This window comes from Microcaecilia unicolor, chromosome 5 (assembly GCF_901765095.1).
Source record: "Microcaecilia unicolor chromosome 5, aMicUni1.1, whole genome shotgun sequence".
Taxonomy (NCBI): Eukaryota; Metazoa; Chordata; class Amphibia; order Gymnophiona; family Siphonopidae; genus Microcaecilia; species Microcaecilia unicolor.
This window is the reverse complement of record NC_044035.1, coordinates 262,568,272-263,144,987: the sequence shown is the minus strand read 5'-3', so window position 1 is coordinate 263,144,987 and position 576,716 is coordinate 262,568,272. Positions and strand designations below refer to the sequence as shown.

At 44.9% G+C, this 576,716-nt stretch overlaps 6 protein-coding genes across 13 annotated transcripts; 3 read left to right on the top strand and 3 right to left on the bottom strand.

Annotated features, from left to right (window-relative positions):
* Nucleotides 1-25,468: 25,468 nt before the first annotated feature.
* On the bottom strand, nt 25,469-119,163 carry PCNP (PEST proteolytic signal containing nuclear protein). The gene is made up of 5 exons (XM_030204149.1): nt 119,062-119,163; nt 77,220-77,431; nt 61,657-61,731; nt 48,987-49,042; nt 25,469-26,539 (listed from the first exon to the last, which is right to left on the bottom strand). Exons 1-5 carry the CDS (start codon nt 119,111-119,113, stop codon nt 26,413-26,415), a joined length of 522 nt encoding a protein of 173 aa, XP_030060009.1. The 5' UTR covers nt 119,114-119,163; the 3' UTR covers nt 25,469-26,412.
* Nucleotides 119,164-174,082: 54,919 nt separating this feature from the next.
* Nucleotides 174,083-178,958, bottom strand: TRMT10C (tRNA methyltransferase 10C, mitochondrial RNase P subunit). Of its 4 annotated transcripts, none has more exons than XM_030205109.1 (2): nt 178,515-178,958; nt 174,083-175,697 (listed from the first exon to the last, which is right to left on the bottom strand). In XM_030205109.1, exon 2 carries the CDS (start codon nt 175,662-175,664, stop codon nt 174,372-174,374), a length of 1,293 nt encoding a protein of 430 aa, XP_030060969.1. In that variant the 5' UTR covers nt 175,665-175,697; nt 178,515-178,958; the 3' UTR covers nt 174,083-174,371. The 4 variants fall into 4 exon arrangements, with proteins under 4 accessions (XP_030060969.1, XP_030060970.1, XP_030060971.1 ...); XM_030205110.1 differs by having other exon boundaries at nt 174,083-175,698; nt 178,617-178,958; XM_030205111.1 differs by having other exon boundaries at nt 174,083-175,698; nt 178,691-178,958.
* A 219-nt stretch (nt 178,959-179,177) lies between these two features.
* Nucleotides 179,178-199,755, top strand: TXNL4B (thioredoxin like 4B). 2 transcript variants are annotated; one of them, XM_030204147.1, is made up of 4 exons: nt 179,178-179,280; nt 196,976-197,150; nt 198,014-198,165; nt 198,742-199,755. In XM_030204147.1, the coding sequence occupies exons 2-4, from the start codon at nt 197,019-197,021 to the stop codon at nt 198,905-198,907; spliced, it is 450 nt and encodes a 149-aa protein (XP_030060007.1). In that variant the 5' UTR covers nt 179,178-179,280; nt 196,976-197,018; the 3' UTR covers nt 198,908-199,755. The 2 variants fall into 2 exon arrangements, with proteins under 2 accessions (XP_030060007.1, XP_030060008.1); XM_030204148.1 differs by lacking the exon at nt 196,976-197,150.
* Nucleotides 199,064-217,555, bottom strand: LOC115470695 (putative protein FAM172B). 4 transcript variants are annotated; one of them, XM_030204145.1, is made up of 3 exons: nt 217,472-217,555; nt 202,939-203,003; nt 199,064-201,007 (listed from the first exon to the last, which is right to left on the bottom strand). In XM_030204145.1, the coding sequence occupies exon 3, from the start codon at nt 200,999-201,001 to the stop codon at nt 199,931-199,933; it is 1,071 nt and encodes a 356-aa protein (XP_030060005.1). In that variant the 5' UTR covers nt 201,002-201,007; nt 202,939-203,003; nt 217,472-217,555; the 3' UTR covers nt 199,064-199,930. The 4 variants fall into 4 exon arrangements, with proteins under 4 accessions (XP_030060005.1, XP_030060003.1, XP_030060006.1 ...); XM_030204143.1 differs by lacking the exon at nt 217,472-217,555 and adding an exon at nt 216,242-216,969; XM_030204146.1 differs by lacking the exon at nt 202,939-203,003 and having other exon boundaries at nt 217,472-217,506.
* Nucleotides 217,541-448,550, top strand: SENP7 (SUMO specific peptidase 7). The gene is made up of 22 exons (XM_030204142.1): nt 217,541-217,693; nt 226,434-226,527; nt 227,452-227,553; nt 234,693-234,817; nt 248,123-248,241; nt 291,470-291,639; nt 295,912-296,233; nt 301,010-301,188; nt 321,185-321,331; nt 341,839-341,872; nt 348,049-348,231; nt 355,620-355,867; nt 376,929-377,062; nt 382,257-382,373; nt 419,456-419,578; nt 421,366-421,458; nt 425,242-425,453; nt 428,786-428,835; nt 429,247-429,290; nt 441,381-441,449; nt 444,301-444,451; nt 447,662-448,550. The coding sequence occupies exons 2-22, from the start codon at nt 226,468-226,470 to the stop codon at nt 447,797-447,799; spliced, it is 2,820 nt and encodes a 939-aa protein (XP_030060002.1). The 5' UTR covers nt 217,541-217,693; nt 226,434-226,467; the 3' UTR covers nt 447,800-448,550.
* Nucleotides 448,551-484,970: 36,420 nt separating this feature from the next.
* Nucleotides 484,971-553,764, top strand: IMPG2 (interphotoreceptor matrix proteoglycan 2). Its single transcript, XM_030205039.1, is given in 18 exon segments — nt 484,971-484,978; nt 488,341-488,477; nt 495,202-495,368; nt 498,165-498,196; nt 503,264-503,292; nt 517,236-517,327; nt 518,478-518,636; nt 521,139-521,197; nt 526,771-527,024; nt 528,867-528,952; nt 532,329-532,590; nt 535,438-537,065; nt 540,687-540,906; nt 543,582-543,792; nt 547,051-547,183; nt 547,186-547,239; nt 552,742-552,821; nt 553,659-553,764. Coding segments are annotated over 18 exon segments (3,657 nt in total). The 3' UTR covers nt 553,705-553,764.
* Nucleotides 553,765-576,716: the final 22,952 nt, after the last annotated feature.

The window sequence follows — 576,716 nt, the reverse complement described above, 5'->3', positions numbered from 1 at the left end:
CAGAGCCCAGTGAACAAGTTTTAAAAGTTTACTGCTCACAGTAGGTAGATTCACTTCTTCTCTAAGTGAAACTAAAAGAGGGCATGCACTTTTTTTTTATAACAGCTTTAACATAAAACATGTACCACCTGCTGGCCAAACTAGAGAAATGCACTTCAAGAGTTAAAGGTAATTTTACAGGTTTAAAAACACACAGTTTCTTCACAGAAGGTTTCTGAATCAGTTTAGTAGGACTAAAGAAAATAAAATTATCATGTAAAACATAATTTCTCTTTCCTCATAGTCCATATCAGACCAATCCAGAACAAGTGGGATGTAGCAAAGCAGTTTCCCCAACTAGGGTGGGAGTTCAAGTCTTTGGTTGAATAAAGCAGAACCCAAGGGGAGAAGACTCAAGAAAAAAAAGATCCAAAGGAGCTGGAAAGCAAATAATAAAAAAGTAGAAGATAACACAAGGAATGATAGTCTAACCTCAAGTACCACAGAGGAACCAGGGAAAAAATGTTTTTAAAAAGCCTCCCACAGTAACAGAGGAAAACGAAAACTCTGAAACAGCTGAGCTATAAACAATTGTAGAATAGCACAGGAGACAACTAAGCTCCTTATGACCTCCTACCAAGAACATGGAACACGTTACAGAGCAAAACAAACAAAATGCAGAGGTAGAAAAGGAACAGACAGACTGCTGTCTTGAGAAGGGAAGGAAGGAACCAGCAAATCTGGAGAAGGAGCATGACTCTGTGCTGAAGCTACAGAGAGACCATCCCTTCTCAAACATACAGGATATTAGCAGAGAAAGAAGTGAGGGGGAAACACACTTCAGTCCAAGAGAACAAGATAGCTGAATTACAGACAAAGAGAAGACTGCAAGAATGGAAAATTAGTGAATTGAAAGCACAACTGAGTATAAACAGGCAAAGGACGTAGGGGAGCAATGAAGTAAAATAGTCAGTGTGTTTTTTTTCTAGAAAGAAAAGGTGCCGTTACTCAAATGAAAGGTCACCCTTCAGGGGTGGGGTGATCAATGAGGGACCCACCCCACAATAGCCAGGCCCCCTGCAACCAATCACAGAATCTATGCCAAGGCATAATTGGTATGTAGAGCCTGAATTCTTTCATTAAAACTTGGGGACCATGGCTCAATTTTAGCAGACAATGGAAAAGGTGTTAGTACTCAGTACCCTCAAGTACCCCTCAAAAAAGCCCGAAAATAATAATATAGTGACCGCAGATAAAGACCTGAATGGTCCATCTAGTCTGCCCAACTGTCACTCTCATGATCAATTAATGATCAAACAATGAATGTGATGTAAAATATTTGATCATGGTCTTTCTCTGGTGTTTCTTGGACGTTGACTATAGAAGTCCTCCCAGCCCTGTCCTTACATTCCAACTACTGGAGTTGTTGTCAAAGCCCGCTCCAGCCTGTCTTGTAATTTGTGGGACTATAAAAGTCTGCCCAGCACTGTAATTGCTGTCAAAGCCCTTTCCAACCCACCCTAAACCAGATTGCCATATATGGGGCACAGACTGTTATAAGTCTGATAAGTCTGCCCAGCACAAGCGCTAGCTCATTGCAGCCAGAGATGCTATCTAAGCATCACTCAATATATCCACACATTCAGCCATTTAAGTTTACTTTTGTTGTTGTTGTTGTTGTTGTTGCTGTTGTGTGTGTTTTGTTTTAAATACTATCCATTTTCTAATTAGAGATCCTCTGTATTCATCCCACACCTTGGACTTCGATGAAAATCAGACTAGTTAATTCCATAATTAGCTCCTCAGGTGGGCAGAAAAGTCCTTCACCCAGATAAATTACTGCTGCCTATTCCAGAATCAGAAAACCCTGATCAGAGAGATATTATATGGAGTTTCAAGAGTGGCTGCTCAGAAGCACCCACAAGTGCATTCGAGAATATGCTTACAGAATCTTCCAAAGTCATATAGAAACAGACTGAACTGAGAGAAAATGACACAGGACACAACACAAAATATCTGGAAGAGAACCTAAAATGCTAGAGCTTATACACCGATCTCACCTCACGATTGAAACCACCGCAGAATCTATAACTACCCACCTCGAAATAGCCTCAATCAGAATTCACCATAAAACCCTGATCGACCACCTAAATTGCATCCTATTCTATAGACCACCATGTAACTGGAACGAAAGCCAAACGGACTTTATGGATTTCGTTTCAAATATATGTGTATCCAACTCCAATACACTAGTACTAGGAGACATTAACCTTCACCTTGAAGACCCAAGCTCAACCAACGCATGAGAATGCAAGGACTTCCTTCAGTCATGTGACCTTGCATGGCCACACATGCAAACAACCCACGTGAAGGGTCATACACTAGACCTCATCTCATACAAACTATCCACTGAGAGAGGCCAGATAGACCCAACTACCTTCTGGCAATAGATTTACAAAGACGACTGGATAGCACAAACGGAATCCATATCTTACCTCTCAGAATGGGACAAAAGTTGCAGACACATACTAGACGAAATAGCACCATTACAAACAACAACCTCACACAGACACAACTCAATACCATAGTTCAACAAAGAACTGAAAAAACTAAAAACACAATCCAGGAAACTGGAACGCGCATGGAAAAAAAAAGACAAACACACACTCAACGCATGGAAACAACTACAAAGAAAATACAAATACACAATAAGACAAACCAAAAGATCATACTATAAAACAAAAATTGGGCCGGACTACAAAAACACAAAGAAAATATATAACCTTGTGAACAAACTACTAGACACCACGCCAGTCACCTCAACCAACACCGACATCCCGTCTGCTGAAAACCTTGCTAAATATTTCAATGAAAAAATCGTAAACCTACGCAAAACTCTACATCAGAAGAACACGGACATAGAAAACTTCATAAATGTTCTAGACCCAACCCCTGGCGAATACCCTGCTGACCGAATATGGTCAAACTTCGCCCTCCTCAGCACCAACACAGTTACTCAGGCGATCAAAAAATACTCCAACAGCCACTGTCAACTGGACACCTGCCCCAGCTACCTACTACAATCCACCCCTCACCGTTTCATAACAGATCTCACTTCCCACTTAAACTTCATGCTCCAACAGGGTAAATACCCTGAAGAAAAAGGCAACATCCTGCTCACCCCAATACCAAAAGACACCAAGAAAAAGACAAAGGACATTACCAACTACCGCCCAGTAGCATCTATCCCATTAATAGTCAAACTAATGGAAGGACTGGTGACCAAACAACTCAATCACTACATAAACAAATTCAATATATTACACGAGTCACAATCAGGGTTTCGACCCCTACACAGCACTGAAATAGTACTACTCATTCTCCTAACCAGGTTCAAGCAGGAAATAGCAGTAGGTAAGAGCATTCTCCTCCTCCAATTTGACATGTCAAGTGCGTTCGACATGGTTAACCATAACATACTGCTAAGAATCCTAGAATATTTCGGAAGCAGTGGGAATACTCTCAATTGGACATCAAGTGAAATAAAAAACAAACATATCGTCACCGTGGAAACCAGAATACGGAGTACCACAAGGACCACCACTATCACCGATCCTATTCAACCTCATGATGAACCCACTAGCCAAGACCTTATCCACCCAAGGCCTTAACCCATTTATCTATGCTGATGATGTTACATTATACATCCCCTACAAACATGACCTAGCAGAAATCACCAACGAAATCAAGCTCAGCTTAAACATCATGAATTCATGGGCAAATGCATTCCAACTCAAACTCAATACAGAAAAAACACACTGTCTCATCATATCATCCCAACACAATACATACAAACCCACAAACATTAACATCCCAGGATACATCCTCCCTATCTCAGACAGCCTGAAAATTCTCGGAGTAATAATTAACTGTAACCTATCACCAGAGACCCAAGTGAAATCCACCATAAAGAAAATGTTCTCTGCAATGTGGAAACTCAAACGCCTGAAACCATTCTTTCTGAGGGAAATATTCCAGAACCTGATACAGTTAATGGTACTAAGCCACGTGGAGGGGCATAATTGAACGAAAACATCTATCTCCATGGGCGTTTATCTCCAAGAACGGGTCCATGAAGGGGCGGACCGAACCGTATTTTCGAAAAAAAATAGACGTCCATGTTTTATTCGACAATTTGTGAGCTGGGCGTTTTTGTTTTTCAGTGATAATGGAAAATGAAAGCGCCCAGCTAAAAAACGAATAAATCCAAGGCATTTGTTCGTGGGAGGGGCCAGGAGTCGTAGTGCACTGGTCCCCCTCACATGCCAGGACACCAACCGGGCACCCTAGGGGGCACTTTTACAAAAACAAAAAAAAAGGTAAAAGAGCTCCCAGGTGCATAGCACCCTTCCCTTGTGTGTTGAGCCCCCCCAAATCCCCCTCAAAACCCACTGTCCACAAGTCTACACCGTTACTATAGCCCTAAGGGGTGAAGGGTGGCACCTACATGTGGGTACAGTGGGTTTGTGGGGGGGGTTGGACGACTAAGCATTAAGCAGCACAATTGTAACAGGTAGGGGGGGATGGGCCTGGGTCCACCTGCCTGAAGTCCACTGCACCCCCTAACAACTGCTCCAGGGACCTGCATACTGCTGCCAGGGAGGTGGGTATGACATTTGAGGGTGAAAATAAAAAGTTGTGAAACATCATTTTTTGTGGTGGGAGGGGGTTAGTGACCACTGGGGGAGTCAGGGGAGGTCATCCCCGATTCCCTCTGGTGGTAATCTGGTCATTTAGGGCACTTTTTGGGGCCTTATTCGTGAAAAAACAGGGTCCAGGAAAAGTGCCCTAAATTCTAGCTACAAACGCATACTTTTTGTCCATTATTGGCGAAAGGCGCCCATCTCTCCTCGGCTGATAACCACGCCCCAGTTCCACCTTCGCCATGCCTCCGACATGCCCCCGTCAACTTTGTACACTTCCGCAATGGAGTGCAGTTGAAAACGTCCAAAATCGGCTTTCCATTATACCGATTTATTCGTTTTTGTGAGATAAACGTCTATCTCCCGATTTGGGTCGAAATCTAGGCGTTTTTCTCTTTCAGTTATAAGGTGGATAGACTACTGTAATGGAATCTATGCGGGATGCAAAGACCAAATCATAAAGAAACTTCAGACTGTCCAAAACACAGCAGCCAGGCTAATATTTGGAAAACCTCGTTTTGACAGTGCCAAATCACTCTGAGAAAAACTGCATTGGCTACCAATCAAAGAACATATCACTTTCAAAATCTGCATGACCGTTCATAAAATACTTTACGGTGAAGCACCAGGATACATGACAGACCTCATCGACCTGCCAACCAGAAACACTACAAAATCCATATGATCATACCTAAACCTCCACTACCCAAGCAACAAGGGACTCAAGTACACATCCACCTATGCATCCAGCTTTTCCTACTTAAGCACACAAATATGGAACGCATTGCCAAAAGTAGTAAAAACTACGCTCGACCATCTAAACTTCCGGAAAGCACTAAAGATGGAACTGTTCAGAAGAGCATACCCCACGAACCCAACATAAAAAACCTGGACACTTGCGAAACAATGTAACCAAAGACCACAATTGAACACTACTTGTACCTCATTCCACCACATCATCACTTTGTATTCATTCATACCATGTGTTTGTTCAGACTGGAATCGGCTAATGCCGCTAACGGTAATATTTAAGCCACATTGAGCCTGCAAATAGGTGGGAAAATGTGGGATACAAAAGCAACAAATAATAATAATAATCTAAGCAGATAAGTCTTCAGAAGACCTTAATGGAAGAAGGAACTAGAACATGTCTTTTTATATTCATTGGGGTAGTAGTGCTCAATATTATTTTTGTAAATAGAAACACTTCCCATTACATAGTTTTCCACTATTCTAGAACCTGTGGGATAGCTATGTCCATCAACCAGTCCGTGGAGATAGAGAACTGAAAACTGAGCTGAGACATATAGCTCTTGGCATCCAGTCTGCGCCTCTGTATTTTATCTCCAGCAGGTAGATGGACACACTTTTCAGCCTGTGGTTCAGAGTGCTTTGCTCCTGTCCAAGTTGAGCTTTGCAGGTAGCTTGGGTCTGCAGAGTCATATCTGGCGGTTTTCAGATCCCTTGTCTCTAGCACCCCATGAATTTACTTCTTCCTGCCCTTCACCTTTCCCCTGTTTTCTGTGGTGCTCTCCTTTTCCAGCACAACCCTTAAAGAACAAAAAAACCCCAAACAAACAACAAAAAAAAGGAAGGATAAGGAAAGAGTTTTGCTGGAAAGCATGGGACAGAGTATCAGTTCTAAGCCTCTCTCATCTGTAGTAAGATTTATGGAGACTGTGAGCTTAGGGGAGCAGCTGCCAGTGGCAAGTCCAACTAAAGTTTAACTCAGAACTGCTTGGAGGGCTGCAACTTCTACTTGGTGCAGAAGAGGGATCTTGATCTTGGTACACATTACACTGCAATTCCCGCAGAGGCAGTTAAGTGGTGTTCCTGCTAGCTGGCACCTGGGCATTGCAGTGCACACGAGCAAGGATTCCCAAGGGACGCAGGAGTAGCCTAGTGGTTAGAGCACTGGTTTTGACATCCAGAGGTGATCAGTTCAAATCCCACTGCTGCTCCTTGTGATCTTGGGTAAGTCACTTAACTCTCCATGGCCTCAAGTACAAACTTAGATTGTAAGCCCTCCAGGGACAGAGAAATACCCAGTATACCTAACTGTAGCTCACCTTGAGCTACTACTGAATAAGGTATGAGCAAAATCCAAATTAAAACAAACAAACAAACAAGAAAAAACAGTCACAGCAGTACATCTTCAGATTTGGCACAGCATCCAAAGATGCTGGGGCCTTTGGGCTTTCCAGCAGGGCTAGTATGCAGTTTAAAGCATGGGAATGGGCACCATTCTGTCAGAGCTGACTGGCAGTGAGGAGCAGCCTCTGATAATGCATGGAGCACAGTCATCATTTTACAGCCTCAGAGCCCAGGCTGTCGCACTTAAATAGCTATCAGAATGTCCTAAATCTGATGCTGCACAAGCTGTCAGACTATCACACAGCAATAAATAAGCCAGTTTGAGAAAAGGGAAGAAAACATTAATACCAGATATTCATAATACAAACTTCTACTATAACCCTTAAAGAGGGAAAGCACAGGTAAAGAAAGACTGCTGATCCCATGCTTCCAAGTCAGAAAGGAAGGCGCCCATGCATGTGAGGTAGGAGCACTGCCTCAAGGTCTTAAAGAGATAGTACGCTGGGCAGTGTTTCTGCCCCAGGGTCCGTGGATGACATCACCCACATATAAGAATTATATGGCCTGCTTGTTCTCAGAGAATAATGGTTTCAATGCCCAGAAATTCTAGTTCAGCACTAAGCAGTGGCTAATAACTGCTGCCAGTAAAACTAGTTCTCCAATAAACTTCAGAAGGGCAGGGGAGGGCAGAGGCTTGAGGAGACATGCTGAACATGGATGGGAGGGGAGAGCAGGGAAGAGAGAATTGCTGGACATGGATGGGATGGGAGGGCAAGGCAAGGCAGGGGAGAGGAGAATCGCTGGACATGTATGGCAGGGGAGGACAGGGGGCAGAGGAGAATTGCTGGACATGGATGAGAGGGGAGGGCAGGGGAGAGAGGAGGCATGCTGGACATGGAGGGGAGGGTAGGGAAGAGAGAATTGCTGGACAGGGAGGGGAGGGCAGGGGTGGGAGGAGAATCACTGCATATGGATGAGAGGGGAGTGCAGGGGAGAGAGGAGACATACTGGACATGGATGGGAAGGGAGGTCAGCGAAGAGAGATTCGCTGGACATGGATGGAAGGGGAGGGCAGGGGAAAGAGGAGAACCATTGGACATGGATGGCAGGGGAGGACAGGGGATAGAGGAGAATCGCTGGACATGGGAGGGGAGGGTAGGGGAGAGGAGAGAGGAAACATGCTGGACTTGGATGGAGGGGAGGGGAGACAGGAAGGAGATGCACATGGATGGGAGGGGAGGGCAGGGGAGAGAGGAGAAATGCTGGAAATGGATGGAGAGGAGAGCAGGAGATAGAGGAGAAATGCTGGACTTGGATGGAGGAGAGGGGAGAGAGAATTATTGCTTTATATGGATACAGGGGAGGGAAGAGAGGGGAGAAGTGCTGGACATGGATGGAGGGGAGGAGAGAAAAAGAAGATGCACACGGATGGAGATGAGGGAAAGGGAAAGGGAAGAGAGGAGAAAACTGCACATGGATGGAGAAAATAGGCAAAAGCTGGATCCACGTTATACCTCCTCCAGTCAATTCCACGGAGGAGGACCCAGCTTTTACTTATGGATGTAGGGCAAGAAATGAAGAAGAAAGGAGGAAAGTAAAAAAATATATAGAAAAGAAGCCCTGGAAATGGAGTTAAGAGAACAGATAGCAGCAGATTCAGAGACAGGGACCAACATGGATAGAAAAACAAAGTCACTAGACAACAAAGGTAGAAAAAATCATTTTATTTTCATTTTAGTGTCTGGAATATGTCCAATTTGAGAATTTACATCTGCTGTCTTATTTTGCACTGGGTATACTGGAGCTGTAACAGCTTACAGAAATTATTTATAATGAAAAAAAAAATGACATTTTTTCCTCCTATACTAGTATAATATTTTCAATGATGTCTGTTTATATGCGCCATGGCTGGCATAAGGGGTGTGGCTAATATGGGTGTGGCTAATAGGGGTGGAGTCATATGTGGTGACCCTGCCCATAATGAGTACCAGCACCTTTTTTTCTACAAAAAAAGCACTGGAGATTGGGAAGGATGAACCCTGTGCGTTAATTGCTGAGGGGGAAACATTATTGTTTTGGGATGAGAGAATGAGACATTGGGTTTTATCGCTATTGAGTTTTAACTTGAATGCCGATGCCCAGGATTCCATGATGGTCATGCTGTTTATTATTTCCTTGGTGATTTCTGTGGGGTTCTGTTTGAAGGGAATATAGATGGTGATGTCATCTGCGTAGAGAAATGGATTGAGGCCTTGTTTGGATAAAGATTTAGCCAGTGGTGTCATCATTAGGTTGAATAATATAGGTAAGGGCGATGATTCTTGTGGTACTCCACATTCCGCTTTCCAAGGTGGAGATATATCTGAGTTTGATTTGACTTGGTATGTTCTGGATGTCTTAAATCCCTTGATCCAAGAGACTACTTTTCCTGTAATTCCTATCTTGTCGAGGATTCTCAGTAGTATATGGTGGTCGACCATATCAAATGCGCTTGATAGGTCAAATTGGAGTAGGAGGATGTTTTTACCCCTTGCTATTTCCTGCTTGAATCTGGTCAGGAGTGTGGTTAGTATTGTTTCTGTACTGTGCTGAGGTCTGAAGCCAGATTGAGATTCATGCAGTATGTTGAAATCAGTGAGGTATTCTGCTAGTTGTTTGGCGATTATTTCTTCTGTAAATTTGGTTGTTAGGGGTATGGATGCTATCAGTCTATAATTCAAGGTGTCTTCTGCTTTTTTTTTGTTGGTGTATTTTGGGATGGGAGTTAGTACGGTATTTCCTCTGTCCTGTGGGAATAGGCCTTTTTTAAATAGATAACTAAGTTGGTCTGTGAGTTCTGTGACATATTGATTAGGGTTTTTTTTCATGATATAGTTGGGGTAGCAACTGTCTAGTTGGCAGTGGGTGGAGGAGAATTTTCTGAGTGCGTAAACTATAATTTCGGTGCTTAGGTGAGTGAAGTTATTTCAAATACGGTCTGCCGGGTATTCCCTTGGGTTCGGATCTAGTTCGTTCATGAAGGTTTCTGGATTAATATTTCCCTGATGCAGATTCTTGCATAGATTGGTAATTTTTTCTTCAAAGTATTTGGCAAGATTGTCTGCATGTGGGAGGTTTGCATTCGGTGTAGTAACCGTTTTAGTGTTAAGTTATGCTTTGTATAATTTATTTCTGTCTTTGTAATCTGTGCCTATTTGTTCTCTGTAGAAGTTTCTTTTGGATTGTCTTATTTTATATTTGTATTTTGACTTTCTTTCCAGGCCTTTAGTGATTGTTCGTTTTTGTATTTTTTCCAGTTTCGTTCTAATTTTCTAGTTTGCTTTTTTATAATTTTTAGTTCTTCATTAAACCAAAGTATTTTATTGCGTTTTTGTGCTGATTTTGTACATATGGGCGCTATTTTGTTGAGGATTTCGTTGCATCGTTCGTCCCAAACAGTGAAGAAGTCAGTTGAATCAGTTTTTGGTGCGCAGTTGTTATCGTATATTTCTTGCCAAAATGCTTTGGGGCCTATTTTACCTTTTGTTTTATATAAGGCCCATTGATGCGTTTGGGGAAGACCTTTTTTCTTCCAGCATAAGGTCATAGTTAATTTAAAGTGGTCAGACCAAGGTACGCTTTTCCATTGCTGTTCCATTACCGAAAAGGTTCGGTCACTGGATAGTTTGTATGTTAATAGATCCAGTGCATGGCCTTTTATGTGTGTGGGGTTGACTTGTGGCCAGTGGAAGTCCCACATTTGTAAGAACTCTTTGCATTCTGGTGTGTCATTTGAGGTTGTGTCCTCAAGGTGAAGGTTTATATCTCCTATTATTATTATTACGTTAGGATTTGCGAGGCATGTGTTTGATATAAAGTCCATGAGAGTTGGTTGGGCATCTTTCCAATTTCCTGGTGGTCGATATAATATAATGCAAGTCAGGTGAGCTGGGGGGGATTTGTTTTGTAACCTGATTGCAGCGATTTCAAGTTGTGTATTAATGGATTCCGCAATGGGTTCTGAAATTAATTTGTCTTTGTAGATTAGGGCTATGCCTCCTCCTCTTTTACCTGTTCTGGTCCAATGGCTGATTTTGTATCCTGGAGGGCAGATGTCAAGGATTATGGGGTCATCTTGGTTATGAATCCAAGTTTCACTGATGAATATTAGGTCTATGTTGTCCTAAGTAATCCAGTCTATTAAGGTTTCCATTTTATTACTGATCTAGTGTTTATATATCCTATTTGGATCTGTTTAAAGGTTTTGTCTAAGGCGGGTATTAATGGAATATTTATTAGTTGGTGTGTGTGGGTTATTGTCTCCTGTTTTCTGTTTGTGTGATGATGATTTTCCATGGTAAGGTCTGGTTTCAACTTGATAGCAGTTGAATCTGCTCGTCCTATATTGAGAGTGTATTATGGGGATGATATTCTGTTCTTCTTGGGATAGGGCATCTATTGTATGTACTAAGGCCAGGATGTGTAATCCTAGGATTAGTTTTGTATGGTTCATTTTTTTTTTTTAATGAAGTCTGATCTATGGCCGGTTCCGGTCTGTGACACTGAGGTTGGGGAGAGGTAGGATAATCTCTGGTTCCTTTTTGTTTACAGTACTGTTTAAGTTTAAAAATTAGATCTGTTTCTCTGGCTGCAGTGTCTTGCCTGCCTTATTTGCTTGCAGCACCTTTTGCTTGCCTTTTGTTTGTTTTTTTGCTTGTAGCACTGTTTAGGTTAAAGATTAGATCCGTTTCTCTGGCTGCAGTGTTTTGCCTACCTTGTTTGCCTACTGCCTTCTGTGTTGTTGGTAGTGCCAAATTTGGGGTGATGGCTTCTGGTTGTCGTATACACACAGTGGTTTCTATATTATTTACAGTTAGTTCCTACCTCTTTGTTTGTCGTATGTCCTGCAGATGCTTGATTCGTTGGTCTGCAGTGATGCTCGGGTACAGAGAGCTGGTTTTGTCAGTGGCCTGGAGGGGTCGGTTGCTGTTTGTTCTGTGGTGTTGCGAGAGTGAGGGCAGCTGGTCCTCTGTCATGTCCCCTACCTCAACGCAAGCAGCATCCTCGGGCTGTGTGGGGTCCTGACACGCACACTTGACTGGCACAGCCCTGAGCCATGTGTGGGTAGTTCTTCTCTGGCTGCAGGCTCCTTGATTGCTTTGCTTCCATGCACCTGGTTCTGCTCTCTCTCTGCCTAGCTTCCAGGCTCCTTGATTGCTTTGCTTCCATGCACCTGGTTCTGCTCTCTCTCTGCCTGGCTTCCATTGCTTCTCTCCTATTGGTCTTCTGGTTCCTCCTTCCCACTGCTGTGCTGGAACAAGCTCACACCGGCTCGCAAGAGCCGGTTGTTACATTTTTAAAGTTCTTGTGAGCTGGTTGTTCTGGCAGATGAGCCATCTCCTAGGGGCGGCGCAACCCGGTGGTGAGGTAAGCATGGCAGGAGGGCGCCACAAGCCATGTTTACCTCACCGCCTGCCACTCTGGGGGGTTTAAATCGTTGATTTACCTCCGTCGCAGCAGCCGCAGTGAAAACCCGTCTCTAGTCTTCCCTTCGTTCCCGCCTTCGTCTGACATCATTTCCTCTTTCCGCGAGGATGGGACACTGACAGGAAACGAAGGGAAGGCTAGAGACAGTCTTTCACTGAGGCTGCTGCAACGGAGGTAAATGATTTAAAGCCCCCCAGGAGGGCAGGAGCAAAAAGAGGGATGTTGGGTGGGGGGGGGGGGGGGGAGTAGAGGGCGGGCAGGTGGACATTGGAGCGGGAGGGCAAGGGAGAGAGTAGCATCAAAGCCATCAATAGAGATGGATGGGAAGGCAGGGCCCAGGGAGAGAGGAGAAATTGCTGGACATGGAGGGGAGCAGAGGACAGGGGGAGAGAGGAGAGATGCTGGATATGGATGGATGGAGGGGTCAGGGGAGAGAGGAGAATCACTGGGGAAGGGTGGCAGGGGAGAGAAGAGAATCACTGGGTATGGGTGGCTGGAGGGCAGGGGAGAGGAGAGTTGCTGGACATGGGTGGATGGAGGGGAGGGCAGGGGGAGAGGAGGGTTGCTGGACATGGGTGGATGGAGGGGAGGGAGAGAGAAGAAATGCTGGACATGGATGAAGGGGAGGGAACAGTGAGGAAGGAGATGAGATGAGGGAAAAGGAAGAGAGGAGAAAAACTGCACATGCATGAAGAAAATAGGCAGAAGCTGGATCCACTGGACAGCCAAGTCTGCGGAGGACCCAGCTTTTACTTACGGATGTAGGGCAAGAAATGAAGAAGAAAGGTGGAAAGTAAATAAATAAATGGAAAGGAAGCCCTGGAAACGGAGTTAAGAGGACAGATAGCAGCAGAATCAGATACTGGGCCAGCATGATAAAAAAAACAAAGTCACCAGATAACAAAGGTAGAAAAAAATTATTTCATTTTCATTATAGTGTTTGGAATATGTCCACTTTGAGAATCAGGTGCTCAACATTTAAAGTTTATATTTATTTATTTATTATGGCATTTTATCCCACATTAAACATGAATTAGATTGGAACCTGGGATCATTTACATTTTTTTCTTGGAGTAATGCATTGCCCCCCCCCCCCAGGCTCTCTTCCTGGCTATAGCCAGCTCTGCAATTTGGGGGGGGGGTGCAGAGGTGGACCGGGGTGAAAGCCTGTTGTTAAACATTTACCAGCACACCACTGCTCCTTCCCCTGCTCTTGTCCTATGGCTGTGCTCCCTCTCCCTGCTGACGTCAGACGCCAGCATTTTATCAGCTAAGCTCTTCCTGGACTCCATGCTTCGGATTCTACGTTGGTAGGTGTTACTTGCTCAGTAGTGTGCTTCTTCTCTACTTTGTCCCTTGTTGCTGACTTTGCCTGTACCTGGATTACTCTCTTGCCTATTGACATTGCCTACCTGGATTACTCCCCTGCCTGCCTGTTGACATTGCCTGTTCCTGGATTACTCCCTTGCCTGCTGCCTATTGACTTTGCCTGTAACTGGATCACTCTCTTGCCTGCTGCCTGTCCGTTAGGTTCACCACCCCGCTTCCTGCTCCATCTCGCAAGTCCTGCAGACCAGCTGCACCTAGGGGCTCAACCTCTGGGGAACGGTGGTCAGCACAGGTGAAACCCGGGGTTGTCTGGCTGCCAAGCAGAACCTGGTCCGAGTACTGGGCTCAGCAGCGCTCTACTTGGTACAAGAACTCACAAGTCTGACAACCTCCTCATTAACAGCTTCTGCTGCTGTTCACTGAGCTCATGCCGCTGCTCTCCCTTAATCTAGTAAAAGGAAGTGTGGAAAAGTGGTGTGAGCGATCAAAACAAATCTGAACATCCACAAGATGGGTCTACAGGTTAAAAGAAATAAAGTCCAACACAAGGAGGTGGTCAGTGGCTTCCTATCAGTCAAAATGTCAGTGGGTTCAAATACAGATGTCATTATATTCCACCTGAATTGTAAAACTGTGTGTGTGTGGGGGGGGGGGGGGGGGGGGGGGGTAGAAAAGGTAGCCCTGTCTCAATGGGGAGTATAATCCGTCATTGATAAGGTAGTTATTAAAGCACAAAAGATTAAAACATGCCTTAAATGGCAGTAATGTGTGTTAGGTTACTGTAATGCACATTAATATTAGTTACTACATGATGCATAATAATGAGATGCAAACACATGCAAAAAAATAATGCACCTTGCAAGAGGAGGGGGTGTGATCAGGGGGTTGTGATCCAGGGTCAGTTAGGGGGGTGATCAGGGGAAGGCCCTTGGGTTGGAGGGATGTGATTGGGGGGGGGGGGGGGGGGGAAAGAAACTTTGGGAGTGTGTGTGCATGGGGGGGGGGGGATCAGGGTGTGATTAGGAGGGCCTTCAGCGGACTGTGTGATAAGGGGAGATTAATAATTACTACTACTACTACTACTACTACTACTATTTAACATTTCTAAAGCGCTACTAGGGTTACGCAGCGCTGTACAATTTAACATAGAAAGACAGTCCCTGCTCAATGAGCTTACAATCTAAAGGACAAATATACAGTTAGTTAAGTAGGGGTCATTAAATTGGGGCAGTCTAGGTTACTTGAAAGGTATAGAGGTTAGGTGTCAAAAGCAACATTGAAGAGGTGGGCTTTGAGTAAGGCTTTGAAGATGGGAAGGGAGGGGGCTTGGCGCAGGGGCTCAGGAAGTCTATTCCAGGCATAGGGTGAGGCAAGGCAGAATGGGCGGAGTCTGGAATTGGCGGTGGTAGAGAAGGGTACTGAGAGGAGGGATTTGTCCTGTGAGCGGTGGTGTGCTCAGAGAGGAAGGGGCGAATTTTGTTGATGTTAAAGAGGAAGAAGCGACAGGTCTTGGCTGTCTGCTGGATGTGCGCTGAGAAGGAGAGGGAGGAGTCGAAGATGACTCCGGGGTTGCGGGCGGAAGAGACGGGGAGGATGAGAGTGTTATCAACTGAGATTGAAAGCGGGGGAAGAGGAGAAGTGGGTTTTGGTGGAAAGACGATAAGCTCGGTCTTGGCCATGTTCAGTTTCAGGTGGCGGTTGGACATCCAAGCAGCAATGTCGGATAAGCAGGCCGATACCTTGGCCTGGGTCTCCGCGGTGATGTCTGGTGTGGAGAGATACAGCTGGGTGTCGTCAGCATAAAGATGATACTGGAAACCATGAGATGAGATCAGTGAGCCCAGGGAAGAGGTGTAGATTGAGAAAAGAAGGGGTCCAAGGACAGATCCTTGGGGAACTCCAACAGAGAGCGGGATGGGGGTGGAGGAAGATCCATGAGAGTGTACTCTGAAGGTACGATGGGAGAGATAGGAGGAGAACCAGGAGAGGACAGAGCCCTGGAACCCAACTGAGGACAGTGTGGCAAGAAGTAAGTCATGGTTGACAGTGTCAAAAGCGGCGGATAGATCGAGGAGCATGAGGATGGAGTAGTGGCCTCTGGATTTGGCAAGGAACAGGTCATTGCAGACTTTAGAGAGTGCTGTTTCTGTTCAGTGGAGAGGGCGAAAACCAGATTGAAGCGGATCGAGGATGGCCTGAGAGGAGAGAAAATCAAGGCAGCGGCTGTGAACAGTGCATTCAAGTATTTTGGAGAGGAAGGGTAGGAGGGAGATGGGGCGGTAGTTGGAGGGACAGGTAGGGTCAAGTGATGGTTTCTTGAGGAGAGGTGTGACTACGGCGTGCTTGAAGGTGTTGGGGACCATTGCAGTGGAGAGAGAGAGGTTGAGGATATGGCAGATGGAGGGGGTGACAGTATGAGAGATGGTGTTAAGTAAGTTGGTGGGGATGGGATCAGAGGAGCAAGTGGTGCATTTTGAGGAGGAAAGAAGGCGGGCGGTTTCCTCCTCGGTGATATCAGGGAAGGAGGAGAAAGAGGCCAGGGCTGGTTGGTTGAGGGAGAGGGTTGGAGGGTGAAGGGGAGGAGGTGGCTTGGTAGTGAACTCAAGGTTGATCTTTTGCACCTTGTCGCGGAAGTAGTCGGCTAGTGTTTGAGGAGAAAGTGAGGGGGGGGGGTGGGAGCAGAGGGCACTTTCAGGAGGGAGTTAAGGGTGGTGAAGAGACGACGAGGGCTGGAGCTGAGAGAGTTGGTCAATTGGGTGTAGTAGTCCTGTTTGGCAAGGAATAGGGAGGACTGGAAGGAGGATAGCATTAATTTGTAGTGAAGGAAATCTGAATGGGTGTGAGATTTCCTCCAGAGGCGTTCAGTAGATCGGGTGGAGCGAAGGTGACGGATGCAGGGGGTCAGCCAAGGCTGGGGATTGGTACGCCTTGTGGGACGAGAGGTGGGTGGTGCGAGGGTGTCCAGAGCGGAGGAGAGAGTGGCATTATAAGCGGAGACAGCTTTATCGACAGACTCGGATGACATGATGGAGGGGAGATTAGAAATACTAGAGGAAACGGTGGGAGGGTCAATAGCCTGGAGATTCCTGGTAGTACTGGTTAACGTTGGGCGGGGCTGAGGAGGGGGGTGAAGAAGCGTGAAGGTGAGCAGGTGATGATCAGAGAGAGGGAGAGCTGAGGTGTGGAGATTGGAGGGTGAGCCGGAAGAGGACGAGGTCGAGACAACGCCCATCTTTGTGAGTAGGGGTGGTGGAGCAGAGCTTGAGGTTGAAGGAGGATGTTAGCGTGAGGAACCGAGAAGCGTGAGAGTCGGATGGGTTATCAACGTGTATGTTAAAGTCTCCGAGAATGAGGGACTGAGATGAAGGATCAAGAAAGACAGAAAGCCAGGCATCGAAGTCGGTTAGGAAGGGAGAGATTTATCAGGGGGACGGTAAATGACTGCCACTCTGAGTGGCAATGGGTGGAATAGGCGGATGGCGTGGGCTTCAAAGGATGAGAAGCAGTGAGATTGCGGTAGGAGGAGGGGTTGGAAACTACAGGAGGGTGAGAGTAGTAGCCCAACTCCTCCACCACGGCCAACTGGGCGGGGAGTGTGGGAGAAGAGATAACCTCCATGGCATAGGGCTGCGACTGAGGCAGAGTCATCAGGGGAGAGCCAGGTTTCAGTTAGGGCGAGCAGTTGAAAGGAATGGGAAATGAAGAGGTCATGGGTGAAAGAAAGTTTGTTGCAGACTGAGTGTGAATTCCACAAGGCACACAAGAAGGGGAGGGAGAAAGGGGAATAGAGATGAGATTGGAGATATCGCGGAAGCGTTTGCAAGGATGAGGTGAGGATGATGACAGGTGTGGGGGACCCGGGTTGGGATTGATGTCTCCTGCGGATAGCAGAAGGAGCAAGAGAGTGCGGAGGAGGATGGGGGAGGTAGGGCGACAAAGGCGACGAAGACGGGGTGTGCTTAGGAGGAATGGGGAGGGGTTCATAGCAGGAAGGAGGTGTTGAAGGTTGAGAGCTAAGAAGGAGGAGGAGGACAGTAAGGATGGTGAGGTGGGGGACGGGGGAGGACATGGATGGGCAGTGAGTTCGTGCGATATGCGGCGGTGGGAGGGGGAAAAGGTTGGGGAGGGATAGGGCAAGGAAGAGAATGTGTATGGGGGCCATAGGTAGTGACTGGATGTTTACGGGTGCATATGTAGTGACTGAGGTAGGTAGTTATGTGGGCTGGGAGGCAGGCAGGTTGTTGATGGGCAGACCAGCAGGTGGTTGAGAGGCAGACAAGCAGGCAGGTTGGTTGACTGGTTAGCAGGCAGGCATGAGGAGGTAGCAGGCAGGTTGATTGGCTAGCAGGCAGGCAGGAACAGGTGATTGGCTAGGGGCTGGATCAGGCGGATTGGAACATGGTGGAGCAGATGGACTGGAACAAGCAGGCTGGAGCAGATGAACTGGAACGAGCAGGGGGATGCTGGGTCAGGCGGACTGGAACACGTTGGAGCAGATGGACTGGAACACGCTAGAGCAGCTGGATCAGGCGGACTGGAACATGCAGGCTGGAGCTGATGGATTGGAGGGAGCAGGGAGAAGCTGGGTCGGGCGGACTGGAACAAGTTGGAGCAGACGGACTGGAAGAGGCTGGGAGAAGCTGGAGTAGACGGACTGGAACAAGCAGGAAGAAGCTGGATCGGGTGAACTGGAACAAGCTGGAGCCGATGGACTGGAGCAGCCAGGGAGAAGCAGGATCGGGCAGGCTGGAATAGATGAACAAGCATGAAGAAGCTGGATCAGGTGAACTGGAACAAGCTGGGGCCGGTGGACTGGAGCAGCCAGGGAGAAGCAGGATCAGGCGGGCTGGAGTAGATGAACAAGCAGGAAGAAGCTGGATCAGGTGTACTGGAACAAGCTGGAGCAGCCAGGGAGAAGCAGGATCGGGCGGGCTGGAGTAGATGATCAAGCAGGAAGAGGCTGGATCAGATGAACTGGAACAAGCTGGAGCCGATGGAACAAGCTGGAGCCGATAGACTGGAGCAGCCAGGGAGAAGCAGGATCAAGCAGGCTGGAGTAGATGAACAAGCAGGAAGAAGCTGGAGTCGATGGACTGCAGCAGCCAGGGAGAAGCAGGATCAGGCAGGCTGGAGTAGATGAACAAGCAGGAAGAAGTTGGATCAGGTGAACTGGAACAAGCTGGAGCAGGCAGGGAGAAGCAAAATTGGGCAGGCTGGAATAAGCTGGAGCAGATGGATCGGGGCAGGCAAGCAGGGATAAGCTGGATCGCGCGGGTCGGAGTTAGTGATGTCACCCACTGGTATCTAGTTTACAGAGGCTGCTTTCTCCCTGTTCTGAGTGCTGGAAACTGCTCTCCCAATGTACAAAGGAGCAGACAGAGGACTTAGAGCAGGTAAGAACTCAGGAAACAGCACACAAACCAATAATAATAGTTAGTGATGTCACCCACCAGTGTCTGGTTTAGAGAGGCTGCTTTCTCAGTGTTTTGAGTGGTGGAAACTGCTCTTCCAATGTACAAAGGAGCAGACAGAGGACTTGGAGCACGTTAATATGGTTTTTATTAAACATACCTAGTGTTAATATGCTTTAAAATGAACAAATGTTGGCCAATTAAATCTGAGAGGAAATCCGCTGGCAAGCGGAGAACTCAAGCACCCCATGGTAAAGACAAAACACGAAAAGTGGGAGAGCAACCAAGGCTACCAGAAACTGGAAGATGTTCTTTGATTAAAAGTTTATTGAAAATTAGAAGACTCGACACAACGTCGTGTTTCGGCCATCAGGCCTGCATCAGGAGTCTACTGTGCAGGGTGTTGCAGAAGGAGATTTTGAAGATGTCACAACAGTCTCTAGCACAAAATATAACTGGATAATGATGAGGATGGTTCTTCAATAATGGCATGATAGTCTTTAAAAAGACTGTTCTAAAGATGATCGCATGGTTTCGTCAAACCGCTGCACACGCCAATTAAATCTAACATGGATGCAGCTTTAATTACCGAACTACTCCACCGTAAGGGGGCTTTTACCAAGGTGTGCTAGCGCTTTAGGCTTGTGCTAGAAATCAGCTGACACTAAACGTTGTGACGTCCATAGGAGTATAATGGGCGTCTCAGCAATCAATGCCAGCTGAAGTTTAGCATGAACTAAAAACACTAGCACACCTTAGTAAAAGATCCTCTTAAATATAGAAATATAGAAAAATGAAGACAGCTAAAAAAAAAACTACACGGCCCATGGAGCCTGCCCATCTACCATCTCTTCTTCTCCCTTATGGACAAATAATTGAAAGCCTGCGCTGTTCCAAACAGCGCTCTAAAAATAGAACAGGAACAGAGCAGGGCTTTACCTCCCCTATGATCAGAAATAATAGCATGCAAATTTAAGCACGTTATTCTCTCTGATCATAGGGTAAAAGTGCGAGAGGATCCTCCCACGCTTGACAGGTCTAGACTGTCAAAACCCCAGACCTGTCAAAGAAGCTGGAGGTCCATGGGACCACCAGACCCCCACCCCGAGCCAAGCAACACGGGGGGGGGGGGGGGGGCTGGAGCCCACTGGGCCACCAGGGCTTTGAGGGGGCACTGGACAATGGGGGGGGGGGCAAGGGAACCTGGAGACCCACTGGATCTCCAGCCCCCCCCCCCCAACTTGTGTCAGGGAGACTGGGGTTGTGTCACTTGGGGGGTGGGTGGGTTGGGGTTCCTGCCCCTGCAAGGGGAGGCACAGGCTGCTCCATTGGGGGGAATAGGGGGGCCTGCTAGCATGCAAACCCTAATGCCATAGGATTTGCTGTGGCCAGTGAGCCAATGTTTGGCGCGCTGGTCGCTGATCATTGGGGAGGCATAGGTTTAGCACCCTGTTTTGCATACAATTGCATGCTAGTTGCGTTCAGAGCGTGTTGTTTCATGCACTCGGAGGCTCTGATCATGGGGCGGTAGCAAACGCAGGCGCTAACAGCCTCTAGTGCCTGCATTTGCTTCTCATCATTGGCCCATTAGAGATCTTATGAACTTGTTTCAAGTTTTCCTGAATTCAGATACTTGTGTGGCTGATATGCACAGAGAGCCCATGCAGCTTCGTTCTATCCTCTTTAAAACAATACATTTATGTAACTACCACCCAGAAATAGAAACATATTTGTTAAAGTTATCCAGAAATTAATTTTGTAAATAGGTTTACATTGTAATAAGGTAGTTTATAATTTCAATAGTTACATAATGAGGCTATGTTTTCAATGTAGCCAGCAGGTTTTCTCCACTCTGGCCATTCTGAGAATCTTAGTTAGATAGAAAATTTTAAATCTCCTTCAGTCAATATTCCCAGCATATAAAGGGGATGGTGAATATTTTTTTCCTGGACTACATGTCTAATCTTTCAAACATTAGAGTTGATAAGATAGAAATTTATGAATATCTACTTAAGTGTTATTTGTAATATTCAGATTTTTACTTCTTTTAAAAATCATGGAGGTGATTTCAAAGGCACTTCCACAGAGAAAGCATGCAAGGAAATGGCCTTTTTGAAAACAGCTCACCCTAAATGCGCTTAAAAACTGGTGTGTATATTACCACTATGTACAATTACAAACATACAGGAGAGGCTTTTGTAGGCAGTTACGAATCTATTATCTAAACTTTGTTTCTTCCTGTCTATTGGATAGTTGCCCTTCATATCTTAAGAAATCTCAATCTATAATTATTACTTGGCTTATATCTTTTGTTAATTCTCTATTACAACAGGGTCTTTATCCAGCTGAATTAGAGGAATCATTCTTACTATTCTTAAGAAGTTTAATTTGGACCCCATGATTCCAGCTAACTTTAGATAGTGGCAAGCATTCCATATTCGCTAAACTTTTAGAGTCTATTGTAGCTTCTCAAGTAACTTATTTGTATAAACATAGCTGTTTTAAGTCTATTGCACTTTGGATTTTGATCTTTTCATAATACAGAGTTGGTCTTACTTTCTCAAGTAAATCATATTACACAAGTTGTATTTTTCAAACTTCATCAGCTACGTCAAATTCGTCCTTTCATGTTCATCATTTTGCTACTTTGGTGCAGGCTACTATATTATCTCATTTTGAATATTGTAATATTGTATATCTATCCATTACTGTTAAACTTCGTTCAAAATGCAGTCAAATTAGTATTGAGACTTAAAAGATTCGATAGTGCTTCTTCAGCTTATTTCTCTTAATTGGCTCCCATTCCAAGCCCGTGTTCTGTTTAAATGTTTGATGGTTCTGTTCCTGCTTATATTCTTGATTTTTTTCTTCATTTGCTATAGTTAAGTTTTGTTAGAACAAGGTATCCATTTTGCTTGTTTCTGCCTTCTTTTTTAGGAGTCAGATACAAGCGTTATCTTGAGGCTTTTTATTTATCATCATTTTTGGTCATCTCTTCCATTAGAATTGCATTATTTGGGTTGTTATTCTTTTCGCAAAAATCTGAAAACTCGTTTATAAAATTCTTGGGTTAATTGTGTTATATTATTTTTAATTGTTACCCATTTGAACCACTTTTTAGTGGGAGTTAGCAGGATACAAGAGCCATATTACATTACAGTTTTGTAATTTATGTACATACCGTTGCATTTTCAAAAGTATCTCCAAAACCGAAACTCCAAATTTATGCTTTTAATCTTCCAGAGTTGATTTTCAAAGGGAAAAAAAAATTTCGTTTGAAATTCTGAATACAATCTGCAAGTAAAAACTGCTCGCAGACTTTGCACTTATGCCTCTGGAGAGCAATTTTCAGCTTGCACATATCTGATAATTTTGTACCACACTGGACAACTGCTATTTATGGATGACCAACAGTGGCATGGCAACAGCGATATATGTGATGTGGGCAACAAATTCAGCAGGCAAAGTCAATCCTACTACATCAATGTGCATATCTTGCTACAGCACTAGTGTTAGCTTCAGAGATTCCAAACCCCATTTTCCAACACTGCTGCTATCCTTTTAGTAAGTCTGAATATTCAGCAGGAAGACATTTGCTATTGATTTTCTTTGTCTTTGGTGCAATTCTGAATGCACAGAACACAAATGTCTCTTCAAGGTAAGCTCCTCTATGTACAGAGGCAAATAGATAAGATTTGAGTAAGATACTCTACACAGTACCACTTATATTTAGTTTGTACATTTAAAATTGTGATGCGGTGGTATAGAAAGCCATGGTTATTACATGAACTACAAGCACTGACAAGTAACAATACCCCCTTCTGAAATACAGTACCTTGGAGTATAAAATTGGCCAATAAAGCTCAATATATAGTCTAGGACACTGCCCCTTGGTTTGGTATACCTAACCAGTGTTTTAGGATATTCTTGATACCTATGCATGAGGCTTGCACATAAAAAGAGACTACTGTATGCAAAGCTGTTCAAGCTTGTATCCATTGATTTTCAGGACAGCCATAGATAAGATAGACAACCCCAATTCTGGAGGCATACCTATCATAAATTATAATGGAAACCTGTTTGTAATTAATCCCCAATGTTTACAAAGCCGCACAGCAATGCCAACACAGTCCATTCAAAGTGAATGGTTTGTGTCGGCATTATCGCACCGCTAGCTGATAGCACAGCTTTATAAACAGGGGCCTAAGTTGGTCCAGGGCTTCCTCAAGAGATCCTCCATTTTCACTGTAAAGCTTTTACAGATAATCAAACCCCAAGGCTATGACATATTGACCTCCAGCTTCTTTGATCAAACATCCATAGGCATTAATGACACCTTTAAGAAGCACTTTCTTTCTAAAACTGTATGATCGATTTAATATTTTTTTTCATATAACAAGAAGTACTTTCCAAAAGTTGGACCCCAGATTATTTACAAATATAGCACTCAAAATGAAATATTTATTATAGGGAAGTAGGAATTCTAGGTTGGAATTGTCCTGATATTCATTTTATGATAGTAGTACAAGGAAACAGAGCTAAGCAGTAAAATTAAAACATTCACTCAGTAAACCACCAAGTTCAAAAAAACTATTTTTAATGGATCTGAGAAACAGCTGCACTGAATACCAATAGTAGCTGTGCACCCTGTCGTTACTCTATGGAGGGTGCCACTTTAGATACATCAGAACAATGTGAAGGCCTTCATAGTGAAAATCCTTCTGTAACTCAACTCAGAACTTCCCAAACCTGTCTTGGTGACTCCACAGGCTGTTAAGATTTTCACATCTGCATGAAGATACACACAAAACTGGAAAGTTAGTTCATGCTAATTTCTCTCATGCCTAGCCTGAAAAGATAACTAGCTATACGCAGCACCAGGACAGGTTTTCAAAGTCCTGAACTAGCTACTTCAACATACAGGCAGTTCCAATACATTTTAGATAAAGGATTAACTGAAGGCAAAATAAATGTACAGAGTTATAACAAAACTTAAAAATTTCAGTTACAAAAATTCAACCGAAATACTTTGCAGGAAGAACAGAATTTAAGGACAGTTTACATATAGATTTTTTTTTTAAGAAGTTACAGAACTTTCAGCCACTTAACCAGCAAATTAAAAACACTCCAAAAAGCTTTTTCCTGCCTTCCTCACTAGTATGGTAATTATACCCCATATTATGAAAAGACTAGATGAGGCAGGAAAAGGCTGGTAACACAAACAAAATTCAGTAACAGGAAAAGAAAAAGAAAGCAAATGTAAATACGACATTGAAAATGGTTTTGTTAAACATTTTCCACTTAATAAAAAGTCTATACATACTATGTTCAAATTTGTTAAGGAACGTTCTGATCATTCATATCATACCAACTACAACTATCACTTCCTGATACCCTTTACAGGATAAAAACGAACCTAATTCTAAGTCTGATCTTCAGTCTCTTGGTGATTTAACTTGCCACCTCTAATCTAAATCTTGTTTTTATACCAGACCCACATGAGTAAATCTGGGTGCACAATACATTCTGAGAACATTGTTATACATATCATAGTGATATCACCGTCCCTGACACAATAGGAGAATCTTTTGTCCTCTAAATTCAGCCTGGTGAAAAAGTTCTAAGACCCCAACCATAAATAGCAAATGTCTATTATTCCATCTAAAAGGTACAATATAGTTACAACTGTCAGTAAATCAAAAATTTTAAGCCATTAGAGTGCTAACCACATTCAGATTATAGATTTGCTTTCTTTCTTCCAAAAGCAAGACTCACACTTGCTGCAGGTACAAAAAAAAAAAAAAAGTAACTAAGGGCTAGGTTTACTAAGCGGCGCTATGGGTGCGTTAGCGTTTTTAACACACGTAAATGGTTTACATGTGTTAAATGCTAATGTGCCCATAGAAATGTATAGGCGCGTTAGCGTTTAACATGCCTTAAATTTACAGGCGCATTAGAAACACTAATGCACCTTAGGAAACACACTTCTAAGAGAGCTACCAGAAGTAAATACTGTTGAAGCAAATTCTTGCAGTTTTAGTAACCTAACAGCAAATGTCCCTTCCCCTTCTTTTCTATCAAGTTCCTGCCAACTGGGTGCCACTTCAAAAGCAGATCACTGGTGACATAAGCAGCTATGGGGGCTATGGACTAAGCACTTTTACCACAGACACAGAATATGAAAACCCTTTAGTACTTCAGGTCAAGAGATTCTAGAACTAGCTGATCATTACTGAGGATCTTCATTAAATCAACTCAAAACTGCAATTTCCTATTCTTTGAGATGATTTTAGTCAGTCAGTTTCCTCCTCTTTTAGGCAACAGATTTTAATTTGGGAACAATCATTTGAAATTGCTTTTTTTGTAGACAAATATTTTTAAGAAATTCCATTTCAAGAGAATAGTCTGCTTTTTCATTGCTAATCAGTCTTTGGCAATAATGCTTTGGGTGAAACAAGTCACAAAGAAGAGTACTGAAACACTACATCATATTTGAAATTACTTTTATTATACAGTGAAGCCACTATCACCACTCAGCAATGTAATACTGAATCTGGAGAAACTATTTAGCAAAGGGAGAAAGCTGGTAACAACAGCATAATTTAAAGCAGCAGGCTCACCTCTCACAAAACTGAAGACTGCTGGAAGGAGGAAGCAGCAGAGCAAGGAATAGGAAATGTGAAATTAAAACAAAAGCCACAACCAAGAGATTACAGGTGTTCCTGTGGCTCAAGTGCAATACTGGGCCAAACCACCAATTGTGGGAGCTGTTTTACAAGTCCCAACTGGTGCTCAGCTGGCAGGTAACCCTGGAGGTGAAACGAAGAGGAGCAACAAATATTGCTGAGGGCCATCTGACATATTTGCATTTGTTTTTAATTCCTCAGAATTTCTTTTTTTTTTTTTTTTGCAATATTTTAAAACAGGACCAGTGTAATGTTAACAATTCACTGTTGCAATAAAAAAAAAAAAAAGAGGCACTGGTTAAAAATACATCCCCTTAAGCACTTCAGTGAAAATTAACTTGTTTAAAGACAGCAAACTTTTTTTCTTCTAAAAGATGCAGTTTACGTGTCTATCAGACAATGGACTGCAAAGCTAAAAATCAGAATCACCTTCATCACGCCTCTCTAATATCATCTGGCTTTCAACAAGCACTTCTGGAAAAAACCCCCAAAACTTTAATTTTAATAACTATGAATAACATTTAGAACTAAATCATACCAAACTGCATCAGCCAAATCTCTTCAAATTTCTATAGAAAACAAAATTACCATAAATTCCAAACTTATTGATTTAATGTAGCACTCGTTTTAAAAGTGGCCTTGTTGAGTTGTCATTTCATCTTAAAAGAAGAACAAAAAGGGGGAGGGAGGGAGGGTGGGTGAGTGAGTGAAATAGATCATTGTCTTACACAAAAGCAAATAAATTTATTCATTGTGTGATGCGGTTTCTTGGTTACGATGCTTTATATTCCTCTCCCAGAGTTTCTGGTTATCAGAAAATCCATGCTTCCCTTTATTAAAGGAGTTTGGTCCTGCTGATGTTGGTGTGTCCCTGTGAATCAAATACAACAGTGTGTTAGGAAAGCTGTTTCCTGGACACTGAAGGTTTTCCACTCAAAGAACTTGTCTTCGCCTTCCTTTTTGTTTAAACTAAAAATAAATCATTGTTTTCAATATAACTAAAACACACTAACTTGTAAGCTGAATGCATGCAAGAAAGTATCTTACACATATTTATATGGCCAACTTGACAACCAACCCTGCTGGGTAATCACGAGGACCAAACCAGAGGAGGACCAAACCAGAGGATGACAGAGGCTGACACTAGATTAAAAACAGCTGGCACAATGTTAGAAATCACTATATGGCAGGGCTCAACAAATCCCGGGTGCCAGGTCACCATGGTGCCTCGAAATTCCACCCTGACGCCTAGGATTTCATAACCTCCAAAGTTTTTTTTCCCCCTATTTGCAGTGCTCTCTCTGAAACAGCTTTCCTGGCTCTGCACACACTCGAGCCACGCTGTGCAGGAGGTTCAGGAAGTCTCACAGGACTTGAAACCTTAAGACTTCCCAAATTTCCTGCACAGCACGACTCAAGTATGTAGAGAGTCCAATCACTGTGCAGAGCCAGTGCTGCAAATAGGGAGGCAAAAGCTGGTGACTGGCAGAAGGTCGGACATGAGAGTGTGACTGGCGGAAGGCGAGAGAGAGAGAGAGAGAGAGAGAGAGAGAGACTGATGAGGATCCAGGCCGTGATATGTGAAATGAAAAGGCTGAGCTGTCACACAGCTGACAGAATGCTTTGTGAAAGGAGACTGGTGGCTTTGCCACTGACTTGCAAAAGCATCTTGAGGAATCGATTTACTAAAGTTTCTTTGCCCAGGGTCATAGAATAGGAAAAGAGCCTTAGTTTCTGAAAGATCCACTGCTGATCTGGCAGGGGATTCCCATCCCTCTTCTCTCCTCCCCAAGAAAAAATAAAATTCACTGTGGACAATGTTGGAGGGGTGGGGAGGGAGAAGAGAGAGAGGTCTCAGCTGCTGGCTCCTAAGATTTTGGTCTGGCACCTAGATTTAATTGGAAGCCAGCCTTATAGCATACTATTATCAAGTAAAACAGGGGTCTACAAGTTCAGAAGAAATGTTGTACTGCTTCAGAGTGCTTATGACATTGTAAGCCCTTGAAAAATGCTGAGTTTTAAATTCTCTTTTCCATTAATTTGAATATGCTGCTAATACTTTCATATATTGAGGGATTTTTTCTTTCACATCATTAAGGTCCCTGTTTACTAAGGCACGATAGCATTTTTAGCGTGCACTAAAAACGCTAGCATGCCTATAAAGTGGCTTAGTAAACAGGGCCCTAAGTGTTAATACATATACTGAACACGCAAGATGGTGGCTAGCAAGGATGTGTAAAACTGAGCTATGTTTCTTCATATTACTTCTTTTTGTATGTTTCCTCTTACCTTTACTAATGCCTACATGGAAAGGAAAGCCTTGGATTCCCCCCCACTCAGCTGGCTTTCTTCAACAGACGAAGATAACATGCTTTACCCGCCAGAGCATTCCTTCGGGTGTTTCTGCTTGAGAGGAAGAGCCCTGCACCAGAGCGCAAGGCGTTGCTCAAACTGGCTGGCCCATTGGTCCCTCCAGCGCTCTGAGAGACGCTGACGCCTGAGACGCTATTAGAAGCAGGAACTTCACCGCTGCCATTGGCTTCTGTTGGAGGGCAGGATTCACTGTCTACCTTGGGCCCAGTTCCATCGCCAGGTAGTGTTGAGGCACAAGCCGCTTCTGGAGAGGCCAAGGAGACTCCAGGACAGGGGGTTTGTGCTTCCCCCCCTGGTAAAATTATCAGAGGTGACTTTAGATTCTATCTGGGCTGGATTGGAATCTATCTACAAGGTATGTTCCTTATTATTTCCAACAGTGGCTGAGAATTCACTTAAGGTTCACAAAAATACAAGGAGGACTGAAGAATTAACAAGCCAATTTAATCAGATTAAGAGCTCTCAGACTACTATATTACAAGATCGTCTTTTGTTCCAAAGGAAAATTGAAAACTTTGAGAATTATACTCGATTTCTGAACTTGCGCCCGTTAAACATTCCTCAGTTAATGTCAATGTCACCTAAGGAGAAATTAGATCTTACCTGCTAATTTGCTTTCCTTTAGTCCCTCCGGACCGGACCAGGATTGGACTGATGGGTTGTGCTCGCCTACCAGCAGGTGGAGACTGAGAAAAAAACTCTGACTCTAGAGAGCCAATAGGAGCCCTGGCCATGTGACCTTAGCCTCAGTATCTGAATAACAAAGCAGGAAAGAAAGAAAGACCTTCTATGCCGTATGGAATTCTAGCAGCCACAAATTCGTCGGCGAAGCCGAGTACTAGAGCTCACCAGCAACTCTCACCAGAGAAGTGGTATGGCCCATTTGTATCAGAGCTCGCCAACAACTCTCACCAGAGAAATGGCATGGCCCATTCATATCAGAGCTCACCAGCAACCCTCACCAGAGAAGTGGTATGGCCCATTTGTATCAGAATTCGCCCACAACTCTCACCAGAGAAGTGGCATGGCCCATTCATATTAGAGCTCACCAGCAACTCTCACCAGAAAAGTGGTATGACTCACTTAAGGTCTTCTATATATTCCAGCAGTTGAGCCCACCAGCAACTGTCAGAGAAGTGATATGACTCACTTAAAGTTATATATATATTCCAGCTACCGAGCTCCCCAGCAACTCTCACCAGAGAAGTGGTATGGCCAATTTAAGGTTTTATATATATTCCAGTAGCTGAGCTCGCCAGCAACCACCAGAAAAGTTGTATGGACCACGCAAAGGTTTTTTTTTTTTTTGTTGTTGTAAAGCATTCCACATGTGGTAAAGGAACTAAGACACGTCCAAACCTAATAAAAGAATCTAAAGAGTTGAGAGAACATGGGAGGGGCCTGGTCCGGTCCGGAGGGACTAAAGGAAAGCAAATTAGCAGGTAAGATCTAATTTCTCCTTCCTTAGCGTCCCTCTGGACCGGACCAGGATTGGACTGATGGGAAGTACCAAAGCAGTAATCTGAAGGGAGGGACCCTATGAAAACTACATAGAAATATCCATGCTGTATAGGCCGCCTCCTGTCGAGAACTAACATGCGGCGTGTCTCAATTAGCGAAAGAATGAAGGTAAGACCAGGCTGCCACCTTACCAATTAGCATCGAGAGCATCAAAAAACGCTGTAGTAAGAATACAGCCCGCTTCTGAAGTTGTGGAATATGTTGTTATACTCTGTGAAACTGCCTTCTCAGTGAGATTTCTCAGTGAGAAGAGAAATAGAAGTTCTCATTTCCTTAATCCGTCGAGATAGAGCGGGTAGAAACAACCAAACCCTTACGCCTACTGTCTAGAAAGACAAACCCAAGAACAAAAGACCGATCAGAAAAGGTGAAACCCTGAAACTAGAGTAGGCCGAAAAGGAGTAACCAACTGTAGAAGTACTCCACCCATAGCCCTACTTGCTGCAATAGCTACTAGGAACCCTGCTTGAATAGGAAAACTTTATAGAAAAGCTATGGGTACTATAAAACAGTGGTTTAAGAGGAAAACTTAAAGGACACCAGAAGAAAACAGCCCAAAAAGAGGACCTACGAGAGCTGCAAGATTAACATTGTGATTTGAAGAGGATTTCGGCTTGTCGGGCGAAGGAGACTAAGATCCTTAAAGTAAACGAGAACTTCCAAAAGGACGAGGCCGTAAAAAGTGCAATCTGCAGGAGAAAAGAAAAAAGAGTAATCGTTTATGAAAACCAACAACAAATGAACCAAGAACAAATAAAAGAGACGGGGCTCAACAACGCAACCGCCACATAGAAAGAACTACTGAAGCGTAAAATGCGCTCTTAATTAATGAAAAAAACCACCAAAGAGCCAAACCATATGACCAAATAAAGCGTGGTATGGATGAAAGATGGAATTTTTTTTTTTTTTAATAAATGAAAAGACAACGCCTAGTAAGTTGACAGAAGAAACGCCTATATAAGGTTGAAAGACCCCTGCTAAATGATGGCGTCTATCCCTGTCTCCGTCAAGACTGTTGCTGGACGGAAGAAGTAAGAAATGTTTGAGAGCCTGAGGGCAAAAAGAGATATCCCTGAATTGCCGCAGCGAGGCAGTAACGCTGAAAAGATGAGAGTCCATTCACTTGAATGCAGGGTGAGACAACTAAGAAAAAATGACTTGCAATGTTTCGACTGCCGCCACATGGACTGCTGAAAAAAACAGTTAAGCAAATGTCCACCCCTGACAAGAGCCTCACTGACTACAAACTCAAGAGTATACTCTTAGTTCCTCCTTGGCAGATGACAGAACCCATTGCCATGGCAAAAACCAACATAGCACTCCCCGCCTTGCTGAGCAGTAGGGGAACAAAATATACCCGAAGGTAAACGAATTGTTGTGGTCCCCCAGAAACAAAACATATACAAACAAGTTTCTGCTAAAAAGTGTAGTGCCCGAAGCATCCCTATGACGGAACTAAGGTTCTTGTGATAACTAGATGATACTTAAAGAGCGCAATTGATGACCCTGAGATTCCAAAAAGGATGAAGGAAAATTCCTTCTGGGAAAGTAGAAAGTAAAATAGTACTCTGCAGAATAGAGCGAGGAAATGGCCGAAGGCCCAAGGTCACCAAGAAAAAAGAAAAAAAATATATATATAAACTGGGATGCTTGCAGAGGAGATGAAAGACTCTGCGCCAACCTGACTAAACAAAGAGAAAATTTGAGATATCTGATGAGAGATCAGAGAGGCCTGGCTACATTCACCACCCCACCTAGAGACTGTAAAAGATGCACCACCCGGTGCGTGACCTGAGAACTCTGCCGATAAGACTTTCCCCAATTAGTGAGTCGTCTAGGTAAGGCTGAAACAAGGATCCCTAGTTGTCAACCTAGAATCGTAAAGCGCCAGAATCTGCGATGAACCTGCCAAATAGCAATATGTAAATAAGCCTCTGACATATCCAAGGCCGTTAAATACTCTCCTTGCCGAACTGTCACTATGATCGATCGAGGAGTCTCCATACAAAAAGTTGTGATCCTGAGAGCGCAATGAATAACCTTTTAGAGCTAAAATAGAACGGAAGGAAGAGTACTGCTGAAAATGACCTGCTAATGCTTAAGCAAAAACTAGCCATTTTCTGGGTTCTGAGGAGGAGAGAAAAGGTGACCAAGGACACTACTTAAATAGGGCTCCATACCCCAGCCCTATCCCTGTGGCGTGTCACAGCTGGGGAAACTTTAAATATAGGTGTCCAACAACCATGGAAGCACGCTTTTTTTTTTTTTTTCCAGCAAGTTCAACCATTTGCTCGGAATGGACACCTGATTCACCGGCCCGTAATTTCATGGATCTCCCCAATCCTCGTACCATGGTCATGCCTCCTCCCTCACTGAGATGTACCAAACCCACACCCATTAGATACGAATGCTGGGTTTGATGGACTTTTGGTCCTTCCCAAGACGACAATACCTATGTACCTATGCCCATTAGACATGAATGCTGGGCTTGATGGCCTTTTGGTCTTTCACAGCAGAACAATACTTATTTACCTAAGACATAGTGGCACAGGAAGTGAGATCCCTTCCAAGTGAAAGGAGGCTCTGGAGAGAGGGCGCATAGAATAAAAATGAAAAAGGACAGACTTGTAAAATACTTTTACCGGAGAAGAAGAATTTGTGCCGCCGCTACTTAGAAAAGACGGAGGAGACAAGACTATATGAATTCAAGAAAGCTTGAAACAAGAACATAAGATCTCGGGATAGTAGATGGTATGTATAGGCATACTGGACCAAACCAGAAAGTTTACCATCTGCCAATGCTGAACTGATAGCATAGATTTAAAAAACAAAATGGTTTCAGGACCTTCCACTATCTTTAAGGGGGAAATATGCAAAATGAAAAGGTGACCTCATTCTCTAAGTGGTCATCTGTCCTGTAACTACCAGAAAAAAGCCAAAATGAAGTATGAGAGGCTTCAAGACAGTTGGAAAAGAAGAGAAGACATGAACCAAGCCTGCCTGCAGTTGAGTGATTGGGAGCTTGATAGACAGGGCTGTCCCTCAGAGAATATGAGAGCGCATATATATTCTTATGGCATCTAAAAACAATCTACTTTATGCCTATAGAGAAAATTTCTTAAATTCTTTAAAAAACACTGTAGAATACCACAGCCATTGAGAGACATTCTTAAAAGGAACAAACTCTGTGTATCCACAAATTAAAATCATAATTTGTGATTTTAAAACTGAAATTACAACCTTGCAGAATTTACATAGTCTCAAGGCAGAAAAAGAATAAGAAATATGGTAGAACCGCAACACTGGGAAACCACAGAGAAAAATAATCCTGGATTATAGAGCAAACATTTGTGCAAATGGTGTGCATAAATGTGCTAGATTGCATAGTATAGTGGTTTTTTTATTTTTTTTTTACTTCTCTCTTCTGGATAACCGATGTGATTGGAAAATCATGCTTTCAACCCCCTAGTTCCCCTGAAAGATGAAAGAATGATATTCGTCTGTTCTCATTTCTATAATTCGTTGTAGATTCAAATTATGGAGCGCCACACATACCACAGAGCGCTGCGTTCTGAAGGAGCAGGCTGCAATATAGAAAAAACTTGGAGCCGAAAACGAATGGACTCCGTCACTGACAAAAACATGCTGCAGTTTCTCCTGCATAATGGAGCTCTCTCCGCCCCCCCAAAAAACACACATCGCGCGGAAAACAAAATGAGCGCCGCACGCACCAAATTCGCGGGAGAGGCATCCGGAGGCGCACCCGACCCGTCCACAACTGCTAAAGCAGACCGCGACGGCGAGGGACCCTGGGCTGATGACTGAAGCCCCGAAGACAGCGAAAGAGAAGGTCCCGAAGCACCCCCCAGCGGCGCACAGTATTTACAGGAGCCGGAAGAGGAGATCCCCCGACGCTGGCATACAGCGCAGCGTCTCAGACATGACGGTAATGTGCGTGCATGCGCGTACCCGATTCGCGTCTCAGACATGACGGTAATGCGCGTGCACGCGCGAACCCGATTCGCGCCAAAATCTCCTTTTTTTTTTTTTTTTGAAGCCCTGCTCTGCTGAACAAACCGCTAAAAATAAAACAACTGACAAAAACGGAGGGAAGAGCAAAAAAGACAGTCAAGAAACCTCCTCCAAATTATTGCTGCTTTTTTTTTTTTTTTTTTTTAAACAGCTAGATAACATAGACACCCAAAACAGCAACCAGAGCTGCCTGCTCGTTAAAGTAATGGGGAAAAACTCTGCTGCAGAGTAATAGAATAACACAGAGCTGCCTGCTCGTTAGAAGCCTGGGGATTTTTTTTTTTTTAATAGCTGAGCGCTGCCTGCTAGCTTGCTCTTTAAAATGCTGGGAAAGGAAAAAATACATATACGTTTTAACTTTCTATAGTGGCTGCCTCTCCCAAAGACATACACCTTTCTAAACAAAGGGTAGCCCTTCCCAGCTACATATGGGAGATGGGGAGGCAGGGGGGAGGGACCCGGGGGCACCCCGAGTTTAACACCCCCAGAGGCTGTAAAGAAAGAAAGGAAAAGAAATCTCTATCTGACCAGCGTCTAACCGAGAATTCCTAGGCACAGAAGAGGTAGCATTGTAGTTCTTATTATTAACCTCTAAAAGAGAAAGATAAAAAGAGAGACTAATGGGCTCGCTTCCTACCTGCTGGGAGACTGAGAAAATACTGAGGCTAAGGTCACATGGCCAGGGCTCCTATTGGCTCTCTAGAGTCAGAGTTTTTTTCTCAGTCTCCACCTGCTGGTAGGCGAGCACAACCCATCAGTCCAATCCTGGTCCGGTCCGGAGGGACGCTAAGGAAAGAAATGCTTTATAAAGTACCTTCAAGACGTATTTAAATATTCTGTTGAGGCACTCCCTCCATTACACAGTATTTATTTTCTACCAATATCCAAGAAGCAATCTACTCCTCAAAGAGGAGGAGAAATTAGATCTTGCCTCACAAGCATTTATATAGCGCTACCATACGCACGCAGCACTGTACATTAGACATAGAGTTTACAATCTAGGTAAAACAGACAGACAAGACATTACAGGCAAGGGAATTACAGGGTAAAGAGGAACAGGGGAGGAGGAAGGCAAATGAGTAGCAGTTAGGAGCCAAAGGCAGTAGTGAAAAGGTGAGCTTTCAGTATAGATTTAAAAACAGGTAGAGATGGAGCTAGACATGGGTTCGGGAAGACGGTTCCAGGCATAAGGTGCCGCAAGATAAAAGGAACGAAGTCTGGAGGTAGCGGTGGAGGAGAAGGGGGATGACGAGAGATTTGTTCAGAGAGCGGAGTTCACGGGGAGGAATGTAGGGAGATATGAGAGGAGAGGTAGTGAGGGGTCATAGAGTGGATGCATTTAAAGGTCACTCCAGTGGAGGAGTGGCCTAGTGGTTAGAGTGATGGACTTTGGTCCTGGGGAACTGGGTTTGATTCCCACTGCAGGCACAGGCAGCGCCTTGTGACTCTGGGCAAGTCACTTAATCCTCCATTGCCCCAAGTACAAATAAGTACCTAAGCCGCACTGAGCCATGAGTGGGAAAGCGCGGGGTACCAAAAAAAAAAATTTGTTTTCCTTGAGTCTCTCCAGACCATTCCCGAAAAGTGGATAATATGCACTCCTACCAGCAGAGGGAGACTGAGTACTAAAACTGTTATTTTTTATGGCAATGTAGACAACAGCTACTTTTTCATTGGTCAGCTATACTGCTTTCTTAGTTTTTAACGGTCACTTTAAAGATATCCTATATAATAATTCTCACCTCCAACGTTCTGACTTGCCCGGGGACCGTGGCTCATTCCGAGTTGGTCTGCTCCATAGATAAGGCTGACATCACCGTAGCCATTATGACGTCAACTTCAGAACCCGGGGGGGAAAAAAAAAAAAACATGCCTCACAGCTGATCCATGTCCATAGGAGGGTCGCTGGACATGGGTGGCTGGAGGGGGGGCAGGGGAGGGTCGCTGGACAGGGTGGCAGCAAGGGGGGGCAGGGGAGAGAGGAGGGTCGCTGGACATGGGTGGCTGCAGGGGAGCCGAGGAAAACCTTGCTAGCGCCCGTTTCATTTGTGTCAGAAACAGGCCTTTTTTTTTTTTTTACTAGTCCTATATAATAATTCTCACCTCCAACGTTCTGGCTTGCCTGGGACCGTGGCTCATTCCGAGTTGGTCTGCTAGGCTCCGCAGATCAGGCTGACATCACCATAGCCATTATGAAGTCAACTTCAGAACCCGGGGGGGGGTCGCTGGACATGGGTGGCTGGAGGGGGGGCAGGGGAGAGAGGAGGGTCGCTGGACATGGGTGGCTGCAGTGGGCGCAGGGGGAGAGGAGGGTCACTGGACATGGGTGACTGCAGGGGAGCCGAGAAAAACCTTGCTAGCACCTGTTTCATTTGTGTCAGAAACAGGCCTTTTTTACTAGTATAATATAACTTATCTTATTAGATCCTTTTTTGATTGGACCCAGGGGTTATGTTGTCCGACATATGTTTCACTCAAACACAAGCTGTCTCAAGGACAGTCCCCTATAATATAAACAATTTGATTAGTATACTAATTTCTTGCTCAAAACCTAAGAATTACCAGGTATATAAGCAAGACAACAAATTTCAATCAACAACTCACCCTGAGAACTTCTTAGCGCCAGCTCTGCTATGCATCTTATCAATGAAGATGGTGGAGCCAGCGTTTCTTATTCAAATTTAAATACCATCTGAATAATGATGTAGATAGCCCCTCCCCCTGGACTCCTATTGGACGCAGAGTCATATCAACGATGCTCATTCAAGCTCAGCATTCAAGCCATCTTAGGCAACTGTTTACAGTGAGTAAATATACCACTGCTCCCTGAAGTTAAGCAACTTACTAACTGAACCACCCTCCTTTCTTATCTCCATATATTCAACAATCCTCCATCTAATGTCATCAACACTATATTGTTTTTGCAACCAGTGCTCCACCAAAGGAGCTTGTGGATTTTGTCTGTTTATACGAGATTTGTGTTCTGTGAGGCGAACTTTAATAGATCGAGCACTCCTCCCAATATATATAAGATCACAAGGGCATATTATAGCGTATACTATGTTATTACTATCGCAGTTAGTGGGAGTCGTCGATCTCAGGGTGATATTCCTCCATGGTACCGACCATACACTACCTATGATCGCTAGTGAGCACCACTGACAGTGTCCATATATCGTCTGACTTCCATTATTTATACAAACTGGAGGGTCAAAGAATTTATTCGAGCCTAAACGCTCACCTATCGATTTACCTTTTGTATATGATATTATAGGTACCTCAGAGAAACAAGAATATAATTGAAGAATATGCCAGTGATTTTTTATGTTTAAATCATTTTTATTAACATAAATTCAGAACAAACATCTCTTATAGCATTTCTTTTGTCATGTTAATACAGTAAACATCTACTAACTTTTTGCAACCTCAAATGTTCCCTCTTTCCTCCCTTCCCCCCCCCCCAGCTACCAAATCCATACTAAAGTCCAAATCAGACTATATTGTCCAAGATCTATGGTTTTTCAACTGCTCAAGGCTGTTCCGCAGTCGTTGGTGGATCCACCGCTGAGCGCTTGGATGTAAAGTATATAAAAATCTTCTCCAAACTTTCCTGAAGGAACTAATGTCTTGTGCTGTAGCGTCCGTCATCCCACAGAGTTCAGTGTGCAAAAGTTCTTTCATCTTAGATCTCCACAAATCTTTAGATGGAGGACTCGTCTCTCTCCACAAAAGTAATATTACTTTCTTTCCAATCAATGAGGCTCTATGCAAAAAACCCATTAATCCCGCTGGGGCAGGCCTTTTGATATTAAATGTGTCGAACAGAATCAGAGGATCAGCCAACATCTGTCTGCTCCAGCATCGTGTAATTTCAACAAAGATTGAGGTCCAAAATTGACGGATGTAGGGACAGGCCCAGAACATATGACCCAATGTGGCTTGGGCAGCGCCACATTTCAAACACTCGCCAGTGCCAAACCCAGCTTTCTGTGCTCGGGCTGGTGCTATGTAAAATCGCACCGCGAATTTGTACTGTTGTTCCCAGTCTCGGATAAAGGTTGATCTTTGTAATATTGCATTTAGGTATCTCTGTAGCATATCTGCCGTAACCTCTCCTCCAATGTCTTTCTGCCAACTGCTAGGTAGTCCACAATAGTTTATATCTTCTGTGGAGTCAAGTAGATACCTGTGGTGATAACGTAAAGGCACCATATTTTGTGACCCCAATGTTAGTGCTGTGGCTAAGACATCTTGCACATTTTCACTCAAATTTACTGCTCCCAAAGATGCTGTGTAGTGGCGTACCTGCAAGTAGGCATAATAATCTACCTGAAGTGGTGAACTGAATTAGGAACTGGTTGATGGACAGACGCCAGAGGGTGGTGGTGAATGGAATTCGCTCGGAGGAGGGAAAGGTGAGTAGTGGAGTGCCTCAGGGATCGGTGCTGGGGCCGATTCTGTTCAATATATTTGTGAGTGACATTGCCGAAGGGTTAGAAGGTAAAGTTTGCCTATTTGTGGATGATACTAAGATCTGTAACAGAGTGGACACCCGGGAGGGAGTGGAAAACATGAAAAAGGATCTGAGGAAGCTAGAAGAATGGTCTAAGGTTTGGCAATTAAAATTCAATGCGAAGAAATGCAAAGTGATGCACTTAGGGAATAGAAATCCACGGGAGACGTATGTGTTAGGCGGGGAGAGTCTGATAGGTACGGGCGGAGAGAGGGATCTTGGGGTGATAGTATCTGAGGATTTGAAGGCGACGAAACAGTGTGACAAGGCGGTGGACGTAGCTAGAAGGTTGCTAGGCTGTATAGAGAGAGGTGTGACCAGCACAAGAAAGGGGATGTTGATGCCCCTGTATAAGTCGTTGGTGAGGCCCCACCTGGAGTACTGTGTTCAGTTTTGGAGGCCGTATCTTGTTAAGGATGTAAAAAGAATTGAAGCGGTGCAAAGAAAAGCTACGAGAATGGTATGGGATTTGCGTTACAAGACGTATGAGGAGAGACTTGCTGAACTAAACATGTATACTCTGGAGGAAAGGAGAAACAGGGGTGATATGATACAGACGTTCAAATATTTGAAAGATATTAATCTGCAAATGAACCTTTTTCCGGAGATGGGAAGATGGTAGAATGAGAGGACATGAAATGAGATTGAAGGGGGGCAGACTCAAGAAAAATGTCAGGAAGTATTTTTTCCACGGAGAGGGCTTGGAATGCCCTCCCGCGGGAGGTGGTGGAAAACGGTAACGGAATTCAAACATGCGTGGGATAAGCATAAAGGAATCCTGTGCCGAAGGAATGGATCCTCAGGAGCTTAGTCAAGATCGGGAGGCGGGCTGGTGGTTGGGAGGCGGGGATAGTGCTGGGCAGACTTATACGGTCTGTGCCAGAGCCGGTGGTGGGAAGCGGGACTGGTGGTTGGGAGGCAGGGATACTGCTGGACAGACTTGTTCGGTCTGTGCCGGGGCCGGTGGTTGGGAGGAGGGGTTGGTTGGGAGGCGGGGATAGTGCTGGGCAGACTTATACGGTCTGTGCCCTGAAGAGCACAGGTACAAATCAAAGTAGGGTATACACAAAAAGCAGCAAATATGAGTTATCTTGTTGGGCAGACTGGATGGACCGTGCAGGTCTTTTTCTGCTGTCATCTACTATGTTACTATGTAATCAGTTTGTGGCCACCTATTTTCTTGCTGCAACTCCTCAAAAGGTTTTATCTGTCCTTCTTCATTTAAGAGTTGATAAAGATAATGTATCCCCTGTTGCCTCCACCTTACAAAGGCTTTCTGCAAAGTTCCCGCTGGAAAGTCTGGATTCAAATTTAGGGATAGAAATGGAGTGGCCTTCGCCGAAAATCTGTGCCTGTGGCACAACCACCGCCACATTGCCCTTAATGAGTTAATGAACAGATTTCTCCATGGACGGCTGCTGGGTCCTGTTCCAGTCATATGTAATAGCCAGCTAAAATGTATACTGGGATGCATGGAAGCCTCTAGTCGCACATTTGTAAACTGTTGGCTGCCCACTAGCCAGTCTCTAGCGTGCTGCATGGCACAGGCTATAGTAAGGTACTTAGATTAAGCAATCCCATTCCCCCGTGCGTTTTTGGCTTACACAAGACATCTAAAGCAAGCCAGGGACGCCTATTTTTCCATAAGAATCGCCTGAGCACAGCCTGCAATTTCCTCTCTTCCCGTCCCCCCAAGTATAATGGCAACATTTGAAATTTATAAAACCATTGGGCACCACCACCATATTATACAATGCTATTCGTCCCGCAAGAGACAGGGGGCAAGACCCCCATAATCCCAGCAACTGCGCAGTTTCTGCCAACAGGGGGGCCACATTTTTCTCATATATCGTGTCCAACTGAATGGGTATTATAACTCCCAGATATTTTATTTGTCCTGCCACCCACTGAAACGGAAATGATCCCTTCCACTGCATTTTTGTGGACACTGATATTGGGAGTGCCAGAGACTTACTATAATTTAATCAAAATCCCGTAGTTCTGCAGTTTCATCATCAAATGCCTTACCGATACTCGTGGCTCATCCACTACCAATAACAAATCATCTGCATATGCTAATATTTTCAAAGACTCATTTCCCACCTCAACTCCCGCTATATCCGGATGTTCTCTTATCACATTTATCAGGAGTTCCAGGGTGACCACAAACAATAAGGGGGATAGCGGACAACCCTGTCTCGTACCTCTTTCTATCATAAAATCTTGTGTCCTTACCCCATTTACCAACAAGAGTGCCGTTGGGTCTGCATAAAGCATCTGTACAGCATGAAAATACCATCCCTGCAAACCAATCCAGTTCAATGTCTCCCCCATAAAAGGCCAGAGCACCCTGTCAAAGGCGCGTTCCGCATCCAAGCTTATTACCAGACCCGAGGGTGCCCTGGCAGGGGCTTCTATTAAAACCGCAACCAACCGACGCACATTCATCACAGATTGCCGTCCACGGACAAATCCTACTTGTTCAGCCCCCACGATAGACCAGTGATTTTTTATAATCTGCACTGTTTTTTGACTAATTGCAGAAAAAGGTAGCACACATGTTCAGCAATCTATTTCATCTCTTGCACTTTCCTTCAGCAGCCAAGGGCGGTGAGCATATCTTGCCCGTGTATAGGCTTTCTTTATTGCAGATCTCGGATAGCCTCTGGACATAAATCTCACTTTTAATTCCTCTGATTGTTGTTTACATTCGCTCAAAGAAGAGCAGACCCTCCTAACCCTCAAAAATTGGCTGACCAGGAGATTATATTACAGATGATAAAGATGGAACCTGCCAAATTGTAAAAAAAGTATTTCTGTTCACAGGTTTACGATATAGAGATGTAAATAACCTATCTTCTTCCTTATATATCCACAAATCTAAAAATTCAATGGCTGTTTTATTAGATGACATAGTAAAGGAGATATTTACATCAAGAGTATTCAGCCACCCTATAAAGTCCAGTAGAGATTGTTCCGACTCCGTCCATAAAAAGAAGACATCATCAAGAAAGCGCTTCCATATACGTACTGCTTTGAAATGTTGAGAAGGGTATATCATCTTTGACTCCATTTGAGCAACATATAGAGTGGCTACTGAGGGGGCTAATGTAGCCCCCATTGCCACAACTTGTGCCTGGAGATAAAAGTTATTATCAAACCAAAAATAATTGTTGAAAATAACTAATTCCGCCAACGAGAAAATAAATTCAGATGATATCCGCTGAGATCCCAGCCGTGCTTCCACTGTTTCTTTAATGATCTGTAGAGCTCCTGTTTGTATATAATGATACGATGTCCAAAGTGACCAACCAAGTATTTGTGGTCACATTATCAATTAATTCCAATTCCCTTAGAAAATGTGAGGAGTCCTTGATATAGGATTTCATGTCCAATACTCGTTTCTTCAAAAACTGATCAATAAATGTAGAAAGTGGTTCTAACACAGATGACTTTGTGGAGATGATTGTACATTCAGGTGGTGAATCTATTCTCTTGTGTATTTTTGGGAGGAAATATATTTTAGGAGTTTGAGGATTTTCTTCAATTAAATATTTCCCCTCTTTAGTTGTTAACATATTGATTTTTATTGCATCCGTTACTAGCTTTTTAATTCGAGTTTGTAGCCCCGCCATAGGGTCCCCAGATAGCATTCTATAAGCTGCATAATCACTCAATTGTCTCTTAGCCTCTTCATGGTATTGCTGTTTATCCCAGATCACCGTTGCTCCTCCTTTATCTGCTCTAACAACAATGATTGATGGTTCGTTAATCTCTTCAAAGCAGACCATTGTCCAGCTGTCAAGTTTTCCTCAAGATCCCGAAGGAACAAGTCTCTAAATGTCGAAACCACCGGGTTTATAGGTCCCGGGGGATACCACCTGGACTGTGGTTTATCTATCGATATATCTATTGAGCTAGGATGATCCATAAAGACTATTCTGCATTGTAATTTACGAAAAAAAAATTTGTAGAGCTATGCTAAGGTAGAAAGGATCATGATGAGTCGTAGGCACATAGCCGAGTCCCAAATCCAAAAGGTTAAAACTTGCTGGTCTGTAAGCTCATGTGATGAAATGTTCACTATTGTTTCCAAGGTCTCCGTCCTTGAGAGTCCCCCGATCAATCTTTGTGAACCTGTTGCTGTTTCTGCTGGGCCACTTTGGCTCTTGTCCTTATATTGCCCTGTTCTCAACTTTCCCCCGTACGTACATCTGATCACTTCCTGTACTTATATCACTGCTTTCATCAGAGGATCCTTCAAATGCCACCTTCCTCCTACCCGTCACAACCTGATCTTTTCTATACCAAGGATATATCCTTCCAAAATGGGCATCATTGATATGATTCTGCGTAATAGGAGTCCAGGGGGAGGGGCTATCTACGTCACTATTCAGATGGTATTTAAATTTGAATAAGAAACGCCGCCGCCATCTTCGCTGTTAAGATACATAGCAGAGCTGGCGCTAAGAAGTTCTCAGGGTGAGTTGTTGATTGAAATTTGTTGTCTTGCTTATATACCTGGTAATTCTTAGGTTTTGAGCAAGAAATTAGTATACTAATCAAATTGTTTATATTATAGGGGACTGTCCTTGAGACAGCTTGTGTTCGAGCGAAACATATGTCGGACAACATAACCCCTGGGTCCAATGAAAAAAGGATCTAATAAGATATTATATATCTTTAAAGAGACCGTTAAAAACTAAGAAAGCAGTATAGCTGACCAATGAAGAAGTAGATGTTGTCTACATTGCCATAAAAAACAACAGTTTGTTGGCAATGAACATTGCTGAAGTCAATGAGAATTATATATTTAAAGTGATTGAATGGTTGTTTGAACATTTTCATTCAAGTTTTGTCTTCTTTATATCTGGCTGGACACCTGAGAAAAATTTCAGTATTTCAAATAGCCAGGCACCATAGAAGAATCACCAAACTCAAAATCAGACACAAAAACATAAAATAACTAAAACTCCCTTCAGGAACACCCGGAAGGAAGAGAGCACCAGACATCCAAGACTGCAACATCACAGAAGTAGCTTGCAGCCCCTGAAGCATCAGCCACTCCACCAAGGTGACAGTCCTCCTGGGCGGGGTTCGGGAATGGTCTGGAGAGACTCAAGGAAAGCAAATTAGAAGGTAAGATCTAATTTCTCATTCCCTATCGTCTGCTCCAGACCATTCCCAACAAGTGGGAAGTACCAAAGTAGTACTCACCGAGGGTGGAAAATTCCCTGGACCAACACAGAAGCCTCAAAAGAAAAGTTCTGCGGGACTGAACATCCAACCAGTAATGCCTGACAAAAGAACAAAGAGAGGACCAAGTTGCTGCCCGGCAAATGTCCTGTGGAGGAATAAGAGAATGCTCCGCCCAAGAGGAGGCCACAACACGCCCAAGAGGAGGCGTAGCATATGCCCACAACACGGCAGGCACATCCTTACCCTGCAATAGATAAGCGGACGCAACAGCCTCCTTAATCCAGCGAGCGATGGAGGCCTTCAATGCCTCCCCTTTTTGCGGGCCACCAAACAAAACAAAGAGATGATCCAACTTAACTCCACTGTCCGGTGAACATAACACTTCAGCGCCCTACGGAAATCATGCCTATAGAAGGAAGAAGGAACGGCAGGAAATAAACTGATTAACATGAAATGGAGAAATCACTTCAGGCAAAAAAAGATGGAACTGGCCGCAAAGACACTTTCTCTATATATAAGACCAGAAAAGGCTCTCAACAGGATAGAGCCTGAAATTCTGAATTATGCCGCGCCAACGTGATAGCCACCAAAAACACCAACTTGAGAGAAAGATCCTTGAGGGAGGCTTGCTGAAGAGGCTCGAAAGGGGCCTTAACCAAGGCCGAAAGCACCAAATTCAACTCCCGAGGAACGATCGGCCAAACCGACAGCAACCATAGATTCTGCTCCGCCCAGGCCATGATCAGAGATGCTTCTCGTGCCAACAGAGGGCTCTTGGTACCTCCCTGGAGTCTGACATAAGCTATCGTGGTCACATTGTCTGACATTACGCAAACATCTCGGAGGTGAAGTGACTGTTGAAAACCAACAGGGCGAGATGTATCTCTAAGTCTCCAGATGGTTGATTGACCAGCAGGACTCCTCTGGAGAACTGCCTATGTGGACAGGGTCTGTGACTGAATCTTCAGGATCTGTGCTTCCAGAAACCTTGCCAAGTGTCAAAATGAACCCCCAAATATTTCAACGACTGACTGGGGGGAAGAGAGCTCTTGGCCACATTGACAAACCCAGATGTTGAAGCAGCTGGACCACTCGAGCCAGTCCTTGATGGACTTTGCTCTTATCAGCAAGTAGTCCAAGTAGGCGTACACCAGAAAGCCATCCTGCCTGAGGTGAGCCGCCACCACCACCACCTTGGAGAAGGTCCATGGCGCCATAGCCAAGCCGAAGGGCACTGCCAAAAACTGGCAGTGCTCCCCCAAGACTGCAAACTGGAGAAACCATTGATGATCCTAAAGAATTGGAATATGAAGGTACGCTTCTGATAGATCTAGGGAGGTGATAAACTCTCCCGGAAGCAAAGCTACTATCATGGAACGTAGAGTCTCCATGGGAAAGGGACAAATGCGCAAGGCCCAATTCACCCCCTTTAAGATCCAGAATAGGATGCCAGGAATCCTCCTTTTTGGGAATACTTCCCAGTACCTTTTTCCTCTGGAGGGCCAAAAGCCTCTCTTGGGTCTGCTGGACAGCTGCCCTCTTGACAAAAGACTTCCAGGGAGAGACGAGGAAGGCATCTGGAAGAGGACAACGAAACTCCAGCACATAGCCATCCTTGATAATATCCAGGATCCATTGATCTGATATCACGTGGGCCCACCTCTGGTAAAACAGCTGCAACATGCCGCCAATGGGCACTACCAGAGGCTGGGCACCCACACCCTCACTGTGAAGCCCTGAAGCCTCCAGCACTTTCGGATGCCCCATCATGACCTCACCACCTATTGCCCCAAAAGGAAGGAAAGGACCGAAAGGGCTGACTTCTACTTCAGTTAACAACTACGCTGGGAACCGGCACCATGACCTGGCCGATACCTGTGCAGCTCCCTAAGGCTTCCCCGACCCGTCGAACGGGAACTGAGGAACCTTGGATTCTCTCAAGTTCTTCACCAGCTTCTCCAGCTCATCCACAAAGAGCAACTTGCCCTGGAAGGGAAATGGACTCAAACGAACCTTGGATGCCATGTCTGCCAAACCAATTCTGGAGCCATAAAAATTGCCTTTCCACAACCACCAGAGCCAGGTTCTTTGCAGACATGCGGACCAAGTCATACAGGGTATCTGAGAGAAAGGCCGTGCCCAAATCCAAGTTAATGAAATTCTAAGACGCCTGCGAGGAGGTTGCTGACGGAAGGCACTCAGCCCACCGAAAGCAGGCCCGCACCACATAACCCCCACAAACGGCTGCCTGTAATGTCAAGGCTGAAACCTCAAAGGACCACTTCAGAAGAGCCTCCATTCTACAATCCTGAGGGTCCTTAAGGGCTGCCCTACCCTCTACAGGAATAGTTGTCACCACCACTTACAGTGGGGGAAATAAGTATTTGATCCCTTGCTGATTTTGTAAGTTTGCCCACTGACAAAGACATGAGCAGCCCATAATTGAAGGGTAGGTTATTGGTAACAGTGAGAGATAGCACATCACAAATTAAATCCAGAAAATCACATTGTGGAAAGTATATGAATTTATTTGCATTCTGCAGAGGGAAATAAGTATTTGATCCCTCTGGCAAACAAGACCTAATACTTGGTGGCAAAACCCTTGTTGGCAAGCACAGCGGTCAGACGTCTTCTGTAGTTGATGATGAGGTTTGCACACATGTCAGGAGGAATTTTGGTCCACTCCTCTTTGCAGATCATCTCTAAATCATTAAGAGTTCTGGGCTGTCGCTTGGCAACTCGCAGCTTCAGCTCCCTCCATAAGTTTTCAATGGGATTAAGGTCTGGTGACTGGCTAGGCCACTCCATGACCCTAATGTGCTTCTTCCTGAGCCACTCCTTTGTTGCCTTGGCTGTATGTTTTGGGTCATTGTCGTGCTGGAAGACCCAGCCACGACCCATTTTTAAGGCCCTGGCGGAGGGAAGGAGGTTGTCACTCAGAATTGTACGGTACATGGCCCCATCCATTCTCCCATTGATGCGGTGAAGTAGTCCTGTGCCCTTAGCAGAGAAACACCCCCAAAACATAACATTTCCACCTCCATGCTTGACAGTGGGGACGGTGTTCTTTGGGTCATAGGCAGCATTTCTCTTCCTCCAAACACGGCGAGTTGAGTTCATGCCAAAGAGCTCAATTTTTGTCTCATCTGACCACAGCACCTTCTCCCAATCACTCTCGGCATCATCCAGGTGTTCACTGGCAAACTTCAGACGGGCCGTCACATGTGCCTTCCGGAGCAGGGGGACCTTGCGGGCACTGCAGGATTGCAATCCGTTATGTCGTAATGTGTTACCAATGGTTTTCGTGGTGACAGTGGTCCCAGCTGCCTTGAGATCATTGACAAGTTCCCCCCTTGTAGTTGTAGGCTGATTTCTAACCTTCCTCATGATCAAGGATACCCCACGAGGTGAGATTTTGCGTGGAGCCCCAGATCTTTGTCGATTGACAGTCATTTTGTACTTCTTCCATTTTCTTACTATGGCACCAACAGTTGTCTCCTTCTCGCCCAGCGTCTTACTGATGGTTTTGTAGCCCATTCCAGCCTTGTGCAGGTGTATGATCTTGTCCCTGACATCCTTAGACAGCTCCTTGCTCTTGGCCATTTTGTAGAGGTTAGAGTCTGACTGATTCACTGAGTCTGTGGACAGGTGTCTTTCATACAGGTGACCATTGCCGACAGCTGTCTGTCATGCAGGTAACGAGTTGATTTGGAGCATCTACCTGGTCTGTAGGGGCCAGATCTCTTACTGGTTGGTGGGGGATCAAATACTTATTTCCCTCTGCAGAATGCAAATAAATTCATATACTTTCCACAATGTGATTTTCCGGATTTAATTTGTGATGTGCTATCTCTCACTGTTACCAATAACCTACCCTTCAATTATGGGCTGCTCATGTCTTTGTCAGTGGGCAAACTTACAAAATCAGCAAGGGATCAAATACTTATTTCCCCCACTGTAGGGACAAGGAAAGACTCCGACATAGGGAGCTGATAAAGTCGAGCCATCGCCCGACCAATGTGCAACAGCAAATGTGGTGTTTGCCACTCACCCTCCACCAGCTCTCGCAAATCCTCATGATACAGAAAGGTCTGGGGCAGCCGGCGCACCCCTTTTAACAGCAGGTTGCCCTTCCGAGACACCTGAGAGTCTTCCGACAATTTGCGAGCCTGTAGGACCTCCGCCAAGGTTAGCAACTCCTGCCTTCTAAAAATCTGAACTGAGGAACCCTCCCCCACAGGAACCTGAGCATGCTCACCCAGGCTCTTTGCCTCCTAAGGATCCCCTTGATCTGCATCCTCTGAGAGTGAGAGCTTTGACTTGAGGAAAAGTACCTCCTCAAGGTCCTCCCCAGCTGCAATGCGGGTCTTCTTGGCCCCAAGGGCCCCACAGCCCCAAGCGACCTCCTCCGGGGCCCTGGTCGCTGGGGGATCTCCTACAGCGTCCACAGGGAGCCCCCTCTTCCGGCAATAAGCCTAATGAAGTAACAGTACAAATTCAGGGGAAAAATAAGAGTAGGACCGCAAAAGCATCATGCCTGGTAAGAAGCAGCAGGTCCTCTCCCGAGTCCAGCCCCGCAGAACTCGGACTCAAAATGGTGGACGTTCTCGCCAAAACAGCATCTGAAGCGCCACGCACCAGGAGCTCAGCTTCCTTACTCTGCCGAAGGGACTTTTCAGCACCCCCAGCCATCGGGACACACGATTCCTGGTTGGCGTCTGTTGCTTTCCCCGCCTCCTTGCACACACTGCAAAGACAATGAGCAGAACAGGCCACACACTTCTGCACCTTCTCCACCTGGGAGGCCATGCCAGGCCATACCAAGCTTCCAACTGCAAGAGATACTCCCCTGCCTGATAGCGTGCTGCAACCGGTCCGAGTGTTTTTTTTTTCCTGTTAAATACTGGCGGTGTTCTGTTTGAACTATGGGCTCGCCTGAAGGAACTTCTACCAGGCAAATGGGGGAGAAGGCCAAGTCACATCACTCACCAAAAGAGAAGGGGAGGAAAAAAAAAAGGGGGAGTACCCGGAGTATACACCCCCAAACGCGCAGGGGCCCGAGGCTAAATAGAGATTCTCTTTTTTTTTTCACCCTCTGCCAGTCATTGTTTTTTAAAACCAGAAGCAAAATCTGCTCCAGGACACCCCTGAAGAAATCCCTTTATTACTAACAGAAATTTTTTTTTTTTTTTTAAATGGGGCCAAAATGGCACACCCAAAGAAGTGCAGGGCTGCACAGACTCATCTACCTCCACTGGAGACCCTCTCATGCCTTAAGTTTCTTCATTTTATAAGTATTTTTAGTGTTTTTGCCTCTGGATGGAAGGGCTAAAATAGTGCATACAGCCAAATCCATCCATTGGCTGGAAATTCAAGGGCTTGGGATTTGTAAGAAACTCCAGCACAGTCCTATAGGTTACTCATTGAAAGTGGAACTTGAAGGAACAGAGGGAATTTTCAATATGGTTAAGTTGAAAAGTGTAAGAAAATCCATGCATCAACATTGTTTTCACCCCCCCCCCCCCTAATAGTGGCAGACAGGATACAGTGCAAAGCAGGAGGTTAAAGCACTGAAGTGTCACAGAACAATGAAGACCTCAACATCCAAGTGACAGCCAATGCAGGTTTAATAGCTCTGAACCTTTATTTTTCATGAAGTAAAAACCAACTACTGTTTTACCTTCCAATGTTCTTCATACGCATCTTTGCTTCTGGAGGCATCTCTTCTGGTTCACTCTATTTAAAAGGTGACAGGGAACAAAGGATTACAAAAAGGCCTAACAGAAGAGTGAAAAGCTTCAGCTCCAAGCTTAAAATGTTCAGTGTGGTCATATGTAATATGCATTTAACATGTATTTTGCAGGCACATCGGGCATCTCCTTTTGCCTTATACATACAGGAGAAGAAATTAGGCCTTACCTGCTAATTTTCTTTCCTCAGACTCCGTTCCTTTTACCTTGCTGCACCTCACGCCTGGAATAGACTTCCCGAGCCTGTATGTCTAGCCCTGTCTTTGGCCGTTTTCAAATCCAGGCTAAAAGCCCACCTCTTTAACACTGCTTTTGACTCCTAACCACTACTCACTTGCCCTGTACCCCTTTTATCACCACCTCTCTTTAATTTCCTTACCTCCTAGTTGTTCTGTGTTTTTGTCCTATTTAGATTGTGAGCTCTTTGAGCAGGGACTGTCTTTTCGTGTATGATGTAGAGCGCTGCATATGCCTTGTAGCGCTATAGAAGTGATAAGTAGTAGGGTTATGCACTCCTACCAGCAGGGGGAGACTGAGAAACACTGAAGTTTGCACACTGTATATGTAACCTGTGCAGAACCCTAGCCATCCAGTATAAAGATAACAAAGCAGAGTAGAAACAAAAAAACTGTCCAAACCCTGTATCTGGAAAAACCCAACTCAAAACTAAGGGTGCTTAAAAGAATGGGCACAACTAGCGACCCCAACTTCCACAATCTGACACCAGAAGAAAACCAACCCTGGCATCGAGACAAATAGCAGCAGAAACCACTATTACAAAACAGCCACAGCAGAACACGGGTCCAAAACCAAAAACCCATAGAAAACAGACAGCATGGAAGAAAAACAGGGGGGATTCTTGACCGGTCTGGAGGGTCTAGAGGAAAGAAAATTAGCAGGTAAGGCCTAATTTTACCTTTCTCAGCGATCCTCCAGACCGGTCAAGATGGTTAGGAAGTACCAAAGCAGTAAAATACTAGGGGCAGGACTCCAGAGAAGCAGAAGACAACACCGCAGCATCAAATCTGGCCTCCTCCCTTGCTTGAATGTCGATCCTGTAATGCTTCACAAAGGAATGCTTGGAAGACCGGACAGCTACCCTGCAAATGTCCTGTGGAGGAATGAGACTGCACTCTGCCCAAGAAGCTACCCCCCTAAGTGGAATGCGCTTTAAGCACAGGCGGCACAACACGGCCCTTCAATAAATAGGCTGAAGCAATAGCCTCCTTCAACCACCTAGCAATTGAAGACTTAGAAGCGGCCGCACCTTTCTTAGGCCCCCCATGCAATACAAATAGTCTATCAGAAGAACGAAAATCCTGTGTCTTTCGCAAGTAAACAAGCAAAACTCGACGGACATCCAATTTCGCCAAGCGACACTGGGAGGAATCCCCCGATCTATCTCCCAAGACCGGCAAGGAAATCACCTGATTCACATGAAAAGCAGAAACTACTTTAGGCAAAAAAGAAGGCACTGTTTTCAATGAAACCTTTTCCTTGGAAAAAGACAAAAAAGGCTCTCTATAGGACAGAGACTGGAGCTCCGAAATCTGCCGAGCTGAAAAACGAAGATACATACCTGTAGCAGGTATTCTCCGAGGGCAGCAGGCTGATTGTTCTCACATGTGGGTCGGCGTCCATGGTGGCCCAGGAAACGTCAAATTTTTCTACAGCAAAATTTTAAAAGTTTTGCTAGAGCCTTCTAGCAAGCGAACCGCGTGTGTGCAGACTTCCCGCCCATCGTGTGAGCGTTCCCGCTCAGTTTAATCAAAAAGCAAATAATAAACAAACAACTCCAAAGGTGAGGTGGGCGGGTTTGTGAGAACAATCAACCTGCTGTCCTCAGAGAATACCTGCTAAAGGTATGTATCTTCGCTTTCTCCGAGAACAAGCAGGCTGCTTGTTCTCACATGTGGGGTATCCCTAGCAACCAGGCTCACTCAAAACAATGAACATTGGTCAATTGGGCCTTGCAACGGCGAGGACATAACATAGATTGACCTGAAACCATAAACAACGAACAGAGTGCAGCCTGGAAAAGAACAAAAATGGGTCTAGGGGGGTGGAGTTGGATTCTAGACCCAAACAGATTCTGCAGCACCGACTGCGCAAACCGACTGTCGCGTCGGGTATCCTGCTGGAGGCAGTAGTGAGATGTAAATGTGTGGACTGATGACCACGTTGCAGCCTTGCAAATCTCCTCAATGGAGGCTGAATAAGTGAGCCACTGACGCAGCCATAGCTCTAACACTGTGAGCCATGACATGGCCCTCCAGAGTCTGCCCAGCTTGGGCATAAGTGAAGGAAACACAATCTGCTAGCCAATTGGAGATTGTGCGTTTTCCGATGGCGACTCCCCTCCTGTTGGGATCAAAAGAAACAAACAACTGGGCGGACTATCTAAAGGGCTTTGTCCGCTCCATGTAAAAGGCCAATGATCTTTTGCAGTTCAAGGTGTGCAAACTGCTTTCGCCAGGGCGGGTATGAGGACGGGGAAAGAATGTTGGCAAGACAATTGACTGGTTCAGATGGAACTCTGACACCACTTTTGACAGGAACTTAGGGTGCGTGCGGAGGACTACTTTGTTGTGATGAAATTTGATATAAGGTGCATGTACTACTAAAGCCTGAAGCTCACTGATCCTACGAGCTGAAGTAACAGCCACCAAGAAAATGACCTTCCAGGTCAAGTACTTCATATGGCAGGAATTCAGTGGCTCAAAAGGAGCTTTCATCAGCTGGGTGAGAACGACGCTGAGATCCCATGATACTGGTGGAGGTTTGACAGGGGGCATTGACAAAAGCAAACCTCTCATGAAGCGAGCAACTAAAGGCTGTCCAGAGACAGTGCTTATCATCAACGTGTAGGGGGTAAGCCTAACTGCACTAAGGTGAACTCTTACGGAGTTGGTCTTAAGACCAGACTCTGATAAGTGTAGAAGGTATTCAAGCAGGGTCCGTATAGGACAAGAAAAAGGATCTAGGGCCTTGCTGTCACACCAGATGGCAAACCTCCTCCATTTGAAAGAGTAACACTTCTTCGTAGAATCTTTTCTGGAAGCAAGCAAGACTCGGGAGACACCCTCTGAAAGACCCAAGGAGGAAAATTCTAAGTTCTCAACATCCAGGCCGTGAGAGTCAGAGACTGGAGGTTGGGATGAAGAAGCGACCCCTTGTTCAGAGTGATGAGGGTTGGAAAACACTCCAATCTCCACGGTTCTTCGGAGGACAACTCCAGAAGAAGAGGGAACGAAATCATGGTTCCGCAGTCTTGCTTGAGTTTCAGCAAAGTCTTCCCTACTAGAGGTATGGGAGGATACACATACAGAAGGCCTGTCCCCCAATGTAGGAGAAAGGCATCTGATGCTAGTCTGTCGTGGGCCTGAAGTCTGGAACAGAACTGAGGGACCTTGTGATTGATCCGAGTAGCAAAAAGATCCACCGAGGGGGTGCCCCAAGCACAGAAGATCTTGCAGACTACAGCCATGTTCAGTGACCACTCGTGAGGTTGCATTATCCTGCTCAACCTGTCGGCCAGACTGTTTACGTCTGCCAGATAAGTGGCTTGGAGAAACATGCCGTGACGGCGAGCCCAAAGCCGCATCTGGACGGCTTCCTGACACAGAGGGCAAGGTCCAGTGCCCCCCTGCTTGTTGGTGTAAAACATGGCAACCTGATTGTCTGTCTGAATTAAGATTACTTGGTTGGACAGCTGATATCTGAAAGCCTTTAGAGCGTTCCAGATCACTCTTAATTCCAGGAGGTTGATCTGCAGACCTCTTTCCTGAAAGGACCAGGCTCCCCGAATGTGGAGCCCATCTACATGAGCTCCCCACCCAAGGAGAGATGCATCCGTCGTCAACACTTTTCGTTCCTCTGCAAGTACCTACTTGTGCTGGGAGCTGTAGGACTGAGCTCCCGGTGGGCAATTTGGAGGTTTGGATTCCCGATTGAGGGTGTATTCTAACCGGAGAATTTGAAGAACCCACCGGTCGGAGGTTATAAGAGGCCACCTTTGGTGAAAAAACATTAACCTCCCCCCAACCGGCAAGTTGTCTAGTACAGACACGTTTACTAAGGCTATGCTGAAGTGGAGCCAGTCAAAAGCCAGTCCCTTGCTTTTGCTGGGGAGCCGCAACGGCCTTAGGTGCACGCTGTTGACAAGAACGAGCACGCTGGAACTGAGCCTGGGCAGGCTGCCGAGAAGCAGAAGTGTACCTGCGCCTAGCAGAGGAATAGGGAGTACTCCTCTTTCCTCCAAAAAACCTCCTAGATGAGGAGGTAGTAGCAGAAGACGCCCGGCAGGAGAGAGAATCCATAACATCATTGTGCTTCCTGAGCTGGTCAACTAGATCCTCTACTTTCTCACCAAAAAGGTTATCCTCCCAGCAAGGAACATCCGCCATCCGCTGCTGGACCGAATGATCCAGGTCAGAGACATGCAGCCATGAGAGTCTGCGCATCACTATACCTTGGGCAGCAATCCTGGATGCTACATCAAAAGTGTTGAACATACCCCTGGCCAGGAATTTGACACACCTTCTGCTGCCTGACCACCTGGCGAAAAGGCATGGCCTGCTCCGGAGTGTATCAACCAAACTAGACAGTTGCCTCACCGAGTTCCACAAGTGGATGCTCGTGAAGAGCTGGTATGTTTGGATTTTGGCAGCGAGCATAGCAGCCTCATACACCTTCCTCCCAAAAGAGTCCAAGGTTCTAGATTCACTGCCTGGGGGCGCCGAGGCATGGTCCCTAGTACTCTTGGCTCTTTTGAGAGCGGAGTCCACCACCATGGAATTGTGAGGTAGCTAAGACCTCATCAATCCAGGCTCCCCGTGGGTCCGATATTGGGATTCAGTCTTTTTCGGGATCACAGGATTAGACAGAGGGAACGACCAGTTTGCGCATAAGGACTTCCTTCAGTACATTATGCAAAGGAGCTGTTGCAGCCTCTCTAGGTGGAGAAGGATAATCCAGGACCTCGAGCATTTCAGCCCTGGGCTCATCCTCAACCTCCATAGTGAAGGGAATAGCCGCAGCCATTTCCCGGACAAAGGAGGTGAAGGATAGACTCTCCGGTGGAGAAAGTTTCCGTTCTAGTGGAGGGGAAGGTTCAGAAGGAATCCCATAGGACTCGTCAGAAGAAAGATTCCTGGGATCCTCCTCTTCCTCCCACGAACGCTCATCTTCAGTATCGGACAAGACATCCCTCAAAGCAGTCCGAAACTGAGCCTGCCTTGACGCCGAGGAACGACATCCTCAATGGCGATGCCGAGAAGTCGACACCCGCCTGGACTCTGGTGAAGCTTCCTCCACCAACGTCAAAGGGGAGTCGACCTGGGTGGCAGGCGGCACTGAGGTTGGGGACCTCACCACAGGCGAAGGGCCAGATGCTGCTGCAGGAGACGGTACAGAAGGCACAAGCACCCCCGACACCGAAGCAGACTGGCGCAGCAACCCTTGCAGAAGCTCTGTAAGCAGGGCCCTGATGAGCTCGTCGAGAGCCGCCGGACAAGGCTGCGGGGTCAGTAAAGGAGACGGTGGCAGAATCTGTCGAGGCTCGGGAGCAGGTACCGGGCTGCTAGGAGACCGACGCATCGGCACCTCCTGAATAGAGGGAGAGCGATCCTCTCGGCGCCGACGCTTCTCGGGTGCCGAATCCCTCGACGCCCCAGAGCTCCCGGCACCGTGCGTCGAAGGAGAACGATGACGGTGCTTCTTCGCCTTCACTCGTTGCATGTCATCGAGACTCCTCGGTACTGATGAGGAAGACATGGAATCCTCACGTCTCCTCGGGGCCAGGTCCAACGAAGGTCGGTCCTGAGGGACCTGCATAACAGGAGGCCTCGAGACAGGTAGAGACCCACTCGATGCCTCACTGCTCCCAGCACGAGTTGGTCGTTCCGCAGCCATTACCTTCGCTCCTGACGTCGACGCGTCCCTCGATGTTGACGCCGCCGACCTCAGTACCGATGCCAACGTCGAAGGACCAGACCGAGCCCCAAAAAGCTTCTCTCGTTGGGCTTCTCGAGACGCTTGGGTCCGTTTCTTCATGCGAAGACACAGACTGCAAGCGGCTGGGCTATGGTCGGGTCCAAGGCACTGGATACACCAAGCGTGGATATCAGTACCTGAGGTGGTCCGGTTGCACCGAGTACAACGTTTAAAGCCACTGGGTGTCTTCGATGACATGGAAGAAAAAACAGCTTCGGCGAAATTAGACGACGCGATCGTGCCAAAAAAGTAAAGGGCACAAAAGGGGAAAAACCCGACCGCGCGGCATAAGGCCGGCCGTGTCGAAAAGAAAGAAAACTTATAAAGTGCCAAAAACTAAGAAAAAATATACCGGGGTTTTTTTTAAAAAAGAATGAATAACAATATAAGATAAGAAGAAAATATAAAAAGAATCGTCGACTCTCCTGGGCCAACGAAGCGAACAGGGAAAAACCTCTTCACCTCACCACGGACAACAAAAAACTAAGTGGGAACGCTCATGCAACAGGCAGGAAGCCGTGTGTGCGGTTTACGCGCTATAAGGCTCTGGTAAAACCTTTTTAATTTTGCTGTAGAAAAATTTGCTGTTTCCTGGGCTGCCGTGGACGCTGACCCACATGTGAGAACAAGCAGCCTGCCTGTCCTCAGAGAATAATGGCTACCAAAAACACAGTCTTCAGAGTAAGATCCTTCAGGGTACACGACTCCAAGGGTTCAAAAGGAGCACCCACCAATACTTACAGAGCTAAGTTCAAATCCCATGGCGGGACCAACAGGCAACATGGCGGACGTATCAGCTTAACTACCCGCAAAAAACGTACAACGTCCATAGAAGACGCCAAGGAATAACCCTGGACCTTCCCACGAAAACAGGCCAAGGCCGCCACTTGAACTTTCAAGGAGGACAATGATAGTCCCCTATCCAAACCATCCTGTAAGAACTACCTCTATCGCTGCCGCCATCAAGCCCAGCACCTGAAGATAGGAATGAGCCATCTGAGCCTTCTGTGCACACAGACGGACATGATCTTGCAGCTTGGCAAACCAAGAAGCATTCAGGAACATAGGACCTTGCAGAGTGTCGAAACGCACCCCCAGATACTCCAGGGACTGAGACGGAAGCAAATGGCTCTTGGCCGGATTCACTACCCAGCCTAGCGACTCTAGAAAACTTACTACCCTCTCGGTTGTACGGATGAACCAAGATCCCCTGCTTCCGCAGAGCTACCGCAACAACCACCATCACCTTGGAAAACGTACGAGGTGCTGAGCAAGACCGAAAGGCAGCGCACAGAATTGAAAATGCTACCCTAAGACAGCAAACCGAAGGAAACGCTAATGAGCCGCTCGAATGGGAATGTGCAAATAGGCCTCTGTCAAATCCAGGGAGGTGACAAACTCTCCTTGCTGAACTGCTATGATAACCGAGCTCAACATCTCCATCCGAAAAGAAGGCACCTTCAGAGCCGCATTGACCCTCTTGAGGTCTAAAATGGGTCGAAAGGAACCTTCTTTTTTGGGCACCACAAAATAAATCGATTAACATCCCTTCTCCTATTCCCGCTGAGGCACAGGAAGTACTGCCCCTAGAGCGATCAGCCGAAGCAAAGTGTCTTGAATCGCGCCCGCCTTGCGTCGAGAGGGACAAGGAGGCTCTAGAAAAGAATCGGGGTGCTCGAATTCTAGTGCACATCCGTCATGAACTACCTCTAAAACCCACTGGTCCGAAGTGATCTGGGCCCACCTCTGGTAAAAGTGACTCAGCCGAGCCCCCACGCATGCCAGAGGTTGGACCCCCGCCCCCTCACTGAGAGGGACGGGTCGAACCGACTCCCCCGGAGACGGAGTCACGGCCTCCACCACGAAAGGACTGAGTCCTCTGAAAAAAAATGACCTTTAGCCGGTCCAATTGACCTTCCCGGTCTGTACCGTCTGACGTCACAAAAACGGCCATATGTTGGCGTCCCTCGCCCACCAGCTTTAGGACAAAGTTCAGGGAGACGTGGAGCACTTAGCATCTCCAAGACCGCTTACCAGCTTCTCCAGTTCTTCCCCAAAGAGCAAAGAACCCTTAAAAGGAAGGGTACATAATTTGGACTTAGAGGCTGCATCTGAGACCCAACCACGTAACCAAACAGCCCGGCAAGCTCCAACTGCCAAAGCCATGTTCTTGGCTGACTCTTGCAGTAAATGGTAGAGAGTATCAGACAAGGAGGAGGAGCCCATCTCTAACTTGGCCAAAACTTGAACCCAGGAGGCCCTATCAGACCCCGGATCATCCAAGAGCTGTCAGCCCAACGAAAGCAAGCGTGGGCTACAAGGCCCCCACAGACCGAAGCCTGTAAAGCCAGAGCCATGAGATTCTAGTTTCCTGTCCTGAGGATCACGAAGGGCAGCTCCACCATCTACCGGAATGGCCATAGCCTTAGTGACCGCAGTTACAACAGCATCTACTGTGGGCAGTTTCAGGGATTCCCTGAACTCCTAAGGTAGAGGATAAAGTTTAGCCATGGCACAGGAAACTTTACAAGGAGAATCTGGAGACGACCATTCCTGAAACACCATCTCCCTCAGATCTTTGTTCATCAGGAAGGACCGGGTAGAACGCTGGATGCCCTTAACCGAGGGATCTACCTGTTTCACCTACCCCACGGGAGCTTCAAGGGAATCAAACTTTAAGGTAAAGGATACCTGATCAATCAACTCAGCCAACTCATCCCTCTGAAAATTTCTCACCACCGAGGGGTCCTCTCCTGCGCCTGGCTAGACATTAAAGGATCCTCTTCTCCGAGATCACTAATGTCCTCCTCAGACCCCTGAGAAAAAACTTCTGCATCCTCTGTCCACTCTAGGCGCGGCCTCTTAGGATGAGCTGGACCGGACAAAGTGACTGGTGATTCTAGCTGCTGAGGACCCGATTTCTAGGCTTGATACAGAGACCAGATGAAATTGGAGGGGGGGGGGGGGGGGGAAGAACCCCATGGAACCAGAGCCTTCATTCGCCATAGAAGAGCCTGGGAAACAATTCTTCCGCACTGAGACGGCCCCGCAGGGCGAGCAGGATCCAAAACGGTGGTGGTTCCCACCAAAAACGGAACCGCCACTGATACTGCCGGCAACACGCTCGCCTCAACCGAATCAGCCCAGACCACGGGAACCTCCGCAGACAACTGCGGAGGAGCAGATGGCGGTTTTGGCTCCCTGCACACACGACACAGAGCCCGGCAATTCCAACCCGTGCCATGAACAGAAATGGCATCGCAACAACTTTCCCGACGACATCCCAGCCGAGAGCAACTTACCGCCACAGACCCCCGCAGAAGCACCCCAGCTCTCCAAGACAGCACAGCCACAAGAAGCAGCCCAAACCGGAGCTTTCCTTGCTGACTGTTCACTTTGCTGTTTTTTTTTTTTTTTTAAACAATCTTTATTTGGACCCCACTGCAGCAGGCTGAAAGCCACTCAAGGCTCCCGTCCAGAGACGGAAGCCGAGGCACAAGGCTGCCCACGAGGGAGAGCAGGGCAGGGGGAGGGAGCCGGCCACCTGGGTGTGACACCCCACAGGGTAAAATGGAGCCCCAGCGGACCCACACCCCATAAGCACCAAACAGAAAGGGATCACCAGTACAGGGTTTGATTTAATTTAATTTCTCTTTTTTTTTTTTTTAAAGAAAGGAATAGAGAAAAAGAAACCCCCCTAAGGGCCCACCAGACCAGACAGATTGCACAGACTGCACGTCTTCCCTCTGCTGGAGACTGAGAAATACTGGATGGCTAGGGTTCTGCACAGGATACATATAGTGTGCAAACTTCAGTGTTTCTCAGTCTCCCTCTGCTGGTAGGAGTACATAACCCAAGCGTCTTGACCGGTCTGGAGGGTCGCTGAAGTGTCCTTTATAAAGGCTGTGGTAAATGCGGTTAGCTTAGCAGAGTTTAAAAAAAGGTTTGCACACCTTCCTAAAGGAAAAGTCCAAAGGCCATTATTAAATTGGACTTGGGGAAAATCCACTATTTTTGGGATAAGCAGTATAAAACTTTTTGTACTTTTTTGGGATCTTGTCAGGTACTTGTGACCTGGATTGGCCACTGTTGGAAACAGGATGCTGGGCTTGATGGACCTTTGGTCTGTCCCAGTATGGCAATACTTATGTACTTAATTTACTTGAATATATATGGAAATCAGGATAACTCAAAAACTTGTCAAATATATTTAGTACAATAAAAAGGTATCACAAGGGGGATGAGGGGGGGGGGGGGACGGGAGGGCTAGGGTGGGGAGGGAGGGGGGAAGTTACAGTCGGGGAGGGGGTTTGGGGAGGGAAGGAGGATTATGTAGTAGGTACCTTATTGTTGTTTATCTACGGAATCGTGTTTCTAGAGAGTATAGATTGTGTTTGTAGACATTATGCGATCCCTCTACAAGGGGAGTATTAAGAGAGGAAGTCATTGAATCTGTTATAAGAACATATCGATATCTGTGATGGGAGAGCGAGAGATAATGTGGAATACTGGTTCAATTGTTCAATTGTTATATTGTTTGTCATTAATAACAATAAAATTGTTTAAACATAAAAAGGTATCACAACTTGATTGCTGAATTATTTCCATTTTATGTTGAAAAATTTGTATTCATATATAGCAACATTACAAATAGCTTATTTCAGCATAAAGCTTTCAAGATACAGAAATATTGCAACCAAGACAGATCAAACTTATTTTAACACTAGTAAAAAAGCCCCGTTTCTGATGCAAATGAAACGGGGGCTAGCAATGTTTTATTCTGTGTGCATGTGGGAGTGTGTGTGTCCCTGCCCTCTGGCCTCTCTCCCCTCCCCCCTCTGAGTCCTTCACTGTTACAGAGCCAGCGATTTGATTTCGTGCTCTGCTGTTTTCCTTCACTGACTGTGTTACAGAGAGGGTGGGGCAGACACTCATAGGGAAACCGGATATCTCGCCCCCTTCACACTTCCGGCTGGAGGCTTCATAGAACATTGGTGTTGCCTTTTATATAGAGAGATTGTTATCTTCTCCCTTTCCATCTCCTCATTTCTCAATCCCTCTTCCTTTCCTTTTGTTTTTAACAACCATCTTCCCCTGAGGTTTTTTTCTTAACTCCCAGAGCTTGAAGAAGGAAACTGTAACCAGTCTCATCCAGAGACATAGGTAAGTGGGTCGCCAGGTAAGCAGTCGCCCACCCAAATGGACTTCTGACAGTGCCTATTTTTCACACGATCTGTCGCATTCTAAATATGCGCCAGCACCATCAGCAGTCTGCTCTCCCCACACCCTCAACCTGGCTACGCTACTGGTCCCATGCACAACCCCCCCATCCAATTTTAATCAGAGTACATACCCTCAGACTGTACATATTTATCTGAAATCATCTTCTTACGTTTAGGGCTTCCCTTTGCATCCTGTCATTCCAACAGCATTTTTATGCAATTTATTTCTCCAGAACCAGTATGAAGGCAGCTCTTCTAGCACCCAAAGCTGAAGCATGCATTTCTTCCCTACCACATAAGCCTTATGAATGTATATCCACATTTTAAAAGGATAACATTTAAATTTGTTCGCAAAGTAAAATGACATTTAATAAGAGAGAAAAGAAATTGAGTCCTTATGCCCCATATGGTGACCATTTCTGCATGGAGTGAAATGTAAAAACCTTAAGTAAATTCTTCAACTTTTCATGCTTTTTGTCTGTGCAAATATATTTGAACTATACCATGTACTTCAGTACGATGCTTACTTTTATCATTAAACGTTGCATGCCTGAAACCTCAGCATATATACACCTTGCACAGTGCCATGGTTTTATATTGGCTACCCTGAAAACCAAACCTACAGGAGGTTCTCATAAAAAAAAGATAGTTTAGTTTTATTCAAACTTGATATACCACCCATCAAAAACATCTGAGCTGTAGGCATCACTGATCTGACAGGAACCACCAACATTTACTACAAAAGTGCTTCTTGCTGTCACTTGATAGACAAACCCATTTGAAATAGTCTCCTACAGTAACTCTCAAATGCCTGAGACAGCAGTTCCATTCTGCTAAAGCAAACACTGTATTCAGCTTTCTGCAGGAATGTTAAACGTTTTGGGTTTCTTTTTTGGTTTCTGAGGTATCTGTCCATGAAATAGTCTCAGCAGAAAAACTAAAAGAGACTGATTAAATTTGAGATGTGATAGACTTGAGTTAAAACTATTTCAACAGGATAACTAAATCAGGGGGCACTGGCAGGGGGCTTCATGGTTACGACAGCACTTGAGAGGGAAAAAAAAAAAGAGGCGTGGGGGTGTTAGTGGGGTGCAGATGAGTGGATTACGTGCCAGAGGTAAAGAACACCTTTTGAAACATTGGAAAGGTGCACTTGGACTAAATAATCTTGTTAATTACTAGCCCTATGTCCCAGATAGGATGACAGTCTGTTAAGTAAGGTTTAATTTGTTAACTTAATACTCCACTATTTGCAATGCATCATGCCACAAGGTTAGAAAAGGTCCTGGGATACTGCTCAGTTGTACTTTTACCACACAAGAGAATGTTAGCCATTTGCAGTGTGTTTAACTCCTATGTCTATGGTGGAACTGTATACACTCACATCTTCATCTTCATTGAAAACTGCCGCCACCTTAATGGTTTTCGGTGTTACATTTGGAGCTACTTCCTTAGGCTTCTAAAAGAAGAAGAATTTGGATTCAGTATTGCAGTCATTGTGCCGAAGCATACTGAATGTTAAAAGTCAACTAAAGCAACAGAAAAGCACATGCTGGTTTTATTTTTACTCTAACAAAACCTAAAATAAATAAATAAAAAATACACAAACATGAATGAAAAATTCTGGGTACAAAGGACATTCCCAGTATTGTGAGCAGTTCTTGCTATGCTGCCCAACTATTAACTTCCTTATTTTCATAGATAAGGTACCTACCCCTTTAAATCTTAAGATACCCTTTTTAGTCTTAATACATTTTATAACTCTTCAAAATATCCTTCACTGCACACATCCTTCAACTTCACACACTGCAGTGTAATGTGTATGGGGTAAGAAACAGCTTGGAAGCATCCAGAAGAAAAATCAGGATAACTGCATTGTGATTATTAAATTTAATGAAAGTATGAGCAAAAAATTGAAGTCTCAAAAAACATACTAGGATGTTCTCCTAAAAGAGAATTATGCCATTTTGTTATAACCTTAGCAAAAATAGCATTAGCACATTCCCCTCAAAATACATATAGGCATGTGCTAAAACCCATTTTCCTTCCTTCCATAGGTCTCCACTCTTGGTTGAAATCTTCCTTCGGTCAAGTCACTTAAGAGAGCAGCTCAGAAAAAGCAAGTCAGAAAAACCTAAGACACATATTCTCACATGTGGGTGACTGTCATCCACAGAGCAGATTAAATGTTTGAGGCAGTGCTCTCACCACACATGTGCAGGTGCCTTTCCACCCAATGCTCGAACGTAGGACCACCAGTATAGTACTAAAGCCAAGAAGATAACCCCAAGGGGAGTTGGGAGGGATGCGAGAATATAAGCCTGCTGTCCTTGGAGAACACCTGCAACAGTTTTCTCCGAGGTCAAGAAGGCATAATATTCTCATATGTGGAATTCGCTAGCCACCAGGCTCACAGTAAAAATCAATTTTGTGACTAAGCAGATAGTGAGCCTGGTGGAAAAAAAAAGGCTGGAGTTGATTTTTAAGTAATAAAAAGATTCTGCTGGACTGCTTGTCCAAACTGGCTATCCCACCTAGAATGTTGCTCCAAACAGTAGTGAGCGGTGAAGGTTTGGATAAAGACCATGTTGCTGCACAACCCAGCCATGAAGGGTCAGCCCAGCCCGAGTAAACATGTAGTAGATACAGTCAGCTAGTCGTTGAGATTGTATGCTTGGTGATGAGAATTTGAAGGACACAAAGCTGGGAGGACTTCCTATGAGGCTTTGTACGTTCTAGATAGTACGCTACAGCACGCTTGCAATAAGGTATGTAGTGCTGCTTCTCCAGGATTACAGAGAAGACGACAAGGAGTACAAAGGACTAATTAAGATGGAACTCCAATACCACTTTAGGAAGGAATTTGGGGTGAGTTCAGAGGACAACTCTGTCATGGTAGAACCTGGTGTAAGGTGGGTCTGCCACAAGGGCTTGAAGCTCGCAGAACAGCAAGCTATTAAAAACACTACCTTATATGTGAGGAACTTTAGAGAACAAGAACAAAGTGGTTCAAATGGAGGTTTCATGAGAGCTGTTGGGACGACATTGAAATCCCACACCACCGGAGATTTGGTATGGAACAAACCTTTCATGAATTTAACTATTAAGGGATTAACTAAAACTGGCTTTATTATCAACTTTAGAACAAAAAGCACAGATGACACTCAAACGCATTCTGAGTTAGTTTTGAGGCCAGAATCTGAAAGGTGGAGGAGGTACTCCATAAAGGTTGGCAGAGAGTGTGTAGTAGGATTGAATGTTCTGGCTGAACACCAGAGAGAAAATCTTTTCCACTTTAAAATGGTAATATTTTTGTGTAGAAGGTTTCCTAGAGGCTAGGAGTTTCCTAGAGACTGCATCAGGTACATACATCTATGTTGTCAGGAACCAAGCCATCTGGGCTAGAGAACGAGGGTTCTGGAGGAAGGCAAAACCTCTAATTCTGTGTTAAGGTTGGAAAAGGATCTAAGTTCAATGGTTCCCTGGAAGGGAACCAGATTTGAATCATGGCCCCTAGTTTCAACACAGTTTGAGAACAATTTTCCCTGTGAGAGGTAGTGGGGGGAAAAGCATATAGAAGGTTCATTTCCCAGTGGAGCAAGAAAGCATCTGAACTACAGAGATGTTGAGACCATTCATGAGGTTTAAGGACTCTGCTCAGTTTGTCTGCTACTGCATTCTGTTTGCCAGCTAGGTAAACAGCTCTTATAGAGATGTTTTGAGAAACTGCCCAAGTCCACTCTCACCACCGAGGGGTCCTCTCCTGCGCCTGGCTAGACATTAAAGGATCCTCTTCTCCGAGATCACTAATGTCCTCCTCAGACCCCTGAGAAAAAACTTCTGCATCCTCTGTCCACTCTAGGCGCGGCCTCTTAGGATGAGCTGGACCGGACAAAGTGACTGGTGATTCTAGCTGCTGAGGACCCGATTTCTAGGCTTGATACAGAGACCAGATGAAATCGGAGGGGGGGGGGGGGGGGAACCCCATGTAACCAGAGCCTTCATTCGCCATAGAAGAGGTGATTGGATTGTTGACAGAGGTGATTAAGAACCTGTTCCCCCCTGTTTATTCAGGTAATACATTGCTACCTGGTTGTTCATGTGAACTTGTATTACCTGACCGAGGATACGGTCTTGGAAGGTTTTGAAAGATCTCAATTCTAGGAGGTTGATATTGTTTCTCTCATGGGGACCCTGTGTGTGGAGATCATCAAGATGTGCTCCACAACCTGTCATGGAGGCATCTGTGGTGAGAACCTTGTGATGTGGAAGGGGCTAAAACAGAAGACCGGGGTGAGATTCTGGGACACCACCCACCAATGTAGAGAGTGGCACAGCTGTGCAGTGATGCAAATACGAGGCAACAGTAATTCCATAGCTTGGGACCACTGGGAGGAGAGTGCCCACTGAGGAATTTGGAAGTGAAGACAAGCCAATGGTGTTACATGGACTGTTGAAGCTGTGTGACAGAGTAGGCGGAGCATCTGATTTGCAGATACTTGGGTGGACTGGAACATCTGAGTGGCGAGATGTAGTATGGTGTGTGACCTTGGTTGAGAAGGGGACGTCCCCAAGTTGTACTGAGGAGAGCTCCTATGAACTCTAAGTTCTGAACTGGTTGAAGGTGTGATTTGGGGTAACTGACCACAAATCTGAGGAATTCTAGGAGCTTTATGGTGGACTGAACAGGTGTTCATCAACTCTCGGGAGGCTTTCTTGATTAACCAGTCATCCAGATAGGGAAAAATGTGTATGCCCCACTAAGTGTTGCAGCTACTACTATCAGACACTTTGTGAAAACTTGAGGAGCAGAGGCCATGCCAAATGGTAAGATCTTGTTTTCATAGTGAAGAGTTCCACAGCGAAAGCAGAGAGAATAGGTAAGTGCAAGCAAAGCTAATCATTGAGTTGTATCAAGGGACGTAGTGACCCCAGGGATACCATGCAAAATTTTTCTTTGAGTAGAAACTTAAGTCTCACAGATCGAATATCTGGAATAGAACCCTCACCCCTTGGCTGGCGGAGGAACTGGTTCTACTGCATTCTGCTGGAGGAGGGCTGAGAGCTCCTCTCAAAGTAATTTCATTTGGAAGGAGTTGAAACGAGACTCATGGTGGATGGTCGGGAGATCTTTGCCAAAACAGAGCACAGCCATGCTGAATGGTGCATAGCATCCGTCAGCTAGAGGTTATGTGAGGCCACTTCTGTTGGAAGAGAATGAGCCTCCCTCTGACAGGAAGGTTGTTTGGCACAGACAACTATATGGAGGCAATGCTCTCTAGGAAGGAGTCAAAATTAGGCTGTTGCTTAGACTGAAATTTTTGACCACTCTGTTGCCTTGGATGTGAATGTTGGGGCATAGTCCTTTGAGATGGAGGAGTAGTAGGAGTGTAATGACACTTAAACATATAGTAATTGGAGCATTGATATCCTCCTGCAATCTTATAGAAGTAGCAGAAGTTTGTGGCCTGGATAGATTCTTTATAGTATACGTATGTTTTTAAATCAGATCAGCCACTTCCTCAATTTTGTCACCAAACAAGTTTTCTCCACGACAAGGGACATCTGCTAGATGCTCCTGGACAGCAGATTCAAAGTCAGACACCCTGAGCCAAAAGAGACGTTGCACTGCCACTTTAAGGTGGAAATGTGTGAAGACACATCAAAGACATGCCTTGCCAGATATTTACGACAGTTGAGAAGTTTCCTGTGAAGCTTATGGAATTCCTCAGCACATAAAACCTCTAATACAGAGAACGCTAAGTAAATTGTGGAATAAAGTTGATAATCCAATATGTGATTGGTTAGCATTGAAGCTTGAAAAGTTTTTCTGCTGAAAGAGTAATGTTCTAGCTTCTCTTCCTGGAGGAGCAGAAGCATGAGCTCTTGCACTACGAGTGTGCTTTAAAGCAAATTCCACAACTAGGGAATGATAGGATAATTGTGTTTTCTCAAGTGCAGTGGATTTCTGTATTCTATACATTGTAACAATTTTTTCTGGGACTACTTAAACTGTCACTGGACTCTCTCAGTTAAGTATTTTTTATAACTGAATGAAGTGGAACAAAATTCCTTCTCTAGAAGAGTCAATCTAGAACTTCAAAAAGTTCTGAATGAGGTTCTTCCTCTGTTTCCAACTTGAAAGGTGTGGCTTGAGCCATCTCATGGACAAAGCCAGGAAAAGATATACTCTCTGGAGGAGACCTACATCCCTCAGGTGGCGAAGGATCAGATGGAATGCCATACGGCTCCACAGCTGAGAGGTCTTGTGGGTCTTGATCCGTCTCCCAGGAAAGGTCCAAGTCCAACTCTTCAAAGTACTGTTCATGGGAAGTATGTGGAAGAGAGTGTCGACTACAGCTTCGGCTCTGTGTCGAGATGGACGAGTCTCCAAAGTTGGAGAAAGTTCCTCCGGCAATGTCAACACGTGTCGATCGGGTTCGTGCTGAACCAGATGGTCAACGCCGAGCTGGCAAGCGGGACCTCTCCAGTGACTGTCTCTCTGATGTACTGAAGGGCTGGGCTGAGGCTATAAGCCTGTACAGACTACAAATGCAGTAGCCCTGTTCTTCCTTGAGCATAGCCCACATTTCCTCATGAAGAGTAGGCGTTGGAACCGGCTGAGAAAGTGGTGTGGACGCAGATGGAGTTATAGCTTGTGCAGGCATAGCAGATCTTAAAGACCTTGAAGGCTCTCGGGGAGAAATGAGCTGGAGAGAAGGAGAGCAGTCACCACGGCAAGGATGCTTCCTGTGCAGAGGACATCAATGGAGGGGAGGTGTGCACAGAGTGCCTGGAGGGAGAAAGTGAAAGATACATACCTGTAGCAGGTATTCTCCGAGGACAGCAGGCTGATTGTTCTCACTGATGGGTTGACGTCCGACGGCAGCCCCAGGTCCGGAATTCTTCCTAGCAACAAAGTTTGCTAGAGCCCTCGTGCGCACATGCACGGCCATCTTCCCGCCCGTCACACGAACGTGCCCCTCAGTCAACTTACAAAGCAAGACAAGGGAAGAGACAACTCCAAAGGGGAGGTGGGCGGGTTGGTGAGAACAATCAGCCTGCTGTCCTCGGAGAATACCTGCTACAGGTATGTATCTTTCGCTTTCTCCAAGAACAAGCAGGCTGCTTGTTCTCACTGATGGGGTATCCCTAGCCCCCAGGCTCACTCAAAACAACAAACAGGGTCAACTGGGCCTCGCAACGGCGAGGACATAACATAGATTGACCTGAAAAACAACAACTAACTGAGAGTGCAGCCTGGAACAGAACACAAATGGGCCTAGGGGGGTGGAGTTGGATTCTAGACCCCAAACAGATTCTGCAGCACCGACTGCCCAAACCGACTGTCGCGTCGGGTATCTTGCTGAAGGCAGTAATGAGATGTGAATGTGTTGGCAGATGACCACGTCGCAGCCTTGAAAATCTCTTCTATAGTGGCTGACTTCAAGTGGGCCACTGACTCTGCCATGGCTCGAACACTGAGCCGTGACATGAAAGGCTACAGAGGAAATTGGAGGGTCATGGGATAGGAGGAAGTGTCCTATTGTGGATTAAAAACTGGTTGAAGGATAGGAAACAGAGTGGGGTTAAATGGGCAGTATTCACAATGGAGAAGGGTAGTTAGTGGGGTTCCTCAGGGGTCTGTGCTAGGACCGCTGCTTTTTAATATATTTATAAATGATTTAGAGATGGGAGTAACTAGCGAGGTAATTAAATTTGCTGATGACACAAAGTTATCCAAAGTTGTTAAATCGCGACAGGATTGTGAAAAATTACAAGAGGACCTTACGAGACTGGGAGACTGGGTGGCTAAATGGCAGATGACGTTTAATGTGAGCAAGTGCAAGGTGATGCATGTGGGAAAAAAGAACCCGAATTATAGCTACGTCATGCAACGTTCCACGTTAGGAGTTAACGACCAAGAAAGGGATCTGGGTGTTGTCGTGAATAATACACTGAAACCTTATGCTCAGTGTGCTGCTGCGGCTAGGAAAGCGAATAGAATGTTGGGTATTATTAGGAAAGGTATGGAAAACAGGTGTGAGGATGTTAAAATGCCGTTGTATCGCTCCATGGTGCGACCGCACCTTGAGTATTGTGTTCAATTCTGGTCAAGAAAGATATAGTAGAATTGGAAAAGGTGCAGAGAAGGGCGACTAAAATGATAGCGGGGATGGGACGACTTCCCTATGAAGAAAGATTAAGGAGGCTAGGGCTATTCAGCTTGGAGAAGAGACGGCTGAGGGGAGACATGATAGAGGTATATAAAATAATGAGTGAAGTGGAACAGGTGAATGTGAAGCGTCTGTTCACGCTTTCCAAAAATACTAGGACTAGGGGGCATGCGATGAAACTCCAGTGTAGTAAATTTAAAACAAATTGGAGAAAATTTTTCTTCACCCAACGTGTAATTAAACTCTGGAATTCATTGCCAGAGAAAGTGGTGAAGGCGGTTAGCTTAACAGAGTTTAAAAAGGGGTTGGACGGTTTCCTAAAGGACAAGTCCATAAACCGCTACTAAATGGACTTGGGAAAAATCCACAAGTCCAGGAATAACATGTATAGAATGTTTGTACGTTTGGGAAGCTTGCCAGGTGCCCTTGGCCTGGATTGGCCGCTGTCGTGGACAGGATGCTTGGCTCGATGGACCCTTGGTCTTTTCCCAGTATGGCATTACTTATGTACTTATGACATGACCCTCAAGAGTCAGCCCAGCTTGGGCGTAAGTGAAGGATAAGCAATCTGCTAGCCAACTTGAAATGGTGCATTTCCCGACAGCCACTCCCATTCTGTTGGGATCAAAAGAAACAACCATTTGGGTGGACTGTTTGAATGGGCTTGTCCACTCCAGATAGAAGGCCAATGCTCCTTTGCAGTTCAATGTGCGCAACTGACGTTCAGCAGGGCAGGTATGAGGACGGGGAAAGAATGTAGGCAAGACAATTGACTGGTTCAAACAAAGTTTGCTAGAGCCCTCGTGCGTGCACCGCGGCCACCTTCCTGCCCGTCGCGCGAACATGCCCCTCAGTCTCTTTTTTTTCTGTGGTCAGGGTGGCTGTTTTACGGTTGCTCTGCGCCTCAGGAGAGAGCCCCTTGCGATTTTTCGCCGTTTTTCTCTTGTGCTTCGTTTTTTGCGAGTACGCTTGCTTGTTCTTTAAAAAAAAAAAAAAAAAAAAAATAGTTAGATGACTTCCCGTCCTTTACCAGTTTGTCGGAAGTTTTTTTTTGTTTTTGATCCGTGTGGGGCCCTGTTAGCCGCCCGTACGGGGTTTTGTTTTCCCCCTTTTTTGGTGCCATCGCGTCTTTTGGTTTCGCCTCCGCGATTTTTCCATCGATGTCATCGAAGATCGCCAGCGGCTTCAAGAAGTGCACTCGGTGCAGCCAGGCATTCTCGGTTACTGATCCACACGCTTCGTGTATTCAGTGTCTTGGGGTGAGTCATCGCCCCGACGCTTGTACTTTGTGCCGCGGTCTTAAAAAGCGGACTCAAGCATCGAGACTAGCTCAGTGGGAGCGCCTGTTCCACGCTTCGCCCGGTTCTTCGACGTCAGCAGCGGTACCGAGCTCGGCGGCGGCTGTGTCGATGTCGGCACCAGAGAGTGCATCGACGTCCGGAGTGCAGATAAATGCTGTCCAGAGACCATCTCACGCTGGGAGCAGTGGGCCATCGAGTGGATCTCCACCTGCCTCGAGGGCTCCTGCAGTGCAGGCCCATCAGGACTGACCCTCGTCAGACCCGACCCCAAGGAGACATTTGGATTCCACGTTTTCCTCGTCTGTACCGGGGGGGGGGGGGGGGGTACCGAGACCGTGCTTTGAGCGAAGGCGAAGAAGCACCGTCATCAGTCGCCCTCCCATCACGGTACCAAGAGCTCCGGGACGCCGAATGATTCGGCACCTGTGAAACGTCGACGCCAGGAGGACCGCTCACCCTCCATTCAGGAGGTGTCGATGCGCACTTCTCCGGACAGCCCGGTACTGCCTCCGCCTCCTCAGCAGATTCGGGCTTTCACTCCTGCACCGAATCCCCAGCTTTTCTCTACAGCCACGCTTGATGAGCGCCTCGAAGCCATTCTTCCAGGGATCCTGGAAAGGCTGCTGCAATCGTCTGTTCCAGTACTGGCGGTGCTTGCGCCTATGGTACCGTTGATAGATGAGGCGGCTGGCTCCCTGTCCGTGGTGCGGCCTTCGGCATCGGTGTGCTTGCGGTGTTGGCGTCGGCTTCCACCCAAGTGGTTTCCCCATCGACGTCGGTGGAGGGAGCTTCATCGCCGTCGGTATTGGAGTCTACTTCTCGACACCGTCATCGAGGACATTGCTCCTCTGCGTCGAGACGGGCCCGGCTTCAGACTGCGGTCAGAGACATCCTGTCTGATACTGAGGGAGAGGCCTCGTGGGAGGCAGAGGAGGACCCAATATATTTCTCGGATGAGGAGTCTTATGGTCTTCCTTCTGATCCTACTTCTTCACCAGAGAGAAAGCTTTCTCCCCCCGAGAGTCTGTCTTTCTCGTCTTTTGTCCGGAAAATGTCTACGGCCATTCCCTTCCCAGTGGTCACTGAGGATGAGCCCAGGGCTGAGATGTTCGAGGTCCTGGACTATCCTTCACCACCTAAGGAGTCATCCACGGTTCCCCTACATAATGTCCTTAAGCAGACATTGATGGCGAACTGGATGAAACCACTAACTAATCCCACCATCCCTAAAAAAGGAGTCCCAGTACCGGATTCACGGGGACCCAGAGTTGATGAAGACTCAGTTGCCTCATGACTCTGGGGTTGTGGATTCCGCTCTCAAGAGAGCCAAGAGTTCTAGGGATTACGCCTCAGCGCCCCCTGGGCGGGAGTCTAGAACTCTGGACATTTTTGGGAGGAAGGCCTATCATTCCTCTATGCTCGTGGCCAAGATCCAGTCCTACCAGCTCTACACGAGCATCCATATGCGGAATAATGTGAAACAACTGGCGGACTTGGTCGATCAGCTCCCTTCGGAGCAGGCCAAGCCTTTTCAGGAGGTGGTCAGGCAGCTGAAGGCGTGTCGTAAATTCCTGTCCAGGGGTGCTTATGACACTTTTGATGTTGCGTCTAGGGCCGCTGCTCAAGGTATAGTGATACGCAGACTCTCATGGCTGCGTGCCTCTGAACTGGATAATCGAGTCCAGCAGCAGATTGCAGATGCTCCTTGCCAGGGGGGATAATATTTTTGACGAGAAGGTCGAGCAGGTGGTAGAACAGCTCCATCAGCGGGTACCCGCATTCGACAAACTCTCCCACCGGACGCCTTCAGCATCTACCTCTTCAGGTAGATGTTTTTGTGGTGGTCAGAGGAATGCTCCCTACGCTTACAATAAGCACAGGTACAATCCTCCTTCGCACCAGCCTGCTCAGGCTAAGCCCCAGCGTGCTTGTTCACGTCAACAGCGTGTGCAACAGGCCCCTGCAGCTCCCCAGCAAAAGTAAGAGACGAGCTTTTGACTGGCTCCAGGTGAGCATAGCCGACTTAAGTGTCTGTGCCGGACGATCTACCGGTCGGAGGGAGGTTGAAATTTTTTCACCAGCGGTGGCCTCTTGTAACCTCCGATCAGTGGGTTCTCCAAATAGTCTGGCTAGGATACTCCCTCAATTTGATGTCCAAACCTCCAAATTGTCTACCGGGAGCTCAGTCCTTCAGCTTCCAGCACAGGCAGGTACTTGCAGAGGAACTCTCCACCCTTCTCAGCGCCAGTGCGGTCGAGCCCGTTCCACCGGGGCAAGAAGGGCTGGTATTCTATTCCAGGTACCTCCTTGTGCAAAAGAAAACAGGAGGGGTGCGTCCCATCCTAGACCTAAGGGCCCTGAACAAATATCTGATTCGAGAAAATTTCAGGATGCTTTCCCTGGGCACCCTTCTTCCCATGATTCAGAAAAACGATTGGCTATGCTCTCTGGACTTGAAGGATGCTTATACCCATATTCCGATACTGTCAGCTCACAGGCAGTATTGATTCAGAAAAACGATTGGCTATGCTCTCTGGACTTGAAGGATGCTTATACCCATATTCCGATACTGTCAGCTCACAGGCAGTATCTTTGATTCCGTCTGGGAACACAGCACTTTCAGTATTGAGTACTGCCCTTTGGTCTCGGCTCCGCACCCCGGGTGTTCACCAAATGCCTGGCTTCCTGACACAGGGGGCGAGATCCGGTGCCGTTCAGATGTGGCTTTGGGCATGTTTCTCCAAGCCACCTAGTTGGCGGGTGTAAACAACAGTCTGGCCGACAGATTGAGCAGGATAATGCAACCTCACGAGTGGTTGCTCAGCTTGGGCGTGGTACGCAAGATCTTCCCGAGCGTGGGGCACCCCCTCGGTGGATCTTTTTGCCACTCGGACCAATCACAAGGTCCCTCAGTTCTGTTCCAGACTTCAGGCCCACGGCAGGCTGGCGTCGGATGCCTCTCTCCTACATTGGGGCAAGGGCCTCCTGTATGCATATCCTCCCATACGTTTGGTGGGGAAGACTTTGCTGAAACTCAAGCAGAATCATGGAACCATGATTCTGATCGCTCCCTTCTGGCCGTGTCAGATTTGGTTCCCGCTTCTTCTGGAGTTCTCCTCCGAAGAGCCGTGGAGATTGCAGTGTTTTCCAACCCTCATTACTCAGAACGAGGGGGTACTTCTGCATCCCAACCTCCGGTCCCTGGCTCTCACGGCCTGGATGTTGAGAGCGTAGACTTTGCCTCCTTGGGTCTGTCGGAGGTGTCTCCCGAGTCTTGCTTGCTTCCAGGAAAGATTCCACTAAAAAGAGTTACTCTTTTAAATGGAGGAGGTTTGCCGTCTGGTGTGACTGCAAGGCCCTAGACACTTGCTCTTGTCCTACATAGACCTTGCTTGAATACCTTCTGCACTTGTCCGAGTCTGGTCTAAAGACCAACTCCGTAAGAGTTCATCTTAGTGCAATTAGTGCTTATCGTTACCGTGTAGAGAGTAAGCCTATCTTTGGACAGCCTTTAGTTGTTCACTTCATGAGAGGTTTGCTTTTGTTAAAGCCCTCCGTCAAACCTCCACCAGTGTCATGGGATCTCAATGTCGTTCTCACCCAACTGATGAAACCAGTTTTGAGTCACTGAATTCCTGCCATCTGAAGTACTTGACCTGGAAGGTCATTTTCTTGGTGGCTGTTACTTCAGCTCGTAGAGTCAGTGAGCTCCAATCCTTGGTAGCCCATGTTCCACATACTAAATTTCATCATAACAGAGTAGTCCTCCGCACTCACCCTAAGTTCTTGCCCAAGGTGGTGTCGGAGTTCCATCTGAAGAATTCCGGACCTGGGGCTGCTGTCGGACGTCAACCCATCAGTGAGAACAAGCAGCCTGCTTGTCCTCGGAAAAAGACCATTACCGCCAGGTTAACACATGAGACTTTACCGCTAGGTCAATGGGTGGTGGTAAGGTCTCAGGCCCAAAATCGATGCATGCCAATTTTTATTTTGCCGCATGTCCATTTTCAGCCAAAAAATAAAAAGGCCTTTTTTGCAGACAAGCTGAAAAATGGACCTGAACGCATCCAATACACACGTCTACAACAGCGCAGGCCATTTTTCGGTGCATCTTAGTAAAAGGACCCCTAAGAAAATAAAAGGTCCCTCTTTTTTTGGACCTTTTATTTTCTTAAGGCAAAATAAAACTAAAGAAGTGGGTAGAAAATCGTTGAAAGGCACTCAAAAAAAAAAAAAAAGATCGCTCTAACTGGGCTTGTGAAGAGCGAGCAGAAAAGCTGCTACTTGTCATGTGGAAAAAATGAAAGTAAGATGGCGAGTTGAGTGGCGGGCCGGAAGGAACTCATGCATGGGTGCTGGAGCACGGCTCATGCTCCTAAAAGCTCTGGATTTTTCTTTGGCAAATTTGCCGAGCCGGGCGACATGGGATGGTGTCTACCCACTTGTGAGAATAACAGAGCCTGCTTGTCCTCGGAAAAAGTTCTGTACACTGGACTCTGTGGGCTTTAAGGGTCCTCACTTGCATGCACAGGCAGAGGCTAAAGTGTATGTCCTGATGCTCCAGACCCAAGCACTGAACATACTAGTTATGGGAGTGTGCCTAAAACAGTCCTATTGCATCAAGTACACTTCTTAAAGCCACAAAGCACCCTCAATGACATGGAGAGAAAAACGGTTGATGCTAGGTCAAAAGGCTCTATGGCCCACGGAGTTTTGAATAGTTGCGTACCCGAAAATAGTTGATGCTTCCCAAGCAAAAGAAGCCAAAAACTGAAAAATTAAGATAAGTGAAAAAAAATGTATACATTTAAACAACTTAATACTGAAAATAGAATATGAAGAAAGAAAAATGTACCGAAAAAGGGAAGGCACCAACAAGGCAAAAGTTTGACATACTGAGGATAAAAAAAAAAGTCAACCTCTCTGCTCCGGGGAAAATGACAGACTGCTGGTCCCACGCTCAACTGTCAGGCGGGAAGGCACCCAGGCACGGGCAGTGGGAGCATTGCCTCAAAGATTTAAAGTAACAGTGCACTTGTCAGTGTCCACATTACCCACATGTGAGAATAGAATATTATGCCTGTTTGTCATCAGAGAATAAATCTTAATGCTTGCTGTACATTATGGATAACTCTGTGGACTGTTGTGTTGGGAGTTCTACATTTCAAGTTCTCTTTTCTAAAAAAAAACAAACAAAAATACTGTCCAAATGAGGACATGCCTGTAAAGTATAACGTTTTGTATGGAGTTGTTAGGCTAACTACTAGGAGGCATGCTACAGACTACCATCCAACTATTACATTGTTAACAACCACTTAAAGTTAATGGAGAACAAGACAGTTTTAAATATATCATCTTTTTGCTTGTCTATATATTTAAAAAAATTGGGCCAGGCTGTCACTTGCAAGATCTCCAGTTATTTGGGCATGTTTATGTTATCCTTCCCAGCAAAAAATCCTTCCTTCCTTCCTTTCTATTTCTCTCACCAAAAGCAGTATTTAGCAGATTTTATTCCCATATATGAAATGGTCCTGCATTGACCACCTGCAATTATACAGAAAGAAATAATTTTTTTCTGTTTCCAAGGCTGTCCTTTTTCAAAGCAAGAAGATCACTTTATTTTAAATTCTTGCCTCAACATTTCTACTTCTGTGAGAATTCAGCACTGTTTCCACACACAGCCACCTGTAGAATCCAATCCCTGACATGGAAGTGAACAGCACCAACAACCTGGACAATCAGGTGAACAGACACCTTGTATTCTCTTATTATCCAACAGACAGAAAACTGTCAAGTTAAGAGCTCCATGGGGATGTACACCACCACAGATTTCATGTCTAGTTTGAACTGTAAACCAGACACATGCACATAGTAACAGTTTACATCACTTTCTCCAAAATGTTTATCCAATGTAACCCAAATGATACAAAAATAAATAGAAAATCCCCACTCCTCTCTCATCATCTTACTCCTAACCCTCTTATCCAAAGCATGAAGGCAGTAGCCTTTGTATCACTCCATGGTGCGACCGCACCTCGAATATTGTGTCCAATTCTGGTCACTGCATCTCAAGATAGATATAGTGGAATTAGAAAACGTACAGAGAAAGGTGACGAAAATGATAAAGGGGATGGGACAACTTCCCTATGAGGAAAGATTAAAGCGGCTAGGGCTCTTTAGCTTGAAGAAAAGACAGCTGTCCCTACCTCGGACAGTTTGAAAATACTTGGTGTCACACTCGATCGCAACCTTACCCTCGAGAGCCAAGTAAACTCTGTAACAAAGAAAATGTTCTATTCAATTAAACTCTGGAATTCATTGCCAGTGAATGTGGTCAAAGCCGTTAGCTTAGCGGGGTTTAATAAAGGTTTGGCTATCTTCCTAAAAGAGAAGTCCATAAGCCATTATTAAGATGGACTTGGGGAAAATCCACTGCTTATTTCAAGGATAAGCAGCACTGTTTTGGGATCTTGCCAGTACTTGTAACCTGGATTGGCCATAGTAGGAAACAGGATACTGGGCTTGATGGATCTTCGGTCTATCCCTGTATAGCAATTCTTATGTTCTTAATGAGCACAGGGCCCTGTGTGTCAGTGTGCACACACAGATCCCAGTATTCTGCATGGGCTTCCCAGTCTACACCTGGGAGGAAAGGGAAAGGCCTATGAATATTCACTGAATCACAGACCCCATGATGATGGGAGGAAAGGGAAAGGCCTGTGAATATTCACTGAATCACAGACCCCCTGATTCTCACAGCAGAAGTCTAAAAGGAGGTGTTTTTGGTTTGTTTGTTTTTTTTGGGGGGGAGAATCAGTTCCGTTAATGGTCCCATCCACTTTTGATGTGACCCCATTTTGGGATCCTGACCCACGGTTTAGGAACACACAGCCATGATTATTAAAAAATCCATAGCTCTGGATCTCAACACAATTAGAAATATAACGGCTCAGAACTGCCAAGAAATTTGAATTCCAACAGGCAGAAAAACAGGCAAAAATCAAAGTTCCCACCAAACCCTACTGGAACCCCAGGAAGGAATTACAATCCTATTCCTTGAGTGGAGTAGTCATTTCTATACCATAAGTTGACATGATCACATGGCTACCTCCACCCTCAAAAGCCTTCTGCATGACCTGATATATGGACAATAATTTTAACTCCAAAAGTGTTGACTCAAACAGAAGTCACTTTCCCACGGGAAAATGTTAATAATCACTATTTAATATATCTGTTTAATCCAGAGCTGTCCAACCTCAGCCCTTGTCCATGAATATGCATGAGATCTATTTGCATACAATGTAAATAGATCTCATGCATATTCATTGGGGAAATCCTGAAAAGCTGACTATGGCCCTTGAAGACTGAGATTAGGCACCTGTGGTTTAATCCAAACAGAAGATACAGCATACTTTATCAGAGTTTCTCTTGCACTGGAGAAAATAAGTATTAATCACAGCCTCACTTACATTTGCTCCAAGTTTGATGGATATTGATGACTGCTTCTTTAATGACTGACCACCTCTGGTAAATCCAAACTTGGACATTTTGGCAGGCGCAGGCTGTGTGTTGAGGTCTTCCGTTGCTGAACGCTTCTCAGCGCTGCGACTTGAACTTTCCCCTCCATTGCTGGAAGAAACAGTCTTAGTTTTCACAGATTTTTCTGCCTCGTCTTCAGATCCTGGTGAAGTCGAAACAACTTACCAAGATGAGCAATTTTTTACCGAGCAGATTGATTGGAGCAGCAACCTCACAAAGTCCCGTTAAAGGGTAGGGTACCTCTGCAGCTCTGCATTTACTGACCAAGCAGTCTCTTCCACTGTTTGTTAGATATAGCAGACACAGCAGCAACTAAGAACATGTTTCACTGTGGAAGGGACTCTGCAGAATCAACTACTACAATACATGTTATTTACACTCTTAATTCCACTTATGTAAACGTTTACTTTTCATAGTCTCAAATGATGGATATCAAGTGACGCCTTATATAATAAGAGATAAAGAGGCTCAGTTTCAAAGCACACAGGTTACGTAACTTTGTAAGTCTATGTGCTTTTAAAATAAGCACTAATATATCTGAATATGATCACGATACGGAACGGTTCTGCCATAACTTATGCTTACATATCAAATGATATGTAATAAGGCTATACATTTAATGCATTAATAACATGGTTAACACGCTAAATGCTTAACTAGCATTAAAAATTTTAACGCAGTTAATGCACTCCGTCTCCCCATCCCCCAAATCCAGCTTTGCCCCATCTTGTCTCCCTGTCCTCTACCCCTCCCACTGACTTACTCATTTTATATGGTCTGGAGCTTGTGTGCCAATCCCCTGCTTCTCTCTTCGCCGTGGCTGTAGAAGCACCAAGCAAAAAAGGTAAAGGGACATTCCCCTCTGCTTGCTGCCACTGGCTCTGCTGGACACAGAAACAGGAAGTTAGTTATAGATGGTCTGGAGCTCGTGTGCCGATTTCCTGCTTCTCTCTTCACCGTGGCTGTAGCGGCAGGAAGCAAAAGACAAGCACAGGGACGTTCCCCTCTGTGTGCTACAGCTGGCTCTGCCAGACCCTAGTAGGGATGTTCATCGATAAAAAATTTTAATCTCATGGTTGTGACAAATTTTTGATTGCACAATTAATCGTGTAAAACATCCCCACTCACATTTCCTCCTGTTCAGTACAAAATATAGACAGCCACGGTAAAGGGAGAAGTGAGGGATCAACACACGAGCTCCAGACCATCTATAACTAACTTCCTGTATTTATTTATTTTATTTGTTACATTTGTATCCCACATTTTCCCACCTATTTGCAGGCTCAATGTGGCTTACATAGTACCGGAAAAGGCGTTTGCCAATTCCGGTATGAACAAATACAGTAATGTTGTAGTACAATAAGGTTTGTGTATATAGACACATTAGGGAATCGTAGAGAGGAAGAGTTATTATATGTATCTGGGTCCAGCAGAGCCAGTGGCACCATGCAGGGGGAGAACGTCCCTTTACCTTTCTTTTTTGCTTGGTGCCGCTACAGCCACGGTAAAGAGAGAAGCAGGGGATTGGCGCACAAGCTCCAGACCATATAAAATGAGTAAGCCAGTGGGAGGGGAGAGGACAGGGAGATAAGACGGGGCAAAGCTGGATTTGGGGGATGGGGAGATGGAGTATGTTAACTGCGTTAAAATTTTTAATGCTAGTTAAGCATTTAGCATGTTAACCGTGTTATTAATGCATTAAATGTACAGCCTCTTATTACATATCATTTGATATGTAAGCATAAGTTATTGCAGAACTGTTCAGTATTGTGATCATATTCACAGCCACAGTGAAGAGAGAAGCAGGGGATCGGCACATGAGCTGCAGACCATCTAAAATGAGTAAGCCAGTGGGAGGAAGAGAGGACAGGGAGACAAGACGGGGCAAAGCTGGATTCGGGGATGGGGAGACAAAGAACTGCATTTACATTTTTAATGCTAGTTAAGCATTTAACTTGTTAACCGCGATATTAACACATTAAATGTACCGTGTTTCCACGAAAATAGGACCTACCCCGAAAATAATACCTACCAGGGTTTTCCTGCAAATTTAAAATATAAGACATCCCCCCAAAAGTAAGGCCTACCAAACTTTTTTTTGTAAGCAGGGCCGCCGAGAGCCACCCCCCCCCCCCCCCACCGTCGCTCCCGAAACTAACCTGAAGCTCCTTTCACCTTTGCAAGTTTGGATTGGAGCAGCAGCATGGCAGACCTCTCCTTCCTTCCGTGTCCCGCCCTCGCCTGACGTAACTTAACGTCAGGCGAGGGCGGGGCACGGAAGGAAGGAGAGGTCTGCCCTGCTGTTGCTTGCTGCTCCGAATCCGAACTTGCGAAGGTGAAAGGAGCTTCAGGTTAGTTCCAGAAGTGACCGGGGGGGGGGGGGGGGGCGACCAATGTTTCCCCGAAAATAAGACATCCCCCCCCCCCCCCCCCCCCCCCGAAAATAAGACCTAGCGCATTTTGGGGAGGAAAAATAAATATAAGACTGTGTCTTATTTTCGGGTGAAACACGGTACAGCCCTAGTAAGGAGTTTCTCTGCTTTTCTTCAACTTTCCACTGGATTATATATATAGTAAAATTATGCCTTACCTGCTGATGATTTTCTTTCCTTTAGTAGCAACAGATAAATCCAAGAACTGGTGGGTTGTGTCCATCTACCAGCAGGTAGAGATAGAGATTACAAAGCTGAGGGCAGTGATACTAGATAGCCAGCTTCTCCTTCACCTCAGTACATGTCTCATCAACAAGCAGAATCAGACAAGAAACCAGGAAGCCTTCCTCACTAATCATACAAAACAGAAACTCGTCAGTCTGACTTAAGAGAAACCACGACTGTGATGGGAGTCCTCTTCAGACAGGCAAAACAAATGTGGCTAATAAAGGGCGGGATGCTGGATTCATCTGCTGCTATTAAAGAACATTATCAGCAGGTAAGACATAATTTTACCTTCCTTAGCATATGCAGCAGATGAATCCAAGAACTGGTGGGATGTACCAAAGCAATCCCTAAGTATGGTGGGAAGTTGCAACTCCCCGAGACAGAACCGCCGCTACAAAGGCAGCATCTAAATAGTGAAAGCACACTCATTCCGCCAAAGAAGTGGACAGAAATCTTGTGAAACGAAACTGCAATGCCACTGGCGGGATGCAACCTTTCCAAAAAATCCACAAAGTATCTGCAATCCAACGAGTAAAAAAAAATCTGATCACACCAGAGGCTGCTGTCCCTTGGCAAAAACTGCGACAAAGAAGATCTGAACGCTGAAAAACATGCAACATCTGCAAATACCGGAGAACCCTCTGAACATCCAGAAGACGAAGGGCCATGTACTCTGCGTGAAAATCCCCCTCCCGAAAGGAGGGAAGAAAGAGAGGCTGAAAAAGAAAAGTAGGAACCCAAAGCAAGGTCACTCTAGACTCAGGAAACTGCAGAAAAAAACAGCTCGGCATGGCTGCGCTAAAAACTCAGACACTCAATGCCGAAGAATTGGCAACCAAGAACACCGCTTGGAAGTTCCTAAGCGAAGCATTCTGCAAAGGAACAAAAGAAGTCCGAAGCAATGCTCGGTAGACAAGGAGCCCCAAGCTAGATCCGGAGAACACAAACGAGGTTTCAGGGTGAACAAGGTCGCAGCAGCAGAGGAGCAAAGCACTGTGCAAGAAATTCAGTACCTCCGAGTGCAAGGCCAGGTCCTTCTGCATCCCATCCTGCAGAAAGAACACAGTCGCTAAGGAACAGACACCCACAATGAAGACCAAGCGTGGGCCGCAACCAGCCTCAAAAAATCCTCAACACCAAAGAATACGTGCTTTAAGTGGACCGTGGACCACATACAAGATCGCAACAAAACAGTAATCACAGCGTCCAAAGAACTCTGTTCCTCAGAGTCAGCCTCTCAAAAAACCAGGCTGTAAGACCAAAGCGAGAGGGATCATCCACTCAGGAATGGACCCAGAAGGAAGAGCCCGGAGTCAAGCGGGATCCAAAGCGAAGGTGCCACCATGAGCTGCACCATATCCGCATACCAAGGGCGCCGTGGTTAATCCGGAACTACCAGAATGACTCAACCCTGGTGGCAAGCGATCCAAAATAAACTTGGCTGCAGAGAGGCCACAGAGGAAACACTATCGAAGAACGTCCTCAGGCTAACGAAGCAATTGAACAACCAGCCCTGCCAAATCTCCCTCTCCGATGACAGAAGAAAGAAGGCATTTGGGCGTTCATCCGGGACACCATCAGATTTATCTCCGGAGCTCTCTACCTGAGGCCAAACTGGTGCGGAATAACCATTTCGCCAAGACAGAAGACGGCAGAAAAGAGAACTCACCGTAGGAAAAGCCCGCAAAGTGGGCTGCGCAGAAATAGAACACGAGGTCCTCTGCCTACTCCATGGGGGCGACACGCCCTGATAGCCACAGTCTGACTCCGTCCCACTCTGTCATCGAAGAAGCAGCCGCCTCATCTTCTCCGACGGCACAAGCACCACATAGCACACGTGTCCTGAAGTGCTAGAAGACGAACAGCACCAAAAGCAGGTCCAGGCAGGGAAGACGGCACAAGCACCGCCTGGCCTGCAATGTGTCCTGAAAGGCTAGTAGACAAACAGCACCAAAAGCAGGTCCAGGTGGGAGATCGGCTACACCGTCCCCATGACAGCACTGAGGTTCCATGGTTACCAGAGCACTAGCCCCAGAAAATAACAATATGTAACATTTCCTACAGAAACCTGGCGCCAAAGGCACTAAGCCTAGAAACTCTCACCTGTAAAGGTGCAGACAAAAAAAAAAGAAAACCTACAGCACCTGGTATTCCCAGGCAGTCTCCCATCAAACTAGAAACTAGCCAGGCCCAAACCCTGCTGACCTTCCAAGATCAGAGTTTAGTCACACTCAGGATGGTGTGCTCATAGGCAATGCCTGTACTGCCGGTATAAAAAGAGTTTCACAAAGGAAGGCGGGAAACTTCCAAGCTTTCAAACAACTGCCCTCAGAGAAAAACTGAGGGGGGGGGGTGGGCAGAAAGGTCTGTAAATAAAAATACTAAATACTAAATAGGCCCTTTCAGAGGTCCAACATACAAGGAGCCCTGCTCCGATGCTGTTCACTGTTTCCCACACCAGGAACAGCCTTAGCCAACGCAGGAACTCTTAAGAAAATCTAAACTCACCACAGACAGTGATGCCTATTGCTATCAATGTACCCACTTAGGAAAACACGGCTTTCCAGCTCAGGTGATTCTTGCTGCCTTTCTGCAGAAAGGGACTGCCCTAAAAATACTCCATCAGCATAGAGGAAGACAGGTGAGCAATGTAATGTACCTGAATGTAACTCACCTTGAGCTACTACTGAAAAGGTGTCAGCAAAATACAAATAAATATATAAATAAATAAATGTACCCTACTGCTGAGCTGGAAAGAAAACATCCCCTCTTTGGGGGCAGGGTCCATCAGAAGAGACAGACAGGGAACAAACCAGAAAACTCCAAAGGCTAAACTAAAAAGGAACTGTCAGTTACCCTACCAGACTTCTGCAACATATAGGCATACAGAACAGCAGAATGAGCTGGGGGGGGGGGGGGGGGGGGGGAGTCAGAAGCTCCCAGAGTGGCTGACATGCATCCCTAACAAAACAAGGCGCATCGCAGGACCATCAGATTCCTTCTGAAAAACTTAGCCATCTAGAACCCATCTGCCCGAGATGGGCATAAAAACCCCAATCACGAAAAGGGCTAGAGGCCAAGCTCTCTTAAGAAGAAAGGTTCAAATTAAGGGTCCCAGAGCAGAGGAGATCCTGCTCAGAAGATACAGAAACAGCTTAAACTAGTTCTGTTCTTCGCTTGGATCCCCTTGCCCAATGGGGGCGCAGTTTGAGAAGAATTTGTACCACTGTCCCAGCTACATGCAAACAGTTTCTGACTCAAAAGTGATTTTGGTAAAGGAAACCAAAGGATGGAGAAAATAAAGGGGAATCCCCTGTACCAGCAATCTCTAATGGGACAGAAGGTCCTTTAGAAGCCCCCCCCCCCATCAAGGCCGCAGGGTGGGAAAGGATCAGAACGGATATCAGGAGAAAACAGGGCCGCATTGGCAAAAAGGCATGCATTCCCGCCATTTTAGTGTGGGGAAAAGGTTTCTCGGGGAAGGGGAACTTCAGTGCTTTCCTCCCCAGCGTTCGAACACGCCACCACACAGAGTCCCACTGCGGAGCATCTGCTACTGCAGCGAAAACAGCTTTCAAATGCCAGTGTCGCCCACACTAAAGCACGGTACCCCGCGCCGAAAAGAGAAAGGCAGGGACTCACCAAACAGCAGGTATCTCCGGAGGAGAAACAGAGTCCCACCGACGCAGCAGCCTGCTGCCTAACTGGCACACAGACTGAAAGCACAGCACTAAGACAGGGAAACCCTGTACTGCCCGGTCCTGTCAGAAATCTGTTTCTTCTGTTTTTTTTTAAACACCTTATGCAGGCAAAGGAGCTCTCTTGACTTTGTTTTTTAACTTGTGAGGAAGGCTAGAGCTCTAAAGACCGGGAGGCAAGGGGTGGAAGGGTGAAGCAGGGACCCTGAAGACTGAGTATGTCCCCAAAGTCGGCACCACCAGCCAGACACTCCTAAACTCAACTGGCCCACAGGACCCAGGAGTATCCACAGCAGACAAATCCAGGAGCTACTGAAGAGCCGTCCACCACCTGCTGGAGACAGAGATGTACTGAGGTGAAGGAGGAGCTGGCCGTCGGTATCACTGCCTTCAGCTTTGTAATCTCTATCTCCACCTGCCGGTAGATGGACACAACCCACCAGTTCTTGGATTCATCTGCTGCATACACTAAGGAAATATGATTACTAAAGCTGTGCACCCACCCATATCAGTGCACATTGCCGATTTGAGCTCACAACTTAACTGATAAATGAGCCAATCAGTGCCAATAACTGGCTGTAAACAACTAATTATTGGCATTAAAATTGGGAGTTACATGCATATCGTATTCTATGATGTGCGTGGAATTCATATAGCGCGTAATTTCAAGGGGATGTGGACAGGGGCGTTCCCAGAATTTACACGATGGACCGTGGTCTTTTTCTGCCGTCTTCTACTATGTTACACAAATTGTTATAGAATAGACTCAATCGGTGCTTTCGGCAGGCATAATTGCTGGTGCCTAAAGTTAGGTGCTCAGCGCTTACATATTTCAGCGCCATTTACAGAAATTAGTCCTTTATGCAGGAAAAATTAATCCTTAAAAGCTAATTATCTCAACAGGATTAATGAGATCTAAATAATAGTTTGATAGCGTTATGTTTTTTCATTTCCATGTTTTAACCATGAATAAAACTAGATTAAGTTCTAGAGGCTGCAACTGTTACTTCAAAATCAAGCTTGACAAGGGACTCAAACCCAGATTACTTGCTCGACAGTACAGCAACCAATAGATCATGGAGATGGTTCCGATCCTGTAACAGAAGCTGAGAACAAACTCAGGGACCTGTTTACTAAGGTGCGTTAGTGTTTTTAGCGCGCCTACGCTTAGCGCACACGCTAACCACGTAGGGGCCTATAGGGATATTGTAGGTACGTACATGGTTAACGTGCCTTGAATGCTGCTTAGTAAACAGGGCCCTCAGTCATGGGCTTATTTTGGGATTTGTGTGTGTGACAAATCAAATATATAGCACACAATATGTATTTTGAAGTGTCAAACAAGAAATGGAATCTTTAATGCAAACATGTTGAATAATTTCTCACTTTGCTGCCTGTGAAAATTACTCCAAGCAGGACTGTTAATTTACCCAAATGAATATTTATTTTATTTTATTTTTTTTTTCTTTTGTTAGCTTGGTTTTGAGTAAAACATTGACCAGAATTTATTTAAATAGATGCAAGCATTTTATAGAATGTTAACATTGTACATATTAAATGTAAAAGACTCACAAGTGCTTTAGTTTTGATGTGGTTACAGAACAACAAAGCTACTTTTTTTTCCTGGTTTTTGAGTATGTGTAAAGAATACTAGTCAATCACTGGCAGTTCTAAGAACAATCCTATAATTGTGTGCTATATATTTGATTTGTCACACACACAAATCCCAAAATAAGCCCATGACTGAGAGAAATTATTCAACATGTTTGCACTAAAGATTCCATTTCTTGTTTGACACTTCAAAATACATATGATTTGGTTCACTTAATTAGCTCTATACATAATTAACTTCCCAAAAATTATTAGCAAACTGATATACCTTGCACTGGTAGAAGCAGTGACACTATGCTATAAAGCACCAAAATCATCCCTCCTCCACACCTCCCTTCCGGTACATTGGTTTGCACTGGGAGTAGTACATGAGCCCATTCTCAAGCAGTTTGAATTATCAAAACCTCAGTCCTGCTTAGGTTGTGTTCCCATACCCCTTTTTCTGTGTTACAAACAAATATCAAAACTTCATTACCCTTCAGCTGAAGTTTGGTACCACTGACTTAGGTCATAAAATAGTTATGTGCTGGACAGAAAGGTAAAATTATGTATCATACCTGATAATTTTCTTTCCATTAATCATAGCTGATCAATCCATAGACTGGTGGGTTGTGTCCATCTACCAGCAGGTGGAGATAGAGAGCAAACTTTTGCCTCCCTATATGTGGTCATGTGCTGCCGGAAACTCCTCAGTATGTCGATATCAAAGCTCCATCCGCAGGACTCAGCACTTAGAGAATTACACCCACAAAGGGACACTCTGCCCAGCTCACCACCACCGAAACGGGGGAGGGGAATTAACCCAGCTCATCCCCACACAAGTGGGAGAGGGGAATCCGTCCAGCTCATCCCCGCGGAGCGGGGGAGGGACACCACACCCGCCGATGCGGGGGGATCTGGCTTATCCTGCAACCGCAACCGCGGGAGGAGCTGACTGACCCTAACACTGCCGAAGCGGGAGGGGTACAAAGCTGCCCTACAGCCGCACGAAGCGGGAGGGAGTGCCAGCAGAATTTAAGTCTCAATCCAGCCCCGTAAAACGGAGGGGAGAGGAATGCAGCAGCTCACTGTAACACAAACTCGTCTCAACTCTTGAAGAATCCAAGTGAAAAAACTTGAACACGAAGTCCTCCTGAAGGAACTGAAGACTAAACTTGAACCTGAAATGCAACCAGAATAGAACCAATACAGATATCTGGGAGGGGCTATGGATTGATCAGCTATGATTAATGGAAAGAAAATTATCAGGTATGATACATAATTTTACCTTCCATATCATCATGCTGATCAATCCATAGACTGGTGGGATGTACCGAAGCAGTACTCACCCAGGGCGGGACACTGAAATCCCTGACCTCAACACTGAAGATCCAAACCGGGCCTCCGCCCGTGCCGCCACAGTCAAGCGGTAATGCTTGGAGAATGTATGGGCCGATGCCCAAGTTGCCGCCTTGCATATCTCTTCCAAGGAGACGGACCCGGCCTCTGCCATCGAGGCCGCCTGAGCTCTAGTGGAGTGAGCCTTCAGCTGGATAGGCGGCACCTTCCCCGCGGCCACATAAGCCGCTGCAATGGCTTCCTTGACCCATCTTGCCACTGTAGGCTTAGCAGCCTGCAGACCCTTACGAGGACCTGCAAACAGGACAAACAGATGATCCGATTTCCGGAAATCATTGGTCACTTCCAAGTATCTGATGATTACTCGTCTCACATCCAGATATTTAAGAGCAGAGTATTCCTCTGGGTAGTCCTCCCTACGAAAGGAAGGGAGACAGAGCTGCTGACTCACATGGAAGCGAGAAACAATCTTGGGTAGGAAGGAAGGCACTGTGCGAATAGTCACTCCTGCCTCAGTGAACTGCAGAAAAAGCTCTCGACAAGAGAGTGCCTGGAGCTCGGAAACTCTTCTGGCTGAAGTGATAGCCACCAAAAAGACTGCTTTCAACGTCAGGTCTTTCAGAGACGCCCTCGACAAGGGTTCAAAAGGCGGCTTTGTAAGGCTCTTAGCACCAGGTTGAGATTCCACGCAGGCACCACTGAGTGCAGAGGAGGGCGCAGGTGATTAACTCCCTTTAGGAAACGCACCACATCTGGCTGCAAAGCCAGGGAAGCACCCTTCAGGCGGCCCCTGAAGCAAGCCAGGGCCGCTACCTGGACTTTCAGGGAACTGAGCGACAGGCCTTTCTCCAGACCTTCTTGCAGGAACGCCAGCACTGAAGAAATTGGAGCAGTAAATGGAGAAAGTGAACCTGCTTCACACCACGCTGCAAAGGTACGCCAAACCCTGGCGTAAGCAGTAGAAGTAGAGCGCTTCCTCGCTCTCAGCAGAGTGGCGATGACCTTGTCTGAGAAGCCCTTCTTCCTCAGACTCTGCCGCTCAATAGCCAGGCCGAAAGACCAAAGGGGGAGGGATCCTCCATCACCACTGGACCCTGATGTAACAGGCCCTGCTCCACTGGCAGTCGCAGAGGTTCGTCCACTGAGAGCCTGATCAAGTCCGCATACCAGGGACGTCTGGGCCAATCCGGACCCACCCGGATTATCCGGCCCGGATGCCTTGCCACCCGGTCTAGCACCCTGCCCAACATGGGCCAGGGCGGGAACACATAGAGAAGCTCTTGTGTCGGCCACTGTTGGAGAAGAGCATCTACTCCCAGGGATCGAGGGTCCCGTCCTCTGCTGAAAAAGCGCGGCACTTGGCAATTGGCCGATGACGCCATCAGATCTAGGCTCGGCTGGCCCCAGCGCTTCGTGATGTCCAAGAACGCCTGAACAGATAGCTGCCACTCTCCGGGCTCCAAGGTATGGCGACTGAGAAAGTCCGCCTTGACATTCATGACTCCGGCAATGTGGGCCGCTGACAGCTGTTCCAGGTTCGCTTCCGCCCACTGGCATAGATTCATGGCCTCCTTGGCTAGAGGGGCGCTCTTGGTACCTCCCTGGCAGTTGACATAGGCCACAGCCGTGGCATTGTCCGACAGGACCCGTACAGGCTTCAACGCCAGTACCGGGATGAACTCCAAAAGCGCCAACCGAATGGCTCTGAGTTCCAGGAGGTTGATAGACCACTCTACCTCTGCAGGAGACCAGAGCCCCTGCGCTGTCCTTCCCAAGCAGTGGGCTCCCCAGCCCGACAAAGAGGCGTCCGTCGTGACGACAATCTACTCCGGGGTCACCAGAGGCATTCCTGCAGACAACTTGTCTGTCTGCAGCCACCAGCTCAGCGCCTTGCGCACTGCTGGGTCCAAGGGAAGGCGCACAGCATAATCCTCCGACATCGGAGTCCAGCGCTGCAGCAGAGAGTGTTGTAGTGGTCTCATATGAGCCCTGGCCCAGGGCACTACTTCCATCGTGGCCGTCATAGAGCCCAACAGCTGCACATAGTCCCAAGCCCGAAGAGGAGAGGCTACTAGGAACTGGTCCATCTGAGCCTGAAGCTTGACAATCCGATTGTCTGGCAGGAACACTCTGCCCACTTGGGTGTCGAATCGAACTCCCAGATACTCCAGGGACTGAGTTGGGCGCAGCTGGCTTTCCTCCCAGTTGATGATCCACCCCAGGGAGCTCAAAAGAGCAACCACCCGGTTCACAGCTTTGCCACACTCTGCATAAGAGGGGGCTCGGATCAACCAGTCGTCCAGATAAGGATGGACTGTACTCCTTCCTTCCTCAGGAAGGCCGCGATGACCACCATTACTTTGGAGAAGGTCCGCGGAGCAGTAGCCAACCCGAACGGGAGGGCTCTGAACTGGAAGTGTCGGCCCAGTACTGCAAAACGCAGAAAGCGTTGATGAGGAGGCCAGATGGGAATATTCAAGTACGCTTCCTTGATGTCCAAGGATGCCAGGAACTCTCCTGCCTGCACTGCCGCTATAACAGAGCGGAGAGTCTCCATGCGAGAGCCTGATTGACCCCTTGAGGTCGAGGATAGGCCGTACAGAACCTCCTTTCTTTGGAACCACAAAGTAAATGGAGTAACGTCCCTTGCCAAGCTGATTTTCTGGCACCGGAACGACCGCACCCAGGCGGATCAGATTGTCCAAGGTCTGCTGCACTGCCACAGCTTTGACCGGAGACTTGCAGGGAGAGAGTACAAACCCGTCTCTTAAGGGTCGGCAGAACTCTAGCTTGTAGCCGTCTCTGAAGACTTCCAGCACTCAAGCGTCTGAAGTTATAGTGATCCACTCGCCCAGAAACGAGGACAGCCGTCCTCCAATCTGCACTGGGGCGTGGACCAAGGCCCCGTCATTGGGTACGAGACCCTAGGGGAGGACCGGAGGAAGCACCTCCGGGACGGCGGTCTCTGCGAAAGGAATGCTGCTTGGGGGAGAATTTCCTCTTGAAGGAAGAGGGGGCAGAGGAGCCCGACCTGCCCGGGCGGTACCGACGGGCTTCCTGAAACCGTCCTCTGGAGGTACCGGGGCGAGCACTAGCCTGAGCCCTGACCTCTGGTAACCTCTTGCCCTTAGACGTGCCGAGATCGGTCACGATTTTGTCCAGCTCGACCCCAAAGAGCAGCTTGCCTTTAAAAGGCAATCTAGCCAGGCGGGATTTAGAGGCGTGGTCAGCAGACCTATGCCTCAGCCAAAGCCACCGCCGCGCAGAGATTGTCTGAGCCATGCCTTTAGCTGAGGCCCTCAAGACATCATACAGCAAGTCTGCCAAATAGGCTAAGCCCGATTCCAGGGCCGGCCAATCAGCCCTCAAGGAATGATCCGAGGGGGAAGCCCGCTGCACCATAGTCAGGCACGCCCTGGCCACATAGGAGCCGCAAACTGAGGCCTGCAAACTTAAAGCAGCCGCCTCAAAGGACGACCTTAAGGCCGCCTCCAATCTTCTGTCTTGGGCGTCCTATAGGGCCGTGCCACCTTCCACCGGCAACGCCGTTTTCTTAGACACCGCAGTGATTAAAGAACCCACGGTAGGCCACAGATAGGCCTCACGTTCACTTTCAGGCAAAGGATAGAGGCGGGACAAAGCCCTAACCAATTTAAGGCTCGCTTCCGGGGCATCCCACTGAGCCGAAATTAAGGTGTGCATGGCATCATGCACGTGGAAGGTTCTATGCGGGCGCTTCGTCCCCAGCATAATGGCAGAGCCAACAGGGGCTGAGGGAGAGACGTCCTCCGGAGAGGAAATCTTCAAAATGCCCATGGCCTGCATTAACAGGTTGGGCAAATCCTCTGAGCTAAAGAGCCGCGCTGCAGAGGGGTCATCCGCTCCATCCGAGCGGGGATCCGTCTCCTCCAAGGAATCCGCAAAGGACCGTTGGGAGAACTCAGATATGCTGCCCTCATCTACATCGGAGGAGACAAAGTCCTCCAAGGCCTGGGAATCAACCCGAGGGCGTTTACCTCCGGGGGCCTCAACCTCTTTACCGGACGAGGGAGCAGGGGCAGCGTTTTGCATAAGGAAGGCCTGATGCAGCAGCAAAACAAACTCGGGGGAGAAACCCCGCATACTGTGCACTTCCGCAGCCTGGGCTACAGCCCTAGACGCACCCTCAACCGGCGCTCGCAAGAGCGGGGGAGAGACATGCTGCGCATCCAAGATGGCGTCCGGCACGACACTCCGCGAAGGAGTCGCGCGGGAAAAACGGCGCTTAACTTTAGCCGCTTTTGTGCCGTCGCCCAAATTAAGGGCGTTCATGGCATCAATGTCTCCCACCTCAAGGGCGGCCCAAGAAGAAGCCGTCCGAGCCGCGTGGCCGGCCAATATGGCGGAGGCAAGCCGCGGGGGATGGGCGTTTATGGCGGGAAAAACCGCCACACCGGAGGAAGGACCGGGACACTCATCGGTCACGAAACTGTCACCCAACAAGGGCGAATCAGACTTTAAGACCCCCGCATCCCCTCTGGAAGCGCACACGCGATCCGGGGAGCGACTCTTTGCGCCCTCGCCCTCCGACGCCATAGGCCACGTGGAGACCAATCGGGGAACCCCCTGCCCGCTATAAAAGGTAAAAAATTACCTGCTGTCCGCTCCGAGCTGTAACGACCTGGTGTCCCAGTGAGTAGCTGCAATAAACGTTTAAATAAACGTCGAAATAAACGCCTTTAAGGACGTTCAAATTTTTTTTAATTTTTTTTTCAAACGGAGCCAGCGGGAGGGGGGAGAAAAGGAGGGACCTGGCGCCACCAGGTTTGCACTTGCTCAAGAAGAGCCCTCAACCCCAGGCACTCAACAAAACCTAAAAATTAGGCTTGGAGGCCTAGCCAGAGCTGCTGCTGTGTGTGACCACCACCTGCTGAGATAGAGAACATACTGGGGAGTTTCCGGCAGCACATGACCACATATAGGGAGGCAAAAGTTTGCTCTCTATCTCCACCTGCTGGTAGATGGACACAACCCACCAGTCTATGGATTGATCAGCATGATGATATGGAAGTTGAAAATGATCCTAGATGATGCATATTCTCCACATTATATATGATCTCTCATTTGGTTTCATGGAAAATCAAATGTACACAGTAAACTTCCTGTCTACAAACAGCTATAAAACTACACTGAAAGACATTTAGTTTTCTGCCAATCGTATTAAGCCCACTGAGGAAGATTTTTACTGATTCTTTTTTTTTCCCCCCCATATTATTTTATTGGTATTTAGGTTTCAATGTTTTTTTTATTGATTCTGCATCAGGTTAACATCTGACATATCCCATGTACTCTTCACTATAAATCCAAAACGGAACATTGTAGATAATCAGAAAATATAACATCCAAGTATGCCTTTTCAACATTTCCTCCCCTCCTCCCCCACCCCCCACATACCAATTCCCCCTTCCCTTATCTAAATTCTCCCACCCTCTACTCTCTTCCTTCTCTCTAGCTACTCGCCTAAACTTGTACTCAGATAGTCCAGGTGTATTCTCCCCCTCCCCCAACTAGGCTTATGGGTTAAGCTATTTAAAACATACAAAGGTCTACTTTCTTATCTCTAGGGCTTGATGGTACTCCTATTAAGGAGCTGGCTGCGTCCTCTGGGGCTCAACGCTTTCAAATAGGGATCCCAAATCTGTATATATCGTGTGTGCCTTTTCGGGAAGCCTCATGCCTCCCTCGCTTCCCAAGTTGCTAACAGGTGCACCTGGTTCCTCCAATGCCAATATGCCGGTGCTTCCGGTACCGTCCAGTACTATAATATGGTCTTCCGAGCTACCAAGCTCAGTTTTCGGCATAAAATACATGCACCTGCAGAGTGTATCCAAAAGGCCCTCTGTGTGTCTAGAACAAAATGATCCCAAGTTCTTATCACTGGCTTCCATAATAATTGGGCCATAAATCTAACTCGCTCCAAGAAGGCCCTCACCTGTGGGCATGCCCAGAATGCCTGAAAAAGTGTATGTGGAGCTTGATTACACTTAATGCAACCAGCTCCTTGTGAAGGGACTACATGGGATCTTTGCTGTCCCGACATATAAGCCCGTATAGTTACCCTATATCCACATTCTCTCAATCGTTCATCCGAACTCAAGGTAGGGATATTTTTCGAGTCTGACCTCCCATCCCCCCAGGGACCTTCCTGACTCTTGTTCCCAACTATTTTTAATAGTTGCATAACTCTTTGAGGGTCCTCGTTTAACCAGTGATTTGTGGAGTGCTGATACTGACAGTCCTGTTACTTCCATTTCCTGGAAAAAAATCCCTCTCTCTCTGCCCCAGACAGGTTCTCAGTTTAGATTGATCCATTGCAGCCATATAATGCTTAATTTGAACATATGCAAACCGGTTCCCCCAAGACAATCCTATCTGTGTTTGCAGTTCTTCAAAACTTATTAACTCCCCGTCCTTCCCCATTAAATGCTCTAATCTCATGATTCCATTCTTCTCCTAGTTTACAAAGGTAAAATTATGTATCATACCTGATAATTTTCTTTCCATTAATCATAGCTGATCAATCCATAGACTGGTGGGTTGTTTCCATCTACCAGCAGGTGGAGATAGAGAGCAATCCTTTTGCCTCCCTATATGTGGTCATGTGCTGCCGGAAACTCCTCAGTATGTCGATATCCAAGCTCCATCCGCAGGACTCAGCACTTAGAGAATTACACCCACAAAGGGACACTCTGCCCAGCTCACCACCGCCGAAACGGGGGAGGGGAATTAACCAAGCTCATCCCCACACAAGTGGGGGAGGGGAATCCGTCCAGCTCATCCCCGCGGAGCGGGGGAGGGACACCACACCCGCCGATGCGGGGGGATCTGGCTTATCCTGCAACCGCAACCGCGGGAGGAGCTGACTGACCCTAACACCGCCGAAGCGGGAGGGGTACAAAGCTGCCCTACTGCCGCACGAAGCGGGAGGGAGCGCCGGCAGAATTTAAGTCTCAATCCAGCCCCGTAAAACGGAGGGGAGAGGAATGCAGCAGCTCACTGTAACACAAATTCGTCTCAACTCTTGAAGAATCCATTGAAAAACTTGAACACGAAGTCCTCCTGAACAGGAACTGAAGACTAAACTTGAACCTGAAATGCAACCAGAATATAAACAATACAGATATCTGGGAGGGGCTATGGATTGATCAGCTATGATTAATGGAAAGAAAATTATCAGGTATGATACATAATTTTACCTTCCATATCATCATGCTGATCAATCCATAGACTGGTGGGATGTACCGAAGCAGTACTCACCCAGGGCGGGACATAGAAATCCCTGACCGCAACACTGAAGCTCCAAACCGGGCCTCCGCCCGAGCAGCCACAGTCAAGCGGTAATGCCTGGAGAAGGTATGAGCCGATGCCCAAGTTGCCGCCTTGCATATCTCTTCCAAGGAGACGGACCCGGCCTCTGCCATCGAGGCCGCCTGAGCTCTAGTGGAGTGAGCCTTCAGCTGGATAGGCGGCACCTTCCCCGCGGCCACATAAGCCGCTGCAATGGCTTCCTTGACCCATCTTGCCACTGTAGGCTTAGCAGCCTGCAGACCCTTACGAGGACCTGCAAACAGGACAAACAGATGATCCGACTTCCGGAAATCATTGGTCACTTCCAAGTATCTGATGATGACTCGTCTCACATCCAGATATTTGAGAGCAGAGTATTCCTCTGGGTAGTCCTCCCTACGAAAGGAAGGGAGACAGAGCTGCTGATTCACATGGAAGCGAGAAACAATCTTGGGCAGGAAGGAAGGCACTGTGCGAATAGACACTCCTGCCTCAGTGAACTGCAGAAAGGGCTCTCGACATGAGAGTGCCTGGAGCTCGGAAACTCTTCTGGCTGAAGTGATAGCCACCAAAAAGACTGCTTTCAACGTCAGGTCTTTCAGAGATGCCCTTGACAAGGGTTCAAAAGGCGGCTTCTGCAAGGCTCTTAGCACCAGGTTGAGATTCCACGCAGGCACCACTGAGTGCAGAGGAGGGCGCAGGTGATTAACTCCCTTGAGAAAGCGCACCACATCTGGCTGCGAAGCCAGGGAAGCACCCTTCAGGCGGCCCCTGAAGCAAGCCAGAGCCGCTACCTGGACTTTAAGGGAACTGAGCGACAGGCCTTTCTCCAGACCTTCTTGCAGGAACGCCAACACTGAAGAAATTGGAGCAGTGAAGGGAGAAAGTGAGCCTGCTTCACACCATGCTGCAAAGGTACGCCAAACCTTGGCGTAAGCAGTAGAAGTAGAGCGCTTCCTCGCTCTTAGCATAGTGGCGATGACCTTGTCTGAGAAGCCCTTCTTTCTCAGACGCTGCCGCTCAATAGCCAGGCCGTAAGACCAAAGGGGGAGGGATCCTCCATCACCACGGGACCCTGATGCAACAGGCCCTGCTCCACTGGCAGCCGCAGAGGATCGTCCACTGAGAGCCTGATCAAGTCCGCATACCAGGGACGTCTGGGCCAGTCCGGACCCACCAGGATTATCCGGCCCGGATGCTTTGCCACCCGGTCTAGCACCCTGCCCAACATGGGCCAGGGCGGGAACACATAGAGAAGCTCCTGTGTCGGCCACTGTTGGAGAAGAGCATCTACTCCCAGGGATCGAGGGTCCCGTCCTCTGCTGAAAAAGCGCGGCACTTGGCAATTGGCCGATGACGCCATCAGATCTAGGCTCGGCTGGCCCCAGCGCTTCGTGATGTCCAAGAACGCCTGAGCAGATAGCTGCCACTCTCCGGGATCCAAGGTATGGCGACTGAGAAAGTCCGCCTTGACATTCATGACTCCGGCAATGTGGGCCGCTGACAGCTGTTCCAGGTTCGCTTCCGCCCACTGGCATAGATTCATGGCCTCCTTGGCTAGAGGGGCGCTCTTGGTACCTCCCTGGCGGTTGACATAGGTCATAGCCGTGGCATTGTCCGACAGGACCCGTACTGGCTTCAACGCCAGTACCGGGATGAACTCCAAAAGCGCCAACCGAATGGCTCTGAGTTCCAGGAGGTTGATAGACCACTTTGCCTCTGCAGGAGACCAGAGCCCCTGCGCTGTCCTTCCCAAGCAGTGGGCTCCCCAGCCCGACAAAGAGGCGTCCGTCGTGACGACAATCCACTCCGGGGTCACCAGAGGCATTCCTGCAGACAACTTGTCTGTCTGCAGCCACCAGCTCAGCGCCTTGCGCACTGCTGGGTCCAAGGGAAGGCGCACAGCATAATCCTCCGACATCGGAGTCCAGCGCTGCAGCAGAGAGTGTTGTAGTGGTCTCATATGTGCCCTGGCCCAGGGCACTACTTCCATCGTGGCCGTCATAGAGCCCAACAGCTGCACATAGTCCCAAGCCCGAAGAGGAGAGGCTACCAGGAACTGGTCCACCTGAGCCTGAAGTTTGACAATCCGATTGTCTGGCAGGAACACTCTGCCCACTTGGGTGTCGAATCGAACTCCCAGATACTCCAGGGACTGAGTCGGGCACAGCTGGCTCTTCTCCCAGTTGATGATCCACCCCAGGGAGCTCAAAAGAGCAATCACCCGGTCCACAGCTTTGCCGCACTCTGCATAAGAGGGGGCTCGGATCAACCAGTCGTCCAGATAAGGATGGACTTGTACTCCTTCCTTTCGCAGGAAGGCCGCGATGACCACCATTACTTTGGAGAAGGTCCGCGGAGCAGTAGCCAACCCGAAAGGGAGGGCTCTGAACTGGAAGTGTCGGCCCAGGACTGCAAAACGCAGAAAGCGTTGATGAGGAGGCTAGATGGGAATATGCAGGTACGCTTCCTTGATGTCCAAGGAAGCCAAGAACTCCCCTGCCTTCACTGCCGCTATAACAGAGCGGAGAGTCTCCATGAGAAAGTGCCGCACTTTCAAGGCCCGATTGACCCCTTTGAGGTCGAGGATAGGCCAGACAGAACCTCCTTTCTTTGGTACCACAAAGTAAATGGAGTAACGTCCCTTGCCAATCTGATTTTCTGGCACCGGAACGACCGCACCCAGGCGTATCAGGTTGTCCAAGGTCTGCTGCACTGCCACAGCTTTGACCGGAGACTTGCAGGGAGAGAGTACAAACCCGTCTCTTAAGGGTCGGCAGAACTCTAGCTTGTAGCCGTCTCTGATGACTTCCAGAACCCAAGCGTCTGAAGTTACCCTGGTCCACTCGCCCAGAAACGAGGACAGGCGTCCTCCAATCTGCTCTGGGCCATGGACCAGGGCCCCGTCATTGGGTACGAGACCCTGGGGGAGGACCGGAGGGCGCACCTCCGGGACGGCGGTCTCTGCGAAAGGAATGCTGCTTGGGGGAGAAGTTCCTTTTGAAGAAAGAGGGGGCAGAGGAGCCCGACTTGCCCGGGCGGTACCGACGGGCTTCCTGAAACCGTCCTCTGGAGTTACAAGGGCGAGCACCACTGGCCCGAGTCCTGACCTCTGGTAACCTCTTGCCCTTAGACGTGCCGAGATCGGTCACAATTTTGTCCAGCTCGACCCCAAAGAGCAGCTTGCCTTTAAAAGGCAACTTAGCCAGGCGGGACTTAGATGCATGGTCAGCAGACCAATGCTTCAGCCAAAGCCACCGCCGCGCAGAGACTGTCTGAGCCATACCTTTAGCTGAGGCTCTCAAGACATCATACAGTAAGTCTGCCAAATAAGCCAGGCCCGATTCCAGGGCCGGCCAGTCAGCCCTCAAGGAAGGATCCGAGGGGGAAGCCCGCTGCACAATCGTCAGGCACGCCCTGGCCACATAGGAGCCACAAACTGAGGCCTGCAAACTTAAGGCAGCCGCCTCGAAGGACGACCTTAAGGCCGCCTCCAATCTTCTGTCTTGGGCGTCCTTTAGGGCCGTGCCACCTTCCACCGGCAACGCCGTTTTCTTAGTCACCACAGTGATTAAAGAATCCACGGTAGGCCAAAGAAAGATCTCCCGTTCACCTTCAGGCAAAGGATAGAGGCGGGATATAGCCCTAGCCACTTTGAGGCTCGCTTCCGGGACATCCCATTGAGCCGAAATCAAGGTGCGCATGGCATCATGCACGTGGAAGGTTCTAGGCGGGCGCTTCGTCCCCAGCATAATGGCGAAGCCAACAGGGGCTGAGGGAGAGACGTCTTCTGGAGAGGAAATCTTCAAAATGCTCATGGCCTGCATTAACAGGTTGGGCAAGTCTTCTGAGCGAAAGATCCGCGCTGCAGAGGGGTCATCCGCTCCATCCGAGCGGGAATCCGTCTCCTCCAAGGAATCCCCAAAGGACTGTTGGGAGAACTCAGATACGCTGCCCTCATCTACATCAGAGGAGACAGAGTCCTCTAAGGCCTGGAAATCCACCCGAGGGCGTTTACTTCCGGGGGCCTCAATCCCTTTATCGGACAAGGGAGCAGGGGCAGCGTCTAGCATAAGGAAGGCCTGATGCAGCAGCAAAATAAACTCGGGGGAGAAACCCCCCAGACTGTGCACTTCAGCAGCCTGGGCCACAGCCCTAGACGCACCCTCAACCGGCGCTCGCAAGAGCGGGGGAGAAACATGCTGTGCATACAAGATGGCGTCCGGCGCGACACTCCGCGAAGGAGCTGCGCGGGAAGAACGGCGCTTAACTTTAGCCGCTTTTCTGCCGTCGCCCAAATGAAGGGCGGCCATGGCATTAACGTCTCCCACCTCAAGGGCGGCCCAAGAAGAAGCCGTCCGAGCAGCGTGGCCGGCCAAGATGGCGGAGGCGAGCAGCAGGGGATGGGCGTTTATGGCGGGAAAAACCGCCGCACCGGAGGAAGAACCGGGACCCTGACCGGCCTCCAAACTGACACCCAACAAGGGCGAATCAGACTTTAAAACCCCCGCATCCCCGCTAGATGCGTACACGCGGTCCGGGGAGCGATTCTTTGCGCCCTCGCCCTCCGACGCCATCAGCCACGTGGAGATCAATCGGGGAACCCCCTGCCCGCTACAAAAAGGTAAAATTACCTGCTTTCCGCTCCGAGCTGTAACGACCTGGTGTCTCAGTGAGTAGCTGCAATAAACGTTTAAATAAACGTCGAAATAAACGCCCTTAAGGACGTCCAAAAATTTTTTTTTTTTTTTTTTAAACGGAGCCAGCGGGAGGGGGGAGAAAAGGAGGGACCTGGCACCACCAGGTTTGCACTTGCTCAAGAAGAGCCCTCAACCCCAGGCACTCAACAAAACCTAAAAATTAGGCTTGGAGGCCTAGCCAGAGCTGCTGCTGTATGTGACCACCACCTGCTGAGATAGAGAACATACTGAGGAGTTTCCGGCAGCACATGACCACATATAGGGAGGCAAAAGGATTGCTCTCTATCTCCACCTGCTGGTAGATGGACACAACCCACCAGTCTATGGATTGATCAGCATGATGATATGGAATATGGGGTTCTCACTGCCCAGCTCAAAGGCCGGGTTCCCCCTAATAGCCAGTCGGTCCGACACTACAGGGCTCCCCCCTAACCTCTTTACCAGCTCTTTCCATGCTTCCCGTAGAGGACTAAGTAACACACACTCTCTCAAACGTCTAGGGAGTTGTTTCCCAGTGAGGTGCAACAATGAAAAAGTCGTATGGGGCGAAAAATTCTCGTTCCATATCTACTGGTGTGTATGTGCTGGACTGACCAACCCAGTCTTCCAGATGTCGTAGTAAACACGCGTGGCTATACAAATATAGGTCGGGGATCCCAATACCACCCTGCTTCCACCCCCTACCAAATAGGAAAATCGTAATTTCGGCTTCTTCTTCACCCAACATAACTTACTGATAGCCCCATAAATGTTCTTTAGATCTTTTTGCAATAGGCGTAGTGCCAACGTCCACAGCACATAGAACCAACGGGGGAATATAATCATCTGCACTAAATTCACCCTACCTCGTAAAGATAGTGGTAAGCCCTCCCAATGTTCCAGTTGCATCTTTGTATCTCTCAGTAGCGCTTTTATGTGAGTAGATACAGTTCTAAAGCCAACCATATTACCTAAGTATTTAAATGACCCATTCGCCCAGCTCAACGGGAAGTCCCCGTTCCACAACCGTTTCACCTCTTCAGAGGAGGCCAACGCCTCTGATTTACCTAGGATTAAACTCAGGCCCGCGTAATCCCCATACTCTTGCAGAATATCCATGAAAGCTGTAAAAGAGTCCCGTGGATCTGTCAACAGCACTAAAAGATTGTCCGCAAATGCTGCCATTTTAAAATCCCCACTGCCCACTCTCACCCCTTTCACCGAAGCATTTCCTAAAACATACCATACAAGAGGATCCAGGGATAGAACAAATACCATATTTTATTGGTATTTATATAATGTTGATGATTTTTACTTATTCTGGTTCAGAGCAGCATTAGGGATACTACACATAGGTGAACATAAGAATAGCCATACTGGATCAGACCAATGGTCCATCTAGCCCAGTATCCTGCTTCCAACAGTGGCCAATCCAGGTCACAAGTACCTGGCAGAAACCCAATTAGTCATATGCTAAAAGGGTACAAAGCTACTGTGATGCGAACAAAAAAGAAAAAAAAAAAAAAAAAAAAAGAGGAAAAATTAGTTGCAACATTCCATGCTACCAATCCCAGGGTAAGAAGTGGCTTCCCCATGTCCATCTCAATAACAGACTATGGACTTTTCCTCCAGGAACTTGTCCAAACCTTTTTAAAATCCAGATAAGCTGTCCGCTGTTACCACATCCTCTGGCTGCAAGTTCCCGAGCTTAACTATTCTTTGGGCGAAAAAATTAATTCCTCCTATTTAAAAGTATTTCCCATGCAATTTCATTGGTCCTTGTACTTTATGAGAAAGTTACAAAAAAAAAAATCTTTTTTTTATTCAATCATATCTCCCCTCAGCCATCTGTTTTCCAGGCTGAAGAGCCCAAACCTCTTTAGATTTTCCTCATATAGAAGCAGTTCCATCCCCTTTATCATTTTGGTCACTCTTTTTTAAACCTTTTCTAATTCCACTACATCTTTTTTGAGATACAGCGAACAGAACTGAAAACAATACTCAAGGTGAGGTCACACCACGGAATGATACAGAGTCATTATAATAGTCTTGGTCTTATTTTGCATCCCTAATAATTCCTAGCATCCTGTTTGCTTTTTTTGGCTACCACTGCACAATGGGCAGAAGATTTCAGCGTATTGTGTACAATGATGCCTAGATCCTTTTCTTGAGTGTTGACTCTGGTGGACCCTAGCATCAGGTAGCTATGATTTAGATCATTTTGCACGGAGTACGTCACCAGTTTTTCCAGTGCATTTCACACCGAATAGAGCACAAGTGCCTTGTTTTTACAAAGTACTGAAAAGAATCAATCCCACTAATCCTTATAAAATAGAAACTGGGGTGATGCCAATTTCAATCAAAAATGTATTTTTGTTATGAAGAAATAAGGGAAGATTCAGTATAGGCTGTACAATTTCAGCCTAGCTAGATGTCAATGAGAAACGCTGATTCTTTTGGCTCACTCAATTAGCTCTATACATAATTAACCTCCCAAAAATTGTTTCTTTCCTCATTTTGTGATTGTTTTTTTTTTTTTTTTAACTTATTTTCTAGATTATTTGAAAACCACCGACTCCCCAGTGTCTAATATAAAGTCTCCGTTATTGCAGACAAACTTTTCTCAGTCCAAAGTGGGTGCCTATCTACACACCACAATGCTAAGCACCGGTTAAATTTCCAAGCAGTATAAAATAAACTTATCATGGAGTTTTAGTCTATACTTAATGATGTATAGACCTAATTGAGCTGAAATAATCAACATTTCTCATTGACATTAGCTTGGCTGAAATTGTACAACTTATACTGAATTTTCCCTTATTTCCTCATAACAAAAATACATTTTTTATTGAATTGGCTTCACCCCAGTTTCTATTATATAAGGATTAGTGGGATTGATTCTTTTCAGTATTGTATGTATCTCTCTCTCTCGGGGTTCTATACAAGTCTTGCTTTTATACAGAGCACTGCGATCAAAGTTTATCAACATATTGTACCTGTATCTCCACCAACGTATGCTCACAGGTTTGTTGACCCCTGAGGCAGGCTCCCATGCCGAAACACAGTCTGTCATGTCCCAGATATTAAAGGTCCTTACAGTTTGGAAATACTCGTCTTTTGCCTCACTACTATGACATCATCTACACGTCCGTGAGGTTCAGGATTTTCTCCTCCTTTTGTGTTTTTCAGATTATTCTTCCCAATATGCATCACTTTGCATTTGTCCACATTAAATTTCATCTGCCATTTGAATGCCCAGTCTTCCAGTTTCCTAAGGTCTTCCTGCAATTTTTCACAAACCGCATGTGTTTTGACAACTTTGAATAGTTTTGTGTCATCTGCAAATTTAGTCACCTCACTCGTTGTTCAGTTTTCCAGGTCATTTATAAATATGTTAGGGAGACCACGTGATGCCATGAGGGGATAAGGACGTACTCTCCTCTCAGGGAACCCAACAAATCTAAAATCGCTACAAAAATCTCCCAGAAAAAGGCTGAATCCCTCGAATTGGATTAAGAAACTTATGGACAGATATTTGAACATTCCGAAAAGAGAAATGGCTGGAAAAATCACAAAGACAACTAAAAGAAGCAGAAGCCAGCCGAAGACAAGATGGAGGACCATGCTGTACCCGCCTTTTTGGAACCCAAGTTTGGCCAGGTTATCGAACAATTATCGAGTCTGGAAACTATATTAGAGGACTCAACGCGAAGAACTGGAGAAGTGGAAGCTAGAGTGTCATCCTTGAAAGACCAAGCCCCTGGCACCGCTGCACTAGTAGAAACGCTTGAAAGGCAGGCCAGACAGCACACAGAGAAGCTGGAAAACAGGTCAAGGCGACAAAATCTGAGGATTGTAGGGATCCTGGAGTCAGTGGGAGACAGAGTGCTGGCCTCTGAACTGGAGAACCAGATAGCCCAAGAATTTGCGTTATCAGACAGCAGGGGAAAGTTATGCTTGGAGAGGGCCCACCGAGTAGGCAAGCAGCAAAATGAAACAAAAAGACCCAGAGTAATTCTTGTGAAAGTGCATAACTACATCCACAAAGTGGAAATATTAAGAAGATATCGCTTAAAAAAAATAATCCCTGACATACATGGGTCATTTTATAAAGATTTTTCAGCGTCGTTACAAGAGAAGTGCCGACGCTTTACACCGTTATGTGCAGCACTTCATTCAAAGCAACGCCGCTTCATGCTGATCTATCCTGCACTCTTGAAAGTACAGGTGCAGGGTAGATGGCAGTCATTCCAGACTTTTGAGGAAGCGAAGGAGTATGTCGCCAGCATTCAGGGCTCTCAGGAGGAAGAGAGTGGAATGGCGTAAATAAAAAGGAGTATTGTTGTCTCACTACAGATTCAAGATGAGGATGCCCTTTCAATAAAGGACTTAAGGAGAAGATCAGTTCTATATAGTATCTTCTGCAGGAGGAGTAAAGAAATGATAAGCAAAGGCGGAAACAGACTATCGTCAGGACTATTGGCGGAAGAGGATTGCCTTGAAGTTAAACAGAAATCTAAGTGCCTTGCAGAAGTAACCAGAAGATGGACAAAGAGTTTGAATCGAAAGATTTGGGAGAAAATGCAGTCCCCTTCAGAATTCAATAGGAGTCGTGAGTTCTGCATGGGCAAGGGGTAGATGCACAAAATACTAGGTTGGGGGGTCTAGGGCATTAAGTGGCCTCAGAGAGGCGGCCACGTGGAATAGTGGCTGGTTCTTGGATGATTGCAAGGGGAAAGGAAGGCAGGGAGGGGTTGGTAAATGGAGTAGCCTAGTGGTTAGAGTGGTGGACTTTGGTCCTGGGGAACTGGGTTCGATTCCCACTGCAGGCACAGGCAGCTCCTTGTGACTCTGGGCAAGTCACTTAACCCTCCATTGCCCCAGGCACAAATAAGTACCTAAGCCGCATTGAGTCTGCCATGAGTGGGAAAGCGCGGGGTACAAAATAAAAAAAATGGGAGGGGTAATAGTTTTTTTGTTTTTGTGGTTTGTGTGGGGCAGATGGGGGATGGAATGAGGGAATATGGGGAATCCTTTGCAAAAAAAAGCACACCTTGGGGGTGAGGCTGGGCACCCCTGGGGCACTTAACTACATTATATCTTGGCAGATGAAGAGTTATAATGTTAATGTCAGCGTGTAAAATCATTTCCTGGAACGTGGGAGGGATCACATCCCCCATTAAGAGAACTAAGATATTGTCAGCTCTCCAAAGAACCAACTGTGATATTGTATGTTTACAGGAAACTAGGCTCACTGATGCTGAACAACTAAAGCTTAAGAGGAGATGGGTGGGTGAAGTATTCTTTTCCTCTTCAGGATCCCGTAAGGGGGGCATCACAGTGCTAATTAGAAAATCCCTAGCATGTAATTCCCAAGTGATATTTACTGACACAAATGGGCGCTATATACTTTTAAAACTGTGGATTCAAAGTAGGGAGGTCCTACTTTTAGGAATTTATGGGCCCACCCCCTTTGACAAAACATTTTTTCCTGATTTGTTGGGCAGATTGGCACCTTTTATGGAATCCCAGATTCTGGTAGTGGGTGACATGAATCTAGTCATGGATCATAGGCAAGATTGTACAGCGAAACATGGGGAGTCACGGTCAGGCAGGGGGGTGCTGTCGTCATTTATTCAATCCTTGGGTCTGGTAGACACATGGAGACTTTTGCATCTCCTAGAGCGCACTTTCATTCACAGATCAAGAGCACATGACACGTTGTCCAGATTGGACTACATATTCGCATCCCAAAGTTTGTTTCCAGACATTACAGAGGCAGACATAGGGGTAGAAGCCATCTCAGATCACTCTATGACGTGGGTGACGCTGGCTGGTCCTTCTCATTACAAGCCCTCTCCGGGTTGGAGGTTTCCCTCATATCTACTCCATTCAAAAGAATTCCACAAATTTCTACAGGGAGAGTGGGATGATTATTGTTTCCATAATTCAGGGCAGGAGGATCCACAGTTGTTTTGGGAGGCTACCAAGGCAGTGATGAGGGGCAAAATCATTGGGTACACTAGCCACAGAAAGAAACAAGTGGCAGCAGAAATAACAAGGCTTGAAAAACAAGTGAAAAAAGCACAACAGCGCTATGCGCAGAACCAATCGGCGGTCAATAAAGATAACTTAGTGGCCATTAGGGTGGCATTAAATAGCTATAAGAAACTAAAATATGCAATATGCTCTTAAATAGGCTAAAAGACTTATCTGTGCCTTCTCTGGAAACAAATATAATGAAAGTTTTAAATAAAAGGCCTCATCAGCCAAGGGTATCAACTAAGTGGACACACCTGTATAGGCTTCAATCATGGGCCAACCACAACCAACCGAAAAACCTACAGAGTGGGATAGCTAAACCAGTCTGTAGTAAAAAATGGGGTAGGGTTGTAGAATTACACAAATGAAAAACACCCTCCCCCTCCTCAGCCCTGGTGGAAACACCGGGTTCCCCGATATAGAGAGGAATGGCGTCACCGATGCCGAAAATCCAAACCTATGACACAGCCATCTCCAAGTTTTCCTTGCCGCCCGATATACTGGAAAATCCTTGAAGACACCGGGCGGCAATGACCTGGTAGCATGGAGAATATGACTCAAATTAATAGGGTAAATGACACTTCTTCCTTCTATTGCTGTGGCCGAGAATTTTTCCACACCCCCCAAGCCAATCATTTATGTGCCCCATCTCACAGGCGATTGTCAAATGTCTAATATTCAGCAGTCCCATCCCTCCAAATCTCTTTGGTGTCTGGATGACCTCAAAGGATAGCCTTGGCTTTTTCCTTTTCCATAGAAACTGCTGCACCAATCTTTGAAACTGTCTCCACTCTCTGGTTTATAGATATAATGGCAGCATTTGGAATGTGTATAGCCAACGGGGGATAATTATCATACTGACAAGGTGAATCCGCCCCCAAAGGGAGACAGGATAAGCATTCCATATGTGTAATTGTCTTCAATTCTTGATTCCAGGCTATCGCTACTACTGAACAGTCATATTCTTTTAATAAATTCCTTAGAGTCCTGTGGAAGTAGCTCAGCGGCACCTTCAGTTGTGCGTCTAGTCCCAGCAGCTCGTTCAGATTGTCCCAGGCCTCTCCAGTCAGCTGTGTTGAAGGCAGGGAGTTGACATATGTGTCATTATTGAAAATATGCAAAGCTATCTTTCTTATTTATTTAGCCTTCTTTATCAGGGCTTTGCATCCAGCTTGACACTGCTTATATTAATTATTTTCTTCATTCAGATCCTTTCTCCATTCTTTGACGGATGCTCTTTTGGCTCTAATAGCATCTTTCACTTCACCTTTTAACCACGTGGGAGAGGGGCACAGGTGGGCTGCTCTAGATAACTTTTTTTTTTAAGCTGGTATCCTGCTTAAGCAAGAACAGATCTGTTTTTCTATTTAAACATAGAAAGAAATACAATTCAACTGAGTTTAAAGCGAATGCTACATACCTGTAGAAGGTATTCTCCGAGGACAGCAGGCTGATTGTTCTCACTGATGGGTGACGTCCACGGCAGCCCCTCCAATCGGAATCTTCACTAGCAAAGTCCTTTGCTAGCCCTCGCGCGCACCGCGCATGCGCGGCCGTCTTCCCGCCCGAAACCGGCTCGAGCCGGCCAGTCCAGTACGTAGCAAGACAAACTCTCAAGGGAAGACACAACTCCAAAGGGGAGGCGGGCGGGTTTGTGAGAACAATCAGCCTGCTGTCCTCGGAGAATACCTTCTACAGGTATGTAGCATTCGCTTTCTCCGAGGACAAGCAGGCTGCTTGTTCTCACTGATGGGGTATCCCTAGCCCCCAGGCTCACTCAAAACAACAACCATGGTCAATTGGGCCTCGCAACGGCGAGGACATAACAGAAATTGACCTAAAAAAATTTACCAACTAACTGAGAGTGTAGCCTGGAACAGAACAAACAGGGCCCTCGGGGGGTGGAGTTGGATCCTAAAGCCCAAACAGGTTCTGAAGAACTGACTGCCCGAACCGACTGTCGCGTCGGGTATCCTGCTGCAGGCAGTAATGGGATGTGAATGTGTGGACAGAAGCCCACGTCGCAGCTTTGCAAATTTCTTCAATGGAGGCTGACTTCAAGTGGGCTACCGACGCAGCCATGGCTCTAACATTATGAGCCGTGACATGACCCTCAAGAACCAGCCCCGCCTGGGCGTAAGTGAAGGAAATGCAATCTGCTAGCCAATTGGATATGGTGCGTTTCCCTACAGCCACTCCCCTCCTATTGGGATCAAAAGAAACAAACAATTGGGCGGACTGTCTGTGGAGCTGTGTCCGCTCCAGGTAGAAGGCCAATGCTCTCTTGCAGTCCAAAGTGTGCAGCTGACGTTCAGCAGGGCAGGAATGAGGACGGGGAAAGAATGTTGGCAAGACAATTGACTGGTTCAGATGGAACTCCGACACGACCTTTGGCAAGAACTTAGGGTGAGTGTGGAGGACTACTCTGTTATGATGAAATTTGGTGTAAGGGGCCTGGGCTACCAGGGCCTGAAGCTCACTGACTCTACGAGCTGAAGTAACTGCCACCAAGAAAATGACCTTCCAGGTCAAGTACTTCAGATGGCAGGAATTCAGTGGCTCAAAAGGAGGTTTCATCAGCTGGGTGAGAACGACATTGAGATCCCATGACACTGTAGGAGGCTTGACAGGGGGCTTTGACAAAAGCAAACCTCTCATGAAGCGAACAACTAAAGGCTGTCCTGAGATCGGCTTACCTTCCACTTGGTAATGGTATGCACTGATTGCACTAAGATGAACCCTTACGGAGTTGGTCTTAAGACCAGACTCAGACAAGTGCAGAAGGTATTCAAGCAGGGTCTGTGTAGGACAAGAGCGAGGATCTAGGGCCTTGCTGTCACACCAGACGGCAAACCTCCTCCAATGAAAGAAGTAACTTCTCTTAGTGGAGTCTTTCCTGGAAGCAAGCAAGATACGGGAGACACCCTCTGGCAGACCCAAAGAGGCAAAATCTACGCCCTCAACATCCAGGCCGTGAGAGCCAGGGACCGGAGGTTGGGATGCAGAAGAGCCCCTTCGTCCTGCGTGATGAGGGTCGGAAAACACTCCAATCTCCACGGTTCTTCGGAGGATAACTCCAGAAGAAGAGGGAACCAGATCTGACGCGGCCAAAAAGGAGCAATCAGGATCATGGTGCCTCGGTCTTGCTTGAGTTTCAACAAAGTCTTCCCCACCAGAGGAATGGGAGGATAAGCATACAGCAGGCCCTCCCCTCAATCGAGGAGGAAGGCATCCGACGCCAGTCTGCCGGTGGCCTGAAGCCTGGAACAGAACTGAGGGACTTTGTGGTTTGCTCGAGATGCGAAGAGATCCACCAAGGGGGTGCCCCACGCTTGGAAGATCTGGCGCACCACTCGGGAGCTGAGCGACCACTCGTGAGGTTGCATAATCCTGCTCAACCTGTCGGCCAGACTGTTGTTTACGCCTGCCAGATATGTGGCTTGGAGCACCATGCCGTACCGGCGAGCCCAGGTCCACATGCTGACGGCTTCCTGACACAGGGGGCGAGATCCGGTGCCCCCCTGCTTGTTTACATAGTACATGGCAACCTGGTTGTCTGTCTGAATTTGAATAATTTGGTGGGACAGCCAATCTCTGAAAGCCTTCAGAGCGTTCCAGATCGCTCGTAACTCCAGAAGATTGATCTGTAGATCGCGTTCTTGGAGGGACCAGCTTCCTTGGGTGTGAAGCCCATCGACATGAGCTCCCCATCCCAGGAGAGACGCATCCGTGGTCAGCACTTTTTGTGGCTGAGGAATTTGGAAGGGACGTCCCAGAGTCAAATTGGTCCAATCGTCCACCAATACAGGGATTCGAGAAAACTCGTGGATAGGTGGATCACGTCCTCTAGACCTCCAGCGGCCTGATACCACTGGGAGGCTAGGGTCCATTGAGCAGATCTCATGTGAAGGCGGGCCATGGGAGTCACATGAACTGTGGAGGCCATATGGCCCAGCAATCTCAACATCTGCCGAGCTGTGATCTGCTGGGACGCCCGCACCTGGGAGACGAGGGACAACAAGTTGTTGGCTCTCGTCTCTGGGAGATAGGCGCGAGTCGTCCGAGAATCCAGCAGGGCTCCTATGAATTCGAGGTTCTGCACTGGAAGAAGATGGGACTTTGGGTAATTTATCACAAACCCCAGTAGCTCCAGAAGGCGAATAGTCATCTGCATGGACTGCAGGGCTCCTGCCTCGGACGTGTTCTTTACCAGCCAATCGTCGAGATATGGGAACACGTGTACTCCCAGCCTGCGAAGTGCCGCTGCTACCACAGCTAGGCACTTTGTGAACACCCTGGGCGCAGAGGCGAGCCCAAAGGGTAGCACACAGTACTGGAAGTGGCGTGTGCCCAACTGAAATCGCAGATACTGTCTGTGAGCTGGCAGTATCGGGATATGTGTGTAGGCATCCTTCAAGTCCAGAGAGCATAGCCAATCGTTTTGCTGAATCATGGGGAGAAGGGTGCCCAGGGAAAGCATCCTGAACTTTTCTTTTACGAGATATTTGTTCAGGGCCCTTAGGTCTAGGATGGGACGCATCCCCCCTGTTTTCTTTTCCACAAGGAAGTACCTGGAATAGAATCCCAGCCCTTCTTGCCCGGATGGCACGGGCTCGACCGCATTGGCGCTGAGAAGGGCGGAGAGTTCCTCTGCAAGTACCCTCTTGTGCTGGAAGCTGTAAGACTGAGCTCCCGGTGGACAATTTGGAGGTTTTGAGGCCAAATTGAGGGTGTACCCCTGCCGGACTATTTGCAGAACCCACTGATCGGAGGTTATGAGAGGCCACCTTCGGTGAAAAGCTTTCAACCTCCCTCCGACTGGCAGGTCGCCCGGCACGGACACTTGGATGTCGGCTATGCTCTGCTGGAGCCAGTCAAAAGCTCGCCCCTTGCTTTTGCTGGGGAGCCGCGGGGCCTTGCTGAGTCGCACGCTGCTGACGAGAGCGAGCGCGCTGGGGCTTAGCCTGGGCCGCAGGCTGTCGGGAAGGAGGATTGTACCTACGCTTGCCAGAAGTATAGGGAACAGTCTTCCTTCCCCCGAAAAATCGTCTACCTGTAGAGGTAGAAGCTGAAGGCTGCCGGCGGGCGAATTTGTCGAATGCGGTGTCCCGCTGGTGGAGAGACTCTACCACCTGTTCGACTTTTTCGCCAAAAATGTTGTCCGCACGGCAAGGCGAGTCCGCAATCCGCTGCTGGATTCTATTCTCCAGGTCGGCGGCACGCAGCCATGAGAGCCTGCGCATCACCACACCTTGAGCAGCGGCCCTGGACGCAACATCAAAAGTGTCATAAACTCCTCTGGCCAGGAATTTTCTGCACGCCTTCAGCTGCCTGACCACCTCCTGAAAAGGCTTGGCTTGCTCAGGGGGAAGAGCATCAACCAAGCCCGCCAACTGCCGCACATTGTTCCGCATGTGTATGCTCGTGTAGAGCTGGTAAGACTGGATCTTGGACACGAGCATAGAGGAATGGTAGGCCTTCCTCCCAAAGGAGTCTAAGGTTCTAGAGTCCTTGCCCGGGGGCGCCGAAGCATGTTCCCTAGAACTCTTAGCCTTCTTTAGGGCCAAATCCACAACTCCAGAGTCGTGAGGCAACTGAGTGCGCATCAGCTCTGGGTCCCCATGGATCTGGTACTGGGACTCGATCTTTTTGGGAATGTGGGGATTAGTTAAGGGTTTCGTCCAGTTCGCAAGCAATGTCTTTTTTAGGACATGGTGCAAGGGAACGGTGGACGCTTCCTTAGGTGGAGAAGGATAGTCCAGGAGCTCAAACATTTCAGCCCTGGGCTCGTCCTCCACAACCACCGGGAAGGGGATGGCCGTAGACATCTCCCGGACAAAGGAAGCAAAAGACAGACTCTCGGGAGGAGAAAGCTGTCTTTCAGGAGAGGGAGTGGGATCAGAAGGAAGACCCTCAGACTCCTCGTCAGAGAAATATCTAGGATCTTCCTCTTCCTCCCACGAGGCCTCACCCTCGGTGTCAGACACAAGTTCACGAACCTGTGTCTGCAACCTCGCCCTGCTCGACTCAGTGGAGCCACGTCCACGATGGGGGCGTCGAGAGGTAGACTCCCTCGCCCGCATCGGCGAAGCTCCCTCCGCCGACGTAGTCGGGGAGCCTTCCTGGGAGGTGGCCGCTGCCGGCACCGCACGCGGTACCGACGTCGGGGACCTCAACCTGGGCGATGGGCCAGCCGGCGCCACGCTCGACGGTACCGGAGGCGCAAGCACCGCCGGTACCGGAGGGGTAGGGCGCAACAGCTCTCCCAGAATCTCTGGGAGAACGGCCCGGAGGCTCTCGTTTAGAGCGGCTGCAGAGAAAGGCTGTGAGGTCGATGCAGGCGTCGACGTCAGGACCTGTTCCGGGCGAGGAGGCTGTTCCGGGCTGTCCAGAGTGGAGCGCATCGACACCTCTTGGACAGAGGGTGAGCGGTCCTCTCGGTGCCGATGCCTACTGGGTGCCGAATCCCTCGGCGACCCAGAGCTCTCGGTGCCGACGCGGGGAGGAGACCGGTGTCGATGCTTCTTCGACTTCTTCCGAAGCATGTCACCGGAGCTCCCCGGCACCGACGAGGAGGACGTAGAATCCATCCGTCGCTTCCTCGGAGCCGAGGCCGAAGAAGGTCGGTCTCGGGGGGGCTGTACCGCAGGAGCCCTCAGGGTGGGAGGAGACCCACCCGAAGGCTCACCGCCACCAGCAGGGGAATGGACAGCCCTCACCTGCACTCCTGACGATGCACCACCGTCCGACGACATCAGCAGACGAGGTCCCGGTACCACCGACGTCGATGCAGCTATCCGATGTCTCGGCGCCGATGCAGAGGCCCGATGCCTCGATGCACTCGATGCAAGGGCGGCCGAGGAAGATGGTCTGGACGCTGACGACGTCGATGCACTCGAAGATCCCGGTGCCGATGCCGACGAAGAGCCCGAGAACAAAACGTTCCACTGGGCTAGTCTCGCTACCTGAGTCCGCCTTTGAAGCAGGGAACACAGACTGCAGTTCTGAGGGCGGTGCTCGGCCCCCAGACACTGAAGACACGACGAGTGTCGATCAGTGAGCGAGATAACCCGGGCGCACTGGGTGCACTTCTTGAAGCCGCTGGAAGGCTTCGATGTCATGGGCGGAAAAATCACGCCGGCGAAATCAAAGTCCGAAATGACGGAAAAAGAGCACCAAAAACTTTAGAGGGAGAAAATCTCGACCGAGGCCGAAAAGAGGCCTACCCCGACGACAAAAGAAAACTTATCGGGGCCAAAAACTGGAAATACGGGGAGGATTGAAACGAAACCCGGTGGAGGGGTTCCGGAGCACTTCCCGAGTACAAGAAAAGCTTTTCCGAAGAAAAAAACACGTTCAACAATATGGACGCGCGAGGTCGACTCTCCGGGGCTCGACACGGCGAAAAATACGACCGTACCGAGTGCGGACAAAAGAAGACTGGCCGGCTCGAGCCGGTTTCGGGCGGGAAGACGGCCGCGCATGCGCGGTGCGCGCGGGCGCGCGAGGGCTAGCAAAGGACTTTGCTAGTGAAGATTCCGATTGGAGGGGCTGCCGTGGACGTCACCCATCAGTGAGAACAAGCAGCCTGCTTGTCCTCGGAGAATGTATTACTACATGGGCACAGGTAATATTTTAAGAAGGAACGTATAGATAAGGAAGAATGGAAGAATAGGCCATTGATGTATCACATGTTCCTTTTCCAACCTTCCCCTCAGGTTCCTCTCCATCAACCCATCCCAATAGGTTCTTCAATACCTATCCTTTCCCACTTCTGTCTCTCACCCAGTTTCTCCTCCACTTCCTGTTCCCTTTCCCCTTAAATCCATCTTCCTCTACATCATCTTCTTTACCAAAGGAATGTGTCAGTGATAGGGTTATTGATTGGCTCCAGGATTTCAGAACAAGCAGATCCAGCACTGGTTCTATTCCATTAAAAGCAACAACTTTTATTCATACTTTTCATGGGGAATACAATAGAGCAATGCTCTCTAATATAAAGACTGGGAGTAAGTGGCAATTCCCACTAAGATCAGCTTTCGGGCTCTTCCCTCAGTACACACTTTCTCCCCCCTCCATAACAACTAAGAGCATAAGAATTGCCATTCTGTGTTACACCAAAGTTTTATCTAGCCCAGCATCCTGTTTCCAACAGATTCTTTGTTTGTTACCCCCAGAGATCAAGAAGACCTGAGAAAAACATTAACAATAGTATATGGATTTTTTTTTTTTTTATCCAGGAACTTGTCCAAACTTTTTCTTTTAAACCCAGCTAAGCTGACTGCTTTTACTACATCATCTGGCAACATTCAAGACTGGCATGTCCCTTAGTCTTTGTGCATTTTGAAAAAGAAAAACAATATAGATTCACATTTACCCAATGTACCCCACTCAGGATTTTATAGGCTTCTATCATATTTCCCTTCATCCATCTCTTCTCCAAACTGAAAAGTTTCAACTTCCCTAGCCTATCCTCAGGACAGACAGAACTATGGCTTTCAATGTCTGGTGATTGAGTGAACGAGGTATGAATGAGTTGAAGAGTAGATTTTATTATATATTGGGATTGTTTACTGTATGAATTCATACGGAAGCAATAAAAGACATAGGCCCAGATGCACAAAACTTTAACGACCCTTTAACGAAGACATTTTCAACCATAGCATGCATTAAAGGCCATTTTCCGACTACACTAGCAGCTAACGAAAACGGAATGCAAACGAGTCACTTCCAATTGAAATGTGAACAATTCGCAATGCACTAACCATACCGACGATTGCAACAAATCATTTACCGTGATATATTTAACGTGAAGTCAGACCTGTCATACAGACACTGCTCCCCGCTTCTCCCTGCAGCATAAAAATCCAAGCTAGCATGTTTGAAAATAAAAAAAACCCACACAAACACGTGGTACCCTGCTTCCCCATGCATAAAACTGAAACAAAACCCAAAAAGCAAAAAAGGATCGGTAGGGGGCAAAGGCGCTCATCAGGAGTGTCCTGTATGGACACCCTTGCCCTCCCCCCCCCCGCCCGAGGTCGACGCCGCTCCCCGCTTCCCCCTATATTAAAAAAAAAAATCAAAAGAAAACTCAAAACTGTAGCAGCCACGGCCCCCCCCCCCCTCCCTTCCTCTCTCTCTATTTCTCCTTCTCCCACATCTTTGAAAATTAACACTCTGCTCTCCTCTGAAGCCAATTTCCCAGTTCTGTAAACAACTTTAAGCTGCCCCGGTCCCCCTCCCTTCCTCTGTTTCCCCCCAGCCGGGGGCGGGCCCAGGTCTCTCTGCTGAGCTAAAGGGGATCAGTGAAAGAGGTCTTTTGTTAGAAAAGGGGGGGGGGGGGGGGGGTTATGAAGGACATCCTTTTTGGAGTCTTGAGGTCTTCAACTGCACTCTCCTGCTAGGATCACAGAGCTAAACGCTCGCACGTCCCCGATCCCCCTCCTTGCACGGGGAGCCACGTGTTTGTGGGTTTTTTTTTTTTGTTTTGATGTTTGTGGCATGCGCAGAGCAGCCAGCATAAAGCTTGGCTGCTCTGCACATGTTTTAGGGGCCAATTACCAACAAGGATTACGAATCTGTAATGCATTGTACTTTACAATACCGCACCGAACATGTGTGACTTGTTTTCTTGGTGCATTCTTCGTTTTTTCAAATTCGGTAAGCACTTTTACGTTTTAGATTTTTTTACGTTTGGTTGATGCATCTGGGCCATAGTTGGTATCTAGATTTATGACTGGAGTTTTTTGTAACGAGTAGATTTAATTACTCCGGCTGTGATAAAAGATTGTCTCCTGTTTGAGAATAAGTGGATTTCAATGTCTGAGCCACATTGGGGGGGGGGGGGGGGGGGGCATTCAAGAAAAGCTGCCTACAATTAGGCACTAAAATACTTTGCAAATTCTATAATGGCAATTACACATGTAATTGCTGTTATAGAATAAAGGGAAAGGGGGTGGAATTTGATATACTGCCTAAGGTTACAATCAAAGCAGTTTATCAGGTACAGGTATTTATTTTGTACCTGGGGCAATAAAGGGTTAAATTACTTGCCCAAAGTCACAAGAGCTGTAGTGAGAATCAAACCCATCACTGTACTACTCATAAGGCTACTCTTCCACACTAACATAAGTTGCAATTTATGCACCAGCATTTGTGCCATGCCAATAGCAGGTGTAATGCATGCGCCTTGTGTGCTTAACTGATAGTATTCTATGAAGTGCACATTTTAATAGTCAGAATTGTCCATGCCCCCTTTGAAGTTACATGTTAGATAATGTATGTGCACACTGTATACAAAAGTGTCATAACTCACATGCATTAACTATAAATTAGTGCCAATTAAAGACAATGAGAGTTATCACCAATTAAAGGTCAATTAAGAAATTACGTTGCACACACAAGTTATAGATTAGAAAAACTGTGTGTAAACTCCCATTTTATTCTTATGAGACTTTGGGAACAGGAGCTATGTGGCTTTAAGACACTGCGAGGTATACTATGTTAAAAAAAAAAAAAAACACAGAACACCTCTTCTAGAAGGATTGGTGGAGGGGTAGCATTGTATATTAACGAGAGCCTTGAATCAAATAGATTGAAAATTCTGCAGGAAACAAAACACTCCTTGGAATCACTGTGGATTGAAATTCCATGTGCAAAGGGGAAAAGGATAGTGATAGGAGTGTACTACCGTCCGCCTGGCCAGGACGAACAGACGGATGCGGAAATGTTAAAGGAAATCAGGGACGCAAACAAACTGGGCAACACAATAATAATGGGGGATTTCAATTACCCGCATATAGACTGGGTTAATGTAACATCTGTACACGCAAGGGACATAAGATTTCTTGATGAAATCAAGGACAGCTTCATGGAACAGCTAGTTCAGGAGCCGACAAGAGAAGGAAAAATACTAGACTTAGTCCTTAGTGGTGCTCATGATCTAGTGCAGGGGGTAACGATACGAGGGCCGCTTGATAACAGTGATCATAATATGATCGGTTTTGATATTGGCATTGAAGGAAGTGAAACTAGGAAATCAAGTACGCTAGCGTTTAACTATAGAAAAGGTGATTACGACAAAATGAGAAAAATGGTGAAAAAAAGACTGAAAGGAGCAGCTCGCAGAGTAAAAAACTTGCATCAGGCGTGGATGCTGTTTAAAAACACCATCCTGGAGGTTCAGGACAAATATATTCCACGTATTAGAAAAAAGGGAAAAAAGACTAAACGTCAGCCGGCGTGGCTAAACAGTAAGATAAAGGAAATCATTAGAGCCAAAAAACAATCCTTCAGAAAGTGGAGAAGAGAACCAACTGAAAGTAACAGGATAGATCATAAGGAATGCCAAGCCAAATGCAAAGCGGAGATAAGGAGGGCAAAAAAGGACTTTGAGAAGAAATTAGCGTTGGAAGCAAAAATACATAGTAAAAAATTTTTTAGATACATTAAAAGCAGGAAACCGGCCAAAGAGTCGGTTGGGCCGCTGGACGAAAATGGTGTTAAAGGGGCGATCAAGGAGGACAAAGCCGTAGCGGAGAAATTAAATGAATTCTTTGCTTCGGTCTTCACCGAGGAGGATTTGGGGGGGACACCGGTGCCGGAAAGAATATTTGAAGCCGGGGAGTCGGAGAAACTAAACAAATTCTCTGTAACCTTGGAGGATGTAATGGGTCAGTTCAGCAAGCTGAAGAGTAGTAAATCACCGGGACCTGATGGTATTCATCCCAGAGTATTAATAGAACTAAAAAATGAACTTGCGGAGCTACTGTTAGAAATATGCAATCTGTCCCTAAAATCGAGTGTAGTACCGGAAGACTGGAGGGTAGCCAATGTTACTCCGATTTTTAAGAAGGGTTCCAGAGGAGATCCGGGAAATTATAGACCGGTGAGTCTGACGTCGGTGCCGGGCAAGATGGTGGAGGCTATTATTAAGAATAAAATTGCAGAGCATATACAAAAACATGGACTGATGAGACAAAGTCAGCACGGATTTAGTGAAGGGAAGTCTTGCCTCACCAATCTAATGCATTTTTTTGAGGGGTAAGCAAACATGTGGACAATGGGGAGCCGGTTGATATTGTATATCTGGATTTTCAGAAGGCGTTTGACAAAGTGCCGCACGAAAGACTCCTGAAGAAATTGCAGAGTCATGGAATCGGAGGTAGGGTATTATTATGGATTAAGAACTGGTTGAAAGATAGGAAGCAGAGAGTAGGATTGCGTGGCCAGTATTCTCAGTGGAGGAGGGTAGTTAGTGGGGTCCCGCAGGGGTCTGTGCTGGGTCCGTTGCTTTTTAATGTATTTATAAATGACCTAGAGATGGGAATAACTAGTGAGGTAATTAAATTCGCCGATGACACAAAATTATTCAGGGTCATCAAGTCGCAGGAGGAATGTGAACGATTACAGGAGGACCTTGCAAGACTGGGAGAATGGGCGTGCAAGTGGCAGATGAAGTTCAATGTTGACAAGTGCAAAGTGATGCATGTGGGTAAGAGGAACCCGAATTATAGCTACGTCTTGCAAGGTTCCGCGTTAGGAGTTACGGATCAAGAAAGGGATCTGGGTGTCGTCGTCGATGATACGCTGAAACCTTCTGCTCAGTGTGCTGCTGCGGCTAGGAAAGCGAATAGAATGTTGGGTGTTATTAGGAAGGGTATGGAGTCCAGGTGTGCGGATGTTATAATGCCGTTGTATCGCTCCATGGTGCGACCGCACCTGGAGTATTGTGTTCAGTACTGGTCTCCGTATCTCAAAAAAGATATAGTAGAATTGGAAAAGGTACAGCGAAGGGCGACGAAAATGATAGTGGGGATGGGACAACTTTCCTATGAAGAGAGGCTGACAAGGCTAGGGCTTTTCAGCTTGGAGAAGAGACGGCTGAGGGGAGATATGATAGAAGTGTATAAAATAATGAGTGGAATGGATCGGGTGGATGTGAAGCGACTGTTCACGCTATCCAAAAATACTAGGACTAGAGGGCATGAGTTGAAGCTACAGTGTGGTAAATTTAAAACGAATCGGAGAAAATATTTCTTCACCCAACGTGTAATTAGACTCTGGAATTCGTTGCCGGAGAACGTGGTACGGGCGGTTAGCTTGACGGAGTTTAAAAAGGGGTTAGATAGATTCCTAAAGGACAAGTCCATAGACCGCTATTAAATGGACTTGGAAAAATTCCGCATTTTTAGGTATAACTTGTCTGGAATGTTTTTACGTTTGGGGAGCGTGCCAGGTGCCCTTGACCTGGATTGGCCACTGTCGGTGACAGGATACTGGGCTAGATGGACCTTTGGTCTTTCCCAGTATGGCACTACTTATGTACTTATGTACTTAAAGTGATGTATTAAATTAGGTGAAACAGCAAGCTTGAAGGGAATAAGTATAAGACAGTGATTGTACAGCGCTGCGTAACCCTAGTAGCGCTTTAGAAATGTTAAGTAGTAGTAGTAGTGGGATGACTGGTGAAAGCCATGGCAGGAGTGAGACTAGCTGAAATGAAAGACAGTGTTAGGAGGAAGAGGAGCCAACTTTTCAAAACTACTGAGAGTGCTAAGCTCAATGGCAATTATTTTTTCTGTTAACACAAATCTAAGACGTTTGCTCAATACTGGGAATGCTTAAGCACCAATGGTACCTATGGGATATAGACTACTAAGGAATGAGGAAATGAAGTGGGGTATGAATGTTTTTGGTGCACCCAAACACAGTCTAGCCATCACATTATAAGTACATAAGTAATGCCATACTGGGAAAAGACCAAGGGTCCATCGAGCCAGCATCCTGTCCACGACAGCGGCCAATCCAGGCCAAGGGCACCTGGCAAGCTTCCCAAACGTACAAACATTCTATACATGTTATTCCTGGAACACCACCATAACCACCTCTGCAGAGGGCACAAACCGCTTTGACAACCAAAAGTCCTGCCACTCATAGTTAAGTTTTTCACTACAGAAACTCTCGCTTGGATACAAAACTGTAAGGTCACTACAATAAGGAAATCATAAGAGCACGTCGCTGCAACGAACTACCCTGAAGCTCTAAAATTAACTGGTTGGTAACCTCAGTGGGCGCGCTCGCTACACAAACCGTAAAAGGTTCAGCACCACTAGATAAATTACCTGAACGAAGAGTTTTAAAATCATTTTTAAGACTTATGCCATTTCGTCTGACACGGACAATCAGTCTCTCGGGAATAGTAATATGCCACTGAACTCGTCAAGAGAGGTTAGTTATTATTGCGCAAAGATGGCCTACAGACAGCAAGACCAGCGTAAAGGCGTTCCCTATATCGGAGAGAGCAAGGCCTCACACCACCCCAATCCTACCACTCTTCCTTCACGCCCCACCTCATCCTATCAGCTCAGAATCTTATCCCAGAGAAGGAAAGGGGTGAAAAAAAGTGCGTATTACCTTCTGCTACTCCCTTCTCCGGCTTCGACTCTCCCGCTCCGTACTCCGCCATTATCGCTCAGCTCAGGCACACACCGTGAACGTAAGGACGCCTCACACGTCCTTTCCACGAGACTTTCCCTATTGCTCTGTTCCAATGAGGTTTAATAGACAGCAGTAGAAGAAGTGAGCGTATCTAGTTCACTGTAAGCAAGGAAGCCGATTTGGTTAATCTTTGTTTCCACTCCCTCGTGCAGCCGTCATTGCCAGACACTCAAAACAAAGCAAGCAAACCTATGAACTGCTGCATCCACGTTGTCGTTCTTTATTGTTGGTCTAAAGCTGTTACAGTTGGATAGGCAGTACTTTAAAAGATGGAGGAGAAAATAAATAACAATTGAATATCACTAAAACAGCTTGAACTTTTTATATTTGGTAAAACACGCTTCGAAAGTGCTAAACCCCTCCGAGAAAAGCTACACTGGCTCCCAATCAAAGAACGGATCATCTTTAAAATTTGCACCTTGGTCCACAAAACCATCTACGGCGTAGTCCCAGGATACACAACAGACCTCATAGACCTACCAACCAGAAACAGAATCAGATCATCACGATCTTACCTAAACTTACATTACCCAAATTGCAAAGGCCTTAAATACAAAATAACTTATGCAACCAGCTTCTCCTACATAAGCGCACAACTATGGAATGGACTCCCAAAAGCTGTTAAAATAATCCATGACCATCTAAACTTCAGGAAATCACTACAAACCACCCTCTTCAAAAAGGCTTACCCCACCGATCCAATGTAAATCCCCACACCCAGCAACACAACATAACCAATGATCGTACTGGACAATATACAATCTTCATTCCCTTCAACCCTCATGGGACCTGGTACTAGGGTTACCATACGTCCGGATTTACCCGGACATGTCCTCTTTTTGAGGACATGTCCGGGTGTCCGTACGAATTTGGCCAGCCTGCCCATTTGTCCGGATTTCTGGATAAACGGGCTGGCTGGCGGGCGTGGGACTCCTCTCCCCTACTATCCCTGGTGGTCTAGAGGTATCTCTTCATCTTCGGGGCAGGAAAGAGCCCCCTCTTTCCTGCCCGGAGCGCTGCTGCCAGCTGCCCTGCATCTTGTGAGTCCGGCTCTTGGCGTTTCAAAATGGCCGCCGAGAGTTGAAGCAGCCTCGCGAGACTTCAACTCTCAGCGGCCATTTTGAAACGCCGAGAGCTGGACTCACAAGATGCAGGGCAGCTGGCAGCAGCGCTCCGGGCAGGAAAGAGGGGGCTCTTTCCTGCTCCGAAGAGGTACCTCTAGACCACCAGGGATAGTAGAGTAAGGGGAGGGGTGGGGAGGTGACAGGGGGAGGAGGGGGTGACCGGGGGAGGGGAATATGACCAAAACCGAGCTTCTCATTTTCCCCCCCAAACCCACCTCCCCGCTCCCCCCGTTTTCTATTTCTGTTGATGGCTCTCTCATTCTCCCTGTCTCCTCAGCTCGAAACCTTGGGGTTATCTTTGACTCTTCTCTCTCCTTCTCTGCTTATATCCAGCAGATCGCCAAGACCTGTCGTTTCTTTCTTTACAACATCCGTAAAATCTGCCCCTTTCTTTCTGAGCACTCTACCAAAACCCTCATCCACACCCTTGTCACCTCTCGTTTGGACTACTGCAATCTGCTTCTTGCTGGCCTCAGACTTAGTCACCTCTCCCCTCTCCAGTCGGTTCAAAACTCTGCTGCCCGTCTCGTCTTCTGCCAGGGTCGCCTTACCCATAGTACCCCTCTCCTCAAGTCGCTTCACTGGCTCCCTATCCGTTTTCGCATCCTGTTCAAACTTCTTCTACTAACCTATAAATGTACTCACTCTGCTGCTCCCCAGTATCTCTCCACACTCATCCTTCCCTACACCCCTTCCCGTGCACTCCATTCCCTGGATAAATCCTTCTTATCTGTTCCCTTCTCCGCTACTACCAACTCCAGACTTCGCTCCTTCTGTCTTGCTGCGCCCTATGCTTGGAATAGACTTCCTGAGCCCCTACGTCTTGCCCCATCCTTGACCATCTTTAAATCTAGATTGAAAGCCCACCTCTTTAACATTGCTTTTGACTCATAACCACTTATATCCACTCGCCTCCACCTACCCTCCTCTTCTCTTTCCTCTACACATTAATTGATTTGTTTGCTTTATTTTTTGTCTACTAGATTGTAAGCTCTTTGAGCAGGGACTGTCTTTCTTCTATGTTTGTGCAGCGCTACGTACACTTTGTAGCGCTATAGAAATGCTAAATAGTAGTAATAGGGACGGGGCAAGTGCGTGAAATGGGCGGGGCAAGTGCGTGAAATGGGCGGGGCAAGTGCCCTCTTTTTATGAGGACAAAAAATGGTAACCCTACCTGGTACACACCTACCTCATTCAACCACAATATAACCTTGTATTTGTTATCAACCGACTGACGAATGCCTTTACGGTACTACGTAAGCCATATTGAGCATGCAAATTAGTGGGAAAATGTGGGGTACAAATGTAACAAATAAATAAATTATAGCTAATAGAAACAGCAATTATAAACTCTGCAGTTTGTGCTCATTTTTCTTCACTGTTCTTCTATACAATACAGATGGCCAGATTTCAGTGAGGATATCCTGTTTCCTGATGGGTTGAAATTAAATGGAAGTAGAATTAAACTCTCCATTCATTGGGGCACATGGAATCACATCTTCATCTGTTTTGTAGAAGTTTACCTTTTAGATACACAAATGGATTATTTGGTTTTTAATATTTCAACGGTTTTTATTGATGATGTACCATGTCAAACAAAACCAATAAAGTCAAACATTTTGTAAACATTCAGTCATGTCATAATTGTACCTATGCATCTAGTCTAACATCATCATCATTATTTTACATCCTTTCCTCCCCTTCCCCCCCACCCCAATCTCCCCTTTATAGTTCAACAATTTTTTATTAATTACAACATCAAGAATAGAAATGCACCATAATTCAGCCAAAATTCTCCGGTACATTTGATTCTCTACAATAGAACTCCTCAGGTACATTCCAACCTTACGTTTTAACATTTTGTTTCTCCCCCCTGCTCCATTGGTTGTACCCTATCAACAGTTCCACTGTAAACCATACAATTTTTATATCTTCACTATTAAATATACAAAAATCAAACTTAAACTATCTCCAACGGAGTCATATATAGGAAACCATCATGCATCATAATTAGGAATAGCCCCAGTCTTTCACCTCAGTGTTATATGTCTATCGTTGAATTTGGAGCTATCCCAAACATGCAAGTCACCACACCCTTGTGGCCCACCTTAATCAAATCCCCATTATATCCCTGGGACATGTATTTTTATGTTGTCATTTGCCATTGAATATACTTAACCCCCCTAACCCCCCCCCCCTTCCTACTTTCCCTCCCCACTCCTCTGTCCTATCCTACCTTACCTATCTTGGGAATCAGAAGTATAGTCTTATGTGTGTGTGGTTGTAAGCCGCAGGATATTCCTTCTTATCGTGTGTAGTATCCCAGCAGATTCACATCGTATTAAGAATATGGCTTCTACCTTTCTGAGTTAGAGTCCCCAAGAGTGGGCCCCAAATACTAAGGAAGCGCTTTTTACGTTTACAGGATCCTCTTGCTTCCCGCGCTTCCCAGGCCATCAATTGATGTGCTTGGTTACGCCAATGCCAATATTCTGGTGGACTCTCTGACACCCAGACCTGCAGTATGCATTTCCTAGCTACTAAACTCAGCTTACGGCACAGCAATATCTTAGCCGCTGACAAACCCCCGAATGACCCCAAACAGTCTAAAATCATGCCTATTATCCATGTTGATAACATATAAGACAAAAATTCCACTACTCCTTGCCAAAATCTCTGTGTCTTTACACATTCCCAAAAGGCATGGTAAAATGTGTTTTCATGCTGTCCACATTTCAAACACACTGGTGAGTGAATCCCTCCTGACCGGAACAGTTGTGTTTGTGTAAAATATGCCCTATGGAGTGTCCTAAAAGCACATTCCCTATACCGGGCACCCGTAATTAATTTAGGAATCCCCTTAATTTGTCTGTCAATATCCCAATTGGTTAAATCTAATCCTAAATCTGCTTCCCACCTCTGCCGAAGTTGCGCCAGCCCTTCTCTCGGAATCAAGACCCACAATTTTCTGTGAATTCCCGAAATAGATGGAGTCTCAGGCGAAATCTCATCGTAAAAAGCCTGTACCTTTTCTCCCAGCTTGACCTCTAGATTCCCCTTACCCAAGGACTGAACATAATGACGGATCTGATTATATGCAAATACATCCCCCCATCTCTGTTCAGCACGTGATATCAATTGGTCTAAGGGTTTGACTTTCCCTGAGGCATCTAATATATTATTTAGATTACAATATCCTCTGGTTTCCCATTGCTGAAATACCGAATTTTCAAGTCCCGGTAAGAATTCTGGATTTCCTTTAATCGTGATTAATTCCGATATCTTCGGGTCTCCCCCTAAACTTCTCCCTAGAAATTGCCATGCATCCCAGAGGGGCATTAATAAAATACTATGTCCAAAGGCTTTTGGTATCATCTGTTTTCTGGTATGTAATAATGCAATTAAGGATTATTTGGTTTTTAATATGTTTCAGGGGAAAGTGGTTTTATACGTCAAAATAAAAATATTTGATTTCATGCAGATCTCTTTTGTTTAAACATAATTGGGCTATAAGCTCCAAATACAGCCCATTGGTTTTCTTATATTTTGTTCCTGTGATGACTTATACTAAGCCAAAACTGAAAACTTATCGCTTCTATCTGGTCGATAATAAGAGGAGCTCATTGTGAACACTATCAATCTGAACTTCCCCAGCTGCAAAGGAATTAAATACAAACAGGCATACGCTACTACTTTTGCATATAAAAGCACACAGATTTGGAACACACTACCCATGGCCCTGAAAACTATGGACAACCTAACCAGCTTTCGCAAAGCTTTGAAGACACATCTCTTCAACAAAGCCTACTAAATACATCCTAATAACCATTCTCAAATTACTCAGGTGCATCAAAACACCTTTCACAATACCTTACCTAGCACCTTACATATAAACCATACACCTTCAACCGATTATCGAATGTATTTAAGATAATGTAATGACTGCATCATAACAACACTCTTTAAGCCACATTGAGCCTGCAAAAAGGTGGGATAATGTGGGGTACAAATGCAATAAATAATAATAATAATATCCGCCCTAAAATGTTGTTTTGTGGCCGTGAAAATTTCCATTGGCTTCCTATCAACTAACGAATAAACTTCAAAGTCCTAACATTGATTCACAAGATTATCTACGGAGAATCTCCAAGCTACATGAACAACCTTATAGACCTACCAGCTAGAAACGGATCAAAATCTTCTCAAACATATCTCAACCTACTCCTTCCCAACTGCAAAGGTGTCAAGTACAAAACCTACTACGCATCCAACTTCTCCGTCATAGGCAACCAACTCTGGAATGCCCTACCCAGACCCATTCGAACAATCAGTGACCAGCTACCCTTCCGGAAGTTGCTAAAAACTTACCTCTTCAAGCAAGCCTACCCAAATGACCCAACTTAATCTATGAGCCCATCCCACACCCCTTCCTCCCTTACCTCTACCTCCCCTACCCATTTCACTTATCTCAACCTATTCTAAACAACTACATCTTACCTCTACCATTCTACAGCTGTGTTCTTTCTATGATACTTTGAGGCATATTTTCAAAGCACTTTGGGAGGCTAAGTTCCATAGGTTTCTATGGAACTTTGGGAGGCTAAGTGCTTTGAAAATTAGCTTGTTTGTAACCCGTACTATGTAAGCTGCACTGAACCTGCTATAGAGCGGGAAAAAGCGGGGTATAAATGTAACAAATAAATAAATAAATAATACATGAGGAATTGATACTGAATAAGTGTATGTTTGTGTCCCTAGTCATGCATCCAAAGTTTATATAATCCTTTAAAGAAATCCAGTTAATTGTTTAACTTATTAGTGGAACATAACCACAGAGGCATGGTATGGTCACATTTTCAATATGGTAATACTACGGCCCAGCTAAGGAACAGGTTATTTTGAGTTAGTCTTCACTGGACCAAACTTCATTTCCTTGTGCCATCACTATCCAGCAGGTAGGCAATGTCTTAAAAGGTGGAGGAAAAAGGATTTAAAACAAAAACAAAAACATTTATATCACACATTATCCCAAGCAAAGTTGGGTTCAATATGGCTTACATTTGAAAATACAGTGAGACAGAATAATAGAATTCAGTTATATCATGGGAACAAATAGATGGATATATCTTGTAACTAGGTACCTCTTAGTGCAGCCAAGGATAGAACAATCTCCTCCAGCCACAGGCTCCCGGTACAGTCAAGAAATAAATGTCCACCAGCAACTTCAATCTTAAGGATTTTATTCCATGCAGGTTTCTAGTAGACCTGATACACAGTTCCAACAGCAGCATTCACCTTCAACCTTAAGCACATATAAGCCACCTGAAAGTGTATGGCAAATAGTCCCCTTTAAGCAGTAGGCTATCAGCACATACCAGGAATCAATACAGGCTCACAGTCAGCTCCAGTCGGGGCTCTTTATCCAGTGCACAATAAACAGTAGTTCAATTCCAAATAGAAGCAGTTCTTTCAGTTCATCATCACAGTTAAATCACAAAGCAGCAGTTTCTACCTTCTATTCTCTTTACCTTCAGGAGAGTTCAATACTTTAGGGACTCCTCATACCCAAGGGATTTCACCCTGCATCAGCTTCACTGGTAAATTAAATACTTTAGGGACCTCTCTTACCCAAGGATTTTCAGCCTGCAATTACTTTTGGGACTTCCTCACACCCAAGGGATTTCAGCCTGCTTTAGTACTTTAGAGACCTCTCCTCCCCAAGGGGTTTCACCTGCAACTGCTTCTCTCCCCCGGGACTCCTTCCCACCTGCCTAATCAATCCCTGGCTTCTGCTCTCACAACCAATCATTCTCCTTCCATTAGCTTCCCCCACACCCATACCAGCTGAGTTAAGCATTAGACTAATGATGAGCTCTTGCACACACGGTTTCCTAACTCTCTTTCCCCCTAGTGGCAGCCCATCTACACATCCTGCCAGCTTACACTCATGTCTTCCCCCCATTGCAGCTAGGAGTCCAGTCTGGGTTCCTCACCTCACCCCCTGGCTCCTTGCCTGCAATGCCTTCTGGGACTTGTATTTCAGACTGAAACTGCCTTAACTCAACTATCCTGGATGTGACTCTATCACAATCTGAAACATTTAACAAAGTTTAGAATAGCCTATACCCAACTGGACATTTAAAGTTTGTCCTTTAATAATACCACATGCTCAGAAATCATAGCCATAAGTATAGACAGTTATTCAAAGATTATCGCATGCACACACCAGAACAGGCATCCATTCACATTTGAAAAGTAAACAACAACTTCTACAGCATACATCCAAAATTTACATGTTTATTTCCTTATTTCCATCTTCCAAAATTCCAGACAGCAGATGTACAGAACTGCAGGACCCAAAGCACTCCAAAACAAGAAAATTCATAAACAATACAGTTTATACCTAATTGTCCAACCACCCTTAGAATTCACCTTTGGGTTTAAAAAGCAAACCATATGTATGTAGGGTCTGGATAAACAAATTAAAACAAAGTTTAAAGCAAATGCCCATATGTAATAGTGGTAGCAATAATGAAACAGTGATTGAATATTCATATAGCAAACAGCCTGAGCCAACAGATTTATTTTCCACTGAACATAATTACCTTTGTATGAACTTGGCTACTAATAGTGTGCTTAATTGGACAATGCTGGCACATTTAGACTCTGGACAGTTGTGCACGAAGGAAACCCTTCCCTCATTAATCAATACCTTCTCTGTGAAATAGTAATAATAAAAAAAAGCAAGTGCATTTTTATAATATATCACTGCATTCCACAAAGCAAAAGGAGCAAGTTCCTACATACCATCTTTTTTTCTTTTGATGTCGGCAAAGGAACAAAAAAAATGTTTAATGCTTACAGGTTACAATCTAATTCATGTTTACTGTGGAATAAAATGCCATAAATAAGTAAATAAATAAAGAGATTGAAACTCTGAATGTTGAGCACCTGATTCTCATAACATGATGTCTGTTTAGTGGCCATTTACCAGGAGAAAAAAAAATTCTCTGCACAAATATAATGGTACTAGGGTGTCCCTTTAACCAGCCCCTCCAAACGACACAGATAATACCTTGAATTTTTTTTTTACAGTATCCTCCCCTCAATCCCTTCCAACCACCCACCTACTCCAGGCCTTCTTCCCACTCCCCTGAGCCACAGGGTGCCCTCCCGGCACATAGCTGAAGTCACTTTGGTGGTCTAATGGAATCTTCGGGGCAGAAAAGATCCCCAGTATTTCCTGCCTGCTGCCGGCGCTGACCCTCTTGCTGCTACATCTTCTTTAAAATGACTGCCAAGACTTCCAATGGCGGCCTCACAAGACATCAGCAGAAGTCTTGTGAGGCCACCGCTGGAAGTCTTGGCAGCCATTTTTGTGATGTGGCAGCAAGAGGGTCAGCACCGGCAGCAAAGACTGGGGATCTTTCCTGCCCTGAAGACTCCACTAGACCATCAGGGTAGCTTCTGGTATGTGCCAGGAGGGCACTCTGCAGCTCGAAGGAGGAGAGGCAAAGCAGTCAGATTGCGGCAATAGCAGGGAGCAGGAGGGAGCACTGCGGGGCCCCTAGAAGCACGAGGCCCTGTGTGACTGCCCCTGTTGCCCCTGCCTAAGACCAGCCCAGGTGATGTAACACCAGAATTTTTGTCCCTTGAATGGGTTATTCAATCCCTTAATATTAAGGGATATAATATTTAAAGATTAGTGAGATATTTTCGTAAGATTAGAGGGAGAAGGTCACAAAAGTCAACACATAGAGGATTTTGATTTTTACCATGTGAAATTGTTCTACAATATGGTGTGTACTCATGTATAAAAGAATTAACAACACATAACAAACAGTAAGAACATTACATAACATTGTGTGTGCCAGCGCAAGACTAAGATAAGCAAGACACATCCCAGGTCTTTCAATTAACTTTAAGTAAAAATCTTGGACTAAAAAGAATAAAGTAATATGAGCAGATCAGTAAGACACTGATCTAGAACTAAGTGAAATACCATGCATTAGAGATATTTTGAATATAGAAGTATGTTAAGTTAACTATATGAGAACAAATTAAGTTTTTCTCAATAAAAAGTTAACAAATATTGGTTAGTGAAGTTATGATTGCATTCCTTAATAAGGATTAGCGAATTCTTAGTACAAGCAAGCAAATGTTAAATAACCAGTAAGTAATGTATATATTAAATCTAATCAACAATATTCATAGCAAATTATAACTATAAACTAATACTAGGAGTTTTACTCCAAAGTGTAAAGCCATTAGGATGCTGAGAGTCTGCATGTATATCAATAAAGTATAAGAAATCAAAAAGCAAATGGACACACCCAACTTCCCTCTTCCTCCCTAAGTTCCTCAATATATCTACCATACATGAACCTTATTCTACCACAATAACACCTTGTATTTGTTCATACTGGAACTGGCAAACGCCATTACGGTACTATTGTAAAGGGAATGTGGAAAACCATAGGGACCTGGGAGAAACACAGGGAACCAGATCCTACAACCCCCAAAAAGACACAGAGGAGATTCTCCCTTACCGGCCACTTTTCCCCAAGAGACAACTTAGGGGCAAGAACTACAAATCCCAGCAGCCACCTTGGGAAAAAGAGAGACAAACCAGGGTGCATTCACAAGAGTCACCAGAAGGGGGCTACAGGAGAAGGAGTAATACTAATTCTCCAACCTGGGGGAAGGAGAGGTGGAACAGGTGGGAAAAAGAAGAGAAAAAGCCCGAAAGGGTTAATGAGGAAAATGAGGAGCAGCTGGGGAGAGGGTGGGGCGAGGAGAGTATGGACTGGGCTCCTGGGAAGGAGAAAGAAGAGTTTGGGCCTTGGCCCATGGAGCTGACAGTACCAGAGCAAACCCTGGAGGAGCCCATGGATATATCAGCCCTGGCCCAGAGAAACACACAGAGGTAGGACAGTCCCTGGCTAAACGGGCCAGAGAAAAAGGGGTCAAGCGGGAGGAGGTCAGAAGAGTAAGTAAAAGTCTGACCAAGTGGGTGGGACCCCAGGCTTTGAGCCCGCGCAAAGCCAGAGGAACTGTGGACTTGAAAAGCCAAGGTATAGTGCTGTTTTTGAGAGCTTGGTTACCTGAACTGTGGATTTAAAAAAACCAAGTTATATTGCCATTCTGAGAGAGCTTGGCTACCTGAACTGTGGATTTATAAAGCCAAGGTATAGTGCTGTTTTGAGCGCTTGGCTACCTGAACTGTGGATTTAAAAAAACCAAGTTATATTGCCATTCTGAGAGAGCTTGGCTACCTGAACTGTGGATTTATAAAGCCAAGGTATAGTGCTGTTTTGAGCGCTTGGCTACCTGAACTGTGGATTTAAAAAAAGCCAAGTTATATTGCCATTCTGAGAGAGCTTGGCTACCTGAACTGTGGATTTAAAGAGCCAAGTATAGTGCTGTTTTTGAGAGCTTGGTTACCTGAACTGTGGATTTATAAAAACCAAGGTGTCCTGAGCTGTTTTGTTTTTGGGTGTTTTTTTTTTGGGACCCAGGCTGTATGGTGCCTGGGTTATAACAAGCCCGGGTGGGACTGAATTAGGGTTTCTCTCTTTTGGAGCCGCTCCACCCCAGGAAACCGAAAAGGGGAACCAGCGGCTGAAGCCTGGGCTGAGTTCTCCCAAGCTGAATGAGAGAACAATAAAAGGGAAAAGGTTGTATTTGATCCTGATGTGTTTTTTTTGTTTGTTTCTTTGTTGAACAAGACTTGTATGCTAAAGGCTGCTGAGAAGGGCGGATAGCCCTAGAGGCTGAGCAACGCCCAGCAACCTATTACAATTGGTGGCAGTGGTGGGATCTAATTTTTTTTTTGAACCTGTCGCTCGAGGAGGTCGAGACCAGCCCAGCAGAAAAGCCCGACGGAGGGGCCAACGCTGATAAAGGCGCAGACCCATCTGGGGTTCCGGTAAGCGGGGCCTAGACAGGTGGGGGCCGGAGGGATCTTAGAAAGACCCAAGGAAGTGGGGGAAATCGCACTTGGAGTGGTCCTCTGTTTTTTTTTCTTCCAGGAGGCGGTTCTGGAGCCAGGGGATGGATCCGAAGGAAATCTTCGCGTGGATGACTATGCAGTTCCAAAAACAGCAGGAACTAACAGCTAAGATGGTGGAGGACTCCTTGACGGCGGCGAGAGACCAACAGCAGCCGGTGCTAAAGATGCTCCAGGAGTTCTTTCAGAGGGGGATCCCCGCTCCAAGGGACATGGACCCAGCAGCCTTAGGACCATGGACTGGAGACAGCGGTGCGGTAGGAACACTATCCATGAACACACTGACCTGGGGAAAGTTAACAGAGCAGGACAATGTGGATGATTTCCTAACAGCCTTTGAAAGGGTGGCCGTGGCTGCTAGTTGGCCACAAGAACAGTGGGCCATGCGTTTAGTCCCTTCCCTGGCAGGGGAGGCCCTGGCCGCCTTTAGAGACCTGTCTCCAGGCGATGCTGCCCACTATGGGAGGCTGAAAGAGGCCATTAAGGACCGTTATGGCCTTAGTACCCAGGCCTATAGGCGGAAGTTTCGCGCCACTAAGTGGGAAAAGGGAGAAACCCCGAAAGCTGTGGCCAATAGGTTGATGGACTTATTAAAAAGATGGTTAGAGCCCGACCACCACACTATCCAGGAAATTCTTCAAGAATTGGTGGTGGAGCAATTCCTCCAAGGCCTACCTGGAGAAATAAGAGCAGAATTGGTAAAAAGAGGCTGTAAGACAGTGGAGGGAGTGACTGCCGGGTTGGAGTGGTATCTGGAAGCCCAACATTGGGGAGGACCCGAGAGGGAGGGGGGAAAGCCCCGACCCCAGGGGGGTGGGGGTACCAAAAGTTGCTCCTCCAAGATGGGGCAAAAGGAAGGGATGCCGGACTCCAGTTGGCTGGGGAAAAAGAAAGGAGGGCTCCCATGGGAGGAAAAGAAGGTGGCCTCTTATGGGGTACAGAAGTGTTATAAGTGTGGGAGAACGGGGCATTTCAGGAAGGATTGCCCGGGTCGGGAGGGATGGATCTCCCAGGTTAACGAGGGATTTAAACCCAGGTATACGGCCCCTTTAGAGGTGGAAGGTTTACCGGTAGTGGCCATGTTGGACTCCGGGGCAGACCAGTCCATGATCTCCCGGCGGTTATGGGACCGAATAAGAGGGAGGAGGAATAGGGGACGTGATACCTATGAGGGAGCAGTAGCAATACAGTGTATCCATGGGGCCAGTACACGATACACCCTCCATAGAGTGAACCTAAAAGGGCCCACAGGCGACATAGAAATGGCTATGGCTGTTCTTCCAAGGTTACCCCAGGAGATGATTTTGGGAAGGGATTGGCCCCCTTTTTCCGATTGTATTAGAGAGAGAAGAGTATGGGTAACTACTCGGGCTCAGGCTCTTCGGGACCTAGAGGGGCAGGAAGAGGGAATAGAAGATATCTTTCCGTTCCAGGGTGAGGTCTTAGGGGAGCCGGGAAAAGAGAGAAAAGGGAAGGCCGTGAAAAAAAAGGAGAAGAGGGGTAGACAGGAGGCATTGGAGCAGGTGAGGGCCGAAAGCTATCTACCGGTAGCCCCAAAAGAACTGAGGGAACAGTTTCCTCAATTTCACAGGGAACAGGCAAATGATCCGACATTAGAATATGCCTGGGGGAGGGCCCGACAGGGGGAAGATCAAGAGGCTCCGGGGTTCCGGATAGAAGGGGACATCTTATATCGGCAAGTGCCAAACTGGGAGAGCCCTGAGGGGGGGCGACAGCTGGTAGTTCCCCAGGCTTTCCGTCCCCTGGTCATAAGGCTCGCGCATGATCACCCGTTAGGTGGGCATAAGGGCACCCAAGCCACCTTGACTCAGATTTTGGCTAGATTTTATTGGCCGGGAGTCTATAGGGAGGTGGAAAATTATTGTAAGTCCTGCCCCAACTGTCAGAAGGTGTCAGACAGGTTCCCACCCAAAGCCCCTTTAAATCCTATTCCGAGGGTGGAACAGCCGGGGAAAAGGATAGCAATGGATATTATTGGCCCAGTCACGAAATCAAAAAGGGGTTTCTTATATGTGTTGGTGGTAATGGATATGGCCACGAGATACCCATGGGCTGTGCCTTTAAGGAGCATATCCGCTAAAGTTATTGGCCGGGAGCTAATAAAAATATTCTGTGAGGTGGGTTTTCCCCGGGAGGTTCTGACGGATAGGGGATCCAACTTCATGTCCAGGACCCTAAAGCAAGTGTGGGAGGCGTTTGGGATACAACATCTCCGTACAGCGGCCTACCATCCCCAAACCAATGGGATGGTAGAGCAGTTTAATAAAACCTTAAAGGGCATGATAAAAAGAGCTCTAGGGGAAGATAGGACCAGCTGGGACCAACTGCTGCCTTTTGTGTTATACGCTTACCGAGAAAAGGTGCACGACTCCTTAGGAGTGTCCCCTTTTGAACTCCTGTTTGGCAGGAGGCCCCGGGGCATTTTGGACATACTGCAAGAACAGTGGGTAACCCCAGAGGCCACTGATCAGTCAGTAGTCGAGTATTTACAGGATCTGAGGGCAAGATTAGGTAAGATACAAGAATATTCCCAGGAGAGGTTCGAAGAGAGCCAAATTCTCCAAAAGGAATATTATGATAGGGGTACTAAAGAAAGGGAGTTTCAACCAGGGGATAGAGTGCTCATCTTAATCTCGGAGGACCCGCATAGGTTCGCTTCTAGGTGGAAGGGCCCCTGGGTGGTGAAGAAGCGACTAGGCCCCCTCACGTATGAGGTAGAAAACGAGAAGGGAAGAGTCCAAACTTTCCATGTAAACCTGATAAAACCCTGGGTAGCCAGGGTAGGCTTACAGGCTAGGGTGGAAGAAAAAGAGGGAGAGGAGTTGGGCCCCCAAATAAGGGATATCTTCCAGCCTGGGGAGCCGGGGGTTAATCCCCATTTGACCCCGGTACAAAAAAAGGAGTTAGGGAGCTTACTAAGAAGGTTTAAGGACGTATTAACAGCTTGCCCTGGAAGTACCCAGCTAGTGCAGCATGACATAGTAACGGAGAGGGGAAAGATAGTACGACAAAAACCCTATAGGCTTTCTCCCATGAAAAGGCAAGAGGTAATAAAACAAGTGCAGGAAATGTTAAACTTTGGGGTGATTGAGGAATCTAATAGCCCCTGGTCCAGCCCCGTGGTGCTAGTACCCAAGCCCGAGGGGGAGTGGCGGTTCTGTATCGATTTCCGCCAGCTGAACACCATTTCTCGGGCAGACGCCTATCCTATGCCCTATATTGAGGAGCTGGTGGACCGGTTAGGAACCGCCCAATATCTCACCACCCTGGACTTAACAAAAGGGTATTGGCAAATCCCACTTACTCCCGGGGCTCAGGCAAAGACAGCTTTTAGCACACCCATGGGCCTGTACCAGTTTAAAAGGTTGCCTTTTGGCCTGAATTCAGCAGCTGCGAGCTGTCAAAGATTGCTAGATCGGGTTCTTAGACCACATCAGGCCTACGCAGCGGCGTACATGGATGATGTGGTCATACACAGTGGGGAATGGGATACCCATGTGGTACAGGTAGGGGCGGTGCTGCAGGCTTTCCGAGAGGCAGGACTCACCCTGAACCCAAAGAAATGTCATTTTGCGCAATTTCGGGTGAAGTATTTGGGTTACAATGTGGGCCGAGGGGAAGTGAGGCCTTTGATAAATAAGGTTAAAAGCATACAGGAGTTTCCCCGCCCAAACACCAAAAAGCAATTGAGGCGCTTCCTGGGAATGGTAGGATACTACCGCCGTTTCATCCCTCTGTTTTCAGCTGTGGCCACCCCCTTAACGGACATGCTAAGAGGGAAGAACCCTGATCATTTGAGATGGGGGGAGGGGGAACTGACGGCTTTTGAACAGATGCAGAAGGCCCTGTGTCAAGAGCCGGTCTTGAAGGCAGTAGATTTCGAGAGGCCCTTTATCCTGCAAACAGATGCCTCAGGGAGGGGGTTGGGGGGGCGGTACTATCCCAGGAGCATAACAGGGAAGAACATCCCGTGTTATATTTGAGCCGAAAATTATTGCCCCATGAAGAGCATTACTCCACAATAGAGAAAGAATGCTTGGCCATACGGTGGGCCGTACAGGAATGTAATGTTTATTTGGAAGGAAAAAAATTCAAACTGGTAACGGACCATGCTCCATTGAAATGGCTGAACATGATGAAAAACAATAATGGACGATTAATGCGATGGTACCTAGCTTTACAGCCATTTCAATATGAGGTGGAGCATCGTCCTGGGAAGTGTTTGGCTCATGTGGACGCCCTATCCCGGGTAGACGAAGAAAAGGGAGCAAATGAAAGAAAAGGGAGAGAGGCGAGCTTAAGGGGGGGGGGGGTATGTAAAGGGAATGTGGAAAACCATAGGGACCTGGGAGAAACACAGGGAACCAGATCCTACAACCCCCAAAAAGACACAGAGGAGATTCTCCCTTACCGGCCGCTTTTCCCCAAGAGACAACTTAGGGGCAAGAACTACAAATCCCAGCAGCCACCTTGGGAAAAAGAGAGACAAACCAGGGTGCATTCACAAGAGTCACCAGAAGGGGGCTACAGGAGAAGGAGTAATACTAATTCTCCAACCTGGGGGAAGGAGAGGTGGAACAGGTGGGAAAAAGAAGAGAAAAAGCCCGAAAGGGTTAATGAGGAAAATGAGGAGCAGCTGGGGAGAGGGTGGGGCGAGGAGAGTATGGACTGGGCTCCTGGGAAGGAGAAAGAAGAGTTTGGGCCTTGGCCCATGGAGCTGACAGTACCAGAGCAAACCCTGGAGGAGCCCATGGATATATCAGCCCTGGCCCAGAGAAACACACAGAGGTAGGACAGTCCCTGGCTAAACGGGCCAGAGAAAAAGGGGTCAAGCGGGAGGAGGTCAGAAGAGTAAGTAAAAGTCTGACCAAGTGGGTGGGACCCCAGGCTTTGAGCCCGCGCAAAGCCAGAGGAACTGTGGACTTGAAAAGCCAAGGTATAGTGCTGTTTTTGAGAGCTTGGTTACCTGAACTGTGGATTTAAAAAAACCAAGTTATATTGCCATTCTGAGAGAGCTTGGCTACCTGAACTGTGGATTTATAAAGCCAAGGTATAGTGCTGTTTTGAGCGCTTGGCTACCTGAACTGTGGATTTAAAAAAAGCCAAGTTATATTGCCATTCTGAGAGAGCTTGGCTACCTGAACTGTGGATTTAAAGAGCCAAGTATAGTGCTGTTTTTGAGAGCTTGGTTACCTGAACTGTGGATTTATAAAAACCAAGGTGTCCTGAGCTGTTTTGTTTTTGGGTGTTTTTTTTTTTTGGGACCCAGGCTGTATGGTGCCTGGGTTATAACAAGCCCGGGTGGGACTGAATTAGGGTTTCTCTCTTTTGGAGCCGCTCCACCCCAGGAAACCGAAAAGGGGAACCAGTGGCTGAAGCCTGGGCTGAGTTCTCCCAAGCTGAATGAGAGAACAATAAAAGGGAAAAGGTTGTATTTGATCCTGATGTGTTTTTTTTGTTTGTTTCTTTGTTGAACAAGACTTGTATGCTAAAGGCTGCTGAGAAGGGCGGATAGCCCTAGAGGCTGAGCAACGCCCAGCAACCTATTACACTATGTAAGCCACATTGAGCCTGCAAATAGGTGGGAAAATGTGGGATACAAATGTAATAAATAAATAAATTAAGAATTGTTCATATAAAAATAGGTAAAAGTATATAATGAAGATTGATTATATAGTGTTGAATATGTGCCTGAAAACAGGCAGGTGTAGAACAATCTGAGAAAAAAAAATATCAGTGTTATGTTCATAATCTGAATACCACCAGAAGGATACAGATCATTTGGAAGCACATGATCATTAGGATTTTCTATCGTGTTTACTCCATGTTGATCCAAATATTCGCAGAGGAGATCTTGGTCTTCAAAAGATTTTGTGGTCTTATTCAGTACTAGTAAAAAAGGCCCGTTTCCAAAACCAATGAAACGGGCGCTAGCATGTGTTTTTTTTTGTGTGTGTGTGTATGTGTCACAGAGTTATTTTGTGTGTGTGTGAGGGTGTGAGGGTGCAGTGTGTGTGCAGGTTGTTGATGTGTTTCTTTTTTTGTTTTATTTTGTTTTTTTGCTTGGGGGTTGGGGGATGTGCTGTGCTGTGCTGGCAAAGTGGGTTGGATTGGTGTGTGGCTTTGAGGGTGTGTTTCTGTTGTATTGTGTGTGTGTGGTTTTGTCTGTCAAGGAGGTTTGTGGAGGGGGGTCTTTCTGTTGGTGAAATGTAAATGTACATTTTTGCACATACCCACAGCAGGAATATTCTTCTCTCGTTCCAGCGGTGGTTCTGTGCTCTCCGTGCTGCACAGATAATGAGCCATTCTTCTGGGGAATGCTCCTCCTTTATTGTCACGTAGTTTCCTCTGATTGGTCCGTCTTACGTTGCCTAGTGTTGCCTGGGAACGGTGTTGTGATGGTCCTTTGTGTTTCAGAATGTTGAGGGTGTTTTTTCTGATTGGTCCGTCATGTGAGGGCAGGGCAGTGAGACATGGTCAGTGTTGAGGCTTCACCACCATGAATCCATGAACGCTTCAGTGACTGACTGACTTCAGAATGTTGTCTTCAGAACGTTGAGGGTGAGTTTTATTATAGTAGATTACTTTTAGTATTGCTGGAAAGAAGAGGCCATATTTTATACCTGCATTGCGCAAAAGTGGACGGAGGGAAAGTGTTTCTTTCGTTGCACAGTGCGTTTGTGGAGATCCATTATTGTAATTATAGTATGCCCTTCGTATTTTAGCGGTGCTTTAGCTTTAGCAGCTTGAAGTATCAGATTGTATGCTGGTACCGGAGTGCTTTTGCGACGATCGGGCAAGGATTTTTAGATCCGACTGGAATAAAGGAAGGAGTCCAATGAGCCCTTGCTAGTTCCAGTTTGGATGAAAATTGTAACTGAAGAAATTGTGGAATTAATTTCTCTAAAAAGGAGATAGGATCTGGTCCTTCTGTGCCCTTTTTTTTTTTACTTTATTTTTGGTATAAATTCGACATACAAAGTTGCCAATTCTTACATGTAACATTCTCATTATGCTTCTCCCCTCCCTCACTTCCCTTCCCCCCCTCAAACCCTCTGTTTCTCCTGGTTATATTGTCTCTATATCATTCGGGTCTCTCGAGAAAAGGTCCTTGAATAATCATAGTTTTCACATCACTGGTATCACTAATTGTGGGACATCCAAGTCAATTCTTGCTTGTATTTATACTTGTCCCATATCTTATTAAACCTGTTTAACTGTCCATTATTGATTGCTGTTAACTTCGCCATTTGGTATATATACCATATATATAGTCCATTTTGTGTATCACTTTGACCGTTGGGGGAGCCAATTGCTTCTTCCAGCTAGAAGCCACTGTTATTTTTCCAGCTATTAAGAACATAAAGGCCAGGCAATGCAGTGGCGCTGGTAGCCCTGGTGGCCGAAAATGCAATAAGCAATGGTCCACTGATCTCGGGAACTCCCTCCCCAGTATCTGCTGAAGCAATTTTAGTAATTCCTGCCAAAAAACCTGTATCTTTGGGCAAGTCCACCATATGTGTAGCATCCCCATTACTTGGCATCCTCTCCAACATTGATTTGAGGCTCCTGGATACATTCCTTCTGTGCCTTTTGTTACGGAAATTTTCTTCTTGAGCAGTTACTCAAATTCTCTATCTCATGTTCAAGATGGAGGATAGATTTATGAACATGAGGTAGGACTTGTAGTTGTGATTCATATGCATTAAGTCTATTGTCATGAGTTTCATTACTGGTTGAAAGTGATGTTATTTTCTGATTCATATTTAGATCTCGGCTTTGACTTCAGCCAGGGAATCAGAGTTATATTTTAAGATGTCTTGAGGGGTCACGTGATGCTAGGCTAGCAGGAGGAAGCCGCAAGAGAGAGCTCCATGGCCCCCATTTTAAAATCTGACCTCAAGCGCCCTGCAGATTGTTGTAAATTCTGTTTCTGCAGTGAAGACAGCAAGAAAAGTATACCAGCAGAGGAAAGTGCTTGGAAACGTGCTTATCAGAGCCTCTATGGCGACAAACACCCATCGGAAAGACGGAGCACAGGGACGTGCTGGAGAAGCAAAGATGGCGGAGGGTGGCTCCGCGGAAGGTCTCACAGTAAGCTCAGCATGGGCAGAGGAGATCGCGGCAGAAGGCTCAGCGCTGTTAGAATCTTTGGTCAACCAGAAATTGCAGCGCATCGCAGATAAGTTGGAAAAAATAGATGACACATTGGGAAGTTTGAGGACTGACCTTTCCGAATACCAACAACGGCTTTCAGAAGTAGAAGATAAAAGCCTACAACACAAGGCCACATATAAAAAGTTACACAAAAACTTGGAGCATCTGGAATCTAAAGTAGAAGACCTGGAAAATCGCACAGACACAACAATCTAAGGCTAGTAGGGATCCCAGAATCGATTAGGGAGACAGACTTAAGATGCTTTTTGGAGTTGTGGTTGCCTAAGGCATTGGGCCTAAAATCAATGGAGTGGCCCATTAAGATTGAAAGAGCACATCGGGTGGGACCGCAACGCCCGGGGAAAACCAGACCACGAATTGTAATTTTTTAACTATGAAATTATGCACAAAAAATGGAGATCCTGCGAGCAATCAGGTTGGTGGCAATGCTAACTTATGAAAATGAGCGCATTCTATGCTTCCAATACTTTTCTGCAGCAGTAGCAGCACAACGGAAGGCTTTTTCAAAAACTTGTCAGTTGTTATATTCAAAGAAAATTCCTTTTGCCTTGTTGTATCCAGCGCGGCTCCAGGTAACGCACAGTAATAAAACTCAGCTTTTCACCTCTCCGGAGCTAGCTGCAAAGTTTGTAGCTCAAATAGTTCCAGAGAAGGCTAACAACGGGAACTCTGATGAAGTCTGAGCTGTATTAATGCGGATAAGGGAATGTTCATACTGGATTTCACCTCCAGGAAAAAAAGAGCTAAGCATTTTGGGGTTTTGCCAGGTTCTTGGGGCCTGGATTGGCCGCTGTTGGAGACAGAGTGCTGGGCTTGATGGACCTTTGGTCTTTCCCAGCGTGGCAGTGCTTATGCACTTATGTAATTATTTTACAAAAGTGGTCAAGTTTAAAGTCTAATTATGGACAACAAGGTCTATCAAACAGATAGTAGAATACTGCGGTTTTTTTTTCTTCCTCATATGGAGTCTAATGCGGCCAAGATGATAAGGGGAACTTGCTGCCTCCAGAACAGAGACTAGTGAGCACATTACAGAATATGGTGATTTGGAGATATGTGGAGAACAAGAGTTGGAAACATTTTGAAGCCTCCCACGAAGATAGATTTGTAAATGGATAAAGCAAATATGGGCATGTCAAAATACGCACAGTAGCGCATGGGACAGTGCAAACAAAGGCAGCCAGATTATATGATGAGAAAAGGGGCCTGGGAAGTTGAAAATCTTCTACAAAGTCAACCAGGAAGGTGACAGTGATAGGCCACAGGACGATGGGAGATAAATATGGCGCATGGAAATCTGCCTACTGTTCCCATAGAGGAGGAGGAGCAGCAGGTGCTCTCCAGAATGAGAATTATTGTAAATCCAGATGCTACGCCGATTACAGATGAGGACTTTTTTTTATTTTGTTCCTCTCCCGTTCTCTTCTCTCATTGTAATATGAATGGACCCTTGCAGACAAAGCTGTGAATGTTAATCTGGAAATAGAAAAGGTAGTAGTTGTACTATGTAATGGGGAACCCACTGATTCAGGCGTGCTTTAGGTGGCTCATGTGAAGGGCGGTAATTTGAATGGACATGTCATGAAGGGAATAGGAACCGCCACACTATAGTAGAGAACATTATTTACAAAAATCTTATGGAAGAGGTAGCAGTGGGTTCACTATGATAGGACTTAGCATGTACAAGATGCAGGGGGAAGTATAAATAATGGATGTAATAGTTTTGGTTTTTTTAGCATATAGATGTACACAGCCGTGAAACGATGTGACAATTGTAGTTTTATTGCGGCTATGAAAACCAACATGAGTTTATAAATAGTTATGGTTTCCATACTTAAGGTTATTGCCACTTAATGATATTGGAGGTGTGAGAGATTGATAAGTAACAACTGGGTTTGATATTCTATTAACGCAGGGTGGTTGAGGGGGGGGGGGGGTCGGCTCTATTTGTGGCTACCAGTGACTAGATTCTATGATAGAATGGTTCAGGTTGGGGGGGGGGGGGAGGGTTTTGAAGGAAGGGAAAGCGTTTTTTTTTTTTTTTGCTTGGGGTACTCTTCTCTCCACTTTTCAAGCAGGGAAATCTGCGATGTCCAAAATTGGTGGGGGTGCCCAACTCATGCCGTGTTAGCTTTGCTATTGTTATTAACTGCCATACCTCTTGGAGAACATGAATACATTTAAATTTATATCCTAAAATTTTGGGAGGGGTATCCTCACTAAGCGCACTAAAGTGTTGCAAGCTTTGAAGCGTCATAAAGTGGATTTAGCGTTTGTACAGGAGACACACCTTACAATTGCTGAGCATGCTAAATTCAAGCAGGGAGGCTCCGGCGGTGCGGAGATCAGCAAGTGTAATGATTCTTTTTTGTTGAGGCCTGGATGTGCAAGTCAAGGTGATAAAACATGATCAGGGTGGACATTATGTTTTGGCTGAGGGAATCCTCTCATTTTGTGCAATGTATATGCCCCCAATGTTTTTGATAAACAAATTTTCAGTAAGTTGATTGCTTTATTGGCCCCCTTTCAGGGTGGTAATATTATATTGGGGGGGGGGGGGGGATTTCAATATGGTTTACGACCCTCAGTTAGATAAGTCCTCAGCAGTATACCAAAGCTTGTGTCACTATGCCCAAGGATTGCCTTTTTTGTGTAACACCCTAGATTTAGTGGATGTGTGGCGGGTGTTGCATCCTAATGTTAGAGATTACACTCATCTTTCGCGTGCACACTCAACACACTCACGTATTATTTTTTCCTATCCAGGCCACTCTTTTCACGAATAGCCAAGGTGGAAATTGGCCCTTGTGAAATATCGGACCATGCTTTAATCTGGGTCCAACTAACTGGGGGAAAAGGGATACAACTGAATGGGGGCTGGAGGTTCCCCTTAGGTTTATATTGGGACACCAAGTTCCATTCCTTCCTTCAGGAGAAATGGGAAGAGTATCTAGGCAATAACGAGATGCATCTATATCAGCACACTCTCTTTTGGAAAACGGCCAAAGTGGTGATAAGAGGGGAAATAATTAGTTACTGTGTTCCTACCTGTAAAATGAGAGATAGAGAAATACTGAGATTGGAGAAGGTAATATGACAACAAAGAATTATACATGGGGCAACCCGAACGATAAATGCTTTTGACTGCCCAGAGAGAGTTAAATGAGTTGCTACATCAGAGAGTGAAGAAATCACACACCACCCAATGAACGACAACTAATAAAAATCCACCCATCATCAAACCTAGCAGCCCCATACCAAAATATCCAAGTGGGCTACATTAATGCTAGGTCCGTAGTTAACAAAGCAACAACAGTATCAGACTGGATCAGCTCAGAAAACCTCGATCTTATCTTCATCAACGAAACATGGATCTACGACCAAAAAGACCCTATAATCCTTGAACTATGCCCTCCAGGTTACAAATTCACTCACTGGACCAGAACGGAAAAGAGAGGAGGAGGCATAGCAATAATCTACAGAACCCAATTCACCACTGAAATCATCGCCGAATCCATAACACCCCAACTAGAAATTGCATAATTCAGAATCCATAACAAATTCCTGATCGACCACCTGAACTGCGTCCTGTTTTATAGACCGCCCGGCAACTGGAACGAAAGCCAGTCTACTTTCACAGACTTTGTTTCAAACACTTGTGTAAACAGCTACAATACATTAATACTAGGTGACATAAACCTTCACCTAGAAGATCCCAACTCCACCAACGCACGTGAATGCAAAGACTTCGTACAGTCCTGGAACCTCAAATGGCCTCACATGCAAGCTACCCACATCAAAGGACACACACTAGACCTACTATCACACAAACTGTCCACAGACCATAACCTACTAATAACAGACATCAAATGGACGGAAACACCTTGGTCCGACCACTACAAACTGAACCTATCCCTAGACTGGCGGAAGAAGGGATTAAACCATACACCAACACACACAACCTACACCACAAGAGGGCAAATAGACTCACAAGTTTTCTGGCAACTGATTTATAACAACGAATGGAAAACACCTACGGATTCCAGACACTACCTGAACCATTGGGAGGATAGATGCAGAAGCGTAGTAAATGAAATAGCGCCCTTAAAGACAAGAATATAAAAAAGACAAAACTTGACACCATGGTTCAATGATGAACTAAAAAAAAATCAAAACACAATCCAGGAAATTTGAACGAGCATGGAAAAAAAACAAAAGATGAACATAGAATCAATGCATGTAAACAAACACAAAGAAAATACAAATATGCAATAAGACAAACTAAAAGGTCCTATTATAAAACTAAAATAGGACCGGATTACAAAGATATGAAGAAACAATTTCAACTCGTCAACAAGTTATTAGACACCACCCCTATCACCACAACCAACACAGACATCCCACCCGCAGACAAACTTGCTAACTACTTTAATGAAAAAAGAATAAAATGATGCAGCGGACTTCTTCAGCACAACAATGAAATCAAAAACTTCTTCAATGACCTGGACCTAATCCCAGGTGGATGCCCAGCTGACCGTATCTGGTCAACATTTACTCTACTCACCACTGAATCAGTTACAAAAACGACTCTTAGGTTTGCCAACACTCACTGCAAACTAGACATAAGTCCCAGTCATCTACTCAAATTCGCCCCTGACCACTTCATATCAGACCTCACATCCCATCTAAACTTCATGTTACAACAAGATTTCTTCCCTGAAGAATATGGCAACATCCTACTCACCCCAATACCAAAAGACGCCAAGAAAAACACAAGTGACCTAACTAATTACCGCCCAGTTGCATCTATCCCACTAGTAGTCAAACTGATGATCGTCCACGCTCTCATTACCTCTCGCCTGGACTACTGCAACTTACTCCTCACCGGCCTCCCACTTAGCCATCTATCCCCCCTTCAGTCTGTTCAGAACTCTGCTGGACGTCTCATATTCCGCCAGAACCGATATACTAATATCACCCCTCTCCTCAGGTCACTTCACTGGCTTCCGATCAGATACCGCATTCAATTCAAGCTTCTCCTTCTTACCTACAAATGCACTCAGTCTGCTGCCCCTCACTATCTTTCTACCCTCATCTCCCCTTACGTTCCCGCCCGTAACCTCCGTTCACAGGATAAATCCCTCCTCTCAGTACCCTTCTCCACCACCGCCAACTCCAGGCTCCGCTCATTCTGCCTCGCCTCACCCTATGCTTGGAACAACCTTCCTGAACCCTTACGCCAAGCCCCCTCCCTGCCCGTCTTCAAGTCTTTGCTTAAAGCCCACCTCTTCAATGCTGCGTTCAGCACCTAACCCTTGCCGTTCACTGAATCCAGACTGCCCCAATTTGACTGCCCCTATCGGACCGACCGTTCACTTGTCTATTAGATTGTAAGCTCTTTGAGCAGGGACTGTCTCTCTTTGTTAGATTGTACAGCGCTGCGTAACCCTAGTAGCGCTCTGGAAATGTTCAGTAGTAGTAGTGATGGAGAGTTTGGTGACCAAACAACTTACGGAATACATGGATAAGCACTCAATACTACACGACTCACAGTCAGGATTCCGCCCCCACCACAGTACTGAAACTGTCCTAGTCATGCTCCTGGCCAAATTCAGGCAAGAAATAGCCACAGGTAAAAGTATACTTCTCCTCCAATTCGACATGTCGAGCGCATTCGACATGGTAAACCACAATATATTACTAAGACTCCTCGGCTACTTCGGGATTGATGGAAATGTACTTAACTGGATAAAGGGTTTTCTAACCACCAGAACTTACCGAGTAAAATCAAACTCAAACATATCACCACCATGGAAAGCTACCTGCGGAGTACCTCAAGGATCACCATTATCACCAATACTCTTCAACATGATGATGATCCCACTGGCAAAGTCCTTATCCAACCGAGGCCTCAACCCGTTCATCTATGCAAATGACATCACAATCTATATTCCTTTCAGTCATGATTTGACAGAAATAACCAATGAAATTAATGATGGCCTGAACATCATGGACTCCTGGGCAAACTCTTTCCAACACACTGCCTCATCCTTTCATCTCCACATAACAAGTACAAACCCACAACCATAAACACCCCAAAACACTCCCTCCCTACCTCAGACAGCCTAAAAATCCTCTGAGTCACAATTGACCGCAATCTTACCCTCGAGAGTCAAGTAAACTCCGTAATAAAGAAAATGTTCTATTCAATGTGGAGACTTAAATGAATAAAACCTTTCTTCCCGAGGGAAATCTTTCAAAACCTAATATAATCAATGGTCCTAAGCCATGCAGATTACTGCAACGCAATTTATGTGGGATGTAAAGAACAACTCGCAAAAAAACTCCAGACCGCCCAAAACACAGCTGCCAGGCTGATATTTGGTAAATCACGCTTCGATAGTGCTAAACCTCTCCGAGAAAAGTTGCACTGGCTCCCAATCAAAGAACGGATCATCTTCAAAATCTGCACCTTTGTCCACAAAATCATCTACGGCGTAGTCCCAGGATACATGACAGACCTCATAGACCTACCTACCAACCAGAAACAGAATCGGATCTTCACGATCATACCTAATCTTACACTACGCAAATTGCAAAGGACTTAAATACAAAACAACTTACGTATCCAGCTTCTCCTACGTAAGTGCACAACTATGGAATGGACTCCCAAAAGCTGTAAGAGAAATCCATAGCCATCTAAACTTCAGAAAATCACTAAAAACCAACCTCTTCATGTTGCGCCCCTCACCTGCTCATGGTCCTGACCGTCCTCCGGTCCCGCCTCTGTGCAAGGGAGCATCGGCCATGCTGGTTGGGCTGGCGCCCCGATGCTGTGGTTTTCCCTGTGCTCGTGGTCACATCCAGCCTGGCGACGCTGGCGTGGTGCCTCGGACCTCGGGACTTGCCATCTCTCCGTTTTGAAGTGCCGGCCATCTTGGCAGCACCGGCGCTCCTGGATCAGTGCTCCTCTTCCGGGCACGGGGCACGGGAACTCGGGTCACGCCTCCTACGCCTGGACTGGCTCCCCCGTCCGGGTCCCGCCTCCGCTGGTCGGCTGGCCAATCGGGATTCCCTCTTGCCAGCTGAATCCTTTCTCCTTGTCTCTGCCAGCTGAGTCTCATCCCTCGGGAAGGTGGGGGCTATTTAAGGAGCAAGCCTTTCCCTCAAACTTTGCTTCGGCTTCTACCTTTGTAGATCTGCCTGTGCGTGTGAGTGACTGGTCTGTTACTACTTGCTGCTTGACCTGATCTGACCTCCGCTTGGAACCCGACTACTCTCTGCTTGCTGCCTGACCCGACCTCTGCTTGGAACCCGACTCCTCTCTGCTTGCTTGCTGCCTGACCTGACCACTGCTTGGAACCCGACTCCTCTCTGCCTGCTGCCTGACGGGACCTCTGCTTGGAACCTGACTACTCTCTGCTGGCTGCATGACCCGATTACTACTCTGTCCCAATCCTCTATTGCTGACCCAACTCTAGCTTCTGCCTGAGTCCAGCCTTCTCTTGCCTGCTGTCTGCGGCCGCCTGTCCCCCGCAGTATCCAGAAGTCCTGCGGGCTGCCTGCACCTGGGGGCTCAACCCTCAGGGAATGGGGGTCCTCCCAGGTGAAGCCTCGGGGTTTGCTCGGCTGCCCGACTGGGCACAGGCTAAAAACCTAATCGTTGTGCTCTGTCTGGGCACAAGGGCTCACGACCGTGATAGTAAGCTGAAGCCAGGAGCTTGCCGGACAAACCTGAACTCGTGGACCTGGCACAGGTTCTTTAGCAACAACAAGCGCACTTGAGTAGACTGTCAGGAGCCTTGCAAGAGGTTTGTACTCAAGTGACCGCTCTCCAGGCCCGGTGCTAAGACCTGTCCCAGCGCTTTCGGGGTTGCGCCTTCCAGGACCCCTTCGGCTTGCCGGGGATTCCTGAATCAATGTATGATGCTATTTGAAATGCAACTCGGGTCATTCCCTTCGGAGAGTATTAAGATTACCTACATTATTTCCCTCCCCTCTGGACCAGCCCTAGCCTGGGCTTCTCCTCTTTGGGAGCAACGTGATCCCCTACTATCTGATTTGGGGGAGTTCCTCCGCTAACTTAGGATGGTCTTTGAAGTACCCGGAAGGCCATCATCAGTGGCGGCTGGCTTACTGTGGATTCAGCAAGGAAGTGGATCCGTCGGATCATATGCAGTGCGCTTTTGGACCTTAGCCGCAGAGGTCCGCTGGAATCAAGAGGCTCTCATCGCAGTTTTCTGGCAAGGACTGAATAGCCGGATTAAAGACGAACTGGTCGGCCGGGATCTTCCGACTAGTTTGGATGCTCTGATCACCCTCTGCATATGGGTGGATATCCGCTTCCGGCCAACTCAACCTCCGTCACCATGGGGGGCAACAGCCTCCGGGGTGGGCACTTCTGAAGAACCTATGGTGATCGGAAGACAACGTCTTTCTGAGGCAGAAAGAGCCCATCGATGAAGCAAAAGACTTTGCATATACTGTGGCCAGGCCGGTCACTTTAACACCTGCTCCAACCGGCTGGGAAACGCCGGAACCAAAGCCCAGTGAGGGAGATGGCCTTGGGTTGATCCTCGCCCCTCCCAGACAATCTGATAACCATTCCCATTACCCTCCGTTGGCAGGAATTTTGTGTTAGGACAAGGGCCTTGTTGGATTCGGGAGCGGGATGTAACTTCATCAGTGCCGACCTCCTTGAACGATTGGGGCAGCCTATGATGCCTTGCCGACCCGCATTACAGGTAACGTCAATTCAGGGATCGACCCTGCCTCAACCCATCACTCTGGTCACTCCGCCCTTGTCGATGCAGGTTGGGGTCCTGCATCAGGAAGAGATCCAACTTTTGATTTTACCCCAAGCTATCCATCCGCTTATCCTGGGCCTACCCTGGTTACGCCGCCATGCACCCAGTATAGACTGGATCCATGGTGAGATCAGTAGTTGGGGAGATCACTGTTTCAGTTCCTGTGTCACAACTGTGGGTCCTCCTCACAAGACCATCTCGGCCCTCCCGGGGGGGGGGGGGGGCGCAGGCTAAAAACCTCATCACTGTGCTCCGTCTGGGCACAAGGGCTCACGATCATGATACTTCAAAAAGGCTTACCCCACTGATCCAATGTAAATCCCCACATCCAGCAACACAGCACAACCAGTGATCGTACTGACTAATATTCAATCCTCATTCCCTTCTACCGTCATGGTGCCTAACACACTCCTACCTCATCTGACCACAATACAACTTTGTATTTGTTATCAACCGACTGGCGAACGCCTTTACGGTATTATGTAAGCCACACTGAGCCTGCAAATAGGTGGGAAAATGTGGGGTATAAATGTAACAAATAATAATAATAATAAATAATACTATCGATATCAACTTTTTCAGCATGATGATAAGGCAGGGAGTATGCTAGCCAGACTAATTAAAGAAAGGAGAGGAGAGGGACAACCCGCATAATGCAGCTCCGCGATGCAAGAGGCCATCGGATTCAGAAAGATGCAGATATCGCATCCCATTTGCAGGATTATTACAAACTATTGTATCAGGAGCCCACAGATGGGATGTCGGATAGTGATCTATATTTAGATAACCTGACACTACTGACGATTACGGAGGCACAAAGAGAATTTCTGAATGCGCCTATCACAGAGGGAGACCTTCAGCTTGCAATGCAACAAAGTAAGCTTCAGAAGACGCCGGGTCCAGACGGTTATGGGGTGGAATTCTACAAATTGCTTTATGAACATATAAAATCTCCCCTGGTGAATCTCTTTACTTCGGTGGTGAAGTCGGGGGCCCTTCCAGACTCTTTTAATGTGGCACAAATGATTGTTTTTTAAAAACCGGGGAGGAACCCAGAAGATCCAGAGCAGTGGCGTAGCCAGAAGGCAATTTTTGGGTGGGCCAACAGGTTGGATGGGTGGGCACTAGAGTTGCCAACTTTTTTGAAAAAGAAAAAAACAGCAAACCTGATGCACCCATGCTCTGTCCCTACCTCACTCCCCATAACTTCAATGAGGGTTGCAGTGCAGGCTTCAGTGGCTGCAGGCCAATTGAGAGCTAAGGGAAGTACAATAGACTGCACTATTCAGCCCCACTGAGCCATGGTCCTCCAACACATATATGGTATTGAAGCCAAACACATTCTGCATCCAGAGAACCTCCTGGCCGTCTACCAACAATGGATACAGAGCACAGCAAGGACCATTCTCCATAAAACTCATCATATAAAGAAATGTTGTTTTCTAGTGTAATCTCAATTACAGACATATTATAAATTAACTTTAAAAAAATCTATAAAACAAAAGTCACTCAGAACCTAGAGCAAATCTACCATGCCAACATTAACTTCCAAAAACAAAGATCCTACCTATGAAAAAGAAGTGCCTTAAATATTATAGTAGGGCCCTAAAATACAAATACATTTATCAGGAAAGCTGAACAAGCCAAATTACTACAGAATGCTACATGGAAACTTCATGCTAACAGAATACCTCAGTCACACACACAAGACACAAATGCCAAATACAGAATAAGTGACCACAAACTCTAGAAATATAAATTAAACGGAAACCCCAAGAAACTAAACCTTGCATGTAGTACAACACCAGAGAAACAAGAAAGAAAGGCATTTGCTCCTGTGCAAAATATAAAGATGGCACATGCCAGGGATGGTGTTAGGGGATGCAACTAGGGCAATTGTGCTTGGTTCCTTGGACAGAGAAAGCCTGCATGCTGGAAGCTGAAGGCGCAGCCTGGTAATGGACTTTGGGGTTCTTTCCTAGATTTCTGTCCTGGACCCCAGCCATGTTTACCATCAACTTTGGCAAGATGTGCATTCCAAATCCAACATATTATATTCACAACATTGAAAATAAAATATTTTTTTATACCTTTTTGCTGTCTGGTCATTTTTTTCTCAAATCATATTGGTCCCAGTCTCTGGTTTCTGCTTCCCTCTGTCTTCTCTTAACTCACTTGCCAGGGTCTCCTATTTGACATTTCTTCTTTCTTCATGTCCATCATCCATCTCCCATCTCTGTTTTCCTATATTTCCTTGTTCAGTATCTTCCCTGTGTTCATATCCCCTCATCCATCATCATTCCTCTGTGCACCTATGCACCCCATGCCCAGCATATCCCTTCTGCGTTCCTATTCTCTCCCTTGTCTGGTATCTCTCCCCCCCCCCCCCCCCTGTGTCCATATACCCCCCTCTCCAGTGTCCAGCATTTTATCTCTATTCCATATTCCCGTCCCGTCCCCCCCTTGGTCAGGCATTACCCCTCTGTGCCCATGTGCCATCCCCATACAGCATCTCACATTTGTGTCCCTGTCCCCATGCTCCCACCTAATGCCCATCATATCCCTTCTGTATCTGTATACTTCCCTATGTCCCCTTTCTCCCTCCTCCACACCAATGTGTCCCTCTCCTCTCTGATCCCACCCCCCCAACCAGCTTCTCTTCCTCTCTTTCCTTTCCCTTATGCATCTGGCTCTTTCTCCCTGCATCTCTCTCCTTTCCCTTTGCATATCATCATCTGCATATCCAGCACCTCTCCTTCAGCCCCCCACCCCACACGTCCAACATCTCTCTCCCTTTCATCCAGCCCCCCTACATGTTCAGCACCTCTTTCCCTTTCATCCAGCCCCCATACATGTCCAGCACCTCTCCCCTTCACTTCAACCCTCTGCATATCCAGCACTTCTCCCCTTTCCCTCCACCCCCTGCATATCCAGCACCTCTCCCCTTCCTTCCACCCCCCTATATATCCAAAACCTCTCCCTTCCCTCCAACCTCCCCTCTGCTAATCCAAAACCTCTCCCCTTCCTTCCAACCTCCCCTCTGCAAATCCCAAAACCTCTCTCCTTCCTTCCAACCTCCCCTCTGCAAATCCAAAACCTCTTCCCTTCCCTCCAACCTCCCCTCTGCAAATCCCCAAACCTCTCCCCTTCCCTCCAACCTCCCCTCTGCAAATCCCAAAACCTCTCTCCCTTCCCTCCAACCCTCTGCCCCTGGCAAGTCCAGCACCCTTCTGTTCCCTCCCCTCCCTGCCTCCCCTTACTGGGCCAGCACGCAGCACCCCACTGACTTCCTCACCCTCTCCCACCCCTGCCGCAGCGCTTCATTTAATGTTGTCGGTGCTGCTGTTACAGTTTCCCACCCCCGCAGCGGCGCTTTACACTTTACCTGACAGCAACGCTACAGATGCAGCGCTGACGTCCTGTTCCGGGGCCTTCCGCGTGCCGCCTCCGTAACAGGAAGTTACATCAGCGTGGAAGGCCCCGGAGCAGGACGTCGGACGTCAGCGCTGCATCTGTAGCATTGCTGTCAGGTAAAGTGTAAAGCGCCGCCACGGGGGTGGGAAACTAACAGCAGCGCCGACAACATTAAATGAAGCGCTGCGGCAGGGGTGGGAGACGGTCACGGTAAGGATCTGCTTCTGGGTGGGCGGGCCTGCGGCTAAACTGGGTGGGCCTGGGCCCATCCAGGCCCACCCGTAGCTACGCCCCTGATCCAGAGTCTTACCGCCCCCATCTCTTTGCTAAATTGTGATGTTAAATTGTACACAAACATTTTGGCAAATAGATTATCACATGTCCTCCCAGATTTGATATACCACCCCCCACATGGGTTTTGTTAAAGGAAGATCAGTGGCTAAAAATATTCGAGCAATTTTGGCATCATTGGAGGTGGTGGAACGGTCAAAGGCACAGTCTCTTTTAATTAGTTTTGATGCAGAGAAGGCCTTCGATCGGGTTACCTGGCTATTTATGTTTGCCGTACTGAAGAGGGTAGGCATAGAGGGATTTTTTGGTGAGGCAGTAAAAGTGCTATATGCTGACCCAAGAGCATTTGGGTGAATGGAGAACGATCCGCAGTGTTTCCAATTCGACAAGGCACAAGACACGGGTACCCGCTGTCACCACTGCTTTTCGTGCTTTCATTAGATCCCCTTATCAGAGAAATTAGCTCCCACTCACATATTTCGGGAGTGGCCGTGGGGAGCTCCGTTTTTTAAATTTCAGCGTTCGCAGATGATTTCTTGATTCATATTACTAACCCTCCCACATCTTTGGCGGCAGTTCTGGAGCTTTATTAAAAATATGGAGATTTTGTGGGATTTAAACTAAATCTTTCCAAATCGCTAGCACTAGCTTCTACGTCGCAGGTAAAGCAGGAATGGGAATCGGGATTTCCACTTAAATGGGCACAAGAATCTTTTAGATATTTAGGCATCCAACTCACAATGAAAATCTCGTCCCTATATCATTTGAACATCTCATGTTTGTTAGAACACACTGTAGAACGTCTCACCAGATGGCGACCTCTACCACTATCCCTACATGGACGGATACATTTATTTTGAATGATGGAATTCCCAAGATGCCTCTATGCTCTCCAAACGTTACCACTGCATATTTTTATAAAACATTTAACCTTGTTATATAAACATATATGCAAATTTATCTGGGGGGGGGGGGGGAGGCAAATCCAGAATGCCCTTTCACTTGATGTTGGGGTCATGGAGGGAGGGAGGCCTGGGGGTCCCTAATTTAAGGCGGTATAATCAAGCCTGTCTGCTTCAGCATCTAGGAGACTGTTTTTTTAGACAGACAGGACTATACTCCAAGGGACCTAGAAAGGGCCTTCTTTCATCCAAGTCACTTATATTACTTATTGTAAGCCCCCAAGAAAGAGATCCTGGCAGACATGAATATGAGTGTTGTTAAGGCCTCTGAGGGAAGTGTGGAAAGATTTGACTAAGTACTGAGGAATTTTGCAGGTGGCCTTTGATCTATTGCCCATACGGTGTAACCCAAGCTTTCTTCTGGGCTCAGACAATCCGGTGTTTAGAAGATGGGAGGCTATGGGTATTACGAGATTGGAGCATGTCTTGGACACAAAGGGTGCATTGTTGTTACTGGGAGCTTCAGGTATTGGGATCAACTCCAGCAATATGTATGCCTATATTCAACTGGCCCATTATGTTCGTACAATTGGTAGCGAGTTATTGGGGGCTGCACATAGCAGACGTATGAGCGCCTTTTTTCATTCTATTCCGGGAGAGCGTCTGTCGGTCTCTGGATTAAATAAAGCAGTAACACTTTTGGCTCCTCTCAAAAATAAGGGATCAATTAGAGATCGGTGGGCTTTGGACTTGGGATACACAGATCTGACATTAGATTTTGATCAGCTTTCGGAAGCAATCCCGGCTCTAGCTGTTAATGCAGACTTACGTACAGTGGTGGAAATAAGTATTTGATCCCTTGCTGATTTTGTAAGTTTGCCCACTGACAAAGACATGAGCAGCCCATAATTGAAGGGTAGGTTATTGGTAACAGTGAGAGATAGCACATCACAAATTAAATCCGGAAAATCACATTGTGGAAAGTATATGAATTTATTTGCATTCTGCAGAGGGAAATAAGTATTTAATCCCTCTGGCAAACAAGACCTAATACTTGGTGGCAAAACCCTTGTTGGCAAGCACAGCGGTCAGACGTCTTCTGTAGTTGATGATGAGGTTTGCACACATGTCAGGAGGAATTTTGGTCCACTCCTCTTTGCAGATCATCTCTAAATCATTAAGAGTTCTGGGCTGTCGCTTGGCAACTCGCAGCTTCAGCTCCCTCCATAAGTTTTCAATGGGATTAAGGTCTGGTGACTGGCTAGGCCACTCCATGACCCTAATGTGCTTCTTCCTGAGCCACTCCTTTGTTGCCTTGGCTGTATGTTTTGGGTCATTGTCGTGCTGGAAGACCCAGCCACGACCCATTTTTAAGGCCCTGGCGGAGGGAAGGAGGTTGTCACTCAGAATTGTACGGTACATGGCCCCATCCATTCTCCCATTGATGCGGTGAAGTAGTCCTGTGCCCTTAGCAGAGAAACACCCCCAAAACATAACATTTCCACCTCCATGCTTGACAGTGGGGACGGTGTTCTTTGGGTCATAGGCAGCATTTCTCTTCCTCCAAACACGGCGAGTTGAGTTCATGCCAAAGAGCTCAATTTTTGTCTCATCTGACCACAGCACCTTCTCCCAATCACTCTCGGCATCATCCAGGTGTTCACTGGCAAACTTCAGACGGGCCGTCACATGTGCCTTCCGGAGCAGGGGGACCTTGCGGGCACTGCAGGATTGCAATCCGTTATGTCGTAATGTGTTACCAATGGTTTTCGTGGTGACAGTGGTCCCAGCTGCCTTGAGATCATTGACAAGTTCCCCCCTTGTAGTTGTAGGCTGATTTCTAACCTTCCTCATGATCAAGGATACCCCACGAGGTGAGATTTTGCGTGGAGCCCCAGATCTTTGTCGATTGACAGTCATTTTGTACTTCTTCCATTTTCTTACTATGGCACCAACAGTTGTCTCCTTCTCGCCCAGCGTCTTACTGATGGTTTTGTAGCCCATTCCAGCCTTGTGCAGGTGTATGATCTTGTCCCTGACATCCTTAGACAGCTCCTTGCTCTTGGCCATTTTGTAGAGGTTAGAGTCTGACTGATTCACTGAGTCTGTGGACATGTGTCTTTCATACAGGTGACCATTGCCGACAGCTGTCTGTCATGCAGGTAACGAGTTGATTTGGAGCATCTACCTGGTCTGTAGGGGCCAGATCTCTTACTGGTTGGTGGGGGATCAAATACTTATTTCCCTCTGCAGAATGCAAATAAATTCATATACTTTCCACAATGTGATTTTCCGGATTTAATTTGTGATGTGCTATCTCTCACTGTTACCAATAACCTACCCTTCAATTATGGGCTGCTCATGTCTTTGTCAGTGGGCAAACTTACAAAATCAGCAAGGGATCAAATACTTATTTCCACCACTGTACATGTCAGTATTGTATTTTGCATGGAGCATATCTCACAAAGGCTCAAATTTTCAATATGGGGGGAGTGGAGAAGCCTCTGTGTTCCAAATGTAGAAGTCAAGTGGGGACTATTTTTCACTCTCTCTGGGAATGCCCGATGGTCCAAAACTTTTGGCTGGCTATATTTCATTTTCTGGGAAAGCTGTTGAAGGTGCCAATCCCTTGTGTCTCGCTTGGAGTGCTACTAGATAAATACAGACTTTTTGCTTTGCGGGGTACAGATGCTCAATTCTTAGTCAGAAAGGCCTGTCTCCTGGGTAAACGACTTATTTTGAGTGTGTGGGACTAGTGGGAATCGTAGGAATGAGGAGTTATATAGTGTTTAATACGAGCTGTGGTTTCGTTGTGTTGCAGGTTCAGGCACTTAGGTTGGGTCAGTAGGGTATGCCTTTTCAAACAGGTTGGTCTTTAGTGGTTTCTGGAAGATAAGGTGGTTGTACATTGTTTTTATGGTTTTCGGTAGTGCATTCCACAGTGACATTTCACCAATGTAAAAAGATGATTGTTTTATGTTATTAGTCCATATGACAAAGAAATTAATTGGAGATCCTGCTAAGCGAAGGCTCTATGTGTCCATACTTGTTCAGGCTCGCGAGTGCCTCCCAAATAGGGCAACGTTTGTGTTCTTAACCAGATTAGTCTTGCAAGCTATGCAGTGGATCTATGAGACTAGATATTTTGAGAATGCGTATTAGGATTTAGAATGATTGTGTTAGTATTAGTAGCGATTTATATAATAAAACTTTGTGGTTGGACATGGGAGAGGAGCTGGTGTGAACTAAGTGGGAGATTCTGTATGCTTATCTAGTAAAAAGTCACAGAGTACAAATGTGGGACCAGGGTAATAGCTGACAAGTGGTCACAATCTGGCTGACAACTAGGACCACATCCTTGCAGGGTAGATGGGAAGAACTGGGCTGAGTGTATGGGCCAGTTGGTCTTTGCCATTAGCTGGAGGTAGAAACAAAAAATAAAAAGGAGCCAAACACACACACAAAATAAAATCAACCTTTAATATAAATGAAGAAAGCCCATAAAACAGTTAATAAAAGCCCAACTTGACCATGATTCAGCTCCCTGTCTGCATTTGGGGAGTCACAAAATTATACGTAAAATAAAGGCTTGTTATTCAAACAATGCACTAGGCTTTACTGGGTAATACCATTGATAGCATATTGGTGAATCCATAAAAGCCTATCTGATGTGAGCAAGACCAGCAGTTCAAAGTGACTTTGTATCTTCAGTATAAATAAGGTTGTCATTAATTGCATTTTCTGGTGTGTGGTGTTGGCTCCATACTAATAGCGGGGTAGAAAGGTAGGAGCCCATTGGTATTCGAGTGCATCTGTGTCATGACAGAAGAGGAGTGATGAAACAACTTTCTCTACATTTCATCTAAAAGCTGCAACCATCTTGCCCCAAATTTTGAGGACCCTGGTGAATTTTTATTAATTTTTCTTCTGAGGCAGTTTCTCCCGGAATTCATCAAGGGCTGGTATGGCCTTAACACACACCTTAACGTGTGCTAAATGCTAAATGTCTACAGGTATAAAATTGGCTTTGACATTTAGCAGGCACTAATTCCTATAACGCCCCTTGATGAATTTCCCCCAATATTCCCTCACAACCACCAAGGTGGAGAAACAAGATCTGCTACGAACAGACCAAAGTAAAAAAAAAAAAAAAAAAAAAAATGGGGGGGGGGGGGGGGGGGGGGGGAGTAGCATGATCAACACAACTCTTCTAAAAATCCCAGGAGAGGTATTGATAGAGTCAAAGTCTTTAATCAATGTTAAAATAGGAATCAATGGCACCATATTTCCGCAAAGTGCCTGCATCAGGAATCTAAAACACAACAAATAAAAACAATAAACACAATCGTGTAGAAACATGAAAACATATACAATCATATAAAAAAATGTATAAAAGAACATGACATTGGATACAACCACATGAGATATAGGGAAGAAGTGAAATCTTTGAGATCAACCATATATGGAGAACGTTACACGAATATGTGCCATTTTGCTCAATACTTTCTTTTCTCCATTCCCATTTATACAGTATACAGCACCTGTTTTCTATTCAACTTTGTGCGCTTTTCCCACATCCCATTCTTCTTTTCCCTACCTGGTTGCACTTATGCTGCCGTCACAATCTTTAATGGTGTATCAGTATCGCCAGTCTTTCTAAAGGTATGTGATACATAATATTTTTTCCACTGCAAGTATTTCCCTCATTTATTCACAATGTCTTTTGTCACCTTTGTAATTTTACAATCTATAACTTTTTTTTTTCAGACTTGATCCTGTGCTATCCTTTTCTAGCATATTTTCATTGTATTTCACCACTTTACAGGTTAGTTTTTTTTACCTGACCTGTTTCCCTCTTTTTTCAGAGCTTCACAGAGATATAAGTTGTTATTTGTCACATTGGTTTTACCCCTATATGCTCACTTTATTATTTTTGTTTCAACTTTCATATTATGTTAATTATTACATACAAGCACATATTCATGTAACGTTCTCCATATATGTTATTATTTCTAAGGGACTAAAGGAAAGTAAATTAGCAGGTAGGACCTAATTTCTACTTCCTTATCGTCCCTCCGGACTGACCCAGGAAGACTGATGGGATGTACCAAAGCAGTCACCTAAGGGAGGGACCGAAGCAGCCCTGCCAACAGAACCCTTTGACCAAACACAGCGTCCCGGCGTGCTTGAATATCCACTCTGTAATGTCTAACAAAGGAATGGAGAGAAGACCAGGTAGCCCCTTTACAAATATCTACCAGAGAAACCAAAGAATACTCTGCCCAGGATGCAGCCTGACTTCTAGTTGAATGGGCCTTAACCTCATTTGGAATAGGCTTACCCTTAAGAAGGGAATAGGCTTACCCTTAAGAAGATAAGCAGGAGCAATGACTTCTTTAATCCATCTAGCTAAAGTAGCCTAGGAAGCTGCCAAACCTTTGCATCCGCCCCCTAGTAAAATAAAGAGGCGGTCGGACCGTCGAAACTCTTCAGTCCATTTGACATACTGACGCAAAACTCTTCAAACATCGAGCTTATAAAGCTATCGTTGATCCTCCAATCCCGTAGAAGACCCTAGGGACGGTAGAACAATAGACTGATTAATATGAAAAGAAGACAAAACGTTTGGTAAAAAAGATGGAATGGGTCGCAAAACAACACGATCGTGTAGAAACTCCAGGAAAGGAGATCTGCAGGATAGAGCTTGCAACTCAGAAACATGTCTCACAGAAGAAATGACTACTAGAAAAACTGCTTTCAGAGTAAGATCTTTAACAGAAATGGATGACAGAGGCTGAAAAGGAGGTTGAACAAGCACAGAGAGGACTAAATTAAGATTCCAAGATGGAAATGGAGGACGCAGAGGAGGACGTAAAATATTGACACCTCTCAAAAATCGAATAACATCAGAACGACTGGCTAAGGACTTACCCTTGAGTCGTCCTCGGAAACAAGAAAAAGCGGCTATCTAAACCTTTAGAGAGGCTAAAGCTAAGCACTTCTGGAAACCGCTCTGAAGAAAGTCCAAAATTTGAGAAACTGAAGCATGGAGAGGAGAAATGTCTTGATCTGCACACTAAGCTTCAAAAATTTGCCAAACGTGGACATAAGCCAAGGAAGTAGACCGACGGCGAGAACAAAACATTGTATCAATGACTGACATTGAGTATCCGCTCTTCAGTAGCCGAGCCCTTTCAAGAGTCAGGCCGTAAGACAGAATCGAGCTGGGTTCGGCATGAGCACCGGGCCCTGAGATAACAGATTGATCGAGTCTGGGAGACGGAGCCCGGGAGCTACAAGTAGTCGACGGAGATCCGCATACCATGGACGTCTTGGCCACTCTGGAGTTACCAGGATCACTGGACCCGCGTGCCTCTCTATTCTTTGAACAAACATGCCTATCAGAGTCCAAGGAGGAAACGCATACAGAAGTCCTAATGGCCACAGACTGAGAAGGGCATCCAGTCCTTCTGAGGTCTGTTCCTTTCTGCGACTGAAGAAGTGTAGAACTTTGGAATTGCGAGGAGTCACCATCAAATCCATCACTGGAACACCCCACTGGTGAACTATCAGTTGAAATGCCTCTGGATTGAGACCATTCCCCCGGATCCAACATCTGGCGACTGAGGAAGTCCGCTTGAATATTGAGAACTCCTGCTACATGTGACACAGAGATCTTCGAGATGACGCTCTGCCCATGAAAGAAGAATTGCTGTCTCCCGCGCGAGAGCTTGGCTTCTTGTTCCTCCCTGACAACTGACATAAGCCACCGCTGTAGCATTGTCAGACAACACTCTGATGGCTTTGCCCTGTAAAAGAGTGGAAAAGTGAAGCAACGCCAGACGAATCGCCCTGGTTTCCAATAGATTGATGGGAAGAAAGACCTCTTCCATGGACCAGCGGCCTTGAGCTGGTTGATTCAAACAATGGGCTCCCCAACCTGAGAGACTTGCATCCGTGGAGACTTCCATCCAACAAGGAGGGTCTAGCCTCACCCCCTTGGACGTTGGCACCGTTGAGCCACCACCGAAGATCTCGATGAACTACCAGGGGAAGAGGAAGGTTGACTTCTAACGAATCCGAGTGAGGAGACCACTGGGAAAGAAGAGACCTTTGGAGACTGCGCATGTGAGCTCTGGCCTACTGAGCTGCGTCTATAGCTGCCGCCATAGACCCTAGAACTTGCAGATAATCCCGAGCACAGGGAGGTGAACAGTCTACGAGATGTCTGACTTGTGTCTGCAGCTTGACTATGCGTGGTAGAGGAAGAAAGACACGACCTTTCAAAGTGTCGAACAGGACTTCCAAATATTCCAAGGTCTGAGACGGGAGTAAACGACACTTGAGAGGATTGATCACCCAGCCTAAGGACTCCAAAAACTGCACTACCTGTGCAGTCACATTGCAACTTTCTTGAAGTGATTTTGCACGAATTAACCAGTTGTCTAGGTAACGATGAACTAGAATTCCTTGCTTGCGAAGCGCAGCTGCTACTACTACCATAATCTTGGTGAATGTTCTTGGAGCTGTCGCCAAACCAAAGGGCATTGCACAAAACTGAAAATATAGACCGAGGACAGCAAAACGTAGAAAACGCTGGTGTGCTAGTCTTATGGGAATATGCAGATAGGCTTCTGGCAGGTCTAAGGCTGTGAGATATTCCCTGAGCGAACCGCTACAATAACCGACCTTAAGGTTTCCATGCGGAAAGGCAGTACTCGGAGTACTTGATTGACCCATTTGAGATCTAGAATGGAACGAAAGGAACCCTCTTTCTTTGGGACCACAAAGTAAATGGAGTATCTGCCTGTGCCACTCTCGAGATCTGGAACTGGGCAAATTGCTCTTAAGGTGACCAATCTTATTAAAGTTTCTCTGACTGCTAGCAACTTCCCTGGGGAACGACAAGGAGACTCTAAATAGGCGTCTGGGAGGGGAGGAGCGAACTCCAGCACATACCCATCCCGAATAATTTCGAGAACCCACTGGTCTGAAGTTATCTGGGCCCACCTCCACAAAAATTCTGTTAATCTGGAACCTACCGGAACAGGAGGCTGGGCCCGAACATCTTCATTGGGTCGAACCCCCATCTTGACCCCCCACGAAAGGACTGAGTACGCTGATAGAAATGAGACCTCTGGAAAGTAGCTCCTCGGCCAAAATGATAACGCTTAAAGTCTCGTCCTCGACCCCAAAAAGACAATCCTCCTTGACTGAAAGGTTTCGGACGATCTTCAGGAAGAGGAGGAACTTTAGCATCTCCCAAACTGCTGACCAACTTATCTAATTCATTCCCAAAGAGAAAGGAACCCCTAAAAGGGAACTTGCTCAATTTGGACTTTGAAGCTGCATTCGCTGACCAGCCTCGAAGCCACAGGGTCCAACGTGCTGCTACACCTAAAGCCATGGATTTAGCTGATGCCCGAAGTAAATCATAAAGGGCATCTGATAAAACGGCAGAACCCATCTCAATTTTAGCTACTTCTTGATCCAACAAGGAGAAATAATTGGAATCTCTATCCAACACTCTTTCGGACCATCGGAAACACGCTCGGGCTACCAAAGCTCCGGAAATGGCCGCTTGTACTGCCAAAGCTGAGACATCAAAGCAATGCTTTAAAAGAGTATCATTTAGGCGGTCTTGAGGATCTCTGAGAACTGTTCCTCCATCCACAGGCACAGTATTTTTCTTGGTAACTGCCGACACTACTGCATCAACTACTGAAAGTTTAACCCATTCTTTATCCTTTTCAGGAAGTGGGTAAAGAGGAATCATAGAACGTGCTAACCTGAAAGAAGCATCCGGGGTATCCCACTGGGTTTGGACAATATCTCAGATGTCCTGATGCATAGGGAAAGATCTACCGGACTTATAGACCCCCCTTAACTAAAGGATCAACCATGCGCTGCTCCGTAACCTCTGGGATGTCATCAACATTTAAAGTGGTAGATACTAATGCAATTAGATTCTGCAAATCACTACAAGGATCATACAATATATAAACTAAAATCACTTTATATCAGACTGAAATTCTTAATACTGTAGGAACTCTTACAAAATTGATAAACTTGAAAACACTAAGATGGAGTCAGCAGTCCAGCAGCGAGAGGGGTGCTACCCAGTCTTTTGCGTTGAGTGCCATATGTATGATTATCTCCCAGTTGGTGAGATGTCATATATGTGTGCCCGATGCAAAGAGCTCCTAGACCTCAGAGAGTGTGTTCGTTCTCTCGAGGCTAGAGTAGCAGATTTGGTAGAGATGAGGGAGATCAATACATAGAGGAGACCTACAGAGATGTTGTAGAGAGGTCCCACCTCCAGTCAGGTAGCCTCTGTGCTACCTTGGAGGAGGGAGGTCTCCCAGAAGGTGAAGTAGGAAGTACTCCTGTAGCCAGGACCTACTCACCAGAAGATGTACTATCCTTTCGCGCTGAGGATATATCTTCAATGGCTGACTGGGAGGAAAAGGTTAGAACAGCTGTCATACTTTGCGATTCAATCATTAGGAAAGTAGATAGCTGGGTGGCTGGTGGACGGGAAGATCGCCTGGTGACTTGCCTACCTGGTGCGAAGGTGGCGGACCTCACGCGGCACCTAGACAGGATTTTAGATAGTGCTGTGGAGGAGCCGGCTGTCTTGGTACATGTGGGTACCAATGACGTAGGAAAATGTGGGAGAGAGGTTCTGGAAGTCAATTTTAGGCTTTTAGGAAGACAGCCCAAATCCAGATCCTCTAGGGTGGCATTTTCTGAAATACTACCCATTCCATGCGCAGGCCCCAAGAGGCAGGCAGAGCTCCGGAGTCTCAATGCGTGGATGAGACGATGGTGCATGGAGGAGGGCTTTAGATTTGTTAGGAACTGGGCAACATTCTGGGGAAGAGGGAGCCTATTCCGAAATGATGGGCTCCATCTTAACCAGGGTGGGACCAGGCTATGGGCGTCGGCATTTAAAAAAAAAAAGAGATAGAGCAGCTTTTAAACTAGATATGGGGGAAAGGCTGACAGTCGCACAACAGCGAATGGTTCGGGATAAAGTATCTTGCAAGTGTAATCTGGACCCCCTGCTCCGGGAAGCTTGATCTTCAGCTTTTAGGTGACAAAGTTCCCCTTTTTCCTGTAGTCGAGCCAGGAGAATGTCACCCACCCTGGAGCAAAGGGACAGGACACAGTTCACTATCCTCGTCCCAAGTCTATGCTAGAGATGGGAGGAAAAAAACTAATTTGTTAGGCTCGGTCAGATTTGAAAGAAGCAAGCCCTGGTGTTTATAATAAATTGGTTTTATTCAAGTTAAAAGTTAAATAAAACAATGAAATATAACTCTTTCAAACTCTAAATTAAGACCCCTTATTTATGCTACAATATTCAACTATTATGCGACATCAATGTCAGGTTTATTTTAACTTGTGTTCTTGTTATCAACAGGTTAACCTTTCACCTCCCAGCTACAAGATATCAGATAAGTATTTTCAGAATAATTATTACTTTCTAAAAGAAATGTGAAATAATGTTTTCTCAATTTTCCCAAACTTCCAAGAATTGATACTTTGTGTTGACTTCCTTTTGTTTTTCAGAATCACCCTTCCTCCCGTCAGATCCAGGTAAGTACCTCTCTTTTCTACCCTCTTTCTTTCCTATTTGAAAGTCACTTTCCTTTCAGTGCGTCTCTCAGTCCCACTTCTTTCTTCACACCAAAGGTCTTTCTTGCGTGGGGGCCCGTTGCTTTTTTTCTTAGATGATGCAGCGTCCTCTGTATCTTCTTCCTAAACCTATCTTAAATAACTTAAATAGGAGAAAAACCCTAGCTTCTTACATATATTTTAGGATGTTCCTTACTAAAGGGATCTTTATTTAGAAAGACTGGGCCAACTAGCTTTAAAATCAAAATAATTAAATTTTCCTATGCTAGATCCCCTATGCTAATGTTTTTCTTTATGTCCTATACTACTGAAGGAGTGACGCAAGATTTCAGGATCATAGATTCTTTTCAATCACACTCCAATGCAATCAATCACTTCTTAATTTATAAACTTTTTAGATAACACTTAACCTATATCATTCAAAACATTCAAAATATAAATTCCAACACTTTAAATCACACATTCAATTAATTCCCAATACTCTCCAATCTCCACCCCAACAATTATATTTCCAATTCTAACTTAAATCCTAACTTTCCTAAAATTTCCCCTAAGCTATTAAATGATAACACAATCACTCCTTTACTTAATATAATTTTACACTGAACTCCCTTTTCAGTAATCACCACTCTTCCCAAATCCAATTTAATCTAACTATCTTTCCTCTACCTCACACAAAATCCACTCCACCAACACACATCTGCTCTCCTCGCTGTCCCAACTCCTTCTGCCAACCGCCAATGACTCCGTAACCAGGGATACGGAGCTTTCAGTCACATTCCAAGCCCTTCCCAACCAATCAGCCATCTCCCTCAACATTCCGAGCTTCACTGCTGACCGGCGGAATCTTGGCCAGCAGTGCTAAATCTCCATTTTAATTACTGATTTCCCATAGAAAATAATGGGAAATCAATAATTAAAATAAAAATCCAATTAAACATTTTCTAATCTACCCCAAAATTCCCATATTCACTAACCCTTTCATTCCCTATCTAGCTGTAATTTCAAAATTTAAATTTAACCCTTTTTAACCCATACCTCACTATTTTCCCCCAAAACCCCTTTTAAAAATCCCCAAAAAATTCAAAAAATATCCCAAAAATTCAAACTTCCCCCTCTAAACCTACCCCGTCGAATAAAAAAAATTAACTCTTTCAGAACCCCTTTAAACAGCACCCTACCAAAAACCCCCACTAAAAATATTCAAATTCAAAATCTAACCCGCCACAAAAATCCCCAAAAATTCCCCGACCCCAAAACTGAAAACCAAATTTAAAAAACTCAAAACCCCGAATTTTTAAAAATAAAAAACGCAATTTACACATTTTTAAAATCAACCGATTAACATTTTGGGTCAAGTGACCCCTTACCTGATCCGGGATTTTTCCCTCACCAAACGCCTGCCATCGGTTCCAGTCCCGCTGGTCCCAGTCCAAAAACAGAGCCAAAAAATGAAAAAACAAAAAAACCCTCGGAGCTCCATCCGAAAATTTAGGCCCCGGCTTGGGCCTAAACGGAGCTCCGGTGCGGCGCGCGTTCCCGATCTGTGCATGAGGCTCGCCGCCTCATGCACACGCGCGCCCATCGCGTCGGCCATCTTCCTTTCTTCTTCGGCCTTGGAACAGGCCTCCCTCGTCCTTCGGCGCTCCCGGGCAAGAAAAACAGCGGCGCCCCCAGGAAAAGAAAAGCCTGCTGGCCCCATCTGACCCGGGGACGTGCCCAAACGTCCCCGGGAGCTAAAAAATGATGGCGCCTTCTCTGCAGCGCTCCCATAACGCGGCCCTTCTTCTTTCGGGCCCAACCAGCCCCAGCAGCGCTCCTCCACCCAGGGACGTTCTGAACTGTCCCCGGGTTTAAAAAAAAACCTCAACGCTGCTCCCTGCAGTGCTCCTTCTCCCTTTCCTGCCCCGAGGAGCCCCAGCAAAACCCCGAGCCCGAGGTAAGTGAAAAAAAAAATAGATATATTTTTCCCCCCTATTTTTTAACCCCCTATTACACAAGGATACCTCACAAACAGGGAAGATAGGTTTTCTGGATAGTGAGGTTACACAAGAGACAGTGGTAGGCCAGGTGCCCTTAAATACAACTAAAGATCAGACAAAAGATGGCAAATCAATAGTGTCAAGCACTAAGCATCATGCAATTAGGAACAAACATACTCTAAAATGTCTATATGCAAATGCTAGGAGTCTAAGAAATAAGATGGGAGAGTTGGAATATATTGCTCTAAATGAAAAATTGGACATAATAGGCATTACTGAGACCTGGTGGAAGTAGGATAAGCAGTGGGACACTGTCATACCAGGGTACAAATTATATTGTAGTGATAGGCTGGACTGGACAGGTGGAGGGGTAGCATGGTATATTAACGAGAGCCTTGACTCAGATAGATTACAAATTCAGCAGGACACAAATCACACCTTTGAATCATTGTGGGTTGAAATTCCATGTATAAAAGGGAAAAGGACGGTGACAGGAGTGTACTACCATTCGCCTTGCCAGGATGAGCAGGTAGACGCAGAAATGATAAAAGAAATCAGAGACTCAAACAAAATGGGCAATGCCATTGGAGTGGAGGAGTGGCCTTGTGGTTAGGGTGGTGGACTTTGGTCCTGGGGAACTGAGGAACTGAGTTCAATTCCCACTTCAGGCACAGGCAGCTCCTTGTGACTCTGGGCAAGTCACTTAAGCCTCCATTGCCCCATGTAAGCCGCATTGAGCCTGCCATGAGTGGGAAAGCGCGGGGTACAAATGTAAAAAAAAAATGCGATAATAATGGGTGACTTCAATTACCCAAATATAGACTGGGTAAATGTAACATCAGGACATACTAGAGAGGTACAATTCCTTGATGAAATCAAAGGACAGTTTTATGGAGCAGCTGGTGCAGCAGCCGACGAGAGAAGGAAAAATTCTAGACTTGGTCCTTAGTGGAGTGCATGATCTAGTGAGGGACGTTATGGTACTGGGGCCGCTTGATAACAGTGATCATAATATCAGTTTTGATATCAACCTTGAAGTAACTATACATAGGAAATCAAATACGATAGCGTTTAACTTTAAAAAAGGAGACTATGATAGAATGAGAACGGTAAAAAAAAAACTTAGAGGGGCAACTGAGAGGGTAAAAACTGTACAACAAGCGTGGATGCTGTTCAAAAGTACCATCCTAGAGGCCCAGGCCAAACATATTCCGCGAATTACAAAAGAAAGATGGAAGTCCAAAAGACAGCCGGCGTGGTTGAAAAGTGAGGTGAAGGAAGCTATTAGGGCTAAAAGAAACGCCTTCAGAAAATGGAAGGAACCGTCTGAAAATAACAAGAAGCATAAGGAGTGTCAAAGCAAATGCAAGGCACAGATAAAGAAGGCCAAGAGGGATTACGAAAAAAAGATAGCATTAGAGGCAAAAAAACATAGTAAAATTTTTTTCGGTATATTAAAAGCAGGAAGCCGGCAAGAGAATCGGTTGGGCCGCTGGACGACCGAGGGGTAAAAGGGGCGATCAAGGAAGACAAAGACGTAGCGGAGAGATTAAATGAATTCTTTGCTTCAGTCTTCACCAAGGAAGATTTGGGTGGGATACCGGTGTTGGAAATGGTATTTCAAATGGACGAGTCAGAGAAACTTACTGACTTCACAGTAAACCTGGAGAATGTAATGGGGCAGTTCAGCAAACTGAAGAGTAGCAAATCTCCTGGACCGGATGGTATACATCCTAGAGTACTGATAGAACTGAAAAATGAGCTTGTGGAGCTTCTGTTAGTGATATGCAATTTATCCTTAAAATCGGGCATGGTACCAGAAGATTGGAGGGTGGCCAATGTAACGCCAATTTTTTTAAATTTTATTTTTAATAATTTAATTTTACAAGCACTAAAATAACTTGCAAGAAATACAGACAAAATAATACAAGAATTATTTCAATCAGGTAATTATAAACTCTTCCTTAGACCACAAAATAGGGAGAGTGAAACAAGACAAGGAGATCAATTAAACAACAGTAAACAAAGAAAACATGGTATTAACCTGATTATCCCCAGTTATTATCTGAATCATTATTCCATATTGATCGTCTGGTTGGCTTCTTCAAATCCAAAACGGTGTATAGTCAATTTATTTCGTTGAAAACATACTTATTGTCCAATATTAGTGGAAATAATACAACTGATTTCATTTTTTCTCTTTTAAAACCAGAAATTATTTAACAATACAAACACTTGAGTCTCTAATCCAATTCACACTGATTAAGGTAATCCCAGTTTCACAGGCTTCACTCCTTTTGAATAAATATACTAAGAGGAATAATTTCTTAACGCCGATTTTTACAAAAGGTTCCAGGGGAGATCCAGGAAATTATAGACCGGCGAGTCTGACGTCGGTGCCAGGGAAAATGGTAGAGGCTATTATTAAAAACAAAATTACACAGCACATCCAAGGACATGGATTAATGAGACCAAGTCAGCACGGCTTTAGTGTGGGGAAATCTTGCCTGACCAATTCAATTCTTTGAAGGAGTAAACAAACGTGGACAAAGGGGAGCCGGTTGATATTGTGTATCTGGATTTTCAAAAGGCGTTTGACAAGGTACCTCATGAAAGGCTACAGCGGAAATTGGAGGGTCATGGGATAGGAGGAAATGTCCTATTGTGGATTCAAAACTGGTTGAAGGATAGGAAACAGAGAGTGGGGTTAAATGGGCAGTATTCACAATGGAGAAGGGTAGTTAGTGGGGTTCCTCAGGGGTCAGTGCTAGGACCGCTGCTTTTTAATATATTTATAAATGATTTAGAGATGGGAGTAACCAGTGAGGTAATTAAATTTGCTGATGACACAAATTATTCAAAGTCGTTAACTCGCGACAGGATTGTGAAAAATTACAGAAGGACCTTACGAGACTGGGCGGCTAAATGGCAGATGACGTTTAATGTGAACAAGTGCAAGGTGATGCATGTGGGAAAAAAGTACCCGAATTATAGCTATGTCATGCAAGGTTCCACGATAGGAGTTACGGACCAAGAAAGGGATCTGGGTGTCATCATTGATAATACATTGAAACCTTCTGCTCAGTGTGCTGCTGCGGCTAGGAAAGCAAATAGAATGTTGGGTATTATTAGGAAAGGTATGGAGAACGGATGTGAGGATGTTATAATGCCGTTGTATCGCTCCATGGTGCGACTGCACCTTGAGTATTGTGTTCAATTCTGGTCGCTGCATCTTAAGAAAAATATAGTAGAACTGGAAAAGGTGCAGCGAAGAGCGACAAAAATGGTAGCGGGGATGGGATGACTTCCCTATGAAGAAAGACTAAGGAGGCTAGGGCTTTTCAGCTTGGGGAAGAGACGGCTAAGGGGAGACATAATAAAGGTATATAAAATAATGAGTGGAGTGGAACAGGTGGATGTGAAGCGTCTGTTCACACTTTCCAAAAATACTAGGACTAGGGGGCATGCGATGAAACTACAGTGTAGTAAATTTAAAACAAATAGGAGAAAATCTTTCTTCACCCAATGTGTAAATAAACTCTGGAATTCATTGTCGGAGAACGTAGTGAAGGCGGTTAGCTTGGCAGAGTTTAAAAAGGGGTTGGACGGCTTCCTAAAGGACAAGTCCATAGACCGCTACTAAATGGACTTGGGAAAAATCCACAATTCAGGAATAACGTATAAAATGTTTGTACGTTTGGGTAGCTTGCCAGGTGCCCTTGACCTGGATTGGTCACTGTCGGGGACAGGATGCTGGGCTCGATGGACCTTTGGTCTTTTCCCTGTATGGCACTACTTATGTACTTATGGAAGACCCTTGGCACAGAAGGACCCTCCTCCGGAGGGGGGTCCTGAACAAGTGAAGAACCAGTCTGCTCACCTTCTAAATCTTCTGTGTGCATCAGGGGCGTATATGAGGTTCGGCGGTAGGGGGGGCAGGGGCTAGAGTGAGGGGGCACATTATAGCCCCCCCCCCCGGCCGCCGTCCCCCCACCGCCGTCAACCCTCCCCCGCCGAGGTCCGCTTCCTCCTGCCGGTGCCTTTAAAAATATTACTCCAGCTGGCAGGGGACCCCAACCCCCGCCAGCCCAGCCGAGGTCTTGTTTTAAGTTCTTCTTCCTCGTGCTGTTGAAAGCTGCAGCCTGCATCCCTTCCAGTTTCGGACGGAGTCTGACGTCGCAGCACGTTGACGTCCTGCACGTACAATGTACTGCGACGTCAGACTCCGTCCGAAATTGGAAGGGATGCAGGCTGCAGCTTTCAACAGCACGAGGAAGAAGAACGTAAACAAGACCTCGGCTGGGCTGGCGGGGGTTGGGGTCCCCCGCCAGCTGAAGTAATATTTTTAAAGGCACCGGCAGGAGGAAGCGAACCTCGGCAGGGGTAGGTGACGGCAACGGCGGGGGAGTGTTGACGGCGGCAGGGGGGTCCAGGGCGAAATCTGGGGGGGGGCCCAGGCCCCTGTGGCCCCACGCAGATAGGCCCCTGGTGTGAATTTCCAAGTCCTCTAGTTCAGGAATAAAATGCTGAAAAATTCATGTCTATGTTGTCTTCCTGGTCCTCCCAGGAGATTCTAGCTCTTTTTGTAGAAAGAAGAGAGTCAGAAACCTCTTCTGCTGGTAGAATAGGAGAAGGAGAAGACTGCTTAAGTAAAAAGGCTTTATACATGGCCAAAACAAATTCAGGAGGGAATCCCCTTTCAGAAACTCCTCCCTGAGCACTTTCCAAATCAGCTGAAACTGTCTGACATGCGGGTTTCCCTGCAGCGAGAGTCGTATCAAGCGCTTTATCTAAAATGGTGGACGGTCCCGCCGAAATTGGCTCTGAAGCGCTGCTAATCGCCAGCTGAGTTCCAGCACCTGGAACCGTCGTGGAGGGCAAAGACTGCGGTCCCAGTGGTGCCGATAATGGCGGTACCGTCGGATCTTGAGCGGTACAAATCTTGCAAACACCTGCAGCAGCAAGCCCACGTCGTTGACAAACAGAACATCTCTTTAACTTTTCAGCCATAGTACCCAGCAGTGTTTTAAAGAATGTCTCCTCAGAGCACAGAAAAAGGTAAAATAAGAGAGCGCTGGTCTTTTGTGAGTTCTTTTTTTTTTTTTCACTGTGCTCAAGCAGAGAAAGCTAACATTAGCTTTTATGTTAAATCATTTTTATTGGTGATATCACTTGTACAACTGTTCAAATAAAAACAAACAGAACACACAACATGTCAACAATACTACCAATATCACCTAACAGTTTTACTTTTTATCCCCTCCACCTCCCACCCCATCCCTTCCCGCATCCAACACTCACCCACAATCAAATTGGAGGGTCGTGCACAATGTTGCAGCAGCTAAATAAACCCGTCCACATAACCCACCACAAAGGGCCTTGACTCTTATGGCCCCTTGCTCGATACTGCTGCCTCTAACAGGGATCATCTTCGTCATCTTCAATTTTGGGATTGCGTCAATTTGGATTCAATCATAGTTGTCAATGACAGAGCAATTTCATCCAGTATATAACAATACCTCATAGCCGTGCAACAGTAAACAGTTATCAGTTACAGGATGTTCTGCACCCTCTAAACACAAGTGCAAAACCCCCCAGCACCTCCGATTTCTAAAACACAAACCTAACCCTCTCCCATCTAATTCCTCCCTATGCACTCACCCCAACCCCTCTATCTCTCCCCCCCCCCCCCCCCCGGGGAATCACCATGGTGTACCAATCAGCAATTCAAAATCCTGCTGCGCGCCACTGGGGTCAAAGAATCCCAGAAAGGTGCCCACCGTCTACAAAAGGCATCACCTTTAGATGAGGCTAGATCCCCCACCCCCCTACGCTCCAGTGCACACAAAGAAATCATCCTAGACCTCCACTGCTGGAGAGCTGGGGGCTCTGCTACTATCCATTGATGAAGTATAACTTTCTTGCCCATAAGGGTCGCTCTCTTCAAGAAGGGTTTAAGCCCCACTACTCCAGGCGTCAGCAGCTTAAAAAGATCAAATAACTGAGAGGCATGGGGCTTCCAATTCACTCCCCAAATCACCAACACATGCCTAGCCACCCGCCTCCAAAAATCCAGGACACATGGGCACTGCCAAAACATGTGCCCAAGGCCCGCCGGGGAGCGAGCACACTTCGCACAAGTGTCATCTGTCTGCATTGCCGCCCTCATCGCCCTATGCGGGGAAAAATACATGCGCATTACAAATTTGTAAAGAGTTTCTCTCAGCGTCACATTCTCTGTCACCCTGGGAATATTCAACACATAAGTCTTTAGTTGTTCCCCCCGAAGTTTCAGGGTTAACTCATTATTCCAATGGGTTGCCAATTTTTCATAATCTACCTCACCCAGCTGCTCTCTCAAACACGAATGATAATACTTTAGGGGGACTGCCGATTGTGCATCTAGGGCAAACACCTCCAAAAACCTCTCCCACACCGCTAATTTCAGGGAGTCGGGGGGGATTGACCGGACATAATGGCAGAGCTGATACCAAGCGAAAAAGTCTCCCACCCCCCTTCCAAATTCCAACCGCCAGGCTCCCAACGTCTTCTTTTCGCCATCTTCTGAAAACAACTGATGCAAATAATGAGCCCCTCTGGCTCTCCAGGCCGCAAATTGAGCTGAACTCGAGCCCGGTGGGAAATCAGGATTACCCTGTAACGGCAACAAGGGTGAGAACCTCGACGAGAGCCCAAAAAGGCGACACACCCAGCTCCAGGCCCGTCGCAATGGTAATAACAAAGCTGCATAAGGCTCAGGTACCTTATACTCACACGGCCGTGCATGTAACTGTGTTCTGTATTCCATAACACTTAGATAGTGTGTTGCATTCTATGTAAACAGTAAAGACAGAAATTAGCTGAAGTTGCAAACTACATGATTTTTGGGAGGGAATTGATGCTCAGTGCATTGTACAAAAGATTTATTTATTTATTGCATTTGTATCCCACATTTTCCCACCTATTTGCTTACAGAGACCTGTTATGGCATCGCCATTCCAGGATATCAGATACAATTAGTGATGTGAAAAAGATTAAGGATGTGAAAAAGAAACGATCTAGGCAGATAAATATAGAAGGAAGACTTTCATAACTGGAGTGGATTGGCAAGGTGATCTAGTTAGGCTATGGGTTCTCTTTGTAGGCCTTGTTGAAGAGATATGTCTTGAGAGGTTTACGAAAGTTAGACATTTCTTCAATTGTTTTCAAGATAGTTGGTAGAGCATTCCACTGTTGTATTGTATTTAGGCAGAGGCTGAGATGATCAACAGTGAGTAAATCTTTACAGCAGTGATCTCTCTCATAACAAATTGTTATTGCCTGATTGCTTTATTATTATCTAAATTGGTGAGGAATAAAGACTTTCGCTTGCAAAGGAACATAGCCTCTGTCACCTCCATATCTTGGGGGTGGCTGGTCCACTGTATCCTGGGGTAGGTGTAAGGAGGCAGAAACCCTATTGCCCCACCTGTCCAAATGGTATATTTCTTATGGTAAGTAGAATAGAAAAAGAATTACCACATATTATAGCCTCCTCTGAGACTAGGTGATTATCAGAGAGGGCCATATAACCCCAGACTCCACTATAAACAAGACTGACAAGAGCTGAAAATAAACAACAGCTCTAGGAGAGTTAAGGGGGGAGGAACCCGGCCACCCAAGTTTACACCCCTGAGGCACCAGAACCCCCCGCCCTTTGGGTTTTAGCCTCTGCCAGCAATAAAAAATCCCAATGGTGCACAGAGAAATAAAAAAGTAATAACTAGCTTTTTTTTTTTTTTTTTAAAGAAAGAGAGAGAGCCTGAAAGACTCACCAAGTCTGTCGCCTGCTGAAGACTGAGAATACTGAGACTTAGAGGAGCTGAGCTTGATTCCTATTGGCTCTCAAGTTTCAATGTTCTCAGTCTTTACCTGCTGGAAGACGAGCACAACCCATCAGTCTTCCTGGGCTGGTCCGCAGGGACGATAAGGAAGCACATATTCATGTAACGTTCTCCATATATAGTTGATCGCAAAGATTTCACTTCTTCTCCATATCTCATGTGGTTGTATGCAATGTCCTGTTCTTTTATATATTTTTTTATATGATTGTATCTTTTTTATATGATTATATATCTTTTCATGTTTCTACATGATGTATTGTTTTTATGTGTTGTGTTTTAGACTCCTGATGCAGGCACCTTGCCGAAACATGGTGCCATGTGGAGTCCTATTTGAACACTGATTAAAGACTTTTATTCCAACATTATGTCTCCTGGGATTTTTGGAAGAGTCTTGTTGATCATGCTACTCCCCCCTATATCCCCTGAAAGAGGTTGCTACACAGTATTTTAGCCTACTATTTTAAGGAAAGAAGGTTTATGATATCGAGGTGTGTGTGTGTTCCCATGTATTAACCCACCCCAAATTTTCAGATCATATCAAGAGGATTCTGACAGGGGTACTTTTATCCACATCTATGCACACTCCAGAAAGTAGGCTCCATTAATTCTGCATCTAACTTCTTGCTTTTCTTAGCGCAAACTAAAGAACACGTTGCCTATAATCTCCTACAAATGATCAGCATACAAAAACCTATAGTACACTCAGTCGTACTTTTGCAAATACTTAATTGTTCTATGTTACATAGTATAATTCAGTAAAAAAAAATCTATTTTTTCATGTTAGTTTCAACACTTCGGGGTCCTTTTATAAAGGTGCACTAGTGTTTTTAGCACGCGTATTAAATATGCGTGCTCAAAATGCTAGAGATGCCTATATATTCCTATGGGCGTCTCTAACATTTAACAAACGCTAAAAATGCTAGTGCATCTTTGTAAAAGGACCCCTTGGACTCCAGAGGGTATTGAAGTTTATTAGATGAGTAAACAAGTGATCATCCTAATTGTAATTTCTATTTCTACAGGACAGAAAATCTAGAAGTTTTTAGCCAGGGTAGAGAGTGTAGTATCTTAACAGTTACTGAACAGCACCATCCAGTGGTCATAAAAAGGGGAAGGGTGATATTATGCACTCAAGCAAACTAATACTGCTGCGAAGTCCAGGTCTAGTGCAAGGAGGAGGAGGAGTAGCAGCAGCAGGAAGTTTCAGGCTGACGTGTGCAGTTAATGCAAGATCTGCTTGGGCTGATGTATGGGAAAATGAAACCAGGTAAAACAACTGTAATAACAAAAGTTATCAGCAGCAGAATTAATTTGCATAGAAGTTTTAGTTTGAATTCAAAATCATTGCTTTCTCTAATTTTCTAGGAGCAGCCCTATATAATCCTGCTGATTTCAGAAATATGGTGGCTTTAAGAAGAGAATGGACTATGTTTAAAACAGGGGTGCGTGTCCTTGGGACAAACCTAGCCGTCAGGTTTTCAGGATACTCACAATGAATATGCATGAGATAAATTTGCACACACTACCTCCATTGAATGACTAGCTAGGTGTGTCCCCAGGACTGTGTTGAGAACCACTGATTTAGAGCAGTCTGGAAACCAGGAAACCTGAGTTAATTCATGATTTTGGGCCAGTGCCATATTATGCCAAGTTTCCACTTAGACAGTAAGAACTTCATGAAAGGATTCATATGCCTGTATAAAATTTATTATACTATAGGGCTCATTTTCAAACCACTTAGACTTACAAAGTTTCATAGGTCACAATATTTGAAAATACGCCTCAATGTCAATGTATTCAGAGAATTTCAAAACAAAGTTTAATACGCTAATCACTTGTTCAGTGACAACAATTTCTTTTGCCTACTGGATTGCTTTTCCATGAATGTATTAAATGTCTCTTGAAGTGAACAGCTCTGGCTTTTCAGCATTTATTAATCCACACTAATTACCAGACATGGTTTGCAGGGATCTACTATTCCTCTTCCCACCACCTTTTTGGTTTGGGTTCCTTATTCAAATTGCTAGATAATGATTTGTCAATATTTTTTGGACTGCTCCCAAACTGGTACACTTTTCTTTTTTTCAGAAGTTCTTTTTTTTCCTGGGAGTAATTCTGAGTGTCCACAAACCCCCCGTGCTTCCTTTTAGGAACAAATTCCAAAGCCTTCTTCCAGTCACCAGTATCTTTCAAAGTCAGTAAAATGCGTATCATTTGATCCAATGTGAGGGTTTTATTACCAATCTCCCAGTGCAAGTACTTCTCCAAAGGAAGACGAGCTGTGCTCAGATTCAGTCGCTTTGCGTTGGCAAGTGATAACCCTGTTTGTATAGATCTGTCAACAAGTGAACCAATGATGTAAATTTTATCATGTTCATATGTCTTCATTACATTGGGTGAGTCTGCAGTTAAGTAAACAAGTTTCTCCTTGGGAAACATTTCTATGTGAGCCTTTTCTGTTGTTGTCACGAGCAATTTATCCCATGTCTCTCTATAGCGTTTGAGAAACTCTTTTTGATAGGGTCCCTCTGTTTGGAGGCTGCAAAAATGGATGTGGAAGGGGTCCGGTGATCTGCGGTTGCAGCCTTCAGTCTCTAAAAGTTGGCTTATTGTATTCTGTATTTCCATATTGGTCATGTATTTGTCATAGACCATATCAAACACCAGGGGCTGACCAAATTTCATGGCCCGGGCAGCCCGCCAGTTGTACATGCAGGCAAAGGTTCTCGGCTGAAACTTTAGGAACAAAGTGTTCAGAGGCTCACTTGGCTCCTCTGTTTCTATTGGCTTTTCCAACATGATCTTCCTTTTTGCCATTTGTTTTTCCTTCTTTGCATTCTTTAAATGTTCTTTAGTAGCCAAGTATTTTAAGTACTTCTTTCTGGATGATTTGGTAGTAAGTTCCATGAGAACTTTCAATTGCTCATTGCTGATGTTCTCTGGGACTATTTTGCCTGCCATTCTCCACATCTTCACCATCTCCCTTATAGCAGTTAATGAAGAATCTCCTTCATGTTCCAGAATCTCAGGACCTTCTTTTGGCAAATCAGATTTTATGACATTTTTCCACTCATCTAAGTCTAGCTTTTCTGAAGGCACTAGCTGAATTTCTTCCTTTCTCATACCAACTGATAAGACCAAAGTTCTACGAGGTGGTAGTTTATGGGCTGCCCTGAGAAACAAAGCATTCCTTGCCTCCTCTGGTAAGACAGGCTGGAAGACAGTGACCTTGACTGCCTTTTTCAAAAGGGTATTAAAAAAACTCATTTTAAGGATTCAATGTGGTATCAAAAACAATAACCTGAAAAGGGAAAACAAAGAAAATGAAGGGTAAAAACTGTAACAACTTTATATCATCTTTTATTCTTGCAAGATTCTAATGCTAGCACACAATCATGCTCTACAACAAATACACAAGAGCAGTTTATGTACCATAGCTACTTACAGGAAAGGAGAGATAACATTACTACTCAATTACAGCTGATATTAAAAAATAAACTTTAAAAGTACCCATTCCGTAATAATCATTTGCATTAAACAAAGAATCCCCAATCTATAGGAAAAGATAGTCAAAGAATACATACATTAATATTTATTGGGATTTATTAACCACCTTTATGAAGAGATTCACCCAAGGCGGTGATAAAATGTTCTACAGATTTATTTTCAGTGACTAACAGCAGTTCAATATAGCTAAAAAAAATCTTGCAGCTATATGACTGGGGATATAGTTGTAAATGATTATTACAGATCAATAAAGCTTCGAAGGAATGGATCCACAGAAGCTTAGCTGAAATTGGGTGGCGGGGGGAAGAGGGGTTGGTGGTTGAGAGGCTAGGATAGGGGAGGGCAGACTTATACGGGGTCTGTGCCAGAGCCGGTGATGGGAGGCGGGACTGGTGGTTGGGAGGCGGGAAATACTGCTGGACAGACTTATACGGTCTGTGCCCTGAAAAAGACAGGTACAAATCATGGTAAGGTATACACATATGAGTTTATCGTGGGCAGACTAGATGGACCGTGCAGGTCTTTTTCTGCCGTCATCTACTATGTTACTATGATCATCTCTCAAAGTCAAATTGAAAGATATAGCTGATTAAAATAAACATAAGACAATCTGAGTAATCCATGAGGTGGAGCCCAGTGACTGAATAAACTATCTATACACTGTGTGATACCTTTTACTATATACTCTGACAGCTGACAGTTATACTAATGACTATTTATGAAGAAAAGGCCTGTTGGCTTTGGGAACTATATTTTATTGCATAACACAAAAACAGAACAAAGTTAAATTGAACTCCAATTCTTGCATGCTTAATGGATTTCTGTGGAGCAGAACTGTCTCATGTCTGTACAATGCTGTGTACACTTGAGAGCGCTTTAGAAATAAAAAGTAGTTGCCTCCAAGAAATACTTAGTGATTAATTATATCCAGAGAAGAATCAACTGCGCAGGTTTGGAAGCAACAAAAATATGTAACTGTAACTCACATTATAAGAACAGGTCAACATAATGTAAAATAATGTATATAAAAGATCGCTGTCAAACTTTTTTAGTGCAGTGTCACTACATACTACCAGTGATTCTGGTGTTGTGTTCTGTTTATGTTATAGTGGCTTTGATAAGACGTAGTAGTCAAGTTAGTCCACTTTTAAAAGTAATAAATAGAAATAAAACAAAAAGATAAAAAATAAGATGATACTTTTTTCTTAATTGGACAATAATTTTTTGTAATGAACTTTCGAAGGTAACCCTTCTTCAGATCATACTCAATTGCCTCCTCTTGTTCCTTCTCACCCAGTACTTCCCCATACCCTTAATTGTCTTGTCTGTCTGTATTATTTTTAGATTGTAAGCTCTATTGAGCAGGGACTGTCTCTCTATGTCAGGTGTTCAGTGCTGCATGCGTCTGGTAGCGCTATACAAATGTTAATAATAATAAATGAGCAAATGACATATGTCAGAATATATCTGTTAAACATAAAAGCATTCTAATGACAGTCTCATGGGGGGGGGGGGGGGGAGTGAGAAACAGGAGTGGCTTAATGGTTAGTGCAGCAGATTGCGGTTCCCCGGGTTCCATGCCCGCTGCTGCCTGATGGTCAGCAGTGGGTTGAGATCCTGTGGAACCAGGTTTAACTCTCTCTGCATTTCTGTGTGACCCTGGGCAAGTCACTTAGTCCTCCATTGCCCCAGGTACAATATACAACTTAGATTGTGAGCCATTAGGGACCATACAAAGTACCTATAATTGAAACAGTAAACCACATAATCGCCTCAGGGATCATATGCAGTATATCAAGTGCTGAAAATCAGTGGTGTACTGAGGGCGGGGTGGTGGTCCACCCCGGGTGCACGCTGCAGGAAGGGTGCAGGGCGCAGCCGCATGGATGTCGGCTCCGTCGGTTCCCTGCTTCCTCTGCTGTTACTTCCTGTTCCGGGGCAGAGGGAGCAGGGAACCGGCGGCGCTGACTGCTGTGTAGCTGCTCCCAGCAGGTAAGAAGAATGCATGGGGGGGGGGCTTGGAGTTGATGCACCGGGGGGGAGGGACAACGGTGATGTGCAGAGGGGACACTGCATACGGGAGAGGGGATAACGCCACTGCCCCAGGTGATAGCCGATCAAGGAACTCCACTGCTGAAAATAAATAAACTGGGAGAAATGGATGGGTAATCACAGGGTGACAACACAGTATATTTTTATGATTTATAATACAATTTACAATTGCTTTTGACTTGTAACCACTCGCCTCCACCTACCCTCCTCTCCTCTTTCCTCTACACATTAATTGATTTGCTTGCTTTTTGTCTATTAGATTGTAAGCTCTTTGAGCAGGGACTGTCTTTCTTCTATGTTTGTGCAGCGCTGCATACGCTTTGTAGCGCTATAGAAATGCTAAATAGTAGTAGTAGTAATAATAATACGATACAAAACTCAGATCTTACTCAATGAGACTCTCATTGGAATACTTTTATGTTTCACAGAACTCTTGATATTTAAAACATGTAAGAAAGAAGGGTTACTTTCCAAAGCAAGGTATTATCTTATTTCTTTCTGTTGTTTTATTTTTATATATTACCTTTGTTAAGAAGAAACTCCTTAAAATAATGCGTATCTTCTTCACCCGTCAGATACAGTCCAATCCAATGCAGCAATTTAAACACCGACCCCTATGACACGCAGTTACTGCTAGAAGCAGCAACAGCTCTGAGTTACCTGACGCCTCTGGGATGGATTTTGCTCTTCCACCCATAGCAGGCCTCAAAAAGGAAGAGAAAATCCACTCCTACCTCAACAGAGTGCTCCGTAACACGAGGAAAAGAAGGACGCAGACCACACAGAGTCTGAGTAAAGTCAGAGTTTAGTATCCCTTACTTCCGGTTCCGGTTCGAACTGGGTTGGTGGGTCAAGGAGGAGGAGGTTGGAAAAAAAGTTTTTGTCCTCCACCTTTAACTGCTTAGCCAACTGGAACAGCTTTTGACTTTTTTTGCAGATGGATCAGCATAAGCGGTCCGTTATTTCTAACAATCTTTTTCTGTTGTTTTGGGTGTAGTGAAAACGCAGCAACTAAGCTCCGCCTACTTAAGCTCACATAATGGAGTAGATAGGCTCACTTCGTCTCCTGTTTTATCCAACCTCTTTGGCTCTAGCTACCTCTGCATTTCAAGCCTCATTCTGGGACTCCAATAGCTTCTCTCGTTCTCCAATGCCATTTTGGCGCTCCAATAGGAGAGAATGTTGTAGGTGAGTCACGTGACATCTTATTTGTCTGGCAAGGTAGGTAGAGGAGAGAAAACGAGCGGCTGAACAAGAGCAGGCCAGCTGAGCGCAGGAGCACAAGTGGAGGAAGGGATAGATGAGGAAGAGGCAGAACACATAGGTGAGCGCGCGCGCGGGGCGGCGGGTCACTATTTTTTGGATTACCATTTGGGCATTAGTTGGTTTGGGAAATTTTACACCAGCTGGCAACCCTTCCCACAGCAAAGGAAGGGTCAGAGCGCTTTGCCCACAGTGGGCCGAGTTTTGTTACCCCATGGAGGTTAGATTGAGAACAGGAGATGGTATGAGGCTTTCTAGCCCCCCTGTATGGGTTGATGCCAGTAGGCGGAGATTGCGACCACACTGGTTCACCCAAAACAATAGCTAACTACTGAAAATAATAGCAAAAGATTATTAGAAGCTAGTAAAACAGGCCCGTTTCTGACACAAACGAAACGGGTGCTAGCAAGGTTGTCCTCGGAGTGTGTATGCGAGTGTGTGACAGAGAGTGAGACTGGGTGTGAGTGTGTCTGTGAGAAAGAGAGTGTGTTTGTGAGAATGAGTGTGTGCGCCATGGGCCCCCCCTCCCTCCGAGTTCCAGGGTAGTCCTCCTCCCTCCGAGTTCCAGGGTCGTCCTCCTTGCGAGTTTCAGGGTCACCCCCCCCTCCGAGTTCCAGGGTCGCCACCCCTCCCTCCGAGTTGCAGAGTTGGCCCCCTCTTCCCTCCCTCCGACTAGTTCCAGGTTCGCCCCTACCTCCGAGTTCCAGGGTAGTTCCGCCCCTTCCTCCTCCCTCCGAGTTTCATGTTCCCCCTCCCTCCCAGTTCTAGGATCGTCGTCCCTCCCTTCCTTTTTTTCCCTTCCAGTTCCAGCCGCACTCGCTCCTTTAAAAAAAAAAAAAATCATCTCGGACGAAAGCAGCATTAAAAGGCGTTCAGCCTCAGCCTTTCTCTCTGTTAGCTCTGGTCCCGCCCTCATTGCGGAAAGAGGTAATGAGGGCGGGACCAGATCTAACAGACAGAGAAGGGCCGAGCCTGCACGCCCTGTGGCGGCAAGCTGGGGGGGGGGGGGGTGTGTGGCATTGCGGCGAGGGCATCAGGGGGGGCCTCGTGTGTGACGTTGAGAAGATGGAGCCTTACAGCAGAGCGCACGAATGCCTCAGCCACGGAGATCAGCTTCAGAACATTGGAGGTGTGTTTTATTAGATAGGATAACGACTTTCTATGTGTGGTCCATCTGCAAAAAGTCAAAAGCTGTTCCAGTTGGATAGGCTGGGCCTTAAAAAATGAAGGGCAAAAGATTTTTTTTAAACTTAACAGCTTTTTAATTTATTTGAAAGCTTCCCATATGTAGATATAAACATCACGAAATCAAAACTGAATATCACTAAAATAGCTTAAAAAATTATTGTAGCTGGTGGAGAAACAGCACTAATAAAGGCTGTATTTTGTGCTCATTTTTCTACACTGTTTTATACAATACAGTAATACATGGCCAAATTTCAGTGAGGATATTCAATTTACTGATGGGTTCATCTTAACTGTTATAAACTGCCTTGGGAAACCTGGTGTTATAAAGATTGGAAGTAAAATTAAACCTTCCTTTCATTGGGGCACATGGAATCACGTTTTCACCTAATTTGTACAAATTGATTATTCTGTTTTGAGCATGTCTCAGGGAATAGTGGTTTTCATAAGTAAAAATAAAATCTTTTTTTTCATGCAGATCTCTCATTTGTTTAAACATAACTAAATGGACTATAAGCTCCTAACGAAAAGTAGGGTCCACACAACTTACACAAGAGAGCCAAGGTAAAATTATGTATCATACCTGATAATTTTCTTTCCCTTAATCATAGCCGATCAATCCATAGACTGGTGGGTTGTGTCCATCTACCAGCAGGTGGAGATAGAGAGCAATCTTTTGCCTCCCTATATGTGGTCATGTGCTGCCGGAAATTCCCCAGTATGTTGATATCAAAGCTCCATCCGCAGGACTCAGCACTTAGAGAATTACACCCACAAAGGGACACTCTGCCCAGCTCACCACCGCCGGGGCGGTGGGCGGGAAACCACACCCGCAGACGCGGGGGGAACTGGCTTATCCTGCTACCGCAACCGCGGGAGGAGCTGGCTTACCCTAACACCGCCGAAGTGGGAGGGATACAAAGCTACCCTACAGCCGCACGAAGCGGGAGGGAGCGCCGGCCTAATTTAGATATCAATCCAGCCACCGCCGAAACGGGGGGGAGAGGAAGCAGCAGCTCACTGTAACACAAAATCGTCTCAACTCGAAGAGACTTCAATTGGAAGAACTTGAACACGAAGTCCTCGTGAACAGGAAATGAAGACTGAACTTGAACCTGAAATATAACCAGAACACAAATAATATAGATATCTGGGAGGGGCTATGGATTGATCGGCTATGATTAAGGGAAAGAAAATTATCAGGTATGATACATAATTTTACCTTCCCTATCATCAAGCCGATCAGTCCATAGACTGGTGGGATGTACCGAAGCAGTACTCACCCAGGGCGGGACATGGAAATCCCTGAACGCAACACTGAAGCCCCAAAATGGGCCTCGGCCCGAGCCGCCACATCCAAGCGGTAATGTCGTGAGAAGGTATGAGCCGAACACCAAGTAGCCACTCTGCAAATCTCTTCCAAGGAGACAGATCTGGACTCCGCCATCGAGGCTGCTTATGCTCTAGTAGAGTGTGCCTTCAGCTGAATAGGCGGAATCTTCCCTGCCGCCACATAAGCTGCCGCGATCGTCTCCTTGACCCGACGTGCCACTGTAGGCTTAGATGTGTGCAGACCCTTACGAGGGCCTGTGAACAGCACGAACAGGTGATCCGCCTTCCGGAAATCATTGGTCACTTCCAAGTATCTGATGATGACCCGTCTAACATCCAGGTATTTGAGCACAGGGTACTCCTCTGGGTAATCCTCCCTACGAAAGGAGGGTGGGAAAAGCTGCTGATTCACATGGAATCGAGAAACAATCTTGGGCAGGAAGGAGGGCACTGGGCGAATCGATACTCCTGCCTCAGTGAATCGCAGGAACGGCTCTCTACACGAGAGAGCCTGGAGCTCAGAAACTCTTCTGGTTGATGTGATAGCCACCAGGAAGACCGCTTTCAGCGTTAGGTCCTTCAGCGATGCCCTTGGCAAGGGCTCGAAGGGCGGCTTCTGCAAGGTCCGTAGTACCAGATTGAGATTCCACGTAGGCACTATCGAGTGCAGAGGGGGGCGCAGGTGGTTAACTCCTTTGAGAAAGCATACCACATCTGGCTGTGAAGCCAGGGAAGCCCCCTTCAGGCGACTCCTGAAGCAAGCTAGAGCCGCCACCTGGACTTTCAGTGAACTGAGCGAAAGGCCTTTCACCAGTCCCTCTTGCAGGAACACCAACACTGAATAAATTGGAGCAGTGAAGGGCGATACAGAGCCTGCCTCGTACCACGACGCAAAGGTACGCCAAACCCTGGCGTAAGTGGTAGAAGTAGAGCGCTTTCTTGCTCTCAGCATAGTGGCAATGACATTCATGACTCCCGCAATGTGGGCCGCCGACAGCTGTTCCAGATTCGCTTCCGCCCACAGGCATAGCTTCATGGCCTCCTTGGCTAGAGGGGCGATCCTGGTACCTCCCTGGCGATTGACATAGGCCACAGCCGTGGCATTGTCCGACAGGACCCGTACAGGCCTCAGCACCAGTGCCGGGAGAAACTCTAGAAGCGCCAACCGAATGGCTCGGAGTTCCAGGAGGTTGATGGACCATTTCGTCTCTGCAGGAGACCAGAGCCCCTGCGCTGTCCGTCCCAGGCAGTGGGCTCCCCAGCTCATCAAGCAGGCGTCTGTCGTGACGACAACCCACTCCAGGGCCGTAAGAGGCATTCCTGCGGACAGCTTGCCTGGCCTCAGCCACCAGTCTAGCGCCTTTCGCACCGCTGGCTCCAAAGGAAGGTGTACGGTGTAGTCCTACGAGACTGGGGTCTACCGCCGCAGAAGAGAGTGCTGTAGTGGTCTCATATGAGCCCTGGCCCAGGGTACTACCTCCATTGTTGCCGTCATGGAGCCCAACAGCTGCACATAGCCCCAAGCCCGAAGAGTAGAGGAGGCTAGGAACTGGTCCACCTGGGTCCGAAGCTTGATGCTCCGGTTGTCCGGCAGGAACACTCTGCCCACTTGGGTGTTGAATCGAACTCTCAGATACTCCAGGGACTGAGTCGGGCGCAGCTGGCTTTTCTCTCAGTTGATGACCCATCCCAGGGAGCTCAGAAGAGCAATGACCCTGTCTGTAGCTCTCCCGCACTCCGCATAGGAAGGGGCTCGGATCAGCCAGTCGTCCAGATAGGGATGGACTTGCACTCCCTCCTTGTGGAGGTAGGCCGCGATGACCACCATTACTTTGGAGAAGGTCCGCGGAGCCGTAGCCAACCCGAATGGGAGGGCTCTGAACTGGAAGTGTCGGCCGAGCACTGCAAAGCGCAGAAGGCGCTGATGAGGCGGCCAGATGGGAATATGTAGGTAAGCTTCCTTGATGTCGGAGGCCAGGAATTCTCCCTTTTTCACCGCAGCTATTACGGAGTGGAGGGTCTCCATCCGGAAGTGCCGAACTTTGAAGGCCCGATTGACTCCCTTGAGGTTGAGAATAGGCCGAGCAGAGCCTTCTTTCTTTGGCACCACAAAGTAAATGGAGTAGCGCCCCTTGCCAAGCTGATCTACTGGCACCGGGACCACCGCGCCCAGGCGGATCAGGTTGTTCAAAGTCTGCTGCATGGCAGCTGCTTTGACCTGAGACTTGCAGGAAGAGTTTACAAACCCGTCTCTTAGGGGTCGGCAGAACTCTAGCTTGTAGCCGTCTCTGATGACTTCCAGAACCCTAGCGTCTGAGTTACCCTGGTCCACTCGCCCAGAAACGAGGACAACCTTCCTCCTATCGGCACTGGGCCATGGACCAGGTCCCCGTCATTGGGTACGCGACCCTGGGGGCGGCCGGAGGACAAACCTCCTGGACGGCGGTCCCTACGAAAGGAATGCTGCTTGGGGGAGAAGTTCCGTTTGAAGGAAGCAGAGGCAGAGGAGGCCGACTTGCCCGGGCGATACCGACGGGCTTCCTGGAATCGGCCCTTAGAGGAACCAGGACAGGCACTGCCGGCCCGAGTCCTGACCTTTGGCAACCTCTTGCCCTTGGACATGCCCAGCTCCGTCACGATCTTGTCCAGCTCGTCCCCAAAGAGCAGCTTGCCTTTAAAAGGCAGCTTGGCTAGGCGAGATTTAGAGGCATGGTCAGCAGATCAGTGCTTAAGCCAGAGCCACCGCCGCGCAGAGACTGTCTGAGCCATACCCTTGGCCGAGGCTCTCAAAACATCATACAGCAAGTCTGCCAAGTAGGCCAAACCCGACTCCAGGGTCGGCCATTCCGCCCTCCAGGAAGGGTCCGAGGGGGAAGCCCGCTGCAAAACAGTCAGACACACCCTAGCCACGTAGGAGCCGCAAACTGAGGCTTGCAAACTCAGAGCGGCCGCCTCAAAGGACGACTTTAAGGCCGCCTCCATTCTCCTGTCCTGGGCGTCCTTCAGGGCAGTGCCACCTTCCACCGGCAGCGCCGTTTTCTTAGTCACGGCAGTGATTAAGGAATCTACCGTGGGCCAGACAAAGGCTTCCCGTTCCCCCTCAGGTAAGGGGTACAGACGGGACATAGCCCTGGCTACTTTCAGGCTCGCCTCAGGGGCATCCCATTGCGCTGAAATTAAGGTCTGCATGGCTTCATGAACGTGGAAGGTTCTAGGCGGGCGCTTCGTTCCCAGCATAATGGCGGAACCAGTAGAGGCTGGGAAAGAGCCTTCCTCCGGAGAGGCAATCTTCAAAATGCTCATGGCCTGCACAAGCAGGTTGGGCAAATCCTCTGAGCGAAAAAGCCGCGCTGCAGAGGGGTTGTCCGCTCCATCCGAGCGAGGATCAGTCTCTTCCATAGATTCTGCTAAGGATCTCTGGGAGAACTCAGACACGCTGCCGTCATCCACATCAGAGGAGACCGAGTCCCCCGAGGGCGCTTAAGCATAGAGGCCTCCTCATCCCGATCAGAGAGGTGAGCAGGGGTAGTGTTCTGCATAAAAAAAGCCTGATGCAGCAGCAAAAAGAACTCAGGGGAGAAACCCCCCCAGTCTGTGCATTTCTGCAGCTGTGCCGCGGCCCTAGAGGCGCTCCCAGTAGCGGGGGAGAGGCGTGTTGCGCATCCAAAATGGCGTCTGGCGCGAAACTCCGAGAAGGAGCCGCGCGGGAAGAAGGGCGTTTTAATTTCGCCGACTTCTTACTGTCGCCCAATTCAAGGGCGACCAAGCTATTAACGTCTCCCATCTCGAGGGCGGCCCAAGAAGAAGCCGACCGAGCTGCGTGGCCGGTCACGACCGGGAGGGCGGCCAGCGGGGGATGGGCGCCTAAGGTGGGAAAGGCCGCCGCGCCGGAGGAAAAACCGGTGAACTCTCCTGGCTCCGAAAGGGCGCCCAAAAAGGGTGACTCTACCTTCGAGTCACCCGCTTCCCCGCTAGGCGTGCGAACGCGTTGCGGGGAGCGTCTTTTCGCACCCTTGCCATCCAAGGCCATAGCCACGTGGAGACCATTCGGGGAACCCCCTGCCCGCTAGTAAAAGGTAAAAATTACCTGCTTCTTGCTCCGAGCAGCGACGACTTGTTCCAGTGAGCAGCTGCAAATGGACGTCCTTTTTAAACGTTAAAAATTTTTTTTTTTTTTTTTTTTAACGGAGCCAGCGGGAGGGGGGAGAAAAGGAGGGACCTGGCACCACCAGGTTTGCACTTGCTCACGAAGAGCCCTCAACCCCAGGTACTCAACAAAACCTAAACAATTAGGCTTGGAGACCTAGCCAGAGCTGCTGCTATGTGACCACACACCTGCTGAGATAGAGAACATACTGGGGAATTTCCGGCAGCACATGACCACATATAGGGAGGCAAAAGATTGCTCTCTATCTCCACCTGCTGGTAGATGGACACAACCCACCAGTCTATGGATTGATCGGCTTGATGATAGGGAAAGCACAAATCAAGGGTGGAGTGGTAAAATAGTTCCAAAAGACGCAGGCAAACTTGAAGTAAGAGCTTCCAAACAGTTTATTTGCCAAAAAACGATAATGGTTCACAAAGTAGTAAAGAGGCAACCCAAGTCTCCCTACACGGACCATGTTTTGGTATAAACAACCTTCCTCAGGGGTTTTATATATATATATATATATATATATATATATATATATATATATATATATATATAACAAAAAAACAAGCATATCATGATGTGGGTTAATAAAGGTAAAAAGGGGGAAAATAGGATAGTGAGGGTGCACACAGGGAAAATAGGATAGTGAGGGTGCACGCAGGGAATGTGTAGATATAACCTGCTGAGATAATGGTAATGAAAAATCAGTGAAACACGCAGCAAAAACTGATGATGGTGTGAGGGTAAAAACAAAACAAGTATCCTGCTGTGTAACCAAAGCAAGTATACTGCATAATAGACAAAAGAGACTCCACTGTGTTGATCAGAAAAGAGAATACAAACAAGAATCCAATAAATGTAAACATCAAGAGAAAGGAGTGAGAATATGTGCTGAAAAAGTGTTATCTATTAATATGCATGGAAAACAAAACAGCAGATCAATTAAACAACCAAACAATTTATTAATGATTAGTAAATAAGGCCCATTTCTGACACAAATGAAACGGGCGCTAGCAAGGTTTTCCTCGGAGTGTGTATGTTTCAGAGAGAGAGAAAGTGTGTGTGAGAGAGAGTGAATGTGCGAGTGTCTGTGTGTGACAGAGTGAGTCTGGATGCAAGTGTGTGTGTCAGAATGAGAGTGTGTGCGAGTACGTATGTGAGATACAGTGAGTGAGAGAGAGCGTGTGTGTTTCACACAGATACACTGTGTGTGAGAGAGTATGTGTGCGATACACAGACTCTCTGTGAGACCAAGAGAGTGTGTGAGAGTGACTCTGTGACACAGAGAGTGAAAGTGATACAGTGTGAGAGATAGTGTGAGAGACTGTAAAAGTGAGAGAGAGAAAGACACTGACTGTGAGATAGAGAGTGTGTGTGTGACAACCCCTCCATCTGTGGTATGGGGACCCCTCCCCTGTGGTCAAAGGATCCCCTCGCCCCCTGTCAGGTCTCAGGACCCCCTCCTCCCTCTGTGTTCCCCTCACCTCCCTTGTGGTCTCAGGACCCCCTCCCCCCCTCTTCGTGGTTGGCAGTACCGTGCGAGTGTGTGTGAGAGAGAGAGTGAGACTGGGTCAAGTGTGTCTGTGAGAGAGAGTGTGTGTGATTGTCTGTCCCCTGCCCCCCTCCAGGCACCCAGCAATTCTCTGTCCCCTGCCCCTCCCCTGCAGCCACCCAGCGATTGTCGTCTCCCCTGCCCCCCCCCGCAGCCACCCAGCGATTGTCATCTGTCCCGATTAGGTCCGTCAAAGTGGCTGCATTAAGCCCTGGCCGTCTGTAGCCTGGCCGTCTCCATCCTTCGATTTCGTTCCCTCAGCCCTGCTTTCTGCTTACCCGCCCTCGACTTCATAACGTATTGACTTCTGTAGTAGCTTGTCCGTCTCCAGCCTTCGATTTCGTTCCCTCACCAGTCCTGCCTTCAGATTCCCTGCCCTCGACGCCATGATGTTTAATAACTTTATAATTGTGTTTGCATTTGGGTAATAACTGAGACAGTGCTATTATCAAATCATATTAGGAAGCTTGACATCGACTTGGTTAACTTCTGCTGAATATCAACCAGCTAATAGTTTTAAGGCTAGATTTTGTTTGCTGAACTCATGCTGAATCATTTACCCTCTACCAGATTTGTTCCTCCTTGGTTAAGTTTAAACAAGAAGCTAAGAAATGATTTACTCTGGTCTTACAACAAGGACAGCCCATCAAGCTATGCATCACCATTTAGAAAACATAAATGTAATTCAGCTCCATCTGTTCTTACCTCTGCTTTCCCTTAGCCATCATTATTCCCGGGACTTATCTATATACAAACACACAACCGGGAGACAAAGATTAACCCCTCCTCCTCCCCCTCCCAAAAAATTCCTTTTACGACCAAACAGACTTTAAGAAGAAATACATTGATATCACAGAACTGGAAGGTGTTGGCACATTTAAAGTGACTCTGGACTTCTGCATGAAGGGTAGCTCTGTCCTCATTATTGAATCTCTCTCTCGTAGCAGTAATAAACAATATGAAGTGCATTTTTATAATATATCACTGCATTCCAAAAAAGGAACAAGTTCCCACAAATCATCTTTCTCTTTTGATCTAGGCACATGAAAAAAATGTTTAAATGTTCCCAGTTTTCAACCTAATTCATGTTTAACGTGGGATATAAATGTCATAAATGAATAGGGACAATGAGATTGAAGGGGGCAGACTCAAGAAAAATGTCAGGAAGTATTTTTTCACGGAGAGAGTGGTGGATGCTTGGAGTTCCCTCCTGTGAGAGGTGGTGGAGATGAAAATGGTAACGGAATTCCAAAATGCGTGGGATAAACATAAAGGAATCCTGTTCAGAAGGAATGGATCCTCAGAAGCTTAGCGGAGATTGGGTGGCAGAGCCGGTAGTGGGGGGCGGGGCTGGTGGTTGGGAGGTGGGGCTAGTGCTGGGCAGACTTCTATGGTCTGTGCTGTGAAAATGGCAGATACTAATCTAGGTCAGGTATACACAAAAAGTAGCACATATGAGTTATCTTGTTGGGCAGACTGGATGGACCATGCAGGTCTTTCTCTGCCGTCATCTACTATGTTACTATGTAACAGATAGAAACCCTGAATGTTGAGCACCTAATTCTCGGACCGGCCCAGAATGTGACTGATGGGTTGTGTACGCCTTCCAGCAGGTGGAGACTGAGAAAAAAACTGTAACTCTAGCTAGCCAATAAGAGCCCTTGCCAGCTAGAGAAAGACCCAGTAATCTCAGTCTTCAGAAGGTGGAAGGTTGTGAGCCCTTTAGTCTCAGTTCTTTATTGCTTTATTCTGTAATTCGTTAATGTGTTTTTGTCTTCAGTGCCCTTTAAAAAAAAACCTGCTGTAGAGGCTGAGGGCCATGGGGGCTTCTTTTTGCCTCAGGGGTGCTACACTTGGAAGGCCGCGTCCCTCCCCCCTTTTCCTCCCCCATATCTCTTGCTTGCTAGCTATTTTGAATAGATTTTAAAAAGATTTTATTGCTGGCATTTTACCTGTACAGCTAAAAGAGACCTCAAGCTCCTCAAGGTGCTTTGGAGGTGGGGAGAGGCAGCCACTTAGTAGGAGAAGTAAATATTTTGGACCCCCGATCTACTAGTTTGGCAGAGCCGTTTTGGGTCTGTTGCTTTAAGGAGCTGAGCAGTGTAGCTCCTTCGCGGTTTGTTTTTCTTGATCAGCTGTTCTTGATCAGATCTGTGGTTGCTAGAGCCCCCCCAAATATTGAAAAAAATTCCTTGACTGCTTCCATGGGGAGGTAATTTTCCATAGGGTATAGCACCCCCAATAATTTTGAAAAGTTGGCTCCTATGTCCCAAACCCTCCTCACTGCACCCTGATCCTTTTTTTTTTTTTTTCTGTAAAGGACCCTGTTATCTCTGTCCGCTGGTGTTTGGCATTATAATATTGGTTTTAATTTTATCCTTGCCTCCACTGTTAGAGCCAATATGGTATGTAATAACTGAGCCTCCTAGGGAGGTCACGTGATGGTTTGAGGGAGGAAGTCGTGTCTTCCATCTCTCTGGGACTCTCCCTCCCCCATCGCGATAAAAATGACGGATAAACGCCGCTGCACCTTTCCATAACCGGCACCCCTTGTGTGAGAAGGTCCATGGACCACTTTGTCACCCGCGAAATGAGACCGATGCCGAGCAGAATGGCGCAAAAAGGCGCTGAGAAGAAACGCGGACTCGACGAAAACAAGATGGCGTCGGATCCGACAGCAAGCCCACCACCACAGTTTCACCCGTTGCAGTTGCTCACTGAGGCGGTGAAGACAGCGCTTGAGCCTCAATTCACAAAGTTGTCCGACCAGCTGGCGGGAGTAGAGTCCCGCTTAGATGAAACGACCCGCAGGACTGGAAAGCTGGAGGTCCAGGTAGCTGAGCTGGAAGACGCAGGGGCTGCCAAGGATACGATAATTCAAGACTTACGGAAAGAACTGCTGAGGCAAACACAACACCTAGATGATATGGAGAACCGATCGAGACGCTCGAACTTGCGATTGATTGGCATCCCCGAATCAGTCCCGGACCGGTCCCTGGCGACACAGTTGGAGCGCTGGCTGAAAACGGAGTTTGCGCTCTCGGACAGCTTTGGGCCTCTGTGCCTGGAGAGGGCACATCGGCTGGGACGGAAGGCCGCTGCTGGGAACAGACCCCAGGCAGTTATAATCAAGGTGCACAACTTCCTCCATAAGGAGGAAATCCTGAGGGGAGCCAGAGCGAAGTGGGATACCCTGGCCTATGACGGTGCAACAGTGAAGATGTTTCAGGATTATTCCGCCGCTTTGCAGGAGCGCAGGAAGGCCTTTGCCCCTATGTGCCGCCAGCTAGCCCAGAAAAATCAAAGATTTATGCTCCTATACCCAGCCCAACTGAAAGTACTGCAGGAGGGAGGCTGGCAGACATTCCGGACCCCAGAAGAAGCACAACTCTTGCTAAAAACTGAACCACCCCTGGGAGCGGACCAGAATAGCTGAGAGAGACATTCACCATGTGGAGTCATGGAACCTGGCTGGTGAAAACGCCTATACAGGTTTGGCGAGGCATAAGGCTACCTTCCCATAGGGAGGGTAGCTACATGAGAATGTAAGGTTTATTAAGAGCATTGAGTTGTTTGAAAGGTTGAATTGCCTGTGGGGGAGGGGTTGGTTGCGGTGGAGTAAGTTTATGGTAGCTGGTATGAATGGACACCATCATAAGGGTGGATAGTTTGGGGGCAGAAGCGGTCTAAGCAAAGGGAACAGATGGGAGATAGCCCTGGAGCAGGAAGGTTCAGCTCCTACATAACGGGGGGGGGGGGGGGGGGAACCCAAAATCATGAGGCCTCTATGCTCCCATTCTATGGGAGTTATGTGGGATCAAATGAAGGGCAGGAGGGAAGGGGTGAAGAAAGGGGGGATGGGGAAGGGAGGAAGTAGAGGAGAGGGGAGGGGAGGGAGGCAGTTAGTAGACAACAACATTCCGCGCCCATATGCACACACAGACCATTAAGGGGACGGGCGAGGCTGGGCGCCCGTGTCCCATACATCCAAAATGAAAGTAACAGAGTACTTACTCAGAGCGTTAGACAACTATGGCCAGGGTGACTCGCATTATTTCTTGGAACGTGGGAGGCATAGCAACGCCAGTGAAAAGATCAAAAATATTACAGGCGCTGCAGAGGCACAGAGCGGATGTGGCCTGCCTCCAGGAGACTCGTCTCTCGGAGGAAGAACACTGTAAGCTGAAGCGGTCGTGGGTGGGGGAGGTATTTGCAGCCTCGGCTGAAGGCAGAGCACGGGGAGTAGCTATCTTAGTCAGGAAAGGCATAGCGGCAAAGGCAGAATTAATTACGGCAGACCCCCAGGGAAGATATGTCCTGGTCCACTTGTGGCTACAGGGCAGGGAACTCCTGGTGGTCTCCCTATACGGCCCCAATACTTACACACCAACCTTTTTTCAGTCGATAATAAAGCAGTGTGCCCCATATCCGTCGCTGAAACTTCTGGTCTGTGGAGATTTTAATTTAATAGCAGACCCGGGGATAGACATCACAAATCCAAGGGGCGCACCACAGGGAGGAAGCAGAAAAAGGGCCCTCAAGACGTTCATGCGCACCCTGAACCTGGTGGATGCTTGGAGAGCCCTACACCCTGAAACAAAAGATTATACCCATTTGTCTAGGGCCCATGGCACCAGCTCCAGGATTGATTACATATTGCTGGATAGTCGGGCATTCTCCTGGGTACATAGCACAGGAATAGGCCCTACAGAGATATCGGACCATGCGATGGTATGGCTGGATTTAGAAGCCCCAGGATACTACCAGCATACAGGGGGATGGAGATATCCGGGATATTTGTATAGGAACAAAGAATTCACACATTACCTAAATACTAAATGGGAGGAGTACGAAAGATTTAATAAGCAGCATGCAGTAGACCCAAAGCTTTATTGGATGGCCTCCAAGGCAGTTATGAGAGGAGACATAATAGCCTTTGTTCAAGCATGCAAGAAAAAGCAGGCCAGGGCGATCTTGCAGTTGGAGGCTCAGCTCCAGAAGAGCAAAAGAAAGTACATAAAGGCCCCGACTGCGGCAAATAAAGAACAGTACTTAGTTGCCCAGGTGACGCTTAATACTCTCATCCATAACCAAACCACGAGATCTCTATTGTATTATAAGTGTAGATTGCAGCGGTTTGGTAATAAAGCTGGAACTATGCTAGCAAGATTGATCAAAACAGGGGGCCCGGGACGGGTGATCACATCAATACGGGATCCTAGAGGGACGGCAAAGCATAAAAGTGAGGACATTGGGCAGATCTTTCATGATTATTTTAGTACGCTTTATGGAGGACTACGGAGAAGGAACACAGAACCATTAGCAGGCTATTTAGAGCGGGTAGGCCTCCCCAGGCTCCAGGCACAGCACATAGACATGCTAAATAGGCCCATTACTGGAAAGGAAATGCAGGACACCATTAAAGCACTGGCTTTGAGTTCAGCTCCAGGGCCAGATGGCTTTATGGGAGAATATTACAAAACTCTTCCAAAACCAGGGCTGGAGGCGTTGGGGAAATACCTGGAACAAGCGATTGAAGATAGTGAATTTCCACAATATGCGAATGAAGCCCTGATCACTTTGATACCCAAGCCCGGGAAAGATGGGGCACTCCCAGGGTCCTATAGGCCCATTTCCTTAATCAATGTCGATGTAAAAATCTTAGCTAGAATACTTGCTACTTGTCTGGGGCAATTGCTCCCGGACCTTATAGGCGAAGAACAAGTGGGATTTGTAAGGAACAGGCAAGCAGGGAGCAACGTCAGACGTCTCCTACTGGCGATGGCAAAGTGTCAGCATGAACAGGAGTCAGCACTGATTCTTAGCTTGGACGCCGAACAGGCGTTTGACAAGTTGGACTGGGGATACTTGTTTGGGCTATTAACTTTTATGGGAGTACAGGGGTGGTTTGGAGACGCGTTACAGGCACTGTATAATAAACCCCGAGCAGCAGTACTGGTGAACGGAGTGAAGGGGAAATCATTTGAGCTTGGGCAGGGAACTAGGCAGGGGTGTCCTCTCTCGCTCCTCCTCTTTATATTGGCAATGGAACCTTTGCTCCGTGAGTTGCAGATGGATGGGGAAGTGAGGGGGGTACCGTTGGAGGGCGGCATAGTTAAAACCCTGGCATTTGCCGATGACCTCCTTGTGATCACCCAGCAACCGGAACACTCAATAAGCAGGATTTTACGGGTGATAGAGGATTTCGGGACCCTCTCAGGATACACATTGAACATTCGGAAGTCTAGGGCTTTGGAGGTGTTGCAGGGAGATACTATCAGGCAAAGGGTGACACTGCATATGGAGTAGGAGAAGGAGGCCATAAAGTACCTAGGAGTTACAATTCCCCGAGAGCTCCCACAAATGTATGAGTGGAATGTGAGAAAGCTGTTGAATGACACGAAGTTGAGCTTGCAAATGTGGCAAGGATTCCCTATTTCACTTCTGGGTAGGATAGCTCTTTACAACATGGTGATAGTGCCCAGGTGGTTGTATGTGTTCCAGACCTTGCCCTTATACCTGTCTAAGCTGGATGAAAAGAGACTTAACAAAATTCTACAAGTCTACCTGTGGGCGAGGAAAAAACCAAGAACAGCACTGTCAGCTCTATACCTGCCGGTGGAGTTCGGAAGCTTGGGATTGTTGAACTTACGCTATTTAACAATTGCTAGTGGACTGAGACACGTGAATGATTGGCTTAGAGGTACACAATACTTTACCCCAACCTCCCTGGAATTGTCGGAGGTGAAGCGGAGACATATTGGCTACCTGCTGCATAGGAAAAGCAAGGGCGAGCCTTGTTTGCTGGTAGAGGCGCAACTGTTGCCGGCGGCACAAGCGGTGTGGCGTTGGCTCTGCCGGCACCACGGGTTCCTGGCTCGCACGACCCCTTATCTCCCAATCTGGGGTAATTTGGAATTCCCGCCGGGACAGAGCCATGAGGCCTTTAAGCGCTGGAGGACTAATGGACTGGAGTACCTCTTACAGGCGATAGATGAACATGGAAAAGTCAAGCCCTGGAAAGATCTTAGGGACCAGTTTTCCATGAACCCATCAGATTGGTTCCACTACTATCAATTAAAACATTATATTGCCAGCCTTCCACAAGAAGCACTGACAGAGGATGTGCAGGAAGAGCTGGGGTCGGCTCTCTTGCTGGGCGCACAGCAGAAAGTCCCGCTAACGTACTACCACAGACATCTAAAGGACATGGCAAAAGAGCTAGATTTTGAGACATTGTCAAACAGGTGGAGTACGGAGCTTGAAGCCGAAATTACGGCAACCATGGTACGGGAACACCTCTTAGGGTATCGCAAGAATACAGATCAAGCGCACTACTGGGAGCTCCAATTTAAATTCACAATGAGAGCATATATTCCCCCAAGAAGGGCGTTCCACATGGGCCTGTCGCCAGATGGGGCATGCCCCAAATGTAGAGCGGAGGGTGCAACTTTGGACCATATGTTTTGGAGCTGCCCACGAGTGAAGGTCTTCTGGAGAATGCTGGCGCAACAGACTGCTGTCGCCTGGGCGATACGTTGGCAAGTTGAGCCTAAACTTCTGTTTGGATACCCCCGGCTGATGGGAAATTTGCCAAGGGGATGCTGGGCATTTGTTTCCAGAGCCATAATGGTGGCAAAGAGGACAATACTATTGGCATGGCTGTCTATGGAGGGTCCTACACTCCATCAGTGGAGAGGACAGATGATCCACCTGTTGCGCACTGAGAGAACAAGACTGGGAACTCGAAGGCCGCAGATCATAAAATCTTTCTGGCATTGCTGGACTCCTTTCTGGCTGACTTTGACACCCCAAGCCAGAGGACAGATAATGAACATGTGATAGGGGAGTGGAAACTAAGTAGACACAGCATGTGGGATGTGGACAATATGATGGGGGGTAAGGGGCAGGGGAGGGAGGGAGGAGAAAATTGGAAAAAAGATGTTGGAGAGCAAGCACTAATGCAGACCAGGGTGTACAGCAGAGAACATTGGGAGCTAATAGCTATTAGCTAGACAATGTAATACAATGACACAGATGCTACAATGTTATAGGTTAACTAGGTAAACTGTTCATACCCTAATGGAAATGTTGCTTTGAGGTTTTCCAATAATAAAAATTATTGAACCATAATTGAGCCTCCTAGATTGTTCAAAGTAGCCACAGAGACTTGGAAGCGTATTTTCAAAGCACTTAGGGCAAGATGCACTAAACTAAACGAGCCTTTAACGAACAAGTTTTTAACCCTGGCATGTATTTAAAGCCCAATTTCCGACGACAGTAGCAGCAAACGAAAACGGAATGCAGATGAGTAAATTGTGGAGAAACCCTACTGAAATGAGATGCATCAAAGTTTACCGCTTGCCCTAACGCTGGAAAACTCCGGGAAAGCTAACGAGAGGTCTGTACCTCTCGTTAGGGCTGCCCGGCTTAAAAAAGTAAACTGTTAAACAAATCGCGGGGGGGGGGGGGGGGGGGGGGGGGACAAAAATGCTCGTCAGGAGCGTCCTTTATGGCCCCCCTCCCTTCCTCCTCAGCTCCGCCGCCCCCCCTCCGTCTTACCGGGCCCTCACAGCCCTCACAGCGCCTCTCACCCCCTGAGGTCGTCGCCGCTGCTCCCCCCTTCCACCAGGCCTCCCTCCGTCTTATTGGGCCCTCACCTCTGTGTGAAGGCGCTGCACAGCACCGGGAAGAACAGCTGATCGTATCGCATCTTCGGACGTCCCTCAGTTCCTCCTGGGCCCGCCCTCGTCTGACGTAAGTAACCTAAGTCAGACGAGGGCGGGCCCAGGAGAAACGGAGGGACGTCCGAAGATGCGATGAGCTGTTCTTCCCCGTGCTGTGCAGCACCTTCACACAGAGGTGAGGGCCCAGTAAGACGGAGGGAGGCCTGGTGGAAGGGGGGAGCAGCGGCGACGACCTCAGGGGGTCGGCGAGGAAGGGAGGGGGGCCGGGGCTGCCTAAAGTTTTGATTTTTTAATGCACTGGGGAGCGGGGAGCAGCGGTGACCTCAGTGGGGGGCAAGGCCATCCATAAAGGACGTGTGTTTTTTTTGGGGGGGGGGGGGGGTTTGGACGTTTGTCGCATGTACAGAGCAGCCAGCATAACGTTTGGCTGCTCTGCGCATGCTTTATGGGCCGATTACCGATGGTTTTAACAAAGGGTTAGTGAATGCAAATGAGCTGCAATGAGCAGCTAATTTACATTCCCTTTCCTTCGTGCATAGCCGTTCCGTACCGATTCGTTATGGAATTCGGTACGGAACGGCTCTAACGAGGACTTTTGTGCATCTTGCCCTTAGACTTACAAAGTTATGTAGTAACCTATAGCACCTTTTAAGTATAAGTGCTTTGAAAATGAACCCCATGCTGTCATGCTCAATGGTGGTGTTAATGTTGCTGCCACAAGTCCAGTTCTTTAATCTGAATGCTGTACCAACCAGTAATCATAATATGTGCTTGGTATCTTTATTTGTGACTATATGTTAAGGTGCTTTCTGTTTTGTTCATTCATTATTTTATTTGATTTTAGAAGTAGTGGTAGCATTTGGAAAATCTGGAAGCTTTTATTTAAGATGAGTTTCCTGCTGCCCAAGTTAACCAGCAAAAGGGATGTAGACCAAATGATAAAAAGCACAGCAGAGAAAGTTTTGGTTCTTCGATTTGGAAGAGATGAAGATTCTGTTTGTCTACAGCTCGATGATATAGTGAGTGGGTTGTATTTTTTGAGCCTATCCTCATTTTCAAGGTCTTTCGTCATCCTTCCCGATTTTCACACCCAAGCAGGCATGAATAACATCTTAAACTTTTGCTTGTAAATGGTTATAAAAGCACATAACCATTGTACCAATTAAAAGCATTTTAAAGTGTCGTACATTTTTTAAAATTTGGAAACATACTTCTGCAGATTTGTAATAAGCATGGTTAATACAGTGATTTATGCATGGATAATTTTTCTGTATATTTGTTGGGGAGATGCATTTAATCATTTTTGGTTATGTTTGGTGTGATGGGGTGTGCGTGTTAATTTAATAAATAAAGGGATGGCGGTGTAAGCTACAAATTTTAAAACCCTCTTTACCATTTACTGTGTGACCTTAAGCAAGCCACTTGGCCTGTGATTTATTAAGGCTTTTTCCTTCCACCAGTGTTGTGGGGGGGGGGGGGGGACTGTAATTAATCAGGCCCTGTTTTCCCTTTGCTTTTAAGTCTCTTGAAGCAGGGACACTTAATTGTGTACCTTTGTACTAGGGCTGTACCAAATATTTGATTTGGCCCCAATATTATTCATATTTGGCTGAATAGTGATTTAAATTCAAATACAAATAATCCATGGATCTACTGTGCTAAATCCTATTGAATTAAACACTTTATCTCTGATTTCATGTTGCTTCTTTTATTTTAAAGCTCAATACTTATTATTCGTATTTTTCTGAATAGTAAAATATACTATTTGGTACAGCACCTTATACATTGATGACAAGTAACTATAATTATTCATGTTGTATAAGAAACATACTTTCATTGATAACTAATCATCTTACTATGTACTTCATCCCTATTTGCAAAGCTTGCAAAGACTTCGCATGACCTCAGTAAAATGGCAGCCATTTATCTGGTTGATGTGGACAAGATGCCAGTATACACCCAGTACTTTGACATAAGTTATATTCCATCCACTGTCTTTTTCTTCAATGGACAGCACATGAAGGTGGATTATGGGTAAGATGTCTAGAAATGTTAAGTAGTAGTTATCCATTTGCTTCCTCATATATATGCTGCATATAAGTAGTATTTTAATTTATTGATGGGCTATTGCAGTAAGCTTGTGTGGATGCTAGAAATCTTGCACATCATTGCTTGAATTTTGCAATAGTTTTATTTTTTCTTCTAATTTATCCATGTTCTTAGTGGAGTGTAAAAGGCCAAACTCCACAATGTCTGGTTTTTGGAAGAAAATAATGAACATTAGACTTCCTAGTTGGGGGGGGGGGGGGTGGATGGAGTCAAGGCCTCTCTATGTTTAAGTAATGAGCAATTCTCAAACTTGTCCTGGGGATCCATAACCAGTCAAGTTTTCAGGATCTCTACAATGAATATTTGTGAGTGAGATTTGAATACACTGTCTCAATTTCTCTTCTGTATATTTGTTGTGAATATGTTGAAAACTTGACTGGCTACAGATCACACAGGACAGGTTTGAGAATTACTGCAGAATGCATACAAACCTGCTAATGCCTTTTTTTTTTTTCATTGAATTATGCTAACGAGAACATTTTTATTCTTAATGTTCTCTAGGTCTCCAGATCATACAAAGTTTGTGGGGAGTTTCAAAACAAAACAAGATTTTATCGATTTAATTGAAGTGATTTATCGTGGAGCAATGCGTGGAAAGCTTATTGTGCAAAGTCCTATCAACCCCACTAACATTCCAAAGTATGATCTTCTCTATCAAGGAATTTAACAACCATGATGATGTTGGACTTGTACAGTAAGCTGAATTCTTCCAGCGCTGAGATGGACTACTCATTGTACCTGCAACCATTTGCTTAAAAGGTCAAGCTTAAGCTGTTGGATTACTTGGCAAAAGGCTTGAACTGTCACTTTTAGAGAGTTGGCCTTTTTTTTTTTTGTTTGTTTCTTGTTTGCAAAGTGAAAATGAGGACAACTTTGGACTGGGGTATTAAGATTCCTTGACATAGTATGGTTGCAAACAATTGAATTTGGTGCCTTAAACCATTTGGCAAGTGGACTGCAGGAAACACCATGTGCTTGTCTTTAAATTTAAATTATTCAGGTACTCATTTTCAAAGCTACATAGTAACCTATGTAATTTTCTAAGTCTATGTGCTTCAAAAATGAGACTCTCAATGTGTTAAGTGTGGGAATATAATAAATATATATTTGATATTTTATTTCAAAGTAAATTGATTGTAGTACATTTATCTGTGTTTGACATAAAATTGCTGGTATTTTACAACCATTATGCAGTGATCAAGCAGCATTAAAAAAAAGGAAGTCACACCCACCCTGCTGCGCTGCATCTTGGCTGCCATTCTTTACTGCTCTCTCTCTCTTAGCTACAGAATTTCCAATAGTGCAAAACATGACATCTGCTTATTTTTAATTTGTAATAGCTATATGGAGGCTCCATGGAGAAGTTACAGTAGCAAGAAATCTCAATCTATGATATAGTGACACACCAAAGTACCTGCGTTATGTCAGGTGGTATATGCCACTATAAGATGAAAAGCATATACTTTGTAATTCTATAATGTAGACATTCACACTGCCCTTTTCAGTCATAAAAAACACTATTATAGAAAACATAGCTTCAGACTCGTGCTTATAAACATCAGTCCCAAGCTACAGTCTTATTCTTGAGAATACCATAGAAAAGTAAAAAAAAAAAAATGCTTTGAGGCACTATGCCAGTTGACACATTATTTTAAGAAAGGTAAACGGATGCATTTCCAAATGTTCTCATTCATTCGATAGGGTTTTTATTTCGGACAGAACTCCTAGTCACCATTCTTGTCCTTGAGTTTACTGCATTTGTTTTGGGTTCTGAGGACCTACTAAGAAATCTGAAGATTGGCTGGAGGCTACAGAAAGGTGCCAGTTCATGGTTTTCAGTGCCAGCAGAGACTCTGGGACAATCTAGCCTCAAGACAGAGCCTGTGGGCCTATCTAATGCTTTAGAAGAGAGGACCCAGCTCTTGCAGTGCTTCCGAATCCAATCCTGTACCTCTGCATTATCCCCAACTTGATGCTGAGTGTTGTGTTTGGAGTCTATGAATGCAACAGCAAACACTTTGCTCATCACTTCCTTCCTCCGCATTAGCAGATCAACAAAGGTCAAGCCACCATAGCCATGAGTGATGAAAGCTACTTTCTTAGCTAAACTTTTACTGATAAAGTGGTCCCATACATAAATAGTGTGTTCTTCAGCAGTACTACAGCATCTTTTAGGGATCAACTGCTTATTGCACATTGCAGTATCCTGATCATTTTCAGTGGATAATGATGACTCTTTCTTTATGAGGGTCATTTCAGGCTCTTCTACTTTCATTTCAAGAAAGTTGTCATTAGGGTTTAATACAATGATACCACCATATTCTTTCTTGGCTATTTTGATAAATGGTATTTGAGTTCCTTGATCCAGACCGTGATGGATGATAGTTTTTTGCCCCCACTGACCAGCCCGAACAACCCCATAGTCTTGCAAAAGAATAATGAGGCTTAAGGGATTGGTTAAAGCTTCTTTACTCATAAAGAAGCAGCTCTGGGGTTCATTGCTCTGAGCATCCAATGGGATATGCACTTTCTGCAGCTCACATTCCTTCTCCAGCAGTTCATACACATACTGTGTAATCATGTGTCCCAGCACCTGATAGCGCTTGTGGTTTCTTTCAGGTTCATTTTTGTAATAGTTAAAAACAAAGGGCTCATTGGTATCCATGTGCCTTAATTCTCCCTCTTTATTAAAATAGTATTTAAATTCTTCCAGACACTTTGCACCTCCAGGAGATTTTCCACAGCTCACCAACTGCTCCATTGGCAACTGCAAGTAGAAAAAACAAAACAACCCAAACTGAATGTGCCCTTTTACACACACGACTCCTGCAGAAATATCTATATCGTGTTGTTTAATCATTGTATAAAATAACTGACAGTTACTCTACATCTTATCCCCTTACTATTTATAGTCTGTATCCAAGATCCTTGGTATATGACTTGCTAAAAGTCACATACCAAGGGACATTTTTGTACAGAAACTCCTCTCATTTTGTATCTATGAAAATAAATGCTAGTGCAAAGGGCCCTGAGTGATGGAGGGGCACTTAACCAGGATCACCAGGTTCACACCAATATTTACCTACTAAAACAGTACCACAACCTCACTAAAACAAAATCATCATTGTAGTCTCAGGCTTCCACAGCTGGCATCATGATTGTGGCTGATTGAGTTTTGTAGCATCTGAGTAAGTGGAACTGACTTTCAGCCGTCACGCTGTGGCTTTCTTCACACCCTGAAGAAAGCCACAGCATGATGGCCGAAACAGTGCCAATAAGATGTGGCAAGACCCAGACTCTATTAGATTGTAAGCTCTTTGAGCAGGGACTGTCTTTCTTCTATGTTTGTGCAGCGCTGCGTACGCCTTGTAGCGCTATAGAAATGCTAAATAGTAGTAGTACAACTGCAACAATTATACTCTCGCTCTAATTTTGATGCCTCCGTGGTGTATTGTATTTGATCATTGGTAATGCCTTCTGAGGGTAATTTTCAAACAGGTCTGGTTGCATTAAAATAGTTTGACTAGATGGGCACTTTGAAAGTATCTGTGATACAAAGTACCCATAGTAAAGCGTATATATTCCTTTCCCACCCCTCACCCTGTGTACTTTAACCACATTGAGGGGAAAATTTTCAATCTCTTTGGTCTCTCTCAAAATTGTCCCCTTAAATACTAGGTTTACAGTAAGAATGCATCACAGTGAATGTGACTGCAAGGGCAAAGTTAATTATGCAGTGCTCTTGATATATGTAGCTGCATGAAGAACATAGTAACAAAATGGCAGATGCAGGTAAAGTTGTGTGAAACTTAGAAAGACAATTTTCATTTCCTCCTGCACACTTATCACCATTTTGTGCCTTCAAATTAAAAAAAAAAAAAAAAAAAAAAAAGTACATGTCCTGTGTAAAACTTTAGAATTGTACTTTGTTTAATCAAAGAACATTATACTAAAAGTATATTAAATTTAACAACTTCAAATAGTTTGAATTTTATGAACTGATATTTCCCTTAACCCAATCCACTTTCTACTACCCATATCTGGGTATTGGCTTGTGCTAATTCAAAGGGAGGCAAATGTGTGAAACTTTCTCAAATTCCACAAAGAACTTTTTTTCTCCCCAAGTTACAGACTCCTCAACTATCCCCTCCGAAAATATATAATTTCACCCTTTGGTTGCTAAAAGTTGTATTGTAAATATATTTTTAACATTTGGGTTAGTGCAAGTAAGATTAATACCTGAAATTGACTACAGCGTCCTTTTAGTAGGGTGCTCTACCACAGTGTTTCCCAAGTCCAGACCTGGAGTACCCCTTGCCAGTCAGGTTTTCAGGATATCCACAAGCATACACTGCCTCTATTATATGCAAACTTCTTCCATGCATATTCATTGTGGACAGCCTGAAAATCTGACTGGCAAGGGTTACTCCAGGGCTGGACTTGAAAACACTGGTCACTAACTGATTTAGTTTGTGCTAATGATTAGCGTACGTTAAATGCCATGCAGCCCATAGGAATATAATGGGCTGCATGGCATTTAGCGTGTGCTAATTGTTAGTGCACCTTAGTAAAAGGACCCTGTATTAGCTGTATAAGCCTGGCAAAAACCATAAAACTGAAGCCTGTGGTGGTGGAGATGACTCAAAATAACAATGAACTAAGAGCTGCAGGTCTTACCCTCAGAGGCTTGACACTCACCTGTTTGCATTTGCTGGATGTGAAGGTGTTCTTTCTCCTTTGTTGATAGTTTGAAGGTAAAGTACCTAAAACATAAGCATAGAGTGTGGATTTTTCCTTCAGAGGATAGTACCCATGGTCTGATAGCCAGCATGGAGTGTCTGAGAACACTAAAAAAAAGATTGGTGAACTTCCTAGTGTAGCAAGTCCAGCTGTGAGTGCCAGATCAGCTGTGGATGCTACAGAATAAACACAAAACTCAATGGGGTTTGAAGTGCCCAGTCCCTTGCCCCACACCCATTTTCATGTGGCCAGTGTTTTGTTAGTTTCTATACAACAGCCTGCAGCTTATGTTGGAAGATTTTAGAATCTCTTCCTGGCCCAGACTTGGGTGATGTAAAGAAAGGAAGAGTTTCTAAACAGGTTTGTGTTGTGCCCACAAGTATTACCTTAGAAACACTGTGATATGTGATCTATGATAAGAGGAAAAACTAGATGACTGACAGTAAACATCATACAAGAAATGTTGATGAACTAGAGAGCTAAGTGGATTCTAATAATCTACCACTCAAGCAATGGCTTTTAAGCCTCCTTTTACTGAGCTGTGCTAAAATTTTGCTAAATTGACAGAGGTAAATGGCACCATAAAGACTGTGAAGCTGTTATAGTGGAGTTTTTTTTTAAGACGCATGATTGAAGTGGTCCCCTCATTATACAAAAGGTGTATCCTTTAAGAACGAGGAGGTTCCGAGTGTTCTGAGGTCTTCTTTTTTTTCTCCACTTTTTTTCATCATTGCCTGCCATAGTTGCCCTCTAACACGTTGTATGTAAGTAGAAATGTGGGATTTGTTACCATAAAGACTAAACAATTTTTTGAGGCATGAGCTTTTGAGGACCAGAGTCCACTTCATCAGATGCATGACGTGAAGTTCAGAATAGAGATCTGCACAGGAATGGGGTTTGTGGAACCCGTGGGATGGAAGCCATTCCTGCGGGGTTCCTGTGGAAGTGTACACTATACTTACACCAGCCACTCACTTACTGAGTACCCAGTTCTTTGAGTGCTGTCTCCTCCTCCTCCTTGCTTTAACAGCACAGTTGTGGAAAGTCTCCATTAAGGAGGTGGTAGAGACACACGTGGTGACAGAATTCAAACAGGCATGGGATGAACACAGAGGATCTCTAATTAGAAAATGGAAGTTATTAAAAAACCTAAACTTAAATGGCTGCATATGTGTGGATATGTCGAGTGACACTTAGATGGTGACTCCGACTGTGATGAACTAGGGCCGATACCGGGCACACTTGTATGGTCTGTGTCTCGTATATGGCAATCTGGTTTAGGATGGGCTGGAAAGGGCTTAGACGGTAACATGAGGACAGTGCTGGACAGACTTTTACGGTCTGTTTCCTGCAAATGAGAAGACACACAGGCTGGAGTGGGCTTTGACAACAACTCTGGCAACTGGAACATAAGGATAGGGCCGGGCAGACTTCTATGGTCTATGTCCCAGAAACGCCAAAGAAAGACCATAATCAAGTATATATCACCACATTCATTGCTGATTTAATTATGAATTGGTAGTGAGTGTGACTATTGGGTTTTTATCTGCTGTCACTTAAACTGTGTTACTATTAATCCTCTCTGCTCCCGAGCTGATGCGCAGACTTCAACTCTGACACAGGCACAAACGTCAGAAGTTACCTAACCTACATGTATGTGGTGACATCTCAGCACACAGTGCCAGTGAATCAGAGGTAAGTCTTACATGTGCGCACCAGAGTGTTCCAAGTTCCAACTTCTGTTCCTTCCTTGCAGTGCTGCAGCTCATGTTCCAGAGAGAGACAGAGAGCAGACTGTAATTTTTTTTAAATGTACCCATTAAATTCTTGTAGGGTGGGTAAGATTCCTGTGGGGACGGGTAAAATGTCTGTCCCCGTGCAACTCTCTAGTTCAGAACGTAGGCTCATAGACAGAAAAATGTAACAGTGAGGGAAAGGGATACAAATAAAGTATTGGAAAGTGCAGGGTGTGGAAAGAGAGCTAATTGCTACATAGTTCAGTTAACTGTTGGCTCTGGTGGGTGAGAGAGAGAGCAAAGGCAAGATGATCTCAGAACAGTTAAGTCCATATTCAACCCTAGGGTGATGGCGTTAGACTATTTGATGGATTTCAATACAGCAGTTTCATAATGGAGTGTCATGTTGAAGTTCTTTTGTAGGAGTATGGCAACCTTAAGGTCGGTTAAAGAGTATTCTGGAAGGTTGAAACATTCACCTGCTGGTTTTTGAATGTCCTTTAGACACTGAGCTAAGCTGGTGCTATCGGTATTGTAGGGGACGGTCCTTGAGGCAGCCCTTGTCAGGCGAAACATGATCATGTCGGACGCAGGTCCCCTTCGTCTGACAAGTATAAACTTTTAAGCTAAGTATTTGATATAAATATTAAATGGCAAAGACTAAAGTAGTGCTAGTTTTGAAGTGGAATTAATATCATATGAAAAGTTTCTAAAAAAAAAAATCACTTAATTATATCCTTGAAGCTGATGAGAAGGTGGGTACTGTAAATCTCGCAACCACTGAAGAAGGTTAGCGAGTTGCACCGCTGAGACGTCTGGATTGAACATCTATAATTGTGGAAGATAGGACAGATTTGGACTACTGTGTGTGGTGAATGAATCCTATAACAAGAAATTAGCCTTTCTACGGTTTTTGAATGTTGCCATTTCTAATACCAGATTTATGTCCATCTATTCTTTTTCTTAGGGACTGACCTGTTTGCCTTTATATAGACAGCAGAGGGACATTGTTGACAAATGATGGTATATATTACATTGAAGAATCAGCATGTAAATAAGACTTGGATGTTGTAACTGATGTTGTTGGTGCTAGTGTTGCAGCCTTCGAAACAACCCTGACATTATTAGAAAAGATGACCAAGGAGGGACCATCCATGGTCATCATGAACAAACTAGACTACACATGAGAAGCAAGAAGACAACTCTCCGACACAACATTTTACAAGCCCCTGCCTTCAGACCCCACTGGAGAATACCAGAAGGAACTAATCGGCTGAAAGCATTCCCCACTGAAGTGTGCAGATTTTTGTGGACACATCCCAGGAGCCTCAACTAAGTATATTCTATTACTCAAATTACACAAACAAGGAAACCCTGGACACCCGATTCTTTCCAATAGACACCATTGTGCTCAGAGTGTCCAGCTACATGGACTCCTTCCTCAGATTCTACGCTAGTGGCATACCTTGCTATCTTCCTGACATCACTGAGTTCCATTGGCCATCTCCCAGAGAATACCATCCTGACAACTATAGATGTTGAATCCCTTTACACTAACATCCTCTATGAAGATGAACTGCAAGCCCTCAGAAAAATTATTTTAAATGCATTGATGATATCTTCATTGTCTGGCCCCTTAGACTTGAAACTCCATCCTACCATCAATCTGAGCCTGAAACAATCTATACAAGTTCACTTTCTAGTTACCAATGAGAGGTTTCTCTCAAGGGGTCAGAACAAATGCTGTAAATGTAGGACTTGGCTCAATACTTTGATTAGTTTATCTAAGGTACCACCTGCCTCTGCCAATTTTATTATACCAGACTAATATGGCTACCCCTTTTAAAGTTATTAAAATTTTGCTGCAACCACGTATCAGCTGCAAAAAACAACATGCAATAACTATAAAGCCTCCCTGTTAAACTATTACGGACATGCCCAGTATCTTCCCATACAGTTAACACAGATAATAAACTTATAACATGTTAACTGCAATGCAGATAATACCTACTGAGGTGACATTAACTTCTCCATGTTATTCGCTCCTTTAACAGTTAACATGTGGCAGGTTACAATGTATTAACTGCAAGGTGCCTATTCTCTGCCGCATTTCATTCTATGTAGTTAATGCTAGAATTAGTATCCACTAACCACTGGATTCAAATTTGGGTGCAGAGCCCAGATACGTGTGTAAACTAGTCAACTGGGTGCTAACAACCAATTATCAGAGTTAACTGTCACTAATTTGGATTCACACACGCATCTGCCTATGTGCTATTCTATAATATGCACTCAATGTGTCTCGTGTGCAACCCAAAAGTGGGGAGGGCCATAGGTAGATCTGGGTGGCCCCTATACACATTCTTTTCCTTGCCCTGTCCCTTCCTAATCTTTTCCCCCTCCCCCTGTCTACTGCAGGAACTCACTGCCCATCCATGTCCTCTCCCGTCCTGCTACAATACCCTACCCACCCCCGTCCCTCACCATCTCTCCTATCCCCCTCCTCCTTCCTAGCTCTCAACCTTCATCACTTCCTTCCTGCCATTAACCCATCCCCATTCCTCCTAAGCGCATCCCGTCTTCGTCGCCCTACCTCCCCCACCCTCCTCCGCACTCTCTTGCTCCTTCTCCTGCGGGAGACATCAATCCCAATCCAGGTCCCCCACACCTGTCCTCGTCCTATCCATGCAAACGATTCCGGGATGTCTCCAATCTCATCTCTATTCCCCTCCTCCCCCCTCTTCTCGTGTGCCCTGTGGAATGCCTGCTTGGTCTGCAACAAACTTTCCTTCACCCACGATCTCTTCATCTCCCGTTCCCTCCAACTGCTCGCCCTAACTGAAAACTGGCTCACCCCCGATGACTCTACTTCAGTCGCGGCCCTGTGCCATGGAGGTTATCTTTTCTCCCACACTCCCCGCCCAGTTGGCCGCGGAGGAGTCTGGTTTCTACTTTTGCCCTCCTGTAGTTTTCAACCCCTCCTCCTACCACAGTCTCACTGCTTCTCATCCTTTAAAGTTCACTCCATTCGTCTATTCTACCCGCTGCCACTCAGAGTTGCAGTCATTTACCGCCCCCCTGATAAGTCCCTCCCTTCCTTCCTTCCCGACTTCGATGCCTGGCTCTCCGTTTTTCTCGAACCCTCATCTCCGTCCCTCATCCTTGGAGACTTTTAACATACACACTGATGACCCACCCGACTCCTACGCTTCTCAGTTCCTCACTCTGACATCCTCCTTCAACCTCCAGCTGAGCTCCACCACCCCTACTCACCAAACTTGCCATTGTCTTGACCTCGTCCTCTCCTCTACCTGCTCACCCTCCAATTTCTGCGCCTCTGCACTTCCTATCTCAGATCATCACCTGATCACCTTTACACTTGATCACCCTCCCCCTCAGTCCCGCCCAACACTAACCACTACTTTCAGGAACCTCCAGGCTGTCGACCCACTACCTTATCCTTTTGTATCTCTAATCTCCTCCCTTCCATCATGTCCCCCGAGTCTGTCGACAAGGCTGTCTCTGCTTACAATGCCACTCTCTCCACTGCTCTGGACACACTTGCACCATCCATCTCCCGTCCCACAAGGTGTACTAATCCCCAGCCCTGGCTGACCCTTGCATCTGATACCTTCGCTCCTGCGCCCGATCTGCTGAACGCCTCTGGAAGAAATCTCGCACCCATACTGACTTCATTCATTATAAATTCATGCTATCCTCCTTCCAGTCCTCCCTATTCCTTGCCAAACAGGACTATTACACCCAATTGACTAATTCTCTCGGCTCCAACCCTCGTCATCTCTTCGCCACCCTTAACTCCCTCCTCAAAGTGCCCTCCGCTCCCCTCCCACTCTCTCCTCAATCACTAGCTGACTACTTCCGCGACAAGGTGCAGATGATCAACCTTGAATTTACTACCAAGCCATCTCCTCCTCTTCACCCTTTAACCCACTCCCTCAACCAACCAACCCAGCCCTCCTTCTCTTCTTTTCCTGATATCACCAAGGAGGAAACCGCCCACCTTCTTTCCTCCTTGAAATGCACCACCTGTTCCTCTGATCCCATCCCCACCAACTTACTAAACACCATCTCTCCTACTGTCACCCCCCCATCTGTCATATCCTCAACCTCTCTCTCTCCACTGCAACTGTCCCTGACACCTTCGAGCATGCTGTAGTCACACCACTTCTCAAAAAACCATCACTAGACCCTACCTGTCCTTCCAACTACCGCTCCATCTCCCTCCTACCTTTCCAAGATACTTGAACGCGCCGTTCACAGCCGCTGCCTTGATTTTCTCTCCTCTCGTGCCATCCTCGATCCATTTCAATCCGGTTTTCGCCCTCTACACTCGAAAGAAACGGCACTCACTAAAGCCTGTAATGACCTGTTCCTTGCCAAATCCAAAGGTCACTACTCCATCCTCATCCTCCTCGACCTATATGCCGCTTTTGACACAGTCAATCATAATTTACTTCTTGCTGCACTATCCTCATTTGGGTTCCAGGGCTCTGTCCTCTCCTGGTTCTCCTCTTATCTCTCCCACTGTACCTTCAGAGTACATTCTCATGGATCTTCCTCCACCCTCATCCCACTCTGTTGGAGTTCCTCGGGGACCCTTCTTTTTTCAATCTACACCTCTTCCCTGGGCTCACTGATCTCATCTCATGGTTTCCAATATCATCTTTATCTCTCCACACCAGACATCACTGTGCAAACCCAGGCCAAAGTATTGGCCTGCTTAACTGACATTGCTGCCTGGATGCCCAACCACCACCCAAACCCACTTCTCCTCTCCCTCCACTATTTCAGTCGACAACACCCTCATCCTCCCCGTCTCATCTGCCGGCAACCTCGGAGTCATCTTCGACTCCTCCCCCTCTCCTTCTCTGCCCATATCCAGCAGACAGCCAAGACCTGTCACTTCTTTCTCTTTAACATCAGCAAAATTCGCCCTTTCCTCTCTGAGCACACCACCTGAACTCTCATCTACTCTCTCATCACCTCTCACCTTGACTACTGCAACCTACTCCTCACTGGCCTCCCACTTAACCATCTAGCCCCCCTTCAATCCGTTCAGAACTCTGCTGCCCGTCTTATCTTCCGCTTAGACCGATATGCTCATATCACCCCTCTCCTCAAGTCACTTCACTGGCTTCCGATCAGGTACCACATACAGTTCAAGCTTCTCCTACTAACCTACAAATGCACTCAGTCTGCAGCCCCTCATTACCCCTTACGCTCTCACCCGTAAACCTCAGCTCACAGGACAAATCCCTCCTCTCAGTACCCTTCTCCACCATCGCCAACTCCAGGCTCCACCCTTTCTGCCTCGCCTCACCCTATGCTTGGAATAAACTCCCTCAGCCCATAAGCCAAGCCTCCCTGCCCATCTTCAAATCCTTACTCAAAGCCTACCTCAATGTCGCTTTCGGCACCTAACCATTGTACCTCCATCCAGGAAATCTAGACTGCCCCCAATTTGATTGACTGCACTTTTTGTCCTTTAGATTGTAAGCTCCTTTGAGCAGGGACTGTCCTTCTTTATTAGATTGTACAGCGCTGTGTAACCCTGGTAGCGCTGTAGAAATGTTAACTAGTAGTAGTGCCAAAATATGGATGGATGTCCAGCTCTGATTGCAGAAGGGGGGAAGGGATGTCCATGTCGGAAAAGATGATCATTCGTATTTAGACCTGGAACTTGGAATATTCAGGTTACAGAAAAGTGCTCTGATTAAGTAATTTTCCACTGGGTGGAGTATGGGAAGATGTAAGAGGTATTTTCCTGTTCCTGGTGGGGGAAGGGGGTGGCTCACAGTTAAAAAAAAAAAAAAAAAATTACAAACAGCTACAGCGAGTTTTGAACTGAAAACCTCTGGTTGTGTGTGCTGCCTCTCTTCTAGCTGCTCTAAGCATTAGGCTCTTTCTCTGCATAGATGTCTATATGGCCATTTTATAATATGGACGTTCCTCTGCTCTACTGCCACAAAGATGTCAACATCCCTTATTTTGACCTGTTCATAGTTTAAGTTTAAGTTAAGTTATAAAATGGTTATAAAAAGTTAAGTTAAGTTTATAAAATGGATGTTCATGTCTCATACATTTCAGAACAGGAGCCATTATTGCCAGACGGTCTTTCTCTAAAAGTAGAATGTACTCTAAGGTTTTAGGAGTATATTTTGATACATTGTCTTCTGAATTTCAAGTTAATGAAGTTGTTGATAGAGTCTATTAAAAAAAATAAAGTCCATACTTCACTATATTTGCTCTCTATTCTCAGAAAAAAACATTTCTCTATCCTGGTGCAGGTTCTTATTCTATCTCATTTACTCTATTGCAATTTATATATATAAAAGGCAAGACCAACGTTCTATGAAGCCTCCAGCCGGAAGTGTGAAGCGCCAGAGATATCCGGTTTCCCCATGAGTGAAGGAAAACAGCACAGCACGAAATCTCACACAGTGAAGGACTCAGAGGGGGGAGGGGAGAGAGATGCCCTCACTCTCTCTGTAACAAAAACATAGAACAGCAGGAAACTTAACACTGAAGGACTGGACTCGGAGGGGGGAGGGGGAGGGAGAGAGGGCAGGGACACACACTCCCACATACACACTCTGAAGAAAACCTTGCTAGCCCCCGTTTCATTTGCATCAGAAACGGGGCTTTTTTTACTAGTAGTTTATATTGTTCTCTTACAGTCAGATCACTTTCTAAGCTTCAGATTCTTCAAAACACAGCAGCTAAATTGATCTTTAATTTAAAGAAATTTGACAGAGCTACTCCTGTTTAACCAGTTTACACTGGCTACCATTTAAGGCTAGAATCAATTTTAAACTAACATGCTTGTTTTTTTTTTTTTTTAATATTTGACGATTCTAGCTCTGAATATTTGATCAATTTGTTTTCCTTTCCTTTTAATCCTAGCTTCTAGATCTGGGGATTCTCATTTCCTGTATTTCCCTTCTTAGGTATACGTTGCAAAAAAAAAATAATAGAAACTTTTCTACCTTATCAGGCAGTTCAAATTTGGTGCTCCTTGCCAAAGGAACCAAAGATCATGGCTTCTGAAGAGGTTTAAAGACATAATTTTCTTTCTAAAACAAACATAACAGGCACTTTCTTTTTTCTTATCAGTTATGTTTCACTAATTTTTGTTATCTGCTTTGAACCTTAGTTGGATCTGGCGGAATACAAATATCATTAGGCTGTATGTGGCCAGATCCTATTCTAAAATAAATGAGAAATGGACATCCTTTCTAAAATGCTCTTCCACTAAAGGGGTCTTTAATTTTGGAAACTAGATTCCTTTAATGCTATCTTTATAAAGGGCAGAGCTCCTAGCCTACTGCAACTCTATGGCCCCAGTAAGAGCTGTACATTTTTGGCCAGTCTCTTCAGGATCACTATAGAATAAACTGGTCCCTGCAAAATTGCCATGGTAGACCTGGGGCGGAGGACAGCTGCAGCAAAGGCACCCCTCTCCCTATTCCCACTGTCTTCACATACTACAGTCCTTTTATACAACCTAGGACCTTGCAGGAAGACACATTGGGTCACCATTTGGCTCTGGCAGGAGAGATCATGACCTGAAGCACTGTACTACTGCTGTCCTCCTCCAAGCTTTGAACCATGGAAAAAGGCAATGGAGAGACCATAAAGAAAGAAAATGACTGGAGATCTGCGAACCAAGTCAACTTTCTGAATTTCTTGTTAATACTTCACCTTCTCCTGAATTAGAATTCCTGTGTGAAATATACTCAGTCTCTTTAGATGGACCTTGAGTATATATATATATTTTAATTTGTTGGTATGTAATATTTCTTTTAGTGGCTGCTTGATCTCACTTTGCGGATAATTTAGGTTTCATGCTCTTCTCACATCTGCCAAGTGCATACATTCAGTATCTGTGGTAGCTCCTCTCCCATGGTGGAAGAGCAGGCAAGGGAACAGAGACCACATCCTCACTGAAACTAAGAAAAGCCTGAAGGAGATGGAGAAACCTGAGAGTGGAGTAAAGGGAAATCTGACTAGAATGGAGGATATAGAGAAGAAATTTAGGGAAAAGGAGGGAGAGGAGAGGAAAGACCCCGGTAACAGAAATCTAATGATTGGGAAAGGGAAGATAAGAGAGGCCCCCCTGATTTGGGGGTGAGGAGATTAAGAACTACCAGTGGTAATGAGAAAATTAAATTACTGTTTTAATTGTTATTTCATTATCGATCTCATTATACCCAATCCTTTATCCCACTATGTTACTCATATTCTTGTGTAATTATTAATTGTATCTTTACTCAGCTATGGCAATAGCCAGGGCATAATATTGTAAGCCACAATGAGCCTGCAAATAGGTGGGAAAATGTGGGATACAAATGCAACAAATAAATAAATAAAATGGAAAACTTTGGGGTGGGTGAAAAGGAAGCAAAGATTAATTTAATTAGTGGGGGGAAGGGGTGATGAGAGGAGAGGAGATGGGAGAAATAGAGACAAAACTGGCAAACTAGTACATGAATAAACTTAAGAGCAGAAGAGAGAAGGGGGAAAAGATGACTTCAATGGAGTGGAGGAGTGGCCTAGTGGTTAGGGTGGTGGACTTTGGTCCTGGGGAACTGAGTTCGATTCCCACTTCAGGCACAGGCAGCTCCTTGTGACTCTGGGCAAGTCACTTAACCCTCCATTGCCCCATGTAAGCCGCATTGAGCCTGCCATGAGTGGGAAAGCGCGGGGTACAAATGTAACCAAAAAAAAAAAAGTGTTCCTCGGCTCCTGCGCCCTTCTAAACCAAAGTTCTGCCCATTGTATATCTGGATTTTCAAAAGGCGTTTGACAAGGTACCTCATGAAAGGGTACAGAGGAAATTGGAGGGTCATGGGATAGGAGGAAAAGTCATATTGTGGATTAAAAACAGGTTGAAGGATAGGAAACAGAGAGTGGGGTTAAATGGGCAGTATTCACAATGGAGAAGGGTAGTTAGTGGGGTTCCTCAGGGGTCTGTGCTAGGACCGCTGCTTTTTAATATATTTATAAATGATTTAGAGATGGGAGTAACTAGCGAGGTAATTACATTTGCTAATGACACAAAGTTATTCAAAGTTATTAACTCGCGACAGGATTGTGAAAAATTACAGAAGGACCTTAAGAGACTGGGAGGCTAGATGGCAGATGACGTTTAATGTGAGCAAGTGCAAGGTGATGCATGTGGGAAAAAAAGAACCCGAATTATAGCTACGTCATGCAAGGTTCCACTTTAGGAGTTACGGACCAAGAAAGGGATCTGGGTGTCGTCGTTGATAATACACTGAAACCTTCTGCTCAGTGTGCTGCTGCGGCTCGGAACGCGAATAGAATGTTGGGTATTATTAGGAAAGGTATGGAAAACAGATGCGAGGATGTTATAATGCCATTATATCGCTCCATGGTGTGACCGCACCTTGAGTATTGTGTTCAATTCTGGTCGCCACATCTCAAGAAAGATATAGTGGAATTGGAAAAGGTGCAGCGAAGGGCGACTAAAATGATAGCGGGGATGGGACGACTTCCCTATGAAGAAAGACTAAGGAGGCTAGGGCTTTTCAGCTTGGAGAAGAGACGGCTGAGGGGAGACATGATAGAGGTATATAAAATAATGAGTGGAGTGGAACAGGTGGATGTGAAGCGTCTGTTCACACTTTCCAAAAGTACTAGGACTAGGGGAGCATGCGATGAAACTACAGTGTAGTAAATTTAAAACAAATCGGAGAAAATTTTTCTTCACCCAACACGTAATTAAACTCTGGAATTCGTTGCCGGAGAACGTGGTGAAGGTGGTTAGCTTGGCAGAGTTTAAAAAGGGGTTAGATGGTTTCCTAAAGGACAAGTCCATAAACCGCTACTAAATGGACTTGGGAAAAATCCACAATTCCAGGAACAACATGTATAGAATGTTTGTACGTTTGGGAAGCTTGCCAGGTGCCCTTGGCCTGGATTGGCCGCTGTCGTGGACAGGATGCTGGGCTCGATGGACCCTTGGTCTTTTCCCAGTGTGGCATTACTTATGTACATATATATCATATATGAAATTAATAGAAATTGAAGTTTGTATGTATTAGCATATGGAAAAATGGGACAAGTATGACCTTTATACCTGAGAACACAGAACCCTGCATAAAGCAGGACACCTCCTAGCCAGGTTTTGAGGTCAAGGGGAGTAGACTTTTGTCTTCTTAACTACCAGTAAAAATATTCAAATTGTGACCATTACCCCAGGTACAGCACACACACTCCTTCCACCGCTAGACATTTTGTATAAATTAGATGGGCTTTTGTTTGTATGGTGACTCTACAGGATGTGCAGACCACTAGTCCTGAGCATTTTTACTTTGGGTGACAAGGGCCCTTGCTCCAGAGCCTAATTTCACAGAGTCACCAAAGGCAGCCCTTGACTCAGGGCCTTTCAAATAGGGCCAGACACTTTGTGAAATAACACAAAATTCTTCAAGACGACACTGAAAACCTATACTGAAAACTAACCACACCATAACAGCCCTAACTCACCTATGAAAAGACAGTGATATAAATATTATATTGGGTCTTAGAGCACCAAATATACCTGCTACTGGGAAACTGGAACAAGCTAGACTTCCTAGAAAGACACTATATGCTAGCACAGGGGTGGGCAACCTCAGACCTTGAGGGCAGCAACCCAGTCGAGTTGTCAGGATTTCCCCAATGAACATGCATGAGATTTATTTGCACGCACTGCCTCCATTGTATACAAACAGATCTCATGCATATTCAATGGGGAAATCCTGAAAACCTGAGTTGCAGCCCTTGAGGACAGAGGTTGCTCACTCCTGTGCTAGCAGAATTCTTCACCTCAGAATATGGACTGCCTCTCTCACCTACTACTACTTATCACTTCTATAGCGCTACAAGGCATACGCAGCGCTGTACACCATACATGAAAAGACAGTCCCTGCTCAAAGCGCTCACAATCTAAATAAGACAAGACAGGTAAACAGACAGAACAACTAAGAGGAGAGGGAATTAAAGAGGTGGGGTACAGGGCAAGAGAGTAGTGGTTAGGAGTCAAAAGCACTGTCAAAGAGGTGGGCTTTTAGCTTGGACTTGAAAACGGCCAAAGACGGGGCTAGACACACAGGCTCGGGAAGTCTATTCCAGGCGTGAGGTGCAGCGAGATAAAAGGAACGCAGTCTGGAATTAGCAGTAGAGGAGAAGGGGACAGACAAGAGAGATTTATCTACAGAGTGGAGTGCCCGAGGGGGGACATAGGGAGATACAAGAGTGGAGAGGTACTGATACAAAATAGGGGACCACAAAAAAACCTGTAGACAAAACCTGAAATGGATACCCCCAAGAAAGCCAGACTCTTTAAGCTGGGCAGGGCAATATTGGTAAAAGAGAAGCAGAGGTGCGTTTTCTCCTGTGCTTTATAAAATAAAAATAGAAAAAAATGTACATTTAACAATGCAGGCACATTTTGGTCCTTAAAAGTATTAAATAAAAACAAATTTTTTCTTTTCTACCTTTGTTGGCTTGGAATTTTAATTTTCTAATTAAGCTGGTCTCCATCTCTTTTCCATGAGTTAGTCTTCTCCCCCAAATTCTTTTCCAGGACCATTCCATTTTGTCTCTCTCGTCTTCTACCTTTCTTTCCATCTGGTACTGATCTTTCATTTAATTTTATTCCCCCCCCCCCCCCACTTTTCTCTTCTCTTCTCTTCTCTATGTTTATATCCACCCATTTGATTTTACTCTTATTCTCTCACCTTCTAGTCCTTAAGTCTCCTTTTCACAGATTTGTCTCATCTACCAACTGGCTCTTCCCATCTCCCTTATTCCCTTTCCAGCACTTCCTTTGTCCCTCTGTATCTCTCCTTCCTCAATCTCCTATTCCCCCCATCTTTCACCCACTTCCTTAATCCCCCATTCCCAGTACTCACCCTCTTAGCCTTCATGTACCTGCCACTGCCTCTCATTCTCTCATCGGCCCCAGCTCCATCCCCGTCTTTCCTTCCTTTCCCTTGTCTCCAGGCCATACTTCCATCTCTTACCCTATGTCCTACTGCTTTTTCACTATTTTTCTTAACCCCATTTCCACCCTCACTCAACCCCTTTTGAGACCCATTCCGTTCCTCGCATACTCGTAACCATAAAACGATTTGGCTACAGTGTTTTTAGTAGGTTGCCAAATGGTGACCAGGTTTCAGAGTTGCTGCCTTTTAGTTTATCTCCTCTCTCTCATCATCTGCCATGCAGGACTCCCCCCTCTCTGTTTTTCTCTCCCGCTCCTCCCCCTTCTAGGATCTCTTCTGTCTCATGCCCCCATCCAACTTCACTCCATTGTCTCTTTCACCCCCTCACTATCCAACATCATTTCTCTCTTCCCCATCACATCGCTCGCAGATCTGGGTTTTACACCGTCCCTCGCTCTAACGTCTCATCTCCCAGCTTCACTCAGTCTTTTTCCCCTCCTCCCTCTATCCAGCTTTGCCTGTCTCCCCGCTCCAATACTCCTGTCTCTCTCTTTTTTTGCCGTTCATCACGCCTCTGCCAGTTTACCTCCTCTGCCCTCCCATAACGTAACATGCAAAAGAGAGAACTTTGCAAGCAGAACAAGGCCCAGGGATTCTTGCAAGTACTGTAATTACAACGTCATATCCTATACTATGAGAACCCCCAAACACTGTCACCTAACAGCCTAGAACATGATAGCATAAGCTCCATACGCATGCGCTCACGCCTCCACCCCTTACCTTACTGTCCGGACCTTTCCGGTGGGGAGCGGAAGTCTTCTGGGCGGAATGTAGACAGTGGGTGGGCTGTGCCGTGCGGCAGCCGGGGTGGAGCGTGGCGTGCGTGTGTGACGCAGTTGGAAATTATCGCCGCTTTGTGAGCCTGCGGAAGGGGGGAGGGAGTAATCGGACCCCTCCCCCCAACTCTTGCACTCGAGAAACTGGTGGGGTGGGTGGTGACAGGTGAGTGGTGGAGGATGTGTGGACACAGGTTGAGATTTCCTTTTGTCTTTTTTCCATCCTATTCATCGTTATACTTACTTCCAACTGAGCTGATGGAATAACAGTGGCAGGGTAGGCCGCATGATCCCCGAACTCTTAGTATTACTGTAGGCTGACAGCGCCCAAAGCAGTCTCTGTAACTTCTTGTATAGACTTTCTGTAATACTGAAATGTGTCTAATAGTTTAACGTTTATTGTAGAAAAATATGTCAAGCAAGGAGATAATATAACAATGTCGTTTATTATACAGTCCTTTAATGTTTAGTGCAGCAGCGGGGCCATGCCATATGTTGATCAAGGATTTAGAATCAATATTACTGTAACAGTATTTCCATATAGTAGATGACGGCAGAGAAAGACCTGTATAGTCCATCCAGTCTGCCCAACAAGATAAACTCATATGTGCTGCTTTATGTGTATACCTGACTTTGATTTGTATCAGCCATTAGCTGCCATTTTCAGGGCACAGACCGTAGAAGTCTGCCCAGCACTAGCCCCGCTTCCCACCACTGGCTCTGCCACCCATTTTAATCTTCACTAAGGTTCTGTGGATCCATTGCTTAATATTAATATATAGGGGTATTTTTATGAAAGGTTTCCCGTATATAAAGCGGATTTTATTTATTTATTTTATTTATTTGTTACATTTGTATCCCGCATTTTCCCACAAATTTGCAGGCTCAATGTGGCTTACATAGTACCGGGAGGCAATTGCCGGTTCTGGTGAAACAAATACAAGGTGATATAATGGTAGGACAAAGTTCATGTGGCGCAGCCACAGTTAAGGAAATATATGGGAAGGGGTTGGAATTTGTCCAGTTACGTCCTTTGGTATTGATGTGTCGCAGAAGATAGGGGTCTGTCCCTGACACCTTCAAGTATGCTGTAGTCATACCACTCCTCAAAAACCATCACTTGACCCTACCTGTCCCGCTAACTACCGCCCAATTTCCCTCCTACCCTTCCTCTCCAAGATACTTGAATGCGCCGTTCACAGCTGTTGCCTTGATTTTCTCTCCTCGCATGCCATCCTCGATCCGCTTCAATCCGGCTTTCGCCCCCTACACTCGTCAGAAAGGGCGCTATCTAAAGTCTGCAATGACCTGTTCCTTGCCAAATCCAAAGCTCACTACTCCATCCTCATCCTCCTCGACCTATCCGCCGCTTTTGATACTGTCAATCACAATTTACTTCTTGCCACACTGTCCTCATTTGGGTTCCAGGACTCTGTCCTCTCCTGGTTCTCCTCTTATCTCTCCCACTGTACCTTCAGAGTACACTCTTATGGTTCTTCCTTCACCCCCCTCCCGCTCTCTGTTGTAGTTCCTCACGGATCTGTCCTTGGACTCCTTCTTTTTTCAATCTACACCTCTTCCCTGGGCTCCCTGATCTCATCTCATGGTTTCCAATATCATCTTTATGCTGACGACACCCAGCTTTATCTCTCCACACCAGACATCACTGCCGAAACCCAGGCCAAAGTATCGGCTTGCTTATCCGACATTGCTGCCTGGATGTCCAACCGCCACCTGAAACTGAACATGGCCAAGACTGAGCTTATTGTCTTCCCACCCATACCCACTTCCCCTCTCCCTCCACTCTCTATCTCAGTTGATAACACCCTCATCGTCCCCGTCTCATCTGCCCACAACCTCGGAGTCATCTTCGACTCCTCCCTCTCCTTCTCTGCGCATATTCAGCAGATAGCCAAGACCTGTCGCTTCTTCCTCTATAACATTAGCAAAATTCGCCCTTTCCTCTATGAGCACACCACCCGAACTCTCGTCCACTCTCTCATTACCTCTCGCCTTGACTACTGCAACCTACTCCTCACTGGCCTCCCACTTAGCCATCTATCCCCCCTTCAGTCCGTTCAGAACTCGGCTGCACGTCTTATCTTCCGCTTGGACCAATATACTCATATCACCCCTCTCCTCAAGTCACTTCACTGGCTTCCGATCAGGTACCGAATACAGTTCAAGCTTCTCCTACTAACCTACAAATGCACTCGATCTGCAGCCCCTCCTTACCTCTCTACCCTCATCTCCCCTTACGTTTCTACCCGTAATCTCCGCTCTCAAGACAAATCCCTCCTCTCAGTACCCTTCTCCACCACCGCCAACTCCAGGCTTCGCCCTTTCTGCCTCGCCTCACCCCATGCTTGGAATAAACTCCCTGAGCCCATACGCCAGGCCCCCTCCCTGCCCATCTTCAAATCCTTGCTCAAAGCCCACCTCTTCAATGTCGCCTTCGGCACCTAACCATTACACCTCTATTCAGGAAATCTTGACTGCCCCAGCTTGACATTTGGTCCTTTAGATTGTAAGCTCCTTCGAGCAGGGACTGTCCTTCTTTGTTAAACTGTACAGCGCTGCGTAACTCTAGTAGCGCTCTAAAAATGTTTAGTAGTAGTAGTTTAGGTTGGATCCGCGGAGTATGCCTTTTTGAATAGGTTAGTTTTTAATGATTTCCGGAAGGTTAGGTAGTCATGCGTCATTTTCAGGACTTTTGGTAGTGTGTTCCAGAGTTGTGTGCTTATGTAGGAGAAGCTGGATGCGTATGTAGATTTGTATTTGAGGCCTTTGCAGCTTGGGTAGTGCAGATTTAGATAGGTTCGAGATGATTTGCATGTATTTCTAGTTCTAGTTTAGAACGCATGTATTTCTAGTTCTAGTTTAGAACGCTGCTGCACGTCTTATATTCCGCCAGAACAGATTTACTCATATCACCCCTCTCCTCAAGTCACTTCACTGGCTTCCGATCAGATACCGCATACAATTCAAGCTTCTCCTCCTTACCTACAAATGCACCCGGTCAGCGGCTCCTCACTACCTCTCTACCCTCATCTCCCCCTATGTTCCTGCCCGTAACCTCTGCTCAGAGGACAAATCCCTCCTTTCAGTTCCCTTCTCCACCACTGCCAACTCCAGGCTCCGCTCATTCTGCCTTGCCTCACCCTATGCCTGGAACAATCTTCCTCAACCCCTATGCCAAGCCTCCTCCCTACCCATCTTCAAATCTCTGCTTAAAACTCACCTCTTCAATGCTGCTTTCGGCACCTAACCTTTCGTGAAATATAGTATGCCCTATCAGACTGACTCTACACTTGTCTTTTGACTGTACACTTGTCTTTAGATTTACACCTGTCTTTTGGATCGTACACTTGTCTTTAGATTGTACATCTGTCTTTTAGATTGTAAGCTCCTTGAGCAGGGACTGTCCTTCCATGTTAAATTGTACAGCGCTGCGTAACCCTAGTAGCGTTTTAGAAATGTTAAGTAGTAGTAGTAGTAGTAGTAGGTCAATCAGGTCTGTCATGTATCCTGGGACTTCACTGTATATTATTTTGTGGACCATGGTGCAGATTTTGAAGGTGATGCGTTCTTTGATTGGGAGCCAGTGAAGTTTTTTGCAGAGGGGTTTTGCACTTTCATATCGTGTTTTTCCAAATATGAGCCTAGCTACCGTGTTCTGGGCGGTCTGAAGCTTCTTAAGGGTCTGTTCCTTGCATCCCGCGTAGATTCCATTGCAATAATCTAGGTGGCTTAGTACCATTGATTGTACCAGGTAGCAGAATGTAGCCCATGGGAATTATTGTTTCAGGCGTTTGAGTTTCCACATTGAGTGGAACATTTTTTTTGTTGTGGATGCCGCTTGACTTTCAAGTGTTAAGTAGCGGTCAATTGTAACACCAAGGATTTTCAGGCTGTCTGAGATGGGGAGGGTGTAATCTGGGGTGTTGGTAAGGCCTTTTATAAAATTGCAAAGCTGTTTACCTGTGTATATCTGTACGTGCACTGACAGGATGGTGCTTACTTATATGCACACTATGTATGGGCATTCCTGGGGCATTGTTTGGCCAGAATGGTGGTGGAGTTGAGATGTCTGTACAAGTGTAGTGTGCATGCACAAATTTACACCAAATTTGGGGCACGTGTAAATTTGTGTGTAGACATTTCTGCACTGTTGGGGCTGGTACCTAGGCATCTACCCCCGGGCTGTATATATGGTGTCCAAAATAAATTGACTGAGTTAATTAGTGCCAGTAATTGGACACTAATTGGCACCTATTTGAATTTGTGCGCACATCTTGCTACTCGCTATTCTGTAACTATATACACCTAAATCCCATAGTGCGCAACCCAAAAGGGGGCATGGCCATGGGAGGTGCATGGGTGGGTCAGGGGCATTCTTAAAATTTGTGCGCAGCATATTAGAATACCAGGGATATGTGCCCAAATTGGGTGCTGGGAATTACACCTGCTTTCAGCAGGGAAATTTGGGTGCCAAAATTGGCACTCAATGCTAATGGGCGCTCATTTTTCAGGGCTTATAATAGAATAGCATTGAGCGCCGATTTTTTTAAGTGCCCATTTTTGAGCGTCAGTTACTGAATCTAGCCCCTACTGTATGTTGCTTTTATAGAATAGGCTCAAAATAGGTGCTGTTTCGCTACTTGGGCATATGTATCCTGTTAAAATTACCCCGCCCCCTATGAGCTGAATAATATATTAATGTGATGGTAAAGTTTGCTTAGTAGGTTGTATTAGGAGACCTAGGTTGTAAATCTTCCAATTTTACTATATGTTAGCCACTCCTTTTTGTGACTAACATCATTTTTTTGTGAAATGGATAATAATGTAGTTGCCTCTGTAGGTATTCTTTGTGTGTACTGTGATTTTTGCATTTGCTGTTTTTTTAAAATGCACAGTTTTGAACCTTATAGGGTTAACATATATTTAGTCAAGACCACTTTTTCCGATACCTTGTATTGCATTTTATATATTTCATGGTATTATCACAAAAATAGTTAATTTTGTGTATGCCATGACAGAAGTGAACTTAACTCCTGTGCCAGGGATTATCTCAGTCTCAGATTTGCTGTCAATTCTCGCCTCAATACTTGCATTTTTCCAAAGCGTGCATCCTTCTGGAGTTAATAAGGTGTAATATGGATAGTTTTATTAATAGTGATATCCTTGTGCTTTTCTCTTTTCCACAATGTCTAGGTTTCTTTAATTAAGATGGGAATGTCTTAGCTAATCACAACTTCTTCCTTCTCCATAATTCTGTGTGGGTTGTGATTTCAGTGTTTTTCTGGTACAGCAATATTATAGTGTTTGCAAAACTTCCAATGAATGAGACCTATTATCTTGTCAGAAAAATTGTATACCGAAAGACACTATATCAGTACATCACACCAAGTGAAAGGATATTTGTTTACACTGCAGTTTACTACTACAAAATCTGAATTTGCCTTGTTTATCATCTTGTGCTGCTATTACTAGTCTCTCATCTTTTTGTTTAAAATTACCCCACCTCAACCATTTATGCATTAGGTTTGGGGAGGGGAACAGAAGCCTAATGGTTAAAGCAGCAGGGTGAGAATTAGGGAAGGCAGGTTTAAATCCTGCTGCTGCTTCTTGTGACCTCCATTGCTTCAGGTACAAACTTAAATTGTAAGCCCTATGGGGTCAGGAAATATCTACTGTACTTGATCATAACTTGCCTTGAACTACTGTGAAAGGCGTGAGCTAAATCCATATTCCTTTACTTGTGGATTCGGAAGTAGCTCTCTATATTTACAGTACAATACAATTCAGTAATACAATACAATTTATAGTCTGCTACAAACCATGTTCTGGATCAGTGCAGATTACAATATAAAAGAGATTAGGCCAGCCCTAGGAAATAACAACGTATAGAATAAACTTTAAAATTCTTCTAACCCTAAAAAATAACATTTTCCTGAACAAATGATCAATATACTAAAATTAGAGAGCATCCAATATCAACTCGGATGTGTTTTTAACAACTTTACGAATTTCAAGTAATCTGAAATCAACCTCAATTAACATTGAGCAGATCTATTAGCAAAACTCACCGCATAGATGGGTTTATATTTTACATTTTTCAGAGTGGGAAACTGCAATAGGCCATGATCTCTTGACCTAAGTGAATGTTCTACTGTTTTGGTAGCGAGCAGACTTATCATGTACACTGGAGCTTAGCTATAAAGTATCTTATGCACTAGATAAGTACTTTAAATTGACAACGAGCCTTCATTGGAAGCCAATGGAGACTCCTCAATAAAGGTGTAACGTGATCTGATTTCCGCATATCAAAAATTAGTTTTGCGGCGGTGTTCTGCAGTATTTGCAGATGCCTCAACGATGACTTGGAACACCCTAGGTAAAGCGAATTACAGTCGTCAAGCTTAGAGAGCACCAGCGCCTGTACTGCTATTTGAAAGTGTTCTTGATCTAAAACCTGTTTTATGTGTTGCAGCAGCTGTTTCAGCTTGACAAAAGCTTTCCTGGTTAAGTTGCTTGATCTGATTCTTCATTGTTAATTGACTGTCCAGAATTATCCCTAACACCCTCAAGGAGGTTTTCTGAACAAATGACATACCTAAAATCATTGTGAGGTCCCAAGGGGAGCTTTTGACAGAGGGGTAAGACTAAGGATCTTGGTCTTCCTGGTATTTTTGGCAGGGTTTATGCTTTAGCCAGTTGTTTCTTCTTGATTTCTAGTGTAATTGTTTTACAAATTCTATTACATTTTCCCCTCTTAGTGCTGGTGGACTGTCACTCATTTAGAGCCTGACTGAACCCCTAGGGGGCACTGCAGTGAACGTCACATAAAAGGTCCCAGGTACATCACATCATAATCCCATTATATTGTATGGTGAACCCTTCAGGAATAGCAAAAAATGTTCTGTCCCCAACTCCAAACCACTACAATAGTTCTTATACCTGCAGGAATTGCCTATATGTGGGCTCAGTAGGTATTTTGTATTTTTTGAGGCGCTCATACTTTCCAGAAGTATACCAGTTAGAATGGGATATGGGCCTGGGTCCCCTTCTCTACAGTTCACTGCACCAACAACTAGGCTTTTCTAGGGACCTGCTTGCTGCTCTAAGAGGAATGGCCATTATATTTGTAGCTTTCATACCTCCTGGGTATGTACTATCACTCCTCTCTTAGGGGAGTGTGTGTGTGTGTGGGGGGGGGGGGGGGGGGGAAGTTATGCCTTTATCCCTTCATCGATCATCTTGTTAGCTGTTATTGAAACAGGTCTAGTTAAAAATATTCTATTTTTGACCTGGAAGTTTTTACAATGTTCCATTATTGCAGAAAGCGTCCAGATCATAAGCCTGCCCAAGTCCCACCCAAAACATGCCTCCAACATGCTCCCTTGAGATTCAGATGAACTGCATAGAAAAAAATCTTAAAAATGGGTTTCAAAAATAATGTTTTTTGGACAACTTTGCAAAAAAAAAAAAAGCCATCCATCTTCGTTTTTTGGACATTTTTCTGTTTCTAAAATGAGCCCCATTATATTATGTGAGTTGTTATACTTTTTTAAAAATTATATGCATATTCATTTATATATCTTTTGACAATAGCTGTTCACTAGACAAGATATTGGTTACTGGCTCATATAGCATTGGTTGAAATTCAGATTACACTTTCTTTGTGTATTGTATTCAGTTTATAATAGTAAAAATGCAAAAATTGGAGGAACCACTTTAGTGTATGTACACCAAAACTCAAAAAGTGGAACAAACACCCACTCCTAATTGATCAGAAAAACATATGAGCCAAACATGTATAGATGAGGAACAGTGGAGGGAAAAGACCTCAGTTGGCTGTGATCATCACTTGATGAAAGATAAGTAGTTCCCATATCCGGTATAAAACTTTCACTTCTCACAGCCTTGATCATTGGTCTAAAAAAAACCTCCATTTGAAAAAAAAAATGTAATCTTCAATCTCATGCTTCCACATCAAAAATCATAATTGTCATTGGCTTCAATGTGGAAGATATGTGAAATATATTATAACCCATATTAATTTCAACAAATCATTTTACATTGTTTGTGTAGAAAAGCATGACTTAGCTTTGGTAATAGGAGCGATTCTGATGGGGACCCGTTTCACCTCCTGAGTTTCTTCAGGGGAACTTTACTCACTGCCAACATATATAACATCTGACTGTCTTAGATACCCTCTGCTGCACAAATTTCACATATCTTCTACATTGAACCCAATGACAATTATGATTTTTGATGTGAGAGCATGAGATTGATGATTAAAATTTTTTTTCAAATGGAGGTTTTTTTTAGACCAATGATCGAGACTGTGATCTGTGAGAAGTGAAAGTGTTATACCCGGAAATGGGAACTACTAAAATTTTATCAAGTGACGATCACAGCCGACTGAAGTCTTTTTCCTCCATTGCTCCTCATTTATACACGTGTTTAGCTCAGAAGTTTTTCTAATCAATTAGGAATGGGTGTTTGTTCCACTTTTTGCAATTCAGTTTATAATAGGCCATAAAGTAGAGATAAATCAGGTAATTGCAAACAGTAATCAGAATCCTGACCCCTTTCCTTTCAACTTGGTGTGAGTCAGATGATGGTATCTATTGGAATGCAATTGCTGATTATGATGGGGGAAAACTGACAAAGGCTCTAAAAACAACCAAGACTTGTTACGTATGGCCTGATTTGGGAGATTTATGTTACTAGGATCATAATCCAATAAAATCTCAAATTAGGGGAGCATTTGGGATCCTGATATCTGATTAATTTGTGTTGCAAAAAAAGTACAGAATTTTAGTTACTGTATTAGACTTTGAAAGAAATTGGATCCCTACCCTGTGATATTTTTAAGGAACCAAATCCTTCTCTTATAGTAATTCTTCTTTTCAAGACTCAACTGTGGCAGCAATGGAAGAACGAAGAAAAGCTTCATTGTCTTCAGATCAGAATAGAATGGAAACCTCCACGGTATGCAATGGAATAGTATCCAGGGAAGATCTAAAGGTCAGAAGTTTGAGGGGGTCTAAAAACGACTAGATAGACTAGTTTTAATAGAATAAGAGCGGAAACATAGTGTAGGGAACTCTTACAATAAATTTATTTCTGCAAGGAAACAACTTCTTATAGAGGAGTATTCTTGAACTGTCACAAATAGTCAAATATCGGTTTACTGAAAACATAGGACCTTATATTCAAAATTACTTATTGGGTAGCAGCTCCTGCTGCCTAGATAAGTTGGATTGATCAGTACTGTCCATGGCTTGTCAATGGCATTGTTTAGCTAATACCACTGAAAATCACTACAGATTGTTCTAGCACTATCTAGATAGCACCGGCGCCAAAGCTGGGATTTATCCAGAGACCAACAATATCCAGATTGCTTAGGATCAGAAATATGCTGTTCTTAAGTATCCAGATTTTTATCTGGATAATGGCAGCGGTCAGTACCATACCCAGTTAACTTTGCAATAGGCAATGTAACAATTTTGCAATGTAATGACAGAAATAAATATTTAGTTGCAGTAATTTGGCTTATAGCTGCTACCAGAATCTTGTTGGGTCATCTTTTCACCAGATACAACAGTCAAGACATAAATACAAGTGACCAGTGGATGTTTTCTTGATGGGTATATAGGAGAGCTTCCCAAACTTTGGGTTGTGACCGCCAAACAGGGTTGCAAGACCTGTGTTTGTGGTCATGACCTGGGTGGGTGCTATATAGGACTTTATTTGTCCTGCAGCTGCTGGGGGTCTTGTCTCTTTACATGTTTATTAGAACTGAAGAGTGGGAATTTTAGAGAAACTCAATATATTTTCTCATTAATAGTGCCCTTAATCAGATTTGAGACTTTTTTTTGGCACATGCAAGTACAGTTTTGTCATTTCTTTTAGTTCAAGATCCCGAAGAAGAAAGGGGATGCTCGGTTGGTCCAACAGAGTTCCCCATTGTCGCGCTTATCAGCCAGTTACAGCAATAACAGCTTCAAAAATCGGGTAAAGAGAAGTTAGAAAGATCAGGATGTGCAAGCAAGTGCTCATGTTTCCAGAGATAGTCATTTTCTGACACTGGTATCCCTTTATTTTTCTCTATTGGATACTTTATCATATGTGTTATACGTGATGGAATTGATAATTGTATATTAAACAGGGATCCATTCAAAACAGGGGTCAAATGGTCACCTCTTCTCTTATGAGAGTGTCTCTACCCAAAGAGCCAGGTGTGGTTTCCAACTGGAAATCAGGCCTGTTTTCTTTGTTGGTACTCTTTACTCTTCATAATTATATTCTTTATTTTTCAGTTGTGATTTCTCTATGTTCTTCAGATGGCAGTCTTATTGAAAAATAAATTTCTCTATTATTAATTCAAAAAATAGGTCAATTTTTTTAGTGACAGGCCAATCACATAAAGTTAAACAAATATTTTTTTAGTGGTGTCTCTGTAAATGCATGGACAAAGTTTTATATGGATAAGATCTGTCTAATTTTATGCCTGCTGTTTGGTTGGCACTTCTTCATCAGATTGGTTATCGGTTGAGTGGCTTAATATTGCCACTTAAACAGATAACTTCCTTGTCATCAAGCAGATGAAGCCATTACGTATGGGTTGTGTCCATCAACCAGCAGGGGGAGATAGAGAGCACTCAACTTTTCACAGTGCCTCATGGCCAGCTAGCTCCACTGCCTCTTCAGTATTCTGTATCTCCCTAAGCAGGGTGGCTGCAGCTTCTTCGAGCTCCATCAAAAAATCTGCCTGGGGATGGCTCCTGGCTTGTCAGTTGTTAGCCGGGGTGTTAGAGGCTATAGCAGCTTCACTTTGAAGGCACATAGGTCAGCCCTTTCCCTGCCTTACCCATGCTCCCGTGGATGTGGACATATTAGCTTGCTTTTCCCTGTCCTTTCCCACTCAGTGGATGCAGGCACATTGGTTCGCCTTTCCCTGCCTTTCCCACTTATCTGAGCCTCTGGAGTGTTTTTATTTACCTCTTTTGCCTCTGCTTTCCTCACAGCATTAAAAAAAAAAAAAAAAAATTAAAGTCACATTGCGCTTTAGCGCAGCGATCTTGGAAAAGAGATTTTTTTCTTGAGATTCTTCTGCAGGACCAGAGCTGTGATACTCGGTCTAGTGAGGTAAGAGTGTTTTCTGACTCCTCCGGGGTGGGCCCGCGATCGGGACGTTTTTGGTGCAAACCGCCATTTTTGAATTTTACTGCCGTTTTCGGCGATGGCTGCGGAGACTGTAAAGCGGTGTTCTAAATGTGGCAAGCGCAAATCAGCAGCAGGGCTCTGTAATTCGTGCTGTACAGACGGTAGAGCTGGCCCGAGCATGGCGAGTGGCGATCTTTTGCGCTCTGAGCTGGCAGCGGACGCCATTTTGGATTTTCCACATGGGGCGGCCTCCGTTGCGACGGAGAGCCCTGAATCCGGGGGGGGGGGGGGGGGGAGGGGGTGTCCTCTGAGTGAGGCTAATAATAGAGCTGATAGCCCTGGGCAGGATCCGGGCGGTCAGGGAGCGGTTTTCTCCCCTGATTTTGTTTTAATGCTGCATAGGGCGTACATGCTTAAAAGAGCTCTTCCACAGGGATCTTCGGACCCTCTGCCTGCCCCCCCCCCCCCGGTGGATCCTGGCCTTTTGGAGTTGGCTTTGCCTATTTCTTATCCTCCTGATAAACGCAGAAGGGCGGCGCCCCCCCCCCCCCCCCCCTGTGGTCGGGCTATGAGGATTCTGAGGGGTCTGGCAGAACTTCTTGGGCTGAGGAGCCAGAGTCGGGTGCAGAATTGCCACAGGAGCTTGATGATCTGTCTGCGGTGAGGATTTTCCACCGCGAGGAGCTGCCAGTGCTTATTTCAGATGCCTTACAAGCCCTCTCGATTGAAGATCCTGGGAGTGGCACAGCCTCCTCTGTTAATCCAAGGATGGCTAGTACCAGAAAGCCTGCTCGAGCCTTTCCTTTGCATGGCTCCATCCAAGAGCTTATTTCGGCTTAATGGGCTGACCCCGAGGGAACTTTGAAGGTTGCCAGGGCTATGGGGCAATTATACCCTCTGAGTGAGGAACATTTGGCTCGCTTTGCAATGCCTAAAGTGGATGCCCTGGTCACGGCTGTGACAAAGAGAACTACCCTCCCTGTTGAAGGAGGTGTTGCCCTGAAGGATATTCAAGACCGCAGGCTTGATTCAGCTTTGAAGCGGTCCTTTGATTTGGCAGGTCTCACTGTTCGGGCGTCTGCATGCAGTTGTTATGCTGCTAGAGCCTGCCTGGCTTGGTTACAGCAGGCAGTGGAACAGCCCGGTGATGGAGCGGAGACCTTATCTGAAGTGGCTCCGCGGATGGAGTCAGCCTTGTCCTTTTTGGCTGACGCCCTTTATGATATGGTTAGAGCTTCAGCTAAACAAATGGCTGTAGCAGTGGTGGCTCGCCGCACTCTTTGGCTACGACATTGGGTGGTGGACATGGTCTCTAAGCAAAGGTTGGTGAAGTTGCCCTTTCAAGGCCTTCTCCTGTTTGGTGAGGAGCTGGAAAACATTGTTGAAGGCCTGGAGGATTCCAAACCTCAGCGCTTGCCCGAAGATAGGCCGAAGCCTTCCTCTAAGGTTCAGGCGGTCCGCTCCTTTTACAGACCTCGCTTCCGTGAAGCTAGAAGGTACCGCCCGGGGCATGCTGCTGGGTTCACTTCGTATACCCGCTTTCAGCAGAGAAACTCCTTTCGCTCGGACAAACGTTCCGCAGCTGCCGGTTTAAGGCCTGGAGTTCAGGGGCGACCCTCTCAATGATGGTGCGCCGGCCCCCTCCTCGTTTCCTGTCATCGGAGGAAGACTTTCCCTCTTTTTCGAGGAGTGGACCAAAATCTCCGCAGATCAGTGGGTCTTGGACCTGATCAGAGACGGATACCGAATAGAATTCGATGCCCCGGTGAGAGACGTGTTTGTGGAGTCCCGATGCGGTTCTGCCGCCAAACGGGCGACGGTAGAGGAGACTTTGCACAGTCTGTGCCAGATAGGGGCTGTGACCCCGGTGTCTCCCGCCGAACAAGGTCTAGGCCGCTACTCCATTTACTTTGTGGTGCCACGAAAGGTGGGTCTTTTCGCCCGATCCTGGACTTAAAAGAGCTAAACAAGTCCTTAAGAGTGCGGCATTTTCACATGGAAACCCTGCACTCTGTCATTGCGGAGGTACAGCGAGGAGAGTTTCTCACGTCTCTGGACCTGAAAGAAGCTTACTTGCACATACCAATTTGGCCCCCGCATCAGACATTTCTGCGGTTTGCGGTGTTGGGAAAACATTTCCAGTTTCGGGCCTTGCCTTTTGGCCTCGCCACAGCTCCCCGAACTTTCTCCAAGGTAATGGTGGTAGTAGCTGCCTTTCTCAGGCGAGAGGGTATCCGGGTTCACCCGTACCTAGACGACTGGCTCATCAGAGCAGACTCAGAAAAAGAGAGTCATCTAGCTACAGCCAGAGTGGTTTCAGTCCTTCAATCTCTGGGCTGGCTCGTCAATATGGCCAAAAGTTACCTGACCCCCTTGCAATCTCTAGAATATTTGGGGGCCAGGTTCGACACAGCCTCGGGCTATGTGTTTCTTCCCGAGCAAAGGCGGTGCAAGCTTCAGAATCAGGTCCGTCTGCTCCTGAGGATGCCCCGCCCGCGAGCTTGGGACATTGTCCAGCTGTTGGGATCGATGACGGCCACCTTGGAAGTGGTGCCATGGGCGAGAGCGCACCTGAGACCTCTACAGTATTCTCTACTTCAACGATGGGCTCCAGTATCTCAGGATTATCAGTGCAGACTTTCTTGGCTCCCTGCGGCCCGCCTCAGTATGGAGTGGTGGCTCTCGGACAGCATGTTGCGGCGGGGAATGCCGCTGGCGCTCCCCAATTGGTGCCTAGTGGTGACAGATGCCAGCCTGAAGGGCTGGGGCGCACATTGCCAGGGGAAGCATGCCCAGGGTCTGTGGACGCCCGACGAGTCGGAGTGGTCTATCAACCGCTTGGAGTTGAAAGCGGTGTTTCTGGCTCTTCTGGCCTTTCAAGTGACCCTGGAAGGATTGGCTGTCCGAGTAATGTCGGACAACACGACAGCAGTGGCCTACATAAATCGACAAGGCGGCACTCAGTGCAGAGCTCTAGCCGCGCAGGCCGAACAAATTTGCCACTGGGCTGAGCTGCATCTACAGTCCCTGTCAGCAGCTCACATTGCAGGTCAGAGCAACGTGCAAGCCGACTAAGCAGGCATCAGATTGATCCAGCGGAGTGGGAACTAGCAGACGATGTATTCCTGCAGATATGTGCCAAATGGGGCAAGCCAGTGATGGATCTTATGGCGTCCAGTTCTAATGCCAAAGTCCCGTGCTTCTTCAGCAGATGGAGGGATCCTCGCTCGGCCGGGTTGGATGCCTTGGCTCAACCCTGGCCCCTGGGCTTGCTGTATGTCTTCCCTCTGTGGCCCTTGATAGGGCGAGTGCTCCTGCGGATTCAGCTGCATCCAGGAGAAGTGGTGCTCATCGCCCCGGATTGGCCCAGGAGGCCTTGGTATGCGGACCTCCGACAGATGCTGTTGGAGGCTCCCTTTCCGTTACCTCTGGTTCCGCACCTGTTGTCACAGGGTCCGGTGGCCATGGAGGGCGCCTGCCGCTTTGGTCTTATGGCATGGCGATTGAGAGGGCGCAATTGAGAGATAAAGGCTACTCAAATAAGGTAATTTCCACTCTCCTGCAGGTCCTTAAGCGCTCCACTTCCGTGGCTTATGCCAGGATTTGGTGCCAGTTTGAAGTCTGGTGTGTTTCAAGAGCGCTTTCTCCGTTGTGGGCTCCTGTCTCGCCGATTCTGGACTTTTTGCAGGATGGTGTACACAAAGGCTTGGCCTATAATTCCCTGCGGGTGCAAGTGGCAGCATTGGCCTCCCTGCGTGGCAAGGTTGAAGGTGTGTCCTTAGCTGCTCATCCAGATGTGGCACGGTTTCTTAGAGGGGTGCTTCGGCTCCATCCTCCCATGCGGGCACCTTGTCCAGCTTGGAACCTGGGATTAGTAATGAAGGCCCTTCAGGGGGCTCCCTTTGAACTGCTTCGGCGTGCTTCAGAGAAAGATTTGACACTGAAGGCCGTCTTTTTAGTGGCCATTACCTCGGCGAGATGGGTGTCAGAGCTCCAGGCGCTGTCCTGTAGAGACCCTTTTCTGCAATTCTCAGAGTCAGGGGTCACGGTTCGGACCGTGCCTTCCTTTATGCCTAAGGTGGTTTCAGCGTTTCACCTAAACCAGCCTGTTTTTCTTCCCTCCTTTGTTGAGGAATTTCCAGATTCATTTGGGAAGTTGCACCTTTTGGATGTGCGCAGGACTCTGTTGCAGTATCTGCGAATTACAAATTCTTTCAGGACCTCTGATCATTTTTTTGTGCTGTTTGCAGGTCCTCGCAGAGGGTCTTCAGTGTCTAAAGCCACTATTGCCCGTTGGCTCAAAGAAGCTATCTTTTCAGCATATCTGCTGTCTGGCCGGGCTCCGCCTGAAGCCTTTAAGGCACATTCCACAAGAGCGATTTCCTCTTCCTGGGTGGAAACTGGAGCACTATCTCTTCATGAGATTTGCAGTGCTGCAACATGGGCTTCTAAGCTCTCTTTCGCCCGACATTACAGGCTGGATGTGGCTGCCAGGAGGGATGCGCGTTTTGGAGCACAGGTGCTAGCGCGTGGTGTGGCTTGTTCCCACCCTATTTAGGGATTGCTTTGTTACATCCCATACATAATGGCTTCATCTGCTTGATGACAAGGAAGGGAAAATTAGGTTCTTTCCTTTAGTCATAGCAGATGAAGCCATGAGCCCTCCCTGTATGATTGTCTGTATTGCATTGATTCTGATTTTAGGTGCTGTTCTTGTTTCCTGAAGTTATATTCCTTCCTTGGGAGTCGGAAAACAGTCTTCAGGATTCTTGTTACAGTTATAGGAGGATGAGTTCATTCCCTCCAGTTCATGTTTTGGGAGGATGAGTTTATTCCCTCCAGGAGGATGAGTTCATTCCCTCCTTTTTTGAGTTTATGCCCTTGTTAAGGGGCCATCGTTCGCTGTGAGGAAAGTTCATGTTATTCACATTGCGGTTTGCCATACTGCTTTGGAAGCTTCAAATACTGAAGAGGCAGTGGAGCTAGCTGGCCATGAGGCACTGTGAAAAGTTGAGTGCTCTCTATCTCCCCCTGCTGGTTGATGGACACAACCCATACGTAATGGCTTCATCTGCTATGACTAAAGGAAAGAAAATTATCATGGACCTAATTTTCCCTTTTTGACCAGACCCCTTAATTTTATGCCTGTTGTTTGGTTGGTACGTCTTCATCAGAATGGTTGTTGGTTGAGTGGCTGAATATTGCCAGTTAAACAGATAACTTTTTGACCAGTCTCCATAACTCTCCTAGCCACATTCCTTTTTTAAACTGTCACTTTGGCCCCTGTTTACAAAGCTGTGCTAGTGGCTGGTGGTACAGTACTGCAGACAGAGCCCATTCTCTTTGAATGGGCTGTGTCGGCAATGCTACGTGGCAGCCACTATTGCGGCTTTGTAAACAGGAGGGTTTTATTTGTTTAGCAATTTAAAAGGCCAGAGATTTCAATATAAGTGGCCCAGGTAAAAAAAAAAAAAACCCTCTTATGCCTTTGGTCCCAGCACCAGCTGCACAGATGTTTTTCAGTTTTGATCCCTTAGATGCCACACAGACAGTAAAAGCTGCATGCTTTTGGAGGGGGTTAGTATTCATTTAGTTCTTGGGGTGTAGTTTAATGGGGAAGAGTGATTGGTGGGGGAAAATGTGCATTTAATTATTACATTGGTGATGTATGTTGTATTAATTATTGCAAGTCACTTTTATTCCTTTTATTCTACTTGTAGATGGTGGGTTATCAAATTGAATAAATAGTAATAATAATTGTACAGGCCTACATGAAAGAGATTCCCTTCTCCATGGAGCTTCTAATCTGATTAAGACATTCAAGAAAATAAGAGATTAAACAAACTTTACTTTAGAACTGATTACAAAAGGCCATGATCGGTTGCTGGGGGTGGGGGGAATAGAGTTGTGGAGAATGTAAAGAATAGGAGTGGCACTGAAATTTTGAATGGCTTGTATTCATGGTTTTTTTTTATCCCTTTTACTAGGATTACGTTTCATCATCTTCTGATAGGTACAACAGGACCAGAAACCAGGAATGCTGTACATATAATATTAGAAGTAAACGTGACATACACAAAAGCAGTGTTATTGAAGAAAAAGCACAAGCCTGGTAAGAAGCAGTCACAAATAATAGGCAATTTAAAGACATTTTCACAACAACATGAGGAATATCCTTGGAAAGCGGCTGACATGAACATCTCAAACACTGTTAATTTAATCTCTGTAAACATACTTTTTGGAAAGTTCAAAGCAATTAGGGGGCAATGTGAAAAACTACACAGCTAGTCTCAGAGTCCACTGTTAATTTCTCTCCCACTCCTACCTTGCAAGCTCTAAAAAAGGAGGTTCATGTGTACATTAATGATGAAAAATTAAAAGTTCTAAGAGATTTACAACAGCTTTTTCTGCACATGCTTTTCCCCTGCAAAAAACAATTTGCATAGTTGAAAATGCAGCCTAAGCATACTGTTTCTTCTCTGACCTAACTTTGCTTTTGAGCCTGCTTACGTTCTTGCAAGTAAATGTATTCATGTTGTTGAGCCTTACGTGTGCTTTTAAACAAGGGAAAGAATGGGCAATTTTCAGACAGCCTACATAACCTGCCTAAATGGCTTTTGAAAATTGCTCTCCTTAGGAACGTTTTGGAAAACAAGTAACAGATAAATATGAGTGGCTAGCAAGTCTCTTGTCCCTTTTTTCATTGGCCAGTAACGATCCTGATGATACAAGCGGATACCTGTGTGAGAATTCCAAAAGGCATGTATTTTATAAAAGCTGCATAGCCGCTTAGGGCCTTCATAAAATGGGCACCCAGAAACTCCTTCAATAGTGGTCAAATGCCCATGTACAAATTTCCACCTGCTCTGCAATTGATGTAAATGTGTGCATGGATTCTAAGCATATACCTGTGTCTTTTATAAAATCAGCATGTGCAGGGCAACTCTAGCCAAACTACACCCCTGGGAATTCCGACATGCAAATCACATAAAAGAGATGCACAAGCACAAGCACAAGCTTTCTGTGCTCATTCAGTTTACAATTAATGTAATTCTAGTCTGCCTAGAGTACAAAGCAGATTAAAAAATGCATACATAATACAAAAGAGAAAAAAAAACCTTAAAAAACATACTGTGCAGAAACTAAGGGGCCCTTTTACTAAGCTGCACAGTCGCCTATGTGTGCCCAACGTGCATCAAATGCATCAATTTTGAGTTATCACCTGGCTACCGCGTGGCCCTTGTGATAATTTCATTTTGGACGCGTGTCCACTATGTGTGCCGGAAATATTATTATTTACTGGCGTGCAAGTGGTAATCGGCATTTTACGCATGTAGACCATTACCGCCCGGTTACCGCTGGCGGTAAGGTCTCAGACCCAAAATGGACACCCGGCAATTTTCATTTTGCCGCACGTCCATTTTTGCGAAAATAAAAAAAAGGCATTTTTTATAGGTGCGCTGAAAAATGATTCTGCGAGCACCCAAAACACACGTCTACACTACCGCAGGCCATTTTTCAGTGCGCCTTTGTAAAAGGGCCCCTAAAATAACTAATGACATAATATAGCTAACACGTATATTGCAGATACCAACAATATCATGACATAGATCCTGTGAAAAACTTCCTAGCAGTAAACCAGATCCTTTCAGTAGGGGTCAGAGTATTTTGTTGAAGAGGGCAAAACTATTCAGCAGTTAGTGTCTCCATTGAATGCTTGAGTGAAGAACCATTCTTTCAGTTGCCTTTTACAAACATTATTGTGCCCAAAGATTGCCAGAGGTTGGTGAAGAGTTTGCTCTACTCATATAAGCTAGCAGTGGAGAACATCTTGAGGCATAGTTTCAAAGCACTTAGCCTTCCAAAGTTCCATAGGTTTCTATGGAACTTTGGAAGGCTAAGTGCTTTGAAAATGAGCCCCAAGCTTGTCTCTTTAAACTGCACCTTAGGATAGGAATAGATAGCTCTGAAGGTACATTGAGGTTAAGTAGCCTAGAAGATCTCACAAGTAAATAAAAATTCTTCTCCGAAGACGAGCAGGCTTATGTATTCTCACAAGTGGGTGATGCTGACCCGCGTCGCCTGGTCTGGGACTTATGAAAAGCATGAGCAGAGCTTTGTGGAGCGCGAGACATGCTCCACCGCACATGTGAGAGTGCCTTCCTGCCTGCCGCAAGAGCTCAGTGTCTTCAGTTCTTTTTGTACCATGGTGAGGAGAGGGTGTGTTTTTTAACCATCTCCTCACATTTGCTTGGTCCAAAAAACCTTTTGTGCCTTTCGGCAAGTTTTTCGTCCTTTTAATGTATTCTCGGTTGTGGAACCCTCCTTTTTAATATTTTCCTTTAATTTCTAGTTTTTTCCCCCAGCTTTTAGTTTCTTTTCATCATCATTTGGCCACTTTTAGGCCTTAACTTCGGCCGGGGTATTTCCCTTCATTTTTGCGGTGCCTTGTCCCTTTTTCAGGCACCGTTGCTTCGTTTAATTTAGCCGAGGAAGTTTTTCCTTCCATGTTTACGAAGGCTCCCAGTGGCTTTAAGTGCTGTACCTGGTGCAATTGGACTATCTCTGGGAAAGACACCCATTCCTGGTGTGTTCAGTGTCTCGGGCCCAACTAACTGTTCTCTGCCTTGACATTGGGCATCGAGAGTGTCGGTAAGCGTGGCTGCTGCTAGACCCTTAGACACTGGGAACAGTGAAGTGTCGAGTTGGTGACCACCTGCCTCGAGGCCTCCTGCTGTTCAGGGCCCCTGGGATCATCTATTGTTGGACCCGACCTGACATGTGGATTTGACTTTGTCCTTGCCGGTACCGATGACAAGCTTCAGGCGAAAGCCAAGAAGCATCTCCATAGATCACCCTTGATGTATGGTGCTGGGAGCTCTGGGGTGTCAAAGGATTTGGCACCCAAGAAGCATTGGCCTGGGAGGACTGCTCCCCCTCTATACAGGAGGTGCCGATGCATCGGTCTCCCAGCAGCCAGAGAAGATCTGGGAAATTATAGACCGGTGAGCCTGACGTCGGTGCTGGGCAAAATGGTAGAGACTATTATAAAGAACAAAATTACAGAGCATATTCAAAAGCATGGATTAATGAGACAAAACCAACATGGATTTAGTGAAGGGAAATCTTGCTTCACCAATCTATTACATTTATTTGAAGGGGTGAACAAACGTGGATAAAGGTGAGCCGGACGATATTGTGTATCTGGATTTTTATGCATTTGACAAAATACCTCATCAAAGACTCCAGAGGAAATCGGAGAGTCATGGGATAGGAGGTAGTGTCCTATTGTGGATTAAAAACTGGTTAAAAGATAGAAAACAGAGAGTAGGGTTAAATGGTCAGTATTCTCAAGGAGAAGGGTAGATGGTGGGGCTCCCCAGGTGTCTGTGCTGAGACCGCTGCTTTTTAACATATTTATAAAATGATCTAGAGATGGGAGTAACTAGTGAGATAATAAATTTGCTGACAACACAAAATTATTCAAAGTTGTTAAATCTTGAGAGGATTGTAAAAAATTACAAGAGGACCTTACGAGACTGGGCTTCCCAATGGCAGATGATGTTTAATGTCAGTAAGTGCAAAGTGATGCATGTGGAAAAGAGGAACCTGATCTATAGCTATGTAATTCAAGGTTCCACATTAGAAGTCACCAACCAGGAAAGAGATCTAGATGTCATCGTCGATGATACTTTGAAATCCTCTGCTCAGCGAGCAGTGGCAGGTAAGAAAGCAAATAGAATGTTATGTATTATTAGGAAAGGAATGGAAAACAAAAATGAGGATGTTATAATGCCTTTGTATCGCTCCATGGTGCGACCGCACCTCAAATATTGTGTTGAATTCTGGTCACCTCATCTCAAAAAAGATATAGTGAAATTAGAAAAGGTACAGAGAAGGGCAACAAAACTGATAAAGGGGATGGGACGACATTTCTGTGAGGAAAGGCTAAAGCGGCTAGGGCTCTTCAGCTTGGAGAAAATACGGCTGAGGGGAGATATGATAGAGGCCTATAAAATAATGAGTGGTGTGGAACAGGTAGACGTGAATCGCTTGTTTACTCTTTCCAAATTACTAGGACTAGGGGGCATGCAATGAAGCTACAAAATAGTAAATTTAAAACAAATCGGAGAAAATATTTCTCTTCTGATCGTGTAATTAAACTCTGGAATTCTTCGCCAGAGAATGTAGTAAAACAGTTAGTGGAATTTAAAAAAGGTTTGGATATCTTCCTGAAAGAGAAGTCCATAAGCCATTATTAAAATGGACTTGGGGAAAACCCACTATTTCTGGGATAATCAGCATAAAATGTATTGTACTGTTTTGGGATCTTGCCAGGTACTTGTAACCTGGATTGGCCACTATTGGATCTTCGGTCTGTCCCAGTATGGCAATACTTATGTACTTAAGACCTAGCTCTCGCATCAACCCAAAGGTTCTGCAACCTGCTGCTGAGCCGATACCCCAGCCTTTTCTGGTCTCAGCCCTCGATGAGCACATCCAGGCCTTGCTCCCAGAGCTGCTGAATGGCCTTCTGCAATGGTTTGCATTGGGGGTGCTTTCACCTACCCTGCCTCCCGTTGTGGCCCTGCTTGGTCCTCATCCTGCGGTGCTGCATCTGACACCAACGCCGCATATGGCTCCGGTGTTTACTGCCACCCAAGCCGGCACTCCCTCGAAGTCCGTGAAGAAAGCTTCGTCGGAGTCGAGGTGGGAACCAACTTCTCGATGATTTTCTTGAGGACATGGCTTCTCCACGTCGAGGCAGGTTCGGTCTCGACACTCCCATCAGAAAGTATTGTCTGACACCGAAGAGGAGCGCTCATGGTATTCAGAGGAGGATCCAACGTACTTTTCCTTGGATGAGTCCTATGCAATTCCCTCTGAACCCTCCCCTCCACCTGAAAGGAGAAAATCTCCTCTGGAGAGTCTTTCGTTTCCTTCTTTTGTAAAAGAAATGGCTGATGCAATTCCATTTCCTTTGGAAGTGGAGGACGAGCCCAGGGCCAAGATGCTTGAGATCCTACTACTACTACTTATCATTTCTATAGCATTGCTAGATGTACGCGGCACTGGACACGTGAACATGAAGAAGCAGACCCTGCTCGACAGAGCTTACAATCTAATTAGGACAGACAAACAGGACAAATAAGGGATAAGGGAATTACTAAAGTGGGAATGGTAAAACATGGGTACCGAACAAGTGAGTAAGGGTTAGGAGTTAAAAGCAGCATCAAAAAGGTGGGCTTTTAGCCTAGTTTGAAGACTGCCAGAGATGGAGTTTGACGTACCTGGACTACATGTCTCCACCTAGGGAGGTTGTGACTGTCCCTCTCCACGAGGAACTCCAGGAAGTCCTCGTTAGGAATTGGGAGTCCCCTCTGTCAGTCCCGGTCATGCCCAAGATCAATACCATGCAACAGATCCATAGTACACCTGGTTTTGATAAACCTCAGTTACCTCACAATTCCATGGTGGTGAAATCAGCTCACAAAAAAGAGCCAGGAGTTCCAGGGACTTTGTCGCGATGCCCACAGGTAGAAAAGCTATAACCCTGGGTTCTTTTGGGAGGAAGATGTACCAGGCTTCCATGCTTATCTCCTGAATACAATCCTATCAGCTCTTCACGAGCGTCTACTTGCCTTTGTATTGGTCCATGTTGCGACCACACCTCGAATATTGTGTTTAGTTCTGTTTGCCCCATCTCAAAAAAGATATAGTGGAATTAGAAAAGGTAGAGAGAAGGGCGATGAAAATGATAAAGGGTATGGGATGACTTCCCTATGAGGAAAGGCTAAAGTGGCTAGGGCTCTTCAGCTTGGAGAAAAGACGGCTAAGGGGAGATATAATAGAGGCCTATAAAATAATGAATGGAGTGCAACGGGTAGACGTGAATTATTTGCTTACTCTTTCTAAAAATACTAGGACTAGGGGGCGTGCAATGAAGCTACAAAGTAGTAAATTTAAAACGAATCGGAGAAAGTTTTTCTTTACTCAACATGTAATTAAACTCTGGAATTCGTTGATATAGAATGTGGTAAAGGCGGGTAGCTTAGCGGGGTTTAAAAAGGTTTGGACGGCTTTCTAAAGGAAAAGTCCATAGACCGTTATCAAAATGACTTGGGGAAAATTCACTGCGTATTTCTGGGATAAGCAGTATAAAATGTATTGAATTTTTTTGGGATCTTGCCAGGTATTTGTGACCTGGATTGGCCACTGGGAAACAGGATGCAGGGCTTGATGGACCTTTGTCCCAGTGTGGCAATACTTATGTACTTATGAAACTCGGTGTACAAGTTGTCACGCTGAGATGCTCCCTCCGAAGCAGGCCAAGTCACTTTGCCTGTTGGTCAAGCAGCAGGAAGCGTGTCGAAAGTTCTTGGCCAGGGGCACTTAACACTTTTGATGTGGCATCCAGGATCTCTGCTCAGAGTATAACAATGCGCAGACTCTCATGGCTGCGTGTTTCTGACTTGGAACATTGTGTTCAGCAGAGGTTGGCGGATGCCCCGTGCTGGGGAATAACCTTTTGGGAGAGAAGGCTGAGGAGGTCACGGACCAAATCAGAAAACATACTGATACCATCTCTTCTCTCTCCTGCTGGGCGCCTTCTGCATTTACTCCCTCAGCTAGGAGGACTTTTGACAAACCAAGGAGGAGTACCTATTACTCTTAGAGGCGTAGGTACAACCCTTCGGCTCGCCATTCTGCTCAGGCTGAACCCTAGCACGCTTGTCCTCGTCAACAGCGTGTGCCAAAGGCCCCTGCTGCTCCCCAAGCAAAGCAAGGAACAAGCTATTGACTGGCTTCAGCAGAGCATAGCTGCAGTAAAAGTGTCCATCCCGGACGACTTTCCGGTCGGGGGGAGGCTGAAGTCTTTCCACGAAAGGTGGCCCCTTATAACCTCCAACTGGTGGGTTCTTCAAATACTCTATCTTGGACGCGCACTCAGTTGGTATCTAAAACCTCCAGATTGCCCACTGAGAGCATTCGTTCAGTTCTCAGCACAGGCAGATACTTGCAGAGGAACTCTCAGCCCTTCTGAAAGCCCATGTGGTCAAGCCCGTTCCACCAGGGGGAGAAGGGAGGGGATTCTCTTCCAGGTACTTCCTTGTGCAAAAGAAAATGGGGGATGCATCCCATCCTAGACCTAAGAGCTCTGAACAAATTCCTAGTCTGAGAAAATTTCAGGATGGTTTCTCTGGGCACCCTTCTCCCATTGATTCAGAAAAATGATTGGCTATTCTTTTTGGACTTAAAGGATGCCTATGCTCACATTCCAATACTTCCAGCTTACCAGAAATATCTTCGATTTTGGCTGGGAACACATCTTTTTCAGTAACGCATGTTGCCTTTTGCCCTCGCGTCAACTCCTAGCGTCTTCACCAAATGTCTAGTGGTAGTTGCAGCATTTCTACGTAGAAAGGGAGTCCATGTGTTCCCATATGTCGATGATTGTCTGGTAAAGAGCACCTCTTGGATGGTGCTCAGGAGTCCATGCAGATGACTATTTGGGTGCTTGAGCTATTAGGGTTTGTTTTAAAGAACCCCAAGTCCCATCTTTGCCCTGTCCAGTGATTGGAGTTAATAGGAGCCTTGCTCGACACACAGAAGGTTCAAGCCTATCTTCCAGAGATGAGAGCAGCCACTCTTGTCGCTCTCGCTTTCAGGGTTCGAGCCTCATAGCAGGTCACAGCTCAGCAGATGTTGAGATTGTTGTGGGCCACATTTATTTATTTATTTATTTGGATTTTGCTCACATCTTTTTCAGTAGTAGCTCAAGGTGATTACATTCAGGTACACTGGGTATTTCTCTGTCCTAGGAGGGTTCACAATCTAAGTTTGTATCTGAGACAATGGAGGGCTAAGTGACGCCCAAGATCACAAGGAGCAGCAGTGGGAATTGAACTGGCCACCTCTGGATGTCGAGACTGGTGCTCTAACCACTAGGCCAAGTGTACCCAGAGCTTGTAAGCTCCCTTCAGTGGTGGACCATTCGATCCAGTTTGACTCTGGGACTTCCATTCCAAATTCCTCAGCCACAAAAGGTGCTGATGACGGATGTATCTCTCCTGTGTGTGTGTGTGGGGGGGGGGGGGGGGGGGCTCATGTTGATGTTTTATCCACTTGGGAAACAAATCTTCAGATTAATCTCCAGGAGCTCTGGGCGATCTGGAATTCTCTAAGGCTTTCAGAGATCGGTTATCTCATCCAAACAGGTAATCAGGTTGCAATGTATTACACCAACAAGCAGGGAGCAGGGGGCACCGGATCACTCCCTCTGTGTCAGGAGGCCGTCTGGATGTGGCATTGGGCTTGCCAACATGACATGTTCCTTGTCATCAGCAGCAGATAAATCCATTGACTGATGGGTTATGTCCGCCTACCAGCAGGTGGAGATAGAGAACACTGAAAAACCATAGTGCTCTATGGATGGCTAGCTCCATCTGCCTTCAGTATTGCTCTATCTCCCAGCAGGTGTGGACGTAGCTTGATCAGCTCCTGGAAAAAATCTGCCTGGGGTGGCTCCTGTGCTTTTGCCAGTTGAAGCAGGGGTGTTGTGGCTGGTGGTGCCCACTCTGTTGCTGCCTGCCTCTAACTTTCCTCACAGCGTTAAAAAAAAATATGCATTGGTTCTGCGTGGCTATTCTGAGGCTATTTTCCACGTGCGGCTTGACCGGAGCTCGTTTGACTCGGTCTTTTGAGGTGAGAGTGTGTGCCCAGCTCCTCCGGAGAGGTCCCACGGACGCCGTTCCGATCGGGATAAGTTTTGGTGCAAAGCCGCCATTTTACTTATATAATTCCGTCCGGTCGGATGATGGCTGCTGAAGCAGTTAAACGCTGCTCCCATTGTGGTAAACGTAGATCAGCAGCGGGGCTGTGTAAGAGGTGCTCTTTAGAGGCTAGAGCCGGTACGAGCATGGCGAGCGATGATTCTTCCCGCTCAATGGCGCTGGCAGCAGGTGCCATTTTGGAAGCGCCGCACGCCTCGATCCTCGCTGTTGCAGAGGAGTCTGAGTGCAGGGGGTCGCCTTGGTTAGAGGCTACCAGAGGAGCTCCCGTTCCCATTTCTCCTGATTCGGAGACGGAGGGTCAGGGTGAGTGTTTCTCCCCAGAGTTTGTGCTTTTAATGCATAAAGCTTTCATGCTGAAAAGAGCTCTGCCGCACGTGTCTGACACTGCGCTGCTACCTGGTTTCCCCCTGGGTGTTGATGGCCCGGGGCTGGATGATTCCCCTGAGCGTTGGAAGGACGCAAAACACAGATGGGTAAATTCCCCGTAGGAGAGTGGCGCACTTCCCTTTTCCCCCCCCCGTGGTCGGGCAATGTGGATTCTGAGGGTTCTGGCAGGGTTTCTTGGTCTGAAGAGCCAGAGGAAAGTGCTGGTTTGCCACTGGATCTGGATGATCCCAATGCGGTGAGGATTTTCCATGGCAAAGAGCTGCCAGCGCTCATTTCGGACGCCTTGCAGGCCCTCTCGATAGATGATCCTACCAAGGGCGAGGCCTCCTCTGGTAATCCGAGGATGGCGAGTACTAAGAAGCCTGCTTTAGCCTTTCCTGTGCATGACTCCATCCAAGAGCTTATTTCAGCTCAATGGTCTGAACCCGAAGGGCCTTTGAAAGTGGCCAGGGCTATGGGTCAGCTTTACCCTCTAAGTGAGGAGCACTTGGCCCCTTTGGGGATGCCTAAAGTGGACACCTTGGTCACGGCGGTGACCAAGAGGACCACCCTCCCCATAGAGGGAGGGGTTGCCCTGAAAGATATACAGGACCGGTGGCTTGAATCCGCGTTGAAACAGTCATTTGAAATCTCGGGCCTCGCCTTAAGGGCGTCTATATGCAGTTCCTATGCTGCCCGGGCCTGCCTTTCTTGGTTACAACAGGAAGTGGAACAGCCCGCGGATGGTGTGGAGTCCCTCGCTGAGGTTGCACCTCGGATGGTTGGCTCTGTCATTTTTGGCTGACGCCCTCTATGATCTGGTCAGAGCTTTGGCTAAACAGATGTCTGTGGTGGTTGCGGCCCGCCGCCTTCTATGGCTACGGCATTGGGCGGCTGACATTGCCTCTAAGCACAGGCTGGTGAAGCTTCCATTTCGGGCCCATCTGTTATTTGGAGAGGAGCTGGAGAAGATTGTGAAAGACCTGGGGGACCCTAAACCCCAGCGCTTACCTGAGGATAGGCCGAGGCCTTCTTCCAAGGGTTCTGTGTGGCCCTCTTCTTCCAGACCTCGCTTCCGTGAAGCTCACAGGTATCACCCGGGGTGCTGTGCTGGGGTTTCTCAACGTGCCCGTTTTCAGCAGAGGAACTCCTTTCGCTCGGACAAGTGTTCCGCTGCGGCCGGTTCAAGGCCAGGAGTTCAGGGACGGCCCCCTCAATGACGGGGCGAAGGTCCATTCCTCGATTCCTGCAGTAGGAGGACGTCTTTCCCTCTTTCTCAAGGAATGGACCAAGATTACCTCCGATCAGTGGGTCCTGGAGCTGATCAGAGAAGGTTATCAATTGGAATTCAGCGCCTCGGTGAGAGACGTGTTTGTGGAGTCCCAATGCGGTACTGCCGTCAAACGGGCGGCGGTAGAGGAGACCTTACAAGTCTTGTTGCACTTTGGAGCGGTGATCCCTGTGCCTCCCGCCGAACGCGGTTGCGGTTTCTACTCCATTTACTTTGTGGTGCCTCGAAAAGGCAGGTCTTTCCGACTGATCCTCGACTTAGGGTCAGTCAACGAGGCTCTAAGAGTGTGACATTTGCGCATGGAAACCCTGCCCTCCGTCATTGCGGCGGTACAGCCAGGAGAATTTCTCATGTCTCTGGACCTAAAAGAAGCTTACTTGCACATTCCTATTTGGCCCCCGCATCACCGTTTTCTCCAGTTTGCGGTGTTGGGAAAACATTTCCAATTTCGGGCCTTGCCTTTTTGCCTCAATACAGCTCCCCACACCTTTTCCAAGGTAATGGTGGTAGTAGCTGCTTTTCTCAGGCGACAGGGTATCCGGGTTCACCCGTACCTCGACGACTGGCTCATCAGTGCCGATTCAGCAGACGAAAGTCGTCTGGCCACAGCCAGAGTGGTCTCAGTACTGCAATCTCTGTGCTGGGTCATCAATATACCCAAAAGTCACCTGACCCCCTCTTAATCTTTCGAATATTTGGGGGTCTGGTTTGACACGGCCTCGGGGTTTGTCTTTCTACCCGACCAAAGGCGGTGCAAGCTTCAGAATCAGGTCCGTCTGCTCCTGCGGATGCCTCACCCGCGAGCTTGGGACTTTGTCCAGCTGCTGGGGTTGATGACGGCCACTTTGGAGGTGGTACCATGGGTGAGAGCGCACTTGAGACCTCTGCAGATTGCCCTGCTTCAATGATGGTCTCCAGTGTCCCAGGATTATCAACGCAGACTCACGTGGCTCCCTGCGACCCAGCTCAGTATGGAGTGGTGGCTCTCAGACAGCATGCTGCAGCAAGGAATGCCGCTGGCGCTTCCCTCTTGGTGCCTGGTGATAACCAATGTCAGCCTGGTCGGCTGGGGAGCACATTGCAAGGGAAGCTGTGCCCAAAAGTCTGACGAAGAAGGGCAACCTTCGAAAGCTAATCAAGAAATGTATTAAGTTATGTCCAATAAAAAAGGTATCATCTTATTTTCTTTTCCATGTTTTATTTTGTTTGATTTCTATTGATAACCTTAAGAGTGGACTAACACGGCTACCACACTCCTCTACTTCACAAAACTACAAATTTCATTCCCATGATGTATCCCATGGGAGATAGCAGTGATCAGTCTAGTGGGTAGGGATGTGCATTCATTTGAAATGACATTATTCATGGCATTGGCAAATGAAAATGAGCAAAAAAAAATCCCAAAACTTTGTGTTTTTTTTTCGTTTATCAATAATGCTCATTCTTCTTAAAGAGGGCATGCTGTTCCTTTTTCGGAAAGAGTGCTTGTGCAGGAGGGGAAATATTAAAGAATGAGGAGCAATAAAAAGGATAAGGAGAAGAAAGGAAGAAGAAGAAACCAGAGTATGTAAGGCAGTGTGTTTGTTGATTGGCTGAGTGTGAGGGCTAGTTGGGGCAGAGCTTCACAAACTGGGGGTCAGGACAATTTTATTTGGCCACAGTCTTATGGTCATGGTCACAAAAGATTGATAAGCACTGGGATAAGGGGTAGATTGTGGTACAGATGGGCTGAGGGGGAGAGTGAATGAGTGAGTATGATGTGGACTACCTGCAAGGGGTGAGGAGGGAGGAATTTGAGTATTTCCTTAGCTTTTGATTTGGCCACATGAGTCTTTTTCCAGTCCACATTAACTAACGTACACTTGATATCTAGGTATGGGTGGTCACTCACAGTCTCAACTATTTAATTTTTTTTTGTCCTGGGGAGAAATTTGCATTGAATTCAGGAGTTTAGCAGCCAGAGTTAGTTTCAAAAGTTGGCTTCCATGCCTGAGAACCTTAGAATGGGGACCACGGTGCCACTTATTTTTACTAGCCCCAGAAATCTGAGTATCCTGCTGCTAGACACGTTTTATTTATTTATTAATTAGGATTATTTACTGCCTTTTTGAAGAAATTCACCCAAAGATATATACAGCAAGAAGAAGCCAAGCATTAGCTACAGCAGTAAAAATATTCAAATAACAGCACACATTAGGCGTAGTATGCTACTTACAATGTCAACACAATACACATTGAAACATCTTAATAGACTGGAAAGGATGTATGTGAAGATAGAACATGATAAACAGTAGAGTAACAGGAGTTAGAAATAAAAGTGACTACCTTAAGGAAAGATTGTCCATGAAAAAGGTGCAGATAAATGACTTCAGCTAGAGTAGGAATGAATAAGAAAGTCCTGCTACAGTATGGGCAGCTGGTGTTGGTCCTTGTGTGTGACTAGCTAGTTAATTGGAATCTTGTGTTGACTGCTGGGAATCTGATTGCTTTGAGCCTGCTGTAATTCTGTATCTTGATGCTTTGATATAGGCACCATAATGAGTGTGCTGAGTGCTGATTGTGGCGTGCATAAGCTGTTATAGAATACTAGTGTGAAGCTGCTTTGGCATGCCCCAGTTTAGGCATGCCTACGTTACGTGAGGTCAGCGGCTGGCATAAGTTGGCATGCCTAAGTGCACTATGCAGCATGTGTAACTGATAGTATTCTATAAGTTGGATGCATTGCTTAGCGACACGTCCATGGCCTGCCTGTGCCATGCCCACGTGTATTCTTCCCTTACAGTTGAGCACTATAGCACTTAGGTGCTAGCTTACAGAATAATGCCTAGTGCATAAGTATTTAACTACAAGTTACTAATGCCTCCGACATGGATAGCTCTAAGCGCCTGTTTATAGAATTGTCTTGATCAATTTTTAAGACTCCTCCAGAAGAATTTTGCTAAACTGTATAATGGTGTTTTTACAGGTCTGTGTACTCCCAGAAAATATCAGTTGTTTCTCCTAAGAAGCAGATTGAATGTCCCCAAGACAAGGGGAAGAAGTGTTCTCATGATATCTTCTTAACGAAGAAAAAGGAGCCTAAAGGTTTGTTTGTGAATTGTGGTGGTAGTGATTTTAGGTTGCAGTGTTTGGTGTCCTGTGTAGAGTAAGTTAGTATGATAGGAAACACTGATTGAATCACCTTATATACCTAGAAGAGATGGGGATGGTAGACATTGTTCTTCCTTTTATTTTTTTCAATTCTCACATTAAAAGTAGTTTGAAAAGATGATGTGTTGTGTATTTCATGTGACAAAAATAATCTAAAAAAGATTATAAGTAGGTTTATAAAGGCATCTGTTGATGACCATAAATTATTGTAATTTGGTGAGATGAGCATGTCCATCTGTCATGGGACTTGGGCCAGTTGTTTTCAGGACACTTGGTTTCAGATAGGACTAAAGAGGAAGGAAGAAGCTGTTAGGAGATCGACAAATGATATTTTTTCTTGAAGTTTTACATTTGTAAATTTGCAAAAGCACAACATGAATGATTCAGCAGTTTAATGAAAATATAGTGAGTGTGCATTTACTGTTTTGAATAGTGGTGGTTATTCTGTACCAACATGGTATAATGTGTTCTTATTTGTGGGTATAATGTGTTCTTAGTTGTGAGCTGCTTTGAATGAATGAAGAAAATAAATTTTCAATAACATTTCCTTGGGTAAAACAGTGATTTATGCATGAAAATGACTTTTTAAAATAAGATTACCCACATATTAATCAAACTTAAGCACTTACAATCTGCATGCACTTAACCCTTTATTGTCCAATGTTCCCATCAATCTGTTCTCATATGGCTTATTACGGGAACATTGAACACTAAAGGGTTAAGTTTACCCTGAACTGAGAAGAGGGATTTCTGGGTGCTCATCCTTTTGAAAATTCAATTAAATGCTGGTAAACCAATTCTGAAATTTTGGCACACCAACTGTGAATGAATAGCATCCCTGTGATATTTTGTAAAAGTAGAAGCACACAAAGGGGCTAATTTTCAAAGCACTTAGACTTACAAAGTTATGTGGAGGGGCATTTTTTATATGATGTTTAAGTCCTACTTTGGTTGTTTTGCACAAAACATCCAAAATCCAATAGGAAAGAAAGAAGGTCATTTTTGAAAAAGAAAAATGTCTAGCTTTTTTTTTTTTTTCGAAAATACTGTTTCAAACAAGGTGCTTTGTACTTTTTAACAAATTTTTTAAAACCATTTTCGGAAAAAAAAATGTCCAAATGAAAAACGTAGAAAATCAAGCCATTGGGATGTAGGAGGGTGGCATTTTTAGTAGACTAGCTCCCTAGACATCCCAGGGGAGCAATAAGTGCTCCCAGGTACACATCTCAATGTTACTCCCTTCTCTTGTATGCTGAGCTCCTCAAAACCCACTACCCCCAACTGTACACCATTACAATAGCCCTTATGGGTAAAGGGGGCACCTATATGTGGGTACATTAAGTTTCTGGTGAGTTTTGGAGGGCTCACAGTTTCCATCACAAGTGTAACAGGTAGGGGGAGGTATAGGTCTGGGTCCACCTGTCTGCACTTCATCTACCACTAGACTACTCCAGGGACCTGCATTCTGCTCTAATGGACCTGGCTATAACATCTGAGGATGGCATAGAGGCTAGTAAGTAATGTTTTTAATCACATTTTTTGGGGTGGGAGGGGGTTAGTGACCACTGGGGGGAGTAAGGGAGATCTTCCATGATTCCTTCCAGTGGTCATTTAGGACACTTTTTGTGCCTTATTCGTTATAAAAACAGGACTTAGGAACACCCAAATTCTGCCCCCTTAACATGCTCCCGACACACCCCGTTGAGATTTGACGCACTGCAGAAGAACATTGTCATGAAACACTTAGCATCCACCTGGGGTTAACCCTGCAGCCACCTAGAGGATCTGTCCCCAGCACTGCTCAGGCCCGCCTGCATCAGTGCCCGTGCTCTATACTAGCACCCTCCTCCCCACCACACTGGGTTTTCTCTTGCTTCTGGGCAAGTCTTCCCTTGGTTGATCCCCTTGGTGGTTTCTAAGGTCACTGGGGTCACAATCTCAAGGGTTCTACAGCTCTTAAAAAACACCCACAGGCCCAAAACACAAACCACCAGGATTCTTAGTCAGTCTAGGACAACAGAGCTAATAAACTAATTGGATTATTATCCGAAAAAGAATAGAACAGTGAACAGTGGAAAAAATAGATTGAAATTAGCAAATAATAACAGGTAACTGAACAAGAATCAACATTAAACTATTTAAACACTGTATTACTACCTGAGTAGCACCTGGGGAATTTAGAAAATTAACTGCTCACAGTCTTTGAACAAGGTCTCGGTGTAGAGATCTTTACCCTCTACACTTCCATGCTGAGATTGGGGGAAATGCAGTACCTTCTAGCTGAATTTGAACTCTAGGGCCAATCAGAGCCCAGAGCATTAAGTTTGAAAGTATCTGGCCAGTGGTACTGCAGGTTATTTTCCCTCAGGGCTTTCTTCTCTTCCTGTGGAAGATAAGCTGAAAGGAAAAGAACTGTAGCCTTACAGCATTGAACAGGCACCACCTGCTGGCTAATTACTACTACTACTACTACAAATCATTTCTATAGTGCTGCCAGTCGTACGCAGCGCTTCACAATTGAACATGAAGAAAAGACAGTCCCTGCTCAAAATAGCTTATAATCTAAATCAGGACAGACAGACAGGACAAATAAGGGATAAGGGTAGGACAGACAGATAGGACACGTAGGGAAAAGGGACTATTGAAGAGAGGGAAATACATGTCATAAAATAAAAATACATGTCATAAAATAAAAATATAGATCAAAGGCATAAGTCCCCTGTTTCACCACAAACAGCATAGAAAAACGTGTGAAAAATAGGTTTTGAAAATATCAATTTGCTTTATGCCACTTTTTAGACGTTTTTCTCTTTTGAAAATGAGCCCCATAGTAGCCTATGGAACTCTGTAACTCTAAGTGCTTTACTAATCAGCCTTAAAGTCTACAAAAACAAAACTATGCATAAGTTTATAAAATTATCCCCAAACTCTCTTTTATAGAGCAGTAGGACTTATGTTTCAGAAAATAGCTGAAGTTGTTGTTTTCCAGTGTTTCCTTATCATCTGCTCCAGACCATTCCCGGCAAGTGGGTAATATGCATTCCTGCCAGCAGCGCCCCGTTTAAAAAAAAAAAAATAAAAAATCCAAAGGAGAGTGTCTTTGGATAGAGCTTTCTTTAATAAAAAAAAAAAAAGAACTCAGTTCAGGTCTCAGGCTTTGGGCCCCTGCACCTTTGGGGGTGCACACTCTGGTCTCCGGGTCCCTCCCTCTCCACCCTCCCGTTGTGTTGGGTGTGCCTCGGCCTCCTCCCCCGCCTTTGCCTGGGAGGAGTACCTAGAGACTGGTCTGTGGTTTGAATGGAGCACTGCTAGCTACAACACATTTAAAAAAAAAAAAAAAGAGCTGGTTAAAAAAAAAAAGAAACAAAACCGAGCTGAAAGTGCCGGTTTGCAGCAGATGGGCTATTCGGGCAGAGGAGAGTGTTAGTGATGGGAAGCTTGGGGCAAGACACTGCTGTAGCTGGAGCAGACATGGCCTTGTAATCAGAGAAATTGCACCAGTATTCAGCCTGTTCAGCGCATCGCGTTGTCTCTGTGCACAGCGCCTTTGCCGCGTGTGCGAGGAGGCAGCGCTGGAGGGGAGCGCTGACATGAAATTGGTTGGCCCGAAGGCTAGGGTGTGCAGGAAAGGCTCTCCTGCAGCTGAAGGAAGTGGTTTCTGGTGAGTCAGCTCCAGGAGCATGTGCCATGACTGACACAGTTTTGAATCCTGGTGAGCTGGGCCTTGAGGTTGGGGAGGGACCGCTCTGCTCACTAGGCATGATGCCTCCGCAGTGTCTTCCTTTTCCCCAGAATTTGCCCTATTTCTGCATCAGGTATTTTGCCTGAAGGAGGGGGCTGGCTGGAAGTACCATCAGCTTCCAGGGCCCCTGAAGGGTCGGCTTGGGCTTACGAGGTGGCCCTCAGGGCCAAGAAGGCCCACATTGCTGGGAGAGAATTTGAAGAAAGTTCTTTCCCTAGGGGAGCCCCTGCTGGATGAGGACATGGATCGGGAGGATCCCTGGGATGTGGATGCTCCGAAGGAGCCTTCTCAGGTTCCTCTGGGGGAGGATCCATCTGTTGTGAGGATTTTTTGCCACCGGGAGGTACCTGTCTTGCCCTGTGAGGTGTTGCGGGCTTTGCAGCTATCGAATAATACCCCTACGGTGACTCGGATGGGCAACCCTCTTCTTAAGGGGGCTTGCCGGCCGCCCCAGACTTTTCCATACCACGAGGATTTGAGGGAGCTGGTGGAGGGAGAATGGTAGTTCCCAGATTCTCCTTTTCACATTGGTTGGGCAATGGCTCAACTCTACCAGCTCCCTCTGGCAGGTATGGAGTCCATTAGGATTCCTAAGTTGGATGCTCTGGTGATGGCAGTCACCAATAAGACAGCTATCCCGGAGGAGGGTGGGGCGGCCCTTAAGGATCCTCAGGATCGCAGGATGGAGGCTGTCTTGAAGCGGTCCTTTGAGGTAGCTGCCTTGGCTTTACAGGTGACCATCTGCGGTTGTGTAGCTTGTTCTTGCTTTCGGTGGGCTGAGCGATTGTGAGATGCTCTAGCCTTGTCTTTCTCGTTGTCGTCTTCAGATGTTATTAATTTAGAATTGGGTACTGCCTTCCTCTCTGATGTTTTGTATGATTTGGTCCGAGCTTCAGCAAAGAACCTTGCTCTGGGTGGTGGCTGAGCAATATTTTTTATGGCTCTGGGATTGGTCAGTGGATGTGGCCTCCAAGGTTCATTTGAGTCAGCTCCTCTTCAGAGGCAGGCTGCTCTTTGGGAAAGAGTTGGAAAAGCTGGTCAAGAGCTTGAGGTAGTCCAAAGTTCCTTGCCATCTTGAGGATAGGTCATGGGCAGTTTCCTGTTCTGCAGCTTGGAGGTGCGTTGACGAACTTCGAAGGTATCATCTGGGCAGAGGATCCGGTTCTCATTGTGTAGTTGTTACTGGAATAGAGGGCATCCTTTTCAGTCCTTTTCTTCCTTTTGAGGTAATGACGGGGAGAGCGCGAGGGTGCTTCCGGGGGTTCTGGAGGTGCCATAGCTTTGTAATGATGGTGTGGAAGCCCAGCCTCTGGTGGTACTCATAGGTGGCAGATTACAGCTGTTTTACTAGAGGTGGATCCGGGTGACTTCAGATCAGTGGGTCCTCAACATTAATCAAGTACGGCTGTGCCCTAGAGTTTCATCATCCCCTGCTGGATGCCTTCATCATGTCTCCTTGCCAGTCAAGGCACAGGCCATCCAGCAAACTTTGGAGCAGCTGTTGGCCATGTGGGCGGTTCCCATTCCTCTGTCCGAGAGAGGTTCTGGGAGATATTCCATTTTGTGGTGCCCAAGAAGGAGGATTCTGTGTGTCTGATTTTGGATCTCAAGTGCGTGTATCAGGCGTTCGTACGGAGACCCTCTGTTCTGTGATGGTGGAGTCAGGGGAGTTCCTGACATTCCTGGATCTGTCGGAGGCATACCTGCAAATTCCGATTCTCTTGGATCATCAGAGTTTTCTTCACTTTGCAGTCTTGGGATAGCATTACCAGTTTTGGGTGATGCCCTTTGGCTTGGCGCTGGTGCTGCAGACCTCCTCCAAGGTGACGGTGGTGGTGGCATCCAGTCTCTGGCAGGATGGCATTCTGGTGCATCCCTACTTGGACGACTGGCTGATGAGGGCAAAGTCGGTCGAGGAGAGCCGAATGGCCACTGCTCTGGTGGTCCATCTACTCCAGCATCTGGGTTGGATTGTCAGTGTAGCCAAGAGTTCTCTTTCCCCCAGCCAGTCCTTGGAGTATCTGGGGGTTGTTTCGACACCCAGAATGGGTTCGTCTTCCAGAAGCCAGGATCCTGAATATTTAGTCCCAGATTTGCAGTCTTCTTGCTGTCATGGGTGGGTCAGCTTGAGACATTCTGCAGGTTCTTGGATCCATAGCAGCTACCATCGAAGTGGTTCCATGGGCAAGAGCTCACATGAGGCCTCTTCAATCGGTCCTCTTGGCGGGCTGGTCTCCTCAGTCGGATGCTCTTTTCTGCAGGGCATGGCTTTGCTTGCAGTGTGTCTCAGCCTCCAGTGGTGGCTGGACCGGCGTCATCTGAGTCGGGGCATGCCCCTGGACCCTCTGGACTGAGTGCTGGTGACAATGGATGCCAGTCTCTCTGGGTGGGGTGCTCATTGCCAGGGCAGGTGGCTTAGGGGTGCTGGTCAGTGGAGGAGTCCCAGTGGTCGATCAACTGGTTGGAGACTTGGGCGATATGTCTTTGTTGACCTTTCAGCGGGTGATTCACCCATGGGACATTCGGGTGCTCTCAGACAACGTGATGGTGGTAGCGTATGTCAGTTGGCAAGGGGGCACAAAGAGCCCTCTCTTGGCTCAGGAAACGGCTGTGCTCATGGCCTGGTGGAACAGAACTTCCAGATGCTCTTGGCAGCACATGTGGCGGGCGCCAACAATCTGCAGGCGGACTATCTCAGCCGGAATCACCTATATCCAGGGGAATGGTGTCTCGAGAATGCCAAGGACCCAATGTTTTGCAGCCGCAGGAAGGCGATATTGTCGCAGGGTCTGGATGCATTGGCTCAGCCTTGGCCTTGTTAGGGGCTACGATTGTGTTTTCTCCGTGGCCACTCATCCATCACATTCTTCAGCGCACTCAGGGTCACGTCAGTTGGGTGGTGCTGTTAGCCCCCGACTGGCCGCATCGGCCATAGTATGTGGATCTGGTGAGGCTGTAGGTGTCCGATCCACTGATTCCCCATAGAGGGCAGTCTGCTACAGCAGGGTCCCATTCTCATGCCCGATGTGGCTCAGTTCTTGCTTAAAGCATGGCTGTTGATCGGGTGCGGTTGTTGAAGAAGGATTATTCAGCTGGGGTGATTCATGCCTTCTTGAGTTTTAGGAAGTGGCCAGTGTTCAGGTCTGGTGTATCTTTGAGGCATGGTGTGAAGAGCATGAGGTAGTTCCTTTTTGGGTCTCTGTTGGTCTGCTTCTGGATTTTCTTCAAGGTGGATTAGAGAATGGGTTGTCTTCCTTTTGTGTGCAGCTGGCGGCATTGGCATGTTTTCAGGGTCCTTGGCGCTCTAGTCTGATGTCTCCTGATTTTTCCAGGGGGTTAAGCGTTTGCAGCCCCCTGTCCGTCTAGTCATTCCACCTTGGGACTTGAATTTGGTGCTGTCAGCCTTGGTTGGCGCCCTTTGAACCTCTCCAGCAGGCCACCCTTAAGGATCTTTCTCCTAAGATAGTGTTTTTTGTGGCTATTATGTCTGTTCGACGAATTTCTGAGTTGTTGCAAGCCTTGTTGTGTGGGGAGCTGTTTCTGGTCTTCTGTCGGGAGAAGGTGTCCTTGCAGCTGCCTAAGGTCGTTTCCCCTTTTCATGTCAGTCAGTCAATTTCCTTACCATCCTTTTTGCGGGAGGAGTCTTCTCCTTCTTTGACTCGGCTTGGTGTCTGTAGGGTGCTAAGTGTTATGTGCAGCGCACTGTGGAGTTTTGTAACACAAACCGCCTCTTTCTGTTGGTTGGTGGTCCGCGGAGAGGGGGGCTGCATCTAAAACCTTGATTGCTCACTGGATTAAAGAGCCAGTTTCATCCTCCTATTTACTGTGTGGTAAAGCAGTGCCTGTGATGTGGGTGCATTTCACGAAGGCTCAGGCCTTCTGGGCGGAGCATTCTCTTGTTCCTCCGCAGGATATTTGCCGAGCAGTGACTTGGGCCTCTGTTTATTCCTTTGTCAAGCTCTACCGGTTGGATGTCTAGTCCTGGCAGGATGCTTCTTTTGGGGCTTTCTTTTTGGTCCAGGGACTTTTCCACCTTCGGTGAGTACTGCTTTGCTACTTCCCACTCATTGGGAATGGTCTGGAGCAGACGATAAGGAAGGAAAAATTAGATCTTACCTGCTAATTTGCTTTCCTTGAGTCTCTCCAGACCATTCCTGAGCCCCACCCAAGAAGAGCTGCTGCGTCTAGGGGGTGTAGTGGGAGTCCTGATAGTCTGTCAGCTGCAGGTGTCACATTCAGCTTTCTGTGAGGTGCTCCCTTTTTACTGGGGGTTCTGTTGGGGAATCCGTTATTTCTTTTTTTAGTTTTTATTCCCGAGGGTTCTGTTCTCCCTATGGTTCTTTGCTATTCGAAATACTGAACAGTTCAGGGTTGCACAGGCCCTTTCGTAGGCTTCACTAATCAGTAGTTCTCAGTCTTCCTCTGGGGATGGTCTAGAGAAACTCAAGGAAAGCAAATTAGCAGGTAAGATCAAAATTTTCCTTGAGTTCCTAGAAACAATGTAGAGGAGGTATTCAGTTCTCTTTTCAGAGTTGGAATATGATATACGTTTGCATAAGGCAGGCAGAAAGAGAATTTGCCGAAAAGGCAAAAGCTCATCATAAAAACATTTTCAGGTGCATTCAAAGCAAGAAACCCGCGAGGGAGTCTGTGGGACCATTACATGATTCAGTGGTAAAAGGGGCACTTAGGGAGGACAAAGCCATAGCTGAGAGATAAATGAATTCTTTGCTTCTGTCTTTACTGAGGAGGAGGTAAGGGAGATACCTATGCTGGAAATTGTATTTAATGGTGACAGTTTGGAGCAACTGAATCAAGTCTTGGTGCACCTGGAAGTTGTAATAGAGTAAACTGAGAATGCAAAGTGTAGCAAATCACCTGGGTAGATAGGCCTACTACAGGCAATCTGTAACCTATTATTAAAATCCTCTGTGTAGATTGGTGAGTGACCAATCTAATTCCAGATTTTTTTTAATTGAAAATTTTTATTATAATAAGTACTTAATACATTGATGGCTTTAGAAAAAGCTTAACAATAGCAATACAACTCCATTCCTCCCCTCACTCACCCCCACACACATCCCACCCCAAAGTAGAACAAAATCCAGAGGACAACCCTCTCAAGTTTCTAAAGAGGCTTTCATTTCCACTTATAAAGTTAAATGGGTGGAACAATTAGCCACGGGGCATCGAGATCTATCCCCAATGGGAGTCTCCAAGTGGTATAGCAGTCCCATTGTTTATGGAAACCAAAAATCTGACTAGTTCGCATTGCTGTTAATTTGGACATCTGGTAAAAGTGATCCATCTTATAAACAACCTTCACCACTGGAGGCAGGAGGGAATGCCTCCAGGCTGTTGTCAGTGCAATTCTTCCCACCATCAGGAAAGTGGAAGCCAGGCAGTGGATAGCGGGTTGAACCCCCACAGGTCTGAAATGTAGGAAACAGTAGTTTGTTGTAGCTGGATAGTCTACATCTGTAAATCTGGTGAAGCGTGCAAAGTAATTCCGCCCAGTAGTCCTTTATTTTAGGGCAAGACCACCATATATGGAACACATCCCTCACCTCTGTTCAACCCCTCCAACACTGGCTGGAGCCCTAGTTATACATCTTTGCTAGCCAGTGGGGGTTATAGTACCAGCGATATAGTAGCTTATATCCATTTTCCACTAGAGAACTAGAAACAGATTCCCTTAACAGATGGCCAAAAGCCTTTTCCCATCTCTTCAAGTCATGGCTGGCTCCCAAATCCCCTTCCCAATATTGGGCATTTTGCAAAATAGGGGACTGGTATAGTAATAGTGCAGCCTACAAGTGTGACACACAGCCCCTAGAATTCCCCCCTTGAACTGCACGTTTAAAGCTGTATCGTCTAAGGCTAATTCCTTCTTAGCCCTGCGGTAAATGCAATTCCGTACCCACCAATAATGGAATTGATGGTGTGGTGGTAGGTCAAACTTTTCCTGGAGGTCTTTAAAAGGTACCATTTCCTCTTCCTCCCAGATTTGCCCTAATTGGGTAAGGCCTTAGCCATGCCCAAGATTTGTAATCGGTGTCACCTGCTCTAACAGGAAAGCCCGAAACAGTACAAATTGTCATTTGGCAGAAGTATTGTCTGCTAGGAAAATTTTTTCCGGATGGCATACTAGATTTGAAGCCGACTGCACTGCCAGTTGGACCCCCCTGAGGAGTGCTGAAAGTTGTGGTCGTGGCAGTCAAAGGAAAGAGCTCAGTTGCGTGGATCCTATCCAATATTGCTGAATCTGAAGCCAAGGTTTTTTGCAATCAGTGATCCACTCTTCGAGAGGCTGAAGTTGTGCCGCTTGAAAATATAAGAAAAAATTGAGGACACCCATGCCTCCCCTCAATTTGGTTTGATATAATACATCTGCCCGCACCCTAGGTGGTTTGCGGTTCCATATACTCACAGTCAGGATTCTGTCTGCTCCATAGTACTGAGTCCGTGCTCGTCACTCTCCTGACCAACTTTAAGAGGGAAATAGCTGTTGGAAAGAGTATTTTGCTTTTACAGTTCGACATGTCTAGTGCCTTTGATATGGTGAACCATAGCATCTTACTGCGGCTCATTGATTACTTTGGAGCCAATGGAAATATATTAGCCTGGTTGAAAGGCTTTCTAACCTCAAGAACTTACCAAGTTAACTGCAGCTCTAGCTTATCACCTGTTTGGAAAGCAGACTGTGGTGTGTCGCAGGGTTCCCCACTTTCGCCAACTCTCTTCAACATAATGTTGATTCCTTTGGCCACAGTCCTTTCCAAACTTGGGCTCAACCCGTTTATTTATGCAGATGACATCACTATCTTTATTCCTTTTAAAAAAGACCTAAGCGAAATTGCCAACGAAATATGACTAGGATTACACACCATGCTTGATTGGGCCAACTCATTTAAATTCAAACTCAATACTGAGAAAACTCATTGTCTAATTCTCTCTTCTCCCTATAACAAATTCACGCCCCCAACATTAATCACTCCTGAGCTTGTCTTGCCAACCTCGGAGTCCCTAAAAATATTAGGTGTCATTGTTGATAGAACCTTAACCCTGGAGCAACAAGCAACTCTACAACCAGGCAAATGTTCTTCTCTCTTTGGAAACTTAAACGTATACAACCTTATTTTCCTAGAGAAGTATTCCGCAACTTAGTTCAATCACAAGTCATACGCCACCTTGATTACTGCAATGGAATTTATGGGGGGTGCACAGATATGCTCCTAAAAAAAACTACAAACTGCCCAGAACACAGCGGCTAGGCTCATCTTTGGTAAATCAAGATTTGATAGTTCAAGACCACTGCGTGAGAAGCTGCACTGGCTTCCTGTGAAGGACCGAATTGCTTTTAAAATTTGCACTCTGGTGCACAAAATCATCTACGGTGAAGCCCTTGCTTATATGGACACCCTAATTAACCTGCCGCCTAGGAACTCTGACAAATCAGTTTGTTCGTACTTCAATCTACATTACCCAGTTTTTTGTGGCCTCAAGTATAAGACCACCTATGCATCCACCTTCTCCTATCTTAGCACTCAGTTGTGGAATGGGCTGCCTCAATTGGTCAAACTTACTCCTGATCACCCGACCTTCAAGAAGTGCCTAAAGATCTTACTTTTTGGTAGAGCATACGCTCCAAACCCGCCTGGCATCTCTTCCTTCAGAATTACAACTGTCGTAGCGACATACTGATCACCGCTACTCTTTCCCCTTTTCCCTCCTTAGCTATTTCCCTTTTTCTCTTATGACATTGATTGTTTGTTTGCTGAATTGTTGTATGTTTTTATAGACTGTTGTACGCCACGTTGAGCCTGCCCATGGGTGAGAATATTGTGGGATATAAATGCTATAAATAAATAAATATATATATAAGCAAAACTTTGTGGAAAAATTGTTTAGGTATAGGCAGTGGTAATAAGACTGCATCAGGGGTAAGTATAAACAAGGGTTTCACAGATAGGTGAAGCTGTTGCTCTGCCCTCCATTGATATGAAGCTGCATTCAAGTCATCTTGGATGCTTAGTCTCATTACCAGAGAAAATCCTGTCAAACCCTGGTTAGTTGTTTATGTTTACCCCGATGCAGCCATATTGGTGAAACGTGGCCACGTCGGGTCTTGTTTGAATACGGACTTTTTTTGGACTGCATAGTATCTGCTTGGGTGTTGCTCTCTATGCAGTGGCAATGCCAGAAATAAATATAATAGCTTGGGCAAGATCATCATTTTTACTGCATGTACCTTCCCCAGCCATGATAACTCCAAGCTCTCCCAGCGATCTAGCTCAAGAAATAGTTCCCTTATCTTGAGGGGGAAGTTGGCTTTATATAGGCCCTGTAGGGTAGGTGTAATATTGACTCCTAAATATCGAAGGAACCGAGTAGTCCACTGAAAAAGGAACTGGCTCTGTAATGATTGAGCAAGTTCGGGAGCCAGATGAAAACTTAAGATCTCCGATTTGGCCATGTTGACTCGAAAACCGGAGTCTTGCCTGTATTGATGTAACTTTTTGAACTATTTGCAGGAGGGAACGACCGGGGTCCTTTAAGGTAAGTAGAATATCATCAGCAAAAAGCTTCAGTTTGTATTCTTCAGTTCCTACTGGGATCCCTTGGATATCCTGTTGGGCTTGAAGTACTTTGGGCCAGTGGTTCAATGGTAAGGGCAAGTAGCAATGGTGATAGCGCACACCCCTGGCGCATACCTTGTTTTAAAGGGAATGATTCAGAAAGAGCCCCGTTACATAGTAACATAGTAAATGACGGCAGATGAAGACCTGTACGGTCCATCCAGTCTGCCCAACAAGATAAACTCATTTTACATTGTATGTGATACTTTATATGTATACCCAAGTTTCATTTGTCCTTGCCTTTCTCGGGGTACAGACCGTAGAAGTCTGCCCAGTACTGTTCTTGTACTAAGTTCTGAAGCTAACATTGAAGCCCCTTAAAATTTACACTCCAGCCCATCCCTATCCAGTCACGATCAGGGCGTAGACTGTAGAAGTCTGCCCAGCTCCCGTTTTGTTTCCAATTATCGGTGTCGCCACCCAGTCTCCGCTAAGATTCCACGGATCCATTCCTTCTAAACAGGATTCCTTTGTGTTTATCCCACGCATGTTTGAATTCCATTACCGTTTTCATCTCCACCACCTCCTGCGGGAGGGCATTCCACATATCCACCACCCTCTCCGTGAAAAAATACTTCCTGACATTAGTCCTGAGTCTGCCCCCCTTCAACCTCAATTCATGTCCTCTAGTTCTACCGCCTTCCTGTCTCTGGAAAAGGTTCGTTTGCAGATTAATACCTTTCAAATATTTGAACGTTTGTATCGTATCACCCCTGTTTCTCCTTTCCTCCAAGGTATACATGTTCAGGTCAGCAAGTCTCTCCTCGTACAGTTTGCAATGCAAATCCCATTCCATTTTCGTAGCTTTTCTTTGCACCGCTTCCAGTCTTTTTACATCTTTAGCAAGATACGGCCTCCAAAACTGAACACAATACTCCAAGTGGGGTCTCACCAGCGACTTGTAGAGGGGCATCAACACCTCCTTTCTTCTGCTTGTTATGCCCCTCTCTACGCAGCCTAGTAACCTTCTGGCCATGGCCGTCACCTTGTTGCATTGTTTCTTCACCTTCAGATCCTCCGACACCAACACCCCAAGGTCTCTCTCCTGACTCGAGCTTACTAATCTCTCCCCTCCTGTCTGGTATCTCTCGTTTGGGTTTCCGCACCCCAAGTGCATCACTCTACACTTCTTGGCATTAAATTTTAACTTATTGTCAATCACAATAGGTATTAATCGTACTCTAATATAAACCTATATCCCCCTGTGTGAAGAAGTTTTTCATCATTAAATTTTAACTGCCAAACCCTCGACCATTCTTCTAACGTTCGGAGATCCCTTCTCATCGTTTCTACTCCCTCCAGGGAATCCACTCTATTGGCTATTTTCGTGTCATCTGCAAAAAGGCACACCTTTCCTTCCAACCCTTCAGCAATCTCTCCCATAAATATATTAAACAGAATAGACCCTAGCATCGACTCCTGAGGAACTCCACTGCTCACCTTCCTTTCCTCTGAGCGGATTCCATTTACCACCACCCTCTGCCACCTGATCTGTAAAGATGCTAAGGGGTTTACATACAAGAGTTGAAACCATTATATAAAGTGTCCTACAAAACCCATATGGTCCAAAACAGAGAACATGAAGGGCCATTGTATCCTATCGAACGCTTTTTCAGCGTCTAAGGAAAGCATAAGCATGGCCTGTCGCGTATCGTTTAGCGTGATCGGTTAAGATGGATCCTCCTTTTGAGACTGCGAGAGCGTAAGTAAATGTGTCTGATCTAAATAATTAAGAGATCTCGAGTATGTAGGGGGGGGGGGGGGGGGATATCAGGTTGATATAACTTTTTGTAGTAGCTGAGAAAGGCTGTCCGGATATCCCCTGGCTTGATACATCGGCTCCCAGCTTCATGTAAAATAGTAAAAATATGATTATGGGTAGAACACTTTTATTTTTTAATAATAACTTTTATTGAGAAAATATAACATGACACAGTAAATCCATGTCCACTTTAAACATATCCAAACAAAAAAAACAGCACCACGGGCCTTTAAAAATGGAACACAGTTCTTTAATGAATGAGCCTTGACAAAAAGACCCGACACGGGCCGTGTTTCGGTGACTAGCACCCGCGTCAGGGGTCACAGTGATGACGTGGAAAACTTGGGGAATAACTCGAATGTATTCCTCTACAATATATTATTCCTTACCCCACGTCTCATGTAGTAAAAGCTACAAAGCACCAAGGCACTTTCACTTTCTGTTTGTACTTCGTTCCCTCTCTTTTGTTATATCCACTTTAAACATATCAACATTATAGATAGAACAACATAAAAGCTAAATGGACAATCTGCCAAGTGCTAGAGTTATCCCACACCCTCCTCCCTCAAAAAAGGAACCCTCTCCCCATTCTCTCTACGATTCACCCGCCAAAAGGAGGGTAGAGTCCGGACCGGCAGACCACTTCACATAACTGTCCCACACCTTATGGTAGGTGATAAATTGACCAGATCGCATGGCTGTCAACTTAGATATCAAATGCATTGAGTCCAATCTTTGCATCACTGCAGAAAGACCTGGCAATGTACCTTGCTTCCAGAATGCAGCCAGCACCAATTTGCTAGCCACAAAGACAAAGGTAATCAAATGATGACTATGTGATTGTACTCCCCTTGGCTTTACATGTAATAGACAGTGTTCCATCTTTAAAGGATAAGAATGTTTGGTTAGACTGTGGACGAACTTCAAAATATTTACCCAATATTCCTAGGCCTTGGGGCACGCCCATCAGATATGATACATATCACCTTCAGAAGCACATTGACGCCATCATAAAGCTGACACAGAAGAAAACATTTTGTGCAAACGTTGGGGAGTATAATACCAATCATATAAGATCTTATACCCGCTTTCCATTACAGCACTGGATACAGAAACCTTAAGCAGTAGTTTAAAGATTTTTTCCCATTGTACAAACTCGTAAGACACTCCCATAGCCAGTTCCCACCTCAAGAGATAAAATTGAATCGGCTTTGTAGAAGAGAGAAGGGCCCTATACAGCCTAGAGACTCCCCCCCTTCCCCCACTCACCATTGCTCTTTCTGTCAGGCACGCCAAGTGGCGATGTGAGCCCTTGTGCCCAATGGAGGAAGAATCCCCACTGAGCTGTCGGCCAACCCCGAGTTCTGCCTGTGTCTCCCTCCGTTCCCCAGGGGTTGAGCCCCCAGGTGCGAGAAGCCAACAGCAGGAAGAACTGAGTCCAGAACAAAGTCCACGGGTCACAGCCAGGCAGCGGGCAAGAAGGACCAGGCGCAAACAGTGGTCAATTCCAGGCACCAGACAGAAGAAAATTCAGGATCAGGCAAAGGTCAATACCAGGCAGCAGACAGAAGCAAATCCAGAATCAGGTGAAGGTCAATACCAGGCAGCAAACAATAGAAAATCCAGGATCAGGTAAAGGTCAATACCAGGCAGCAAACAGAAGAAGAACTAGGAACAGGCAGTGATCAGAACCAGGCAGCAGACAGAAGCAAATCCAGAATCAGGCGAAGGTCAATACCAGGCAGCAAACAGAAGCAAACCCAGAAGCACTGCAACTACCCAGGGAACTGAATAGAAGCCGAAGCATGGGAGAACTGGTAGCATGGCTTTAAATAGTGCAGGAATTAGGCCCAAAACATACACAGCTGTCTTCAAGATGGCTGCCCCAAACAGAGACGCCCTCGAGCCCAAACATGGACTTCCTTCCTGTGGCTGCCCAACACCAAGATGGCCGCCCCATCCTAAGACACCCACCTCTGAGATGGCCGCCCTCTCATGGATATGCCCAAATCCAAGATGGCCGTCATCTCCTCAGATGCCCATACCCTGCGCAAGCAGGGAACATGACATTTCCAAAGGCGTTTCACTAAGACTCGGATACCCTCTAGCTCTTCTAAAGATAAAACCCCTCACCTGATGATAGTGGAAGGAATGAGAAATAGGAACCCCATACTCCTCCTGTATGTGTTGAAAGGAAACAAAATCCCCCTCCTCCCATAGCTGCCCTAATTCATATAAACCTAACTGTTCCCACAACCTAAACCCTCCCATCCCTCCTCCGGAAGTAAACTGGGGTGCAAACCGAATAAACATATGTAGAAAATATCTATGAGCTGGAAAAGCTTGCGCCGTACATCTTTCCAAACAGAGAGGGGCCTATTCAATAATGGTGGCATATCCTTAATCAGCCTCCCAAGAACCCCATCAGACAGCCACGGAGCTGCCGCCAATGGGTATGTGCCCAGCCAGGACTGCTCTATAGTTACCCGTTCGCTGCATCCATTCCGCTAAAATACGAAGATGTGCCGCTTGATAATAAACCCAAAAAGAGGGGACACCCATCCCTCTCTCCGCACACAGTTGATACATCACCTCCCATCTTACTCTTGGCGGTCTTTTTTTCCAGATGAATGAAAAAAACACGTTGCCTCAGACCCCGGAAAATTTGTCAGGTATAAGGATTGGGCGTGCCATAAATAAATATAGCAACTTGGGCAATAGGATCATCTTCATTGCTGCAATGTGACCCAACCAGGAAATTGTTAGACCTTCCCAGCTTTCCAACTGTAAAAGTAACTCCTTAAGCTTCCCCCGGAAAATTCTCCTCATAAAGATCCGCACATTTTTTTGTCAAATTCACCCCAAGATACCGAACACTTCTCGACGCCCATCTAAAGGGAAATTCAGACTTTAGCTTCGCCACTTCATCATCTGAGATAGATACATTTAAAGCTTCAGACTTGCTCATATTGATTTTAAAGCCTGAGACCTGTCCAAAGACCTCTAATGCCGAAGTCAAAGCTGGGAAAGCGGAAACTGGATCCGACAAAGTTAACAATATGTCGTCTGCGAATAATAGAAGCCTAGTATCAATCCTCCCCTTCTGTATACTTTGAATCCCTGGATGATTCCTAATATATTCCGCTAAGGGCTCCATCATCAATACAAAAAGAAGGGTAGACAGAGCACAGCCCTGTCTCGTACCCCGAAAAAGACGGAACGTCGATGACCTTTTCCCATTCACACGAACATAAGCACTAGGGGCCATATAGCGAAGACGAATCCACTGCAGAAAGGCGCCCTCCAAACCAACTCTCTGCAAAACTGCAAACAGAAATGGCCAATGTACCCTGTCGAACGCCTTTTCTGCATCCAGGGACAAAATACAAAGGGGTAACTGGGAGGATTCGCAAATCTCTGAAGACACACTTCTTCAACAAGGCCTACAAAGAGAACCAATAGCTTCACTGACCCACTTTACCAACCCACCCAGCTATGAAAATCCACCTCCACAATCACCCGCCTAATCACTTCCTCTATCTTCCCTTACTCAATCTCTGCACACGACTGATTGTATCTGATATTCTGAAATGACAATGTCATAACAAAACTACGTAAGCCACATTGAGCCTGCAAATAGGTGGGAAATGTGGGATACAAATGCAATAAATAAATAAATAAAATAAATAAATAAATGATAAAGAAGATGTAATGCAAGTCTGATATTATCAAACGTTTGTCGCCCATGTACAAATCCCGCCTGATCTTCATGTATTAAGGAAGGAAGATAATGCTGTAGACGTGTAGCTAAAATCTTAGTGAAGATCTTATAATCTACCCCTAAAAGTGAAATTGGGTGATACGAGCCACACAACTGCGAATCCTTGCCTGGTTTAAGTAGAACTGAGATAGTAGCCGAATTCCACGACGAGGGAAATCTCTTGGTCCTCGCTAAAGGAATGAAAAACCCGCAGCAGGATAGGGGCTAACAGCTGACTGAAAACCTTATAAAATTTGTTGGAAAAAACCATCTGGACCTGGTGCTTTGGCAGGCGACAAAGACTTAATAGTATAAAGAACCTCGTCCAGCTCACTAGGCCTAGACAGACTCTGCTGTGCTCCAACTGTGAGTTTAGGCAACTGAACGCGTTCTAGAAAAAGTGAAATATCTTCCTCTGAAGGGGCAATATCTGGCGTGTATAGTGTCTCATAAAATTGCTGAAAGATCCGCTGCATGTGAAGGGGATCAAAAGTTAACACTCCCTGATCATCTTTCAAACTACCAATATGATTGTGCATGGAATATTCTCTAAGCTTATGAGCTAAACGTTTGCTAGCCTTATTGCCAAACTCAAAATGAGTTTGGCGAACCCGCTGGAGATTTTCTGATAATTCTGCTAGCTGTAAGGTATGGAGCTCCTGCCGGAGTTTATGGGCCTGGGTCAGCAGCTGGCTTGATTCCTGAGCCAACCGCCCACTGAGCTGATTCTCTACTACTAATAATCTTTTGCGGATAGACTCCTCCTCTTGAACCCGTGCTTTTCTAACATAAGCGCGCAGTGCAATAAGATGGCCTCTAATTACTGCCTTCAACCCATCCCATAAAATACCTGGCGATACCTCCCCGTTGTCGTTAAAGTGCATATAATCTTTAATATGGTTTTCAATCTGGCGGATATGTGACACATCTGTTAATAAGGAATCATCAAGGCGCCACTCCCGAGAAGCAATTGGGGGTCCTCCCACATCTATCCGTAATAACACAGGGCTATGATCCGACCACGTGCGTAACTCAATAGTATCATCTAAAAGTCTGTGAGCCTCCCCCACCTTCCCCAAACCACATGTCTATTCGTGAGAAGGAATTATGCACAGAAGAAAAATAAGTGTATTCCCGCTGTGTAGGGTAGACCTGGTGCCATAAATCTATCAGATGCCATCATGCAAGAAACTCATGTAGCAGTACACAATCTCGCTGGGCATATTTTACTTCCCTAGTAGAATTATCAACCTGTGGATTCATTGTTAAATTAAAATCTCCCCCCAAAAATAGGGAACCCTCTCTATGCTTCAGTAACAGTTGATCTAATTGCTTAAAAAAAGAGCCCTGTTCGGTATTGGGACAGTAAACATTCAGAATTTTGTATCTCTGAACCCCCAGAGTAAATACTATAAGTATATACCTCCCTTCTGTATCCTGAATTACTTTATCTATCTGCCATGGTCGGGAACCAGCAAATAATATCCCCACTCCTTTTGTTCTTGATCCATCTCGATTGGAAGCAAAATATTGCATCGGAAATTTAGCATGCTTGCACAGAGTTTCATGTATTGGTTTCAAAAGCGTCTCCTGAATCAGGGCTATATCAGCCTTTAAACGAATCACCTCTCGAAACAAGAGCTGACGTTTCATGGAAACATTAAGCCCTCTGACATTCAGGAGCACCATCTTTACGTCACTCATGGGAAAACAATTGCATACAAAAGCCATGCCTTAAGTGGCCCTCCCCCCAAACTCCAACCCGCCTCCTCCTGAAACACCAATCCCTATCAGTATTGTTCCCGTTGTCCCTACCCTACCCTTTCAGCCCCCTCCCCCCCACCCCCCACCTATTCTTGAAATCCAGAGCGCTCTCTATAATAAGAAGGGGCATCTAGCCAAGGAAGTTAACCTCCCAAACCCGCCCCATCGCCTTATATCATTGAGATTGCCCCACTGTTGTATCCCAAAGTGCTATTATAATTATCAAACAGAGAAACATTAATAATATTATGCATGTGCATCTCAACAGATATCTCTAACCCTTCTAACACACACAGGACCTGAAGCCCTTATACTTCCCCTGACTGCCAGGCAAGTTTTATAGTCCATGCTAGGGGAAAAAAACCTCTGCTTCAGGGTATTTGACTCGCCGACTTCTGGCGCTCCAACCTTTTGTTGCCCTTAGACACTCTCTGCCACTTCAGTGGCCCCGACAGGGAAGCTGATCGTGGCTTGTTTAATGGAGCAGCCACTTTCTCTCCTTCCTTCTCTGGCAAGATCTCTTGTGCTTCAGCCACCGATTTGATCTGGTGTAGGCGGCCATCTTTGTAGAATGCCAAAGCAAATGGGTGCCGCCATCTGTATCTGATTCCCATCTCATGCAATCTCCCAGTGACCAGCTTAAGTTCTGCTCTTCTCTTTAATGTTCCTGCAGCCAAGTCTTGATAGATTGCAATCTGGTAGGAGTCCCATGTAAAGTTATCCAATTTCCGACAGGCCTGCAGCACCTTTTCCTTAAGTTTAAAGTCCTGGAAACAAGCTATAATGTCTTTAGACAGGTTGCGCCTTGCCATCCCCAGCGCTCTGTGGGATCTCTCCAGCACCAGATCACTTGGATTCATTGGGGACCCTGCCTCTGTTAAAAGAGCACTTACGATGTTCTGCACCTCTTCTTCACAGCTGATATAATTGGGTGTTTCAGGGAGGCCTCTGAACCGTAAATTCCTTCTCCAACTCCTATTCTCTAGGTCCTCTTATTTATCATTCAGCTGCTGGACTCCACTGCGCATCTCTTCCATCTGTTGGTCTAAAGTAGAGATCCCAGCCTCATGCTTCTCCATGCGGGTAACCAGTTCTTCCACTCAGTTGCCCAGATTGCGAATTTCACCACGGAGATCCGCACTCAGTGTTGCCAAATCCGAACGAACTACTTTAAGGTCTGCCCTCATCTCTATTAACCACTCTCTCAATTCTGACGCCTTAAGAGAGTCTGAGGCTTCCCACTCGTGTTCCGGAGCAAATAAGTTTTGCGATCCACTCTCCACCGAGCCGCTTATCCGATCCAGGCCCACCATTAACGTGTCCGCCACGTGACTCACCGCCGACTCGCCTGTAAAAGCATATTTCACTAAGCTTACAGGCGCACTCATGCTTCCTCCGTTACACCAAAACCGGTGAACTCACGGTCTTGTAAATAGGGCTGCAGAACAAAGCGCTAATTGGGATATCGCCCGAAAATCTGCGTGGTGTTGCGGGAGCTCTCGCATCAAGCAGCCATGCTATTTGATGACGTCACCGGGTAGAACGCTTTTTGAGTTTGACTGCTTTAAAAGCTGTGAGACTTCAATACCAAATTGAAATGAGTTTGTGGAACCCTTTGAAGGTATTCCGCTATCTCAGCCAGCTGGAGCTTGTTCAGTTCCAACAGTACCCGATAAATGTGTTCTGCTATTTCGGAAGATTGGGGGTTCTGTAGCGCCTGCGCTGTAAGGCCGGAAAGCTCTGTAAGAAGCTTCTGAATCTGAGCGATGTTTGGTGTCGTAAGTGAGCCTGCAATGCATTGCTGTACCTCGGATAACGGCCTTGAGGCCTTCCCACATTGTCACCGAGGAGACTGCCCCATTGTCAGTAGTGGCTACATAGGCTATCAAATCTTTTTCTATTTGAGTGATGTTAGAAGGGTCAGCCAACAGAGTATTGTCAAAGCACCATGGTGGGCGTGGGGGAGAAACTGTATCTAGTTCTAGTGCCATTGTTGTCATTGGAGCATGATCGGACCAAGTTCTGGGCTGAATTTGTATGTCCTGAATGTGTGGCACTATATTCCGATACCCTAGCCAGAAATCGATGCGTGAGTGCAAGTCATGTGCCACAGAATAGTATGTGTAGCTGTGTGCAGATGGATTCAGGTGTCGCCACAAATCAAGCAATTGCCATCTGCCTATAAAACCGTGCAACTGAAGTCGATCCAAGCGAGAGTATGTCACTCCCGTGGTGGTATTATCCAGAGCTGGGGATAGAGAGGTTAAAATCACCTCCAGCCAATAATGTGCCTTCTGTATGCCAAGAGAAGACTGCTGACAGCTCATCGAAAACATTTCCATGATGATCATTGGGAGCATACACATTTATGATTCAACATTTTTATTGATGACATGCAAACCGGAAAAACCAACATATTCTCCATGTTAAAGATACATTTGTCCAAAATTTAACAGAGTTCGTAAAGTCCAATTGTTACTGTATGCCATCAAACTTTTTAACATTTTTATCCCCTTCCCACCCTCTCATATCAGGTTGGGATTCTTTAATAGCTTATATTTCAATTTTATAACCAACCCAACAATAAAACACTCAAAGTCCAACCAGCCATATCAACTCTGTACAGCTTGCCAACCGTGAATTACATTCAACTGAATTATCATGTCTCCAGTGCATTTATCTTTACTCATGCCCTCCCCCCTTTTCCCCCCCCCCCCTTCCCCCCCCCCTCCCCCCTAGCTCCACCCCCCCTTTCCCCCCCCCCTTTTCCAACTACAACCAAGCATCAGATTCTCATTGTACTATTGTCCATACTTCTCTAGAGGTTCAATAGGTGACTCCGGGCCGCCGGCGTGAGGGTCTGCCACAGGGGCGCCCAGCACTGTTGGAATTTCTGCCCCGCTGCCGATTCCAGATTGTAATGTTCTTGGCGTTCCAGGCGCATTAGGTACAACATCCTGACTCTCCATGCTTGCCGGGTGGGTGGATTCTTTGTGATCCATTCCGCCAAAATCACTTGCTTAGCAACAATGGTGGCCTTCGACACGAATGTCGTTAGTCCTTTGGGAGTAGGCGCTCTTAGCCTCGGGTGCCCGAACAGCAGGGCGGCGTCATGTGACCACTGTGAGCCCCATATCCTGGAGACATAGGTTAGCAAATCTCTCCAAAATTTCTCCACTGTCTTGCATCTCCAGAACATGTGTCCTAATGATGCCCCTTCCCCGCCGCATTTGGGGCACGAGCCCCACGGAGACACTCCCAGATGAAAAGCTCTGCGGGGGGCAACATACAATCTCATCACAAATTTGTATTGTATTTCCCATTGACTCACAGCCTTGGTCAAACGTCTGATGGATAAAATATGCGCTTTTACCTGCGTCTCCGTGATGTCACTCAATAAGTCCTCTTTCCACTTTACTGCCAGCCGCAAGTAATCCACCTCTGCCACAGTATCTCTGATATGCCTATGGTGATAAGTTAAGGGCACCTCCTGCTGTGCCCCTAGCGAAAACGCCGTCCTCAACTCCTCTTGTACATCTTCTGCTAGCCATTCCCATGGCAGAGTTCCAATATAATGTTTGAGTTGCAAGTAATGAAATCTGTCTCTTTCTTCCAGACCATATTCCCTCTGCAGCTCTGTAAACGGTTTTATCGTTCCCTCCAAGGTGACCGCTTGTAGCAGGTATTTCACTCCCTTTTGCCTCCATCTGTGGAATACCGCATACAAATTTCCAGGAGCAAAGTCTCTGTTGCCACAGATGGACCGGAACGGAGTCACTCTTGCAGAGAATTTATGTAGTCGGCATATCCAGGCCCACGTCGCCTTCGCTGATGTCATTATCCCTGAATACCTTAGTACCTCTGGTATAGGTCCTCCTCCCACGTGCAGATAGTTAGAGAAATGCATTTGGGGTACCAATTGTGTTTCCAATTCGGTATTTGAAAATTCCTCTGTCCCTCGGTACCAGTCAGTTATATGCCGCATTCCACATGCTACTGTCAGTTGTCTCACACTTAGCAGTCCAAGTCCTCCATACTCCACTGGGATCGTCAGTGTGGACAAAGGAAGGCGCGCTCTCCTCCCCTGCCAGAGAAATCTTTGCGTACTGTTAGTTAATTTCCTCTCATCTGCCTTTTTCAAATATATTGGTATGGTCTGGAACACGTACAGCCACTTAGGAATTATGCACATATTGTAAAGGGCAATTCTTCCCATAAGCGTAATGGGCAGTGATCTCCACATACTCAACTTTTCCTCCGTCTCTGCCAGTAACCTCCTGACATTCTCTTTATATAGAGTGTCTAAATTTGCAGGCAACTGTATACCAAGATATGTGATTGGATTTTGGGTCCATTGCAAGGGTGTGGGGCCTCTCCACCTGTCCCCTTCCCCCTCTTTCAATGGGAGTATAAATGATTTGTTATAGTTTAATCTGAACCCAGAATGTTTGCCATATTCTTCCATCTCTCTCAGTGACATTTCCAAGGAGGTACTGGGGTCTGTCAATGTCAATAACAGATCATCCGCATATGCGAGTACTTTCAATGGTCTGCCCTGCATCTCCACCCCTCCTATGGCTTCATTCCCTAGTAAATGTTTTAGTAATGGTTCTAATGTCAGAATGAAGAGCAATGGCGAAAGTGGGCAGCCCTGCCTAGTACCTCTATTGATGGGAAACTCTCTCTCCTTCCTGCCATTGACCATCACACTAGCCTTGGGTTCTGTATACAGGACCTGGACCGCCCCCGCAAACCAGCCTCCCACCCCTATGTGTGTCAGCACCTGAAACAAAAACTCCCAATTCACCTGATCAAAAGCCTTCTCTGCGTCCAGGCTAATCACCCACGCCGGCCTCTCTTTTTCTTTACATAGTGCCATCGCCAGGAGCAATTTCCGTACGTTATGGACTGCTCTTCGTTTTCTTATAAAGCCCACCTGTTCAGGTCCAATGATGCTAGGTAAACACCCCGCGAGGCGCTCTGCTAAAATTTTTGCTAAGAGCTTTACTTCTACATTTAGCAGAGATATCGGCCTGTATGACCCCGGCTGTTCTGTCGGTTTCCCCGCTTTGGGAATTAGCGTCACCAAAGCTGTATTAGCGTAAGGTGGAAAACAACCATCTTCAAGCACTCCTTCATAGTAACTTAACAAGTGAAGTAGTGCTTTGGGGGGGAGCAATTTGTAATATTCGCCAGATAGTCCGTCTGGGCCTGGGGCTGATCTAAATTTCAGTGCTTTCACCGCCTGCTGCAGTTCCTTTATGGTCAGTGGGGCATTTAGCAGTTCCGTTTGTTGGGCTGTTAGTCTTGGAAGTTGAGCTTCCTCTATGTACTGCGTCATTTCTGCCTTTTGGGGTGCCGCTTGTTCCCTGTATAGTGTAGAGTAATACTCTGTGAATATTTTGCCAATTTCCTCATGATCGCACGTCAAATTCCCTGCTGCGTCTCGTAATGCGGTCACCACCCTGGAACCTCCCTGCGCCCGAATTACTCTGGCTAGCAACCTGCCCGTTTTATTCCCAAACTTGTGCAATCTATATTTATAATGCAAGGTGGATCTACTTTCCTTCTCATGTAGCAGGGAATTTAGAGTGGCCTGGATGGCTTTTAGGGTATCTAACGTGTCTACTGTCGGCCGTTGGGCGTGTATTCTCTGGGCTCTTTTAAGTCTTTTTTCTAGTAACAAGATGCCTACAGCTCTCTTTTTATTTTGTTTACTACAGTAAGCGATTATGTCTCCCCTCAGAACCGTTTTGGAAGCTGCCCAGAACAGGGCAGGCTGGGTATGTACATGTTGCTCATTGTTCCTCGCATAGTCCTCCCACTTAGCCGCTATATATTTTGCAAATTTAGGGTCTGAATACAAATAGGCTGGAAACCTCCAGCCCCTATATCCTTCTTTATTTATTTGGAGCTCCATGTCCACCCACACAAAGGCATGGTCCGAGATTTCCTCCGGGCCTATGTCTGCTGCCACCACATGCGTGAACAGTGTCTGCTCCACTAATATGTAATCTAATCTAGATTGAGTGCCATGTGCCCTGGACCGATGCGTGTATTCTCGCTCTGTGGGGTGTACGGCTCTCCAAGTATCTATTAACTCAAGATCCCTCATAAAGGAGGTCATCGCTTTTGCTCTTTGCCCAAGGTAGTGAGCTGAGGTGTTGCTCGAGCAATCTAATTGGGGGTCGGCCACTAAATTGAAATCTCCCACTACTACCAATTTCTCTCTTCCTTTAGTGACACATTTCCCTCTTAGATTCCGGAGGAAGGCTGGGTCATAGTTATTTGGTCCATACAGAACCACTAATCTTATCTCTTGCCCCGGCATCCATATCTTAATGATAATATATCGCCCATCTTTACCAACCGCTGCCTGTACCGCTTTGTATACCAGCCCCTTTCGGAATAGTATGGCCACTCCTCCTTTCTTCCCCTGTGCGGGCACTGAGAACACCTCTCCCACCCACATCCTCCGCAGCTTACTGTGCTCCAGATCGTTTAGGTGCGTTTCCTGCATGCAGGCAATGTCTGCCCTGTGTCTTCGTAAGGCTGTTAGGATTTTCGCCCTCTTAATTGGAGAGTTTACTCCCCCTATGTTCCATGTCACAATTCTAACCATCATATCTAACGTCCACAGTAGTCTGCATCCCACACGTGGTGTCTATCCCCCTCTTTCTTCTGAATCTCTGATGCCAAGCTGTACAGTTTCTAAAACTTATCCCCCCATCCCCCCCTAGCCTTCCCCCCCATCCATCCCTTCCCCTTAACCATAAACACCCAGTGTCCATCTCTTAACTCAAAGATGGATGTGGAGATCACTCCAGGACGTGAGTCCATGCCCTTCGCTTACCATCATTAGTGCTTTCGGCTGCTCCTTTGGACTATTAGCCCATTTTCAAGTAGTTTCCATCAAGCCAGCCTCTTTTATTGCTTTTGTAGCTGCCGGAACTGATGAAAATGCTTCCCATTTATCCTTAATCAGTACTCTCAAGGTGGCTGGGAACTTCAGGGTAAACTTTATATTTTTCTGCGCTAAGGCAGAGCAAATCGGGTGAAATTTGCGTCTTTGCTGCTGCACCTCTGCTGAGAAGTCTTGAAAAATTAGAATTTTGTTTCCATCATGTGTTAAAGATCCTCTCCGCGATCGGAAACCTTGTAAAATTTCATTTTTGTGGCGAAAGTTGAAAATTCTGGCCATTACTATTCTTGGCCTTGACTGCTGTTCTGCTTTACGGCCTACTCTGTGGGCTCGCTCTATCACGAGTGGCCCTATGGCGTCTGAGAGCGCGAGTTCTTTTGCAAGCCAATTCTCAAGCCAGCATGTCAAATTACGCTCTGGAACAGTCTCTGGTAACCCTACTATTCGGATATTGTTCCTTCGTGAGCGATTTTCCAACTCCTCCAGCTTCTCATGGCTTTCTTTTAATTGCTGTGTGAGGGTCGCGATGTCAGGGCCATATCCTCGGCCATCGTCCTCTAATGCCGTCACACGCGTTTCCAAATCTCCTACGCGTGTCCCCACACCGTCCAACCTTGTGGTTAGGCTCTCCAGTGTCCTCTCCATTTCCGCCCATTTTGGGTCCCAGGCTTTCGCCACGGCTACAGTAATTTGCGCGAGTTGCGCTTCGGAGAAGTTCCCGGGTTGCGATACCTCCCCCTCCGCCATATTGTTTTTCCCGGGGCCGGTTGTCTTTGCTTTTTCTATCTTCTCTTTCTTGGCAGATCGTTGCGCCATCACTCCATCCGCCCTCCTTAAGTATCTGTCCATATAGTGGTCCGTTCGCTAGGTCAAATATTGCCCAAAGAAGCTTTTTTTATCCAATTATCAGGCATGGATCTCGGAGCCCCAACAACGTGCTGCCGTTCAGCTCATGCTCCCACGTGATCTCGGGAGCATACACATTTAATAAGGTGAGTACCTCTATCCTCACCTGCAATACTAGGAGTATATATATTGTCCATCCTGATCCCGGGAGAAGTGCTTCACCTGCCAACAGTACCTCGTTGAAAGTTCTGTCAAGACCCCCTTCTTCTTTTTGCTAGTGTGGCTTGATGCAAAATAAATAAGAGAATTGCCTATGGTGGCACATAGGCTCATGAGCAGGAAGCAGGTGTGTCTCCTGTATAAATGCTACATCGGCTTGTAAACACTACACTTCTTTAAACATTAGCTGCCTTTTCACAGGCAAATTTAACCCCTTAACATTAAGGGTGAGAAATGTGAGAGCACTCATAGCAGCCTTGAAATGACCAGAGACCCGAAAAAGCATAAGAGCCCCACTACTGCATAAGAAACCTGAGAGTCAGCCAAAGTTCCCATGGTATAACAACTAAATCCCATCCCCTCAACCATCCCACTCAATCCCCCCCCCTTACCCCCTACCTAATCTCCCCCAGGAACATGGCACTCCTACTGATCTGGTACATGGATGCCTAAAGAGGAAATAACTTCACCCTGATAAAATGAATAAACCGGGACCTGATGGTATTCATCCCAGAGTATTAATAGAACTAAAAAATGAACTTGCGGAGCTACTGTTAGAAATATGCAATCTGTCCCTAAAATCGAGTGTAGTACCGGAAGACTGGAGGGTAGCCAATGTTACTCCGATTTTTAAGAAGGGTTCCAGAGGAGATCTGGGAAATTATAGACCAGTGAGTCTGACGTCGGTGCCGGGCAAGATGGTGGAGGCTATTATTAAGAATAAAATTGCAGAGCATATACAAAAACATGGACTGATGAGACAAAGTCAGCACGGATTTAGTGAAGGGAAGTCTTGCCTCACCAATCTAATGCATTTTTTTGAGGGGGTAAGCAAACATGTGGACAATGGGGAGCCGGTTGATATTGTATATCTGGATTTTCAGAAGGCGTTTGACAAAGTGCCGCACGAAAGACTCCTGAAGAAATTGCAGAGTCATGGAATCGGAGGTAGGGTATTATTATGGATTAAGAACTGGTTGAAAGATAGGAAGCAGAGAGTAGGATTGCGTGGCCAGTATTCTCAGTGGAGGAGGGTAGTTAGTGGGGTCCCGCAGGGGTCTGTGCTGGGTCCGTTGCTTTTTAATGTATTTATAAATGACCTAGAGATGGGAATAACTAGTGAGGTAATTAAATTCGCCGATGACACAAAATTATTCAGGGTCGTCAAGTCGCAGGAGGAATGTGAACGATTACAGGAGGACCTTGCGAGACTGGGAGAATGGGCGTGCAAGTGGCAGATGAAGTTCAATGTTGACAAGTGCAAAGTGATGCATGTGGGTAAGAGGAACCCGAATTATAGCTACGTCTTGCAAGGTTCCGCGTTAGGAGTTACGGATCAAGAAAGGGATCTGGGTGTCGTCGTCGATGATACGCTGAAACCTTCTGCTCAGTGTGCTGCTGCGGCTAGGAAAGCGAATAGAATGTTGGGTGTTATTAGGAAGGGTATGGAGTCCAGGTGTGCGGATGTTATAATGCCGTTGTATCGCTCCATGGTGCGACCGCACCTGGAGTATTGTGTTCAGTACTGGTCTCCGTATCTCAAAAAAGATATAGTAGAATTGGAAAAGGTACAGCGAAGGGCGACGAAAATGATAGTGGGGATGGGACGACTTTCCTATGAAGAGAGGCTGAGAAGGCTAGGGCTTTTCAGCTTGGAGAAGAGACGGCTGAGGGGAGATATGATAGAAGTGTATAAAATAATGAGTGGAATGGATCGGGTGGATGTGAAGCGACTGTTCACGCTATCCAAAAATACTAGGACTAGAGGGCATGAGTTGAAGCTACAGTGTGGTAAATTTAAAACGAATCGGAGAAAATTTTTCTTCACCCAACGTGTAATTAGACTCTGGAATTCGTTGCCGGAGAACGTGGTACGGGCGGTTAGCTTGACGGAGTTTAAAAAGGGGTTAGATAGATTCCTAAAGGACAAGTCCATAGACCGCTATTAAATGGACTTGGAAAAATTCCACATTTTTAGGTATAACTTGTCTGGAATGTTTTTACGTTTGGGGAGCGTGCCAGGTGCCCTTGACCTGGATTGGCCACTGTCGGTGACAGGATGCTGGGCTAGATGGACCTTTGGTCTTTCCCAGTATGGCACTACTTATGTACTTATGTACAGATCACACACGTCAATTATTAGAAAGAAAAGGAAACCAGAGCTCAGTTAGTCCAGTCTAATGGTGAGAGGACTGGAGATCCTTCTGGAAACCAGCCCTGGTAAAGATGCTGTCTGCTGAAGTCAAACAGGGCAATGAATAAATGCAAATCTTGGTGCATGGCGACTCCTCAAGGTTTAGCAGGTGGGTTTTGGTGTTTCATAGCTGTGTCAGAAAGTTGTCGCTGCAGGCGCCTTTTGTAACTCTCTGCCACAATGCAGTTATGGCATTCTCCGAGGACAAGCAGGCTGCTTGTTCTCACTGATGGGTGACGTCCACGGCAGCCCCTCCAATCGGAAACTTCACTAGCAAAGTCCTTTGCTAGCCCTCGCGCGCCCGCGCGCACCGCGCATGCGCGGCCGTCTTCCCGCCCGAAACCGGCTCGAGCCGGCCAGTCTTCTTTTGTCCGCACTCGGTACGGTCGTGTTTTCGCCGTGTCGAGCCCCGGAAAGTCGACCTCGCGCGTCCAATTTGTTTTGAACGTGTTTTTTTCCTTCGGGAAAGCTTTCTCCTAGTCGGGAAGTGCTCCGGAAACCCCCCGCCGGGTTTCGTGTAAATCCTCCCCGTACTTCCAGCTTTTTTGCCCCGGTAAGTTTTCTTTCGTCGTCGGGGTAGGCCTCTTTTCGGCCTCGGTCGAGATTTTTTCTCCCTCTAAATTTGGTGCTTCAAATTTCGCCATTTCGGCTTTTGATTTCGCCGGCGTGATTTTTCCGCCCATGACATCGAAGCCTTCCAGCGGCTTCAAGAAGTGCACCCAGTGCGCCCGGGTTATCTCGCTCACTGATCGACACTCGTCGTGTCTTCAGTGTCTGGGGGCCGAGCACCGCCCTCAGAACTGCAGTCTGTGTTCCCTGCTTCAAAGGCGGACTCAGGTAGCGAGACTAGCCCAGTGGAACGTGTTGTTCTCGGGCTCTTCGTCGGCATCGGCACCGGGATCTTCGAGTGCATCGACGTCGTCAGCGTCCAGACCATCTTCCTCGGCCGCCCCTGCATCGAGTGCATCGAGGCATCGGGCCTCTGCATCGGCGCCGAGACATCGGATAGCTGCATCGACGTCGGTGGTACCAGGACCTCGTCTGCTGATGTCGTCGGACGGTGGTGCATCGGGTGGAGTGCAGGTGAGGGCTGTCCATTCCCCTGCTGGTGGCGGTGAGCCCTCGGGTGGGTCTCCGCCTACCCTGAGGGCTCCTGCGGTACAGCCCCCCCGAGATCGACCTCCTTCAGTCTCGGCCCCGAGGAAGCGACGGATGGATTCGACGTCCTCCTCGTCGGTGCCGGGGAGCTCCGGTGACATGCTTCGGAAGAAATCGAAGAAGCATCGACACCGGTCTCCTCCCCGTGTCGGCACCGAGAGCTCTGGGTCGCCGAGGGATTCGGCACCCAGCAGGCATCGGCACCGAGAGGACCGCTCACCCTCTGTTCAGGAGGTGTCGATGCGCTCCGCTCTGGACAGCCCGGAACAGCCTCCACGCCCGGAACAGGTACTGACGTCGACGCCTGCATCGACCTCTCAGCCTTTCTCTGCAGCCGCTCTAAACGAGAGCCTCCGGGCCGTTCTCCCAGAGATTCTGGGAGAGCTGTTGCGCCCTACCCCTCCGGTACCGGCGGTGCTTGCGCCACCGGTACCGTCGAGCGTGGCGCCGGCTGGCCCATCGCCCAGGTTGAGGTCCCCGACGTCGGTACCGCGTGCGGTACCGACCGCGGCCACCTCCCAGGAAGGCTCCCCGACTACGTCGGCGGAGGGAGCTTCGCCGATGCGGGCGAGGGAGTCTACCTCTCGACGCCCCCATCGTGGACGGGGTTCCACGGAGTCGAGCAGGGCGAGGTTGCAGACACAGGTCCGTGAACTTGTGTCTGACACCGAGGGTGAGGCCTCGTGGGAGGAAGAGGAAGATCCCAGATATTTCTCTGACGAGGAGTCTGAGGGTCTTCCGTCTGATCCCACTCCCTCTCCTGAGAGACAGCTTTCTCCTCCCGAGAGTCTGTCTTTTGCCTCCTTTGTCCGGGAGATGTCTACGGCCATCCCCTTCCCGGTGGTTGTGGAGGACGAGCCCAGGGCTGAAATGTTTGAGCTCCTGGACTATCCTTCTCCACCTAAGGAAGCGTCCACTGTTCCCTTGCACCATGTCCTGAAGAAGACATTGCTTGCGAACTGGACCAAGCCATTAACTAATCCCCACATTCCCAAGAAGATCGAGTCCCAGTACCGGATCCATGGGGACCCAGAGCTGATGCGCACTCAGTTGCCTCATGACTCTGGAGTTGTGGATTTGGCCCTAAAGAAGGCTAAGAGTTCTAGGGAACATGCTTCGGCGCCCCCGGGCAAGGACGCTAGAACCTTAGACTCCTTTGGGAGGAAGGCCTACCATTCCTCTATGCTCGTGTCCAAGATCCAGTCTTACCAGCTCTACACGAGCATACACATGCGGAATAATGTGCGGCAGTTGGCGGGCTTGGTTGATGCTCTTCCCCCTGAGCAAGCCAAGCCTTTTCAGGAGGTGGTCAGGCAGCTGAAGGCGTGCAGAAAATTCCTGGCCAGAGGAGTTTATGACACTTTTGATGTTGCGTCCAGGGCCGCTGCTCAAGGTGTGGTGATGCGCAGGCTCTCATGGCTGCGTGCCGCCGACCTGGAGAATAGAATCCAGCAGCGGATTACGGACTTGCCTTGCCGTGCGGATAACATTTTTGGCGAAAAAGTCGAGCAGGTGGTAGAGTCTCTCCACCAGCGGGACACCGCATTCGACAAGTTCGCCCGCCGGCAGCCTTCAGCTTCTACCTCTACAGGTAGACGATTTTTCGGGGGAAGGAAGACTGTTCCCTATACTTCTGGCAAGCGTAGGTACAATCCTCCTTCCCGACAGCCTGCGGCCCAGGCTAAGCCCCAGCGCGCTCGCTCTCGTCAGCAGCGTGCGAATCAGCAAGGCCCCGCGGCTCCCCAGCAAAAGCAAGGGGCGAGCTTTTGACTGGCTCCAGCAGAGCATAGCCGACATCCAAGTGTCAGTGCCGGGCGACCTGCCTGTCGGAGGGAGGTTGAAAGCTTTTCACCAAAGGTGGCCTCTTATAACCTCCGATCAGTGGGTTCTCCAAATAGTCCGGCAAGGATACACCCTCAATTTGGCCTCTCAACCTTCAAATTGTCCACCGGGAGCTCAGTCCTACAGCTTCCAGCACAAGCAGGTACTTGCAGAGGAACTCTCCGCCCTTCTCAGCGCCAATGCGGTCGAGCCCGTGCCATCCGGGCAAGAAGGGCTGGGGTTCTATTCCAGGTACTTCCTTGTGGAAAAGAAAACAGGGGGGATGCGTCCCATCCTAGACCTAAGGGCCCTGAACAAATATCTCGTAAAAGAAAAGTTCAGGATGCTTTCCCTGGGCACCCTTCTCCCCATGATTCAGCAAAACGATTGGCTATGCTCTCTGGACTTGAAGGATGCCTACACACACATCCCGATACTGCCAGCTCACAGACAGTATCTGCGATTTCAGCTGGGCGCACGCCACTTCCAGTACTGTGTGCTACCCTTTGGGCTCGCCTCTGCGCCCAGGGTGTTCACAAAGTGCCTAGCTGTGGTAGCAGCGGCGCTTCGCAGGCTGGGGGTGCACGTGTTCCCATATCTCGACGATTGGCTGGTGAAGAACACATCCGAGGCAGGAGCCCTGCAGTCCATGCAGATGACTATTCGCCTCCTGGAGCTACTGGGGTTTGTGATAAATTAGCCAAAGTCCCATCTTCTCCCAGTGCAGAAACTCGAATTCATCGGAGCCCTGCTGGATTCTCGGACGGCTCGCGCCTATCTCCCAGAGGCGAGGGCCAACAACTTGTTGTCCCTCGTCTCGCGGGTGCGAGCGTCCCAGCAGATCACAGCTCGGCAGATGTTGAGATTGCTGGGCCACATGGCTTCCACAGTTCATGTGACTCCCATGGCCCGCCTTCACATGAGATCTGCTCAATGGACCCTAGCCTCCCAGTGGTATCAGGCCGCCGGGGGTCTAGAGGACGTGATCCACCTGTCCACGAGTTTTCTCGAATCCCTGTATTGGTGGACGATTTGCTCCAATTTGACTCTGGGACGTCCCTTCCAAATTCCTCAGCCTCAAAAAGTGCTGACCACGGATGCGTCTCTCCTGGGATGGGGAGCTCATGTCGATGGGCTTCACACCCAAGGAAGGTGGTCCCTCCAAGAAAGCGATCTACAGATCAATCTTCTGGAGTTGCGAGCGATCTGGAACGCTCTGAAGGCTTTCAGAGATCGGCTGTCCCACCAAATTATCCAAATTCAGACAGACAATCAGGTTGCCATGTACTATGTCAACAAGCAGGGGGGCACCGGATCTCGCCCCCTGTGTCAGGAAGCCGTCAGCATGTGGCTCTGGGCTCGCCGTCAAGGCATGGTGCTCCAAGCCACATATCTGGCAGGCGTAAACAACAGTCTGGCCGACAGGTTGAGCAGGATTATGCAACCTCACGAGTGGTCGCTCAATTCCCGTGTGGTGCGACAGATCTTCCAGGCGTGGGGCCCCCCCCTGGTGGATCTCTTCGCATCTCAAGTGAACCACAAGGTCCCTCAGTTCTGTTCCAGGCTTCAGGCCCACGGCAGACTGGCATCGGATGCCTTCCTCCTGGATTGGGGGGAAGGTCTGCTGTATGCTTATCCTCCCATTCCTCTGGTGGGGAAGACTTTGTTGAAACTCAAGCAAGACCGAGGCACCATGATTCTGATTGCTCCCTTTTGGCCGCGTCAGATCTGGTTCCCTCTTCTTCTGGAGTTATCCTCCGAAGAACCGTGGAGATTGGAGTGTTTTCCGACCCTCATCACGCAGGACGAAGGGGCTCTGCTGCATCCCAACCTCCAGTCCCTGGCTCTCACGGCCTGGATGTTGAGGGCGTAGACTTTGCCTCTTTGGGTCTGCCAGAGGGTGTCTCCCGCATCTTGCTTGCTTCCAGGAAAGACTCCACTAAGAGAAGTTACTTCTTTCATTGGAGGAGGTTTGCCGTCTGGTGTGACAGCAAGGCCCTAGATCCTCGCTCTTGTCCTACACAGACCCTGCTTGAATACCTTCTCCACTTGTCTGAGTCTGGTCTGAAGACCAACTCCGTAAGGGTTCACCTTAGTGCAATCAGTGCATACCATTACCAAGTGGAAGGTAAGCCGATCTCAGGACAGCCTTTAGTTGTTCGCTTCATGAGAGGTTTGCTTTTGTCAAAGCCCCCTGTCAAGCCTCCTACAGTGTCATGGGATCTCAATGTCGTTCTCACCCAGCTGATGAAACCTCCTTTCGAGCCACTGAATTCCTGCCATCCGAAGTACTTGACCTGGAAGGTCATTTTCTTGGTGGCAGTTACCTCGGCTCGTAGAGTCAGTGAGCTTCAGGCCCTGGTAGCCCAGGCCCCTTACACCAAATTTCATCACAACAGAGTAGTCCTCCGCACTCACCCTAAGTTTCTGCCAAAGGTTGTGTCGGAGTTCCATCTGAACCAGTCAATTGTCTTGCCAACATTCTTTCCCCGTCCTCATTCCTGCCCTGCTGAACGTCAGCTGCACACATTGGACTGCAAGAGAGCATTGGCCTTCTATCTGGAGCAGACACAGCCCCACAGACAGTCCGCCCAATTGTTTGTTTCTTTTGATCCCAACAAGAGGGGAGTGGCTGTAGGGAAACGCACCATATCCAATTGGCTAGCAGATTGCATTTCCTTCACTTACGCCCAGGCTGGGCTGGCTCTTGAGGGTCATGTCACGGCTCATAATGTTAGAGCCATGGCAGCGTCGGTAGCCCACTTGAAGTCAGCCACCATGGAGGAAATTTGCAAAGCTGCGACGTGGTCATCTGTCCACACATTCACATCTCATTACTGCCTGCAGCAGGATACCCGACGCGACAGTCGGTTCGGGCAGTCAGTTCTTCAGAACCTGTTTGGGCTTTAGGATCCAACTCCACCCCCCGAGGGCCCTGTTTGTTCTGTTCCAGGCTACACTCTCAGTTAGTTGGTAAATTTTTTAGGTCAATCTCAGTTATGTCCTCGCCGTTGCGAGGCCCAATTGACCAATGTTGTTGTTTTGAGTGAGCCTGGGGGCTAGGGATACCCCATCAGTGAGAACAAGCAGCCTGCTTGTCCTCGGAGAAAGCGAATGCTACATACCTGTAGAAGGTATTCTCCGAGGACAGCAGGCTGATTGTTCTCACAAACCCGCCCGCCTCCCCTTTGGAGTTGTGTCTTCCCTTGAAGTGTATTGTCTTGCTACATACTGGACTGGCCGGCTCGAGCCGGTTTCGGGCGGGAAGACGGCCGCGCATGCGCGGTGCGCGCGGGCGCGCGAGGGCTAGCAAAGGACTTTGCTAGTGAAGTTTCCGATTGGAGGGGCTGCCGTGGACGTCACCCATCAGTGAGAACAATCAGCCTGCTGTCCTCGGAGAATACCTTCTACAGGTATGTAGCATTCGCTTTGTCATTGGTCACTGTGTGGGAAGCTCCGCCATATTCAAGGTATCATCCAGTAGGATCTCTTTAGCGTCTGAGACCTTGTGCATCTGATGGATGACACCACTTGCAGTGGATGCACTGGGATCGAAGATATTGTGTGAGAGGTTTAATTTCTGCTCGCCTCTTTAACGTGGCTATAGCTAAATCCTGATAGAGTTCAAGTGGTTAAGAGTCCCATTTAAAGTTATCTGTCATGCATTCTGCATGCATGATCTTTTCCTTAAGCTTGAAATTGGTAAAGCAGGCAATCAAATGTCAGCTGCAAATCAGTACTTTCCTCAGATTTCTCCTACATCGGGACTAGGGGCCCTGTTTACTAAGCTGCGCTAGAGGTGCTAACCATGTAGATGTTCATAATACTCCTATGGGCGTCTAGATGATTAGCACGCGCTAAAAACGCTATTGCACCTTAGTAAACAGAGCCCTAAATGTTGGAACTCTCTCCCTAAATCTGTTAGATTCCATTCTAATTATATGCAATTTTGAAAGAAGTTAAAAACTCAACTCTTTACAAATTTATTTCAAATTTCTTCACATTAATCTAAGTTTTCGGATCTAATTAACTGGTCGACAACTTTATCTTCTGCTTGTATTACGTCTTTATCAATTTGGACATTGTTATAACCCTTCTCTTATTTTGTTAATCCTTGTTACTCAATCCAATGTATTATGACCAATGTAATTTTCACTCTATATTCATTCAATCTATATTGTAAGCCACATTGAACTCAAGACGTTTTGGGATAATGTGGGATATAAATGCCAAAAGAAAATAAATATTAAAAAGTAAGGCAGATAACGAAGAGCCTTGCATACTCCTGAATGAATATTGTTCCAGTATGATTTATCAGTACCCATACATACCTGAAGTTGTAAGTCAGATAAAAAAGACTTGAACCAATTCCATTAGTTCCAGTTATTCTTGAAACTATTGAATGACTTAGTAAAAGCTCATTGTTCAATAGACACATTTTAAGTTGCATAACGTTTTGGTTGTAAAAGTTTTTTCTGCTGTTCATTGTTTTAAAATGGAAGTTGATTAATAAAAATAAAGAGAAAGAAAAAGTATCAAACACATCAGCGATATCGAGAGTGACCATCAAATAATCCACACATTTATCAAATCCAGAACATATAATGTCAGATACAGAGAACTGCATAGCTTCAGTGTTATGCTTAAAGTAAAATGCAAATTGACAAAGATTAAGGACCCTGTTTACTAAGCCGTCCTAGAGGCATGTTAGCATTTTTAGCGTGTGCTAACTGTGTAGGCGTCCACAATATTCCTGTGGGTGTCTACACAGCACGCACTAATTTTGTGCACATGCTAAAAATGCTAGCGCACCTTAGTAAATGGGGCCCTAAGAATCTTTTCAACTATGAAGGATAGTAAATTGAATTCATACTAATTTCTCAAGAATTTTGGTCAAAAGAAGTAATGAAGAGATTGGACAGTGATTATCAGGGTTAAGGTGATCACTCTTGCCGCCCTTTAAAAGTGGCCTCACACTCGCTTGTTTTAATGAGGAGGGGACTACTCCCTCACGTAAGGATGTACAGTCGAATCCGCTTAAGTGCAAGGGTCTGGGACCAAAGAAATGCATGCAGTTAACCAGAGTGTTCACTTAACTGTTGTGACCCAAAGAAGCTTGACATCTGATAAACATATGTACAGTACTGTTATACGTACAGTATACAGTCTCAGTTAACCAACATTAGGCTTACTTGAAGTCCTCTGTACACTCTTGGGTCTGTGAGTTCCATAGACTACGTCTTCCAGACAGTAAAAACTGTCATAGCACTGACATCCAGTGGCCTCCAGATAGGCCTGCACGGTGTTGAGACTTTCCAGCGCTCTTGCAAAAGTGACAGGAGGAGGTTGTTGAATTTCCTCAGCATGTGTCTTGCTGCTCATTTCTTCATCTGGTCCATCATCAGCCGTTGTTGCCTGCGTGTAGGAGCATATCTCGACATCAGTGCTGTCTTCAGCTGTTTGTAGATTGTAATCAACAGCTACGTAGCGATGGAACTCCTCTTCAGTAAAACTGGCTGGGATGTCAATAACCTCTTCATCTGACGTGTTTGCAACAGCTGCATCTGTTTTGTCCCTCTCTACATCCTTAACAAAGCTTGCCCACTTGTAGCAGTTCACAATGGTTGCCTGTGTAACATGATTCTTTCTGCATATGTAGGGAATCCAACAGTGATAGATTACGAGCCAGTTCAACAGCATGTTTATCCTTGCCACTCTGGTCATTCATAGTGCTCCTCAGACAACGTAGCACAAGAGCCTGATAATGTTTGAAATTGGCTATTATGCCCTGATCCAGAGATTGGTAGTGTTTGGTGGCAGGAAGACCACCTTGATGCTGAGATGGACATTATATCGCATTACGCAGTGGTCACATGACCTCTTATGACCTATACCATTTTAGGTCAGTGACCTTTGTCAACGATTTTAATCACTTGAAACACCTCAAGCATTTAACATGTAAATCAACTTAATACCAACATTGAACAATTTATTCGAAATTCATGTAACATATAAGAAATAAAAACAGCACTTAGCTTAATCTTCACTTGTTCAAAAGAGTCCGATGCCGGAGACCAAACCCACACCCGACGCCCATATCGGGGTGCAGTAAGGCATTTCAGCAGCACTTGTGCCTGCATCTGGGATTAAATAACTTCCCAAGTAGAAGACTCAAACTACAAAAAAGTACAAAAACCATATGAAATGACAGAAAAACAAAAATCGTAAATAATTAAACAATTCATACCACGCGGAAAACTGCTTCCACCTTGAAGCACTGTTAGGGCCGGTGAGAGATCACCAGGATGCCACAAGAATTTAAAGAGCCAGATGTTCACTGTAATGATGGCACTGGCACACAAAACTTTATTGACAATTGTACAAAAATAAAGAAGAATTAAAAGCACATCTTATAAAAATATTTACAAAGAACAGAAACTTATCAAAGTCCCTTTTCAAACCACGAGGTTCCATACTATTAAGAAAAAATATCCAATGGCGTTCTTTATGGAGTAAGGTGGAATTCATACCACCACCCTTATGGGGGTGGGGGGAGGGGATAGGTACTACTTCTAGAGCTGACCAAAAGTATGTGAAGTAGCTAAACAGTGAGAAACAATTGGTGTATTCTGGTCCTGTCGTTGGACAGCTTCTATGTTCAACCATATGCTCTGCAAATTTTGCCCACATAAACAGAACAGGGTCACCAAATAGCATAAATTACCTTCTTAGTTTGGCATGTCGAAGAAAAATTTAAAGAAACCATATAACCATTCAAAACAACTATTGTACCTGAAAAAGATGAGGAGCAAACACTGCAATGTGTTCAAGGTTGGTGTCCCTTAAGATTGTCATTAGAGGTAGCAGAGGTCACTAAACGTACGTCTGAAGACACCCATAGATCTCTCAGGTTACGTCCACGTTTAAATGCAAACAATGGAGTCTCTTGACAAGACTGATGCAATTGTAAAATGTTCCAATGCTTTAAAATTATAAAACGTACAATACTAACTAGAGGTGGATAAAGAAGAACACAGACCGCTCTATTGGAGGGTTTCTGATGAGAAGGTAACAAGAGATATGATCTTTCAGCCTACCAAGCTCTCTTGTAAGCTTTCTTCAAGATACGCTCAGGATATCCTCGTTCCTTGAATTTTTGATACAAAACTGATGCTCCTTGAACTCTTGAACGGTAGAGCAGATACGTCTTAAACGTAGGAACTGGTCCACTGGTATGTTTTCACAAAGTTTATGTGGATGACAGCTAGAAAAATGCAAATTTCTGTCAGTAGGTTTCTGGTACAAAAAATGAATTTGAACTCATTCCGAGATGTACACTGGACCATAACAAAAAAATGTCATCAATAAAAAGACACTAAAATTTAATGTACCGAAAGAATGGTGATTTTTGTAAATGGAGCCATTCAAAGTGGCCTACGTAAAGATTCACAATATCTGGAGCAATTGAAGCGCCCATCACTGTACCTTTTATGTAAAGACTAGTAAAAAAGGCCCGTTTCTGACACAAATGAAACGGGCGCTAGCAAGGTTTTCCTCGGAGTGTGTATGTTTGGGAGAGTGTATGTGAGAGTGACTGTTTGAGAGTCAGAGTGAAAGTGTGAGTGTGTGTGAGAGAGAGTGAGTCTGGGTGTGAGTGTGTTTGTGAGAGAGTGTGTGTGTGAGAATGAGAGTGTGTGCAAGTGTGTATGTGAGACACAGTGTGAGAGAGAGTGTGTGTGTGTGGGCGAGAGAGAGAGTGTGTGTGAGACACAGATTCTCTGTTTGAGTGAGTGTATGAGACCAAGCGAGTGTGTGAGTGACTGTGTGGCACATAGAGAGTGAATGTGATACAGTGTGAGACAGAGTGTGTGAGAGTGAGAGTCAGAAAGACATTGTATATCAGAGAGAGAGTGTGAGCCGTGCCCTCCCAATCCATGGCCATCTGTCCCCTGGCCCCTCCATTCATCCTTTTCCAGCAATTCCCCTCTCTCCCTGAGCCCTGCCCTCCCAATCAATGCCCATCCATGCTCCTCTGTCCCCTGCCCCCTCCATTCATCCCTTTCCAGCAATTCCCCTCTCTCCCTGAGCCCTGCCCTCCCAATCCATGCCCATCCATGTTTCTCTGTCACCTGCCCCCTCCATTCATCCCTATCCAGCATTTTCCCTCTCTGCCTGAGGCCTGCCCTGCAATCCATATCCATCCATGCCCATCTGTTCCCTCCATTCATCCCTATCCAGCATTTCCCCTCTCCCTGAGTCCTGCCCTTCCAATCCATGCCCATCCATGCTCCTTTGTCACCTGGCCCCTCCATTCATCCCTATCCAGCAATTGCCCTCTCTCCCTGAGGCCTGCCCTGCAATCCATATCCATCCATGCCCATCTGTCTCCTCTATTCATCCCTAGCCAGCAATTTCCCTCTCTCCCTGAGTCCTGCCCTCCCAATCCATGCTCCTCTGTCCCCTGCTCCCTCCATTCATCCATTTCCAGCAATTCCCCTCTCTCCCTGAGCCCTGCCCTCGCAATCCATGCCCATCCATGCTCCTCTGTCCCCTGCCGCCTCCATTCATCCTTTTCCAGCAAGTCCCCTCTCTCCCTTCCATGACCCCCCCCCCCTCGCATCCATGCTCCTCTCTATCCCATGTCCCAGCCTGGCCCGCCCTCTTCTCCTCCCCCCCTTCGCATCCATGTCCCCCCTTCGCATCCATGCATCGTTTTGTTTTGTTTTTTCTTCTTTTTCAATTTACCTCCGTGGCGTTTCCGGCAGCGAAGCGTCAGGGAAGGAGGCGGCGCTCCCGACGTGTAGCTTTCCCTTCGCTGTGTTCCGCCTTATTTTGAAGGCGGAACACAGCGAAGGGAAGGCTAGACGTCGGGAGCGCCGCCTCCTTCCCTGACGTTTCGCTTCCGGATTTGTTTGTTTTGTCGCGAGGGCGGGGCAGAGACGGCTGGCTGGCTGGCTTGAAGGGAGGCTTCACACCACGAATCCACGAACCCTACAGCTTCAGTGACGTCAGATGGCTTCAGGGCATGGCTTCAGGGCTTCACAGAACGTTGTCCTCATTAGAACGTTCACGGTGCGTTTTATTATATTAGATAATATTGATCTTGCAACATAAAATATTTTTTTGTTAAAACTAGCCTTAATAAATCAATCAAACAAACATGTGGTAGGAAGTGTTCTCTCAGTGATGGGACATTGTTCATAAGCATTTTGACATTGTTCTACATATGTGTAGTAATATACAAAAGTATGTATGATTCTTAATTTTTTTTGTGTGATACGCTCAGATGCCATTTTGCTTTAAACATAAACAGTTCCTGAGGTTTTCAGTCAGAAGGATCTGATAATTATTAAAAATTTGTATCTGGAGAAAGATTATGGTTCTCATACTGATGCAAGAGTTTCCTGAAAAGAGGTGGAAGAGGGTAAACGTAGAATTGTTTTCAAGAAATTGTGAGAAATGGGCTCAGCTGATCGCCAGTTAGGAAGTAGAAAGGCCCGATTAGTTTGCACTGAAGAAAACATTTACGGCAGTTGAAGTACAAGATAGTGAAGTGATATTGTTTAGGTGATGTGGTCCGCTTGAGTGTAGTCTTATTGCACATTTATTAAGGATGATATATCCCAAATGTTATTGAAATTGGTCAAGTTTTCACAAAGTTATGCAGAAAACAAGCTTTGTATAGGTTTTTTTTTTTACACAGTGTATAAGATCATGAATGGAATGCAACAGGTAAATACAAATCTGATGGTTAGTCTTTCAAAAAGTTCAAAGACTAGGGGCATTCCATGAAGTTACTAAGGAATAGATTTAAAAACAAATCTGAGAAAATATCGTTTTTCTCAAAGTATAATTAAGCTCTAGAATTTGTTGCTTTAGTATGTGTTAAAAACAATACAACTGGACTGAAAAAGATTTGTATACATTCTTGGAGGAAAAGTCCATAAACTGTTATTAAGGTAGCCCTGGGGAAAGCCACTACTTATCTCTGGGAATAAGCAGTGAAGAATGTGGCTACTTTTTGGGATCCTGCCAAGTACTTGGGACCTGGCTTGGCCATTGTTGGAAACAGAATTCTGGGCTTGATGAACCTTTGTTTTGTCCTAGTATGGCATTTGTTATGTTTTTGTAAGTGAGAATAGAATTGCATAGTGGGTGAAGAATCAATTTGCAGCTTTTGTTTATTTCTGTTTTTTTTTTTTTTTTTTTTTTTTTGGGGGGGGGGGGGGGGAGATTAAAAATTGCCATCTTAGCCTGTTTGACCCATATTCAGTCATACAGTCTGAATCTGGCCTCATGCAATTATCTCAAACTTTTTCCTTTTATTAAACATAGGTAATGAAGAGACTGATTCTCATCAAAAAGGGAACAAAGATCTTATCTGTACAGTTCCTGATTCAGAAAAAGACCGATGTCTAAATTCCTGGAGCAGAAAGAGAAGAAGTAGTGGTTCTAGTTCTGATCAAAGTAGCACAAGTTCTCAAGAGAAATCAACACAGCAACTTGTAAGTTAAATGTGTGTTCACTATAATGGTTCTTGCATAGTTGCTTAGTAGAAGTTGAAGCTATTAAGCCATTGTAAGTGGATTCAAAATAAGCCATTTAGTGCACAAATGAGCTAGCATAGTATCATAGTGCAGTTGCTTACCTGTAATGGAAATTTTCAGTGCACAGCAGGATAAATCAACCACAGAGTAGATTACCTGTCAACACAGAGATAGATCAGTTGCTTTGTGATAATTGTGCTGCACGCAGTGATGATGTCAGGCTGTCTAACGTCAAGGTGGTCTTCCTGCCACCAAACACTACCTTTCTGATCCAACCTATGGATCAGGGCATAATAGCCAATTTCAAACAACATTATCGGGCTTTTGTGCTATGTCGTCTGATGAGTGTTATGGATGACCAGACTGGCAAGGATAAACATGCTGTTGAACTGGCTCGTAATCTATCACTGTTGGATTCCCTACATATGCAGAAAGAAGCCTGGAATCATGTTACACAGGCAACCATTGTGAACTGCTGCAAGCGGGCAAGCTTTGTTAAGGATGTGGAGAGGGACAAAACAGGTGCACCTGTTGCAAACGCGTCAGATGAAGAGGTTATTGACATCCCAGCCGGTGTTACTGAAGAGGAGTTTCATCACTACGTAGCTGTTGATTACGATCTACAAACAACTGACGTCAGCCCTGATGTCGAGATATGCGCCTACATGCAGGCAGCAGCTGATGATGAAACAGATGATGAAATGAGCAGCGAGGCACATGCTGACGAAATTCAACAACCTCCTGTCACTTTTGCAAGAGCGCTGGAGAGTCTCAACACCATGTGGGCCTATCTGGAGGCCACTGGATGTCAGTGCTATGACAGTTTTTACTGTCTGGCAGACGTAGTCTATGGAACTCACAGACCCAAGAGTGTACAGAGGACTATGACTGATTACTTGAAGTAATCCTAAACTGTACATATGTTTATCAGATGTCAAGCTTCTTTGGGTCACAATGGTTAATTGCACGCTCCAGTTAACTGCATGTATTTCTTTGGTCCCAGACCCTTGCACTTAAGCAGATTGCACACAAGCAAGTTTGCCAACAAACACTTATCTTAAAGGAAGAGCATGAATGTCCCAACAGCGTCGTTCCACCTTGTATTCACTCCACAGTAGTAGCTTATCTTTGTCAAACCACTGGTGCCAGGAAACCTGTAACAAATCCGTGGTGACTGCAAATATGTCTTCCAACACAGTTCAGATGACAGGACACACTTTTGCAAATCCTGAACAAGGGCTCTTGTATCGTAAGAACTTGCTTATCGTAAGAACTTGCTGCTTTAGGAGGGAAACTGGATTGTAGAACTTTTCAACTACAATCCGGTTTCCCTCCAGTAATTTGTCTTCAAAATCAAGTGTGGTACTGGAAGATTGGAGGGTGGCTAATGTAACGCCAATTTTTAAAAAGGGTTACAGAAGCGATTCAGGAAATTATGAAAGTACAGGCCTGACATCAGTTATGGGCAAAATAGTAGAGACTATTTAAAGAACAAAATTACTGAGCATATACGTAGGCATGGACTAATTAAACAAAGCCAACATGGATTTAGTTAAGGGAAATCTTGCTTCACCAATCTGCTACATTTCTTTGAAGGGGTAATTAAACATGTGGATAAAGGTGTGCTGGTCGATATTGTGTATCTGGATTTTCAAAAAGCATTTGACAAAGTAAGTCATGGACGACTCCTGAGAAAATTAGAAAGTCACGGGATAGGAGGCAGTGGCCTATTGTGGATTAAGAACTCATTAAAAGATAGAAAACGGTGTAAGGTTAAATGGTCAGTATTCTCAATTGAGAAGGGTAGATAGTGTGGTTTCCTAGGCGTTTGGGATGGCTGCTTTTAAAAATATTTATAAATGATCTAGAGATGGGAATAACTAGTGAGAATTTAATTTGCTGATGACACAAAGTTATTCACATTTGTGAAATCGAAAGAAGATTGTGAAAATTTGAAAGAAGACTTCACAAGACTGAGAGACTGGGCATTCAAATGGCAGATGACGTTTAATGTGAGCAAGTGCAAAGTGGTGCATGTGGGAAAGAGGAACCCAAACTATAAATACATGATGCGAGATTCCACATTAGGAATCACTGCCCTGGAAAAGGATCTAGGTGTCATCGTTGATGATACGTTGAACCTCCCTGCTTAGTATGCATCGATGGCTAAGAAAGCAAATAGAATGTTAGAAATTATTAGGAAAGGAATGGAAAACAAAACCGATACTGTTATAATGTCTTTGTTTCTCTCCATGATGTGACTGCACCTCAAATACTGCATGCAGTTCTGGTCACAGCATCTCAAAAAAGGCATAGTGGAATTAGAAAAGGTAGAGAGAAGGGTGATGAAAATGATAAAGGGGATGAGATGACTTCCGTATGAGGAAAGGCTAAGGAGGCTAGGGCTCTTCATATTTGGTGAAGAGATGGCTGAGGGGAGATATGATAGAATTCTATAAAAGACTGAATGGAGTGGAACGGGTAGATGTGAATCACTTGTTTACTCTTATTCCAAAATACAATGACTAGGGGGCACGCAGTGAATTTAAAACAAATTGGAGAAAATATTTCTTCACACAATGTGTAGACTCTGAAATTTGTTGCCAGTAAATGTGGGAAATGCATTTAGCTTAGCAGGGTTTCCTAAAAAAAAAGTCCATAAGCCATTATTAAGATGGACTTAGGAAAATCCACTGCTTGTTTTTTTTAGGATAAACCTCCACTGCATGCAAATCCCTCTCAGAAATATTTATTGTGGATATTCTGAAAACTGACTGGCTGGGGTGCCTCCAGGACCAGGTTTGGGAACCACTGGCTTCCACCATAGATATTGAAAATCAGTCTATGGCTACGCTGCCTGTTCCACCAGAAATCCAAGATATCCTAGTAGGCTCCCATAGGCTCTCTACCAGGAAATTTATACCGTGTCCTGTTTCACCTGCTAGTTTAGTTACAATGACTGCAGTCCTTTCAATTACTTTGTTTCCACCCTCCTGCGGTAGATTGTTGGCCTCTTGGACACCCGAAAATTAAGTACCTGAATGTAACTAGCCTTGAACAGCTACTGAGGGGTCTGAACTAAATCCAAGTCTTATGATGTAAACCTTTCCAACTCTGGTTTAAAAACTTTGAAAAATGTGGTATCAATGTGTAATAGGTATCTAGGATCTGATATTTCAAAGCATTGATCGGTAACAGCACCTGCTATCCAGATAACTGCCACTGACTGGGTCTGTCTAGCGATTTTCAGAGGCACTGTTTGGATATGTCCCTGAAAATCACTACTGAATGCCCCAGCACTCTTGCTCTCGCTCTAGGTAATGACAGGCTGGAGAATGGGCGGTCCCAAGATTTACCTGCATTGTGGCGATGCTCAATCTGTTATCCGAATGGACTGAATATCATCACTATCCGGTTAACACTAGCAAGTGCTGCTCAATATGGTTTATTAAAATTATCATCAGGATAGTAGTGCTGAATATCTAGATATTGTATTTTTTACCACCACAACCAGGTTAAAAAAAAAACATTGTAGCAGTTGAATATTGACCTGTAAGTTTAACAGATGACATTACTCTCAGGTTGAAGTTCCCTTTCAACAGTTGGAACACTTGGAAGGCAGTTAAGTTACTGCTGTGAAATCTGACTTCCAAAAAGTTCCATTTGTCAGAAAGGTCCCTACTCTCCCCCTCTCCCTCTTCCCCCCCCCCCCCCAAAAAAAAAAAAAAGTGTATGATTTGGTCTGAATGACCTTAATTTAATCTGTTCACTTCTTGGCATTATATCTGCTACAACCTTTGCATATATTTATCTTTTCCTCTAATTGTAGCTTTCTTGTAGTTCTAGCAATTACTTGTCACTAGAATCATGAAATATTTCTGCTCCAGTTTATCAGTTTATAAAATGTTTTTAATTTAAAGGTACAAACTTAACCCCCACCTCCCGTTTTACAAAGCCGCTGCCACGCAGCAATGCCAATACAGCCCGGTGCAGTAATGTTGGCATTACTGCACCAGCGGCTGCTAGTTAGGCTTCGTAAAAGGGGTGTGGGGGTGGGGTTAGATTGTAAGTGCTCTGGGGATAAAAGAAATACTTATTGTACCTGAATGTATTTCACCTTGAGCTACCACTGACAAGGTGTCAGCTAAATCTGAAAAAAAAAAACTGATTTCAAAATGCAAAGTTGGACATCTACTGATGGTATATATTTTTCTGATGTCTAATTTGCAGAAAGAATCAAAAACTAATTGTTTATCTCCCATCAACAAAAGTCAAAGGAGGAATCACCATTGTCTCAGGAAGGAACGCCAGACCTCAAAAGGTCAGGAGAACGTAACACTGCCTCAGCAGGAAGATTCAAAGTTAACATGTCATGGAGACAACATGGAACTCTCTGTTACCTGTGCACGCAAGCCTAGCTTGGACTCATTTTCCAAGGCTCCTACTTGTAAATCGTCTTCTACAAGAGACAACAGTTTGAAGATTGGTGGGAAACGTCAGAGCCTGAGGAAATCCCATTATAGTAAATGTTCTACTAGTGTAGCTGATACAAGTAAGTAAGGGAAAAGGGATGTGATTTGATATACTGCCTTTCTGTGGCTAGAATCAAAGTGGTTTACATATTATATACAGGTACTTATTTTGCACCTGGAGCAACAGAGTATTATGTGATTTGCCCAGAGTCATAAGGAGCTTCAGTGGGAATCAAGCCCGGTTCCCCAGGTTCTCAAGCCACTGAACTAACCATTACACTACTCCTCCATTCCCTGTACTATAGCTGTGTGGTCTTATTTGTGGTAGCTGTATCTGGAGCTTTTGGGTCCAGTCCTCCTACATCTGCCATTACCATCATACTCTGCAGCTCTGGTCATAACAGTAGAAATCACTCTGAAGCTTTTGCCCACCCATGCTGAAAACTAGCAGCCAAAATCAGTTTTTTTGTTGTGACTGGATTTCAGCTACACTGGTGCTAGCCATTGTAAATAAGGTTTACAGGTTGATTTATTGTACTTCTTTAAAGATGACAAAATAATTTTCTTTGATAATTTCACCATTAAAAAATCTTGATATGATATAGGTTTTACAGAAGGAGATTGCTTGATTGCTTTTGACTTGAACCCCTATAGTAAGCATTTATAATTTTTGAGGGTAGTTTTAAAAAAACATTTTCAAAGCTGTTTCAGACAAAAAACAGTGGTTTGTGCATAGAAATGACCTGTTACAAAACTGGTTCCAATAAATGGATAACAAACATGAAAACTGCAACTACTCTATATACTTGAATATAAAAAAAGGGGGGGGGGGAACTGTTAATGCGATTATAAATCGCTTCTCCTGATAACTGCCTTTTCACTCTTACTTGCTTCATCGGCAGACAAAGTTATGCACTTGGCTGCTTTAGGGCTTTGACCACCTGCGCATGCTCAAGGCCTGCTGGCTCCCGCCCTCTCTGTTCTGCGAGGAGGAAGGGGAGAGGTTTAGAAAGACATGCTGCTCATCGGGGGGGGGGGGGGGGGGGGGATAGAGGGTGGTGGAGGCATAAGCGAAGGTGAGAAATGACAGTTACTGCAGGAGGGCGGAGTGGAGTTGAGGAAGAAATGCCGGTCATTGGGTGGTGATGAGAGACTCGAATATAAACCGAGACCCCCATTTTTGGCCCCAAAATCTCAGTTTATATTGTGTGTATACGGTAATTTAATTTTTGATAGATAGTCTAGAACAGGGCTGTCCTCGCCAGGTCAGGTTTTCAGGCTTTCCCCAGTGAATATGCATGAGATCTATTTGCATACATTGGAGGCAATGCATGCAAATAGATCTCATACATATTCATTGGGGAAATCCTGAAAATCCAACTGGATTGCGGCCCTTGAGGACCAAGGTCGGACAACCCTGGTCTAGACATTGTGAGAATAGAAAACCTGCTGTCTTCGGAGAATACCTGCTACAGGTAAGTATCTTTGCTTGCTATGTCTTTTCCAACTGCTAATGAACTTGCTGAGTATTTCGAGAGTAAAATTTCAACAATCAGATCTCACTTTAATTGTTATCAACTCATTCAATCTGATGATTCACTCAATATTGACCAAAACTGACTGCTTGGTTTCAACCCAAAGACGAAAATGAATCTGGCCTCTCCCCACACCCGATCAAAAAGTGTCCCCCCCCCCCCCCCCGAACCCAACCCTCAGTGGCAGTCCCCTTCCGTGCCCTCCTTCCTAGCAGTAGCCCCCTCACAAAACAACCCCTCCAGACCTATCATATTGTTGGTGAGTAGTGGAAGTGGGAATAATCCCCATTTACTGCTGTGCATGCCTGGCACCTCCTTCAAAATGGCTTCTGGAACTCCCAGCGCGTCCTGGCAGCCATATTGAGATTGCTCCTGCTTATGCCGGTTCCAGTCTCCAAAGTATAATACTAATAATAAGCTTAACTAACCCAATCACTTAAAAGTATGTGGTATCAAGTTAGTGACTTTCTTTTTTCTTTTATTTGGAGTGGAGAAAAAGACCTCAGTAGTCACCGCGTGGCAGCAGAACAATAAATGCACTCAATGCCCGCGTATCTTTGTCTCCGTTTTTATCATTGGTCAAAAAAACTCCACTGTGTGTAAGTAAGGGCTATAGATAAGGTTGAATATAACCAGTAAAGAATAGTCTAAATTGTGTTGCTTGACTGTTGCTTAAACAAGTAATGTTACTTAGCAAAATTAAAAAAGCTAAGTAAAAGTGGCGATCAGGGAAGACAAAGCCGTAGTGGAGAGATTAAATGAATTCTTTGCTTCAGTCCTCACCGAGGAAGATTTGGGTGGGATACCGGTGCCATAAATGGTATTCGAAGCTGACGAGTCGGAGAAGCTTAATGAATTCTCTGTAAATCTGGAGGATGTAATGGGGCAGTTCTACAAACTGAAGAGTGGCAAATCTCCTGGACCGGATGGTATTCATTCCAGAGTACTGATAGAACTGAAAAATGAACTTGCGGAGCTATTGTTAGTAATATGTAATTTATCCTTAAAATCGAGCATGGTACCACAAGATTGGAGGATGGCCAGTGTAACGTTGATTTTTAAAAAAGGTTCCAGAGGAGATCCGGGAAATTATAGACCGGTGAGTCTGACGTCAGTGCCGGGTGAAATGGTAGAGATAAAGAATAAAATTACAGTGCATATTCAAAAGCATGGATTAATGAGACAAAGTCAACATGGATATAGAGAAGGGAAATCTTGCTTCACCAATCTACTACATTTCTTTGAAGGGGTGAACAAACATGTGGATAAAGGTGAGCCGGTTGATATTGTGTACCTGGATTTTCCAGAAGGCGTTTGACAAAGTACCTCATGAAAGACTCCGAAGGAAATTGGAGAGTCATGGGATAGGAGGTAGTGTTCTATTGTGGATTTAAAACAGGTTAAAAGATAGAAAACAGAGAGTAGGGTTAAATGGTCAGTATTCTCAATGGAAAAGGGTAGTTAGTGGGGTTCCCCAGGGGTCTGGGACTGCTGCTTTTTAACATATTTATAAATGACCTAGAGATGGGAGTAACTAGTGAGGTAATTAAATTTGCTGATGACACAAAGTTATTCAAAGTCATTAAATCGCGAGAGGATTGTGAAAAATTACAAGAGGACATTACAAGACTGGGAGACTGGGCGTCTAAATGGCAGATGACTTTTAATGTGAGCAAATGCAAAGTGATGCACGTGGGAAAGATGAACCCGAATTGTAGCTACGTGATGCAAGGTTCCACGTTAGGAGTCACGGACCAAGAAAGGGATCTAGGTGTTGTCGTTGATGATACGTTGAAACCTTCTGCTCAGTGCGCTGCTGCGGCTAAGAAAGCAAATAGAATGTTAGGTATTATTAGGAAAGGAATGGAAAACAAAAATGAGGATGTTATAATGCCTTTGTATCGCTCCATGGTGCGACTGCACCTAGAATATTGTGTTCTATTCTGGTTGCTGCATCTCAAAAATGAAGTGGAATTAGAAAAGGTACAGAGAATGGTGACAAAAATGATAAAGGGAATGGGATGACTTCCCTATGAGGAAAGGCTAAAGCAGCTAGGGCTCTTCAGCTTGGAGAAAAGGCGGCTGAGGGGAGATATGATAGAGGTCTATAAAATAATGAGTGGAGTTGAACGGGTAGATGTGAAGCATCTGTTTACGCTTTCCAAAAATACTAGGATTAGGGGGCACGCGATGAAGCTACAATGTAGTAAATTTAAACGAATCTGAGAAAATGTTTCTTCACTCAACATGTAATTGAACTCTAAAATTAGTTGCCAGAGAATGTTGTAAAGGCGGTTAGCTTAGCGGAGTTTAAAAAAGGTTTGGACAGGTTCCTAAAGGAAAAGTCCATAGACCATTATTAAATGGACTTGTGGAAAATCCACTATTTCTGGGATAAGCAGTATAAAATGTTTTGTACTTTTTTGGGATCTTGCCAGGTATTTGTGACTTGGATTGGCCACTGTTGGAAACAGGATGCTGGGCTCGATGGACCTTTGGTCTTTCCCAGTATGGCAATACTTATGTACTTTTTCTGGGCATTGACTCCTAATGTGGAACCTTTCATTATGTAGCTTTTGTTTGGGCTCCTGTTCCTTGCATGCATCACACTTGTGCTTGCTCACACATTTCACTTGCTGACATTAGAGTGCTTATTTTCTAATCTAATATTAACATTTTATTCTGCTTAACCTAATAAAGCTCAAGTCGGATCACAATACAAAGTAAAACATGGACAAGCCCATTGAAATAACCTATGTAACTTTGTCAGTCTGTGTGCTTTGAAAATGAGCCTCTAAATGTCATCTGCCATTTGGATGCCCAGTCTCATAAGGCCCTCTTGTAATTTTTCACAATCCTATTGTGAATTAACAACTTTGAATATGTTGTCAGCAGATTAACCACCTTACTTGTTGTTCCCATTTCCAGATAATTCACACGGAAAATCGAGTTATAATGTTTTACATCAACAAATAAGGCAGCTCAGGGTGTATGTCTCTGTCATGAGACAACCAGGTTATACAGTCTAGTCTGATCCCTATATGCCAGCTTTCAAGCAACATTACATCACCAACATTCTGAGCTGCAACCTTGACCCTAATGAATAATCTTTTGACACTGCATTGATGGTGCCCCTCTTCATTTGTTGGCCCGACCAACTATCTTGTTTGAGGAGACACTCTTAAAAAAAAAAAAAGGGTTTAATTCAGTACCTTAATATCTTCATTTTATTGCAGTTAATAAGGATCATTAACTACAATGGCTAGGGATGTTATGAATGTGAACATTTGTACTGCAATTAAGTTTCTTGCTTTGGCTTAGTTATTCTTTCCAGTGATGAAGAAGGAGAATCTCCTGAAAGTCCGAGTGCTGCCATTGTACGTTTGGAGACTCTGCAGAGGGAGATACCTGACAGTGAGGACACTGCAATGACTGCTATTCCACCTACATCAGAGCAATCACCAGCCAGCATCCAGGAAGGAGAAACTGGGCACACTATGGTAAGGCAGCATCTCTTTAGCTCGACACTAGCTACCAAGGTGTAAAACACTACATAAAGCAGTTGCACTGTATACTTGCAGTTGACATGTTTGTTCAAATTAGAAGAATGATCTAAAATGTTAGCAATGAATAAGAAGTTCTACCTACCTATTTTGGAGCTGTAAAATTATTTGTATTCAGATGAAAATAAATTAAGCACATGATGCAGTCACTGAAAGCTGAACTGATTAGATTGTAAGCTCTTTTGAGCAGGAACTGTCTCTTACATGTTCAAGTGTACAGCACTGTGTATGTATAGTAGCGCTGTAGAAATGATAAATAACAGTAGTGGAGAAAATCAGTGCTAAATCTTTAATTTTTGCAGATGACATCACAGTCTTATTTCCTATATCTTGAGATAGAAATAATGCACTGAATGGGATAAAATCATGGTTGGATCTGATAGATAATTGGGAATGGGTATTATCTCATAGGTTGAAATTAAACAGAGAAAACCACATTTTTGTGGATAAGAATACCTGATAAAATCTGGAGTAACCCATCATATATAGTTGACGATAAATATACATTTGATTCTTCTTCTCAGATTTTGGGGGTGCACGTGAATAGCCAGTTACTATGGACATATAGGTTAAAAGAGTAACAAAAAACTCATGTTATTAAGGAAGCTTATAACAATTAGGAAGTATTTTGAATTAACCACATTTAGACTGATAGCTCAATTCCTGCTGCTGTTTCGAGATGGACTATTGTAATATTGTTTACTCTGGATGTTCAGTCTTTAATTAAGAAATTACAGATAGTCCAGAATACTGCTGTAAGGTTGATATATTTTGTCCATAAGTTTGATAGAATTGCTCCTTTTTTTTCTCAGACTGTGTAGGTTACCTATTGAGGTTACCTTGAGTATTGCGTTCAATTCAGGTTGCCGTATCTCAAAAGAGATATAGCAGAATTAGAAAAGGTTCAAATAAGAACGACCAAAATGAAAAAGGGGATGGAACTCTTCTCATATGAGGAAAGGCTAAAGAGTTTAAGGCACTTCAGCTTGAAAAAGAGACAGCTGAGGGGGGAATATGATTAAGGTCTATAAAATCCTGAGTAGTATAGAACAGGTAGAAGTGAATTGATTTTTCACTGTTTTAGAAAGTAGAAAGGCCAGGGGACACTCAATGAAATTACATGAAACATGGAAAAGAAAATAAGGGGGTCAACAGGGTCGCGGAAGGGGGGTACAGGGGTCCGTGACGCGGTGCGGGGGGGGGTGAAAACGGAGGGAGGGCGGAGTCTGGAACAGCGAGGGAGGGTGGGGGATGGCCTTGCTAGCACCCGTTTCCTTCCCTTCAGAAACGGGCATTTTTTTCTAGTTTTTTTAGAATGCTGAACTTAATCTAAACAAATATGCTAAAAATCTAAAGGATAAGCGCATAGTACAGTGGAAAAAGCCTATTACACAGTATTTCTCAACCACGTTTAATAATAGACTTAACATTTATAATCTGTTCTCTTAAGTTAAATACAGAGTATAATTTACTTTTCCAAAAGCAGACATCCATCATAAATACTGGTCAGTTTCAGACTTTCTTCAATCTTTCTTATCAAAAGACCTTTATTTGTCAGTATATTTAAAGAAGAAGTCTGTAGTAAACAACTTCTGTTTGTACATACTGGCCTTCTTTTCACAGTATGAAGTCGAATCTGCTAAGCTAGCATTGGTCAGTAACTCACTTGACAATTTCTTACATTTTTTCAGACAAAATGTTAATTCTAACTTTTCCAGATTTGCATTTCACACTGCAGTTTGTCGAAATAGCAAGGGGATGTGTTTTGGGCAGGACTAGGGAGGGTCCAAAAGTAAGGACGTCCATCAGGGATTTTCAATGGAAAGAAACATCCATATATAAAAAGAGGGATGTTTTTAGCTAGACCTGTTTGTCATCTCCAGGTTATAAACGGTTGCTCTAATTGAGCAGCTGACCACTGGAGGGATTAAGACATGACCCTTGCTTAACCTTCTAGTGGTTGCTGTCCCCTTTCCCTCTCCCCTGAAAGTGAAACTGAAAATGGAAACCAGGTTCTGTGTCATATGCAGGCATTATGGCCATTCTGAACAAAGCAGCAAGAAGGTCAGATGATTAGATTAGTGGCTAGTGCAGTGGACTGTGAACCAAAGGACCGTAAATAATTCTGAGACTTCCAGAGCTAGAAAAATACCTACTGTCAGTGGCGTTCCTAGCTTGGATTGCACCCGGGGCGGATCGCCGATGTGCCCCCCCCCCCAGCCTGCGAAATTACACCTTCCTCCCCGGTGAAATGACCCCCCCCCCCCGGGTGCACGCCGCTGGGGGGGGGGGGGGGTGGTGCTGCGGCGCGCGCCTGTGGGCTCCGACTTCGCTAACTTCCCTCGTTTGCTGCAGCTCCCTCTGCCCCGGAACAGGAAGTAACCTGTTCCGGGGCAGAGGGAGCTGCAGCGAAGTTAGCGAAGTTGGAGCCCACAGGCGCGCGCCGCGGCACCCCCCAGTGGCGTGCACCCGGGGTGGACTGCCCCCACCGCCCCCCCCCCCCCCTTGGTACGCCACTGCCTACTGTACCTAAATATATGACACCTGCAAGAAGTGGTGTACATTCAGGTAAAGTAGGTATTTTTCAGGTCCTGAAGGGATTACATTTACAAAGAAGAATTAAAAGCAGGGTTTGAATCTGTGCCCCTTGGTTTACAGTCCACTGCACTAAGCACTAGGGTCCTCTGGTTTGCAAAGACATCTGTGTGTCCATATTGTTATAAAATTTAGGTCTTTTTACCACCATCCCAATATTCATACATGTCCCGGGAAAAGATTGTAATGATAAAAGACCAAGGCTGCGCACGTTTGAGAAAAGCAATTTATTAACTTACCAATAGAGTATACACAATCAATATAAATTTCTCATAGGAGTACAGTTTGCTTATACTAAAGTATTGGCTGAAAACTCTCTCAAACATTTACTAATCATATACTGTTTCTATTTTGTGTAGTATATGCAAAGTCCTTTCAAGAGAGATTACTTAGTTCCCTTCACTCTTCATTTATTTCTCTTGTGTTGTACAGCCAGAAACTCCCTGCTATTCTATCTATCTCATGTTCTGTTTCCTGAACTCCTGAGCACATACCATTCTGATTACAGTCATGTCTTGTCAGTTTGGTCAGCTTTCACCTTTAACAACATCCCTTGATCCATAACCGTGTTGCCATTTCATCAATATTTTTGAAAATGATGCCAGACAGACATTCATGTTTTGGGGTTTATTTTTTGCCGTTTTAAAAGTGGGATGTTTCACTTAGGAAAGTGCCTGTTCATTTTGAACGTAACATAAGCATACCCATACTGGGACAGACCGAAGATCCATCAAGCCCAGTATCCTGTTTCCAATAGTGACAAATCCAGGTCACAAGTACCTGGCAAGATCCCAGAACAGTAAAACAGATTTTATTCTGCTTATCCTAGAAATGAGCAGTGGATTTTCCCAAGTCCATTGTAATAATGACATATGGACACTTCTTTCAGGAAATTATCCAAATCTTTTTAAAACCCTGCTACGCTACCTACTTTTACCACATTTTCTGGCAATTAATTCCAGTACTCGTTGAGTGAAGAAATATTTTCTCTGGTTTGTTTTAAATTTAGTCGCTTCATTGTGTGCCTCCTAGTCGTCGTATATTTGGAACGAGTAAACAAGCGATTTACCTCTACCTGTTCCACTCTACTCAGTATTTTGTAGACCTCTATCATATCTCTTCTCAGCTGTCTCTTCTCCAAGCTGAAGAGCCCTAGCCTCTTTAGCCTTTCCTCATAGGGAAATTGTCCCATCCCCTTTATCATTTTTGTCGCACTACTCTGTTCCTTTCTTAATCTTCTGTTTCTTTTTTGAGATTTGGAGACCAGAATTGCACACAATATTCGAGTTGTGGTCACACCATGGAGCTGTACAAAGGCATTATTCTCATTTTTGTTTTCCATTCCTTTCCTAATAATTCCTAACATTCTATTTGCTTTCTTAGCTGCCGCTGCATACTGAGCAGAGGGTTTCAACGATGACACCTAGATCTTTTTCCTGGGCAGTGATTCCTAATATGAAACCTTACATCACGAATGTACAGTTTTGGTTCCTCTTTCCCACGCTCATCACTTTGCACTTGCTCACATTAAATGTAATCTGCCACTTGGATGCCCAGTCCTCTTGCGATTTTTCAGAATCCTCTTGCGATATAAAATGTTCAATAATTTTGTGTCATCAGCAAATTTAATTACCTTACTAGTTATTCCCACCACTAGATCATTTATAAATATGTTAAGCAGCACAGACCCCTGGGGAACCTCACTATCTATTCTTCTCAATTGAGAATACTGACCATTTAACCCTACTCTCTGTTCTCTATTGTTTAACCAGTTCTTAATCCATAATAGGATATTCTCCGATGACAAGCAGGCTGGATTATACTCACAACTGGGTCGACTTCTGCGTCGGCCCAGGAACCGGCATTTGTCATAGCAGAAAGAGAAACTTTGCTAGAGCCTTCTGGCGTGTGTGCACGGACTAACTTCCCGCCCGCTGCACAAGCGCGTACCTCAGTTTCTTTTTTGCCGCGGCAAGGTGCAGCAGTTTCATTGTGTGCTCCTTGTTACTGCCTGGGAGAAGAGCCTTCTGTTTTGCTACTCGACTTTTTTGTTGCGTGTATTTTCCCCTTATTTATTTTCTTAAAAAAAAAAAAAAAAAAGAATCCTTTATTTTCACCCTCTGTGTCGGGAAGCCGTCCAGATGTGGCTTTGGGTACGCCGTCATGGCATGTTTCTCCAAGCCACTTATCTGGCAGGTGTAAACAACAGTCTGGCCGACAGGCTGAGCACGGTAATGCAACCTCACGAGTGGTTGCTAAATATGGGTGTCGCCTGCAAGATCTTCCAAGCGTGGGGCACCCCCTTAGTGGATCTTTTTGCCACTCATCTGTTCCAGACTTCAGGCCCATGACAGACTAGCGTCAGATGCCTTTCTCCTACATTGGGGAACAGGCCTTCTGTATGCGTATTCTCCCATACCTCTAGTAGGGAAGACTTTGTTGAAACTCAGGCAAGACCGCGGAACCATGATCCTGATTGCACCTTACTGGCCGCATCAGATTTGGTTCCCTCTTCTTCTGGAGTTGTCCTCCGAAGAACCCTGGAGATTGGAGTGTTGTCCATCCCTCATCACTCAGAATGAGGGGTTGCTTCTACATCCCAACCTCCAGTCTCTGGCTGTCACAGCCTGGATGTTGAGAACTTAGAATTCGCCTCCTTGGGTCTTTCAGAGGGTGTCTCCTGGGTCTTGCTTCCAGGAAAGATTCATTGAAGAGGTGTTACTCTTTTAAATGAAGGAGGTTTGTCGTCTGGTGTGACAGCAGGGCCCTAGATCCTCTCTCTTGTCCTACATAGACCCTGCTTGAATACCTTCTTACACTTGTCAGAGTCTGGTCTCAAGACCAACTCCGTAAGCGTTCATCTCAGTGCAATTAGTGCTTATCATCGGCATGTAGAGAGCAAGCTTATGTCTGGACAGCCTTTAGTTGCTCGCTTCTTGAGAGGTTTGCTTTTGTCAAAGCCCCCTGTCAGACCTCCACCAGTGTCGTGGGATCTCAACGTCGTCCTCACCCGGCTGATGAAAGCTCCTTTTGAGCCACTGAATTCCTGCCATCTGAAGTACTTGACCTGGAAGGTCATTTTCTTGGTGGCTGTTACTTCAGCTCTTAGGGTCGGTGAGCTTCAGACCCTAGTAGTGGATGCACCTTATACTGAGTTTCATCACAACAGAGTAGTCCTTCGCAGGCACCCAAAGTTCCTGCTGAAGGTGGTGTCGGAGTTCTTTTTGAACCAGTCGATTGTCTTGCCAACATTTTTTCCCCGTCCTCATGCCTACCCTGGCGAAAGCAGATTTGCACATCTTGGACTGCAAGAGAGCATTGGCCTTTTATGTGGAGTGGATGAAGCCCTTCAGACAGTCTGCCCTGTTGTTTGTTGCTTTTGATCCCAACAGGAGGGGAGCTGCCATCGGAAAACGCACACTCTCCAATTGGCTGGCAGATTGCATATCCACGTATGCCCTAGCTGGGCTGACTCTGGAGGGCCATGTCACGCTCATAATGCCAGAGCCATGGCTGCGTAGGTGGTTCACTTAAAGTCAGCCTCCATTGAATAGATTTGCAATGCTGCAACGTGGTCATCAGTCCACACATTCACATCTCACTACTGCCTTGAGCAGGATACCCGATGCGACAGTTGTTTTGGACAGTTGGTGCTGCAGAATCTGTTTGGGGTGTAGAATCCAACTCCACCCACCTAGGCCTATTTTATTCTGTTCCAGACTGCACTCTCAGCTAGTTGTATGTAGTTTCAGGTTAATCTCTGTTTTGTCCTCACCGTTGCGAGGCACAGTTGACCAATGTTCATTGTTTTGCGTGAGCCTGGATGCTAGGGATACCCCAGTTGTGAGTATAATCCATCCTGCTTGTCTTTGGAGAAAGTGAAGATACTTACCTGTAGCAGGTATTCTCCGAGGATAGCAGGCTGATTATTCTCACAAACCCACCCACCTCCCCTTGGAGTTGTTTATTTGTTTATGTTTTTAAACGTAACTGAGGTATGCACTTGCGCGGCGGGTGGGAAGTCAGTCCGCGCATGCGTGGTGCGCACTGCACGTGCGCTAGAAGTCTCTAGCAAAGTTTTTCTTTTTGTTATGGCAAATGCCAGTTCCCGGGCCGATTTGGACGTTGACCCAGTTGTGAGAATAATCAGCCTGCTGTCCTCAGAGAATACCTGCTACAGGTAAGTATCTTCGCTTTACCTCCTATCCCATGACTTTCTAATTTCCTCAGGAGTCTTTCATGAGGTACTTTGTCAAATGCCTTTTGAAAATCCAGATACACTATATCGATTGGCACGTGTTTATTCACCTCTTCAAAGAAATATAGTAGATTGGTGTTGCAAGATTGCCTTGACCAAATCCATGTTGTCTTATGTATATGCTCTGTAATTTTGTTCTTTTTAATAGTCTCTACCATTTTGCCCAGCATTGATGTCAGGCTTGCTGGTCTGTAATTTCCTGAATCACCTCTGGAACCCTTTTTAAAAATTGGTGTTACATTGGCCATCCTCCAATCTTCTGGTATCATGCTTGATTTTAAAGATAAATTACATATTACTAACAATAGCTCTGAAAGTTCATTTTTCAATTCTATCAATACTCTGGGATATATACCATCCCAGTCCATGTGATTTGCTAATCTTCAATTTGTCAGATTGCTCCATTACGTCTTCTATATTTACAGAGATTTGTTTTAGTTTCTCATCAGCATTGAATACCATTTCTAGCAGTGGTATTTCTCCCATATCTTACTTGGTGAAAACTGAAGCAAATAATTAATTTAGTCTCTCCGCTATGGCCTTGACTTCGCTGAGTGCCCCTTATACCCCTTGTTCATCTAACGGACCAACTGACCCTTTTATCGGCTTCTTTCTTCTAATATACCTAAAAAGGTTTTTACTATTTGTTTTTGCCTCAAACACATTCTTCTTTTCAAAGTCCTCTCTTTGTCTTCATTATCAGCACTTTGCATTTGACTTGCCATTCCTTATACTGTACCCTATTATTTTTGGTCAGATCCTTCTTCCATTTTCTGAGGGATTTTCTTTTAGCTCTAATAGTTTCCTTCACTTCACTTTTTAACTATTCCAGCTGTTGTTCGGCTTTCCTTCCTCCTTTTTTTAATACATTGAACATATCTGGTCTGGGCTTCCAGGATGGTATTTTTGAATAGCATCCATGCCTGATGTAATTTTTTGACCTTTGCAGCAGTGGCGTAGCCACAGGTGGGCTTGGGTGGGCCAGGGCCCACCCATTTATGGCTCAGGCCCACCCAACAGTAGCACATGTTTAGTGGTAACTGGTGGCAATCCCAAGCTCTGCCAGCTGAAGATTTTTCCCTGATGATAACGAAAACGCTACTCTCCACGACACCTGCGCATGCTCAGTTTTCAGTGCATGCCTGCTGCCAAGGTGGAAAGAAGCGTTTTCCCACCAGCTGAGAATTTTTTTTTTTTTTTTTTGGGGGGGGGGGGGGGGGGGGGGGTGAGGGGAGAACACTTGGTGCCCACCCAATTCTTGCCTAAGCCCACCCAAAATCTGTTGTCTGGCTACGCCCCTGCTTTGCAGCTGCTGCTCATTTTTCATTATTCTCCTCATTTTATCATAGTCTCCTTTTTGAAATGTAAATGCTAACATTTTGGACTTCCTTTGTGTATTTTACTCCAGAGATTATATCAAGTCTGATTATATTATGATCAACTAGTAAAAAAGGCCTGTTTCTGACACAAATGAAACGGGTGCTAGCAAGGTTTTCCTTGGAGTATGTATGTTTGAGAGAGTGTGTGAGAGTGAGTGTGTGAGAGAGAGTGAATGTGCGAGTGTGTATGTGTGACACAGAGAGAGAGTGAGTCTGGGTGCGAGTGTGTCTGTGAGAGACAGTGTGTGTGTGAGAATGAGAGTGTGTGCAAGTGTATGTGCGTGAGTCACAGTGAGTGTGAGAGAGTTTGTGCTTCACACAGTTACAGTGTGTGTGAGAGAGTGTGTGTGAGACAGAGTGTGGGAGAGTATGTGTGCGATACACTCTCTGTGAGACTGAGAGAGTGTATGAGACCGAGAGAGTGTGTGAGAGTGGCAGAGGCCCCCCCCCTCTCTGGTCTGAGGACCCCCTGGCCCCTTCCCCCTCTGAGGGCTGAGGACCGCCCCTTTCCGCCCCCCTCTCAGGGCTGAGGACCACCCCTCCCCCTCTCAGGACTTAGGACCCCCCACCCCCCCCCTCTGGTCTGAGGACCCCGTTCCCCCCACCCCCCCATATGTGGTCTGAGGACCCCGTCCCCCCCCCCCCCGCCCCCCGTGCAGAAGCAGGCTTGTGAAGTCATTGAATAAGAACCAAAGTCATCTTACTGTTTGTTTTTGGGTTTTGCAGCCTTTTCGGCGTTTTTCTTCACCTTCTGTTTCACTGCTTTAGGTTTAGCCGGGCTATTAGCAACTTTTTTGTGTTGAAACGCTTTCCGTTGTGTGGGGCTTTTTGTTTTGTTTTTTGTAGGGGCTGCTGACGGTTTCTTGCCTGTCTTCGGCCTCTCTTTAAGTCCCGCCGATGCTGATGCCGCTTGAAGCAAGTTTTTTTTTTCCTCCACGTCGTAGCCCGACGCCGCCAGAGCCTTCTTCAGGGCAGCCAGGGACATAGCGCTGCGCTCGTGACTTGCGTGCTTTTGCCGCTGCAGCCAGCTTCTTCACATTTTTGTTCGCCGTGCTTGGAGCCAGCGCCATTGCCATCGCCAGGTGTCTGCCACTGCCAGTACAGAGCCCCGCGAAAACGCAGCATGCGGCCAAGATCCTGTGAGATAAAAGAAAGCGGTGACGTGTGGTGCGAAGGTTGCTCCTTAAATGTTTGGAGGGGGCGCGCGGCGGCATTGCGGAGCGAAGTAAGTCTTTTTTTTTTTTTCAGTACCTGCCCTCGACGTCATGAGGGTTTGATGCGAGGGCGGGGCGGGTGAGTGATGCGATTGGGTGAGTGTCAGTGCTCCGCCTTCGACGTCATCATGTTGTGACGTGAAGGCGGGGCACACACTCATGGGGGAACAGCGATCTACACAACTACGGAAGTTGGAGACTTGCAGGTTTTTGGATTCATTAGAACGTTGGAGTTGTGTTTTATGTACTGATGGGGCGTGTCTGAGTGAGGGTAAGTGGTGCTGAGAGCCTAGCCTACGGACAGTACAGGGCTTCAGTGCTTCACTGCCACGGACTGAGCTTCAGAACGTTGGAGGTGGGAATTATTTATATAGATGTTATCAAGTGGCTTCAGCACCATTACTTGTCTAGAATTGTTCCCTCTCTTGTTGATTCCTGAACCATCTGCTCCATAAAGCAGTCTTTGATTTCATCAAGGAATTTTACCTCCCTAGCATGCCTTGATGTTTTCATTTATTTATTTATTAGGATTTATTTACCGACATTTTGAAGGAGTTCACTCACCCAGTCAGTATCAGGGTAATTGAAATCACCCATTATTATTGTGTTCCCCAGTTTGTTAGCCTCCCTAATTTTAACATTTCTCCATCTGTCTGTTCATCCTGGCTAGGTGGACGGTAGTACACTCCTTTCACTATCCTTTATACTTGGAATTTCTATCTATAGGGATTCCAAGTTGTGTTTTTTTGTCCTGCAGAATATTTAATCTATTCGATTCAAGGCCCTCCTTAACGTATAATGCTACCCGTCCAGCAAGTTGATCCACCTTATCACTGCAGTATAATTTGTACCCTGGTATTACAGTGTCCCATTGGTTTATCTTTCTTCCACCAGGTCTCAGAGATGCCTATTATATCTATCTTTTCATTTAGTGCAACATATTCTAAGTCTCCCATCTTATTTCTTAGGCTTCTGACATTTGCAGACAGATATTTCAAACAATGTTTGTTGTTTCTATTTCAGTCCACAAATGTTCTTCTCATAGCCATAATCGAATTACATAAGTAATAAGTATTGCCATACTGGGACAGACCGAAGGTCCATCAAGCCCAGCATCCTGTTTCCAACAATGGCCAATCCAGGTCACAAGTACCTGGCAAGATCCCAAAAAAGTACAATACATATTATGCCGCTTATTCTAGAAATAAGCAGTGGATTTTCCCCAAGACCATTTTAATAATGGTCTATGGACTTCTCCTTTAGGAAGCCAGCTAAACCTTTTTTTAAACCCCGCTAAGCTAACCGCTTTCATCACATTCTCTGTAAACGAATTCCAGAGTTTAATTACACGTTGAGTGAAGAAATACTTTCTCCTATTCCTTTTAAATTTACTACTTCGTAGCTTCATTGCATGCCCCTTAGTCCTAGTATTTTTGGAAAGAGTAAACAAGTGATTCACATCTACCCATTCCAGTCCACTCATTATTTTATAGAGCTCTATCATATCTCCCTTTTTCTCCAAGCTGAAGAGCCCTAGCCGCTTTAGCCTTTCCTCATAGGGAAGTTGTTCCATCCCCTTTATCATTTTCGTTGCCCTTCTCTGTACTTTTTCTAATTCCGCTGTATCTTCTTTGAGAAGCAGTGACTAGAATTGAACACAATATTTGAGGTGTGGTCGCACCATGGAGAGATACAAAGGCATTATAAAGTCCTCATTTTTGTTTTCCATTCCTTTCCTAATAATACCTAACATTCTATTTACTTTCTTAGCCACCGCCGCACACTGAACAGAATGTTTCAACGTATCATCAATGATGACACCTAGATCCCTTTCCTGGTCGGTGACTCCTAATGTGGAACTTTGTATCAATTAGCTATAGTTTGGGTTCCTCTTTCCCACATGCATCACTTTGCACTTGCTCACATTAAACGTCATCTGCCACTTAACACTAACCACCCCACTTGCAGAAAACAACATCATACCCATACTACACAATCATCATATATTGATTCAATACACCATACCTCACCAAACTGATAACAACCTAAACAAAGGAAGAACACTTACATGCGAACAACCACAACAGAAGGGAAAGAAGGGCCCAAACGAACTCACTTCAACAAAGAAACGACAACTAACAAAAGTCCACTTAACACCAAACACAGAAGACCCATTCCAAACAATCCAAGTGGGCTATGTCAACGCCAGATCCGCTGTAAATAAAGCAGCTATACTAACAGACTGGATCATGTCAGAAAACCTCGACCTACTGTTCCTCACTGAAACTTGGATCCATGACCAAAAGGATCCTATAATCCTAGACCTGTGCCCTCCAGGATACGAAATCACATACTGGACCAGAAAAGAAAAGAGAGGCGGAGGCATAGCACTAATCTATCGGTCCCACTTTACCACCGAAACCACTGCTGAGTCCATAACACCTCAACTTGAAATTGGCGCAATCAGAATCCACAACAAAACCCTAGGGGATCATTTGAATTGTGTCTTGTTTTACAGACCTTCAGGTAATTGGAACGAAGGCCAGACCAACTTTATGGACTTCATTTCAAACACGTGTAACCAACTCCAATACACTAGTACTAGGAGACATCAACCTTCACTTAGAAGACCCAAACTCTATCAACGCACGAGAATGTAAGGAATGTCTCCGTTTATGCGATCTCAAATGGCCACAAATGCAAGCAACCCCCACGTCAAAGGGCACACACTTGATCTCATTTCACACAGACTCTCAACAGACCAGAACCTAACAATAACAAATATGAAATGGACAAAGACACCCTGGACTGACCACTACAAACTAAACTTATCCCTACATTGGCGGAAGAAGGGTATACAATGGATACTAGAACACACATCCAACAGCACAAGAGGTCAAGTAGACACAAAAACATTCTGGCAACTAATGTACAATAATGAACCGGCAACACAAACAGACTCCATATACTACCTCATAGAATGGGACAAAAGATGCAAAAGCATACTAGATGAAATTGCGCCCTTACGAACAAGAACCCCACGCAAGCAGAAATCGACACCATGGTTCAATGATGAACTGAAAAAGTTAGAAACACAAACCAGGAAACTCGAATGAGCATGGACCAAAACAAAAGATGAACATACACTGAACACATGGAAACAAATACAAAGAAAATACAAATATGCAGTAAGACAGGCCAAAAGATCATACTATAAAACCAAAGTAGGGACAGATTACAAACACTTGAAGAAATTATACCAACTCGTGAACAAACTCCTAGACACCAGCTTGGTCACTACCACGAATACAGACATCCCATCTGCAGATAAACTTGCGAAGTACTTCAATGAAAAAAATCGTAAACCTAAGCAATACGCTACCTCAGAACAACACCGACATTGAAAACTTCCTTAATGAATCAGACCCAACTATTGGAGAATACCCGGCAGATCGGACCTGGTTAAACTTCGCCCTCCTTACCGTCAAAATGGTTACCCAGGCGATTAGTAGGTTTTCCAACACTCATTGTAAACTAGATACCTGTCCCAGCTACCTAATGAAATCCGCCCCTGACCGCTTCATAGCAGACCTCACATCCCACCTAAATTACATGTTTCAGCAAGGCCGCTTCCCTAAGGAAAATGGCGTTCTCTGAAGACACTCAGTCTGGCATCCAAGCCTCCAAATTGCCCACCGGGAGCGCAATCCTTCAGCTCCCAGCACAAGCAGGTCCTTTGCAGAGGAACTCTCCGCCTTTCTAAAGTCCAATGTAGTCGAACCCGTTCCACCAGGGGGAAAAGGGCTGGGATTCTATTCCAGGTACTTCCTTGTACAAAAGAAAACGGGGGATGCGTCCCATCCTAGACCTAATGGCCCTGAACAAATTCCTAGTCCGAGAAAAGTTCAGGATGGTTTCCCTGGGCACCCTTCTTCCCATGATTCAGGAAAATGATTGGCTATGCTCTCTGGACTTAAAGGATGCCTATACTCACATCTCGGTGCTCCCACCTCATAGGAAGTACCTTCGATTTTGACTGGGAACTCAGCACTTTCAGGACTGTGTACTACCCTTTGGCCTAGCATCTGCGCCCAAGGACTTTAGAAAGTGCTTGGCAGTTGTCGCAGCATTACTACGCAGACTGGGAGTGCATGTCTTCCCTTATCTCGACGATTGGTTTGGTAAAGAACACTTCGGAGGCAGGGGCTCTATGATCCAAGCAGATGACGATTCAATTGCTGGAGCTACTGGGGTTTGTAGTAAATTATCCCAAGTCCCACCTTGTTCCAGTGCAAAAATTGGAGTTCATTGGAGCTCTGTTGGACACACGGACGTCTCGAGCTTATCTCCCTCAGGAAGGGCAGACAATCTCCTGGCCCTAGTGTCCTCTGCTTGAGCGTCTCAACAGATCACAGCTCGGCAGATGTTGAGACTTCTAGGTTACATGGCTTCCACAGTTCATGTAACTCCTATGGCACGTCTACACATGAGATCAGCTCAATGGACCCTAGCTTCCCAGTGGTATCAAGCTGCGGGGGATCTAGAGGATGTGATCGAGCTGTCCACTGACTTTCGGAATTCCCTTCAGTGGTGGACAATTCGATCCAATCTGACCTTGGGACGTCCATTCCAAATTCCTCAGCCGCAAAAAGTGCTGACGACGGATGCATCCCTCCTGGGGTGTGGAGCTCATGTAGATGGACTTCACACTCAGGGAGCTTGTTCCTTTCAGGAGAAGGATTTTCAGATCAACTTCCTGGAATTACGAGCGATCTGGAACGCTCTCAAGGCTTTCAGAGATTGGCTGTAAAATCAAATTATTCTAATCCAGACAGACAATCAGGTTGCTATGTATTACACCAACAAGCAGGGGGGCACCAGATCTCGCCCTCTGTGTCAGGAAGCCGTCAAGATGTGGCTATGGGCTCACCATCACGGTATGTTTCTCCAGGCCACATATCTGGCAGGTGTAAACAACAGTTTGGCCGACAGACTGAGCAGAATCATGCAACCTCATGAGTGGTCACTCAACATGGACGTTGTCCGCAAGATCTTCCGAGCGTGGGGCACCCCCTCGGTGGATCTTTTTGCCACTCAATTCAATCGCAAAGTCCCTTAGTTCTGTTCCAGACTTCAGATGCTTTTCTCCTACATAGGGGGGCAGGCCTTCTGTATGCGTATCCTCCCATACCTCTAGTAGGGAAAACTCTGCAGAAACTCAGGCGAGACCGCGGAACTATGATCCTGATTGCACCTTTCTGGCCCCGTCAGATCTGGCTCCCTCTTCTTCTGGAGTTGTCCTCCGAAGAACTGTGGAGATTGGACTGTTTTCCAACCCTCATCACTCAGAACGAGGGGTCGCTTCTACATCCCAACCTCCAGTCTCTGGCTCTCACAGCCTGGATGTAGAGAACTTAGAAGTTGCCTCTTTAGGTCTTTCTGAGGGTGTCTCCTGAGTCTTGCTTGCTTCCAGGAAACATTCCACAAAAAAGTGTTATTCTTTTAAATGGAGGAGGTTTGCCGTCTGGTGTGACAGCAAGGCCCTAGATCCCTTTTCTTGTCCTACATGGACCCTGCTTGAATACCTTCTACACTTATCAGAGTCTGGTCTTAAGACTAACTCCGTAAGAGTTCATCTTAGTGCAATTAGTGCTTACCATCAACATGTAGAAGGTCAGCCTATCTCTGGACAGTTGTTCGCTTCTTGAGAGGTTTGCTTTTGTCAAAGCCCCCTGTCAAACCTCCGCCAGTGTCATGGGATCTCAATGTCGTTCTCACCCAGCTGATGAAAGCTCCTTTTGAGCCACTGAATTCCTGCCATCTGAAGTACTTGACCTGGAAGGTCATTTTCTTGGTGGCTGTTACTTCAGCTCGTAGAGTCAGTGAGCTCCAAGCCTTGGTAGTCCATGCACCTTATATTAAATTTCGTCATAACAGAGTAGTCCTTCGCATTCATCCTAAGTTCTTGCCGAAGGTAGTGTTGGAGTTCCATCTAAACCAGTCAGTTGTCTTGCCAACATTTTTTCCCAGTCCACGTACCTGCCCTGGTGAGGACAAGTTGCACACCTTGGACTGTAAGAGAGCATTGGCCTTTTACGTGGAGCGGACAAAGCCCTACCGACAGTCCGCCCAGCTGTTTGTTTCTTTTAATCCCAACAGGATGGGAGTTGCCATCGAAAAATGCACCATCTCCAATTGGCTAGCAGATTCAATTTCCTTCACTTACGCCCAAGCTGGTCTGACTTTAGAGGGCCATGTCATGGTCATAATGTTAGAGCCATGGCTGCGTCAGTGGCTCACTTAAAGTCAGCCTCCATTGAAGAGATTTGCAGGGCTGCAATGTGGTCATCAGTCCACACATTCACATCTCATTACTGCCTCCAGCAGGATACCCGACGCGACAGTTGGTTTGGGCAGTCAGTGCTGCAGACTCTGTTCGGGGTTTAGAATCGAACTCCACCCTCCTAAGCCCATTTCTGTTCTGTTCCAGGCTACACTGTTACCTAGTTCAATTTATTTTCAGTTCAATCTCTGTTACATCCTCGCCGTTGCAAGGCCCAATTGACCAATGTTCATTGTTTTGAGTGAACCTGGGGGCTAGGGATACCCCACACGTATGAATATGGAGCCTGCTTGTCCTCGGAGAAAATGAAGATACATACCTGTAGCAGGTATTCTCCGAGGACAGCAGGCTCAATATTCTTACACCCCTCCATCCTCCCCATTGGAGTTGTCTTCATTTACCTTCTTTGCTTTTTATTTAACTGGTTTAGTCAGGCTCACGTCGCAGGCGGGAAGCGGCTCACGCATGCGCGGTGCGCTCGCGCCCACACAACGGAGCATTCTAAAAACTTCTAGCTTTTTCTAAAGAAAAGTTCCGGTCTCCTGGGCCATCGCAGACGATGACCCACACATAAGAATATTGAGCCTGTTTTCCTCGGAGAATACCTGCTACAGGTATGTGTCTTCATTATATCCTACTCACCCCAATAGCAAAAGATACCAAGGAAAAAACAAACAAAATCACTAACTACCGTCCAGTAGCATCTATCCCGTTGGTGGTCAAACTGATGGAAAGCATGGTAACCAAACAACTTACAGATTACATAAACAAATTCTCAATATTACACGAATCACAGTCAGGCCTTCGCCCCCTCCACAGCACGGAAACAGTATTACTTACTCTTCTAGCCAAATTCAAGCAGGAAATAGCAACAGGCAAAAACATCCTTCTCCTCCTATTCGACATGTCTAGTGCATTCGACATTGTAAACCGTAATATATTAATAAAATTACTAGATAAGTTCGGGATTGGTGGAAACATACTTAACTGGATCAAGGGCTTGTTAACCACAAGAACATATCAAGTAAAATCGAATTCAAACACATCATCGCCGTGGAAAGCAGGTTGTGGAGTACCGCAAGGATCACCGCTATCACTGATCCTATTCAGCTTAATGATGACCCCACTTGCCAAGTCCTTATCCAACCATGGCCTTAACTACTACTACAAATCATTTCTATAGCATATATGCAGACGATGTCACAATATACATTCCTTACAAAACCATACTGACAGAAATCACCAACGAAATCAAGCTCGGCCTGAACATCATGGATTCATGGGCAAATGCATTTCAACTAAAACTCAATAAAGAAAAATTGTCTCATCCTCTCATCCCAACACAGCGCGGACATCTCCACAAGTATCAACACCCCAGATTACACCCTTCTATCTCAGACAGCTTGAAAATCCTTGGCGTTACAATGGACCGTAACTTAATACTAGAGAGCCAAGTGGCATCCAGAACAAAGAAAATGTTCCACTCAATGTGTAAACTGAAACGCTTGAAGGATTCTTCCCGAGGGAAACATTTCGCAACTTGATACAATCAATGGTACTAAGCCACTTAGATTACTGCAGTGGAATTTATGCGGGATGTAAAGAACAACCTTAAAGAAACTTCAGACCGCTCAAAACATGGCAGCTAGGCTTACCTTCGGAAAACCGCGATTTGAAAGCGAAAAACCTCTCCACGAAAAACTACACACTCCCAATCAAAGAACGCATCGCTTTCAAAATCTGCACCTTGGTTCACAAAATCATCTACGGAGAAGCCCAGAGTTACATGACAGACTTGATCGACTTACATCCGAATCAACACAATCTTATCTAAATCTGCACTACCCAAGCTGCAAAGGACTTAAATACAAAACAACTTATGTATCTAGTTTTTCCTACATAAGCACACAACTGTGGAACGCATTACCAAAAGCCTTGAAAACGACGTACAACCACCTAAACTTCCTGAAATCATTAAAAACTGTTAATATGTGTTGTAGCTTAAGGCCTATCCACTGGAATGGTGGTGGGCCAAGTTACAGGACTTTGGTCAGCTGAGAAGCCTTGACTAGGCCTGATAACCCACTAGTGGCATTACAGTTGAGAACCTGCACAAGCAGGACTATATGATGAGTCTTAATAAAACTTGGTACACCTTATAAATTGAATATAGCACATATGATGATTGAATAATGGATTAAAATGGATAAAATCTGGTTTTTAAAATGAAGTTTGTGGTACTCAGATCATAGGAGCATATGAAAGCTGATATGAAACTGGGATGTCAATAATAAGATATTTTTGTAAAAAGAAGATGTTGACAAAAGCGGAAACAGGTGCAGATATTTTTGTAATAAGAAATAACATGTTTACAATAGCGGAAATGTTTCAAAATAGCTAGAACAGGAAGGGAGATGGTACAGAAGGTACAGATGGACATCTGCCGGAAAATTGACTCAGAGGTTGGGCAATAATAAAAAAAAAAAGGGTCTTGCCATTAACTTGCATAGAGATCTTCGCCTATAAAAGGAGATGAGATTTAGACAGAAAGTGGGAAGTTTCCTCCAACACTTGACCGACAGCAGAACTCTGTCCAGTTGAACTCAGAATCGGTTTGATGAATGTACTGACCTGAAGACCGTATATTGGTGAGAATAAATACTTTATCTCTGGAAACTATCTTTGTCTTCATTTCTATATTTCTATTTACCTTCTACTTATCACTTGATCTACCAAGTAATCCACACACCAATAATACTGATTCCCTGAATTAATTTGGGTTGATTTTCAATATAATATATGTGGGAAAATAAAAGGATAAAGATTTACTTTGATGCTAATGGACAGAAAGTTATGGTGATGGGAATAAGGTTAGAACTGAGCCTTCTGATGCCTCCTCAACGCCAATTCCCTTGGGGAGGGATACCACTGGAACTCAGGGAGGCGTTCAAAGCAGACTGTGGAGGCGCAAACCCTCTCTACGTCTCCATGGAAATGGGTTTCCCCGGGTCGTAGAGAGGGTCGATAAAAAACAAAACCAACCTGTTTAAAAAGGCATACCCTACCGATCCAACTTAAATGCCTTATCTCTGCAACACAACCAAACTAAAGCACATAATGGACATAACACAACTCTTCCATTCTCCGATTCCCTAATGTGCCTGTGCCACATGAACTTGATCTTACCACAACATCACTCTGTGTTTGTTCACACCGGAGCCTGCAAAGGCCTCTCCGGTACTATGTAAGCCACATTGAGCCTACAAATAGGTGGGAAAATGTGGGATAAAAATGTAACAAATAAATAAATACATTTAGGTGCCCAGTCTCTCAGTCTCTTAATGTCCTCTTGTAATTTTTCACAATCCTCTTGCGATTTAACAACTTGAATAACTTTATGTTGTCAGCAAATTTAATTAGCTCAGTAGTTACTCCCATCTCTAGATCATTTATAAATATGTTAAAAAGCAGCGGTCCCAGCACAGACCCCTGGGGAATCCCACTATCTACCCTTCTCAATTGAGAATACTGACCATTTAACCCTACTCTCTGTTTTCTATCTTTTAACCAGTATTTAATCCACAATAGGACACTACCTTCTATCCCATGACTTTCCAATTTCGTCTGGAGTCTTTCATGAGGTACTTTGTCAAACGCCTTTTGAAAATCCAGATACATTTTTTCTGTTTGATTATGAATGTGAGAAGGATTTTTTTTTTGGACGTTTTCAGCAGGACTTTTTTTTTTTAATATTGACATCATCCTTTTCTTACCAGGTGGCAATGTCTGGAATTCTTTACCATCTTCAATTAGGCTGTTAGAAAACTATTTTATGTTTAGAAATGTGGTGAAGACTTTCTTGTTTCAATCTAGAATTTAGTTTTTGTCTATTGTAATTTTGAAAATGTTTGTAGCCTAAGATTCCGATACACATTCTGTAATGCTTGAAGACTAGGTTAATCCTAAGAATTACAACATGTGTATCTGGATCTGCATAGGTAATTGCGGAATACAAGAATCACATTAAATGTAACGTAATTACTGCCTAAGCATAGTGAGAGGAAAATATATTCTATGAATAAATCATGAAAATATATGCTCACTTAGTATGTTCAGTCATCTTATTTTTTAATTGATTTTATAGATTTTAGATGAACCGTTTGTTAGTAGTTCACATAAAACTACAACCTCACGGACTGAAGGCAGGATGCCGAAAAATTCACTGGTAGAAGTACAGTTCCTTACTATATATATTGGTAAAATGAAAGGAAGATCACAAGGAACAGTCAAGGTAAGTATTTACTGACTTCTAGTGATGATCTGGCTCCTTGGGATTTCTCTTTATCACGTATTTTTAAAGCATTGCTTTTGTTGTAATGAATTTTTTGGTTTAAATATGTTCAGTACAAATTTCAGTTTGTATTTCTCCCTTTCTCATATGTACACAGATATGCATCTGCTTGTAGATATCCTTAGTGCTGATCTAAGTGGGTTGAAAAATTTGTTCAAGAAAGACTGTTACGATCTGGTTTTGTCAGATGTGCAAACACTGATCAAATATATCAGCCCATTCCCTCTGTGCAAGAGAGTTTGGGCATTGTTTTGAATTATGCAAGGTGAAATTATGTGCCCTGATTTCTACTGTATGCCTGCTGTTATTCCATTATAACTGCAGATCACAACTTTGTGTAAACCATATCACTTATCTCACTATTCTCACTCCTTCAGTTTTGAGTGAGATGGGAGCTTTTTTGACATTACTAGCTGATTTCATATCTAGCCTTGATGCAGAAGTGGCCAGCTTTCAACCTTTTCATCAATTGGCCAAAGAGTGGCATGTTATTTTTTTTTTCTGAGTCCATATTGTCAGTTGAAACTGTTTCTTTGTTAAACATTCTTTTAGCTAACCATGTTCATTACTTAGGACCTAAATAAATTGAAATGTTTGCTATATTGTATCTGGAGAAATAAAATTTCTGGAATTGTTTTTATATTTTAAATTTATAAGAATTATAGACTTACAATCAGGAACAACTTGAATAAGAAAATTAGAAAATCACTTACAAAAAATAATCCAATACATAGCTTATAAAGCCAAATAAACAACAATTGTAATATGCGAGTTCTTTATAGGAGAGATTCACAAACAGAAAGCCCAGAAGGTAGTCAAAAAGGAAAAGAAAGCCATTGAAAAACCCACAACTTGGAGATGCCCATTCCCATTTATAGATCAAAACCCTACTTCCTTATATGCTGTATCATCTTAAATGTCCTCATTGTTCAGTCCTGTGGGCTGTGAGCATCCAAAAATGTTATGCAACTATAAAGGTTCAAAGAAGACATAATTCTTATTTGGAAGCTTAATCATACACCTAGAAGAAAATTTCAAAGAGAATGAAGCACCAAGAGGTACAACTTCCTGGTGCATTGCAAGAAATTTTTTTTCTGTTCCTGGGAATCCTTGCAGAGGTCAGGGAATAACCAAACTTTGTGACCAAGAAATAAAATATGTCTTCTTTGGAAAACGGTCTTGAAATATGATCTCTGTCCATTGGAAAACAAGAGACCATTGTAGTGGCTCAACTGTCCGCATCCCCACTAGACTCTTTCAACAGCCTGATACGGTCCAGGCTGTCTATCAAAACATTTCCAGTAGGGGAAACTTCCCCAGGTCCTAAAGTTTTCTTCAGAGAAGGGAGAAAAAGGCTTTATTTTAGTAGATGGTGGTTTGGGAAATTCAGGAGGAAACATTTCTTGTAGATATTTCTTAAACATATTCACAGGAGAAAAGAATGGAACCCTAGGGAAATTAAGAACTCTTTTAACTGGTCTATGTCTATTTCTTTGTTCTTATGTTCCGCTATATCCTCTTGAGTTCTAAGCCAGAAGTTACAAATTAAGAAGCCAGAACATTCTTGAGAAGTTCAAATAAAGCCTAATCTAATAGATGTAATTTAAGCAAATAAGCTTTCAGCATTTTATGAAATGTAAGATACACTGTTAAGGTTTGAATTTGTATTGGCAAAGCATTCCAAATTGATAGTCAAGTCTGCCAGAAAAAAATTATTTTTGACTTTAAACCTTTAGAATTAGGAAACTGCAGAGCGAATGAATTGCATAATGTCATAGATCTTAGCCTAGAAAGAGGACCAGTTAGCGTAGTTAGATAAAAAGGAGCAAGACCATATCTTAAAGATCACAATACACAACTTAAACTGAACTCTAGCCTCCGTCAGTGCAAGGATATTAACAGTGGTGTGACCCTATGGATTTATGAGCAGAATAATAGATCAATCTTGTAGCACAATTCTGAACAGTTTGTAACCTTTTCCGTAAAAATTTGGGACAACCTATATACATCACATTATAATAATCCAACTGAGCATGGATAATTTTGGACAACTATTTTAAAAGTTGATGGTTCTAAGTAGCCTCTTATTCTTCTCAGCTTCCTGTGGACAAAATGATTTGAGGGGCATGCTCTAAAGAAGATTTTTTTGTAGGTGGAATTCAACATTTCCATTACGCCCCAGGATTCAGTCCCGACAAATGGGTTGTGACCATCCGCCAGCAGGTGGAGATGAAGAACTCTAATGAGTTGTGCCTCATAAGCTCCTGTGCTTAGCAACCAAGCCAGTATTCTCTATCTCCAGCAGGTGGGATAGCAGCTTCTGTGCACTGTGGTGACTTCTGTATGACTTGCAGGTTCAGTAGAGTTTAGGGTTGAGAATATCCTGTGCCTTAGGTGTAAACCTAGTGGTCTAGGTTCCGCCCTGCTCCCCTGTTGCCTCTTTCTACCTCTCTATCTCGGTCTTCACGTGGTTCTTAAGGTTCTTCAGTCAGCCCCCTTTGATCCCCTTTGTTCAGCAACTATCAAAGAGCTTACTTTAAAGGCAGTATTTCTAGTTTCCATTTCATTGGCATGGAGAGTTTCAGGGATCCCTTTCTCCAATTTTCTGACTGGAGTTTCCTTGCGGACAGTTCCATCCTTTTTGACGAATATTGTATCTCCTTTTCATGTCAATCCGACTGTGTTTTCCCCTTCTTTTTCCAAGGAGTTCTATTCTCCACTTACCCCAGATCCAGAGCTGACCTGGGCAGCAGAAGCAAACTGAGACCCCTCAATGACTGAAACTGATAGCAGTCTGACAACCTGTCCGCTAGCCAGATGGACTGCTTTTCTTCAGTGCTTAGCTCCAGTAGTTTTGGCAGTAGCTCCAAGGTGTTCTCCCTCCTATGGTGCTAGAGTCCCTTCTGGGTCAGAAGTCACATCAAGCATTTTCACATCTCAACCATTTAACACAGATCCTTTCCTCTGAGCTGAGCATGACATTGAGTTTCAGTTTGAGCAAGTCTTCCTCTTCATCCAAAGCTGTGGACCTACTTGTCCCGAAAATACAACCACAGGTTAAAACGTGATCTGCCATGCCGGTTTGTCGGGTAACAGCATGTGGGGGAAATTAAGAAGGACTGCCTTAGGTTTACCCTTGTACTGTAGCTTTCCGAAAATCCTGAAAAGGAAAAGAAATACAAGGAAATTCAAAAATATAGCCAGCAACGGAGCTCTTGATTTGCACCCCTATTATGCAGCCATCTTGAATCACATCTTCTGGAAATTTTTAAGTGATTGGAAAAAATTATTTTTGTGAAATGTTTAACTTTATTGTTTTCAAGAAACAAATTATCTAATTATGTACAGTTCAATTAATACATACATTTTTTTTCGAACGTAGAACTAATGAATTTATATATATTTTAAAAATCTCATAAGTGTACTAAATAAATCCAGTGCTAGACATTGACCTGCAAGCTGCTGCAGCCTAAGTATCTGAACAGATCTGAGGTTTTGTCAGTTGAAGTTAGGGAGTAAAATTGTAAGTAAGAACCATCAACACTGTAGCAAATATCTATTTTTTCCATGGACATGGACAAGCAGGATATAATCAGCCACAAATGGCTGACATCATTCATGACTGTGCCAGATCAGTTCTGCTCTCCCAGAGACCCAATGAATCTAAAAAAAAGTTTTCCTCCTATGCGATTATTGCTCGTCGTTCTATGTCTCTTCTGTCCACCTAGCCAGGAAGGATCCTCTTACTCTTCCATTTTATTTGGTTTTCCTTTACGTATACATATTTATTTTCTTTAAATTTTATCATGATCTAGGTGAAGGATATGATTCATACTGCCTTCCTGGAAACCTTGCAGTTTCCCAGTCAGAGGCGTTTCCAGCTTTCAGTTGGTCCTCAGTCCTTCTCAGAGGTCTTTCAAAATGCTTGGTCTCTCCAGCACTCTTTGGCCAGCAGTGGAGGCCCTTTCATGTATGGGCCGACTTTTCTGGACTGGAAAATTCCCACACCTACAGCAGCATGGCAACTACCAGACTCATTGCTTGGGGAAGGGGAAGGAATCTCACCTTGAGAGATCTGCTCCACATGTCGAAAAGCCCTTGGACTCCGATGAACAGACTCAGTGAGTTGGTTTGCTCCTGTTTTAGGCCTCCAAGCATTGCTGCCATTCTGAAGTCTACTGCATGGAAGAGTAGGCAAGCTGCAGTGGCAGGAAACACCAAATAATAGAACAGATGCTGACTGCCAGGTATGCTTGCACGTTTCCAGAACCCCTCAGTGCAGGTGCTGTGATCCCTGTACTATTTTGCTGGGGCCCTGGCCTCCCACAGACCTGATGGTGCCAAGCCAGTTGCCTAGACCTGGAGCTGAAGTCCACTGTGTAGAGGATGCAACCCCCTGGGCGTGGATGGCAGCATACTCCACTGCCATGACGTGATCACATTTGTGACAGGCAGAGTAAGATTCTTGGTGCCATTGTGCATGGGATCCCCCCTGTCTCCCACTGTTCCATGCATCTGAGGGACTATAGTGGTGCAGGTCCTCTGAACTTACTCTTGCTGCTAGCTCAGCACTATCCTTGGTTCTGTAATGACAGCTTCGACCACTCTGGTCAGAGCTGAGCCTTGTGCATTGTAAGGCTCTACTGTAGGCTCAGGCTTGGAACAGTGGTCACACAGCTGCCATTCCCACTCCATGCGGCTAAACTTGCTGCCATCTTTCAAGTTTTCCATAGCAGGAGTAGTGCTCCAAAGCAGTGTTGACTTGGAACAACTGAACTTTATTTCCAAGAATGTAGAGATGTCCCATTTCATGCCTCTTGTATTCCCCCTTCCTGTTCAAGATCTTCCTGCTGGTGATCCATAGCACAGAGTGATCCATACTATGTGTGGGAATGGGAAGCAGCCCAGAGACACTTCTAAATCTTTCCGTAGGGATATTTCTTCTTCTAGCTCTGCAGGTAAGCTGATAGTTGAGTAGCCTAATGGTTAGAGCAGCTCCTGAAAGCTACAGACTCATTGGTCCAAGATCTGCCATTTGAGATCTTAATATGGTCCCTAAACCCTCCATTTCTTCTAGCTCTAGTCTAAAAGGACATGGTAGCTCTTCTCAGCACAAGCCAGCTGCCCTGAGCTCTGGAAATATGTCTTCTTTTTCCTCCGCAAGTTTGTGTCCTTTTGTGGTCAGCCAGCAGTGGGAAAAGGGGGGAAGATATAGCTCCATGTTGCATGTTGGTTCTTTACCAGGGCATACAGAGGCACACTGATCTGGTAGAGTATCTAATTCTCCAATATAGGACATATGACACACCAATCTGGCTCCTGTCAGTTCTAAGCTGGCACAGGAGGAGGAAGTGACTTGATGTGCAATGATTCACTTCCTCCTCTTACCACAGGAGCTCAGCAGGGGAGGAGAAGAGAGTGAGTAGAGCTGCTGCTGCCCATGCCTGACATGAGAAGGGGCCAGAGCAAGGTGGATCTGCAGTGGGGGATTGGTGGCAGAGCAAATGAGTGTGCAATGGGAATTAAAAGGGCAGAGCAAAGGTGAGTGTGCAATGAGGATTTGTTGGGAGAGCAGAGCAAAGATGAGTGTTTTTTTTTTTTTTTTGGGGGGGGGGGGAGAGCAAAGGTGAGATTGTGCCATGCAGGTGGGAGCAGCAAGCTGATAGTGTGCCACTGGTGTGTGGAGGACTAGCCTGAAGATGTGCTGTGGAGGAGGGTGGAAGGAGAAATGTAATACTATCTGGGGAGGGAAGGAGAAAGAATAAGAGGTGAAGGTATGTGCCTGGTGGAGAAAGAATGAGAGGTGGGGGTATTGCATGCAGGAGAAAACTTTGGGGGCAGACAGAATTAGGGGTCTTGTTGGGAGTTAGAGGGAGAGGGAACTGGAGAGGCTGGCGCATTAGAAAAAAGGCAGGAAGGGAATTCAGCCTTATGATGTCGTAATTCTGCACAAAACACTACACATATACAATGTAGAATTTAAAAAAAAATTGTCAACAGAATTTTAACATTTTAACATGTTAATTATTAATTCCTTGTCACCTGCAGCAGATGAATCCAGGAACTGGTGGGTTAAGTCCGTCTACCAGCAGGTGGAGATAGAGATAAACAAACTGAAGGCAGTGATGCCAGACGGCCAGCCCCTTTCTCAGTATGTCTCTATCTCCAGCAGGTGGTGGACGGCTTTTCTCCAGCTCCTGGATTCAAGGCTGCTGAGGGTGCTCCTGGGCTGGTGGCCAGTTTGAGCCGGGGTGGCGGACTGAAGGTGTCCCCTTTAGCAGCATACCCAGGTTCTGGGTCCCTGCTGCACCTCAGATTCCCTCTGAACAGGCTTTTGCTGTTCTTTTCCTTTCCTGCCCATGTTAGTGCAGTGGACTTTGATTCTGGGGAACTGAGTTCGATTCCCACTGCAGCTCCTTGTGACTCTGGGCAAGTCACTTAACCCTCCATTGCCCCTGGTTCAAAATAAGTACCTGAATATATGTAAACCGCTTTGAATGTAGTTGCAAAAACCTCAGAAAGGCGGTATATCAAGTCCCATTTCCATTTCCCTTCCCTTTCCCTATTTGTTTCTGCCTCATTAAAAAAAAAAGAACAGAAACAGAGGGGAGTTGTGTTTTCTGTGAGAGCAGGGATGTGTTCCTGCCCGTCTGAATCCTGTCTGTGTTGCCGGATTGTCTGAGCCCTGACTGGGATTAGAGTCGGCGCGTTTTTCCTCGACTCTTGTGGCAGGTCCCGTGCTTTTCCCGGCTGTGGGTAAGTGCTGCAGGGTTTTTTGTGTACGGGGACAGATGGCAGCTGAGGCTGTTAAGCGGTGTTCCCGATGCAGGAAACGACATTCGGCATCGGGTCTTTCCAGCTCGGGGTTCGCTGACTTGGTGAGACGTGACGGAGTGGTGGCCCCCCCCCGAGAGCGTACATTCCCCTCCCGGAGCCTGGCGATTCGCGTGCCATTTTGCGCACCACCGTGGAGCCAGCTCTGGTAGTGGTTTTGGGCAAAGTTTCTTCTCCGATGTTAGGGGAGTCTGGGGGACCATCAGGCACTGCTGGCTGTGGCTCAGGGGCCATGGCTGCGGGTTCCTCCGCTTCGTGGGAGGGGTTTTTGCCCGAATTTATTTTGCTCCTCCATCAGGCTTATTTGCTGAAGAGGACCTTCCCCCCCATCCCATGATGCTGTTGCAGCTTCTGGCATTGAACCTCTTGGGGGGGGGGGTCTGGGGGTAGTCAGGTGTTATTGGGCTTTTCCCCAGAGGATTTCTCCTCCCTTAAAAATCGTAGAGTTTCCTTGGGGTCTGAGGAGGGGTCCTTAGTACAATTGCCTGCAGCCCCCTTGGTGGTGGCTCTTTCGGAGCAGACGGGGCTAGAGGAGGTGGAGAACAGTGTCCTTACTGACCAGGCAGAGGACTCTTCGGCTGTGAGGATTTCCCTATCTCGATGACTGGCTAATTCGGGTGACTATAGCGGAGGAGAGTCGAGTGGTCACCAACCGGGTGATTGCAGTCCTGCAATCCTTAGGTTGGGTGGTCAATATGGACGAGAGTCATCTGGTTCCAACTCAGAGCCTGGAGTACATTGGAGTGTGATTCAATATGAAGCAGGGGAAGGTGTTTTTTCCCGAGGGTCGGAGGACCATGTTACTTTCCCAAGTCCGGATCTTGTTGAGTCATCGCTCTCCTCGAGTGTGGGACTGTGTTCAGCTCCTGGGTTCCATGACAGTGACCTTAGAAGTCATTCCGTGGGCAAGGGCTCACATGTAGCCTCTTCAGATCTTCCTTTTAAGCAAATGGTCGCCAACGTCGAAGGATTATCAGCAGCACCTTCCTTGGCCGAGCCGAGCCAGGGACAGTCTTGCATGGTGGCTCCAGCCAGCCAATTTGCAGAAGGGCGTTCCTCTGGCTTCTCCCAATTGGGTAGTGGTCGTGACGGATGCCAGCCTTGCTGGTTGGGGGGCCCATTGTCTACATCGGGTAGCCCAGCGATCTTAGACCCCACTTGAAGCGACTTGGCCGATAAATCGCCTGGAGTTGCGAGCAGTCGCGAATTGTTCTACGGAGTTTTCAAGACCTTCTGCGAGGTCAAGCAGTTCATGTGTTCTCGGACAACACCACGACGGTGGCCTACATCAATCGGCAGGGAGGCACTCGCAGTCTTCCCCTGGCAGAGGAGGCAGCTCACTCAGATGTTGTTCGTTTCCTCCGTGGGGCTCTTCGTCTTCGACCTCCTGTGCGACAGCCGTGCCCGTCATGGCATTTGAATGTGGTGCTGCGAGCCCTGCAGGCCCCGCCCTTTGAGCCTTTAAACAAAGCCTTGGAGAAGAATCTTACACTTAAGACAGTGTTTTTGGTGGCCATAGCTTCGGCTAGGAGGATTTCAGAGATTCAGGCTTTGTCTTGCCGAGATCCTTTTTTGCAGTTTTCTGGAGCAGGAGTGTTGATTCGGACGGTGCTGTCGTTTCTCCCAAAAGTGTTTTTGGCTTTTCATGTCAATCAGGCAGTTCATCTTCCTTCCTTTCGAAAGGAGGATTATCTGGAAGAGTTTCTGTTGCTTCGTTTCCTGGACGTGCGGAGAGCCTTGTTTAGGTACCTGCAGGTTTCTAATGCATTTCGTCACTCGGATCATCTCTTTGTACTCTTGGCTGGCTCGAAGAGAGGTGAGGCGTCTTCTCAGGCTTCCATCTGTTCAAAAATGGCGCTGGCTTAAACAGCTGTTCCTTGTTGCTCCCCAGATCTACTTGGCGCTATTTTCCTGGCTCACCCTCTTTCCGACTCGATTTCGCTGGCTTCCATTGTTGTTCTTCAGGAGCTGGGGTTGGACTGCTGAGGGCCCATTTTGTGAAGTGTCAGGCCAGGTCGGACGGATGCGGTCAGAGTCGGCAGTTGATCCCGGGGGGGGGGGGGGGGTGCTTGTGGCGGTTGTTCCCGCCTGGCCGGGTGCGATGTATGCCCTCGACTTGTCCACCTGATCTGCTCTGTAGGCGGCTGCTGCTGGGATCCAAAGTCCCATCGGTCCAGTTGGTCTGGAGTTGACCCTCATCTCGTCGGGTCTGTGACTGACGGTGGCCGTTGTACTCTACGTGCCCTTACCAGTAGCAGAGGTCATAGCGCGGGGGCGTCTCTCCACGTTCTGCCTGTGCAGTGACAGCTGTTCCTGTGTTGGAGGACCTTCCTGCCACGTCCTGAAGAGGAGGAGCGTTTAGTCCTGCTGTAATAAGACACCCACTCCAATTAATTGGTCTTGGTTTCTCCTCCCTCTGCTGCCGTCATCCGTGTTCCCTTGTAGTAAAGCATGTCAAGTACACCTTTGCTCTGCATAAATCAGAGAGCTGAAAAACTTGTTCAACCTGCTACCTGCGCTTAAAGCTGCTCAACTTTGCATTCTGAATTGTTCAAATGCAGTCCCTACAATGCTCACCTCTAATACCCTCTCTGTTCTATACTTTGCCACTCTCATCCATTCCTCACTCACTTCAGTCATGTCTGACTGCAGTTCCATTCCTGTACTAATCACCAATCGGAAATTATCTAGACTATCCAATCATAACCCTGTGGCTACACTTCCAGGCCACCATTCAAGTGCTTTCCATCGACGTGCTACTCAGCGCAGCAGTTCCCCCAAACATAGTTACCTCAAGTACATCCACTGCTCTGAGGGCCAACTGGACCCATATCAAACCATTAAAGTGGGCTACACTAATGCTAGGTCTGTGGTTCACAAGACTGAGATAATCTCAGACTAGCTCACTAATGATAATCTTGACCTTCTCTTCATCTCTGAAACGTGGATAAGTGACCCAATTCTCTTAGACCTCTGCCCCCCTGGTTTCAAAATTGTGCACTGGTCTAGACAGGGGAAAAGAGGTGGGGGACTTGCTTTGATTTATCACTTGGACCTCAGAGTTGAGTCTATAGTTGAATCCATGATGCCCTATCTTGAGATCGCGTCAATCAAGGCCCACAGCAGAACCCTTCATGATTGTCTGTGTTGTATTCTGTTCTATAGACCCCCCCCCAAAAAAAAAAAAATTGGGCTGACAGTCAGACCTATTTCATGGACTTTATTTCTAACTCCTGCACCAATTACTCTAACATCCTTATCCTTGGAGACCTGAACCTTCATTTAGAAAATCACCTCTCTCACAACGTCAATGCCTGAGTTTCCTCCAACTACTAGATCTTCAATATCCAGTTCTGCATCATAAGTACATAAGTAATGCCATACTGGGAAAAGACCAAGGGTCCATCGAGCCCAGCATCCTGTCCACGACAGCGGCCAATCCAGGCCAAGGGCACCTGGCAAGCTTCCCAAACGTACAAACATTCTCTACATGTTATTCCTGGAATTTTGGATTTTTCCAAGTCCGTTTAGTAGCGGTTTATGGACTTGTCCTTTAGGAAACCGTCCAACCCCTTTTTAAACTCTGCTAAGCTAACCGCCTTCACCACTTTCTCCAGCAACGAATTCCAGAGTTTAATTACACGTTGGGTGAAGAAAAATTTTCTCCGATTTGTTTTAAATTTACTACACTGTAGTTTCATCGCATGCCCCCTAGTCCTAGTATTTTTGGAAAGCGTGAACAGAAGCTTCACATCCACCTGTTCCACTCCACTCATTATTTTATATACCTCTATCATGTCTCCCCTCAGCTGTCTCTTCTCCAAGCTGTATAGCCCTAGCCTCCTTAGTCTTTCTTCATAGGGAAGTCGTCCCATCCCCGCTATCATTTTAGTCGCCCTTCGCTGCACCTTTTCCAATTCTACTATATCTTTCTTGAGATGCGGCGACCAGAGTTGAACACAATACTCAAGGTGCGGTCGCACCATGGAGCGATACAACGGCATTATAACATCCTCACACCTGTTTTCCATACCTTTCCTAATAATACCCAACATTCTATTCGCTTTCTTAGCCGCAGCAGCACACTGAGCAGAAGGTTTCAGTGTGTTATCGACGACGACACCCAGATCCCTTTCTTGGTCCGTAACTCCTAACGTGGAACCTTGCATGACGTAGCTATAATTCGGGTTCTTTTTTCCCACATGCATCACATTGCACTTGCTCACATTAAACATCATCTGCCATTTAGCCGCCCAGTCTCCCAGTCTCGTAAGGTCCTCTTGTAATTTTTCACAATCCTGTCGTGATTTAACGACTTTGAATAACTTTGTGTCATCAGCAAATTTAATTACCTCGCTAGTTACTCCCATCTCTAAATCATTTATAAATATATTAAAAAGCAGCGGTCCTAGCACGGACCCCTGAGGAACCCCACTAACTACCCTTCTCCATTGTGAATACTGCCCATTTAACCCCACTCTCTGTTTCCTATCCTTCAACCAGTTTTTAATCCACAATAGGACATTTCCTCCTATCCCATGACCCTCCAATTTCCTATGTAGCCTTTCATGAGGTACCTTGTCAAACGCCTTTTGAAAATCCAGATACACAATATCATCCGACTCCCCTTTGTCCACATGTTTGTTCACTCCTTCAAAGAATTGAAGTAAATTGGTCAGGCAAGATTTCCCCACACAAAAGCCATGCTGACTTGGTCTCAGTAATCCATGTCCTTGGATGTGCTCTGTAATTTTGTTTTTAATAATAGCCTCTACCATTTTCCCAGGCACCGACGTCAGACTCACCGGTCTATAATTTCCCGGATCTCCCCTGGAGCCTTTTTAAAAAATGGGCGTTACATTGGCCACCCTCCAATCTTCTGGTACCACGCTCGATTTTAAGGATAAGTTGCATATCACTAGCAGTAGCTCCGCAAGCTCGTTTTTCAGTTCTATCAGTACTCTAGGATGAATACCATCCGGTCCAGGAGATTTGCTACTCTTCAGTTTGCCGAACTGCCCCATTACGTCCTCCAGGTTTACCGTGAAGTCAGTAAGTTTCTCCAACTCGTCCGCTTGAAATACCATTTCCGACACCGGTAACCCACCCAAATCTTCCTCGGTGAAGACCGAAGCAAAGAATTCATTCAGTCTCTCCGCTACGTCTTTGTCTTCCTTGATCGCCCCTTTTACCCCTCGGTCATCCAGCGGCCCAACCGATTCTTTTGCCGGCTTCCTGCTTTTAATATACCGAAAAAATTTTTTACTATGTTTTTTTTGCCTCTAATGCTATCTTTTTTTCATACTCCCTCTTGGCCTTCTTAATCTGCGCCTTGCATTTGCTTTGACACTCCTTATGCTGTTTCTTGTTATTTTCAGATGGTTCCTTCTTCCATTTTCTGAAGGCGTTTCTTTTAGCCCTAATAGCTTCCTTCACCTCACTTTTCAACCAGGCCGGGTGTCTTTTGGACTTCCGTCTTTCTTTTCTAATTTGCGGAATATGTATGGCCTGGGCCTCCAGGATGGTATTTTTGAACAGCGTCCACGCCTGTTGTACAGTTTTTACTCTCTCAGTTGCCCCCCTAAGTTTTTTTTTTACCGTTCTTCTCATTTTATCATAGTCTCCTTTTTTAAAGTTAAACGCTAACGTATTTGACTTTCTGTGTACAGTTACTTCAAGGTCGATGTCAAAACTGATCATATTATGGTCACTGTTATCAAGCGGCCCCAGTACCATAACGTCCCTCACCAGATCATGCGCTCCACTAAGGACCAAGTCTAGAATTTTTCCTTCTCTCGTCGGCTCCTGCACCAGTTGCTCCATAAAGCTGTCCTTGATTTCATCAAGGAATTGTATCTCTGTAGCGTTTCCCGATGTTACATTTACCCAGTCTATATTTGGATAATTGAAGTCACCCATTATTATCACATTGCCCATTTTGTTCGCGTCTCTGATTTCTTTTATCATTTCTGTGTCTACCTGCTCATCCTGGCGAGGCGGACGGTAGTACACTCCTATCACCATTTTTTTCCCTTTTATACATGGAATTTCAACCCACAGTGATTCAAAGGTGTGATTTGTGTCCTGCTGAATTTGTAATCTATCTGAGTCAAGGCTCTCGTTAATATACAATGCTACCCCTCCACCAGTCCGGTCCACCCTATCATTACGATATACTTTGTACCCCGGTATGACAGTGTCCCACTGGTTATCCTCCTTCCACCAGGTCTCAGTAATGCCTATTATATCCAATTTTTCATTTAGTGCAATATATTCCAACTCTCCCATCTTATTTCTTAGACTCCTAGCATTTGCATATAGACCTTTCAGAGTATGTTTGTTGTTCTTATTTGCATGATGCTTAGTACCTGACACTATTGATTTGACATCTTTTGTCTGATCTTTAGTTGTATTTAAGGGCACCTGTCCTACCACGGTCTGTTGTGTAACCTCACTATCCAGAAACCCTATCTTCCCTGTTTGTGAGGTATCTTTGCAAGATACCTTTTCCCGAACCATGCGCTTTTGAGCGACTGTCGGCCTTCCCCCCATTTCTAGTTTAAAAGCTGCTCTATCTCCTTTTTAAATGCCGATGCCAGCAGCCTGGTCCCACCCTGGTTAAGGTGGAGCCCATCCTTTCGGAATAGGCTCCCCCTTCCCCAGAATCCCAGTTCCTAACAAATCTAAAACCCTCCTCCCTGCACCATCGTCTCATCCACGCATTGAGACTCTGGAGCTCTGCCTGTCTCTTGGGCCCTGCACGTGGAACAGGTAGCATTTCAGAAAATGCTACCCTAGAGGATCTGGATTTGAGCTTTCTACCTAAGAGCCTAAATTTGGCTTCCAGAACCTCTCTCCCACATTTTCCTATGTCATTGGTACCCACATGTACCAAGACAGCAGACTCCTCCCCAGCACTATCTAAAATCCTATCTAGGTGACGCGTGAGGTCCGCCACCTTTGCACCAGGCAGGCAAGTCACCAGGCGATCCTCACGTCCACCAGCCACCCAGCTATCTATATGCCTAATGATCGAATCACCAACTACAACAGCTGTCCTAACCTTTCCCTCCCGGGCAGCACTTGGAGACATATCCTCAGTGCGAGAGGATAGTACATCCCCTGGTGGGCAGGTCCTGGCTACAGGAGTACTTTCTACTTCACCAGGGTGATGCTCTCCTTCTAGGAGACCTCCCTCCTCCAAGGTAGCACAAGGGCTACTAGACTGGAGGTGGGACCTCTCTACAACATCCCTGTAGGTCTCCTCTATGTACCTCTCTGTCTCCCTCAGCTCCACCAAGTCTGCTACTCTAGCCTCAAGAGAACGGACATGTTCTCTAAGAGCTAGGAGCTCTTTGCATCGGGCGCAAACATATGACATCTCACCAACTGGAAGATAATCATACATGTGACACTCAATGCAAAAGACTGGATAGCACCCCTCTCGCTGCTGGACTGCTGACTCCATCTTAGTGTTTTTGAGTTTTCCAATATTTTAAAACTTGCTACAGTATTAAGGATATTAGCCTAATATAAAAGTGTCTTTTACTTTATATAGTGTATTGTATGATTTATTTAGTATTTCCTTCTTAGATAGTAATGAAATGTATTTAAAACTCTATAAGAGCACTCCTTGCTTGTTACCCTAATTACAATAACGGACTATAAATGAGGAGTTGTCCTAGGGGTGGGTGGGTGTTGGGGAGGGTGGGTGGGAATACTAAATTAGATCCTGCAGTGGCTGTTAGATTCTATCTGTTAATGCTGTGGTGCAAGGCTTTTAAAACTAAGTGGAAAAGACTATGGAGATTAGCTGTTTTCTGTTAGCTGTTGAAATTTGCTTTTTAAGTTTGCCTAACACTAACCTACAATTCCTCCTTTAAACCCCAATCTTTAAGTTCCCAAAGCACAAGCAAAGTAGCGTTCACTTACCAGAGAAATGTCCTCTTCTCTCAGAACTTCTCCGACGCACATAAAAGGCCACACCGTTGATCTCTTTACTTACAAGTTCCTCAATGATACTGTCCTCTGTTTGGCTAATACTAAATGGATTGCCGCTCCATGGACAGACCATTACGAATTAAGCTTCACAATCAACTGGCGGAAGGCTAACCTTCCACTCCCCGTTGAACCTACCTCTTACTATACAAGAGGGGAAGTCGACCAGAGATCATTTTGGAAGCAAATTTATGGGTGTGACTGGCAAGCAAATGCTGACTCCTTTGATTACCTTACGCATTGGGATAACAGATGTGATTGCATCTTAGATAACCTGGCACCTTTGCAACTTAAATCCTCCCACCACCACAAATCTAAAGCTTGGTTTAATCAAGACCTGAAAGCACTAAAGCTACAAACTAGAAGGCTGGAAAGAGCTTGGATAAAGTCAAAAAGTCACCAATCATTCACAGCTTGGAAGCATTCTCACCACAAATACGCAATCAAGCATGCCAAAAGATCTTTCTTTCAGAAACAAATTCAAACATTTATAAAGGATGCTAGAAAGCTCTACTGACAGCTGAATTCTCTCCTTGACACTTCCCCGGTTACTTCACCTTGTGATGGCATGCCGTCAGCGATTCAGTTGGCTAACTACTTATGGAAAAAATCCTAATGCTTCGCAACTCGCTCCCTTTGTGCACCTCTAGTGTAGATGACTTCCTCATTGGCCTTGCACCTCCACATGGCCAATGCCTTGCTGACCGCTATTGGACTACCTTTGCCACGGTCTCAACTGTGAGGGTCTCTCTAGCCATTCACAAGTTTTCAAAAATGCACTGCAAACTGGATAGCTGCCCAAATTATCTGCTGCAATCGGCGCCGGAGTGTTTTATTGCTGACTTCACGTCCTATCTGAACTTCATGCTCCAGCAAGGGCACTTCCCCTTGGATCATGGTAGTATTCTCCTTACACCAATCCCTAAGGACCCGAAGTCCAAACCTAGCACTATTACTAACTACCGCCCTGTTGCCACCATCCCGTTGCTAGTAAAGTCCATGGAGAGCGTGGTCAATTCACAACTCACTGATTATTTGGATAAATTTTCTGTTCTCCATGCATCACAATCCGGATTCCGGTCACACCACAGTACCGAAACAGTACTGGTCACACTCCTATCCAACTTTAGGAAAGAAATATCAATTAGGAAAAACATCTTACTTCATATCGATCCTATCAGGTCAAAGTCCATTCTTCCAATTTGCCACCTTGGAGATCCAACTGTGGAGTCCCTCAGGGATCCCCCCTATCACAAACCCTATTCAACATTATGATGACCCCACTTGCTACGGCCCTGTGCAACCATGGTCTGAACCCTTATATCTATGCAGATGATGTAACTATCTACATTCCCTTCAGATCTTCTCCTTAGCTGAAATCTCAGGTGCAATCTAGAACAGTTTTACCGTCATGGTCAATTGGGCGAATGCATTCAAGTTCAAGCTTAACAAGGAAAAAACCCCAATGCCTCGTTCTCTCCTCCCAGTTTAATAAATCTATCCCGGGCACGATTACTGCGCTGGACTACTCCATCCCTATCGCAGTTAGTTTGAAGCTACTTGGTGTCATTCTGGATTCCCACTTGTCCCTCGACCTTCAAGTAACAGCTGTTACGAAAAGAATGTTCCTCTCCATGCGGTCACTTAAACGCATCAAGCAGTTCCTTCTGTTTGACCTGTTCCGGACTCTACTCCACTGTCTAGTCTTGAGCCATTTCAACTACTTTAGATTGTAAGCTCCTTTGAGCAGGGACTGTCCTTCTTTGTTAGATTGTACAGCACTGCGTAACCCTGGTAGCGCTTTAGAAATGTTAAATAGTAGTAATAGTAATTTACACCGGATGCAAAGAACACACCCTAAAGAAACTGCAGACGGCGCAAAACACAGCGGCGAGATTACTATTTGGTAAATCTTGGTTTGAAGCAGCAAAACCTCTTAGAAGCTCCACTGGCTCCCGGTAAAAGAGCGTATCGAATTCAAAATCTGCGCTCTAACTCACAAGATCATATACGGGGACGTACCAGCTTATATGTTCAGCCTGATTGACCTCCCTTCCAGAAATTCCAAAAAGCCGTCTCGTACCTATCTCAGTCTCCACTATCCAAACTGCAGGAATCTAAGATACAGACTTCTTTTCGTCTCCTCTTTTTGCTTTGTGTGTCCTCATTACTGGAATGCTCTACCTTCAGTATTAAAGGAGACTGCTGACCACAATCTTTTCAAGAAAGCCCTTAAGACTTATCTTTGTGACAGAACATACTCCTCTGTTGCTTAACTTCCTGCCGCCCCTCATTTGAATCTCCTGTTGTTCCCCCCTCCCTCAGCTGTTCCTTATTCTCTGTTTGACCTTGAGTTAGTATGATGTACTTTTCATATATGTTGTTAGCCACATAGAGCCTGCCATGGTGGGATTATGTGGGATACAAATGTTCTAAATAAATAAATTGCTCGCTGGATTAAGGAGGCCATTGGGTCAGCGTACGTGTTACACGGTCGGTTGCCTCTAGTGGCCCTGAAGGCCCATTCTACTCGAGCGCAGGCAGCTTCGTGGGCAGAGGCATCTGGAAGAGATTTGTAGGGCAGCTGCTTGGGCGTCCTGTCATACTTTTGTGAAGTGTTAGACGTGTCGGCTCGGGAAGATGCGAGTTTTGAGGTGGGAGTGTTGGCGAGGGGAGTGTCGGCTTCCCACCCTACTTAGGGATTGCTTTGGTACATCCCACCAGTTCCTGGATTCATCTGCTGCAGGTGACAAGGAAGGTAAAATTATGTCTTACCTGATAATTTTCTTTCCTTTAACCGCAGGAATCCAGGATCCCTCCCTAGCTCAGCCGACTGTTTTTGTTTTCCGCGCGGAGTAGATAGTTTTCCATACGGGTTCCTTTTTTGCAGCGTTCAGACAGATATGGGAACATGGAAAGGAGTCCGATTTGTAGAACAAGTGGAAGTTGTTTCAAGTTTGTTGTTTGGTTCTCTGTTTTTAATAGTGAGGATGGTTTCTTGTTGCTGTTTGTTTCGTGTTCTTGCCTTGGTTACTGCTTACGAATGACATACTAACTGAGAAAGGGGCTGGCCGTCTGGCATCACTGCCTTCAGTTTGTTTATCTGTATCTCCACCTGCTGGTAGGTGGCCTTAACCCACCAGTTCCTGGATTCATCTGCTGCGGTTAAAGGAAAGAAAATTATCAGGTAAGACATAATTTTACCTTGCAATTAAAAAATGTAATCATGATAATTAACTCTCTCCCCCGCCAGCCCGCATGCACGGTCGGTCCGGCATCTCTCCCTCCCCTCCTGGACCGCTGGCAACTCTCTCTTTCCTCCCCTCCTGGTTTGCCTTTTTATTTTCAGTAAGTCTTTGCCCTGGAACACTGCATCGGCCTGCACTGGGCCTTTCCCTCTGACCCACCCTGGCCCCTTCTGACACAACTTCCTATTTTCAGAAGGGGGGGCAGCATGGATCAGCATGGGTCAGAAGGAAAGGCCCGGTGCAGGCTGAGGCAGTGTATAGATATGGCTGCCACCGCAGGGTGAAGATTTATTGCAAATGAAATGGTAAACCGGAAGGTGTGGGGAGAGAGAGCCGCCTGCAGTCCGGGAGGGGAGGGCCTGTTTGGTTTATAAGATATTTATAGGCTGTTGCCCAGTTTCTCACGGTCAGTTGTTAACTTTTCCTCCTAGTAGGGTAATGGCTCGTTCTTGCTCTTTTTTTGAGACTTGGGACAGGAGCGATTCCTACATGATCCTGCCTATGCGGTCTCCATATTGAAAGTGGCTGCCTCGATTTCCAGTGGCAGTCTTGTGAGATTACAGCTGGAGGTTGTGGCAGACATTTTGGAATTGGAGCAGGTGCGTCATATTTCTAATTATGTGTAACCATAATTTTGTGTGAAAACCACCTTGATTATAGAAGCTGTCAATTCAACGCCATTAGCAAAAGTGTAACCTCTGGACAGATTTTTACAGTTATGCAGGAGGTTAGGCCACCACTGGCTGATTATAAGCATTGAGTGATATTTGAAGTGATGCAATGGAAGAAACATAATTTGAGAAATGTTCTCTCTTGGAGAAACCAATATATAAAAGTATGTGAAAAGACTAAAGCTGTTTAAATGTTAGGGAACCACTTTATGCAGTAGTCTGTCAGTGAGTCACCAGCTAAACTCAAATACAGGGTGTGAACCAATCGGAATGTTAGTTCAGGGTACCTAGTGTTATTGTAGAGTGATACGGACCGGAAAGATAGATGTCAGTGAGAGAAGAAACCCTGTGCACAGTTAAATGTTGCATTTTTGAAATAATGAATCAATCACAATTTTTACAGTTTGGTTTGGGTATTAGAATCTGAGGTCATACTGTTAAAATACTGTTGTTACTTGAAATTTGCCGCATTAGTCATTTTGAACCTGTTTGTTGTAAATGCTTTTTCCTGTCCCAACATCCCCTTATTGGGACAGTTGGCAAAACCAACGTTTGTAGCTACACTTGATCCTAGCCAAAATGCCAAGGATGAGAAATACCATTTGAAATTGAACCCTTCAGTGCTTTACTTGGCTGGCAGGTGCCATTCATATTTTCCCCTTTGATCCTCAATATGTCATATTGGTGATACGTTTCAACCCTGACAGACCTGTTGGAGAGGAGGTGCAAACTCAAGTTTCCATTGCTGCAGCACAACTTTACTACCAGGATTCAAAGCATGACAAAAAAATTTAGTTTATTTGACATTTGGGCAAATGGTAAAAGATAACTTGCTCAAGGTCTTCCTCTAGTACACAGTGCTGCAATTTATTTTCCAGATGGATAGGAATTAGGTTGCAGTCACAAATCTAGGCCAAATTCTACACTGAAGCTCTGTTGATTGCAGTCCTAAATCTGCAATTACTGTCTTTGTGATTTAAGGTTGCGATCACCAGGACCTTGCCCTGAGCAGATAGCTAGATTTTCAGTGGAGTTTGTGTCATGTGATTTGTCTTTTTAGATTTCTGTCAAGTCACTACAGAAAATTATTATTCTGAACAAAATAAATATAAAACAGCTTTATGGACAGTTTTTCCTCAGTGACCTGAGAACCAGAGGAACTAGATTCAATTCCCACTGCAGCTCCTTATTACTCTGGGCGAGTCGCTAAACCCTCTATTGCCGCAGGTACAAAATAAGTACCTGTATATATCATGTAAACTGCTTTGATTAAAACCACAGAAAGGTGGTATATCAAATCCCGTTCCCTTTCTTTCCTTTATCTTATCCTGCATACATGTCCATACCCTAAAACAAAATGTTCAACCATCTAGCCTTAGGCTGTAGAATTTGGGCTTCTCACTATGTGCAAGGAAATCTTTCTTCTGTACTCCATCATATGTACTTTAAATTGTTTGTTGCTTTTTTTTATGTAAAGGGATAAAATTGGAATTATCTTCTAAAACCAATTACCACTTGCTGTTTAAAAAAAAAAAGACTTGTAAATTCACAAAGAACTTGAGTAGACTGGCAAAGTAGTAGTGTAGTATTGAGGAATGTATTCACTTGTCTTGTATAGATATTCAAACGTATTCTGAACAATAAGTTCCTGTGACTAGATAAAAACACAAATTTTTCTTTTTCTTTTTTCTTTAAGTTTACAACAGAACGCATTGAGATCCCCTTCCAAGGTAAGATGCTCGTGTGTTCCCTTCTGTTTAACTGAATTCTCTATTTCAGATTGAACACGAGGTTCTTCCTCTTAATTGACTAAGCTGTTACTGAAATGTATCCAAGACTACAATATACTGCTTTTTCCCATATGAAGGAGGAAATATATTGGTGATTAAACAGGTTATTCTCCAAAGACAAGCAGGCCTATCTATTCTCACGTGTGGGTAATGTGATCCCGCGTTGCCCGGTCTGGGTGCTTGTAACAAAGGGAGCACGAGACATGCTCCATTGCTCATGTGTACATGCGTTCCTTCCCGCCTGCCACGAGAGCGCAGTTACCGCAGTTCTACTTTTTCCACGGTGAGGACAAGGCGTACCTTTTCTCTGTTCCTCACAGCTTGGTCTGGTACGTTTTGGCTGTTTTCGGCATCATTTTGTTTTCCCCGTGTTTCAGGTCTCTTTTTTTTTTTTTTTTTTTCTTTCCTTTATTATTTTAGTGAGTTTTGCTTGTGTTTTAAGTTTTTTTTATTTTCTGTGTCATCAAGCCTCTTTTAGGCCTGGAGTTTAGTCGGGTTCTCCCCTTATTTTTTTCTGGTTCTTTGCCCCTTTTTTAGCACTATTGAGCTGTTTGATTTAGCCTTGGCAGTTTTTCCTTCCATGTCCATGAAAGTTCTCAGTGGCTTTAAGCGCTGTATCCAGTGCAGTCGAACCATCTCTGGTAAGCATACCCATTCTTGGTGTCTCCAGTGTCTGGGGCCTGACCGTAGCCCTACTGTGTTCTCTGTCTTCGTATGAAGAAAAGGACACAGCCAGAGAGGCTCAACAAGAGAGAATTTTTGGAGTCCGATCTGATTCCTCGGTGTCAGCGTCGACATCGGGTGTTGCACCAGCATCGAGAGTACTGGTACATATGGCTGCTAAACCTGTAGACGCTGGGAGCAGTGGTGCATTGAGTGGGTCTCCACCTGCCTCAATTCCGACTGTTGTAAAGGGCCCCCGGGACTGACCTCTGTTGGACCTGACCCCAAGGTGGCGTAAAGATTTGATGTCATCCTCCTCTGCACTGAGGAACCTCGAGGTGAAGGCCAAGAAGCATCTGCATCGATCCCCCTCAATACATGGTGCATGGAGCTCCGGGCATTGAGGTATTCAGGACCCGAGAAGTGGCGGCGCTGGGAGGACCACTCTCCCTCCGTGGATATGAGGTGCTGGTGTGTTAGTCTCCAGCAGTCAAGACCGGGCTCCCATCTGGATTCCAGTAGTTCTGCAGACTGTCTCTGAACCGTCACACCAGCCTTTCCCGATGTTGGCTCTTGATGAGTGCATTTGGATCATGTTCCCTGAGCTGCTGGCTAGCTTTGTGCAATGGACTGCATTGGCATTGGGGTTGCTTGCAACCACCTTGCCTCCCGTTGTGGCCCCGCTTGGCCCTCAGCCTGTGGTGTGGCCTCTGACGCTGGAGTCACGTGTGGCTTTGGTGTTGACTGGCACCCATGCCGGTACCCCTTGATTTCAGTGGAGGAAGCTTCGCCAAGTTGTGGCCGGAACCGACTCCTCGACGTCCTTCTCGGGGACATGGTTCCTCTAAATCGAGGTAGGCTTGGTCTCAGCCCTCCCATGAGGCGTTTTTGACTGACACCGATGAGGAGCGTTCATGGGAGTTGGAGGAGGATCCACGGTACGTTTTGGAGGATGAGTCATATGGTATCCCCTCCGACCCTTCCCCTCCACAGGAAAGAGAAAGGCTCCCCCTGGAAGGCTTTCCTTTCCCTCTTTTGTTAAGGAAATGATGGCTGTCATTCTATTTCATTTGGAGATGGAGGACAAGCCCAGGATCAAGGTGAGCCTGGAATGGAATGGTGTGCTATGCTCAGAAAGACAAGGAAGGCAGCCAGATATATGGCGTCTGGAATTAGAACCCAAACTAGAAGGTTAAATAACTATCAGAAATTTTTCTTCTAAGAATTTTGCCACTATAAATTAGCACATTCCATTCTCATCCTTAATCTGACAAGTCTGTATTCTTGATTTTATACCAGCAGATGGAGGCAAAGAACAAGTTGTTTGCTGCCATCACCCCATATAGGATACCATTCCAGTATTCTCTGTCTCCCTCAGGTGGCTAGTATGGAGCCATTGAGCTCTAAGATGTCTGGTTGGTTTGATCGGACAGAAAGGAGCAGAAAAAATAAAAAAACGAACAGAAGAAGAGAATGAGGCATCTGAGGCAACAAGCCTAAGGGCATTGCTTTATTCTCTTGGTCTGGGAGCAAAATCAGTGGTTTGGGCAATGCACACCCCTACGTTCGCCTCCCTCCCCAGTCTGCCTCCTTAGCTGGGGAGTATCCTCATTAAAGGAGTGCATTCAGCCTCCATAGGCCGAATACTAGGTTTTTTTTTTTTGCCAAAATTGAAAAAAAAAAAAAAAAGTACAATACAGCAAAATGAAAGACAACATGGAGCAACATGATGGCATTCCTTACAGGGAGAAGTACCAGTAAGGCGGTGAGTCATCTGTCTTCCTGGTTCCAGTGGCCGACACTCAGGCTGCTGAAAATGTGAGATCAGGTCTGCTGCAGCTGATGCTGTCCTCGGACTGTAAATGTTGCTGGGAGAGGTGAGATAGGGGCCAGACTGCAGCAGAACAGGTGTTGGCAGAATCACTTGTACAGAAAAGTACCATTGCAGAACAGATGGCTGCAGTGAGAATAGTGGCCATTTTGGTGCCATGGAACTTGCAAGTGAGTGTGCCTTTACTCTGCAGACCTATGGCAATAGTTCTGTACAAAGAGGATGTCCTTAATCACCCTTACCTGGATGACTGAGCGATTCGAGCAAGGACTGCAAAGGAGAGCTGGTTTTGAGCTGGATGGGGAATTTTGCGAAGAGTAAGTGGATTCTTAGACCCTAGACTATCTGGGCATGTTGTTTGATACAAAAAGAAGAAAATTATTCATGATGGTAGAGAGGATTAAAAAAAACTCAGCCTCAAATATTACTTTGCTCATATTGGTAACTGAAGAGTTTACCAAAGCCCTGAACACACTGAAGCCCTGAATATGGAGGAATAGTGATGTTACAACACAATCATGGTAGCGGATTTTGCTTTATCCTCTGAGGAAGCAGTTTTGGTGAAACAGAGACCAATGTCAGGACCAATGTTGAAGATAAGTGCTGCTTTGTTCTGTGTCTTGGTCTGTTAATGTTTGAACTGTATTATTGGGCAAAGTGGAGTTTTGTGCAAAGGTTTTATTAAAAGAAGGTATGGATATTATTGAACATATAAATAAAAAGGAACATATGAACATTATCTAACATTTTTTTTTTAAAAAGGGGAATTTTTGACCTATGATTAAAAGTTGGGTGTTTTATGCTATAATGCATTTTGCCCTATGGTGATGCAATAACCTTGCAAGCCAGATGAGGTCTTTTCTCCCTTGAACTTCAACAATGTTTATATATGTAAAATATATAATTAAGTATTTATGTTTACTGTGGTTGTGATTATCCACTGGTTTTGATGTTTTTGTTTTTTGCTCACAAATATATGTAACTAGCCGTTAAGCCCGTTAAAACGGGCGAGTATTGGTATGTTCTATTTTGATGTCTAACTCCCTCCCTCCCAGCTCCAAGGCCTCATTCCCTCCCCCCTCCCCTCCCCTCCCAGCTGCAAGGCCCCCCGCCCTCCCTCCCTGCCAGCTCCAAGGCCCCCCGCCCTCCCTCCCTGCCAGCTCCAAGGCCCCAGTCCCTCCCCCCTCTCCTCCCAGCTCCAAGGCCCCTCTACCCCCTCCCCTCCCAGTTCCAAGGCCCCATTCCCTCCCAGCTCCAAGGGCCCCCCTCCGTCCCTCCTTCCCAGCCAGCTTCAAGGCCTCCTCTGTCCATCCCTCCCAGCTCCAAGGCCCCCCTCCTTCTGACCTCCCATGTCCAGCATCCTCCCTCCTTCCCTGCCAGCTCCAAGGCCCTCTGTCCCTCCCTCCCAGCTCCAAGGCCCCTCCTCCCTCCCAGCTCCAAGGCTCCCCTCCGTCCATCCCTCCCAGCTCCAAGGCCCCCCTCCTTCTGAGACCTCCCATGTCCAGCATTTCTCCTGCCTTCCCCTCCCTCCCCCCCCCCCGAGGTCGCTGCTGCCGCCCCCCCTCCACCCGGGCCGGGCCCTCTCCTCTCCATTAAACGTACAGCGCCTCACCTCCGAAACCGCAGCAGGCAGATTGCCTCCCGTCGGCCTTCCTTCCCTGCCTGTGTCCCGCCCTCGTGTGACGTTGGCGAGGGCGGGACACAGGCAGGGAAGGAAGGCCGACGGGAGCTGATCTGCCTGCTGCATTTTCGGCGCTGTAAGTTCAATGGAGAAGAGAGGGCCCGGCCCAGGTGGAGGGGGGCCGGCGGCGACCCCGGGGGGGGGGGGGGAGGGGAGCGGTAGCGGCGACCTTGGGGGGGGGGGGAGCGGTAGCAACTTCGGTGGTTCCCTCCCCTTCCGTGTGATGCACTCCTTAGCGCAGTTTCCCTCTCTGTTTCGTCATCATGTCTTCACGCAGGGGCGGGACAGAGAGGGAAGTCTCTACGGCGCATTTGCAGGTGAGTCGGTCACTTACCATTTATATGTTTGATAGAATCGGCCCCAGCATTGATCCTTGAGGCACTCCACTACTTACCTTTCCTTCCTCTGAGTGAATTCCATTAACCCCACCACTCTCTATGTCTGTCTGTCAACCAGTTCCTATTCCAGTTCACCATTTTGGGTCCTAACTTCAGCCTGTCAAGTTTATTCAAGAGCCTCCTATGAGAAACCGTTTCAAAGGTTCCTCATAGGAATCTTGGTGGTTGAATCTGTGCTCAGATGAACCAGAAGTTCCAGGGACTTTGCCTCAGCTCCCCCAGGCAGAGAAGCCTGGACACTGAATTCATTTGGATGTAAAATGTACCAGGCTTCAGTGCACATCTCTTGTATCCAATCATACCAGCTCTACATGAGCCTTCACGTTCAATCCTTGGTGCGCAGTATGATTGACTTGGCAGACACACTGCCTCCAGAGCCGGCCGAGACTCTTCACTAGTTGGCCATAAAACAGAGATTGGTGGACACCGCTTGCCGTGGAGATAACCTTTTGGGGGAAAAGGTGAAAGAGGTCATGGACCTGATTAAAAACCACACTAGTACCATCAATACCCTTTCCTTGCAGACACCTTCTGTGTCTTCCTCTTCCAGGAGGTTTTCTGGCAAGTCAAAGTGAGGTCCCTACTACTTTCAAAGGTGCTGAATGCCTCAAGAGCTTCCCAATGATGTGAGGCTGGTCCATTCTTTTTTCCTCCATTGGGAGGACTGGTCCAAAATCACCAGTAGGTTCTGGATATTCTCCCGCCTTGTCACTCCTCTCTTTTTGCAGTCTCCGTGTTGAAAGGGAACCAAGGTGATCAAGGTTCAGGCCACTGTAGATTCCTTGCTGGCGCTCCGGGCCATTGTTCCAGGTCCCCAGGCCAAACAGAGACAAGGCAGATACTCATGTCTACTTCACTATCCCAAAGAAGGAAGTCACCTTTCGTCTGGTCTTAGATCTCGAAGGTCTAAACCACTGCCTCCAAGTGTCTCACTTTCACATGGAGACACTAAGAACAGTTATAGGCTTGGTTCAAGCGGGAGAATTTCTCACCACCCTCATTCTCAAGGAGGAATACTTGCATGTACCCATATGGTCGCTGCATTAGCCTGTTTAATATGTAAACATAAATCGTATAAATAAAACATCTCAAAAGAAAATTAAACAAGTGATCCATTGTTTTATCATTTGAAACACTAAAGCCCCAAGGCTGCATGTCCTTATGGGCAAAATACATAGGGCTTTTTCTCTCTGTTTATGTCCGCTGGTGGGCAGGAATCATCTATTTGTTCTGGACTGGTCTAGTGAAACTAAAGGAAAGAAAATTAGCAGCTAAGACCTAATTTCTCTCTTCTAGGAGTGAAGCTTTTTGCTTTGAGGCTATCTTGAATCGTTCTTGAATTTTATTTTTAATTTTCATTTCATTTCATTTACTTTTTTGGGGGTGGAGGGGGGAGGGTCATGCCTCTTGATTTTCTTCACTCTCATTTTTCAGATATTTTGTACCTCTTAAGCAATTCAAAATTGTTTCTTGTTTTCAAAACTAGTACTTCAAAAGCACAGAACTCTATTTACATGCCTTGTGTTCTGTATTTTTTTAATAGTGAATGATAGTGACAAGATATGTTTATTTCTGGATACATGTCATCTGAAAGGATATGGGCTGTGGACTGACGATTGTGACTCACCTTCTGGAAAACGTAATGGTTTCATTTTCCTTCGGCTAGCTGAAGATTATGCAGAGAATATCCGAACCCAACTAGGGAATCCTGATTCAAGTTGGCCATGTAAGTACAGTAAGATTCTTGTCTGTCTCTGAAGATTGAAAGGCAGGAGCAGTGTAACAGTCAGTGATCCTCTAAAGTATATTAAAAGCGCACACCCCTGTTTACTAAGCCACCCAGCAATGCCGACACAGCCCTTTCAAAGTGAATGGGCTGTGTAGGCATTACTACTACTACTATTTAGCATTTCTATAGCGCTACAAAGCGTACGCAGCGCTGCACAAACATAGAAGAAAGATAATCCCTGCTCAAAGAGCTTACAATCTAGTAGACAAAAAATAAAGCAAACGAATCAATTAATGTGTAGAGGAAAGAGGAGAGGAGGGTAGGTGGAGGCGAGTGTTACAAAGTGGTTACGAGTCAAAAGCAATGTTAAAGAGGTGGGCTTTCAATCTAGATTTAAAAATGGTCAAGGATGGGGCAAAATGTAGGGGCTCAGGAAGTCTATTCCAAGCATAGGGCGCAACAAGACAGAAGGAGCGAAGTCTGGAGTTGGCAGTAGCGGAGAAGGGAACAGATAAGAAGGATTTATCCAGGGAACGGAGTGCACTGGAAGGGGTGTAGGGAAGGACGAGTGTGGAAAGATACTGGGGAGCAGCAGAGTGAGTACATTTATAGGTTAGTAGAAGAAGTTTGAATAGGATGCGAAAACGGATAGGGAGCCAGTGAAGCGACTTGAGGAGAGGGGTAGTATGAGTAAAGCGACCCTGGCAGAAGACGAGACGGGCAGCAGAGTTTTGAACCGACTGGAGAGGGTAGAGGTGACTAAGTGGGAGGCCAGCAAGAAGCAGGTTGCAGTAGTCCAAACGAGAGGTGATGAGGGTTTTGGTAGAGTGCTCAGAAAGAAAGGGGCGGATTTTACGGATATTGTAAAGAAAGAAACGACAGGTCTTGGCGGTCTGCTGGATATGAGCAGAGAAGGAGAGAGAAAAGTCAAAGATAACCCCAAGGTTTCAAGCTGAGGAGACAGGGAGAATGAGAGAGCCATCAACAGAAATAGAAAACCGGGGGAGCGGGGAGGTGGGTTTGGGGGGGAAAATGAGAAGCTCGGTTTTGGTCATATTTAATTTCAGGTGGCGTTGAGACATCCAGACAGCAATGTCAGAAAAGCACGCTGAAACTTTGGTTTGGATGCAAGGTGAGATATCAGGGGTAGAAAGGTAGATTTGGGAGTCATCAGCATAGAGATGGTAGGAAAAGCCATGGGATGAGATTAATGAACCAAGGGAAGAAGTGTAGATAGAAAAGAGGAGAGGACCAAGAACAGAACCCTGAGGTACGCCGACAGGCAGAGGGATAGAAGTAGAAGAGGATCCACCAGAGTGAACACTAAAGGTGCGGAGGGAGAGGTAGGAAGAGAACCAGGAAAGGACAGAGCATTACCACACCGCCAGCCACTAGCACAACTTACTAAACAGGGAGGACAGTATCTTAGTGGCCATTGTGTTCACCATTTGTATGATGTAATGGAGAATGGTGGATAGTATTTAGTAGTTCATATTCTGCCTGTTTATGTATTACTAAAAGATAACACTGTAAACCATACAAAAGAAAAAATGTCCTATCTCCCCTCCCCCCCCCCCCCCCCCCCCAGCATTGGTCAGTGCCTTTTTTTTTAATGCTGGCCGCTGCTGGGTTTTTATGTCCACGTACTCTATGCTGGGCTATACCCAGTACTGGCATTGAATGTCTGGGTATAAAGTGGTCACTGGCACTGGATAACTATGTGGTTAATGCTAGGATGATAAAGTTAGGACAGTCTGTTTGAAAATCTATGGCCGGCCCTAGTGAGTGGAGGAGTAGCCTAATGGTTATTAAAGTGTGCTGAAATTACTTAGTGGTGGGAGGGAGGGGGGCACCATGTTGGGTTTGTTATAAAAGTTGAAGAGGAGTGTCTTCTTGTATAGAGTTCATATTTCAAACAAAAACATGGAAGAATGGTCTTTCTTATTTCTGTTGGTTGGACGGGTCAATCATTAAAGTTGCGCGTTTGTTAACTATATGTTGGATGTTTTTGCTGGACAAATGTGTATTGATTCCTCAATAAACTTCTTCTACAAATTAAAAAAAAAAGTGGGCTGAAAATCTGGAGAACCGAGTTCAATTCCCCCTGCATCTCCTTGTGACCTTGGGCAAATCACCTAACCCTCCATTGCCCCAGGTACAAAAACTTAGATTGTGAGCCCACTAGAGACAGAGAAAGTACCTGTATATAACATATGGAAACTGCTTTGGATGTACCACAGAAAGGCAGTATATCAAATTCATGACTCTTTACATCTGGGTTAGGAGCAGCTCCTACCTGGATAAGTGACACTGACTATTGACCCCATTGTTCTTAAAATGATATGTTTTCATTGTGTTTCCCTCTAAAGGTACAGTAACTGTGGATGAGCCTGCACATCAAAGAAACATATTTAAAAGTCAGCATATAGGGCAGTGGCTTGTATTAATGTGAAAGATAATAGGAGGCAGTTCTACAAAGTTAAGAAGAACGTGCTACATACATATGAACTATATATATATGAATCTTGCCTTTTTCTGCTGTCCCTATCAAATGGGGAAAAGCTTGCTTTTTTAGTTTTCTGGATTGTTCTCTGATAAAAAATAGTTCCCATAAAAATATACAATTATGTCCCACTGCTTGACTGTCTCATAAAAAGATGGCAAAAAAGCATTTTGAATGAGAAACATGCAGACTACTGAAAACTTTCTGAAGGAATCTATGGATAATTTACTGTGTTGTTGTGGAGTCTCCTATAGGTGTATATATAGAGCATTTAAGTAGTGTGCACAAAATATATAGCGCACATGATTTAATATGAAGAGTCCAAGAATATTTGGCCAATGTTTTAGGTCACTTTGATTACTTAACATATGGAGTATTGAAACTGTCTACATTGGGACAAAGTCCCTTTATATTTATAACCTGAGCCTTGCACAAGGTTTCAAAGCAAAAGCACATTTGTACTTTCACTTTGAAACTTGTTATGAGTATAAAATACCCTCAGACCTTTGTGTTATCTTTTTGTACATGTACTTTTTGTATTGAAAAGAATGTTTGTAGAGTTGAAAATTCAATCTATACATACTTATTTTCTTTGACAAGCAGGGGTTATGTACCACACAAATGGATGATATCATCCCATGGCTCCTGTGTGTCAGACGTGTGCTGTGCTGAAGCTCAGGAGAGTCCATCTCCTGGGGCTCCCTGATCCTGTGTGGAGGGGTCCTAAGCTGCCTTCCTGCCAAGACACCCCTCGTTCTTTTTGTATTTGACAGCCTCGTAAAATGTGTGGCAGTGCTGTCCTCAAAAAATAAAAAAAAGTCAAAGAAAAAGAAAGCATGCCTGGGAAAGCACCTTTTTTCTTCCTCACTAGGCTGCTGTAAGGAATCCAGAATCCTTCCGCCAAAAGGACCAAATTGAGGTACTGCTTTGAAGTGAGTGCTGGCATAGCAAAAGTTGCAGACCCTCTGGGCCTGCTCAAGGCACCATAGTACTTGCTAAATCAACTGGATATTTGTGGGGTGACTCTGGTAATAATGGCGATAGATACAACTGCTTCTTCTGTGCCCTGCAGCTACTTTAACCTCGAGTAAGGGTCAGAGAAAGATCTCGTACAGGAACAAACTACCAGTGCTCCTGCAGAACATTGTTCAACTTCTGCCTTTGCTAATTGAGCCACAGAGTCTAAAAAAGCTGTTAGCAAGCAACATGCTGAATTTAAAGAGAGTACCACTCCCTCAGACATCTTCAAAGTTTCTAAAGTCGCCTCATGAAGGAAAAGATAGACAATCCATTACCTGCCAAGGAACTGCTAGGACCTCATTAAAGCAGAGATCTGCTTAAGAAGCTCAGAGCAGCTCTATGCCTATTCTCACAGAAGAGCAATCTATCCCTGGGGTTGCTTGACAGTCATTAGAGACATGAAGCTCTCTCCTGCTCCAAAGGGTGCAAAACTTTATACAGCACACCTCTGTTCTGCTTCAGGCCATCTTTGATTTGTCAATGCCATCTCCCAGTGACAGCATGCATCAATTCCCTCAGGACTTGAAGTGCTGAGACCTTATTTTTGGATCCTGTCATCTCTGGCAATTTCTTGTCCTGTCCAGTTGCAGCTGGCACTCTTCAAAAAAGCTGTTTTATCTATAGCTTTCTCTTATGAGGTGGAGGCGCATCCTTCCAGTCTGTTAAAGCCATGAGAACTTGATGATGATGTGTAGATCCATTTTTACCAGAACCAATGCCTTAAGAGCAACCATGAACAGCAACAGAGCCATAAAATTAAACTGATGACTCTTCTTACCTGAGATTTCTGTAAAACTTAGCTAGTGCTTCATTTCCATCTCTCAGTCCATGAACATGCCAAGAGAAGCAGTTGTACTACTGGTATATCAAGGAAGCAGCCAGTTGCCACCACAACCATTAGGCCAAAGCCAGTTCTTAGCTTTTGATGGCATGCAGGTGTGGTAGAGGCTTCAGTTTTTCCAACAAGTGTGGTATGCCATAAGAGACCACTGGGTCTTCAAAATTTTGAATTGGGGTACAAACTCAGATTTGCATGGTTCCCACCACTGCCCTCTCCACATATAACCTCCCCAAAGTTTCCTTGTCAACATTTATAAGCCCTTGAAGCCAGATTGCATTCTCTCATGCAAGCCTGAGAAATCAGTAAAATGCCTGCTCTGGAGGAGGACAAGGGGTTGTATCCCTACCACTTCCTCATTCCTAAGAAAGCAGGAAGACTAAAACTGATACTAGATTTTAAGAGACCTAAATTTATATCTAAAGAAAGAACAGTACAAAATGAACTAATTTGTCTTCATGCTATACCTGGCCCCAAAGTATTGGCTGGTTTTACTAAAGTTGAAAGATGGCTGTGCTCATATTCCAATCCACCCTAACCATTTGATGTTTTTCACATTTATGTTCGGCAATCATCACTGCTGATACAGAGTGCTTCCCTTTGAACTTTATTCAGCACCCACACTCTTCACAAAAGCCTAGTGGTGGCTCAAGAACATTTGCAGAGGCAGGGCAGGGCAGGGCCTCTTCCTTTTTCTTATCTCAAACACATCCTTGATTCAGTTTGGACTGCTCAGCTGACTTACAAGTCTCAATGTACAATAATGGAATTCCTTCAGAATTTAGCCTTTCTAATAAACCTGAAAAAATCCTGCCTCATTCCCTTGCAAGTCTTTCAGTTCTTTGGCACCCATATAGTAAATCTGAAGGGCAAAGTATTCTTGTCTGCAAATCTCCAAAAAATTACTGACAGCTTTCTGTCATCAGTTGACGATTCTGTGGACAACTACTGCTTAGAGAGGCCTCCAAGCATTATGCCATATGGCAGCCTCAGTCCATGTATTACCCTCTAACTGAGACATTTTCAGTGGCATCTAAAATTCTGGTGGAACCAGCTGTGCCATGAATTGTGCAGTGCACAAAGTTCACATCACATCAAGCATGAAAAATGCATTCTTCTGGTGGCATATACCCACCAATCTACAGGAAGGCCTTGTCTTCCAACCACAGCCTCAACATATTATCCTAACAACAGATGTATTTGTATCGTGGTGTAGAGCCCACTTCCTTTACTTTTCAGTATAGGGTCTCTGGAGAAAACAGGAATAAAATGTTCACATCGATTTGTTAGAACATTGAGCAATATTCCATGAACTTTGCTCAATCTAGCAGCAGATTAGTTCACACACTGGCAAGCAGGTGGCCATGTTCTGCACGACCAACAAAGAGGTACAGGTTACTTGACACTCTGCAAAGAAGCAGTCAAGGTTATAACCTGGTGCTTTCTCTGAACATGGGCCTTGTGGAGGCCTACCTTCAAGGCGACCTCAGTCATTTAGCAGCAAACTCAGTTGAAAGCTGAACCCTCACAAATGGTTCCTCACAGCCTCTATGGTTCAAAAGATCTTAAATCAATGAGGTATTCCAGTCATAGATTTGTTTGCAACTTTTCAGAATCAAAGTGTAAGCCATGTTGGTCCAGAAGGCCAATCCAGACCATCTCATGTCTTTGCAGTTCTCCTCTAACTTACAGTGATATCCAGAAAATCCTGTAGAACTGAATGTAGAAGGTGACTCTCTTTTGGCCAAAGCAAGTTTGGTTCCCATGACTTCTTGCCTTAGCTCAAGATCACCCATTGCACCTGGGCACTTAGGCTGAAGTGTTAATACAACAAGATAGCCAATTGCTACATCCCAGTTTCAGGTCTTTAGTGGTGATGGCATGGATATTAAAAGACAAATAATTTCTAGTTTTCTTGTGTCCCAAGGTGTCTTGGATGTCTTTGCATCTAGAAAGCTTTTCACTAAAATGTTGTATTGGAAAATAGAAGTGTTTTCAACACTGGTTCACAGTGAACTCTCAGAATCCTTTTAAGTTTCCAGTTTCAAAGCTCCTTGACTACTTATTATATCTTTTTGTCTCTGGCTTGTGAACTCTTGGTACTTTTTTGCTTATCTGCTATTGCAGCCTATCACCCCCAGATAAATAGTAGTGAGATATTGGGGAAATCCTGAAAACCAGATTGGATTGCCTCCCTCGAGGACTGAGATTGCCCACCCCGACCTAGGCATTCTAATCTTCAAGTATATCCTCTCTTCTTGGATATTGGAATGCATTGACATTTGCTACCTCAAGGCTGTTGTACCACTTTCAGGCCACATCAGCATTTATGATCACTAGGCCAAACCACATTGCTATCTAACTTCAGCTCAATCCCTGTAACTTAGATACACAGAACTGCAACTTGTTGTTCCTGCATGCATATAGCAAGCATTATTGTTTGGAGTCCTCCTTGTGGATTGATAGCATGTTTTGGACAAACTATACTGCAGAATCTTTTTGCATAATTGCCTCACCACCATTCCTCCAAATTTCCCTTCCCAGGTTGCAAAGGTACTGTTCAACCCTCAGCTACATAATCACTATCTGTATGGTACATATCTCCTGCTTATTCACAGAAAATGGAATTGCTTACCTGTAATTGGGGGGGGGGGGGGGGGGGGAGGGGGTTCTCTGTAGACTGCAGGGGAATGTATTCACACAATCCTGTCTGCCATCCCTACTTGTGACTTTCAGCTGTATTAGCTCAAGATTCTCAGTTATAAGGCTACTTTGAAATGCACTTGTGTTATGGAGAAGGTACATACTTTTAACTGCATTGAAAGAGGGCCGTTTTCAGATGCTAGTTTGTCCAGGGTTTGAAAATTGTCCTCTTGAAGTCTAATTTTAAGCAATAATCCCTGCCATGTTTGATTATATTCACTACCCCCCAAAAAAGAAAAAAAATAGTGGAACATTACTGATTGATAATTGTTGTGTCCTGAACTTCATTTTAAAACCTATTTTTTTTTTTTGTTTTCACAGCTACTGTGTATGAACTTATTCTCCTTGAACTTGGCACAGTTCTCCCTACGCCAGAACTGCTCAAGTTTACTGAGTTGATGAGAGCAGTGAGCAAAAGGAACAGGGCACCCAAACTCTGTGACAGTCTCTCTTGGGAGCAGGTTTATCCTCTGTTTCTTGGCATCTCCCCTGAAAATTGGTCATTTTTGACCAAATTGCACACACTATCGCAAGAGCAACAGCAACAGCAACAGCAAAGCATATGTCAGGTAGTAAATGGCTACAGATAAATTCATTAGATCTAGTTCAGTTTAGAAAAGTATTTGCTGTGCTTCTCTCTTTTAATTCTGTTTATTTTGACATTTTGCTCTTTACTTCATATTCTTCTATGTCAGTTGCTATGATGCAGACTTGCTTCACCTGCCTTAATATTCATTAGGCTTATGATGATTTTGTAGACCTGAGACAGAGCAGTTAAACCAGGTAGTGTTAAGGAGTTTGTACTCTCGGTATGCTGTATGATTTTATGGGTATATGGAGAGTTTCAGTTTCCAGTGCTGTCAGTACCACTCCTCTTATAACTAATGAAATTTACCAGAAAAATGATATGTAGTAAACAATCTTGCTTTTTTTCTGACTTTGTCCAGATAAGAATGAAAGAATGGTGTAGAATAACTAGTTGCAGATCATGTTTTTGTCATGCTTGTGCCACTGACACTGACAGCCTTGCAAAATTCACGGGAAGGGAAATTTTCTAAAGCCATTTACGTGGGTAAAATGGTTTTATGAAAATTGCCCACTCTGTATATGAGAATGAGTTTACCCTCATTTTTGGAGAAGCATTACTGAAACAGGCATTGGCATAGTTTGGGAGGGGAGATGACATGGAGAGGAATGGCATTTCATCCCACAAATTCTGTACATGCTAGCGCTGAATTGGCTTCCTTTCTCCTCACTCTAATGTGACCTCACTATTCCTTGCCCTCCTAAAATAAGCTGGTAAAGTACACCTATGTAAGAATAGGTGTGCTGTAGAAGACAACAGTGCACATGGTTTTGCATTTTCAAAAAAAGTACTTTCATTGTTTTGGTAAAAAAGGTACTCACAGATAAAGCAGGTGCAAATGTCTTCACGAACTTTTTTGTTGAGCAGTTTTCAAATGGAAAGTGTGCTCATACTTTCCTTTTCAGAAATAGTGCATAAGTTGTAGGAAAATGTGCCAGCAGACTTTACAGCTGTCCACACAATTTTGAAAGATGGTCTATATAGGACCCAGATGTACTAAGCATTTTTACTGTAGGCACAAGCTGGGGGAAAGCCTTTGAAGCATCTAGCCCTATTTCTGTTTTGTTTCATATGCCTGTTAAGAGCAGACTTCTTGAGAGGAAATTGATTATACCTGTATTTAATCAAAAGCAATATAAAACCAAGCTATTTGTTTTTAAATGAAATATGTACGGTTTCCTTATGTGCCCCTGCCGGCATAATGGAGATGAGGGAAAAAAATGCTCAGAGTTGACTTCATTCTTTTTATCAGGGACTGCTGCTATTTTCATTTCCTCCAGCAGACAATGCAGACATGTGGGATGGCATAGCAGGAGTAAGGCAGTCCTGGAAGGCTTTAGGCCAAGATTCCTGATAGAACATAGACCAAGTCTGGGGGACGTTCAGGGCAACAGTCCTTTGGGGCTGATTCTCCTTTCTTCTTGAAGTGTCTGAGTTTCCACACCAATAGTTCCAGTATCAGGTAGTCTTCAGTAACTTTTCACCTTTGGTAGGTCTGAGAACAGGAGTTACTGACAGCACACACTCTCTATTCTTGGAGGTAACAGGGTGGAACTGTAGTTTACTTTAAAAAAATATAGATATATATCTCTGTTTATCTATCTATATGTATATATGTGTGTGTGTGTGTGTGTATATATATATATATATATATATATATATATATATACACACACACTAGTAAATAACGCCCGTTTCTGACACAAATGAAATGGGCGCTAGCAAGATTTTCCTGGGAGTGTGTATGTTTGAGAGAGTGTGTGTGAGAGTGACTGTGTGAGAGAGAGAGAGAGTGAATGTGCGAGTGTATGTGTGTGACAGAGAGAGAGAGTGAGTAAGGGTGTGAGTGCGTATGTGAGACAGTGACTGTGAGAGAGAGTGTGTTTCACACAGATACACTGTGTGTGAGAGAGAGTGTGTGTGTGTGAGACAGAGTGTGAGAGAGTATGTGTGCAATACGCAGACTCTCTGTGAGTCCGAGAGTGTATGAGAGCGAGTGTGTGAGACCGAGAGTGTATGTGAGACCAACTGTGTGACACATAGAGTGAATGTGATACAGTGTGAGACATTGTGTGAGAGAGAGAAAGACACTGTGAGAGAGTGTGTGTGACAGAGAGACTGTATGTGTGACAGAGATACCTCCCCCCTCCCTCTGTGGTCTCAGGACCCCCCTCCCCCCCATGGTCTCAGGACTCCCTGCCTCTCCCCCCCTCTGTGTTGTGCGAGAGTGTGTGTGTGACTGAGAGTGAGACTGTGTGCAAGTGTGTGTATGAGAGAGTCTGTGATTGTCCTCTCTCCCCTGCCCTCCTCCAGCCATGCAGCGATTCTCCTCTCTCCCCTGGCCCCCCCTCCAGCCAGCCAGTGATTCTCATCTCCCCTGCCCCCCCTCCAGCCACCCAGCGATTCTGCTCTCTCCCCTGCCCCCCTTCAGCCACCCAGCGATTCTGCTCTCTCCCCTGCCCCCCCTCCAGCCACCCTGCGATTCTCCTGTATCCCCTGCCCTCCCTCGAGCCATGCAGCAATTCTCCTCTCTCCCCTGCCCCCCTTCCAGCCACCCAGCGATTCTGCTCTCTCCCCTGCCCCTCCTTCAGCCACTCAGCGATTCTGCTTTCTTCCCCTGCCCCCCCTGCAGCCACCCAGCGATTCTGCTGTCTCCCCTCCCCCCCCCCTGCAGCCACCCAGCGAATCTGTTCTCTTCTCTGCCCCCCCTGCAGCCACCCAGCGATTCTGCTCTATCCCCTGCCCCCCCCCCCCCCGCAGCCACCCAGCGGTGTTCTTCATACCTTTGACAAACTTTAAGCACCTTCAACGTTCTGAAGCTGACTCCGTGGCTTCCTTGAAGGTTTCGTTGGTTCGTTATGGTGTTTTACCCGCCCTCGACGTCATCACGTTTAGACGCGAGGGCGGGGCAGAGAGACATGGACAGAGAGCAATCTACATCGTTACGAACCCACGAACCCTTGAGTGAAGCCACGGAGTCAGCTTCAGAATGTTGGAGGTGCCTTTTATTATAGTAGATATATATATATATTTTTTTTTTTATTTCAGGCTTGCACTGTAGCCTCTTCCCAGACTGCCTCCTCTCTCCTGTTCTCCTGTGGTGCTTTGTGGAGTAGTCACATTCCCCATTATGTCCCTCCACCTCTGTTATGTCCGCAGTTAAGTCTTGGCAACTCAGAATTTCAGTCAGTGCTTGCCATGTGCTGGCAGGCAAATGCCAGGTGAACTGGTGCAATCTGCAGAAAGTTGGCTTCCAGCCAAAAGTGAGCTGGATTGGTTCCCCAGATTTTGCCTTGGACCCTGCAGTGGAAAGCAGCACTGTGGGGTAGATGAAATAGGGCCTTGACAGTGCTCACATTTTGTCAAGATCAGTGGCCATTTTACAGCAACTTTGCACCAGCATAAATAAGGCTACTGAGAGCTACCAGGAGGTCATACTCTGGAAAATAAGGTTTGCCAGCAGATTTGTCCTGAGCAGCCTCCTCACTGAGGCATTAACTGCTTTTGAGGAGACAGCATCCCTTTGTTCCCTGAACCAGTTGTTTCTTTCTCCTCTTCCCAGCGAGCTCCCTAGACTGGCCCAGCCAGTGGAGTGCTCAAGCACCAGGAATGTTATCAAGACCAGCGTGGGCTTCCTTTCATGCAGGGACATGGATTAGGGCAGAGAATGACTGCATGAGGAACTTGAAGGTGCTGCTCAAGCAGCATTGTCTTGGAATAATGATGGTGGTTATTATTATTTTCATTCTGAGACTGCAGTAATCTTCATTCATAACCAGACTAATTTTTTTTAAATTATTTTATTGATAATATAACAATATACAAACATAGCAAGATAATATCAGATATCATCAACCTGTGTCTATTCTATAGTCCCACTCCCTCCCTCCCTCCCTCAGTCAGTGGTGTTGATTCCCATTCTTGAGATTGTTCATATGCTGACCAGATGTTCGTGAAAGTTCTCATGGTGCCTTTCCTCTTGGCGGTCAATTTCGACATCTGGTATAGAAAGTCTACCTTATGAGTAATCATTTGCAATGTAGGTGTTTTTGCTTGCTTCCAGGCTCGAGCTAAGGCTATCTTGGCCGCTGCAAAATATTGAGTAGCCAATCTGTGTTGTCCACTGGAGAATGAACGGGGCCGGAAATGGAGGAGGCAGTGTTCTGCCCTCTTTGGGTATGATTGGAGCAGCACTGTGTTTACCAACTTCACCACTTCCTCCCAAAACAATTCTACTTTCGGACATGTCCACCAAATATGGTAAAATGTGCCCTGAAGGCCACATCCCCGCCAACATAGTCCCGAGGTTCCCGGATATATCTTTTGCAATTTGTCTGGGGTATAATACCATCAGTATAGTAATTTATGCCCATTTTCATTGATAGATTGTGCTGGGGATGCTTTGAGTAGGTATTTATAACTGCTCATCCATGTTGTTCTAGGGTGAGCGAATTGCAACACCCCCTCCCATCTCTTATGATAGTTAGCTTGAGGGTCTGTCCTACCCAATAATGCAAGATATATCGGGGATATACTACCTCTGCCCCCTCCCATGCGCATTGCAAGTTCAAGGGTTGTTTCTTCTAAATCTTAACTCATCTTGCGCTCGTCTTCTAATAAAGTTACGTAAACAGCAATAGTAAACAAGGTCGGTCTCCGTTAATCCATATTCTTCCTGAAGTTCCTTAAAACTAATCATACTTCCCTCTGACCATACTTGCCCTAGTGTATATAGGCCTGCTTTAGCCCAAGTGTCAAATATCTTTTCTGATCTCCACAGTGGGAAACCCTCCGCCCACCTTATCGCTGTTCTTCGATAGTATTTCCTTTCCGGGAACATGCGTCTTCTAATTTGTAGCCATGTTTGGAGGGGATGCTTTAGACTAATAGGTAATCTTTGTATTATATGTGTCAGCTCTCCCCCTGGTATCCACAATATATCCTCTATCGCGTACCTGCCTATCCATGCTCTGTCCCAGTGCATCCATTTCTTTATTGCCCATGGGGCCCACTCTGCCAATATTCTTAATTGTGCTGCTTGATAATACAAGTAAAAATTGGGTACTCCCATGCCCCCTCGGTCAAGTGTTTGATACATCATAGCTCTACGAACATGTGGCGGTCGCTTCCTCCATATGTATCTAAACATCTTCCTATTTAGCTGTGAGAAAAAGGAAGTAGGAATCGGTATAGGCAGCGCTAGAAATAAGTATAGTAATTTGGGGAGCAACATCATCTTGATAGCATTGATACGCCCTTTCCAAGATATGTTGAGGCCTTCTCATCTATCTAATTCTTGAAAGAGTTCATCTATCTTCAAGGGAAAGTTAGCCTGGAATAGATCTGCTGTATTGGGGGTGATCTGTATTCCTAAGTATTTGATAGATTTTTGTGCCCAGGCGAATGGAAATGCATCTCGCAGTCTCGGTATCTCTTCATTCGGTACTGTTATGTTTAATAGGGTAGATTTGGTTAGATTGGGTTTAAACCCAGATACTGCTCCATAATATGTCACATGGTCTATTGCTTTTTGTACTGATATTGCAGGTTGCGCGAGGGTGAGTAGCATATCATCAGCAAAGAGTAGAAGTTTCTGCTCTTTTCGCCCTCTTACTATACCCCCCACTTCCTCATCCCTTCTCAATATACACGCTAACGGCTCTACAGATAAAGCAAAAAGAAGTGGGGAGAGGGCACACCCCTGCCTAATGCCGCGTCTAAGCGGAAATGTAGCTGTATATGATCCATTTATTTTTAATACTGCTTTCGGGTCTTTATATAGAAGTTGTAACCACTGCAGGTATCGTCCCGTTATTCCCGCCTGCCGCAGCACCGCAAAAAGGTATGTCCAATCGACGCGGTCAAACGCCTTTTCTGCATCAATAGAGAGCAGTACTGCGGTATTTTTTCGTCCCGTGTATATTGAATAGTATGAATGAGGCTTCGGATATTGTCAAAGGTTTGTCGCCCTATGATAAAACCAGTCTGGTCTTCATGAACCAGGCTTGGGAGCTGCTTTTGTAACCTATGGGCCAGTATTTTTGTAAAGAGTTTATAATCTACAATGAGCAAAGATATCGGGCGATATGAGCTACATTGTTGGGGATCTTTGCCTGGCTTTAAGAGCAATGTAATTGCTGCTAGCTTCCACATTTGTGGTATCTCTTGAGCCTCTTCCAGTTCATTAAATAGCCTCTCTAAAATTGGAGTCAGGTGTTTTGCGAATATTGTATAAAATTTTATAGTGTACCCATCAGGGCCGGGTGCTTTGCCATGTGCACTGTACTTAATCGCCCACTTAATTTTGTCCGATGTTATAGGGGCCGATAGAGTTTCACTCTCCACTCCTCTCAATTGGGGGATGCCACTATCTCGCAGATATTGTTCCACAATTGCTGGCTCTAATGTGGGTTCTTTCTCGTATAGCGAGGTGTAGTATTCTATGAAGGTTTTTTGTATCTGTTCTAGGTGTGTGATGTGTTTTCCACTTGCATCTCGTATCCCCCCTATATGGTTTCATTGGGTTTGTTTTTTAAGCTTATTGGCCAGTAGCCTACCCGCTTTCTCCCCAAACTCGAAATATTCTTGTTGGGTTTGTTGTAATTGCGCAGCTAGGCTTTCTAGTTGGAGCTCATTAAGTGCTAATCTCAATTGGTGTAGCTTCTCTGCCTCGTTAGTGTCAGCAGGCTGTGCTTTATGTTTCTGATCTGTTTGTCTGAGTTCCTTTCTAATATTGTCTTCCTGTTCCGTTAGAGTTTTTAGTATATGGGCTCGCAATGCTATAAGATGCCCTCTGGTCACTGCTTTTAGGCCTTCCCACAAAGTGCTCATCTTGACTTCGCCCATATCATTGAATTTGAGGTATTCAACAATATGTTGTTCTATCTCCCGTATATTCTTCTCATCATATAGCAAAGTGTCGTCTAGTCGCCAGTATCTCGTGCCTACAAAATGAGCCCCCAGTGTAAGTGTCAGCACAACCGGAGAGTGGTCAGACCATGTGCGGGGTTCTATGCTGGTACCCTGTGTCTTACTCGCTATGTTAACATCTCCTAACCAGCCATCTATTCTAGAATATGACTTATATTTGGGGGAGTAATATGTATAGTCCTTCTCATTACCATGCTTCTCTTGCCATATGTCTATCAGTCCCCAGCGGGCCATTAGCTTTTTCAATAATTTCCTATCTGCTTTGGCGTATGTTGCTGATCCTGTGGAGTTATCCACAGGGGGATGTATGGTGACATTAAAATCCCCTCCCATTAATAAGTGGCCCTGTTGGTATTGTTGTAAGATCCGTTCTATCTGCTCCAAAAAAGGGCCCTGTCCCTGATTAGGGGAATACACATTAAGTATAGTGTAAATGCTATTGTATACAGAAACCACCATCAACAGGTATCTACCTTCTTTATCACTTATAGTTTTCAAAACTTGCCATGGACGAGACGCCGCAAGCGCTATCAAGACCCCTCGCTTTTTGGGCATGACAGCGCAGGAGGAAAACTTAATGATAGAGTATCGTCCATGGCTCACTAGTTTCTCATAACATTTTTTCAAATGAGTTTCTTGCAATAGAACTATATCGGCCTGCAAGAGTATCATATCTTTGAACATTAGTTTTCGTTTTGTAGGTGAATTAAGCCCTCTTACATTCAGTGTAACACCTTTCAATTCTTTATCAACCATAAACAGAAAAAATTTCAACTATATAGCCACCACTGGCATCCCTCTCCCAGATCCCTACTTCCCACCCCCTCCCCTCATCCCCAAAACCCATGTATGACATATCTTTCCCCTTGGGTGAGACATGCCAAGGAGGTAAGTGAATGCGATCCCGAGATATTACCAGCCTGGTGCTGTTGCAAGTTGTTCAGTCAAATAACGGTACAGTCCCCTTCGATGATGTTTGTCTTAGCTCTTTGCGAGGTCCACTATTTATAATCCATCAGCGTTGGTTGGGCCCTGTATGGCCCGACTGCTGCCTTCTCAGCCTTCCTCGACCCTGCGAGGCACGCTGCCATCTTGCTTTGGTGCTGCTCTGTGAGGCGGCCGTTGGGTGGCTTGAGTGCGTGGATTCCGCCATTGCTCCGTGGTCCAGGTGTTCTTGGGTCTCTTCCAGCGATGTAATTCTGCATTGTTTGCTGGCTTTATAAAATAGCAGGGCGAAAGGATGTTGCCATTTATACTTTATACCCTCTGCTCGCAACTGTGTAGTGAGTGGCTGTAGTTCTCGTCTGCGCTTAAGCGTAGTTGCCGAGATATCTTGAAATATTTCAAGCGGATTGGTGTTCCATGTGATCGGGCCATTCGCCTGTGCTTTATGCATGAGTTTTTCCTTAACTTTATAGTCAGAGAAACAGGCCACAATATCTTTGGGCACATTGGCCCGTCGCGGACCCAGCGCCCGATGCGCTCTTTCAATCTGTATATCTTCAGGTGTAGTGACTTGCTCCGGCGTGGTCAGGAGCTGGGCTGCTAGGTCTTTCACTACCTGTTCACAATCATTATGTTCTGGTAGTTCCGGGAGCCCCCATATTCTAATGTTGGATCTCCGACTCCGATTTTCTAAATCTTCCACCTTATCAGTTAGAAAGCGTAGGTTCGTGCGCTGTTCCTGCATAGTAGCCTCGATGGTATTTAGGGATTCAGCGTGCTCTTTCAGTCCGACTTCCACCTCATTAACTCTGTTCCCTAATTCTGTGATTTCTCCTCGGAGTTCTGCTCCGAGTTGTGCAAAATCTTTGCGCATCTCTTTCATTTCCATTTTAATATCCTGGAACCAGGTTTTAAGCTGCTCCCATTTATCGGGTAGCAGCTCACTGTCTCCGTGTTCCCCTCGCTCTTGTTGGGGCGACGGCGAGCGTGTCCACGTGGCGTTTTCATTCGCGCCTGAGTTCTCGGCCTGCATTGTGGTTTTGGCCTTGCGCTGTCGATACGCAAACGTAGTTAAGTCTGCCGATTTAGTTTTAATGCTCGACATCTCCAGTATTGCTGGTCTTTCGCCACTCTGTTCTGCAAGTTGGGGCTGTTTAAAGAAGCTGAATGTAGCTATATGCTTTGTTTTTCAGGCTAGGTGTCGGGAGCTCCGCTATTAGACCTCCATAACGGAGCATGACGTCACTTCCTCCCCCCATAACCAGACTAATTTGTCCTAAAAAGCCACTCTGGGAAACTTCACCTGTTAGAGAGAGGAAGACAGCCAATTCTGCAGGCTGTTCATGTAATTGATCTGTTATCTGGGAGGGAGGAGAAAGGAGAGCACAGGCGCTGAGATGTCCAAGAGGTTGCCTGATAAAATAATAAGAACTCAGTAGAGAACTAGAGCATGCAGGCTCTGCCTTGATTGAGGGTAGATTTGTAGCCCCTATGGATACATTCTGAATCGGCTATCAAAGGGAAAGAGGGAAGTAAAGAGCCTGACATGCTTGACTGACTCTTATCATCCCTCCAGAGCAGTCCAGATGCATGGGTTTATACTGTCTATTTCTGGGTGTAGACAGAGAACAAATGGTTTGATGACATCCCCTATATAGGGACTTAAGCAGTCCTCCAACATAACAGTATTTCTCTGTCTCCAGCAGATGGTAGATAGACAACTGCACAAGGGCCGTGGTATGAAGGTCTCATCAGACTGAAGGTAGCTCCTTTGCCATACCTGGAGTCCAGGGGAATTGTGGTTCAGTGCCAAATGCTTCCCCATTCTCTCTTACAGCATGTACGGTCTTGATTGAGAAGAGGAGGGTATTCAAGTAAAATCATCCTGCTATATTCTTTTTCTTTTTTTTTTAACTTGAAATTTTGTATTAAATTCAGAGCAAAATCATATAAACTATATAAACTGCTGTAAGTACAACACTTCCCAAGACTCTGAGAAATTATTGTATAACCCCATACCCAAGTCCCCCTCCCCCACTCCCCTATGGCGTGAAGCTAACAGCCAAATGAATCTCAAGAATAGCTCACAGGGCCTAGTACCATTCTTAAGATAATAGTAAAAACCAAAGGTAGTGCTTATATTGAGTCCAAATATTGTTGTAGAGATTCACTCCAATCTGAGAAGTACTGGAAAGTGTGCTTCTGGTAACTGTAAGCTTCTCCATCAGTACCACAAAGTGCAGTTTTATATGCCAGGCTCCAATGGTTGGCGTGGTGAGGGGATTTCCATTCCTTAGCAATAGTGCATCTAGCTGCCAGAAGAAAAATCATCAAAATCTTTTACTGGTGCTCATTTGAGGTGCCCACCCCATCAATAAACAAAAGTCCTGGAGCAGGATTCACATGGGTCCCCGCAATGGCCTTAGCAATACGCACCACCCTCTGCTAAATGGCATGAATATAACAGGTTAAGATCACCACATATGTAAGTACGACCCCCTCTCCCCGCACCCCCTCCAGCACTGCAGTGGTATTTTTCTGTCAAATTTATGGAGTCTCTCCAGTGTAAAGTAGCAGTGGTATTTTTCTGTCAAATTTATGGAGTCTCTCCAGTGTAAAGTACCATCTCATAAGTACCTTGTAATTACATTCCCTTAAAGCCGCAGAGATATTGCTCTTGGATGCTCTTGGTATAATCTCTGACCAGCGGCGTAGATCGTACTCACAATGCAAGTCCGCCTCAAAGTGGAGCATATATGGGAGTTTAACAAGTTCGTGCCCCCTGAGAAGCTGATACATTGCAGATATGAGACCCTTAGCCTGAGTGTGTGTCTCCCAAAGATGCTCTTAAAGGGTCCTCTCAGGAGACTATCCCTACATTGTAAATAAAAATAGAAATCAGACTTACAGAGTCAATTCTTCTTCTGAAGGGACTCATAGATGACAAAAACACGACCTTGGAACAGTTGGAAAAGCTGAAGAAGCTCCTTCCCCTCCAAAGATCAACCATCCCAGCACGTCCTTCTGAAACATCTGGAAATAGGGCCATCAGAAGTGCCAGGGGCAAGATTAAAGAGTGTGGCTGCTGATACTGCCTCACAGAGTTCCATATGTGGAAAATATGTTATATATATGAATTGACACTATAAGGCTGAGCGCTTCCCCTCAAGGGCATCCAGAGCAATTCCAACAGCTGGCCTTGCATAGTGTAATGTTCTATCTGCACATAAGGTTTCTGTATTATATTCCTCCTCCAGTCCCAAACATATCTAAGTTGGGGCACCAAATAGTAGCTGCATAGGTCTGGCATACCCCCTTCACCAGCTGTACCCTCTTACCTCCCACTGTAGAACCATGGAGAATAGTTTGCCAAAAGCAAAACGTAGATTTAGAAAGTGAGAGTGGAAGTGCCTGGAACAAATACAAGAATCTATCTAGGCAGAATGTTCATTTTAACAATAGCCAAATGTCCCAACATAGAAAAAGAACCCATAGCCCACTCCCTTAAATTCTCCTGTGAATTTTAAGTAGGGGAGTATAATTCAAATCATTCAAGTGGAGAGATCACTAGATATCTTAACGCCCATTTAAAGGGGAAGTTGTCCTTAGTACGCACCAGCTTCTTGTCAGTAATATTAATATTTAAGTGCCTTTGTCTTATTGTGGTTGGCTTAACTCCAGAGACACCCCCGTATGATTTCATTTCCTTCAGTAGGATTGGGAAGGACGTATGAAGCTTAGATCCTGATAGAATAACATCGTCATCAAACAGTGAGATTTTTGTGTTTGTGCACCCACCATCACCCCCCCCCCCCCCCAATATCAACCACTTACCGAATCCTCTGGGCAAAGGGCTTCATCACCAGAGCAAACAAAATGGGTGACAGCGGGCATCCCTGCCGAGTCCTCCCTCCACAACTCAAAGCAATCCGTGTATGTCCTATTGATCTTAATATGCACAGCTGGTTTCGTGTAAAGAGAGTGCAGGCAATCAGTGAGTGTGGGACCCACCCCCACCTTCTGAAGCACAACAAACATGAACTCCCAATGGACGCGATCAAACATCTTTTCGGCATCAACCGCTATGAGCATAGATGGAATCCACTTCCTCTGTGCTATCCAGATTAAATGGAGCACTCCCTTAATGTTACCTATAGTCTGCTGCCCTGGAATAAATCCAACTCGATCAGAGTTAACCAGCTGTGGCATCTGAAGAGCCAGTCGATTTTGCTAAGAGCTTAGCCAGTATCTTTTAAGTCTACATTAATCAACAAGATTGGCCTATAGGACCCACACAAGTAGTGTCACGTCAAGGCTTACAGAGAATAGTAATGCCCGCTGTGTTTATAGCTGGAGATAGTCCCGGGCCTATGGACATGAAGTTGAGCACCCATGTCAGGATGGCCACCAGTTGAAACCTGAAGATCTTATAGAAAGCATTGCTGAACCTGTCCAAGCCCAGGAATTTCCCCTGGGGCAACACTTTAATAACCTGCAAAATTCTTTACCTGTAATTGGAGCATCCAATTGGACCTTGATATCCTCAGATTGTGTAGGCAACTGAATCCCCGGGAGATACTCTGCAATACTCTGAGATGTGATAGAGGGATCAGCAGCATGTAACTATGTATAAAATTCAAGAAATCTGGCATGAATGTCCTGTTCCTTAATAAAGAGTTACTACTACTACTGCTCATCATTTCTATAGCGCTACTAGACGTACGCAGCGCTGTACACCTGAACATGAAGAGACAGTCCCTGCTCAACAGAGCTTACAATCTAATTAGGACAGACAAACAGGACAAACAAGAGATAAGGGAAAGGGAAATGGGACTTGATATACTGCCTTTCTGAGGTTTTTGCAACTACATTCAAAGCGGTTTACATATATTCAGGTACCAGGGGCAATGGAGGGTCAAGCGACCTGCCCAAAGTCAGAAGGAGCTGCAGTGGGAATCGAACTCAGTTCCCCAGGATCAAAGTCCACTGCACCAACCACTAGGCCACTCCTCCACTCCACTCACAAGTGAGGATGATAAAATAAGGGTTCTGAACAATTGAATAAGGGTTAGGAGTTAAAATCAGCATCAAAAAGGCGGACTTTTAGCTTAGATTTGAAGACGGCCAGAGATAGAGCTTGATGTACCGGCTCAGGAAGTCTATTAAAAGAGCCAGAAGTGTACCTGCTTTTGACACAGCTTTGCTCTCCCAATATTATACACTGAAGCATCATTGAACATGGATAAGATGGGGTTGCTTCTGGGTAGCAAGAATATTTTGTTTTAGGAAGATGGGGACAGAAATGGCACTTGCTGTAAGAGTGTGAAAACTCCAACAGAAAATGTGGTGAAAACCTGAGTTCTTTAAGAAATCCCACAATAAACAGCTAAAGAAAATCAAAATGCACTGGTCTGCAAGACAGAAGAGAGAAGCAATATGGTAGAATAAATCACATTTCTGGCACATGCCAGAGTACAAAACGGCAGTTTTACTCATGAAGAAGCTAAATCAGAAAAAGTCATTAAAAGTTGGAAGGATGGAGGCTCAGGAAAAAAAAAATGAATCCTGCGCTACTGAGAAGGTGAGCCATTCCTAATATCCTAAGGATAGATAGTAATAAGAACAAAGCATGGTAAAGAATGGAGACTGAGTAAGCTCTGCTACACAACATGGCCAACTGTCAGCAAATTTACTTTGGTATTTCAAATTTTTGTTATGCTAGCATCCAGTTGCTTCTTTTGAAGCCTTCAGGCTAGTAATCGCCCAGCCTTGTTGCCATGTTCGTAAAAAGATTGCTTAAGCAACCTTAGCTGAAATTCTATCCTCTCTATCTGCAGAGAGTGCAGTCCCCCCCTCACCCGATTGATCTTGATCTGAAGAGAGAGCAAAGGTATACAAATATATGAATGCTTCAACTAGGTAAGTCTGTGGTGCAAAGTATGTTCCTGAGCCTACTATTCCCTTTTTATTCCTGGCCCCCCATTTAATAAAGACTACATGTAGAACCGCCTTAAGGCTCTCCCATAATGTAATCTCAGTGACCTCTCCTATATTGTTTACCCTCAAAAATTGCTGCAGCTCTATGATAACATCCTGCTGTACTTTAGAATCCCATAACAGGGGCCTTTGTAGTGGGAGCCACTAGAAAATGAGCATCAAAGTGGCGTTTGGTTGGACCAAGAAATGTTCTCAATGCTAACTCGGAACGATTTTATTGAACCAATATCTATCCCCCCACATCAAGTCAATCCTAGAATAGCTATCATGAGCCTGAGAGTAGAAAGTGTAAGACCTAGATTTAGGATTCAGCGTTCTCCATAAGTCAGAGATTTTCAATTCTTTGGTCAGCTTAGAAAATTCTTTACATGAGCCAGAATGCAAGAGCTGACTAGCAGGGTGTCTGTCCAGTCTGAAATTAGGAGCAAAGTTAAAATCTCCAGCCATAAGAATATGGCCAGTAGCATGCACTAAGATAGTCTCTCTTTGCACCCTCCAATAAGCATTAGAATTATCACTAGGTCCGTAGATGGTAATCAGAGTTATGGCTTCCCCATGTAATGTCCCATTAAGGAATAAAAATCTACCCTCCTCACCCCAGTGGAAATTGTCAGGTACTTTTTCACGGAGAGAGTGGTAGATACTTGGAATGCCCTCCTGCGGGAGGTGGTGGAGATGAAAACGGTAGCGGAATTCAAGCATGCGTGGGATGAACATAAAGGAATCCTGTTCAGAAGGAATGGATCCTCAGAAGCTTAGCCGAGATTGGGAGGCGGGGCTGGTGTTTGGGAGGCGGGGCTAGTGCTGGGCAAGACTTCTACGGTCTGTGCCCTGAAAATGGCAGATACAAATCAAGGTAAGGTATACACAAAAAGTAGCACATATGAGTTTATCTTGTTGGGCAGACTAGATGGACCGTGCAGGTCTTTTTCTGCCGTCATCTACTATGTTACTATGTCTACTTGAAAGGCTGTGTTGCTGTAACAGTAGGGCAACTCCCCACCTTTTCTTCCCATCTTTAGAGGAGCTGAAAAATACTTTGGAATAATCTCTATGCACTAATAAGTGTTCCCCTCTTCAGGTAAAGTGTATTTCTTGGATAAATACTTATTCTAATGCCAGACGCTTGCACTCTTTAAACAAGAGGCTCCGCTTCATAGAGGAATTAAGGCATTTAACATTAATAGTACCAATCAATACCCTAGCAGTACCCATGGGTCAATTCAAGAGGAAGCTCACATAATGTAATGGCCCCCACTTACCCAACTAATGTGCTATAAGTAATCATATCTCTCAAACACAGCTGCTTCCATCCCCCTCCTCCTCTCTCCCACCAACCATGTGTTCCGCTCGCCCCTCCCACCCTTCCTACTACTACTACTTAACATTTCTAGAGTGCTACTAGGGTTACGCAGTGTTATTAAGAAGGGTATGGAGTCCAGGTGTGCGGATGTTATAATGCCGTTGTATCGCTCCATGGTGCGACCGCACCTGGAGTATTGTGTTCAGTACTGGTCTCCGTATCTCAAAAAAGATATAGTAGAATTGGAAAAGGTACAGCGAAGGGCGACGAAAATGATAGTGGGGATGGGACGACTTTCCTATGAAGAGAGGCTGAGAAGGCTAGGGCTTTTCAGCTTGGAGAAGAGACGGCTGAGGGGAGATATGATAGAAGTGTATAAAATAATGAGTGGAATGGATCGGGTGGATGTGAAGCGACTGTTCACGCTATCCAAAAATACTAGGACTAGAGGGCATGAGTTGAAGCTACAGTGTGGTAAATTTAAAACGAATCGGAGAAAATTTTTCTTCACCCAACGTGTAATTAGACTCTGGAATTCATTGCCGGAGAACGTGGTACGGGCGGTTAGCTTGACGGAGTTTAAAAAGGGGTTAGATAGATTCCTAAAGGACAAGTCCATAGACCGCTATTAAATGGACTGGAAAAATTCCTCATTTTTAGGTATAACTTGTCTGGAATGTTTTTACGTTTGGGGAGCGTGTCAGGTGCCCTTGACCTGGATTGGCCACTGTCGGTGACAGGATGCTGGGCTAGATGGACCTTTGGTCTTTCCCAGTATGGCACTACTTATGTACTTATGTACAAATTAATAACTAAGGACGGTCCCTGCTCAGAAGAGCTTACAATCTAAAGGACGAAATGTCAAGTTGGGGTAGTCTCGATTTTCTGAGTAGAGGTGTTGTGATTAGGTGCCGAAGACGACATTGAAGAGGTGGGCTTTGAGCAATGATTTGAAGATGGGTAGGGAGGGGGCCTGGCGTATGTGCTCAGGGAGTTTGTTCCAAGCATGGGGTGAGGCGAGGCAGAAAGGGCGGAGCTTAGAGTTGGCGGTGGTGGAGAAGGGTACTGAAAGGAGGGATTTGTCTTGAGAGCGGAGGTTGCGGGTAGGGACGTAAGGGGAAATGAGGGTAGAGAGGTAAGGAGGGGCTGTAGATCGAGTGCATTTGTAGGTTAGTAGGAGAAGCTTGAACTGTATGCGGTATCTGATCAGAAGCCAATGAAGTGACTTGAGGAGAGGGGTGATATGAGTATATCGGTCAAGGCAGAAGATAAGACGTGCGGGGCAGAGTTCTGGATGGACTGAAGGGGGGATGGGAGGCCGGTGAGGAGTAGGTTGCAGTAGTCAAGGCAAGAGGTAATGAGAGAGTGGATGAGAGTACGGGTGGTGTGCTCAGAGAGGAAGGGGCGAATTTTACTAATGTTGTAGAGGAAGAAGCGACAGGTCTTGGCTATCTGCTGGATATGCGCAGAGAAGGAGAGGGAGGAGTCGAAGATGACACCGAGGTTGCAGGCAGATGAGACAGGGATGATGAGGGTGTTATCAACTGAGATAGAGAGGGAAGGGAGAGGAGAAGTGGGTTTGGGTGGGAAAACAATAAGTTCAGTCTTGGCCATGTTAAGTTTCAGGTGGCGGTTGGACATCCTGGCTGCAATGTCGGATAAGCAGGCCGATACTTTGGCCTGGATTTCCGCAGTGATGTCTGGTGTGGAGAGATACAGCTGGGTGTCGTCAGCATAAAGATCATAGTGGAAACCATGAGATGAGATCAGGGAGCCTAAGGAAGAGGTGTAGATTGAGAAAAGGAGGGGCCCAAGGACAGATCCCTGAGGAACTCCAACAGAGAGCGGGATAGGGGAGGAGGACGAACCATGAGAGTGTACTCTGAAGGTACGATGGGAGAGATAAGAGGAGAACCAGGAGAGGACAGGGCCCTGGAACCCAAAGGAGGACAGTGTGTCAAGAAGTAGGTTGTGATTGACAGTGTCAAAAGCGGCGGATAGGTCGAGGAGGATGAGGATGGAGTAGTGACCTTTGGATTTGGCGAGGAACAGGTCATTGCAGACTTTAGATAGTGCCGTTTCTGTCGAGTGTAGGGGGCGAAAGCCGGATTGAAGCGGATCGAGGATGGCATGAGAGGAGAGAAAATCAAGGCAGCGGCTGTGAACGGCGCGTTCAAGTATCTTGGAGAGGAAGGGTAGGAGGGAAATGGGGCGGTAGTTGGAGGGACAGGTAGGGTCAAGAGATGGTTTTTTGAGGAGTGGTGTGACCACAGCATGTTTGAAGGTGTCCGGGACAGTTGCAGTGGAGAGAGAGAGGTTGAGGATATGACAGATGATGGGGGTGATAGTAGGGCTTGGTGGGGATGGGGTCTGAGGAACAGGTGGTGGATTTCGAGGAGGAGAGGAGAGGGCAGTTTCCTCTTCGGTGATACCAGGAAAAGAGGAGAAGGAGGCCTGGGTTGGTTGGTTGAGAGAGTGGGTTATAGGATGAAGAGGAGGAGAAGGTTTGGTGGTGAATTCGAGGTTGATCTTCTGGACCTTGTCACGGAAGTAGTCGGCCAGAGATTGAGGAGAGAGTGAGGGGGGGTGGGAGCAGAGGGCACTTTGAGGAGGGAGTTGAGGGTGGCGAAGAGACAACGAGGATTAGAGCTGAGGGAATTAGTCAATTGGGTGTAATAGTCCTGTTTGGTGAGGAATAGGGAGGATTGGAATGAGGATAGAATGAATTTCCCCCCAGATCCATGTTACCAACAACCATGGGTGTAGAACAGCCAGGTGAGATAGTGCCCATCAGCTCCAGGGCTCTTTTGGCAGACCCCCTTGGGTGTGCATGCCTCCCGATAGAGCTTATGGTAGCACAATGTATGAACCCCATGGGGTACAGCTGTGGTATCTCTCTCCCCTCCTTTCCCCCTGTGCAGTGACATAACAACAAAAGTTCTGGTTCAAGCAGAAGTCTATCTTTCCCAGCCAAAAGATCACTCCACAAATGTGGGCTTCACCGCTCATCCAACAAAACTGTACTCCTGGACTGCAAGCACGAAAGGATAGCTAGTCAGGGAACCAAGATCTAGCAGTTTGGCTTCCAGTAGACCCAGGTCAATAGAGCCAGGTAGCTCTAGGGGTTCTCAGGTAGACTGTGTTGAAGAGCTTGGGGAAGAAACTGCTTTGGTAGAAGTGGTAGATCTGCAATGCTGCTTAGCCTTTACCATATTTTGCCATCAGGATTCTTTTTTGTTGTTGTTACATTTGTACCCCGCGTTTACCCACTCATGGCAGGCTCAATGCGGCTTACATGGGGCAATGGAGGGTTAAGTGACTTGCCCAGAGTCACAAGGAGCTGCCTGTGCCTGAAGTGGGAATCGAACTCAGTTCCTCAGTTCCCCAGGACCAAAGTCCACCACCCTAACCACTAGGCCACTCCTGCACCCTTTTTTGTGGCAAGCCAAGCACTTCCTCTGGAAGGTTTTCCACTTTCAGTTGTAATGCGCCATGCATCTTCTGGGGTTTGTGCATGCTTAGTAACCCCAAAGGGAAGCCCCCACTTATACTTAATATAGGAGTCCCACAGGAACTTTATCACACCCGCAAAGTCTCTTCGTTTCCTCAGCATTATTGTAAAAATGTCTTGGAATGTGTACATTTTTAGAGATTTCCAGTGAATTGGGCTCTGTAACCTGCTCAGACACAAGATTTTGTTCTGTAAGTGGGTAGTCAGAGAAGCATACCACTATATCTCAAGGCTGTTTATCGTGCTTGGGCCCCAGTAATCTGTGTGCCCTATCAATTTTAATTTCCCGGCCCACGGGAGTCTTAGGATCTGCATTGTGGAGTAAGTGCGGAACAACATCCTGCACCACCATAGCACTATCAGCATAGTAGGCAGCTTCTGGGATTCCTCGGAACCTTAGGTGGCATCTCCAGGATCTGTTTTAAAGATCCTCCACATGCTCGCACACTACTTTAGTGTTGGTCCACTGTGAGTCCTGGTAGGCCTACAAGTCCTCCACTTGTTCGTCACACTGTGCAACTCTCTCCATCTCTGCTTGTTTATTGGACAGGGCTCCAATCTCTCAATGCCCTCCAGTGTCTCTTTCAAATCTTGCCGCATTAGCTTAAAATCGGCTCAGGTCCTACATCCACTTTTTAAAATCACAGCTCCTTATCTCACCTGCAACCTTATCCGACTTGGACCCCGACTCCTCCTCCACCTCCAATTCAATCGATGCCATCATGGACCCACTAGGGTCTGCTGATCGCAGTTTACTGCTGCCTTTTTTGCACTGTGAGGAAGCTGCTTTCACTAACTCTAATGTAATCTAATCCATTTCTTATATACTGCATAGATCCCAGCGAGAGGTTCAAGGCAGTTTACAGCGCAGGGGTCTACATTGGTAGAGAGGGAAGGTATTTGATGGGAAAAGGGGAGGGATACTTAAAAGTTAAATTTTGTCGAACAGTAGGATTTTCAGTTTTTTATGGAGCCGCATGTAGTGTGGTTTGGAGCGAATCGTGATTGGTAAAGAGTTCCATTCGGAGGTGACGTGATAAGTGAACAAGGCGTTAACTGGAAATTTGTACTTTAGATTATTAATTCGAGGGAACTTCAGGAGCAAGCTGTCATGAATGAAGTCTTGCAGAATTGTAGAAGCAGAAGGAGAAGAGTTGTAGCAGTAGTTCTGATGTGTTACCTTATAACACCTGAAAACCTAGGCAGACTGATTTGAAGGTGATGCGAGTTCTGATGTTTAGCCAGTGTAGTTCTTTTAGGTGTCTGGAAACACTTTAAAACTTACTTAGTTGGACAATCAGCCGCACCGCGGTGTTCTGGATGAGTTGTAGCTTCAATAGAAGTTTGTTGTTCAATCCAGTGTGAAACTGGATCCTAGGACATCCTTTGTCAGCTCACTTAGATGTTGGGCATTTCCTGAAGGGGAGGGGGGATTAAGCATCTACATCCTCTCTGGCATCTTCTGATTTCTTTGTGGGGTTTAAAACTGGTGTTGAAAGCCCTGATGAAACCACCTTTTGAGCCTTTTAAGACATCTTCTCTCAAGGACATCACATTCAAGATATTGTTTCTGGTAGCAGTCTTTTTGGTTAGAAGGTATGTTCAGAGGTCAAATTCAGCTGCTAAACATGTAAATAAGAAAGAAAATTTTGTATAAGATATATTGATGGGGAAATGGATGTCCAAGCCCAGCCATTGAAAACTATGGTAGTATTTTATTAAAGGCTTGACATGCACTGTCAAAGTCCCATCCTTCTCCCCCCCCCTCCCCCCCCCGATATTCTCACCTTAAAAAAAAATTCCCACATCCCCCAAGCCAAATCCTGGTTCTCTTAAAAAGAATTTCAACTTGGCAGACTGGATGTGCCTGTTTGGTCATCTTGTGTCATCATTTACTATGTTACTGTGTACTGTAAAGTTATTGGACTGCCATAGTTCTCCTAAAACAGTATATATACCTGAAATATTGTCATGGTAAGGAAACAGAATGTTAGCCACTGCGTTAGGTAACTGAAGGTAAAGTATTTATGCATAGGGAATTGGGTTTATAGGCACATACATAATCCTTTATATTTAAGGGGTTAATACTGAAGGACCTCATAGTGCAATAGATTTAACTGTCATTTATAAAGAGGGCAGTTTTGAAACCCAGTGGGTTGCTTTTAGTATATTTTTCTCTGCAGTCAATGGGGAAGGAGAAGCAATATTCTAGGAGCTTTTTCATCAAATAAATATTCATCCAACTGTAAAAATCCCTTTGAACTTTTCCTCCAAAGGTTTTGTGGGATTTTCCCATGTATTGTTGATGAAGAATTGTTGAACAACCCATGTTAATTTTTTCCTTTCTTTTCCCCTCAGAAATTAAATGCAAAACACCCAAAACCTAACTATACTCTTGTGCATAAGCACAGTGTTGACCACTATTCAGTTACTATTTCTTCTAAGCTAGATGAAGAATGGAGTGAAGTCCGAAGCACTGGAAAAGCCCAGAAGTACGTTCCAGACCATACAGGTTTCGTTACACACACAGTTTGAGATTTTTGTGTTTTTGAAGACTGATGATAGCTCAGTTGGCAGAGGAAGGTGGCAACTTATAAACTAACCCAGAACTTCTCAAATTGGGAGTTATGACCATGCCTAGGGTTGCAGCATGGGTAAGCACTCCATTGTCTTTTGCCACTTAGGGGTTGTTTGCCTTCTGCAGCCACATGAATTGTACCGCAGAAAGATTGGTGAGTGCGGGACTGACCAGTTTATTGAGGCATGAGCTTTCAAGATGTAGCTGACAAAGTGGATTCTGCTGCTCAAAAGCTTGTGCCTCATTTCATTGATTAGTCTATAAGGTGCCACTTGCCTCTCTCAATTGTGTTACACCACACTACTACCCATTTTCAAATGATGAGAGCTCAAGCACTATTTACCTCACAAACTGTTTACTCATTGCTCTATTTGTAAAAACTGAGTTTATCATCTTCCCAATGATATAATAGTAATATTCCAGGTTCTTTGCAGGTTATGGCACCTTTCAAAGTGATGTGCATAGACAGAAAGCATTTTACCTCTATTAACCAACTGTCTGAAAATTGCCCTCCTTCATGGGCCAATGATCAGAAGCAAATGCAGGTGCTAGAGGCTATTAGCACCATACTAGCGCCTGCGTTTTCTACCGCCCCATGATCACAGCCCCCCGAGCATGTGAAACAATGCGCTCGTGGGCTCTGACTGCAAATAGCATGCAAATGCATGCTAAACAGGGCTCTTACTGAAAGTAGCATGCAAATGCATGAAGAGCTGGTGTTAGGGTTTGCAGACCATTGGGGAGGAATGGTGAGCCCTGTCCAGCATGCATTTGCATGCTAGCAGGCCCCCCAATAGAAGCGCCCCGTGGGAGCAGAAACCTGGACCCCCCCTCCACCTCACCCCAAGCTAATGCCACGGGGGCTGGAGGGACGGTGGACCTCCAGTCCCCCTGACCCCCCCCCCCCCTGAACGTTCACCTCCAGTCTCCCCTAACCCCCCCTCGCGTCCCTAAAAGAAAGAGCAGAGCTTCACACCATATAAGGGAGTGTGTGTGTGAGAGTGAGTGAGAAGATTGGAGGGGTTTGTTTGTATAAGGGGATTGGAGGAGGCATGTGATATGAGGAAGAAGATGTTGGTTTTGGGTATAAGGATGTGAGCAAGTGGATCCAGTCTCCTTCCCTCCTTTCCCTGATGTCTCATGAGCCAGGATCTATTGTTTCTCCTGCTCCTTCCTCGATATCCCTTCTCTTTCTGTTCCTTATTCCCCTTTTCTCTGCCCATAATTCTCCACATCCTCTCCTACTGATGTTCTCTTTCTCTTCTCCCCTTCCAGCACCAGTTACTTAGATCTAATTCATAACAAAAGGGAGCCAAAGTATTCTGAGGGTGATTTTCAAAGTGATTTCTGTAGGTAAAAAGCAGTTTACTTATGTAAATAAGCTGTTTGAATATTGTCTGAATAAAAATATGTGCATAGTGCAACAACATGCATACGTGGGGGAAGGGCATTCCTAAGGCATGCCGAAAACAACGTGGGTACTTTTGTATTTTCTGGAAAAAAAAGTATCCACACATAAAGGAAGTGTAAGTGTGTAGAGATATTATTTTCTTAACAGTTCCGAAAATAAGCACTTTGATTTTGAATGTATTTACACACTGCAAAAAAAAAAAAAAGAGATTTGGATTTAGCTAAAGATTTTCTCTGTACTTTAGGGCAAAATACAACCAGCTATAGTAAGTATTTTCCTGTCACTGGAGAACTTATAATCTATCAGATTGATATTCAAGTGATTTAAGCACTGAACACAAGTACTAACTGCTTTTGTGGGGCGGTCTGGGGGCAGAGTCGGCACTTAATGGTGGGTTAAGTGTTGATTATTCATCACTTAACTACCTAAGTTAAGCGCCTTTATTGGACTGCATAAAACTGAGTCCTATCTTTATCTGGTTTTGCTTAGGTGGTAAGTTCTGAATATCTCGCTTAGCCAGCTGCACAAATCTGGATATTCAGTGCCTGTGCCTGGACATGGTCTCGCTTTGAATATTGGAGCCTAAAGCCAGTGGTGGCTAAAAAAAAAATGCTCTCTGCCACCAGCTGAGTATTTACTCCTGAGGCAGTGAAGTGACTTGCCCAAGATCACAAGGAGCAACAGTGGAATTTGGATCTGCATTCTTGATTCTCACCCTTCTGCTTTAATAATTAGGCTATTCCTTCACTACTAAAATGCAAGTGTAGATTATTTAATATGCAGATTTGTGGAATTGTACCATAGAATTACTACTAATGAACTGCTGTTGGAAACTGGGGGCTAGATGCACTAAACCTTAACGACCCTCTAACAACCCTTTAACGAAGGAAATTCCTAACCGTTGCATGCATTAAAGGCCTTTTTCCTACGAAGCAAGCAGCTAACGAAAACGGAATGCAAAGGAGAAACTACCATTGAAATGTGGACAATTCGGAATGCACTAACCATACCGACGATTGCAATGAATCATTTACTGTCAGAAACTTTACGTGCGCTCAGACCTGTCGTTAAGGCCTGAGCTGTCATATCACCGCTGCCCCCTGCACCATAAAAATCCAAGCCAGCATGTTTAAAAATAAAAGTGAGATACAAACACAAACACATGGCTCTCCGCTTTCCCCTGCATCATTACAAAACAAAACATACTGCTTCTCCCTGCAGCTTAAAAATCCTGTCTCTCCCCTTCTCCCACAGCTTTGAAAATTAACACTCTCTGCTATCCCCTAAAGCCAATTTTCCCAGTACTGTAAACAAGCTGCAAAGAGGTCTTTTGTTACAAAAGGGGATTTACGAGGGTCGAGGGTTGTTCTTTTTAGAGTTATCTTCAACTGCACTCTTCTGCTAGATCAGACAGCTAAAAGGCTTGCAGGTCGGGATCCCCCCCTCGCACGTCCCAGTCTGACGTAAGCAACCTACGTAGGTTTAATACGTTTGTGGCTGCTCTGCGCATGCTTAAGGGGCAAAATAACGACGGGGATTACTTACGCTTGATACATTGTACTTTTCAATACCGCACCGAACATTTCTGAGCTGTTTTTTTTGTGCATTCTTCGTTGTTTCAAATTCGTTAAGCACTTTTACGATTTAGATTTTTTAACGTTTGGTTGATGCATCTAGCCCTGGGTACTGTGCCTGAAGTAACAATCTTTAAGCCCAGTTTCTCTGTGTGTTGGATATATGTTTGAATATAAACTGTATTGTGTTCCTGGAGCCCTCTTAAATCTTAGTCCATTCTGTGCTCTTTTGTAAATAAGAACCTTTAATTCTTCCTGTAATAGAGATAGCAGCTATACCAAAGAAGGTAACCCAGGGAAATGCTTATTTTTCAGATACTGTAAATATTCATACAATCTTGCATTGATAGAGAGCATAGGTTTATAAGGGACTTGAGCATATAGAACAATGTTTTATTTGCTCGCCGGCTCTTATAAAATTGCCAAAGGGTATATGCACGTACAAAGTAGGTACACAGACACATAACGGGCAATTCTATAATCAGGAGCCTATTCTGTGAACAGAATAGAATAGTAACGTAACCCGGTATTGCTGCACCTATTATTTTAGGGTGGCTGCAATTACACCAGCTATAGAACTGGCATAAATGCAAGCACTGGAATGATAAAGCTACCTGCATAACTTACGGTCATAGGTGGGAGTCCTGCCCATGTCCTACTTATGCTCTACCCCTCTGTACTCTGCCTTGCATTTACACACTGTGTTAGGTGAGCTATTACTGAATAGTGCTTGAAAGATCCAAAAAAACTCAACAGTATGCATAAATAATATAATATGTGTCTTTGTCCAAAAACTCATTCTCATTTATCTTTACTAAAATATGTGCTCATAATTAGAGGACCGTCGTGGATCACTGCAAATATGACTCCCCTTGGGGAAAACTCCTCTTCATTTCATTGCTTAATCATAGATAACAATATACAAAAAGGAAAAAGAATCACTCAAAAATTTACCTACAAACAATCAAAAAAGAGTGAAAAATCAACTCAAAGCAAAAGAAAAGCAAAAAAACGGAATGATGGAGGGAAAAAAAGGCCTGAGTTGACCATGGTATAAATCAAATAACCTCCTATCAAGGAATATGAAATTCGACCCACAGTTCACAGCTTCTATCATTGGTCTAAAAAAACCTCCAAGTAAACCGTTTATTTTGAATTTTTATATGGAAAAAAAATTTTGTTAAATAAAATTGAAGCATGATGAATTTTCAGTTTGTTTGAGGCAATCGAATAGTCAGTTTGCCTGAAGCTAAGTTCAGCTGTTTAGCAACATATCTGTATGTCGTATGTGGAAGCTGCTGCAGGGCCAAAGACTTAATGAAAGCTGAAAAGGTAAACCAGGTGGTAAGGGAAGGGGAGAGAGAGCCGCCAGAGGTCCGGGAGAGGAGGGAGAGATATTGTACCATGCTCAGCGCAGGGAGGTGCGGGAGAAAGGCAGAAGATTAATTATTAATCGCAATAACATGTTTTAATCGTGATCAATATTAATGCATTAATTGCGGTGTTAACCAGAAGCAGAGCAAGGTTGACAGTGCAGGGGGAGCGAAAGTGGCGCGAGAGCGAACTTCCGCTGGTGTGGGCGCACATTTTCAATGCAACACGACTTGAGAAAAAAATAGGCACCGGCAGAACTCCATTTGGGGGAGCAGCCACTCCCCTGGCGCCCCACCTAGCTATGCCACTTGTGTTAACTTGTGCAGCCCTAATATTTATATTTACCTGTAATGAGGAGCTTGTTTCAATTACAAAGAGTAACCGTGATTGTATAATTTATAAAATGCTTAAATATAAAATAAAAATAAAATAGACACATAAGTAATCAGTATTACCACAAATAAAACAGTCCACAATAACAACAGAAGTAACAACCACCTAACCTACGCTCTCTAATTACTCTCACTTCTTGCAAGCCAGCAATACATTTTGTATAATTCTTTACATAGTGCTACAGGGTATATATAGTGCTGTACAGACAGATATAAAAAGTCAGTCTCTGCTCCTTGGAGGTTAGTCTTGTCAAGACATATAGGCAAGACAAATAAAAGATTTTGTGAGGTTTTTATGTTATTCAGGAACTTTGCACACACTGAGGTGTTATTCACTTGAGTTGTTTTTCTCCTTAGGCTGATTGTTTATCCTCCTCCTCCAACGAAAGGGGGCTTGGGTGTTACCATAGAAGACCTAGATTGCCTGGAGCCTGGAGAATTCCTTAATGATGTCATCATTGATTTCTACCTTAAGTAAGTATCAAAAAGGAGCTACTGAACTTTCCTTTGGACAGAGCCAGTCAACAGAAAGTTTTACCTAATTGAAGGGCCAATGCTCAGAACTCCCACACTAAAGCCAACAGTGCACATCTCATACCGCCAAACAGCATAGAAAACTAGTTCACCAATGCTCAAAAGAAATGGTATTCAAAATATATGCACGCTGTAAATGCGAAAGTAAAGGGGGTTCGTGGCAAGCGCAGTTCTTGTGTGCAAGTGCCAAGGAAACCCAAAAGTGAAGTACATATCAGCACTGCTCTTCTGCACCTTTAAATATAAGCTTTTCAAATTTTTTTTTTTAACTTGGAAGGCTTATATTTAAGTGCAGAAAATACCAATCTGTTCTTTCATTTTTGGGTTTGCTTGGACTTGCTCATTTCTTTCTCTGAGTACCAGCGCTTAGAGACTTGCATGGACTTTCTTCCACTTCAAAAAGAAATCAAAACTGGCAGATTTTAAACTGAAAATCAAAAGAAATCTTCTCTTCAATCCCCCAACACCAGCTCCAAGCTTGTGGTAGGTTTCCAGCAGTAAGAGAACGGTTTGTTTGTACGCTGTTCTAAGAGCATTGGGAGGGCATAGCAAACAACCTCATTAACATCAGTTTGACTACATTTAAATACAATTTGCGGCCATCTCTGGCGCACACATTTCCGGTGCTAATGGCCTTCTGAGCTTTCTGCGCAGATTAACGCTGGGACTAGTTCTGCACTAATCGACTGTAACACCAGCATTATGTTCTGAGCATCAGCCTCTGAATTTATCACCAATTAAAAGATTCATCCCATTTGAAAAACAAAACAAAAGTGAAATAAGCTGCTAGGATTTAAACTCCGTAAGAATAAAGGATTTTTCCCTTGGAGATCTGCAGTATCTGGCTAGAGAGACTAGAGCTGGGAGAATAGGGCTGCTATCAGCAGACCTGGAGTGCCTTGATCAGAATTCTCTTTTAAAGGATTGTTTCAAATCTTTTTATTAAAATATGTGTGCTTTCCACTGAGGAGACTGAAATATTATTTTAAGTTTGCTAGTTACTAAAAGCAACGTGTCAAACAGTGCCAAGAATTGCATGACTGTATGAAGTCATGAAAAAGAAAATTGGATGTCCTGAGCTTTGGGGCACTTGGGGTTGCTTTTACAAAGGTGCGCTAGCATTTTTAGCATGTGCTAAAAATAAGCACGCGCTAAACGTTAACATAGTAGATGACGGCAGACAAAGATCTGCACGGTCCATCCAGTCTGCCCAACAAGATAAACTCACATGTGCTACTTGTTGTGTATACCTTACCTTGATTTGTACCTGTCCTTTTCAGGGCACAGACCGTATAAGTCTGCCCAGCACTATCCCCGCCTCCCAGCCACTAGCCCCGCCTCCCACCACCGGTTCTGGCACAGACCGTATAAGTCTGCCCAGCACTATCCCCGCCTCCCAACCACCAGTCCCGCCTCCCACCACCGGCTCTGGCCCAGATCGTATAAGTCTGCCCAGCATCATCCCCGCCTCCTGCCACCAGCTCTGCCACCCAATCTCGGCTAAGCTCCTTAGGATCCATTCCTTCTGAACAGGATTCCTTTATGTTTATCCCATGCATGTTTGAATTCCGTTACTGTTTTCGTTTCCACCACCTCCCGCGGGAGGGCATTCCAAGCATCCACTACTCTCTCCGTGAAAAAATACTTCCTGACATTTTTCTTGAGTCTGCCCCCCTTCAATCTCATTTCATGTACTCTCGTTCTACCGCCTTCGTATCTCCGGAAAAGGTTCGTTTGCAGATTAATACCTTTCAAATATTTGAACGTCTGTATCATATCACCCCTGTTTCTCCTTTCCTCCAGAGTATACATGTTCAGGTCCACAAGTTTCTCCTCATACGTCTTGTATCGCAAATCCCATATCATTCTCGTAGCTTTTCTTTGCACTGCTTCAATTCTTTTTACATCCTTAACAAGATACGGCCTCCAAAACAGAACACAATATTCCAGGTGGGGCCTCACCAACGACTTATACAGGGGCATCAACACCCCCTTTCTTCTGCTGGTCACACCTCTCTCTATACAGCCTAACCACCTTCTAGCTACGGCCACCGCCTTGTCACACTGTTTCGTCGCCTTCAAATCCTCAGATACTATCACCCCAAGATCCCTCTCCCCATCCGTAACTATCAGACTCTCCCCGCCTAATACATACATCTCCTGTGGATTTCTACTCCCTAAGTGCATCACTTTGCATTTCTTCGCATTGAATTTTAATTGCCAAACCTTAGACCATTCTTCTAGCTTCCGTAGGTCCTTTTTCATGTTTTCCACTCCGTCCGGGGTGTCCACTCTGTTACAGATCTTAGTATCATCCGCAAATAGGCAAACTTTACCTTCTAACCCTTCGGCAATGTCACTCACAAATATATTGAACAGAATTGGCCCCAGCACCGATCATTGAGGCACTCCACTACTTACATTTCCCTCCTTCGAGCGAATTCCATTCACCACCACCCTCTGGCGTCTGTCCGTCAACCAGTTTCTAATCCAGTTCACCACTTCGGGTCCTACCTTCAGCCCATCCAGTTTATTTTAAGAGCCTCCTGTGGGGAACCGTGTCAAAAGCTTTGCTGAAATCTAAGTAGATTACGTCCATAGTTCGTCCCTGATTCAATTCTCCTGTCACCCAATCAAAGAACTCAATGAGATTCGTTTGGCACGATTTCCCTTTGGTAAAACCATGTTGTCTTGGATCTTGCAACTTATTGGCTTCCAGGAAATTCACTATCCTTTCCTTCAGCATCGCATCCATTACTTTTCCAATAACCGAAGTGAGGCTTACCGGCCTGTAGTTTCCAGCTTCTTCCCTATCACCACTTTTGTGAAGAGGGACCACATCCGCCGTTCTCCAATCCCTCGGAACCTCTCCCGTCTGCAAGGATATATTAAACAAATCTTTAAGAGGACCCGCCAGAACCTCTCTGAGCTCCCTCAATATCCTAGGGTGGATCCATGTATTTCTTTGGGCATCACTAGCATTTAGCACGTTCTAATGATTAACATGCCCTAAAACTGCTAGTGCGCATTTAATTTGTAAAAGGACCCCTTAGAAAAAAAATGATAGTTTAGTTTTACATTGGTGTTAAAAGAGAGGAATTAGCTTGTCATTCAGAAGTTAAAACATGAGCATGTTAGGGCTCTAGAGTGCTTGGATCTTTTAGTCTAAATACTTTCACAGTGGAAGAGATGCCTACATGTTGCAACTTTATAAAGAGAAAAGGCAGGACTTTGTATCAACCTCCTCTTCTGTTGTGCTGGCTATTGAATATTCTGGTGATTTTAAGGAAAACTTGCAAGTATGCAGGGATCAGAATACCCTAGAGCAGCACCTGAGGGCTGATTTTATAAGAGACTTGAGCATGTACAATAGAGCACAAGAGAAAATACTTTTTCACTTAACATACAGTTAATCTCTGGAACTCAGTGTTGAAGCAAGTGATAAAAGCAGTCAATGTAGCTGTTTAAAAAACAAAAGAAGGTTTGGGCAAATTCCTGGAGGAAAAGTCCATAAACTGTAATCAAGGTAGACTTGGGGTTAAGTAGCATGGAATCTACCACTTTTTAGGACCTGGCTTGGCCACTGTTTAAAAAGGGATACTGAGCTAGATGGACCCTTGGTCTTGACACAACAGAGCAACATTTGCATGCTCAAGTGGGCTCTGATAAAATTGCCTGGGGGTATAGAAATAATGGGGGTAATTTTATAGAAAGCTTTTTTAAGTGTGTATATGCAAGTATACAAACATGGAATGCCACTGATAAAATTAATGCTGTGTAAAAATACATGTAGTGACAAAAACATATATACTGTTACGTGAATCAGATGTAAGCATGGTTGGGGGTAGATTTTGGGCAGGGCCTGGGCAGAGTCACAATTAAAACATGTACCTTATAAAATATACATAAACATTCATGCTTGCTTGGCGGCAGGTATAAAAGTCCCTACAGTTTTTGTGGAGTAATTTTATATAGATACATAGGTATTTCCCCATCATCTATGCCAGACCGGTCCTTATGAATGGAGACCGGTCCTTATGAATGGGTTACGACTCCATGCCAGCAGATGGAGACAGAGAAAAAAAAGTTCAAAACTGACTTAATTCCCCTTATAGGGGGCTGATACTGCTTTCTGCTGCTCAGTATTTCTCTGTCTCCAGCAGATGATGCAGACATATGGTCTGGTACAGCAACTATACGTGGGCCCCTATTCCTGGTGAAGCATAGACACTGCAGACAACAGTATTTTGGAGGTGATTTCTCTCTCCCCTTGGAAACAGACTCGGGATCTGAGTTCCCACACTAGTTGGTCCAGTACTGGGCAGTTCCTCTTGACTTTTTACCCTTGGTGGGTCCAACAGCAGGAACTGCTGGCGGCACACTCTCGTTATATCTTTGGAGAGCAACAGGAAGGCAGTAAAAGTTCTAAAAATAAGACTGTCCGTGCAGCTTCTCCCCCAGACTGCTTCCATTCTCCTAGGGCGCTGTATCAGATTTGGATTTGAACAGGGGGTGATCACCCCCCTTCTTGTTTCCAGTATATCTGGAAAAAAGGGAGGTAATGCACTGCAGGTAAGTCATGACAGTTCAGTATGTCAGCTGGTGCATTAAGCCTGGCTTGAGAGCAGGCTCTGGGTAAGTGGGTGCAAACTGATCACCCTCCAATTGTTTTCAGTATGTCTGGAAAAATAGAAGGTACAGTGCTTTAGTTAGATCATGGCGGTTCAGTGTGTTAGCTAGTGGATTGATTGGCTTGGAAGCAGGCAGGCAAGCAGGTACCAGGTGGGTGGGTGCACTCTGGATGGTTAACACCCAGCCGAAAGTGTAGCAGGAGAAGTTCCTGGATTTAGTTGTGGTTTGTGAGATGTGTATGACCTGATCAATACTCCTGTTTTGGTGGGATTAGCAGCCCTCTTGCTGCTTAATGCCAAAAGTACATAAATGAAGTATGTTGAGTTCTTTATCTCTCTTTTCCCCTCTGATAGACAAATGGGGAGGTTTATTTACCCACAGGTTTGGCAGAGCCTGCACAGCTCCAGTTCTCTGTTAAGTTACTATTACAACAGGTGATCTCATGGGTGTATCGGATCTGTTCTTTCCTTCCCCTCTCTCCCAGCTAGGGGAGCAGTAGCAGGAAACCTATTTGGCCGCCCAACCTATGGAACTTTTTATAAAATTACCCATTGGAATATAATTTCATAACAGGGCACTTGGATTAGGAGAGTAAATAGGTCCCTACTTAGGCACTATTTTATAAAGACACATTGGTGCCTGTGTGTGTGTCTTTCTAAAATATATGCATAGGTCACAGAAATTGCATCTGCCTTTTAGGCGTGAATTCCCCTCTCCTAGTTCCCTATATAGGTCATCATCTAGATAACACAAACCCACCCACATCCTTCTTGTTCCCTATTACAGGTGATTATCCAGATACATAAACCAGGGTGCCCCCTTATTTCTTGAGATTTTCTTCCCTCCTGATGTACAGTGTCTGTGCTACTTCAGACTGCGCCAAATGCTTATTTCTCAGTGCCATTAATTTAGGTGGAAAAGAAAAAATCTCATGTGCTTTGCAGCAACTTTTCAAAGGAAGGGAGCGGTGGCTACTTCCATGCTGTGGCTGTTTGTAGCCTAGCCACTGTTAAACAGTGTGCCAATTATTTCCCATACTCCTTGACTCATATTATGAGGGAAATCCAATAGCAAATATATCTTCACATCTAGAGCTACTGTCACCCTCAATACTTCTGATCCCCAGCAACGTATCCTTACCCACAATTGATACACCTTTGGACAGTCCCACCATATGTGCAAAGAAGTCCCACTGAACCCTTTCCAGCAGAACTTAGCAATAGAGAGATAAATCCTCTGTACTGTAGTGGGAACCATAACTCCATTTAAGTGCACGTTGGATAAACGCATGCTCTGTTTTAACTGCATGCCGTACTTCAGTCCCGTTTTTGGCACCATCAATTTCTATGGGGACAAACTTCGGTTTAGTGCACCACTGATAAGTGCAAGATTCGCTTATATGCATGGTTTAAGACCACTCCTCTGCAGGAAAGACTCCGCATAAACGCTCACGGAATATGGAAGCCAGTTGGCGTGTGACAACCAATGAGATTTCAAATTTACCGCCCCTTTAACTGCCACAGGCAGAATAAGCAAAAGAATGTGGCTAGAGTGTACACTGGGGTCATTGTCGTCGTCACGGCGGAACTGTAAGACTTTAACACTGGCTGAATGAATAGAAGTTCTTAAAAAATTAGAAAACAAACAAAGTCAAGCATCTATTGCTAAAGAATATGGTGTCAATCCCAGTCAAATTTCATGTGTCTTGAAGCAGAAAGACCAGCTTCTGGAAGACTGGCAAAACAATACAAATCCACACAGGAAACGAAAACGGGTGGGAAAAACTGAGGAGGTAGAAGATCCTCTTCTTCGGTGGTTTTCTCGAGTCATGAGCAGATAGTTTCCTGGCAGTGGTCCACTGCTTATGGAGAAAGCTAACCAGCTAGCTGAAAGTCTTGGACTAACTGAATTCAAAGCCACTGTTGGATGGTTGGAAAGGTGGAAGGAGAGGAACAACATAAAATTCAAGAAACAGTATGGTGAGAAACAAGACGCTGATGACTTTGGTGCTGAAAATTGGGTTGTTTCAGTTCTTCTTACCATCTTGAACGAGTTTGCACCTCATGACATTTTCAATGCTGACAAAAACGGTCTCTACTGGCGAGCGATTCCTGATGGAACACTTGCATTCAAACATGCCGAAACTACTGGAGGTAAAACGTCAAAGGACCGACTGACGATCATCCTTTGCTGCAATATGGATGGGAGTGAGAAGTTGGAATCCCTCGTCATTGGAAAGAGCAAACAGCCCCATTGCTTCAAGAAAGTTAAGCGACTTCCTGTGTCATACAAGGCTAACACAAATTCATGGATGACTGGGGAAATTTGGAAGCAGTGGCTAAAGAAGTTAGACACTAGAATGTGTCACGATACCTCGGTAGGGCGCTCCTACGACGCGAAGCGCTGGCCAGTTGGGCAGGCCCGGCGCTCTGGTTTTTTTTCCTGCCTCCTCATGACGCTTCAGGGGGCTCCTCTGCCTTCCTGCTCCTCTGCTTCCCTCTGCAACGTGGAGTGCCGGCCATCTTGGCTGGTCCGGCACTCCGGGAATCCCTCTGCCTGCCGGTGATGCGTCATGGATGCTGAGCTCCTTGTCCTGCCTCTCGCTCGCTGGGATTGGTCTCAGCTCCTTTCCTCCTTCGGCTAGCCAGCCAATAGGAGGCTCACTCTGCCAGCTGATTCTGATTGATCGGCTCCACCTTCCCTTTTGGCTAGCCGGCCAATGGAGGCTCTTCCTACCAGCTGATTCTGTTTCTCCCTGATGGTGGGGGCTATTTCTAGAGCGGCTTCGTCTTGTACTCTGATAGGTACCTGGTGGATTCCTTGCTGTTTGTGTTTGACTGTTTCCTGGTTCTTGTCACTGCCTGACTTCGGACTCTTCTCTGCTTGCCGCCTGCCTTGACCACTGCCTGACTTCGGATTCTTCTCTGCTTGCTGCCTGCCTTGACCACTGCCTGACCTCGGACTCTTCTCTGCTTGCCGCCTGCCTTGACCACTGCCTGACTCCGGATTCTCTGTTTGCTTGCTGCCTGCCTCGACCACTGCCAGTCTCCTGACCTGTCCGTTGCTTGCAGCCTGACTCTGGTCCCGACCGTGTCTGGAAGTCCTGCTGGCCGCCTGCACCTGGGGGCTCAACCCTCAGGAAACGGTGGTTGTCACATGTGAAGCTTTGGGACTTGTTTGGCCGCCAGCGGAGCACAGTCTTCCCACCAGTGCTTTGCACAGGCTTCCCGCTGGTGCTTTGCACGGCACAGGAACTCACTAAATGTAACAAAGGCGGGCACAAAAGCGTCAGATTTTGCTGCCTTGTGATAATTGTGCTGCACACAGGGATAATGTCAGGCTGTCTAACGTCAAGGTGGTCTTCCTGCCACCAAACACGACCGCTCTGATCCAACCTATGGATCAGGGCATAATAGCCAATTTCAAACAACATTATTGGGCTCTTGTGCTATGTTGTCTGATGAGCGTTATGGATGACCAGACTGGCAAGGATAAACGTGCTGTTGAACTGACTCGTAATCTATCACTGTTGGATTCCCTACATATGCAGAAAGAAGCCTGGAATCATGTTGCACAGGCAACCATTGTGAACTGCTGCAAGTGGGCAAGCTTTGTTAAGGACGTGGAGAGGGACGAAACAGATGCAGCTGTTGCAAACACATCAGATGAAGAGGTTATTGACATCCAACCAGTGTTACTGAAGAGGAGTTTCATTGCTACGTAGCTGTTGATTACGATCTACAAACAGCTGACAATAGCACTGATGTCGAGATATGCGCCTATACGCAGGCAACAACAGCTGATGATGAAATGAGCAGCGAGGCACATGCTGACGAAATTCAACAACCTCCTCCTGTCACTTTTGCAAGAGCGCTGGTGAGTCTCAACACCGTGCGGGCCTATCTGGAGGCCACTGGATGTCAGTGCTATGACAGTTTTTACTGACTGGCAGACATAGTCTATGGAACTCACAGACCCAATAGTGCACAGAGGACTATAACTGATTACTTCAAGTAAGCCTAACGTCAGTTAAAAGAGACTGTATACTGTATGTATAATAATAAACAGTACTGTACATATATTGATCAGATGTCAAGCTTCTTTGGGTCACAACGGTTAAGTGCATGCTTCGGTTAACTGCATGCATTTCTTTGGTCCCAGACCCTTGCACTTAAGCGGATTGCACTATACTACCTATAGGCAATTTTAATCCTTCTTCCACAAGGTTAGAAGAGATGGGCAACTTTCTCTTCATTTCCCCACTCCATCTCCTTCCCAGTGTTAAGAGCTTTGTTTTCTATTCCAGAGGCAGCCCTAATAATCCATAAGTCTTACAAATAATTCTTTTGAGAAGAGACAATTGTTCTTGGTTGCTTGAAAGAGGATTTCAGGTTTAATAAATTTCCCTTTAGCTCTTTGTTTCCTAGATGCTTTAGCTGTATTTAAAAGAAGAAATCTGTCTGGTACTCCAGGTAATGCTCTCCCAGAAAGACAAATTTACACACACCTTTTTCCTCTATAACAGTGGTTCTCATTTTTTCAGTCAGGACATGGATGATGATCACATACATGACATTTTGCATACATGATCCCTCACGAACCTTTGGTTTGACACAATATAGCAGTTCTTATGAATTAAATATAAAACAGTTCAGATCCGCCTGCATCTGCCACTTGTGCTAGCACCCTTCTCCCACCAACTGGGTCCCCATCCATAAAAACCTTATTTCCTCCCCCAATCACCACACACACACAACAGGTGGAGATGTGATCTAGGATATTTCTCCATGGAAATTACTATTAAAAAAAACCAATTCTGATTCTTATGTCATCTGAGAAATAGCAACATAAATGTCTGCACATAACAACATAAGAATAGCCATATTGGGTCAGACCATTGGTTTAACTAGCCCAGTATCCTGCTTCCAAAAGTGGTCAATCCTGGTCACAAGTACCTAGCAGAATCCCAAATAGTAGACCAAAAAAAGGGGGAAAAAACCTATATGTCTTCCCAAATTGGAAAACAATAATCAAGAAACGCAAGAAATGTGTCAAATCCTATTACATAAAAGTAAATATTCATTGAAAGAACACTCTTTCTAAAGGCACAATGGCATCAGACGGTAGTAGAGAAAAAGCTATAAGATCTCTTGTAGCGCAAAGCTATTCTAGATCAAAGCTTATAATTCAACATTTCATCCTTTTCGTTTTAATAGTATTACCATGTAAGTTCATTGAGTGTTCCTTAGTCTTTGTACTTTTTGAAAGAGTAAAAAATCAATTTGCTTTTACCCATTCTACACCAGTCAGGGTTTTGTAGACCTCTATCACATATCCTCTTTAGCCTTTTCTCATATAAGAGGAGTTCCTTCCCTTTTTTTTTTTTTTTTGATTTGAGAATATTTTTATTCCATCACATTGTTCCGAAATGCATACAATAATTCAGCTAACAGCTATACAACCAATATCAATAGAGTGAACTACAATATAAACATTTGAAAACATAATGAATTTTTCCTCCCCTCCCTCCCTCCCTCCCTCCCTCCCTCACTTTATGGCTGAATTCTCTATATAGTAGTAGCAGCAGTCCATAAATGCTCCAGGTGTGTCCATTCCTCCGCATCCGGGTCAAATCTACCCCTCCGTCTGTCCGTCAGTTGTTCAAGTCCCATTATTGTTCGGAGCCTCGTTTTCCACTCATCAATCGTAGGGCCCACTCTCTGTTTCCAGTGGGCTGCTATTTCTAGCTTCGCAGCTGATAAGCATAGTCTTTTTAGCCGCTTCTGCCATTTCTGGCCCCTTTTGTTTCCCCACCCCAGTAAGCACCACTTTGGTTCTGCAGGAAACTGCGTACCCAGGATAGAGGTCAGGCACACAGTAATATCGTCCCAAAAGGCGGGTACATGAGTGCAAGTCCACCACACATGTATAAAACTACCCAGATCTTTGTCACAGCGCCAACACCTGTCTGAAGCATTAGAATACATTCGTTTTAACCGATCTGGCGTATAGTACCATCTGCTTAAAACTTTGTAGGCATTTTCCTTTATTAATACACACACTGAAGCCTTTTTTACCTCTATGCATACTCTTTCCCATTCTTTCACACTCATTTCATAGTTCAAATCGTTCTCCCATGCTTTCATATAAGGTAGTTTATTCATTGCGCTACCTCTAATATAATTATATAACCTGGATATGCCTCTCCTCCCCCCCTCCAATGTAACCCATATATTTTCTAGGGGCTCCCTATCCCTCGGGTCCGCCTGTAACCACCCCTGTTTACTCATATAATGTTTGACCTGCAAATATGCATAATTGTCAGACTCCCGCAGGTCGAACTTCCTCCTTAGTGTCTCAAATGTCCTTAGTGTGCCATCTGACATCAAGTCTTGAAATCTCCGCAAGCCCTTTCTATACCATTCCTGAAACGTACCCCCCGCTCCTCCACCTGGGAACTCTACCTCATGAATAATATGAGCCAATGTTGAGGTTTTGACTCCCTTTTTAAATTTGCGTTTCAGCCCATCCCATGTGTGTAACAAGTGCCCTATAAATGGATTGTCAGTTTCCCTACGGGGGGTGCTCATCCTTCCAGATCCCCACAAACCCCTTTCCAGATTACACCTAGGCTCCAATAGTTGCTCTAATACGGCTACTGGCGCCCCTTCCCCCTTACTCCATTCCGCCACCTGCTTCAGTTGTGCCGCTTGATAGTACCAGGTAATGTTGGGCATCCCCCTCCCTCCTACCTCCACTCCACTCCACATAATTCGCTTAGATAACCTTGCCCTTTTCTCTCCCCAGGCGAAGTTAGACATATCAGTCTGCAATTTGTTCAAGGTACCCGAGGGTACTTCCAATGGCAGCGTCTGGAAGAGGAATAACAACCTAGGGAGGAGGTTCATCTTGATAACCGCTATTCTTCCCCACCAGGAGAGCAACCCATTTTTCCATCTACTTAAATCTGCTCTAAGTTCTCTAATCAAGGGGACATAGTTAATCCCATATATAGTTGCTAGATTCCGAGGAAGCCTTACCCCAAGATATCGAAAGCTCTCCATGGCCTGCTTAAAAGAGAATCTGGTTAACAGGTTGCTCAAATCCAAAGTGGGTCCCGTGATGCCCAGTACCTCAGACTTATCATAGTTAATTTTAAAGCCAGATATAGCTCCAAACGCTCTAAGCTCCGTGCATATAGAGTGTAGGGTCTCCTCCGGGCGACTTACATAAAACAGGATATCATCTGCGAATAATGCCACTTTGTGCTCCTGATCACCCACCCTGATCCCCTCTATACTGACCGTCTCCCTAATCCTCTGCGCCAGCGGCTCAATTGCCAAGGCAAAGAGCAAGGGCGACAGAGGACATCCCTGCCGCGTGCCCCGCTGTATCCGAAACTGGTCGGAGTATCCCCCATTAACTTTTATACAAGCTTTTGGTGCTGCATATAACCCCTTGAGCCATGTCAATACCCCTGGGCCAAACCCCATAAACTCCAACACCTCCCATAGGTACTGCCACTCGACCCGGTCGAAGGCCTTTTCTGCATCCGTTGTTAAAAGTACAAAATCTTCCCCCCGGCGTTGGGCCTCCCATATTATGTTTAGAGATCTCCTTATATTATCCGCTACTTGCCTGCGCGGAATGAAGCCTGATTGATCCTCATGGATCAGTTGGGGCAGGAATTTATTAATCCGCTCCGCCATAGCCTTGGCCAATATCTTAATATCTACATTTATAAGGGATATAGGCCTATAAGATGCACACAATGTGGGATCTCTTCCCGGCTTGGGAATCACCGAGATTCCCGCTTCATACATACTCCTAGACAAAGTCCCTGATGTGAAGCACTCATTCCCTACTCTTACTATCAATGGCCCTACCTCCTTGCTCATTAGCTTGTAGAATTTAGCCGTGTACCCATCTAGTCCCGGCGCTTTCCCTCCCTTTAAACCTCTAATAACTCCTTCTATCTCTTCCAGTGTTATGGGCTTGTCCAATGATTGTCTTTGTGTCTCTGTTAGTTTCCGCAGTCTCAACCCGCTTAGATATTCTTTAGTCTTTTCCCCCGACTCCCCACTTTCCTTAGTATACAAGGCTGAATAAAATTGGGCAAATCGATCTCTAAGCTCCTTATCTTGATATAGTAATGTATCCCCCTCCCCTTTTAATTTCATAATAGTATTGCCCACCCTACGACTGCGGAGGCAGCGCGCCAGCATCCTTCCCGATTTATTACTATATTCAAAAAACTTTTGCTGAGCCAACTTCCTGTGAAAATCCATCTGTTTAATTTGAATTTGACGTAAGACAGCCCTACATTCCCTCAGCTCAACAAGTACTTCAGGGCATTGTCCACCTTGATGTTGGGCCTCTAGGGTCGCTAATCTTTGTCTTACCTCCAGTTCCCGCCTTTGCCCCTCCCTCTTCCTTTGACTGCCTTTTTTGATAAGATGTCCTCTCACCACAGCTTTAAGAGTGTCCCAGAGTGTCCCCTCTGCCACATCCCCCGTGTCATTGTAGGATAAGTAATCTTTTATCACCCTCCGGACTTCTTCACAGTCCTCCACTGAGTCAAGCAAAGACTCATTCAGTCTCCAATAAGTGTGACCCTTATCTCTCCCCAACCCCCTCCAAGAGGCCCAAATAGGGGCGTGGTCTGACACATGAATACTCCCTATACCAGAGTCTCCCACCTCCCCCCATATAGTTCGGGAGCCCCAAATTGCATCAATCCTTGTATATGTTTGTTGTGCATGCGAGTAAAATGTGTATGTCCTCTGCCCAGGGTGCTGCAATCTCCAAACATCTATCAAATCGAGATCCCTGACCAGACTCAGTAATTTAGTCGTATTTGCCGAAACTCCACCCTTTTTCTTTCCTTTAGAGTGGTCTAGATCCGCTAAAGCCCAATTGAAATCCCCTCCAAGAATCACTTCCCCTCTCACAAAATTTGTCAACTCTAATCTTAATTTTTCAAAAAATGCACCTTGTCCGTCATTGGGTGCATATATATTGACTAAGGTGATCTGTTGTTCATTGATCTTTCCCGTAACCGCAATACATCTTCCTTGGCTCTCCAGGAAAGTTTGCTCATGCACAAAAGGTACCCTTTCTTTAATATAAATCGCCAGACCTCCCTTTTTCCCCCCTCTAGGGTCTGTCAATATATAATTCTGACCCAGGTTTTTATATTGAATAAGCCTTACATCTTTCCTTTGAATATGTGCCATTTACATTCCATGAACCCACTATAATCCCACCCTCCCTCCCCCCTCCCTTCCTCACCTCCCCCCTCCCCCCTACCCTTCCCCTCGACTGACCGCTATCACAAGCTGCCAGATTTCCCCTGAGAAAGTGTCGTCCCCTGGGGCACCAACCTCCCATTTTTCCCCCACACTTTCAAACCTACTATCTCCTTCATTCATTCCAAATATATTCTATCTTAATCTTTACATATGATCAGTTAAACATTACCAACATGGTATCACTTACTACAACCGGTCAAGTGACCAAACTTAGCACCCGGGCAACTGCCCCTCTGCATATGTCCATTCAAGTGTCCCCTTGCTGCTCCAGGCCACGCTCCTTCCTCACTCTGTTTATGCTGTTGCCCTTTTTCCCCTGCTGGAGCCATCTGCCTGAGATGGAACTTTTCTCTCCACTGCCATCCTTTGTGGGACCTCGCAGCTCCTCCGGTATATCCGTGCAACCCATGTTCTCCAAGATTTTCCTTGCTGCAGTCGGGTGTTGTATTTTCCTTGTCTGATTCCCCACCGTAACCATAAGTCCACTAGGGAAAATCCATCTATAGCGCAGACCAGTCTTTTGTAGATATCTCGTCACTTCGCGGAATTCCCGCCTCTTTTGTAAAGTAGATTTCGCCAAGTCTTGGAAAATCTGTATTTTAATGTTCTGCCATTGTATATCACCCAAAGTACGGGCTTTCCTCCAAACAGTCTCTTTCACCTGGAAATCATGGAAGCAAGCAATGATATCCCTGGGGTTCTCCCCCCGCTGCGGTCCCAGACTCCGGTGTGCTCGATCGATTTTAATTTCAGACTTTTCTGTACTCTCCTGGGGGTCTCTCCCTTGGCTTAAAATGAAGTTGCAAATCTCTTGCACTACTTTCACAGCTTCCGTATATTGGGCCTCCTCTGGCACTCCTTTAAAGCACAGATTCCCCCTTCGAGAGCGATTCTCTAAATCTTCCATCCGAATCTCCATTTCCTCACGTTGCTGTTTCTCCTCTTCAACTGTTTTCGCCAGGCTCTCCACCCCCACCTCCATCTCCTCCAGGCGATCCTCAGTCTCACCCACGCGGTTACCAATGTCCTTTACTTCTTCACGCAATTCTTTAACAGCAGCTTGAATACTATTTCTAGTATTAATCATCTCCGATTTCAGCTCCTGGAACCATTTAATAATTTCGCTCCTCTCAAGTTCCACCTGTCTGCCGCTCCGTTCCTCAAGTTCGGTATCCGACTCGGGTTCCTCCGGCGCCATTTTGTTTTCGCACGAAGGTAACCCTGCCGGCCCTCTGCTTCCCGCTTTCGCCGATTCAGCCGCATACTTGAATTTTGAAAGTTTCTTTCTGGCTGCCATATGTTCTGGTAAGTTCAGCCTGTCGTCTAGGAAATTAAATCCGCCTAATATAAGGGTTTAACAGCTGATTTATTCGCGTCCCCGCGGAGCTCCAGAATTGGGCTGCCGCTCACATCGGTGACGTCACTTCCTCTCGAGTTCCTTCCCTTTTATCGTTTTGGCCGCCCTTCTTTGAACCTTTCCTAATTCCACTACAGGCACCATTGAGTTCAACACTGGCACATTAAACACGAAGCAAAGAACATAAGATGGCTATCATGAAACGCCTAGCCACCCACCGGGTCTACCCTGCTGCCACTAGAGGGTCTATCCCCAGCACAGCTCAGATCCGCCTGCACCTGCCACTTGTGCTAGCACCCTTCTCCCACCAACTGGGTCCCCAACCGCCTCTGAGTGAGTCTTCCGCTCTCAAATTATCTCCAGTGATTCCTTGACTACTGTGGCCACACTCCCAGTGGTCCCACATCTCCTAGAAAGCACCCACAGACCCAACACACAAACCACCAGGATTCTTAGTCCAGGCAAGCAGAGGCAATAAACTAGAAATGTTTATTGTCATGAAAAATTAGAACAATGAATAGAAAATGTGCAGTTCGGCAAACAGTAACAGATAACTAAATATGGATCAATTATAAAACTAACTAAACATTTAGTCACTACCCAAATAATGCCTTGGGAGATCAGGAACATATAGCTTCTCACAGGTTATCAAATATAACTGTTCACAGGGCCTCAGCAAAGAGATCTTTGTCTCTTTTTTCTCTGTAACAGCTTTAAACATAAACATGCACCACCTGCTGGCCAAACTAGAGAAATACACTAAAAATAATACAATTTTACAGGCTTAAAACCCACTGTTTTGTCACAGTGGGAAATCATTGAATAAGTACAAGTGGGTTGGGAGGGTGGAAATTTGGAGAGATTTTTGAATTACAAGGAAAAATATTAGATTTACATTAGAACAAAAGAATAGCCATACTGGGTCAGACCATTGGTCTATCTAGCCCAGTAAACCCAATTAGTAGCATGATTCCATGCCACCAATCCCAGGGCAAGCAGTGGCTTCCCCCATGTCCACCTCAATAACAGACTATGGACTTTTCCTCCAGGAACTTGTCCAAACCTTTTTTTAAACCCAGATACGCTAACTGCTGTTACTATTTGCAGACTAGATGGACCATTCAGGTCTTATCTGCTGTCACTTATTATGTTACTATGTTACTTCTCCGGCAGTGATTGCCAGAGCTTGACTATTCTTTAAGTGAAAAAATATTTCTTCCAATTTGTTTTAAAAGTATTTCCATGTAATTTCATTGAGTGACCCCTGGTCTTTGTACTTTTTGCAAGAGTGAAAAATTGATTCACTTCTACCCATTCTGCATCACTCAGGATTGTATAGACCTGAATCATACCCCCCCCCCCCCCCGCTGTCTCTTTTACAAGCTGAAGAGTCCTAACCTCTTTAGCCTTTCCTCATGTAGGAGGAGTTCCAACCCCTTTATCATTTTGCTTGCTCTTCTTTGAACCTTTTTTAATTCCGTTATATATTTTTTGAGATATGGTGTTCAAAATTGCATGCAATACTTAAGGTGAGGTCGCACCATGGAGCAATACAGAGGCATTATAATAATATTCATCTTATTTTGCATCCCTTTCCTAATAATTCCTAGCATCCTGTTTGCTTTTTTGGCTGCCACTGCACACTGGGCAGAAGATGTCAACATCTTTTTTTTGGGTGCTGAGTCCTAAGGTGGACCCTAGCATCAAGGAACTATGATTTGGATTATTCTTGCCAATGTGCATCACTTTGCATTTGTCCACATTAAATTTCATCTGCCATTTGGATGCCTGGTCTTCCAATTTCCTACCAATTCGCATATGTTTTAATATCTTTGAATAGTTTTGTATCATCAGCAGATTTAATCATCTCACTTGTTCCAATTTCCAGATCATTTATAAATATGTTAAAAAGCACCAGTCGCAATACAGATCCCTGAGGCATTCCACTATTCACATTCCTCCATTGAGAAAAATGGCCATTTTAACCCTACCTTTGTTTTCCAGCATTAACCAGTTTCTATCAACAACAGAGTGTTGCCTCCTATTCCCCCTATTCCGTGGCTTTTTAATTTTCTCAGGAATCTTTCATGAGGGACTTAGTAAAAGTTTTCTGAAAATCTAGATACACTACATTACTGCCATCTTTATCCACATATTTATTCATGCCTTCAAAGAAATGAAGCAAATTGGTGAGGCATGGTTTCCCATGGGTGAATCTATGCTGACTCTGTCCCATTAAACCATGTTTGTTTATGTATTCAGTAATTTTATTCTTTATAATAGTTTCCACTATTTTGCCCGGCACTGAAGTCAGGCTTACTGATCTGTAATTTCCTGGATCACCCCTGTAGCCCTTTTAAAAAATTGGCGTTACATTGGCCACCATCCAATCTTCAGTCACTATGGACAATTTTAAGGACAGGTTAAAGATCACTAACAGCAGATCTGCAGTTTCATGTTTGCATTCTTCCAGTACTCTGGGGTGCATACCATCTGGTCTAGATGATTTACTGCTTATTAATTTGTTGATTTGGCTCAGTGCATCTTCCAGGTTCACCGAGATTTCTTTCAATTCCTCCGCATCATCACCTTTGAAAACCAGTAACTCCATGCTGTCCACATGCCACCCATACACATCGTATGCACCATACCTCTAGTCAGCTACTCAGCCCTGCCCCCCTCTCCAGCCCACATACACAGTGCTGCACACACCATCCTGTGCAGCAGTACCACTACTTGTAGATGTGACCCCTTTCCACTCTGCACAATCTACCTCAGTATCTCAAATCAACAAACCAGGCAATTCAGCAATTCAAAGAAAAGAAAATACAAAATCAGGTCCATGGAAATTTCACTTTTGATCTGCAAACAAAATCAGTTTACATATAGGATATATATATAGTATATAAAACAACCAAATAAATAAGCAAGATACAAGATTTCTGTATGAAGTTTCAAAATCTTGCCACTGCAAACACTGAAGTACCAGATCAAAATGTAAACGTATAAACGTCATCAGCAGACCACCTCCATGGTGCTGAAAATAAGTCTTCTATACAGGACTTTTGACCATTCCCTCTCACCCTTCCCCCCCCCCCCCCCCCCCCCCCAAATGCTCTAGGTGTTATGCATACACATGCTAGTAGAGTCAGTGGTGATATTTGCTTAACTGTGGCCAATTGAAAATTGGCTTTGTTCAGATTGGTGCCAGTTGTACAAATAGGGGGGGGGGGGGGGTAATTCTCTACAGGTTGTTTAAAGTTGGGCCCTGGGATAATGTATGCTGAGCACGAATTCTGTGAAATTGCTGTTATAAAATACTAGTTTGTGCATGAAATTGCTGTTCTCCGAGGACAAGCAGGCTGCTTGTTCTCACTGATGGGTGACGTCCTCGGCAGCCCCTCCAATCGGAATCTTCCTAGCAAAGTCCTTTGCTAGCTCTCGCGCGCCCGCGCGCACCGCGCATGCGCGGCCGTCTTCCCGCCCGAAACCGGCTCGAGCCGGCCAGTCTTCTTTCGTCCGCACTCGGTACGGCTGTGTTTTTTGTCGTGTCGAGCCCCGGAGAGTCGACCTCGCGCGTCCGTTTTATATTGACGTGTTTTTCTTCGGAAAAGTTCTGTAATTTTGTCGGGAAGTGCTCCGAAAACCCCCTTGGGTCTCGTTTTCCCTTCCCGTATTTCCAGTTTTTGCCCCGGTAAGTTTTCTTTCGTCGTCGGGGTAGGCCTTCTTTCGGCCTCGGTCGAGATTTTTTCTCCCTTAAAATTTTGGTGCTCCAAATTCGTCATTTCGGATTTTGACTTCGCCGGCGTGATTTTTCCGCCCATGACATCGAAGCCTTCCAGCGGCTTCAAGAAGTGCACCCAGTGCGCCCGGGTAATCTCGCTCACTGATAGGCACTCTTCGTGTCTTCAGTGTCTGGGGGCCGAGCACCGTCCCCAGAACTGTAGTCTGTGTTCCCTGTTACAAAGGCGGACTCAAGTAGCGAGATTAGCCCAGTGGAACGTTTTGTTCTCGGGCTCTTCGTCGGCATCGGCGCCGGGGTCATCGTGTGCATCGACGTCATCAGCGTCCAGACCTTCACCCTTGGCTGCCAGTGCATCGAGTGCATCGAGGCATCGGCCCTCTGCATCGGCGCCGAGACATCGGATAGCTGCATCGACGTCGGTGGTACCGGGACCTCTTCTCCTGATGTCGTCGGACGGTGGTGCATCGAGTGGAGTGCAGGTGAGGGCTGTCCATTCCCCTGCTGGTGGCGGTGAGCCCTCGGGTGGGTCTCCTCCTACCCTGAGGGCTCCTGCGGTACAGCCCCCCCGAGATCGACCCTCTTCGGTCTCGGCCCCGAGGAAGCGACGGATGGATTCTACGTCCTCCTCGTCGGTGCCGGGGAGCTCCGGTGACATGCTTCGGAAGAAGTCGAAGAAGCATCGACACCGGTCCCCTCCCCGTGTCGGCACCGAGAGCTCTGGGTCGCCGAGGGAGTCGGCACCCAGCAGGCATCGGCACCGAGAGGACCGCTCACCCTCTGTTCAGGAGGTGTCGATGCGCTCCACTCTGGACAGCCCGGAACAGCCTCCACGCCCGGAACAGGTTCTGACGTCGACGCCTGCATCGACCTCCATGCCTTTCTCTGCAGCCGCTCTGAACGAGAGCCTCCGGGCCGTTCTCCCAGAGATTCTGGGAGAGCTGTTGCGCCCTACCCCTCCGGTACCGGCGGTGCTTGCGCCTCCGGTACCGTCGAGCGTGGCGCCGGCTGGCCCATCGCCCGGGGTGAGGTCCCCGACGTCGGTACCCGCGTGCGGTGCCGACTGCGGCCACCTCCCAGGAGGGCTCCCCGACTACGTCGGCGGAGGGAGCTTCGCCGATGCGGGCGAGGGAGTCTACCTCTCGACGCCCCCATCGTGGACGTGGCTCCACAGAGTCAAGACCCCAGATATTTCTCTGACGAGGAGTCTGAGGGTCTTCCTTCTGATCCCACTCCCTCTCCTGAAAGACAGCTTTCTCCTCCCGAGAGTCTGTCTTTTGCTTCCTTTGTCCGGGAGATGTCTACGGCCATCCCCTTCCCGGTGGTTGTGGAGGACGAGCCCAGGGCTGAAATGTTTGAGCTCCTGGACTATCCTTCTCCACCTAAGGAAGCGTCCACTGTTCCCTTGCACCATGTCCTGAAAAAGACATTGCTTGCGAACTGGACCAAGCCACTAAGTAATCCCCACATCCCCAAGAAGATCGAGTCCCAGTACCGGATCCATGGGGACCCAGAGCTGATGCGCACCCAGTTGCCTCACGACTCTGGAGTTGTGGATCTGGCCCTAAAGAAGGCTAAGAGTTCTAGGGAGCATGCTTCGGCGCCCCCGGGCAAAGACTCTAGAACCTTAGACTCCTTTGGGAGGAAGGCCTACCATTCTTCTATGCTCGTGGCCAAGATTCAGTCTTACCAGCTCTACACGAGCATACACATGCGGAATAATGTGCGGCAGTTGGCGGGCTTGGTTGATGCTCTTCCCCCCGAGCAAGCCAAGCCTTTTCAGGAGGTGGTCAGGCAGCTGAAGGCGTGCAGAAAATTCCTGGCCAGAGGAGTGTATGACACTTTTGATGTTGCGTCCAGGGCCGCTGCTCAAGGTATGGTGATGCGCAGGCTCTCATGGCTGCGTGCCGCCGACCTGGAGAATAGACTCCAGCAGCGGATTGCGGACTCGCCTTGCCGTGCGGACAATATTTTTGGAGAGAAAGTCGAACAGGTGGTAGAGTCTCTCCACCAGCGGGACACCGCATTCGACAAGTTCTCCCGCCGGCAGCCTTCAGCTTCTACCTCTACAGGTAGACGATTTTTCGGGGGAAGGAAGACTGTTCCCTATACTTCTGGTAAGCGTAGGTACAATCCTCCTTCTCGACAGCCTGCGGCCCAGGCTAAGCCCCAGCGCGCTCGCTCTCGTCAGCAGCGTGCGACTCAGCAAGGCCCCGCGGCTCCCCAGCAAAAGCAAGGGGCGAGCTTTTGACTGGCTCCAGCAGAGCATAGCCGACATCCAAGTGTCAGTGCCGGGCGACCTGCCAGTCGGAGGGAGGTTGAAAGCTTTTCACCAAAGGTGGCCTCTCATAACCTCCGATCAGTGGGTTCTGCAAATAGTCCGGCAAGGATACACCCTCAATTTGGCCTCCAAACCTCCAAATTGTCCACCGGGAGCTCAATCCTACAGCTTCCAGCACAAGCAGGTACTTGCAGAGGAACTCTCCGCCCTTCTCAGCGCCAATGCGGTCGAGCCCGTGCCATCCGGGCAAGAAGGGCTGGGATTCTATTCCAGGTACTTCCTTGTGGAAAAGAAAACAGGGGGGATGCGTCCCATCCTAGACCTAAGGGCCCTGAAGAAATATCTCGTAAAAGAAAAGTTCAGGATGCTTTCCCTGGGCACCCTTCTCCCCATGATTCAGCAAAACGATTGGCTATGCTCTCTGGACTTGAAGGATGCCTACACACACATCCCGATACTGCCAGCTCACAGACAGTATCTGCGATTTCAGTTGGGCACACGCCACTTCCAGTACTGTGTGCTACCCTTTGGGCTCGCCTCTGCGCCCAGGGTGTTCACAAAGTGCCTAGCTGTAGTAGCAGCGGCACTTCGCAGGCTGGGGGTGCATGTGTTCCCATATCTCGACGATTGGCTGGTGAAGAACACATCCGAGGCAGGAGCCCTGCAGTCCATGCAGATGACTATTCGCCTCCTGGAGCTACTGGGGTTTGTGATAAATTATCCAAAGTCCCATCTTCTCCCAGTGCAGAAACTCGAATTCATAGGAGCTCTGCTGGATTCTCGGACGGCTCGCGCCTATCTCCCAGAGGCGAGGGCCAACAACGTCCCTCGTCTCGCGGGTGCGAGCGTCCCAGCAGATCACAGCTCGGCAGATGTTGAGATTGCTGGGCCACATGGCCTCCACAGTTCATGTGACTCCCATGGCCCGTCTTCACATGAGATCTGCTCAATGGACCCTAGCCTCCCAGTGGTATCAGGCTGCTGGGGGTCTAGAAGACGTGATCCACCTGTCCACGAGTTTTCTCGAATCCCTGTATTGGTGGACAATCTGGTCCAATTTGACTCTGGGACGTCCTTTCCAAATTCCTCAGCCACAAAAAGTGCTGACAACGGATGCGTCTCTCCTGGGATGGGGAGCTCATGTCGATGGGCTTCACACCCAAGGAAGCTGGTCCCTCCAGGAACGCGGTCTACAGATCAATCTCCTGGAGTTGCGAGCGATCTGGAACGCTCTGAAGGCTTTCAGAGATCGGCTGTCCCATCAAATTATCCAAATTCAGACAGACAACCAGGTTGCCATGTACTATGTCAACAAGCAGGGGGGCACCGGATCCCGCCTCCTGTGTCAGGAAGCCGTCAGCATGTGGCTCTGGGCTCGCCGTCTCGGCATGGTGCTCCAAGCCACATATCTGGCAGGCGTAAACAACAGTCTGGCCGACAGACTGAGCAGGATTATGCAACCTCACGAGTGGTCGCTCAACTCCAGAGTGGTGCGCCAGATCTTCCAAGCGTGGGGCACCCCCTTGGTGGATCTCTTCGCATCTCGAGTGAACCACAAAGTCCCTCAGTTCTGTTCCAGGCTTCAGGCCCACGGCAGACTGGCATCGGATGCCTTCCTCCTGGATTGGGGGGAGGGCCTGCTGTATGCTTATCCTCCCATTCCTCTGGTGGGGAAGACTTTGTTGAAACTCAAGCAAGACCGAGGCACCATGATTCTGATTGCTCCTTTTGGCCGCGTCAGATCTGGTTCCTTCTTCTTCTGGAGTTATCCTCCGAAGAACCGTGGAGATTGGAGTGTTTCCGACCCTCATCACGCAGGATGAAGGGGCTCTTCTGCATCCCAGCCTCCGGTCCCTGGCTCTCACGGCCTGGATGTTGAGAGCGTAGACTTTGCCTCTTTGGGTCTGTCAGAGGGTGTCTCCCGCATCTTGCTTGCTTCCAGGAAAGATTCCACTAAGAGGAGTTACTTCTTTCTGTGGAGGAGGTTTGCCGTCTGGTGTGACAGCAAGGCCCTAGCTCCTCGCTCTTGTCCTACACAGACCCTGCTTGAATACCTTCTGCACTTGTCTGAGTCTGGTCTCAAGACCAACTCTGTAAGAGTTCACCTTAGCGCAATCAGTGCATACCATTACCATGTGGAAGGTAAGCCGATCTCAGGACAGCCTTTAGTTGTTCGCTTCATGAGAGGTTTGCTTTTGTCAAAGCCCCCCGTCAAGCCTCCTACAGTGTCATGGGATCTCAATGTCGTTCTCACCCAGCTGATGAAACCTCCTTTTGAGCCACTGAATTCATGCCATCTGAGGTACTTGACCTGGAAGGTCATTTTCTTGGTGGCAGTTACTTCAGCTCGTAGAGTCAGTGAGCTTCAGGCCCTGGTAGCCCAGGCCCCGTACACCAAATTTCATCATAACAGAGTAGTCCTCCGCACTCACCCTAAGTTCTTGCCAAAGGTCGTGTCGGAGTTCCATCTGAACCAGTCAATTGTCTTGCCAACATTCTTTCCCCGTCCTCATTCCTGCCCTGCTGAACGTCAGCTGCACACCTTGGACTGCAAGAGAGCATTGGCCTTCTACCTGGAGCGGACACAGCCCCACAGACAGTCCGCCCAATTGTTTGTTTCTTTTGACCCCAATAGGAGGGGAGTGGCTGTAGGGAAACGCACCATATCCAATTGGCTAGCAGATTGCATTTCCTTCACTTACGCCCAGGCGGGGCTGGCTCTTGAGGGTCATGTCACGGCTCATAATGTCAGAGCCATGGCTGCGTCGGTAGCCCACTTGAAGTCAGCCTCCATTGAAGAAATTTGCAAAGCTGCGACGTGGTCATCTGTCCACACATTCACATCTCATTACTGCCTGCAGCAGGATACCCGACGCGACAGTCGGTTCGGGCAGTCAGTTCTTCAGAACCTGTTTGGGCTTTAGGATCCAACTCCACCCCCCGAGGGCCCTGTTTGTTCTGTTCCAGGCTGCACTCTCAGTTAGTTGGTAAATTTTTTAGGTCAATCTCAGTTACGTCCTCGCCGTTGCGAGGCCCAATTGACCATGGTTGTTGTTTTGAGTGAGCCTGGGGGCTAGGGATACCCCATCAGTGAGAACAAGCAGCCTGCTTGTCCTCGGAGAAAGCGAATGCTACATACCTGTAGAAGGTATTCTCCGAGGACAGCAGGCTGATTGTTCTCACAAACCCGCCCGCCTCCCCTTTGGAGTTGTGTCTTCCCTTGAAGTGTATTGTCTTGCTACATACTGGACTGGCCGGCTCGAGCCGGTTTCGGGCGGGAAGACGGCCGCGCATGCGCGGTGCGCGCGGGCGCGCGAGAGCTAGCAAAGGACTTTGCTAGGAAGATTCCGATTGGAGGGGCTGCCGAGGACGTCACCCATCAGTGAGAACAATCAGCCTGCTGTCCTCGGAGAATACCTTCTACAGGTATGTAGCATTCGCTTTATAAAATACTAGTATAAGTCCACAGTTACCTGTATGACTTTGAGTGCAAGCACTTAAACTAGCTAATTGGCTGGTGTAAATGCTCTTACCTAACTGTAGGTAAGTATTCTGTAAGATGTGCACTTAAGTGCCAGGTACACCCCTGACCTGTCCATGCTTCTCCCAGGTCCACACCCTTTGCAATTGCTAGCTATGGAAATTGCGCACACATTTTGTAGAATATCGACTAAGGGCAGTTACATGTGTAACTGCTATTTAGTGGCAGTTAACACCAATTATAGTAAATGGTTATTTAAGCCAATTAGCATCTAATTATTCAATAAACTTACATGCATAACTGACCTTATTCTGTAACATGGGTGCGACTTTGCAGACTAAGCATCAAGTTGGGTGTGCAAGTTTATAGAATGAGGGGGATAAAGTTGCTACTGAAACATTTAATTCCATATCATCATGCTGATCAATCCATAGACTGGTGGGTTGTGTCCATCTACCAGCATGTGGAGATAGAGAGCAATCCTTTTGCCTCCCTATATGTGGTCATGTGCTGCCGGAAACTCCTCAGTATGTTCTCTATCTCAGCAGGTGGTGGTCACACACAACAGCAGCTCTGGCTAGGTCTCCAAGCCTAATCTTTAGGTTTTGTTGAGTACCTGGGGTTGAGGGCTCTTCTTGAGCAAGTGCAAACCTGGTGGTGCCAGGTCCCTCCTTTTCTCCCCCCTCCCGCTGGCTCCGTTTAAAAAAAAAAAATTTTTGACGTCCTTTAAGGGCGTTTATTTCAACGTTTATTTTCAATGTTGATATCAGCGTTTATTGCAGCTGCTCACTGGGACACCAGTTCGTTAGAGCTCGGAGCGAGAAGCAGGTAATTTTACCTTTTTATAGCGGGCAGGGGGTTCCCCGTTCGGTCTCCACGTGGCTTATGGCGTCGGAGGGTGAGGGCGCGAAGATTCACTCCCCGGACCGCGTGTGTGCGTCTAGCGGGGATGCGGGGGGTTTTCAAAGCCTGAATCGCCTTTGTTGGGCATAAGTTTGGAGTCCGGTCAGTGTCCCGGTTCTTCCTCCGGTGCGGCGGTTTTTCCCGCCATAAGCGCCCATCCCCCGCTGCTCGCCCACTCCATGTTGACCGGCCACTCTGCTTGGACGGCTTCTTCTTGGGCCGCCCTCGAGCTGGGAGATGTTAATGCTATGGTCGCCCTTGATTTGGGCAACGGCAAGAAAGCGGCCAAAGTTAAGCGCCGTTCTTCCCGTGCAGCTCCTCGGAGTTTCGCGCCGGACGCCATTTTGGATGCGCAGCATGTTCCTCCCCCGCTCTTGCGAGCGCCGGTTGAGGGCGCGTCTAGGGCCATGGCCCAGGCGGCAGAAGTGCACAGTCTAGGGGGTTTCTCCCCTGAGTTCATTTTGCTGCTGCATCAGGCTTTTCTTATGATAAACGCTGCCCCGGCTCCCCCCTCTGATCAAGGGGCTGAGGCCTCCGGAAGCAAACGCCCTCGGGTGGACTTCCAGGCCCTAGAGGACTCGGTCTCCTCTGATGTAGATGAGGGCAGCGTATATGAGTTCTCCCAACGGTCCTTTGGGGATTCCTTGGAGGAGACGGATTCCCGCTCAGTTGGAGCGGATGACCCCTCTGCAGCACGGATTTTTCGCTCAGAGGATTTGCCCAACCTGTTAGTGCAGGCCATGAGCATTTTGAAGAGTTCCTCTCCGGAGGACGTCTCTCCCTCAGCCTCTGTTGGCTCTGCCATTAAGTGGGGGACTAAGCGCCCGCCTAGAACCTTCCATGTGCATGAATGCACACCTTGATTTTGGCTCAATGGGGTTTCCCAGAAGCGAGCCTTAAAGTGGCTAGGGCTATGTCCCGTCTCTATCCTCTGCCTGAAGGTGAACGGGAGGCCTTTCTTGGGCCTACCGTGGATTCTTTAATCACTGCGGTGACTAAGAAAACTGCGTTGCCAGTGGAAGGTGGCACGGCCCTAAAGGACGCCCAAGACAGGAGTTTGGAGGCGGCTTTAAAGTCGTCCTTCGAGGCGGCTGCTTTAAGTTTAAAGGCCTCAATTTGTGGCTCCTATGTGGCCAGGGCGTGCCTGACGCTTGCGCAGCGGGCTTCCCCCTTGGATCCTTCCTTGAGGGCTGATTGGCCAGCCCTGGAATCGGGCTTGGCCTACTTGGCAGGCTGGCTGTATGATGTCTTGAGAGCCTCGGCTAAAGGTATGGCTCAGACAGTCTCTGCACGGCGGTGGCTTTGGCTGAAGCATTGGTCTGCTGACCACGCCTCTAAGTCTCGCCTGGCTAAGTTGCCTTTTAAAGGCAAGCTGCTCTTTGGGGTCGAGCTGGACAAGATTGTGACCGATCTCGGCACGTCTAAGGGCAAGAGGTTACCGGAGCTCAGGGCTCGGGCCAGTGATGCCCGCCCCGGTTCCTCCAAAGGACGGTTTCAGGAAGCCCGTCGGTATTGCCCGGGCAAGTCGAGCTCCTCTGCCCCCTCTTCCATCAAAAGGAATTTCTCCCCCAAGCAGCATTCCTTTCGCAGAGACCGCCGTCCCGGAGGTGTGTCCTCCGGTCCTCCCCCAGGGTCTCGTACTCAATGACGGGGTGCTGGTCCATGGCCCAGAGCAGATTGGAGGACGCCTATCCTCGTTTCTGGGCGAGTGGACCTGGGTAACTTCAGACGCTTGAGTGCTGGAAGTCATCAGAGACAGCTACAAGCTAGAGTTCTGCTGACCCTTAAGAATCGGGTTTGTGCACTCTCCCTGCAAGTCTCCGGTCAAGCTGTGGCAGTGCAGCAGACTTTGGACAATCTGATCCGCCTGGGTGCGGTCGTTCCGGTGCCAGAAGATCACCCTGGCAAGGGACGTTACTCCATTTACTTTGTGATACCTAAGAAAGGAGGTTTTGTCCGGCCTATCCTCGACCTCAAAGGGGTCAATTGGGCCTTGGAAGTTCGGCACTTCCGGATGGAGACTCTCCGCTCTGTTATAGCGGCAGTGCAGGCAGGGGAGTTCCTGGCATCCTTGGACCTCAAGGAAGCTTACTTGCATATTCCCATCTGGCCTCCTCATCAATGCCTTCCGCGTTTTGCAGTTCTGAGGACTTTCCCAGGTCAGAGCCCTCCCTTTCGGGTTGGCTACTGCTCCGCGGACCTTCTCCAAGTTATGGTGGTCATCGCGGCCTTCCTACGCAAGAAAGGAGTACAAGTCCATCCTTATCTGGATAACTGGTTGATCCGAGGCCCCTCTTATACAGAGTGCGGCGGGGCTTCAGACCGGGTAATTGCTCTTTTGAGCTCCCTGAGGTGGATCATCAACTGGGAGAAAAGCCAGCTGCGCCCGACTCAGTCCCTGGAGTATCTGGGAGTTCGATTTGAACCCCAAGTGGGCAGAGTGTTCCTGCCAGACAATCGGATTGTCAAGCTTCAGGCTCAGGTGGACAAGTTCCTAGCAGCCTCTTCTCTTCGGGCTCGGGACTATGGGCAGCTGTTGGGCTCTATGACGGCCACGATGGAAGTAGTGCCCTGGGTCAGGGCCCATATGAGACCTATACAGCTCTCTCTGCTGCAGCGATGGGCTCCAGCTTCGGAGGATTACGCTGTGCGCCTTCCCTTGGATCCAGCGGTGCGCAAGGCGCTGAACTGGTGGCTGAGGTCAGACAAGCCGTCCGCAGGAATGCCTCTTGTGACCCCGGAGTGGGTTTTCGTCACGGCGGACGCCTCTTTGTGGGGCTGGGGAGCCCACTGCTTGGGAAGGACAGCGCAGGGGCTTTGGTCCCCTGCGGAGGCAGAGTTGTCTATCAACCTCCCGGAACTCAGAGCCATTCGGTTGGCGCCTTTGGAGTTTCTCCCGGGCCTGGCGCTGAAGCCAGTACGGGTCCTGTCGGACAATGCCACGGCTGTGGCCTATGTCAATCGCCGGGGAGGTATCAGGAGCGCCCCTTTAGCCAAGGAGGCCATGAATCTATGCCTCTGGGCGGAAGCAAACCTGGAACAGCTGTCGGCGGCCCACATTGCGGGAGTCATGAATATTGCTCAGGCGTTCTTGGACATCACGAAGCGCTGGGGCCAGCCGAGCCTAGATCTGATGGCGTCTTCAGCCAATTGTCAAGTGCCGCGCTTTTTCAGCAGAGGACGGGACCCTCGATCTCTGGGAGTAGATGCTCTTCTCCCACAGTGGCCGACACAAGAGCTCCTCTTTGTGTTCCCGCCTTGGCCCATGTTAGGCAGAGTGCTAGGCCGGGTGGCAAAGCATCCGGGCCGGATAATCCTGGTGAGTCTGGATTGGCCCAGACGTCCCTGATATGCGGACTTGATCAGGCTCTCAGTGGACGGACCTCGGCAGATGCCAGTGGAGCGGGGCCTGTTGCATTAGGGTCCCGTGGTGATGGAGGATCCCTCTCCCTTTGGTCTTACGGCCTGGCTATTGAGCGGCAGCGTCGGAGCAAGCAGAGCTTCTCAGACAAGGTCATCGCCACTATGCTGAGAGCGAGGAAGCGCTCTACTTCTACTGATTACGCTAGGGTTTGGCGTACCTTTGCATCGTGGTGTGAGGCAGGCTCACTTTCTCCCTTCACTGCTCCAATTTCATCAGTGTTGGCGTTCCTGCAAGAAGGTCTGGAAAAAGGCCTGTCGCTCAGTTCCCTTAAGGTCCAGGTAGCGGCTCTTGCTTGCTTCAGGGGTCACCTGAAGGGTGTTTCCCTGGCATTTCAGCCAGATGTGGTGCGCTTTCTCAAAAGAGTTATTCTCCTGCGCCCCCCTCTGCACGCAGTGGTACCTGCGTGGAATCTCAATCTGGTGCTAAGAGCCTTGCAGAAGCCGCCTTGTGAACCCTTGTCGAGGGCATCTCTGAAAGGATTGACGTTGAAAGCAGTCTTTTAGTGGCTATCAATTCAGCCAGAAGAGTTTCCAAGCTCCAGGTGCTATCATGTCGAGAGCCCTTTCTGCAGTTCTCTGAGGCAGGAGTGTCTATTCGCACAGTGCCTTCCTTCCTGCCCAAGATTGGTCCTCGCTTCCATGTGAATCAGCAGCTCTGTCTACCCTCCTTTCGTAGGGAGGACTACCCAGAGGAGTACTCTGCTCTCAAATATTTAGATGTGAGACGAGTCATCATCAGATACTTGGAAGTGACCAATGATTCCGGAAGTCGGATCATCTGTTTGTGCTGTTCGCAGGTCCTCGTAAGGGTCTGCAGGCTGCCAAGCCTACAATGGCACGATGGGTCAAGGAACCCATTGCAGCGGCTTATGTGGCCGCAGGGAATGTGCCGCCTATCCAGCTGAAGAATCACTCCTCTAGAGCACAGGCGGCCTCGATGGCAGAGGCCGAGTCCGTCTCCTTGGAAGAGATTTGTAGGGCGGCAACTTGGGCATCGGCTCATACCTTCTCCAGACATTACCGCTTGACTGTGGCTGCTCGGGCGGAGGCCCGGAGCTTCAGTGTTGGGGTCAGGGATTTCTGTGTCCCGCCCTGGGTGAGTACTGCTTCGGTACATCCCACCAGTCTATGGATTGATCAGCATGATGATATGGAAGGTAAAATTATGTATCATACCTGATAATTTTCTTTCCATTAATCATAGCTGATCAATCCATAGCCCCTCCCAGATATCTGTACTGTTTATATTCTGGTTGCATTTCAGGTTCAAGTTTAGTCTTCAGTTCCTGTTCAGGAGGACTTCGTGTTCAAGATTTTTCAATTGGATTCTTCAGGAGTTGAGACGATTTTGTGTTACAGTGAGCTGCTGCATTCCTCTCCCCTCCGTTTTACGGGGCTGGATTGAGACCTAAATTCTGCCGGCGCTCCCTCCCGCTTAGTGCGGCTGTAGGGCAGCTTTGTACCCCTCCCGCTTTGGCGGTGTTATGGTCAGTCAGATCCTCCCGCGGTTGCGGTTGCAGGATAAGCCAGATCTCCCGCATCGGCGGGTGTGGTGTCCCTCCCCCGCTCTGCGGGGATGAGCTGGACGGATTCCCCTCCCCCACTTGTGTGGGGATGAGCTGGGTTAATTCCCCTCCCCCGTTTTGGCGGTGGTGAGCTGGGCAGAGTGTCCCTTTGTGGGTGTAATTCTCTAAGTGCTGAGTCCTGCGGATGGAGCTTTGATATCGACATACTGAGGAGTTTCCGGCAGCACATGACCACATATAGGGAGGCAAAAGGATTGCTCTCTATCTCCACCTGCTGGTAGATGGACACAACCCACCAGTCTATGGATTGATCAGCTATGATTAATGGAAAGAAAATTATCAGGTATGATACATAATTTTACCTTACTGTCTAAACTTTTGAATATTTGGTGATATATTTATACTACTACTACTTAACATTTCTAAAGCGCTACTAGATAGGCATTTGCAGGTGTAGAGGATGGGGCCTAGAAGGGGCAGGATCAGCACTAATGCAAATATTTTGTAAATTATGTGCATAGGAGCTGATTCTTATCTGTGTACTAGTAAAAAAGGCCCGTTTCTGACACAAATGAAACGGGCGCTAGCAAGGTTTTCCTTGGAGTGTGTATGTTTGAGAGTGTGTGTGTGAGAGTGACTGTGTGAGAGAGAGTGAATATGCGAGTGTGTGTGTGTGACAGAGAGAGTGAGACTGGGTGCGAGTGTGTCTGAGAGTGTGTGTGTGAGAATGAGAGTGTGTGCGACTGCGTATCTGAGACACAGTGAGTGTGAGAGAGAGAAAGTGTGTTTCATACAGATACAGTGTGTGTGAGAGAGAGTGTGTGTGAGACAGTGTGAGAAGAGTATGTGTGCGATACACAGACTCTCTGTGAGCAGCCACCCATGTCCAGCGATCCTCCTCTCTCCCCTGCCCCCCCTCCAGCCACCCATATCCAGCGACTCTCCTCTCTCCCCTGCCCCTCCTCCAGGGACCCATGTCTAGCGACCCTCCTCTCTGCCTTGCCCCCCCTCCAGCCACCCATGTCCAACGACCCTCCTTTCCCCCTGCCCCCCTCCAGCCACCCATGTCCAGCGACTCTCTTCTCTCCCATGCCCCCTTCCAGCCACCAATGTCCAGCGACTCTCCTCTCTCCCTGTTACCGGAAATAATTTAAATGTTCTTAATATCCATTAAAAATGTTACAAAATTGTCACAGTCCTAATATGATATTTAAGAACAAAGAGCAGGGGAATATTTTAAGAGCACTCGCTAAAATTTCTCCACCACTTACCCACAAGGTAAGAACGATTCAAGAATAAAAGGAATTAAGTGCACTTATTGGATTGCATTAACCTGCATTACCAGGTCTAAAAGACAAGAACACTATATATTTAGATTCAAAAGGTTTATTATTTTACAATATGATTAATGCAATCATATAAATAAGGTTACAAACGAGAGATAGCTTTTAAAAGGATCTTAGAACAGAGAATTTGTGCATAAAATAGAACAAAGTAACAGGTAGGTTAACTTACAGTCCTTGTTACAAGCATGCTGTGGTCCAGCTGATTGATGAGCACATGGTCAGGAGCAAGGCATCAGCAGACCCCAAAGAGAGCAGCAGGTCCCAAGAGAGAGAGCTGGGCTGTTTCCAGGCTTTTTATAATGTTCCCTGAGTTGTAGTTTGCAGGGGATCTTGGGTATTGTAGTTTGCAGGGGGTCACATGTCATCAGCCCTTTGTCTTTACATGTGCTGAAGTCTTATCTGAAGGGGGGGGGGGAGCACTGAGTCCTTTGTGGCAAGTGGTTTATGGCTTCCTGTTTATCCTTTCATTCTGAATCAATAGCTGGAGTTATACCTTCCCAGACTCTCTACTTCAGTTTTTTGTTCTCTAGAGATGTCTTGGTGACCCTCCCAGCCAGCTTTTGTCTCTGTTAAGTGTTTGTAATTGACTGACCCTGCTATCAGAGGGTCCCAGGAAAAAGGGGAAAGAAGGTATTGAAATGCAGTTTCTTGAGGATCGCCTGGTGACTTGCCTGCCTGGTGCGAAGGTGGCGGACCTCACGCTTCACCTAGATAGGATTTTAGATAGTGCTGGGGAGGAGTCCGCTGTCTTGGTACATGTGGGTACCAATGACATAGGAAAATGTGGGAGAGAGGTTCTGGAAGCCAAATTTAGGCTCTTAGGTAGAAAGCTCAAATCCAGATCCTCTAGGGTAGCATTTTCTGAAATGCTACCTGTTCCACGTGCAGGGCCCAAGAGACAGGCAGAGCTCCAGAGTCTCAATGCGTGGATGAGACGATGGTGCAGGGAGGAGGGTTTTAGATTTGTTAGGAACTGGGCAACATTCTGGGGAAGGGGGAGCCTATTCCGAAAGGATGGGCTCCACCTTAACCAGGGTGGGACCAGGCTGCTGGCGTCGGCATTTAAAAAGGAGATAGAGCAGCTTTTAAACTAGAAATGGGGGGAAGGCCGACAGTCGCTCAAAAGCGCATGGTTCGGGAAAAGGTATCTTGCAAAGATACCTCACAAACAGGGAAGATAGGGTTTCTGGATAGTGAGGTTGCACAACAGACCGTGGTAGACCAGGTGCCCTTAAATACAACTAAAGATCAGACAAAAGATGTCAAATCAATAGTGTCAGGTACTAAGCATCATGCAAATAAGAACAACAAACATACTCTGAAATGTCTATATGCAAATGCTAGGAGTCTAAGAAATAAGATGGGAGAGTTGGAATATATTGCACTAAACAAAAAATTGGATATAATGGGCATTACTGAGACCTGGTGGAAGGAGGATAACCAGTGGGACACTGTCATACCAGGGTACAAAGTATATCGTAGTGATAGGGTGGACCGGACTGGTGGAGGGGTTGCATTGTATATTAACGAGAGCCTTGACTCAGATAGATTACAAATTCAGCAGGACACAAATCACACCTTTGAATCATTGTGGGCTGAAATTCCATGCATAAAAGGGAAAAAAAAACGGTGATAGGAGTGTACTACCGTCCGCCTCGCCAGGATGAGCAGGTAGACGCAGAAATGATAAAAGAAATCAGAGACGCGAACAAAATGGGCAGTGTGATAATGGGTGACTTCAATTATCCAAATATAGACTGGGTAAATGTAACATCGGGACACGCTACAGAGATACAATTCCTTGATGAAATCAAGGACAGCTTTATGGAGCAACTGGTGCAGGAGCCGACGAGAGTGGAGCGCATGATCTGGTGAGGGACGTTATGGTACTGGGGCCGCTTGATAACAGTGACCATAATACGATCAGTTTTGACATCGACCTTGAAGTAACTGTACACAGAAAGTCAAATACGTTAGCGTTTAACTTTAAAAAAGGAGACTATGATAAAATGAGAAGAACGGTAAAAAAAATACTTAGGGGGGCAACTGAGAGAGTAAAAACTGTACAACAGGCGTGGACACTTTTCAAAAATACCATCCTGGAGGCCCAGGCCATACATATTCCGCGAATTAGAAAAGAAAGATGGAACTCCAAAAGACAGCCGGCCTGGTTGAAAAGTGAGGTGAAGGAAGCTATTAGGGCTAAAAGAAACGCCTTCAGAAAATGGAAGAAGGAACCGTCTGAAAATAACAAGCAGCAGCATAAGGAGTGTCAAAGCAAATGCAAGGCACAGATAAAGAAGGCCAAGAGGGATTACGAAAAAAAGATAGCATTAGAGGCAAAAAAACATAGTAAAAATTTTTTTGGTATATTAAAAGCAGGAAGCCGGCAAAAGAATCGGTTGGGCCACTGGATGACCGAGGGGTAAAAGGGGCGATCAAGGAAGACAAAGACGTAGCGGAGAGACTGAATGAATTCTTTGCTTCGGTCTTCACCGAGGAAGATTTGGGTGGGATACCGGTGTCGGAAATGGTATTTCAAGCGGACGAGTCGGAGAAACTTACTGACTTCATGGTAAACCTGGAGAACGTAATGGGGCAGTTCGGCAAACTGAAGAGTAGCAAATCTCCTGGACTGGATGGTATTCATCCTAGAGTACTGATAGAACTGAAAAATGAGCTTGCGGAGCTACTGCTAGTGATATGCAACTTATCCTTAAAATCGAGCGTGGTACCGGAAGATTGGAGGGTGGCCAATGTAACGCCCATTTTTAAAAAAGGCTCCAGGGGAGATCCGGGAAATTATAGACCGGTGAGTCTGACGCCGGTGCCGGGGAAAATGGTAGAGGCTATTATTAAAAACAAAATTACAGAGCACATCCGAGGACATGGATTACTGAGACCGAGTCAGCACGGCTTTTGTGTGGGGAAATCTTGCCTGACCAATTTACTTCAATTCTTTGAAGGAGTAAACAAACATGTGGACAAAGGGGAGCCGGTTGATATTGTGTATCTGGATTTTCAAAAGGCGTTTGACAAGGTACCTCATGAAAGGCTACAGAGGAAACTGGAGGGTCATGGGATAGGAGGAAATGTCCTATTGTGGATTAAAAACTGGTTGAAGGATAGGAAACAGAGAGTGGGGTTAAATGGGCAGTATTCACAATGGAGAAGGGTAGTTAGTGGGGTTCCTCAGGGGTCCGTGCTAGGACCGCTGCTTTTTAATATATTTATAAATGATTTAGAGATGGGAGTAACTAGCGAGGTAATTAAATTTGCTGATGACACAAAGTTATTCAAAGTCGTTAAATCGCGACAGGATTGTGAAAAATTACAAGAGGACCTTACGAGACTGGGAGACTGGGCAGCTAAATGGCAGATGATGTTTAATGTGAGCAAGTGCAAGGTGATGCATGTGGGAAAAAAGAACCCGAATTATAGCTACGTCATGCAAGGTTCCACGTTAGGAGTTACGGACCAAGAAAGGGATCTGGGTGTCGTCGTCAATAACACACTGAAACCTTCTGCTCAGTGTGCTGCTGCGGCTAAGAAAGCGAATAGAATGTTGGGTATTATTAGGAAAGGTTTAAAAAGGGGTTGGACGGATTCCTAAAGGACAAGTCCATAAACCGCTACTAAACGGACTTGGAAAAATCCAAAATCCCAGGAATAACATGTATAGAATGTTTGTACGTTTGGGAAGCTTGCCAGGTGCCCTTGGCCTGGATTGGCCGCTGTCGTGGACAAGATGCTGGGCTTGATGGACCCTTGGTCTTTTCCCAGTATGGCATTACTTATGTACTTATATGTACAATACATCTTTTAAAAGCTGCATTTTTATATTGGTATATCTGATTCAGCATAATCTGCTCAATGATTCTGACACCATGTTACATCCCCTGCCCCCCTCCAGCCACCCATGTCCAGCGACTCTCCTCTCTCCCCTGCCCCCCCTCCAGCCACCCAGGTTGTCCAGCGAAGTCTTCGGGGCAGGCAGGAGAGATCCCCAGTCTTGCCTGCCCGCTGCCCCTCCCCCGTTGCCGGATCGCTCTTCAAAATGGCTGCCGAGACTTCCAGCGGCGGCCTCGCGAGACTTCTATATATAAATAGTTCTGAAGCAAAATGGCAAGCAAAATACAAAATAACTTGCTATAAAAATAGATTATCACCAAAATCAAGATAATGTTATATGATTATCCTAATGGACTAACTAAATGAGTGATTACATTATCAATCACAATACTGATATCCTAATGATTATTATGAGAACTTACACCACACGTCTTATGCAAAATACACAGTTAGCATCTAAATTAACAGACCAAAAGTCATGACATAAAACCCATCTGTCTCAGACCAAAGCCAAGGACTAATTATCCCTATGACCATAGGTAGTATATCCTGTTATCTCACCTAGCCGTCTGTGTCAGACTTCCAATGGTAAAGAAGCGGATTCCTCCTCTGAGACTCAAGCTGAAGCCTCAGCGAGTCTCTCAGTCCAGGAATAAGTCCGAGATGTGTATTCTGGATACAGACGACACAGTCATTAGTGATCATGACGAGAGCCTTTGTTGTAGCCATGAAACTGTTATCGATGGCATGCAAACCTCCCTGTCTGATCCCATACTCCTGTAGCCATGTGTGTGTCTCTCTCCTCCAATCTTCCCAGGAGATAACTGGACTAGTTTGCAACAAAGATGAAGTCATCATGGTATGCTCAGCAGTAATTTTCCTTTGTAACAAAGCTGGTTTCTGATGGTTACTGATGCATACAGGCCACAGGCTGTAAAATCCATATTGTTGTAAGAATGGCTGTATAGGCCAAGACCAGCAAAGGTGAGATCTCAGGTAAATACTCCTACAGCACTCTGCTATACAATTACCCTTCACATTCCTAATTGCAGTCTTAATGTAATCAGAGTAATCATATTTTTCACATACACATTTTTATTTCTTTGTGTTTATTGATTTCATATTGGCAACAAGATCTAAAGGGCTAACCAGTGTTCTTTCTAAATAGATACCTCTTGTTGGAGAAAATTCCCAAGCATCTTGCCGAGCGGTCACACATTTTTAGCAGCTTTTTCTACAAGTGCCTGACTAGGAAAGAAAATAATTCCATTGAAGAAATCTCAGGTCCTTTGTAAGTTAATTTCTAGTCTCTTTTCTTTTTAGTCATGTTTATTCAGTGCAAAGTAACCTATTCCTGTTGCTGTCTCTCTCTTATTCTCAGTCTCTGTCTCTGGCCATGTGAATGTATCAGGGGCCAGCTTCAAAGATGGATTTGGCTGATATGTAGTAGGATAGTTTGTTTCTAAAGCATCAGCACTCCTTCCGGATTTTAACCAAATCTGTGTAGGGAAAGAGCCCTCAGTAAATGTCCTAGAATAGTGCTGCTCTCTGCGATTTAGCAGGACTGGAGAAATGGAGCAGGGATTGCAGGAAAAATGCTGTGCTGGAAGTGTACATATGTCCAACTTTTTTTGTTTGTTTTAAGTGAATTAGAGAGATCAGGGTGGGGGGATTCTATAAACCATGCTGAAAAACGGAATCAGGAAAAGATAGTCACTAAGTGCTATTCTATAAAGGGCACGCACCCTTAGTGCTTAGTGCCGGTTCCTGAACCCAGCTCTGGGTGCCAGACTTAGGCCTGCTGAAACCTGGTATAAATCCTGGCATCAAAGTTGGGCGCAGAAATCCAATATTCTGTAACACTGCGCACAATTTCGGAATACCCATGCCCCTCCCATAGCCACACTGTGCCCCCTTTCGGGCTGCATGGTATAGGATTTAGCATCTAGTGTCATAGAAAAGGTCCAGATGCGCATGCAAATATTAATTGGTGCTAATTAACATTAATGGGTGGTTAGCATCCAGTTATTGATGGTTAGCTCATTAGCCAATTAATTTGCACACGAGTCTCAGAAGCATGTCCAAATTTGGGTGCCATAGATAGAATCCAGGGGTAGATCAGTGTAGTAGTACATCTTGGTAAATTACAGTACCATGGTTTGACTAAAATCAGTGTAAAATTCAGGTATTTCATTGATGGAGGGGGAGGGTATTGGTCCCCCATGTCTACATAGGTCTTCTTCCCCTTAAGAAGATGCAGTAGTATAATTTTTATGTAGAAAATGCAGATTTTCAATTTGGAATAAGTGAAATATTTACGGTTATCAAAAGATCATAACTTTACTGCCTACTCTGTAATTATCTGATCCAGCTTCATTGGGGATAGAATTTCTGAATATCACTACAGATGAAAGTGAATCTGAAATCTATCCAGCCTAAATCTGAATGTAAATATAAATATTGAGAGCCTTTAAAAGTAGAAGGCTTGCATCAGCTAGTGCAGGGGTGGGCAACCTTTATACACAGAGGGCTGCTTGAATGTCCATATTATCCCTAGCAAGCCATACACAGAAAAATAAAAATGCGCCATATAATTCACTGCCAACAAAACTCAGTGTTTATGACTGAATGAACATAAATTATTATCAGAATGATCTGTTACCCTATGTTTTTGCCTTTGCAAACTGTTACCAGCACTGCCAAACAAGTCTTTTCCTGTTGTATCCTTCCGAGGTTGCACTGACGATAAAACTCTGGTTGATGACTTTTGTGCGGTCTGTTTTCTGTGTATGCATCCCATGGTCTTGCAGGCTGCATAAAGTCCAGTGGCAGGCCACACTTGCTAATGACATTCAGTGAAACCCTCTGCATATTTGTAGCTTAAGGTAAAGTTGGGTGGTTCTAGTAAGTGAGCACACTTTTATTAGGACAAGTCTCTTGTGAAAATCCACAGTTATGGATTTTGACATTTTTAGATGGTTGCACAGGAGAATTGCTGAGTGGCAAATACTGAATGCTTGTAAAAAATAATGTTAATATGAAATGTTATAAAGAAATCTGTATCGTTTTCATTGATAGAGCAGCAGAAAAGCGGCATCAGAGAGTAAAAACATGGACCCGACATGTTGATATTTTTAAGAAGGATTACATATTTGTACCAGTGAATGAGGAGTAAGTATTGGCATGTTACCTCATAACATGATTCCAGCTGGCCTGTTCTACAGCTACAGGCATTTTTTTCACAGATTTAATAGGAAGATGAATATTACCAGTGATAGTTGAGATTAATAATCAAAACAATTTGGCAGCTAACTTAGGAGTGGGTGAAAGTGTTTATTTAACAGCATTTATAGGGCACTTTTTAATTTTAAAAAATCATTTTTATTGACTTTAACAAATACAGTCAAGCAGTTAAACTTGTACAGAATATGAGGTACAGAAGAAGAGTACAAATATAACCAGGACTATAAAACACACTCTAAAGGAAAATTAATTAGTTATGGGGCTCATTTTTAAAACAGAAAAATGTCCATGGAGCAGCACAAAAACATTATTTTTGAAACCCCTTTTTAAAGATGTTTTCTATGCAGTTTTTGACTGCAGTACATCCAAATCACAAGGGAGCATGTTGAGGGTGTGTTGGGATGGGATTCGGGCATCCCCAAATCTTGGACATTCTTCTACCATAATGGAAAAAAGCAAAGCTAAAACGTCCAGGACTAAAAGTTAGACTTTTTTGTCTAGACCTGTTTCAGTCACGAGTAATTCACAAAAAGGTGCCCTAAATGACTAGATGAGCACTAGAGAGTTTAAGACATAACCATTCCTTAGTACCTCAGTAATCACTGATCCCCTCCCACCCACCCCCACCCCCAAAATGTGAACGAAACAGTACATACCAGCCTTTATGACAGCTTCAGATGTTATGGCCAGGTCTATTAGAGCAGCAAACGGGTCCCTGTTGGCGCAGTACACTGTAGAGAAGGGAACCCAGGCCAATATCCGACTCTGTTACATTTGTAGTGGAAAGTGTGAGCCATTCAAAACCATCAAAAACCTACTGTAGCCACATATAGGTGACATCTGTAGATATAAGGGCTATTGTAGTGGTGTACAGTTGGGTACAGAAAAGATTTGATAGGTTTTGGAGGGCTCCCCATACAATATAAGGAGGTAACAGTTAGATGTGTACCTGAGACCTTTTATGTGAAGTCCACTGTAGTGCCCCTTAGGGTGCCCCACTGCGTTGTTGGGATGTCTGTGTGGCCAGTCTACTAAGAATGCTAGCCACCCAGATGTCTCAATGGCTTGTTTTTGTGCATTTTTTCCTTGGGCTTTTTGTTTTTTTTTAACATAGTAACATAGTAAATGATGGCAGATAAAGACCTGAACGGTCCATCCAGTCTGCCCAACAAGATAAACTAATTTTACATGGTATGTGATGATTTATATGTTTACCCGAGTTTGATTTGTCCTTGCCTTTCTAAGGCAAGGACAAATCTATTTGTAACTATTTTCAAAATAGTCACAAAAGAAAAACACAGTATGCCCAAAACACATAGGAAATGGCCATTTTAGAAACAGAAACGTAAGACATTTTTCTGGTTTGAAAATTGCTGTGTTCGATTCTTGATTTTTGGATGTTTCATCTGCAGATCTCTGATCATCACCAGTCCTTACATCCAACCTCTCCATGTAAGCCACAAAATTATACACAGAAACAAAACAACCAAGTTTTCAACATATATCTAAAAATGACTACATCCTCCACTTTCCAAAAGTCCCTAGGAATTCTATTCCATAATGAGGGCATAATTGTGGGGAAATTCAGTTTAATTGATGTAATCCTCTTTTTGCTTGGTGCAGTTCTAGAAACACTTCCCTCTGTGATCACAAATTTCTGGAAGGGGAATAGAGCTTAAGTTTCTTTCTTAAATATTCACAGCCCATTCCATCTAAGATGTTATACGTAATTGTCAAAGCTTAAAGATAATATTCTTAAATCTATAAGCTGTGTAAATTATTTAAACCTGGCTAGATGTGTTTTCTAAACTTATAACCAGTTAACAGTCTTGTTGAAGTTTGGATACTTTGCAACCTCTTTAAGTAATCCAAGTTATAATAATCCAATCTTGGATAATCTTTGCAAAATCATGTTTAGGGAATAAAGAACAAACTACACTCAACTGAAGTGAAAGTGGAAGCTCTTGACAACAGATGAGACCTGTGGTACCATCTTCTGAGTGTTATCGAATTTTACTCCCAAATAGAGAGCTGCACGGGAACGGGGTTTGCGGGAATCCCGCGGAACCCGCGGGATTCCTGCAGGGACGGAAGCAGTTCTGTGGGGCTCCCGCGGGGACAGAAGCAGCTCTGCGGGGTTCCCGCGGGGACGGAAGCAGTTCCTGCAGGGTTCCCGCGGGGACGGAAGCAGTTCCTGTGGGGTTCCCGCAGGGATGGAAACAGTTCTGCGTGGTTCCCGTGGAAGTGTAAGCCACACCTGCACCAGCCTCTCATCTACCAAGTACCAAGTTCTTTGAGTGCTGTTTCCTCCTCCTCCTCGCTTTAACAGCACATCAGATGTCACCTGACTACTGGCGTGTGCATGTGGTGACCTCTCAGCACAAAGTGCCAGTAAATCAGAGACAAATCTTACATGTGCACACCAGAATGTTCCAAGTTTTAGCTTCCATTCCTTCCTTGCCTACAGTGCTGAGGCTCAAATCCAGAGAGAGACTGAGGGAGCTGACTGGAAGTTTCTTTTATGTACCATTAAATTCTTACAGTGATGGGTGGGGATGGGTTAAATTCTTGCGGGGAAGGGTGGGAATGGGTTAAATTCTTACGGGGACGGGTGGGGACGGGTTGGGATGGGTTACATTTTTGCGGGGATGGATGGAGATGGGTAAGATTCCAGTGGGGACGGGCGGGGATGGGTAAGATTTCTGTTCCTGTGCAACTCTTTACTCCCAAACTTACTATCAGGTGTTCTGGCAGCATATATGGTGCTTTTCAACCCTGACACACAAAACGAGGGAAAAATCTTAGTCAGTTTCTGGAGCCAAAGTAAACAGCTTTCTCTGGATTTAACTACATAAATCATTGTGGCTGAATTTTGGGGCTGGTTAAAATTAGACAACTATTCTTTCTAAAATTTATCCACTTAAGTTTGGGAGGCGAGAATGGTGTTCCCTGGATGAGGGTCTAAAGTTTACCGGATTAAGTAGTTACACAGATATGATATCAACGTATCCAGTTAAATTTAGGTCTGCATACTCAACAGTTTGACTTTTAACTGGATATATTGGCTAAGAATACACTTACAGTAAACCAGATCAACAGATTCCTTTCTGTTGAGTATTGGCTGCTATTGTTTTAAAGTAGTTAATGCTAGATACAGTGAAAGCACAACATGGTTTATGTGAAATGGAATTTACTGTATTTTACCAATGGTATTTTTCACAGCACTGCTTGGATTTTGACTACCAGGAAAATGTTTGTGTCATTGGAAAGTTCATGAAAAGATTTTAATGTTTCTAGTAGTTTTGCTGTGCTAATCTTAACAGATTGGAGGAGCGGCCTAGTGGTTAGAGCACTGGTCTTGCAATCCAGAGGTGGCTGGTTTAAATCCCACTCCTGCTTCTTGTGATCTTGGGCAAGTCACTTAACCCTCCATTGCCTCAGGTACAGACTTAAATTGTGAGCCCTGCTGGGACAGAGAAATATCCAGTGTACCTGAATGTAACTCACCTTGAGCTACTACTGAAAAAGGTGTGAGCAAAATCTAAATAAATAAAAACCACAATACAGCAGTCTTGACTGATGTAGCATTGTAGAAAGAAGCTGTACAAGTTTCAACACCTACCAGCAGGACAAGCTTTTGGAAGGGGTTCTAGGTATTAGCAATTTTGGTGGATGATAGGACTGATATTCTGTTTACCACTCCCTTTGTAGGTCACACTGGTACCTGGCAGTTATTTGCTTTCCTTCGTTAGAAAAACCTGTGTACGAAGACAGACAAAATGAGCCTCCCTCAGAGCCACAGTCCAGACTTCAATCAAAAGAGATGAGAAATTCAGCTAGAAAAGATACTGTTATTGTCTTTCATGGCACTTCTAACAGGAAGGATGAAAAACCAAATGAGGACAGTAGTCAGAAATCAGAAGGTAATCATATAGGAAGGAAAATACAAGATCTAAAATCATAACTTATGTCTTCTGTACAAAAGCCAGCCCTTAAAATAATGGTAACCTTTCCATTCAGCCCTCTGAACTTTATAGCGGTTGTCTTGTGATTCCTATAACAGCTGCTCTTAGAAAGCTGAACTCTAGTGGGGTAATTTTCAAAACTGTTTGCATTGGCTTTGAACCTGTTTCCAAAGAGAAAGTATGAGCATAATTTCCTTGTAAATGTATCCACACATTTATTTACTTATTGGGATTTATTAACCGCCTTTATGAAGAGATTCACCCAAAGCGGTGTACAGTAGTTTAACATCAAATTTACAGTTAACAGCATAACAATAGTAAAATGAACAAGTAAAGACATAGAATGAAAGAGGAAAACTTGAAAGCAGCAAATTGAGACCTAATAATAGGATTACCATGAAAGAAGATCAAAAATATACACATTTTTACCCCATATTTATCCCGCATTTTTACCCACATATTTACCCCAGATTTTCTGCAGGTATTCCTTCTGAGGAAAACAAAGCATGTTGTTTTGAGAATGCAAAATTATGGGCTTCTGTTACAAAGCTGCGCTAGTGATTCCTGTGTGGCAAGTGAGAGGAAGCCCATTCAGTTCCTATGGGCTTCCTCTCATTTACCACGCAGAAGTTGCTAGTTCGGCTTTGTAAAAGAAGCCCTGTGTGCATTATTGCCTCCCCCAACCCAGTCCTACCCCAAGGAGCACTTCTGCACTGTGAGAGTAGAAGTAGATATTTAGGCAGCAATTCTATAAATTATTGCCTCATTTTAGGCACCACAACAGGGTGTGCATAGCCCCACTTCTGTAACGGTGTAAAGGTGCAGCTAAGTCATTACAGAATATTACAGCAAAGTCGCATTGGTGTACAAAAAGATGTGCCTACTTTCAACAAGTTAATGGTTGGCATAAGTAGGTGTGCCATGCAGCGCATGCAACTGACAATATTCTATAAGTTGTGCCCCTTGCCTGTGATATGCTCATGCTCTGCTCACATGCATGCCCCCCTGACAGTTGCATGTTAAATGTTTTAGGCATACCTACCACTTACATATGCAACTGCCAATTATTGGCGCCAATCATGCGAGTAAGCACTACTGTTCTATAAGTTTAAGTGCCAGCTTATAGAATTTTCTCTTTCTGTTTTATCAGTATTAATGATGGACAGTTTTCAAACAACCAATTTACCTGAGCAGATAGCTTCTGAAACTTGCCGCCTTTGGGAGTGATTTTATAAACGGTTTACAGGTGGAACATGGTTACATCGTTATTATAAAATTGCATAGGTATATTATTCATGGGGGAATTCTATCCAAAACACCCTACTACAAATAGACTATGCAGAATTTTAAAATATTATATGCAGACTTTTCTAAATTTCTGTGTACAATTTTTAATTTCTGTACGCAGAATTCCCCCATCATAAGGCTTGAAGCCTTCCCCATGACTGAAATCCCCCCCCCCCCCGTCTTTTCCCTCCTCAGACTCCAACCTCCTCCGTTCCTTCTCATCCAATTCTGTTTATCCCCAGTGTCTTCCACCACATGTAATATTTCCACCTTGTCTTCTTTCTTCCCATTCGGCACCTTTTTTGCTAGAAAAAAACACACTGGGTACAACTAGGTGCGAATGTTAACTGGAAAACTTGATCCCATTAACTTTATCTGTATATTCAGCCTGTATCCCCATGAGCTGAATTTCTGGACTAAAGTTGACTGGCCAGCATTGTCTGGTTAACTTTAGTCTTGCAATTTGGGTAGCCCAAGATTCCTGGCTGGCTGGCCAAAGTGAAACCCTGCCCTGGGAACACTCTCTCCCAGATTCTGTATAGATCATCGAAAATTGAGCATCATGGGCAGATGCACACGCAAAGTAATGAGCCATTAACAATCAATAATTGACACCAGTTTGGAGTTACGTGCATTTACCATAGGCACTATTCTATAACATCTGTGCCTAAATTTAATAATGCTCAACTCCAGAAGGACATGGCTATGGGAGGAGCATGGGCAGGTCAGAGGGCATTACTAGAAGTTAGACATGATGTTATAGAATACTGTAAAATGCGTGCCCAAGTGTCATAAATCGGGTGCTGAAAATTATCAATGCAAAAAAGAAATCCATTGGGAGAAACAATATCAAAATCTACTATAAAGAGTCTATCCCACAATGATCTCAACAGGTTTGTAAGGGCATACACCAAAACGTTGCTTTAAAACTTTTAATTAGTGGTTGATAGTGAAGGGGTACACAGAGAGTTCAGTATGGGTTGTTCCCACAGCCGAGCTGATCTTAGTGAGTCTGGCCGCAAAGCGGCTCATTAACACTAACACGCTCCATACATCATTCTTTTACTCTCTTTGCGTGTCTCCCCGTTTTTTGTGAAAATACAATTTTAATCAAAATACTAATGTTAGTGTGTGTAAACAAAAATCAATAAAACCTGTTGGTGTAACTTAAGGAAACCTTAAGATTCAGATAAGCTTGTTTCCTGTTGTCTTTTTTCCAGTGCATATTTTGTAGTAAATGTATGGTCTTAGTGACTTCAGTTACTTAATTTATAAGGTTTCCTTAAGCTACACCAACAGGTTTTATTGATTTTTGTTTGGACACATACTAACGTTAGTATTTTGATTAAAATTGTATTTTACAAAAAACGGAGAGACACGCAAAGAGAGTAAAAAATGATGTATGGAGCATGTTAGTGTTAATGAGCCGCTTTGTGGCCAGACTCACTAAGATCAGCTCGGCTGTGGGAACAGCCCATACTGAACTCTCTCAGTGTACCCCTTCACTAAGTATTTTAAAGCAACGTTTTGGTGTATGCCCTTACAAACCTGTTGAGATCATTGTGGGATTGACTCTTTATAGTAGAGTATAAATTCTGGTGCTCAAAGATAGGTGTGAAATCTGCGCTAAGCTAGTTTGCAGCAAAAGGCGCTTTGTGTCACCCATCCTTGTATGAATACTATCTTATCATGGATCTTTCTGGTGCCTAATGTTGGGTGCCATTTACTGAATCTGGCCCTCTTTGTCCCAGGTAAATTTTATGTGCAGTGACATTTGTTCGCATAAAAGTCAGCTGGTTAGCTGGTGGAAAATATTAATCAAAATTAACTGGACAAACATTTTGAATATTGACTGCTAAGACTACTCATTTTGTGCCCCTGGGAGAAGACCTGACTAAATCAGACCCCATTCTCATTTGGGTGTTGCTGGATCATTGGTTTATAGTAGTGATGTAATAATTACATGGCAATATTTTGATAAAAGTTTTTTTTTTTTATACCAGGTTACAAACAACATACATCCTTATTCTCCACAAATTGTGAGAATCCCAAAGTAAGTTTTATGCTGTTATCTGCATTTACTAATTTCTTCTTCTTTCTAGTAATGATGATGTTTTGTTAGTTAACACAGTTCTATTTTAATTAATTTTATTGTGTTATAGTTCTATAATCTGTCCTGAAGGAAGAGTTACTTAACACTGCTCTAGCAATTTTCTGCAAAATTTAGTGGTAAAATGCTTTCATATGGGAGTGTAACCTTGAGTTTATGAGTTCCCTTTGATGTTGAAGAGTTGATTACTTTAGTTCTGGGCCTATGTTTCTTGATTGTTTTTTTAGCCTTAAGTAGTATTTTCTTCACTAATGGATCATTCTGTTAACTGATAACCTATTACCCTTTTTTTTCTCAAATGTATTGTTTATTAAAACAGAATTTATAGGAAACATGTTTGCAATGTTTTCACAGAATCCCCTGGGAAATAATTCTAGGAAAATGAAAGTTTGTAAAAGGTAAAGTATTGTTGTTTTCTCCTTTTCCGTGTTCTGTTTCAGACTGAAACATGTGGTGACCATGTTTATTCCAGAATAAAAAAGATCTGACTGAAATTTGGGGGCAATACATTGTTTGATCTTCCTGAACAGTTGTAGCTAGTCTGATATAATAATTATCAGTGATTTGCTATCACATGGAAACCTTTCATTAAAGGGATAATTTTAAAAATTATTTACACTCATAAAATAGAGGTTTATGCATGGAAATAAGTGCAAATGTGTGCGCGTATTTTCAGGGAAGTAGTTTTCAAAGATGAAATGCATGCATTTTCCTTTTTAAATGTATAACATGCATATATGCTGCACTTAAGCAAACTGTTACAAAATTATCCACTTCCCCCAGTATTTAACTAGCAGGCTGGCTGACTCACAGGGAAATATTTTTCCAGGTCTTTGAAATGTTATATTTGAGCAGTAAATACTGTACCAAGGTACCTACACAGGAATATGATGCCCATGCTTTTTTCGCTTCAGGTGATAACTGCCTGTTGTGAATGGTCTGTCTCTTCACCCATCCATATACATGGCTTGCTTTGTGCATGTGTGCACAAAGCTATATGTAAGGAAACAAATACTGTTGTGGCCATTCAAATGATGCTTGCTGTTAAATCTTGGACCATGGTGGCCAGAGAGAGAGAGAGAGAGCGAAAGCCAGCAAGGGTTTCTAGCTCTTCTTCTGAACGTTAGTGCAAGCCTGAGATTTGGACCTTACCTGCAGAAGAATGGAAAATCTCAGCAATTTGAGCATAATGCAGGTGGGGAACTTGAGCTCTGCCTGCTAAAGAAATGCTCAAAAGAGCAGGAAGATGTGAGTAGGGTTACCATATATCTGGTTTTACCTGGACATGTCCTCTTTTTCAGGACACTGTTGGGCGTCCGGGTGGGTTTTGCCAGCCTGCCTGTTTCTCCTGTTTTGTGTGTGGGCAGGCGGGCGGGCCATAGGGTGTCCTGTCCTGTCCTCCCCTCCCCCTCCTGTACCTTATTGTCATGCCATGGTGGTCTAATGGCTTCTTTGGGAGGCTGGAAAAAAGATTGGGGAGGAGACATATACATGGAGGAGAAGGAGGGAATCTGGCTTTCTTTTGGGGGAGTCAAGGTGGCACTGTGGTGCAGGTGTGTTGCGGGGTGGGGGTGTGACAGGGGCGGGACTGAATTATATTTTGTGTCCTTTTATTTTGTCACGGCAAATACGGTAACCCTAGATGGGAGCATCGTGGCAGTTGAGGAGCATCCAACAAATAAATGTGCTGCAAGAAGGCTAAGCAGTCAGGTAGGCCAGGGGCCCAGGCTTCGCCTGCCCAATGAGAGGAGGAACTAGAACTGGAATGTGGGAGAAATAGGTGACTAAAGGGAAAGAGAATAGGAGCAGGAGTGACTTGGAAGAGGAGCCTGGTACTCCCTAGCACTCAGATTACCTCTGTCCTCAGAAATGACCACATTCACTTAGCCTTGGAAACAGTGCTCATTCAACTTTCCCTACAGGCACTCAATCCATTGTCACTCATAAGCCCTCTATCTATTCACTCACTCACTTGCTCAGGACCCTCCTGTCACCAACTCCCACCCAGTCACTAGGTGGGTGCCTTTGATGCTTATAAACCACCTCTACTCACTCACTCAGCCTCTCCTCAATAATTCCCCCATCCTCACTAATACACTCTGCTTATTCTTGCTATTCATAACCCCGTTTTCTATAGAGTCCCACAGATCAATCCCCTCACATGTGCTCGCAGCTGCTCCCCTTGCTCCAAAATGGAGCCTTTTTTTTTTTTTTTTTTTTTAGAACACTGCAAGCTTACCGGCATTACTGCACTGCTAGAATTTTTTTTTTAATTGTTGACTGGAGGCAGGAGACAACAGCAGAGCCCTCAGCAACACTTTAGGCAAGCACTGGGGGGCTGGTAGGGGGAGGATAGGGCGGGACCAGGTGTACCCTTCTCACCACGCAGGGAGCTCTCAACCTGGCCCAGGGGACGGGCCAAGAACCTATCAATGAGTTGCAGGAAATGACCCTCCACCCGCTAGTTAGAGAAAATACTGAGGTTTATGTGGCTGCACATGACCACATATAGTGAACCTCAGAAGCTCTCTCTATCTCCACCTGCTGGCAGAGGGACATAACCACAAGTCTCTGGATTGATTTGTTGGGACTAATGGAAAGAAGCAAGTAAAAACTAATTTTACCACTCATTTACTCAATACCCATCTGTTACTAATAACTGCATGCATGCATTCATTCAGTACTTGTGCTGATAAATCCCTTCACTTCTAACTGCCTCATCTACTTACAACCCTTCATCCATTCATGCATGACGTCAAAACCTTATAAACCCCATGCGTTCACTCAACCTATCTGCCACTCAGAAACATTGTCCACTCATGGACACAGCTAATCATAACCCTTCAGATATTCATTCACTCATCCTCCCTCCCTCCCTCCCCCGATGTCTCATAACCCCATAGTCACTCATTCGCTTACTCAACCCAGCCACCCACTATTAACCTCACCATCCACTCAGCCATTTTGTTCCCACTACCACTGATAATCTCTCCATCTATTCACTTGTTCTTAACTGCTCCATGTACTCATACACCTCAACCACAGACTCCATCAGTGAAATGCATCTTTGTGCAATGCTCAACATGTGCACTCTTCAGCCTTTCTTTTGTTATTGCATTGCTTGATAATTGCAGGGGGTGGGGGTAGTTTCAAAGGGTTTAGCAAGCTGCTTTGGGAGTTAGCCAGCTAAATGTCTGCATTTGCAAATTCCATCCCTCCACTTAGCAGCTAAACTTAGCAGCTCAAAAATTGGGGGATCATGAGGGACAGAGTTTGATGGGAACTGAAAGGTAACCTAAGCAACGTATGTGATTGTACTACTACTACTACTTGACATTTCTAAAGCGCTTCTAGGGTTACGCAGCGCTGTACAATTTAACATAGAAGGACAGTCCCTGTTCAAAGGAGCTTACAATCTAAAGGACAAATGTACAGTCAGTCAAATAGGGGCAGTGTAGATTTCCTGAAAGGTATAAAGGTTAGGTGCCGAAAGCAACATTGAAGAGGTGGGCTTTGAGCAAGGATTTGAAGATGGGTAGGGAGGGGGCTTGGCATAAGGGCTCAGGAAGTTTATTCCAAGCATAGGGTGAGGCAGAATGAGCGGAGCCTGGAGTTGGCGGTGGTGGAGAAGGGTACTAAGAGGAGGGATTTGGCGGTGGTGGAGAAGGGTACTGAGAGGAGGGATTTGTCCTGTGAGCGGAGGTTACGGGCGGAAACGTAAGGGGAAATGAGGGTAGAGAGGTAATGAGGGGCTGCAGACTGAGTGCATTCCTTCAATTATGGGAGCTCCAATGGCCAAATATGCAACCCACCCACAATAAAGGGTACACACTAGATATTATTACCCACAAATTCGCATCATAATCAAATCTCACACTAATAGATACAAAATGGACAGCTACACCATGGTCCGACCACTACAGAGCAAACCTCTCCCTTCACTGGAAAACAAAAAATATACAACAAAAACAAGAACAACAAACCTACACCACAAGAGGTAAAATAGACCCGCCAACATTTTGGCAACAATTCTACAATGACGAATGGACAACACCAACAGATTCACCCCTATTTCTTAGTGAATGGGACAACAGATGTAGAACAGTTCTAGATAACATTGCACCGATAAAAACCAGAACTTCACGTAGAAATAACTCTATACCATGGTTTAACGAAGAACTGAAAGAACTAAAAACACAAGTCAGAAGATTGGAACAAATGTGGAACAAGAAAAAAGACGAATCCACATTCAAAGACTGGAAACAACTACAAAGAAAATATAAATATACCATCAGAAAAACTAAAAGAACATTTTATAAAACCAAAATTGGACCAAATTACAAGGATACACACAAACTCTTCTCACTCGTAAATAAACTATTAAACACTACACCGGCTACTTCCAACAATACAGTCACCCCATCTGCTACTAATCTTGCAAATTACTTTAAAGAAAAAATTATAAAGCTGCGACAAATGATACCTACCAACACAACTGAGTATACAGACCTCCTTGAATGTTTAGATCCAATACCTGGGGAACACCCAGCAGATCGATCATAGACCAACTTTGACACACTCTCACCTAACGACATCGCACGATCGCTTGGAAAATATGCCAAATCCCAATGCAAACTAGACATCTGCCCTACCAGTTTCATTAGATCGGCTCCTCAACAACTCACAACAGACCTCACGAATCACTTAACTACATGCTACAAAATGGCCTATTCCCCTCGGATAAAGGAAACATTCTACTTACCCCTCTACCCAAAGATACCAAGAAAAATACAATGGATCTAACCAATTATCGCCCAGTAGCATCTATTCCGCTTATAACCAAACTCATGGAGGATATAGTGACGAAACAACTTACCGACTACCTAGATAAATACTCAATCCTACACGAGTCTCAATCAGGATTTCGGTTGAATCACAGCACTGAAACTGTACTAGTGTCTGTAATGAACTCATTCAAACAAACAATAGCAACTGGCAATAATATACTCCTCCTAAAATTCGACATGTCTAGTGCTTTCGCCATGGTCAATCACGGAATACTACTACACATTTTAGACTACTTCGGAGTTGGAGGTAAAGTTCTTAGTTGGTTCAATGGATTCCTGACCACAAGATCATACCAAGTAACAATGAATGCGGAAATATCAGACCCATGGTCACCCGAATGTGGAGTCCTCCAAGGATCTCCCCTCTCACCAACCCTCTTCAACCTGATGATGATACCTTAGCTAAATTACTAGCCAATCAAAACCTCAACCCACTACTACTACTTAACATTTCTAGAGCGCTACTAGGGTTACGCAGCGCTGTACAAAATAAACAAAGAAGGACGGTCCCTGCTCAAAGGAGCTTACAATCTAGTTATTAAATTTGTTTTTTAATTTTAAACATTACAACAAGAAAATACTTGTTATTGAAATACAGCCATGATTCATAAGAGGAAATTAAACAACATTTAAGGAAATATCGTACAATTATACAGATATACAAATCGTATTCTATCAAATTCCTATAACATAAATTTTTTTTGCTTCATTAGACCACATTAAGGTGAGAGAGGGGTCGGTGGAATTTAGAGAGGATTTAAAACAAGTATTTATTAACAAAATTAGGAAAATAAAAAGATAGTGGCTTAACATTCCCACGTTATATTTATATCGTTACTGCTGCCTTGAATCAAGAAATGATTTAAGGTGTTCAGGTGAATAAAAGGTGTATTTAATCTGACCCAATTTAACAATGCATTTACATGGAAATGCCAAGAAGAAGTTCCCTCCTATATCAGATGTTTTTGATTTTAACGCAAGGAAAGCTTTCCTTCTTTGTTGGGTAGATTTCGCTACATCAGGGAAAATCTGAACCTTAGTTCCCCCAAAACAGGTTTTCAAGTTCTTAAAGTTTCATTATATTATTTTAATCCTGTTCAAAAATGAATGACACAATTAAAGTGGATCTTTCAGTATTTTCATCCAATGTCTGTTCCAATATTGCTAAAATATTATTTAAGTCCAGATTGACTTCTTGAAGCTCTTGTTTTTTCCCTTTCTCTCCCTTAGGAACAGGAATATAATATAATTTGTTTACTGGTGGAATAGCTTCCAAAGGAATTTGTAAAACTTCGTTCACATATCTTTTGAACATATCATAGGGAGTAATCCCAGGGAGATTAGGGAAATTTAACAAACGTAAATTTAGTCTTTTATTGAAATTCTCAATCTGTTCCATCTTTCTCCGAATGTCTATATTGTCTTTAATCACAGATAATCTAAATTCCTGTAAAGAGTCAACATTCTTTTGAACACTTTGAATTTTTTCAACAGTTTCTTCTTTAATTAAATCCACTTTAGAATTAAGTTCTTCAAATTTACTATTAAAGGCTCTAATTTCACCTGATGTCTGATGTAAAGTTGTATCCATTTCATTCAGCTTCTTCCAAATCATCTCAGGATTTACCTCCGGTTCTTTTCCTGAGGCTCCTGCCTCTGCTCTTAGCGTCTTCCTCAACGTTTCTTGACCCTCACTGGGAGCAGCAGCCAAAACACTTCCGGTAGGCTGCTGCTTCTCAACCAGACTCGTCGATGACGCTGGGCACGGAGGTTTCAGCATTGCTGGTGGTGAAAGAGACACCTCCTCTCCCAGCATGGTCTCCGCCTCTCCCGAGGGCCGCGCAACGGGATCCATGTCTCTGTTTCCGTGGGAAAGTGGCGAGAAGAAGCGCTCGAGCCCTGTGTGGAACGGGGAGGACGTCGAGGTAGGTGGGGGAGCTAACCTCGTAGACCCCTTTCGTTTGGTATGAGGCATCGTCACGGAAAACACTTTAGCTCCAAATGGGACCCCAGAGCTGCCTCTCAACACGTCCTGCTATGCCACCATCTTGGTTTCCCCCCCCCCCAGGAGCTTACAATCTAAAGAACGAAATGTCAAGTTGAGCAGACTAGATTTCCTGGGTAGAGGTGTAGAGGTTAGGTGCCGAAGGCGACGTTGGTGGGTTTTAAGCAGAGATTTGAAGATGGGCAGGGAGGGGGCCTGGCGTATGGGCTCGGGGAATTTGTTCCACTCGTGGGGTGAGGCGAGGCAGAAAGGGCGGAGCCTGGAGTTAGCGGTGGTGGAGAAGGGTACTGAAAGGAGGGATTTGTCTTGAGAGCGGAGGTTACGGGTAGGAACGTAAGGGGAGATGAGGGTTGAGAGGTAAGGAGGGGCTGCAGATCGAGTACATTTGTAGGTTAGTAGCAGAAGCTTGAATTGAATGCGGTACCTGATCGGATGCCAATGAAGTGACTTGAGGAGGGGGGTGGTATGAGTGTATCAGTTCAGGCGGAAGATAAGACGTGCAGCAGAGTTCTGAACGGACTGAAGGGGGGGGATAGGTGGCTAAGTGGGAGACCAGTGAGGAGTAGGTTGCAGTAGTCAAGGCGAGAGGTAATGAGAGAGTGGATGAGAGTTCTGGTGGTGTGCTCAGAGAGGAAAGGGCGGATTTTGCTAATGTTATAGAGGAAGAAGCGACAGGTCTTGGCTATCTGCTGGATATGCGCAGAGAAGGAGAGGGAGGAGTCGAAGATGACACCGAGGTTGCGGACAGATGAGACAGGGTCGATGAGGGTGTTATCAACCGAAATAGAGAGTGGAGGTAGAGGGGAAGTGGGTTTGGGTGGGAAAACAAGAAGTTCGGTCTTGGCCATGTTCAGTTTCAGGTGGCGGTTGGACATCCAGGCAGCAATGTCGGATAAGCAGGACAATACTTTGGCCTGGGTTTCCGCAGTGATGTCAGGTGTGGAGAGATAAAGCTGGGTGTCGTCAACATAGAGATGATACTGGAAGCCATGAGACGAGATCAGGGAGCCCAGGGAAGAGGTGTAGATAGAGAAAAGAAGGGGTCCAAGGACAGAATCCTGAGGGACTCCAACAGAGAGCGGGATAGGGGTGGAGGAAGAACCATGAGAGTGTACTCTGAAGGTACGATGGGAGAGATAAGAGGAGAACCAGGAGAGGACAGAGCCCTGGAACCCAAAAGAGGACAGTGTGTCAAGAAGTAAGTTGTGATTGACAGTGTCAAAAGCAGCGGATAGGTTGAGGTGAATGAGGATGGAGTAATGACCTTTGGATTTGGCGAGGAACAGGTCATTACAGACTTTGGATAATGCCGTTTCTGTCGAGTGAAGTGGGCGAAAGCCAGATTGAAGTGGATCGAGGATGGTATGAGAGGCGAGAAAATCAATGCAACGGCTGTGAACGGCGCGTTCAAGTATTTTGGAGAGGAAGGGTAGGAGGGAGATGGGGCGGTAGTTGGAGGGACAAGTAGGGTCAAGTGAAGGTTTTTTGAGGAGAGGTGTGACAACACCATGCTTTTGAAGGTGTCAGGGACAGTTGCGGTGGAGAGAGAGAGGTTGAGGATATGACAGATGGGAGGGGTGATAGTGGGAGAGATGGTGGTAAGTAGGTTGGTGGGGATGGGGTCAGAGGAACAGGTGGTGCATTTCGAGGAAGACAGAAGATGGGCGGTTTCCTCTTCGGTGATATCAGGAAAGGAGGAGAAGGAGGCCTGGGTTGATTGGTTGAGGGAGTGGGTGATAGGATGAAGGGGAGGAGAAGGTTTAGTGGTGAATTCGAGGTTGATCTTCTGGACCTTGTCGCGGAAGTAGTCAGCCAGTGATTGAGGAGAGAGTAAAGGGGGGGTGGGAGCGGAGGGCACTTTGAGGAGGGAGTTGAGGGTGGCGAAGAGACGACGAGGGTTAGAGCTGAGGGAATTAGTCAAATGAGTGTAGTAGTCCTGTTTGGCGAGGAATAGGGAGGACTGGAAGGAGGATAGCATGAATTTGTAGTGAATGAAGTCAGTATGGGTGCGAGATTTCCTCCATAGGCGTTCGGCCGATCGGGAGCAGGAGCGAAGGTAACGGGTGCAAGGGTTAAGCCAGGGCTGGGGATTAGTGCGCCTAGTGGGACGGGAAACAGACGGTGCAAGGGTGTCTAGGGTGGAGGAGAGAGTGGCATTGTAATTGGAAACAGCCTTGTCGACGGACTCGGAGGACGTGATGGACGGGAGGAGATCAGAGATACTAGCGGATAGGGTGGGGGGGTCAACTGCCTGGAGATTCCTGGAGGTAGTAGTTAGAGTTGGGCGGGACTGAGGGGGAGGGTGATGAAGTGTGAATGTGATCAGGTGATGGTCAGAAATGGGAAGAGCGGAGATGCAGAGATTAGAGGGCGCGAGCAGGTAGAAGAGAGGACGAGATCAAGACAGTGACCAGATTTGTGAGTAGGGGTGGTGGAGCTCAGTTGGAGGTTGAATGAGGAGGTTAGGGTGAGGAATTGAGAAGCGTATGAGTCAGATGGGTTATCAGTGTGTATGTTGAAGTCACCAAGAATGAGGGATGGGGATGAGGCTCAAGAAAAACGGAGAGCCAGGCATCGAAGTCAGTAAGGAAGGAAGGGAGGGACTTATCAGGGGGGCGGTAGATGACTGCAACTCGGAGTGGCAGCGGGTGGAATAGACGGATGGAATGGACTTCAAAGGATGAGAAGCAGTGAGACTGTGGTAGGAGGAGGGGTTGAAAACTGCAGGAGGGCGAAAGTAGTAGGCCAACGCCGCCACCGCAGCTAGCTGTGCGGGGCGAATGGGAGAAGAGGTAGCCTCCGTGGCAAAGGGCTGCGACTGAGGCAGAGTCGTCGGGGGTGAGCCAGGTTTTGGTTAGGGCGAGCAGATGGAGGGAATGGGAGATGAAGAGATCATGGGTGAAGGTAAGTTTGTTGCAGATTGAGTGGGCATTCCACAGGGCACACGAGAAGGGGAGGGAGGAAGGGGGGAGGAGGGGAATGGAGATGAGATTGGAGATGTCGCGGGAACGTTTGCATAGATGAGACGAGGACCCATACATTTACACAGATGATGTCACGATCTACATCCCGTTTAAACATGATCTAAATGAAATCACCAATGAGATCAACCAAAGCCTCCAAATCATGCATTCCAGTTAAAACTTAACACAGAAAAAAACACAATGTCTCATACTCACTTCACAGTATAACACAAGCAACTTCACCACTATAACCACACCACACTTTTCTCTCCCATCGCAAACAACCTGAAAATTCTTGGAGTTATCATTGATCGAAACCTCACACTAGAAACCCAAGTGAAGAATACATCGAAAAAGATGTTCCACTCCATGTGGAAACTCAAAAGAGTAAAACCTTTCTTCCCGAGATCCATCTTCCGTATCCTGGTACAATCAATGGTACTAAGTCATCTGAATTATTGCAATGCACTCTATGCTGGCTGCAAAGAACATACCATCAAAAAACTTCAAACAGCCCAGAATACCGCCGCCAGACTCATATTTGGAAAGCCAAAGTATGAAAGTGCAAAACCCTTAAGAAAGAAACTTCACTGGCTCCCACTTAAGGGAACGGACCACGTTCAAGATCTGCACGATTGTACACAAAATCATCCACGGATATGCCCCGACATACATGCTAAATCTTGTGGACCTGCCTCCTAGAAACGCCAAAAGATCATCCCGAAAATTTCTTAATCTACACTTCCCCAGTTGTAAAGGACTAAAATACAAGCTTACACATGCGACTTCCTTCTCTTACATGAGTACACAGATGTGGAATGCACTACCAGCTGACCAGAAAACAATCGATGAAATATACAACTTTTGTAAATCTCTGAAGACGTATCTCTTCAACAAGGCCTACAAAGAGGACCCATAGCTTAAATATCCCACCTCGTCAATCCACCCCAGTCTGAAAGCCATCTTTGAATATCTATTTTCTTAAAACTTCTTTCCTATCTTTAATCTCTTTGTATCATAATGGCAATACCACAACAAACATCTGTATCAGCTCTTTGTATCATATCTCTTTGTATCACCAATTGTATCTGACAACCTGGAAAGGTAACACCAGAACTAATCTTTGTAAGCCACATTGAGCCTGCAAATAGGTGGGAAAATGTGGGGTCCAATGCAATAAATAAAACTAGCTAGTGTGGTTTCTCGGGGCTGGCTAATATGTCCAAACAAAATTAGTCAATTCTATTACACGCCTAAAAGTAGGAAGCCAAGTTTTGGCAGGGCTGTCCTCCATTTGTTTTATTTGACAAATGGAGGACAGAACATTGTAACAGAACGTTTTAGCTTCATTACCAGCTTCTAGTTTTGGCTGCCTTCTAATGTTATATCTTATTTCAGTGGAGCCAAAACTTTGGTGTCATTTAAAGGTTCTTTGTACTAAAGGTTTTCGTCCACTGTGAAAGTGGCTTTTTATAAAGGGTTTTTTTAAATGTGTAAAATCTGTTTTACATGTAGAAAGGGCTTTATAAAATAACACAAGTGCTGTCCAGTGGGTGTAGTTTGAGCGGTACGGGGCAAAGTTGCAAAGTACAACTATATTTTCTAAAATATGTGCTTCCACACACAGTATGTACACACATATACATGGCTTACATTTTTAGGTGCCCTATTATAAAATTACCTCCATATGTTTTTCTAAAATACTTAGTGGATAGGGTCCCAAGTTACTAGAAATGAGGTGAGGGGTGGGGTATTGGGAATGTGGGCCAAGAGCAGGGAGAAATTTTACATATTAAAAACAAATACATCACAAGGAAGGAGTTTAATCATCTCTGCAAAACCCTGTCATAGGTAGTTTTTTGTTATTTGATAAAATACTGGCATGTACACCATAAGTGAAACATGATAACACAGCTCCAAAACAGTGGTGTGTGAGTACCTGAAAAAGAGAGACAGCAAACACAAAGATAGAAATAAACATCTGGAAACCCAAACGTATACTTAGAAGAGTCATTAATATCAATAATAGAGTGGAACTTTGCACCTTGATCCTTTAGAGCTATTTAAAAGAGTGCACAGGATATTTCATTATCATGGTATACACTTTCAGCACAAATGATGAATAAAATACAATCTCATTTTTAGCTGCTTGGAGTCCAGATGCCTCAATGGAAACAAGGCTTTATAGATTTAATTGAACAGGTGTGGGCAACCTGCAGCCCCCGAGACCATGGGAAGTATGCACAGAAAATGGCCCGCACAAACATTGTTAACCAGAGTTTTGATGTCAGAAGAACAGTTGAAGGATAACAGGACAAGACTTGTTTGACAATGTTAGCAACAGTTTTGAAAGACTATTCTGGTAAAAATTTATGTTCATTCAGTCATCACATTTTTTGTTGGTAGTGAAATATTTGATGCATTTGTTCATTTTCTGTGTGCTGCCCTCTAGGGATAGTACTGACCCTCATGTAGCTCCCTATGTATAAAGGTTGCCCACCTCTGCAATAGACGTTAACAAAGTAAAGAAATAACCCAGGATGTTAGGAAGAAGTCTGGTGTTCAGATTAGATGCTGCCTCAGAGTACTGTAAGAAGCCTGCTTGCTGCTTTTTCTGGCACTGATGTTTCTTTGTCTCAAATTAAGACTCATTTTGGTTTTTGCAATCTCCAGGCCTTGTATTCTCATGTTAGATTCCCTGAGAGCCGGATCTTTGCAGAACACTGTCCAGATGCTAAGAGAGTGAGTAATAATATCTAAATTAAAAGTGCTTTTGTTATTTGGTTAAAGGAAAAATGTTTTTGTCCAACTCAACAAAGTTGTGTTGTGTTATAGCTATAATCTTACAAAAAAAAAGGGGGAAAAACCAATTCAGTCGGAGTATATAAACAACATTACACCACACTAAACTCCAACTTATATATGCAAATATCTCTTTATTATAAATACTTATGCCTTATACCAGCTATTAACTTTAAACATTAAACCACTCATTCATCACCTTTCAACCACCACTCACCCTATGTACTAGTTATCTAAAATGTCTTTAGAAATTCAAATATCAAACCATTATACATGAAAAAAATCCTGCTTCATCACATTAGTGAGGCAGACAGTTCATAGCACTCAATAATGTCCACTGCTGTAATGTGCTGTATAACGACATCAAGTTGTTTGTAACTACCCTGTGGAGGGCTTGCCCATTCACCAGATACTAGTGAAACCTATATAATGAAAGCCACAGGATAATGCAGTGGTTGGTAAACAGCAGTGCTGACAATTCCTGTGTGCATATGCCAAGGAGGAGCGACTAATCAGCTGCTGAAAATTGACTAACAAAGGGTCACACAGTGGATGTCCTTTATACAGCACATTACAGCAGTGGACATTGTTAACATCTTTTCTCCCCACTCCCACATTCTTTCATAAATTCAAAGTGTGGTGAAGTGAACTATGAAGCCTCTTTGTTAATGAATTAATTAATGATTCCCATATCCACACAAAATTATTTCCTGCTTTCCCCCCCAGACCTGTACACTGCCAGGCCACTCCACTTGCAATAAATCTTGTATTTGATTTCTCCATAACATAACACCTGGCGGTTCAGGTTTATCCAGTGTAGTAAAATAATTTTTTTTGCTAGTAAGCAAGCTTTCCTGATAAACAGAATAAGTTCTCCATAACTCAACTCTAAGTTTTTACTATCTAGACAGTCCCACATACAGTGTATAATAGCCCCTTATGGGCTACCATATACAGTATTTACAGCTTGCTGATTTTGCCAAAAATTTACTGACCAAATTGGGATGCATATACAGTCTATGCAGCATTTTAAAGTGTTCTGGAATTCGGTGTTTACTATTAGGGTCTGCCTTCCTACCACACATTCCTGTAATTCTTTTTTTCTAATATTCCTTTCACCAATCTTCAGCCCACTTATGTGTTACCCTGTGAAAGGGGGAAGTCTTATAATTTCTCATAAACTTGTTATAATATTTCCCAATTAGTTGCCTCTCCTCCCCTTCCTAGGGCCACATTTGCTGAAAAATTGTGGGCCCCAGTGTTTGTGTCTCGAACTGTCAGACTTAATACATAATGGTTCACCTGGAGATACCAAAACCATTGATGCTTTCATACTTTCAAAAGTTAACACCTTGGGTTCCCTTTCATATGAACAATGTTTCAACAACTCCACTGGAACAAAATCTCTATTCCCCAAAAGAGGTAAGTATTCAGAACACTTCATGTTCACTCCAAACCTCCTCTGGGCCACCTTCTTCACCTTTAGCTATGAAGGTATAGCCTTTCCCTGTGCATGTAAAATAAATCCTTTATCCAAAAGCATAAAGAGGAAAAGACCTCAAAAGACCCAGGTGCTCAAGTGAATTTGTCACTGACATACTTTCAGCACTCAATGGGCCATTATGTCATCACATAATGCCTCCTCAGGCTGCCCGCTAAACTTGTTTCTCATAACGGATTTCCAGCTACCCCTCCCCCAAGGCTCCCTTGCTTGGTTAAAAGGATTTTTTCTGGAAGCAGAGGGCACCTTTCTCAGGTAAGGATTTATTTTAACCTTTGTTTCTGCTTTCCTTCTATACCTTTTGGTTTTAACTGGGTGTAGCAGCTGGTTACTTCCTAACCCATGTGACTCCTGGGGTTCTGACACAGCTGCTGTGTCACAACATATAGAGCTACCATTATAGGCCTTCAGACCTATTTAATAGCATCAAGAGATCCAAATGCTCAAAAAGTGCTGACGCATGAGAGTAAGCATCTAGAATCAAGTTTCATCATTAAGCTTGGACTGGCATTCTGAGGAGCAGAAAGAATGAGTGAGAATTCACCTGCAAGTACAGGTGTGGGACCAACAAAATGTGCAAAGCAGGAGAAAAAGCTTTTCAATGAATTAGATCAGCAAACTTGGAAGGCAAATGGCAAATGCATGATACGGTGGGAAATGCAAAGTTTTACTCCAGGACCCATAGGTGATCAAGCCCAGAAATATGAATAGGTAAGAAGAGGAGAACTGGGAGAGGAAGTGTCGTCGATATTAAATCTTCCAAAAGTTGTTAAAGGGAGTAATTTTATAAGCTTTTTCATAGGTAATGTCTGTTTCACATGCAGAGTAGGGCTTTTATAAAATTGCATGACAGGTAGAGTTGCAGGATACATGTGTAGTTGGTAAAGTTCTTAGGTACATGCACAGAGCACACACACACATTTACACCGTACTTACAACTGATGTAAATTTGTGCATGAGAATCTGTGTGCTATTGGGGCTGATTTTGGAAGTCTAGTTTATAAAAGCACATAGGTGCCAGTGTTGCCTTTGTGAAATAGGCATGTTTTCAGAATTATTTATGGATTATGCCATACAGCAATTTATTTTTTGTGGATGAAAACTTTTGTACTGTTTTCAACAGTCTGATTTGTCATTTGCAGCTTGTACAACCTTCATAAGAAATAGCCATAGTGACATTCTATTGTTTTTATTTTTAAGCAGGGTAGGATTCATTATTCCTATTCAGCACCATTTGCTTCATTTCTTGTGCTTGCAATACCTTTCTTATTTGCACATTGTTAATCTTAGGTACTTACAAGTGGAATGGCATGTTAAAAAAGGAATGCCTCGGGAGTTCAGCCGATCGAACATGAGAGACTTCTATCCCAGAGTTCCCAAACAGGGTAACAGCAGTGACTGTGGTATCTACTTACTACAGTACGTAGAAAGCTTCTTTCAGGTACAGTGCACATGTTCTTAAATGCTTGGATGTTCTTAAATACAGGAGGGTGTGTTACTATAAGACACTGGTCTTCATTCATTTTTAAGTTTGGGTCCAAAAGGGCTGAATGAGAGCTGACAAATATCCCAAGTTGGGCTACAACACCGACCAGAAGTGTTGTCCAATTCGTTTTGCGAATCGATTCAAATCTGTTTTATCAAAAATCAGTAGTCCTGATTCGGGACTTCCCCACTTACCTCCCGCTGTCGACCAAGCTGCTGCTGCTTCTCTCAGCAGCAGCGGTGACAAAAGAAGATAAAACTCACCAAGGAACCAGTCTCCCTACAGGCACAGGCTGCCGGTTCTGCCCTGGAACAGGAAGTGACATCAAGGGGCGGAACCGGCAGCTGCGCAAATGGAGAGTCCAGCCCCATGGTGAGTTTAGCTTCTTTTACTGCAGCTGCTGTTCTAGGGTAGGAGGGGGGATAGAGAGGAGGTAGATGCTGGATTGGGGTTTACAGAGATGGGATGGTGGCTGGATGGAAGAGTTGGGAAGAGAGAGAGAGGGCAGAGACTGGATGGAAAGGGGGCAGAGAAGGAGGGCAGACCATGGATGGAAGGAGAGGAAGGAGGGCAGATACTGGATGGAAGGGGGAATAGAAAGAAGACACAACCTGGATGGAAGGGGGAGAGAAGGGCAGAGGCTAGATGGAAAGGGGGCAGACACTAGATTGAAGGGCAGAGAAGGAGAGCAGACCATGAATGAAGGAGGAGAGAGAAGCAGGGCAGACGCTGGATAGAAGGGGAAGAGGAGGAGAGCAGATGCTGGATGGAAAGGGGAGGGGAGGACAAGAGAGAAGGAAAGCAGACTATGGATGAAGGGGGAGAGAAAAGGAGGGCAGACACTGGATAAAAGGGGGAGAGAAGGAGGGCATATGCTGGATGGAAGGGGAAGGGGAGGATAAGAGAAGGAAGGGAGATGCTGGTCCTGGGGGAGGAAAGACGAGGAGATTGGGGATAGGAGGGAAGAAGGAATAAGGGAAGAAGTTAAACATGAGAGACAGGGACATATACGATGGTGGACATGGGGAGGTGGAATAGGGACACAGAAGGGTGTTGCTGGTCAGGGCAAGAATAAATATACAGAGGGAGGAGATGCTCAAAATGGCAGGAAGATGGGCATAGAGAAGAAATGCCAAATCGACCAGGAGACCCTGGCAAAAGAGTTAAGAGAAGTCAGAGAAAAAAGGAAACCAGAATCACAATTATAAAAATTAAGACCAGACAACAAAGAAAAATGAATTTTATTTTTTGTTTATTAATAGTAGCCTTAAAGGACTGAATTGAAAAATTGATTCATATGAGTGAATTGAATCAAAAACATTTTGGCCAAATCGGACATCACTACTGATCAGTGTATGCCAATAACATCCATCCCCCTAGTCTGTGTTTCAAATGCTTTCCTTGCTTAGGCTTATACCACCAGTGTCACCCCCACCTTCCCTCATCTCTAGGTACAGCATCTTGCTCCCTTATCATCCATCCAACCAAGTCCATCATCTCTCCTCACCCCCTCCTCATTCACCAGGTCCAGCATCTTCCTCTCTTACTCTCCATCCAACCAGGGCCAGCATCTCTCCTCACCCCCCCACTTCACTCACCAGGTCCAATATCTTTCCTTCTCTCTCCTCTTTCCACCCTACCAGGTCCAGCATTTCTCTCTTCCTCCCTGGGTTCCCTGCCAGCCACTACTCAACCCTAACCTGATTTCCTGACTCCTACTCACCTCTAAATGCAGAAATGATGCCCAATTGCTTCTGTCTCCAGCGCTGCCATCTTTCAGAATGGCAATGCTGGACCCCTAGTAATACATCCTGATGCACCACTAGAAGGGTCAATCTGCAAGACTTCAATTCCACTTCTCCCACATATGCTGCTTGTGAAATTTGTGAAGTCACATCGCTTTCTATAGCCTAAGGTCCAAACTGAGGGCTAGATTTATGAAAGTGTGTTAACAGAATTTAATGCAAGCCCTATTACTGCCAATAAGGCCTGTTTATTTTCTGTACACATAGGACTAGATTCTATACATCACGCCTAAACGATCATTGAGGAAAAAAATATGCCCAAGCGTATTCTATAAAGTACGCCTAGATTTAGGTGTACATTATAGAATACACCTAAATTTCCACACGATTTATAAAATATGCCAAGTACCCATCTGTGAGACTAAATTTAGTCGCGAGCAGTTACACCAAGTAAAATTTGGTGTAAATACCAATGCCTAAATTAGGCGTGGACAAGGTGTATTCTATAACAATGCACATAGATTTTAGAAACACCCACGATCTGCCCATGGCCACACCCACTCTTCAACTATGCAACTTAGAATTTACGCACATCATGTTACAGAACATGCTTAGACAGTTGTGCATGTAAATTCTAATTAATGACAATTAGTGTCAATCGCTTGTTAATTGGCAATTATCAGCACTGTTTGGCTTGTTAACTAATTAAGTTGTGTGCGGAAATCCAGATTATGACCGGATTTGCATGTGCAACTTAAGTCACGCTATAGAGAATCCGGGTGAGAACTGGAATTTTACATCTAGATTTGATGACTCACCTTTCCAAACCTGAGCTCAAGGCAAGTTACAATACAAGCATGTCCTGTCTGTAGAGAGAGAAATTCTGTAGTGTAAACCTGCATCGGCGTGCCTAAATATGCCAGATCGATGGCAGGCGTAAATGCTCAACTGACGGCATTTTATAAGTGAGGCATGTTTGTGGGAGACACGCCCATGTTCTGCCCATGTGTACATCTCCCTTGCACCTATGCACTATAGCACTTACCCCCCTATAGAAGAGCATTAAGGGTGCTTTCACACATATGTGCCAATTAACACTGCATTTACATGCACAATGTGCACATAAGGGCAGGCACAGAAAAGGCTTGCAATCTAAGAACCTGATTTGCTGATTTGTGGTAATTTATAAGCACACATGAGTTGGATAGGGATATAAAATAGAAATCCCTCAGGTAATTTCAAATGAAGGTGCTAGATGGAGCCCTAGTTCTGATTGAACTGGAAGTATAAAAGGAGCAGGAGGAAACTGCTTCATCCAAAAAAAAACAAAATCCAGAATGGGAGTGTGCCACTAAATGGTAATACATTTTTGTCTTAAAGTATACTGGACAGTTTCTCATTTTTGCTTTTTTCACAACAGAACCCAATTATTGATTTTGAACTGCCTATTTCCTTGGAACGTTGGTTCCCTCCTGACATCATGAGGACCAAACGGAGAGAAATTCATGATTTAATTCTGAAACTGCATATTCAACAGCAGAGAAGCAGCACTTCATGATTCCTTTATACAGATTAAGTGCCGTGGAAGTTGCTTGGGATTGGTAGAAACACTGCAGCGCTTGCAGAGAAAGAACACACAACATTTAATGTACATTCTTTATTTTAATTATTTACTCTTTAAAAGACTTGTATATATTTATGAATCGAGAACAAAACTTTAGATTCCTAATTGTAAATATATATTTTGTAGGTTTAATAAATATTTGTTATGTAGTTCTGTTGACTTTCAGTCTTTTACCTTTTTATTTAAAAGAAATATGATGTCTTGGCAGGACAGAGAGAGAACTTTTAATAGACATTAGAACAGATGCTTGGTTATTTAAATGGATAGAAATTTGCTAGCAATTTGTTTTCCTCTGTAGAGAGACATAATTCCTTTAATCCAGGCTTGCGTATTTTCATTTAAATTGCTAGCTTGCCTTTTTCATAGGATAGAACATTGTAGTGTTATGACTCCTTGTTTGCAAATTGAAGGGCATTTCATGTTGCTTCTTTGTTGTCAAAACGTATGATATATCTATTCAGCATATGGAGGAAGTCCCCTCTAATTTTTAAATATATCCAACCATCCAAATCGAAGTGAGGGGATCAAATATTGTATGCGCAATCAACATCACACTCTTAGTGTATAAAGGAAGGGCCTCAAGAAGCCCCCGGCTATATATACTGTAGCTCACGGGGGCTGGGCTGCTTCATCATCGGCCTCAACCTTTAAATTCTTCAAATATTAAATTCTTTCAAATTTTATATTATCTTCCAAATACAAATCTATATATGTGTTCTCAAAAAACTAAGTCAAACTGTGTCGAAAAATACTTATGCACTCAAAAAATCTACAAATTACTTAGCTTCTCAAAATCAGGTCCTTTTAACCACGAGATTTTCCTCAATGCTACTCATGACCACGGCCAATGGTGACCATCATTTCGTCACCTGCTTCAAGGTCCTGTGGTCTGCGTTGATCTCTGTTAAAAGACTTTTAACAGAGATCAACGCAGACCACAGGACCCTGAAGCAGGTGACGAAACGGCCACCGTTGGCCATAGTCATGAGTAGCGTTGAGGAAAATCTCGTGGTTAAGAGGACCTGATTTTGAGAAGCTGAGTAATTTGTAGATTTTTTGAGTGCATAAGTATTTTTCGACACAGTTTGACTTAGTTTTTTGAGAACACATATATAGATTTGTATTTTGAAGATAATATAAAATTTGAAAGAATTTAAAGGTTGAGGCCGATGATGAAGCAGCCCAGCCCCCGTGAGCTACAGTATATATAGCCAGGGGCTTCTTGAGGCCCTTCCTTTATACGCTAAGAGTGTGATGTTGATTGAGCGTACAATATTTGATCCCCTCACTTCGATTTGGATTGTTGGATATATTTAAAAACGTATGATATGCCATATATTAGTACAATGTATTTTAAACCCATTTATTTAGTGATTCTTTTTGTGGCACAGTTCAAAATAAGGGAACTTTACTGCAAGGAACAGGATAAGATTCCACTAAATATAGATGATCTGTATAATACATTGCAGATTTTATTTGTTATAAACAGACAGTTGTCATTTTTGTCATTGTCAAGCAGTTCAGACATTAGACGTATACTGCAAAGCATTCTTATATGCAGAAATGGAAATGCTAACTGGTATTAAGATTGCAAAAAAATCACTTAAATTCATGGCCTCCCACATCTGTCCTGTGAATCCCACTTCCAGTTTGATTTTTAGGATATCAAAAATGATTGCAAAGTTTATCTCATTCATATATGGATATCATAAAAACCCCAATGGTGAGGGGAGAGTGGTCCCCAGAAGAGGTTTGGCAAATTCTGTCGACAATGCTGGTTTTTCTGGCTATCAGTAAAATTATTTTAATTTTGTGTTTGCTTTTATTTTGTTTTTCAAGTAGGAATAATCTTCCTACAGGAAGGCAGCAGAATTGCCAGGATGTGTAAATATAAATTAACTGGGAGCCCATAAAATAGCTAATGTGCTTCTAGTAACTTTTCTCTTCCTATTCATGCCTTTTATAGCTGTTGGATACCATCTGTACACGCAAGGGACATAAGATTTCTTGATGAAATCAAGGACAGCTTCATGGAACAGCTAGTTCAGGAGCCGACAAGAGAAGGAAAAATACTAGACTTAGTCCTTAGTGGTGCTCATGATCTAGTGCAGGGGGTAACGATACGAGGGCCGCTTGATAACAGTGATCATAATATGATCGGTTTTGATATTGGCATTGAAGGAAGTGAAACTAGGAAATCAAGTACGCTAGCGTTTAACTATAGAAAAGGTGATTACGACAAAATGAGAAAAATGGTGAAAAAAAGACTGAAAGGAGCAGCTCGCAGAGTAAAAAACTTGCATCAGGCGTGGATGCTGTTTAAAAACACCATCCTGGAGGTTCAGGACAAATATATTCCACGTATTAGAAAAAAGGGAAAAAAGACTAAACGTCAGCCGGCGTGGCTAAACAGTAAGATAAAGGAAATCATTAGAGCCAAAAAACAATCCTTCAGAAAGTGGAGAAGAGAACCAACTGAAAGTAACAGGATAGATCATAAGGAATGCCAAGCCAAATGCAAAGCGGAGATAAGGAGGGCAAAAAAGGACTTTGAGAAGAAATTAGCGTTGGAAGCAAAAATACATAGTAAAATTTTTTTTAGATACATTAAAAGCAGGAAACCGGCCAAAGAGTCGGTTGGGCCGCTGGACGAAAATGGTGTTAAAGGGGCGATCAAGGAGGACAAAGCCGTAGCGGAGAAATTAAATGAATTCTTTGCTTCGGTCTTCACCGAGGAGGATTTGGGGGGGACACCGGTGCCGGAAAGAATATTTGAAGCCGGGGAGTCGGAGAAACTAAACAAATTCTCTGTAACCTTGGAGGATGTAATGGGTCAGGTCAGCAAGCTGAAGAGTAGTAAATCACCGGGACCTGATGGTATTCATCCCAGAGTATTAATAGAACTAAAAAATGAACTTGCGGAGCTACTGTTAGAAATATGCAATCTGTCCCTAAAATCGAGTGTAGTACCGGAAGACTGGAGGGTAGCCAATGTTACTCCGATTTTTAAGAAGGGTTCCAGAGGAGATCCGGGAAATTATAGACCGGTGAGTCTGACGTCGGTGCCGGGCAAGATGGTGAAGGCTATTATTAAGAATAAAATTGCAGAGCATATACAAAAACATGGACTGATGAGACAAAGTCAGCACGGATTTAGTGAAGGGAAGTCTTGCCTCACCAATCTAATGCATTTTTTTGAGGGGGTAAGCAAACATGTGGACAATGGGGAGCCGGTTGATATTGTATATCTGGATTTTCAGAAGGCGTTTGACAAAGTGCTGCACGAAAGACTCCTGAAGAAATTGCAGAGTCATGGAATCGGAGGTAGGGTATTATTATGGATTAAGAACTGGTTGAAAGATAGGAAGCAGAGAGTAGGATTGCGTGGCCAGTATTCTCAGTGGAGGAGGGTAGTTAGTGGGGTCCCGCAGGGGTCTGTGCTGGGTCCGTTGCTTTTTAATGTATTTATAAATGACCTAGAGATGGGAATAACTAGTGAGGTAATTAAATTCGCTGATGACACAAAATTATTCAGGGTCGTCAAGTCGCAGGAGGAATGTGAACGATTACAGGAGGACCTTGCGAGACTGGGAGAATGGGCGTGCAAGTGGCAGATGAAGTTCAATGTTGACAAGTGCAAAGTGATGCATGTGGGTAAGAGGAACCCGAATTATAGCTACGTCTTGCAAGGTTCCGCGTTAGGAGTTACGGATCAAGAAAGGGATCTGGGTGTCGTCGTCGATGATACGCTGAAACCTTCTGCTCAGTGTGCTGCTGCGGCTAGGAAAGCGAATAGAATGTTGGGTGTTATTAGGAAGGGTATGGAGTCCAGGTGTGCGGATGTTATAATGCCGTTGTATCGCTCCATGGTGCGACCGCACCTGGAGTATTGTGTTCAGTACTGGTCTCCGTATCTCAAAAAAGATATAGTAGAATTGGAAAAGGTACAGCGAAGGGCGACGAAAATGATAGTGGGGATGGGACAACTTTCCTATGAAGAGAGGCTGAGAAGGCTAGGGCTTTTCAGCTTGGAGAAGAGACGGCTGAGGGGAGATATGATAGAAGTGTATAAAATAATGAGTGGAATGGATCGGGTGGATGTGAAGCGACTGTTCACGCTATCCAAAAATACTAGGACTAGAGGGCATGAGTTGAAGCTACAGTGTGGTAAATTTAAAACGAATCGGAGAAAATTTTTCTTCACCCAACGTGTAATTAGACTCTGGAATTCGTTGCCGGAGAACGTGGTACGGGCGGTTAGCTTGACGGAGTTTAAAAAGGGGTTAGATAGATTCCTAAAGGACAAGTCCATAGACCGCTATTAAATGGACTTGGAAAAATTCCGCATTTTTAGGTATAACTTGTCTGGAATGTTTTTACGTTTGGGGAGCGTGCCAGGTGCCCTTGACCTGGATTGGCCACTGTCGGTGACAGGATGCTGGGCTAGATGGACCTTTGGTCTTTCCCAGTATGGCACTACTTATGTACTTATGTACTAAGAATGAGTGTGAGTAGGGTCCTGCTTGGTTTCCACTCAGATCATTTAAACTTGTTTGTACATTTTTCTACCACTGTCTTAAATGTGTTTGTTGGGGAGCTAAATATGTGGAGGGCAGTTCTGTAAAGGGGTGCCTATTTGCAGCCAATTCTATAAAGAAAAATTGGTGCATACTTTCCTTTATAGAATACTATAAATGTGCGTAAATATGTGCCTACTCTTCTATGCACGAGCAATTATGCTCATATCTTTATTGAGGACATGTACATATAGCATATTTTCAAAGCACTTAGCCTTCCAAAGTTCCATAGAAACCTATGAAACTTTGGAAGGCTAAGTGCTTTGAAAATATGCCTAACTGTATTCTAAAATTTACATGTGTAAGTGTGCGCCATCGAAGATAGGCTTGTACTTACAGAATAGTGCACAGCTGGATTATTGTCATTTATATACAGATGTGTCCATACGAAAATGGCTAGAATATTGACAGGTGTACATGCTGCCTATATCTATACAACTCCCACAAGGGGTAATTCTATAAGGAGCCACCTAATTCTAGGTGTCAAGAATGCACATAAATGCATGTAAATGGCATCTTATACTGACTGATCTGAAAGTACGCATGTAAACTTCATGGCATGGACCTTCACTATGGGCGGATTTTGGATGGAATGTAGGTAGGGTCTGCATTTCTGCACATCATCCCCCAGATTCTATAACAATGCGCATAACTTAAGAAGCTAATGAGCACTGATAACAGCAGTTAGGCTATAATGAGCATTAATTGGCACTGATTAGAATTTAGGTGCACAACTTGCTAAGCGTATTTTGTAACGATGTGACCTGAACTTCTAATGTGTGCAGGCAAAAAGGGGCGTGGTTATAGGCAGGGAAATGGGCGTTTTGTGGGCATTCCAAAATTTAGGCACCTATTTATAGAATATGGCCTAGTGCACCTAAATATACGCACAGGGATTTACACTGTTTTCATTGGTGTAATTGGATGCACATAGATTCAGACACTGAAATATAAACTAAGCGTATTCTATAATCAGCACCGAAATCTAGTTACCAATTATCAGTGACGATCCTAGGTCAGCTGCCACCCAGGGCGGATCGCCGATGCGCACCCCCCCCCCCCCCCGGGGTGCAGCACGACACCCCAGCGCAATAACCCCCCCTCCCAGGTGCATTTTTAGCTGCTGAGAGCAGCCGCGTGGCTCTCGGCTCCGCTGGCTCCCTGCTCCCTCTGCCTCGGAACAGGAAGTAACCTGTTCCAGGGCAGAGGGAGCAGGGAACCAGCAGAGCCGACAGGCGCGCGGCGGCTCTCTGCACCCCTCCAGTGGTGTGCACCCGGGGCGGACCGCCCCCACCGCCCTGCCCTTGGTACGCCGCTGCAAATTATAGAATATGCTTAGAACTGATTTCAGCGCCATTTATTTTAGGCGCCCTATATGGAATCTCATCCCATGCAAGTGTATGCAGAAAGTATGTAGTAACATTTACACCAGCCTTGAAGCTAGTCTAAAAGCTAGCGCCTACATGTACACCTGTGCTAGTGCTTTATACATTTAAGTAAGTAATACTTGACTTTAAAAGATAGGGATGTGTTAACTAGGCATGACTTTATAAAATTTCCCTCCTGTTTATGGGGGTAATTCTATAACAGTGCACTTATCTTTAGGCGCCTAGTCTAGAAAGTAAAGTAGGCACCTACTTTCTTTTATAGAATACTAGTGTAACCAGGTACGTATACATGCATATATGCAGAAATGAAAGCAATTATGCAAATCATAAAACTTGTGTGTGCGCACTTAAATGGCGGAAATATACATTTTGTATAAGTTATACACACAAATGTGAATCCTGCACAAATTCTGTCTATGTTTAAACCTGCCTCTAAAACATATGCTGTCTAAGAAACGTCCATATTTACAGATTAGTGCTTAGGTAGGTTTTTGGCATTTTTACGCATATGTGCCATTATTCTATCTGCATGTGTAATCAGTTTGTAAATGTTGGCACCTAAATTATAGAATTGCCTCCATAGGGGATAATTTTATAAATGATTTTTTACACATAAAGGCCTTTAATAAAATCACGCCAGGAATTATGCGTGTCAAAGTTTGGGCAGTGTCAAGAAGGTGCATGTTTTTATACAGCCAGTATGTAGACGTAGTCAGGGGCAGAGTTGTTTATAAAATGCACGTATTTGTTTGAACATTTATGCCTGCTTCTAAGCAGGTGTAAGTGTCCACAGCTTCAGTCTAGGTAGTTTCTGCCACTTGTCCCTAGTATTTTATAAAAACATATGAGTTTATGTGCCTTTATAAAATAGGCACCTTCTTGGCCTTCACATAGAGGCAACTTGTTGTTAAATCACCCTTGTATAGTATGGATAGTCTGGTAGCTACAAAGCTCAGATATACAGACATTGAAATACAGAAAGAAGCTGTCTGAAATCCACTTCATATCTTGATGGCCTTCATCACACTAACCAATTAAGGTGGTCTTTTACAAAGGCGTGCTAGCATTTTTAGCGCATGCTAGTGATTAGCGTGTGCTAAACGCTAAAGACACCATAGGAGGGGCATAATCGAAGGGGACGCCCAAGTTTTGCTGAGGACGTCCTCGCAAAACGTCCCAGTGGAGGGGCGAAGAAACTCATATTATCGAAACAAGATGGACGTCCATCTTTCGTTTCGATAATACGGTCGGGGACGCCCAAATCTTGACATTTAGGTCGTCCTTAGAGATGGTCGTCCCTAGACTTGGATGTTTCTGATTTTCGGCGATAATGGAAACAAAGGACGCTCATCTCAGAAATGACCAAATGCAAGACCTTTGGTCGTGGGAGGAGCCAGCATTTGTAGTGTACTGGTCACCCTCACATGCCATGACACCAACCGAGCACCCTAGGGGGCACTGCAGTGGACTTCAGAAATTGCTCCCAGGAATATAGCTTCCTTGCCTTGTGTGCTGAGCCCCCCAACCCCCCCCCCCCCCTCCAAACCCACTAGCCACCACTGTACACCACTAGCATAGCCCTTACGGTGAAGAGGGGCACCTAGATGTAGGTACAGTGGGTTTCTGGTGAGTTTTGGAGGGCTCACATTTACCACCACAAGTGTAACAGGTAGGGGGGAATGGACCTGGGTCCACCTGCCTGAGGTGCACTGCACCCACTAAAACTGCTCCAGGGACCTGCATACTGTGATGGACCGGAGTATGACATTTGAGGCTGGCATAGAGGCTGGCACAAAAGATTTTTAAAGAGTCTGGTCAGTTCGGGCACCTTTTTGTGACTTGGTCATAAGAAAAACAGGACCAGGTAAAGTCATCCAGATGCTCGTCAGGAACGACCTTTTTTCCATTATGGGTCGAGGACACCCATGTGTTAAGCACGCCCAAGTCCCGCCTTTGCCATGCCTCTGACACGCCCCCGTGAACTTTGGTCGTCCCTGCGATGGAATGCAGTTGGGGACGGCCAAAATCGGCTTTCAATTATGCTGATTTGGGCGACCTTGTGAGAAGGACGCCCATCTTCCAATTTGTGTCGAAAGATGGGCATCCTTCTCTTTTGAAAATAAGCCTGATGGGCATCTCTAGTGTTTGGTGCACGTTTATTTTTAGAGTGCTTTTGTAAAAGGACCCCCAAATGCTTGGTTTGAATTCCAGCTTGAATTTTTGGATCAGCTGCAGTTGAAACTGCTGAGTGGAGCTCACAAAGATTATGCACCAGTGCTGGATTAAGGGTGAAGACCAGCATTTTGGAAGGAGATAGATTTGATGCTGATGCATAGCCTGAGTACTATAGGAGTGACCTATCTCTGAGAGACATTATGTGAGAGGAAAGAGGAATTAATGAGAAGATTATTGCATTATTGCTTCCTAAACTTTGGTGAATCAAATAGAACCAAAGTCTTTTCTAGGAGGATATAAATATGAAATTAGATAGAAGAAATTTTTTTTTCATTTGGCAGTCTCAATGTGCCTCAACACATACAAAATGAATAGGACATACATCTACTTAGTACTACTACTACTTATCATTTCTATAGTGCTACTAGACGTACGCAGCTCTGTGCATTTGAGCATGAAGAAACAGTCCCTGCTCGACAGAACTTACAATCTAATTAGGACAGACCAACAGGACAAAATAAGAGATAAGGGAATTACAAAGGTGGGGATGATAAAATAAGGGTACTGTACAAGTAAGTAAGGGTTAGGAGTTAAAAGCAGCATCAAAAAGGTGGGCTTTTATCCTAGATTTGAAGATGGCCAGAGATAGAGCTTGACGTACCGACTCAGGAAGTCTATAGCATTTCTATAGCGCTAGTAGGCATACAAAGCATCAGTACAGATGCTTAAAATTGGGACAGTCCCTTCTCTTTGCAGCTTACATTATAGTTGATACAGCAAGATGAACAGTTTCTAGTAACCAGTAAAACCTGCTTAATCAAGATGAGGAAAAAAATAAGGTTTAGGGATTTAAAAGTGGTCTCAAACTTCTCTTACTGACCTATAAGTGCATTCACTCTGCCGCTCCCCAATACCTCTCCACTCTTGTCTCTCCCTACGCCCCCTCTCGGGTACTCCGTTCTGTGGATAAATCTCTTTTGTTTGTCCCCTTCTCCTCTACTGCTAATTTCAGACTTCGTTCCTTTTATCTCACTGCACCTCACGCCTGGAATAGACTTCCCGAGCCTGTACGTCTAGCCCCGTCTTTGGCCATTTTCAAATCCAGGCTAAAAGCCCACCTCTTTAACACTGCTTTTGACTCCTAACTACTACTCACTTGCCCTGTACCCTTTTATCCCCACCTCTCTTTAATTCCCTTACCTCTTAGTTGTTCTATCTGTGTGTTTGTCCTATTTAGATTGTGAGCTCTTTGAGCAGGGACTGTCTTTTTGTGTATGATGTACAGCGCTGCGTATGCCTTGTAGCGCTATAGAAGTGATAAGTAGTAGTAGTCTCAGAGGAGGATCTTTACTACTCTGTTGCGTTGGTAATCCTTGGCTTCAAATATGAGTGTAATAATTTCTACTAAACATTTTGTGACTTTTTAAAAATAGTAATAACTAATTGAACTAGGGCTTCCTAAACCTGACTTGGTGTCTACTGGTCGGGTTCTCTGGATATCCACAATTTCTCCACTGACAGACATAATGCAGCCACACTATTGATGCATATTTATTGTGGATATCCTGAGAACTCAACAGGTTTGGGAAGCTCTGAATTAAACTGATTTCAGATGGAAGATTATTGATGAGTTAACTTATTTGCTGAAAGAAAATACAAATGCCAAATAGAAAAACAAGCTAGGAAATCTCAGATTGATAAAAGATGGTACTTTTGGAGCAGATGAAAAACACAATTGGCTACCAGGCTACTGTTACTCCACTGCACCACCATCCTGTAGTCTAATATTTTTGATTGGCTAGTCAAGGCATCCCATTATTTTATTTTTTGTTAGTTCATAGAATAGAAATAAAGCTATTTTATCATGTGACAGAAAAATTACCTCTGAGTATGTATTTATAATTATTTATTCTTATTTTACTTGCAGAGTGGATTTCTGTTGTTAAGCATTAGGCTTTCCGTGTGTTTTTATGCTTGCTTTTATGTTAAAGAAACCAAAACCAGGAGACAAGTACTAATACAAATGCAAAAATCACTTGAAAATATATATATAAAGAGAGGCACCTTCAGAGATGCAATCACCCCCATGGCAGTCACTCAGGAAGACCACTTAATGGGTGAAGCATAGCACTTCATTCATTGGGCTGTCGTCTCACTGTGATTTTTTAATCTCTATATAATAAAAGGCACCTCCAACGTTCCATGAAGCATCAAGCCGGAAACTTGAGGTGGCAGAGATATCTGATTTGGCCAGGAGTGTCTGGCCCCCCTCGCGTCATGATGTCGAGGGCGGCGCTATGACACTCAGCCAAACGCCATCTCCCCCTGACCCTCGGCGGCCATTTCCCTCCGGAGGGCTAACATCGGCCGCACAACGTCGGAGGGAGGGAGGCTCTCCCCTTGCACCTCGGCCATTTTCCAACTCCACAGGACTCCCATTGCCCCGCACTAACTCGGAGACACAGAGGGAGCGACGCAGGCAGGCAGCCAGCCTGAACGTCGGACAGATGCAGGGAGCCAGCCTGCCTGCCTGAACCTGCCAGGAAGGGAGCCAGCTTCAACATCACAGTCAGAGAGAGGGCCGCGACCCTGAAAGGTGCAGGAAGGGGGGGCACTCGAACCTGAACCTGCGAGGGGGGAAGGGGGAGGGCAGAAAGGGGGGGAGGGAAGACGGGGAGGGGAAAAACACCGGCCGATGGAGGGACCACCATCCTGAAAGGCCAAGGGGGGGGGGGGGGCCAACACCCTGAAGCTGGGATTCCCTCTCACACACACTCATTCTCGCACACACACTCCACACACACTCTCTCACTCTGTCACACACACACTCGCACATTCGCTCTCACACACACTCTCTTAAACATACACCCTACGATGCAGAAAAACGTCGCCAGACGGAGGGCCCATGGTCCTGGAGGCCGGGGGGGCCACGACCCTGAGGCTGAGAGGGGAGAGGAGGGGGACGAGAAGGAAATGGGAAAAGGAAACACGGGGGGGGGGGGGGGGAGCGGGAAGGACACCAACACACAGAGGAGGGACCCCTGCGGCACACTCTCTTTCTCGAACACACACTCACACACACACAATCTCAGTCGCACATTCACTCTGTCTCTCACACACTCACTCTCAAACATACACACTTCGATGAAAACCTTGCTAGTGCCCGTTTCATTGCTCTCAGAAACGGGCCTTTTTTTACTAGTGTGCTATAAGTGCCCAGTGCTCAGTGTCTTTAATAATACAAAATTATAAACTCAGCACTAAATCTGGAATAGCCAGCTTTTCAATCAAGCAATAGAAAAGTAAAATATACTTAGCTTATGAGCCTGCGTCGGAACTTCTGACGCCAAGGGCTCCAAGAGTGTGAACACTAAATAATTCTGAAGAGATGACTGCTCTCCCCTCGCTGTCAAAATGCGCCCGACACTGAGGGTTTCAAATCGTCTTTCTTCAGCTGGCATTGAGATAAAAGGAGAGACAGCCCTAACCCAAGTCCCTGAAGAAATGCTATGCTTCACCCGTTAAGTGGTCCTGAGTGACTGCCACGTGGGTGATTGTATCTCTGAGGGTGCCTGTCTTTATATATGGCATCCTTCTGCATTTGTATTAGTATTTACCTCCTGGTTTTGGTTTCTTTATTGTATTATAGCACCAGTGATATTTGGGATTTTTTGCTATTGCTTTTATGTTAAAGCATAATGTGGCTACTCTTTATGATGTCTTCATAATCTTTATGAAAATTTTCTTAACTGCTAGAAGATGTAAATAGTATGTTTTCAAATGACCGTCTTTAATAATAAAAATACCATACATTTTCTTGCATTTTCTCTTCATTGTTCTATTGATTCTTGGTTGTATTAGGTATTTTAAGTTTACCAAAACTGATTTCACATTGCCCTCTTAATAAGTGGGCTAGAAGCTAACCAATTTGTTATAAAGATTACTTGTTACAGCAGAATTAGACTGGTTATCAGCCCACTGACTGGAAAAATGAATGCTACAGGGTAGAGCAAGATGTAGTTGGGAGCCACTCGCCTCCACCTACCCTCCTATCTTCCGTCCTGTACACATTAATTGATTTGATTTGCTTTATTTTTGTCTATTAGATTGTAAGCTCTTTGAGCAGGGACTGTCTTCTATGTTTGTGCAGCGCTGCGTACGCCTTGTAGCGCTATAGAAATGCTAAATAGTAGTAGTAGCCACTGCACTAAGGTGAACATAAATACAATTAACTGTGTTTTTAGTTAATATAATATAGAACTAATCATCAAATTTTAAACATTAGCTTCAAACATTCATTATTCAATCACTGTATGTACAGGGTGAGACAAAAAAGAGTAACCCCTAGAGATATGTTATTTTTTTTGCTGTTTTCTTAGCAACTGCTTGGACTTTCAGTGTGAAATTTTACAGCTTTATTTGTTGTTACTATCTACGTTTATGTGCCGAGTGGAATGAGCTTATCTTTAAACATAGTAAAGTTAGACTTTTTAGTGGGACCACCTAGCGATTTTCACGCGTTCAAAAATATATACACTGTAAAATTACCATTATTTGAAAAAATAATGTGGTACCCAGGGCCGTGCCAACACGTTAAGCGAGGTAAGCATGGCAGGGGGGCGCCGCCGCACCATGCTCACCTCGCTCGCCCTCCCGCTCCCACTGTTCAACTGTCCGCCCTCTTCCCCCCCCCCCCCAACATCCCTTTTCTTTTTTTTTTCCTTTTTAAATTTACCTCCGTGGCGGTTCCGGCAGCGCAGCGTCTGTGAAGGAGGCGGCGCTCCTGACGTTTCTAGCCTTCCCTTCGCTGTGTTTCGCCTTCTTCTGACGTCATTTCCTTGACGTCAGAAGAAGGCAGAACACAGCGAAGGGAAGGCTAGAGACGTCGGGAGCGCCGCCTCCTTCACTGACGCTGCGCTGCCGGAACCACCACGGAGGTAAATTTAAAAAGAAAAAAAAAGAAAAGGGATGTTGGGGGGGGAGAGAAGAGGGCGGGCAGTTGAACAATGGCAGCGGGAGGGCAGGGGAGAGACGAGAGCATGGATGCGAGGGGGGGTCATGGAAGGGAGAGAGGGGAATTGCTGGAAAAGGATGAATGGAGGGGGCATGGGACAGAGGAGCATGGATTGGGAGGGTAGGGCTCAGGGAGAGAGGGGAATTGCTGGAAAAGGATGAATGGAGGGGGCAGGGGACAGAGGAGCATGGATGGGCATGGATTGGGAGGGCAGGGCTCAGGGAGAGAGGGGAATTGCTGGAAAAGGATGAATGGAGGGGGCAGGAGACAGAGGAGCATGGATGGGCATGGATTGGGAGGGCAGGGCTCAGGGAGAGAGGGGAATTGCTGGATAGGGATGAATGGAGGGGACAGAGGAGCATGGATGGGAGGGCAGGGCTCAGGGAGAGAGAAGAAATTGCTGGACATAGAGGGGAAGGAAGAAAGATGAAGGAGATGAAATGAGGGAAAAGGAAGAGAGGAGAAAAACTGCACATGGATGAAGAAAATAGGCAGAAGCTGAGGACCAGAAATGAAGAAGAAAGGAGGAAAGGAAAGAAATAAATGGAAAGGAAGCCCTGGAAACAGAGTTAAGAGGACAGATAGCAGCAGAATCAGATACTGGGCCAGCATGATCAGAAAAAGAAAGTCACCAGACAACAAAGGTAGAAAAAAATCATTTTATTTTCATTTTAGTGTTTGGAATATGTCCACTTTGAGAATTTACATCTGCTATCTTATTTTGCAATGTATAGCAATTTGTTTCTAAGAATATTGCTGACAATTCCTGTCAGTGTGGCAAGTGGTGAGCGATCATTTTCACGGGGGGGGGGGGGGGGGGGCGCCGCCAACTGATAGTCTGCGGGGGGGGGGGGCGCCAACTGATAGTCTGCAGGGGAGCACCAGAGACCCTAGGCACGGCCCTGGTGGTACCTGCATGTTGTTAATGACATAACAGTGACTTAGGCTTTTGTCTGGGGAGAAATGTTAGAAGCCTATCACAAGCTCCTCCCAAAGCTACAAACAATTGCTGAATTTAAGGAAGCACTACAGATGATCTGGGATAGCCTGCCACAGGGGCCGATCAGCAAGGCTGTTAAGATCTTCTTAAAGTGACTGAAGGGCCTGTGTTAAAGCTGGAAGCGGGCACTTAAGCATTCACGGTGACTGCGAAATCCTGACACATTGTTGATTCAGTTGTATCGTTTGAATAACATTTTACTGTGTTTTAGCTGTAACATTTTTAATGCTCAAAAATCACCAGGTAGCAATGCTAAAATGTCAGTAATATCAATATAAATTAAGATAATTAAATGTTGTGTAATAGTAATACAGTGGGGGAAATAAGTATTTGATCCCTTGCTGATTTTGTAAGTTTGCCCACTGACAAAGACATGAGCAGCCCATAATTGAAGGGTAGGTTATTGGTAACAGTGAGAGATAGCACATCACAAATTAAATCCGGAAAATCACATTGTGGAAAGTATATGAATTTATTTGCATTCTGCAGAGGGAAATAAGTATTTGATCCCCCACCAACCAGTAAGAGATCTGGCCCCTACAGACCAGGTAGATGCTCCAAATCAACTCGTTACCTGCATGACAGACAGCTGTCGGCAATGGTCACCTGTATGAAAGACACCTGTCCACAGACTCAGTGAATCAGTCAGACTCTAACCTCTACAAAATGGCCAAGAGCAAGGAGCTGTCTAAGGATGTCAGGGACAAGATCATACACCTGCACAAGGCTGGAATGGGCTACAAAACCATCAGTAAGACGCTGGGCGAGAAGGAGACAACTGTTGGTGCCATAGTAAGAAAATGGAAGAAGTACAAAATGACTGTCAATCGACAAAGATCTGGGGCTCCACGCAAAATCTCACCTCGTGGGGTATCCTTGATCATGAGGAAGGTTAGAAATCAGCCTACAACTACAAGGGGGGAACTTGTCAATGATCTCAAGGCAGCTGGGACCACTGTCACCACGAAAACCATTGGTAACACATTACGACATAACGGATTGCAATCCTGCAGTGCCCGCAAGGTCCCCCTGCTCCGGAAGGCACATGTGACGGCCCGTCTGAAGTTTGCCAGTGAACACCTGGATGATGCCAAGAGTGATTGGGAGAAGGTGCTGTGGTCAGATGAGACAAAAATTGAGCTCTTTGGCATGAACTCAACTCGCCGTGTTTGGAGGAAGAGAAATGCTGCCTATGACCCAAAGAACACCGTCCCCACTGTCAAGCATGGAGGTGGAAATGTTATGTTTTGGGGGTGTTTCTCTGCTAAGGGCACAGGACTACTTCACCGCATCAATGGGAGAATGGATGGGGCCATGTACCGTACAATTCTGAGTGACAACCTCCTTCCCTCCGCCAGGGCCTTAAAAATGGGTCGTGGCTGGGTCTTCCAGCACGACAATGACCCAAAACATACAGCCAAGGCAACAAAGGAGTGGCTCAGGAAGAAGCACATTAGGGTCATGGAGTGGCCTAGCCAGTCACCAGACCTTAATCCCATTGAAAACTTATGGAGGGAGCTGAAGCTGCGAGTTGCCAAGCGACAGCCCAGAACTCTTAATGATTTAGAGATGATCTGCAAAGAGGAGTGGACCAAAATTCCTCCTGACATGTGTGCAAACCTCATCATCAACTACAGAAGACGTCTGACCGCTGTGCTTGCCAACAAGGGTTTTGCCACCAAGTATTAGGTCTTGTTTGCCAGAGGGATTAAATACTTATTTCCCTCTGCAGAATGCAAATAAATTCATATACTTTCCACAATGTGATTTTCCGGATTTAATTTGTGATGTGCTATCTCTCACTGTTACCAATAACCTACCCTTCAATTATGGACTGCTCATGTCTTTGTCAGTGGGCAAACTTACAAAATCAGCAAGGGATCAAATACTTATTTCCCCCACTGTATGTAAGTATGAGACTAAATGTTAATGCAAAATTTCTAGTTGAAGTTCAAAGCAGTTGCTGAGAAAATGGCAAAAGTTCTAGGAGGGGTTACTTTTTTTGTCTCACCCTGTATAAACCGAACGTAAAGATCCACTGCACATCTGGTCTGCTCAGGTCTATGCTACAAAGATGTATCCCAGCTTCCAGCCAAGGATCTCCTGATTTTCATCTTAGGCAGATGAGCATATAGAACAGTGTTTTACACACTAAAGCAGGCACTTATAAAATTGCCCCAGTGTACACATGCATACAAGTGCTCAGAAAAATATAATACCTGCTTTTATTCAACTATATGTGTATGTGATCTTGGGACTGGAGAATGGGTAGAGTGGGCATTGGATGGGAGGGCAGGGCTCAGGGAGAGAGGAGAAATTGCTGGACATAGAGGGGAAGGAAGAAAGCTTCATTAATTGATTTTTCTAAGATATATGCACTGATTCCTGTGTATAAACTTTCATCTGCCTTTGAGCAGGTGTGACAGCTTTTGTGTAGACTATTTTGTTTGTTTGTTTTTCTCTGAGGACAAGCAGGATAGCAAGCCCCTATCCTGTGTTCACAGAAGAAAATCCTGGATGAAGGACCACGGTCGACTGCCAAGGATATATCTGGCAATGCAGTGGATATTGCACCGTTCATGGAAGAAAGCGTTTATAAACAGCTTGAAAATCTGAAAGTGGACAAAGCTATGGGGCCGGATGGGATACACCCAGGATACAGAGAAATCCTGGCAAGACCTCTTAAGGATTTATTTAATAGATATTTAGAGATGGGTGAAGTTCCACGGGATTGGAGATGAGTGGATGAGGTCCCTCTTCACAAAAGTGGGGACAGTGAAGAAGTGGGAAATTACAGGTCGGTAAGCCTCATGGTGGTAGGAAAAATAATAGAGTTGCTGCTGAAGGAAAAGATAGTTAACTTTCTAGAATCCAAAGGGTTGCAGGATCCAAGTCAGCATGACTTTACCAAAGGAAAATCGTGCCAAACAAATCTGATTGACTTCTTTGACTGGGGGAATCAAAGAACTGGATAAAGGATATGCACTAGATGTAATCTACTTGGATTTCAGCAAAGCCTTTGATATGGTTCCTCACAGAAGACTCATGAGTAACGTGAAAGGGCTGAACTTAGGACCCAAAGGGGTGAACTGGATTGGAAACTGGTTGACTGATAGGCAACAGAGGGTAGAGGTAAATGGAATTTGCTCAGAGGAAAGGAAGGTGAGTAGTGGAGTGCCTCGGGTTAGTACTGGGCTGATTCTGTTTAATATATTTGTGAGAGACATTGCTGAAGGGTTAGAAGGAAAAGTTTGCCCTTTTGCAGATGACATGAAGATAGCCAACAGAGTGGATACCCTGGAGAGGAGTAGAAAACCATGAGAAGAGATCTCAAAAAATTAGAAGAATTGTTGAAGGTCTGGCAGTTGAAATTTAATGCAAAGAAGTGCAGAGTGATGCACCTAGGGTGCAGAACTCCAAAGGAGTGGTACGAGATAGGAGGAGAGAGGACCTTGGGGTGATGGTGTCTGAGGATCTCAAGGTGACAAAACAATGCAGCAATCTGGTGGCCATGGCCAGAAGGATGCTAGGCTGTATAGAGAGGGGTATAACCAGCAGAAGAAAGGAGGTGTTAATGCCCCTGTACAAGTTGTAGGAGAGGCCCCACTTGGAGTATTGAGTTCAATTTTGGAGACTGTATCTTGCACATTAAAAAACTTGAAGCAGTTTAGAGAAAGGCAATGAAAATTGTATGGGGTTTGCATCACAAGACATATGAGGAGAGACTTGATGACCTAAACATGTATACCCTGGAGGAAAGGAGAGACAGGGGTGATATAATACAGACATTGTAATTTTTGAAAGGTATTAATTTACAAACCTTTTCCAGATACGAAAAGGTGGTAGAACTAGAGGACGTGAATTGAGTTTGCAAGGGGCCAACTCAACAATAACATTAGGAAGTGCTTTTTCACGGTGAGGGTGATGTTATGATTCTGCTAAGACAGGCAGGGGAATGACTGGGACTCTTCTGATTGGCCTGTCAGGGATTGAGCTGACATCTGAAGCAGCAGACATCAGAAGCCAGATCTGTTTAAACCTTACCTCTCCCTGCAGCCTTTGCTTAGCGTTGATTCCTGTCAGCTGAGCCTCTTTCCCTCTCTCTGTCTGTGCTAGTAGCACACTGTGCAACTGTTGGAGTTTGCTTACTCTTCTTGTTGTTTGTAACTTCTCTGTGTGCTGGTTGTTCCCAGCGTATGCTTGATTGTTTCCTTAGTAACTGCTTTCCTTGATTATCTTGCTTCCGTGCAGCTGTGGCGACTCTGTTTGCTCTGTCTCTATGTGCTGCTAAGTTCTGGTAAGAACATTGTGTTTCCCCTTTGTTAGCTTTAAACCCTTGACTGCAGTGTAAGCCCTGCTTCTTCCTGTCTTGTGTGTTAAAGCAGCCCTCCCCTTTAGCCTGCTTTTACGCTTTGTCTGCTGTGGTTGTCTCTTGATTCTTGTGAGCATTGCTCCTTATCTGTTTGGTGTATGCAAAAAGCCTGTTTCCCTGTTTGCTTGCTGTTCCCGTTGTCTCTGTTGTCTGTTATTTGACTCTGTGGCACAGCCTTGAGTATTCCTATGAGTAGTTTCCCTTTACCTTTGAGTTCTGGGTAGCACAGCCTTGTGTATTCCTATAGGTGGCTTCCCCTTATCCTTGAGTGCTGTGTAGCACAGCCTTGTGTATTCCTATAGGTGGCTTCCCTTTTTCCTTGGGTGCTGTGTGGCCCAGCCTAGTGTATTTGAGTGCTGTATGGTACAGTCTAGAGTGTTCCTGTGGAGCTTCGCTCGTGTAGAGTCTGTGTCCCATTCTGTCGTCGGCTTTCCCTTTTCCCTTTTCCCTGTGGGCTTTGCCTCTGCTACCTGTGTTTCTGTGTAGCCTTTGTGTTCATTCTCTTCCCCTGGTCATAGCCTGTACCTGCCAGCTTTTTGTCTGTTGCCCTTCCCTTGTGTTACTAGTTAGCACTGTGTGCGTTGCATGAGCTCCAGTCCCTTTTGGGACCCCTTGTTCTTTTCCCTTCCCTAGTGTATGACTCTGTTCCTGTTTGGCCGTGAGGCCCGTACTTGGTCTCTATACGATTGGGTTCCTGTTTGGCCGTGAGGCCCCCCTGAGTGGTCTATCTCCCTTTTCTGCTGGTGCTAGTTGAGTGTCCTGAGTGTGCAGGGCTTTGTGGCTGTGGTATTGTGTAGCGCCTGTTTGGTCTACCCTAGGCTTTGGCCAAGATCCTTCCTAAGCCTTGGCCTAGGCACAAGGGCTCATGAACAGATTAACAGGTGGTAGATACCTGGAATGCCTTCCCATGGGAAATGGAGATGAAAACGTTAACGGAATTCAAAAATTCATGGGTTAACATGAAGGCATGAAATCAAACAAGCTTAGTGGTGATTAGATGGCAACACCATTATAGTTTATTAATTACTTTCTATATCACCTTTATGAATAACATCAAAGCAGTTTACAAATTAAAAAAGAAAAGGGAGAAATGTAAAGGAATTTCATTAAATAGGACAGCGAAAGCAAAAAACAGGATAGACATAAGAAAGTAAGAATGCTAAAACATCTCAGAGGCACACAGCAGTATTACGGTCCAAGCCTATAAAGGGCTGGAAGGCCACTGGTCCTGTTCTTCATGGAAGGAAAGTAAGATTAATAAGAGGTGATGATGCCCCTATATAAGACTGGTTGGATGTCATTTAGAATATTGTGCACAATTCTGAAGACTGCACCTTCAAAAAGATATAAACAAAATGGAGCCAATCCAGAGGGTGGCTGCTAAAATGGTCAGTGTTCTTTGTCATAAAGCATATCAGGACAGACTTAAAGATTTCAATATGTATTCTTTGGAAGAAAGGGGGGAGAGGGGAGCTATGATCCATTTAAATACAGTGAAACCTCAGTTTTCGTCGATAATTTGTCCGAAAACTATTGACGAAAACCGAAACAACAAGCAATTTTTCTTTTAAATGAATAAAAAAGACTAATGTATAGAATAAATGAACATTTAACATGGCATTTACCTTTCTGAAGACTTTTCTAGGTTTATGGAAGATGGAGAGAGAGGAGCAGAGATTATTGTTTGGAAGGGGGATCCCCCTCCATAAGGACACTATCTGGGGGGGTCACTTCCCTTCTTGTTCTTTTAGCACTAGGACCAGCTTCAGAGTCTGTGGACCCATGCCGCACAAGAAACCTGTCCAAAGAGGTTTGTTTCTGTTGCCTCTTTAAGATTTGCCTAAAATGGGGCAAGACATTATCATTAAACAAGTTGCAGACACGGCTTGCAACAGCTTTGTCTGGGTGATTTTTCTCCACAAACACCTGTACTTTACTCCACGTGGAGAGGATGTCCTTAATCTCTGAAGAAGGCACATTCTCTACTGTTTCTTCCTCCTTATCCGAAGCAACTTCTTCATCTGCCGTCTGTTGCACTTCTAGTTGAAGGTCTTGCAGCTCTTCAATGGTGAGTTCTTCACTGTGGTCATCCACCAACTCTTCCACTTCCTCAGCACTCACCTCCAAACCCATGGAATTACCTAAATAAACAATTGACTGCCCAACATTTGTAGGGTCATCAGGTGAAGGATCTAACCCTTCTAAATCTCTCTCATGCACACATCCTGGCCATAATTTCTTCCAGCCACAGTTTATCATCCTGGATGTTACTCCCTGCCAAGCCTTATCTATGAGGCTGATGCAGTTGAGAATGTTGAAATGGTTTTTCCAGAACTCTCTTAAGGACAATTCTGTATCTGATGTCACCTCAAAGCACCTTTGAAACAATGCTTTGGTGTACTGCTTCTTGAAATTGGAAATGACATTCTGGTCCATGGGCTGGATGAGTGGTGTGGTATTAGGGGGCAAGAACTTCACAGTGATAAAACTGAATTGCTCCAACAGTGCATCTTTCAAACCTGGAGGATGTGCAGGAGCATTGTCCATTAGCAGGAGGCACTTAAGGGGCAAATGATTTTCCTGGAGGTATTTTTTCACACTCGGGCCAAACACTTCATTCATCCACTCAATGAAAATTGCCCTCGTGACCCATGCTTTCTTGTTTGCCCTCCACATCACACACAGTTTACTTTTGATCACATTGTTTCTGCTAAATACTCTAGGAGTTTCTGAATGGTACACCAGTAAGGGCTTCACTTTACAATCACCACTAGCATTACCACACAACAAAAGAGTAAGCCTGTCTTTTATAGGCTTATGTCCTGGCAGTGCTGTTTCCTCCTGTGTAATGAACGTTCTCTTTGGCATTTTCTTCCAAAACAGGTCAGTTTCATCACAGTTGGGGGATGAATCTTTCAGCCTCTATGTAATCTTTGAATTCAGACACAAATTCTCAGCACCAGACCTGTCCGAACTCAACCAGCAGCAGCAGTAGTGTGGCAAAACAATGAAAATATGGTCAAAAACCAGCAGGGACCTTAATACAGGCATTCAACCAGCAGCAGTAGTGTGGCAAAACGGCAAAACTTTGGTCATAAAACAGCAGCAGTGTGATCCCACAACCGGAAACAATGCCCCAGAAGAACGACACGTGAGAACGCAAGATTAGCTGCATGGGCATGCCGACGAAATCCGAGGTGATCGACGTCTCTTTCAATTGGAAGGAAGCTCTGGAATGAGGGGGCATAGGTTGAAAGTGAAAGGGAATAGTCTCAGAAGTAACCTGAGGAAATACTTCTTCACGCAAAGAATGGTGAATTTGTAGAACGGCCTCCTGGTGAAAGTGGTGGAGACAAAAACTATCTAAATTCAAGAGAGCTCGGGACAAGTACATATAATCTCTAAGGGAGTAATAGGGAGAGTAGATAGCATGGATGGGCAGACTGAATAGGCCATGTGGTCTGTATCCGCCTACATTTTTCTCTGTTTCTATGTGATTTAAAGGTGGATTTAAACTTGACCTGAGAGAGTTCAGCACATTAAGGTTGAGGTAAAGAGTTCCAGAGAGGAGAGCCACAAAAAAGAATGCTGAATGGCAGGTAGAGTAACTGGACTTGAGTAAGTGCAGGAAGTGAGAGGAGAAATTCATAGGAGGACCAAAGGTGTTGAACTAACTTATATGGAACCAATAGTGAAGACAAGTAGTCCTCTCGTGATTGGATTTAATTATAGAGACACAAAGTATGGAGGACAAGATAATGTTGAGATGGTTTTGTCACGTAAGAATAACAGTAGTCTCAAGCAATGTCCTACAGCAGATGCCCTGTTCTCAGGATATCTAGATCGGTCATGATTCTCTACCAGATCACCACCTTGGGACCTATTGTTTCTGACTTGGAATCTTTCTGAATTTGTTTCCTTTTTTCCCCATTACTATGGAGTGGAAGGAGGAGGCTGTTGTTCAACTGGACCTAATATATATTTTTATATTTTTCAAATTACCACTGGTAGTTACCACTATCACAATTTGATTCATCAGCTAGGCTGAGATATGAGACACCACAAACCAGCATTTTTTTTTAAATTTTTTAGTCATTTAAGACTACTCAGCTGGAAAGAGATATGGTTGAAATTGAACGAACAGAAAACAGGACAGAAAGCCTACCTCACCATGTTAAGGTTTGTCTTTTAATCTCCAAAATGTCAAAAATAAGCCTGGTCTTCTGAACCCTGTATGAAGCATTTTTCTTCAAGCTGGTCAGAGGAAATATTTCCCAGTCAATGAAAGATGTGCTTAATTAAGTGTGAAATGTATGCCCTTGAATTCAGTTTCTGCTAATGATGTGACAAGCTCTGTAAAAGAGCTTAAGTGAACAGATTAAAAAAAAAAAAATGTGGCTTCTAGATCCCATCTGTTAGTTTGATGAAGCTATCTTTCAGCACCTTATCATTATTTTCTAAACAAAGTGGAATACCTATAGGATCTGGAACATTTTGGGTAAGTTGCTTTTTAATTCTATCAATAAAGCTGGAAAGTTCTTGGATGTGTGAATGTTTGAAATGACTGAATTTATGCTGAAAGTACTTTCTCTTGTCTTTTTCTTAAAGTTTTGAATGATGTTCAGCTTTTCTTGGGAATTGTCTCTAAGTATTTTAATTTTTGTCATGGCTGAAGGGGAATATCAAGCATTGGCAGGTAAAAACAGTCCATTTTCTCAGTTTTTTTTCCTTCTTAAGGTTTACAAATGACACACCGTTTCCGAAAATAAGTTTTACTCTGAAATAATCTACAGAACAATATAACCCCTACAGATGGCTTAGTTTTGGCTCACCACCTTTTTCAGTTGCTTTTCACATGTGATAATATTTTTAATTTGTCTTCACACTTTGGGAACTTAATATTAACTAGCTGTCCCTGCTGGCCTTGCTCAGCAATAGGTTAGTACTTTGTAATTGAGAAAAGCAAGGTTTATTTGTGTGTAATAACACTGAATAAGTATGTGTTTTTAACTCGTTTATGATGGTTGTCACATTTTGTTTGATGTCTTTAATGCGAGAAATTAAACATAAAGAATAGATTTAGAAAAGCATGGTCACTGCTAGATAGCTATGTAACCCTGTAAAAGGGAATTAACTTCCTAATAGTATGTTTGTATATGCTGTTCTACTTTATTTTTACCAACCCACATTTATTTATTTATTTGTTCTTATTTCAATAATATATGCAGATGTATGTTTCTACAAATATTGTATTGTTTAAAATTAATAAAGTTTGAAAAAAAAAGAATAGGTTTAGATATATGTATATAGATATATTTTTATTTGTACAAACAGAAATAGAACACACAGGAGCAGATAAATATTAAATTTGTTTAATATAATTTGTAATAAGTTCTCATTTGAGCACATTTTGATAGACAACATTTTTTGTTTTTTGATTTGGCGCATATGTGTATAAAGACTTATTTGAGCCAACTCTTGAACAGGTGACTTATATATAATTGGCCATGTGAAAACATGGGTTTTGAAAGTTGACACCTGTGACTTTTAACTTTTGACCTTGAGCCTTATTGATTGACATTGCAAAGGCTAGTTGAACTGCAGTCTTTTGAACTGTATCTGACAGTCAGAATAAGAGGAATTTTAGGTATAAAAACGTGCTGTCCTTTGGCACAACCTGTCAAGACTGTAGTTTCCATAACGTGTGGCTTGAGAGTTTTAAGAGCTAAACGTGTGCCATTACATACATTTAGATTTTGTAGCAGTATAATTAGCAAACCAATTTTTAAGTGTAGATGATGTGGTGGCATTTCTGGCGAATGCAGTGTATTTAGAAATTCAACTGGATAATTTACAATGTCATTAGTATCCTGCATTGTATCAATGGACAAATACTCTTTAGTTTCACCTGGTATCATTTCTTGGATTTCGTTGTTCATTTCATTGATGTTTAAGTTTTTTCAGATCTAGAATTGTTTGTTCGCATAACCATTCGTGGTTTTTATAATGATTTGCAATGTTTAGAAATATTTTTTCCTTTAAACTATTAATTTGTATAAATCTGGAGTTAAAGTTATTTGTCCATCAGTGTCACATTTTATTTTTCCTTCTCTTAACTCCAGAAGCTTTTTTTGAAAGTAGTTCAACAGATTTGTTGCCTAAAGTTTTTGTTTGCATATTTTTGATCAGTTTTAAATGCTGCACAGTAGGAGGTGATAAGGGCTCCCCCTGGAAATTACCACATGGTAAGTGTTACACTTACTGCCATGCCGTTTCCATTTTTTTAAAAAGTCCTTTTACTAGCAGCAGTAAAAGAAGACCTCTGCCACCACTGGGGTCCTTTTACTGCTGCTTCGTAAAAGGACCCCTTAGTTAGGTTTCTCATTTATTTATAAGTTTCCCTTATTTTTTGGTCTCAGCCAGTGGTAAGCCTCATTAGAAGTCCTCAGGCTCCCTGTTGGTAACTTCTTAAAACTTGAGTCATTTGAGTTGGCTCTGGCTATTTTTCCAGATGATATGCCCCAAAAGAAATCTTCAGAGGCTTCAAGAAGTGCACACAGTACAACAGGACCATATCTATCATTGATTTCCTCTTGAGGCCCAACACGATCCTTTTCACTGTAAATTATATTCACAGAGGTCCAAGAGAAGTCTTTGTTTTCATGAGAAGCAATACAAATTAATTTTTGGTCTTAATAATTCGGGTCTGTTGACATCGAATCAGAAGTATCAGTCTCTATGGGTTCAAAAGCTGCATTGGATGCTGTGGATGCAGCGGAATTGAGAGTGCATTGATCAGCCTTGTTATCAAGCATTGATAGAGGCTATTGGGACTGGTCATCTTCTGAATCCCACCCCAAAAAAAGGAGGAATTTGCTCTCGATTTCATTGATGCTGAGGGCTCGTGATACTGAACTCCAGGTGGAGGCTGGGATGCATCAACATTGTGCTTCACCAGAGCACAACACCATGAGTACTAAGGCAGTGAGGCCACTGATGTACTCAAAGTGTCAGTGCGGGGTGTGATCTAGCTGGTCCTTGAGACTCACGAACTGCCTGCAAGAGGGATACCAACACTGATACCTTGGAGGGCATTGGTATCGATGTTGGCCATGCTACTCTTGATCTCTAGTGCATTGGGGAGACTGAGATGGACAGAGACTCGGACTTCTCCACTGGAGTACTTTTCAGAGTGAGGCTCTGACTGCTTCTGGGATTCTGATTAGGAACTGGAGATATTCTCTGAAGCAGAGTGTTCAATCCTTCCTCTTATTCATTGATTTATATGGGAAATAGCTGATGTTATTTCATATAAGTTAGAAACGGTGGAAGAACCCAGAGCAGAAACATTGGACATCCTTAAGTCCTCAACCCACAAAGAAGCTGTGGCAATGTGTGTTCACAAAACCATTAAGGATGAACAGATGAAAATATGGGAGACCCCCTTCTCTATGTTTCCTATCAACGTAAAGTTTGACTCTACGTTCAGAATTCAAAAGGCTCTTATAACCTCTAATTAGTGGGTTCTAAAAATTGTCCTGTAAGGGTAGTGTGTAGTCCCATCCCTTGCCCCTGGGGAGGGGAAAACACTTCAGCCCTAGTGGCTGGAATAAGAGAGACAATCAGACTTAGGTGTAGGTGCAACCAGTAAAAATCTTTATTGGTATTTCAGTAAGCCAATACAAAACAATTGTTCTCTCTGGAGCAGGTTGTCACCCAGTAGCCAGACGCAAAGACTGAATAACAAAATCTCAGCAAAACTTTCTCAGTTTTCATTTATATACAGTTATAAGTTTTATTTCTCCTAAATCATGTGATTTCTCCTAAACTAACTTGTGTTCATATATAGATTTTCCCTGTTTTCTTCTATTGGAACTTTGGAAGGCTAAGGGCTTTGAAAATGAGCCCCATGGTCTTTATCTGCCTACATTTTTCTATGTTTCTATGTTTATCACAAGAATCATCAATGTAGTGTCCATAGTGGTAGAAATCCAAATGAGTCAGCAGACATCAGCATGGAACATGTTGAGCCACATAAAGATAAAACAGCAATCTTATTTACTGTGTCAACCGTGAGCTCAGTATAGTTTGCAATAATGCAAGTGAACAAACAGACTCAGAAGAAACCCACTCAGTCAAATGACAGTACATGTAACACCCTTGGTATTCATTCACAGGTTGCAGGACTTCATATCTGTTACCAAACTTCTCTGAGACTCTTTCCTAGTGAATGTTTCAATCCAATTTGGCAAAAGTTATCCCCTTCAAAATTCCATCATTTCAAACGATACTGATGATGAGTGTGTCCAAACTGGGCTGGAGAGTCCATGTAAATGGATTTTACACTCAATGATTATGGTCCTCCCAGGAGAGACTATCAAGTAAATTTACTGGAATTGTGAACAAGATGGAATGCTTTAAAGGCTTTCAAGAATCAGTTGGCCACCAAAATTGTGTTGATACAGTCAGACAATCATGTAGTGATGTATTACATCAACAAGCAGAGAGGAACAGGATCACACTTTATATTGGGACATGGTCAGAATGTGGAACTGGGCCATATCTGATGGAATGACCCTTAAGGCCATGTACTTAGCAGGCAACAGCAACTGCCTGGCAGACTGAATGAGTCACATACTACTGTCACATGAGTGGCCTCTGGACAAGGAAGTTGCTCAAAGGATATTTCAAAAGTGTGGCACTTGATAGATCTAGTTGCCACTCCTTGGAACAGGAAGATACTCTAGTCTTGTTCTAGAATAGGGGGATATGACAGACTAGTCTCTGATGCCTTCCTCCTAGAATGGGGAGAAGGTCTGCTGTACATATTTCTTCTAATATCCCTAATATCAAAAAATCTCCTGAAACTCAGTCAAAACCAGGGATCATGATTCTCATAGCACTGTTTGGCTCAGACAATTGTGGTTCCCTCTTCTGGAGCTTTTCATATGGGAACCCTTAGAACCGAGGAATTCCTCAGCACTGATCACACAAACACAAGGCAATCAATTGCATCCCAACATTGAGCCTCTTGGATGCTGAGAGAGTATCTATATCTTCCCTAAGTTTTCTTGACAGTGTTTGACAGGTGATACCGTTTTAAACGAAGGAAATTTGCCATCAGGTGTGATGGAAAGGTTATAGATCCTTTTTCCTGTCCCACACAAAAACTATTTAAATACCTTCTACATCTGTCTTCAAGTTTGAAATCTAACTCTGTTAGAATATACACTAGTGCAACTGGCACTTATCACAATAATGTAGAAGTAAACTCATATCTGTACAGCCTTTAGTTGTTCACTTGTGGAATTTGCTTCTATTGAATCTTCCTATCAAGCCTCTTGCAGTGTCATGGGATCTCAAGGTAATATTAATCTAGCTGATGAAAGCACTTTTTGAACCACGTGATACCTGTGAACTGAAGTACCTAACTGGAAGATGCTATTTTTTGGAGGGGTATGAAGAGTAAGTGAGCTCCAGGTAACTGATCCACTTTATACTCAATTCTTTAACAACAGCACTTTAATTCCATCATAGTCTATCATCCTGCCAACAATTTTTCCCAGGCTACATACCCACAAGGGTGAAAACACACTGCACACTATAGATTGCAAGAAAGCCTTGGAGGGGCATTTTTGATATGACGTCTAAGTCCAGCTTTGGATGTTTTGCTCAAAACATCCAAAATTCAAGTAGGGAATATAGCCATTTTTAAAACTGAAAAATGTCCATCTTTTGTTTTCAAAAATGGCTATTTACTAGACATTTTTGTGCTCTGTGCGTTTATTTTTTTGATCCATTAAAAAAAAAATTCCAGGTGAAAAATGCACAAAATCAAGCCATTGGGATGTAGGAGGAGCCAGCATTCTTAGTAGACTGGTCCCTCAGACATCCTAAGAGAACAATGGGGCACCGCTGAGGAATTCATATAAATGCTCCCAGGTACACATCTCACCATTGCTCCCTTATCTTGTCTGCTGAGTCCTCCAAAACCCACCACCCCCAACTGTACACCACTATAATAGCCCTTATGGGTAAAGGGGGCACCTGTATGTGGGTACAGTGGGGTTTGGGTGAGTTTTGGAGGAGTCACAGGTGCATCACAAGTGTAACAGGTAGGGGGAGGTAAGGGCCTGAGTCTACCTGTCTGCAGTGCACTGCACCTACCACTAGACTACTCCAGGGACTTGCATGCTACTCTAATGGACCTGAGTATTACATCTGAGGCTGTCATAGAAGATGGTAAGTAATATTTTTAATCATATTGGGGGGGGGGGGGGGTTGGAGGGAGTCAGTGATCACTGGGGGAGGCCATCCCTTATTCCCTCCAGTGGTCATCTGGTCATTTAGGTCACTTTTTTGTACTTTATTCGTTATAAAAACAGGTCTCAAAATGTCTTAATTTTAGACCTGGATGGTTTTGGTTTGTTCCATTATGGCTGAAAAATGTCCAAATGTTAGGAACGTCCAGATCCCACCCTTAACACACTCCTGACGTGCCCCCTTTGATCTGAATGCACTTCTGACGGACTTCATAGAAAAACATCTAAAAATTGGTTTAAAAAATACCAATTTGGATGTTTTTGAAAGAAAGACGTCCAAATGCAGATTTATGCCACTGTTTAGATGGTTTTCTCTTTTGAAAATGAGCCCCTTTGCTTTTTATTTGGAGTGGACTAAAGCTCTTAGAAAGTCCACTCAACTTCTTATTTCTTTTAACCCTGATAAAGACAGGGCTGTTGTCCACAACTGCATTCTGTGTGTAAAAGGGTGTTAAAAATAATTTGGTTTTACAAAAAGTAATTGTAGGCTCACCATGTAAGTTGTTGGGGTTTTCCCCCAAATATGTGAAAGTAAATGTAGTACAGAGACTGTGGAATGTTGTGGATGTCACAGATGCTTGCTGAGTCTCCCTGTGTTTCCCCGGTAACTAAACATTGTAATGTAGCTGCTTGTTGGCAGTTGGGAGGGATGCAACTTACTGACTGGATGTGTAAACTTTGAGGTCTCCTGTCAAGCCTAAAAATACCTTCAGATTTGATGATACGATTACCAGAGGTTGCCAGAAGATACCAAGGCTTGGCTGTGAGTGAGTGTGAGATTTAGTTTAGCTGTCCCAGACTGGTAAGTGTATGAGAAGAACTGCGTGAGATTGTGGAGAGCCCCATGGTGGTTTAGTGAGCTCTCGAGTGGTTGCATGTGAGAGAACAAAGCCCTGACAAGTTTTACAAGCCTGGGAAAATGTTGTTTCAGAGATATCAGCCCAGAAACTCTTTGAAGGATTTCAGTCTCTCAGAGGGTTCCTGTTGGGGCTGAACTGGGACGGGAGATATATTGAAGGCACCTCAATCCCAAAGGTGTTTGTAAAGAAATATTTTTTTAAAGAGCAGATTAGCTAAAATAGTGGAAGTGAAGTGGGTGCCTTACAGAGAAGGCCTGTCAATTTGCTACCCCAGTTTATGAGTTGTGGAGTGAGGCAGCTCATGTGCATTACTGTTGTTTGAAACCTGGTGCTAGGAACACTGAAGTTGATGCTGATGCATATTAAAGGGATATCACTGTTGGTTTATTGAGCAGTTCAAAGGTTCTAATAAATTGACCAGTAATTGGTTGAAGCCGTTGTTTGAGAAGAACAGCCAATCTGTGAGTTTGAAATGATGAAATGACCAAATTTGAAAGGGAACTGGGTGGTTAATTAGGGAACCCAATTACCATTTTCTTTCCTTAAGCTAGAGAGGGACTCTATAGAGCAGGCAGGAGGGTTTGATACAACTAAAGCTGAGAATAAAATAAAGTTGTTATTAACAGTGATCTAGGAATAATTAGATAAGGTCTTCCTTCTTTGAATTGTTTGAGTTAGGCAGTAGGTACCTTGAAAGCGGAGCATTACAGCTGGAGACAAAGGAAGACGGACACCGGATCCAGAGGAAGGAGAGCTAGTCAACGCAAGAGAGTGTCAAACTGTAACGGGTCCGAAAATCAGGAGACGAAAGACAAATTGGTTCCAAAACAAAACAGCTTTTATTGCTAGCAATTCACACAGCACCGAGTACAATCTCAGAATACTGTGTGTCCGAAATCATCTGACACTCACATTTATACTTCCCTACTGGGCCTGCGCATTAGGCCCCTTACACATCACATTTGGCATGCGCAGTAAACAGTTGTAGTTCTCGCAGTGCATAATTGTAGTTCTCAGTACATACACACGTCATAATACTGAAAAGATACTGGCACGAGAAACGAAACTTAGCAGCTTATTCTACACACACAATGCTCCTTTCTAGCTCAGGAGATAAGATTCATCGGCTCAGAGATGCAGGGCGGGGGTGTTAGCACCCTCCAAGGCCACCTATTCATGTGGCTCCTACGTGCAAGCTGATCTCGTATGAGCCTTGCTACTACAGTTACAAGCTATATGTCTAATAGCCCTGCATTCTGTCTTACATTAGTAAACAATAAAACTGGGTAAGGCACAAAGGTCCAGTGCATTAATAAAGTATGGCTAAAAGGCCAAAAGCAGAGGTAGAGTACATAAGTATGTCCATCAGTAGGCACAAAACATGAGGTTGTTCTGGTGGTCAGCAGTATGCGTAGTATTCGAGTAGTACCCGGTGGTCCACTCCTACAAAACCAGCAAGCCAAGTAACAACCAGAAACTCTGTTTGTGGGGAGGGACAACAAAATTGTATGCAAAGACTGACACAGAACACACATACATTTAGATGCACAAACATCCCAGTAAAGAATCGCTCTGTATCTCCACCTCAGTAAATGTTACCGATTTAGAAATACAGAGGGATTCCCAAAGCAAATTGCATGCAAATGGGCTGGTCGCTGCTTTTGCGTTCAGCTCATTTGCATGCAATGGAGGGGGGGGGGGGAATCTAGTTGGTCAGCTAAGCATGCACAGAACAGCCAATCGCTAAGCGTGGCTGCCCTGTGCATGCTACAGACAGCTTTCATACACGCAGACAAACTATATGTATAAAAGCCGGCATAGGTTTTATTTTTTCAAAAACTGCTGTGGTCATGTTGCTGATGCCGGGAGCCTGCACTATTGGGTGCCTTCCACTCTCCTGCTTGCAGAAGTTGGGGGGGGGGGGGGGTTGCAGATCCTGAATACTGGAGCAGCATTTAAGTACAAGTAGCTTTTAGTGCTAAAGTGCTGAATATTGGAGCAGCTTTTTAGTGCTGATGCTTGCTTGCCCTTTAAAGCAGGAGCTTGCACTCTTCCCCTGCCCATCCCACCGCAGAGCCTGCATCCTGTTTTGTTTGAAAGGGTGTTTTTTTTTTCTTGACTAGTGAAGGGTGGGTGCCAGCAGGGCTACTTTGGCAAGTCTTGCTTCTCCCCACGGGTCATTCTCCTCTTGCAGGAGTGGCAGAGGAGGTGGCTGTGGAGTACCTGCTATGAAGAACTATCAGGTCCGACAGCTCCAGACCTCCCTTTAAATTTTTCACAGTAAAGGTAGGGGCTGCTTGTGTGCATCATTCGGAAAACGTCTGTGCATTGCTTTGCACATTTGTATAGTAATTAGCTTATAATACATTTGCATATGATTTTTGTTAGCTGCTACCATGACAGGAAAAGAGTTTGCAGAATCCTTTTGTGCATATCTGGCTGTACTTCATGCTCACTAAACCGACTAGGACCAGTCTAAAAACCATGTTGTTGGCTCGTTAGGTTTTGTGCCTTTGGCCAATAGAGAGGTAACTTATACTTACCTGGGTGGGTTGGAACCTGTTCTGTCTTGGTGTTCCTGAAGTTCCTTGCCTAAAAAGAGAAAAAAAATGTAAGGTATGAATTATTTCTATATAGTTAGTGAGAAAGTGAGAGAGGCATGAGAAATTGTGAATCAAAACTTATCTGATAGCTGACATTCCAGCGGTAGCTCAGAAGGGTTGTCTGTGAAAGGGAAATACAATGAATGTTAATGAAATTAGCCTGTTACTGTTGTAACATGATAATTCTGACATAGCTATTTTTAAAATTAATGTAAGAAACTTTTGCTAGCAAACTGTTTTACTTAGCAATCTCTATAATTTAATCCATTGTATCAACTAAAATAAATCTTAAACATTAAAGTTGTTGCACTTCCTCCCACCAACTAACCATTGGGATTGGGAAACAGAAGTAACTAATTCTAACACAAATATTCTCTTTGTGAGCATCTAGCTGGTGTGAACTCATTTCAAAACCTGAACCAACCTAGCCGTGACAAAAACAGTAAAAATAAGCAAAGGTGTAATTCCTTCTTTCACCACTAGAGGCTCACATATCCAATTGGCTAGCAGACTGCATTTCCTTCACTTACTCCCAAGCAGGCTTGACTCGAGGATCATATCAGTATTATGGTAACATCAGCAGCCCACCTGAGGTCAGCTTTAATGGAGGAAATTTACAAGGCTGCAACATGGACATGGAGTCTTTACACAACAGTAAGTTTGACCAGTCAGTCCTCTAGAATATCCAAATCCTCTAGGCCTCACACAACAGCAACTGCAGGAAATAGTACGAATGCGTGGTGAAGCGGCTTAAAAGCTTTTAGTTATAACTAAGCTGGATTAGGTTCTCATGCAACCATGTAATGTTGGTGATTTCACCCATGTTGTGAAGATCTCTGTTTCTTGCTGTCCACAGAGAACACTCACTATAGTTAAATAACATTTATTTATTTATTTGATAACCACCTTTATGAACAAATTTACCCAAGGTGGAGTACAGTAGGTACAGTTAACATAAATTTATAATTTTGTTAATAGCATAACAATAGTAAAATGACCATAAACATAAATACAATAATTGAGGTAAACATTGTTTTCTTGTTTTATGATCAGTTGGTTCATGGTACAGATCCTTTTCTCTTTGCCCAACCAATTGTCACTTTGACTGTTGATTTGGTTTTTGTCCAGCATTTCAATCACTGTAACGGGATGGCTACAATGTTTTGTATGCAGAAGTCAATCAGCTGCCCAAAATTCACTTGAATATTTCCAGGTTCTGTCCTTAGTAGTTGCTGATTTATCCATGAAAGCTACCCACATATTTTAATTCTCTGTTATTTAAGGATTCTATCATCTCCTGAGTATGAATTTTACATAGTGTCGATCTGTATTAAATTATTAGGTAAATATTCAGCTGCTGGTGGTGAGCATTTAAAAAAAATGCTGACTGTTGCTGGCTGATTTAGATCCTGTTCGATGCCCAGTGAAGTCCAGGCACCGGCACTGACTATCTGGGTCAGCGGCAGTGTTTGGAAGTTATGTCAATACGGCCAATATTCAGTGCCTTACTCTTACTGCATACAAAACATTGTAGCCATCCCGTTACAGTGATTGACATCCTGCACTCCTGGGCAGACGCATTTCAGCTAAAACTCAACGCAGAAAAAACACAATGTATAATACTCACCTCACAACAAGTAAATTCTCCAACATAACTACCCCAAACTTTTCCCTTCCCATCTCAAACACTTTGAAAATTCTTGGAGTTACCATTGATCGAAATCTTACACTTGAAGACCACGCGAAGAATACAACTAAGAAAATGTTCCACTCCATGTGGAAACTCAAGAGAGTAAAGCCTTTCTTCCCAAGGGCCATTTTTCGAAACCTGGTACAGTCAATGGTACTGAGTCACCTGGACAACTGCAATGCACTTTACGCTGGCTGTAAAGAACAAATCATCAAGAAGCTTCAGACTGCCCAAAATACCGCAGCCAGACTTATATTTGGAAAAACAAAATACAAAAGTGCAAAACCCCTCAGAGAGAAATTACACTGGCTCCCACTTAAAGAACGTATTGCGTTCAAGATTCGCACGATTGTTCATAAAATCATTTACGAAGACGCCCCTTCATACATGCCAGATCTCGTGGACCTTCCACCCAGAAACGCTAAAAGATCTGCCCGCACTTTTCTTAATCTGCACTTCCCCAGCTGCAAAGGATTAAAATACAAATTAACACGTGTCCAGCTTCTCCTACATGAGCACGCAGCTATGGAATGCACTACCAAGGCATTTGAAAACAATCAACGAAATAATTAACTTTCGCAAATCTTTGAAAACTCATCTCTTCAACAAAGCTTACCACGACAATCCATAATTAGCTATAACACTCCACCACTCTTCCCTTATTCTGACTGTCTTCTGTTATAACTGCTTGACTATATCGCCTGCTATCCTTGATATCTTTGTAACAACAATTGTATCTTTTGTACCCTGACATGGCGATGCCATAACAGGTCTTTGTAAGCCACATTGAGCCTGCAAATAGGTGGGAAAATGTGGGATACAAGTGCAATAAATAAATATATCTAACCTGGCAAATTTAGGACTACTATTTACACTATCCAGGTTAATTATGCAGGCACTGGGATTGCCCTGACTTTGTGCCTGGACAATGTTGCTGTGGTCAGAGTAGATTCTCAGTACCAGTGGATATCCCCATCTGAGCTGCTCAGCATGATTTAACTAGGTAGCAGAATCTCCTGCCCAGTTACATTGTTTTGAATATAGGGCACTATGGATTTTATTAGCTATTTACAATGGTTTTACTGAACTGTAACAAATTACAAGACACCGTAGGAAACAGTGGAAACACTTCTTCAGAACAAAACCCCAAAATATTCACTGTAATTTTAAAAACCAATTTTGAAATTAAAAAATAGTATAGAAAATATACCTTGATTTAACCAAATTATAAATATAGTGCAACCAGATTTAACAAACAATATCCCACAAACTTTAAGGCCTAAACAAAGGAGGAGAGCATGGAGTCAGTATTGCCAGCTTTTTGAAAGAGAAAAACCCACCATATGCTTCTACTGATCCTCCACCTCTGCCTCACCTCATGCTTCTCTCTTGCTCCATCTCCAAATGCAGTGAGGGCAGCAATGCAGGATCTAGTGCTTGCCGGTGGCATCAAGAGAGGTGAGAGTAAATGAGACTGCACTTTTCAACCCCCCTAACCACAAGAAGCCAGAAGCTGCATGCAGTGCAGTCCTAGAGAAATAGAAAGAGATGTGGAGGAGTGGTTAGAGCATCAGTCTTGACATTCAGATGTGCTGGGTTCAAATACCACTGCTGCTCTTTGAGATCGTGGGCAAGTCATTTAACCCTTCATTGCCTCAGGTACAAACTTAGATTGTGAGCCCTCCAGGAACAGGGAAATACCCAGCGTACCTGATTGCAACTCACCTTAGCTTCTATTAAAAAAGGTGTGAACAAAATCTAAATAAAATTTCCCCTGAGATATGCAAAAGATAAAGACAACCATTTCAGGGGAGGGAAGGTGCAGCTAGGGCAATTGCCCTGCATCCCATGGCCAGAGAGGGCTCTGACTACCTAAAACTAAAGAAGGCACATACTGCTAGCAGGCATTCAAGCTTCCTCCTTAATTTTTGCCTTGGGCTGGGCCCCAGCCATCTCTAACATTAGCATGCCAGATATAAGTATATTCCAAAAATTGACATTCCATCATGAAAGAAAAATACAGTTATTTTTCTATCTTTGTTGTCATGTTACTTTTTAAAATTATGTTGGTCCCAGTCTCTGGTTTCTGCTGTCCTCTTTCACCTGTCTTCTCTTAACTCTCTTTCCAGCGTCTCCTCTCCATTTTTTTTCTGTCCTCCCTTATTTTGATCTCTAACATTGATCTCTTCCTTTCAAGTTTCTTCTATTTATTTATCTGCTTCTCTCTTCAGATTTTACTACTCCTTCCTTACCAACCACTCCTCAATTTCCGTTTTTTAAAATTTCATCCACCTTGAGCTTTCCATCTCATTCTCTCACTCCAGTTCCCCCATTCCCCAACTTTTTTCCTTCTTCAGCCTCTTATTTCCTAGTCTTTCACTAACTCTCCCCTGTCCTCTATCCAGTTTCTCCCCCTTCCTATCTAGTATGTTCCTCCCTCTCTCTCCTCTGTCTAGTGTCTTCCTATTCTTCCATGTCAACCATCTCTTCTGTGTTCCTGTCCCTATCCTACCCCCTCCATTGTTCTGTATCTCTTCTCTAAGTCCTTGTCTGGCCATGCCCAGCATTTTCCCTCTGTGTCCCTCTCCCTATCCTCTCCCACATCCACCATCTCCCCTCTGTGTCTCTTTCCTATTCCTACCACCATCTTTCCCCTATGTCAAGCATCTCTCCTCTCTCCTTCATTGAGTGCCTCCCCTTTCCTATCTTGCACTTTCCCTTTCTCTGTTTCCTCCATCCAATCTTTCTTTTTCTCCATGTCCACCATCTCCGCTCTGTGTCCTAGGCTATCCTTATCATAACCCCCCTGTCCAGCCTTTCCCCTCTGTGTCCCTGTCCCCTATATCCAATATTTCTCCTCTGTGTCCCTGTCCCTATGCTTTCCCTGTGTCCAATATCTCTCCTCTATGTTCAGTATCTCCCTTCAGTGTCCTTGTCCCTATCCTCCCCCATGTCCAGTATCTTCCTTCTGTCTTTTTATTTGCACTTCCCCCAGTGATCCAGTATCTCCCATCATAGTGTCCCTTCCATCCCTCTCCGGTGGTCCAGCATCTTCCATGCATCACAATGTCCTTTCCCACTTCCCTCATCCCCCATAGCCCACCATGTCCAGGTAATACCCTGGATCCAGATTTAGAAGCTGTGGCAGTGCCAGCAGAATAAACTGCAAAAGAGTGCAAGGTCTGCTTTTAGCCCATGCATGCACTGAGCTGGCTATGCTGCATCCTGCCTTCAACATCAGGGACATTAGAGGGGGAAAGATTTGGCAGAGCCAGCTCAAAATATGCATTGGCTAAAGGCATCAAAAACTTAAATCCATTCAGTCTGTCCAGTAAAGTGATTAGGCTTATACCATAATAATATAAAAATAACCATACTGGGTAGGACTAATGGTCCATCTAGTCCAATATCCTGTTTCCAGCAGTGGCCAATCCAGGTCACAAGTACTTGGCAGAAACCATTCTATGCTACCAGTTCCAGGGCAGTGGCTTCCCCCATGTCCATCTCAAATAACAGACTATGGACTTTTCCTCCAGGAACTTGTTCAAACCTTTTTTAAACCCAGATACGCTAACTGCAGTTACCACATCCTCCGGCAACGAGTTCCAGAGCTATTCTTTGAGTGAAAAAATATTTCCTTCTATTTGTTTTAAAAGTATTTCTGTGCAATTCCATTGAGTGTTTCCTGGCCTTTGTACTTTTTGAATGAGTGAAAAATCGATTCACCTCCACCCGTTCCACACCACTCAGGATTTTGTAGACCTCAATCATATCCCCCCTCATCTGTCTCTTTTACAAGTAGAAGAGACCTAACCTCTTTAGCCTTTCCTCGTGTGGAAGCAATTCCACCTCCTATATCATTTTGGTTGCTTTTCTTTGAATCTTTTCTAATTCCGCTATATCTTTTTTGAGACACCTGTCACTCTGTGCCATTTACCTTCCTATGTCTTTGCTAAGGGGTGTACCTGCTGCTCCATGCAGGTTACCTCTTCCTGCCTAGCAAGTAACACTAACATAATATTGCAGAAAGCCCCTTACCAAATAAAACAAGGGACCACAAATTAGAAATTTGCAGTCAAAAGTTGAACTTAAAGCCCAAGAAGTCAGACTACATTTATTATTTAGTTATTTGGATTTGGATCACACTTTTTTCAATTGTAGCTTAGGGCGAGTTACTTTCAGGTACACTAGGTATTTCCCTGTCCCGTTCACAATCTAAGTTTGCACTTGAGGCGATGGTGGGTTAAGTGACTTACCCAAGGTCACAAGGAATATTAGAGAATGACACAGAACAAAGTTTGGCCCTGTCCCCGCAAGCTCAATCTGACCCCATCCACATAAGCCTTGCACAGTTATGATTTTATATTTATTAAAGTATAAAAAGGAACAATATTCTGTACAACTGTTGTTTATAAATCACAAACAATAATACAGAACAAGGATCAACAGCCCCCCGTCTCCCCTCCCCTCCCCCTTCACAAACATCTGCTCCACTATCAGGAAAACTGAACGAGCCAAATTACTACAGAATGCTACATAGAAAATTCATGCTAACAGAACACACACACAACACAACACAAGTGCCAAATACATAATAGCTGACCAAAAATTAAACCAAAATCCCAAGAAGTCAACCTTGCACATAGTACAACACCAAAGAAATAGAAAAAGATGCATTTCTTCCTATACTGTGCAAAATATAAAGATCGCACATGCCAGGGATGGTGTTAGGGGAGTGCAACTAGGGCAACTGACCCCTTGCTGGACAGAGCCCTAAGCCTTCTGGAAGCTGAAGAAGGCATGGCCTAGAAGTGGGATCCCCTCCCAAATTTCTGCTCTGGGCCTCAACCATGCTTAACCCCAGCTCTGGCAGGATTCACATTTCAGATCTGACTATTCAATTCATAAAATAGAAAATAAAATTATTTTTTTCTATCTACCTGTCACACTTGTGGTGGAAACTGTGACCCCTCCCAAAGTCACCAAAACCCTACGGTACCCACATATAGGTGCCCCCTTCACCCATAAGGGCTGTTGTAGTGGTGTACAGTGTGCTTTGGGTGGGTTTTGGAGGGTTCAGGGGACAAGATAAGAGAGCAAAGGTAAGATGTGTACCTGGGAGCATTTTTATGAAGTGCACAGAAGTGCCCTCTACGTTGCCCCATTGCCTTACTGGGATGTCTGGGGGACCAGTCTACTAAAAATGCTGACTCCTTCTACATCCCAATGGCATGAATCTCTATGTTTTGCATGTATTAATTTTTTTTTTTCAAAAATGGACCAAAAAACAAAATGTCCAAAGCACAAAACCTTGTTGAAAATATTTTTTGAAAAAAAAAAAAGACGTTTTTCTTTTTCGAAAATGACCTAGTTCCCTACTTGGATTTTGGACGTTTTGTGCAAAAAGTCCAAAGTCGGACATAGACGTATTGTCAACAATGCCCCTCTATATATCAGATTTGAGTATCCATCGTTCAGGGAGTAAGAATGTTTCTGAGATTGTATAAGAAAAGGTCATATAAAGGTATCTTAAAACATGGCAATCATTTAGTTAAGCGGAATGTAACAAGGGATTCCAAATCCAATAGTATTTTGGCATACACCTTTTAAAAGAAATTATATGAATGCTTTGAATTGAAAAAAAGGAAATGTTAGTGGTTGTGGTTAGTGGTTATGACATTTTCTCGGATAAAACACAAGGTTGTTTGTAAACATATGAGGGTGAATTCTATATATGGAGCCAAAAAATCAGCACCAAAAAAGTACTATTCTATAAGCTGCGCTTAAAGTTAGGCACGGTTTATAGAATAGTGCTTACGCCTGGGAATTGCACCTAACTTTGGGCGCGGCCAAAGGTAGTGCAAAGGTACATGCTTAAAGTAGGCACGTGTCCCTCTCATAGCAGTGTGTGTACATTTTAGGATCACCCCCATTCTGTCCATGACCCTATTTCTGAGCCCCCTTTTTGAATGTGTGTGTAAAATTTAGGTGTGCATATTTCAATTAAATCTAATTAGTAACAATAATTGGTTGTCAGTTATCAGTGCTAATTGGCTCATTCAATTAAGTTGCACGCATAAATTGAGCAAATGCCCAAATCTGTGCGTGCAGTTTTTAGAGACTTTTATAGTATTTGGGGATGGTCTGAGGTTTATAGATATAAATTATCACACAGTTTGATTTTCTTATGATAACTTTTACTTGTGCAAAAAGATCCTTAAGAAGTCTGTTTTTTCAAATATAAACAGGTAAAATTGGATATTATTTAGCAACTACGAAATGAATCAAGGAGGTGCCTTGAATATGCATAGGAACTGTATTGTGTGGACAACTTGATTTTTATCTGGTTTCATGTTTTGCTAGATACTAAGACATCTGTGAGAGAAATTTGGACACAGGATGCTGCATCAACACCTGAAAGAAATGTCCATCATTCAGTGCAAAAAAAAACCCTTCCCCATCCCCTGAAAACAGGCAGTTAAAGCAGAGCTATGGGAGACTGCTTCTTCGCAAAAAGAGGGCAGTCCTATTTCCTAGCGGAGCAAAAGTCTGCCCAGAAGAGACTGTTGAGCAGACGATGATAAACCACTTGCAGTACTTTAAGTTGAGAGGTAAGTCAGCAGAGAAACCTTAACTTCAGAGAAGGGAATCACCAAATCCAACAAAATCCAGGCCTTAAAAGTAGCTCCCAATTTTTAACCCAAACTGAACCCAGTCATCATCAAGATCGTCTCTTTACCAGGTCAGGAGTACATCTTAAACTGTCAATAATTCCATGCAATCAAGCTTGGAATAATTTTTTAAAAATCAAAATGTTATAAATACTTCTTTAAGAAGAATATTTAGATGATAACTACCAGGGCCGCCGAGAAAGAAAGCCGGGCCCGGGGCAAACAATGTTAAGGAGCTGCCGCCACTGCCCCCACCCCCTCTTCTGCCACCCTTCCTGGTCCTTTACTTGCTTGGAGAAATTGAATGGCAGGCAGCAGAAATCGATAGAGACTGCTCTGCTGGCCACAGGTCCTTCTTTCTTCCTGCTGCTTCCTGCCTCCTGTGAAGTAACTTCCTGTTTCCGCATAAGCGGGATGTGACAGGAAAAAGAACCTGTGGCCTACAGAACAGTCTCGATAGCTGCAGCCTGCTATTCCATGACTCCAGGCAAGTAGAAGACAGGGAGTTGGAAGGGAAGGGAAAGACTCTGGATCTCACCTCGGCTGCTGGCATGGGGCCCTCTTGGAGGCCAGCCCCGGGGAATTCTTGTCCCCCCCCCCCCCACCTCTTAGTGGCCTTGATAACTTGCCACTTAATTGTTGAACCTTCTTATTCTAAGTCAGGGGTTCTCAATCCAGTCCTCAGTCCACACCTAGCCAGTAAGGTTTTCAGGATACTCACAATGAATATGTATGAGATAAATTTGCATGCACTGCCTCCTTGGTATGCAGATCTACTTTATGTATATTCATTATGGATATCCTGAAAACCTGACTGGCTAGGTGTTTCCTGAGGACTGGGTTGAAAGCCCCTGTTCTAAGTATTTCCTTGTCCCTGGAGGGTTTACAATTTAATTTTTAAATCTATTTCCAAGGATGAGCAACGGCGCTTCCAAATCCACCCAGCTGTGATAAGTACGTAAGTATTGCCATACTAGGACAGACCGAAGGTCCATCAAGCCCAGCACCCTGTTTCTAACAGTGGCCAATCCAGGTCACAAGTACCTGGCAAGATCCCAAAACAGTACAATACATTTTATACTGCTTATCCTAGAAACAGTGGCGTTCCTAGGGGGGCTGATACCTGGGGCAGATCGCTGATGAGCCCCGCCTCCCCAGTGCAGCGCCCCCCCGGAACAGCGCGACGTTCCCCCCGGGTGCACGCCACTGGGGTGGGGTGGGGTGGTGCCGCGCGCCTGCTGGCTCTTCGTTTTCATGCTCCCTCTGCCCCGAAACAGGAAGTAACCTGTTCTGGGGCAAAGGGAGCATGAAAACGAAGAGCCGACAGGTGTGCGGCACCCCCCCAGTGGCATGCACCTGGGGCGGACCGCCCCCCGCCCCCCCTTGGTACGCCACTGCCTAGAAATAAGCAGTAGATTTTCCCCAAGTCCATTTGAATAATGATGATCTATGGACTTTTCCTTTAGGAAGCCATCAAACCCTTTTTTAAACCCTGCTAAGTTAACTGCTCTTACTACATTCTCTGGCAGCGAATTCCAGAGTTTTATTACACATTGAGTGAAGAAATATTTTCTCCAATTCATTTTAAATTTACTACTTTGTAGTTTCATTGCATGCCCCCTAGTTCTATTATTTTTGGAAAGAGTAAACAAGTGAGTGGAGGAGTGGCCAAGTGGTTAGAGCACCAGTCTTGCAATCCAGAGGAGGCCATTTCAAATCCCACTGCTGCTCCTTGTGACCTTGGGCAAGTCACTTAACCCTCTATTGCCTCAGGTACAAACTTAGATTGTGGGCCCTCCTGGGACAGAGAAATATCCAGTGTGCCTGAATGTATCTCACCTTGAGCTACCACTGAAAAAGGTGTGAGCAAAATCTTAATAAATAAATAAATAGTTAATATTGCATGAGAGATTCCATTTCACTTTGACTTGGCAAGAAGTAAAATATGAGTGGATATAAGGTGACCCATGCCCAGACAAAATGTAGAGGTAGAATGATGCAGAGCAAGGACAGGCTGTGCTGTCCCTAATCTATAGAGAAATGAGAGTCTGGTGCTAGGAGGGGATAGAGCACAGGTAGTAGGGAGTGGCAGACTTACTTATTTTAAAACTTGGCCTTTGTTACTAGGATTTTTATTTGGCTATGAAATAGTATATGACCGGCTTGGCTAAGGTTATTCTCTCCTGTATCAACGGGAAAGAAAGCTTAGTGAAGCAGGCTCTGTGCATTGTCACTTGTTGCCAAGACAAAGTTTGCCAAAAATACCAGGATTAAGTACTGGGTCTTAGGTCATCTTTAAGAGCACTTGGAAGCAGAGTAAGTGCAGTTGGCTAGCCTAATTCAAAGCTACTATGTTACTATGTAAAAGGGCACCTTCTTAAAATAAAGTCTGCTCTCAACATACCTGGTCAGTGAGGCGCCTGCTGGACTGGAATTTAGCCAAGAGAGAACCTGCAGACTCACAAGTCTAAGAAAGTACGTGGGCTATCTCTGAAGTTTAAGCTAGATACCCAACTTGGGGTTGTAGTTACTAACCTGCAATATGGGAAAAACATATGCATTTTGCCTAATAATGCACATTAGAATGGCAATTCTGTAACTGGGTGCATGCAGTTATGCACCTATGCACTACTTTATAAGATATCAACAAGGCTATTATCCCATGGAAACTAAAGGCCCTGTTTACTAAGGTGCGCTAGCGCTAGACACACCCACTTCGTGAGAGATGATATAGGAGATCATTGTTGAAAGAAAAAGTGTATTAATTGCATTTGAATAGTGGAATACCCTTATGGAAATAGATATTAGAAATGTCAGTGGCTAAAAGAACTTCGTGGTTGTTTGTACCCATGTGGTTAAATGGAGGAATGAATGGTGGAGGAATGAATGGTGAGAATGAGAAGTGTGGGGTTAATATTATTTAGAAGATATACAACATTTTATATTATTTTATAGTTGAAAGTTTTCAATAAAGTGATTTAAGAAATTATAAAGAGTAAGCTAGTTACTTGATGGATAATGATTCATATTCCTCAGGGATGTCCTGAAAATCTGACTGGATAAGCATGGCCAAAGATCCTCTTTGAGCACCACAGATCTAATTGCAGAAAAAATACTGGAGGCCCATTTATGTTGCTATGAGCACTTTTATACTGCTCCATCTGTTTGTCTAAGGCACGGGTTCTTAACCCAGACCTCGGGCCACACCATACCAGTCAGGTTTTCAGGATATGCATGAGATAGAGTTGCATAAAAAGGAGACAGTGCATGCAAATTCATCTCATGCATATTCATTGTAGATACCTTGAAAACCAGACTGGGTTGGTGCATCCTGAGGACTGGATTGAGAACTCCCTAGTCTAAAGTAAATCAAATTGTTCAAATACTTTCATTAGAAGACTGCTGATATTCAGTGAGATATTCACAAGCCAGAATTATGTTATTAGGAACAGTGTTGACACCTAGCTGCTCAAAATAGAACAATTCATGTCCTAAGAAGCTGTAATTGGATTTAATGAGGATTAAGCCACAATGCAACCCATTTACATGAGAACACTACCCAGCTCAGACTGATCACATGGGTTGTGTTAGACAGTAGCATCAATTCTATCCAATCAAACTAAAATACTTTCTGTTTTCAATGTTCTGCACAACATCTTGACTTATGATCCAAATAAAATGGAGGGAATCATTTTTAACAGTGATGTCACTGACGACATAATAGTGATCTACAATATAGACACACTCTATATAAAAACTAAGTTGCCCTTGTACTAAAGTGCACCTAAAAGTGGCCTGCGCTGGTGTAGGCGTGTGTTTTGGACGCGCGCGGGTCATTTTTCAGCGTGCCTGGAAAAAAGGCATTTTTTTTGGTGACTGAAAATGGATGTGTGACAAAATTAAAACCAGCGCGCACCCATTTTCGGCCTCAGACCTTACTGCCACCCATTGACTTAGTGGTAAGGTCTCATGCGCTAACCAGGCGGTAAGCGGCCAGTATGCGTAAACTGCTGATTACCGCCAGGTAAGTGTCACGTGGTAGAAAATAGAAAATATTTTCTACCGCATGTTTTGGACGCACGTCAAAAATGAAATTACTGCCTGGGGCACGTGGTAGCCGGGCAGTAGCAGTTCCAATTTGGCGTACATTGGATGTGCGTATGTGCCTACACGCCTTAGTAAAAGGGCCCCTAAAACACTTAATAAACACCACAACCTGTTACTATACCATGGAAAGTCATAATAAGCACATAAACTTTTAAAATATATTATTAAAAATATTTTTTTTAGAAAATGGAAACTCTCAGTGTAATAAGTAGAATAAAAGAATTCACTTTATGTTACCATAAGCTGCTTATGAAAGAAAAATAATGGGCCCCAACAGACTCAACTTGTTAATAAGTAAAACATATCACAGAGTTCCTCATTTTGTAGATATTTTTTGTGGTGTGTGTTCAAAATGAGTGTATACATGCCCAGCAATCCAAAAATTACAAGTAAAATGTCAATAATATACATAAGGCTGTCATAAATGTGGCCCCAAACTTATTTTATTATCCTGTTATCTTCTTGGTGACATGTGGGTAAAATGAAGGTGATCTGATAAGGTGCTCCCTTTCGCTATCTTCTTCAGGGACCTGTATATGCACTCCCACCGTCTGCTGCACTGTTACAGTCACTCACACTTCAAATGGAAGGGCACCCTAGGGTCTAGTGGAGTTAGAGTGATGTCCACTTGCTCCCGCCTCAATGATTGGTTGCCAAACCTCTAGCAGTAGTAATATGGTATTACCACTAGAGTTCAGGCTTCCATATAAAGGCAAGATGCCATTTGGGGGAGGGGGATGCCCATATATGGAAGCCTGACCCCTAGGGGTTATACTATGACATTACTGCTAGAGGTCTTAGTGACCCTTTTGGATGGCTCAATTTATGAGGCATGAGGAAGTGGGGGTTGGAGGGACCATTTACAAGTTGCCCATATTTAAGGGGCTTCACCAATGGAGGCCACAATGGGGGGGATTTGCCACACGGGGTACAATCAGGAGGGGGGAGGTTTGCCACAGGGTGGTCTGCCATCTGAAGGAGGAGTTTGTTGTGGGGGGGGGGGGCTATTGGTGGTTAGGGTTATCTTGGGGAGCAGGGTGATCAGGAGTTGGAGGAAGTGATTGTGGAGGAGGGTGGACATTTGAGAGGTGCTCAGAAGATCCCAGAAGTTGGAATTTACAGCTGCCCCTTTCAGCAAGCATTTAGATTTGCCTGCAGGCAACTGTAAGTACTGACAATTTAAAGAAGTGGCAGCAGCAGTGAGAGGATCAGTGGCAGCGGGCAGGAAAGAGAGAAGTCACTAGACCACCAGGGTGCCTTCAGGTATATGCGGAGAGGGCATCCAGGGCAGGAAGGGAGGTGGGTGGAGGCAGTCGTTCATGCGTACTTGGGTGGGAGGGATGGGGCTGTAAAAAGGGTGAGAGTGTGGGTGCAGGGAGGAGAGAAAAAAGATTGGTAAGGGGCAAGGAGGTAATTTGAGAATAGGAGATTTAGCCCATTATATGGGTTGAAGCCAGTGGGCGAAATCAAATAATAAAAATAAAAATAAATATCATGCAGATCTCTTTCTTATGGGGGGTGGGGGTGGGGAGCAAGGTGACAGTGGTGCAGTGTGGCAGGGACTGGGGGCAGGCTGGGGCTGGGATGGAGGAAATTACTTGTGGCGGGGATGGGTGGCGATGGGTTAGATTCCGGCGGGGACAGGTTAGATTTCTGTCCCCGTCTGTGTGTGAGTGTGTGTGAGAGAGGGAGACTCGGTGTGTCACAGCTTCTGTGTGTGTGTGTGATAGAGACTGTCAGAGCCTTCCTATGTGAGAGATTGACAGGGAGAGACTGGCAGAGCCTGAGTAGGTGACAGCCTGCGGGAGCACAACACAGGCAGTAAGCTACTGGCATCGGGTAAATCCCTGAAGGTGGCAGAAATCAAAGAGGCAAATTAAACAACTCCCTAAACCCCTCAAATGAGAGAACACAAAGAACAAAATGGAAAAAATATCTTGCATACAGGTAGATGCTCTGTTCCATTTTTATGCAGTGTTACCAACCTGTAGAAAAATACATATATTTAGATATGCATGGACACTAGGGGCGCCACAAACTAAAAATGTTTGGGAACCACTGCTTTAATATCTACTACTACTAATCATTTCTGTAGCGCTACTAGACATACACAGTGCTGTACAAATTATATGCAGGTACTTTCCCTGTCCCTAGAGGGCTCACAATCTAAGTTTTTTTTTTTGGTACCTGAGGCAACGGAGGGTTAAGTGACTTGCCCAGAGTCACAAGGAGCTGCAGTGGGAATCGAACCCAGTTCCCCAGGATCAAAGTCCACTGCACTAACCGCTAGGCTACTTCTCCACTCCAATATCTGATTAACAGCTACAAAAGAACAGATCTAACTAAACTTTGTATTCTATTTTCACTGTGTGTGTAGTAGCTGAATAAAAAAGAGGCAGCTTTTGCAAGCACAGATATGCTGAACTAACAATAAATTTGTAATCTCACTTCTGTGTGCACTATTGTTCATTCATATCCTGTACCAAAAAGAGAGTTTGAGACCCAAATGTCGCCCCTTGTTTATACTAGTGTACAGTAACTTTTTGATTTAATCCAGTATGCCAGGAAATAGTTTGGGAAGCCTTCAAAATCTTCTGGGACAGACTTCCAGAACATGAAGATTACCGGATCTGGATGAATTTGTGTGAAGGTGGATCTATTAACATTTTTGAAATAGGCACCAATTTCAGTCATTCCGAGGAGCATTACAGGATGATTATGAAGGTATGCATGGAAGAAACTTTTTTTTTCATTTTGTATAGTTTTTGCTTTACTTAAAAATAGTTTTGTTTCATTTTTTTCTGCATTATAATGCATGCTAAAATGCAGAAACAAAACAAACAGAAAATAGTTTTTTGTTGTGTTCTTTCAGATTGGAGATGACACAAAGCAAAGCAAATCTAGCTGCAGCACGCTAACCCTTGAATTCTATAAAAGTGCTAAACATTACACATGCAAATTTGGGCACATGCAATTGAACTGAATAAGGAGCCAATGAGTGCTGATAATTAAGATTTTAACAAGCAATTATTGGTGCGAGTTGGAATTAATTAAAATTTACACATGTTCAAAAAGAGGGCGTGGCCTTGGCAGATCGGGTGTGTTCCTTAAATTTATGTGCATTGTTATAGAATAAAGGGGATTTTCGCCTAATTTAAGCACCAAGGTTTCATTGGTGTAGATGGCCACTCCTAAATGTAGTTGCACCATTTATAAAATAGCACTTAACGCTATTTTCTTTGGCACCGATTTTTTAGGTGCCGTTTATATAATTTGGTCCTAAGTGCTAATTCTATAGAGGTGTCTTGGAGCCAAAGTTCCGTTATAGAATATAAGCTTAAGTTCACATCTACCCATCTACATTCAGGTGCGTCCAATTACACCATATCAATAACTGGTATAAATGTGTTTGCCTACATGTGGAAGTTATGTACATAACTTACAGAATTCTGTAAGTTGCCCCTTTAACTATTAGACACATCTATGGCCCGCCTGTACTTCTGCCCTATGAATGCCCCTCATGCACAAAGCAAGTTGTGTGCCTTCATTAGAGAATAGCCCTGAGCGTGTGGCTGACTTTTATATGTGCAGGTAAACACTTACCTGTGTAAATGATAATATTCTATAAATATAGGTGTGCAAATAATACTTACATTTTGGCAACCAGTTATAGAATGAGGGGGAATGTGAGAATAGGGACAGGGGGAGGAAGATGGACTATTGCAGGAGATCTGAAAAATTTGAAGTAAAAAATCCCTTCTGCCATTGACTCTCTGCATGTCCTTTAGCAGATCACATTATCTCCTTTTGTAACTGGATAACAATAAGAACAGTATTGTTCTCTCTCCACTATTGGAAGTTCATGTGTAGGGCAGGTATCGGACCATTCATTCCAGACAAATTAAGGACACTATAAAATGCCAAATTATTGCAATGAAGTTTGCTTTTGAGCATATCTTTGAAATAATGCAGTTTGAATATTCTTTTTCTTATTATAGCCTTTCAGATGCTCCAGGGAACAGGAGGTTAAATATAGTTATTTGCCCTAGTGTGGCCTAATGGGGGGGGGGGGGGGGGGGAGTGGGGAAGAGCAGGGTGGACACATGGGACAGAGAGAAATTATATACAAACTAGTGGAACCATGCCCGTTTCCTCAACAATGAAACGGGCCCTAGGTAGGCTGTCCTGTAAGCTTTTTTTTCTCTCTCCCCTGCCCTGCCCTCCCCTCCACGTCCATCGATTCTTCCTGTCCCTCCCCTCCATGTCCAGCGATTCTCCTCTTCCCTGCCCTCCCATCCGTGTCCTGTGATTTTCTCCTCTACTGTTCTCTCATCCCATCCATGTCCATCAATTCTCCTCTGCCCTGCCCTCCCATCCGTGTCCCGCGATTTTCTCCTCTACTGTCCTCCCATCCTATCCATGGCCATCAATTCTCCTCTGCCCTGCCCTCCCCTCCCCTTCCTTCCTTCCTCCCTACCCTCGATGTCCCGTGATTCTTTCCTCCCCTTGATTTGTACCTGAACGTTCTCTGGTTGGCTGGCGCTGGCTTCCGTTCCGTTCGTAACATCCCTCCTGACGTCAGCTCACCTCCAGCGTTCTCTTCCCTCTCATTGTTCTGCCCTCTGATGTCATTACGTTTTGATGCAAGGGCTAGGCAATGAGTGGGTATGGATGTTACGAACCCAGGTATCCAGACGTAGAACGTTGGAGGTGCAAATTATTATATAGGATGTTGGATTAAAGGGGATAGCAGAGAGGACTAATAGTTTGCCAGAGGCTAGAGCAAGAAGCAGCTCACAAAATGCATTCAGATTGATAATTGGATTGTTTTCTTTTTTTTAAAGGCAATTCATTTAAAGGGCTATGCTGAGCAGGAGTGATTTTGTTTTTGTAAAGCATCAAGCATAAGATAGTGGCCTCGCCATCAATGGGACCTAATTCCAGGAACCTTGCTGTGGTATCCGTTGTCCAGCTGGGTGGGCCTTCCAAAACTCCTCTCCCCCTTTGTCCTACATCTCTCTCTTTCACCTCTACTCCACCAGTGGCCTGGCAACTGCTCCCTGAACCCCCCTTCCTCGCTGTACCTCAGCACCTTCTCAGTAACTGACCCCACAGGCTTCCCTCTGCCAGATAGAAAACAGGAAGTGATGTCAGGGAGGGCGGGACATGGCAGAGGAAGGAAGCCTGTGGGGCCAGTGCTTGTAGTGGAAGTGCATCACTGCTGCTGGTGAAGGTGCTGAGGTAGAGTTGGGGAGGGGGGTTCTGGGTCACAACGAGGGTAAATGCCAGATCCGAGGGCGAGGAGAGGGAGGGGAGAAAGGTGGTTGCCAGTGAACTGTTTTGGGAGCCAGACAGGATGGGTCTGGGTCTGGGTCAAGAATGGGAGGGCCTATGCTACGCCTTAGCTAAGCCACTGCAAAAGTAAGCTATTGTGGGGGAGAGAAAGCAGAGTAGGATCCTGTACTCACCAGTTCTGGTTTCCATTTATATACTACTCATTCATATTTCTTCTTATTGCAGAAACTTTCTCTGTTGAAAGAAGCCATAAGCAGGTAAGAATATCAAAGTGTTTTAGCCGTCCTTGTGCCCTCAGAATTTCCTGTGTAGTTTTCTTGCTTGTTATGTTTTCTGCTGCTAATGACCTCCATGTCCCAATGCTGAAAGAAGTTCAGAAAGACATATGCTAATTCATCTATATCTGTGAGAATATATTACTCATGCTTAGCGTCACTTAAAATTTGAGTATTCTCCAGGAATTTATGGGGCTTAATATACAAAATGTCTGATGTGTTTGCTGGCAGGCGGAAAATGCATAACTCACATATCCAGATATTTTCAGCCCTTATCTGGATAAAATTAGGCTTGATTCACTGAACTGCCAGATTTTATCCAGGAGGGGTAGAGGCAGAGCCTGCAACTATTACAGTCACTACTGAATATATTGTCAAGGGTGAAATAAAAGTAATCCCTCCACCTCCATAATTCATCAACAGATGGCAGCACTGATGAATTACATATGTTCACTTGTTCTTTGAAATCTCTTCCTTCACCTCTGTTGACGAGAAGTGCGTGTGTGAAGACGCTGTTTTGCTATTGCTTGTGAAATGGAAGCATACAGTGAGCACTCAGTGCAATTTAAGCAACATGCTGTGGTAGAATTTCTGACTGTTGTAGGAGTCCCGTCAGTTGAAATTCACTACTGCATGCATGTTATTTATGCTGATGACTGTGTTGATAGGAGTACTGTGCATTGCTGGGCCAAAAATTGTAGATATTGGAATGGGAAGGGCTGATTTGTGTGATCAAAAGCAAAGTGGTGATCCGTGATAGCAATGGTCAAGAAAGGTTGATGAACTTGTAAAGAACAATTGGAGGATCACTCAAAGGTAAATTGATGACACACTTGGCATATCACAGGAATGACTGAGAAGAGTTCTGCAGCACAAAAAGGAAATTTTATTGTAACATGACAACTCTAGGCCTCACACAGCATGAAAAACCACAGAGGCAATTGAGAAGATGGGTCTCGCAGTCTTACCCCATCTGCCATACAGCCCAGACTTAGTGCCATGTGATTCCGATGTTTTTTTCTGAAATTAAAGGAATACCTTCAGGTGCATCTGTTTGACTTGAATGAAGAGGTGGAAAAGGTTGTGAGCAACTGGTTAAAGAGACAGGATGTGCAGTTTTTCATGACAGCTTTCTAAAACCTGTCCATCATTGGCAGAAATGTGTGACAAATGGTGGCAACTACATAGAAAAATAAATACATGCAATAAAAGAGCATACTACCCCCTTTTGAGTTGTGTGCAATGGGATTCGGGTGCCATGCATTATACAACAGTGCGCAGCCAGATGCGCATGCAAATCGTAATTGGTGCCAATTATCAGTAATTGGTTGTTAGTGGCCAATTATTGCTTGTTAGTGGCTCATTAGCCAATTAAGGCGCGCACATCTTGGGATCATGCCCAAATTTGGGTGCCATGTATAGAATCCAGGGGGTTTAAGCTCTTACGTATAGGGAGCTTATAATGATACTAATGATCAGCTCTCATATTGTGTACATCTATAGTACTATGTAAGAATAATGGGGGGATTCTAGAACTTGGTACTTCATTTTAGGTGCCTCGATGCCACATGCTGAACGCTAATTCTGTAATGGCATTTTGGCACCAAGATCCTGTTATAGAATACCAGCGTAAGTCAGCATCAATGCACTACATTTAGGCATATCCACTTATGCTAAGTCTATGGCTGTTATAAGTTGCTGCACACAAGTAGGAAATATGTGCATGTCCCACCCACATGTATGCCCCTATGCAATTAACGCATTATAGTACTTAATGCTGCCTCTTATAGAATAATGCTTGGTGCGCTTATGCATGGAAGTGCCAGTTAACTGGGCACATGCATGTAACTGCTTGTGCCCAGTTATAGAATTGCCCTTCCAATAATTATTCAGATTTGTAGGGTGGTAATCAATCTTCTCTTTTTTTTGAAATTCTTTTAAGTCCCTGCAGTGACTTGTTCTGTAGGTAAGTCACTTTCAGTTTCTCTCGTTTCCTTGAGCTCATCTTGCTTATCAACGCACATCCTCCTTTTCCAGTTTTGCTGTGAGCATATAAAGTACATATGTGAACTAAACATTTTTCTGCTCGCCCAGTATGCACTCGGCATGTAACGTTAGGCGCCAAGTTATAGAATGAGTGGAAAGGGGGAAGTATATTGGTTTACCTATAGAAGATGACTGAAACCGTGTTTTCAGTTTTAGCCAAAATTTGCCCCTCAGTTTCGGCTGAAACTGGCGCAGCCTCTGAATGGGAACAACCCCCACTCCTTCTTTCTTCTGCTGCTACCCCCTGCTTGAAATGGCTTTCGTGTTTAACCAGGCTTTTTTAATCTTATGTTTTGTTCAACCCATGTAAAGCTTATTACATAGGCAGATGAAAATATAAATTACCACAGAGGAGTTACAGAACCTACATTATGGTCAGACCACCATAAAGCAAATGTCTCTCTCTGCTGGCGAAAAACACACATAAACACAATCAATAAACAGGAGCGAACAACATACACAACGAGAGGAAAAATAGACCCCACAATATTCTGGCAACAGATCTACCAGAACGAATGGCCAACAAACGCTGAAACCATCCAATTCCTCCAAGAATGGGACGATCTATGTACAACAACATTAGACAAAATCGCCCCAATCCAAACCAGAACATCACACAGGAAAAAAACAAATCCATGGTTCACCGAAGAGCTGAAAAAACTTAAAACACAAGTCAGGAAACTAGAACGAGAATGGAACAAAAAGAAAGACGAACAAACACTAAACGCATGGAAATTACTTCGGAGAAAATACAAATACTCCATAAAACAGACCAAAAGACTACATTACAAAACAATAATAGGACCAAACTACAAAGACACACATAAACTCTTCAACCTTGTGAACAAACTGTTAGACACCACACCAGTTACAAACAACGGCAAAGATGTACCAGATGTGGACAACCTTGCGAAATACTTCAAGGAGAAAATTATACAACTACGACTCAAAATACCTGCAAGCCCTATTGAGTACGCCACACTTTTAGATTGTCTTGACCCAGAAGAAGGAACATACCCTGCAGACAGAACATGGACCGAATTCGAAATACTATCAGAAGACCTCATCTCTGAAACTCTCAAAAGATATGCCAAATCCCACTGCAAACTAGACACATGCCCAAATAACCTCATGAAATCTGCTCCTCAACAATTCATAATAGACCTAACGAGCTATGTGAACTTCATGCTACAAAACAGACTTTTCCCAAAAGAAAAAGGAAAAATCTTACTCACCCCAATTCCTAAAAATACAAAGAAAAGCACGAGTGAAATAACCAACTACAGGCCAGTAGCATCCATACCACTAATAACCAAAATAACCGAAGGAATGGTAACCAAACAACTTACAAACTATCTAAACAAACACTCAATACTGCATGACGCCCAATCAGGATTCCGGTCGAATCATAGCACAGAAACAGTATTAGTCACCCTTATGACTAGATTTAAACAAATAATCGCAACTGGCAACAATATACTCCTCCTACAATTTGACATGTCAAGTGCCTTCGATATGGTTGACCACGGAATCCTATTACACATACTCGAATACTTTGGCATTGGAGGAAATGTCCTGAATTGGTTCGAAGGGTTCCTAACCCAACGTTCGTATCAAGTCACATCAAATTCGACCACGTCTAAGGCATGGACACCTGAATGTGGAGTACCACAAGGATCACCTCTCTCACCAACCATTTTCAACCTAATGATGATCCCTCTGGCAAAACTCCTATCAAACCATAACCTCAACCCATATATATACGCTGATGATGTGACAATATACATCCCCTTCAAACAAGACATTAACGAAATCTTCAACGAAATCAATCAAAGTCTACACATCATGAACACATGGGCAGATGCATTTCATCTGAAATTAAATGCAGAAAAAACTCAATGCCTGATACTCACCTCCCAATGCAACACAAAAGAATTCACAGCTATAAACACACCAAACCTGAACCTTCAAATCTCAGAAACGCTAAAAATCCTTGGAATCACTATCGACCGCCACCTAACGCTCGAAACTCACGCTAACAAAACAACTAAAAAGATGTTTTACAGCATGTGGAAACTGAAAAGGATAAGACCATACTTCCGAAGATCCGTCTTTCGCAGCCTAGTGCAATCCCTCGTGCTCAGCCATCTGGATTACTGCAACTCACTATACGCAGGTTGCAAAGAACAAACACTGAGGAAACTTCAAACAGCCCAGAATACAGCAGCCAGACTCATCTTTGGAAAGCCAAAATATGAAAGTGCAAAACCATTACGAGAGAAACTGCACTGGCTTCCACTCAAGGAACGCGTCACTTTTAAAGTATGCACATTAGTCCACAAAATCATTCACAGCGAAGCCCCAGCCTACATGTCTGAGTTAATAGACTTACCACCCAGAAACGCCAAAAGATCATCCCGAACCTTCCTTAACCTCCACTTCCCCAATTGCAAGGGCTTGAAATACAAAGCGCTACACGCGTCAACCTTTTCTCACATGAGCACGCAGTTTTGGAATACACTGCCGCGCAATTTAAGAACAATCAACGAGCAAGCTTCCTTCCGCAGATTATTGAAGACCCATCTTTTTGAAAAAATTTACGTAAAGAACCAAAACACATAAAGTCCACACTTACTGTTCACTAACGCATCATACATTCACCTCTGAACTCTCATTCCCGTATTATCACATCATTCATACCTTTACTCACAGAAAGATATATACCATATGTCTTCATGCCTTTTTATCGCCCTCTAAGCTCCCATTGTTTCCTCCCAAAGTTTCAATGTTTGTGTTCCATTGTTACATTCCTTAACGACACCTCAATTGTTTCGCATAACTCTGCACAATGTAATCCATAACCAATCTGTAACAAATTGTATTTCCAATATTTAACTCATATTGTAAGCCACACTGAACCCGCAAAAAGGTGGGAAAATGTGGGATACAAATGCAATAAATAAATAAAAATATTGCTTTGCAACTGCTATATTTTATGTATAGACAGATGTACCTACTGGGTTTCCAAACGAGTAAGTGAACATTGCAGTGCCACCTGCTATCTAGCATTCTTGTGTACTTGAGACATGCCAGAAGCCATCTGCTTAGGTATCAAAGTTTAGACTTATTTATTTCTTAGTTAATTAGGTCTGTCATTTGCACGTAGCGATGATAACAATGATATGAGTTTTGGAATTCTTAATAAATAGCGTTTAACCGCAATTAAAGAATTAAATTATCATTCTCTACCACTGGCAGCTTCTGCTCCACCGGTGCCTCCTTCTCCACAATTTAATGATAAAATTGGTCCTGAAACTACTAAAGTATTACCTTGTGGTATAACTGTAAGTTATGGTACATCTGTAGCCTATTATCAATTATGTCCTGACCTTTCAAGCCAGGATAGACACCTGTATAATTAAGAATCTCCTACACCTACCAGGCAATAGGCAGAAATGCAGCCAGCTCCAGGGTGCATGTTATAGCAACTTTATAGGCTGTTGTCCAAAAAACAAAATGGTAGTATGAAACTGGAAAGCTTATCAAAATAATTTTTCAGAATTAAAACAATATCTGCTACTGCTTACTTCACTTTTCTTTGTCCATGTTCTGAGGCCATATACTGTAAGACTAGCACATGTTCATAGCTGAAAACTTCTAAAATGATAGTACCAATGGCTATTCACAACTAAATTGAACCCAATCAGTTCCAGGCAATGCTCATATTACCCTCACCAGGGTCTGTGCTTGGGCTCTTGAGGCCTGTAGTTTTACTGGACAATACCACAGTGGAAGAGCTCTCTCTCTCTTATATAAAACTTAATTAAAGTTAGAAACTGTGAATTTTTTACTGTCATTTTTAATGGCTAATTTTGTGTGATAGAAACTTTGCTGGTGCCCATCCTCCAACTTATTTTGGTTGCTTTTTCTGGTATTTTCTAGGTCAGAGAGAACCATACCGTCTCCAGCTGGGGATGCTACATCACTTAAAGGTCTGGTTTAGCTCTCTTGATTACGAAGTCTGTGTGGTATAACAACGCTGTATAAAGGGATGCTGGTTGAAAAAGTAAAACATTAATGTTTTCTTTCTTAGGTCTCTTTTACTGAGGTGCATTAAAATTTTGCTGTTACCACAGGTAAATGGCCAAATGTGGTAACTGCTGGAGTTGTAGATGCAGAGACAATACCACACGTTAACTGCATCACAACTCATAAGAATAATCTATAATGGGGCAATTCTATCCTATGCACATCAAATGTGCCATAAAATGGAGGCGGCCCAAGGCAAGATGCCTGATGCAGGGGTGAGATGCTGCTACCTCCCCCCCCCCCCACCGGCCAAAGTTCTGGCATCTCCCCCTTCCTTCCTCCACCCCGTTCCCTGCATTTACCTTCTTTCTTCATGTTGCAAAAGCTGCCGGCAGCGGCTGAGATTCCCATATGCTGCCCTGCCGCCAGCACTGGCCTCTTTACTGCAACCGCCTCTGAGGAAACAGGAAGTTGCATCACAGAGACAGCCGCAGTAAAGAGGCAGGTGCTGGCGGCAGGGTATGGGAATCGGGCCTGCCAGCTTTTAGAATATGAAAAAAGAAGGTAAACTCGAGGAAGGGGGAGATGTTGCTCCTAAAAGAGCGCTGCCTGAGGCCCCTGCCTCAGGTGGCCAAATGGTTGGGTGCCCCTGTAGGGAGGGAGTTCTATAAATGGGTTCAAAATTTGGTGCTGTAAAAAATTGGTGTTAAGTGCGATTCTATAAAGTGCACACGCCGTTTATAGAATTGCGCTTAGTGCCGACTCCCATGCCTAACTTTAGAAGCCACCATTTATGCCTGTTGAAACCTTGTGTAAATTCTGGTGCATAACTTAGGCACACTGAGGCCGTATTCTATAATTCCACCCACAACGTTTTGGAATTCCCCAACATGCCCATGGACAGGCCCTCTTTGGAGTTACACGCTAGTACATTTAGGCGTCATGCCTTATAGAATATTGCGCAGCAAGATGCAAATTTTAATAAGTGCCAATTAACATCAATAATTGGTTGATAGCATCCAGTTATTGATATTTAAGGGCCTTTTACTGAAGTTGTGCACGCACCCAAATTTCACACAATTGTAGGTGCCATATATAGAGTCCAGGGATAGGTGCTATTCTATAAGGCAGTGTCTTACTGCCTTAGCACCTAACTGCAAGGGGGGGGGGGGGCGTGCACATGGATGAATCATGGGTGGGCCATGTGCACGTATCCCAGTTATGCATGTAGTTTATAGAATACTGTAAACTATGCGCATCATGTGGTGCAACTAGACATGCCCACTTATGCCTGCCATTGACATGGCATAAGAAGGCGCGCCTACACATAGGCGCCAATGCCAGCCTTATGCCAGTATTCTGTAATGGAATCTTGATGCCAAGATACCATTATAGAATTGACACTAAGCACATGGCATTTGGGCTCCTAGACTGAGATGCTAAATTGCCCTTTAACCCCAGGATTCTATATATCACGTCTTAATTTCTGCAAGAAAATTGAAGCGTATTCAATGTGCATAACTTAGTTGGTTAACTAGCTAATCAGTGCTGTCAATTGGATGTTAACAAGCAATTATCAGCACTAATTGACATTAAGATTTATTTGCACAACTTGCAAAGCGTATTGTGTAATGTGGTGCGCTTAAATTTTAAGTCACATATTTGAAAAGGGGGCATGGCCATAGGCAGGGCATCGGCATTTCTAAAATCTATGTGCATTGTTATAGAATACACCCATTCTGTGCCTAATTTAGGTATCTGGATTAACACCAAGTAAAACATGGCGTAAATGACTGCAACTAAATTTGGTCGCATGAAGAGGCGCTCAGTATAGGCTATATACCGAGTGGAAATTTAAGCCTATTCTATAAAATATAGGCGTACTTTTTTTCTGCACAGAATTTTCAGTCACCATATATAGAATCTTGTCCTAAATTGTGCAACTGTTTGCTTCTTATTATTTGGGTCAGCTCTATAGGATAATTCTATAAGGTGTTATCTAGTTCTAGGTAGCAAGAAGGCATGTAAATGGTGGTATTTTAGTCATTTATGTGCAAAAGTAGATTCTCACATATGCAAATGACTTCTTATAGAATATTGACTAGTGGAAAAGTACTTGACACATACTTTGCCAGAGGGTGGAGTACCCTTATATATGTGTAAATTATAGAGTACTATAGATTATGTGCATTCATACATACATCTAGGTGCAAGCATCTATATACTAGCCACTTATTTAAAAACACCATTGGTTGCCTGTAGACCAGAGAATCATCTATAAGATTCTAATTCTCAACTTCAAGGCGTTTAAGATAGGTCTTCCGGATTACTTTGACGTTCTTACGATTCTGTATACATCGCTACTTGTTCTTTGCTCCATAAATGACTATCGCTTAATTCTCCCTAGCCCTAAACAAGCATGACTTCAGACCACGAGACACATTGCTTTTTATTTTTTAGCTCCTGTGTCTTGGAATAAGTTACCTTTGACTATTACCTTGAATATTCATAGTATCCGCTCTTTAAAGGAGTTTAAAACAGCTATTAAAACTCTATGGCCAAGCATATGATACTTGATCTATTGCATGAATTTGATCTCGCTTTCTTGGCATTGTATTCCTAATAGGACCATTATTTATTCATTTATTGCATTTGTATCCCACATTTTCCCACCTCTTTGCAGGCTCAATGTGGCTTACAATACATCGTGAATAATGGAAGTATATTAGAAAATAGATAATTAGTATTACAGCAGGATTTTTGGTAACATGATAGTGATAGGACATGGTAGTAATATAACAAGCATATATTGTAAAACAGTTCTGACTATATGTGGGGGAGTTGTGTATATTCACATTGGTTGATTTTTGTGGTATGCCATGTTAAAGAGATGGGTCTTCAGTAGTTTGCGGAAGTCCGTTAGTTCGTAGATCGTTTTTAAGTTGCGCGGCAATGCGTTCCATAACTGTGCACTCAAGTAGGTAAACTTTGACGCGTGCATTAGTTTGTATTTTAGACCTTTGCAGTTAGGAAAGTGCAGGTTAAGGAATGTGCAGGATGATCTTTTGGCATTCCTAGGTGGTAGGTCTATCAGGTCTCACATGTAGGCTGGTGCATCTCCGTGAATGATTTTGTGGACTAAGGAGCATATTTTGAACGTGATTTGCTCTTTAAGTGGGAGCCAGTGTAGTTTCTCTCATAAGGGTTTTGCATTTTCATATTTTGTTTTACCGAATATGAGTTTAGCTGCAGTGTTCTGGGCTGTCTGAAGTTTCTTGATTATTTGTTCTTTGCAGCCGGCGTAAAGTGCATTGCAGTAGTGTAGGTGACTGAGCACCACAGATTGTATCAAGTTGCAAAAAACTGACCTTGGGAAGAAAGGTCTTACTCTTTTTAATTTCCACATAGAGTGGAACATCTTCTTAGTTTGTTTTTCGCGTGATTCTCAAGTGTTAGATGTCGATCGATGGTGACTCCAAAAATTTTTAGGGTGTCTGAAATTGGAAGATTCAAATTTGGTGTGTTAATGGCGATGAATTTGTTCTTGTTATGTTGAGAGGTGAGTATTAGGCATTGGGTTTTATCTGCATTAAGTTTCAGCCGAAATGCATCTGCCCATGAATGCATGATCTGAAGACTTTGGTTGATGTTATTGGAGATTTCCTTTAGATCGTGTTTGAATGGGATGTAGATCGTTACGTCGTCTGCGTATATGTATGGGTTGAGGTTTTGGTTTGATAGTAGTTTGGCTAAGGGTATCACCATTAAGTTAAATAAAGTCGGCGAGAGGGGGACTCCACATTCAGGTGTCCATGCAGCTGAGGTAGACGAGTTGGATGTCACTTGGTATGATCGTGTGGTTAGGAATCCCTTGAACCAATTGAGAACGTTGCCTCCTATTCTGAAGTATTCAAGGATATGTAGAAGTATTCCATGATCAACCATGTCGAAAGCGCTTGACATGTCAAATTTACGTGTCTAATAGGACCATTATCTGCTAAACCCCTATTAACTGTATGTGTGACTTAGATGACTGTACTCTGTCCTTTATACAATTGTCAGTACAGGCAGTATAGAAAGTCTAAATATACTATAAGCTTGCACTTAAAATAGGCACCCTGGTATTATTGTAAAAATCTTATAGTCCACATTATTTCATGGATTCTAAGCGGATAACAAAGTTTACATACATAATAATTAAAATGACAAAGAAACAAGACTTACCACCCAGGAATGCTAAAAGATCATCCCGCACATTCCTTAATCTGCACTTCCCAAACTGTAAAGGCCTAAAATACAAATTAATGCATGCGTCAAATTTCACCTACTTGAGTACACAGCTATGGAATGCACTGCTGCGCAACCTAAAAATGGGTTATGAACTAACCAACTTCTGAAAACTACTGAAGACCCATCTCTTTAATAAAGCATACCACAAAGATCAACAAATGTAAACATACACTACTCCTTCACAGATATTCAGAACTGCCTTATAATATTTGCTTGTTATATTACTATCATGTTATATCATTATCATGTTGCCATGATTCTTCTGTTAACTAAATTTTCTATTTTTCTATTATATCTTTACCATTTATGATGTATTGTAAGCCACATTGAGCCTGCAATAAATAAATAATCAAAAACATAAAACTATGCTATATTATCTAGTTATATTAACCCAATAATACATCTTCAGCATCATACTGTCTAATACACTTAGCAAAACCTAGGTCAAATGTCTTAATAAGTGTCCATTATATATGTATAGAATTACCCTTCATGTGTGTGTCACGATCCCAGGTTTTGAACAAACAGTCATGGACTCTGGAACAACGTGAGCCCTTGGCCTACTGTCGACGAGCGGCAGCAGGAGGCAAAATTCCCCAACCAAGACTGGACTAGCAGGACTGGAGCTGTAGACAGGGAGGGCTGGAACAGATAGACTGGAACAACAGGAGACTGGAATGGACTTGGCTTGGCCGGACCGGAACCAGATTCTGGAACGGACTGGGCTTGGCCGGAACCTGAACCTGGAATGGGCTAGGCCGGAACCGGAACCTGATCCTGGAACGGGCTAGGCCGAAACCTGAACCTGGAATGGGCTAGGCCGGGCCGGAACCTGGAACGGGCTAGGCCTGGCTGGAACCGGATTCTGGAACGGACCCGGCCTGACTGGAACCGGATTCTGGAATGGACTAGGCCTGGCCGGAACCGGATTCTGGAATGGACTAGGCCTGGCCGGACCGGAACTGGATTCAGGAACAAGCTTGGCTTGACTGGAATGGGATTCAGGATACTCAAGCAAGATTCAGGATTTACAAACAAGCTTGGCAGCAAACAGGGCAGAGACAAGCAGGAAGGGGACTGGAGCTAAAGACTACCAGGGTAAAGACAGACAAGCAGGGACAGAGCCAAAGCTGAAGGCTTGCAAGGCAGAGACAAGCAGGAAGGGGACTGGAGCTAAAGACTACCAGGGTAAAGACAGACAAGCAGGGACAGAGCCAAAGCTGAAGGCTTGCAAGGCAGAGACAAGCAGGAAGGGAATAGAGCTAAAGACAGACAGGGCAGATACAAACAGGAGGGGAACAGAAGCTAACTGGAGCTGAAGACAAACAGGGCAGAGACAAGCAGAACACAAAGCTAACCCACACAGACAAACAACAGAACAATGGCTGAAGCTAAAGTAGAAGGGACTAGAACAAGCAAGGCAGACTAGGCAGGACACAAAGCTAACCCACACAGACAAACAACAGAACAATGGCTGAAGCTAAGGTAGAGGGGACAAAACAAGCAAGGCAGACTAGGCAAAACACAAAGCTGACCCACACAGACAAACAACAGAACTAAGACTAAAGGCAGAAGTGCACACAGGCACCAAAATAAGAAAACAAGGCACAGAAGTGCCCACAGGCACCCAGACAAGAACAAGGCAAGAAATCTAAACTGAAGTGCCCACGAGCATACAGACTAGAACAAGGCAGAAGTGCACACTGCACATGGACTAACCTGGGGACCTTTGGCATTGCAAAGGCCCTGAATGAAAGTCAACCACTTCCTTATAAACAGGACAGAGACAGGAAATACACAGAACCCAAAGTGAGGCTTGAAACACAGAGGAAGTGGAAACCCTACAGGACAGAAACAGGAAATACACACTGAACACCGAAGTGAGGCTTGGAACACACAGGAAGTAGAAACCCTACACTCTGAACACCAAATTGAGGCTTGGAACACACAGGACAAACACAACAATGCAGAAAAAAGCCAGCCCATGAGCTGACCAGCAGAAATAAGGTGAGTCAAAAGAGGGGTCACGGCCACAATCGTGACAGTGTGCATTCATTTCTTCTTCCTAATACCTACTGAAGTGGGTTATGTGTAGTTTTTCCAACTCCAACAGGGCCTCATGCCTACTGCTCCTCTTTATATGCTGACCAGTCCTCTCCTATTCTGCGTTTGTCAAAATTGGAATTAGCGTGTGCTAAGTGTCAAGCCACTGCATGAACCATTAGCATGGATATGCACTAACAGTGCCTGCTAATACCTGTGTTAATTGCTTAGCACACATTAATAAAAGAGATCTAAATGTGAAATAGTTAATAATTAAAAAGATATGCAGTCTGATGGAGTTAGAGTTTTGTTTTATTTTTCTTTTATGAGAAAGCTTGGATCAACTCATATTTAAAACAAAGAAATAACCTGACAAATAGTCCACAGAGAAAGAAAGCCTCAAGGCATATTTAACTCTCACTGTGGGAGGAGGCATGTGAAAATATAAAAATTAATTATTCTGGACTGAATCATTATAAGCTATATTAATCCATACAAGACATTTCATGTGCTGTTACCCTTGGAAATGGAGTATTGTAAATTAATAAACGAGCCTGTACAGCTCTCATTTGAACTCCTGGGTACATCCTTAAGTGTGCCACAAAATTAAAATGAACCAAATTAAATATGAATAAATCTTATAACTGTATTTGCACCAACAGTGTTACAGTAGAAGTTCCAATGGATAGTCAATAGACGAGTCACTTATCTGCACCATGTCATGAAACTTCTCCTAACAAACTCCCCTGTTTACAAAGCTGCTTGGCATTGCTGACATAGCTCATTCGGTAGTACTGCTCTGCCAGCCACTAGCGCGGCTTTGTAAATAGGAGCCAAAATGTGTCTGCATTAGTGTTTCTTCTTGAAATGAGGACTCAACTCTGTTTCAGATCACTCCTTTCTCAGGAATCCCCAACTCCCAAAGAAATCAAAAAACAGGAGACACTGATTCCATAGAACAGATTAGAACACACCTGCTTCAATGGCAGCACCAAAAGGTTAGAAAAGAGACATCCAAATCAAAATATTCAAAATTTTTGGGGTATTTTACAAGAAGCAGAGCCGTAGCGAGGGGAGCTGACACCCGGGGCGGGTCGCCGCTGCACCCCCCCCCCCCCAGGTGCAGCATGGCGCACCCTCCTCCCGCTGGAGCGCACCTCCCCCGGAGCGCATACCTGCGGCGAGGGACGGGCGGGAGGGCCGATCCGCCACGACTGCACGTTGCTGGGGTGTGTCGGCTCCGTGCTGATTCACTGCTCTCTCTGTCCCGGAACAGGAAGTAACCTGTTCCGGGGCAGAGAGGGCAGTGCACCAGCGTGGAGCCGACACCCCCCAGCGGCGTGCACCCGGGGCGGACTGCCCCCCGCCCCCCCTTCCTACGCCACTGACAAGAAGTTTACTGAATGCAGAGCTTTATGTAAAATATGTATAAGGATGGGCAGAATAGTCATTTTCTATAAAAATATGCAAAAAAGAGTGGCTTCCTTTGGGCCCTACATTCATAAGCAGTGATTTTTTTGTGCCGGTACGAGCCGGTATGGCGTACCGGCACCTTTTTTTGTGAGGTCCGGCTGTCCAGTGGATTCTTCAGGGCAGGCAGGAAAGATTCCCAGTCTTGTCTGCCCGCTGCCGGCGCTGACCCTCCCCTGCTGCCAGATCGCTCTTTAAAAATGGCCGCCAAGACATCTGCTGAAGTCTTGGAGGCTGCCCTTGTAAGTCTTGGTGGCCATTTTGAAGAGTGATGCAGTAGCGCCGCGGGAGAGTCAGCGCTGGCAGCAGGCAAGACTGGGGATCTTTCCTGCCTGCCCCGAACAATCCACTGGACAACCTGGGTGGCTGGAGGGGGGCCGTAGAGTGAGGAGAATCGCTGGGTATGGATGGCTGGAGGGGAGGAGGGGAGAGGAGGGTTGCTTGGCATGGGTGGCTGGAGTGGAGGGCAGGGGGGAGAGGAGGGTTGCTGGACATGGGTGGCTGGAGGGAAGGACAGAGGGGAGAGGAGGGTTGCTGGACATGGGTGGATGGAGGGGGGACAGGGGAGAGAAGAGAATTGCTGGGTATGGGTGGCTGGAGGGGGGGCAGGGGAGAGGAGGGTTGCTGGACATGGGTGGCTGGAGGGGAGGGCTGAGGGAGAGGAGGGTTGCTGGACATGGGTGGATGGAGTGGGGGCAGGGGAGAAGAGAATCGCTGGACATGGGTGGCTGGAGGGAAGGGCAGGGGGGAGAGGAGGGTTGCTGGACATGGGTGGCTGGAGGAGAGGGCAGGGGGGAGAGGAGAGTTGCTGGACATGGGTGGCTAGAGGGGAGGGCTGGGGGAAGAGGAGGGTTGCTGGACATGGGTGGCTGGAGGGGAGGGGAGGGGGAGAGGAGGGTTGCTAGACATGGGTGGCTGGAGGGGAGGGCAGGGGGAAAAGGAGGGTTGCTGGACATGGGTGGCTGTAGGGGGGGCATGGGAGAGGAGGGTTGCTGGACATGGGTGGCTGGAGGGGAGGGGGAGAGGAGGGTTGCTGGACATGGGTGGCTGGAGGGGAGGGGAGGGGGGGAGAGGAGGGTTGCTGGACATGGGTGGCTAGAGGGGGGCAGGGGGGGAGAGGAGGGTTGCTGGACATGGGTGGATGGAGGGGAGGGCAGGGGGGAGAAAAACTGCACATGGATGGAGAAAATAGGCAAAAGCTGGATCCACGTTATACCTCCTCCAGTCAATTCCACAGAGGAGGACCCAGCTTTTACTTATGGATTTAGGGCAAGAAATGAAGAAGAATGGAGGAAAGTAAAAAAATAAATGGAAAGGAAGCCCAGGAAATGGAGTTAAGAGAACAGATCGAGAGCAGCAGAATCAGAGACTGGGACCAATATGGATAGAAAAACAAAGTCACCAGACAAACAAAGGTAGAAAAAAATCATTTTATTTTCATTTTAGTGTTTGGAATATGTCCAATTTGAGAATTTACATCTGCTGTCTTATTTTGCACTGGGTATACTGGAGCTGTAACAGCTTACAGAAATGATTTATATTGACAAAAAATCATGTTATTTTTTTCTCTTATACTAGTATAATATTTTCAATGATGTCTGTTTATATGCACCATGGCTGGTGTAAGGGGTGTGGTTAATGTGATTGTGGCTATCATAGAGATGGAGCCATATGTGGTGACCCCGCCCATAATGAGTACCTGCACCTTTTTGTCTACAAAAAAAGCACTGTTCATAAGTGTTGCAGTTTGTAAAACTACATGTACAAGAGGAACCAATTAAGGATCTGATGGCTTTTGAGGTGGTTTTAAGAGCAGAGGAATATGCACAGTTACCCTCTCACTCCTGAAACCCCTAGGTCCAGATCAGAGTTTGCTCACATGCCTGATTCAGAGGATGTGTAAATGTTAACACGGAAATTATTTTTGAAATCCAAGTGTCTTCACTTTGTAAAATGGTAAGTACATCAATATTTTAAAAGTCTGCTCACATCATGTACAAGTCACATGCCCTTGAAATGTATATGCTGCAGATACACAGTACATGTGTAAGTTGTGGCTTTTCTAAAATCGTTACACACACCTGTATGCTGTTTATACATGTAAACTAGCTTTTTATACATCAGTGCCATCTAACCATTCTAAAATGGCTTCCAGTGTAATAGAACTGAGGGAGGATGAAAGAGAACTGTCCAATGATAATACCAGTTATTAGCAATTGAGTTGTAACCACTAAAATGAAATGGGTTAATATTTGAACTCCATGTTGTTTAGAAAATGTATATATATATTCAGCACTGCTATACGTATAGTCAGCGGCATTGAATAAATGATCATTGAGCTACACATACGCCTCCCTAATTATAGAAAATTACGTGCCCAAATGTCTGACTAGAACTCAACTGCAGTTCTGGACCTGGGAGGGGAATTCATGTAACTGATTGCACCTTACTTGCTGGCACATATTGGCCATTGATGCTAATATTTTATAAAGAGAAGTCAGCGTCTACTTTTCTTTACTAAATAGGCTTGAAGTAGTTTACTTTTGCCTGCCTTAAGCTGGAAGCCTGGTTATAAAATTACTCTCACAGTCAGGGGTGGACTGACTGGTAGAACAATAGGCAGGGCCATGCCTAGGGTCTCTGGTGCCCCCCTGCAGACTATCAGTTGGCGCCCCCCCCCCCCCGGTGTGGCACAAGATGCAAAGGAAATAGGAGCTGAAAGATGGAGTGCATCTTTGTGGGATTGCTGAACAAATAGAGGGTTTACAACCACTTAGCTTTTCGTGCTTTCATGTTCACAAAATTAGTAATTAAATCTTTGATATCTAACTGGGCACATATATCATTCTCAATAGCAATCATGGCAAGGCTTACAAGCCTTTCTTGCAAAATACTTGATCGCAAATAATCCTATATAATAATTCTCACCTCCAACAGGATGTGCCTGGGACCGTGCCTTCCTCGGAGGTGGTCTGCTAGGCAGGCACGCACTGACGTCAGTGACAGCTGATACCAAAGCAAGGGGAGGAGTAGGGAAACACACGGAGTGTGTTTCCCTACTCCTCCCCCTGTGTTACAGCCCACTGCACCCCCCCTTCCGTGACCCAGTCGACCCCCCTTCTTGGCGAAAACCGTCCCCCGCCGCTGTCCAGTACCTGTGCTGACGGGGGACCCCAACCCCCGTCAGCTGAAGTCCTGTGCTGGCCTTCGCGCCGTTGCTTCTTCAATGATCTTTGGTTCAAGTTCCTCTGCGTGCGTCTGATGTCAGATGCACGCAGAGCAACTTGGACACAAAATCATTGAAGAAGCAATGCCTCAAAGGCCAGCACAGGACTTCGGCTGACGGGGGTTGGGGTCCCCCATCAGCACAGGTACTGGACGGCGGCGGGGGATGGTTTTCGCCGAGAAGGGGGGGTCGACTGGGTCGTGAAAAGGGGGGGTGAAAACGGAGGGACGACAGAGTCTGGAACAGCGAGGGAGGGAGGGTGGGGGATGGCCTTGCTAGCGCCCATTTCCTTCCCTTTTGAAACGGGCATTTTTTACTAGTTTTTTATGATTTTTAACTGTGAAAATGATCGCTCACCACTTGCCACACTGACAGGAATTGTCAGCAATATTCTTAGAAACAAATTGCTTTACATTGCAAAATAAGATAGCAGATGTAAATTCTCAAAGTGGAGATATTCCAAACACTAAAATGAAATAAAATGATTTTTCTCTACCTTTGTTGTCTGGTGACTTTCTTTTTCTGATCATTGATAAGTCTCTGACTCTAAAGTTTAGTAATTTCATTAAAGCAAAATATATTTTCACATATCACAGACTCTTCCCTATCCAAGGAGAATCTTTTATATAAAAACAAACACCAAAAAAAAAAAACAATCAGATTTTCACTTACCAGCTCTTCTACACTACGTCAGCTAAACTTCCTCTGAAACTACTGTTGGAACCATCAGCCAATGAAATGGCTTTTAGCTGTAGCTATCGGGTTACCTGATAATTATGCAAACATCATTGCAGTCATGCCCTCCTCTCGGTGTACAAGCTCAGAGAAAAAAAAACAAAAACTTTGAACCACTTACAGATTTTAACAATTACACTATTTAGTTTTTATTTCTCCCCAGTCTCACTTGCACACCTCCCTCAAAACCTGGCTGTTCTCTTTAATTTGAATGTTGTTCAAGCTCACCCTGAATGAGGAGTTTGTCCCACACCAAAGACATAAATAGCACTGGTTGTATTCTTTCAAACAACTTCAGCAGAGTCTGCCTGCCTCAGTGAGCACTGTGGTCGAAGAGGGGAGGGCAGGGGAGAGAGGAGAATCACAGCTTCAGGTAAAACATTTTGCAACTGAGCTGACCTCAGGAAACAGTAGGCACCCTCCAGAGGTCGGCGCCCCCCTGTGGTGCTTACCCCGCTTACCGTGTTAGCACGGCCCTGACAATAGGGCAGTCAGTGCCCGATAGCTTAAAATGGTAGGGGACCCACTCTTCCCTTGCTTCCATCTAAAGTAATCACTTTTGATATGTATTTAGGGGCCCATGGGCTTTTTGCCGAGGGCTCGAACACTGTCAATCTTCCCCTGCGTATAGTGCCTCTGATTATTCACTGATAGTCTACTTATATGTTTATCAGCCACTGCTTTTGAATATTAGGCCAAAATAGTACACTAAAAAGTAATGAGGTTATACATTATTCATGAAAATATCAAACATATAAATTGCAAGTGACCGACTCACTAGCAAATGCGCAGTAGAGACCGAACGCTGCGAGTTGTAGAAGTCCAAGCCCCACCTCCACCAGCAGTACTGCCCAATAGGGAGGAGGCATGGACATGGAAATCGGAGGAGGAGGGAGCAGGGAGGGAAGGAGGGGGCGGAACTGAGGGAAACAGACGCAGCAATGGAGATGGGGGGAGGGCAGGGGAGAGAGCAGGGTTGGTGGGGGGAGGCCAAGGCCATAGGAAAATAAAAAACTTGCCCGTTGTTACGGGCTTAACGGCTAGTAATATAATATACAAAGTATTGTACCTTAATATGTTATGTTAGCTTTGTATGTCTGTCCCTTTGTAGATGTTCTGCTTGGAATAGTATCTATATATCACACAGAAGATGATAATGTATGCTTTTCCTTCCTCTACTAGAAGCAGCTGCTAATGTCCTGCCCCCTCAGGGGACGTCTGTTAAGAACACTACGCTAAATAACATCAGCACACAGGAAGAAACAGAAAATAGTGTAAATGTTTTTTTTATTACATTATTTCTCTTCCTATAATCCAGGGTGTCTTTCTCTTTCCCAGCATGCACTCTGTTTCTTTTTGGTCTGGGACCTCCTGTTTTATCCTTTCCCTCCCTGAACGTTTTCTATGCTTTTCAACAAACAAAATCATGTTTAGAGATGGGAATTTATGTAATTTGTTGACTGAGAAAACCAGATTAAGACACGTGCTTTGTTTTAATTAGATCCTTGAAGCACAAGGACATAAAGCAATTCACTTGGAAAGTCAATGTGTTGGGAACTCATCATGACCCAGGACGTCTGCATCTGAATTCTAGATTACTATTCTTCCCGCTAACATTTGTACAACATTTCTGAAGTAGATGTGAAGTTGAATGACAGGAGGAAGGACATTTCTTTGAATGTATTTCTAATTTTCAGCCAGTGGTGTAGCCAGACCTATCATTTTGGGTGGGCCCACAGTTAAGACGGGTGAGCCTTTCAAAACTTCTCCCCTCCCCTTTGACCTGCATATCTCTCCCTCTCCTCCACCCTAGGATCCAGCATTTGCCCCTGCCCATGGCTTGACAACCCCCAATCTATCTCAGCATCTTCGCCAGTGCAGAAATGACACACCTCTGCTGCCTGCACCAGCCTCGCAGATTTCTGTCTGCTGCATCCTACCAGAGAAGAAACAGGAAGTGACATCAGCTAGTGCAGGATTCAGCAAAGGGAAGCCTGTGGAGCTGATGCAGGCAGCATTTGTGTGTTACTGCTGTGCTGGCGAAGATGCTGAGGTAGATTGTAGAGGCTGCTGAATTTGGGGGTGGGAAAGAGGAGAGTGAGATAGCGGCTGCTGAAATTTTTTGGTGGGCCATACAGGGTGGACCTGTACAGGCCCACCTGTAGCTATTCCATTGTTTTCAGCTAGCTTAGAATACCACTGGTATTTTTCCATATTGATATTTTAAAAATGTTGTTTAGTAGAAGTGGCTTTGCAGATCTTTGTTGCTAGTTATACAGTATCTTACTGTTCCTTGCTCAGCTCCTTTTATTGCACTAGCATCACAGATGGTGCTACATATGTATTCTAACTTTTACCTGGATTCTTTGTTATACCTGGATAACAACCAAAAATAATGCAAACCTGATTGTCGGTTTTTATTAGATCAACGAGATTGAGAAGATCATAGAGAAGCCCATGAAACCAATAGCAGAGCAGATGGTGGAGTTCAGCATTCATCTTGCTGAAGAAATGTATAGTGAAGGTCTAAGTGACCAGTCAACCAAACAGCACCAGAAACTCGCAGCACAGTTCATTTCTCAGGTTGTTTTTGATTTATTGTCTGAACTAGACCAAGATTTTTTCTTTAATTTTGAGTATTTTCATTAAACATTTTCATAACCACTTATATACAGTGAACATCAACAAGCAAAATCCCAGATGAGAAGGCCTACTTATCACTTTACAACCCCCTTTAGCGAAGAGACCAGTTTCATTATTCCAGCTCTCTGCCACTCCCTTTCTTACTTCCTCCTCCTTGTCCTTCATGGCAGTTCAAAAGGTATCCCATTTGGATCCAGATTTTCAAATATTTTATTGTAAATTGCTGTAAAAAGGATTTTAATTTTATTTTTTTAAATATCCTTCTGTTAATCACTGTCATGTCAGTTTTTGAATGGTTGTATATTAAATCAATACATTCAAAATTAAAATTCAAGTCAAACTTCTAAATAGCAAAGTAATGGCTAAAGAGGTTAATAATAGGCCCATACCTGCTATATGGGTTGAGCAAATGCTTAAAGTAAAATGTTCAGAACATGAAGCACTGGAGACAGCTGATGCTTCTTAGATGATTAAGAAAATATTGAACAGTTTATTTACCAAAAATGTATATAGGTGCCTGCACTGAAAATCCATGTATAGTTTTAATGGATAGATAAATGTATAAAGATAGGCCTGCTATTTAACCATTGTCACTTAGATTGATAACGTCTGAGTTCAGTGACTGCATTTTTGCTGCCCTTCATCCACTCAAAACCACTCCTCCTTCTGTTAACATGCTTCTTATTCAAAAGAGATGGGTACAAGGACGGGCAGCACTAACTGTGTTATAGACCGAGTGGAGAGCATTGATGAATGGGCGGGGGGGGGGGGGGGAGGAAAAAGGGGGTGAGAGATGTCTGGAAGGGAGGGGTGGATGAGAAAGTAAAAGGAGGGAGGGGTGGATGATTAAAGAATGAAGCTGTAAAAAGGGATTTGGGAAGAGAGGGATGGAGGGGAAAAATGAAGGAGAGAAATTATGGTATATTGGAAGCAAGTGATAAGGAAGGGAGAAAATTAGAAATGAAGAGACTGATAGAAGATAAAGGAGGAATGGAGGAGACTAAATGAAGGAAGAGCATAGTGGTAAAGGAGAAGAACGGTTAAAGGGTCATAGATTTGATATACTGCCTTTTCTGTGGGTATAACCAAAGCGATTTACATGTACTATGAAGGAAGAATAGAAAAGAGATGAGGGAAGAGGGGTGGTATGTGTGTGTGAGAAATTTGTGAGAATGGATGGGTGGGAGCAAGTTATATTTGAACGAAAGGTAATGGACTGAAGTATGTATGTGATAGCATTGGGGAAGAATGTATGAAGAGGAGAAAGTAAAGTGTCTAAGAGAAGAGATCAGAGTGGCAAATATCATGAGATGGGATATGGAGAAAATAAGTAAAAAGAAAATAAAAAGCATGATATGTAGCTGCAAAAGGTGGCCTCCAAAGCTACACCAGGACGTATTTTTTTAAGGAAAGGGTGGTGGAGACATAAACAATGATGGAATTCAACAACATGTGGGATAGACACAGAGGATCTATAAATGGCAAGAGGATAGAAATCAAGCACAGAACATGGCTCAACACAGTAGTGAAATGACTTTTTTCCATTTATAAGAAGGCATGGGAGGAGATGGGGATAATCTGCATGGAACGTCAGTTATAACCCTAAATGCAAAGTATGGAGGGTAACTTGCATGGAGTGGCAGTTACAACTCTAACCACTTCACTGGGCAGACTGGATGGGCCATCAACTGCCATCATTTACTGTGTTACTATGACAAAATAAATGGGATTTGGAAAAGCGATCAACAAGAGAATAAAAGGAGAGCAAGAAAGAAACTTCTAAAAAAAAGCTTGAGAGAAAAAAGTGGATAAGAGAAGAACAAAACTGAGAAGTCAGAGTGGAGGGGAAAGATAGGAAATTAAATAAGGAAGAGATTAAAAATGAAAATGCAAAGGATAAATAAAACCCATGAGAAACTGAAGTCGCATCAGGAAGAAGAAACATGAAAAGGATGAAGATAAGGAAAATAAATGAGCAAGAAATAGAAAGGTTTCAAATTTTTTTTTTGAAAAATATTATTTTACGTTATAGGATAAATTGGAAAACCAGAAATATCAGGCAATGGTGGTCTTAAGGTTGTTGAGGTCCTTGACAAGTAATTTTTGGCCTCTTAGAGGATAAGAGTAAGGATAAGGGCAATGGGATTTGATATACTGGATTAATTGTGATGGTCTATAAATAAGTCATAAGTTAGTGTTATAACGGCTGGTGTAATAGTTGCAATGCTGTCTTGTCATTACTTGTGCTCAGTTACTAGGGGTGGGGCTACTGCAGGGGCAGGACCCCCAGTGATTACAACCTACCCCATCCCCCCCAAAGGAAGGCCTTATACCATACAATTAGTACAGACAACGTTTTTCTAGAAAAAAAAAACATTGCCCACCCACACATCCATTCCATATTTATCTGATATATTGTACATCTTTGTGGTTGATTTGCAGGTGCAAAGTGTATTTCAAGAACTTCCTGGGTACAAGAAGATTCATGTAATAGAATTTAGGTATATATTTAAAATCTCTATTAAAAAATAATTTCATGGGAAATGCCTGGTTAAGTCCGTACAGTCCACTGGGGGCGACTGGAATTGCATGAGTTCATTACATTTATATATCTGCCAGGAGCACATAGATGAGTCCTGGGGATACTGCATTAAATGGTCCATTAGTGCAAACCAGGTTGGTCGTTATTATGTCTCCCCATGGGTTCAGAACAGGAGAATCCCTTCTGATGATAATTCTCTTCATTCCCATCTTGGACAGAAATGAATCAATGTGGGTCTTTATATGCCACATCTGGTTTCCAGAATGTTGTAATAGCCACAAAATGAAAATAATGATTAAAAAACAAGAAATAAATGTATTTGTTAAGTGGGAAAGCCAAATGAAGAGAAATGCCTGGTTTTGAGCTGGGCCCTGCTGGCATAGGTCACACAGAAAATCAATAGCAGAGAGGAATCTATGTCATGTGTCAGGAATTCATCTGACTCATAGCCCTGTACTCAAAGCACCAGTCCACGTCTCCTCTCCGAAGACAGAGGAAGATGATGACAGCCACCAATTATGGAAAATAAATCTGCAGTGGAACTTTGATCTAAAGCAGGAGTGATGAACTCAAGCCATGGAGTTTCCACAAATAGGGCTGGCCTTCACACAATATACACAGTGAATATTTATGAGATAAATTTGCATGTATTTGATCCATGAACCAGTTAATTCACATAATTTTCTAATCTGTTTGTGACACTTCAGGATTGAAGTTGTCTCTCCTTGGTTTAAAACAGGGGTTCTCAACCCAATCCCTTAGATACAACAAACAGGTCAGGTTTTCAGGATACCCATAATGAATATTCATGAGGTAAATTTGCATGCATTACCTGCACTGTATTCAGATCTATCTTATGCATATTTATTGTGTGTATCCTGAAAACTTGACTGGTTAGGTATGTTCCGAGGACTGGGTTGAGAACCCCTGGTGTAATCATGATCTTCAAGGGATTCAGTGAATCCCCCAACCTGACCAGACCTAATTGCCTTTTTTCCCTTAAGTTTTGTGCCATGGTCCACTTACCTTTTGCCAGTTCCCTTATGTTTTGTGGGGGAAGAGGTTTTATGTTAGGTTCGCTGAACCCCTCTTGTTACTTTTAAAGGGCCACTGAGGGGGTGGGAAGTTTTAAATTGGGGCTGCTGAGATCTTATTGTTGTTTATAATGGAGTAGTAGGTATTATGCTGAGGCCACTATTTACTGAATCCCTTACTTTAAAAGGGGGCAAGTCTAGAACTGGCGCTTCCATTTAGGCGCACCAAGGACGCATGATGAAAACTTATTCTATAACTACATCTGGGCACCCAGATTTTGTAACAGAATACCAGCATAAAGTGTTATCAGCACACCTTACGTTTACATAGATCTGCCTTAATTGAAGTTGTGTAAAAGTGTTAGGGACGCAGTATTCTATACATTACATAACACTATGCCATTTACAGAATAGCACTTAGGCGTCCTGCAAGCTCTTAATGTGGGTAAGTGTACACCTACTTGCATAAGTGCTAGTATTCTGTAAATTTGCCCACACATGCGGTTTGTAAATGCAGGTGCCCAGTTTTAGAATAGCCCTTTAAATGTCACTACATGCAGGGGTGTAGCCCAAGACAATCTGCCACCTGAGGAAAGAAATAAGCTGCCACCCCTGCTCCTACGCTTCTGCCGCCACCCTCCGCCCTTCCTTCCCCAACCCCAAAATTACCTTTCCTTGATTTTCAAATGAAAGTAGTGGCAGCAACTCCCATAGGCTGCCCTGACGCCAGTCCAGGCCCCTTCTCTGTACTGCAGATGGCCTGCCTCTGTGACTTAATTTCCTGTTTCCTCGGAGGCGGGCCGGACCGGCGGGGGGGGGGGGGGGGGGCAGCCTATGGGAATCGCTGCCACAGCCTTCTTTTGAAAATGAAGAAAAGAAAAAGTTAATTTTATGGAAAGGGGTTGGGGAGGGAAGGGTGGGGGGCGATGCTGCCTCAAAAGAGTGCAGGCGGCCTAATAGAAGGGCTGCCACTGACTGCATGCCACTGAGCAACACAGAGTAGAAGGTGACTCATGACACTGAAGATAGGAGTAACAGATGAAAATTTCTTTATTGAGGCACCAAAGTTAGACCTGACAAGGGTCTGTGTTTCAGCGGACTGGTTGCCTGCTTTAGGGGTCACAGAACTTCTGAAGCCACTGCACTGTAGATGGCTCTTGTTATAATATATGTGTTTATGAACACCAATGACACTGCCAAAGGAGGGCAAAATCGCCAAGCAATAACTAGGATCAAAGCAACACCCTCTACTCTGTGTTTCACCTTGTTTCTCCGTAGAGGTTTCTTCCTGTTTTCCTGTGGATACTGCATGCCACTGCCCATAGGGATACTCTAGGAGACCAGCAGGAAGGTTGAATCATGTTGGTATATATGGCTTGGTTTAAGCTACTGCCTTTCCTAAAACAATAGCAAGATGGTGTACATCAAGTAGTAAGAATATGGAAAGGAATGCCACTGTAATGAAGGAAAGCAAAAGTAGCAGAAATTTAGAAGCTAGAAAGAATAGCAAGGAACACTTGTGGTTTGCAAAATCCTAACATGAAACCTTTTTGTTTTTTTAAAGGCCTCCACAGGAGAAAGAAAGGTAGGAGAAAATGCACTCACTACATACTTTGTAAGGCACTGCAAGTTGTCAAGAGTTTTACTCACAGCTAGGAAAAAGCCTACTGATATACAGAACTATAAGAATCTCAGTAAACTTAAATCCCTCCCTGCAAATATGTAAAATATATATTCTGATTGTACGTGCTTCATTGTCTCAGTAAATGTTCTGATATGGCACCCAATAATGTGGAAATGACCACTGTTGATTTCAAAACTAAGGGCCATGTTTACTAAATGTTAGGTGCGGTAACAGGAGGTGGCATGTGCAGACTGTAGTCATGATCATAAGAATAACATAATCACAAAAATGGTTAGTTAGCACATGCAAATGTAACTGGGAAGCAAAGCCAGTGCTGGGCAGACTTCTATGGTCTTTGCCCTGATCTTGCCTGGACAGATTCAGCTTCAGTAGCTGGAGAACTGTCATGATCCCAGGCTTTAAACAACAGTCACAAACTCTGGAACAACGTGAGCCCTTGGCCTACTGTCATTGAGCAGCAGCAGGAGGCAAACCCCCCCAAGCAGGACTGGACTAACAAGCTTGGCTTGGCTGGAACCGGATGCTGGGACGGACTTGGCTTGACTGGAACAGGATTCAGGATTTTCAAACAAGCTTGGCAGGAACAGAAGTCAGGATACTGGAACAGGATTCAGGATACTCAAACAAGCTTGGCAGGAACAGAAGCTGAAAGCAAACAGGGTAGAGACAAGCAGGAAGGGGACTGGAACTGAAGACAAACAGGGCAGACACAAGCAGGACACAAAGCTGACCCACACAGACAAACAACAGAACTAAGGCTGAAGCTAAGGTAGAGGGGACTAGACCAAGCAAGGCAGACTAGGCAGGACACAAAGCTGACCCACACAGACAAACAACAGAACTAAGGCTGAAGCTAAGGTAGAGGGGACTAGACCAAGCAAGGCAGACTAGGCAGGACACAAAGCTGACTCACCCAGACAAACAACAGAACTAAGGCTGAAGCTAAGGAAGAGGGGACTAGATCGAGCAAGGCAGACTATGCAGGACACAAAGCTGACCCACACAGACAAACAACAGAACAATGGCTGAAGGCTGAACATAGCACAAAAACAGACCAAGAAGGACAGAAGCAGAAGTGCACACAGGCACCCTAAACAAGGAATCAAGACAGAAGTGCCCACGGGCACACAGGCTATGAACAAAGCAACAAGAAATCAAGGCAGAAGTGCCCACAGGCACACAGACTAGAACAAGGCAGAAATGCTACACTGCACAAGGACTAACCCGGAGACCTTTGGCATTGCAATGAATGAAAGTGCACCACTTCCTTATAAACAGGACAGAGGCAGGAAATACACACTGAACACCAAAGTGAGGCTTGAAACACAGAGGAAGTGGAAACCCTACGGGACAGAGGCAGGAAATACACACTGAACACCAAAGTGAGGCTTGAAACACAGAGGAAGTGGAAACTCTACGGGACAGAGGCAGGAAATACACACTGAACACCAAAGTGAGGCTTGAAACATACAGGATAGAAACCCTACAGACAGTAGCCAGCACAGCAGCTGACCATCGGGACATATGGTGAGTCAGAGAGGGATCACGACCACAGTCGTGACAAGAACAAGGCCAGTGCTGGGCAGCTTTCTATATATTGTATATATATTTTATTCCTTCTTTTAGGAGTTTTATCTTTATGTAATGTGTATGTATGCTCATTTGTTTCACTCATTCTTTGTAGACTCCAGAGGCAGACACTTTAGCCAAAACACGATGCAGTGTCAAGTCATCATTTTAACATCTTTTAATTTATGGAATAAAGTGTATATGACTTCTTTTGTCTCCCTGGTATCATTGGAAGAGCTCTGTTGATCACGCTACTTCTCCTTTGGACCTGTTTAGTTTGTAGTGAATCTTGTTCCTCCACTTCGCTTCTAACATTATGCCCAACCATTTGCACCAACTGAAACATGGTGCAAGTGTACGTGTCTAAATTGGCCGCGTACCCCCCTTATTCTATAACAACACATGTAAATGCTAGAAATACCTCCATTCCATCCATGACCCTCCCATTTCTGCACCCCCTTGTTTTACTTGCACATAAAATTTAGGTGCATAAATTCCAATTAAATCTAATTAGTGCCAATAATTGCTTCTTAAAAAGCCAATTATTGGAGCTAATTAGCTTGTTGTTCAGTTAAATTGAACATGAAAATTGGGTGCATGCCCAAATTTGCGTGCACAATTTTTGGCGACTTTTATAGAATTAGGAGGTATGCGCATAACTGTCATTAGTATTTTATAAACTGCATGCACAGAACCTATCGTGGGTAACTACAAGGGGGTGTGGGCCATGGGAGGGTCAGGGGAATGCCTAGCAGTAGTGCATGCCAATTATAGATTACAAGCATTTATGTACCTAACAGGTGTGAGCATTTACACCAGCCATTGATCTAGCATAAGTGCTTGCGCCTAAAGTTAGGCATGTAAATGCAGACTTACACTAGTATTACTATAACGGCAGTTCTATGTGCAATTGCCAATATAGAATTCATGCTTAGAGCATTTTATCCCAGTGCCTAACTTTAGGCATCCTTTTGAGAATTACCTCCTTTACTACTTTTCATGTGTTCATTTCTGATCCACTAGTAACATTAAAATAAATACTAGTGAGGGTTATAAAGAGTGTGGCCAAAGATATCTCAGGTGCATGTAACAGTATTTATCCAGATATTTCATAATCTGGTAGATTTTCGGCAGTGTATCCACTATTGTATTTTTTGTGATTCAGCCATTTAATAAGCACAGTGATTACGTCATGACTGACTGCATGATCATAAGATCTTTGGGAATATTAACTGCATGTTATTGGGGAAAATCTAAAACTGACTTCCACTGTGTTCTTTCCAGGGATGGTGTGGAAGTTCACTATGCTGTGATCTTTGATGGTGATGCTGAAACCATCAGCAATGCCACCTTAGACTTGATCAACCTTCATTCAAATAAGGTAGAAGTCAACAACTTCATGGAGGGGGAGGATCATCCCACTGCTATTTACACAATCAATGACTTCAGAAGTTATATTACAGATGCCTTGTTCAAGAAGACCTTAGTGGGAAATATCACAATGACTTTGGATCCTCAATCTCTTCAACTCATCACTGGTTTGTACCTAGAAGTCTTGTAAAAAACTTAGGTACTATATCATGAACAAGCAAAAATCTAATACCAGATGCCACCAGTAGGGCACAAGTTTGTGGTCTCTGTGGCTTTTAGGATACTGGTTCTACATGCAGGTCTCAGTTCCAGTGGTGTAGCCAAGGGTGGACTTGGGTGGGCCCAGGCCCACCAGTAGCAGCACACCTATGATGTGGCCAGCAGAGATTCCCAAGCTGAAAACTCACAACAACTGTCCCTCCTGCATACCTTATAAATAGCAGATCTTTGCCTGCAGGAAGCAGCGTCTGATACATACTGCTTACACCGGCCCCACAGCCTTCCCTCTGATGTATTCCCGCCTATGCGGAAACAGGAAGCTGTATCAGTGGGAAGGATGTGGGGCCTAAATGAGTAGTGTGTATTAGTTGCTCCTCACTGAAAATCTGAAATTTAAAAGGTGTGCAGGGGAGGAGGGATATTTGAGAAACCATATGGCATACAGGCGAGAGGAGAGACCAAATCACCTATGAGATGGGGTGGGGTTCTTTTGCCCACCCATCTTCCGCCCAGGCCCACCCAAAATTGGGTGTCTGGCTACGCCTCTGCTCAGTTCTACAGAGTTTTTGATCTGGGTAAATAGTCAAATATCTGCAGATACTCAGGCCATTGCACTTTGATTTTTCTGCTAATTATAAAGTGATGTTTGGACTGGCTCAGGGTATGTTTGCTTATTCCATGGAGGTTTATTCCTGTGTATAAGTTTCTTTTTGCACGTCTCCAAATTTCACAGACTAGAGGCCATAACAAGTTATGTGAGTGATGTAGCATAAACATGACTTTTAAGTGCTGCTGTTTTGGTGCGACTGCTTGAGCATGGCCATTTGGATGTAACCATTTGGGCACCTTTACACAATGGCACTGGACTTTTGGGTGTCAAAATGGCAGTGTCTAAAAGTTCTGCTTTGTGGAAAGTTTCACGGGAAGTCCTGCTTCATGGAGAGTTTCATGGGTACTGCCCTAAGAGCCCCAGCAGGGGACAGTAGCTAACCCCAAGAGCCCTGACAATCTGCTCCTTCCTCTCTTACCTGCACACAATGGCTGCCGTCTCCGACAGAGAGCTCGGTACCCTGGGTCAGGTAGGACCAGAATGGATTAGAGTCCCTCAGTGCTTGGATGGTGGTAGAATGAAAGTCATTGCTACCTACCTGACAATTTATCTTTCCCTCCCCAACTCACCCCAGCAGTACATTTCCTTCATCCTTTCCTTCTGTAACTCCTTGAGCACCTGATTCTGCTGTCCGAGCACGGCCAGACCCAGGGTACCAAGCACCCTGCTGGAGAAGGTGGCTTCGCTCAGAGTGCCCTTTACAGAATACTAGCTTAGTGTGGATTTCGTGCCTAACTTTGGACACCAGCCTTTATGCCTGGCAAAACCTTGTAAATGCTGGCACCCAATTTCTATCAGTTGGTTGCAGAAATTATAGTATTCTATAACATTGCACCTAACTTCTGGGAATGTCCACGGATCGCTCATGCCCCTCCCATGGCCATGCCTCTTTTGTGGCCACGCCCCTTTGGAGTTGTGTGCTATAAATGTACGGGCCAACTTTATAGAATAGCATCTAGGGAAGATGTGTGTGTAACTTCAAATTGACATCAATTATTGATTGTTGATGCCTCATTAACTAATTAAGATGTGTGCGCATCTGCCCTGGGTGTCCAAGTGTACATGCCCAACTTTGGGCAACCTATATAGAACCCACGGGGGAAAGTAGACAAAATGTACTGTCAGGAGAAAGCAGGTACAGTAAAGAATGCATGATTGTAAATTGCTCTTATATTGCCAGTTAAAGAAGTTTTATCTTCTATTCCGGAAGAGGAGAGCCTGGTAACTGGAAAATCAAGACTTCATGGGCCTTCAGCATCTGATGTGGTAAGTAGATTTAAACACCACAGGGATAATTATTTTATAAAGATTTTTCTGCATACCTGTTTTACACACAGAAAAGGCCTTTAATAAAACTGTGCAGTGTTAAACTTGCAATTAAGTACATGTGGCAACAAAATGATATATATTATACAAGTGGCAGGGTTCTAGCTATGGGTGATCCAGGGGTGCAGATGAGATGCATGCATATATTTTATAAAGTACATCAGTGCACATACCCGTCTACCCCATCTTTCAGTCATGTGTGAATGTGTATGTTGGCATTTGCATAGGCACTAATATTGCCTTTTTAAAATAAGCTTAACATAGACACCTTGGATTTCTCATATAGCCATCTTGTTAAAAAATCAGGCACCATGTATGTGGCATCTTTTGCAAACAGATGGACATGTAGGAAGTAGACAAGGGCTTTTCAATTGTTTTCTTTTTCTTTTATTAAACATTTCACATTACAAAATCAAGAATGTGTTTAAAAAGAAATCATTCTAAAGAACAAAAAAAAAAAAAAAAAAATCAAAATCTCACATATAGGCTACCAAAAAGAAAGGGGTTCCAAAATATGAAAAACAATGAGCAAAGCAGACTAAGAAAATTCCAAAGAACACTATAAGGACCCTGTTTACAAAGGCGTGCTTGCGTTTTTAGTGCGTGCTAAAAATTAGTGCATGCTGACCATGTAGACACCCATAATATTATGGGCATCTACATGGTTAGCATGTGATAATTTTTAGTGCACCTTTGTAAACAGGGCCCTAAACCTATCTAGCATCCTTATTGGTCCTGTCTGTTTGTCCTGATTTAGATTGTAAGCTCTTTTTCTTCATGTTCAATTGTGAAGCACTGCGTACGACTGGTAGCGCTATAGAAATGATTTATAGTAGTAGTAGTAGTAGCATCTTTATATATGTAGGAAACCAGTTAATCATCATGGCTCACTATACTGATTCAACCTTAGGTCATCTTCTTAGAAAATTCACAGTTAACTAGGGTCAAAGAAAACAGTTCACACAGGCAATAGACAAGGGCTTTTCTTGATTAAATACATAGTAATATAGAGACAGCATGTAAGAACTGCTTGGCTTGCCGGTTTCCCCGTCTAAGAATATATTGCAGCCTTGCTTCTATTTCATGTTGGTTGACCCTTGCCTTCTCTTCTTAGGAACTTGTTGCTGTTATAAGGCCATTCTTTTCTCCCCATTTTGGCCCTCTAATATTTCATATGATTGAGCAAATACTTAGGGCTCCCCATCCTTATCTCTTCTACCTGCTACGCCCCCATCTTCCCTTATCACTGCACTCTGTCTCAAATAAATGATTAAAAATAGGCCTTTCTGTCTTCCCTACTCTACATTGCTTTCTCTCTGTATACGAATTTCCTACCCCTGGTTAAAAGGTCAAGCTGTAGAAGTCCTTGATGACTTTATGAAGGTAATTAAGGAGTGGAGGAGTGGCCTGGTGGTTAGGGTGGTGGACTTTGGTCCTGAGGAACTGAGTTCCATTCCCACCTCAGGCACAAGCAGCTCCTTGTGACTCTGGGCAAGTCACTTAACCCTCCATTGCCCCATGTAAGCCGCATTGAGCCTGCCATGAGTGGGAAAGTGCAGGGTACAAATGTAATAAAAATAAAGAATTATATAAGGCATGGTGACAGCCTATTCTGTAATGGTATCAGGGTGTCCAGATTCTGTTATAGCATACTAGCGTAACCCAGTACCTGCACATCTTACATTTAGGCATCAGCAATTCCACCATCTGTCCCATACCTGTTTGGATCCTAGGATAGATGATGTTGGGAATAGGGGTGGGGATTTTGGATTATATTTAGGTACAGCAGGTATTTCCTGTTCCTATGGGACTTTATGATCTACATTTGTACATGAAGCAATGGACAGTTAAGTGACTTGCTTAAGATTATAAGGAGTGTCCGTGGGATTTGAATTCTGGTTTCCCTGGCTCTCAGCTCACTGCTTTAATCATTAAACTACTCCTTCACTTCCAAAGCCAAGTAGTAGTAGCAATGGGAAAGGAGGTGGATGACCTGAAACTTGGTAGGGTACATAAGTAAACTTTAACAAGTGCATTGTCTACCTTTGTGATGTGGTAAGGGCTGCTGAGCTAACATAACACAAATAGGAAGGAATAAACTGAGTAAGACAAATGAACAATTGACAAATGTGTGAAGTTATGATTTATTTTTCCTATTTCTTCTGGGTTTCTTAAGATGAAAGCTCCCTAACCTTTAATGGAAGAAGCAACTAACTTGCTAGTCACACTCACACAAGGACTAACACCGGCTGCCTATACTGCAGGGGTGTAGCCAGACCTCGCCGGGAGGGGGGGCCAGAGCCCAGGGTGGGGGGGGGGCACTGTTTAGCTGCCGACCCCCCCCCCCGCCCGCCCGCCGCCTCTGCCGCCACTTTGGACCCCCTGCCGACGACCCTCTTGAACCCCTCCTCCCGCCATCAACACGCCCCCACTGCCGCCCGCCCGCCCCACCGCCGCATCAGGTACCTTGTTTGCTGGCGGGGGTCCCCAAACCCCGCCAGCCGAAGATTGTTCTTCAGCGCCGGAGTAGACTCCGGCACCTTCGTTCAACGAAGTTCATTGTCTGATCAGCTGTTTCTGACGCCTTACGTCCTGCATGGGGCTACATGCATGGTGCAGGACGTAAGGCGTCAGAAACAGCTGATCAGACAACGAACTTCGTTGAACGAAGGCACCGGAGTCTCTCTCCAGTGCTGAAGAAGACTTTTCGGCTGGCAGGGTTTGGGGACCCCCGCCAGCAAACAAGGTACCTGATGTGGTGGCGGGGCGGGCGGCGAAGGCGGGGGAGGGTTGATGGCAGAAGGGGGGGTTCAAGAGGGTCGTTGGCAGGGGCCAGGGCCGAATCTCCGGGGCCCAGGCCCCCCAGGCCCCACGTAGCTACGCCACTGCTATACTGTAACAAGAGCTGCTTACTCACTCCTACCCTAGCTGAGATCATATTGATGCACCTCTCTGACTTCATGTGCAGTTTTCTTTAAATTAATCCCCTTATTTTCTAACTCCTGTTATTCTATGTGTTCCTCCTTTGCTTATACCCTATGATATCTATTAAGATGTTTTATTTCGTATTGTGTTGACATTAGCATACTATGCCATACTATGGACTTATATTTGAATATTTTTACTGCTGTAACTGTCTATTGCCTATGTTCAACTTATTCTTGCTGTATACTGCCTTGGGTAAATTTCTTTAAAAAGGCAGTAAATAAATCCAAATAAATAAATGTGGTGGGGGTTAAAGTATTGAGAGAAAGCTCTTTGAGAAGTACTCTTCCCATGCTTTCCTTCTAATATATATTTTGACTTTCTGTTTCAGAGCAATGGTCATCAAGCTGAGTGGCTTCCAACTTCTCAACCAGCTATTAATAGTATCCTGCCACTTGATATTACCAAGAAACCGACCAATGAAATCGTGCTACAACCAGAAAAACCTCTGACTGCAGAAGCTGGCCTTACGTCAGCACCTGATTTACTAATCCTAGAGGAAAGTTCTCCAACCTCTGCCAGCCCTTCAACAGTATTGCAGATCCAAACGTTTGGCACCAATCAATGGCTTTCCAACTCAGTCTCATTTGAAGGTGATAAATGTCTTCACTTGTTAATAGGCTATTTAAATTTATCACGCAATATAACCTCCTAAATGGAAAATTATTACTGTTAATGTGTGTCTAGTATAAATATTTCAGTAAAAAGGCTAAGACAATAGCAAAAGAGCTTTAGCATTTTTAAAGGATGGTGGGTACTTATACTACTTGCTGTTTTCTGTATTTAAATTTGACCTGGAGAAACTGGTGATTCACCTGCAATCTGGTTCTATGTGATTAAGAGCCACTGAATATTAGCGATTGGACCGGCCAGTACTATTTAACCAGATAGGACCCTCTCCTGCAAGGTTATGAATATCAGGGCCCTATGTTTTTAGCATAAAAAAAGAACTAATGGAACACCTCTAAGAGTTAGTATCTATGAGGGTAATTTTATAACTCCCTGCACTGGTGAAAGAACATGTATACTTTTTACCCTGCAGACTTTGCAGGGTGAAAAGTATATGTATACTTTCAGTATGAAAATTATCCTGCTAATTTTTCTAAATAAAAATACATGCACACTGGTGCATTGGTGGGACATAGGCAGGGCTTCTACTTACGCACATAACTTACAGAATATTGTAAGTTATATGCATCCCTGCTGCATTTAGGCATTCGCACTACAGCAGCTCTATGGCTTCCGTTAAGTGTTGGCATCTAAATATTGGCTGTGTCAATACCAGGTTACTAGTATTCTTTTTTTGTTTTTGACCATTTATTTATAATATCCAAGGAAAAAAGAAACCATACAACTCTGAACAGTAAGATCAGCCAATACAGAATCCTACATATTTTTAAAACCCTCCCTATCTCCCATCCCCTCCCCCTTATGCCCAAGAGAACAGAAACAAATTAACTGGAAGGGTAAATTAAAGAGAGTACAGTCTTTTAGGGTACATGTATCCCCTAAGCCGAGTGAGTGGTGACTGCACAAAGGTCAAGATGGAGCAGAGTCTCTCAAGTGCACGATGTCTTTCCCATTTTTCATAAGCATTCCCGTCATTGCAGTCAGTTTAGACAAAAGATAGACATAATCCAATTTTGGCACCACTTTCTTTAAGGGAGGGACCTGAGGGTGTTTCCACGCTGCCGTCAACATCAGACGGCTCGATGTAAACATTCGCTATCAATTTCCACAGAGAAGATCGTGCCTCAGGAACTGCATGTTTAACAAGCAATAGTCTATAGCAGGGGATCGTGCAATCCTGTAATATCTTTGTCTAAGCCTAAGATCTCCTCTCAAAATTTCTGCACCTTAGGGCATTGCCACCAAATATGGTGGAAGGTACCTGTCAGCAATCGTTGTCTAGGTATGGTCCTGGGTCCAGTTCACAGAGGCAGTGGGTTCATAGAGGCAGTGGGTTCCCAAAGAATACACAATCCACACGGGTTTGGATATATATATAGAAAGTATAGCCCTTGATCAACTGCATTTTAATCATATACTGACTTTAGCATAACCCTACTCTGTAAGCCACATTGAGCCTGCAAAAAGGTGGGATAATGTGGGGTACAAATGCAATAAATAAATAATAAATAAATATATAGGCTCACAGCACTTAGTACAGGTAACTATTACAATGTTGTATCTGTGTGTGTGTGGGTTTAGATGGGAATCAATGAGAGAAAGGTAAGAATGGAGGGGTGGGGGTGCAGAGAAAGAGAGAAGCCTTGAGGTAGGGCTGAAGGTGTGTGTGTGCAGAGAAAGAACCTAAGAAAGCAGAGCCACGTGCTCTGAGTAGGGCTGAAGGAGAAAAGGGGGGGGGGGGGAGGGCAGTGCCAGGGGCCCAGAGCCATGTGCTTCTCCTTTATATACCTCAGGAACAGAAAGGGATCAAATAACCTCTTTCCTTCCCAGCCAAACTCCAGTTTATTTATTTATTTATTTAGATAGTTAATTTCCTGATGCAAGGAAGGTGACCATTTTCACAGGTTCTACTCTTTGAAGTCCCCAGTTTTGGAGCCTCTCTGTCTCGCTTTCTTTTGATCTCAGAGAGCCCTGCTCCCAGATGCCCAGAGAGGACACAGGTATGCTAATCAGGGGTAATTTGAGAAACAAAAGGGCTAGCAGGCCTTCCTTTCTTTGACATTTTGCCTTCCAAGCTACATACAATCATCTCCTACTTTATAGTAAAAGACATACCCCCCCCCCCCCCCCAATATTCAAAAGTATTTAACCGGCCAGCATAGGAGCCAGCTCTGTGGGTGCTGTGGGTGCTTGAGCACCCCCAATATTGAGCAAACTCTTTGATTGTGTCCAGGGAGGGGTAATTTTCACTGGGTTTAGCACCCCCAATCATTGTAAAAAGTTGGCCCTATGCTGGCCAGGAACGACTCCTGGCTAAATAGCATTTAAGTGCCAAACTGGGAATATCAGCAGGAGATAGCTGGTTAGACATGGATATTCAGTGCCAAACTGGCTATTTTGAGTGGTCTAAATAGGCCAAACAAATAGCAGGCCTATCTTTGACTGCTAAAAAGTTAACTGGTTAGCACTGGATATCGGCATAACCGGTTAACTTTTTAGTGGCCAAAATAAACCCGGATATTCAATACCAGTCACTGGATACAGCCCGACATTGAATATCCGGGTTTAATGCCAGTGGCGGACAGCAAATGCGCTGCCCGCCTTTGGCTGACTATCAGGCCCATAGTATCCCCTGGAGTCAACTTAGCAATGATAACTTCTACACTGCTCCTGGTTGCTGCCTCAGCACTAGGGCCTGCTAGAGGTGCCAAGGGGCCTGGTCTTTTTGAAAGCTCATTGGTCAACAATGGGTGAGAGGTCTGAAAATTCTGAGTCACTCATTACTGAAAATGCTGTTTTCCAAACTGCAGGGCTTGGTTTTCCTTCGCAAGGGGCAAGTTCCTTAACAGACCTTGACTTCAGTGCAGAAGAAGGCACATTTGTTTTAAATGAAAATCTGTCACCTGATATGAAGCCTGGAAGAGATGCCTTATTTGATGGTGGATCTGGTTCAGGATTTGATCATTCAGGACAAGAGATGGACTCAAACCTATGGCCAAGGGCTCTATCAACCCTGGAGCCAGTTTCATATTCCACGCCTAACAGATGGCTTGAGGATAATATGTTCATACAGAATATGGATGAAGAGAACACCAACAGAATGAGCATAGATTATATTGTTGATTCAGTTAATTTCAGTGTTAATACTCAACAAGAAGAGTTATTGGATACTACTGGAGAAGAATTCAAAGGAAAGGCTGAAGCCTTTGATAGATTCATTATAACAGAGCATACATCAAGCAGACCTATCTTTACAGAGACTACAAGTGAACAAGTGCCCATGCTTTTGACACAAGAGCCATTAAATGTTGAACTGTCATTGCAAACTGATGCATCTGAAGATATGGATGATGATTCACTAACTGAGCCATCCGTTATACTGAGGCCCACACTGCAGTCTTTATTTTTTAGTATTTTAAAAGAAGAACTCTCTACCTCAATGGATAAAATAGGGCTTGAATTAAACAAAACAAGAGAATCTTTTTGGGAGAAACAACATAGAAGTTCATCTGCTATGTATCCAACAGCTAATGGGGCATCAAGTACAGAAGACTTTTCCAACTCAGATAAACGAACAGATCATACAAACATTCATTTAATTGTAGACAAAACACATCAGAGCATAGACACTTCGGAAAAACCATTCATTGAAATTTTTACCAATTATCATCAAACTTTAGACTCTCAGTTTACAGCTCAAGAGGTTACTGGTTCTTCAGTTGTCAGGCCACACAGTAGTGAACCTACAGAAAGTACCATCAATCTCCTTGAGAAAGTGACAGATCAAGATAAGCTACTATCAGCAGTAACATCTATAACCAGGAAAGCTACTAAAGTTGTAGAATTACTTACTACAGCCCAACAAGCTAGTATACACCTTGAAGTAACCAACAAAGTTCCTAATGTAGTTCAGTTGACCACTGGTTCAGAAGACATCATGCAACAATATAGTATAATTCGTGATGCTATTTCTGTAAATGATGTTAACAGTACTATGAAGTCTGTGACTACCACAATAGGGAATGCCAAACAAGACCAAACCAGTTGGGATTCAAACAGAGTAGACCACCATGATCAATTTTCCAAAGTTACTTTCCTTCATTCTACAGAATTGATTCCCCCTGTTATCTTGGTGAAAGAGGATGAAGAAGTAGTAATAATGGGTGTACAGGACATTGCAGTAGAGCTGGATCAAAAGGGTACCATATTCTATGGCCCTGGGATGAACCAGGAGGAAAAAAGAATGACTGACGAAAATGCCCATTCCACAGATATGGCAGGAATAATTTTATCTTCTCAGGAATATGACACAAATGTCACTGGACGTGCTCTAGTGGTGTTCTTTAGTCTTCGGGTTACCAACATGATGTTTTCAGAGGACCTGTTTAATAAGAATTCCCCAGAATACAAAGCCTTGGAGCAACGTTTTCTGGAACTGGTAAGTCAGCTTAGACCAAAATCCTATATGTTATCAGTGGTTAGTAATGTATGTATAGGGAATGCTTATTTACCATTTCAATAGTACTAAGACTACAGGACATGCCATGAAGCTATAGGTAGCACTTTTAAGAATAATCAGAGGAAATAGTTTTTTTACTCAATACATAATTAAGCTATGAATTTTTTTTTGCTAGAAGATGTGATGAAAGTAGTTAATATATCTGGTTTAACAAACAGTTTAGACAAGTTTCTGGAAGAAGAATTCATAAACCAATATTAGTTTGGTAGACTTGAGGAAGTCACTGCTTATCTGAGGGTTTAATAAGGAATAGATCTGTCCTTGGGATCCTGCCAGGTATTTGAGACCTGATTTGGCAACTATTGGAAACAAGATTCTGGTCTTGATGGACCTCTTGTCTGACTTCCTCCTAGCATTACATTTCTTATGCTCCTATGAGTCACATAAGTTTTGTGTTTTTTTTCTTTAAACATTGAGAAGCGTTTAAAATCCCAGTGCCTACACTCTTTATTCATGCTTTTTTGGAGCAGAAGTTGAATGGTATATTTTTCATTGGGGTACCCACTTATGGCCCTAGAGATAAGCCTCCCCCACCTTTTGGGTTGCCCACAATGACATAAACTAAGATCAGTCAGTAAGATGCAGGTTCTTTAATACATCTAAACCAAACAGCATATAACATAAACTTTGTCATAAAAGTCCATTGCACATATTCCTACAACCTCGTACTTAATTCTGCCTGACCTTGCTCAAACTCACAATCCAGGCCAGGTTTTCCTACTGGCCATATACAGCACAACTCACTTTACAAACAAGAAATCAATGGGATCTTTTCCCCATATCTATATAAATAATTCCCACCTCCAACGTTCTGAAGCTCACTCCGTGGCAGTGAAGCCCTGAAGCTCTGTAGTGTTCGTAACCTCTCAGCACCACTCATACAGCCGCCCTCAGCCCCGCCCCTGCACAATATGTCACTCGCTACGCAGCCCTGCTTCATGCCACACAGCCACTCACAGCACCCCTCTCACTCACTGCCGTTCCAGCCAACCCACCAGCAGCCAATGAAAGCCGTACGCTAAGATTTCGGGTGATAGAACGAGCATGCTGCAGCTCCAAGAGGGGGGGAAGGGGGGTCCTGGAACTGCAATACGGGGGGAAGGGGGTCCTGGAAATTGAAGGGGAGGGGGGGAATGGGGCCCTGGAACTCGAAGGGGAGGGGTGCCCTGGAACTCTGAGCACAGGGAGGGAGGCAGGTAGGGGGGCATGGAACTCGGAGGGAGTGAGGGAGGGGTGCCGTGGAACTCTACGGGGAGGGGTGCCTGACGACAGACAGAGGGACGGAGGGAGGTAGGGAGGGGGCCCTGGAACCTTGCTGGCGCCCGTTTAATTGCTAACAGAAACGGGCCTTTTTCTCTAGTTATTTATAATAAAGAGTAAATCACATTCCTTTTCAACCATCCAAGTAGCTATGGGGTATTTCTTATTAACTGACTCTTCCCCTTTTTGTGCTATCTTACAAACTCAGGGTTAAACACCATTTCTTTTCAGTCTTTAAATTATCTACAGGGGTTTGGCTTTTCCACTAGCCCTTCCCTCACTAAGCTATCTAGACCAAGGCATTCTTTGTGCCCTTGTTCCTACAGACTCCCATACAACATCAGACCCCTCTCCCTTTTTCATACTATTCAGGAAAGCAAACACAAAGAACTGTCTTGGAAATTACCCTAACTCGTGGAGCTCCTCTGAGTTAAGTGGAACTTAACCCCCAACACTTAGCTCCTTATCCCTGTTACAGCTTGAACCCTACTGTCCTATCCACTGGACTGGTTCCTAGCCTCAAGGAATCCTGCTCCCTCATCCCAGGCACTGAACCTTTGCTTCAGTAACCTACTGGAGCACTGCTCCTTCTTTGCCTATCTCCAGGCTGAGGTTTCTTTTGCAGAACAGAATTACCGACCCTGGTTTCCACCCCTTACTGGGAAGAATTTCCCTTTCCCCACTCCAGGAATGGCTGTGAGCTGACAGGATTAAACCTTTCCCTGCCCTCTAACCTTAGAGAACCCTCTCCCTCTCTAGAACCCCGGAGTGCTGCTCTTCCCCTTGGGTGTGTCCCTCTCTCTCAAAAACTAATAACCTTCCTTTTAAATTCACCTTTCACATTCCAGGAAGGCACTGCTAATTAGCCCAGCTGGAAGCCTGATGGGTCAGTTGGTTTAAGTCCCCCCCCCCCCCCCCATCTCTGAGCACAACCCTCCTGGATTCGGAATGCATAGTCCTCCGGGAATTGTAATCAAACCTCTTTTAAAGGGACAAAAAAAAAAAATACCTAAACTTGAAAAGAGTATTTTCCCTTTCTATGTCCACTTTTCTGACCACGTGCATAGCGGCCTCCAAGCTACATGCTGCAATGGCCATCACTATTCCCTCCCAAGGGAGCTATGTGTTTTTTATTAGGACCATATTGTGCTTCAAAAGCTGCATTATAGCTTGAGAAAATGAGATTGTTAATGAATTGGACCATATATTTAGTTCCAGAAACCTATTGATCACTTTCTCATGTTACACTTTTAGATCTGATGGTGTGAGACTGGAGAGTGATATCTGCCACTGGCTGATGCCAGTGAAGGGGTAGTGATGGGGAACAGGTAGCATGATGGAAAGAATACTTATTCTCCAAACATCCCGAAAGTTGAAAATATGTTGTACCTCTTACCAGCACTGTATAAACACAGTGTGGCAAACTTTCCCAATTGTTCTTAGATAAAATACTCATGAATGGCCTGTAGGGGATGTGGGGCCATGTGTAGAGGTTTATACATTGAGGGGACCTTATTTGTATAAGTAAACAGGAACTGAAAAGGGGGGCCATTTGCAAAAAGAAAGTCACTCAATGGTAAGGTGGCTCTGAAAATATAGATTTGGTAGTACTTGCCCTTGAAAAAGAGACCAGTCCCTCACTTTACCAATTTCCTCACAACAGTATTCTACACTAGAACAGGAAGAAATACTCAAAGGTCAGTTAGAAAAAAAGCTCCTTCTGGGAATAATATTATGTGACTTTGGCATGTAGAACAGCCTTTCACATTTTCACTTATATAATTGCTTAAAAGTAAGCACTCAGAAAACTTATCACCCACTTTTATGTGACATATATATATATTGGGGAGCAAGGAATGGTCGGAGTGGGGGCAGAATTGTCATTCCTGTATTTTTTAAATTATGTACATGTGCACTGATTCCTAGGAGAACATACACCACAAAGTTACCCCTGCCTCAAAGCTCAAGAGCTTTTGGGTTACCTTTTTTTTATAAAGGCACCTAGGTGCTTGTGCTGCCTATATAAATTAGGTGCAACACATGCCCCTATGTGCCTTTCCTGCCTAGACATCCTGCCAGAAAAATTACTCATCCTGTGCAGAGGGACAGCTTGAAATATGACAACTGCAACCTAAAAGCCTGAAGTTCCAAGCTGAAAATAATCAGTTATAGAATCCACCAGGGATAATATAATCCAACGTAAATGATGGTGTCTTTAGTTCTGCACTGCTTCACTCCCCCTGTTCATATGCTTTCGTTGTTTTTTCCATGTTGAAAAAGCTGGTTCCCTACCTGCAGTTCAATCTAACAGGCTTCCAGAACTTGGAAATTCTGAACTTCAGGAATGGCAGTATTGTAGTTAACAGTCGAATGAAGTTTGAAAGGCCGGTGCCACGTAATGTCACCAACGCTGTGTATATCATCCTGGAGGATTTCTGTAACACAGTCTACCGAACCATGAACCTTGCCATTGATAAACATTCCCTAGATGTGGAAGCAGGTAATGCTTTAATAGTAGAACTGAAACATAATGTGCAGTGGGAGTGGGGAAGGAAAGAGGAGTACACATGGGTATGGTTACCATACTTCATCCTTTGCAAAACTTTATTAGGTTGTACAGCACAGATGTTTTATTCCCATTTTGCCTCTTAGCTCTTTACCCTTTTATTGATTTTTGCCAGTATTTAGAGCTTTAAATTAGGTCATTTGTTTCTTATAATGATAAAAGGCATGTGGTGTTAACTTGTACCTATACCATGTTGTGACATATTAATGTAGTAGATCTCGTGGTGGGATGAGGGTTTGCAACAGAGGATATGGTATACAAGATTATTGGAAAAACACTTAACAAAGGGTTTCTACTGGGCAAGGAAGGAAATCCCTCAAGGCCTTCAATGGACAAGTACAAAAAAATTCCAAACACACTTAAAACTTCCAAAGAATCTTAGTCCACACAAGGAAGTGTATCACTAAGCATATATACGGTCTAGAAAATGAAATAAGGAAGGACAAAGCTAGAAAGAGTAAGTAAAAAATGTCCCAGTTCTTTTTTCTCTCACAGTGTTTTGGTTTCTGTCTGTCCTCTGCTTTCTGAGGTTCTGAGTGGGATTACCCTCTACTTTTTTTCTTCATGGCCCCTGGGCTAGGCCCTCCACATTCCTCAAGATCTTGTACAAGACATTCTTACAGAAAAACCCTTTCACAGTTTCTTCCTCAGCATTGTAGACATGCTTTTAGTTATAGTACCACCTAATCTTCAATAATAAAATCACAAGCTATGCCTAACCACCCCCTCCTTCCTTTAAGGAGATACAAAACCAGGAAAATTACTTTCTTCCCAAAATAGCCGACATTTTTCAAACACAGGGTACAGAGAATTGCCCTACTGTACGGTCCATGCAAGCTCAGACACCAGTTCTCAACCAAATTATACAGCCTACAGGAGCTTAGTCAGAAGTGGCAGTGTTGAGAGGACACTTTCCTTAAAGAAATCTAGTTTTCAAAAAACAAGGCCATTACATAACATCTCTGCACCAGGGTCTCAGAGTCCGGTTAAAATGATATGAGTCACATTTAGTGGTATGCTGATTGTTTTATGAGAATTGTGTTTTAGTGTCTATGTTTTACAAAATAAATGTATACACAGGCCAGTCCTCCATTGCATTACTGCTGCACTCACAGATCATGTTAGGAGCAGGGGCTTCAGAATGTTCTTCAATTTAAATATAAAGTCCAAATCATTACCCAATTACAGCAATATATATATATATATATACACACACACAAACACACAAAATATTATAACATTTGTATGAAGGTGCTCAGAAAACCATCATGACCATAAAGTGAATACATTCAAAAGCGGTCACCGTTATCGTTCATAGTACTTCCTCATTATTCAAGACAGCAGTTTTTAGCAATGTCACAGTCCCAAATCCATGTTCCAATACAAAAAAACCCCTTCTCTATAACAATGATCAGCCAATATACTCAAAATGCAGCACTTATCTGTTATTCAGCTGGGCTATAGAATCCGCTGCTTGGGAACACCTTCCAATGAGAGATACAGTGCCTGTAACATCCACAATTCCTGGGTTTGTGCTACATTGGTTTGCAAAGCTTTAATTGTGACAAAATATACATGACAACACCTTGTCAGTTAACCCGAATTAAGTTGGCTATTTGTTTATTTGAAGTGAGTCTAATAATTGTGCTTCAGGCTCAGCACCCACCCAAATGAGGTGATCCAGAGATGTTCTGTTTTGTGCCGTGTGAATTAACCCAAATTAAGTTGACTATTTGTTCATTTGAGGTGAGTATACCAATTGAACTTCAAGCTCAGCACCCACCCAAATGAGGTGATCAAAAGATGTTCTATTTTGTGCCATGTGACTTTTTGTTATATGGAACTCATGAGGTCTCTAGCACTCTACACATATCCAATCACATCTCAGGGCCGAGGAAGGTGCTCTGTGTAAAGTTGCCTTGAGTATGCTTTTTATGTATTTAAGTTTCCAGGGTTTGCTTGAAGATACCTAATTTGTCACAGAAAAAAAATGCTACTGAAGTGCTCCTATTTTAGGCCATAACCCAAGGGGTGGATTTTCCAATAGATGGAGTAGACAACTGCCAAAGGGCAACTATTCTACCATCAAACATCTGCCCTGTCAATGGAAGTTGTGATCCTGCCTGTCCCATCGTTGTTTATACCGGCTAACTGCTGTGACATTGAGGGGGATCCCTCTGGATGGCCACAACTTGGCAATTTTGAAAGGGGACCTTTCCCCCTAGCTGGACAGGGGCAGACACCTATCCTAATGTCTAGAGGCAGCCAAAGGGTTCAGTCCATCACTGCATAACATTACATTATAAAATAATTGAAGTACAGAATGGCCGAAATCAAGACAAGAGAATCAATAAGCGTCAGGACTGGGATGACATTTAACATGTATCACATGTTACTCTTGATATAAAGTGACAGTAAACCATAAAAACATACCACACATCTTTAAACATAATAACACTGTTACACTGCCAGCTTCTGAGTCCTTTCAGCTCATTTCACGTCTGACTTTGAGTCTGGCTGGACTGAGCTATGGCTAAGATATTACAACATTGTCTGACTCAGTCTTCTGTATTCTTTCTGATTTCTTTTTGTTTCATTTGGGCTTTTAGGAGAACAAGCTGATCCTTGCAAATATCAGGCCTGCAATGCATTCTCCGAGTGCCTCGTAAATCGTTGGAGTGGGGAAGGGGAATGCATCTGTAACTCAGGACATATGAGCATTGATGGACTACCCTGCCAAAGCGTCTGTGACCTGCAGCCAGACTTTTGCCTAAACGATGGAAAATGTGACATCATACCTGGAAAGGGGGCAATTTGCAGGTATTTTATCATTCTGTTTGCCTGTACCATGTAGACTAAGAGTTGTGAACATGTAAAACCACATCTGTGCTAGATATGAATTAGTTATCTGTGATAATTGGAGCAATCACTTAGAATTTATGAGTTTAATAAGCTGAGCCTCTGCATAGCCCTCTGTGGGCACTGGAGAATCAGTAACCTGGTGAACTGCTTTTAAGTTAAGTCCAAAAAGATTCTTTGTTATTTTAATTGTAATATCTTGGTTCCACTGTTTTGAATTCTACTATGTTAACAATGCTGCCTAGTAGCTTAACTAAATTCTGATTTGCAGCTGTCTCCTTACTTGTAGGAGTAGTTAATGGTGTCCTTTTCAAAATAAAAGCTACACTACTTTGTTCCCTCTCTAACCGCCACACTGTTGCCCACCCCCAGTGCCTGGCGTTATGTTTATTAGATTCTTGATATATCTTTTTTCTGTGGTACATCCAGAGCAGGTTCCAGGTACATTCTCTGTCCCTAGTGGGCTCACAAACTAAGTTTTGCACCTGGGACAATAGAAGTGACTTGTCCAGGGTTACAAGGAGCCACAGTGGGAATCAATCCCGGTTCTCCCTGATTCTCAGCCCACTGCACTAGCCATTAGGCTGCTCCTCTTTTGTTTGGTTAAAGGGTCTCTGTCCTTTATATTAGAAGGCTGCATCAGTGGTATGGCCAGAAGGCAAGTTTTGAGTGGGCCAATGGGTGGAGAGGCATTCCTCTCCACTCCCTAACCCCCCCCCTCCTACTCTCACTGCCAAACTTAAAAATTGAGGCCCCAATGCTCAAAAGTAGACATGGACACTAGAGGCCATTAGTGTCTGATTAGCACCCACATTTACCTGCATAGAATGATCAGAGTCTCGGAGTACAGGGACGAATGAGTGTGCAGACGAGCAGCATAAGTAGCATGTAAGCCGCAGATAACAGACTTGAATGTGTGCTTCACATTTGGGTTTTGCCAGGTGCATACACACAAGAGCCAAGCTTACTGTGGAACTCCTTTGCGCGTGCGCCAAGCACAATCCTCCTGCTGAGCTCCCTAATGCTCAACGCTATGAGCGTGCCTATATTTGCATCTCATTAGCGTTGAGCATCTTCTACACTGTTTTAGTGGTATTTTATGGCACTGTTTGGAACAACGCTGGAGTTTTGAGTGTTTGCCTATAATACCTTAGTTGGCATGGATTCCCAAGCCCAGCCAGCTGAAGACATCCTCAGCCTACTGAACCCCCATGCTTTGCTGTCATAACACTGGCAGTCAGCGACAGTGCGTCCAGCTGCCAACACTGGCACCCCATGAATGCTCAGTTCTGTGGATGAACTGAGCATGTATAGGTTTCTGAAACTGATGTTCCACTCTATGGGTCAGAAAATATATGTATATTTGCCAGTGCCCCTTATATCAAATTTACAAAAAGCTCCACATTAAATATTGTACCTTTTATAAAATACTGGAGGAATTGTGAATGTTCTCACCTGCGAGTCCCAATTCCTACCTCAATATTTGTATTCAAAATGGGGCTTAAAATTCTAGAAACAAGTGCAAACAGATATTTTTTTATCATTTAAATTTCAAAATGGCATGAAAAGACAGATAAAATGTCATTAATATCTTATCTGTCAATTCAAATAACTGCACATCCCTACACCTGGCTGGCTATACAAATGAATATTAGTAAAAATAATATCTGTCTGATATTCAGCTAATCCGTGGATGCAAGACCAAAATGAATCTGGATATTCAGCACTAGCATCCAGATTTTAGCTGGCACTGAATATCTAGGCACAGCAGAAATATTTGGTTAACTACCTAGATAGGTATCTATCTTAGTGGATTAAATATTGCTCCTAACCAGACAACTGGCAGCTCTGCCCTAGCTCCACCCACAGAAGGCCCTGGAACTATCTAGCTGGTGCTGAGGCAATCTGTAAGGATATTCTGGATAGTGCCACTGAATGTCTCCTGATTGCCAGGGCTAAAGGAAATATCTTGATACTTGCCACAGTTATCCAGATAAATCCTTCTGAATAATGTTTATAATAAAATCTACTGTGTATTTTAGGAAAAATAAGGGATGATTCTCAACAAACGGATGGCATCTTGTGAGATGTGTTAGCATGTGTACATCTTCCCCCTCGTTCTATAACCCAGAGCCTAAAGTTAGGCACAATCGGTGCTGGAGCTGCGGAGGGAGAGAATGTTTGAGGAGGTTCCCATACTAAAACTAGCCATTCTTTGAAGGGGATGATTCTGAGAAGCTAAAGCAAATCACAGTGGAGGAGTGGGTTAGAGCACAGGTCTTGACATCTGGAGGTGCCTGGTTCAATTCCTACTGCTGTTCCTTGTGATCTTGCGCAAGTCACTTTACCCTCCATTGCCTCAGGTACAAACTTAGGGCTCCTTTTACTAAGCTGCAGTAAGCCCAATGTGGGCTTACCGCTCGCTATTTAGGAAGTACCACCGGGCTAACGCAGCAGCCCGGCGGTACTTCGCCCCCCCCACTGCACCATCATTTCTGGCGCTACGCAAATTTGTAGCGCCGGATACTACCGGGCGGTAATCGGGCAGTGCTGCACGGTTACCGCCGGGTTAGCGCGGGAGCCCTTACTGCCACCTCAATGGGTGGCGGTAAGGGCTCCTCCCCGAAATGGCCACGTGGCAAGTGCTTTACTTGTCGCCCACCCATTTCCTGAAGGAAAGCGAGACCAACACTTTTACCAGCTTGGTAAAAGGGGGCCTCGGCGCACGTATAAAACACGTGTCGACACCAACGCAGGCCCCTTTTTGCCGCAGCTTGGTAAAAGGGGGCCTTAGAGTGTGAGCCCTCCAGGGACATAAAATTACCAATTGTACCTGATTGTAACTCACTTTGAGCTACCAGTGAAAAAGCTGTGAGCAAAATCCAAATAAACAAACTGTAAGACATCCAAGTGTGCATCAACAAGAAATCACCAGAAAATTGACAAAGACATTGACAAGAAGTCACCAGGATCAAGCTGTCTATGCTTATCTCATGCTATTTTCCACTGTTTTTTGGATGTCTTCTTGCTAATGGCCCACTATGGCAGTTCCAGTTATTCACTTATTTATGAGGCCAGTAATGCACTGTAAGAAGATCAAGTACTGTAAGAATCATGGAAGAAAGCAATTGGTGTAAACTGGCAGCTTTACTTGGGCTACTCAGGATCGGCCTCTGCTTCAATGTTTTCTCTCTGTTTCTGTATTGACGGTCATTGCAGATGCCGTGTTGGTGAGAACTGGTGGTACAGAGGAGAGCACTGTGAGGAGTACGTCTCTGAACCTTTGGTAGTTGGTATTGCAATTGCTTCTGTGGCCGGCTTTCTTCTTGTGGCCATTTCTGTGGTCTTTTTCCTGGCCAAAACTTTTCAATACCAGCACATAAAGAGGGATCGAGAGCAATCTGCAAGGTGAGTCTGGATATATTCTTCTCAATATTCAAAAGCATTTAACAGGCCAGGATCAGCACCTGGCTGGTTAAATGTCCCAAAACTGGATATCCGCAAATTTTCAGCCCAGAGCACCCTTTATAGAATGGCGCTGAGTGCGGATTTTTTCTGGCACCTGATTTTTGTTGACATTTACTGAATCTAGCTCTACGTATATAAATGTTTAGAATAATGACGTATTTACATTTATGTGCACACATACAGGCATAAATGCCATACATAGTGGTATTTGCAAGGGGATATACACAGGGGTGGAGCATAGTTGGGACATAGGCAGGGTTCTCATTTATACAGGCAACTTACAGAATACTATAGTTATATGCGTCTCTACCACAGTTAAGTGCTTGCACTTATGGCACAAGTGCGGGCACCTACGTGTTAGGCGATTCTAGATTATGCTAGTATTCTATAATGGAACCTGGGCACCTAAATTCTGCTATCAAATAGGCTCCTACTGCACAACCTCAGGGCACCTAAATGGAGGTGGTGGTGTTACCGAATTACCATGTCCCCGAGTACTATAAAAGTCGCTAAAAATTGTGCATGCAATTTAATTGACTAATGAGCTAATTAGTGCTGATAATTGTCTTAAGCAATTATCGAAGCTAATTATTTAATTAAAATATACACACATAAATTTAGGTGTATTGAAAAAGGGGGTGTGGAAATGGGAGGGTCATGGGTGGAATGGGGGCATTCCTACAATTTATGTGCGTAGTTATAGAATAATGGGGATATGTGCCTCATTTAGGTGCAAAGATTTGCACCATCTTTTAATTGACTAATCCAGGGATGCTGAAAAGTTATTCATAGCAAAAACACTTTATGCATTGACTAAATCATTGGAAGGTACTAAAGCTGAATTTTCCTCTGAAAATTAAGGGGCTTAAGGAAGATGTTAAGAAATTGCAGGATTTGTCATTTGCTATAGAGAAAGATAAGCTATTGCTACATAATAAAATGGATGGGACGACTACCTTATGAGGAGAGGTTAAGATGGCTAGGACTCTTTAGCCTGGAGAAAAGGCGGATGAGGGGTGATATGATAGAGGTCTACAAAATAATGAGTGGGGTAGAGCGGACAGATGTGAAGCGTTTGTTTAAGATTTCTAACAATAATAGAACTAGGGGACACAAGATGAAATTAGAATGTGGTAGGTTTAAAACAAATTGGAGAAAGTTTTTCTTTACTCAGCGTGTGGTTAGACTCTGGAACTCATTGCTGGAGAAGGTAGTGACGGCAGCTGGCCTTGCTGAGTTTAAAGGGGGTCTGGACAGATTCCTGAAGGAAAAGTCTATTGATCGTTATTAAATTCTGGGTTTTTGCCAGGTTCTTGGGGCTTGGATTGGCCGCTGTCGGAGACAGAGTGCTGGGCTTGATGGACCTTTGGTCTTTTCCCAGCGTGGCAGTGCTTATGTACTTATGTACTTATGTACACAGAAAAACTGAACAGATGGAGAATTATAATTGTAGCAGTTTTAAGAGATAGGCTGTGGAGTAAAACCAGGACTGGCTCAGCATATCCTTTATGACACGGAGGTATCTAGCAATTTAGAGAAGAAGGTACAAGCAGTAGACAGCTGCAAATGTAACCTAACACAAGTAGCCAAAGAAAAAGAATTGAGATTTTCCAGGAAGCACTGAAGGTCATTTAAAAAGCATTTCCACATGTAAATGGCATAATTTCCAGTGCAGTTTGCATACATATGTAAATGGCGATTTTAGAAAGCCTCTGCTTACATGTGAACATCACTACAATGCAGAGATTTCAAGTGAGTGTGATTTGGGTATGGCTTGACCAATCGAAAATCTGCCTATGTATTCTCCATTTCACAAAAGGAATGCAGGTGCATTGTTTTTATGCATGTAGAGAGGTGTGGTAGCTGTGTTAGTCCACTCTTAAAGGTTACCAATAGAAATCAAACAAAATAAAACATGGAAAAGAAAATAAGATGATACCTTTTTATTGGACATAACTTAATACATTTCTTGATTAGCTTTCGAAGGTTGCCCTTCTTCGTCAGATCGGAAATAAGCAAATGTGGTAGCTGATAGTATATATAAGTGAAACATCCATGCATTTCATTGTCTAGCCAGGGCGGGGGTGGGTAGGAGGTATGCATGGGGACATCAAAGCATTTCATTGATAGTCTAACAGGATGGGTTTGGGTAGGTGAGAGGAGGGTGATAAACAGAGCAATACAACTTTATGGTTTATAATGGGCTAGAAAACCCAGATCCTTGTTAAGTCCTGTCTGTTGGGTCAAAATATTCAATCATTCTGACTTCAAAGGTCTTACGTTCCTGTATTGTTTTAAAGTTACCTTTATGCATGCAAATTTCCTTGTTGAATTTTGCCATAGCTTAGGGGCATAGGCAGTCGGTGACTCAGCTGTTTGGGGAGGCTAAAGTGGGTGGGGCTAGATGAAGTTATAGGATGGGGCCAAGATCAGGGTATGGGACAGATGGAACAGAACAGAGTATATTAAAATTCTTGCAGTGGGGGGAAGCACCTATGTCAGCAGTAAAAGGATAGTGGAGAACTTTTGAACACTGCTAAGAATGAATCCTTCACTGTGTGGTTCTGGTGCAGCTCTATCAGCTGTCTCCCCAGTACCTCTGTAATATGTACACTGAATACATTCCAGGAATTATGTGACAAAAATGAATATTGTGAACCAAAATAATACAACATATTAAAGAGGACAATATTTGCAGTATTCTGGAAATACATACAATTATTTAGCATTGATTTGTAAGTCCTCCAGAGATAGGAAAATACCTACTGTATCTTAATATAACTCTCACTGAGCTACAATTGAAAAAGGCATGAACTAAATCCAAAATCCAGTACCAGGCATACTATGAAGTAATACAAAACCCAACAAAAATCACTTAGGACCTATAAAGCAATTCTACCATAACACTAACCTTCAGGAGTCACCGTAAATTGCAGTGGGCAGAATATCATCAATATACTTATTGGAAAACTAAGCAAGCTGGATTAGTACAGATCAGTCCTAAACAGACACTCAATGCTAACAGAATACCCAACCTTTTTCATACATGAACACAAGTAGACCCTCATCAAGTATAGAATAAGTAACCACAAACTAAAAATAGAAACATGTAGACAAGAATTAAACTGAACCCCAAGAAGCCATACTCTGCATAAAATGCAAAACCAAGAAATAGAAACAGCGAGACATCCCTTTGTACCATGGAAAATCTAGAGAGCAGATGTAAATTTCAAAAAACTAACATATTTCAATTGCTACATGAAAAAGTAGCAAATAAAACAAAACCAACAAATAAGGTGATATCTTCTTATTCAACTAACACAACATATTTGGCTAGTTTTCAGAGGCCAAAAACTCCTTCTTTAAGTCAGAACGAGCATACTGTCCTGACCTGGAGAATTAGGTGTCACCTTATTTTTTTATTTTATAACTATTTATTAACTTTTAAAGTGGACTAACATGGCTGCCACATTATTTCATCCTAAATTAAAAATAAAATGTTTTTTTAACCTTTGCTGTCTGCCCATTTAATTTTTCTAATTGTGTTGGTCCTGGTCTCTGGTTACTGCTTCCCTGTTTTCTTTTAACTCTCTTTCCATGGGTCTCCTGTCCAAGTGCCATTTTTTCTCTTCTTTTGTCTTCTTCACCTCTTCCATAACAACTAACATCAACACTAATATGTTCCTTTCAGCTTGCTTCCATTTTTTGTTACCTAGCCATTCAGATTTCATTCATATTATCCTGTCTTCCATCTCCCTCTTTTTACTGCACCTACCTACAGCTTTTCATCTCTTTTCCTCACTCTGGCTCTCCCATTCTCCTTTCTCTTATTCCTCAGTCTTTCACTAGCTTTTTCCTCTCTCCCACTTCCATTCAGAATCTCCTCTCTCTCTACCTCTGCCACCCAGCATCTCCTTTTCTGTTTCTATCACCTGCCACCCAGCATCTTCTCTGTCTCTCTCTCTCCCACCACCATCCAGCATTGCATCTCCCCTCTCTACCCCTGCCATCCAGCATCTCCTTCGTTTCTGTTTCTATCACCTGCAATCCAGTATCTTCTATCTCCCACCACCATCCAGCATTACCTCTCATCTTTCTCTCCCACCTGCCATCCTGCATCCCCTCTCTTGTCTCTCTCTTTCTCACTCCTCCTCTGCCAGCTAGCATCCCTTCTTGTCTCTTTGCCCCTACCACCATAAAGTATCTCGTCTGTCTCTTTTTCTTACCCCTACCATAAAGCATTGCCCCTTCTCTCCCCCCATACAGTATTGCTTCTGCCTCTCTCATCTCATCTCTGTCTCTCACTGCAACCAACATCTCCTCTATGTTTCTCCACATACCCCGTACCCCTATCATCCAGCAGTGCCTGTCTGTCTCTCTCCCCAGCATGCAGCAATGTCCATTGCCTCGCTTTCTCCTCTCCTCTCCACACTATTCATTGTCCCTACCTATCTCTCTTCCCATCATCCAGCATTGCCCCTATTTCTATCTCACTTCCTCCTATGCAGAATTTCCTCTATCCACTGTCTCAGATACTCTCCAGCCCATAGACTCTATCTCTCCCCCACTTTTATCCAGTATTGTACCACACTTTCTCTATCTCCCCCACCCTCACCCATCCAGTCATGCTTCTTTTCTTTTTCCCTCCCCACCTATTCACTGCCACCCTGCAGCACAGTTTCATTCTTCCTTCTTCTTGTACCTCTGCCACCGGTCCCGCGCTAATAAGCAATGATAGAAGAGCGCGGGACCCGACTCTACAGCGTCGCTAGTGCTTCCTGTGATGGTTCTGCCTCTTCCGATGTAAACTTCATGGACCGGCATAAGAAGCGCTAGCGGCGCTGCAGAGAGCCGGGTCCTGCGCTATTCTATCATTGTTTATGAGCACAGGTCCGGTAGCAGCAGTGCAACGGGAGCCCCAAGCCTCTTATACGGGGCACCTATGCTTAGGGGCCTGAACATATTTTGAAAAAGTGCTTATTTTGACCAAGGCTTTATATGAAGAACTGAGGAAATAATTTTCTTTCATGCCCTGTTTCTTATTTGTGCCTCTAAGAAAATTTAAGTTCTCTAGTTAACTGCCTGAACCTACCTGAATAGACTTTTAAAATGGCCCACTCTGCAATTATATGTGGAAATTGTGAAACTGTCACTTTTTATGAGTTGATACTACACTTTTTTTCCACATGTATGTTTGTAAAATGGATACTCCGGCTATAAGTGGTAATAAACATGTCTGCACTCCTGCTTGTTCTTAGATGTAGTTTTACAAAAGATTTCACATTCCACAGAGCTTTTTGTAAAATATAGTGGAAATGTTACAACCTGGAAGTCTCAGTTCCAATCTCAGTATTCAAAGTAAACTGGGATTTCATGTGGGATGAGTAGATCAAGTTCCATTCTTTGTTTCCAGCTAAGACCATTTATTTTCTTGTTTCATAGGAAATTCAGGACAGAGTGCGAATTATAGAACTTTATGCAAAGGACCAGCAGTTTGCAGATTTTGTGAGACAGCATCAAATGTGAGATATACAGATTTGTTTTTTCAAGTTTATAATTTTAGTCACGGGTCTGTCCTAGTAGCATATTCATTCAAGTTATTCCATCAGCTTCTTTTTGGTAGAGGATATCATCCTAACACACTTTCAGGGCAGGCTTATTGTAAGAGTGAAATCTTAACACAGTAGGCTGAATTTTCTATTTTCAACTTATTGGTCTGTGGGGCCATATAGGGATCCTTTTATGAAGTTGTGGGGAAAAAGGGCCCTGTGCTAGTTGCAGGGGCTATTTTTCTAGCACGCCAGGGCCCTTTTTACCGCAGTGGGCAAAAAGCCCCCAGACAAACATGGCCATGCGGTAAGAGAACTCTTACTGCCACTCATTCAGGTGGTGATAACGGCTTCTGCAGTGACCCGTTGGTAACCTGATTACCACTGGGTTACCGCTGTGCAAGCCATTTCCAGGGGTTTTCTTTTTCATTCAGAAATGCCATTCGCTTGGGGCGGAACTACCGCCGGTGGCTGGCAGTAGTTCCGACTTAGAGTTTGGTAAGCCCGTGTTGGGCTTTACTGATGCTTTGTAAAGGACCTCCATAATTATTGTTATTGATGAGGCATTTGTAGGGCTCCCTGTACCAAATTCTAAAAGGTACAATGAATCCATGCTCTGTTGACAAGCTCATATTTGAATACTTGAGACAATGGAAGATAAAGATCACAATGACGAGCATCAGGATCAGAAGCAGGATTTGAACTCAGATCTGCTGGTTTCCTCTCTGTTCCTCTAATCAGAAGATGTTCCTTTTCCTTTGAAGACTAGCATGCTCTTTCATGAGTTCTTATTGTTTTGTTTTCACTTAGGTCTTTGGCCAATGCCAGGAAAGGAAATCAAACGAGGTGCTCTTAAACCTTGGCATAGCCAACAAAGTAGTATTCAGTTGTGATTAGACACTTTTACTTGCTATTGACTGAGGGCTAGATGCACTAAACCTTAACGACCCTCTAACAACCCTTTAACGAAGGAAATTCCTAACCGTTGCATGCATTAAAGGCCTTTTTCCTACGAAGCAAGCAGCTAACGAAAACGGAATGCAAAGGAGAAACTACCATTGAAATGTGGACAATTCGGAATGCACTAACCATACCGACGATTGCAACGAATCATTTACCGTCAGAAATTTTACGTACGCTCAGACCTGTCGTTAAGGCCTGAGCGGTCATCTCCCCGCTGCCCCCTGCTACATAAAAATCCAAGCCAGCATGTTTAAAAAGAAAAGTGAGATACAAACACAAACACGTGGCTCTCCGCTTTCCCCTGCATCATTACAAAACAAAACATACTGCTTCTCCCTGCAGCTTAAAAATCCTGTCTCTCCCCTTCTCCAACAGCTTTGAAAATTAACACTCTATCCCCTAAAGTCAATTTTCCCAGTACTGTAAACAAACTGCAAAGAGGTCTTTTGCTACAAAAGGGGATTTACAAGGGTCGTTCTTTTTAGAGTTATCTTCAACTGCACTCTTCTGCTAGATCAGACAGCTAAAAGGCTTGCAGGTCGGGATCCCCCCCTCACACGCCCCAGTCTGACGTAAGCAACCTACGTAGGTTTAATACGTTTGTGGCTGCTCTGCACATGCTTAAGGAGCAAATTAACGACGGGGATAACGTACGCTTGATACATTGTACTTTTCAATACCGCACCGAACATTTGTGAGCTGTTTTTTTTGTGCATTCTTCGTTGTTTCAAATTCGTTAAGCACTTTTACGATTTAGATTTTTTAACATTTGGTTGATGCATCTAGCCCTGAGTGTTGTCAGGTGAAGCTTCCTCCCCCCCCCCCCCCCCCCCCGTCTTTGTAACAGTTAAGTGAGTAGAAATATTTTATAAAATCTTGCAGTTAATTACCCTTCACTACTGTGGAGCTGTGCTAAAGAGAACATAAACTGTTGGAATAGTACATTTAATCTAGCTGCAGGTTATAATAATGTTTGAGTTAGCGGATTTGGAGAATCAGATTAAGATAAATAAATACCTTGGATCTGATATTCAAAACAAGTTGTGGTTATCAGCATAACTCACTAGTCTTGAATTTTCAGCCCTTAACTGGATAAATTATTGGACTATTTAACTTGCTAAATGACCCTGGGTAGTTTTGCATCTCCCCTCTCTGCCCATTTGCCTCCTGGTAGTTCATCACAATCCCTCTGGGTAGCTTGGCATCTCCCTTTCCCAGCCCCCCCCCATAGTTCATCATCTCCCCTACCCCTGCAGGTCCAGATTTTCTTTTGCCCCTTTCCCCTGCCCCCCCCCCTTGAAGCCAACAGTTCTCCCTCCCACGCCTGTGGCACTTCAAAAAACATGTCTCCTTGCTCCCTCCTCCCTGATTGCAAGTGAGCAGCTCTCCTGATGCCCTCCCATGGGTCCAAACACCTCTCCTGCTGCTTCCCATGCCAGCGGCGCTTCAAACGTTTCTCCTAGCTGCATCAGCGATCAACACATCCCGGCCCCTGTGTAAACAGGAAATTGCTTCAGCAGGGGGATAGGATGTGCAGAGAAAAGGTTCCAGCGCCAGCTGCAGACAGTGTGTGTTGATCGCTGCTGCAGCAAGGAGAAAAGTTTGAAGTGCTGCGGGCATGGGAAGAAAAGGGAGAGGTGTTTGGACCTGGCGGGGGGGGGGGGGGAGGGGGAGTGTCAAGATAGCTGCTGACTCACGTTCGGGGAGAAAGGAGGGAGAAAAGCAGCATGAGGGGAAAAAGATGTGACTGCAACAACAAGAAAAAAATAATCAGGCATTGTCATGGGGATTCCCAAACTCCCGCGGCACACCTGGAGAAGCAGCCATGGCACACCAGTTGAAAAACGCTGTTGGTCATTTTACTATTGTTCTATTTTTAACAAAATTGTAAGTTTCATGTTTAACTATACTTGCTATACACTGTCTTGGGTGAATCTCTTCATAATGGCAGTTAATAAATAAATCCATTGAATTTTAACTGGTACACTGGGGAAATTTTAAAGAAATCCTAAAAAAAAGCCAATATGGACTTTGAAAATTTGGGGCCATGTTTACTAGGCCGTGCTATCATTTTTAGTGTGCGCTAAATGCTAGAGTTGCCTATATGTTTCTATGGGTGACAGCGTTTAGAGTGTGCTAATCATTAGTATACACTACAAACACTAGCGTGCAGTTAGCACCGCTTAGTAAACAGGGCCCTAGGTTTCAATTTCTTCAAAAAGATTTGATGACCCTTGAATTGATTTGCACTTTTCTGACCACTGACAAGTCAGTTATGACCCATGAACTGCATAACTAAAGGCTTAAACTTAAAATGCCTGAAAGCTGCATCTTTACTTTCTGCTGAGAGCTGTAAATTTGAGGTCATACTGATTCAGCAAGGAGCACTCTTCCCCTCCCTGACAGAATTGGTGCCATTGACTCTATATCACAAGGACACTAAGAATGTACACAGTTTGAAGGTGAAGACGTGTTGAGGTTTTTTTTAGACAAAACAATTCATAAGACTTGAGTCTTGGAAAAATTCCTGTAACAAAATGATGGCTACAATCTCCTGTAAAAGAAACCTTGGACTTGCTGTGTTCCATAACATTCAGATAGTGTGTTCCATTCTATGTAAACAATAAAGTAAGACAGAAATTAGCTGAAGTTGCAAGGCTGTATGATTTGGGAGGGAAAATGATGCCCAATCCACTGTATATAAGGCACTGTTGTATTTAGACAGAGGCTGAAATGATTATCAGTGAGTAACTTTTTACAGCAGTGATCTCTCTCTCCTGCTCATAACAAATTGCTGTTTGTTATTGCCTGATTGCTTTGTTATTATCTGGATTGGTAAGTAATAAAAACTTTCTACTTAGAAGAAACATAGCTTCTGTCTTTTCTGTCACCCCATATTGGGGGGGGGGGGGGGGGGTGGCTGGTCCACTGTATCTTGGGGTGGGTGTAAGGAGGCAGAAACCCTATTGGTATATTTCTTATGGTAAGCAAAAGGATCAGAGAAAGAATTACCACCTATTATAGCCTTCTCTGGGACTAGGTGAGTATCAGAGGGGACCATATAACCACAGACTCCACTATAAACACCCTTCAGAGTTTTTCTAAGTCTATTGGATTATTTGAAGGTCCTTCCTTTTGAAAATGGATTATTTTGCCAAAGGACTTCTCTGACTGGAAGTGTTTTGCGTCTGTTTCATGAACTTCTGGTACAAGCCTTGCAAATGCTGATGATGAACCAACCCACTGTTTCCATAATAATGAAGTACAGACAAGAAGCAGCTAACTTCACAAGCCTTTTAGTAATGTAGATTTTAATATATTTTCAAACAAATGAATACATTGTAAGAAAACTTTCTTATTTTATCTTTTTTAAAACTGGAGTTTCAAATGATGTTTAAGTAGTTTCCTAAGACAAAGTTTAAAATCTGGTGTACAGCAGAATCCAATTAATGTGAATGTTCTTTTCCAGTGGAATAACTATCGTATTTCCTTCTAATAGCTCAGTAATGTAAAATGCCACATTAGTAATCTACCCCCATGTTTACTAAAGCTTAACTCGAGTTATCTGCAGCAGGGCCCATTTTATTCCTATGGGCCCTGCTGCAAATAACTGGAGCTAAGCTTTAGTAAACAACCCCCCTAGTTAACTAATTCACTTGATGAAGTAAATTTTTCAGGGAGAACATACAGTAGATCCTTATTTAATGAATCAAATGCTTAAGTTAATAACATTTTCTTCCAGAATTGGTAAAATTCAAAAGCATGCAAATAGAAATAATCTTTGCAGGAGAAAGCGTTAACATTCTGCAATTCTGCTCAAATATCTTGTGTACAGAATGAGAATAATTTACGTTTTACATAGTAAATGTGTTATGTGTGTTTATAGAATAATTTATGTTTTACATAGTAAATGTGTTAGTGTGTTTACAGTTATTACAGTTTTTGATGTGTTTTAAATGTAATTTATTTATGGAACTTCTGTACACCCCTCAGACCCTGTTTAACGGTGAGCAGTAAATAAATTTAAATCAATAAATAAATGCACTGAAGTTAAAGATTTTCAGATATCAGACCATTTCACAGGACTCAGGCTGAAGTAATGATGGTGATTCAAGGTGGAGAGGAAATGAGTCGATATGTATATTCCTTACACCATCCATCTTTGCCAACATTATTTTGGAAGAAACTGCTCCCTCGGAAGTCCATGACAGCAATTGCTTGATCTTGGTAATAAAAAGACTGGTTGTTATGGCAGAGTCCCTTCCTAACATCATGCAAAGGGAAAGATCATTGGAGAAAGAAATAATGCTTGGCAAGGTTGAAGGTAAATAAAAAAGAAGCCTGCGAATGTGATGGATTCATACAATAACAGCAGCTATGGATGCTACACTAACAATGATTAGCTGCCTGCCTGAAGACCGAACACAATTTAGGAAAACTATCCAGAGGGTCGCCATGAGTTGACACCGACTCAATGGCACTTAACAACAACACAAAGAATGACTCACCATTTGCCGCTTGCTGTTATGCAGGTGAGAATGGGATGTTTTTCCTTTTAATTGCTGCATTTCGATTAAAATTTTAATTGCGTTGAATTGTGTGATTAAAGGTATGTTATTACAAATTTTAATCAAAAGGCAGCTCTAAAAAAATTTAGGGCCCTGTTTACTAAGCTGCGCCATAGGCGTGCTAACTTTTTAGCACATGCTAATGCTAGAGACACCCATAAGAATATGTGTGTGTGTGTGTGTATGTAAAAGTTGTTCAGTGTTGAGGGGGAGAAGGAAGAGAATGCTAATGTTGCCAACCTGAGGGGAGATGGAATCTGAGATCCCTATTCTGTGCCTCCACCAACCAACCAAGCAATCTACGAGTATGCTGCAGAAAGATACACTTTTTTTCTAGGTTCTTTGCAGTATCACTCACAGAGACATTGAACAGAATGACCCTGGGAGAGGTTGAAGAGTGGAGATAAGGCCCTCTCTCGACTGTCTCACATTGTATCTAAGGTCTCTGCTGCCACCACCATGTGAGTCAATACACACACACACACACACACACACACACACACACACACACACACACACACACACACACACACACACACACACACACACACACACACACACACACACACACACACACACACACACACACACACACACACACACACCACACACACACACACACACACACACACACACACACACACCACACACACACACACACACACACACACACACACACACACACACACACACACACCACCCCTCCTCCCAGGCCTGCTGCCACTAGCCTCGACCTTCCCTCCTGTTCAGTCATAGCTGCAGCAAGGTGATACAATTACATATTTTCATAACTTTTTATTTTTTAATAAATTCGTATTGGTTTATTTATCTTTTTCATTATTTTTAGATTTCTTTTCATTGTTCTAGCCTTTCCTTATTAATTCATTGTATCTTTTTCCACATTTCCTTTCCATTTTGATTTTTTTTCTACTGTTCCTTGTTTTATTTTCTTGGCATTTCCTCTACATTTTTCCATCTTGTTGTCATCTTTCTTTTGCTTATGTTATAGTCCCATTTCTAGTTTTTCTTTATCCTACTTATATTCTTCCATTCTCCTCTGCTCCCCTCCTCTTCTTCCTCTTGCTTCTCACCTCTCTACTTGCTTACATTTCTCACCTCTCCAATATTCCCTCATCTTTTACCTCTTTCTTGCATATCCTCTCTCACACCTCCCTTCTTGCTTAGCATCCTCCACACTACCCTCCTCCTTCTTTCTATCTTCCACACCATCTTCCTCCTTCCTTCTCTCTCCATTTTGCCCATACCCACACATCTCGCCTCCTTACCTTTCTCACAGTTCTTCTTCTCCTCTCATATCACTCCTTCCCCCTTTTTATCCTCCCTCTTTTCTTGCCTTTACTATCTTTCTTCCCTCCTTTCTCCTCTGCCTCAAACTCTCCCCTCTTATCTCTCTCTCCCACACTTTCCTTCCTGGCATATTCTGGCACTGTCTTCTACTCCATCCTTCCCAGCACTCACACTCTCACTGGCACACTCCCCCCCCCCCCCCCCCAGCACATTTTCTCCCTTTTCCTTCCTTTTCTAGCACACTCTCCCCTTCCTTGCACACTTTCTCTACCAGGTCTAGCATCTCTCCCTTTCCTACTTCTCTACTTGCTCACGCAGCAGCAGCAAATTTAAGAATAGTAACAAGCATCGCGAACCCTGTGACTGAAAGCCCTGCTGCTCTTCTCCTCTAATGTGCATTTCCCGTGCACTTAAGAATTAGGTCAGATGCATCCAGAGAAAGTAAACCAAAAAGGTGTGGACTCTGTAACAAAAGTGTTATAAGATCTTAATAGAGGTTGTTATTAAGCTGTGGTAAAACATTGCAATTTACCACAGTGATATTTATTGTGCAAGTCACTAACCTGAGGTATCTCAATGTGTTACTGCAGTGGGGAACATTGTGCATTCCTGGCCACAGCAAAGCAAAGATCGTGGACTCCATTATCTTTTAAAAGGACCAGAGTATGGAGAATCTGCCCACTTTCTAATCCCACATCTATAGCCCATACTCAACCCCCTCCACCTCACTATCCCCCTGGCAGCCAATACCCAAACTGCCCCCCGATTCTACCTGGCATCAAAAAAGCCAACCCCCTATACCTCTGAACCCCCATCAGCCAGCTCCTAATCCCCCCCAATATCAATTACCCATCCCCCTTCATTTCCCGGGGGTCCCTGGTGGGTAGAAGTAGAATAAGCAATCCTTGGATCCTCCTACCTTATTGGTACCTGGGTGCAAAATGGCATCTCTTGCAGCACTACCATGTGTGCCTTATTTGGCAGTCTTATCACTAGCAGCAGTACTGCAAGACTACTACTAGGGGTAAAGTGTAGCACTTTAAACCCAAGCACTGATAAGACAGGAACAGCCAAGGAACCCTTCCTCCCATCTAGGTGTCAGAGGTTCAGGTGGGATGGAGCATGGGATATTTTTATGTTGGGCTCTTTATGCTAGGGGAGATTTGGAACCGGGGGTTCCTATTACAGACACTGGCCCCTTTGAGAGGCTCTTCAGAAGAATCAGGCCACACATTAGAAGCACAATGCTCTCAGGGAGGAATAACACAGCTTATGAGGTTAAATGCAAATGATATTATTCATTTTGCATAATAATGATATACCTTGCATACATTTGCATCCCATTATCATTTTAACACATGCATTAACAACAAATAACACATGATCGTGCCGTTTAATATGCATTTTGTGGCAAAAATTATGCATTATTCCCTTAACACACATTAGTAACAATCCTGGAGAACAGGAGAGGAGAGCAGCGATAAGGGGATATGATAAACATTTAAAACCTGCAAAAGGATTAATAATCCACAAGAAGCAAACAATTTTCAAAGGAAAGGAAGTTGCAAAAATATAGCAGAAAATATTTTTTCAGGAAAAGTGTGCGGGTACCTGGAATTCCCTTGTGAAGAAGGTGATGGTGACAAAATAGCAATAGAAGGTCTGATACTTAGCTGGCAGCAGTTGACTGAGAACCAGGAGAACTGGGTACAATTCCAACTGTGGCTCCTTGTGACCCTGGGCAAGTCACTTAACCTTTCATTCATTGCCCCAGGTACAAAATTTAGATTATGAGCCTACTAGGGACAGAGAAAGTATCTGCATATAATAATAAATGTAAACCACTTTGGCTGTACCACAGAAAGGTGATATATAACAAATATAATAAACATCGAGATATTCAGTAGCACTACCTGGATAGAGCCACTGAATATCTTTCACAGCAGCTTTTATCCAGGTAGCACAATGCAACTAATTATTGTATTATGTTAAAAGAAAATTATAAATATGGTTTATGGTTTATTTAAACTTTCTATACCATCCAAACTAACTAGTAGAACTAAGCGTTATACAAATAAAATATATGATAGTACAGAAGTTCAATTCCACCTCACATCGTATTGTATGGGTTACCTCTTAGTCTTTCCTGGGGTTTCTTTACGCCCACAATCTCCGTTCCTCTGAGCTACATCACGTATGCTAATTTTTTGACACCATGGAATCCCTAATTAAATTATTTCCCAATCAAAGTTTTATTCTCCAATTATATTTTGGTTTATATAATTGTCCCGCAATGCTCCGTTTTTTATCACATACAGTTTTTTACGTTCTCATGATTGTAGCACACGTCATCTTTACGTCACCTCACCCGTTTTCCATCACTTTTTTCTTATAAAGGCGTTCACTGTTCATCAGCTGTTTTTCAACATTTCTGATCAGACTGTCTCATCTGCGATCTAGCAAGAATTCATATAAACGGTCTTTTTGAAGGAAACATAAAAAACCTGGAAATCTACGACATAATGAAACCAATGACTGCAATGAACATATCCAGCCTCTTCCTCTCTAAATTCCCCCAAAGAACTCATCCTACTTGAACCTTACTCTACCATAATATCATCTTGTATCTGTTCATACCGGAATCGGCAAACGCCGTTACGGTACTATGTAAGTCACATTGAGCCTGCAAATAGGTGGGAAAATGTGGGATACAAATGTAACAAATAAAAAACATGCACACAAGGAAAAACATAGAGCACATCCAAAACCATAGCATGAATGAAAGAAGAACAAAAATTACAACAGGTGATTAAAAATTGCAGGAATGCTGTAGCCCAAAAGTGAAAGCCCTCATCCAATGCCCTGGTGATTGGCAATTCTTATGTCATTTCTAAGAAAGGTCATTATAGGATGAACCTTTTAGTTTAAACATCTTCTATGATCAAGTTGGAGCTGATAGAATAGTTTTGTCCTTCAGATACTCACCTTCTAGTTTTATTCTTCAGCATTGCTTAAAATTACACTTTTTTTTACAATTAGTCAATCACACAGTTCAACTTCCCTCAAACAAGGTTCTTTAATAAGAATGAGAGCTTTTAGTGGGTCCCTTGGGGGGGAGGGTCTTTGCGGGGGAGGGGCAGGGGGCACAGGAGTGTGAAGGCTACAGAAGGTTTTATTTTTCTAGGTCTTGATGAGTGGGAAGAGAGGTTATTTTTAAGGCTTTACATGTATGAGACAACTTCTTATGTTCGATGTCTCTTCAATCATTCTCTTCTCAGTCCATTGCCAAAAAAGGCATATCACCACAGTGAATGGATAAAAATATGAAGGCTTCTAATCTCAGGTGTTTATAAATTGTAAATTTAGGTGCTTATTTTCCAATTAATTAGGGTTCTTTAAGAGTACAAAAGTCAATGTTTGTTGGTTTTTTCATGGCACAGGTGTTACTGCTGAACACTTTCGTTGGAATCAAATATATCCATTTGTGCAACTGAGGAGTAGTCAGCATGAGAAAGGCATAGAAACAGAGTGGAGAATCCAAAGCAGGGCACTAGAGAGGTGAGAGAATAATATAGGAAATGGTGTTGTTCTGGTGTTTATTCAAAGCACTATTTATTTATTTTTTCACTGGGGATTTTTTTTTATTGATGTTTATCGATCAAAACCTAAAATCAGAAGCTCTAAATATAATTTGCTAGGTATTAAAAAATAATATTACAGTTCTTCTGTTAATTCACAGACAAGTGATGGAAGACAAAAATAGAAATTAACAAAAACATAAAAGACATTTCAGAGGCTGGGATTTTACTCTAGGGTCTTCTTCTCTGTTCTTCTCTCTTTATTTCTCTCTTCACTGGTAGGCACATCAGATGTGAATCTCATCTTTACTTCTTGTGGGTTTGAATTCTTGGTATAATCGACTTCTTCTGATCCTGGGAGAATGTGTAAAAATACATCACTCACTTGCTCACAGCGATGGGCTCCCTTAACCCTTGGGACTCAAGCTTGGTTCCTGTCTCCTACAATGATATGGCTCTTCTAGCCTCAGTATCTGGCCTGCTCACCTTTTCTCTCAGCTATACCAGACCCTTTTAGGTCCCATGCAGTACCTTTATATTTACAGGTAGATTTCTGTCTAGTAGTTACAAGGTTGGGAGATGGGGGGAGAGGGAGGGGAGATGCCTGTTTTTGAGATACAGCTCTCCTTTAAATTAGAGCACCTCTGTTTCTGCTTTTCTCTCACCAGGATTCTTGGCTTCCACTGCTGAAGCCTCAGCCTGGTTCTTGGGAGGTAGGAGCTCACTCTGGGGCCAATATTCAGTGTGACTTGTTTGGGGTAGAAGAGACTCCTATCCAGATAAATCCCATTCACCTCTGTCTATCTTTACTAAAAATCTGGACAGACCACCTCAATACTATCTAAGTCATTGATGGGCAACCATGGCCCTTGAGGGCCACAATCTGGTCATGCTTTCAGGATTTCCACAATCAATATATATGAGATTGATTTGCATATACTGTTTCCATTGTATGTAAATAGATCTCATGTTTATTCATTATGGAAATCTTGAAAACCCAACTGTATTGTGGCCCTTGAGGATTGTGGTTACCCACCTCTGATCTAGCTAGTACTGGGGCACAGCCTAGGCAGAGTTTCCACTTACCTGGCAGCAATTTTCAGTCTGCAGCCCAGGTAACTGCCCGGATAGAATAAGGTTACTTATTGGGGTATCAGCCTGAATAGCACCAAGGTATATACCCAGATAATCAGTGCCAGCATCAAATATCTGGGTATAAACAATATGGCGGACGGTGTTTAAATCAAATGCTATCACAACTGAATATTTTTGTTACGCTCTGCTACACTTCTCCAGGATGGGTTGGTTTCTGTTTCCTAACCTAGCAGCCGTCATCCGGGTTGGATCATGGACAGCAGCCATCTTGGCTAGCTCAGGAGGGGGCAGCCATCTTGGAGTAACAAGGTCAGGAAGGAAGCCCATATTTGGATGTAGGCACCTCTGCTGATGGGGGCAGCCATCTTGGAACAGTTGCTCATGGTTGAGCCTAATTCCTGCTCTATTTAAAGCCCTGTTTCCAGTCCTTCCATGCTTCGGCTTCTATTCGCTTAGAGGTTGTGGTCTTCATCTGTTCCAGAGTTTTCCTGTGTTCCTGACCTTGGATTGTTTACTGACCACGCGTAGGGTTACCATATGGCTCCAGAAAAAGGAGGACGGATTGAGCCAGCCGGGTTTTACTTCCATTGCTTTCAATGGAAGTAATTGAGCCAGCCGGGTTTTACTTCCATTGCTTTCAATGGAAAGCAATGGAAGTAAAACCCGGCTGGCTCAATCCGTCCTCCTTTTTCTGGAGCCATATGGTAACCCTAACCACGCGTTGTGTTGCTGCCTGCTCAGACTTTCGGATTGCTCTCTGTTTTGCTGTTTCACTGACTCTTTGCTCCTGGACTGTGTCTGCCTGCCTGCCAGCCTAGTCAGCAGTTGTGCAACCCCGCCGGTTCCAGAAGTCCTGGTGGCCGCCTGCACCTGGGGGCTCAACTCCCAGGGAACGGTGGTCGCTCCCCAGGTGAAGCTAGGGGTTGTCTCGCTGCCTGATCGAGTGCGGTGCCACTTCATCTTCGCCGTGCTCAGTCGGGACACAAGGGCTCACATTCACCAGGTCATAACAATTTTCCCCTATGTACAACTGCCTTGTCTTAGCTCCTTTAGGCAACTTTTATCTTGTCCTAGGCCTTGATTACTGCCTTGGGGCAGCCCAAAAAGCCCTATAGAGTTTTTGACATCCCAAACTCCTGAGCTTTCCAGATTACAAAACCAGCTAGAAATTCCTAGTAAAAGGTTATACTTTTAACTCGGTGCTGGGACAAGTGGTTCCTCTGCATGCTAATCACTTCACATAGGCACCTTTTACCAAAGGACCTTTTAAATACCAGAGCACTTAGTGACCCCGGATCACAAATATCTCACATGCAGAACATGGCATCATAAAGCATGATATTTCAAGGGTCACTGGTCTAGGATAACAATGGTTCTTCTGTATGACACACTATGAATTAACAGCCTTGCTTATTAGAACCACCACTATAGCAAAAATTTGACTTCCTTATAAAACAGTAAATGTCAGGTCTTGTAGGGAGGTTCAGTGGGAACTGGATCCACTAAAGACAGTGGTTTTCAAACTGTGGGTTGATGGGGTTACAAAATTATCCATTGTGTTCACGAGTGGGCCCTGATGAAGCTTGCCTGTCAAGCACACAGCAAGACCAGTTTTGATATTTACATGGAGAAGGGCAATAAATCATTCTAACCAATCAAGCAACTGGGTCTAAGAGCAATAACGTAACTTTGATTCCCATGGCTACCAATCAGGATTTGGCTTACATCTACATTCTTCTAGGCAGGAAATAATGGTTGTTGTGAGTTGTGCTGGCTAGCGTTTGAATTATAGCTTGTACTGGAGCTATTTAGATCATAGGATTCAGACCCCTCAAACCATTAAGAAGATGTCCAGAGTCTGTTCCCCAGATCCCTTTCCATATGGGAGCCAAGAGTGCATGTACCAGTGCATGTACAAGTGCAAAGCTGTGCTCTTTGAACAGGTTCAGAGCAGGAGATCAGAACCTATTCCTACCCCTTACCTCAAGATTGGTCCACACTGCAGCTTAGTAGGGATCTTGCTGCATGCAGCTGGAATGTAACACATTTACTGTTTCTAAAATATTGGGATAGGGAAACTCAGGTTTTTGAGATGGGAGCTGAGGTGAAGTTGCTTGGGAGGGTTGGGGGAGATCAACTACAGATGGGGAGGGGAGCTGAGAAAGGAGATTGACTGGATGGGGGAGAGGTTAACAGGAGTGATCAGCTGGGGTTTTGTGAATTGCTAGAATAGAGTTCACTAAAAGTTACAGAATTACTAATCTAATAGCTGAGTGAGGCCAGCCTACCTCTTATGGGTCATTAGGGGCTCTGTGAGGACAGCTCTGGCTGCTCCTAAGTCTCAGCCCCTTTTGATCTCCCACTGAAGAACATCAGGAAATTAGTTTCTCTACAAACCCCTGCATATCTGGTGAGGAAAAGCACAGTAACTAACCCCCCCCCCCTCGAATACACTGTTAATGTATGAACAGCCTGTCAGAATTTATGACATCACAGACCATATAGTGCATCATGGCTACTCTAGAACACCTGTTGCTAAGAAACAGGGCAGAACAGCAATTTACCTTCAGATATGTAGCCTGAAGATGAAGAAGCAAAACACAATTCAGTTCAGCTCTGGAGACAGGAAATAAGTTCTAGGGAAAGTTGGTACAAGAATCACATTCAAGAGGAAGAAAAGGACAACACTAAAACAATGGAAGCATAGTGGCCAAGGCAGTCGGAGTTGTGAGGGCTAAAACAGATACGATCAGTCCTTGGAAGGGAAGTCATTGTGACAATGCCCATTAGTCTGGTGAAGGTGTGGCACGAGAGGTGGAAAGCAGGTAACTGGGGGTGGCATGTAAAGTACAGCTCTTCTAGAAATTGCAAGCTTTTGTTGTGGATGTTTTTTTTTTAACTGTTGTAGAATGTGAACATATGGGGGTTGATAGTGAGGACTTCAAGATGAGCAGAGCAAGGCAAACCAGTGTGTGATGACAGACAGTAAGATAATACTAAACATTTGTGTTTTGTTTTAAAAATTGCTGTGGGCAATGGCTTCCCAGGACATCTGTGTGTGTGTTACTAGAAGAATTAGTTTGTCTTGCCAACATTTTTTCCCCATCCTCATACCTGCCCTGGCGAAAGCAGTTTGCATACCTTGGACTGCAAGAGAGCATTGGCCTTTTACGTGGCGCGGACAAAGCCCTTCAGACAGTCCGCCCAGTTGTTTGTTTCTTTCAGTCCCAACAGGAGGGGAGTCGCCATCATAAAACGCACAATCTCCAGTTGGCTAGCAGATTGCATTTCCTTCGCTTATGCCCAAGCTGGGCTGACTCTAGATGGCCATGTCACGGCTCATAATGTTAGAGCCATGGCTGCGTCAGTGGCTCACTTAAAGTCAGCCTCCATTGAAGAGATTTTCAAGGCTGCAATGTGGTCATCAGTCCACACATTGACATCTCACTACTGCCTTCAGAAGGATACCTGAAACAACAGTCGCTTTGGGCAGTCAGTGCTGCAGAATCTGTTCAGGGTTTAGCATCTAACTCCACCCCCCTAGACCCATTTTTGTTCTGTTCCAGGCTGCACTCTCAGTTAGTTGTTTATGGTTTCAGGTCAATCCATATTATGTCCTCGCTGTTGTGAGGCCCAATTGACCAATGTTCATTGTTTTGAGTGAGCCTGGTTGCTAGGGGTACCACATGTGAGAACAAGCAGTCTGCTTGTCCTCAGAGAAAGCGAAGATACTTACCTGTAGCAGATATTCTCCGAGGACAGCAGGCTGATTGTTCTCACAAACCCGCCCACCTCCCCTTTGGAGTTGTTATTTTCTTCTTTTTATGGTTTTTGATTTAACTGAGGGAACGCGCTCACGCGACAGGCAGAAAATCGGTCCACACAGACGCGTTGCGCGCTACACACGCGCCAGAAGACTCTGGCAAAACTTTTTAAATATTTTACTTGCAAAATGCTGATTCCTGGGCCAACATGCATGTAAACACACATGTGAGAACAATCAGCCTGCTGTCCTCGGAGAATACCTGCTACAGGTAAGTATCTTTGCTTTATCTGGTGCAGTTACTATAGTGTATGATCTTACTAGGTTTCATTTGGATGAACCAGCTGGCTGTCCTGTGCTTAGTCTGTAGCACACACTTCTTGGAGCTATTTTAGATTTACAGAAAACTGGATTCTTTGCCAGGCTCTGATATCTTACACTAGACTATCCTAAGTGGTCCCAAATGCAATGAAGTACATGAGTTTTGGAGATGAGTAAATGAATAATAATATGATCTTGTAAGGTTATCTACCATCTTTGGACACGTCTATTTCAATTTGTAAAGAATTTTATATTCGTGGGAGTGGGAGTGGAGGAGTTACCTAGTGGTTAGTGCAGTGGACTTGATCTTGGGGAAGTGGGTTCAATTCCCACTGCAGCTTCTTGTGACCCTGGGCAAGTCACTTAACCCTCCATTGCCCTAGGTACAACTAAGTACCTGTATATACTATGTAAACTGCTTTGAATGTTGCAATACCCACAGAAAGGTGATATATCAAGTCCCATTCCCCTTTCCCTTTTGGGGCAGTTTAGTAATATTTGCCAAATAACTGTTGTCCTGCAAGTTACAGGTGTATATAACAAGTCTGTCTTCCAATTAACCACTTTCTATATACAGCCACAGAAGGGGGAAAGGGTATAGAATTTGGATTTAGCTCATCATGCCTTTATTAGTAGCTCAAAGCAAGTCACATTCAGTATTGGCATGACCAGATCCCTCAGTTTCTTCTTCCCTTCTATTCTCTGATTTTGTTCTATTTTTATCTGAGATTCATGGTTTTATCTGTTTATCTCAGTAACAATTTTTCTCATGTATCAACTGACAAAGTTCATACACCCAAATTTGAATGTCTTAATTGTTTTGGCAGAGGGACAAGTCGGACTCTCTCCCTTTCTTTCAGGATGTGCCATTTGAAATGATCCAATTACAGAAGTTGTAAATAAAATGTCAGCTTTCCCACCAGCCTGATGAGACTCTTTATCCCATTTGGCCAACACGTCTCTGATAAATATAGCCAGCTCCCATGCAGGCTGCCACATGTTGATACCAGAATAGATTAATCTCAGTGTTTCTTAGCACGATATGATTCTCTGTCTTGTTTGCTGGTGTTCAGTATAGTAATAAGGTCTTTTTTTTAGATTCAGTAACTACTATATTTTTTTCCTAAGGGTCTAACAATCAAAGGATTTTCTTCTAACTTTGAGAGTTATGCTCCTTGGCTTCTTTGAAAATTTACTAGGACTGCATGCCTAAATTTATACTCAGAATTTCATTAAACTAAATTTCAGAGCATAAAAAATGGAAAGCAACAGGGGTGGCTTTAGGATGGGGAATAATTTAGGAGCTTAGCATTGATTTTCAGTATTAGGTTCATAAATGTATGTGAATGAAAATGGCTGTCCTAAACTTATAAGCATAAACTTTTAAGCCCCTAAATATGAATTAATTTTTAGCTGAAAACTTGTCCCTTATTTTAGAAGCACCCCAATCTGTAAATAGTAACACTTATACATGTAGAATCATTGGCATACATGCATAAAATCCATTTTACAAATTCATCTTGTCTAGGAAGAGGACATTAAGACAGAGTGGTTAGGGTGGGCCAAACATACCAACATGTATTCCCCATTTTACAAGGAAATACATAAGGGGTATAAACAGATATCTATGTTGGCATTTAGACCTGCCCTAAGGCATAAATAAGGACCTACTTGAAGGGCAGGTGCAAAGGCCAAGGGCAACCCTCCCTCTCATCCCTTCCTACATCCATAATCTGATTTCCCCTCCCTCCACAACATGGCAACCCCTTTTGATCCTCCCCCAGTGTGGCAAACCCTTCTGATCCCCCTCAGACAAGGATCCTCCCAACCCATGGACCCCCCATCCTACCCCTAACTCCTACTTGGAGGTCTTTTGTGACTAGTGGGGAGCAGGAGTGATCCCCTGTTGCTGCTGCTCCATCAAAGTCCTGGGTTCAGAATGACTCCGTGATCCCTAGCATTAGTCTTGTGGTATTGCCACTGTGGGTCAGGCTGCCATATAAGCAGTATATCAGATCAGGTACTGAGTGCTCTTTTCTTGTGCTTCTGTCTACAATTTAGCAAAAATGCTGGTACAGAGAACAGGTCCCAAGTTCTTAACATACAAGTTTCCGACTGTAATAGAGTGAACATAAAAGCCAGCTGCAAGCATTTAGGGCATTTTGTCTGTTGTTTTCAAGCAAACAAGCTGGCTTGGTCTGCCCCTGGAATACATATTCTCTCTTCAAGCAATATGGAACGATGAATTTGATGTGGATACACAGCAGTGGAAAAATGTTATCCATCTCATAATTAGGGGTGGAGAGGAGACAAGATGAAACTGGAGTACAAATCACAAAAACATGCACAATACAGTTTGCATGGCAGAAATTACTACCTTTTAGGATGTTATTTATCCCAGGGTCCCCAGTTAAAATGAGGCAGGATGCAGGAGGAAGCACAGGATACCAATCAGATCCAGATTGAAGGCTCCAACTTGTCTTGACACAGAGATCTTGAGCCTTGCCCACTATACAACTTGTAGCTGTTTTTGAAGAACATAAGAATAGCCATATTGGGTCAGATGAGTGGTCTGTCTAGCCCAGTATCCAGCTTCCAGCAGCGGCCAAGACAGATCCCAAATAGTAGCAAGATTCCATGCTACTGATCTCAGGGATAAGTAGTGATTTTCTCCATGTCTGTCTTAATAGCAGATTATAGAACTTTCCTCCAAGAAGTTGTCCAAACCTTTTTTAAACCCAGAAATGCTAACTGCTATTACCACATCTCTGGTAATGAGTTCCAGAGCTTAACTATTCATTGAAGGAAAAAAATCTTCTATTTGTTTTAAAAGTATTAACCATGTAACTTCATTGAGTGTCCCCTAGTACTTTTTGAAAGAATAAGCAATCGATTCACATATTACTTGTTCTACACCACTTAGGACTTTGGAGACCTCTATCATATCTCCCCTCAGCTGTCTCTTGTCCAAGCTGAAGAGCCCTAACCTTTTTTTGAGATGCGACAACCAGAATTTCCAAGTGTACAGTGCTATGAAGTTATGAGGCAAGTAGCGGGTCACTGGGGCTCACTGCAGTTCTGTTCAGTCAAAACCACTTAAGCAGTTTAACTCATAGTAATCTTAGGTCCCAGCATGGTTTATTTTTCAGCAGCCAAGGTTCAAGCTCTCTCTAGCTGTTGAGTTTGTATTTAGGGAGACCCCGGGCCTGATATTTGCTGACTGCTTCTGGTGTTAAACCAGGAATTCAGTGCCGGGCCATGTCTGGGCACTGGCATTGAATTGTGTGAAGGAGGCTAACACAAAGCTGGTTGAGTGCGATATTCAGCCCTTAATTGGCTAGGGGTTACCACATAAAGATAGGACTGACCTTTATGTGGCCCTGTTTATGCAGTTAACCTGTCCAAGTGCTGACTCCGCCATAGAATGCTCCCAAAATAGCTGGTTTTGAGTTTTTGATGCTAACCAGATATTTTCATCAGCGCCAAACAGGTGATTTAACTGGAGTCATTAATGGCTGGTTAAATCAGTTTGAATATTGACTCCCCCCCTGTCTTTTTTTTTCTTGCACATGGCTCATAAAAAGGGGAAGCTGGTCTCCCTGCACCAAACATATGTTCTGTTTGTAGAACCTTTACCATATTCAGGGCCGGTCTTAGGTCGAGGCGACCGAGGCAGCCGCATAGGGCCTCGCGCCTCAGGGGGCCCCACGTGGCACGCCTCAATGCCTGCAGTCAGTGCAGTGACCTTTCTCTGCCTCCTTCCCTCTCGCGAGTCTTGCGACCAGTCCGTTCAGCCACAGTCGTTTTCCTGCAGTTCTACCTCCGGGCCGCTTGGGGTTTATGTGTTTCCTGGGGATCCTTCTGGGCCTTACTGACTATTCTTCCCTCTCTCCGGTGGCCACCTGGCATCTTCGGCTTTCAGTCATGGCAGCGGTCAGAGGGCTGGTGCTGCTGCCTTACCTGGGTCATGCAGCGCGCTGGCTCTACGGAGGTGTCTGTGCGGGCAGGGGTCGTAGTCTGGCGGCGGACTATTCAACTAACGAGAAGGAGAGAAGCTTTGCTTACCTAAGCAGAAGCAGCTGGAAGAGAAAGCCGGCGAAGACAGCATGAAACAAAGTGAGAGCATGAGTAGAGGCAGGAGGGTGACTTTCCCCATCCAAGCTAGTATCTGAGGATGGGAATAGAAAATAAAAAGACATCCCGTTCCCTTTTGGCCTTTGATCGTTCTCTGGTTCCTACTGCCACTAGGCGAAAGGGTCTTTTTTTTTTTTAATCGCGGTGTGTAATTTGTATGTTTGGGTGGTGAGCGTGAGCTCTGTAGTGATCCAGATGCACGTGGTTTCTGTTTTCCACATGCCGGTTCTGCTCTTTTTTCCTCCTGTCGGTGCTGCAATCGCCTCCCCTCTCCTTCCCTGCACAGTGCGGGTGTGTGGGAGCTTCCACTTCATTTTTTCATGAAATTTTATTAATTTATAATGATACAGGGATATGAGATGCAAAACACAAGGAATAATCAAATTGTCAGATCAAGGAATATCAATATGTATATAACGGAAAGAGGAGGGAAAGGGTAGGAATGTAAAAGGAGGGGGGAATAGGGAAAAGCAAAATTATAAATACAATCAATACAGAACCTGCAATTTTCCTCCAGTTTTTTTTCTTCGCCTCGTCTTTTGCGGTGGGTTTGGAATAGTGCACTAAAGCTGTGTTACTCTTGCCCGCTCCCCCAGGTTAAGAAAAACCGAAAAAGGTAGGAAGGAAGCATGAATAAAGCTTTCTCCTTCACCCCTGTCACTTAGAATCCCCCCCCCCAAAAAAAAAAACCAATCAGAACTAATGTGGGTTGTGTGTATGTGTGTTTGAATGATCCGGTTTGCTTTGAAAGTGGTATGGTCCAGCGTGCAGAGCCGAGCTTATTTTTAAATTAGAATGCTATTAACTGAAGCAACATTGCACGGTCGGTCTCATCTGGAGGAGCAGAGGAAGGACGGGGAGTTTTCAGGACACTCGAGAGAGCAACTAGTTTATTGTCTCTTTGACGTGCACCTTAGTCTCTTCTTCTCTGACGGAAATGTGGATCAGGCCTGGCCAAAGGAGGAATATGGTCATAGAGGTATCGGAGCTATGCTGTGTTACCGGGTGCTGAAGCTGCGCACCACATACCTCTATGGGCTGCAGCCAGCGCGCGCCTTCTGGCCTCTCTCAATGATAGCATTGTGCTTATTATTTCAATCAGTTTTTCTGTACAAGTTTAGCTTAATTTGTCTTTATTTGAAATTTCACAAATAAAAAATTTTCTAAAAATTGAATAATTTTATCAATGGGGTGGAGCTAGGGTAGGGCGGGGCTTGGCCAGGAGTGGGGCTAGGATGGGGCCCCACCAAATTGGTCTGCACAGGGCCCCACACTTGCAAAGACCGGCCCTGACCATATTATAACATCACGAACTCCCAGGACTCAGATAGAAACCTTATCTTTAAAAAGGCAGCAGAGGGCTTTAGAACCCTAATATACTTCCTACTGTGAGAACTGAACAAACCAGACTGTTACAGATCCCTACTTGCTAGCAGAAATGTTGTGCCTCGTTTGGTCACAAACAGAACAGAAACCAGTTCTTAATTGAGAGCTGAGACTACAAATTATCAGTGGAAACCTGCATGTAAAAAATATAGGAGAACTGCCAAATATAACCCAGTTCCAGGAGGTAGACCTTTTGGCACTCCTAATTTTGAGCTTAAATTTAGATCAGATTGGAAGACCTCCATCTCCAACATCCATCCTCCCTGCCATCTTCTCTAGCCCAAAACCTGCTTCCCTGTCTATTTTCCCCAGTATCATTTTTTCAGCTTTCGCCTTACTGCCCCAGTCTCTTCCTTCCCATTCCTCCATCTGCTTTTCTTTCCGCTTGCTCCATGACCAGCATCTGCCTCTTTCCTTTCTCTTTCTTTTCACCATTACCCCTCTCTTACATTCCTACCTTTCTTTTTTCCTCTCCAGATTCCCATTTCATATAAGCTGCAGGAAGCTGTCATCACTCCCCACTGCCCAACTTGCTTCAATACTGCTTGCAGCCATGCATGTGCTGAAACCTCACGGGTGGTAAGTTCCATTGATCATCTCCCAAGATCATCTATGGGACTAGCTGCCCATGAGGTTTCAGTGCACAGTTGCAGCACCATTGAAAGAAACAGAGCAATAATAGTTGCAGTAGGGGCAGGGTATGGCAAATAGGCAGAGCTGGCTGCAGCTATTGGTATCAGTAGAAGTTTTTGGCTGGTGGGCCTTGGTGATCCCCACCAGACACATAATTTTTTCTTCAACTGCAACAGCAAAATCCATTTCAGCTCTCCAGCATTGAATGCAAATCTTTTAAAACCCTGACCCTTCTGATGTTCCGCAGGGGAACTCCTGTATTCTTCTTCCTTGAATTTATTTACAGGTACTTTTCAACAGGATTATATATACTTTTTTCAGACACCTGTCCATGCCTATCCCAGAGAATATTGTCCCAAAGGCTGTGCTCCTTTCATATTCTCAGGTCCAGACCCCTGTGGTCTGACCTCCTCCAGGGTGACCTTTACTTTGGATCCACCCTGGTCTTGGGATGGGTACTCCCTGGCTCCAATCCCACAATCCCAGGCTGGGTCTCTCCTCTGCCCACCCGTACTTCTTTGCTGAGACAAAACTCCCCTTTAGAGCCATTGGTTTTACTTCTATTTGGGATTCCTCTTTACTCCTCCAAGTCAGTGGCAGGGAACCATCAGGCAACCAAAGATCCCCCCCTAAAGGGCAAACACTCCTCTTTATCTCTTTCCAATCTCCTCACCCCCTGTCACTTTCAGTTCCAGGGCACTATCTCTTTGCATTTTATTTCAAAACTACTCCCCTTGGGTTGGGCCTTCTCCCACCCAGGGACCTCCCAGTGACTCTCTTAGCAATCCCCAACCTAACTGGATGACGTATGTACAATTTTATACAAATCAGTTATCCATATATGGTTGCTGTCCAACTGAAAATTTACTTCCAAGAGTTTCAGATATTGCACAGTAGATTTATTGGAAAAGAAGTTGCTAAAGTACTTATGCTTCTTAAAACATTTTAATACCTTATAAAAACAGATCAGAAGGTGTGAAGAAAAATGTATGTTTGAACTGTGCAGCCAGTTTTTTTTCCTTTTGCAGGAATATAAACATTAAAAGGCCTGATTTATCATGGGTTTTATTTAAGCGATCATCTGTATTAAATCAATCTTATGGTTCTGTGAAGTATTTAATTCAGTTTCTTAGTACTTCAAGCCTTGTTTTGACCATTAGCAGTTGTATTTGTAATTGCTTACTTTGCACAAGTTGAGGATCAGAATGGTATATCTATTGCATCTCTTGAGGTACAGGGAGAGCAGCAAAGTGGCAGCAACATATCAGGGCACAGAATGAAAAAGTGTGGCCATTGGTGTTCATGGTCACTTTTAGGTTCTTTTGTTTTTGTGTGTGTTTTGTTTGTTTTCAAATCTTTTTTTACGCTTTTAGTTTTAAGTGACCACGCGTACAATGGGACCATTTACTCTCTGGAATAGTGCATGGCCAATACTTAGCTGGATCAAGGGCTTCCTAACCAAAAGAACATACCAAGTAAAATCAAACTCAAGCATATCACCACTCTGGAAAACAGACTGTGGAGTACCGCAAGGATCATCGCTATCACCGATACTCTTCAATCTAATGATGACTCTACTAGCAAACTCCTTATCCAACCAAGGCCTCAACCCTTACATATATGCAGACGATGTCATAATATACATTCCGTACAATGCCAAACTGACAGAAATCACCAATGAAATCAAGCTCAGCTTGAACATCATGGACTCCTAGGCAAATGCATTTCAATTAAAACTCAACAAAGAAAAAACTCTGTCTCATCCTCTCATCCCAACACAGCGCAGACAATCCCACAAGTATCAACACCCCAGACTACACCCTTCCTATATCAGACAGCCTGAAAATCCTCGACATTACAATAGACCGTAACAACACTAGAAAGCCAAGCAGCATCCACAACAAAGAAAATGTTCCACTCAATGTGGAAACTCAAACACCTGAAACAATTCTTCCCGAGGGAAGCATTCCGCAACCTGATACAATCAATGGTGCTAAGCCACGTAGACTACTGCAATGGAATTTATGCAGGATGCAAAAAACAAACCTTAAAGAAACTCCAGACCGCTCAAAACACGGCAGCTAGGCTTATATTCGGAAAAACGCGATTTGAAAGCACA

What these genes read in the sequence shown, in the direction of transcription:
- PCNP (XM_030204149.1), bottom strand. Translation starts at nt 119,113, where the DNA reads ATGGCGGAGTACGGAGCGGGAGAGTCGAAGCCGGAGAAGGGAGTAGCA. An exon ending in CCATCAAACTTGGAGCAAAT is followed by an intron (nt 61,732 to 77,219) that starts GTAAGTGAGGCT and finishes TTCTTCTTTTAG; the next exon opens with AAGCCTAAGGAAGTAGCTCC. An exon ending in CGTATGAAGAACATTGGAAG is followed by an intron (nt 26,540 to 48,986) that starts GTAAAACAGTAG and finishes TTTGATTCACAG; the next exon opens with GGACACACCAACATCAGCAG.
- TRMT10C (XM_030205109.1), bottom strand. Translation starts at nt 175,664, where the DNA reads ATGAGTTTTTTTAATACCCTTTTGAAAAAGGCAGTCAAGGTCACTGTC.
- TXNL4B (XM_030204147.1), top strand. Translation starts at nt 197,019, where the DNA reads ATGAGTTTCCTGCTGCCCAAGTTAACCAGCAAAAGGGATGTAGACCAA. An exon ending in GTCTACAGCTCGATGATATA is followed by an intron (nt 197,151 to 198,013) that starts GTGAGTGGGTTG and finishes CTATTTGCAAAG; the next exon opens with CTTGCAAAGACTTCGCATGA. An exon ending in CACATGAAGGTGGATTATGG is followed by an intron (nt 198,166 to 198,741) that starts GTAAGATGTCTA and finishes AATGTTCTCTAG; the next exon opens with GTCTCCAGATCATACAAAGT.
- LOC115470695 (XM_030204143.1), bottom strand. Translation starts at nt 216,392, where the DNA reads ATGAAAGATCAGTACCAGATGGAAAGAAAGGTAGAAGACGAGAGAGAC. An exon ending in AAAATTCCAAGCCAACAAAG is followed by an intron (nt 203,004 to 216,241) that starts GTAGAAAAGAAA and finishes CTTATGTTTTAG; the next exon opens with GTACTTTACCTTCAAACTAT. An exon ending in CATCCAGCAAATGCAAACAG is followed by an intron (nt 201,008 to 202,938) that starts GTGAGTGTCAAG and finishes TTCTACTTGCAG; the next exon opens with TTGCCAATGGAGCAGTTGGT.
- SENP7 (XM_030204142.1), top strand. Translation starts at nt 226,468, where the DNA reads ATGGAAGAACGAAGAAAAGCTTCATTGTCTTCAGATCAGAATAGAATG. An exon ending in GAAGAAAAAGGAGCCTAAAG is followed by an intron (nt 248,242 to 291,469) that starts GTTTGTTTGTGA and finishes TATTAAACATAG; the next exon opens with GTAATGAAGAGACTGATTCT. An exon ending in GATCACAAGGAACAGTCAAG is followed by an intron (nt 321,332 to 341,838) that starts GTAAGTATTTAC and finishes TTTTTCTTTAAG; the next exon opens with TTTACAACAGAACGCATTGA.